Genomic DNA, 576716 nt, shown 5'->3' on the forward strand with positions numbered 1-576716 from the left:
TACCTATCTCACCACATTTCAAAAGTTGTGTCAATTGGTTCAAATTTTACTGAGTTATAGTGGAAAACTGACGAATATAGAAGCCATCGCCCAAGTGCACAGTGGCGGGGCTCCATACAAATGTCGGACAAAACATAAAACTTTCTCCAAATGCGCTGAAATTTACATGTCTAGATAATTTGGGTGTGCTGAATCTATTTCTGACATCAAAATTTACGTAACTTGCATTATTTTTGTATAAAAGTAGGTTTAAAGTATTAAAATAACCTTATTTTTAATAAAAATAATAAAAGCTCATAATAAATAAGTTGGCATCATGTTTATTTGTTTTGGAATATAGTATTAGTGCTCTATGTTGCAAAAAAAAAAAAGATTCGAAAATATGTTAATCTACATAGTTTTCTTGATGAAGCATGTAGAATTGTATAAAAATGCGAGTTGACAAGGCAAAATTTCTTCACACTTTTTATTAAGTGAGGGTTACATTCTATTCATCATGTCCGCTTATCACACAGCGAAAACAACAATGACGATACCTCATACCACATCTATGTAGAACAAAAGTCGACAATACAAGCTCACAGCACAGACAAACAGACATCTCATGCTACTCCCATTGATCCTCTACTTAGTTCAAATAATCGGTAGTTCGTAAATCGTACGCTCATGGCTCTAGCATCATTTTGGCTCCTGTTTGACGTTTGGTCACTACTGCCACCTAGTTAAGAGATTGCGAAACATTGGCATTGACTGGCGGTTTGATTGGCATTGAGCGATTATGTTCTCGTAACCACCATTTAAATGGTTCCAATTTGTTCGAAGTGATACGTCTGTTTGTCTGTGCATTGGTCTCTGGTCACCATTTTAGTGGGTTTTTTTAGTTAATCATTATTGAAATTAATGTCGCCGAATTTCCGAGCACGTATTTTAGCAAATGAAACCTTGGATGATAAGTTCATAAAATAATAAATATGCATATGTAAGGTACATTCGTTTTTGAATGTACAAGAAATCCGTTATTTCATTATACTTATTAAAAGCTAAACTACATATAGCTACTTGGTCAATACAATCGATAAAAATATAGTCTATCACAAAACCATTCAATAACCGTTCTGTTGTATTTGCTCGAAAATGCACTTGTTGAATACAGTACCAACGTAATGCTGTCTCAAAAGATCGAATGCACAACAACAAACAGGTTAAAACCCCTCCCCAGTACATTCTGCATAAGTGATAACGCAACATATCAATATGCTACGATGACTTTTATATTCTGGACGGGAAGTTTAAAAGATATTAGTTTACGTTCGAAAACAAAATTCATAAATTTTGGACTGTTCCGCAACCATGCGTCTCCATTACAACTTTTTTACAAAAAAGTAAAATTATCGTTCTTAGCGCAGTTTTGCGCAGACAGTGACGTATATCCCCAAAAACTAGACAAGATTTGGGGTTAGATGCAACACACCTGATCGTTCCGAACTGTTTCATTAAAAAGTACTAGATCATTGTAGCCTGAGTTTATAATCAAAAAAAAAAATCAGTAAAAGTTACATTTTTGGAATGGTCTTAAAAGACAACAAATGTAAGCTAAGATTCAGATTGAATGTTGTAATGCTAAGGTTAAATGTATCCCAAAACAATAACAAAATTCATGGATTTCAATATCAGCTATATGTTACACATTGCGACACTGAAATTATGGTTTGAAATTATGATGATAAAAACATATTATTCAGTACATAATTTTTCAACTTTGAAAAATTCCCCTGGACTCAATTTTAATTCAATTGACTTGAAAATTTGGATTTTTCTTAGTTGAAGTATTTATAACAAAAGAAAAATATCAAAGCAATGAAATTTTGAGATGAAATGTTGAGGTTTTGTCCGGCTTTCGACCACTGTGAAGTGGCGCGATTCCCTATCTGAGAAACTGAACACTCTACAAATCTGAAATTTTAACTGATTACTTATCAAGGTTGGGTTAATAAACTGTCAAAATTTAAGCTTTATGCAGTATTCTGTTCTCCAAATATTTGTCTGGGAAACTTTAGAACCCGACTCCGGATAATCGTGTATTGGTCTTTTAAAATCTATGAAAATTTGTAGGAAAGTTTGAATTAATTCTAAGTTAATCTCAAGCAGTAGCAATAATAGTAGATAAAGAAAATGTCCAAATGTTCAAATGCCTCATAGGCCTACAAGTTCATGACAAATGTGACACAAAACTCTGTATACTTTGGTTCATACAAAATATTCAAAATTTGTAAGAAGTGTATAGACTTTGGTCAGACCCTCCCCTTCCTTTGAATCTTCGTATTTTATGGTTTGTCTCTAATTAAGCTCAAAATGCATTTTTCCTTGCACAATCACCTCCCGGACCATAGTGCTTTCTGCTCTCATCAGAGCACCAAACCAGGGCGAGACACCGAACGGAAAAGAACCACACAAACCAGTTTTCGGGCCAACAACAGAAATCAGCTGAGACTGCACTTAAAATCGCTTTGGCTTGGGAGTGCGCGAATGTGGAGGATCGCATATCGGCTACCAACGACGACGACGACGACGAGTGCAATGAGCTCTCTTCTTGTGCTGTTGCTTGCGCTGCTGCAATTCAATTAGTGGAGAAGATCGCTTCTCTCTTCGAGTGACTGGCTGTGGGGTGGGTGTTTTGTGCGCGTGCCGCGGTGCATCTAACCAGCAGCGCTAAAGCGAAGAATGCATCGTCCGCCGCCGCTCGAAATCATCTGTTCGTTTCGTTCGGTTGGTATGCGATAGAAAGAAGACGACGACGCGACGCGACGCGATGGTTGGCCCCGGTGCGATAGTGCGCGATGCAGCAACAGCTTAAGTGCTTTGACCGAGATAACAAGTGAGCAAGCAAAAATATTGATAGGAGAAATATTGAAAACATCGATGCGGCGCGCCGCAGAAGTTGCTGCAATCTCGGACGAAGCAGAAAAGAGAAGAAAGGAAGCTCAGTATGGCAGACCTAGCCTAGCACAACAAAAATAAATAATGCCCGTGTCGTACTACACAAGTGTGTCGGTACCTACATGAATATGAGTGCTCCGTTCCGTGTCGTGTATTAGAAGAGCTCGACTAATTCGAACCAGTTTTTCTTCCTGTAAAGTTCTGTTTGTGCTCTGGACGGGCTGCATATTTCTGTTCTCTGATATGGGTGTGTACTTACAGCATGCAAATTGCGTTTGGGTGCTGTGATTAGTTCTCCTGATAGGCGACGATGACGCTGCAAACGGTGTTTGAGTGATGAAGTTTGTTCAATTTATTTGTACTTGAAATGCGTTTGGGATGGGCTCTATGAAGCTTTCATATGTATAAGGAATTTTTGTTATTATCTTTATTATCAAGATTTTTGGAGTTTTGCTACAGAGTATATTCCCAAATCTTGGCAGGATGTTACTGTACCCTAGTAACCATTAGCACTATATTTCGCCACTTTTGGCTCACAGGGCTATTAAGCGGCCAATATAGAGCCTATCAGCTCCTTAATAGCATTATATTCGCCTCCAGGTGAGTTATCGTGCTTCGTGGTTACTTGGGTAAAGTTTATTCCAAAAGTGGTCGTGCGTCGTATGAAGAAGAAAAGAGTTTCAGGCCTATCAGTTTGACCTCTTTTCTTCTGAAATGCTTATAACGCACTGTCGATCATCATATCCGTGATGTTCATCTGGCCAACATGCCTCTTCATGTGAACCAACATGCTTACCAATCTGGTAAGTCCACAGTGACTCTTTTACACAAGGTTGCTTACGATATTGAGAAAACATTCACTCAAAAGCAATCTTGTTCGGGTATTTTCGGGATATCGAGGGTGCTGTTGACAACGTGCCTTTCGATGCCATATTGGAAGCCGCTCGGAGCCATAGTATATCTCCAGTGATTTCCAATTAGATTTACCAGATGATGATGATGATGATGATGATTGAGTACCCACCATCAGCGCAAGGATTACTTATGGCTGCAGAGTCATAGGGACCATTCTTTATTCTTTATTGTTTCTAGCATCAACAGGCTGATAGGTGCCCCAATGATGTTTAAATCTATCTTAATTAGTACTTTAATTAACAAAAAATACATTTTAACAACTAATAGACAACCAATATAAAGACAAGCGCAACACATTACATTACTTTTTGCAAGAGACAAAGGCAAGTTAAATGACTTCCAACAATATTTACATATTAACCTTTCAAATTACAAATTTACTTTACACAATTTACACCTATTCAAGATACATGATCCGTTTGATCAAAACTACATGCCGGTCTCCAAACATAGTTTGAATGGTTTCTAAATTCCCTGCATCGTATTCCAGGCGGCCAAGTTGTCGAATTTAACGCGATATCACTATATTTCCTATCCAAATCCACTTTGAAGGAAATATACTGCATTGTTGCAGGGTCTTTCCATGGAGAAACAAGTCGTTTGATCGTCACTTTCTTCGATATATTCAGTCTTTTACAAACCAATTTTTCAATTTCATCGTCTTTGACGTCAGGCGCAATATTCGAATCAAATAAACTAAATTCTTTGCAACCGGAAGGCGATTCATCAAAAGAGTTACGCGATATCAACGTAGATGATATAATCTCTTTTACATCACGGATTCCAGATTCAGCACTCACAACATCGTTAACACTGCGGGAAATATCATTTTGTAGCGTATCTAATTTAGCTAGAGTATCGTTGATTTTAGATATTTCTTGTTTCAGCTGATCAATTTCATCCCGTTGGTTTTGAATTGGTTCCATATGCTTTACAACCTTACGAAATCTGACATTCTGTATTAATTGACGACAATTAACGCACATCCACAAAATACTATCGTCAAGGCATGCGACAGCTTTATCATATGAAAGGCCCACACATCCAGCGTGATAGCGTTTCTCATCATCACAAAATCCTTGACACTGAATGGTTAAAACGTTGAGAGCAATTGGATTACTGCATTCATCACAAACGGTAGGCATATTTGTACCGGTTTAGGGAACCCTTGCTTTCCGCAGCAACTGCACGAACTGAGGAGTAGATGGTGATAGTAGCCACGGCAAAACAATCGGCTCTGCTTTGATGATTGTGATCAGTACACACAAGCGATGACACAATACATCGGGCGATTAATTGTTTATCCAACGGCGAGAAATGAAGAAAATCCACGGTTCAGGAACTAATGTTGTATGACTTACTGCAGCAATGTTTGATTTATGACGAGTGAAAACAGAATAATCTTCGTGATACAATATTTTCGAACTATTTCTTCATAAAATCGGATAAGTTTTCGGCAGCAATATAAAAGGCGTACAAGCTCAAACACGGTCACACACACTAAACCACGTAGACTTTTTGGGGGGAGGGGGGGGGATCTGGCCAAAGTTTACGCTCCATTCAAATTTCAAAATTTTTGTATGGACGAAAGTCTACGAGGGGGGAGGGGGGTGGGTCTGAGATGGCCAAAATTTGGTCTACGTGGTTTATGAACGGCCCCATACCGGAAGGGAATGATCTACCTGATGGTTTGTTGTAGCAGGGTAAGCTAAATTCACTGGAATCCTTCGGAAGACAACACGATGGTTGTTATCTCGTGACAAAGTCTGGCCACCCCACGAACTTTTTCCCAGAAACCAGTTCATTTCCTTAGGCTACCCCTCCCAAATTCCCAGGTATCATGGATTTTAATATAATTTATTATATAGTTGACTAATTACCTGATTTTACCTGAAATAATGAATATTATTATTATGATACATAGAATTACAATTACAACAATACAATAACAACTTTATTTACCTGAACAGCGCTGAAACAAATCATTATTATATTAAAGTTAAAATCAAGCAAATAACACTAAACAAATGGTATATTAGTAGTGAAAAAAAAAAAAACAAAATACAAAAATCAAAAAACACAAAAAAGTAAACCAAATTTTGATCTAATAATTCTCCTGCATTTAAATTAATCAAGCTGGAGAGTTACGAAATCAAAATTTGTTATAGTAGATCTTACACCGTAACGCACCATTATAAGGTGATCTACTCACGTTACGGGTACATTTCCAATTAGATTTACCAGATGCTCGAAAACTGACATCTCTTCTCGACATTGTGTCAAGCGGCGATTAGGAAATTGAGTGTTTGTGGATGCCCCCAAGGGGGAGTCTTGTCCTTGTCACTGCTTTTGTGGAATCTCGTAGCAGATACGCTATTGAGGCAACTCAATGATAACGGTTTTCCTACTTATGGTTTTGCCGACGACTACCTAACATTGTTAGTCGGTATGTGCATCAGCACCCTTTTCGATCTTATGCAAAACGCTCTTAAGGTAGTTGAGGGTTGGTGTCGCCAATATGACCTTTCGGTAAATCCGAATGAAACATCTATTGTTCTTTCCACGGGAAAGCGAAACCGTAATGGTGTTTGACCTGTGCGTCTCTTTGATTCTGAAATCAATGTGACTGAACAGGTAAAGTACCTTGGAGTCATTCTTGATTCCAAGCTTTTTTGGACACCTCATATTGGGTTCAGAATCAAGAAAGCTTGTATGGCCTTCGGGCAATGCCGGCGAACCTTTGGTACAACTTGGGGTCTAAAACCCAAGTATATCAAATGGATTTACACAATTGTTGTTCGTCCAATATTGGATGTCTTGTGTGGTGGCAAAAGGGCGAAATGAGAACGGTCCAATCAAAGTTAGGCCATCTCCGAAGGATGTGTTAAATGGCGATGTCTGGAGCGTTCTCTTCAACTCGCACGGCACCGCTCGAAGTTCTCTTTGACGTTGCCCCACTACACATCCATCTCAAACTAGAAGCACTTTCTTGCACTTACCGCTTATGGGTACTCAGTCTACTAGAGGAAACTCCTGTGCAACGCAGATCAAGACACAACTAGTTGTTTCCACTTTTGGTGAATTGGGACAAACTTGTTCTTTCTTCAAGTGATCTCTCAATTGTCTGAAATTTACCATATTCGACATTTTCCACAAAATTTTCTTCCCGGGAACAGCGGACATCTGGTTATCTGGAGAAAAGTATTTCAGACGGCATCGTGGTTACACTCCCTTCCCGTTGGTCGAGCAAGTGCTGGTGTCTGTTCTCGTGAACTTCTGTCTCACTTACTTGGTAGACACAACGTCGTTTTTCCAGCCGAAATGTTTGCTCTTATGAGCGGAGTACAATCAGCACTACAGTATGACCCATAAAAAAATGCGGCATTCCATTTTTTTGCGGTATTTGATGATTTTTAATGAAATAATCCTAATGAATTAAACTTTTTGGATTTGGATACAATAAGGAGGTAATTGTCATACAGGATCTCTAAATTTTTTGTCAAAATATTCATTGGTTACGTATATGGGATACCTTATAATTGTTAACAATTTCCAAAAAAAAATCAAGTTTTCCGCTAATTTTCAGAGCAAAATGAACTAAGGTAAAAATTTTTAAACACATGGAAACCATGAAGAAATATGTACTCTTTAATACGCCCATGTTTGAACAATATTTTAAAAATAAATTCAAATGTTTAGGAAACAAAAAACTAAAAAAGGTGCTACATATTAAAAACCGTATTTAAGATAAATTGATAAAAAACTTAGCACTGTTTGAACATTTTTCAAAATATGTTTTTGTCGGTGAAGGAATATAAACCTACCTTTATGATAGGTACAAATACTAAGTACTTAAAAACAATTTCATGCTTTAAACATAATATTTTCTAAAAATTATCATTTGTCAAATAATTCAATTTTCAGAAAATGTCTCTCAATTTATAAGTTAATATTTTTTTCGTTCTTGTCCGACGAACCAACGAACTCCTGAAGACCTTATCCAGCCATAAAAGTACTATTTTGAAAATAAAATTTGATTGAATGTGAATGAAAGCAATTGAAAGAAAATTATATCCTTAAAAAACGGCCTCTGGCGCGTGGACGATTTCGACATCCATATGTTCAACGTTATATTTCCAAAGGTATGTGCACGAAATCAGTCTATGTTCCTTTGTCATTATCAGATTAAGGGCTCTACTATACTAGCCAATAGATACATGCAAGGTTAATCAGTTCGAAGTAGGGGAACAATGACTTTGAAAACTGTCGCATTTTTTTATAGGTCATACTGTACAGCACCACGTAATGGGCAAAGTCAAATACTTCTGTTCAGATAGCCAGGTTGCTATTAAAACACTTGCTTCGGCCAATTCTAGGTCAAAGCTAGTTATCACTTGTCGAACTCAAATCGAGGAGTTGAATTCAGCAAACGCTGTTTACCTTGTATGGAAACCTCACCATTCTTCCATCTCTAGAAATAATTTGGCTGATGAGTTAGGCCGCACTGGAGCATCATATGCCTTTATTGGTCCTGAGGCAGCTATTCCGGTATCAAAGTGTTGGGTAAAGCTTCAGATTAACACCTCGGCTGCCACTCAACACAAGCAATATTGGAATAGTTTGGAGTCATGTCGTCAAACAAAATTGTATTGTACTGAGCCATCTCTACATATAGCGAACTGTCTAACAAATCTGTCTAAGTATAATTGCAGCATGCTGGTCAAAATATTGACAGGCACATGATGGCAAGCTATATTCAGCAAGCTGATTCATTTGCATGTGATAGCTGTGAATCCAATTATGGAACTCTGTATGATTTAATAAGTAACTGTCCAGTTTTTGCACAACTGCGTTTCCGAATACTCGGTAAACACTTATTGAGGAAACTGACTTCAGGAAATTGAATCTTCAGGACGTTCTGTTGTTCTTGGCCCGCTGTGGAGGGCTCACTTTACGTTTTATGCGTTCTTACAGTGCCCTTTTTCAGGACGCTTCTTTAACCCATTATTATGGTACGCTTATGTGTTTATGACAATCTTCATATCACTCCCTATTTTTATGATCTTTTTGTCTAACTTATCCCTTATTCCTTTCAGTCTCCCTCAAGTAAATGATGAATAGGCCCGTGTTCATAGCGATGGCACAAATTTCCCAAATGAAGGTGAACGTTCCTCTGGAGCCGACTTACTGGAATTTTTAATTTCTCCAGGATTTCTTACTGCGTTTCCTCCAAGTGTTTTTTTTTTTTTCAAGTATATTTTAAGAATACTCCAGGAGTTCCTTCAGCAAATCCTCCAAAAGTTTCTTCTGGGAGCCCTCCTGGTGTTGTTTATAGAAATCGTCCGGGAGATCTAATAAAAGTTCCTTTTGAAAATCCTCAGGAAGTTCCTTGTGGGAATCTTTAAGAATTTTTTGTGGAAATCCTACAGCAGTCGCTTCTAGGATTCCTGCAAAAGTTCTATCAAGAAATTCCTCAAGACCGTTTAGCAGGAAACCTTCAGAATTAATGGGATTCTTTTAGGAGTCTTCTGGGAATCCTTAGTTTCTTCTGGGAATGCTTCAGGAGCTCCTGGAAGAATATCTTGATCGAATTCCTGGATCCTTGATTAAACTTCTGTTTCTTAATTCCTCTAAAAGAGTTTGTTAAGTTATTTCTAGCGAAAATCTCAGAAGGAATTAACAGCAGTCATACAAGGTGAAATTTTTGGAAGTGACAGAGAGATGATGTCCCTTATACAAAAATCTGTTAGAATCTCCAGTTAGCCTACTGAATAAGGCATTGTATCGTCAATGCAGAGACCGTGGGTTCGATTCCCGTTCCGGTCGGGAAAACTTTCTGGAGGTGCTCAAAGAACACTAAGGTGAAGCGAGGCAGACCAAGTTCTAGTTGGAACGTAGAGCCATAATGAAGAAGAATCTCCAGAAGAAAGTTCCTAGAAAAGAGTCTTGCAGCTTGATGACCCCCCTACTGAATCTGGATCTCTTCTCTAATACAGCCCTAATACAGGCCGGAGAGCTCTTCACTAGTGGGCCGACGAAGTAAACAGTTGCTTTTATATTTGCGCAGTAGGGCAACGTGAAAAACAAAAACAAAAATACAAATATGTGATGGATATTTATTATTTTTTTTTTATGTTGCCTACTTTGAGAGTCATGCTGAGGTTGCTGATGATAACTTGATGAGGTCTACTTGCGCTTATGCCCTTGACTGTTGCTGCCGCAATGGTTAATAGCGATATTTTGCAAACTTAAGGCAAGATATTCTCACGTCCTTCAGTCATTTCAGTAAACAATAATCAGAGTATATTGTAGAGAACTTTGCAATCATAAGTTCCATTATCGTAGTAAGTTTTATTAATAGGAATGTTGTCCTAGTTTTCTGACATTATCAGCATCAAATAGAGCAAAAAATCTTCGGGCGCCGACCGACAATTTCGCACCTTCAGTAAAAGAGAGGAATTGTGCTGAGATGGTTGCGCTGAGGAATCTGGTCGAATAATTGAAATACATGAGTTATACCGACAAAACATATCAGCACAGAAAAGTTTACTCATTTGGTGAATACATCAGTTTGTTTACCATCAGAGTCAAGCATTTATCATGGTACTGTTAGTGCATCGTTTGCTAGCCCTAAAACTCCTTTAATGCGTTATTGTGTGTAGAAATAATCTAATACATCATCAAAATCATAATGACAATCTTATGCATTATTGCATGGCAGATGTGGTAAAACTGCAGTATGCATTTATAATATTCATAGTCGCTCTAATTAAAGCAATGATATAACGCTTGTGATTACTTAGGCGGGATTGGGAGAAATTAGCGGACGACTGACATGAGGCTTGAAATAACTGCAGGCAGGTTATTCGAGAAGCAAAGGATGCTTCCTGGGCCACCTTCCTAGACCAGATCAACGACGACCAATCTGCGTCCCAACTTTGAGGACGACTGAATGTTCTGCAGGGAAAGAGTAAACAAAAGGGGCTAGGAAATACCACAATCAGGGAAGCGACAAAAATAGCGGATACAGACCACTTTGGGGGAATATCCTCCACCAACCGAGACACTGACGCATTTATTAGGTGACATGCGGCAGGTGCAACGACCGTCACTGATTTTTTTAATGTGCCTGCAGATCAGAGATATTGCTTCAAATCACCTTTCACAATGGATGGACTACTCTTCGTCCTTCGGAAGATCTAAGGCAAATCAACCGGCCCCATTGGCGTAAATAGGGGTGGCCTTGGCCCCCTCCAGAATCACGAGATTCAGGCGAAAAGTATTTTTTGATCAGTTCTGGAGTATAAAAATCGATATGTCCATGCGGCTGCTGAGCCGTCGGATATCTACACGGCACAGTTGACTGTGGGTCCGTAGGCTTCCTCGGCTACCAAGCCAACCGAGCCCAGCGGATATGGCCATTCTTCGGCTTCCCCCGGTGGCTGGACTGCACCAGATCGGCCCCAGAAACTGGGCGGCAGAGAAGCCAACAATGGTGGACGTAATCATCAAGAGGCTCTTCTAGCGTAGTAGTTAGCGTAGTTACGGTATACTTCGTAGATTGGATACTAACAACATTCATGTACCTTTTGCTAATCTTGCTCGGATTGCTTTTCGGAACAAAGCTGGGGAGTTAACTTCGCTCCAATCTTATGCAAGAATACCAAAAGCACAAATGTCATTATTCCCGGCCACGCCCATCTTTACCGTCACTTGGGATAGGGGAAGGAAATGTTGATGTAGCACTTATATAAGAGGCCTCCGACTCAGTGACACTCCCATAAGTACTACGGAGTGGGTGGTTGGGAGATGTATTATGTAGGTCAAGGATTCGCCTGAAAAGCTGACGATGGACCCACGGCATTGGTTGTTTAGTTGGTTAAAATTTAATCTTTTGAAAGCCGGCAATCAAAAGAGATTTTTTTTCTATTTATTGTTTAAATAATTATGTTTCTGCTCAGTAAGAGGCCCAAGCAGAACCGATCCCTCCAGGGTCATCGGAACATTACAATAAATGTTTGAAACGCGTGAAAAAAAAAATGGCGATCCGAGAAAAAAAACTCAATTTAAATAAAAAAACGCGAAAACAACAAAAAAAAAACATCTCAATTTATTAAAAAAAATACGTAAAACGAGTTGAAAAAAATAAAATGTAAAGATATTTTTTCTATTTATTGTATAAATAAGTATGTTTCGGCTAAGTGTGAGGCACAAGCAGAACCGATTAAAACGCAAGGGAAAAAAAATTGGTGACTCGAAAAAAAAATAACAAAATAAAAAAAAAAACAAAAAATCGCGTTACACAACAACAAAGAACATCTCAATTTATCTAAAAAAAAAAAATAAAATAAAATAAAACAAGATCGCGTAAAACGAGTAAAAAACCATGATTGGCAATTTAAACAAAAAACCATTTTTCTAAAAAAAAAACGCATCCACACCCGCGACATCACGACACAAGGCTCAAAGATAAACGACGCGGACAACGTGGTCTACCCGCCACCGAATGATATGGCGATCTTGACCCTTCAAAAAATAAGAAGGATGTTTCGCGTCCCGACTGCAGGGTTGCCCGCTTGTACATCTGAAATAGAAAATAGTATTAAATGGTGATAGTCTCACATAATTTTCAGAAATAAATCTCTCTATACATAGACAAAAATTACCTGAATCCTCCTGAAACAAATGGTTTATTAACAATGAAAAACATAATACAAAAAAAAGTAGAACAAATTATGATCTTGGAATTTTCCTGCATTTAAATTAACAAAGTTAAAAATTACAAGATCAGAATTTGGTATGGTAGATCTTACACCGTAACGCACCATTATAAGGTGATCTACCCACGTTAAGAGGCTCTTCTGAACCCTCAAAATGTCAGGGCCACTTTATTAAAAAAGATTGTGTGAAAAGTACCGAGAAACGAAGATCATCTACACTGACGGCTCTAAAACGGACGAGTTGGTTGACATCGGCATACATAGCAAGGGCTACAACGAGTTCTACCGACTAGGTAATCTGTGCTCGGTGTTCTCAGCCGAGCCGTGTCAGATTTGGTCAGCGTAATCGACGCCTTGCAGACCACTAGCAATAAACATCCTTTTGTCCAGGAGATTCAGGATTTGCTGAACGAATACCGAAATGAGTTCACCTCCATGTGGGCGCCGGGCTACTGCGGCATCAAGGGGAACGAAAAAGTTATTGATATCCTGGCTTCTCTTGGTGTGACGGAGGACTCCTCACCCCGACGTTATCGTGGGACGATGTTAAGATCTGGTTTAGACATAGGATCAGGCAAGCGCGGGAGTTTTCCTGGTCCAGACAAACACTTTTCATATGGACGATCACACCAAGCCCGCAGCGTTGGCCCGACCTTCCATCTCTAAGAGACAAAGCTGTCCCGTCTAGACTGCGAACAGGGCATACTAGACTTTCTCATAGTATGTGCGGCACCGGAAATTCCCGACTTCGTTGCTCCACCTGTTCAATACAATACGAATACATTTCATCGCAAACTGCAGAATCCTAGAGGACCTACGTACTCAGTCAGTATAGTATTAGCGCATTATCTCCAGATGAGGTTCGACAATGAGATGAACCAGCCTCGGTCTGAAAATCTCTCTAATAAAGATACCTAACCTACCCAAGCAACACACATGTTATATAAAAGTTGAGACAGCGCAAGTTTTGGTTGTATAGAAGTTTATTTTACGTTATTTCAACACAATGTTAGAATTACGTAAAATAAACTTCTATACAACCAAAACTTGCGCTGTCGTAACTCTATTATAACATGTGTGTTGCTTGGGTAACCTAAGGTTCGACAAACAACGCTGCTTCTTTTTATACAAGACGCTGGGCTGGGCTGTACAATCAAATTTAAATCATCCCACTGTCTGGGACTCGCCATCTCTGCTCCCTGGGGGCTGTCCATTAATTACGTAAGGGTTTATGGGGGGAGGGGGGGTTTGAGAAATCTTACGCGCCATACAAAAATATTTGGGTTCTCATACAAAAAATCTTACAAGGGGGGGTGGGGGTGTCGAAAAATCGTAAAATTTCCCTTACGTAATTAATGGACAGCCCCCTGTGGGTTTGAAGCCGGGACCAAGATAACCAAGAGGAACTCCAGGAGAAACTTCTTGTAAAGTTCTGGTTAAGTTCTGAGTGATTGCATAGACAAATTCCTCAAGATTTTCTAAAAGTATCCCAGAAGAAACTTCTACATGAATCTGTGTAGGAGGAAAAACCGTAGAATACACTCGAAGAGAAATGCCTTCCGGAAAGCAAGAAAAATATCCTCCTTTAGAAAGAGGCGAATGAACCCTTCTGGTTTAAAACCTGGTTGATTCTCCTCTCCCGCTTCGACATAAATACATGTACTGAATATAGAGTAAGTGTTCCAATTGTGGCTATAGTACCAATTATTCGCCATGGTTGATTTTCACCCTCTAACGATGTAAATCAACAAGAAAAATGTTGTGAACAACAGATCACGTTCACAATAGATGGTTACACTCATTTAAATTCCACATTTTGCTCAAATTATGGTATAAATAAATAATTTTTCTTAAAATTTCGGCTTCCTTGCATCCTTTTTCGCCTTAGTGTACCAGTTATGGCTAATCCCATAAGAAATATATGCAAATAGTGCGAAAAGGAACCGAAAGTAAAAAAATGTATCCATAACTGGTACACGGTTTCTATAATTGGCATTGGTTCAGTTCTACGCCTTTAGGGGACGGAGATGGTCAAGTGGCTCCATAGCTCGGTGGAGAGAAGCGCCCGTTTAGCAAATTGGGAGCCGTAGGTTCGTTTCCCATCGGTTCTCGAGGGTTTCTTTTCGCAATTTAAACTTAAATTTTGCTTATCAAACACATGTTACTGTTCTGTATATTCTTCCAAAGCTTTTATACATGTGGCTTGGTTAGCCTAAGTAAAATAGAGAAATTGTGCGGTAAGCGCACGGGTACTCAACATGACCATGCTGAGGGTGACAGGCTCAATACCCGATTGGTCCAGCATCTTTTCGTTAAGGAAATTTCCTTGGTTTACTTAGACATAGAGTATCTTCGTGCCTGCCTATAGACAGATACATGCAAAATGGTAATTTGCAGAGAAAGCTCTCAGTTAATAACTGTGGATTGGATATGCACATAGAACACGTGGAAGCAGGCTTTGTCCGAGTGGGAATGCTATGCCAAGATAAAAAATATATATAAATGCAGTTGGGACACAATACTACATAATTAGAAGAAGTTTTGCTCAAACATATAGTTTACTACCTAAAAGTTTAGGTAAAAAGCTGATACCTTGGATAATAGCGAACAATTTAGCGATTTTTTCACTATTAAAAAAGTTTAATACAATATCACCAACAAGTTTAAAAGTTCAAACACCGCACAAGTCATGTCATAACTCGCTCCATTAGCGATCAGAAAGGTGCCCCGTCCAAACTGCAGACACTGGTGTACTCAGCAGTTTTCACGCCGGCCGTCAGCTGCTTTCGCCGGTAGCCTACAGAAACAGAACATCGAAGAAACCCCCGCAACGAGTGCAATAATACCGACTCACACCTCCTTCCAACACAAGTGCGACTCCGCCGGCGAAGCTAAACAGCTCTCTAGTCGACTATAGTCGTAATGAAAAAAGTGAGCTCCACCAGTCGTGGAGAATAAGTTTGTTGATAGTTTTTTTTCCCCTCCGCGCAGGTTTTCTAGTACCCCCACAGTGCACAGTGTAGTTGTCTTCGTTGAAGGTCTGTTTTGATTGTTGTTTGTGAGCTTACGTGCAGTAGCAGCAGTAGCAGCAGAAGAAGAAACCCGGCTTCAGCAGTGTTGTTCAAAGTGGAAGTAGTGAAACGCATTCGGAAGACTACCACTGACTGGACAAACAACGAGAAGTAAGCGACGGCTTGAAGGAAAAAGTGTTCAAACGGAAGCCGATAAGGACAACAACGGAGGAAGACACGTGCGACTGAGGTGGATTGCACGGTTGAACGATCCAGCGTTAAGGTAAGTTTTTTTGATATGAGTGGATGAGTGGATTTTAGTGGTGGGATTATATTGTTGGGACTGTTGTGAAATTGGTACATTATGGACTTTTTTGGGTCATTCTTATTCTTATTGTCCTGCTACAGTTGAAACTCCTATAACACGTAGTCACCCATTATCCCATTGTGGGCCCAGCGCAATTTATGTGCTATTACATACAAAGTGATCGAGAAAAGCGAAACATGTACTCGAAAATGCCTTCGGATTATATTGGGTCCAGGTTCATAAAAACTTTTATAACATTTTTCCACGATTCCCTTTTTGAAACGCATTTCCTTCGCTTCTACATAATTATCTGTCCATGGTGTAGATAGATATCCTCATTGATGAGCAATCTATGAACTACCCAAGTAACAATGGATGCTGAACAATGAGAGTATTAGCTGGACAATAGCTGGTTAATGATGTCAATGATTACTGACAACTGAATATTGGTCTGGAATATCGCTGGTTAAACCTCTTAAATCAGCAATACATAGATGGCTGAAATGCTGAATATCAAGTTGAATAGAATATAATTCATCTCCACTTTAAAACATACACCAACATGCAGATTTAAACACCTATTGTACAACCTTTACTCAAATATTGGCAGCTGACCCAAGCATGGTTTTCATGAAGTCCATATCGCTTCTTCAACTTCAATGCAGACTTAGTTCAACTTATGTTCTTGGCTATTCAGACACAACAAGTAATGCTCTTGTTTGCGAGGATGTGTATACAATTGTGTGTGCTGTAGGTGCTAAGGTAAGTGACTATACATCAGGAGGTCCGAGTTCAATTCCCAGTTTTTCCACAGATCAGATTAATTTGTGCATTCCTAAACATCTCTTCTAGAAATAGACACAGCTAATGGTAAAAATATGCTCACGAAAGTGTTTTTATTTTATTTTCACACAATTAATAAATTTAATTGATTTCTGATTAAGCATATATTAAGCCTTAAATAAGCCTTCCGATGAACCTCAAATCAGCTAAAGATTGAATAAAATAATCAAAATAAGATGTTTAGGAGCTTAATAAATGATTGTACCTCTTGTGCTCAGCTTTTGTTCAAATGAATGCTGATTTAAATAGTTGGAGAAACGTTTGTTCAGCAACAAATTGTTACCTGAGTATTGATGCAACACTTTTTATTCCAATTTAAAAGATACTAGTTTGTTTGCAACATTTTTAAACGCTGGATGAAGAAGTTGTCATCTAAAGTCATGGAATAATAATTGTTACCCATCAATTTATCATAAGAAATGCTCTTCATCTGGAGTGCAAAAACTGTCATAAATAGTTTATTTTCTCTGAAAAATTCTGGCTTTTGATGACCTCGGCGCGGATTTCAAATGGCTTGGCGTGGATTTTGCGGTTTCCAAATCGACACTTTTGTAACAGCCCTGTAACTATGGCCAGAGGGCCTTTATAGAGGAGAGCGAAGGGAGGTTGCTGGGGCTTTTCAGGGGATCCCAAAATGTTCCAGGAGGTATTAGGATATCTCAGGACCGTTTCAAAGGGGTCCCACCCAAGCAGCACACAAGTCACAAAGCAGTTTCGACAGCGCAGGTTCTTGGTTGTATAGGAGTTACATTTATGTAATTTTAACTCAAAGGCAGAATATCTTGAAAATGACTTGTGTTCAACCAAAAACCTGCGCTGTCAATACTCTTTTGTGACTTGTGTGCTGTTTGGGCAGGGAATAACATGAAGTCTCAGAGGCGTTTAATGGGATCTCAGGGGATTTTATGGAGTTTCAGATGGCTTCAAAGTGCCTTAAGGGCACTTCAGGGGCCTCAGAGCCGTTTTCGGGGTACCACGGAGTTCCAGGGAGCCTCAGGGGTGCATAAAGGTATCTCAAAGGATTCCAGGGGAGTTCCAAAGGAGGTACCAGGAAAACTCAGGGGTATTTTAAGAGAGTCCTAACGGGTTTCAGAGGTGACCGGGAGTATCGGGGGCGCTTTCGAGGGTGTTTCAGGGGGTCTCAGCGACGTTCCAAGGCGCCTCAAAAGCGATTCAAGGGCTCAGGAGATTTCAGAAAGGTTATAGGGGTCTCAGAGGCGCTCCAAGGGATCTCAAGGGCGTTTCAGAAGGTCTGAAGGACGTTTCAGGAGGTTCTCGGGGGTACTTCGAGGTCTCTAAGGCGCTTCTTACTATTGAAACGCTCCTGAAATCCCCGTTACCCTTATTTAATACCATTGAACGCCCTTAAAAGGCTTCTGAGACCCCTTTTACTCTCTTAAACGCCTTGAAATGCCCCTGAAACCCTTTGAAACATCCTCAAAATATAGAAGGGCCTTTAAACTCCTTGAAACGCCCCTTGAATGCCTTGAAACCACCATCATCCCATTCGAATACCCTTGAAATCCTCGTAAAGCATTCAACATATCTCCGAACCACCTTGGTACATCGTTAAAATGTTCATGAAACGTCTCTTAAACGAATTCTTTAAAACGCACCAGAACCCTCCATAATTCCATTGAGACGTCTGCCTTTGAAATCCTGAAACGGCCTGAAACCCCCTTAGAACACCCTTAATCCTTACTAGGACGTTGGTGTCAATATGACACAGACAGGCACGTTGATTGTCCACTATGCAATCGGGGTGCGAAAATTCTAATATCTTAGGAGGGTTGAAAGGTTCCTGAGTCGGCCTTAAAAACCCTTGTAGAGCTCTTGAAATGTCGCGAAACGCCCCTGAAACTTCCATTATTCCATTGGAACGCAATATGAATGCCATTAACAGGCTCCAGAAAACTCCTGAAACTCCCCTGAAAGCGCGGTTACAACAGCTTCTGCGGATCAATCCGGCTCCGAAGAGTTAAAGGCTCCTGTCCTGACACCACTTCCTGAAACACCCTTAGAAGCCCTTTAAACGCCTCTAAAACTCCCGTGATCCCATTGGAACGCCAACAAAACCTGTCAAAACGCCATTAAAAAGCTGCGCAAATCCCCTTTAATCCCCTGTTGTACAATCTTGGACTAGCTTAAGGCTGACTAGGCTTAAGGCTCCAGCGTTTCCAGCTGTGAATTATTTCATTCTGGGATTACCTCCAAAAACTCCTTCTTATTCCTTCCAATTAGTCGATTACTCCAGGAACGATTTACAGAAACAATTCCTGGAAGACTTTTTGAGAGAAAAAAATGAATGTCACTACAAAGAGCTCCTGTAGGAGTCCCCAAAAGAACTTCTCGATGACTTCGAGGAGTATGTTTTGAAACGTTTCTAGAAAAAAAAAAACTCCTGGAAGATTCTGAAAAGGAACTTCTTGAGGATTCCCAAAAGGAGCTTCTGGAGAATTCTCAGAAGGAACACCTTCTTCTTCTTTGTGGCTCTACGTCCCCACTGAGACTTGGCCTGACTCGTTTCAACTTAGTGTTCTTTGAGCACTTCCACAGTTATTAATTGAAGAGCTTTCTTTGCCTGCCATTTCATGAAGTTGTATATTGTGAGGCAAGTACAATGATACACTATGTCCAGGGAGTCGAGAAAATGTTCTCGACCGGAACGGGAATCGAACCCGCTGTCTCCGGATTGGCGATCCATAGCCTTAACCACTGGGCTAACTGGAGACCCTTTTTGGCACCTTGTTCACCCGGCATAAAAAAAGACAGGGGCCTAAGGAGCGTTAGGGGATTTCAGGATCGTATCAAGGTGCCTCAGACGGTACCTGGGGTCACTGGGGTGCTTCTTACTCTGGTAACGTTCCTGATTTCCCCGTAATACCTTTTAAATACATATGGACGCCGTTAGAAGGCTCTTTAGAGCACCTTGAGCTCTCTGACATGCCATGAAATTCCCCTGAAATCCTTAGAAAACAACTTCAAGTGGCTCCAGATGGAGGGGCCTTGAAACGACCATGGAATGCCTTGAAACTTGAAATTCCTCTGAGCCCCCTTAACCCTTTGGAGCCGGAAGTGACATATATGACCCCGGCATTGAAATCGAGCATAACAAACGTGTTTGAAACCAGCGAGGCTGCGGCCATAGTCGTGAAACAATCAGGCTTCCAAGAGGTAAAACATTCCTGAGACGGCCTTAAAACACCATTGAAGTGCTCCTGAAATGCCTCGAAACGCCCCTGAAACTTCCATAATACCATTGGAACGCCATAAGAATGCCAAAAAGCCCCAGAAACCACCTGGAACGCCTCTGAAAACGCCTGGAAGCAACAATGAAATGCTTAAAATTCCTAAAACTCTGAAATGCTGTGAAACGCTCCTGAACCCGTTATAACATCCTGTAAAGGCATATTTCCTGAGACCACTTCTGGAAACGCTCTTGAAGCCCATTAAAAAATAATTCACCAGTATTCACCATATCAGAGGTATAATGTACATATTACAGCAACCTCACTGGTGAGTTGACTGCTTCACATATTCCTCCGGGAGTTCAACCTGGGATTATCTCCAAAAATTCCTTCTGAGGATTACTCTAGAAATTATATCTAGGAATCCAGCCAGAAAGTCGTTCTGGGGAATCCCTTAGAAACCATCGGGAATTCTTGCTGCGGGTTCATAAAAAAAATCTTTCTCGGGATTTCTCCAAAAATTTCATCTGGGCATTCCTTCCAACTATGGATTTTTCTTTGAAATTCCTTCTGGAGTTTTGGAATTATTCTTAAGGGTTTTGGTCACCGTCGAGTTTTATATTTGGAAATTGTTGATATTTTTCGGTGATTATAAACACACTGAAACACGATTTATGACGTTTCGGCCTACTGTTATTCAGCCATCATCAGATTTATGCAAATCGATGTTCCTGCCATCAGTGTGGCATAAATCTGATGATGGCTGAATAACAGTAGGCCGAAACGTCATAAATCGTGTTTCAGTGTGTTTATAATCACCGAAAAATATCAACAATTTCCAAATATATAGTTTTGGAATTATTTCAGGAACTCTATCCGTCGAATATTCCAGGAACGCCATCTGGGGATTCTTTCAGAAACTCTTCCGCGAAATTCCATCTGGATATTCCTCCAAAAAGTAGGGTGCGTGAACCAATTATGGCACTACCTAAGGAAAGCTATTTATACAAAAATAACGAGAAGACCAACGAATGTCAACAATACGTTAAAATACAGCTTAGTTCCCATACTTTACAGGAAAAATATAGAAACGGAGCCAAAACTACTTTTAGTATTGATTACAGCATGTGCCAATGATAGGAACCCTGTACCAGTTATGGTTACATTTTTTAACTTCGGTTCCTTTTCGCACTATTTGCATGCATTCCTTATGGAGTTAGCCATAACTGGTGCACTATGGCGAAAAAGGGTGCAAGGAAGCCGAAATTTTAAGGAAAATTATTTATTTCTACCATGATTCGAGGAAAATGTGAAGTTTAAATGAATGCGACTATCTTTTGTAAACGTGATCTGTTGTTCACGAAATGTTTTTTTTGTTGATTTACATCATTAAAGGGTGAAAATAAACTATGGCGAATAATTGGTACTATAGCCATGATTGGTACACTTACCCTACTTCTAAAAGATTTTTAGAAATAATTTCTGAAAGACTTTTTGAAAAAAAACACGGAACGTCTAGAAGAATCCCAAAAAAAATTCCTGGAGGATTCCAACAAGGAACTTCTGAAGGGTTCCCAGAAAAAAAAAACTCAAAAGGAGCTTCTTTGGGAACACCTGGATTATTTCCTGAAGAAACTCCTGGAAGACTCTTAGATCAAATAGAGGGCTTTCAAAAAGAACATTTCTAGAGGAATCTGAGAAGCAGGCATATTTTTGTCCTCACTCACACGAGAAAGTATCTATCAGAATTCGATTGATCCGGATAAAGCAGCCTGTGGTATTTTCCTTGCATTCATAAATGATTTAAAATACTCTTACTCCAGTTCTTCTTCGTGATACACTCAGCGAAAAAACTAGCGAAATTCATCGAAATACCTTATGAAAATTTACTATAACTAATTCTTATGGATGACATAAGAATACCTTATGAAAATTGATCCTGCTTGCTATGACAAATTTCATAAGATAGACTTATGAAAAGAACAAAAAAATCTTAAAATGATACAGACTGGATTCGATCCATGAACGACGTCGGGATCACCGAGCCCGTGTTTTATCCACACGGCTACCGACGCTTGAGAATAACAGGTTGCTAAACATGAATAAAAGCCAAGCTGTGAGACGATTTTACGTCATAGAGTGACCTTATGAAATTCATCCGAATCATTATGAATTATTTAAAGGCCGTTTCATAAGTTGGGCCTTATGGAAATCTTAAGGTTATTTGGCTGAGTGTAGAAGTATGCTCTCTCCAACTAGCGTTCACTCACCAATCGTATACACTTGCCACATAAAATTCTTGCTCAGTATGCATCAATCCACGTTTACACCTGGTTGACGTCTGAGCGGTGCCGTGTTATCTAGATAGCTATGGAAACTAGTACATTTTATGTAAACAGGGTACCACTAAACGTTAAATTATTTATCTCGTGCATCGGTGGACACGTTATGTTACTCTCACACGGAGTGAAAAATTTGATGCTTTGTTGTTTATCCGTAACATGTGGAAAGAGAATTCTGGAGTGAGAGATTTTTATTTTCCATACCATGCAGTGAAAATTCATTATCGCTGAGGTGGATGAATCCGAGGAATTTGATCATGTGAGTGAGAAAATTGATGCCTGCTCTGAAAAAATTTTAAGAAAAACTAATAATGAAACTTGGGTAGAACATTCAAGAGAAATCTCTGGAGGAATTTCAAAAGGATTCCTTCAATAAACCCCGGAAAAAAATACTCGGCGAATTCCAATATCTTGTGTAAATTATGAGGAATCCCCGTAGACTTTTAGAAGAATTTTAAAAGGAGCAATTCCCAGAAGAAACTCTTCAAGAAATCCTATTAAAAATTCTAGTAAAATACAGGCGCAATTGTACGAGATTTCATAGTAGAATCCTAGAAATATTTTTGAAGGAATCCTAGAAGGAATCCCTTGGGGTAACCTGAAAAAATTCCTGGGACAAATGAAAGGAAGTGCTGGAAATTTCCTGGACAAACTCCTGTTGGGATTTCCGGGGGGTCTCCTTGTGGGATTTCTTCTGCGAAAATTCCAGTTTTTTTTTTTTTTTTGAGAAATGTCACAAGAGGCAAAGAGTGTTCGAACGAGTGACCACAATGTTGCCCGCGAAATTTAAGAAATTTTTCCGCGAATTTCCATTGTCCCTAGTTATAAGAAACCAGTTGTGTGTACGGTAATTGTTTTCCGTATAGTTTATTAAAACAGATTAGAAACTAGAGAAAAATCATAATGACAATAATTTTACAGCATGTATCACCGAATTAATAAGAAAATAATTCCAGTTTTAGACGAAATACGCGATACAGATCATTTAGTACATGTGTTAAATTCTAGTTCCCTTTGAAGAAGAATCCAATTCCATTTCAAAACGTTGGACATGTAAGAAACTTCGTTAGGCTGTGCAAGACTGTATAGCCAGTTTTATGATAGTTGAAATGATGCAATCGAACCTAAATTAACCTTATTTAATTACCAATAGATGCGAGTTCTTTTATGGGTTTCGATGTTTCTACACAATGTTTCACAAATTGTACTGGAACACATTTTTGTACAAAGTGCTTCGAAATTATCTCAAATTCTCGATAGTTTTAGTTCTTTGCTGAATGAAACACAGACACCTCCGCAACTGCAAGTTCATTAGCATCACAAACGAACTTTCCGTCAATACTTCGTTACCATGACAGGTAACAAGTTTAGCATTTGCACTATATTCAGAAATTCTGTAACCGTACCCAACCGACAACGTTCCACAACAAAGATCGAACTTCCAATACAGTCGAATAGCATTGTACGCCCGGCTCCAACTTACTTCAAAGGGTGATATTGTAGGTACATATGTATGTATCTTCCACCCTTACTCCTCACATTGAGCAAGACGCTTCGCGTGACATTTTGATAAAATGTTTTACGATCCGTACCGGGAACACGCGACGGAACTTCATATTACACCTGGCTGCGGTGTTAGTAGGAGATCCTTTAACTTATATACTAACGCGCGTACGCCCAGCCAGTTAGAATGGTACTTCTTGGTGGCACACGGTACCCGGGCAACATTGAATAACAAATAGATGGCCAGAATTTAATCTAACTGAGGTATCAAACCTTTTGTAGTTCCATGTCTTGCATTTTTTCCGCAAAAATGAAAGAATGATTTTAAATACTAAAATCGAATACCAGGTGTCTCAAAACCCAGAAAGTGTCACTCTGTGAAAAGGATTCTGTAAATTCCGGTAAAGCAAACAAACCTGGTTCTTTGAATATTGCTATATTATTTGTTTTATCATTATCACACAAGTTTGGCATTTTTTCGATTTAGTTGATTTTTTTTATTAACGTGTATTTTAACTTAGTTGACTATTTAGACTTACCTTCTTCCTTAAACTCCTTTCAAATCGGGAGTTGCTTGCTTGTATCGCAGAAGTAAACTCCCAAAACAGTCCCGTGTGAGAGCACTTGACATTCATCGCTTTCTGTCGTCGCTTTTCGTGTGTTGAAGCACAAGAAGTCGAGTGATGTTTTATCACATTGACGCTCGCGCCACATTTCGAAAAAAAGTACCCATAAAAAAGTCTACTTCTCTAATGTGAAATGAAGGCGCGCATACGTGACATTGACTTGCAAGCACCACCGCACCGTGCGGTTATGAATATTGTATTTTTTGTTTTGCTTATATTCTGTCGGTCGACAAAAATCGCTACTGTTGCTACTGTTGTGACGGCTGTTTTTTTTCGACTGTTTTTGCTGAGAACGATACTTACTTCTGGAATAAAAAAAAACTTCAAAGAAGATAATGTTGCACCTCATACACCCTGTAAGCCATATTTCCTTTGCAAAGCAAACCGTATCGTAAAATTGGATGATTTGATTGTATGTACGCAGTGGTTGGAGCTGCGATTTTATTTGTTAATCCACTGATGCAGAGAATACAAAATCATGTGAAAATTTTGATTTTATTACTTTTTTTTATTGATTTGTGTCGCGTCACGCTTTAGGGGGAGGGGGTTTTGCAGACCCTGTAAAATGGTGAATCGATAAGAAGCATTCAACTTAGCTATGGTCTTAACAAGTTTCTGCCTTATGCTTACACGGGTCAAGCGACCAACAGCTAAGAGTTGTGTGCTTAGTTGGTAGTGTAGCCTGGGCACTGTTGTCCTAGCTGTTGTCCTTCTGACTTCAGCTATATTGAGGAGGTACGACCCGAGCGTCTGTTCACCAAGGAGGTGCGGCTCATACAGCGTCTGTTCTGGCATCCAGCGTCTAAGTATGAAATGCTGTATCGCGTCAGCTATATCTAAGGAGGTAGCCCCTTCAGCGCGATTTAGGCAGCCCGGCCCCGGTGAGGTAGCCTGCTGAAAACTTTCAATCACAAAAAAGCAAAAGTAGGGCAAACGGATTGGTTCAATGGCATTTGATGCCGTTTGCCAATAGAGTGTGCCAAATGCTGAGTGATTATCCTTTTAAATTCGACGTATAAGATACTATCGCGTGTCCTATTCAACTGAGTGAGACCTTTTGAGGAGTCCTTTGTTGACGAATATCAGGCTGGTTTTCATAAGAACCGATCAACGATGGATCAATAATTTAACCTACGGATGATCCTAGATAAATTTCGGGAATAGAACTTGCAGACTCACTTTCTGTTCATTGATTTTAAAGAAGCGTACAATTCAGTGAAAAGAAGTGAGCTTTGATAGATAATGTCAGAACATGGTTTTCCGGCGAAACTAATTGGGCTGCTACGCGCAACGCTGGATGGATAAAATGCGAGTATTCGAATCGCAGACGAAGTGTCTACCTCGTTTGTGACCTAGGATGGATTGAAGTAGGTGTTCAACATTGCACTCGAAGGACGATTAGGAGTTCTGGCGTGCAGAGGAATAACAATACAATCATCACATGGTCACAAAATGACCTCGGCTTTGTGGTTGATTTTGATCTACACCTCTAGAATGCTACGTCGGTATCTCAAACGATGGCCTATTTCGAATATCTGGGGTTCATTTGAACCTTAAATTTATTTTATATCTCATGAACCTGACTAGAAGACCAATAGTGCAAAGTTGTTCGGAAAGTAAAAGCATATTTATTCAGTTCAAATGAGTTCAATATTTACTCGCTAGACGGTGCTACAGTGCGAGAAATAAGTATAAAGACAGAGCCGTTTTCCATACAAAATAATCATGTTTAGGGATCAAAATCTCTTTTTCTAACGATTCGATTGTTTTGGAATTTTGTCTGCCACCTTAAAATAACTAGAATTTTGGCTAGAAATATAAATCATCATCCATAAAAACGTTTATATCGACTTTCCAGATTCAAATAAATATAAAGACACATTTTTATATGGAAATCAGTGTCTTTATATTTATTTGAATCTGAAAAGTCGATATAAACGTTTCCATGGATGATGATTTATATTTGTAGCCAAAATTCTAGTTATTTTAAGGTTGCAGACAAAATTCCATAACAATCGAATCGCTACACTCAGGAAAAAATCTTCATTTGATTCATGTGCAGATGCATATACCATAGTCAATTTATCAACTTCATTAATTCCATTTGTACCAAATACTCATTATACCATTTTCAAATGTCGCACATTTGCGACTAGCATATATGTCATTTGACATCTTATTCGAGGTATGTGCCAGCTCCATACTCGGTTGGGAAACGAAACTCATTAAAAAAAAACAAAGATGGCCGAAGAAAACAGTTTCCGCGAGCTCGTGTTGCGTGATCTCCAATTACCTGGCGAAATTTTAACAGTTTTTGAAGGTATTCGTATTTTTATAAATATATTTACAATTGAAAATAACAAATAATTACTTTTTCCAAGGTGCTGACATCGACTCCTTACGGTTGTCGCGAATTTCGAGAGACGAATTGCAGGCAGTACTGGGCTCCGGACCTCTTGATATTTGGAACATCGACGAAATTTTCAGAAGAATTCTCGTTTGGCGCCAAGAATCTGTAAGATTTCAGCTTATGACTGCCATATATGGTTTATTTGCATTGGTTTCTCATTCATAGGGATTCGGCATTATTGGCTTCGAAGACGTCGAAATCGTCGAGGATTGGCTGATTTGTGAAAGTCCGGAAGAGTCAGAGGAGAACACATCCAGGAAAGAGAACGAGCCTGCAAATGACACAGATTCAACGGAGACATCTGAAGTACTCGGAACCCAAAACCGGACAATAAAGGTTTTGCCGCAGAATAACGTCGATTCTGTACCGAGTCCACCAAGTTCGCCCATCGCTATTCAGCCAAACATTTCCGAGGTCAAACCGGGAGAGCCGACCACAACGGTGGCAGGTCAAATAAAAGCAACGGCGACGCCGGCGACAGATTTGTTCAATCTCCCCCCGGGAACATCAAAAGCTGCAGTAGCGTGTATGCACTCAAGTGCATGCACTGGCAAGGAGAACCGAAACTTCACCCCAAACGTTCTAGTGGAGTTGCTCGAACGAACTGTTATTGGCCGACAGCTACTGGAACGAGCAGCGGTGAGGCCACTAACAAGCGAAAGCCAACGAGAGCTTGTTGATATTATCGCGGAACATCATTGCGTATCGGGTGCCAAAGCTACGGAGGTAGTGTTACGCGAATATACAGAGGCCATCACCACTGTTTTCAAGCATGAAACTCAGGTAAATTTCTCCCCTTTCATGTTTTGTTCACATTAATTGATATTATTCAATTTGTTTTTTTTTTGCAGGACACATATCTAGTGATTAAGGGTGGCACGAAGCGAAATCCCGGCGGAAAGATCTTCAACCGCATAACGAATCGGAAGCAGAAGGCTGCAAAGCGTAAACGAATTGAGGAAAAGCATGAAGCCGAAATAGAAAATCGAGCTGGAGAACAAGTTGCCGAACATAAGATAGTCAAGGAAGCTGAAACCTGGCTGGAGTATAATTGCCAACCGTGGTCAACAACCCTGGACAAATGGAAGGTGGCGTTTCCGGGCAGGAAACCATTGTTGATGAAACCAAATGCTGTTGAAGAGGTGTTGAAACGATATCGGCATTATTCTGAAGAATTTGGATTTCAATTGGTAAGTATAACAGGCTTTTCCAAATACACCAAGCAAGAGCACGGCTGTAACCTTGGCTGGAACTCCAGATCGTTTCAACGTTAGGGTAAAGCGTCCACATAGCGTCCGTTCCGTAGAGGTTTGCGTTTTTTGACAGTTTTCCCATGTGAAATGTATCGAACACGCAAACGTATGCATTGTGTGGGGCACTTAATGGATGCATTCGCGTTTAGTATCATACGGGCGTATCTACGATGATCGATTTCTCTTCATCGATTTTCTCTTCGGATTATTCCGGGAAGTACGACCAATATTCGGATGATCTCTCGGTGTGTTTCGAGGAAGGACGACTAGGACTAGCATCTAAAACAACAAAAACAACCGAAAACGATTTGCTGGCCAAGTTATTAACTTAAGAGAAATCGAACACTGTATGATACTAAGCGACATATGTATGTATGTATGTATGTATGATACTAAGCGCGATAATTGATTTCTATTATTGTCCACGTTAGTTGTTTTCACATATTTATTTTATTTATCAAACAATGTAGCAAATTGTTGCATGCATTGGTTTTTGTTATGGCATTATGATAAGGATGAAATGATTAATTGCAAATATGCAAGAAATGTTCTCCTTTTTAATTCATATTCCATTAAGACCTAGATTTCGACTGGTTTCGACATTACTTATGTGACTGTATGGTAATATCGTTAAAATTTAAGGTCATAGTTGTAATGCTATGAAAAATATTTTAACATTCAATATGTTTACTTTTATGAGTTGATCCCTATTCGAATGTTACGCGAGTTTTTCAGTTGCGAACGCTGTCAGTGAGGTCGACCGACAACACTTGAAGTAAATAAAAAAATAATAAGTGGGTATTCGCGGAGGAAAAGCAGGAAATCTCAGCAAAAAAACTCTTTGGCAACATATTCCGCAACCTGGAAGCCGGTGTAGCCAGCAACAAATGAGCCGCGGTCAGAAATGGAATCCTGAAGGTAAGATTTTTCACTAGAACAAATCAAATATACTGGATTGTGATTTTTGTTTGCATACATTTTAGGTACGCCTAGCGAAGGATTGGAATACGTGCGGCACTGTTATTTAGTGAGTTTAAGGGCGGACGGGACGGTCGGGGAAATATCCGCCATTGCTCTGTTGCTACTAAGATGGTAATCTCAGATTCTACTTCATATTTTGCAACAAAAACCTATCACTGTGTATGCTCACTTGCAGTGCATATGCTGATTGTTTTTCAGCATCTTCAGTGCGATAGAACTCGAGATTACCATCTTCAAAATCGCGAGGCAAATTGTTAGAAAGAGAGGCAAGATAGGAAAAATAACACGGCGTCCCGTTTCACCTTAACCAACTAGAAGCCTCGTTCGGGTTTGGATTACTCCGAGGAACATCTACCATGAGCTGCCTTATGCATGGCCCATCAATCACTCCTATGCCATCAATCACAACCAATCCAATGCCAAATGGGAGTTGCTTCTTATTTAGACTTGAACCCGGATCAAAGGCCTTCGATTTCAGTAGCCCTTCTACTGGAAGCAGGTATTGTCGGGCCGCCACCAAACCGGACTTCGCACAATCAAGTCGCGACGCGACCCAACTCGCGACGTTTTTAAATCATGTCAAAGGTAGTGCGCATCCTTTCCGTTGTTGTCAGCAACACAGCGCACTAGATGCGAAACAGTTGCGACACTTGTGGACCAAGAAAATGGCAATTTTTGATTGAATGTCGGTCTTGATTCCAACCGGATAGACAATATCGTGTTCGCAGTCTGCAGCGAAGTTGACGCATCTACCATGTCATTCGAATGACGAGTCCAACGTAACCGGAAGTGTTTTATCGGCTTGGGCCAGAGACCGGACCTTTCAGTGCGTTGGGGGAGGTGAGCTGTATTGTGGCTGACTTATTACATAAATACTTCTTTTCGTATATAGTATCTCATAATTAATAAATGAAATAAACAAAATCTCTGTAAATTCCGTGTTGTCCAAATTGACTAGTATGGTCCACTGCACGAATTTATTCTGGCCTGCTTACTCTCACACGAAATTTGACGTTTGAGAGGTGCTGACACCGCTCAAACGTCAAATTTCGTGTGAGAGTAAGCAGGCCAGAATAAATTCGTGCAGTGGACCATATGAGCAGTTATACATGCATAAGCGGAATCAATATGGCAAGCATTACCCTTACAAACACACCATAGAATCATTGGCTTTACTAGCTTTTTTTTCTTACTCGCCTAAACAAACACGAGAAAGAGAAGGATGGAAGAGGGGGCACAGGTCTCCTCTTTCATCCCGCTCTTTCTCGTGTTTCTCAAGGAACGCAGCTACAGCGCATTTGGCCCCTCAGTTCCAATGTCGTGTGCGCTTGCTATGCACTACACCCAGCGTGCATGACTTTAGAGCTGGGGGGGGGGGGGGGGGGTGAGTGGGGGGGGTCAAGTTTTCACGAGTGCCCGAGTGGTGGAAGACAACAATTTGATTTAATGCAATCGCGCACTTTCATTAACGTTTTCGCACTTAAGAAGGCGCAGTCCAGTGGTGAAATAAATGCGCAATACAAATGATTTTATTCAAGGAAAAAATACAGTGATAGTGACGATCAAAAAAATATGAACAGATTGATGTGAAATTCTGACTGTACTCATGCAAAACACTGTATATTTGTAACGAACGAAAGCAGTTTCAATGTTATTACTCTAAAATATATTGTTTTACAGGTCGAATCGGATTTTGAAAAGTTAGCGGTAGGTGATATCAACGGTTCAAGGACGTGGAAATTGTGCCTTGAAAAACTTATTCGATACGTCAAGCGCCCATACAAGGATCAACTTTCCAAAGACATCGTAGATCAGCTGGCCTCAGGAAAGTTGAATGATGGTCTGTATATTATATGCATGTGCGTATTTTTCACCAAACTATAGACTATCTTCGATATTTTAGATTCGAAAGTTTGTGCAGTTCTGATTTTACTCAATAACTTCCTTCTGCCAACGAAGGTCACCAAAACATTCAAGCCGACAATACTATCTGCACAAGAGGATGTGATCTTCTTCGCAGCGACGGATGCCGAGGCTATGCAGAAAATACACGAATTTAACGAAACCTCTTGTAAGCTTGGTCTCAAACCATCACCGAAACTAATCTTCAAAGGCGAAAATTTCAAATCACTTACTGGAGAATTCGAAGTACACTATCAGCAAATAGTGTATCGCTTCAATTCAGCGGTGAGAGCAGTTGATGTACTAATCAAATTTAGTACTGTGTTTGGACTCGAGTACTCAAAAATTTCTCGCCTGGTTTGGAATTTCGTCAGCTCTTACATGTACAAAATACCCGTGCCGGAGGAATATCAATCGATTATCAAACTGAAGCGGTATTTGACTGTCGACTAATCATCATGTTCACCTGTATGATCCCGGAATGCACCCAAGAGTACCTGCATGCTACTCATTATCTCGAACATCTATCAAAAGACCATCGAACACCAAGAGAATTTCGCTATCTATGTACTTTTCAAGATTGCTACCAAAAAGCTGCGAATGTCTACACCTTCAAGCGTCATATTCTTGGCCACGAATCATCTTTTTCGTCCGCAGATGTGGGCGAGGATGCTAGCACAAACAATAAAACGAGTGATATGAAGAGTACCGGACGTGAACAAATGCATACGGAACAAAACATCTTGGAGCCCGCTGCAGCTAATACCGAAACTCCCATACTACCGGAATCAGCATATACGCAGAACTTGGAGGAGATGCATCGTTCCGCAGTTGAGTTTACGTTGGGCCTTCACAACGAAACGAATCTGTCCCGCCGAGATGTAGTTAATATTCAACATGCAGTCGGTCATTTAAATACTCAAATAATAAGTAAAATCAATACTCTTCTTCCTTCGATATCATCCCACCCCGAAGTAGAGTTCGAGCTCAAAGGCTATTTAAGGCGATTGGAAAACCCATTCATTTTTATTGACTCTGACTACAAGTTTTTAAACTATCTCGAGCGATCAAATATTTTTAGATTTCCTGTAATTGTTCCATTAGAATCTAATCAACACGAGTCAACAAAGAATTTTAATCCTAACATACAAGAGAAACAAAACTGTACTATTATGAATGATATCGAATTTCAACTTAAAACCTACTTTAGTGATGAGAATGTTCTAAAAGCAACCATAAATCATACGCGTAAGTTAGAAAATTCAAATGAAATAAATAGTTTTGTAAGTGCTCAGCTGTGGAAAGAAATTAAAAAAAAGTATGTTGATGAAATAGTATTACCGATTGCATTATATAGTGACGAGTTCGAGATAAATGACAACCTCAGTTCCCATAATAAAAAGCATTCAATCTGTGGAGTATATTACAGCATTGTAACGCTTCCAGATCAACACAAGTCAAAGCTTTGTAACATCCTCGTAGCAGCTATGATTAAAAAAACTGATATTGGAGAAGCTGGACACAATAAGCTGTTTCAACCCATAGTACAAACATTTAAGGAAATTGAAGAGCGTGGTATGCCATTCACTATTGATGCTAAAGAAATCAAAGTCAGATTTGTATTAGTTTTAGTGCAAGGAGACAACTTGGGCATACATCAGATGCTTCAATTCTTAAATTTTAATGCTAATTATTATTGTAGATTCTGCCATCGTTCTCGCGATGACTGTAGAACCGATGTCGAAGAATTTCCCGAGTACTATCGTACACTGAATAGCTATAACGCCGACATAACTATTAACCAGCCAGAAACGGGTATCAAAATGCGGTGTATTTTCAATGAACTGCCATCATTTCACGCAGTGACAAATCTATGCGTCGATCCGATGCACGATTTCTATAGTGGAGGTCTCTGTGTAACAGGGCTTACAGCGGTTTTAAATCATTGTATTTATAACAAAAAATATATCACACTGCGTGCTTTTAATGCACAAAAAAGCATTTTTAGTAAGATTGCTCTTGATTGTTCATTGAAACGTATGCCTGACATAAGTGAAACATTCCTAACTTCTCAAAAACGGAAATCGGTAGTATTAAGAACAACAGCGAGCGAAATGAAAGCTTTAATACATTACTTCCCTCTGATTGTCGGACCTTTTGTTCCAAAAAATGATGCGGTTTGGACATATTGCATTGTTTTAGTCAAGCTATCGGATAAGATATTAAGTAAATCGTACACAGAGAACGACATTTTGGATCTTAACAATTTATGTAAGCAACATCACACGTTGTATAAAGAACTGTTTGATGAACATTTGAAGCCTAAACATCACTTCGTTTCTCATTACGGACATGTAATACGAACTTCAGGACCCGTTTCCAGTATGATGAACTTTCGAAATGAAGCGAAGCACAAAGGATTTAAAGAATACGCTCATATTATATCATCTCGTCAAAGTATCTGCTACACTCTTTGTGTCAAGTCAGCTCTACAGTTCAGCCATGATTTATTCAATAGGGAATTTTTCAAATGTTCAATTAGTGGTAGTTTCTCAGCATGTGCTATCAAAGAAAAATACTATTACACATTTCTGCCACTTCCAAATCCGATTAATGATGAGCAAATAATAAGTAGTTCAACTTGCATAAATTTTAAAGGAAGCCAATTCAGAACTGGTAATTTTGTAACAGTTACAGAGCTACAGAATGTTCAAGTATTTGAAATAGTAGATATTTTGAGAACCGAAAAAGATGATCTTTTCGTGATAGCACTTTTTTGGAAAGTAGGCGAACTGAATGAGCACTATGTTGCATACGAATTAATAGAGAAAACTTCCAGCTACAAAATGTTTAGCTTAAATGATGTAGATGGTCCGCCAGTCATGCCTCATAACGTACTGAACAAACTTTATGTGCGTAAAAAGACTGATTTCCTTTCAATGGATTTATAACTACCCTTGCATAAAGAGTATGATACATGTTTCTGAAAAATTGTATTCAAATCTCGATTGAAGTTTAAACTGTCATATATTATTTCGAATAATAAACAATATTGTAAAATCCTCATCATTGCCTACTGTAAAAACATTAGCTTTAAAGCATTTGTTTCGTGTATCAGAAAAAAATCAAACGAAATTACATTAAATGTACAATCATTCACTATATGTATTTTAAAATGTTTAAAAGTTGCAAATTGAATGTAATTTCGTTTGAATCATTTCTGATATATGAAACAAAAGCTTTATTCGAGTGCTCCCAATGCTATAAACATAAAATACCTCACATTGAAACGATATATAAAATCAATGCATTCCATTGGGAGAATCCTTCAAAAGTATGTGCCTTGGTTATGGATTCCATGGAATCTCCCCTTCGATTTAATGAAAATAACTGTTGGCGATGATTCATTAAGTTTGCACATACTCTTCATGAGTCAAACCCCATTGCAAAAATCCATGGGGGTTGGCACATAGATCAAATGAAGATTTTTTCCTGAGTGTAGAAAAAGAGATTTTGATCCCTAAACATGATTATTTTGTATGGAAAACGGCTCTGTCTTTATACTTATTTCTCGCACTGTAGTAAACATATGTAAGTATAAAGTGTTTGATACAATATATATCGAAATCCTAACTATTTAGAAATATGGTGTCTTCAGCAAAGTTGTTTATTGGGTCCAGTGATTTCCAATGATAGACCCTTTGATTGGGAATTCTACACATAGATGGTGCTACTAATCGTTCAAATTTTATGTTTCATTTTTCTACGGATCCTGATCATCTAGAAAGATGGTATTTTCGTCAAAGTTGTTGTGGAGGTCAAGTTCTTACAGATGAAGGGCCGTTTCATTCAGAAGTCCACACATAGGCGGCGCCACTAAGCAAGCAAATTTTATATCTCTTATCACAGGATTCTGATCACTTATAAAGCTGGCGTCTTCGACGAAGTTGTTGGATAGGTGTATAACTTTTCAGATGATGGACCGTTTGATTTGAAACTGCACATAGAAGTAGCGTTAGTGAGCATGCAAATTTCATATTTTTTTCAGGATTTTGCTCACTTAGAAAAATGAAGACTTTGGGAAAGCTTTTAAGTAGTTTCAGGACTTCCAAATGATGGGCCGTTTCATTCGAAACACCACACATAGATGACACTTGTGAACAGGCAAATGTTATATGTCATATATCTCAGGATTCTGATCACTTGGAGAGATGTAGTCTTGGAAAAATTATTGAATTGATCAGTGGCAAATTTCTAAATCAAACAACCGATCATTTGTTCGTTCTGGATCTGTGTACCAAATAACGTTTGCCAAAGCCACATTTTTAAGTAATTAGAAGCTTGTTGTTTATAAGATAATTATAAAATTTGTATGATCTTGCTACTTTATCGGCGCTGCTTGGTGAATCAAAACGACTGTTTTAGATTTGTCCCAACGTTTCGGCTCTGTTTCGAGTCTTCTCCAAAGGAAAGACTCGACACAGAGTCGGAACGTCGGGACAAATCTAAAACAGCCGTTTTGATTCACCAAGACTGCTGCGCCGATAAAGTAGCTAGATCACACATATTAGTCGAACTCCCTTAACCTTTTGGAGCCGATTTTTTTTTGCCACTGTCGACGCAACCTCGCTGGTGTCGAACACGTTTGTTATGCTCAGTTTTATCGCCGGGGTCATATATGACCCCTCCGGCTCCAAAGGGTTAAGTAAAATTTGTATGCTCACTAGTGCTACAATAGAAATACACTAGAACTCAAATGGCGCTGTATTCACTTTTCTCATTTAATTATTTTGATAACGTTATTTGCAATAATTTACTATTCTTTAGTGACCATCTTGTAAAGGACCTTTTGTTTTGGTTAACAAATTTAACTTGACACTTCTAGTACCGCTGCTGACGCTGTAAGGGCGTGGCAAACTAGATGTTAGTCACACGAACAGTCGCGACATTGGACTACTGTGGCTAGTTATTCTACTAGAGCTACTAAGGGAGTGTCATTACGTAATAGATTTTTTAGAATTGTATCAACTCCATTGTAAGCAAGCTTGCTATTTGATGAAAACATTCGCGAAATGATGCGATTTGCTTTCGACAACGAATACGTTTTCACCCATCCTCGCTTTATTCAATCAACCTCCCATACGAGTAGCACACGAACGGACTCAACACTGATCAGCATAGTTGACTCTTCCTTTTCGCCGTTGAGCCGTTGCGTTCTAGCCAAGCATCTCTTTTCATCGCTTTCGATTCTTTTCGACAGCTTATCGCGAAGCATCGTTGGCTGGAAGCTTTATTAGTATGGTATCGGTACATGCGAATGTTGCTTCTGTGTGCGTGTCGAGCGTTCGTGCCGTAGCTTCGCAAACCAACCTATAGGGCACTGCATGAAATTCTCTCTTTCTCTTTCACTCTTACAGAAATTGTGTAAACAACAAGGCCAAGAAACATCAAAATCCCATACAAAATCAAAACAATGCAGTGCCCTATTTGGTATGGTTCGGCTGTTCGGGCGAGCGTGTGGCGGCTCAGTCAGATGTGTGCAAAATCGTTTGTGATTTACATCATGTTCGTTTTGCCACCTTTTTGCTGCTGGTCATCGCTGATCAGTGCACAGTTCAATCGCACGCGATAAATATACAGTTGATGAGTTGCGATGAGCACTAGTGAGGTGATAATTTGCATCATTGGTTAAGGATGCCATTCACCAGCTCAAAACCAACAAAGCAGCTGGTAAGGATGGTATCGCAGCTGAACTCATCAAGATGGGCCCAGAAAAGTTGGCCACCTGTCTGCATCGGCTGATAGTCAGGATCTGGGAAACCGAACAACTGCCGGAGCAGTGGAAGGAAGGGGTAGTCTGTCCCATTCACAAAAAGGCGACTATTTGGAATGTGAGAACTTCAGGGCGCTCACTATTTTGAATGCTGCCTACAAAGTGCTATCCCAGATCATCTTCCGTCGACTGTCACCTAAAACGAATGAGTTCGTGGGAAGTTATCAAGCCGGCTTCATCGACGGCCGGTCGACAACGGACCAGATCTCCACAGTACGGCAAATCCTCCAGAAATGCCTGGGTCCCAACGCATCACCTGTTCATCGACTTCAAAACGGCATACGTCAGTATCGACCGCGCAGAGCTATAGAGAATCATGGACGAAAACGGCTTTCCAGGGAAGCTAACTAGACTGATTAAAGCAACGATGGATGGTGTGCATACATCGCTCTGGAAGGTGTGATACGACGACCCGGGCTCAACAACCTTGGAACAATTTTCACAAAATTCGGTCAATTTGTGTGCTTTGCGGACGACATGGACATTATTGCCAGAACATTTGGAACGGTGGCAGAGCTGTACACCCGCCTGAAACGCGAAGCAGCAAAGGTCGGACTGGTGGTGAATGCCTCAAAAACAAAGAACATGCTGGTAGGCGGAACCGAACACGACCGGATCCGTCTGGGTAGTAATGTTACGATAGATGGGGATACTTTCGAGGTGGTGGAGGAATTTGTCAATCTCGGTTCCTTACTGATGGCTGACAACAACGTGAGCCGTGAAATTCGGAAGCGCATCATCAGCGAAAGTCGGGCCTACTACGGGCTCCAGAAGAAACTGCGGTCGAAAAAGATTCACCCTCGCACCAAATGCACCATGTACAAAACGCTAATAAGCCCGGTGATCCTCTACGGGCACGACACATGGACCATGCTCGAGGAGAACCTGCAAGCACTCGGAGTTTTCGAGCGACGCGTGCTAAGGACGATCTTAGGCGGTGTGCAGGAGAACCGTGTGTAGCGGAGAAGGATTAACTACGAGCTCGCTGCACTTTACGGCGAACCCAGCATCCAGAAGGTGGCCAAAGCCGGAAGGATACGGTGGACAGGGCATGATGCAAGAATGCCGGACAACAACCCTGCAAAACTGATGTTTGCAACTGATCCGGTTGGCACAAGAAGGCGTAGAGCGCAGAGAGCACGATGGGCGGAACAGGTTAGCGTGACCTGGCGAGCACCTGTCTTGTCTTAATGATGTTGAACAAATAAATGTATGTAGGTATGTAATTTGATGATGCTGAATCTGATTTTATGTTTTAATCCTTACAACTGGTGTATTTTGTATGTAAAAATAAAATAAAGTTTAGTAAGTTTCAGAATGACTCACATTAAACGCTTAAAGTTAGGTAATTTCTTTAAAAAACTTATATGTTAACAATAATTTTAATTCAAAGCTTTGTTCAGCAAGCCTACCTTGAATGAATAAAAGTATTTTGTTAGTCATCTGTTATACAAGGCGTTGAGTGGAGCCGATTTTTTGAAAGACAGTCTTTTTACCGGGTTTTAATACACATCCAAAAAAAGGCGATATTTTTATGTAAACTTTGACACAATTGGTATAACAACATTCAAAAATTGTTCAAATATATTCACACAATTGATCTACGTCAAAAGTTCTTCCATTGAAACATAATTGAAGCGTCCTAATCGGTTGAAGGACGTTGATCCCATAGTGATCAACATCACCCCGCTGATCAACTACCCCCCAGATTACAGTACGTAAAATGCTTCGAACAGTGAAGGTCATATACCAATCGTCGTCACCCATATCCCGGATGCACGATAAACGAACCCAGTCCCAAAAGTTTGAGACGTCACGCAATTTAAATCCCTCATCATGCTACCTAAGAGAATCCGGACATAGCGTTGTTCTTAGCTCTGTTGGCTGACGGCCTTCACATCTTGTGCTTGTTCTGGTTCTCGACAGCAGCAACAGCAGCTTAAGTTTGAGATGCCAAGTCGATTTCATTCTGATTTTTTTTTTCGATTTAACTGAGAAGGTAACATCCGCAAGTGGACTGAACTATGGAAACGCGACGACCGGCACGGCGTGGTGGCGTGGCAATATACAAGTCATGGTCATGCAGTTCTGTTTTCTGCTTGCTTTGTGTTCGGCAAATTGCGCTCTCTGCGCGATCGACGACGACGACACAAGCTGACTCAGAGAGTGCGAACGTGAACTTCACTCAAAAACGCGAGCATCAGCACGTGTGCGGTGAACTGAACCGACGACGACGTCGTCGCGTCTCCAATGGACTTTCCATTGTTAAAGATCGCGGAAAGATCACAGATCACTCCGCTGCAGTTCAAGCAATATTAATTACAGAGAAATTAGCTCTTTTCGATATGACTGCTCTGATCTTGAAATTATAATGTAGAATCGAAACGTAAGAGCTCAGCCAAGGTAAACTTGGTACTTATCACTTGTAGCCAAAATACAATTTGAACATTTAGATTTACTATTTATGTGGGCAATCAAAACTATATCGAGTGAATGGAACTAACTAATCCCCTGAACATGAAGCTCGCCAACACAAAGCGCAACCGGTTTCCAATATTTTGTTCTAGTAGGAACATCGCGTCTCCATACAACATCATTCGCATGTGCCTGTCCGATTACTTTTTACCCTGCTACTATATCGCAAAGGCACATGGTGACCGACCTGACCACTACCCACTCGTCCGCACCTAGCGAGCAATGCGCCTCGTCACCGCGACGACGGGTGAATGACTGTAAACATGTTTAAAATTCACCGGTCATTGTACAGCCAGCGCAGCGCCTTGGACAGCACCTCGGGGTATTGGGAACCTTGCTTTCGACTCATTAGGTACCCAACCCAGCGACCCAGCAGCAGCAGCAGCGGATCATCATTCTTGGTTCACTTATGAAATCGAAGGTTCGCATATATTTCCTTCTTGAGTGAACATGTCCATGGGTAAAGGGCGTATTAGGGTGCATATGCGGGGTGATATTGCATCAGATGAACTAATCATTCAGGTATCTGTTTTGTTGGGATGACATTATTGGACTTACTCATACTGCTTGAAATATTCAGGATTCTGACTTTTAATGAAATAAAACTTAGAATACTAGAAATTTTGTTGAATGATGGTAGCGTAGATTTGTCAACGATATATTACGTATATTAGCTTTCCAGATGAAGTAGAGCACCCATAGCAATCATATCGATAGAGAGCTTCATAAAATAGAACGTGCATGTAACGACTATGATCACCTTGAATGCACACAAAGCAATTGCATTGTCCATAAAGTGTTTGAGTCTGCAGCGAGAACGAATGATGAAAGCGAGCTGACAAAGACTGCTCGGCTGCAAGTAATTGATTGAGTGACTGTTTCATTCTTTATTGAATTGAAGAAGATTTGTTTATCTAGCTTTATGAGAAAGGTGACTTCACTGATTTCATTTTGAAATTCTCTTTTAAGATGCATAATACATAGTAAGATCTGTACCATATGACACATTCTACGGGCCCCGTATCATCAATACCAATTTTTCAAAGTTGAGTTATGGCATATTTGACATTTTTATCACATTATTATAATACTTTTGTCATCCAAAAATGCATTCGTCATGATATTAGTGTGACAACAAAGATGAATTGAACGACAATCAAGATTAACATAAAAATCGTGATTTTAAGTCTTTTAGGCACACTTTTCATCCCAACTGTCGTATTTTAAACACCAATACACTGATTTTTCAAAAGTCTTCCATCATTTGTAGATAAATGTATGAAGATATTTTAGCATAAAAAGATTTTTAACCGGAAGACTTTACAATTCTGAAATATGGCTGATCATAGTGTTTACGCGAAATGAATATGTTACGAAAGAAAAATGAATATTGTATGACGTCACGAACTATTACGAAAAAATATACATTTGGGCGCCCTGTAGGATAGAACGCAGTGATAGGTAGGAACTTTTCTGTGTAGACAGTTTTTTTTTAATTCTTAATCACTTAACCTAATTACAGCTCTATTGTCCACTAGGGCACTACGTGAGCGATTTCAATTGACAGCTGAACTTACATTTTGTGCAGCGCCTAGATGTATATTCTATTCTACTTTATCGAACTGGTTGCCTTTCTGCTGCTTTCACTTTTCTACTCTATACATGGTAGAAGGATGAGCACAAGGATGATGGATGGCCGTTGTTCCTTTCCAGTCCGATTGGGGGTCCGTTATAAGTAGCAGTTCGCCGATGTCCAGGTATCCAGGTCCGTTTGAGCCACGGGGCTCAGAAGAGGGTCAGTGCCAGCCGCTCTCGGGGGAAGAGCAACTGACGAAAAATTGCAAGTGCCGGGGCTGGGAATCAAACCCATGACCATCCGCATATGAAGCGAACGTGTGACCAACTACGCCACGGGCCCCGGCTAGTGTAGACAGTTTGCGCGCCTAGAATGAAAGCTCACTAGGTAGTGTGGAGAATAGAAAACCATTCAAAACGGAATAGGCAAGTGATCGACAGGCATGAATGAACATGTAACAGTCCACTAGGAAGCTTCGCGGTGTAAAGTCGTCGCGGAGACAAAAGATGTAAAATTTTCAAATAAAGTGTTTCGTTTAATTTAACTACGCGTTAATCATTCAGTGCATCTGAAATTCCTTCCGGTGATGACCAACTCCTTAGCTATCGTTGGAACATTTTGGTCCATTCGAGCCAGATGTTGTGATCGGTTTTCCCGGATGTTTCGGAAGTTGTTGTTACGCGTGTGGGAGAAGAGCACCTAGTGCAGAAGTGCGGTCCGTGACCGGAAGATGAAAATGATTACTCATGTCCGTGACATAGTGTAAATTGACTGCATCGTGCGCAGTAGTGCGGCCCGTGGCCAAATCGTGGTAATCGGAATAGCCCGTGGCTATAAGCGAAAACTGAAGCGTTAACGGGATCGCGAAGTGAGGAAGCGCCGCCAGTTCCATCGGTGGCGGAACAAAAGATTGCAAAACAAGTTCTTGAGAAGAAGAAAGCGATGGAATCGAAACTGGAAGTGTTGACGGATCGGCGTGATCTCATCACGGAGAAATTGATACGAATGAAGGAGTCATTGCGAGAAGGTGTCAGCATACATTTGCTCAGCCTTCACCTTGAAACACTGCGGCGGTGCGCGGATGAGTTCGATAAGGTTCATGTCGAAATGTCCGCACTGCTGCCGAAGGAACAACGAACCGTAATACGTCAGGAGTATGCGGTATTCGAGGACATCCACAACGAACTTTACGTTGATTTGCAAACACGAATCGCCCAAGCGCAGGAGGCAGGTCGCGTAAATCCAGGTACGTCACACAGTTTAAGCATTCCAGGTGTCCAGCAGCCGATTATCGTGCAGGCAGCTGCCCCGCAATTGCACGCTCCGTTTCCAACATTTGATGGGACACCGGAGAACTGGTATAGCTTCAAGAGCCTCTTCAACAGCATCATGGCGAAATATCAGAACGAGACACCGGCGATGAAGATATTGCACTTGCGTAATTCTCTCGAAGGTGATGCGAAGAGCAAAATTGACCAAGACGTCGTGAACAACAACGACTACGAGAAGGCCTGGAAGATTCTTGAGGATGCCTATGAGGATAAGCGGCTTATATTGGATGCGCACATCGACGCTATTTTGAATTGCGCAAACGTTAGCAAGGACAACCAAGCGAAATCGAAGCTTGGTTTTTATTGCGTTGTAACGTCACGAAAAATCAACATTTTCAAATTTTATTCAAATACGGAAAACGTTACAAATATGAAATTTTGTATGCTCTTTGTACTCGAAAAGATCTTTCAAATGAGACTAAAAGAAAGAAAATCGGTTCACGGAAGCCTGAGTTTCACCTGGTTGAAGTTTGCGTTGTAACGTCACGAAAAAAAAGTTCTGTGGAAAAAAACAAATCTTTCTGGCTTGGACGGCTTCTGAATTTGACAAACGTAGTTTTATATTCAAAACAGTTTCGTTCTCGTTGTGTATGAGCTCTTTTTCAAGATATCGTTTATAAATTACGTACCATTGCCCGTTCATAAACTACGTAGACTTTTGAAGGACGGGGGAGATGGTGTTTGGCCAAAATCTACGATGTAATTGTACTGTGATATTGTAAAATTTTTTATTCGTAATCAAATACCACTCAAACCGAAAATTTCTGTGATATCAGTGGTCAACAGACGAAACACTGACGAAATAACAAAGTTATTAAGTTGGTCAAAGACTTACAGTTGATGGATAGTTTGAGTTCCACCAACAGGCGGCGCTGAAAAACTTACCAATTTTAAATTGCATACATCTCAGGATCCCTATAACATAGAAATACGCTTTCTTCGGCAAAGTTGTTTGGTAAGTAAAGGACTTGCAGTTGATTTACCAATAGATGCGAGTTTTTGCCACTAGAAGTCCATTTTGCAAAAGCAGGCAAGGGATTAGAATTTCTTGAAAAGTATTCTACAAGCTGGAACTTTTTTCACTTTGGACATCTTGTATTCAAATCAAATAGTAATCAAAGATCAATATATAATTCTTAACTTTCAAAATTCAATTTGATTTGATTCACTTATTCCTTAGATATAAGAGTTAATAGAACAACAGTCAAGAGTATGATTCTGCTTAAAGCACTCCATCTTTGTGTAGAGCTAACCAATCAAGTCCAATATTGTAGAAATTACAGATAACAAGATCAGGAACTATCAGTCAAAATTTGAGAATTTTTGATATATTTTACAAAAAGTTACGGCTTGTTGAATGTGTTTTGGGTAATTAATAAAATTGCCATGCTTTTGAAAATTTGCAACTACCACCACTGTGTGGCAGAAATTTATACCATACGGCAAGTCCATGATCTACCAAACAACTTTAATGAAGCAACCATCTTTCCAATTAATCACGATCCTGAGATCAGTTAAACTAAAAACGTGTATGCCCTCTAGCGCCTCGTAGTGGAACGATTTGAAATCATACGGCCCATCAATTGAAAGTTCTTGACCAGCCAAACAATTTTGTCGAGGACACCAACTGTCTAAATAGTTAGGATCTTGAAATATATGGGATGGATATTACGTCAGTGTTACATCTATTTTTGATATAACAAGAATCGCCTACAAACAGACGTAACACCCAGTCAGGTCTTTTATTACACGCTCTCTAAAATAAATACTCTCATTTTTGAGTAACACCCATGCCGCACAGGGACTGTGTTGGAAACACACATTTTTTAAAATTGCTCGTACGATCACATTTTTGCAAAATATCAATATTTTTCGGTATCTGAAGGTGGTTTATAAACCTAGTGAGGTTGCCAATTAGAGATGGTCGGGTTTCAGATTTTACAGACCCGAACCCGACCCGTACCCGAAAAATTTTTAATTTCAAAACCCGTACCCGACCCGAACCCGAGAAAAAAAATTTCGACAAACCTGGACCCGACCCGAACCCGAAAAATTTTCGGCGGCCATACCCGAACCCGACCCGAACCCGAGAAAAATATTTCTCAAGAAACCCGACCAAAACCCGAGTTCAAAAATAATTATTAAATGTAAAGTGCATGACAAATAAAGCATTTTTTGATTACCAAATTATCTACACTGGCACCCAAACCCGACTTGAACCCGACGTTATTCAAACCCGACCCGACCCGTACCCGAAAGTTTTGGTATTTTTGAAACCCGGACCCGACCCGAACCCGATTTTTTTTTTAATTTTCAAACCCGAACCCGACCCGTACCCGTCGGATTCGGGTTCAGGTCGGGTTTCGGGTTTTGAAACCCGAAACACGACCATCTCTTTGCCATGTCGAAATTATTGCAAAATACATGCTCATGTGAGCGTATGAGCAATTTAAAAAAAATGTGTGTTTCCAACACAGTCATGTGCGGCATGGAACACATTTTTGAGCGGCCGCGTAAACGAAAACTCCATACAAAAATAAATTCCATCGTCTTATTTTTGCATGATTCGTCGAGAAATGGTGAGACTTTTTTTACGCGGTTTTTTGAATTTTGAACTGAGTTTTTTTTACGCGGTACGTATCCCCCGCGTAAAAAAACCTGGCAGTAATTACTTAGATTTTAGACTTTTAGAATGTTGATGTCTTTGGAAAAGTTGTTTATCTTGTCAAGAATTTTCAGTGTAAAAGCCGTTTGGATCAAGTTTCTAACTGACTAGTGGTAGTTGAAATTTTGAAAAATCATGCACTTTATATTTATTCAAAAAATATTCAACATGTTGTAACTTCTTGTAAAGTACCCAAAGATTTTGCCAAAACAAAGTTTCTCAACTAGTCAAAATTTGTTGAAAACTTTTTGAGAAATTCTAAACTATTGTAAACTTTTAATTAGCGTCGCTCAGTGTGTCGGAAACTCACATCCAATAGTAAATTAGCTGTAAGTTTTTGACTTATCAAACAACTTTGCCAAAGACACTAACTCTCTAAGTAATTATGACTCTGACATGTATAGGATGGATTTTTTTTTGTCAGAATTAGGTCTATTTGTCTCTGGAATCACAGAAATTGATGCCCCTAAGTGGTATGCAGATCCTCAGGTATGTCTTTGTTTTAATAACTGCTCGCACATCTTAAAGCGTCTTTAATTGAATCAATGAAATTGCATAAATTATTGAAAAAATGTTTAATTCGACGGCGTGATGAGTTATATGCTGGAAAATTTAAATATCTGGCGGTGCAAAATAATGGATCTCAGCGCGCTAGTCTTTGGAACTAAACTAGAAGAATATGGGTGATACAAAACCGAAGATGGGTGCCGGTGTCATTAACCTTCATGAAGGAGTATTCATACTATTGATAGCAATAACTTGGCCCCCCGAGCCATTTATCACAAAACGGATTTTCAATAGAATAAAGTTCCCCTTGAAGCAGCGAAGATAATGCAATGATATATTCACAAAATCTGGTAAATTTGGCTGATCATTCTAATTCTAACATGATGTGCATTTTCGTGACGTTACAACACGAGCAGAACCCTGTTTGAAACTGAACGGGCGTTGTAACGTCACGAAATGTAAAAGTCGATTATCCAAAAACAAATCCGAAATTTAAATGTTTTATTCCATTGAATTGAAGAACAAACCAATAAATTTCAATGGTGGAAAAAATAATCAGAATATCATAAAAATCCGAGCAGATATTTGAAGATGTTGGTAGCGCATTAGAGAGGGTCGGATTCTAGCGCGTTGTAACGTCACGCTACAAATACGCATTTTGAACACGTTTTTCTAATGAAAACTGAATGTTCAATAGGTCAAATATATCAGAAATTTTACAAGGAATCCGAATATGAAAACATATTTTGAGGTTCACGCTCGTTTTCATGAGTTATAGTGGAAAATCTGACTACGAATGCGTCAAAACGTTGTAACGCCACGGTAGAATGTGTCATATACATTCATACATAGGAAACCCAGCAAAGATGGGACTGTTTTGCGAGTGGGGCAGTATAGACCTATTAATTTCAAAGATGCAGTTCGAATCTGAGTTGTAACGCTGGGAAAAATATCCAGTGAATGACTAGATCCACCCATTCCTTATACTTCCCATTGAATTCCATTTTCTAAAAGAAAATAAACTATTTGTATGGGAAGGCTATAACCCAAATATTGAACGCTACCTTAAGCTAGCTCATCCTCATGTTGGACGATTATCACTAAATGTTGAATGGTTCAAAGCTTTGCTCGTAATTGATGACGAATAGCCCGACATAATCCTATCATTGACCTGTTTTTATTTTGGCCACCAAACCCAACAGATATTCAACAGTTGTCCAACATTTGATAAAATTTGACCCGACATGCGGTAATTTTTTACTTTGGCAGTTTTAATTCCGGGGTGTTCGTGTTTTGTGCCCAGTTAGTCATTTGAATGACAATTCATTCAAATGACAAGAAATGGCTTCTTATTTGAAGAGAGCTTTAGTGGACTGAAACCATTTTAAACATGACTAGATGGCTGAACAGATTTGACTAGAAGTGAAAATGACTGAAGAAAAGAACGCCTTTAACAGCCCCTACAGCACTCCTGGAAACCCATAGGACTCACTCAATTCCCTGCAACGAATCCCATATATTGTGCCTATGGACTTACGTATGTCTAATGAAAATGTGATTTTAAACAATGTTAAACTGCTAAATACATCCTTCCGGTCGATTTGCAAGCAAAGCTTATTTCGTAACAGCATTTTCTTAAAATTTATCTTAAGAATTGTGACCTTTGCTCGTCATTAGCGCTACACAGTTCGAAATATTCATGTAATTTTCCGATGTTTCTAATGCATGTAAAGGGAATGCGAAGAATAGCGCAAAATTACACGAGCTCTAAAATTCACACGACCACCGTTGGCTAAATCGTGTAAATTTCAAATGTAGTGTAATGCCTCGTTTGTATCGGTTTGCTTTGGCTGAAGTTAACGACAAAAAAGTGAAGAATTACGGTAGATCTAAGCTACTCTCTCTAATGACACCTGTCACATTTGGTTATTTCGGGTAGATGAAGGATTAACGCACTTCAGTTACGATGAAACTTATTTATTTCCATAAACCTTTACAAATAAATCGATTTTCGATCAAAGAAGAGCAATGAATAGCGCCGGACGGAACTGATTGCAGTTGTTGTCTCGGCAGCAAGCTTCGCACATTTTGCCTTCGAAACTCACTTTAACACGCATCACACTTATAACACCTTCATGAGTATTGATTTCTAGTGGTTTAATATCACTTTGACTCACTTATTCACCTTTTTAAACAGCTCAAGAGGATAATTTTCTGAAATTTACGACGACTGTTGGAACTTCTTCAAAGTCAATATGGCGGAGGTAAACACAGTGAGCAGCGGCAGCATCGATGCTAGCTTGAGCGAATGTCGTGTAAATTTCAACTAGGGTAGGTAATCAAAATTTGAACCAAATTGCGGCTTTCTGAAGCAGTGCAAATTTTAAGTGATTTTTTTCCCACATGGAAATAATTTACTACGGCAAAATCGTATGTACATGAAAGCCACGGGTATAAGCTTTCTGTTAAATGGTAAAAAGTTTGTATTTGCACCGAATTTCATTGAAATATTTGATGTTTCATCAACAATGGTTTTAATCTTAATTTGAACCATCGTAATCATAATTTGAACCAATTTTAATCTTAATTTGAACTACTGGCGGCAGCAGCTCGAGCAACTCACAAAACAGCCAATTTCATGCTAAACAATGAAAAATCACATTAATCTGCTAATTCTCATACCTATTTTTCATTAGGCAGTGGAATCCCAACTCAGAATGTTCGAAATTTTTTAGGAGTTTGGAAACTAAATTTGGAATTTTTCATCCCCCAAGAGTAAACAAAGCAACCACTAGCGCAATCTACAGGCCAACACTAGAAGCCCACCCCCGTTTACTAGTTCAAATTTGGATTACAAATGGTTCAACTTAAGATAACATTCTCCAAGTAAGAATCACTTAAATTTGATAATTTTATGACAAAGTATGCGGAATATTATTCGGTTGGTCGATTCTACGATAAATAAGCTTTCATTTGACGTGTTCACATATTGCGTGTGATACAATGCATGAGTTGTACGAGTGCACCGAAAATGTGCTTTCTGTTTGAGGAAATGGGTGAAATCACAGTGAATGTTCAATTGCCTGTTTTCCATGACAAAACGCTTTTTTCAATGCTTTTAAAGTCCATGTTATCAGGTTATATTACGGAAAGCTGTTTTACATCTTTTTCGGGACAACATTTGCCTGAAAAGTACTTCGTTTTAATGAATTTTGAAATGGTTCAAATTAAGATTACAATTTGACTAGTTCAGGTCGTCCATAAATGACGTAGCTTTTAAGGGGGGAGGGGGGTGTTTATGATTTTGTGACGAAGTGTGACGATAGGGGGGTAGGGGTTTATGATATGCTACGTAGCTTTCTACTAAGCCTATTGAAAAATGTATTTCGCAAATTATAAAATTTTTACTTGAATTAAGTATTAGTAAATCGAAGAAAAAATATATTGCATGATTTCTCTTTCTATCCACAATAATGTAAATAACAAATAATGGATAAGGGGCCCATATAGCCGAGGCGGTAAACGCACGGGTATTCAGCATGACCATGCTGAGGGTGACGGGTTCGATTCCCGGTCGGTCCAGGATCTTTTCGTAAAGGAAATTTCCTTGACTTCCTTGGGCATAGAGTATCTTAGTGCCTGCCACACGATATACACATGCAAAATGGTCATTGGCAGAGGAAGCTCTCAGTTAATAACTGTGGAAGTGCTCAAAGAACACCTGAGAAGCAGGCTTTGTCCCAGGAGGACGTTACGCCAAGAAGAGGAGAGGAGAGGAGGATATAGGGTGACAATGGGTATTATCGGCAGAGTTGTTCTCTTCGTCATGGGGGGTTTTTGTCAGTCAAATTGCCTGAAATTTTGCCATATAATTCAGCTTAGTTGGGAAGGATTTGAGACAAAATCTGAGTTAAAAAGGTTTCAAAAAAACCCCAAAGACGAAGAGAACAAAACGGCCGAGAATAGGTAATTTCCCCTAAATGTCGACTTTCTTTCATAATACATGCAGCTATCGGTCGCAACAACTGTATCTGAGGAAATGGTTTGAAATCCTGCTTAAAGAATAATGTATTGTGTACGCAGAAAATTTTCAATATCGCTCAAATGCTGCTCAAGACTATTAGTTTGCTGCTTGCTATAAGACACTGCACACTACTAAGGCTGCAAAGGGGGAAAAACAGTTTTTGGCATTTTGCCATTATTCGAGGAGTTTCTTATGTAGTTTCTACAGGACTTCCTCGAAGAAATCCTGCACCAATTTCGTAAGGTGCTCCTCTAACAGTTTTATAAGGAATTTTCTCATGGTGTTCTTCATAGCTTTCCCCAACAGGAGAAGGATAACATTTCCATAGGAATTCTAAATGGGAATCCCAGAAAAAAAAAACTTCTGAAAACATTCCAAATGAATTTGGAGGAATCCCTGAAGGAACTTCCAAAAGAATTTCAGATGGAACTCTTGGAGGAATCTTGAAAAGAAATCATAGACAAATTCCAAAAGAAATCCCGTGAGAAGTTCCTAGAGCAATTCTAGATGGAACTTTTGGAGAAATCTTGAATAAACTCCTGGAAGAATCTCAGAGGGAGCTATTCGAAGAGTCTCAGGAGGAGCTCCTGGTTCGATTTCTGTAGAAAAAAACGGAAGAAATTTTTGATGGAATCCCAGAAGGAATTTCTCAAGAAATCCCGGAAGTTATCCAGAAAGAACTCCTGCTGAAATCTAAGAAAGAAAATCCAGGATGAATTCCAGAAGGAACTATGGGATAAATCCGTAAAGGGATTCCTCGTGGAATTCTAAGAGATCCTCGAGGATTACTGGAAGGAGTGAATGGAAGGATTCCGGAATAAAATCCTGGAGGAGTCCCAGGAAAAAATCATGGATGAATCCTAGAAGGAAGTTTTCGAGGAATCCCAGAAGAAACACCCAAAAGAATCCAGGAAGGAATTCCTGAAGGAACCCGAAAAAGAATTCCTGGGCGAATTCCAGAAGCAACTCCTGGAGGGGTTTTGAAAGAATGTCGGGAGAAATTCTTACAAAAATCTCGGAATGAATCTCTGATTGAATTCCGAAAGGAATTCCTGAAAGAAACCTAGAAGGAACTCCTGGAGGAATCCAGGAAAAACCTTCTTTAGGAAACCCAGAAAGAAGTTCTGATGGAATCTCAAAAGATATTCTGGCTAAAATCCCTGAACAGATGTTCGAAGAAACTGCTGGTAGAAATGAGAAGAAGGAAACCTTAAATGAACTTCTGAAGAAACCATGGACTAGAAAAAAACCATAGAAAAAAAACTCCCGGAAGAATCTCAGAAGGATCTTTTGGTGGAAACTAAGAAGAAACTCCGGAAGGAATTCTTGGAGGGATCTCTGAAGGAAGTTTTGGAGGAATTAAAAAAGGAAGAAATTCTCGAAAATGGGAATCCCAAAAGCAGCTCCTTGAGGAATTCTAGAATGAATTGCTGAAATTTTTTTAGAAGAAACTCATGCAGGGTCCCTGAAATGTCATGGTGCATTTTATTCAAATGAAACCAATTTGATATTCTTAATAGATTACAGTTTACAGATTGCAATACAGATTAACTATATTGAGACCTTTAATTTCCTGTTCTTCGGCATCAAGCAGACCGATGGGCGGTTTATTGAGTCATTAGCTTTGGTGATAATCTCCACTGATTGCACCTATGGTCTTGATGTCGGCGATTTGAACCTGGCAGCCAGCAATGTTTTCTTTCTATTGTTGTTTTTTTTTCATAATGAGTACACCCGATTCTTTTTAGTACTAATCGTGCCTACATGTGAACAAAATTTCATGAGAATCGGTTGAAAATTGACTGAGTTATAGCAAAAACCAGAGCCGTGCAAAAAAAGAATCGGGTGTATTCGTTAAACATACAAGTTGAAATTGATATCAGAACAAAGTTTCGATTTTCTTTGCGGATTCGAAATAAAAAAAAATGTTGAAGAGAGGTTGGGGGTGTTTAAAAAGCTACGTCATTTATAGGGGGGGGGGTATCCGAATTTGTGACGAAATGCTACGAGGGGGGAGGGGGGTATTAAAAATCGCTTAAAAAAGCTACGTCATTTATGGACGCCCCCTTACCCTACATTAGTTGAAAAGTAGGGTCTGGGACCATTTGGGCAGGAGCACCTATTTTGGGCACTTGCTGATACAACTCAGTCAACTTTTAACCGATTGACTTGATTTTTGAGACACGATCAGCTTGGCACAGCATCTATCCATGTACAAAAATTCAAGTCAATCGGTTTGGAATTGACTGAGTTGTAGCAGCAAGTGCCCAAAATAGGTGCTCCTGCCCAAATGGTCCCAGACCCTATATGCGCATGGCAGGAATTTGGTGAACACCATAGAAAACACGAAAACGATAGCATAAACTTACGTTACTTTTATGAAATGCTGTGTGAGCATGATTAGTAGTTTAAATGTATATGAGAAACAAGATTACAGTACGCAGCATTACACGAAATATCCATTTACGCTCCTGCCAATATTCATATTTTTTTTCTGTGTACGATATGTTCAATCAATATTTTTGACGTAAAATAGGTATAACTTTGTAACTTATTGGAGCAATATCGTGGCACACATGTATACGCATCTACACCATACGTGTGATTTATAATAATATTTTCAGAAACTGTTTAATAATAATTGGCTTCTTTAACGGTTTTGAGATGATTCGATATTCTAAATCTGCATGTCAAACTGAGCCGAAATCCAAATTTTCATGAATTTTGGAGTCCGGGAACCTATTTAAAAATCAATTTGAAGTTTGTAAGGGAACCAGGGTTCGTAATTTTCGTTTCAGCGATACGAAATATGCTATTCTCACGGCGGTGGGAGAGCTTATTTTCACTATTTTGCTTGAGGAACACTTTTCCCCTCCAGCACTTCTTTCGAGAGCAGCGATTCATGATAACTGAAAATCGCAGCAACCTGCGGATAATTTCTTTTCGTTCTGTTAAATTTTCACTCACCCAATTCTCACGAAAATCTTTTCAAAGCAGATTAACAAAAATTGTGCCCGCGACGGGATTCGAACCTGGAACATTACTAAAAACAACCGCGACACGCGCACTCTATCCACACCACCACGCCAACCACACAGAGGGAGTAGAAAATGTATGGCATAAAACCAATTGTCGTCGGCGTCATAGGAGTCAAGGAAAGACAACATGATCGGCCGACGAAGGGTAAACGAAATTCTCGCCGCTTTGGGAGTGAGTGAAAATATATTTTCACTCTCCTCTTTGTGCGGGAGATTTCTCAAGCCAGATTTTCGCTGAAAATTGGCGTGAGGCGTGAGGGAGAATTCTATTTTCGTGAGAATGAGCGAAAATTCCGAACGCTGATGGGAACGATTTGTCGAATCACCCCTCTTCGCAATTTGTACTGAGCGGAGCTGTCAAACAGTCAAACCTAGCTGTCAAAAGGTGATTTCAAAAAATCTCTTTGAAATTGATTTTAGGTACCAAAAAAAGTTTTAAAAATCTGAAAAAGATCATAGTGATTCAGAAAAAGGTGCTCTTCGTATAAAATCAAAAAATCAATACATTTTTTTAAATTTAAAAGCCCAATAGGTGAATTACCCTAATTATTCTCCTAGACCGCATCGCCAAAATTGGCAGATTCATAGATCATAACAGTCGAACTCTATTAATCCGTACTTCTCTATTAACAATCAGCTGGACACCTTCTTTACCCTAAATACAATACTCCACACGATTTTTGTTTCGCCTTTCTCGTACACTGAGTGTACTGGAAAGGCTATATGTTCACTCTAAAAACGACTTTATGATAGAAGCCCCGGAGGTTCGAGTCACATATACCAATCTACTCAGCTCGACGAATCGAGATGATGTCTGTGGACAAAAAACTCACATCACTTTTTAGCAGTACACCTCAACTGATTTTAATGACAACGGTTCATTCTGGTCTCGTTGATTCCTATTGAAAATGATTAGGATCGGTCCAGGCGTTCCGAAGCTATGGCTATTTAGGACAGAAGGTCGAAGGACAAATGGTCGAAGGACAAATAGTCGAAGGAAAAAAGTTGAATGGAAAAAGGTGGGACAAAAGGTCCAATGGACAAAAGTTCGAATGGATAAAAGGTCGAATGAACAAAAGTTTTAGTGGACCAAATTACCAACTGGTGTGTCTCACTCAGTGTTGGTAAAAACTCATATTTTCAAAACTCATGGTTGAGTTGTTTCACGCGCGATTCTTGACTCGCCAAAATCACCGTCGAAAAAATCATACATGAGTTGACTCATGATTTCACTCATTGCTTTATATCTTGGGGTTCTTAATATTTACATCAAAGTTTTTAGGATTGTATGATAGAACAAAAGCAAATCTAGCGTACACCAACATTGAATGCAGTTCAAATTGATTTGGATTCGTTTTACAAGCGAACGAGATTTCAGCGCTTGACTCGTGACAGCGAGATTTTAACTGAAATTCTCGCGCGTGAGAAAACGATTCAGAATCGCGCGCGAGTTTGCTCACGCAGGAGCGGTTCATGAGTGTGCTTTGAGTGTGAGTTTACCAACACTGGTCTCACTTATAAGACAAAATAATTGATAAGTCTTTGTTGTTGCTCATTGAGAGAAACATTATGCTGTTATAGAAATCATATGCATTACAGCCACTAAATTCCTGTATGAAACTTTTCCTTCTTTTGTTGATAGACTGTTCTCTCAAGTTGGGTTAGTATACACAGCAAAAAATCTTGTGATTTTTTACACGCAGCAAATTATCTGCCGCCGCATGAAAGTAGGTCTAACAATCGCTAGAACCGAATCAACTGTTGAATCATATATAAGTAAAATATTTGCATGGATTCGTATACTGATCTGCTGATTGAGAGGCATATCCCTAGCCTCTCGGTTATTTCACCGAGTAGAAGGTGAATGAAAAATATGATACCAGGGTGTACATGGTAAGTGTAATAATTGTTGGAAAACGATTAAGTCAAGTGAAATTACGTTCGAAACATCGCCAAAAACTACGCACATAGATATTTCAAAATGTTTTGCTGTGTAGTGTTTAATGGCAATCTAGTTTGATTTTTTATTCAGGAATTAATCTTTCTTAAATTAATAGGCTCTTCTTTTAAGTTTTGTTATTGAAATAATTATTGACTATTTAGGTACTAATATTTCAATCACAAATTTTGCCTTCTTTTATGCAATAGCTATTCTTCCTGCAGAAATATATACTGACTAATTGTGCTTTGTGATCATTCTCGCTTGGACTGATAGATAGTTCCTACGAATTACACTGTATAGGTAAATAATTTCGTGTTCCTGTATGTCCTTGACCAGCCTAACAATTATGCCGAAAATACCAACTCTGTAAGTTATCAGGATCCTGAGATATATAGGAAGGAAATTTCGTCAGTGTTACGTTTGTTTGTCTGTGATTTCTGTTATATCAACTGCACAATGAGCAGCCCGGGCAGGCGAGAATATCTTAATTAAATCTCAAATCGAATATTTTTTGCTGTCATAGCTCGATGTAATTTTGACGTGTTATTCAAAAATTTAAAGAATAACGCACCAATAACTCAAAATGATATGATATCAGTTTTTGTTCTTATCGAAATATCAGAAAATTTACATTAGTAAAAAAAAAAAATATGCCGATTTAGATCGCAACAGGCTGAATACCGCACTATGGCCAAAACTCCGAACAATGACTATGACCAAAACTGAAGCTTCTACCTTACATGATTGTGGGTAGAGACATAGGCACTAGCGTGCCTGTTGGCAGAAATGAGAACGTCCGTAATGATCTCGCGGTCCCAGTACAACTTTATGCAACTATTTTCTAGAACCGGGTTCAGTTGGTACTTGTAGTAGGGTATAAATCTGTCCTCCAAGCTGTGCTTCACAACAACCTGCTGGTGTATAATCTTGGCGACATCATTGCGTTGTGATGATCTAGGTACGCAGAACCAGCGAGTAATGGCCAACCTACCTGTAACTACATGACTACATGCTAGATCGTTGCTCGTACTGCAATGTTGTTAATTGCAATGTCTAAAGTGCGCTTCACGTCTTCGTGAAATATCTACCACGAATGGAACCTTCTATCTCCTAAAGCCTGTATCCGCAATAATCGGGACACAGAAATACAGCTGTAACTCTGCAATAGATACTTTGAAATTGCTCAAACTTGGCTTAATAACATGTTAAGTTGTGTTCATTTCACCTACAAAATGTCATGTGAATCGGTGCAGTACTTTATGTTGTAGCAATGAAAGAGTAGAATGTGCGCCATTGAATTTTGTACAGCCCCTAGTTTTGCTTGTCAGCTCTGTAACTTTTGAATTTGGCAAAGGGAGTGGCTGAAATTTTGAACACAAACCTCTCAATCTACATCTGTTGCATAGGCAAAATTTCAAAAAAAAATCGATGCACTATCACCAATTTTATAGTCGAAACATGTATTGGGACTGAACGTGATTTTAGCCTCCCAGACAGCAATTAGCCAGCACCCTTTATTGCTTTGATTGTACTATTGAAAGTCATATATCAATAATCATCAAATTTTGAAGGCATAATATACACATAATCAACTACCTTCTGTAAAAATTTCATGAAAATTGGCAGAAAAATTCAAATGTTATGAATGGGCAAACATTGCACATGAAAAACACGAAAAATTTTCACTAACACTCACCTCTTTCCACACCAATAGCTTTCAAACCAATTGATAAATGTTGATGAAATTTTGCAAGAAAGTGTCTCTATAAGTATCATAACTGCTAACAAAATTTCATATTTATTATCACAAAACTTTGAACTGTAGCGTAAAAGAACCATCTATTATGCGAATGAAAATTGGTCATGATTGTACAAAATGCTTAAAACCACGTCGGTTTGTTTTTTATCCACAGTTAAAAGTAATGCATCGATTTTTATGAAATTTGCCACAAATAATAAACATACACCAAAGAGTTCTCAGTCAATTATTTGGCCAATTTTACCGATTCATTACAGAGCTACAGCCGTACTTCTGTGTCCCGATTATTGCGGATACAGGCTTTAGAAACAGTCACCAGCCGTACGTTCGACGCCGCCTTCCAATGCAACTCCTTCTGCTTTCACGTTACGATGATTTCGTCGGCGGTCTTGATGTCACACTTCAGTTGATAATCTTCCGGCACTGCAACCGTGCCAGTTTTCTACGAAACATGTCCGCAGCTGTTGGATCTGGGTGATACATTGTAACTGTATATCGGTAACGGTGACTCCTTCTTCTACTGCATGTGGCTGAGCGACTCTCACGAAGGACGGTTTTGGGTGGCGCATTCGGTGCTTGGTGAACGCAACTTATAAAGCTCGTTCTTGCCTCGAGGTCAGTCTAGATCCACTTAATCTCTTCAAAGCTTTAATTCAATAGGGGCATAGCAAACGTGTTGATCACCTTCGCCTTGTTGTCGGCTGACAGAAAGCTCCTCAGAACACAGTTGACACGATGCAAGAAGTTGTCATTCTGCCCTTTCGTGATAGTTGTATGGCGCTACCTCCTAGTTGAAGATTCGCTTTCAACCTAATTCCGAGTCTCCTTCTGTTTCCGCATTTCACTTTGAATAATATCTATTTCTTTTCTTCCACATAAGGATATGATCAATGCCGCTATTGACTCAAAAACGTTCGAAATTATTGACGGTGCACAATTGCACATTATTGATAGTAAGCTCATCCCAAACTCGGTTTCAAGTTTTTGTTTCAGTTCTGGTCAATAATGTAAAAGCAAATACGAGTCGTAAGATCGTCTGTGTTCATGCTCATGCTCATGAGTTACATAAACCGCAAAGGATATACACCAATATGTGTGTAAAATGTGCGCAGCGAATTCAGAACCATTTACCCAAACAAAACTGTTCAACCTTATCAAAAGACGTCATTTTCCCTTTGCGTGACATTCAGCACATTTTATTATTCAATCAATGCTATAGTAAAAGAAAGCAAATGGTTCACCGTATCCCCCCCACCCATTTAACTTCGCTCATAAAGCTCTTGCCGAGTCGCTCCGTGACCTAACCGTGACCGATTCATCTGTGGCGCTTCCAATTTTCCTAAACAACAACCAACAGTAGGTATCCAGCAACAGCAACACAGTCAGTCGAGTCGCACAAAGTAGAAGAGCTGTCGCCATCGCGCCCGTCATTGCCATTTGCCACACTCCAACGATGATATGGCAGCGGCGACATTCAACCGACGACAGTAGTGTTTGTTGTCGTCGTCGTCGTTGTCGTTGCCGGCATCATTTTCGCCGTCATCGCCGACATTGTCACATTCCCGCGCGAGCCACTGAGTTCCACCGCATCTTCGTTGCTGCTGCTGACTGGGTGGTGGGTCGATGAAAGTACTATCTACATACAAACGAGAAATGCTTCCCAGACCACTGACTGCTGACTGCCATACAATTCCACCCACTCGGAACCGGAAACAGAATATTCATACAATTTAAGCTTTCTACGAAGCGATGAATTCGGGTTGTGGGGTGCGGTTTCAGAAGTGTGCGGAAGTTTAGTTTGCGTTGACACCGTTTTTGTTCGCATTATGGTTCACTTATGACATTGACAACCATCGGCAGGAAAAGTTTTTTTTTCATAGGAACGTAGGATATTTCAAGGACACCGTATTATAAAACATTTGCACATAAGGCTGACGTGCAGTATGGCATACAACCAAAACCTTTTGACAACCTCAAGCTATGTGATATACAAACATTTAATTGTTCAATATCATTAAAACTAGACATAATCAACAATAGTACGCCACAATACTCGATTTGTGGCTGCCGCTCTCCATCCTCAGTCGCGCCCAATGCTCGCCAGGTCACGCTCCACTTGGTCCGCCCATCGTGCTCTCTGCGCTCCATGCCTTCTTGTGCCAACCGAATCAGTTGCACACACCAGCTTTGCTGGGTTGTTGTCCGGCAGTCTTGCAACATGCCCTGCCCACCGTATCCTTCCGGCTTAGGCCGCCTTCTTGATGCTGGGTTCGCCGTAGAGTGCAACGAGCTCGTGGTTCATCCTTCTCCGCCACACACCGTTCTCCTGCACACCGCCGAAGATCGTCCTTAGCACGCGTCGCTCGAAAACTCCGAGTGCTTGCAGGTCCTCCTCGAGCATGGTTCATGTCTCGTGCCCGTAGAGGACCACCGGTCTTATTAGCCTTTTGTACATGGTGCATTTGGTGATTCGTTTTCGACCGCAGTTTCTTCTGGAGCCCATAGTAGGCCCGACTTCCGCTGATGATGCGCCTCCGAATTTCACGGATCACGTTGTTGTCAGCAGTCAGTAAGGATCCGAGGTAGACGAATTCCTCCACCACCTCGAAAGTATACCCGTCTATCGTAACATTACTACCCAGACGGATCCGGTCGTGTTCGGTTCCGCCTACCAACATGTACTTTGTTTTTGAGGCATTCACCACCAGACCGACCTTGACCCGTAACGTGGGTAGATCACCTTAGAATGGTGCGTTGCGGTGTAAGATCTACCAAATCAAATTTTGATCTCGATATTTACCGTATTTTTAAATATTCCAAGATCAAAGTTTGATGCTCTTTTCCTTGTGTTTTGTAGTATTTGTGTTTCAATGTACTGCTAATTAACATTTTATTTCAGCAGGATTCAGGTAAATGTATCGTACGATATATATAATATTTAAAAAATATGTAACTGTGGCGAGCGTATCACTAATATGTAGCTTATTTGACGTACGATGTTAATATTATTTTATATTTCAGATTATCAACCGAAGAATCTAGTAATTCAACCAAATGCCAACAAGAAGACGAGGAAACAAGGATGAATTGGGGAGACAACTGATTCAAAGCAGTTTAACAATGGTGTGCCTGAACGTTAACCAAGCGTATCCTTTGGAGTTTACCTTTCCACTAACAACACCCAAATTCCCGTGACACCTAGGCCTGAAAGATCGTAGAGTTGTCTACATTTTTCATAGGTGTCCAAAACTAACCATCCTTTCCCATTCTTCAGCAGTCGCAAGGACGTGGCCAGGACAATGCTCGACCATTGGAGGATTGCGTCAGTCTTGTCTAAGAGTCAGAGATTAGTCCCAAATCTTTGTGCTTTGGTTCGGACGGGAAGGAGGCAACCCTCATAACAGCGGTCTAGGACTGTACCAGTGGTACCACCTACGAATTTGTGCGACTCGCTTAATGCTAATGCTAATGCTAATTCACCACCAGTCCGACCTTTGCTGCTTCGCGTTTCAGGCGGGTGTACAGCTCTCCCACCGTTCCAAATGTTCTGGCGATAATGTCCATGACGTCCGCAAAGCACACAAATTGACAGGCTTTTGTGAAAATCGTTCCCTGGCTGTTGAGTCCGGCTCGTCGCATCACACCTTCCAGTGCAATGATGAAGAGCAGGCATGAGAGTTCATCACCTTGTCGCAGTCCCCGGCGAGATTCGAATAAACTGGATAGTTTACCCGAAACCCTTACGCAGTTTTGCCTACCGTCCATCGTCGCTTTAATCAGTCTAGTCAGCTTCCCAGGAAAGGAAAGCCGTTTTCGTCCATGATTCTCCATAGCTCTGCGCAGTCGATACTGTCGCAGGCCGCTTTGAAGTCGATGAACAGGTGATGCGTTTGGATCTGGTATTCACGACATTTCTGGAGGATTTGCCGTACGGTAAAGATCTGGTCCGTTGTCAACCGTCTGTCGATGAAGCCGGCTTGATAACTTCCAACGAACTAAAAGGTGACAGACGACGGAAGCCGTTGCGGGATGCGCTGAGCTTCTGATAGAACTTCCGTGTTTCTTGGGAACAGCACAGCAGTTCCATTTCTTCACACTTCGCTTCTTCCAGGCGGCGCTTTTTCTCCCGAAAGAGGCGGGTCTGCTGTTTCCGTTTCTGTTTGTAACGTTCCACGTTCTGTCAAGTCCCTTGCTGCAGCATTACCGCCCTCGTTGCGTTCTTCTCCTCCGTTCTGTCGATTCCGTTCCACGTACCCGATGGTGCTCTCGGCTGTGTCGTTGATGGTTGCTTTCACTGTACTCCAGCATTCCTCCAAAGGGGCCTCATCGAGCTCGCCCTCGTCGTGCAACGCGGCCTCGAGATTCTGCGCGAATGCTGAGGCGACATCCGGTTGCTTCAGTCGCTCTAGGTTGTACCATGGCGGTCGCCGGTACCGTACATTGTTGATGACGGAGAGTTTTAGGCGCAGTTTGACCATCACCAGATAGTGGTCGGAGTCGATGGTGGCGCCACGATAGGTCCTGACGTCGATAATGTCGGAGAAGTGCCGTCTGTCATTCAGAACGTTGTCGATTTGAGGTTCCTTCTGCTGTGGTGATCTCCAGGTGTAACGATAAGGGATGCTGTGTTGGAAAATGGTGCTACGTATGGCCATATTTTTGGAGGCGGGCCGTTTTCGTTCGTCTGCTGGTGGGCGCTGAATTTACCAATCGTCGGTCTGAATTCCTCGTTCAGGCCTACCTGAGCGTTCACATCTCCTATGATGATCTTGACGTCGTAGCTTGGGCAGCGATCGTATTCGCGTTTGAGCTACGCGTAAAATGCGTCTTTGTCATCATCAGTACTTCCAGTAGTGTGGGCTGTGCACGTTTATTATGCTGAAGTTGAAGGATCGGCCCTTGATCCTCAACCTGCACATTCTTTCGTCGATCGGCAACCAACCGATCACTATGAAAGCTGTTCCCAGCTCGCGTGTGTTGCCGTAGCTCTGGTAAATGGTATGATGACCTTTAAACGTTCGCATCATGGATCCTGTGCAACACACCCCCTGCAGCGGTTCGATGCCGAATCCGCGGTCCTTCAGTAGATCGGCGAGTATGCGGGTGCTCCCAATGAAGTTGTGAGATCGGCAGTTCCACGTACCGAGTTTCCAATCACAAGCCCTTTTTGTTCGCTGGGGTCGTTACCGTTGGTCTCGGTTTGTATTATTCTGTGGTTGATTTACCGTTACAATGTTTTTTACGGCTGGCTCGTAGGGCCTGATACCAACCCCCCCCCCCCCCCCCCCCAAGCAGCACCTGCAACATCATGCAGATTGTGGCTTTCTATGCTTTGGTCTAAATGAGTTGCACTATAAGCACACGCAACTTCCGTCTTGTCAATTGAGTTGCATTTAAACTCCGAAATCCGTAAAGTTGCGGTTTTGTTTTATAGAAATCACAAATTACCACGTGTTTGACATCGATTCGTGGAGGCGGAGCTTACATATTGGTCGCAAGTGATAATACAGTCAGCTTACATTAAATGTGTTATGTAACATGCATGAAACATCTAACTCTGGTTTGTTTGTTCAGATTAGGTTCCAAATGCGTTACAGAAAACTTGAGCGATTTTTCATTTTGACAGTTTTCTAACTTGTGACAATGAAGGTGTAATAAAGTAACAAGTAACTTCAGTAGCTCTTATGGTGTGTTGAGCATCGAGTGTCTCACAGAGCTTTTGGTGTAGTATGTAAGGTGAGTAGATAATACTCCCGGTGTCCATGGTTCGAGTCTGGACAAATTTTTTTCCCATCTTTTTTATCATTCCTCCTCGTTATGTTGCATAAGAATTCAGAATCTGCGCTTTTTGGGTTTCAAAGAAGAAGCAATTGTGTTCTGTCGTCCGTAATACGGATAGTGAATAAATTGCACTAAGGTTGCTGTTACTGGTTTAGCAACAAGTCGTGTTGCTTGGGCCTACTTCCCGGAGGACCATAGTGCACAGTTGAGCTTAGAGTCCTTCCCTGGCACTCGGACGTAGATCAGCCGCCCCTAGCATGGGGATCAGACGCTGTTGGGAGCCGCTCCTCCTGGAGAACAGACGCTCAGGTTTGCCGAAGCAAACCCCCACCGTGGTTGGTTACCCGATCTTCCCTAAGGTTGCTCATAGTTTCCGGCCGGTACCGCGAGGAGGTAGGGATAGGAGTTGCTGGGCAGAGGCTAGTGGATCGCAATGGGATCTGAATTGCGCAGCATACCCAGCCTTTACCGTAATATACTGAATGCTTCATCTACCTATTGTTTTTATTGAAATGTCACGGGATTTTTTGGAAATATTCCCAGAGGAATATTGAAGGATACATGGACAAACACATGCGAACTGAACGGTATCTTAACGTTCCTTCTAACTCTTTTTCTTTCTTCTTGGAGGAAAGCTCTGCGACAAGTCTGTCCAACCTTGTTTCAGCTTATTGTATGAAATATCGCTAACAAGGCTTTCCAGTCAATACTTTAGCACTTCATTTCCAATTTAATCGTCAAGCAAATCCAAAGATAAACCCAACTCACAAGCTTCTGCGGCGCAATACTTCCATCCAGCCCAGCCCAAACTTTTGTGTAAATCCTTCGATAATGACCAACTGCCATCGTCGTCGCCATTCAGCCAGCCAGCCAGCCAACCAGTCAATGCCGTTGATGGCGATGACGACAGTATGCCTTCCGGAGGTCACCACCGACCGACAGGATGGCGATGCGACTAAAAAACCTCTATAGTCAACATTGTCCCTGCCGCAGATAAAGGACACACAAGCTGAGAACTAGTGAGTGGTGACGGTGAGGGGGGATATCCTCCGAAGGATCAGCCAGCAGTGGCAGTGAGGCACGACGATGACGACAACGGACACGGACCGAGATGAAGCTGTGATTAAATTTATTCAACCCACTTCATCCACCCCAGGAATCCTGGGGCTGGCTTTTATCGATAGTGGTTTTGCGGTTGTTCTTCTTCATTTTCTGTTTTGTGTATTCTATCGCCACCCCTGCCCAGTGCCCAGCACCTGCCGTCCATGTCGTGCAATTTCACCGGAACGACCCGTGTCGAAACGGATGCTGGCTGGTGGTAGTCACCACCACACCGCTGGATTCAATTTTCTACCACCCACGCGATCATGGACTTTGCGGGACTTTTCGCCTTTTTTGTATAGCTTCTGTTTCGAACTTTCGTTGGAATCCACCCACCTGAAATCACCGAAATGGATTTATTTATAATGCACTTATTTGCCCGTGGCTTCAGAATTCACACCTCATTCTCGTGCGGTCAATTTATTGATTAAAATCCTTTATTTAAGCTGTTCGAGTAGGTGGTTCTCCTCAAACTATCTTTTATTAGAAAAAGATAAGCGATTGTTTTGAGATCTACTAAATGGAGGTACCCTTATTGAAGTAGCATGGAAATTTTTGTTGTTTTTCTGTTGTTGTTGCAAAATCACTCGAGTTGAAATGAAAATTTATCAAACTTTTCGGTACAGTTTGTGAAGAAATTCATGGCAGAACACTTCTTCTTCTTCTTCTTTAAGGCTCTACGTTCCCACTGGAACTTGGTCTGCCTCGTTTCAACTTAGTGTTCTTTGGGCATTTCCACAGTTATTGATTGAAGGGCTTTCTTTGCCTAAATTCGTAATATTGTGAGGCAAGCACAATATGCCCAGGGAGTCGAGAAAATTTTCCCGACCGGAACGGGAATCGAACCCGCCGTCTCCGGATTGGCTATCCATAGCCTTAACCACTAGGCTGACTAAAAAAAAAAACGCACTGCGTCGTAGTTTTTTGTCTTTTTTTAACAACTGAAATAACTGACGAATTCATTGTTATGTACCTTAGTTTAAGTTTCAATACCTTGACTGCGCTATTATGTTCCAATTTGTTTGTGTTTGACCTTTGAATTTGTTTTCTAATATTATTGTTATCACAATTATTGTCATTATTTCTTTTTAAAACCATCATTGGGGCTCTAGTAAGCCTGTTGATGCAGATCAAATAAATCAATAACTGAAGCCCCTGGCAGAACACTGGGAAACTTGTTTTCTTACTACAATTTTAAGACTTGATCAAAAACGACCTTTGTTGACAGAAACGGCAACGGATTCACGCCTTTTAGTAGAATGGGGTTAAAATAAAACTGTTATCATTTTTTTTCAGAAATCGTGTTTTTAATTACGGTTTAAAAAATGTTTTGATAAAACTGATTAATATTTTCCATCAGGAAAACAATTCAGAAGATTTAAAAAAAATCAAAGACAAATATATGTGAAAATACATCCAGTTTCGCTCAACTCGTTTTACAATTTCAATCTACACATAATTTTGTTATCAATAATCCAATAAAATAAACATGATTTGACCGAAGAAATCTATACGATGCATTTTTTAATCCATATTTGACATTTTCCTTCCCCTTGTAAGTATCATATTTTCCCATGCTTGTTCAATTCATACATATATGCACACGGTGTCAAAATTTCGATTATTATCGAACTTTCATGTACCTCGGATTTTTCTTCATATAATGTTAGAATTTTGGCTGTAATGTATAAATGCAAAATTTAAATAAATTCTATCAGGGAAAATTTGAGTTAGATGAGTTTTTGGGTATTTTCCATACTAAAAATCAATAATTACTGTTTTAGCCCAAAAAACGTCCCATACAAAATGTATGGAAAAATTTTCGTTGATGAAATATTTTCTAGTTCTCGACGAATGTAACAAAAGTTGAAGAGACGTGCTCGGAAACGCTACCCGAAATGCTATTCATTCTCTCTCCAGGATAAATTCCTCAAAAATTCTGGGAGTGGTTCTTGAAATTTGAAATTTGGATTTATTTTGAACATCCTAGAGAATCCTGAAATAATCCCGGGAAAGATCTCTTTAAGAATCGTATAGGAACCACTGGAAGAATCAAGAGATAAAACTAATGTAATGGGGATGAATCCAGACGGAATACAAATGAATTTCTGAAAGGAACCTGGAAAGAACCATTGAAGGGATCACGGGAATTGCTACCGTGATCCCTTCAACGGAATCCCTAAATATACATATTTTGTAAGGAATTCTTGAAAAAATACCAAAATACATCCCGGGAGAAATCAATAAAGGCTTTTCAGAAGAAAATCGTGAAAATCCCGGAAATAATCCATGAAAGAATCCGTGAATAAATTTCGGAAAGAATCTCTAGAGCAAACTCTGTAGAAATAACTGGAGCAATCCAGTCTTCAAAAAATCTCGCTCCAAGAGCTGCTGAGATTCAAAACCATAGGATCATGATCAGTTCGACGCGCTCATTTTGTTTCAATCCAGGCATGCATTGAATCTCGCCTTATGTATGGGAGGATTGAATCCCATGATTCAATCCTTGAATGATTCCCACAGAAATGGAAACGCATCGCGTTACCATAGATATTTCGTTGAGTGTTGATGAAAATTTGCCTTTGACAGATTACACAAGAAGCAATTTGCTTTCTGATCATGTCAGGGGCACGTTCTCTGCAATCTCTTTTCAGATTACGAGCTCCAGCATGGAATATGCTCCTACAAAATCATCCATATAGGTCGCTTTAGCACGACGCAGACCTTTCCTGTTGCTTTTTCCGATGTTTGTGGTTTTCGGCTGGCTCGCAAGGTCGGACACCAACCCAGGGAACTGGGCTTACCTTCGCGGAAGCTACGGGTTATGCATGGGCGAAACCTTAAAAGACTCAAACGCCACTCTCTTCCAGAGGTGGTGCTTTGAGGGGGGCCTGAGCAGTTTACGCACCCTTTTTTTATCATCTTATATACAGGGTGACTGGTAATTCGTGTTACACCCGAAAGGAGGTGAAAGTAGACCATATTTGCAGCATAAAATTGTTCTACAGGTAGGGTCGGAAATCACTGCTAAGTGAGTTATTCAAAAATTAGTGTTATTAATCTACCCCATCTTTAAACATCTCTAACAAAGAAACTATGAACCGTATAATCAATCTTAGCGCATGGATAGAAAGCCTAAAGCTTTGTCTTTTAATGCTCTTTGGACAGGTATTTGATAAAAAGTCATTTAAGTGCAGAAATTTTGACTTTTATGTAAAAAGTGCCTAAAAATGTACCCCCTTTTCACCTTTTTTGATAGTTTACTCGTGAAAAACGTGATAAATGTGAGAAATGTTCTTCTACAAAACATTCATTTTTTGATACGCTACCAAACTGTCCTTTGGTGCAACATTGTATCTTTCATAGTTTTGTCACAATCTTGAATTCAAAATTTTGTGAAATAAATCAATGTTTTTATTGCAATACTGTCTGGCAACCCTACACGTTTGCTTGCTGTTGGCCGTCGTGCGCATGGCAACGAAGTCCAGCGTCGCGGCGGCGGTCATCGTTTGACAGAGCCAACAGTGAAAGGCAAATTGCGCGCAATGTTTATGAATCAATCTCAAGGCATCCTTTTCTTTGGGTGAAGATTCAATTCGCCTAGATGCCATACACCCAAACCTAGACCCAAACCCACTCACTGGTGGAATTTAGCGAGATCATACCGCTGGGTGGCACCGTTTTAAGGGATATTCAAACCTACGGGCTGAGACTGGGTCCGGGCCGGGGCCGCGGCCGAGACTCGATAGGGCTTTTGTCACTTCGTTCTCACTGCACACAATGCTCACCAGGCTATAGCGCCTGCGCACCAGCAATTTATGTTGCGCGAACGCACGCACAGTATGAAGTGGTTGTCATTTATTTTTGTTTTTGTTTCTGCGCACTTTCTGTGTTTGATGTACATTCATCCAGAACTTTCTTTTGTTATTTCTACAGGAATCTGGGATTCCTCCAGCTTTTTTTTATGATTTCCCTTGGAGTGCTTTCTGGGACTCTCCCGTAGTTCTTTCTGGAAAACCTCTAATGAGATTCTTCTAAGAGTCCTTCCTGGTATTTCTCCAGCTACTCCGTCTGGGTTTTTGTCCTTGAGTTCTACTAAAATTTCTTCTGGGATACTTTCAAGAACTGGTTTAGAATTTTTCTCCAGAAATTCCTCCAGGAGTAGCTTCCCACAGTTTATTTATTTTCAGTTCAACGGGAAGCCCTCCTGAAGTTCCTGAGAGTGAGTCCAGGAGCTCCCCAGGCATTCCTCCAGGGCAACCCCAAAAAATACCAAGGGAATTTCTTTAGAATTAGCCCAAGAATTCCTCCAGCATTTGTAGTAGAATCACCCTATGATTTTACTGGGAATTTCTCCATTATAACTCTGGAAATTAATTCAGGAGTTCTCCAGCAATAATGCATGCTTCTCTTCAGGATTTTTCCCGAAAATTATTGAAGGACTCATGGGATTTCTTCAGAAATTCCTGCATTAATACCACCAGGACTTCCTCAAGGGATTCCTCCACGATATCAACTAAAAATTCTTCCAGTAGTTCTTCCAGGAATAACTCCGGAAATTCATCTCGAAATTCCTCCAGGAATTTCTCTTCAGGAATTGTGGAAGGGATTTCACAAGACAATTTTTCAATAAATTGCACCAAGACTTTCTTTAAGAATTCCTGCAAGGATTTATCTAGGGATTCCTCTGACGATTCCTCTAGATTTTTTTCCACGGTGTCCCCCAAGAATTCTTCCAGTTATTCCTCCATGAGTTCCTGCAGGAATTCATCCCGCAATTCTACCAGGAAATCCTGCAGGGATTCCTCCAGGAATCCAACCATAAATTCCTCCTGTAATTGCTGCAAGAGATTCTCTAGAGGTTCCTCCAAAGATTCCTCTAGAATTCCTTCCAGAATTTCTCCCAGGTAATCATCAAGAAATTCATCCCAGGAAATGATCAAGAAATTTCTCTAGAAATTCCTTCAGTAATTCCTCCAGAAATTCCTTCAGTAATTCCTCACAGAGTTCCTCTAGGCAGCATCCATTTATTACGTAACGCTAACATCGAGATTTTTATACCCCCCCTCCCCCCTCCGTAACGCTTTTTTTGTATGAAAACCCACAATTTTTGTATGGACCGTAACGCTCGTCCATACTAGAGCGTTACGTAATTTGTGGACGGTGCCCTAGGAATTTCTACAGGGATTCCTTCAAAAATTTCTCCAGAAAGGCATTTCTCTAAGAATTACTTCTTGAATTGCTCCATAAATTATTCCAGGAATTCCTCCAGAAACTACTTCAGGTACTACTCCAGGAGTTCCTCCAAGAATTCCACCGGAAATTCCTCAAGGAATACCTCCAGAAATTCCATCAGGCAAGTCTTCTTGGAAATACTCCAGGCAGGAAGTCTTCTTGGAAATACTCTAGGTATAACTCCAAGAATTTCTCCGTGAGTTACTCCAGGTATTCCTACAGGGTTCTTACAGATGTTTATCCAGGAACTACTGCAAGATGTCCTCCATTTTTTTCCCAGGAATTCCTCCAGTGATTCCTTCATAAATTTCTCCAGTAAATGCTCCAGAAAATTCTTTAGAGATTCCTTCAGAATTCCTTCCTGTATTTCCTCCAGGAAATCGTCCAGAAATTTCGCCAGTGATTCCTTTAATAAATCTTCTATGGATTCCTCCAGGAGTTCGTACAGAATATCCTCCAGAAATTCCTCCAGACATTCCTCCAGAAAACACTCCAGGAATTCCTCTAAGAATTTCGCCAATGATTTCTTTCGTCCAGAAATTTCGCCAGTGATTCCTTTAATAAATCTTCTAGGGATTCCCCCAGAAATTCCTACAGAATATCCACCAGAAATTCCTCCAGGAATTCCTACAGAATATCCACCAGAAATTCATCAAGGAATTCCTCCAGAAAACACTCCAGGAATTCCTCCAAGAAGTTCGCCAGTGATTCCTTCAATAAATCGTCTAGGAATTCCTCCAGCAATTCCTACAAAATATCCATCAGAAAATCCTCCAGGCACTCCTCCAGAAAACACCCCAAGAGTTTCTCTAAGAATTTGGCCAGTGATTCCTTTAATAAATCTTCTAGGAATTCCTCCAGGAATTCCTACAGAATATCCACCACAAATTCATCCAGGCATTCGTCCAAGAATTTCTCCAGAAAATACTCCAAGAATTCCTCCAGGAATGCCACCAAGAATTACTCCAGGAATTCATCAGGAATAACTCTAGAAAATCCTCCAGCATTTGCTCCAGGAATGACCTCAGAAATTCCTACGGGAATTTTACCAGAAACTACTTCAGAATATCCTCAAAAAAAAAAAAACTTCAGGAATTCAACAAGGAAATACTTACGGGATTCCTCTAAGAAAGACTTCAGAAATTCTTCTAGGATCTACTCCAGGGATTCCTGCACGAATTCTTTCCGATATTTATCCAGGAAAGCCGTCAAGAATTCCTCCTGAAAACAATCCAAGAATTTCCATAATTTCTCTTTGCATTACTCCAGGAATTCGTCAAAAAAAACCTTCCGGAATTTTTCCAGAATTCCTCCCAGAATTTGTAGCCAGCCCGGGCGATCCGTCTTAAAACACGTGGCTTAAGCGCCACTCCACGAGGGAGACCACATGCCCAATTTCAATTTGCCCTGATGAGACTCTCCTGAGGGCGAGTCCATTTAATATTTCCGAAAGGAATTTTACGGATCGTTCCAGCCAGCCTACGAACCAAACGACCGAACGGGTTCACCCTATTACCTCAACGCAACCATTAATCCCGAAGGCACTCAGAGAGTTCGGTGAGAGAATCACGCATGCTCAAAGTGAGACAACATTCGCGGTTGCTCACCAATTCTCATCACTGGCAGACAAGTCACTCGCCGCGATACGCAACAGCAAAGAGGAAACGGACTGGGAACCCCATCAATCAAACTCCGATGGTGGAGGACGGGAACGATAACAAAACGCGTAGTGACGGGCAATACATGAAAACTAATCAAACATATTACAGGGGGACATAATGAGGGTTTATTTAACGGTCAACTTAAACACTACATATTGGTTTCAAACAAATATTCTTGATAGATTTATTTCTTACATGCTAGCATTTATTCATTTGGTTGTGTGTATGTGTTCGTTCTCTCTATCTTCTTATCTTGTGTGCGATTTTACTCTCCCTCTCTTCCTATCTATCTAACGTGCTCATGTGCTCTACGTGTTCCTGTGACGTCACGACCTTCGGCGGCGCATCTGCGGGCTAGTCTGCGCTCCTGGTGTGACAACCGGATCTGCGGCGGCGGCAATTCGTCACGCACGCACGACGATCTCCAAACTTCTTACGAGGCTTTAGCGGCACATCGTCTTCAGTCTGTGACTGGCAAAAAACACTCCGAGGCGCCCTCAGCGGACGCCCCACTCCACAAAAAAAAAAGGTTTTGGTTGGACTCACCGACTTCGCTGGCTTACGTTACCGCTGTCGTTGACCTGTGGCCCAGGTCAGTGCCCCGTCCGAGACGGGCGTGTTGAACGGCGATCACCAATGGCCGCTATCGGTGAATGGTGTATCGCTCGTATCGGCAGGTTGACAGTAGGCCGGGAGGAGTTCCGTTCGTCTAGGGGAAGTTCACGCGCTTGAGTGCGGGTAGTATCGCTGCGAATTAAATAGCCTTACGGCTAAACCGAACACTCAGCACAAGCACAAGCACAATATGGCACAAATGAGCACAATTACCTGTTCTTAATTGCTGCTAAGCTACTTCGCACACAATTCCCTACACGACGCACACTTCGTACAACTAGAGAACGAACCAAATATATTTAATTAATTAAACATGCACTAACGTCACTTTAAAAATCCATACTTTGCTATGGCAACGAACAAGTTACAAACGCGCACACTTCTTATTGGCTGGGTAGTCACGAACGAAATGATCGAGTCTGTGATCCTCAGATTAAGACAAGTGAATTCTCGGACGAACCGGAAATTCGTCATTTCCCGAAAACTCATCGTACACTTCCGTGATCGCAAGTCACGAAGGATAACTCGATACGATGGTCGTGCTGCTGTCCCTTTCCAACCTTTCGAAGATAAAAGTGAGCCCGCCTCAGGAGAGATTCAGCAAAATGTTCGCAACCTTCGATTGCCTACGCTAAGGGAATTCTATTCATTTAAACTTATTCACGCTCAACATTGATTATCGACAGATAGTTATATAATATTTACAAAATTTACATAAGAATATACACAAAAATTATATACAAATTTCCTGACTGCTACAAATTCCTCTTAGGAATACTTCAAGGAAATGCTTGAAGAATTTATTCAGAAATTCTTTAAAGAGCTGCTTTAGAAGTGGCTCCAATCTTTTAGGAATTCCTTCACGAATTATTTCAGGAATTCCACCAGATATTGCTTACGAATATCTCCAAAAATTCGTCCTGAAATTCTTCCCGAAACTACTCAAGGTTTTATTTTAGAAATTCCTCAAGAATTTTTCCAGGAAGGCCTCCAGAAATTAATCTCAGAAACACTCTAAGAATGTCTCCATGAATTACTTCAAGGCTTTCTCCAAAAATTATTCCAGAACCTACTCTAGGAATTACTCCAGGATTTCCTCAAGAAATGTCTCTAGAATTTCCTCCAAGAATTCCTTCGGTTAATCTTCCAGGAATTCCTCCCGGAATTATCTCAGGTACAGGAATTCTTTAAAGAGCTACTCCAGGGATTCCTCTGGGAAGCGCTTCATATTTTTTTTTCAGGAATATCTTCAGAAACTCCGTTAGAACTTACTCCAAGAATTCCTCCAGGAATCACTCCAGTAATTCCTCTAGGTAGGATGTCATCCGAAAATTTATCTAAGAATTCCTCCCAGGAGTTCCTTCGGAGTTTCTTTCAGGAATTACTCCCTGGAAGAATCCCTGGTGGAATCCTTGGAGGAACTCTTAAAATAATCCCTGTAGGTATTTTTGAAGAAATACCTGGAGGGAGTCTTGGAAGAATTCCTGGGGAATTTCCTTGGAGAAATTTCATTAGGAATCCCTAGAGAAATACTTGTAGTAAGCCTTGAAGGAGTTTTTGAAAGAGTCACTGGAGGAATACCTGGAGGAATTCAAGGAGGAATCCCTGGAGCTATCTCACAAGTTATTTTTGGAGGATTTCCTGGTGGAATTCATGGAGAAATTCTTGGAGGAATTTTTGAAGGAATTACTGGAGGAATTTGTGAAGGAATTCCTGGAGGAGTTTGTAAAATGATTCCTGAATAAATTTCTTAAAAAAATCCAGGAAGAACTGTTCGAGGGATTTTTGGAGAAATTCATAGAGGGATTCTTGAAGCAATTCTTGGCGGAAGTCTGGGAGGAATTCCTAAATAAACTTTTCTAGGATTTCTCCCAGGACATCCTCCAGAAATTCCTACAGGATCTTCCCCAAAAATCACTCCAGAATTCTCCCTGAAAATCCTCCAGAAATTATTCCAGAAACTGCTACGGGAACTCCCCCAAGAATTCTTTCAAGATTTCAATCAAGAATCCGTTCAAAAATTTTTCCAAGAATTCCTACAGAAATTCCTGGATGACATCCTACCTTGAGGAATTACTGGAGTGATTCCTGGAGGAATCCTTGGAGTAAATTCTAACGGAGTTTCTGGAGCTATTCCTGGAATCCCTGTAGTAACTCTTTAAGGAATACTGTACCTGAGATAATTCCGGGAGGAATTCCTGGAAAGTTAACCGAAGGAATTCTTGAAGGAAGTTCTAGAGACATTTCTTGAGGAAATCCTGGAGTAACCCCTGGAGTACGTTCTGGAATAGCTCTTCAAGACGAATTCCTGGATATATTCCTAAGCAATATCTGGAGAAGTTCCTGAAAAAAAATCGTGAAGGAATTCCTAAAAGATTGGCTGGAGGCACTTCTGGAGGAGTTCTTTAAGGATTTTCTGAAGAAATTCTTGAAGCATTTCCTTGAGGTATTTTTATCAGGAATTCTGGGAGGAATCCCGTAAGTATTTCCTTGTAGAATTAATGGAGGATTCTTTTGAGGACAGCCTGAAGTAGTTCCTGGAAGAATTCCCGTAGGAATCTCTGGAATCATTTCTGAAGCAATTCGTGGAGGAATTCCTAGAGTTATACCTGAAGTAATTCTTGGAGTAATTAATGGAGTATTTCCTGGAAGACTTCATGGAAGAATTCCTGAAGGAATTCTTGGAGGAATTTTTGGAGGAATTCCTCGAGTTATTCCTGAAGCAATTCTTGGAGTAATTCATGGAGTATATCCTGAAAGACTTTATGGAAAAATTCCTGAAAGAATTGTTGGAGGAATTTTCGGAGGAATTCCTGGAGGAATTTCTGGAAAAGTTCGTGGATGAATTCCTGGAGTAATTGCTGGTGAAATTCCTGGAGGAATTCCTGGAGTATTTTCTGTAGGAATTCCTGGAGGAATTTCTGGTGGATATTCTGTAGGAATTTCTGGGGGAATCCCTAGAAGATTTATTAAAGGAATCACTGGCGAAATTTCTGGACGAAAGAAATCATTGGCGAAATTCTTAGAGGAATTCCTGGAGTGTTTTCTGGAGGAATGTCTGGAGGAATTTCTGGAGGATATTCTGTACGAACTCCTGGAGGAATCCATAGAAGATTTATTAAAGGAATCACTGGCGAAATTTCTGGACGATTTCCTGGAGGAAATACAGGAAGGAATTCTGAAGGAATCTCTAAAGAATTTTCTGGAGCATTTACTGGAGAAATTTATGAAGGAATCACTGGAGGAATTCCTGGGAAAAAAATGGAGGACATCTTGCAGTAGTTCCTGGATAAACATTTGTAAGAACCCTGTAGGAATACCTGGAGTAACTCACGGAGAAATTCTTGGAGTTATACCTAGAGTATTTCCAAGAAGACTTCCTGCCTGGAGTATTTCCAAGAAGACTTCCTGCCTGGAGTATTTCCAAGAAGACTTGCCTGATGGAATTTCTGGAGGTATTCCTTGAGGAATTTCCGGTGGAATTCTTGGAGGAACTCCTGGAGTAGTACCTGAAGTAGTTTCTGGAGGAATTCCTGGAATAATTTATGGAGCAATTCAAGAAGTAATTCTTAGAGAAATGCCTGGAGTACTTTCTGGAGAAATTTTTGAAGGAATCCCTGTAGAAATTCCTAGACAACAGTCCACAAATTACGTAACGCTCTAGTATGGACGAGCGTTACGGTCCATACAAAAATTGTGGGTTTTCATACAAAAAAAAAGCGTTACGGAGGGGGGAGGGGGGGTATAAAAATCTCGATGTTAGCGTTACGTAATAAATGGATGCTGCCTAGAGGAACTCTGTGAGGAATTACTGAAGGAATTTCTGGAGGAATTACTGAAGGAATTTCTAGAGAAATTTCTTGATGATTTCCTGGGATGAATTTCTTGATGATTTCCTGGGAGAAATTCTGGAAGGAATTCTAGAGGAATCTTTGGAGGAACCTCTAGAGAATCTCTTGCAGCAAATACAGGAGGAATTTATGGTTGGATTCCTGGAGGAATCCCTGCAGGATTTCCTGGTAGAATTGCGGGATGAATTCCTGCAGGAACTCATGGAGGAATAACTGGAAGAATTCTTGGGGGACACCGTGGAAAAAAAATCTAGAGGAATCGTCAGAGGAATCCCTAGATAAATCCTTGCAGGAATTCTTAAAGAAAGTCTTGGTGCAATTTATTGAAAAATTGTCTTGTGAAATCCCTTCCACAATTCCTGAAGAGAAATTCCTGGAGGAATTTCGAGATGAATTTCCGGAGTTATTCCTGGAAGAACTACTGGAAGAATTTTTAGTTGATATCGTGGAGGAATCCCTTGAGGAAGTCCTGGTGGTATTAATGCAGGAATTTCTGAAGAAATCCCATGAGTCCTTCAATAATTTTCGGGAAAAATCCTGAAGAGAAGCATGCATTATTGCTGGAGAACTCCTGAATTAATTTCCAGAGTTATAATGGAGAAATTCCCAGTAAAATCATAGGGTGATTCTACTACAAATGCTGGAGGAATTCTTGGGCTAATTCTAAAGAAATTCCCTTGGTATTTTTTGGGGTTGCCCTGGAGGAATGCCTGGGGAGCTCCTGGACTCACTCTCAGGAACTTCAGGAGGGCTTCCCGTTGAACTGAAAATAAATAAACTGTGGGAAGCTACTCCTGGAGGAATTTCTGGAGAAAAATTCTAAACCAGTTCTTGAAAGTATCCCAGAAGAAATTTTAGTAGAACTCAAGGACAAAAACCCAGACGGAGTAGCTGGAGAAATACCAGGAAGGACTCTTAGAAGAATCTCATTAGAGGTTTTCCAGAAAGAACTACGGGAGAGTCCCAGAAAGCACTCCAAGGGAAATCATAAAAAAAAGCTGGAGGAATCCCAGATTCCTGTAGAAATAACAAAAGAAAGTTCTGGATGAATGTACATCAAACACAGAAAGTGCGCAGAAACAAAAACAAAAATAAATGACAACCACTTCATACTGTGCGTGCGTTCGCGCAACATAAATTGCTGGTGCGCAGGCGCTATAGCCTAGTGAGCATTGTGTGCAGTGAGAACGAAGTGACAAAAGCCCTATCGAGTCTCGGCCGCGGCCCCGGCCCGGACCCAGTCTCAGCCCGTAGGTTTGAATATCCCTTAAAACGGTGCCACCCAGCGGTATGATCTCGCTAAATTCCACCAGTGAGTGGGTTTGGGTCTAGGTTTGGGTGTATGGCATCTAGGCGAATTGAATCTTCACCCAAAGAAAAGGATGCCTTGAGATTGATTCATAAACATTGCGCGCAATTTGCCTTTCACTGTTGGCTCTGTCAAACGATGACCGCCGCCGCGACGCTGGACTTCGTTGCCATGCGCACGACGGCCAACAGCAAGCAAACGTGTAGGGTTGCCAGACAGTATTGCAATAAAAACATTGATTTATTTCACAAAATTTTGAATTCAAGATTGTGACAAAACTATGAAAGATACAATGTTGCACCAAAGGACAGTTTGGTAGCGTATCAAAAAATGAATGTTTTGTAGAAGAACATTTCTCACATTTATCACGTTTTTCACGAGTAAACTATCAAAAAAGGTGAAAAGGGGGTACATTTTTAGGCACTTTTTACATAAAAGTCAAAATTTCTGCACTTAAATGACTTTTTATCAAATACCTGTCCAAAGAGCATTAAAAGACAAAGCTTTAGGCTTTCTATCCATGCGCTAAGATTGATTATACGGTTCATAGTTTCTTAGTTAGAGATGTTTAAAGATGGGGTAGATTAATAACACTAATTTTTGAATAACTCACTTAGCAGTGATTTCCGACCCTACCTGTAGAACAATTTTTTGCTGCAAATATGGTCTACTTTCACCTCCTTTCGGGTGTAACACGAATTACCAGTCACCCTGTATATAAAAATGAATTTCTGTCTGTCTGTCTGTCTGTCTGTCTGTCTGTCTGTCTGTCTGTCTGTCTGACCGCTATGGATTTGGAAACTACTGGACCGATCGGTGTGAAATTTTGTTTATGGGTATGTTTGAGGCCGGGGAAGGTTCTTAGCTTGGTGCGGGACCTCTCCGGTCTCTGAAACGGGGGGCTCCCATACAGATGACTTCGCCGGGGACGTCCCTATGGACCTGCATGTCAAAAAACACAGTAGGCAGGCAGTACTACGTTTGCCGGGACAGCTAGTACTTGATAAAATAATGAGTTTACACAGTTCATCCATTACAGACGATAAGAGCTAACCTCTATAAACGAAGATTGTCTGTAAAATTTAACATAATCATCCTGTTTGAACCCCTCACATATTAAAATTCAGTAAAAGCTTGTGCTCAATAACATGTTTTGGTATAAACGGTATGTATTGCTACCATTTAGGGTTTCACTCGTAACAGTGGTATGGGTAACAGGCACTCGAAGAGGCAATTTTCTTCCAAACTAAATGCTGCCAGAGATCCTCAACTACCAACCTTTTCAGTGCACTTGAACGTAGGGATTCAATCTTGGGATTGAATCCCATGCACAAATCTCGCACGCTGGGATTGGAAAAACTCATGATTCAAAACGCTGCTATTAAGGATCATTTCAAAGCATGCTTGTTTGAATCATGGAGTAGAAGGATGATCTTGAAAGACTGGAGCAATCAATGTAGTATCAATCAATGTAATCATCAATGTATCAATGTAATCAATCAATCCCAGTAGGCCTGTATAAACCGCGGAGGTTATCTCTGAAGAAATTCTGAAAAAAACAGAAAGAATACTGTAGAAATCCTTGATGCAGTCACGGAAATAAAATCATGGAAGGAATCCCAAAAGGAAACTCGAGCGTGGAGGAAAAATCCCCGTAGAAAAATCCCGGAACAAGCACTGAAGGAGTCATGATGGGAACCAATGAAGGAATTCCTGAAAGAATTCCGAGAGAAATCGCTAAAGACATTCTGGTAGCAGTCAATGACTTTACTTATGGAGGAGCTCGGTAAAAACCAATGAAAGAATCTTAAATAATTTTGAAAGAAATACCTAAAGGAATCCAGGCAAAAATTCTTGAAAGAATCACTGAATGAATGTCTGGAGAAATCTGTAAAAGAAACCCGTAAGAAATCGTAAATAAATCCCGGAAAGAGTAAATGAAAGAATCGTTGGAGAAATTTCTAAAGGAATCTTAGGAGGAATTAATGATGGAATGCTGGAAAACGTCCCTGAAGGAATCCCTGGAAAAACCTATGAAAGAATCTTAGGAAAATCTCCCAACGGGATTCCAGAAAAAAAATCTGGAGAAATCATCCGCAAAATCTCGGAGGAATCCAGAAATAGCAGAAGAAATCTCCGGGAAACCCGGGAAACGGCCAATGGAGGAACAATCCTCATCTTACTAGGAATAGGAATTCCTACAGGGAACTTTTTAGGAATCCTTGGAAGGTATTCCTGAAGGGATTTTCACATGGAACTTTAGGAGAAACTTCAGGAAGGAACTTCTATAGGAATCCTCAGAAGGAATTGCTGGAGGAATTCACCGAGAGAACTGAAACATTTGGAGGAATCTCTAGAAGGAATTCCTGGAGGAATTTTCATATGGTATCTCTGGATGTATGCTTAGACGGAAGTCCTGGAATGATTCCCTAAAGGAAACTCGTGGAAACTCCGGAGGGTGCTCCTGAAGGATTCACTGAAGGAAACTCCTGAAGAAGGGACTCCCAAAAGATTGCCCAAAGAGAACTAAATGGAAGGAAAACCTGTAGGATACCCCAGAGGGAACTCCTGAAGGATTATCTTAAGGAAATGGTTCCTGTGGAATAGGAAGTTCGTCAGGAAATCCTCCAAGAGTGCTCTCTGTGAACTTCTCAAACAGTTTGCACTGGAGATTCCAGCAGGAGTTTCGCCTGGGAATTTCTCCAGAAGTTACTTCTGATATTTCCTTCAGGAGTTCCTACAGACTTTCTGTGGATTCTTTTAGAAGTTCCCTCTGGAGATTCCTCCAGCAAGATGAAAACCTCCACAGAAGAATTTCTCCCGGATTTTTCCATGGGGATTCTTTTAGGAGTTCGCGCTGGCGATTCCTCCAGCAGTTCTCTCTGGGGATTTCCTACAAGATTTCCATCTGGGAATCCTACAGCTGTTACCTCTGGAGATTACTCCAGAAATTCCATCTAGAAATACTTTAGGAGTTCCATCAGTGAATCCAGGAGTTCTTTCTGGAGTGTTCATCCTGGAATTTCCACTGGGGATTCCTCCAGATTTTTATCTGGGAATTCCTCCAGGAGCTCCAGGTCTTTCTCTGCAATATTCTTCCAGGAGTTCCCTCTGGGAATTCCTCCAAGTGTTCCCTGTGGAAATTTTTCCAGGATTTTTTTCTGGGAATTCTTCCAGGAGGTTCATCGGGGAATCCTCCAGATGTGCCCTTTGTGAATTCCTCAGTTTGCTCTGAAGTTTCCACCAGGAGTTTCGACTGGGAGTTCCTCATGGAGTTTCATCTGAAAAATCCTTCAGGTGTTTGTTCTGGAGGAATACGAGTAATTCGCCTTAGTGAACTGCTTGGGCAATTCTTTGAGGGAACTCCTGAAGGAATTTCCTAAAAAGAACCAGTTTGAACTCCTGGAGGAATTCCCCATTGGGAACTCCTGGAAGAAATCATCAGTGGAAATTCCTGCAGGAATTCCCTAGAGGAGGCTGTAGGAGGAATTCAAAGAGGGAATTCCTGCGGAAATTCCCCAGAGGTAACTCCTGCAGGAATTTATCATAGGAAACTCTTGGAGGATACCAAGATAGCACTAGTGCAGGAATTTATCAGAAGAAACTTCTGGAGGATAGAACTCCTGGAGGAAAACTTCTGAGGAAACTCCTGGAGAAATTACAAGCTGGAACTTCTGGAGAAATTCCCAAAAGGCAATTCCTGATGGAATTCTTAGAGAGAACTGCTTGAGGAATTCCCAGAGCGAGTTCCTGGAGGAATTCCAAAGTTCCGTTAGGGGATTCCTCCGTAAGTTTTTCTGGTAATTCCTCTAGCCTCCTGTAACCACTAGGTCCATAACATTTTTTGGTACCTAATTTACGTAGTTTCTAATCGGATGGCAGCAGCCCCCGAGCAAACATAGAAAAAGGCGACATAAAAGGTAAATATTGCCACTTCCAATCGTATAAGTTACCATGATGAACATCTGCATGTATAATATAATAATGTGCTAGTTTTTATGTTGCTTTCCACTAGCAATAATGTTTTTTTTTTCTCTTTATATTTCCAGGTGCGGTTCTATGGCAAGCTTCTTCAATCATAATCGTTGTAATCAAAATGTATATTTTGATCTAAATTTTCTCATTTTTCTATAAAACAAAGATGATCATTCTAAACTACGATAATTTGAGAATATTACTTATATAGTTGTGGAAACAAACTGTAAAAGTACAACTCGGAATCGTCAACTTAAAACCCTTTATTTGAACCATTTTCCTCTTTTTCATGCTTTATAACAAACAACGTTCCAACATTATTCGAGGATTTTTGGTAAGCATTCTTAATTAATCCCATCTTAATTCAGCTTTAGAAACAAATATTCTCATCAGGTTTTTGTCATATTTTACTACTTGTTGTTGGAAATATCTTCGAATGCTGTTTTTAATAATCTAAACTACCATTAATTGTTCTAGCTTTACCAAAATTTTGATAAATTTTTTTTAACTTCTTTTTGGATGTCAACTTTGTAGTTTTATTTCAATTTAGAGGATATTTGATATTTTACGGTACCTGGAATTATTTCTTAAAACCTTGAAGAAATCTGAAAAAAACAGGGAATTTAATTTTCGTTTATCATTAGACACCCTGTACAAGAAAGTTACGGAAATACCGCTCTTTTTCGAATATTTAAGGTAAATGTCACTGACTACTTTCGAAAAATTCCAATTTATATACACCGTGAAACCTATATGGTTCCAGGTCATTCGTCCGGACGCCGTCTGGCCGAATACCGTTTGGCCGAAAATGATTTATGAACTCATGTGTTAATGTCACTGCTCCCCACTTCAGTATAACTCGAAAGAACAGCCTATGTTTTAAAGAAGGATAAATCTCTGATGAAATAATGAAATTGTCAGCGCCAACTAGTCCCTAAATAGTAAATCTAGATAGAATAGCCTATGATTTAAAGAAGAATATATTTCTGATGATCATATTGGCAGCTAGAATATCATTCGGCTCAATAACCCATTCGGCCAGATGGCATTTGGCCAAATGGCGTTCGGCCAAATGGCCGGACACCGAGCTGAAGGTGGTTGAATTTAGATAGGGTAATTGTTCCCATCTTTGTGGTAATACCTAATGTTGCGGTAATGGCAATTGAGCACTTTTTCGCCTGAAATGTTACCAAAAGGTATTTTCAATAGATGTATGGTGCTTAAATTATGAGATTGCCCCATTTGTTTGCTTAAGATTTGCCCAAAACCTATTAAAAAAATATTTTCCTATATGCTGTGTTCCTAGCGTTGCGGTATCCCATTTGATTGCAATGGGATACCGCAACATTAGGAACACAATGTTCTTTCAGATAAAAGCGAATAAAATGCTCATAACAACATCAAAGTGGCAATATTTCGTTATTTTTCCGTAGATTAAGGATGGATTTTATTATTTTTAATTCAATCCATGTAAAAAGTTTGCTTGGGGCGATACAATTGTGGTTTAAACATGAACCCAGTGCTTAACTCCTCCATGATCGGATCAATTACCTTATGTCGAAATGATTTTTTCAGCACTGCTTACCAAATGAGCCTCTGCACGAATTTGCCCTGTCCTGCTCACTCCTACAGAAGACTTGAAAACAGTGCGCACAGTAAAAGTCAAATTTGACTTTAACTGTGCGCGCTGTTTTTTTAATTTTTAGGGGGAGTGAGCAGTAGGCCAGATTAGTGCTCATATGGGCCCGGAACTGTGCAAAAATAGTTAATTATGTAACGAGATGAAAAAAGTTGATTTTTTCAGCACGAGTCGTACATTTATCCAACGAGGCTTGCCGAGTTTACTAAAAAATCGAGTTTTGCAACGAGTTCCATACAAAATTTTATGCAATGATTTTTTTTTCATTATGCAACTCATTTGAGTTGCATAATGTTCATAATGCAGCTCAAATAAGTTGCATTATGAACATTCTGCAACTATTTTTCATTATGCAACTAATTTCAGTTGCAAAATGAAGACACTAACAAAAAATAAGTTTTATTTTGGGGTGTCTTGAGAGACGTAAATTTACATGTTTTAACCTTTAAATTTGTGTTTTTGAAGATGCTCGTATATGGCCGAAGTCTACGCTCCATACCTAGGGGGGAGGGTTTCGAAATAATAACATTTTGGTCTACGTGGTTTATAAACAGCCACAAGGAGGAATAAGTGAAAGTTCGACACAGGCTCCCAAAAATAATTTTTGATACAATTGTTATTATTAAATACTTGGGAAATATTAGACCTGGTATATATCTAGTTATCATGCTATGAATTGATATTAATCACTTGAACATTTGCATTGAGATATATCTTAGGGGGCGTCCATAAATGACGTAGCTTTTTCAAAGCGATTTTTAACACCCCCCTCCCCCCTCGTAGCATTTCATCACAAATTGTGATACCCCCCTCTATAAATGACGTAGCTTGTTAAACACCCCCCCCCCCCCCCCCCACCCTCAACAATTTTTTTTATTTGAAAAACGCAAATAAAATCGAAACTTTGTTCTGATATCAATTTTAACTTGTATGTTTAACGAATACTTATTATAAAAAAAAAACAATAGAAAGAAAACATTGGCGACTGCCAGGTTCAGATCGCCGACATCAAGACCATAGGTGCAACGAGTGGAGATTATCACCAAAGCTTATGACTCAATAAACCGCCCAACGTTCTGTTTGATGCTGAAGAACAGGAAGTTGAAGCTCCCAATATAGTAAACCTGTATTGAAATTTGTAAACTGTAAACTGCTATGAATATCAAATTGGTTTCATTTGAATAAAATGCACCATGACATTTGAGGGACCCTGCAGAAGTTTCTTCTAAAAGTCTTTCAGCATTTCATTCTAAAATTCCTCAAGGAGCTTCTTTTGAGATTCCCATTTTTGAGAATTCCTTCCTTTTTAATTTCTCCAGCACTTCTTTCAGAATTCCTTCCGGAGTTTTTTCTTAGTTTCCACCAAAAGAACCTTCTCCGGAAGTTTTATTTTCTATGTTTTTTTTTAAGTTTATCCATGATTTCCTTCAGGACTTCTTTTAAGGTTTTCTTCTCCTCCCGGAATTTCTTTTGAGATTCCATCAGAACTTCTTTCTGGGTTTCCTAAAGAAGGTTCTTCCTGGATTCCTCCAGGAGTTTCTTCTGGATTTCTTTCAGGAATGCCTTCCGGAATTCAATCAGCTATTCATTCCGAGATTTTTGAAAGAATTCCTTCCAACATTCTTTCAACGCCCCTTCAGGAGTTGCTTCTGGGATTCCTCCAGGAACTCTTTTTCGGATTCCTTCAGCAATTCCTTCCTGGGTTCTGCTGGGTGTTTCTTCTGAGATTCCTCGAAAATTTCTGTCTAGGATTCATCCAGGTTTTTTTCCCGGGACTCCTCCAGGATTTTTTTTCGGTATCCCTCCATTCACTTCATCCAGTATTCCCGCAGGATCTTTTAGAATTGCGCGAGGAATCCCTTCACGGATTTCTCTGGAATACTTCTTAATTTTTTTTCTTAGATTTCATTAGGAGTTCTATCTGATTATCTTCCAGGATTCGCCAAAAAATCGGGATTCCTTCCGGGATTCCATCAAAAATTTCTTCCGTGTTTTCTACAGAAATTGAACCAGGAGCTCTACAAATAGCTCCTTTTGAGATTCTTCCAGGAGTTTATTCAAGATTTCTTCAAAAGTTCCATCTAGAATTGCACCAAAAACTCCTCACGGGATTTCTTTTGGAATTTGTCTATGATTTCTTTTCAAGATTCCTCCAAGAGTTCCTTCTGAAATTCTTCTGGTAGTTCTTTAAGGGATTCATCCAAATCCATTTGGAATGTTTTCAGAAGTTATTTTTCTGGAATTCCCAGTGAGAATTCCTGTGGAAATGTTATCCGTCTCCTGTTGGGGAAACCTATAAAGACCATGAGAAATTCCTAACAAAGCTGCTAGAGGAGCTCCTTAAGAAATTGATGTAGGATTTCTTCGAGGAAGTCCTGCAGAAACTATATAAGGAACTGCTCGGCTCGATAATGCCATAATGCTAAAAACTTATTTTTTTTCTATGCAGCCTTAGCGGTGTACATCGCATTATAGCAAGCAGCAAACTATTGGTCGTGAGAAGCATTTGAGTGATATTGAAATTTTTCTGCGTACACAATACATTATTTTTTAAGCAGGATTTCAAACCAATTTCTCATATACAGTTGTTGCGTCCGATAGCTGCATGTATTATGAAAGGAAGCTGGCATTTATGTCCATTATTTGTTATTTACATTAATGTGAATGGAAAGAGAAATCCTGCAATATATTTTTTCTTCGATTTACCAATACTTAATGCAAGTAAAATTTTTATTAATTCCGAAATACTATTTTCAATAGGCTTGGTAGAAAGCTACGTAGCATATCATAAACCCCTACCCCCCTATCGTCAAACTTCGTCACAAAATCACAAACACCCCCCTCCCCCCCAAAAAGCTACGTCATTTATGGACGACCCCTTATATAGATATATCATATAATATTTCTCCTGAGTCTTGTATTCTGATAGCATAATAAATTTCTTATACGATATAAATACTTCCAAGCACGTCCTGTTTCATTTCCAAGATAAATAATAGAGCAATTAAATAGAATCCTACAATTTATAGCTTCTTCTTCCGAAAATTCCATTACTGGCACAATGCTGCACTGACTGGTACAGCAGAAGTACACACACCGGTCGGTCGGAACCGATTGTTAGATAATCGAGTTAGATGCAGTGGAAATCTGCATGACCAGATTAGCATCTCTCCTTCCCGTTGCTTCTGATAACCTGGAGAACGGCTGGCAGTGACTGTTATTCTAATAATCGTCCGGACACGAACATTCCAATTTATTCCTTGTTTGCAATGCTGCTGCTGCTGGTGTTTCTCCTGTCGGAGCAGCATTGGCTGGCTGGTAGTAACAGCTCAGGCAATAGTTTATGGCAGGACATGTTTGTGCCGTTTTTACAGCAATTTATGTAAATTCCCACCCACCTGGTTTCGCAAGGGTAGTAGGTTTCATCCCACGCTCACCAATCTAGTTCGATAATCTTTACTTACTTTGCTTGGTTTCGATGCGATAGCAGATCAAGATGAACTTGATCCTCAAAATTATATATTGTTTAAAATTTCTATCTGGATGATCAAACAAAAGTATAGTCATGCTTTGAAATAAATGATTACTTCAAGTGAAAAGTCTGATGGGTGATAAATGACTTCTGAAGTTTACTATCAAGACTCAATTACGCCGTAACTATGCATTGATTGTGTTCAATTGAGCACATTAATCAAATAACTAAACTACACCATCCCAGAAATAAATACGAAATTTTGCCTGAACGATGCTAGTGAACCTGTGCAACCATAATTCAAGTTCAATAATAAAACTAATTGGAAAATCGGAAAACACATTCCTACCATGCACAGGCACACACAGCTCGTTTGTTTGTGACTAGCCAGCTACCTAGTTCTCTGCATATGAAAAATGTGGCACAACCCTTCGGGCACCATACCACCCAGCCAGGTGAACGATGTGAACATCATAACATAAGAATCGATTCAAGTGTGAGAACCGCTCGCCTCCCCCAGCTAACAGTAAGTACGGATAAAGTGCAAGCATACGGTAGGCCACCCCATCCTCCTCCTCCTCTGCCAGGCAGGGCAACACAATTGGATTGAACAGCGTAAAAAGACCATCATCGAGTTTATCGCCGGCGGCGGTTGTGGTGTGTACTGGGTAGGTACTAGCCAATTCTGATCACGCAAGTTGGTTCTAAAATAAAACACCCCTTATTAGCTTTAATCAATCGGGTAAAAGGTTCTGGAGGCTATAACCCTTAGAGCGCAGTGGTGGTGGTCGTCGTTGAAGGTCATAACATGATTAGGCCACGACCAAAGCGGGGACGAGATTGTAGTCACAAGGCGTCATCGTGATAATCGTGTACCTACGTTAAACAGGAATTTACGCATTGTACTATGTTGTAACATGTGGGACAACATATATGGAGCGCTGCACTTATTGATGCATTTGTGTCGGACCTTAATCACCCTGTTTCCCTGTCTATATCTACTGTATTCACGCCCAATGCTCGCCAGATCATGTTCTATGTACCTGGTCCATCCATCTTGCCAGCTACGCTTCACGTCTTCTTGTACCAACCAGATCTGTAACGAACACCAACTTTACAGGGATGTTGCCCGGCATACTTGCAGCATGCTCTGCCCATCGTACCTTTCCGGCTTTGGCCACCTTCTGGATGCTGGGTTCGCTGTAGAGTGTAGCGAGCTCGTTGCTCATCGTTTGTCGCAATATATCATTCTCCTACACACTGCCGAACATAGGCCCTAGCACGTGTCGCTCGAAAACTGGGAGTGCTTGCAGGTCCTCCTCGAGCGTGGTCCATGTATCGTGCTCCGACTGTTGGGCCCGGCTTGTCGTATGACACATTTCACAGGACGATGTTGTGGGCAGTCCGTCATCTTATGCGGTCGATACCGCCTTGAACGTATTGCGTTGGTATCTGGTATTCACGGCATTTATGGGGGATTTCCAGGACGGTGAAAAACTGGACCGTTGTCGACCAATCGTCGATGAAGCCGGCTTGATAACTTCCCACGAACTCATTAATTTTACGTGACAGATGACAGAAGATGATCTGGGATAGCACTACTGTGTAAGTGGCATTTGAAATGATACTCGTTTTGAAGTTCTCACATTACAAATCTTCGTCTTTCTCGTGAATTGGGCAGATTACCCCTTCCTTTGAATCCTAGTACAGTTTTTGGGTTTTTCATATCCTGGCTATCAACTGATGCAGTGAGGTGGTCAACTTTTCTGAGTCCGGTCTTGATGAGTTCAATTGCGATTTCATCCTTTCCAGCTGCTTGTAAATTGATTCCGGATATTTTTATGAGAATTTGTCTTATAATCTTCGGGAGATGGATTACATATTCATTTGCGTTTGATTCGTCCGTAGTTTTTGGCGATATTACTGCTGGATATCTAGGACACGTAAATGGAACAACAATTTCGTCTTGAGAGTATTGCAACTCGTATCATTTAGTGAGTCTGTTCCTGTACATGAACATCGTTGTGGTGCCTGAATATTAACCAAACGTATCCTTCGGACTTAACCCTTTATAAGGCAGTGGCACCCACTGTTTTTATTTTTTTTTTCTGCTCTAAGAATTATTCCGAACTTCTTTTTCGGTTTATTGCAAAATTGGGATTACTAACGCTTGATATTTTTTGGGTACTAAACAAAGCTTAAACAACAATTTGGGAGCCGTTTGTAGTTTCAAAAATGGTTAAATTTGACCACGTGAAGAAAATTAGCTCAAACTTATTGTAAAACTACAGATTTGGTAAATATTTTAAGAAGAATTCAAATTATATGCTGACATGAGCTGAACAACACAGTTTATATTAGCCCGAATCCACTCTAAAGTCTATTTTCCGGCTTTTTGTCGAAGTCAAGAGAAAAAAAAGTACCCTAAACGGGCAGTGGTAAGAATATTGCCACCAACGCTGGTGGCCTAAACGGGCAGTGGCAACTATATTGCCACCAGCATTTTCGAGAGCTTCTTTCAAACAAAAATTGTTTTGTACATGCAATCATGTATATAATCATTTCTATAATAGTATGCGAGGATAACCTTTCTAGATTTCTCGGCTTTATAAAGGACTAATCCTACAACACTAACAATACCAAACTTCCCATGACACCTAGGCCTGAGAGGACGTATAGGTCACTGCATACCTTTCTTAGGTGTCCAACTAATCTTCCTGTTTCCAGCTGTCGCAAGGACATGGCCAGGACAGCTCTCGGCCGTTGAAATATTGCGTCATTCTTGTCCTAGAGCCAGTGGTTAGCCCCAATTCTCTGTTCCTTAGTAACGAATGGGAAGGAGGCAATTCGCTTAAGCGGTCTGCACTGAACAAAAATCCCCGCCATAAATTGAATGAAAAGTGCCTCATCCGAGCCCCATGCCTAAAATCAGATGATTTGAGGACAGCTGTCATTCAATTCCAGATCTGACAGAATCAAAACAAACGGTATAGAAATCATTCAACGTTGCTGTTATTATCATTCAATTCAGAATCAAAACATAGCTAGAGAAGGATGATTATCATTCACAATCCATCCAGTTTTGCGGTCCAAATATAAATTAAAGTCATTATGGAATCTAATGCTATTCTTATATGTGTTATTCGCTTCAATTTTAATTAAATTCTTCTTCAAATATCCTAGAAAAACTAATATCACTACCATTGCAACTAGTTTGAGAGGACATGACTAAAAATAATGAACAACTGTTTCATTCAATGCAGCAGGTTTCTCGTACTAGTTAGAAAGGTAATGACATTATTTTTCCTAGGATATTTGTAAATAATAATACTCATGTTTGCCGTTGAAAAACACTTTATTTAAAATTCACAAACATACTTAATAACCTTACATTATAATATATAATAGCCACTAGACCAACCACTGCTTTTTTGAACACCTCACAATTCACTATGTAGTATTAAACTGCAGTGGCATAACTTTCTTGCCGACAACTTGAAGGATTTTTCGCCACCACTTCAATCGCCATGTTTGTTTTTCTGTCTTGAACTGCTGCGCCAACAACGAAATGAAAAGCCAAACTAAAACAGAATGATTTTCTGAATGGAGCTGTAATGAAATATATTCAGCTTGTTTCTGAATTATGCTCATATGCACGTTAATACAAAAGGTGTATGAAATTCTGGCAAAATTGTGCGGAAGATCATTCGATGTTGTTTTCAGGAATGATCGATTGAGCACTCGATTGAATGAGAAATCATACTTTGAGAAGTGCGGATTTTTGTTCTGATATTGAATGATTTTCAGTGTGAAGCAAGAGGGAAATGATTTCAGATGGTTTTGCGATGATAATCAATCACAACAAACCCGAAGTGAAATTTATTTGAAAATTGTGTCATTTATATTTTTATTGCAGGATGATTTTCATCCAAGAGGACGCAGTTACCTCATTTAGCTGTAAAATCATTCAAAATTCAGATTCTGCGGATTTGTATCGTACTGAATGAGGAATCATTCTCTGTACGGCGGGGGTTTTCGTTCAGTGTGGGACTGTATCACCTACGAATTTGTGTGACTTGCTTAACGACAAACGTCTTGACATCCCGCTGCCACATTGCATTCGAATTTCAAATGCACAAATCTCAAGAAGCAAGCTTCAAACGGCAGTACATTTCATTATTCTGTTCATGCTCACTTAATAAGCTTAAAATAAGAAGATCAGGTGCGCTGGTTTTGTTTACGAAGAGATTTGTGCGCTTGAAATCGTGAGTAGGTGCCAAAGTCGGCCATTGTGGCGGTCATTTTGGGATTCTAGCAAGTCTGTCCTCAATGCTAATACTATGTAATGCTAAATTAAGTCAGGTTTTCATTGAGAAAGCTTAGTTCGTGAGAACAGGTCTTGCTTCTGGGCATTTGAGATGGGGCCAAAGGGGTCTCCAGAAAGTTTCCAGAGAACCCAAAAGAGGGGGGTTCCAAGGAGCCTCAGGGACGTTACAGTGGGTTGTTTCAGGGGATTTTCGGAGCATTTTAAGGGCACTCCGACAAGTTTCGTTTGCTTTTCAATGGTATTATGAGGATTTCAGGGTTGTTCACAGCTTTTCAGAGGCATATCAGGGCATTTCAATGTGATTATGGATGTTTCAGATGCTTTTCGAGGCATTTCTTGTGGGCTTTTGAGGTGAGGGGGGCCTTTTTTTGGGTGTGCTTCAGGGGGGTTCTAGGAACCGTTTTAAGTGTTCCAAAGGAATCTCGGGGGCTTTTATTTTACAGAGATTTCAAGGACTTAAGGGATTTAAGAAACGTTTCAAAAGTTTTAAGAGTTTTTCTGAAGGCGCCACAGGAATTAATGGAGGTATTCAGGGTTATTTAAAAGGGATAACGTGGATTTCAAAAGCTTTTCAATAATATAAAGCGCCCCAGGAATTCCATGTAACCCCCCAGTGAGACGTCCTGAAACGCCCACGAGACTTCCTAAAATGCCCCTGAGACCCCCTTAAGTGCCCCTGATGCCCATCTAGAACCCCCTAAACACTCATTAAGCCCCCGTGAAATCCCTTGGGACTCCCTGAAAAGTCTCTGAACCTTCTGAAAAATTCTTAAATGCCCCTAAGACCCCCTGGAGCACCTCTCAGGCCCCTGAAGTGCCCAAAACTTTCAGGCACCAGACATGGAACGCTCCTGAGACCCCTTGAAGCGCCCCTAAGACCCCCTGAAACCTTCTGGGACCCCTGTGGAATCCCCTGGGACCCCCTGTGTTGGGGAGTAGTCCACCGACTTCCAACATAGTATGAAAATAAGCTAGTTGAGGGGCGTTTTCTTGGTTTTTTTTTTTTTTTCTAATTCGTTTATTTATGGCTCAATCGCGTTCAACGCTTTACGAAGCCGGAATTCATTTTTTTGTATTCAATAACATACAACGATATTGCTTTCTTATATCAAGGTTAGTACTGGGTGGAGGCCAGGGTACTCGTGGCTGCTCGAGGTTAGCGAGTCACATAATTTTTAAGGAAAGGCATGGTCAGGATAAGGTTTCAGGGTTTGCTGTAGCACATCCGGGAGGTATCATTGCTTTTGGCGTCGCCTCTGCTGTTGGCATGGGCTTGTCACGGATTCTCATCTGCCGGATGGCCAGGAACAAAACACAAAAGGACAAAACACAGAGAAAAAAAACTGAAGCGAAAAAACACAGGGAGATTAAACCTTTATACAACACATGCGAAGAAACTCATAAATGGACCGCATATAGATTAGTTCGTGGGTTCCCAATACATCTCTTACTGGAACAAAGGGTTGTCTACCTCGGGCCTCAAGGGTATCCAATAGTAGCGCTCTGGAGGCGTCATTATCCGGGCATTGCCAAACTACGTGGTCGATGTCATCATAACCGGAACCGCACTTAGTGCAAATATTGTCGAGCGCAAGATTTATTCTATGCAAATGCGCGCCTAGCGAGTAATGGTTGGACATAAGTTGACATCACACGTATGAAGTCTCGACCATCATCCAAACCGTAATGCCACGCTCGCAAAGAAACATTAGGAATAATAGAATGTAACCACCGTCCCAGTTGGTCATCTCGCCAATCATGTTGCCAACTTTGAAGAGAACTCTTGTTACGTTTGTAAATTGTTGTGAACATTTTGTCTGTCTATTTTGTATGTTTTACTAAGGTTTGTACATTTGTCCCTGAAATTTAATGTGCATTTGTAGCGCTCCAAAAATTTCAGGAGCGATCCAGTACAAAACGCACAAGCCGTCCCCTAACACGGACATCAAATTGTAGACGGTCTTGTGTTGTTGCCCGAATCTGGATGCCCCTTTAGGATTAGAAATTCCTAGACCAAAACAAGCTATGAATGCAGCAACTAAAAGGCGAACTCCCAAACAAAATACAATTCTAGGATGACTGATGGACCAAGAACAATTATGAAACCTCGTCATCCTGGGATGGGACTTCGTTACCTATTTAGATAACTGGGCACAGTTTATGTTATGTGTTGCATGTTTGTGTTTTGTGCATTTGTAATGTTCCATTTTATTTTGCGTATCTAAGTTCCCAGACGTGGGGCCCGATACGGAAAATAAAATGTACATTTGTAAGGTTCCAATGTATTCGTTATATTTTACTTTTCGTATCCCACTAGCTTTAAAATGTGGGGCTCGATGCGGAAAATAAAATGCGCATTTGTAGGGTTCTTTTAGCAGTTGTCTACATTGTGGTACCCATCGGGAGCACAATGCATTTGTAGTGTGTCGCAAAACTTTTTTTTTGTTACATTGGCGCCCAACGTGGGGCATTGTGCATTATAAGGTTCCAATGCATTTTCCGTTACACTCTGACGAACTAAATGGAAAAATTCATCGTGTGAAATTCTTCTATCATAGATCTCACCTTCCTGTGCGCCCACCTTTGCGAGAGAGTCCGCCTTCTCATTGCCATAAATTGAGCAATGTGAGGGGGCCCATACAAAAGTAATCTTGTATGATCTTTCGACCAGTGCATACATCTGCTCTCTTATTTTTGTAAGAAAGTAAGATGGATGTTTTACAGGTTTATCGACCGGAGTGCCTCAATCGAACTAAAGCTATCCGAGAAGATGAAGAAATGGTCTACGGGCATATTGGAAATCATCCCCAAAGCGAAGTCGATTGCTGCCAGCTCAGCAACATAAACTGAACAAGGTTTTTGAAGTTTCCGGAAGGCGGTGGAATTTTCGTTGAAGACACCGAAGCCAGTGGATCCATTAATTCGAGACCCATCAGTGAAGAATCTCTTACAGGAATTGACATTTTGGTACTTTTCGTTAAAAATGCGAGGAATGGATATACACCGAAGTTGATCTGGTATTCCATGAATTGCTTGTTTCATGGACAGATCGTATTTATTAGAGGAACTGTCATTGGTGAAGTGTGCACGAGGAGGATTATAACCTGGGAGGCTTATGTCAGATGACATGTAGAACAGATAGATTCTCATAAATTTTGACTGAGTGTTCAGTCTGAGCATGTCTTCGAAGTTTTCAATTACAAGTGTGTTGCTCACTCCACATTCAATAAGTAACCTTAGCGAGAGTTCCCAGAAGCGGTTCTGGAGAGGTTTCACCCCTGCCAGGACCTCTAGGCTCGCATTATGCGTTGAGTGCATGCAGCCGAGGGCAATGCGCAGACAACGATATTGAATTCGTTCCAATTTTATTAGGTGGCAGTTTGCTGCTGAGTGGAAACAGAAAGAGTCATACTCGAGAACAGAGACAATAGTCGTTTTGTAAAGTTTTATGAGGTCTTCCGGGTGAGCACCCCACCATGTTCCGGCAATTGTGCGTAGAAAGTTGATCCTTTGTTGACATTTTTGCACCAAATACTTGATTTGGGTACCCCAAGTGCCTTTTGAATCAAACCAGACCCCAAGGTATTTCGAAGTCAAAGATTAGTCGATTTCTATTCCCAGAAGATTGAGTTTCAGTTGGGCTGGGTTCTGCTTTCTAGAAAACACAACCAATTGAGTTTTTTCTCGGAGCAAACTCGATCCCCAAATCTCTTGCCCAAATGGACAGATTGTTTAAGGAACTTTGCAATGGTCTTTGCAACATTTCTGCATGTGGGCCTTTTAGAGAAACCACAGCATCATCTGCAAGTTGTCTTAGCGTGCATTGTCCTTCCAGACAGCTATCAATGTCTTTCACATAAACATTATAAAGCAAGGGACTTAAACATGAGCCTTGGGGTAGGCCCATGTAGCTAATTCTGGAAGTAGTCAGTTGTCCGAGATTGAAGCTCATATGTTTTTCTGACAACAAATTATACAAGAAATTGCTTAAAGTTCCTGGTAGTCCACTATTGTGCAGTTTTTCTGACAATATTTCTATGGAAACTGAATCAAAAGCGCCCTTAATGCCCAAGAAAACTGAAGCCAATTGCTCCTTTTCCGCAAAGGCTAGTTGAATATCTGATGAAAGCAACGCTAGACAATCGTTTGTTCCTTTACCCTTGCGAAACCCGAACTGAGTATTTGAAAGCAAGTTATTCGATTCAACCCAATGGTCGAGTCGCGATAGGATTATTTTTTCTAACAATTTCCTTAAACATGATAACATTGCAATTGGGCGGTATGAATTATGATCAGACGCTGGTTTACTAGGCTTTTGAACAGCTATTACTTTGACCTGTCTCCATTCTGGCGGAACAATGTTGTTCTCCATGAATGATTTGAACAGGTCTAGTAATCGTCTTTTCGCGATATCTGGGAGATTCTGAAGAAGATTGAACTTGATCATATCGCGTCCCGGAGCGGAATTGTTTGATGAAAGAAGAGCCATAGAAAATTCCAGCATAGTGAAGGGTCTGTCCAGAGAACCGTCTCTTGAGAATGTTTCCCAAGAAATCGGTTGTGCTGGGACTGAGTCTGAGCAGACCTTTTTCGCGAAGCTGAATATCCAACGGTTGGAGTATTCGTCACTCTCATTAGAAGAAGAGCGGTTTCGCATGTTGCGAGCCACTCTCCAAAGCGTTGTCATTGAAGTTTCTCTTGAGAGACCCTCAATGAAGTGTCGCCAATAACTACGCTTCTTCGCTTTCAGCAGGTTCTTCAGCTGTCTTTCGAGCTTAGCGTACTCTTGATAAAGATCTGAGGTTCCGTGCCTACGAAAAGTTTTGAAAGCATCAGATTTTTTAAGATACAACTGGGTGCAATCATCATCCCAGCCTAGTGTGGCCGGTCTTCTTTTGAAGCTTTCACTTGGAACTCGTCGTTTTTGTGATTCCAATGCACTCTTGTATACCAGTTCAGACAGGAATCGATACTCATCCAAAGGTGGAAGGGGGTTGAATGATTCGATGCCAAATGATACCGCTTCTGTATATTTTTGCCAATCGATATTCCTTGTGAGGTCAAAAGGAACCTGAATTGGTTGATCTGACCTTTCACTATTATGCTTTATGGTGGTTATTATGGGCAAGTGATCACTACCATGAGGATCCTCGATTACCTTCCACAAGCAATCGAATGATAGTGAACTTGATCCCAGTGTTAGGTCAAGACGACTTTCTTTGCCGTCAGATGCAATACGTGTCACTTCACCTGTATTAAAAATGTTCAAATTTAAATCGTCGCACAAATCATAGAAAATGGCCGCTCTATTATCGTCATATGGTTCGCCCCACCCTGTACCATGCGCGTTCATATCACCCAGAATTAAAACTGGATGTGATAGTGCAGAGATCGCATTCCAAGGATGACGGCGGTTAATAGAAATTCTTGGAGGAATGTAAACGGAAGCTACGCAAAGATCTTTACCCTTTACGTTTATTTGGCAAGCGACGATTTCTACGCCAGGATGAGTTGGGATTGGAATTTTATAAAATGAGTTACTTTTTTTGATCCCCAAAATTACTCCTCCGTAATGGTCATCTCGGTCCTGGCGAATAATGTTGAAGTCGTGGAAGTTGAGTTCGTCTTCAGAAGAAAGCCATGTTTCACAAAGTGCAAATATCGCGATAGGATCAGAGTTGTGAACCAAAAATTTAAACAGGTCTAAAAGATATGATCGAAGCAAGGAGGGGCCATGATTGTGTCAAATTCCGAAGATACTCTTCTACTGCTTGGAGAAAAATGTCTAGTATGCCTCTGAAGGAGTCCGAGGGCATCATATAAGCGATCCACAAGGGCCCTAAAAGTGAACAGTCCTCGTTTGGGCTTGATAGATTTCGCTGAAATTCGAGGAGCTTTTGTGGCTTTTTTTTTGCCACCTTGTCGAGTATTTCTTTTTGAAGTATACTTAACAGTTGGAGGCGGAGGTTCTAGGTCCTTGCTGCAGCAAGGAACTGCACCATCAGAGACCTGCTTCTTCGGAGTTTTTAAATTCCCTCCGCCTCCTTTGGTAGTTGTCAAACTTTTGAGGGAAGACTTTAAGAAAACCTTTCGGCGCAATCCCGGGGAAGATGGTGACTTCCTTTTTCCGGATGCGTGTACCTCCGAAAAGGATCCACCCTCATCAGTTTCGCCATCGTCCTGATCATCGGAAGACAACTCCTGATAGGGATTTTTGTCTTGGGTTGATTGAGATGGTTTGGGTTCCCCTTAGGACTGAATGTTTCCTTAATTCCATGGCCCTATCAATCCAAAGATTATTCTAAGAGAGACTCTATACATGTCCACACTCTTAGAATAAATCATGTAAATTTAAGTTCACTTGGATGCACATAAAAGGAGCGGCCCGTTTGACACAAATTTACGTCTTCTATCACAAATAAAGTCGAGCTAGCAATCGCTAGAGCCGAAGCGAGAGATAAAACATATGTAAGTAAAATAATGAACTGGATTCGAACTCTGGTCCGCTGATTGAGAGGCACGCACTATACCTCTCGGCTGTATCACCGAGTTGTAAGACATACGATAAATGTAAAACTGTTTCTACCAATCTGGTCAGATAGGTTTGTTGACACCTCGTGCAACCAACTCGAACTTACATGATGGATGTAAAACTGAGTCAAATTTGCCATTCAGTCATGAAATGTTTACGTACGTTGATGGTTTACGTCACGTGTAAATTCCTAATTTTTTAAGAGTGTGGATCCGATGATGTTCTTATAGCCATCGAAGACCTAAGTAAGAGGTATCACACATAGGGTCACCTAAAAACAATCGTGCACGATTTACGTCACAATCTCCTGAGTTCAAATCTAGTGAAAACGACTCTGAGCTCTGCGTGTTTTCTACGTTCCTTGCGTGCAAGTGAACGGACGACGTTAATCACGAGAAAAACGGTGAAACTAATTTGCATTTTGTTAAAATGGTGCCCAAGCGGCTGACTGTTACCTTCCTCTACCCCTTTTTTTTCTACCCCTACAAATCACCCAACCTACCAACCGCGCTAATGTGTTCGGGCTCGCTCCAGGGAAGTCATTATTTACGTTTATGTTCCGTCCCTTGCTGCGGTGGAGAAGGGGTAAGTGTCCGTACCACCTCCTCTTTGCGTTAGAAGTGAATTTTCATTCCAACTGTTTCTATTTCAGCAGAATAGCAGTCAGTAGTGGAGGGGTGTAGCACCTACAGTTTTTTCGTCTTTTCCAAAGAATGTTCGCCTCGCTGGGGGAGTCCTTACGAAGTTCACTGTCAAGGCCCTCTGGTGTTCGTGGCGGTGGCCCATCGGAAGCGGAAAGTTTACGTTGCACTTGAACTTAACAATTCTCGAGGGTGCTTCTATGCTACTGCTGCTTCTGCAGCTGACGGTAAACAATCGTATAATCGGAGCACAATGGCTATCAAGTTTTAGCTTGGAGTAGGTCTGGTTTGTGATAAGCGTTTGTTAGGAATCATTTAAAATAGAAAATTTGACTCACGGAAGGACTAATTCATATATGACTAAATAGTATCTATCTTCTACAATTTAGAAGACTTATATTGTAAGAGATAGAAGTTTAAATATAGTATGTATGTTAGGGCTAACATTTCTAGTGACGTATAATTTTTTTTTTTTTTGAGCACCGTCAAACGGGATTACTTGCAACAGCGGTGTAACTTGCAACACGATGACATACACTAAATGTGAAGCATTTTCTAATAATAATAAAAACTAGTATGCCCTGCTATTTCGGTTATAGAGATTATGTGCATCAAAGATCGATTTAGTATAAAAATAAGCTTTGTTTCTTTGTTTATGGTTTAGCTACACTGTTAAAACGGATTGCTCATTTTATGCCATAAAAACAAGTATGAAAATCGTGCTTGACCTCTCCCTTATGGTAAGTGCGATAAGTCTGATGACCTTGCTTGCAGTTAGGGTACCTAATAGTAAGCTTAGCTAAACGATAAAAGTTTGATAAACTTATCGACTAAGTAATGCAAAAAATCATTATTATATGCGACAACCTCTATGGGGTAACTTGCAACAGTTGAATTTGACGAAACCTTCTATTATTTATCTTCATTTCACGATATACTTGACAGAAACAACCGAAATGGATCATTTATTTATTACGTAACGCGTTCATTTTCAAATGACAATTCATTTTTTACATTTTTTTGCAAGTGACCTTCAAACATTGTTAGGAAATACCACATTTTGAAGTTTCATTCATGTTTCATCATGTTAAAAGTTCAATTTTTGTTTATGAACGCTGTAAAGCAATCACCAATATTAATTCTGAACCTAGATGGAGTAAATTATTTCAGTTTAATACCCAAATTAGCGAGTTTGAAATGTCACAAAGTAGAATAGGTGTGTTTCAATCATGTTAATTTAGCTGAAATTGCCAAACACCACTTCAAACTGAAAACTACTTGAGATGACTCACTCTACCTTTTCAAGAAATGACACTAATCATTGTTGACATTTTGTAATGAGTGCTAAGTCAAGAGAATCATTTTTATTTTGTGTTTGAGGGACGTGAGATCTGTTGCTAAACGATATACTCTCGCTTGCACTAACTATCAATCCTTCCATGAAAAATTATATGTCAATTGGTTAGTGTACATCTTTTCATGGTATGTTTCATGCATAACATCAAAATTTTACAATACGACTAAATGCTAGAATGTTAGTGCTGTTTAATGATAGCTAACTTAGCTTCATGTCCTATGTTGCAAGTTACCCCACAGATGGGGAAACTTGCAACAAGCATGTATTTCGCACCTCCTGATTAGGTGGCAATGTATTTTGGTAAACCAAGTACTGCATAGTATTCTTCTCGGGGTAATTAGCGTACACGATGCTTCACAGGATGTTTCAAATGTTTAGATTTTCAATGATATTGCTTCAAAGTCGAAAAGTGTTGCAAGTTACCCCATATGACGGCATATTAAAAATATGTAAGATATGATAAACTTAAAACCATTCGACGCACCTATTACAATAGAATGAAACATGAAACGAGCTCACCAATAGAGGGAAGAGAAAATACAAATACACAGACGAACGCCACAAAAAACGAACTTATCTGATCCAAGGAATAAGAAGCTCAAGAGTGTCGACAATTTCCCTAGAAGTTAATGGGGACGGTCAACATTCAGTTTACTAAATTGAGCTATTATTTCTCATCAGATTTGTTCAAAGTAGGTATCGAAAACCACAAGCAGGTTTCGTACTACATAATAGATTCTGAAAGCAAATTGCAATTCTCCAAAAGTCATGGTCAAACGTCCTTCATAAACGAGAAGAATTCCAACGAACTCGCTTCACTTAATTCTAGACTAACATTTGAAAAGGGCGGAAGAGCCAAAATGTAAACAAATCACTTTTCAGCATAATTTGATGAAACAACTCATAAACATATGATTTTTCTTGATATTAGCTCAAATATAAGTTTCCACTTCTGGAAAACAATAATTTAAATAAAGGCGAATTTCCACATCTGATTTTGATCACTTCATTTGGTTGTTCCGCCAATGATCTTGCGCCTTTGAAAAAAACCCAAAAATGCACAAAATTGTTAACACTGTTGAATAATCAGTCCAGAACTGCATCTTGCCATTCATATTTATCAAATTTACACAAAACTTTTACTCCCACTTTTGATTAAAGTCGCCCCAAACTACTTACACCGTTATTGAAAAGCCTTCGTCATTACGTCGTGCTTCGGCGCCCATCAAAATGTCTGAGTGGAAATCCGCCGCGCACTTATTGCTCTTGTTGCGCACGGATGGTTATTACGCCCAAGATCAAATCGTGCGTTTTTCATCGTAAAATTCAATAAAGTCGCTGACTGACTGCAATAATATGCAATAAAGATGATATGCAGCTGGTAAAGCTTCAGTGATAAAAATTTTAGCGAATGGTCTTAAATCTATTGACCGGCATAGGTTACAGCAGGTAGATTCAGCAAAAGGTGATATTGGGAACCAGGCCCGTGCACAGAAAAGGCGACAAGGGAGGGGTTTTACCCAATTTTAGCAAAGGGTGGAGGAGGCCTTGTGTATAGAGTATCGGCAATGGGAGAAGTTTAACCCCCACAACCCCTCTCTTGTGCACGGGCTTGTTGGGAACATAATATGCTGCCTGCGCTTCCCCATCGGTACTGTAGCCAATTTTTTTTTCAACGCGCATTATGGACAATGGCAGGGACAACTCCCTCTTTTGCTGTACGATACTAGATAAACTGTAAAGAGTTGTTGTTCATAGATAAGAGCTAGAATATAGATTTCAATCGAAATCTGATTTCCATTGCATTTGACTCATTGTTTTTTACCACTCATCGTAGGCAACGTCAAGAGAAAATTTCCTTCCTCCTCCATTGTCCAATGTCAGATAAACTTCAATTAGGTAGTTATTTTTAGTTAAGAAAGCTTCAAAATCAATTTATTGCAGTGGATTAGGTTCACAATCTATTGCATTCCACTAACTTCGATACAAAATTTCTTCGGGCGTAACAACAAAAGCGATCGATTCTAGGTAATATTGACCAGGCGTAATTCCAGTGCTGGCGAACAAGCGGCGTAGCATGTCGGGCGTAATGACCAATGAGTTTTTATTTGGGCGTAATTTTCATTTCATTCATTTTCTTCAAGGAAAAACGCTTGTTTGTACTTTTTGACATAAAATCACTAAGAGGATAGTGTTTTCTTTTAAAACAACGAAAAATACTGAGTGCACATGCACAAAGTGTTAAATAGGAATTAGTTTTAGATTGTGAAACTTTGCAAGCGTTTTTCTCGATTCTAACATTTTGGATATCCGCCCTTTTCACATGTTGATCTAGAATTGCAACCGATAAAATTGATGACTCCAGCCAAAGGACAGTTGCCCTCGGTGCAACCCAGTAGTAGTGGATACTCTTCAAGTCCGGTCCGGATTGCCGATAATCGCCTCCGCTATGGTTTTGGGTTTTATCGATCTGTGCCAGTCCCAGCCCAGCCAGTCATGTTTTATTATGCAATAAAACTCATACCCGAAACAAAAGCGCGCTCCAAATAAACCAGGCCGGCGACACCGAAAGCAAAAAAAAATAATCGCGGGCGGGCGGGCGACCGACCAAACCATGGTGATAATTGTTCGACGATTGAGGGGGATGGTAAAAAGCGCATAGCTTTTCATTTCTCTAATTTTCGTTACCCGCACCTAGCTGTTGTCCCCCCCTGTTTGGATTTGATTGAAAGCTCGTATGATCAGAACTGGGCTACGGGTTGATGCAAATGAAATGCATTTTGAATGCAGTACAGTGGGACATAGCTGTGGACGAATCAATGAGTGCGCCGCATGTACCGACAACGACACATCGACATCGATAATGGAATACAATTTTACGAGCGTGTAAAACAGGTGCAGAATAAAATCAGCACAAAATAATTAAATTGCGATATCAGATGGCATTTGCGTGAAAATAAAAAAAATCTTTCATGAATTGTTTCATCGATTTGATTGAACTGATCGAATTAGTTGGATAGTTCGTCGTCATCATCAATTCAAAAAATTGAGGCGTCGACGAACGGAGTAACTTTTACTAGCAACATGGATGCGAATCTTTTTTTTTAATTTAAGGATTTTTCTCTCTAAGACGATGTAGTTCCGTGCTCACTTCTAACAAAACGTGAAAATAAAAATACTTCGTCATATGCGCTAATTCCCGTCATATCAGATGAAGAGATGTAGTATATTAATAACCAGTCCTATAGCACTGTAAATCGAACAAATACGCAAAATTTCACGTTTCAATTTCACTCCGCTTAGGGTGCTGAACTACTTGGGCAGTGGCTGGCATTTTGGACACTTTTCCGCTATAATTCATTTAATTTCAAACCAATTGACTTGAACTTTTGTACACGGCTAGATACTAAACGTATCTCACCACGTTCAAAAAAAAAATCAAGTCAATTGGATCAAAATTGGCTGAGTGAGAGCAAAAAGGTGCCCAAAATAGAAGCGCTCCCGAGATGGTTCAAGTTCTCTTCGACTTTGTCCGTGTAGCTGCCGGCTTAGAATAGCACTACGGACCACCTGTTCCGGGGGTAAAAGTCCACCAAACAGGTAACCCCAATCCAAGGTGTCAGGCGACCCGTGCTGAGGGATGAATGGTTGAGGGGGTTTAAAACATGCTCGATCTTTAACGGAGCCCGTAGCGTGGGTAGATCGCCTTTTTGGGTTGCGTTGCGGTGTTAGATCTACCAAACCGAAATCTAGTGTCGTCCTATTTTTCAATTTTGGAATATGTGTTCTGATAATTATAGGCATTATAGTATTTAGTCCTTGCTACTGGTGTTGTGATGACTTCCAGTCTTTGAATAAAACTAAGTTAACCAACTTTACTTTGCATATAGTTAAAAACCTCACCATCTGAGGCTAAACTCAATGCAAAGGAAATCAAATTGGGTTAGGGATCCATGTATGTACTAACTCTTCGAAGACTGGAAAGTGCTAGTACGCAAGGAACATACTAGAATCCTTATTACTGAACACATGTCCCATTATTGGAATGATATTGCTGCTAATGTTAAAACCCGGGTCCTAAACCTGGGGAGAATTTAGCAGTAAAACTAGGGTGATGCTAGGTTTCCGATGCATGGCCAATTTCAGTACTCTTGTTTTGTTTTCTAAGAAAACAAAACAAAAACTGTATCAAAATCGATACTTTATTGCCCCTCAATGGCAATTGAGTAATGCGACATGCACTACACTAAGGATACGGGTAATGTCACAATAGATCTAAAAACTGGTCGCAGTGACAAACCCGAACAGGAATAAAAAAAAAAAAAAAATCTCTTCGACTTCACATATTGACTTGATTTGCGTAAAACGAAGGCAACAGCACCAAAGTAGGAATTGCAAAGAATTAGACCGACTTTTAGAATACACAACTATGGCCAAATCATAATTGTTGAACATTCTATGTATCATAGTGTCACGTAGAAGGGAAGTTCAATGTTGTGCCCGAAATAGACGTGGACTAAATGGAAATATAATCCGAGGGAAAATTGTTCAATCTTATTTTTCAAGAAGATGGTACTTGTTTACAATATGTTAAAAGGTTATTGTCTTTGAAACCAAACAGACCATTAGGCTCTGAGCGAGGGGGAAGAATAAACTCGATCATTATTGATCTGTGCTAAGTATGACGGAAATTAAATAAAAACCCTACAAAAATAAGAAACAAAATAAACAGCGTTACATTTTTTTTTGTTTTGAGTGGGATGAAAATGGTAATGTATATGTTTAATAAGGGAACAGATAACCAATGTTATCATAGTTTCTGGGGTCCTCTAGGTACGGACACATTGAGATTCACGAACATCCTCTGCGTTGCTCACTTTTTACTTCTAATTGTTCACTCTCTAATGCTTCACACTCCTCGTTCTTCATTTTTCATTTATTACTACTCATTTCTGACGCCTTACTGCTTACTTCACACTCTTCATATTTACACTCTTCGCTGTTCACTGGTTCATATTGTCTCGCATTCTATTTTCAATGCTCACTCTCACTTACTGCTCACTGTTCACTGTTCACTCTTCATATCTTACTTCATCGCGCTTCTCACTCTTCACTTTTCATTACATGTAAGGAATGGTTCACTACTTACTTCTCACTGTTGCAGATTCATAATTGATAATTCCGTACTGAACAGTTCTCACTGCTCACTTCACGTTAATTGCTTCACACTCCTCACTTTTCACTGCTCATTCTGCACCACACACTACTCCCTGTTCAGTCCTCTCTTTTCTTTCCTTACTTCTCTCTGGTCATTCTTACCCAGCTGGCTAACACGAAATCTTATATGATGCTGTATAGGATGCTAAAGTGGAGGCCGTATGAGTACGTGCTTCCATTTAACCGTGTGTAAAGTGTACGCATATCGCCTCCACTTTTGCATCCTATGCATCATCATATGCGATCGTGTGTTGACTGGGTAATTACTCACTCCCAACTCTTCACTTCTTCTCACTCTTGGTTGTTAGTTTTTAATTTATGATTCCTATCCTAGCGCTGCCTACTCCTTACGCTGCCGCTCACTTCACACTCTTCACTTTTCAATATGTACTCACTTCTCACTTATTACTTTTCACTCATTCTTCACCGTTAAATAGTAAGTTGTGCACAGATAAAAATAATGATATTTACACGTAATGTAAACTTAATTTTAGTCATGTAAACTTAGTGTCAGGGATGGGAACACTCACTTGCAAAGAGTTACACTCACTTGCTATTTTCTCAGCTCAGAAGCATGCAATCAAGAAACAATGTATGGACGACTTTTGCCTTGTGGTTTGGTCTAAAACTTTTCCGAATAGAGTAGGGATCGCACGCGCATCTCAAAGTCGTGACAGGGCTGTGAAAGCGACTCTCCACGAGGTGAGTGTAATTTACATTCACCTCGTGGAGAGTTGCCTTCACAGCTCCTTCACGACTTTGGTATGTGTGTGCGACCCTTACTCTATTCGGAAAAGTTTTAGACCAAACCACTAGGCAAAAGTCGTCCATACATTGTTTCTTGATTGCATGCTTCTGAGCTGAGAAAACTGCAAGTGAGTGTAACTCTTTCCAAGTGAGTGTTCCCATCCTTGCTTAGTGTTATGATGGTTTACATGGTATATCATGTAAATTTGTGGTATATGTCATGTAAATACTCAGAGTCATGCTGAATTACATGACATATCATGGAAGTTTACATGATATTTTATGACTTTCACATGATATGTCATGTAAACTTCTGTGATATCCCACGCTCCAATCATGTGCATCATATGTCACAAAATTTTACACTCTTTTTTCGATCTGTGTGATTCACTCTTCATGTATCACTTCTCACTTCGCACTTCATACTTCAGTATGGAGTGTTTTTGAGATTTTGTGTGAATTTAATACGTGTTTTGTGCAGATAGTGTTCGTATGTGTTGTGCAGTTTTCTCCGTAAGTTAGTTGTCAGGCAAGAATAGGATAGTCTACCATACTGGGCCACCACACATGAAGCTCCACCACCAGAGAAAAAGTATGATCCTGTTGGTAGCCTGAGAGGGGTGGCGAACTGAGACTCGTATTGAAACCACCAACTGAATAGATTGAGTAAAGAGTATTGTGTGGATACTTAGTTATTATTATATTTTATCAAAGACACGTTACCAAATAAGTTGGCATTCGTGTCCAAAATGTGTGGATACTTAGTGTTTTTGTGCCAGTACCCACCATATCCTATGAATACCGGCTGGATTACGGAGAAGGACAACAGATCCCCGCTATTTCTGGCAAAGCTTCGGTTCTGAGTGATGAAGGCAGCCCCCCCCCCCCCCCCCTAACAGGCAAGTCCTGACCTAAACCAAACCAGACGCCCTTGAAGGAACAATGGGACCGATAATTACCATCGCCACCCGGCTAGAGATCCGCCCGACGATAGCTAAAGGCCGCCATCGTAGCCACCCTCAAGGAAGTTTCGACGTAATGGTGAACGTGTGTGGCAGGTGGAAGCAGAAGGGTTCCCGAAAAAGTAAGGAAAAAGACGTGAGAGTGGAGATTGAGGTTGTGGGAAAGTGTAGCGAGAGGAAGAGGCCAGACTAAGTAAGTGTAAAAGTAACGGGACGTGAGCTCTTTTATATACGACAGTGCGAATATTTCTTGCCTGCGAAGAACTGGTCAATAAGCATGCTTACACTGTGATGTTGTTCCAGGGAGTCTCAGGAAGGCTTCCCTCTGATGTAGTGGGCAAGCCAGTTACAAATTAGTTTCCTTTAAAACAATAAAGAATGCACTATTTGCTTTGATTACTCGTTTTCGACGTTTTGTCCCTTTAGAGTTTTCGGCATTCGACGTTTTGTTCTTAAACCATTCCTTATACCTAACTTCTCACGCTTCACTGCTCACTCGTCAAATCTAATTCTTTATTTTGACTCCTTACTCTTTACTTCACGCACCTTGCTCTTGGCTGCTCACGTCGCACTGCTTCACACTGTTTACTGTTCATTAATCACGACTCACTTCTAACTTCTCACTTTACGCTTTGCTTACTTTATTGCGCTCATCAGTTTTCACTGCTTCGTCCTTATTATTCTATTTTCATTCTTTATTGCTCACTCCTCATTACGAATTGCTCGCATTTCACTTTCTACTGCTCAAGCCTTGGTAATTACTCCTCGCTTCTACTACTAATTGTTAACTCCTCATTCCTCAGCTCTCACTGCTTCATACTCCTTACTGCACACTCTTCGCTATTCACTGCTCACCTCTCACTACCTTACGTATCACGTTAAACTCCTCACTTATCACTCCGTTCTGCTCACTTATCACTCCCAACTGCACCGCACTCTGCACCGTTCACAGGTTGCTCTTCAAAGCTTACTGAAACCAGCGTTATTATACGAAGAATCGAACATGGGATCGATCTCCCCATAATCGCATAGTTGACGTAAGCGCCACTGTAGTTTTCACCACACTTTTGAAATTTTAACAACGATTAATAAAAAGTTTATGATTTTTTTAACGTTGATATCTAGCTAGTGATTAGATCTTGTGCTCTATTGAATAGAACTAGTCACAATTATGCACATTTGATAGATATTAGCTTGTGATTGCTGACATTGTCAATGGTGGTTACGTCAACTATGCGATTATGGGAAGCGATTATGATGCCACATTTGTTCATGGAACAAATTGACTAGATGTTATTTTAATAGAGTTTCCGAGGAAAGCATACAAATCGTGGGTTTCTGAAAGTATACGCAAAAATAGACCATTAGCAAAAAAAAAATAATATCAAGAATGCCCACTCCGCTAACGCTCGGGGGGACAATGCCGCAGCGCTATTTACGGAAGTGTGTGTCACTGATTGTGTGTGGATACAAAAACATACGCATACCATCTTCTCTTATGAAAATTCACGAACACTGATACAGAGAGCTTTCACTTTACTACGCTTAGAGAGCACTACTTGTCTAGTCGTTTGACTTTTACATAGAAATCGACAACATATGGCATTCTCTCTTTTTTTGCCATTAGGCAAAAACAAGTGAAAATCATTAAAAAGTAACATGAGATAAATGCACTGGAACTCCATTTTTATGCCATTGGATGTGCATAAATTAGGTCACGGCTTCAGTGAGTGAATCTAGTTCGCGAGAACAGGTCTTGCTCCTGGGCATTTGGAACCAACTGAGTTTCCCGGAAGATCGCAGAGAGCTCAAAAAAGGGGATTCCAAGGAGCTTCAGGGGCATTTCAGGGGATTTCCTTTTAAGGGCGTTTCGTCAGCGTTTAAATGGAATTGCGTTTGAATGGAATTAAGGGCATTTCAGGGGTGTTTAGATAGCAATAGAGGGTTCTAGAGACATTTCAAGGGGCTTCAAGGGCTTTTTAGGAAGGAGGCAGTTCAAGATATTAAAGGGCATTCGGCGTAGTCCATGGACTACGTAGATTCAAAACAAACAAAATTTGTATGGAGCGTAGACTTTGGCCAGAAAACCAGGCCCCCTAAGAGTCTACGTAGTTTAAGGACACCCCCATACAAGGGGTTTAGGAGGGGCGTTTCAAGACATTTCAGAGAGTTACAGGGGATTGCAGGAACGTTTTAAGGGTGTTCCTAGAGGATTTAGACGCGTTTGATAACATTTCCAGGGGATTTCAATGGATTTTTGGAGCCTTTTAAAAGTTGATGTCAAGGGCGTTTCAATGCGATTACAGAGGTTTCAGCAGCGTTTCTAGGGATTTCAGGTCAAGGTCGTATTAGGGGGATTTCATGAACACCCTTAAATCAAAGGGATTTCAGGGGCAATTCATATGGATTATGAAGATTTGAAGGGCATTTGAATGGTTTTATGAAGGTTTCAGGGGCGTTTCTAGGCTTTTCAGGGGCATTTCCAAGAGTTTCAGCAAATTTTGAGAAGCTTCTGATGCTTCCTTAAATGCCGCCGAAATCTCCTCAAAACCTTCACCATGTAACGCACCTGAGACCCTCCGAAACCCCCGAAAATGCCTCCGTAACATCTCTGAAACCCACCAAAAATGCTCTGAAACTACTTGACATGCCTTTGAAATCCCCCCACATCCCCGTAGAAATCCCCGAAAACGCCTATGTGACACCTTTTAAATCTGCGGATTGTCTAAAACTACCTGAAATGCCTACGAAATTCCCCTTAAACCCCGTCGAACCCCCCGCCCAACTAACAATCACTCATTTAACAGGCACCATTATGACGAATTAATTCAGCATGATGTTGAATAACATTTGAATTATTTTCACGTACAACCTATGTTCGGGTTTTGTTCACACAAATTTGGAGAAGTTATAAAGCATCATGTTGTGCACTAACTTATATTTTGTTTTTCAAAGCGTTTTACAAATGTACAAGAAAGTTGTTATTAAACTTTGGCAAAAATGACTGAAAATAAATAAAATGCAAAAATGTTGAACTCTCACGAGAGTAATTATTTGCTCTCATGTTGAGAACACCTATTATGAAATAAGAATTACATATAAAATTACCTAAATCCGGATTAGAACTCGAGACCTGTTGATTGCCAGCCGCATGCCTTCCTATCTGCGCCATCCTAGAGATGGAGAGATGCAGCACCCAAAGCAAAACATAATCTTCCCATGACTCAATAATGATCACTCCTGAACTTGTGTTCAGCAGTGGTGAATTAGCACAGCACGTGGTAATCAACTGAACAACGCCTTACACTTCAACCGCTGCACAGTGGGAAAAATCGACCCAAAAAACGGATCTTTTAACGCCGCTGGTTTCGGTACGTGAAGTTGACCATTTCTGATGTAAAAAAGTACGAGAAATCGATTGGTGCTAAATTCATTCACCGCACGGCACGGGAAGTGATCCATTTTGCCCCATTTTGCCCTTTTTTCATACAAAAAGAGAATTAAAATGTACTTTCAAACAACTAACACGACTGTAGATCAATGAAAATAGCTACAGGTGTAATTAGAGGTTAATAGAAATCATAAACATATATGAAAGTTCCTTTTAAATGCTTATATTGCCCCATATGCCCCAACAACTGCTGGAAATTGTGATTTTTACATGATTATGAATGGATTTTTAATGTTACTGATTTGATTTTCTTTTTTTTACATAAACAAGAAGCGCTAGATCTGTTGTTACCAGAATCATTTTCAGTAGTTGTCCAATTTGCCCCATTTTGCCTTATTATCATAGAAAAATGAGATTTAAAATGCATTTATTAGAAACAGATACTATAATGGAACGTTGAAATTATTTTTAGTTGCAATATGAAGCTAACAGCTATCATGCGCATAAATGAAAGATATTTTCCTTATTTTGCCCTACATGCCCCTAAAACTGCTGGATGATAACATTTTTTCTATTATTTCGTAATGTCACTGGTTACAATCCATGAAATCCTAGATCATTTTTTATATATACAAATACGGTTTATCGATAAGGTTTAGAATCATTCACAGGAGGGTACAAATAGCTGTCCATTTTACCCCAATTTGCCCTGATTTGTTGTCGCCTTATGAATGAATTGATTTCCCCCCTTTGCTTATGTCCAAACTGATCGACTTTTGTTACTGAAACCAATGTAATCGAAAGGACAGTTAAAACATATGACTTTGGTGGGAAATACAGGGTATAATAAGCACTAACCCTAATCTTAATTTGTAGGGCATCTATATATATTTAGGATTTGCTTTGAGACACCCCATTTAATCAGTTTAGCGCATAGTTAACATATTTTATAAAATGCTTATTATGCCCTAGTTCCCCATCAAAAGCTGAAATTATAGAAAAATTCATATATATGTCTTTTTGATAAGATTGGTTTCAGTACCAATGCTAATAAGGGAAATTAATTTATTCATTACTTGACAAAAAATCAGGGCAAATTGATTTATTCACTACATGAGAAAATCATGACAAATTGGGGTAAAATGGACAGATACATACAGGGTGTTAGGTTCATGAGTGCAAACTTTTTAATGGGAGATAGAAGACCATAAATGGTGAAAAAAATTGTTCTACGCATATGGTCAAATCTCAACCGTTACGTAGTTATTGAACTCCCCATGTTTTTGACTCTTATTGCCTCAACTGGCTATAACTTTAAAATGGTCAAACTTATCGCAGTTTTTTTACCCTTATTCGAAAGATTATTGAATTTTCTATCAAATGACATCTTTCAATCGTTTGGTTTAGTTAAATAACTAAGTTTTCTAGAGCAAAATAGCTAAAAATAACGTGTTTTAATTTGTTTATGTCAATTATCTTTGAAAAATGCGTAATAAATTAAAATTCTTTCTTTGGCAAAGTTGTGGCCCCTATTCCACTCTACAATTCGTTTTTTGACGCCCAACTTCTATCTCTTATCGTTTTCTTGCAATTTTGATTTAAACGTGCGGCACAGTGCGCAAAAAGGTGCTTACCATGACGATTGCAAATTTATGATCTGAAATGCGACGTTTAAATCAAAATTGCAAGAAAACGATAAGAGGTAGAAGTTTGATGTCAAAGAACGAATTGTAAAGTGAAACAGGGGCCCCAACTTTGCCAAAGAAAGAATTTTAATTTATTACGCATTTTTCAAAGATAATTGACAAAAACAAATTAAAACACACAACTTTTAAGCTATTTGCTCTAGAAAACTTAGTTATTTAACTAAACCAATCGGTTGAAAGATGCCATTTGATAGAAAATTCAATAATCTTTCGAATAAGGGTAAAAAAACTGCGATAAGTTTGACCATTTTAAAGTTATAGCCAGTTAAGGCAATAAGAGTCAAAAACATGGGAAGTTCAATAACTACGTAACGGTTGAGATTTGACCATATGCGTAGAACAATTTTTTTCACCATTTATGGTCCTCTATCACCCTTTAAAAAGTTTGCACTCAGGAACCTAACACCCTGTATATACCATTCCGAGAATGATTGTAGTATTAATCGACCGCATTTGTATATATCAAAAATGATCCAGGGATTCATGTTTTGCATCCAACGACATTACATAATCATACAAAACATGTTATTATTCAACAGTTTTAGGGGCATATAGGGTAAAATAGGGAAAATATCTTTCATTTATGCGCATGATAACTGTTAGCTTCCAATTGCACCTAAAACTAATTTCAACGTTCCATAGCAGTACTTGTTTTTCATAAAAACATTACAAATCTCATTTCTCCATGAAAATAGGGCAAAATGGGGCAAATTGGACAACTCCCGAAGATTATTCTGGTGATAAACGATCTACCGCTTTTTGTTTATGCCAAACAAATCAACTTTAAGTCAGTAACATTAAAAATCTATTCATAATTAGGAAAAATTGTGAATATGTGACAGTTGTTGGGGCATATAGGGCAAAATAAGCGGTGAATGAAATTAGCACCAAACGATTTCTTGTATTTTTTTACGTCAGAAATGGTCAACTTCACGTACCGAAACCAGCGGCGTTAAAAGATCCGTTTTTTGGGTCGATTTTTCCCACTGTGCGCTGTTCAACTCAAAACACGTGTTTTCCATTCTGATTTCGCTATCAGTATTTTTATCGCACGGTGAGAAAACTTGTATCGAATGCGGCCAAAAAGTGTTGGTCCTTATTGAAGATATTGTTTCCAGACGAACTAATTGCGATATGAAAATGTTTTTATTTTTATTAATATATATATCGATCTTTAAAAATGTATGGCAATATGTGGTGCGGTATAGTCTTGGACATGGTGCATTCACAGCATCTGTTCAGGTAATCTACTCATGCTCAGTCGAAGATCCGATAAGATTTTTTTTATTTATGCTTTTGTCATGGAATCTTTATATTATGTTCAATAAATAGTGCATAAGGATGTTTAGAAATACTTGAAATGTGTCGATTTCTGAATGCTGTTTGGTTATCTAGGTGACTGTGGGAACAATATTCAGTAAACACCACAGCACTGAAATGTCAAATGTATCGATCCAAGCGTCTCGTACAATTGAACTGCTGCGGAAGATAAAATATATAATAATCAAGGTACAATATATCTTGTTACAGACTAATAATCATAAATAAATGCCTCATTTTTACGTTGATTACGTCTCTTGGCACTCAATGTTAAACTACATAATTCTAATCCGTTTTATTTTATGGGATTCGTTTAAAATTTTGGTTCATTGATAACTTGGTTGTCTAAACAGTTTTAGCCATGATTTATCCCATAATCCGAACAAAGTTCCGAGTCAAACTATGACGAGCTGAAGGCGTTTATTTGACAAGTGAAAAGCACACCGTTCAGGAGCATATGCTTATCGATACATCAGCTTAATAAGATGCAGACAAATGCTTTGTTAAACTATTTTGTTAAGGAATCAATGCTTGTCGAATAAATTTCTTGTTAAACTTTTGAAAAGTGTTTTTATTTATCATTGTTGATACCGATGAGGAAAGTCGAACATTGACTATTTTCTCAATTGAAAAATCATTTAAACAGTAATGTGTAGAGCATAATTATAGTTCAGCTATCATTACCATTATTAGGCAACAATTCATTGTTTGTGACTTGCAATTGTTAGTTGGGCGTAACGCACCAAAAACCCTTCGATACCCATGAAATCGCTTGCGTAACGCTTATGAAACCTGACGAGAAGGCTTTGAAATTCCTTAAAATGCCTCCGAAATCCCCCTAAAACTCCCTCGAACTCCATAAGACCCCATGTAACGCCTTTGAAACATGCCGAAAATGCTCTGAAACTTCCTAAAATGCCTCTAAAATCCACCACGGACCCTCAATTTCTTTGAGATCCGTTGGTTTTCCCCTGGAATCCCCTGAGAACCCTTAAAGCGCACCTGAAGCCTCCATGAATTCCTCTGAGGCCCCATGAAACTCCCCTGAGACACCCTGGAACCTTCTAAAACCTTTTGAAAGAAACTTGAATCTCCCTTAAACGCCCAATAGACCATCTGGTACCCTCTGAAACCCCTTGGGATCCCCTAAAATGCACTTGCAAAGTCTCATTGCTCTATACACACCCTCTGGTCGCCATTGCTACAGTTACCGTCATTAATACATTTTCTTATGCACAATATTAGTTCCGAGTAGCTCTCGCTCTTTTTGTGCTGGGTATGAAAAAAAGGTGCATAAATTTAAAGTGCATAAACATAACGTCCATAAAAAAAGGTTTTAGAGAGTAAAGCACACGGCAGTTCAATATCAATAACAAATAACAAGAACAACCTATGAATTGAAGAGAGGATGATCTCTGATGAATATCAGAATGTTTAGTGTCTTTCTTGTAAACTGGATACACATCAGCTAATATCTAAACATGCAAAACTCATTGAAATCTTTAAAACTGTTCAACTAAATAAACTGAAAGTTAAGCAGACAGAGATGGGAACACTCACTTGGAAAGAGTTACACTCGCAATTGCTCTTCTCTCAGTTCAGAAGCAAGCTGTCAAAAAACAATCTATGAAAGACTTTTACCTTGTAGTTTCATCACAAAGTTTGCCAAATAAGGTAAGGGCACGAAAATTAAAAGGGCGATTTCCAGTATGGGAGCGTGCACAAATTACGTTACGCTTATAGAGGGAGGCGGGTATTTGCAGAACGTGACGACCCATACAAAAAAATAGGTCCCATGCAAAAAGTGTGACAAAGGGGTGAGGGGGATTGAAAAAGGTTAATTTTTGCGTGACATAGTTTGTGTATGTATCACCAAGTGTATCACCTCTATTCAGCTATCTTTTATCGTGGACAACAAAAATAAACGATAAACATTCCTCACAGGAAAAGCAAAAACAAAAAAGATCGGTTGCCCGATAAACACGCATACCAACATCGTGACAGAGCTGTAAAAGCGATTCTTCATTTCTTGCTTCTTTATCGACACAGTTTCCCTAAATTTGTACAAACCGCATCAAATTAAACGAGATATCATAATACCCACATCATCATTTCAGCATTTTATTGCAGTTACGGAGAATATACAGTGTCGGACAAAATAATAAGACCACCACCCGTTTTTCATACAAAATGACCAAGTTTGACGAAGTGATACTCGGTTTCTAGTGAACCGATTTGGCTGAAATTTTGACAGTCGCCATGGAATCACGTGAATTTTGATTTGTATTAAATTGCTTAAATTCTGTTCACTACATCAAAAGTTATGGATTTACGAAACGACAAAATAATAGGACCACTTTCAGATTGCCATTACCAAAGGATATATGTGAGTATCAGATACTTGATGATTGATAAACAAGTACTAAAATTAAAGATGCCATTAAAACTTGAGGACATTTTTATTTAATTAATTACAAATAATCATCATAAAAATTTGGTTAGAATTTTGTCGCACCGTCTATCTGTAACTTTGAAAGTAGTGAACAGAACTCAATCAATTTAATACAAATCAAAATTCCCGTAATTTCATGTCAGCTGTCAAAATTTCAGCCAAATCGGTTTACTAGAAACCGAGTACCATATCGTCAAACTTGGCCATTTTGTATGAAATAAGACCGGTGGTCTTATTGTTTTGTCCGACACTGTACCTTCTCATCATACAAAACTTCAGTTCATTACTACAAATCTAGTACTTCACCGAACGTACCATATCAGTAGTTCACTTACAGGACTGATACTCGTAGCTCTGTCCAAAACGTCTGGTAAAAATGAAAAATAGTGTTGTTGGAATCGTGATATCATGTTCTTTTGGATACTAATACTGCTGAACTGATCTAGGTTGATAAATATAATACGCGAATGAAACAAAAAACATAAAACCAAAAACCAATAATTGTCGAAATACTAAAACAGCTGTTTCAGTTATTGCTTTGAAATACGCTGAAATCACTTCAATCAAATGGATCGAATATTTTAAAGGTAGAAAGTTCATTTGCATCTATTTAAAATATCAACTACCCGGCTGTCCTTGAAAACCACGCAGCCATGTAGTTACAATTTGCCCTACGTCCTGTTTAGATAATCGACGAAGTGCCATTCTGATGTGTACACATGCGCTCCTAGCCAAACAGACATGCTAGTGTCGTAGTTCAAACTAGCGCCCTCTCCTCGGTAGGCCACGTACGTGTAGCATGGCATTAGCTCTTACCAGCAGCACGGTTTGTTATCAGCCAAACATGGCTCTTGGTGAGGGTTCCACAGCTTTTTTTTTTCCTTTCATATCTTCATCGAACTTCTGCTGGGCTGTTGTTTCCACCAGTCTACCGTAGTTTATTTATGCCGCTTCGATAAACACGTCGTCCTGTATGGTACTCCACTACTGGCGGAAGGTGCACCACCGGGTAAGCCAGAGCGCTGATGATGGCTACTCTCGAACTAGGGCAGTGGTTTCCAGTTTCGGGATGAATGCGAAGGAGATTCATTAAGTACGTAACAGTACCCTTGAAATAATTTTTATTATTAACATTTTGAGAGATATCTTCCATTTAATGCTGAAACACACACTCCAATTCCTTAGGAGACTTTTGCAATTTTTTTCCGAATCTTGTCATCTTCTGTTAAGTTGTATCTATACAACTTTATACATGTGTTTAGAATTCATGTTCTGAAATCTGAATTTCGTTGAATCTTTTGTGTCTTTTTTTGTCTTTAATAACGAGATTTTTAGCCCTAGGCTAGTTCATCTCGGGACCCACGTTTACTTCCCTTCCGAAGGAAGAACCCACATTTTGTGAGCATGTCGGGAGTGGGATTCGATCCCAGGTCCTCAGTGTGATAGTCAAGTGTTCCAACCATCACACCAGGTCCGCTCCATCTTTTGTGTCGTTCACAGTATTTAAAGCCTTCACAAATATTTCTGGAGGACATTGTTGCAGTTCTTCCAAAACAAGTTAAAACATAAATATGACGAAGAGAACAAAACTGCCCTGGTGTGATGGTTAGAACTCTTGACTATCACGCCGAGGACCTGGGATCGAATCCCACTCCCGACAAACTCGCAAAATGTGTGTTCTTCCTTCGGAAGGGAAGTAAACGTGGGTCCCGAGATGAACTAGCCAAGGCCTAAAAATCTCGTTAATACAGATAAAAAAAAACTGCCCTATATGTTGAAAGGAATGCCCATGGACCCTAAAGGATATTCTGAGCGTTTCGAAAATATTGTTAAAAGATTTCAAACTGAGAACCACTGCCCCACCGCTTGTTGTTGATACTACCAGGTGAACTGAACAGGTTAGGTACCCATCGATAGACTATAAGCGCGGTGCCAGCCCTACAACGTCGGCCGAGTGGAGCTAACAATGTATGTTATACACACTTGTATAGGTACACACGGCTTATTGGCAAGTATATCGATCAAGTGCGACAAAACATTGAACACCCCATGCAAGCGCGCAGGTAGGTTAAGTGCTTCAACAGCACCCAACCCATACTGGATGGATGGTTGCTGTTGTTGATTTTACCGGATGAAAGGGCAAGGGCAAGGCGTCTAACGTGGAGAATGCGGAATCGATGGGGTTGGGTCCAGGAGGTTTTTGGTTCGCCAATGGCAACTACTGGGAAGCTACAATGCAATGATTTGTCCTAAGGGGCCGTCCATATACCACGTGGACAACTTGGAGGGGGGAGGGGGTTGGAGAAAAGTCCACGCTTGTCCACGGAGAGGGGGGTGGGGGTTCGTCAAATGTCCACGTGGACAACATTGACATAATAATTAAGAAACAAGGATTTACAAACGAAACAAAATATGTCGCATTATTGATGAGATTCTCTTCAATAACAGTTCTTGCATACATTTATATTATAATACATTGTCTTTTATTTGGAAGTGACTTCTTCAAGGAAAACAAATCATTGACTCACCGACTAATTTGTTTTAAATTATTAGAATTTAGAATTACTTAGTTTTCTTCATCGACAAATATTCTGGAGATTTAATATGATGTGTAGACCATGAAACTATTGATGTTTCAGTCAGAAACTTTTCATTGAAGTTTTGTATGGATTTCTCGAAATTTCATATCAAACTACTTCGAAGTTTCAAAATAGATGTTGAAATTTGCAGGTTTATCTTAAACATTTTTTTAGCTTTCTTTAAAGTTTAAGTTTTTTTTATAGGATATTGAAACAATATAATTTAGTTTCGACTATCTTCTTCTTTTTGGCTCTACGTCCCCACTGGGACTTGGCCTGCATCGCTTCAACTTAGTGTTCTTTGAGCACTTCCACAGTTATTAATTGAAGGGCATTCTTTGCCTGCCATTGCATGAATTTGTACATTATGTGGCAAGTACAATGATACACTATGCCCAGGGAGTCGAGAAAATTTTCCCGACCGGAACGGGAATCGAACCCGCCATCTCCGGATTGGCGATCCATAGCCTTAACCACTAGGCTAACTGGAGTTTCGACTATACTCTATGCATTTTTGAAAAGTTTCTGTAATTCTTGTTTATGTAAAAATCTGGAAAATATAATATTATTTCAATAAAAATCTAAGAAAAAAAAAATACATTATCTTTACAAAACAATCAGACAATCATAGACTGCAAAAAAAAACTAAAAACCATCGTCTTCAACCAGAGGTTGCACACATTGAACACTAACATCACGTCACTAATATTAGGCGAAGGACATCACACGAAACACCCTGTGGAGAATTTTCCGTTTGATGAAATTTTTTCATTGACTGGAGCGGATATCGAACCCACACTCCCACACACATTAAGCTCAATTGGCTTCTTTAACGGTATTGAGATAATTTCATATTCTGAATCTGCATGTTAAACTGCTCTAAAGTCCAAATTTTCATGATTTTGGAACCAATTTAAAAATCAATTTGAACTTTGAATGGGAGCTATTTGTTGAATCACCCCTCGTCAGATTTTATACTGTGCGGAGCTGTCAAGCAGTTACCCAGCTGTCAAAAGATGATTAAAAAATCTTTTTGAAATTACTTTTAGGTCAAATTCTAAAATCTAAATCTAAATCTGGAAAAAAAATCATTTTGGCTTAGAAAAAGGCGCTTTTTCGTGTGAAATTAAAAAAAATAATGAACTTGTCTAAATTTAAACACCGAATTAAAACAATGTTGAAAACTTGTAGGTACCTATTTTGTGCGTCTTTAAAAAGAAGTCACTTAAAAAAGTTTTCAGAAAAAACTAATGACTTGTTTGTATTTAGCTATAGAATATTTGTAATTCATAAAGTTTCAATTATATTTAAGACAATATTTTCGAAAAAAAACGTTTTTTTAAAAACTCCCTTTTTTAATTTATTTTAATTTATTTAGTATATATTAATAAAAAAATCGGTTGTCCACGTGGACATTGGGGGAGGGGGGAGGGGGTCAATGAAAAGTCCACGCTTGTCCATGGGGAGGGGGGAGGGGGTAAAAAATCATCAATTTTCTGTCCACGTGGTATATGGACGGCCCCTAGTATAGTAACGTCAAGGTTAAAGGGTACCGTAAAATGGGGTGTTAAGAGACGAAAAAAATTTTCGTCCCCTTTAATTCATGGGTTCTACTTCCTAAAACTTTCAGGAAAAGCAGTCCGATCATTGTCTTGCTGCCTGCTACGCATATAGATAATACAATTTGACGATTTTTTGGAGATATTAAAGATATATAACAAAATGTGCGAATTTTTATAAAATACGAAAATGGGGTGCTAAGAAACTTAAGGGAATAAATGTTAAAGTTTTTATATTTCAAAGCAAGATAGAAATTGATTATTTGTAAATAGTGACTGTAATATATCTTGAACATCACCGAAAAAGATTCTCATATTCCTGAAGGTGCAGAAACAGTTTCATTTTCATCTACCTTTGTATATGATTTTTTTTTTTGGTTGAAGCCTCGAAATCTGAAAAAATACCGTCAATTATACCTGAGCGGCTTCAATTTATAACAAACACATTATTCACAGTTACTATTAAATTGAACAGTTCAGACTGACCAACAGGTTGTAAACTGAGGATGTGTATTGATAGTTTTTTGTTTACTTAAAAACTCTTTTATATTGAAATATTTAAAAGCAAGCATCAATGCTGATATTTCTACTCTGGAGCATCGCTGATAGGTCATATTTTAGATGTTGCGATATTGCGTCATGTTCATAAATACTTGCTTTTATATATGGAACAAGTGAGCATATTCCACATTTTCAAAAATCTGTCACGTTTTAACGTTAATAATTGACAATATTTAAATAAGAAAACAGATGGAAAATCTTTTTTAAAGAATACTTTTTTGTTAAAACAAAACATAACACCAAAAGAACACAAACTTCTGTGAAGAGGGGACTACTGCGGCATTGAGAATAAGCATTTGATCAATGTTCTAGTTATATGTATCAAACAATCACTCGTTTTTAAAGATCTATATTGTATTAGTTGAATTTATCATTCATATGGCATCTGTTGGGATGCTTGTGACCTTAAATGAAATCCGTAATACGTCATCCAGAAAAGTTACTGTTATACAATGAATCAATTGCCTCAAAATATACGCCATACAGATAAAAAAGTTATATGAAAAATTTCATCTCTCAACACCCCACCAGTCTATGAAACTAGACTTTTTTCCCAAAAATTGTCGGTGTTCGAAAACCACCTTAATAACACCAAATATTTTACTCTAGTTTCGTTTGAAATGAGTTGTAGAACACCTTACGGTTACTCACATATTTTTCCTAATAATATTTTTGACCTTACAAATGAATGTTTCAATGGTAGCAAAATTGAGAAAAAGCAATGCCGTTCTATTTTTTAGTCTAATGTCTAGTTAAAACCGTATTTTCATGAGTGGCAATCCTTATAGTATGCCTTTATTTCCTACACACATTTGAAGTGAATTTGGAATTAGTAAATCAATTTGTATACGGTCTGGCGATTTTTCAAAGTAGTATGAGAAGTTGAATCCCTTAACACCCTATGAGTTCTTAACACCCCATTTTACTGTAAATAACAATTTACAAAAATATAACAGTGGAGAACGTATCACAATTCAATACTATTTTCTATTTCAGATTAGCAAGCAGGCAACCAGCGATCAAAACAGCGAAGTATCACTTTCTTTTTAGCAAGGTCAAAATTACCGCAAGATTCAGTGACAAGTAGACCACGTTTTCCGCGTCGATTTATTCGTGCCGAGTTCCATAATTTCGGTTTTTTGGGACACTTACGATATTGCTTTTGTTCATCACATCTTAAACTTATATTACGCGTTGCGAACATTCACGGATAATAAATATGTACAACGGTTTTATTATCCGCATTCTTATTAACACGGGAACCCGAAAAAAAGTAATACAAGAACATACACTCCCGATCAAAAGTTTGGGGTCACCCCCTCAAACACATGCCATTTTTTTAGGCCCATATCTCCGCCAATTTGCGTTCGATTTCGAAACCCTAGGTTTCATTCAAAAGATAATAAGTCAAAGAAACTTTAAACATCATTTTAAAGAAACATTTTCAAAAAAAAAAAATTGGATGTAAACTTTACCCAAAGGCGCCAAATTTTCTAAAAAAATGAATATAAACTTACGGCAGTGTCGCTGGAAATTGGGTCGACCAAATTTTAAGATGAGAGCGGTAACATAACCCATTTTCTATTAGCTTTCAACTGCTTTTTACAGAACTTAGCTAAAAAATCTAGAAAAAAGTTATTAAGTAAATTAACTCCTCATGCCATCGAGCAAAAGTTTGAGGTCACTCCTCAATATGATGTATCAGCCAAAAGTTTGGGGTCACTTTCGTAAAACGTGAATTTGGTGATATCATCACCGTCGAACCGACGTGACAGTGGTGATTCAAAAGTGTCCCCCCAAATTTGAGTGTGGCTTCGTGGTCGTGCGGCTAGTGTCACCAAGCATTTAGTCGCATCGTGCTAGGAGCGCGGGTTCGATTCCCGCCGCAGCTGTCAGGAAAAGTTTTCGGCTGTGCCACTGGGCGTTGCATGCTAGTCCGTTGTCTAGTGTCGTACTTCCTTCAAAGAGCGAATAGCTCACCGGAAGTACTAAGCGTGTCCGTGTCTTTAAATTTAACGGTCGACCACCGAAGCGAGCGATCGCTTCTGTCAAATCAGCGCAGACGCGAACCGTTTCCTATATGAACACATGGGGGTTCGGTGTCGAGCTACCAAACCATCGCGGGCCGTTATAGTGGTGGCGATAGTGTTCGCTCATTTTTCATCATGGCGTCGCGGACAACAAATTTGAATTTATTTGTTCTAGCTGTCACGTCGGTTCATCGGTGATATCATCGTCATCTATTATTCAATTTCAATTCTTTTTGGCTCATTTCAAAGATAATTAACTAAATTTACGTGTGATGTCTGTCAAGTTAACACATTTCAAAAAATGAGGCAAATTTACGTTAAGTTTTGGTATATAACTTTCAACAAATATGTGTGGTTCAATGTCTATGCAGTAAGTATCATTCATTATGTTTCAAATAAGCCAAGAAGAATTAAAATTGAATGAAAGATGACTAAGATATCAACAAATCACTTTTCCATGTTTTACGATAGTGACCCCAAACTTTTGGCCGATGACATCCAGAATTAATTTACTTAATAACTTGTTTTCTAGATTTTTTAGCTAAGTTCTGTAAAAAGCAGTTGAAAGCTAATAGAAAATGGGTTATATTACCCCTCTCATCTTAAAATTTGGTCGATTCAATTTCCAGCGACACTGTCGTAAGTTTATATTCATTTTTTAGAAAATTTGGCAACTTTGGGTAAAGTTTACATACAAATTTTTTTGGAAAAGTTTCTTTTAAATCATGTTCAAAGTTTCTTAGGCTTATTATCTTTTAAATGAGACCTAGGGTTTTGAAATCGGACGCAAATTGGCGAAGATATGGGCCTAAAAAAATGACATGTTTTTGAGGAGGTGACCCCAAACTTTTGATCGGGAGTGTAGGTGAAACACAAAAGCAACGATTTTAGTTATTTAATTGTCCAGTTTTCTAGTAAAGCTACGGCGCGGGTTTCGGTTTTTCAAATAGAAATACACTAGAACTCCAATGGCGCTGTTGTCACTTTTCTTATTTAATTTAATTGATAACTCTTATTGTAATTAATCATCGTTTTTAAGTATCCATCTTGTAAAGGATATTTTGTTTTGGTAAACAAAATTTATTTGACACTTCCAGTACCGCCAATGACGCTGTAAGGGCGTGGCAAACTAGATGTTAGTCACACGAACAGCCCCGACATTGGACTTCTGTGGCTAGTTATTCTACTGTTTTTCAGCATTGGCAGTTACACTAAACGGAATTGCATAGGGGAGCAAAGCCCAAAATGCCAAGATGGGGTAAAATGGCCCAACTCATAAAATCATTCCTGGATGGGACTTGATCATTGCTATAGGTAAATGGTGTCAAGATATGTTTGCATCAAACATTCTTCTAGAAGCTGGGCCACCAAACCCACGAAAAATCCTTTGATTTCCCAATGAAAATTGGCAACTTCCGGTTTTTCGTGCTTGCAATTAAGATTTTCTGGTGATTTTATTACCAGCCAAGTGTTTCCAACGAGATTGAGGCACGCATGGAGACGCATGGTTGTTGATGTCTAAGCTTTCCATGTTAGGGGTCATTCAAATATTACGATTATCGTTTTGCGGGGAGGGGGGTAACACTCCATTTATTAAGTATACGAAAAAAGCGGGACAGAAGGGGGGAAAATGAGTCGGAAATGTCCGAAAACTGATGCACGTAATTTTTGAATGTTTTCATGAAGTGGCATCTTACCCCATGGCAGATGGTCGTTTTGCACCACTTCCGTTTTACGAATCAGTTTTTAAAATCGCTGAAAATCGATGAAAATGCAATAGTTTTGTTAATATTTTTGCTGAGGTATCGAGCAAATATTGTCTAGTTACTGTTACCACTTTGGAAGCCTAACAAATGAGGCTAATTATCACACTGATAGACAGCTTGCGGTAATGACGAGCACACAAATGTTTTCAAATTTACCATGGCAAATCGTGATCATCGACCAACAAACGCTTCTTCTGTGCGTTTTGTTTCCTTACTTATCAACCGGTCCGATAGCCGAGTGGTAGCGTGCGAGCCTGGTGATCTCAAGGTTCTTGGTTCGAATCCGGGTGCTAACAGACACTTTTTTTAATTGTAAATCGGGTCCATGGTAGAATTGAAAACATAAATCTGTTGAGATGAAACGAAAATCAGTCTGCACAAATCAAGTGGCGTTGTGCATTTAAGTTGACCCTCAGAATAGTAATTTCAACTGCAAGCCGCCTTTCAGTGCATTGAAAACGAAGAAAGTTTGAAAAATGGCATTTTACCCCACTTGACCCTACAGTTATTTTGAGAAACGATAAGCTTAGAATGTGCGTTATTACGTGTTGATCCGACATAAGCGTGGTTTAAAAATTACACTAGTTTACAAAATAAAACGAAAATCGTGAACTTCTGTCAAAGACCAAAATTTTTGAAGCACAATTTAGTGCTGATTTCGAAACCAAACTTCAAAAAAATTGAAGTAGAACAGTTTATGAGTTTTACCTCAATATCGAGTTTAACAACTTTTCAAAATATGTAATTTACTAAAATTCAAATATATTGCGTTTCGTTCAACCAGTTTTCAATCTGTTTCCATTAATTTGAAGCTGAATACAATACCATTCGATCATCTGAATAGAGTATTTTCGTCAGATTGATAAAGTTCAAGATATTGGCGGGTTTTATGGACGATCTCCTTAAATTTTAGCAAAACTCTCTAAAATTTTTGAAGAAATGTATTTTTCTCAATAAGAAAAAAAAACAATTTAAAAATTCTTTCTCGACGGTTATTTGACATATCATATGTAGGCGAGTTACAGTAAAAAATTCAGCTCAATCGGAGCTTTGATTACGGAGAATGAGCTGTTTGAAGTGAGCGACTTTGCTTAAAAATAGAACAAAAATCGATTTCAAAGCATCAGCCTTGTATGGAAAGTCGAAACAATTTCCGCTCTACTGTAATTTTTTTCTTTCGCGTTTTCGAATTCAGGGCATGATTCTATACCAAAAATGATCATCAACTTACCGAGTTCAAAAATGCTGTAAACTAGTTTTGTTCATACCCGGTGTGAGATATAGGTGGCGCCATGGTTATGGAAGATAGTATATAAACATAGTACGCAGTCAGATGCGCTCTGCGGTAATATATGCAACTCGTCAATGTTGGTATCACGGATGATACCGATCGCAGCAGGCGCACTAAAGCGAGCCACAATTGTGCTCGGCCTCATTTGCGAACGAACAACTGGAGTGGTAAGTTGAGCAAACAACGCTCAGGGTGATTCCTAATCCGGAGGAAATCTAAAGCTTCACATTGGCGGACCTGCCAGTTTTTCGCTTGAATGCGAAAAGATTCCTGGTATTCTTTTTGAATTTCTTCCGGAGGAATCACCCTGCAGCGTGCTATCCGAGAAAAATGAAATGTGAAAAAAATCGAGGACAAGGTGAAAAGTGCAATTGCGGTATGTTGCTTGCTGAGATGGCGTAACTGATCAAACCTGGTAAATAATTTCAGTTTTTGAAAAAAAAAAAGCTTACAGCGTGTTGTTTGCATCCGGAATAATTCCAGAGGCAATGTCCGCTGCCGAAAAGCTAACTCCCGTCGGTTCTGTTGTTTTGCAAAATGCAAATGTCGAACCAGTAGCTTACAGCGCGTTGTTTGTCACAGAAGGAATTCTGGACAATGTCCGCTGACGAAAAGCTAACCTAAAAATAAAAAAAGAGAGAAGCTTACAGCGTGTTGTTTGCATCCGGAACAATTCCAGAGGCAATGTCCGCTGCCGAAAAGCATACTCCCGTTGGTTCTGTTGTTTTGCGAAATGCAAATGTCGAACCAGTAGCTTACAGCGCGTTGTTTGTCGCAGAAGGAATTCAGGACAATGTCCGCTTACGAAAAGCTAACAAAAAACAACTAACCTAATAAAAGAAGCTTACAGCGTGTTGTTTGCATTCGGAACAATTCCAGAAGCAATGTCCGCTGCCGAAAAGCTAACCTCTCGTCCAATCCGTCGTTTGGCGGAACACAAAAAAAAAGATAACTTACAGCGTGTTGTTTGCCGCAGGAGCAACTCCTGGCAATGTCCGCTGCCGTAAAGCTAACTCCCGTTGGTTCTGTTGTTTTGCGTAATGCAAATGTCGAACCATGAACTTACAGCGCGTTGTTTGTCACAGAAAAAGTTCTGGACAATGTCCGCTGCCGAAAAGCTAACGCTCATCGGTTGTAATTTGTAGAATGCAGGAGAAATTTACGCTATTGGAAAGCATAGTTTTTCTCTACCGCTCTGTTGGTTGATGTCCTACGAATGTTGAGTCCAACAAATCGTCGGAAAGCAGTTGCTGTATCGAGAATCGATTTATGCTGGCATGCTACAGTGAAACGTTATCTAACGTTAGAATTATGACAACGTTATTTAAACTCAAAACTGACAAAAAAATCATGCAAACATACAAAACGGCCCGTTGCACTTTCTCAGTCGAATGAGCGCAAATGATTTATGAACGGTTGTATTATAAAGATATTTTCTTCTTTATATTTTGGTGACAGAACATGGATTTTGAACACGAAGTCGGAAGATATGTCCGTGCTCCTCCGGTGGAGCTCGATCACATCCCAGACGTGGGGGCTGAAGTGGAAATCGAAAGCGATTTTGTCGAGCAACAGGATGACGAAATGAATGTGAATAGCGGTAAACTCGAGAGATTTGGTCGCATTAAAAACACGGAATCGGGGTTGGTAGCAGCTCCGCTCGATCGTGGAAACGAGACGGTTCAACCGCCGGTTGACTGTTGGGCACGAGGTAAATCGATACGCAGCGAACCGGTGAACATTCGTTGGGAACAACTTAAGCCATTTCCGAGAGGCGTGCCTTCATCGAAACTATGGGGGACATGGCGGCGTTACCTGGATATGTTTGAAATCGGCACGGGATTCAGCAATGCCAACACTCCAGCGGACATGTGCAGGCTGCTTTATCTTGCAATGGGCGAAGAGATGCAAGAGATGATCCGAGCTGCGGAGCTACGCCCATCTCTGGACGATGAAGATTGCTACAGTCGGTTCGTAGGCAACATTGACAGCTACTTCAGGTCAATGACTGACCCTACCGTAGAGCATGAATCCTTTTTGAACATGCGGCAGCTGGATGATGAACCGATAGTCCGTTTCCATACACGTTTGATGGAAAAGGTTCGACTATGTGGCTATAGCCCATCAGATCAGGCACGTTTTGTTCACCTGCAGCTTTTGAAGGGCATGCGGAACCAAGAGTTGGCCAGATTCGCCAGATTGTACGGCCACGAAATAGCCGCGCGTAACGAGGCATTCGAAATCAGAACACAGCGTGTCGCCTCGGAGCCTTCGGCGGCTCTGGCTATGGAAAGGACAACCGAAAAACGTAAGCAGCTGACGAACTCGAGCTCGGGATTTAAGCGAGAGAGGAACTCCAGATCCGAGCAGGAGGGAATCCAGAGGAAGCGCTTTAGGCCAACTCCTTCCGAATCCTGTAAGCAGTGTGGACGATTCGCTCACAAGAATCCTGGTATGTGTCCAGCCAAGCAGCGATCGTGCAACAAATGCAAGAAGCGAGGCCACTTTGCAATCATGTGCCGCACGAAACAGGTCAACAATACGGAAGATGTCCAGCAGGCCACATCGGACGAACTTACCAAACATGAACACGAGGTATAACTTTTACTACATACTCATTCCGATTGTTAATATTACCATACAAATAAAGCTTGTTATTTTGAAATCGTACAGAAAGTAAATCCGTTTGCTATTTTTTCCTATTGCAGTCCGTACATTCGATTTCCTACCAGGACGCATTGGTCTACTGCCAAACAGGGTCCTCAGCGATAGAATTCCTTATTGATTCCGGGTCCGATGTTAATGTCATCGGAGGTTACGATTGGGAACAATTGCTGGTCGACGTGAACTCGAATCATCCCTATATTAAATTGTTGGAAAGCAGCTCGGCACTTCAGGTGCATGCATACGCCACAAACGAGCCAATGCAAATTCAACAATCATTCAAAGCTAAAATCCATGCTGTGGGACTAGCTAAGCCCGCGGTATGGGCCAACTTCATAGTAGTTCCTGGTGGACGACGTTCATTGCTAGGCAGGAAAACCGCTGGCGAAATGAAACTGTTGAAGGTTGGAGCAAACGTGAATGCTTGCGAGAATCCTGACTCTCAGACACCATTCCCGAAGATGCCGGGCGTAAAAGTCAGGTTCAGTGTCGATAAAACCGTCCCATCGGTTAGAAACGCATATTATAACGTCCCAGCCGCGTTCAGGGAGGCAGCCAGAAAAAGGCTACAAGACATGGCAGCGAAGGACATCATTGAGAAGGTTTCAGCTGCCCCCGAGTGAATCAGTGGGATGTCTGCGGTGGCAAAAGGCAAAGGTGACTTCCGCTTAGTGGTCAATATGCGGGCCGCTAACAAAGCGATCAAGCGGGAGTACTTTCGACTACCACCGATACACGAAATGAAGGCCAAACTCCACGGTGCTAAGGTGTTCTCAAAACTGGACCTGTCGAATGCCTATTACCATCTAGAATTGGATAAAGACTCCAGGGAACTGACGACGTTCTTATCGGAAAATGGGATGTACCGTTTCAAGCGATTAATGTTCGGGGTGAACTGCGCTCCGGAAATTTTTCAGCGCGAAATGACGAGAATCCTGAAAGATTTCCCGAACGTTATCGTCTACATAGACGACATACTGATTTTTGCGAAATCGTTAGCCGAGCTGCGGAAAACCGTAGCGCAGGTAATGCAAGTTTTGAGAGAAAACAACCTGACGTTGAACCTCGACAAATGCGAATTTGATAAAAGTTGTGTGGCTTTTCTCGGTCACAAACTGGATGAACGGGGATTCCACATTGACGAGGCGAAGACGAAGTTGATTCGTGAGTTCAGACAACCCGCGACGGTATCGGAACTACGCAGTTTTCTGGGATTAGCTTCGTATCTGAGTCCTCACATAAAAAACTTCGCGGACTTGACAAGGCCTCTGTGGAATGTGGCAGCAAAGAACAGCTGGGCTTGGGGTTCTACTCAGACTGCAGCATTTAACGCTGTCAAGGAGGCTATTGCTAAGTGTACGGTAACACTTGGCTACTTCAGCGAAACCGACAAAACGATCCTTTATACGGACGCGTCACCGACTTCGCTAGGCGCGGTCTTGGTGCAGGTGATCTTGTTAACATCACATATGTTGTACTGTTCATGAAATCATTTAATTTAATTCCAGATCGATGCTAGCGGTGCACATCGGATCATCAGTTTTGCTTCGAAAGCTCTAACTGAGACAGAGAGGAGGTACGCCCAAAACCAACGCGAAGCGTTGGCTGCGGTCTGGGGTGTAGAGCATTTCGCGTATTTTCTATTGGGAAGACATTTCACGCTTCGAGTCGACTCGAAAGGAATTTCGTTTATCCTCAATCGCACGCGCGAAGACTCAAAAAGAGTACTCACAAGGGCTGATGGATGGGCGCTACGTCTCAGCCCTTACAGTTACGAGGTTGAATGTATCAAGGGCACCGACAACATTGCCGATACACCGTCTCGATTGTACACGGGAAAAGACGATCCATTCAACGAAAACTCCAGCCCATGGGAAATTGCTAAGCTAGAGGTCAACCTCGTGGGGTTCCTAACAGAGGAGGAGATCCGAGAAGCAACTGCTAGTGACGAAACGTTGGCCGAAGTACGGTCGGTCCTGGGTTCAGAGAAGTGGCCGAAAAGTTGAGGAGATATCAACAGGTGGCATCAGACCTTCACTATTCAGATGGACTAATAGTGAAAAACGGATGTATCGTTATCCCAAGTGCACTGCAGAAAAAGACACTGGAAATAGCCCACAAAGGTCACCCTCTTGCTGCAAAATTCAAAAGCATCCTTAGGGAGCGTGTGTGGTGGCCCGGGATGCCTGGAGATGCAGAAAACTGGGTGAAAGGTTGTCAGATCTGTGCGACTAATGGGAGGCCTGAGAGACCCACTCCGATGCGGCGAAAGTTGGCACCTAATTCGGTTTGGGATACCATCGCGGTAGACTTTAATGGCTTACTCTAAGTTCGGAGGTGTCTATATTTTCGTTCTGGTGGATTACAGATCGCGGTACATTATAGCACGACCGACCAAGTCAACCAGCTTCGAACATACGAAAGCAATTCTAGAAGATGTGTTCGACCGCGAGGGATTTCCTCAAACTATAAAAAGTGATAACGGGCCACCATTCAACGGAGATGAATACAAGTCATACTGCTCCGCGCGAGGAATCAAAACCGTTTTTTCTACTCCGCTATTCCCACAACAGAACGGCTTGGCCGAAGCGTACATGAAGGTGATAAACAAAGCTATGGCTGCCGCTGTGAGCTCCGGGAACAACTATAATGATGAGCTACAAGCCGCTGTGAGGGCTCATAATGCAGCCGCACACACCATAACGAAAGTACCACCGGAGGAAGTAATGCTAGGAAGAAAAATCAAGAGAGGCCTTCCCCTCCTGGACCGTTCAAAAACTCTACACGATGAGGATTTGCTGACCGCACGAGATCGGGAGGCGAAACTACAAGGAAAATCTCAAGAAGATCGCCGTCGCTCAGCCCGGAAATGCCGCATTCAACCCGGTGACGTCGTAATTGAGGAACGCCAGAATCGAGCAAAAGGTGATTCGAGATTTGGAACGAAACGATATACGGTACTTGAAGAAGACAACGGTAGTTGGCTGCTGGTCGACGAGGATGGAGCCACGATGAGACGTCACGTGACACTGATCAAAAAGGTATACAAGTGGGCAATGAACCAAGAACCGTTTGATGATAAAGCCGAGGACGTCGACTGTAGTAAACGAATCCGCCGATGCCCGCCAAAGCACAAAACGCGCACACTATCTGCGCACCAACTCGCTGTTCCAAAACTATTCATCAAACTGAAGAAGCCCACTCGCAGCTTGAGGGGCAAAGCGTTCACATTTCTCTTTTTGTCATATTTGCATTTTCGCATGCCGTCTCATTCATACGCAGTTAAGACGATAGTATTACTTAAAGGGCTTTTTAACTACCACTGCTAGAATGTACACGCTCAACACATTCTACTTATTGCATCCAAATCTCATATACCACAGTCGACGTTTGGCCTGCGGACACATCTGCAGCTAGCGAGCGGCCTAAACGAGGCAAAAAGACCCCATCGTATTTGAAAGACTACGTCCAAGTCGTGGATCAGCAAGAGTAATCTGATTCTGAAACCCATTCAACAGCTAATTATTAGACCAGGAAAACCGTCGAAAATTGATCGAAGAGAAACTGCATAAAATAAACACGAACTGAAATCTAAAAAAAAAACGGAAAAGCGTATTTATTTAGTCAGATTTACCTACCTTTACCTACTGTTCCACCCTCCGAAACTCTGAGCCTTTGAACCATCTTCAGTTAGTTTGTTTTTGCCGACTTTGTTTTGTTTATTTTGGTTCTATTTAACTGTTATTTTTCAGTAAAGAACTACTCAATCTCGGATGCATTGAACCCGTTATAAATAAACACAAATGCACTTCGAAGTTGACAACTCTTGCAGACAGTTTGGGAATTAGCTGTCATCAATTTCTATTTTTTTTTTTTCTATGTCTTATAATCCTACGATCAGTGGCCACCTAGCGGAGAGTAGCTTCACTACGGTATACACGCTAAAAAACAATCCAGCTGGATCAGGTCGAAATAACATTAATGACTATAAAGTTTCGTTGTAATTTTTATTTTTATTTCCTTTATTTTGTGAGAAGAGGAAGGATGTGAGATATAGGTGGCGACATGGTTATGGAAGATAGTATATAAACATAGTACGCAGTCAGATGCGCTCTGCGGTAATATATGCAACTCGTCAATGTTGGTATCACGGATGATACCGATCGCAGCAGGCGCACTAAAGCGAGCCACAACTGTGCTCGGCCTCATTTGCGAACGAACAACTGGAGTGGTAAGTTGAGCAAACAACGCTCAGGGTGATTCCAAATCCGGAGGAAATCTAAAGCTTCACACCCGGTATATAATTTAATTTAATACACAAACATACAATAAAATTATTGTATTCTTCCGACAGCCGGTTGGCGGAAGACTAAATCATATCAAGGGTTGAATAGCTCACATAACTTACCAATGTGAATCCAGATATATGTAACTTGCTATCCCTTCCCACTAACAAACTTCCTTCCTGTGACAACCATGGGGATGCGGAGGTACACACGGTCTCTAGTAGCAACGGATGTCACACTTACATTCCTTCCCTTCCCCGATGGCCGTAAGGATGTGGCCGCCGCTGGTACAGACAAACTAAAGTTTTGAACCTTCAAAATTGTACATTGAAGATCGAAAGCTTCACCCAGGCCCCATCCTTTTGGTTCCTTGTGCAATGTTGACTGTTCTGGTCAGTAACGGAGTAGCAACTACGAATTGAACGGTCATCTCATGCTCATGCTCAGAAATACTGTACTTTTTGTAATTTTGATTTATGTATTGCATTTTTATTGCTCGTAAACCAGAGTCGTAGTAGCCATGGATCAAGACGGACGCAAAAATTTTCTCGCGTCAATTTGTCCCTTGAAAGTGTAAAACCAGAAAATGAAAATGTAGTGAAATGGTTCTTGTGTTTATATCAGCCGAAATATTATGGAGGAACCACTTAATTGAAGAGTTGTGAACACCTAAGTTGTATTGCTCGTGTGCCATCCCTAATAACTGATTGAAGTGAATTTTTGAACGAATAAGTGCTTATGAACTTTGGCGTGTTCAGGTCAATCCAGACTATTTTTGTGTCCAATGGTGACCGATAGAGAAGAAGGAAGATCCATGTGCCGCGGGGCAACGTCCTGAAGGCGTTGCGGCTCAAGGAGGAAAAGCGACGAAAGCAGATAGGCAACAAGAGCTTAACTTGAACGTCGGGCGAACATCCGACGGCTCATCTTGACGCTAATCAACGCCTGGCGACAGGAAAGGGCAAGCGGCGTTTCTTCATTAAGACGACCGTAGATGATGAAACCATTTCAAAATTGGTGAGAATGTTCCTTTTATATTTATTCATTTGGCGATATGACGAATTTTGAAACCTTTAGATACATGACACCTAGGCCCAAGAGGTCGTAGAACTTTCTACATCTTTCTTTAGGTGTCTAACTAACCATCCTCTCATATTCCTCAGCAGTCGCAAGAACGAGGCCAGGACAACTCTAGACTGTTGGAGGATTGCGTCAGTCTCGTTGAGATGTCAGAGAGAAGTCTCCAATCTTTGTGTTTTGGTATCCGACGGGAAGGAGGCAATCATCATAACTGTTGTCTATGGCTGTACTACCTATGAAATTTGTGCGACTTGATTAATGCTTATTTTTTACTTTTTCAGTGGTAACCAGGTAAATGATTAAACCATGACAATTTCTCTTACGCTTTTTCGCCAAGGAAAGCACCCCATTAAACCCTATCCAATTTCCAACTCCAGATATCTATGAAGTGGGCCAAGTTCTTGGACATATTCTGAGTAGATATCTAATCAACATTTCCTCCCCATCCCCGCTGATCGTAAGGACCTGGCCAGGTGTCGAGAGTTCGTTAAATGAAAGGTTTGTCAAGTCCCAGGCAACTTTTCTGGCGCATTAAACTTCTCTATCGACAGCCACCCCAGGATGTGTACGGTCGGCTATGCTATGCTATGCTATGCTATGCTATGCTATGCATTTTTATTGCTCGTAAACCAATAAATCATGGAATTTTTTTTTGGCTTACACTCGAACCTGAAAGTGAAAAAAAGCAAATAGTTTTCTGTGTTTGCTTGTGTATAGGTCACTGAACCGTAGCTCTAGCATTTCTTATAAGCCTAATACAGATGATATTTGGGATAATTTGGAGCCCCATTTCCCCTCTTCTGGATCATTGTCACCACCGCTTTTTGTATCATTACCATAACAATATGTTACTGATGTGGCTAATCTAATATTGCAATGTCAATCTTTTGCGCACCTTAACAGCAATAGTTCCTCTTATAAAGGGAAAAGCTGATACATATTGCTTTAACCCTTCAGGCTAAGTACACAATAATTTGCATATTCCTACCATCCTCGTCCCAAACGACCGACCGATTGCCGAAATTTCAACCTGGTTCATGTCATGAAAGGTAGAATTTTTGTACCCAGTCTGGACAGACTGGTGTCACGTTAATCCCAGAGGGCCAGTCGTAGCAGTCCGTTCTTGTCCGGCGGACAATGTCCACTCAGCATTACAGCAACATGGTGCCGCTGGCACTGGAACTGACATAGCAAAAATGACCACCGACCTAGTATACCTGGGGGACCTCCACCTCCACGGTATGGCGTCACAATTCATACCGATCCTGGTGTATTTTTTCTTGTTTCCCAACCAACCGACCGAAACAAAAATCCCTTACGCTACAAGCCCTCGCCTCCTCGGTTGGGGATGGAACATGATATGCATAATTAATTCCAGGTTAGGTGAAATATTCATTTGAACAAGCGCACAAATGTTCCCTACATTTGGAATGGTGTTAAGCCTGAGTTGCTACAGTTGGACCATTCAGGGTTGGGAGTTTGTGCTTGTCTGTATCGTTCTTCGATGTATCTTGTGTTTTGTTGGGGCGGAAAAAGGGCTGCCATTCCGAGCAAATTACGTTTTGATAACGGACCATAAAGATTCAATGAGTATCATTGCTACGGGTGGTCGGACGATTGAAATAATAATGAGAATTGCGGTCGGAATTACTTAGCAGAGGGTTCTATTCGGAGAATGCATCTAAGAGAGCGTACGTTCGTTTGATCAGAAAGGATGAATTGTAGGCGAAACATTCGGAATGAAGATATTTATTCTCATCGATAGTGTTCTCTCAAGCCGGGTGGTGCCATGCAAATGAGTTCTCTCGTTTTGTCAATTGTGTCCCCAAAGATCCATAAATATTGTATTCACTGAAAGTTCTTTTCATCCTTCGTTCGTGACCGGTGTCGGAAAATAAACCGCCAGATAAAATGCCTTGACGCAAAACAAAAGGAATTCCAAATTGCCTACATCAGACGAAGGCGACAAAGACGCTGAACCCATCACCAGCAGCGCCTCTCGCACACCAAACAAAGGAAAAAGGATTTATATCCCCTCGTGAATGGGGTTTCTGTGTCTAGTATAAAAGGAAAATTCTGTGGAAATTCTTTTATAAGCGGCTCCCCATGTGTTTTAGTCAACAATCGAGATCGAAATAGCTGATAGTGCTTGGTGGCAATATTACGGCGCTCTACTCAAGTTGCTTAGACCAAGTCACCATGCTGACAAGGGATGCTTTCGTTTCATAAAAGGATGCTTCCGGATGCTGACCGTTACGAGAAAAATAAGCGAATAGCGAAGAAGATAGAAAAAGGGCCCCATGCAGACTGCCGCGGGCAGCAGCTGGTGCGTGTAGTAAGCCACTTCGGCGTGAAGACATTCAGCGGGCAAGAAAATCATAAATTTATCTCCGAAACACAAATGGCAGGGGATTTATTTCGGCCGTGATAAGCAGAGTGGTTTTGGATTCATATGCTGCCACAAAATGATGATCATTTGGGGGCTCAGCGGTTGTGTATGGAATCAGGTTTTTTTTTGTTGCCAAAATGTAATTTCAAAAAATGTATTCGAACTATAGAAGAATAGTTAAAAAAAACTGTAGATATCGACATGGAAATTATCAACAGTTTCTTATCAAACTTACGCATTGAGATATTTTCTTTAGATGTTTCAAGCCATGTGGTTCATTTGCCTCGAGAGCTCATTGAGATATTTATAAAGTACGGGTACTACTGATTGGTCCTCAGCAACTACAAGTTAGGGCAGGTCAGGTGGAGGACGCCTCTTGGACCCTAGTTGAGCGAAAGAAGAAGAAATCGCAGGAGGTGCAGCAACGTAGGCACACGAGCCCTAGAATCATACGAATCCAAGTACTCGGAAGTCTTGAAGCTTGTTTTGAGGGCTGGTCCTTACCTGCCTCCTGATGTGGACTGTATTTGTTTTGGGTCGACGATAGTGATTCCTGGGTTGGGTTGGTGGAGACACAATCGTTTCCTTAGGGAGCTGTTGGCTTCCTTAGTTTCTATTCGGAAGTTTCTCCGCGATTTACAATTAAAACTTCTTGTTACTCCATTCACAATTTATTGACAATAATACATTACATCACTTTATCAACTAGACCTTTATTTTTACACTCAAACTACATTAATTTAAACATTAAAACTACATGTATTGGGTCAATCTTCCATAATTCACTCAGTGCGGTTTCTTGGGCCTTGCAATTAACACTAGCTTTAATCCTACAAATTGGTTGGGTACACGACGTAATCGATGACGTCATCTATTCGGGCTGAAATTTCGGCTCTTCTCTCCTCGGTAATGTGTTTTGCTCCAGTTTTCCTACATCCAATGGTTGAGTGTGAGTGCATAATCCAATGGTTCGTCAATCCATGCACCAACACATAGAACCTGTTCTCGCTCTAAACTATGTTGCGGTACGAGGAGTGCACCAATAGTGCTCAGTACCCATACAAAGGTGATGAGGAGAGACGCCAAGCTCATGGATCTGGGAGCTGACGTACGTAGTATCTGGTGCACTCGTACAGGCGAAATGATTCTCGAGCTCAAGTGCAACAAGGAGCGCAAGGCCGCCGCTTACAAAAGTCTGGCGGGTTCTTTCATCGGAGATGACTCTGAAGGTGAAGAACCTAGACAAGATCAATTACGGGAAGAGCTCGTCCCGGCACGGTGGCAACAGTGCGAGGTGCTGGTGCAGCCCGTAAGGCTACAGAAGGGCCCTGATGGGACACAGGTAGCCAACACAGCTATATGTGGCGGACTCTAACAAGTCCATTAAAGTAGGGAAGCTCAAGGTGAGCTGATCAGTATGACCTTGCACGAGCCACCGAAAGCTTGTTGGAACCAGAATACAAACCATGGAACCGTAATGGCCCTGACAGGCGCAAGCAGTGTAGGCGATGGGGTGGTGAAGGTCACAAGACTCAGGGCTGCACGAGTGCTCCCAAGTCTTTGATTTGTTTCGGTAAATCCGTGAACATCAAGCATCAACCGATGGTCCAAGGTACCCGGCCTTCAGAAGAGCCACATTTGACAAATCACAGCGCAGCTGAACCTGAAGCACTGTGACGCAGCCTAGTAACTGCTTTATCAGGCAGTTTCTGAGTAAGGACTGGGACGGATATCGCTATCATAGCGGACCCCTACCGAGTAACCGCCTGCAACGCAATTGGGTCGCGGATGGGTCTAGAGAAATGGCGGCGATATGGACGACGGGTAAATACTCCGTCCAGGAGTTGGTGTCTAGTATCTATGAGGACTTCGTGGTCGCCAAGGTAAACTGCACACCAAATTTTTATTGCTGGAAGTCAGCAAAATTTTGCTGATTTTTTTTGTGCTGTTCTTTCAGCAATCCATTCAGCAAAGTAAAATTTGCTGATCATCCAGCAATGTAGAGTTTTCAAAATTTGACAGATGTTGTGCTGATAGATCAGCAAAACGGAATCGTGTTTGCTGATCAACCAGCAATTGATTATCAAAAAATATTGCTGTATTACAGCAATGTTAATTACTGCAAATAACCAGAAAGATATGAAATCAAACACAGAGTTTTATCTCAAAATGAATTAATCAACAGAAACAAATGTATTTTGTTAATTTATATTTATAAAAAAAAAACAATTGCAGACTTTACCGTAACCTCAGAAAAATATCATCGGCTGGTTCGCCGTTTCATCACCGAAGGAATATCGTACCTCATGCCATTCCTGCAATAATGTCAACAATTATAAACACTCCGTATACAATTCGAAAGTTTTTCGTACTTACCAATAAACTACTCCGCCCTATGGAGCTATGGTTCTACTTAATTTTGCGAGGAACGATCTTTGTAGAGGAACAAACTTTTACACAGCAGTCGTGGCACAACGTGAAAATGGTGTTGACATTTCAACTTGACAGCCAAGCGATTTACTGATTTTCAGCAAGACAATGCATTGCTGATATGCGATCAGCAATATGTTTTGCTGATTTTCGGCGATATTTCAAACCGATTGCCAATTGTCAGATTTTTTGCTGATTACCAGCAAAAACATTATTGCTGAAATGAATTCAGCAAATAGTAATGCTGAATATCAGTATAACACTAATGTGAGTGCTGAAGTCCAGTAAATACGTACATTGCTGATATGCTTTCAGCAAAAAATATTGCTGGAAGACGATGAGAAAATTTGGTGTGTGGGTCTTCTTCTGTACCTTTTATGGGCCTCCGTGGTAGCCGAACGAGCAGTTCACGCAGATGCTGGACCGCATGACGACCGTGCTAATAGGGCGAAGGCCGGTGGTAATAGCGGGTGACTTCAATGTCTGGGCCGTGGAATGGGGAAGCTGTATCACGAATCAGCGGGGTCAGATCCTGCTAGAGACACTGACCATGCTAGATGTCGAACTGGCTAATGTTGGTACCAAAATATCTTTAGTTAGAACGGAACGGAGTCAATTACCGACGTTACCTTTTTAGTCGTGGCCTCACAAGTAGTTCGAACTAGAGGGTAGATGATGACTACATTCACAGTGATCACCTGACGATTCGCTACAGTATATGATGTACCGGGTAGAGCCCAAGGCCAAGCCCTCGTTGGTGGAAGACATACTTCAACGACGAGGTACCTTTTATTGTTTCGATTGTACTATTGAAAGTACTATACCAATAATCATCAAATTTTGCAGGCATAATAGACACATATTCAACTAGCTTCTGTGAAAATTTCATGAAAATTGGCAGAGAAATTCAAAAGTTATGAATAGGCAAGAATCGCAAATGAAAATCACGAAAAAAAAATTCACTAACACTCACCCCTATCAACCTCAGTATCATAACCGCTAACGAAATTTCATAATTATCATCACAGAACTTTGAACTGTAGCGTAAAAAAAACCATCTAGTGTACGAATGAAAATTGATCATGATTGTACAAAATGCTTAAAATCACGATTGTTTGTTTTTCATCCACAGTTAAAAGTAATGCATCGATATTTATGAAATTTGGCACAAATAATAAACATACACCAAAGAGATCTCAGTCAATTATTTGACCAATTTTACCGATTCATTACAGAGCTACTGACGTACTCCTGTGTTCCGATTATTGCGGATACAGGATTTGATCCAGAGACGAGCGTAGCAACTATTGCGCTGTTGACAATGACACATGCTCGAGGCATGAAATGCAAATTTGCCACCATTATCACTAATAGCAAATACTGGGTTCGCAAAGTTTCTTAGCACCCTTACGAAAGTAAGGTTCATGGAATAAAGCCACTTCAGTAGTACCACTTTTCATAAATGCAAAGTTTGCTATCTGTTGTGCCACTTTGCATAAGTCTGCAAAGTCGCATTTCACCATGAATTGGGGATCACCTGACTAGTGGAATCTTACCACTGGTACAAGCGGCCCGGAGTGCTATTCTTTGCCATGTGGAACCTGAAATTCTTCCATCACAAAAAATCTTCCAGGGACTTTTTCGAAAAATATTATTTGGACATTTATTCAGAAATTTCTCCCGAAATTCCTTTAATAAAACTTGCAGTGATGTCTTCAAGAACTATTCCAGAGTTTTTCAGAAAACGTTTCAAAAGTTCCTTCAAAAGTTTGTACTGGAGGTAGTACTGGAGTTAGTTTGAAAACTCTTCCAAGAATTTCACCAGAAATCCCATAGCAACTTTCAATTTCTCCAGAAATGCCATAAGGGATTCTTCCAATAGTTCTACTAGGGTTTCCTCCAGAAGTTTCATAAAGAGTTTACATGTAAGAGTATGTATGAGTTTCTGCCGAAATTCCTTCTCAGATTTACCCTTTTTTTTTCGGGACTTCTCTATTTTTTTATGAAAAGTCCTTCGAAAATTCATTTAACCATTCTTTCAAACGATCTTCCAATGCTTTATTCTAAAACTTTCTCTGGGGTTTGCTTTAGAAATTACTTCAGGGATTTTTTGATAAAACATCTGAATTTCTGTCAGAAAATTTTCCTAACATTTATTTTGCCTCCAGGAACTCATTAAAAAAAATGTGAGATCCGTTCAAGGATCCGTTAGGGAATTTTCTTCAGGGATTCCTATAGAAACTGCCCTAGAGATTTCTGAACAAATTTTTCGAAGGATTTTTATCAGAAGATCTGCCATGGCTTTAATTATAAATTTGTCAAACAATTTCTGCAGAAATATCTCCAAATTTTTCTTCAGAGATCCAAGGGTAACTTTGTAAAAACTTCCACAGATTGTTTGATAATCCTTTCATGGAGACTTGCTGAAATCCATCCTAGGATTCATTAAAAAAATATTTCGTGAGTTCCTGAAAAAAATCTCCCAGGGATTCTAAAGGATTTTTTCAGGGATTCATTCGGAAAGTCCTCGTAGATTCACTTTAAAAATCATCTACGAAATCCTACAGAAAGTCAGTTAGAAATTCATTCACAAAATCTTTTAGTGATTCCTTTAGACTTTAGAATGTTCTAGAAAAATTTCTTTAGGAACTCCTTAAGAAAGTCTTCTCGGACAGCTTCCAAAAATGTTGCATGGATTGCATGCATAGATTGTTCCAGAAATCATCTACGAATTTATTCAGTTTTTTTTTTTTTAAAGATTTTTCCAGATTTTTTTCAAAGCATTCAAAAATACTCTATGGTTTTTTAAGATAATGATTCACGAATTCAGAAATTCAGAAATTCTTCAAAATTTTCTCAAAATTTTTCTAAAGAATTTTCTCCAAATATTGCCTTAGAAATTCTTTAAGGATTTCCCAAGATTTCTTCACATATCTTTAGATATTTAAGGTGAGGATATAACGAAGCCACACCCCAAATTTTCAAGAGCACAAATCTGAAGAACCGAATGACGGTTTGCGCTGAAAAGTTGATCAATTGGTTACCCGAAATTGCTCCAAGGATTTCTTCAGAAAATTTTCAACTGGTTTTTTTTAGAGATTTTCATAAGGATTCCTACGGCAACGCTGGAAGACATGAAAATTCCACTGGGTATTTTTCTATGTATTTCCAAGCATACCTCTTGGTATTTCTTCAGCAAAGACGAAGTTGTATATCAGGTAGAATACGATGCTAAAGTAGAGGCCTTGTGCGTACATGCTTTCATTTAACCGCGTGTGAAGTGTACGCATATCGCCTCCACTTTCGCATCCTATTTAACATCATATGCGATTGGGTATTGGCTGGTTCCCTTTGGATTCCTCCAGGAATTCTTACAAAAAAGGAATTTGATTAGGGGATTTCTCCAGGATTTTTTTTTTCCAAAATATCTCAAGAGGTTTTGTTTGGTATTCCACCAGTTGTTTCTTCAGGTAATCCTCCTGAAATTTCTTCAGAAAATCCATCTATGGATTTTCAAAATATTGTTGTTTTTTTAATTCTTTATTAAGACTTTTTTTTCAGATTTTTTTTAATCTTTCCGAATATTTTTCAGCGATACTTTCGGATTTATGTTTAGAGTCTACTTGAATATTCCTAGAATAACTTCAGAAATTTCAGCAGGAATTTCTTCAAAAGTTGTTCCATGGATTCAATAATAAGTTGTCAGTAGTACCTTCATGAATTGCTCAAGCTTCTCCTCTCCTCTTCTTGGCGTAACGTCCTCATTGGGACAAAGCCTGCTTCTCAGCTTCAGGTATCAGGTATCAGTAGGTCGGCTCTAGAGGCACGTTCTCCTCCATTCGGGAAATTTGTGCCATCGCCATGAACACGAGCCTATTCATCATTTACCTGACGGAGAAGGGAAGGAAAAAGGATAGGACATGGGAAAGGACAGGTAAGGGAATAGGATCGTCATACTCGCAAAAGCGTACCACAATGGGTTCACATAGCGTCCTGAAAAGGACACTGTAATAACGCATAAGCGTGCCACAATGGGTTCGAACAGCGCCCTAAGAAGGGCACTGTGATAATGCATAAAGCGTAAAGAGAGCCTATAGCTCTTTACCACAGCGGGTTAAGAACAACAGAACGTCCTTAAGATTCAGGTTTCTGAAGTCAATTTCACTTAATAAGTGTTTCCCGAGTACTCGGAAACGCAATTGCGCAAAAACTGGACAGTTACATATTAAATGATACGAAGTTCCATAATCGGATTCACAGCTATCACATGCAAATGAATCAGCTTGCTGAATATTCGCCATGTGATAACTGAGTCGGCAGTGGCCAGTCAATGCTTTGACCAGCATGCTGCAATTCTGCTTTGACAGATTTTTTAGATACTTTGCCACCCCTAGAGATGGCTCAGTACAATACAATTTTGTTTGACGACATGACTCCAAACTATTCCAGTATTGTTTGTGCTGAGTGGCAGCCCAGGTGTCAATCTGAAGCTTCACCCAACACTTGGATACCGGAATAGCTGGCTCAGGGCCAATGAAGTCATGTGATGCTCCAGTGCGAGCTAACTCATCAGCCAATTCATTTCCAGCGATGGAAGAATGGCCAGGTACCCATACAAGGTGAACAGCGTTTGCTGAATTCAGCTCCTCAATTTGAGTTCGACAAGCGATAACTATCTTCGACCTGGAGTTGGCCGAAGCAAGTGCTTTAATAGCAGCCTGGCTATCTGAACAGAAGTATATTACTTTGCCCATTACGTGCTGCTGAAGTGCTGATTGCACTCCGCACATAAGAGCAAAGATTTCGGCCTGAAAAACGGTGCAGTGTCTGCCAAGTGAATAAGACTGATACAGCCTTAGCTCACGAGAATAAACACCAGCACCTGCTCGACCTTCGAGAAGGGAGCCATCAGTGTAACATACGATGCCGTCTGAAATACTTCTCTCCAGATAACCAGATGTCCACTCTTCCCGGGAAGGGAATTTCGTGGAAAATGTCCTATATGGAAAATTACAAGCAATTGTAAGATCACTTGGAGCAAGGACAACTTTGTCCCAATTCACCAAAAGTGGAAACAACGAGGTGTGTGTTGAACTGCGGTTCACAGGAGTTTCCTCTAGTAAATCGAGTACCCATAGGCGGTAAGTGCAAGAAAGTGCTTCTTGTTTGAGATGAATGTGTAGTGGGGCAACGTCAAAGAGAACTTCGAGCGCTGCCGTGGGAGTTGAAGAGAACGCTCCAGACATCGCCATTAAGCACATCCTTTGGAGATGGCCTAACTTTGATTGGACCGTTCTCACTTCGCCCTTTTGCCACCACACAAGACATCCATAGGCCAATATTGGCCGAACAACAGTTGTGTAGATCCATTTGATATACTTGGGTTTTAGACCCCAAGTTGTACCAAAGGTTCGCCGGCATTGCCCGAAGGCCATACAAGCTTTCTTGATTATGAACTCAACATGAGGTGTCCAGGAAAGCTTGGAATCAAGAATGACTCCAACGTACTTTACCTGTTCAGTCACATTGATATCAGAATCAAAGAGACGTAAAGTTCGAACACCATTACGGTTTCGCTTTTCCGTGAAAAGAACAATAGATGTTTTACTCGGATTTACCGAAAGGCCATATTGGCGACACCAACCCTCAGCTTAGTGTTCTATGAGCACTTCCACAGTTATTAACTAAGAGCTTCCTCTGCCAATGACCATTTTGCATGCATATATCGTGTGGCAGGCACGAAGATACTCTATGCCCAAGAAAGTCAAGGAAATTTCCTTTACGAAAAGATCCTGGACCGACCGGGAATCGAACCCGTCACCCTCAGCATGGTCATGCTGAATACCCGTGCGTTTACCGCCTCGGCTATATGGGCCCTATTTTAAAAAATTGTTGTTTTTTTTAATTCTTTATTAAGACTTTTCTTCAGAGTTTTTTTTTAATCTTACCGAATTTTTTTCAGCGATACTTTAGGATATATCTTTAGAGTCTACTTCAATATTCCTAGAATTACTTCAGAAATTTCAGCAGGAATTTCTTCAAAAGTTGTTCCATGGATTCAATAAGAAGTTGTCAGTAGTACTTTCATGAATTGCTCAAGCGGTTCCACCAAGTATTCGTCCAGGAATCTATCCATGGGAATGTACCAGCAAAGGGGCGCTGAAAAAGGAGCACCTTTACTAACTAGCTCTGATTTTATCATGACAGCACTGAAAATAATTTATCCCACAATGACTTTATTATGAAAAAAAAAGAAATACATATTTTGGAATTCGAATAGCTGCGTACACACCAAGATATTTTAAATCTTGAATTTAAATTTTCCTCGACTTGTACAAACTGTATACAATCTTTCACAATATGTACAACCAACGTGTTGAAATACAACGTCATATCCACTGCCCCTCTCTTCAATCAAAAATCCAATTTATTGTTTCAATGATGATGTATTATTTATTCGTGAACTCCACTCATAATGCAGCAAGCAAGTAAGCAAACGACGTCGTCTCCTGGGGGAAACTGTGTTGGTTCTAGCAGATTTATGCTCTAACGCTTCAGTGACAAACAGTGACGACGACGAGCTGAAACATATTATTACCGGATATGCACCACACGAGCCATCCTCGCTCAGATTTATTCCGAGGTTTTATCATTTTCGCTTTCATTAGAGACAGCGCATCCAGTCAACGTCGGATGGTGTCATCAGATGGGGACATTGTTGAGGCTCACCACACACGGAGCAGAGGAAGCAAAAACACTCAATTATGTGTCCTGTTCAATACTCTATTTGGGGTTTTCCTCATGATGAGCTGCTGTTGTGTGGGGGAAATATATGGATTTCGGTATTTGACCTGACCCTGCCTGTCCGGTTGTCGTAGAGGGGGCATGCTGCCCTGACAAGCCGGCTGGCGCGTTCACGTGTATGCAAATTTTGGATTTAAGCGTAGCCTCTTTCACAGTTCTGCTAAATGTGTGGATCCTGTTCGGAATCAATAGAAGCGTTCGTTGTTGGCATAGCTTCAAGCATTTTTGGGGGTGTGTCAATCAAAAAAGGGGCCAAGCACGGGAGAACTTCATTATGATGAGGTAGAGGAGGCGAGGAAGGTAGGGCCATAGGAAGCGTTGAGGAAATTGGTTTTGTGTTCGCAAGGATATGCATAGGCAATCGTACCTACGGGGACAAATAAACACGAGTTAATTGAGATTGATCGAAAGGGTCGTCTGCCGTGAGGGATCGATTCTTGCCGAACTTAAAGTAGGGTTTAGCTACCAAATTTATATAAAACGATTTCTGATATCACTTGTTTTTTGAGTTTGCTATTTTAGGAAACCATAAGGATTTTTTGCAGAGTAAATCCAATAAATGTCGCATTCGGCGGTGTTTACATATGTATTCCCGTACATGTTACATTCGTGAAAATACTTTGTAGGTAAACGTTTTAGATTTATATGGATCCCAGTTAGTGTTCGCAGCATGTTTGAAGAAGATGTACTTTCCAGCACCTCATAACTTTACATTCTACCGCCTGAAAGTAATTACTTCCAACAACAGTAGGATATCACCAAAACAGAAGTCACTTTGAATAATGAAACAGAACTGCACTGATGCAACTTGTCTTCCACCGCACATCACGCCGTTCTCAGGCAACCATTTCGCACCCAACTCGGACCTTCTGAGACCGTCTGAGAACCACAAACTGGCACGGAACGAACCCAACCAAACTGCGACTTGACTTGCCATCATCCGCCGAGGCGTTAATAACCGTCGTCAACAGTCCATCCTGTCCGTGTCTGTGGGAAAGCCACCAGACTCGGACAAACAGGGTTCTCGATTCTGCATAATAATTTGCATAAATGTATTCCCGACTCGGAGTCTACTACCTACACTGCACTGACTGACCAAGAGGTTCGGGTGTAGTCAGTGGCGACGACGGTGGGAAAACGAAAGCATTTGCACTGCGCATAATTCATGGGAAAAGTTACTCAATCTCGGAATGGCAGATGGGAGATGACGGCTAGGCACATTTTTGCAAGCTTGCAAACTCTTGTTCGCCGGTGTCTCTGGCTAGTACTGGTCATTTGGTAGGCTGATAACCGGCTTACCTACAAGATGAGTGGTGCGGAGAACAAACTCAAAAATTGTGATGCTTGCATTCAACAACTTAGAGTTCGGTAGGAATTCATGCGAAAAAAGTGCAATGTTTTCATTTAATGTTGAGTACAAGTTAACCAATTCTGCCCTGGAAAAAACAAGCTCCCAGGTGAGCTTTTTTTAATACGCTAGTGTGCAGCTGCACACAATATTTCACTGTACTCTGTTCAACCTATGGAAATATATTAACTGACTGGAGCCTCATTTGTCCTCTTTAAATGAAAGCGAGAAATGACACTTTTATATTCTGCGTACAAAATCATTTCACGTATGCGGTTTAACAGATTAAGACCGAATCCTTCATCGACTAATAACAAACTGGTTTTCGTGAAGGCCGATAAACGACAGATTAAATGTTTAATCTGCGACAAGTCTTAGAAAAAAACTCAGGAGTAAAACTTACAGACACTGCATCTCCAGCAACGTACAGTTCTGATAATAGAATAGAGTTATGGTAGATAATGGTTTAACAAACACGTTCATATAAATGTATTGCCCTGCACAGAAAAAAATAAGTAATTAAAATTCAGCGAGAAATCATGCACATAAAGGGAATGCTAGATTTAGTGCACTTTTACATGAGATATAATGTAAAATTACATTACCATCGTGTAAACTTCCGCCAACCAACGCGTAAACTATCATGGACACCAACCGGTTACGCGACTATTAGCGGTAATTTACACGAACGTAACGTAATTTTACATGATATCTCATGTAAATATACTCTAACTATAGCATTCCCTTTATGTGCATGATTTTTCACTGAATTTTACACGAATATTTTTTTTTTGTGTACCGACATGTAGTTTCATTACCAATTCAATGAATCAGTATCAGTATTACCTTACCAGTAGTATACCTCCGCCACGGTTGGACTGTTGCCAAAAAATCGATCTCCACCCTTCTTGTACATTAGGGTAATTTTATACCCCAAACTTCCATTACGTCAGTGAGCTTTTCAAAACATGATGCATTAGGAATATTAAATAATTACACAACGTTGCAACGGCATGTCAAATCCCAGCGTCATTACATGGTTTTCCGATGAAACCGATTAAAATGTTTCAAGAATCGCTTGGAGAATCGGAAACAAGTGTGCAGTGCAGTACAGTACTAAGTAATATGCAAGCAACAGGTAGAACGTCTTCTTCTTCTTCTTTATGGCTCTACGCCCCACTGGGACTTGGCCTACCTCAATTCAATCTAGTGTTGTTTGAGCACTTCCAGTTTTTAATTGAAGGGCTTTCTTTGCCTGCCATTGCATGAATTTGTATATTGTGAGGCAAGTACAATGATACATTATGCTCAGGGAGTCGAGAAAATTTCCCCGACTGGAACGGGAATTGAACCCGCCGTCTCTGGATTGGCGATCCATAGCCTTAAACACTAGGCTAACTGGAGACCCCAAAGCTAGAACGTCTAGCATTCAATAAAAAAAATGCATGTGACTAATGGTTATAAATCACACTACAGACTGTCGACACGACACTACAGAAATTGAAACACTGTTCCCAACTTGCTTTTATAACTTATATCTATCCACTCAGCATAATGTTCTTCATCGTTCGATCCGCGACCACGTTCGGGCTCGTCATCGTTTACAATGCCGGGCGTCGTCGTCACTGGGCGTCTACGTTGCTGGGCGACCAAAGTTCTCGGGGCTGTTGCTACGCTGCATCGACAGGTCATCACTTCTATGGGTCATCGATCGTCACGGTTGATCGATGCGGCATGTTGGCGGGAGTCCGTCGCTAACTAGAGCGACGCTGCTGATCGTGCGGGTTGCCAAGGGAGATCCCTTTGCATCGTGCATATTACCTCAGGCGATATTGTAGGTTTCAGCTCTGTGGTTCCTTTTCATTGCCCCGCCCGAAAAGTTTCTCTATGGAGCCACCATCTTCCTGATACTGTTTGACGTGTACGTCCAGCAAATCATGCTTCACGTTCGGCCATGTAAGAACTCTTTCCACTTATCCACTATCCTTTTCCACTTTCTAACTGACTCCCAGATCTTTCTATGCGTTGCGACGCTCCTTTCTCCTCCTGCTCCATCACTGCTCTTTCATTGGCTCCAATGACGGCTCGCGCACGTGCATAGATCCTTGGCTCGCTCTCCATGAGTTCTGGGGGTGACGTGGTACTCGGGCTGTAATTTCTGGTCGGCTACTCGTCTGGTTCCTACCGATATTGTAACAGATCGGTCTTTAGTCTTTACCGGAGTTGCTCATGGACGTCGTAGTGCAGTTTACTGGAAGTCAAACCAAAAATGGCCTGGGGAGAAGCCATTACAATCAGGTAATTATTGTAGTTACCTGATGTCCTCTACTCCTTGCATCTTCTCCATTTTTACTTTTTCCACTTTTTCAACAACTTTGATCGACGGACTTCAGTTCACTTAACACGAATACTTGTTATAGGTATTATTACATTCACTTCTCCAAATCATGCAAACTTCTCGGTAGTACTTACGACAAGGATTATAAAACACTTAAACTTCGCTGATACGGCCTCTATCCATCCATTTCTTTTGTTCTCGACTGCAATGCACACAAGGTTTCCTGGTTCTAATGGTTTCATCGGTTGAAATAACTTGATGTCTCTACGTCGGCAGATATTCTAGCACATAGCGTTTCCAGAAACATAGAGTAAGCTAGTGTCGAGCCTACGGGTATTTGGGTTGATGGATTTCCTGGCTGCCGTAAAGTAGTTATCTAACGGCTTTGATACTACCGTATTCAATACTTCATTATTTATGGATGACGAGGATATTCTGCGATGGCCGTAAAACAGCTTTAACGTAACGGGTCATTCAGCATCCACTAATGTGAGGTACCGATGCTGTTTTTAAGTGCCAAGTTGTTCTGGCATTTGTGAAATTAGTCGCACTATCTTGATGAATGGTCTGACCCTGTTCTGCAAGCAGATTACTAGACCTATTGATGCGGGTTCCATAGTCGGAGTAAAACGCTGATGGGAAAAATCATCCTCAAAGATAACAAATCGACGAATCGCCATCACGCAAGATTGATTTGACTAGCTATGGACGATCTCTACTTGGTTTCGAAGGAAGACAGGGGGTCGCTACAATCGTGCTGTCGTTGCTGCTCTTCATCCATGAATGATGATTCATGATACAGTGCGCTACGTTTCTTCAATTGCTTAAGCTGTTTATGCTTCAATACATTGTATAATTAATGATTGCTGATGACTGAATGATGGCTATTTGAAAATCTTCTCAAGTCGAGTGCTAACGGTAATTTTCGATGAAAGTGGCAAACATCTAGCAGCTCTTGACTGATTTCCCACAGCTTTCCGGCCTGCTTTAGATATTTGGTTATAAACAGGAAGATGGTGGCTCCAGAGAGGAAGGTTCTTCGAAATTTCAGGGGAGGGGTGGTAAAAAAGTTTTGGTTTACCTAAATAGAGGTAAGATGTGGGAAAGAGTTTATTAGCCGGATGATCTAACGATCGGTGAAAGTGGAATATAGTTGGAGTTTAGTGAGAAAAAGAGAAGAATAGTGGTAGAACGTTGAAAGAATAATAAAGGAAACTTGTTGTCCGGGAAAGAGAGTGGACTGTGGATCTCAGTTGAGCTATAGAGAGGAAAGAAGATCGGTAGTGGTGAGCATGAAACATAAATAATGGTGGAGTGTTGGAAAATTTTATTGCTTACTCGATGAAAAAGATCTTAAAAAGGAGAGAAGCGCGATAAACGGCTAGTTGTAGCTGAATTTCCTGTGAGACCAACGGATGATGAGCAAAGAAAAGCTCCTGGTGACGATGTCCAACGGCTAATCGTGATGATGAACAATACCAGAGCATTGATACCGACGCACTTCTTCCCGGTGATCAGAAAGGGCAATATACCGCAGTGTGAACGACGAAGCAGTTGAAGATTGGTGAGATTGTTATTCCATATCTTTAATATTTATCAAAATAAAGTAAATAACTATTTCTGGGAGATGAGGGTAATCAGAGCTGCCAGTTGATATATTTTGGTTATGAAGAGTGGAGATGCCAACTTCTCGTTAAAACCATTATGACGACAATGATGTCCAAGTAACACACATGTCGATGTCATATAAGGTACACCGGGGCAAGTTGAAACGGGTGGGGCAAGATGAAACACGAAGTTTTGAAATAGATTTCAATACGATTTGGAAATTTTTCCTTCGCTAAAAGATCGTTTGAATCAAAAACTATGTGTAATGCCGATCAAACTGTTTATCATCATCAGAAAACATCATATTAACCCGCTGTTTCATCTTGCCCCACCCGTTTCAACTTGCCCCGGTGTACCTTAAGAGTTATAGTAGCGCAATTTTTGGTTGTATAGAAGATAATTTGACGTGATTTCAGCAAAATGTTAGAATAACGTCAAATTAAATTCTATACAACCTGTCGGGGAGCGACCCAAGCTGCTTTCAGTGAACTGTATTTTTAGGTGGGGGTCCCTTGCCCGACATCACAGTTGTCTCTTACTGGCCTGTTCTGGCCAGTTCCGTCAAGTTCCATCCGATTGTCACATTAAAACACACAGATTAGCTTAAAACCAACAGTTAATTGCGCAACTATATTTACAGGACTGTACGAATTGATTATAACTTATGATACGACACAACACTTATGGTGGTCCAAATTTTACTAACTTTAATATCAAAGTAGGCAGGCTCGTTCGTCTATTTACTGATGATTGCCGAAAACACCCGATGTCGTTGGTCGGTCGTCGTTGCTCCAGGGGGTTACAGTGTCTTCCATAATTGTCTAGCTATCCATAATGAGTGATGCATGCTACTCTCCAACACAACCAAAACTTGCGCTGTCGTAACTCTTATATGACATGTGTGTTGCTTGAGTGGACTCTCACCCATTTACATTCATCGGGACATCCTCCAATGCAATGGCTTCCACTACACCAAAACCTCTATTTAGGTAATGAGTCGGGACTGCCTAAATAGAATTTTCACATAAATGGATTCATTTCCTTAAATGGATTCAGTTTATTACCTAAATGGAATAAAAGGTTGCAAAGAATAAATTTAAGAAGAAAGAATGATTCGATTTAAAGGGGGTCATGCGGAGTTTTAGAGAGCTTTCCAAGAAGTCTCGAGGGGACGGGCTTCAGGGGCGTTTTCGGAGGTTTTGTAGGGTCCCAGGTCAGAATTGTCATTCAAATGACTGGCTGGGCAAGAAACAATAAAAAAAAACCCTGCGAAATTCCCCCAGACTGAAAAATTATTGAATGTCGGGTCAAAGTCGAGTCAATTTTTATCGTATGTTGGGCCACTGTTGGATCAACATCGAACATGTGTTGGGTCTATGTTGGGTTTGGTGGTCAAAATAAAAACAGGTCAATGATAGGTTTATGTCGGGTTTGACGTCATCAATGCACTTACCATCTACTTCTATTTTCTGACTAACTGACAGTGCTGCACGTAGTCCACGAAAAGAATGCATAAAGTGTTACTTTTTTTGTCAGATCACGATTAAACAGCACCTTACTGTTAAGTACAATAAGATTTATAATTAGCTATAACTATTGCTTACATGTACTAGAGGGAGCGTTTACAAAATATGTCACGCGCAAGTTTAGAATTTGAGAAAAAAATGGCACTTCGTTCGCTCTTTTCGTGGACTACATGCAGCACTGTGAGTTAGTAAGAAAATATAAATCGATGGTAAGTTTTTGTGTAACGTACTTCATGAACGTTCCAGAATGCACCACAATCCATTCTATATATTCACACACACGTGCAATAACAATAAAAATGCAAGCTGCCATGAAATGTCAAATAAATATGTTGAAGATATGCATAAATCCCATATAAACATAGATGGTTGAAAGTTTCTGTACAAAAACCATCTTACAGTTTCTTACAGTTTGATGGTTTTGGCTTTCTAAGAGAGGCAATTACTTGTATATTCACATGCTTAAAAGGAAATTTGCATATAATTGCCTATAGCTAGGTTATATAACGTCGTGCGGGGCTTCTTTATACACTTTTTCACGGTTTTTCAACTTTATGACATTATAACTCCCAGAGTAGTGAATGGATTTCCAAAATTTTTAGACATAATAATTGTGAGTATGTATGTAGGATGTATGCAAAATTTGAACTAAATCTATCAATAAACAAAAAAGTTGTTCATATTCCAATCGGACACATGTCATATAGAACCGGATGGGGGCTACTTTGGACATTGTTATCTATAACAATACTGCATTTCAAATTCCAGGGTTATTTAGAAAACTACTTTGTACCAATACTGTAGTATACTGTATCATACATAATTTCAATAAAAATATGCGTTTTAAGAAGGTTCTGTGCTACCTTTGGTATTATGAGCAGCGTGATATTGCTATATAGATAGCCTGAAAAAAGGGACCATCAATCCTTTATTTAGGTGAAACGGTCATTTACAATGTATAACGATACAAATATTCGATTGTATATGCTACGTTGATACATTTTGGATGAATTGATCAACCCTTTGAAATTTATGAACTGTAGAAACAATGCTTACAGACCAAATGTTCTGATACGTTATGTATATTTTATTGGTTTATTCGATGATTTTTCGCGTTCTGACAAGCAATAAACGGTCTGTTTGAAAAATAATTTCAACCAAATGAAGCGAAAACTATTGCTTCACAATAGTCCCAAAGACATCAATCAGATTTGAACCATATTTTGAATTCAAAAAATCCATATTCAAAAGTGTCCAAAGTAGCCCCGCATTTCAAAAGTAGCCCCGCACGACGGTATGCTTGAAATATGGCCCAAAAACTACAAAAACCGTTATAACTATTTTATTTTAGAAATTAAAAGAATGTCATGTTCGGCGAAGTTATGTGTTTTACCATTATCTATAACTTTGTAGAACATCAGAAAAATGTAGAATCAATCCTTCGAAAGTTATTGCGCAAAAACCCTTTTCAAGGGGCTGATGATAAAAAACGTAACGTATCTTCAAAAGTAACGGAGTTACAAATTTAGCGTCTTTGACAAAGTTGCTCCAAATAACATTATCTACAACTTTTGTGAAGACACCAACTTTGTATCTTGACAAATGCAAAAAATAAATTTTCTATCTCACTTTCAGGGGGATTGATCGTTTTTTACAATAGTTCAAAAGAGACTCCTTATTATAGCGAAAAACTTTCTCGAAGACACCATGACGCTAAACGTCATAGTTAAAAAGTTATTAATTAAGCGCGCTAAAATGACGAAATCAGCCACTGTGCAATGACACAATCTAATTCCAATTAGGTAACGTTATCTAAATGGAATTTACCTAAATGGATCCTACCTAAATGGAGGTTCGAGTGTATATATTAGGGTGCCAATGGAATGTATGGAATGTATCGAAAGTTTCGTCCCCTCAAAACAAGTCCCCATGCAAAATTTCAGCTCAATCGGACTTCGCTAAGTGTTTGACCAAAGCGGTCAAAGTTTGGGTGTTTTGAAACTCGAAAAATAAAATATCCATGTAATTGTATGATCTAGGTTTTAAAAAATCAAATTAAGTATAATTGGAATGTTTCACTTGATCAAATCACAATGAGTGGACAGCTCACTGCTGTCGGGTTTAGTTACCGTGCAACTATGAATGGTAGATCTTATTTTCATCATCATCATCATTAATCATACCTAAATCGATGTAGATATGGGTTCCACTAGTAGTGGCAGTTAAGGGTGAGTCGATAATTATTGTGCCATTTTCAATCTAATGTAACTTTTTTCCTACTTCACCAAAATCAACCAAATTTTGCACAGTTTCTCCTTATTGTCTATTGTTTACATATAATGAATTGAGAAGTTATCAGTGAGATTCCGGTCGATATAGAATAAATTTAGTTAACAGTTCTAAAAAAGGTATTGTATAATCACATGCTAAAATCAAAAATCATGGTATTGCGCCTTGGAACAATTAATGATTATACATTATCGAATCATCTTAAAGTTCGTCAATAGGCTTCAGGAACGGTTGCCAGTGAAACATAAGCTTGGAGTTGGGTGAAAACCAGGCACGATGCACATAAACAAACCAGAGAGCTTCAATTATTTGTTTCAAGTGGAGCCTAAACATGTCCACATCCTCCTCTCCTCTCTCTCTCCTCTTCTTGGCGTAACGTCCTCACTGGGACAAAGCCTGCTTCTCAGCTTAGTGATCTATGAGCATTTCCACAGTTATTAACTGAGAGCTTCCTCTGCCAATGACCATTTTGCATGTGTATATCGTGTGGCAGGCACGAAGATACTCTATGCCCAAGGAAGTCAAGGAAATTTCCATTACGAAGAGATCCTGGACTGACCGAGAGTCGAATCCGTCACCCTCAGCATGGTCATGCTGAATACCCGTGCGTTTACCGCCTCGGCTACATGGGCCCGAACATGTCCACATGGAGGGCGTTAATTGAAAATGTCGTGAACTTCACTAAAACGCATCCTAAATTTGAACCTATACCAAAAAGTTGAAATACATACATATACTAAACTACTGTAAAAATTTGGTTTTATTTCGTTAACTGTAGACAATTAGCGAATCAGTTGAAGGTAGGTTGGCACAATAATTAACGACTCACCCTTTAATACGAGTATAGGAGTATTCTAAATCGAAGAAAGAGTATCTCCTTCGGATGGCGCAGTATGAAGAGAAGATTCGGTGGTTACAATAGGAATACGAATGATCACTAACATTAGATAATGGAAAACACGTGAAACACCCAGGGGTCCAGTGAAGACTTCTTCGATTGAATAAAAGTATTTCCTAACTGGAGCGATTATCGAGCCCATACTCCAAGGCTTACGAAACGGTCAGACGACCGACACCTCTAACCCCAAGCACAAGGGGTTGCAACGATAATACTAATGATCTGTAGAAATAAACTTTAATTTCTTGCAGTCTCAAAGCTATATCAAAAAACAGCTACGTTTTATGAGAAAGTTACTCCTTTAACAGATTTGTTTTAAAATTAAATTTATCTAAACGAAGGTTGTGACAATATTAAATACAATAAAACATTGAACCTTCCAAGAACGCTTCAGGACGCGCGCCGTTATAAAAAAAATACAACACTGCCAAAAAACCTCGCTCGTCGTATACAGCGCAACTGCACCACGCAGTTTCAGCTCCTTGATGGCGCGCGTCCTAAAACGTTAAAAGATACACGGAATTACTTTAGTTGATGCATTTCCTATCGACATCTCTCCACTTTTTTCAGCTATTGGTTTGTCTGGATTCATCATTTGTATCGTATCAAGCCGACAAATAGAGTAACAAAAATTAAAGTGATAATAAAAACAAAGTTAACTGGACAAATTTTCCTTTCAATTCAGCTTGTGCATAAAAGCCTATCATATACACAGGGTCTTTGTCGATTCAAACTTTTTTGTTCCTGGATCCGAAAGACGTGTATATAAGAATTTCAGTATAGTAACAAATTTTCGATAGTGTTTGTAACGTAGCTGTCAGCAACCTATGTGTCTTTCTACGATTGTGTCCACTGGAGTTTATCCCGGATGCTTTTCAGGAATTTTTGGCGTGATGTAGCACAGCATAAATTCAGAACATCCAAAAGCAGCAGCTAGAAGAGGAGCAGCTGTGGCTACCAAAAGAAGCGCAATATTGGATGGTTCCACATTTAATGTGTGCATCAGTGTGATATCTGAACATTTTTTTTTTTCGACAAATATCGGATGCGCCAGGTAAGGGCCTGTGTGAGTTTATCCCGGATGCTTTTCAGGAATTTTTGGCGTGATGTAGCACAGCATAAATTCAGAACATCCAAAAGCAGCAGCTAGAAGAGGAGCAGCTGTGGCTACCAAAAGAAGCGCAATATTGGATGGTTCCACATTTAATGTGTGCATCAGTGTGATATCTGAACATTTTTTTTTTTCGACAAATATCGGATGCGCCAGGTAAGGGCCTGTGTGAGTTTATCCCGGATGCTTTTCAGGAATTTTTGGCGTGATGTAGCACAGCATAAATTCAGAACATCCAAAAGCAGCAGCTAGAAGAGGAGCAGCTGTGGCTACCAAAAGAAGCGCAATATTGGATGGTTCCACATTTAATGTGTGCATCAGTGTGATATCTGAACATTTTTTTTTTTCGACAAATATCGGATGCGCCAGGTAAGGGCCTGTGTGAGTTTATCCCGGATGCTTTTCAGGAATTTTTGGCGTGATGTAGCACAGCATAAATTCAGAACATCCAAAAGCAGCAGCTAGAAGAGGAGCAGCTGTGGCTACCAAAAGAAGCGCAATATTGGATGGTTCCACATTTAATGTGTGCATCAGTGTGATATCTGAACATTTTTTTTTTTCGACAAATATCGGATGCGCCAGGTAAGGGCCTGTCTATGAACCACGTAGACTGTAAGGGAGGGGGATGGTTGGGGAGTTTCAAATATCGAAAATTTTGCTTGAACAAAAGTCTACGGGTTTGAGATGGCCAAAAATGAATCTACGTAGTTTATGGACAGCACCTCATACGGTTATAACTGTTTATATCAGCATAGAACATCAAGCTCAGAAGCAGGCTTTACGCCGTACAATTTTAAAAAATAAGAACATTTAAAACTATCATATTCTGCTCATCTGATATGACTAACTTGTTCCTTTTTTCCACCTCTCATTCCAGGTACGAAATCAACTCCTTTCATCCGATTGTCGAATTGATCACTGAAATGTGGACTCCAACTGACAACACTTTATCCTGTAAGTCGATTACACCACCAGTTTCAACCGTTTCCAACAAACCGTTCCACAGCCTTTGAAACAGGAACCACATCCTTCAATCAATTGTTACAAGCACACAGCGGCGCAACTTTTGTTTCTCTTGTTTGATTGATAGACGTATCAAAAATAAATTTTCCTTGTTTGCGCCAACTAGAGCTCAGAGGCAGAGGCAGAGCCAGGAAAGCCTTCAATCAGCTTTCAATTCATCGATGCCCGGGCCGCGTTCAGTGACCCAACTCAGCTCGAGATAGCAACACGATTCCCTGTTCCTGTTTCAGGAAGTACCTACTGCATCAAGCTATGAATTACTCAACTGTCTCCACTTCATTCCATACTGGTGGTGATAGTAGCAGAATTCCGATTGCGTTTGGTATGGTACTACGTTGAAGTGTTTGCGAATCCGGCAAAAAATCTTCTTCATCGGAAAGAAATCCATCATCACAGCGCCGGAGACACAAACGAACGTGCGTTCGACAAAAATCTATTCTTGGTTTTTCGCTTCTGCATTTACTGTGATTTCATTGGAAATGGAATGTTTGATAGAAGCCCTAATAGGATCTAACACGTGTATCAATCACCCAAAACACGACAACTTATTCTGACTTTCTGGAGTGTTTGCTGAAATGTTGAATTTGTTACACTTTTCTGTGCAATTGAAGATAAGTATTGCTTGGGTTCTATAAACTTTTCCGTACTTTTGAGTCTAATTAAGCTCAAATCAATGCCATCATTATGAAGGAAAAGTAGCAGCAAAAGCACTGTTAGTTGGATTGTTGAGCAACTTACCCAATGGAATTGAGTTGCACTGACTGTGATCCGCATTGCCGAAGGGTTTAATTTCGATGGAATCCGGTTATTGACTGCGTTGCCGTGGAAGCTGCCCTCTCTCTGTCCAAAAAGGGAGATGGGTTTGGGTTTTGACTTTTTTTTTACAAAAATGATTTTACTGCAGGAAGGATCGATTTTCCATTTCCAAATTGCTCTCCACTGATGTTTCATTTGAAATAAAGAGTGGACATTTCAGATTTATTGATTTCTTAGCGCTTTTGTAATCTGTGAATTGCGTGTTTAGAACGAGAGACATATTCTTCAACTAAAACCAAATAAGCATCTGTGCACCAATTGTGTTATGATGCTGTACTATTTTTTCTAGTTATTATGTTATAAAGCAGTATGCTATTTTTTTTCGAATGAGTGTAATCAGTTTCGTACCTTTTAATTCCGCCCTATGTTCATAGGGCGGAATTAAAAGGTACGAAACTGATTACACTCATTCGAAGAGGGTATTCTGCATAGAGGGTTTGAAAAGTCGGTACAAGATCAGTATGATAAGTTATTCTGTTATAGAGCAGATGCAGGGTGATGTTGAGATAATTGTAATTGTTTGAAAACACTTATTCAATCACGGTAATAACCTTTTTTGTCATAGGAAGATCAAAATTATAATAATATTTGATATAAAACATTAACAATAGGGGTACTCACTAAACAGATTAAATTGCTGCGTAAGCCATGATTTTCTGCTTATTTGAAATGTTTCATGATTTTGCGAATAAAATTATCAAAGATTGCCTTGGTGATCACGACGTTTAATCAGTTTAATCAGTTTACGCTGTTAAGTGAATCCATTCCACGTTTGGCTGCTGAGAAGAAAGGAGGGTTATTTTTGGCGTTGAATTTTGGATTGAATTTTTTTAATTTAAGTGGTTTGGGCGGGGCAGCGTCTAATACCGACTCTAATACTGCCTAATAAATATTAGTGTCCTAATCTTCACCGTTCACTGGACCATTTTTGGGCTAGTATGTCATGACTTTTCATGCAACAACCAACGCAACCAACTGTCACGAAGACGCGAGGTGAAAAAATTAGTTGTCTGTGTATTTTCTATAGTTTGTTCGATTGCAAAATTTGATTTCTTTTCCTTTTTTCAGCTGTGAAGCAATCTGATCTTTAACTTCTACATCGCCGGGATAGTGGCCTAGAACCAATGGATGTAGTCAGAGAAATCAAATAATGCGGGTCCGGGATGAACATCGTTTTATTTCAACCAACAGGATGTTCAATAAATATAAAACGGAGCGTATGTCAGTGTTTTTCATTTTTGACAATAGTTCAGTGATATTTGTAATGTACTGTCTTTTGTATTTGACAGTGAAATACCTCTGGCACTGCTAGTTCCAGACTGTTGAGCCAGGGTAATTGGATATTTCATTACGAATATTCTCCGGTGGTGTGGTCTCGGTATTGTATCAGATTCAAGATCAGATCTTCAGAACGAAAGGTTCGAACGGTTAGCTCACATTGATCACACATAAGCTTTGCATAATAGACGTGCGTACGGATACTATTACTACGATCAGTACAGTTTGGTGATTATTCCCGTCAGCGATATTTGTATGTTCGGAGTTGATGCTCCTGATAAGAGAAACACCTGATCGGAGGGACATTTGATCGATTTCAGTTTACCAGTTCTGAAATATTCATTCATACAACATTAGTGCGATGGAAGCACAACGATCAATTTTGTAATTTCTTCTTGCTGTCATTTCAGTTGCTGTTAATTCATTTCAATCAGCGTGGCTTACTTTGTTCGAATATGATCAGTCTTTGGGATTAATATTTCCTAATACTTCTAATATCGCTAATCAATATTAGAGCTGTCCCGCCCTTAGTTTGAAATAGTGAATTATATATCTATCTATATAAAAATGAGTTTGAAGTCCCTTTGAGGCAACAAAACTCACGAACGGGTGAACCGATCAGCTTGATTCTTGCACGGACCGGTTCGTATTCGTGTTGGCTGTGTTTATATGTACAAAAAGTTACGAAAATCAATTAGAAAAGTACGAAAATTGATAAAATACTGATTTTCGTGAGTTGGGAAGGAAATCAACACGATCGAAATGAAACCAATCTAGAGTGCGGTGACGTAAGCTCAACAGTTGTCAAACCACCACAGCTTGGTAAGACAACGTTTGCCGGGACAGCTAGTACTGAATATAATAGTTTAGTAAAAACGCAATCGAATATAGACAAGACAAGAAATAAAAAAGAGAAATTACTACCAACGCGGCGGAATCATTCCGCCAAATATCGGCCATTTTGTTTTACGAACAGGAGGGAGAAAAAGCCTAGTGAAAGTGGTGAGGTTATGGCGAAAATGTTGGAACCGGATGGTTCCGAGGGAGCCGTTGGGGGGACGGGGCCCCCCGTAACATGGCCGACAGGTGGACACTCCATGATGGGGAGACACCTCAACGAGAACAGGATGAATGGTATTACGAGAAGCGATCAGGAAAACTTCCAGTACACCCTGGGAGATACAGGACCGTACCGTATCTACGTCGAGCTGAGAACAAGAAACGCTGTTGACAGGAACACAAAGATCAACAAATTTTCGCATGGCTCAGCTTTGCGAAAAATGGACGGTTTCCGTGGACACATAGTGGACATGAAATACCTAGGCAGATTCATAATCATGCCCAAGTAACACACATGTTATATAAAAGTAACGACAGTGCAAGTTTTGGTTGTATAGAAGTTTATTTTACGTTATTTCAGCACAATGTTAGAATTACGTGAAATAAACTTCTATACAACCAAAACTTGCGCTGTCGTAACTCTATTATAACATGTGTGTTGCTTGGGATGGTACTGGTTAACAATTTCATCAAGGCTAATGCATTAGTGGAAGCAATCAACACAGCTGAAGGAATATATCGAGCGTACATTCCCAGCCATATGGTAACAATCGCTGGCATCATCGCTGGGGTCCCACCAGACATCTCAGAAGAAGAAGTACTGCAGGGTCTGGACACCGAATGTCCCGTTGTTCGGGTGCGCCGACTGCATCGGAAGGAAAACAATGTTCAAATACTGCTAAAACGAGTAAGTGTTACTTTCCGCACATCGAAACTACCAGAAAAAGTCAAGCTATTTAGCTGCATCAACAGAATCCTACCATTCATCAGGAAGGTGGAGCTTTGTGTGAAGTGCCTGTGATATGGTCTTAGGATTTTCAACTGCCAGGGAGCCAGCCAGACGCTGTAAGAATTGTGGAGACCGCCACGAAGAGGAAACCCAGTATGATGCTTGTGCAAACCCCGTGAAATGCGCCAGTTGCAGAATGAACCACCAAACGACAGATCCGACCTGCCCGGAAAAAAAGAAGCAAGCCAGCATCAACGCAATCCGTGCTAAGCAGAATCTCATCTATGCAGAAGCTCGCGACATAAGTATGCTCGGTGTTCAGCTAAAACCCGTTTGAACTGCTGAACAATTTGGAGGACTATCCAACGATATCGGAGACCTTCGCTGAAGTTACGACCGAAAACCAGGAATCATTAAGGAAACAATGGGAGCGAACAAACCTACCTCGACAACCAATACAACCGGCGGTAAAGCTGTACAAACCAGCTGTGAAGGACAAAAAGAAGAATACAAAACGACGACACTCAGAGGAGGAATGCAGCACAGAAAACAAGCAAGGAACAGCGAACATCAAACCTGCAAGATCGATCGGGAGGACGGAGTAGGGCTCAACAACCCACACTGAGTCACCGACAAGGAACAGCTAGAAAGGATGATCAATGAAGAAAAGCGCAAAACGTTGGAGACCGCAATCCGCGATTTCCAGGAGAAGGTAATGAAGTTTTACTCGATGTGTATTGATCATGATATGCCAGACGATGTACAAGAGAAGTTCAAGAGCATCTCGAAGCAATGCTTCGATTTAGCTCAGACTTTCTTGTAGGAATCTTCACGCCAAACGAAGATAGCTCGTTTAGGATATTGCAATACAATATGCAAAGCATGTATAAGAACAAAGCCGAACTGCAACGAGTTTTAACATCTGGAGATTACGACGCAACTTTGCTATCAGAAACATGGACGGATCTAACACTAGAGGATACCAATAAATACCGAATTTCCACGTATCATCAAATTCTACATTCTCGCTATGACAATTATGGAGGTGCGGCCATCCTCCTGAAAAAAGACTTCAACTTTTCTCTATTGACTTTCCCCGGACTATCAGACTACCCACAGGCTACTGCTCTGAAAGTACCATCTTTGGAGTTGGTACTTGTGTCGATTTACAACGGCCGATAACAAATCTGCAGAGGACGACCTAATCAAGATTTTCGGAGTATTACGATCTTTTCGAAAGGTTATAATAGGAGGAGACCTGAATGCTCACCATTATTTGTGGGGAAATGATCGTTCGGATAAGCGTGGCGAAGTTCTGATGCAACTGGTGGAGGACTTCAACTACCTCATCTTGAACGATGGATCACCAACGTACGTTCCGATCAGACTAGATCAATCATCTACTGCTATTGACATCACTATGAGCACTCCCAACGTTTTCACCGACCTGGAGTGGAAGGTGTTGGACACGAGTATCGGAAGCTACCATCTAGCCGTAGAAATCAACTTCAACACAGGAACAGTTAAGCGACCTGTTCGATATGTATACGAACAACAGAAGACCAACAAGAGCCTGGCAGATTTGGACAAAGAAGATGTAAGAGGGATAGAAGATTTGCAAAGAAATGTGAAAAGGGTGAGTAAGGCACATAGCAGAAAAGATAAAAGGGAACCTAAATATTTGTGGACTCAAGCGGTTGAAGATGCATGGAACAAAAATCGGAATTTTCCTGATGAAATCAATCCGTTCATTGGGTCAAAGGAACTTTGGAACAAAATTGGCTCTGACGGCAGCAAAAATGCACTCACTCCAACGGGAAATCCCATTTGTATCTGTCATCGTGTGCGTGAAGAAGTATAAACAAACGTGTTTTGTCTCGTTTTTTCTCACGTTTGCCATACGACTCCCGCCAGGCGGCAGCACTGCGGCGCTGTCAGGGCCTATAGGTCGGCTAACTGGAAATCATTTCAAAAAAGAAAACAACATCCTTTATGACTCACCGGAAGAAAGCAGATGCATTCATGGACGCCCATTTTGGACAAAATGAATACCAACAGCTACATAGAGGAGTGGCCAATCAGGATCTGTTGAACATGGAGATCCTGCAAACAATATTGAATCGAAAAAAGAAGAGGTCAGCAGCCGGAGAGGATCGTATCACATACGAAATGCTCCGACAGTTGAGTACTGAGGTGAAACAGAACTGGATTGTGAATCTTAATCGGATGTGAAGAAATGGATGTCCGGACGACTCACTAAAACTGATCAAAGTTGTGGCGATCCCGAAGCCTGGTAGGGACCAGAACACCGCTGCGGGAAAGCGCCTAATCTCGTTAGTACCTACAACAACCAAGGTTATCAACACAGCAGTATTGGACAAACTACAGGACCACATAGAAACGCACAATATATTACCTCGAACATCCTTCGGGTTCCGGAAGCACTCTTCAACGAACAGTTGCCTCACATACGTCGTCAACCACATCAAGGCCAACAAACGGGAAGGATATGTATCGGCGATGATCTGCTGTAACGAACGCGAATCAATCAATTTGCATTTCAAACTCAAGTTGTCATTTTCCTTAAGTTATACAGCGCACCGCATGGCATATTGTTAGTTGCAATATGCGCATAGTTGATAATTCTCTGCTACCCAAGACAATTACGTCATAAACTAATCTTCTACGAAGGACCAAGAAAGAGACCCATAAATTGTAATGAAAATAGTGACGCACCGATAGTGGCGGCGATAACAAAGTAGAGATAATAAGAAAGGGACCCAAAAGATAATGAGTCAAATCAGGTAGAATGTATTGTACATTCATTCATATATATAAGGCTTAGCATTAGTAATAAAGTTAGTTCTAGACCACAGTTCTACAGTGTATGTTTTCTACATCCGAAAACCGTAAAGCTCCGGTGTCAGATTTTGGTGAACTACCAGAGAGGAAAGTACTCGCGACGTTGTGTTGAAATTGTGCAGTGATACCGGCGCGCGGAGATCAACTAGAATAAGTGGAAAGGACTCCGACAATATAAAAAGTTGTCGTAATAAATAGCTACAGTGATTGATTTTGTAACGTGGTTTACTGTCGCCAGGAGTGCAGTCTGAGTGTTGTGCATTGTCACAAAATTTAACTGTTACAAATCTTGAGCCAATAGTGGCAAACATTCGAAAGTTGTGAATAGATATTCACGAATCGTGTCTAAAATACCTTGTGTGTTGAATATTAAAACCCAGAGTGGTAATTCAAGTGAAACTAGGACATTGGACATTTTTTGAAAATAGTGAAACTGCAGTGTGTGAATTAACAAAAAGGTTTGGAAATACCTTTAGAAGCTGTCGCGCAGATCCGGCAAAAGGAAACAGAGAAGCAAAGTAGCAGCAAACAACCAGGTGAGAGTAAAGTGAACATTTGCGATGGCAAAATCAAAAGCTATGTTCCAATTCGTGGAAAATAAGAACGGAAACTGCCGTTTATGCAAGGAAGCTGACACCAAGGATAATATGGTGTCTTGTGACGATTGTGATAGGTGGTTCCACCTTAGTTGTGTGCACCTTAAGCATACGCCGTCACAAGAAGAGCGATTCCTTTGCGCCAAATGCGAATATCTGGAAATCGAACGAGCGACATTATTGGACGTAAAAGTGAAGTTTGATTTAGCGAACCAGCTAAATGAATCGCTGAAAATTCAACAAGATGTGGCAAACAGACGTCAGTCTGAAGGTTCTTTAAATGCGACGAGGCAAGCATTAATCAAGCTTCCAAAATTTAGTGGAGAGGCTCGTGAATGGCCGAAATTCAACAGCATTTTTAAGGACACATCTGCCGAAGGTAGATTTACCAATCTCGAAAATTTATCAAGATTGGAAGAAGCTCTGTATGGCCAAGCTGCCAAGAGCGTGTCAAATTTGATGATAGGGGCTGCTAATGTTCCTAGAATAATGCAACGGCTTGAAGAAATTTATGGGAGACCGGAGGCTATTTATCAGCAATTATTGAACGAGCTGATAAAAACATTGAATCAACCCAAACTCCATACTATCGATATTGCTAACGCATTGGACGATTTGGTTGTGACAATGGAAACATTGGCCAAGCCAGAATTCCTTCATGATTATCGGTTAATTACTGACATAGTATCAAAGCTACCATTTAGTATGCAGATAACATGGACAGAAGCGCTTCAAAGAAATGTCAGTCAGCCAACTCTCCATGATTTGAATAAGTGGCTGCAAACTCACGCAACGACATTACGGAGATTAGCACCACCTACAAGAAAGGAACAAAAGCCCAGAATCAATATTCATAACAATCCTTCAAAAATGCAGTGCAACATTTGTAAGCATGAGCATCAAACGTTCAAGTGCAACATATTGAAAAACCTCAATGTTGAGCAAAGGCAACAACGAATTCAACAATTGAAACTGTGTTTTTCTTGCCTGAACAAAGGACACGGTAGTAAGTTTTGCAGAAGCAAGCGAGAATGCAAAATAGACGGTTGCAAGGGAATGCACAATCGTTTATTGCATAAAGCAGCCGTCGAGAAACCCAAGGAAAATCAAAATCTGGAGAAGGACAAAACTAACAATAATCATCATGGAAGTCGAAAATCAACGGTATATTATCAAATAGTACCAGTAACGTTGCAGAATGGAAACCTCTCTTTGGAAACATTCGCTTTCCTTGATCCCGGCTCGTCATTAAGCCTTTTGGATCAATCGGTAGCGGATAAACTTGGGCTCCATGGACGGTCAGAACCACTGGAATTAACCTGGACGCAGAACGTTTCAAAGGAATCACCTAGCCGAAGAGTACAGCTGTGGATACGCGGACATGGAGGAAAAACTTATTCAATGAAGGATGTCAGGACCATCGAGGACATTGAACTTCCAACGCAAACATTGGATATTAAACACATGAAGAAGGAGTTCACTTATTTAGCTGATGTTCCAGTTCAGGGATACGTCAACGCCAAGCCCACGATTTTAATTGGTATGGAGCACGCTCATTTGTTGTTGACGACCGACAGAAGGATAAGTGACGAGAACTCGCCGATGGCAGCGCGTACCAAACTAGGATGGTTGATTTTCGGTAAGGTATATAGAGGTGAGCCTTCATATTCTTTTTGCATTAGAGAGCATGAAAGTACAGATTTAAGAGCAATTTTTGAAAATTATTGTTCTACTGAAAACTTTGGAGTCAACGTCGTTAATAAATTACCAAAATCAGCAGAAGTAGAAAGAGCTGAATCAATTATTAAAAATACAATTAAATATGAAAACGGACATTACTCAATAGGATTATTGTGGAAAACTGAAAGCATGAGTTTCCCTCCAAGTTTTAATAATGCTTTCAAACGTTTGGAAATATTGGAGAAGACATTAGCTAGGAAACCAGAGCTAAGAAAATGGGCAATTGAGTCATTTGAAGGATTTGTTAAAAAGGGTTATGCCCGTAAGCTTAGCCCACGTGAGCTACTACAGGAACATCCAAACACCTATTATTTGCCTCATTTTATTGTGACAAATAAAAACAAAGTCCCACCTAAATCAAGAATTGTTTTTGATGCAGCTGCAGCAGTAGAAGGAGTATCTTTTAACTCAGCACTGCTTTCCGGTCCTGACACAGTAAAATCTTTGTTCGGTGTTTTGCTAAGATTCAGAGAGTTCAAAATCGCTGTTACAGGGGATATACAAGAAATGTTTCAGCAAATAAAAATTGTTATGGAAGATCAGCCTGCACAAAGATACCTTTGGAGACAATGTGAGGCCGATAGGGATCCGAGCGTATATGTGATGGAATCAATGATTTTTGGATCAACGTGTTCTCCTGCTTGTGCTCAAGCAGTGAAAAATTATAATGCACAGCTTTTTAAGGATGATTTTCCAAAGGCTTCTGAGGCTTCTGAAAATAACTTTTATGTTGATGATTATTTGGATAGCTTTGATGAAATTAAAGAAGCATCTGAAGTTGTTCAGGGTGTTATAAATATTCAACAGTATGCTGGATTTCATCTAAGAAATTTTATTACAAATTCGCAACAGCTTGCCAACGTTATTCCTTCAGAAAGACTTCATGTTTCAGAAATAAAATGGTTCGAGAATAAAGAAATACCAACTGATAAAGTATTGGGTATCTATTGGAATACAACAACTGATTTGATCGAATTTCAATTAAAACTTGATCGATTGGAATTCACAAGGTTGATTACAAAGAGAGAAACTCTCTCGTTTGTAATGAGTATTTACGATCCCTTAGGGTTAATTTCGAACTTCACAATTCATGGTAGAATTCTTTTACAAAAATGGCATAAAGAATCTTCTGATTGGGATAGCCAGTTACCAGATAGTTTATCAAATTTTTGGAACTCTTGGATAGATATGCTTAAACTTGTCACCCATTTTAAGATTCCAAGATGTATGACCTTGAAAAATGCATTGTTTTATGAGTTGCATATGTTCGGAGATGCTTCGGAAAATGCTTTTGCTGCCGTTGTGTATCTGAGAAGTGTTACTGCAAATGGCACTGATGTGAATATAGTATCAGCAAAGGCAAGAGTTTCACCGAATAAAATGTTATCCATACCACGTTTAGAGTTGCAAGCAGCAATATTAGGGATAAGATTGTTGAATACCGTAAAGAAAGAATTAAGAATTTCGATTTCAAAATGCGTCATGTGGTCAGACAGTCAAACTGTCCTAGCCTGGATTAATAGTCAGCATAGGCGGTATAAGCAATTCGTAGCTCATCGAGTTGCTGAAATCTTAGAAACAACTTCAATGGATCAATGGAGATATATAAAATCATCATTAAACCCTGCTGATGAAGGTACAAAAATTAAAAAGGGAGCATCATTATGGCTCAATGGACCATCGTTTTTAAGAAAATCAGAAAGTTATTGGCCAAACTGGACAGTAAGTATGGAAACTGATGAAGAGCTGAGAAACTATGTAAACATTCATCAAAGAATACATCCTTACTCTTTTATTCAGGACGATTATTTTTCGGACTGGTGGCGTTTGGTTAAGCGAACTCTAATAATAAAAAAGTTTACCGATTGGATTAAAAATAAAACAGATTTTGATCGTAGCACTAATTATGATGATGTAAAATGGGTTGAAAACGCGATATTCAAAAAAGCTCAATGGGATTGTTTCGCAGAGGAAGTAACATTACTGAAAGAAGGTAAAGAAATTGAAAAATCCAGCAACTTACGAAAATTGAGTCCAATGCTTGATAATCATGGAGTACTCAGAGCAAGAGGAAGATTGGAACACGCAAGAAGCATACCCGAATCAGCAAGAAAGCCAATTATATTACCATATGAACATAATATTTCTTTTTTAATTGTAAAGACATATCATGAACGGTATTTGCATCAGAATGACAATGTCGTGATTGCAGCTATTCTTCAAAAGTTTTGGATTATTAAACAAAGGTCACTTTTGAAAAAGGTCAAGAAATATTGCCAAGAATGCATTATTGCTAACGCAAAACCAGTACCACCCATGATGGCACCCTTACCAGATTATCGGACCGAATCTTTCTTGTATCCATTTACGCATACTGGAGTGGATTACTTTGGTCCATTTGAAGTTGCAGTAAAACGATCAAGAGAAAAACGTTGGGGTGTGATTTTTACATGTATGTCTAGTAGAGCAGTTCACATCGAAATGGCTGAGAAATTAGATACAGATTCTTTTATTGTCTGTTTGCGTAATTTTCAAAACAGAAGAGGAAAAATTAAGCACCTTTACAGCGATAATGGCACCAACTTTGTTGGAGCTGACAATGAATTAAAAGAACTAATTGTGAATATTGATAAAAGAATGAGAAACGGTGATGCGGCAGCATTAGCCTTAAAATGGACATTCAATCCTCCCGCGGCATCCCATTTCGGCGGAGTATGGGAAAGGCTTATTAAAATCATAAAGTTATCGCTATATAAAATGCTGAAGCAGTATGGTAGTCGTTTACCACGACCAGCAATTTTAAGATCTGCTCTGATCCAAGTAGAATTTATTCTAAACTCTCGTCCATTAACACACATACCAGTAGAAGATATCGACGACGAAATAATGACACCATTTCATATTCTAATTGATCGTGCTGGAGAATATGTACCACCTTATGATCCAACTGCAATTCACTTAGAAAAACATCATTGGAAAAAGGTTCAAAACTATGGGAAATATTTTTGGGATCGGTGGACGAAAGAGTACCTTCCATTACTGTTGAAACGAAATAAATGGACTAATCAAATTGAACCTATTAAAGTTGACGATATTGTTGTAATAACTGATGATAAGGCACCTCCTGGAACATGGCTGAAAGGTCGAGTAATCAGTGTTAGAATGGCTAAAGATGGACAAGTAAGATCTGCTGAAATTAAAACATCTAAAGGTATTTATGAAAGACCAGCCGTCAAAGTGGCAGTTTTAGATGTTCGGAAAATTCAAAAGCCAAAGCCATCTTTAGAAACAAATGATGATTTATTTCAACAAACTCAAAACTTTCAAGGAAGTCATGACACAATTCCACTTTCAGAACCGAAGAAACTAGATTCACCAGATTTAATCCCGAATCAAGATGATCATGAAGAAATGTGCAATCTACGTTCGAATAAAACCATAAGAACAAAAAATCCTAGTAACTTCATATCGTTTATGTTGCTTGTATACATGTTTACATTAATCTTTGGTTTCGAAACTAGAGGATTGATAGCATTTGATTGTGCCAACCCAGAGGTAAACATGACAAGTTACTCGCTTCTTGATGTAGCTTCTTGTATTCCTCAGAAAAGTAATTTGAGTTCAACAGAAATAACAATACAGGTTTTACAAAGGAATGTAAAAAGTTTAACTAAAGTTCTTCAATGTAAGGTAATAATTCGAAGGTCCATAAGACATTGTGGAGCATTTTCGCATACTTCAGATTATCAGTATGGATATTCTTACATCGTCAAAGAGTTCAATTCAGAAGAATGTACAAAGGTACACGCTTTAGGAATTGTATCGCTGACTCATGACAGACAAATTAATGAGCTGAAGTTAAATTCCACTACAAGGGGTGAAACGCTTATTGTAGGTAGCGTGACTGGAAATTCATGCAACGGAGGCACATATAGTACACCATTCTATACATGGACTGGGGCACTAGTTTATTATGAGTACGAGATTGCTCTATACGACTATATTGCAAATATTGACCTTGAAAATGATCAGATATATTTGAAAAATGGTTTAATGTGTTCGTATTCAATTGGAACATGTCTAGATTCCGAAGAAGGTTATTTGACCTGGAATGTAGACTTGAATCAGTCCTGTGAAACAACTGAATTTGAAGTAATTTATGAAGGACTTGTCAATAAAACTACAAGTTTAGAGGGTAATATAAAGCAAACTCATTCAGTGGTTTACAGCACTATTTCAGAAAAGCAAGTATTTTCGATCAAAACACGAGAAGATACTCGCATTTGTGGTTACAACGGATTTACTACTGATCATCCTAGAATTTTAATAATTGAAACAGAGAGTATTAGATCTCCATTTACACGAAAAGCAAACAGTGGAAAAAATTTGGATTTGTTTACTTATTTTAATTCCAAAATTACTCTTGTAGAAAGTTATATTGGTCAATCTTTAAATGATATTTACAATATGGTTATGGCTGAAATGTGTAAGTTAGATAAAGTTCTTTTAGAAACTAAGCTTACACTGGCTAGGCTTAACCCGAATGAATTCGTCAGCAGCATAATGAAGAGAAATGGTTACACAGCAGTAGTCGCTGGCGAAGTTTTGCACGTTTTGGAGTGTAAACCTGTTTACATTACACCAAGATTTACTGAGCAATGTTATCAAGAAATTCCCGTTTTTTACAATAATGTGTCAATGTTTTTAGCTCCAGTTACACGCGTTTTACAAACATTAGGAACAGAAATAGAGTGTACTCCTCTACTTCCTGCCAAATTCAAATTTGGGAGCAGATGGTACACCACAGATGGAAGATTACGAGAAACCACTGCGCCAAGTAAACTATCAACTGATATTGTTACCAGCTGGTCATACACGCCATTGCCAAACTTAATGGAGAGTGGGGTTTATGATTCCAACAGTTTGGTCAAAATGAGGAACATGATATATGAACAAGGTGAAAGACGTGTAGCATCTTCTGTAGTTTATAAAATTTTAGCTGGACAAAATCCTAATACTCAAGGCTTTAGATTTGATGCTTTATTATCTGAGAAAATAATTGATGGTGCAATACATAAGTACTGGAACAAAGTGTTGTCTTGGAGCACATGGTTGGGAAACACTACGTCAACATTCATCGGTATTTACCTATTCGCTCGAGGTTTAAAATTTATTGTTGATACAATCATACATAGTCAGATATTATATGACATCTATGGTTTCAGTTGGAAACTAATAGCATCATTCTGGGACTCATTAACTAATTTTTTGTCGCATAAAAACATTAGAAGGGAGACGGTAAACAAAATGGAAAATAATAGATGTTCAGAAGAGAATCAACAACCAAACAATGAAACAGAAGAAACAGAAATGAACCTGTATAGAGGAAATGTGTATCCAAAATTCAACACAAATGTCTAGTCCTAAGTAAAAAGACAATATTAATATCATTTCATATAATAAGTAATAAATCGCTTATCGACAATTATTATTGTAAATCTAGTAGATTTACGGGGTCCGGAATGTAACGAACGCGAATCAATCAATTTGCATTTCAAACTCAAGTTGTCATTTTCCTTAAGTTATACAGCGCACCGCATGGCATATTGTTAGTTGCAATATGCGCATAGTTGATAATTCTCTGCTACCCAAGACAATTACGTCATAAACTAATCTTCTACGAAGGACCAAGAAAGAGACCCATAAATTGTAATGAAAATAGTGACGCACCGATAGTGGCGGCGATAACAAAGTAGAGATAATAAGAAAGGGACCCAAAAGATAATGAGTCAAATCAGGTAGAATGTATTGTACATTCATTCATATATATAAGGCTTAGCATTAGTAATAAAGTTAGTTCTAGACCACAGTTCTACAGTGTATGTTTTCTACATCCGAAAACCGTAAAGCTCCGGTGTCACATCTGCATTGACTTATCAAATGCATTCAACGCGGTACAAACGAACACATTGGAGCGAATACTGGATTCTTATCTGGTTCCAAGCGAAATCAACGTGTGGATTACAGGATTCCTCCGAAACCGCCGGATGATCCTGCAATTAAGAGAAGGAACGCCGACCAGGACAATCAGCAACGGGTTACCGCAGGGAGACGTGCTCTCGCCTACCCTGTTCAATTTGTACATGGCCAAACTGCACGAGATATCCGATGGAGACGTCGTCCTGGTACAATATGCGGACGATTTCGGGATTATTGTTCGAGACAAAAATATGGATGTTCTTCGAAATAAACGCAAACAAAACTAAAGCGATCTTTTTCTCAAACAACAACAAATCGTAAGATGTCAACATCGCTGACGTCCCTCTGGAAACAGTGAAGAGTCACCGGTACCTGGGAGTAACGATTGACCGTCACTTGAGTTTTGGACCGCACGTCAGGGAGACCCGAGCAAAAATAGCTGACAGGCTAAATATGCTCAAAGTAATCAGCGGAGTGAAAACAGGAAGTTATCCACATACTCTGAATAGCATCTACGTCGCCATAATACGAAGCGTTATGGAATATGGGTGCTCAGTGACCAACAACGCCGGAAAGACCAACAAACAGCTACTAAACGTTGTAAACAACCAATGTTACAGGTTGCACACGCAGCACGCCGCTAAATGCTTTAACGGCTCTTTCAGGACAGGAACCTTTGGAGGAAAGATTCAACTACGTGACAGGCAAGAGTATAGCAAGATGTTTCGAAAGAAATAATGTGATAGCAGAGCAACTGAGGAACATAACCGAAATCGGAGACGGGGATGAAGGAAAATACTCATACGTAGAAAGGATGTACTACAGGAACAAACAACTATTGGACAACATAATGACGGTGGAGGAAATATCGACGAAGAGCCAGGAAGCAGAGGCGATAGAAATAACCTCAACGCTGGAAGGAATTGTCGGTCATAAGAAAAGTAACTTGGCCCCGACAAGAATGAAACAAGCAGCATTAATGGCGATGAACGAGACGTACTGTGGACGGGGCAGAATCTTCACAGATGCTTCGAAAGCTGACGGTGTCTGCGGAATAGGTGTATTAGTATGGGACACGCTTGTATGGAAAAAATAAACCCTCGCTTCAGTCGACTTTTTAGACCCCTTTTAGGTTCCATATGAACTGTACAAAATTTCAGCGCAATCGGTGAAACTGTAATTTAGCGGAAGCGGTTCAAAGTTTCTATACGATTTACTATGGGAAAAGATACACATTCAGATAAAAAATCCCAGAGGTCGTCCCTTGTCTCCTTAATTCAAATCGATCAACGCTTCTTGTAGAAAACTCATTTATGAAACTTTCCTTCAAATACCGCAAAACAATTGGAAGCTTGTGGAAAAAGTTATTGATTTATTACCGATTAGTGCTCCAACGAACGGCTTTTTGTTTTGTTTTATCAGCAGCACTGCTGCTGCCGTTGTTGCATGGGGTGGCGGGTGGCATCACTACCCCCAGAAACAGCAGCAGTCAAGGCAGCAGCTACAGTGCTGACACTTCGAAGATCTGCTTGTAATACTTCCCTTTGTATGAAAAGTAATTACATCCGAGACAGAACTCGACTATCTCTAGGCACAGATCTAAGCATATGTCCGTATTCTCTCTGATCTCCTACCACCTTTCAATCACGGTTCTAGACACCAGGTCACGTGGGATGCACGTGAACAGTGACGTAACGTCGAATGAGACTAGAACATAGTTGTCTGGCAACCTCACCGAGTTGATGAAGCTGCAGAACGAAAACGAATCCCTTACGTTGTAGCTACTGTTGATTGACGCCTGGAGTATCTTTCCGATGTATTTGGACAACATGTACGTCGGCGCTCCTATATTGGATACCACTGGCCTTAGTGGCATGTTTTGTTTGTGTACCTTCGGCAATCCATATATCCTGGGACATTGCGCTGCGTTTGTTTTAGCTGGTATGCCGTTTTGCCGTCAATCAGCGAAAGACTCCGAAGTCTGGACACGATGTTGTTGTTCATTCGTTGATAGCCCGACGTTGGATTCGCTGCAGAGACTTCGTAGGTGTGTTGGTCTGCTAGCATTTCCCGCATTGTGGAATCGTAGTCCTTCGCATACAGCAATACTGTTTGCTTGCCTTTATCAGATTCGACAATCACCACATCGCGATGGGCGCGATGGTGTTCGTATTCCAGTGACCCGCTGTAGCCGAAACGATCCGTTCGAACTAACGTTTTGTGGTCGCCGTTGTTGCTACTACGTTGTCATTGTAGAACCTCTCTTGCGACGCAAAAAAAGCTTTCAGAAATTGCGTTAGGTACTCTGGCTGTTATTTATTGAGTCTTTGAGCATTGACTGTCCTGTTCGTAGGGTCTCAATGGTGTGGTAGGTTTGACGGATCTCGACGGGCTACTCTGTTCGAGTAGCGAGAAGGTGCATTTGAAGCTGTTTGTGATGTGATTTGGAACGATCCCGTATCGTCTGCATATATTCATGCCGTGGCCTGCATCTGACGAGGAATTGTTTGCGGCTCGTCATGTTGCTTAGATTCCGGTTGTCGTTTGCGTAGCTTTTGAAAAGATGTCGCGTATCGCTACTGAATTCATTGTCAATGTTCTGAAAGAAATTGACGCCAACTATACTCGCTATTGTGGAATCGTAGAGCGCTATCGACCGAAAATTCTTTATAACCGGGGAAGTTTTTCGGCTTCGCAGTTATCCAACGCAATCAAACTACTAAATATCGTTCTTCATCCGACGTTTCGGTGTTTATTACACCTTCTTCAGTGAATTCTACAATTAAAACGAGACATCATAAGCTAAATAACATTAGACCTCACAGAACTCGCAATCGTTCTCGTTCTGTGGGCTCGGTTTCAAGAAAACCAATATTCACACACGAGACGCGAAATGAGACAAGACATAACACTTATCGTTCTTACAATCGTCAAGAAAAGATTAAAATTACCTTTACGTCGACCGGTTTCGGGCGTGATCTAGCCCATCTACAGGACAATGTCCGACTGACTGCGTTGGTTTTCGTACGTTGTTCGTACACGTCCAAAAACGAAGAGATGCTATTGTCAGGTCAGTTAGGCCGAAGAGGCACGATACGATTGGGGGATCATCCTCATTCATCAATGGCTCTTTGCTGTTTGTGATGATCATAGACTCCCACGCATTCAAATGTGAAATCTTTTGAACGCTTTTTATCAGTTTTGCTTCTACCCAATTTATGTTGTGGTTGTTGTTTGAGGTATGAACCGCGACGCTGGATTCGTTGGGTTTGTTTGCGTCTACAGCATTCTTGTGTTCTTTTATTCTTGTTTTTATCTTCCGGCGCGTTTGACCTATGTAGACTGCGGAGCAGTCTCGGCATGGGATCTGATAAATCCCTGACTGCTCATCTGGGGGTACTTTATCCTTTAGATTGCAGAGTATTATCACTTCTATGTACTACGTGCAATCCATGTTGTCGAAGTGTTGTTTTTATTTGGTTGGTCACTTTGGGGTAGAACGGTAAACTGATTCTTTTGGTTTCTTCGGCTCCTGGCTCCAACGTCGTTATGTTTTGGCGGTGCTTTTTTCGCTTATGTTTTTGCAGAATTTTCTCCACAAACGTTCTACCATACCCATTAAGTTCGGCCGCAGCGTAAATTCGTTCTTGCTCTTCTTTGAATTCTACGCTTTCCATCGGCACATTATAAAGCCGGTGTGCCATCGAATGGAATGCAGCCTGCTTCTGGGCACCAAAATGATTAGAATCGGATGTAATGTAGCGATCTGTGCTCGTTGGCTTACGATAAATACCAAATTTCAAGGAGTTGTCCTCATTTTTGGTTCTCCTGGGCGAAACCGGTCGACGTAAAGGTAATTTTAATCTTTTCTTGACGATTGTAAGAACGATAAGTGTTATGTCTTGTCTCATTTCGCGTCTCGTGTGTGTCGTGAAGTTCTTACGTTAGCAATTGAAGCAATATTGAAGAAAAAAATACAAATTGAGCCCTACACAGAAAAAAAAATCTTTTTAAAATATTCAAAGTCGATTAAAAAAACATTATTTTTGTAAAACAAATATTGTTCTTATATACCAAGGGAGACCGTGCCATCTTCGCAGCAGAGTGCTCTTTATACCGTCAGACTCAAAATCAGGAATTAAAAAAAAAAAAAAGATGCGGATATCGTCTTCAGCTAGAGGCTGTACAGACTGAATATGGAACTTAACATTAGGCAACGGACACACACGGAGCCTGCACCAGTGGATATACGGAGAATAAACTATCCTCATGAAAAGTTTCATCGCCCGGAACGGGAATCGAACCCTCACCCCATTGCATGGTGCGATTAGAAGCTTGGTGGCTCTAACTGCACTGCTACGAGGCTCCACTAAAGTGCTGTTTGTTCTGGTTTTTTATTTTGTATGTAGTTTGTTCATAGAAGTAAGCACGTATGATAACAAAAAAAAAGGTAATCAATCGGTTTGTATTCGTAATCATTTTGTTTTCGAATAGGATAAATTTGAGAGCGTACTTCTACTACTACGTTACTAATGACACCCAGGCTCTACTATAGAATTTTAGCATCCCTGGTGAATGTGAAAAGTAAATAAAACCTAAGACCAAAAACATGATTACCACCGCTCCCGGAGGTCTGTGTTCAATCAATGCTCCGAAAATGCATTCAACAAACCGTCCTCTTTCAGGTAGTTATCTATTCAGCATGAAGATTTACGATCCAATGAAATTGAAACATAAATATTGGGTGAAGATTTTGGAATCCGGTAGGCATCCTACCATGCTTGCGATCCAGACAGACACCCGAGGTACTTAGAGAGGCTACCGGTTGCTGGTTGTGTGTATGTGTGCCGTGCATGCATGCACTGCACATTTCGTACCTAAACGCTCCTATTCCCTATAATCTGGCAGTATAAATAACATTAGCCATATAACCACCCACCTACCGTAAGACTTGCCCGAGTTTCCATACGGGTCGGTGGATGTTTGTACCTTTTAGCACAAGAAAGCGCACCTTCGCATAACAACTTGCCAAATCGGATTCCGAAGGTATATGGGTCTCGGGTGGAATGGGAAAGTTTTCCCCAAACGTATCTGTTCTTATGGCCAGCCAGGTAGAGCATGCGGAGCATTCAGTTTATATGTATATTGAAAAGTACATTCTACCGGGACGTGTGAAGACGTGGTTGCACCTTTTGAGTCATAAAAAGAGCACCATCGCATTTACTGTACAATCTGGTAGAGGGTGTACTACAAACTTGCAACTAGGAAAAACATCTTAAGGTTTCGATAAAGGCTAAGCAGGGATCTTGACAAGATCAATCGTAAATTTTGAAAAGATTATCATAGAGGAGAATTTTTCCAAAAAAATGCTGTAATCGGATTGTTTTCGGGTGGGTTTTCAGTCTAGCGTAAAATCAAGACAAGTGCTGCTTGTTTAATTCCGACGTTTTAAACAAGTAGCACTTGTCTTGATTTTACGCTAGACGGAAAAGCCACCCAAAAACAGTTCATTCTACAGTCGAACCTAATTCAAAAGTAATCGGATTTATTCGAAATTTCGAATTTATCACAACTATCCGACGATTCACGATGCTGGAGCCTTTCTTATTCCTCCCAGTATAGTGTGTCGGTAGACTGAGTCAAAGGCGTCTTACCATAGCAAACGACGTATGTCGAACGAGTCGGTTCCGGTCTGGGAATCCGTTGGACCCCCTCAGGATGAAGGTGAAAATGGCCCGCGATTTGTTCTAAAGTTCCGGTCTGGACCTTTTCATCCTGGGATGCTAATACTCTTCTTTGAGTCATGTTTAGCTTCAATGGGTTTTCTTTCTCTGCTTTATGTCCGGAAATCGGCTTTAAACTTGGAAGCGGCTTTAAGCTTTGAATTGAGTTGTTTCTATGGAAATTTCTGCACTACCGTGTGGAAAGTGGCTCATCATTGGCCGCATTCTTCAAAGGGACACCCTCTTCATCAAGCTGTAAACGAGCCTACTCGAATGATATCATGTGGTGTGAAGTGCTGCTGACGCTGAAAACCGCAATCAGTGGCTGTCTGTCGAGAGCAATATGATTCCGTTGCACTTTGGCCCCCCAAATGACAGCTTGACAAGTCAGCAATTGGTTCAGTGATTGCTGATTGGGCTACGGATGCTTTTAAATATGTTTCACAAAATCAAACCACCACATCAATCAGAACTCGAATCCATTTATCCTCTTTTTCACGTGTGCCTCCTCCACCAAAATGGGCTTCACTTTGATGTGAAACCTTGCGATATGACTACAAGAGGGGCTCACAACACGCGTCGCCCATCGAAATCTGGGTCAACCTTTCAATTCTGCGCTACATTACCCTTTCATCAAGGATCGAGTGTGTGTTGTGCGATATGATGTGAAAAATAGACCCAGTAAAAAGAACCATACCAGTCAGTGAGTAGTTGAAAAGTTGTTCCCATTTTTTCTCCCTCTACCGGGATTCATTTATATTCCCATATTGCTACAATGGAATGGAATGAAACGAACACGCTGGAAATGGAGCCTGGCTGTCTAACTGGAGAGGGAAATTGAAAAAAGAAAGCTATTTTCGTTGGAATTGAGTTTTTTTTTCTGGGCTCGGTTGCTACAACATCAGTGGGATATGGTAATACGAAACTGAAAGATACTTTATACAGTTTTTTGACAGAAAAAAGTGTATTTCATCATTTTGAACCATGTTTTCGAAACAGTCAAATCCCAAGGACAAGGCTTTATTTGATGAGTGCTCCTCAGGATATTTTTTCTTTTCAGTATTCTGACAGACCTACCTATTTTATTGAATGCGTTTTCAGGAGCAAGCTGAGAAGCAGGCTATCTCCCAGATGATGCGTTATGCCAAAAAGAAGAAGATACTTTTTTTTTTATTTCCCCTTGCGACATTTCCGAAAATTCTACCAGGATTTTATACAGGCTTTTCTCCAACAACTTCACCAGGAATATCCTTGGTGATCTTTCTAAGAATTCAACCACGAACTCATTTGGCATTTCCATTACAAGATATTCTAAAAGTTTGTTGGTAATTCCTTTATCTACAGGGAGTTCTTCCAGCAATTCTACAAACAAAAGAGTAAGAATTTAATAGGAAATTCCTCTTACATCATTGTGATCCTTTTCCTTCGCAGGAAAATCCTATCGGGGAACTACAGAAATTTTTCTTTTTTTCATACTTAATACATGACTCGTATAGCCCATATAGCCGAGGCGGTAAACGCACGGGTATTCAGCATGACCATGCTGAGGGTGACGGGTTCGATTCCCGGTCGGTCCAGGATCTTTTCGTAAAGGAAATTTCCTTGACTTCCTTGGGCATAGAGTATCTTCGTGCCTGCCACACGATATACACATGCAAAATGGTCATTGGCAGAGAAAGCTCTCAGTTAAAAACTGTGGAAGTGCTCATTGAACACTAAGCTGAGAAGCAGGCTTTGTCCCAGTGAGGACGTTACGCCAAGAAGAGAGAGAGACATGACTCGTTACACTGTCGAAGAGCCCTCTCTGCCCCTCTCCTTCATATACACACGAGGAGTAATGTCGTAGCCGTGGAGCGGACCTGGTGTGATGGTTAGAACACTTGACTATCACGCCGAGGACCTGGGATCGAATCCCACTCCCGACAAACTCGCAAAATGTGAGTACTTACTTCGGAAGGGAATTAAAGCTTGGGTCCCGAGATGAACTAGCCTAGGGCTAAAAATCTCGTTAATACAGATAAAAGAAAAAAAGAAAAAATGTCGTAGCCTACGGCTCGTAAGAACTCCAGAGAAATTATCTGGAGGAAAAATGTTTTAAGGAACATCGGAGAGAATCTCTCTCAGAATTGCGTGAGAAATCCTTGGAGATTTCAGAGAGAAATCTTTAAAAAAAACAAGAGGAACCCCTCAGCAGGACTCCTTGAAGGAATTCTAAGGGCACTTTATAAAAAAAATTTCTAGTGGAATCCCTTAAAGTATCTTCTTCCGAGACAACCAGGGCACGCAAAAAATGTACGCATTACATCGTGTGTGACAAACGGAAGAGTAGATCGGATACACCGGATCGCAACATTCAACTGCGAACTAAGAGGATCCCTTCAACCGAAGAAGCACTCATATATCGGAGCGACTTTGAACGAAATGATGATGACGATGATGATGAGAACGATGGGAGTAGCAGTAAGCTCTGTAGTCGGGCAGTCTGTTATACCATCCCGAACGGATGAGATGTTTTGGCAATTAATTTGTTAAATACTTTGAATTTGAATAAAAATAAACGTTAAAAAAGTAACACTACCGTTTTGCGTGTTACACGTGCAAAGTACTATTTTAAGTAACGATCGCATATATGTACGTCTAAGGGGTAATTTTCTTCGCATATGATGTTACTTTTTAAACTTATTGCGATGTGAAGTCGTATAAGAATTACGAATCATCTCTTTTAAGGTATGACTACAAAATAGTAGCGATACTCAGATGTTTTATTGTGATGAACTTAATTTATTCGCAAAGCATGTGAGAGAACTCGCAAAGTGTCACATTAATTCGCGTAATTGCATACTGCGATGATTATACGATTTTGCTTGATATTTGTCTTCTTGTGTCAGTTTAACTTGCATTGATGTACAATTTAAATCGCATAAATGTTAATACAAAATCGTAAATGTGTGCATACAAAGAGCTGCTGTTTGACTGCGGATGCTACAAGAAACAGCCATTCATTATGAATTAAAAGTCATTATTTTTGTTTTGTGGCCCTGAAATGGCCCAAGCCAAATATATTGATGAACATTTAGAGGGAAACGGGGTGGCGCTTCGTTGTGATAGTTTCCTGATAGTCTGCCAATAACACACACCGCGGGACAGCAAGTGCATTACAACAAACACTGAGGTGAGTTAGTAAGTCATGATAATTAATCATAAGAAGCATAAGATGCTACATTACATCGTGTTAGTGGCTATCGTAAATCGTATTAGATCTTAAAATTATACAGCGTTATGCCAATGCACGTATATCGCCTCCACTATTATACGTATTAGGCACTTTCACTACATCTTATGTGATGTAACTTTACCGTTTAAAAATACGCATAACACGATCATAAACTTCCTTATATGTTCAAATTCGGTTTTCTGGGTAGGAGACATCTAAACAAGAATTCTAGAGGAATCCATGAGGTATTCCTTGTACAATTCCTGAAAGGATTCCTAGATAAAACAGGAAATGCATATCAGAAAAATTTCCAGGAAGAATCTCGGGATAAATCATTGAAGAAAACCCGGGAACAGTCAAAAAAAGAATCCCGAATAAATCTCCAAATGAATCCCTAAAATGAGTCTTGGGAGAAATCAATGAAGGAATCCTCCCTAAAATAGTCCCGGGAGAATCTTTGAAAAAAAAACCTGAAAAAATCCCGGAATGACTCAACTAAGCAACCCTGGGAGGAATCCAGGAAGAGATCCATGGAGGAAAACAGGGATAAATTCATGAAGGAAATCTTAGTGAAAATTCTAGAGGATTTATAAAGAATTCCAGAAGTATTCTCTGAAGATATCCAAGAAAAAATCCCAAAATGGAACACAGGAGAAATCACTGAAAGGATCTCTGAAAAATAATTACAAGGATCTCGGGAGGAATCACGCGGGAAGGCCTGCATAAATGTTTGAAAGAAATTTAGAAAGATTCAATGCAAGAATCATGGGTGAAATTTCTAAGTAAATTCCTATTAGCAGACAGATGAAATCCCCAAGGGAATTTCTAAAATAATCTTTGGAGGAATACCTGAAACAATGCCGGAAGGAGTCTTGGGAGAAATCAATAAAGGAATCTCGGGAAGAATCCCTGAATGGATCTCGGAAGTAATCTCTAAAATAAACCTGATAAAAATAAATGAAGAAATCCCAGGAGGAGTTAATAAAGGAATCCCTGAAGAAATCACTAAAGGAGTTCCGGGGAAGAACCATGGGACAATTCCTGATTCAATCTGGGGGATATTCCATGAAAGAATCCCAGATGTAATCCCAGGTGAAATCTCTAATGGAATCCCGGGAGAAATTACCTGATAGAATGCCGGAAAATATCATCGAAACAATCCGGGAAGAATTCCTGAATAAAGCCTGGGAGGAATCCATGACGGAATCCCGGGAAGAATTCCTGATAGAATCGTAGGATAATTTTCCGAAGGAAACCCGGAAAAGATCAATGAATCCGTTGTGAACCTCTAAAGCCAAACCGAACGAAATAAAATCCGGAATCTCAGGAGACATAAATGAAAAATTCCTGAGAAAAATCCTTAAAAGAATCTTTTTTAGGAACACGGGGAATCCAAGGAGAAACCCCAAGAAGAGTCCTAAAGGAAGCTTGATGGAATTTTTGAGAGAATTCCGGGCGAGATCTCTGATTGAATACCGGCAGAAGGCAATGAAGGAATTCTGGGAGGAACCACTAATGGAATGCCAGAAAATATTCATGAAAAAAATCCCGAATGATAACCATTAAGGAAACTCGGGAACAATCAATCAATGAATCATGGGAACAACTTCTGAAGAAATTCCTGGAAAAAAGTCCTGGGAGGTTTCCCAGGATGAATCCTCAAAGGATAAATGAAGGCATCCTGGAAAGAAACTCGAAAGGAATCTCAGGTGAAATTTCTCACTTATTTTAATCTTTACTAACGAGATTTCTAACTTGGAATTAGTTTCTCTCGCTTTGCTTCCTGTCCGAAGAATGAATTCACATTTTGTGAATATATCGAGAATGGATTTGGTCCCAGTTCCTCAGAGTGAAAGCCACGTGCTATAAGAAATTGCTGATTAAAATTTGAGATAAATCCCTGAGCGGAATCATTTTGAGGTTTGTTAACAAATACCTGGAAAATGGTTAAAAACACCGCTAGCCATGATGGTCTCCCATAGCGGAATGTTCGAAAGAACTTGAAACTATTGAGAAATCATCATGTCTACAGGTCGTAAGCCCTGATAAAGTGTGGAACGTTTTGATGGCTGTGATCCCTGACCATCATGTCAAAAACCCAGGGATACCCAAGTGACCATACTGTTAGGGTGTAGGGGTTGCATGTGTGAGGCGCATATATCGACAGGCATTGCTATGGACCGTTAGGGCTGAGTAGGGTCGGGGAATGGATCTACGATTGCTGAATTATACTGAAAAAGTCGTGATTCAGCGGTGGTGGCAACGCTTTCCGCTTTTGTTCGGCCTTGATGGTTTGTGTGTGCTTTGTGCGTGCGGTGCATACGGCTTCAGCATTGTGGTTACTTGGGTAGTGTGGGATAATTGGGTTTGGGACTGAGGGGGTCGTCGTTGATAAGGCCGACATCATTGAGTGCTCAGTGTTGGCGGTTGTATTGGTGACGATTTCTTCAGCCTTAAGATCTCATTTATACCACGCATAGACTTTTGGGAAGAGGGAGTACTTTGTAATGCAAGAGAAGGATTTTAACTCTGTGTTACGGGTTGGGCGAGGTCATGCAGATAGACTCAACCCAGGTGACCGTGCGGCTCGGACAGTGATGCATGAATGAGTGCGGTGTGGGTGAGGTGCGCTGCCCTGTGGGTGCAGTTGAGTCCGGGTTGGAGTGGAAAGAGACCCCTCTCTACTCTAGGTCGGTTTCGGTTGTACGGGCGGGGTAGTGTTTCTCTTATTTGTGCCGTGTTGTGCGTGATTTACGGCCCGAGCTGCGTGGTTACTTGGGAAGTATTGTGCTCTGTAATCTAGATTTTGGTTTTAAGGTGAAGCTAAGGCTGGGCGTGTGCCTCGGATTTGTTGAGCGCAGGTCGGGAGAACTGGTGGCAGTTTGTGCTGGGGGGTTTGCTCGATTGGTTATTCACTGATGGTGGCCAGTCGATCGACTTATCGGCGCTGCCTGTCATTTGGTTCTTGGGGTTTGTGCTCTCGAAGTTCGGGGCATTGCTTCGTTGTATCTTCGCTTTCATACTAATATTCCTTGTTTGATTTAACTGACTGTTTTTACAGGCGTTTAACTCATTCTATTTCAAAGATTGCCAAATTTAAGGGTAATGGTTCAATAGGGTGTTAGCAATCAGAGTGGATTAGAACGAGTTGGCGCCTACAATACACCAACACTGACACACACACTCCAATACTTACACGCACACATGCACCTACAACTAGCTGTAAAAGACCAGTGGGCGGGACAATGGTGCCTACCCAACAGTTGTAGGTGAGGTGTTTGGCTTAGCTACATGACTTGGTCCGGCAAGCCCATAAACATCAATTGGTAGACGTATTGCCTAGTGAAAAGACAACGCAGATGGGCGAAAGCCAGGGGATGCGTTGATAATAGCAGAATAGCAGAATAGCAGAAATATCTGGAAAATGGTTAAAATATCAGAACTGTACTCACGGTGTCGGCCATATTAGGCGGAAATTTCATTTTAACTTTTTGGCGCACACGCTTGAAGGTTAAACTGGCTTCAGGGGATTCAGAGGGCTTTCAGAGCGATTCTATGTGTTTCAAGGGCATTTCAGGTGGTTCCGGGCAAGGGATTGCAGCGGCATTTCAAGAGGCTTAGAGGTTTCAGAAAAAATGGGGCATACATGAGGATTCAAAGGACTTCTAATGGATCGTAGAGGGTTTTCAGGAGCGTTTCCCAAGAATACAAGGGGTTTCAGTAGGGTTCCTAGGGGGTTCAATCATTCAGGAGCACTCACAGAATGTTTCCGAGGAATTGTTTCAAGGGGGCTCATGAGAATTTCAGAAGGTTTAAGGAGTTTCAGCAGCGTGCCATGTGGTTTCTCGGGGTTTTAAGGCTTGACTCTGTCGAGTCAAGTACAAGACACTGAAGACGACCTTACAGTTGAGGTCGAAATACGTATCTGTCAAAGGATGCAAATTCTTAGTGAAATTCAAAGGAACAGTACTTCACGCGATTTTCTTTTTATTTACAGATATTCCCCTAACAAGCCCAGGTTAATCATCAGAAACCGTGATATCTAGTTCACGGTGTACATTTCTTATTGTTGTTATCGTTGCTATGCATAGTACTCGTTTGTTCCCGTTGCCGTGACTGAGAGTTCACGTATATCGGAACGGATTTTTATGCGTGTGGCTGAGGGTGACGGGTTCGATTCCCGGTCGGTCCAGGATCTTTTCGTAAAGGAAATTTCCTTGACTTCCTTGGGCATAGAGTATCTTCGTGCCTGCCACACGATATACACATGAAAAATGGTCATTGGCAGAGGAAGCTCTCAGTTAATAACTATGAAAAGCTGAGAAGCAGGCTTTGTCCCAGTGAGGACGTTACGCCAAGAAGAGAGAGAGAGAGGCAAAGAGTCTCTCGGTTCCAATTTTTAAACTTATAAGCTCTTAGTATTCAGGGAAACCCCCAGAATATAGTAACAGATGAGCATTTTACTTCAACTTCCATCCTAAAAGGGATCCAACTCTTGTGGCGCAATGAAGCGCGCTCGTACCGAAAATAAATTTCTTGATATTACAACTGCTGTTGCTACTGTTTGCGCTTTTAATTGCACCCGTCCACGACGACGTGCAGTTGCTCTTCTGGCTGAAAACAGGAACTTTTCCGCTTCTTTTCTGTCGATTTTCACTGCCTCTAGTTCACGCCGCAACGTAGTATCACAGACAAACAGACGTATCACTTTGAACAAATTACGATAGAAACCATCGTCACGAAAACATAATCGCAAAAACGATTCAAACATGAGTCAAACATAAGCAAAAACGATGCGGGCACCGCACCGTCGACAGATGATTTGCGAACTACTTGCGAACTACTGAGTATTAAAACAACCCGTTAAAATGAGGAACGTTGGGAAATGAGTAGAATAGCGACGTCTGTTTGTCTGTAGTTGTATTGTTGTAACCCGAAACAGTTCGCCTGAGGAGATTTGACTTGGGCAAAAAGTTGAAAACAATTAGTGTTGCTTTCGCTCGACCACGTGGCCGGTGTCGTTAGTTGAGAGGCTCTCTTTGTTCACTTTCTCTTTCAATTATTGCAATGTAATGGTACACTTTTCAACTACTTTTGCAGTACAAATCAAAAGGCGATTGTTTTGACCATCGTTCTATGCAAGGAGACAATTATAATTCAAATAAATAGCTGAGATATTAACGAAAGAGAGGAAAACCAAAGAGAGCCTCTCTTCTGCAGATTGGACCTTTAGACATGTTTGGCCTGAAATATGTACGAACAAAAACATTTCTTTATTTTTTAGCTTTTTAGAAGGAAATAAATGACCACCACCACCACCTTATGGTACTTGTTCTTTGCTCATTCCGATCCGCCGTGTTATGCTAATTTGCAAGAAGTTTAAGGAAGAGTAGTTTTTTTCTGTAGAGCGAAATGTTAACTGAATTTCTCTGAGATGGTACAGTAAAAACAAGGGTGCTGGTGACAAAATAATTATACAAACAGATGTTGCCAGTAAAAAGAATGCAACAAAGTGAAAAATAGGGTAGCTCGGTGGGACTTTTATGAGACTCTGGTTGCTGGCCATGGCGAATTCAATGGCTGGATAGAGTCTCCACAAACTTCCTCGCAGGCAGGGGTGGGAACACTCTCTTGGAAAGAGAGACACTCACTTGCTATTTTCTCAGCTAAGAAACTTGCAATCAAGAAACGATGTATGGACGACTTTTGCCTTGTGGTTTTGTCTAAAACTTTGCCGAATTGCCCATTGCACGGTGACGTCATCAAGAAATCGCTCTCTTTCTCTCCTTCGGAAAATTAGAAAACAACAGGACCAACACCTGTCAAATTTGACAGGTACTGGTCCTGTTGTTTTTAAACTCTCTGAAGGAGCAAAAGAGATAGAATTTCGCCGTGAGGTGGTCTATAGAGTAGGGATCGCACACGCATATCAAAATCGTGACAGAGCTGAGAAATCGACTCTCCACAAGGTGAGTGTAATTTACATTCACAGCTCCCTCACGACTCCGGTATACGTGTGCGACCCCTACTCTATTCAGCAAACTTTTAGACAAAGCCAGACGGCAAAATTCGTCCATACATCGTTTCTTGATTGCAAGTTTCTGAGCTGAGAAAATAGCAAGTGAGTGTAACCCTTTCCAAGTGAGTGTTCTCATCCGTGCTCGCAGGTAATTTAATCTCGTAGCATAACAAACTATCTTTCAGAGTATGAATAATAGTCCCCAAAGATCTTCTAAAAATTCCTGAAATACCCCTTGAATCATCCTTAAAATCCCCAGAGACCCCCAACCCCCTCTTCAAACGAACTACAAAAAACGATCTGAACTTAACTGAAGCTTTCCCGAAACACTCTTAAAGTGCCTATATAATTATTTGTGCTCAACCTCCCCTGCTTCAAATCCCCTGGAGCGTTCCTAACACTCACCTGAGCCCAACTAGAACCTCCTGAAGTTCCCTCAAACACCTAATAAAACTATTCTGAACGAAAATGAGCCTCCCTTACATACTACACTAGTTCCACTAGTACCTCTACGAACTTGTTAGAAATCAGTTCAAGTTTTCTTATACTTGAATGGTTATGTAATGCTTGATTTCAATGATTTCATTTAAAATAAACATTCTATTTGCGCACCCCTCAGCCCGCATTACTCAATTATGAAGGTTTGGGTGTATCATATTACAAAAGATGCGAAAATTTGATGAAACACAATATATTGTAAAACCAACAAGGTTCTGATATGATGAACCAACCGTCATCATCATCAGACAGGCAGGCTTTGACAGGAAATTTCTTTCATATCCGTGGCTTTTCTTCGTCAATCGTGTTCTTTTCTTTTCGTTTATTTTCATTCAGGTTGTTCCCCACAGTCGGAACCTACTTGCTTTTGTATGAGTTCCCTCTTTCCCTATCCACTCAAAGTGAACGTTTGTTAGGGTGACCGGGAGAATTTAGGTTTCTTGAGCGCAATATTGTTAAGCGCTTGGCTATTTACAAAGTTACTTACCTTACCGATCAGGCTAAGGCCGGGGTGGCCTCTGCTGTACATAGTAGCCGTCTCCATTCCACTCGGTCCATGGCTGTTTGTCTCCAGTTCCGCACTCTGCGTAGGGTCCGCAGATCGTCCTCCACTTGGTCGACCCAATCTAGCTCGCTGCGCTCCACGTCGTCTTGTACCGGTCGGATGACTCTCGAGAACCATTTTAGTCGGTTTGCTATCCGACATCCTGATGATGTGACCCGCCCACCGTAGCCTCCCGATTTTCGCGGTATGGACGATGGTTGGTTCTCCCAGCAGCTGATGCAGCTCGTGGTTCATTCGCCTTCTCCAAGTCCCGTCTTCCATCTGCACTCCGCCGTAGATGGTACGCAACACCTTTCAATCGAAAATTCCAAGGCCGCGTTGGTCCTCTGCACGTAGGGTCCATGTTTCGTGCCCATAGAGGACGACCGGTCTAATCAGCGTTTTGTAGATAGTTAACTTCGTGTTACGACGAACTTTATTCGATCGTAGAGTTCTGCGGAGTCCAAAGTAAGCACGATTTCCTGCCACAATACGCCTCTCAATTTCTCTGCTGATGTCGTTGTCGGCGGTCACCAGTGAGCCCAAGTACACGAATTCTTCAACCGCCTCGATTTCATCACCGTAGATACAGTATGCGGCAGGAAAAAATGCGAAAGTGTTTTTCAACTTCAAACCTCATTTTCGTCCATTTGACATTAACAAATCTATGTTTCAACGTTCCATGATCTTAATAGGCTAGTTTTCTGGAAAGTTAATTAAAAAAATTCCCGTTTTGGTCACTAACCTTTACAGGGCGGCGCCTGAAGATGAAGACAACCAGAATTTTCAAACCGCAAAAAATCGCACAGGTCGCTAAATTTCGCATCTGATAAAACAAAATTTTTGATTTTCTCTACAATATCATCAAATATATGTACTTATTTCATCTGGTATGTGAAACTACATGGATCTGGATCAGTGTGGTCTGGTTGTTCATCGAATTTGAGCTAATTTTGTTACTGTTATAGTCATTTTGTTTAATGACCATTGGGCGCGCAGTTTATTGATATCCGCTTATTAGGCCTACATTATCACATGTTAAACATCAAATATGTTCATTTTTATTTTTCAGTGCTAGAATATAGACATTGACTGATACACTGTCATGAAAAAATACACATATATATCCTATATTTAGCGTGTAATAGTGCCTTGAACTTTTCGCATTTTTTCCTGCCGCACCCTGTATAAATTCGGGGTGGTGGACGCGGTGATTCCTCCCTGGAGCCCTTTGCCATCATGTACTTTGTCTTCGCAACATTAATTACTAATCCGATTCGCCTGGCATCACTCTTTAGTCGGATGTACGTTTCCGCCATCGTCTCAAATTTACGAGTTATAATATCAATATTATCAGCGAAACCAAGCAACTGAACAGACTTCGTGAAAATCGTCCCACTCGTGTTTATCCTCGCTCTTCTTATTACACCTTCTAACGCAATGTTGAACAGCAAGGACGAAAGACCATCACCTTGCCGTAACCCTCTGCGAGATTCGAAGGGACTCGAGAGTGTCCCTGATACTCGAACTACGCACATTACTCGATCCATCGTCGCCTTGATCAATCGTATCAGTTTATCCGGGAATCCGTATTCGTGCATAATCTGTCATAGCTGTTCTCGATCGATTGTATCATACGCCGATTTGAAATCGATGAACAAGTGATGTGTGGGCACGTTGTATTCGCGGCATTTCTGCAACACCTGGCGGATGACGAACATCTGGTCCGTTGTTGCGCGTTCACCCATAAATCCAGCCTGATATTGCCCCATCAACTCTCTTGCAATCGGTGATAGTCGGCGGCATAAAATTTGAGAGAATATCTTGTAGGCAGCGCTCAGTAGTGTGATCGCGCGGTAGTTCCCGCAATCCAACTTGTCGCCCTTTTTGTAGATGGGACACACGATACCTTCCATCCATTCCTCCGGTAATACTTCCTCCTCCCAAATCTTGGTAATGACCCAGTGTAGTGCTCTCACCAGTGCTTCTCCACCGTATTTTAGAAGCTCGCTTGGTAGTTGATCTGCTCCAGCGGCTTTGTTGTTTTTCAACCGGCCAACCTGCTCCTCAATCTCTTGGAGGTCAGGGGCCGGAAGTCTTTCGTCCTGTGCACATACCCCTAGATCTGTTACCACGCCACCTTCGGTACTTGCAACGTCGCCATTGAGGTGCTCATCGTAATGCTGCCGCCACCTCTCGACCACCTCACGCTCGCTCGTGAGAATATTCCCGTGATTATCTCGGTACATGTTGGCTTGTGGCACAAAGCCTCTGCGCGAGCGATTCAGCTTCTCGTAGAACTTTCGTGTGTCCTTAGCGCGGTGTAGCTCTTCCATCGTTTCGCGATCTCGTTCTTCCTACTGGCGCTTCTTCATCCGGAAGACTGAGTTCTGCCTGTTCCGCGCCTGTTTGTAACGTGCCTCATTCGCTCTCGTACGGTGTTGCAGCATTCTCGCCCATGCTGCATTCTTCTCGTTTTTCAACTGTTCACATTCGCCGTCGTACCAGTCGTTTCTGTGACGCGAAGCCTAGTGCTGTTGCCGAGGTATTACCTATGGCGGATCGGATGTCCCTGCAGCCATCTTCAAGTGTAGCTGCAAAATATTTATAAATTAACTTTACCATTTATTACAATGTAATGGTACACTTTTCAACTACTTTTGCAGTACAAATCAAAAGACGATTGTTTTGTCCATCGTTCTATGCAAGGAGACAATCATATTTCAAATAAACAGCTGAGATATTAACTAAAGATAGGGAAACCAAGGAGAGCCTCTCTGCTGCAGATATGACCTTTAGATATGTTTGGCCTGAAGTGATAAATTGTCTTGGCGTGGTGGCACTAGTGGAATAGGAATACTGATATTGCGGGGGCAGTGAAAGTTTGGCGGCAAAAGGCCTTTTTAAAAAGCTTGAATCATAGAAAAGAATTCGGTCCATAATTTGGCGGCACTATGTTGGTCATTATATAGTTATATATGTATACTATAGTTGGCTAATGATACTTTGTTTTTATTTTCAGCCCCTCCATAAATTTAAGTAGTTACCTGAGTTACCATGTTCAATGTTTTGCTTTGTAAGAAAATCTCCTACCGTGTCAAGAAAATTTACACTAACTTCCTGAACACAATAAAACGTGCTTAAGTACTTAAGATTCGTCCAGAAACTAAAGAACTCTTTGATAAACCCTTGCCGTGAATTCCTTTCAAAAATGTTCTATGGATTCCTTTAGAAAGTCTACTATAAATTACTACAGAAATTTCTCCAGAGTTCAATGAGATTCCTCAGAAAAAGATCCACAGGTTCTTTTAGAAACCAGATCCTGAGATTTTTTCAAAAATTCATCCACGAATTCTTTAAAAAAGTTCTAGATATTTCTTTCACAGTATCAAAAGTTCAAAATTCCTTTAGAAATTTCACAAAGGGTTTCTTAGGCACATCTTTCAAAACTTTTTTTCAAGAATTCTTTCAGAAATTCTTGAAGGTTATCCTGAAAGGCTTTCCTTAAAATAAACTTCTAGAGATTCATGAAATAATCTACAAAGTTTTTTTTTTAATTCTTACAGGGATTTCTTTAGAAATGTCGTCTTTTGAAAAACTTCTATGAACTCCTTCCGAAATTACACTACGATTTTTTTTTATCTGAAATTACTCCAGAAATTCATTCATAAAATCATTCAAGGACTCAACAACTCTTCCAGCGAATCTTCAATACATTTCTCCAGGGTTTTCTTCAGATGTGGCTTTATGTTTTTTCAGCATTTTTGCAAGAATTCATTTAGGAAATTTTTATGGATTCCCTCAGAAACTTTGCTTAGGATTACTCCAGAAATTTTGGAATTTGAAAAGCTATTTTTCACAAACTCCTCTGGAGATTTCCTCGGGATTTTTTTCAAGGATTTCATTGAATATATTCGCAGGAATGTCTACAGGATTTTTTTTAATTACTTAATCCAAAAAATCCTCCATAAATTCTTGCATTAATACTTTCAGTTGATTCTAGTTGCAATTTCTCCACTGATGTCTGCAGAAGTTTGTATAGTTTCGGGAGTTTCAGTAGTATTCCTCTTTATATTTCCACAGAAATTTCTCCAGTGTTTCCTCCAAGGGCCTCTAGGATGTTTTTCTACGGATTGAAAAATTTCTCCAGGAATATTTCCTAGGAATTACTACAGCAGTTCCATCGGAAATTTCTCAAGATGATTTCCAATTTCCCCTAGGATTTTTTTAACCGTTATGTGTCCGACAAAGTTTTTGCTTTTTTCTACACAGTGTATTTTAAATGGGTGCTGGGTACCCGAGTACCCTGTTGGCCACATAAGGGTTAAAGAAAATCCTCCAAGTACTCCAATTACTCTCCAAGTACTTGAAGGATATATTCGGAACTTTTGTATACTTTCTCAACATTTTTTCCACCAAGCGTTTCCTTAAAAGTTTTCCTGGAGTTCCCCAGGAAATTCTGCAAAAATTGCCTGTGATTCTTTCAAAAATACAATCAATACAATTACAGGAATAAGACTGACGATTTTTTTTTAATTTCCACTATGATTTTTTTATTGATATTCCTACATGAATTCCTTCTGAAATTTCTCCAGGATTTCTTCTGATTTGTCTCTATTGACTTTTTCAGTATTCAAAGGTTTTCTTAAGAAACTTCAGCAATAGATTTCTTTAAAAGTTGTTCCATGGATTTTTTCTTCAGCTACTTTTGAAATAACCCTGCGCAAATTTCTTCAAAAGTTCCTCTTTAAATTCCTTGAGAAATTTCTTCAGGGTTTCCAGAAGAATATCGTACAAAGGTTATTTTAGAGTTGCTTCTTTAGAGGGCCCATATAGCCGAGGCGGTAAACGAACGGGTATTCAGCATGACCATGCTGAGGGTGACGGGTTCGATTTCCGGTCGGTCCAGGATCTTTTCGTGAAGAAAATTTCGTTGACTTCCTTGGGCATAGAGTATCTTCGTGCCTGCCTGAGATTTTTTGGTAGATCTATCGAAATTGCACGAAATATAACTGGAGGAAATATGAAGAATTTTCGAGGAATTCGGAATATCTGAACAAAAGATACCTGTGGAGATTCTTAAAGAAAAATCTGAAATATTTTTAAAGCAATCCCTTAAATAGGTCCCGCACATACATCAGGAAGAATGCTGCAAAGAATTTCTTATGTAATTTCTCAAGATGTGAGTGAAAAGCTTGCTCATTTTTTTCAAACCTTAATCCTGGAGGAATTTTTCATAGATTAGTAACTCAAGCATTTCAAAAAACAAATGAAAAAAAATAATTCCATAAGGCTCCTTTTTAGTCACCCTATTGCCCCACTCTCTACTTATCGGGAACAAATGGAAGCCTCTCCAAGCCAGTCCAAAGCAGTCAGTGCAGTGGAACAAGACCGAAGGAAAATAAATAGACACAAAAGGAATGCTCTGTAGCGGAAAGTGAAAGCGTACCGTACCGGAAAAAAAGTCTTATTCCATCAGCGTGATTTTCCTTTCTTCTCTGCTCGACGCGAATTTCCTTTCGGGTTTAGTAATGATGTTTGCTGCTACCTACCTACCCACCGGGTAGATGATGAAACAGGAAGAAGGTATCGGAGCTCCATATAAATGAGCGACACGCACACAATTTGTTCGAAATGTCTTTGATGCTTCCTACCCAAGCGCGATCGCGGATGGGTGCAAATGTCGTCTCATTTACGGAGCAAAACCGTTCAAGCGATGAATGGGCTAAATTTAGGATGAATGGTAATTTCCAGTTCAGGGAAAATCGTTTTTTTTTTTCAATGACTTCAACGCCAATTTAGGGTAAAACTTCATTCATAGCTCTATAATTGTTATACACTGAAACCTCCATTTAGATAGGATCTATTTAGGTAAAATCTATTAGGGTCCCTCCATTTAGGTCACGTTACCTAAATGGAATTTGATTGTGTTCAGGACAGTTAGAGTACTCTAGATTACAGATAAAGTTGGTTTACGGGGAAAAAAGTTGAATTAAGAGTTGAGGAACGTTTGCGGAGTGTTTGAGTGTCGCCAAGTGGTGAGTTCATTGTCAGTTTGAGGATCTCCAAGAACTTCATTGCGTATAGGTCATCGGATCTACTAATGATTCTTTATGGTTCCCCATAGGTCATCGAATCTACGAGAGCTACTGGTTGTATCTAAGAGAATTAAGAATGAGGTTTATACTCGCACAGCCCTAGGCAACTATGTTCTATCAAGTGAGGGGGTTCTATGATTGTAAAGGAGTATCCGAGAACTCCCTGGAGTTCAGGCCATCTGATCTACAAGCGTAATCAGTGATCTGTTGGAGCATTATGAATGAAATTTATGCTTACACAGCCTCATGTATGTATGTGCTATCAAGTGGTGAGTTTATTGTCAGTTTGAGGACTCCAAGAACTTCCTTAAGTATAGATCATTAGATCTACTAACGTATTTGGTTGTCTCTAAGAGATTTACGCAATTGGAGAAAAGTTAAATGGGTTTCTATATTCTCCTGAAACCACTCTGAAGACCATTGAGGTGCCTTGAAACGCTTTGAAACGCCTCTAGAACCCCCATAAATTCTTCATGAAATTTATCTGAGAGCCTCTGAACCCCCTGAAACCACTCTGAAACATCCTGAAACGCCCCGAAACGCATTGAAACGCCTTGGAACGCTTTTATACGCCCTCAAAACTCCCATGAAACCCCATGAGCCTCTGAGGGCCCCCTAACCCGCTTGAAACGCTTTGAAACGCCTTGAATTGCTTTGAAAATCTTTAAAACGCTTATAAACGCCTCTGAAACCCATATGAAACCTGCGAGAAATTCACCTGCGAGCCTCAGAAGACGCCTAAACCCCTCCTAAAACCTCCTGGGACGCCCTGCAACGCATTGAAAACCCTTAAAACCCCTACAAAACCACCATGAAATTCACCTGAGACCCTTTTTTTAAATTTTTATTAATGAGTATTTTAACTTAAATGCTAATTCTACACTATACCTGAGGACCTCTGAAGCCCTCTAAAACTCTGAAACCCCCATGAAACCTCCGTGAAATTCACCTGCGAGCCTCTGAAGCCTCCTTAAGCCCCTCTTAAACCTCCTAAAACGCCCTGAAAAGCATTAAAATGCCATGAACCGCCTTGAAACGCTCTGGAACGCCTCTAAAACCCACATTAAACTCCGTCAAATTCACCTGCGACCCTCTGAAGGCACCCTTAAACCTCCTGAAAGACCATGAAACGTCCTGACATGCATGGAAATACCTTAAACCGCTTTGAAACACCTCTGAAACTTCCATGAAACCTCTGTGAAGCTCACCTGAGAGTTTCTGAAGCCCAACAAAACCTCTCTGAAACCTCCTGAAACGCCTTGAAACACCTTTTAAACAAAAATGAAATCCATGTGAATCGCTCCTGAACACCTCTGAAGCCCCTCAAAATACCTCTAAAACCTCCTGAAATGCATTGAAACGTCTTGAAACGCTTTGAAACACTCTGAAACGCCTCAAAAATCCCTATAAAACCTCCATAAAATTTACCTGAGAGCCTCTGACGCCTCCTTAAGCCTCCCTTAAACCTCCCGAAACGCCCAGAAAAGCATTGAAACCCCCTCCTATAGGAAACCTTTTGAAATGCCCTGAAACGCCCCGAAACGCATTGAAACGCTTTGAAACGCCTCTGAAACCCCCATGAAACATCCATGAAACTCACCTGCGAGCCTCTGACGCCTCCTTAAGCCTTCCTTAAATCTTCCGAAACGCCCAGAAAAGCATTGAAACGCCATGAAACGCCTTTAAACGCTTTGAAACGCCTCTAAAACTCATTTCAACCCTTCAGAACGCGTGCTGTTGTAAAAAGTACAACACTACCAAAAACCTCGCTCATCGTATACAGCGCAAGCACGGTGCAGTTTCGATAGCTTGATGTGCACGCGTCCTGAAAGGTTAAACTCCGTCAAATTCACCTGCGACCCTCTGAAGGCACCCGTAAACCTCCTGAAACCTCCTGAAAGACCATTGAAACGCCCCGACGACACGCATTGAAACACCTTGAACCGCTTTGAAACGCCTCTGAAACCTCTGTGAAACTCACTTGAGAGTTTCTGAAGCCCCACAAAACCTCTCTGAAACCTCCTGAGACGCCTTGAAACACCTCTGAAACACAAATGAAATCCATGTGAAACGCACCTGAAAACCTCATAAGTCCCCTAAAATACCTCTGAAACCTCCTAAAACGCTCTGAAATGCACTGAAACACTGTGAAACGCTTTGGAATGCCTCTGAAACTCCCGTGAAGTTCACCTGATTGCATATGAAGCCCCTGAAAGCTCTCTGAAACTTCCGGAAACGCTCTGAAATGCCTGGAAATGCCTCTGAGCCCCCCTCCTCCCATAAAAACTCCCTTGAAATCCCTCTGACCATCACCCCTATACATCTGAAATCCTTGAACCCTCCCCTTTGTATCTGCAAGCCACTTACCCTTCTCAAACTTCTTTGAAACCTTGAAATCCATTTAGGTAATGAATCTATTCAGGTAAAAAATGGACTCGTTACCTAAATGGAGGTTCGAGTGTAAATAATTGTTGGTAAATGTCTTGACAGTTGTAAGTCATACAGAGGTCCGAACAATAACTCGGACCTTTATCTTGTAGCCCCTTGAAAAGGACCGTATGCGATTACCCGCCATCACGAGTTATCTAAAAAAAATATAAATTTGGGTATCAATGACCATCGTTTGGTAACTGAAAAGATTGCTGCACAATACATGCAAAATACAATACCTAGGGTTAACAGCGTGGCAAAAGCAAAAGAGAAAAGAAACCACTTTAGCTAGAAGTAGCTGTACGAAGAGTGTGTGATTACTGATGCACGAGAAAGCGTAGATCGGAATGCTATGCAGATTTTTTATGCGAATGTTATTCGTGCGTGGTATACTACTGCGCCAGTATCCGGGATACGCAATGATCAGGAAAGAAAATAACTTCAAGATTTTTTAAATGGTAACAACGAAGGTAGCCAGGGTCCGTAGCGTAGTGGCTACACGTTCATTTCATAAGTGGATGGTCATGGGTTCGATCCCAGCACCGGCACTTGCAATTTTTCGTCAGTTGCTCTTCCCCCCCGACAGCGGCTGGCACCTGACCCTCTTAAGAGCATATGCTCCAACGGACTCGTAAACCTGGATATCGGCTAACGGCAACTCATAATGGACCCCCAATCGGACTGGACAAGGAACACGGCCACACATCAACAACCTCGTGCTCATCATTCTACCATGAATAGGGTAGAAAAGTGACAGCAGCGCAAAGCCAACCAGTTTGATATAGTAGAATAAGAATAGAATACATATAGGCGCTGTACAAAATGTAAGTGCAAATTGGAATCGCTCACGCGGTGCTCTAGTGGACAAAGGAGCTTTAAAATAGGTTAAGTAATTAAAGATTAATAAAAAAAACAAGAAAGTGTACCAAGAAACAGGATTTTCATATTGTATGAAAGACGAGCAGTGTAACCAACAAACACTAGATAAAGTTAATGTAGTCCTTTATAAGAAAAAAAAACAGTAAAAGGCCATTTTGGGTACCGAATGTAATTCCAGAATAATGGAGGTGCAGAAACGTTGCCCAATAAGAAACGGAGATGGAACTCTACGTAGCATCTATCTCTAATGTATTTCACCTGAAAAGAATGTTTGAAAATGGAAGTCTAATGCGAAATCTCCATTTCGTTCGCCATTTGCTGATCATCGAAGACCCATATCCAGGCATTTCGTTTCTATTCCAATCCAACGTATGCATGAATCCCGAAAAAAAATCCAATTATTAACGCCAGCAGCCGACAGCGAATGACTTTTTCGCCATCATCCTCGTAATCGGGTGATTCCATTTGGTGGAAAGAATCTAATTTAAAACTTTCCCGTTTACGAGCTCTAGAACGATATGGGCCCTTTCATACGTTTCCATCGTCGTCGTCGGATCTGAAAGTCTGATAGCTAGTACCCAACATACATACATGACACGTGCTAGAATCAGCTGGCTGGTAGGCAGGTGTTTCTCGTCTCGAACACGATAAAGCTCCCGGAGAAGCAGCTGAGAATTATCAAACTCAACGATGACGACGACGGCGACAGTAGTAGTGAAAACCCAAATCGACGACAACGATGGCGACGACATTACGTAATGGAATTTGTACAGCTTAAACAGATTAAAATTAACCACGGAACGATGCACCGAAAGCTGATACGATCCCTCGCCTTGCACATGTGTGATGCTGGATGGATGGAGAAAATCGGGGTTTCCGCTTATAATAGATAAGATTGTTTTTATGGGGGATATTAATTTGAAAAAGTCATTAAGAGATATGCTTTCGGTAAAGAATCTTTAAATTTAAAAACACCAGCACGTTTTTTGGTTTCAGGGAGCTTTTTGGTATTTGACAGGAAGTCGGCTCGACCCTAAGCAGCAGACTAGCATACAATGCCCTTAGTATCGTCGAATACATCTCCTGACGAAGGCGCAGACTGTTTCTTTGGAGATTAATATTTCTCGGGCCCAAAAATAATTTTATTGAATTAGTATCTTTGAAGAAGTTGAGTGTTATGTTACATTGGTCGGCACTGAAGTAGTAAGTCGCAGAAGAAATAGGTCAATCTGTCGGAAGATAAGCATAGTATGCTACTCTTGAAAAGCGTGGTGGGAGCCCCTGACCTAAGGCAAAGTCACTGGAACAGGGGTTGTCAACCCACTTTTCACAGGGTCGTTTTCAATGTGGTTCTCCCGGACAATCCTCCCGTTAATACTCGCAGGCCTTCCATAGACATTTATTTAAAAACAGTTAAATTTTTAACGCGTAATAATTTTCAACTTTATTGGGGTATCACAATGAATAGAGCTCACCGGTACGACCGATTGATGCGATGGTCGACATGCTTGATTTTTGTGGCGTTTAACTCCTCATATCCGCGTTCAACGGTTCCGGCCTTCTTTTTCTTTTTTCTCCACCCTTCTTCTTCTTTCTCCTCCCTTCTTCTTCCTTCTATTCCCACAATTGGTTAGGGAATCACTGATTGTTTATCCTATGTAGTGAGCGAGGGCCACATTTCCAAGCCCGGCGAGTGGTACCGAATATGCGCGCCATAATGTGGCCATAATCAAGCGAGCCGGCACCTAATGTGAGCGGACAGTCACAGTAATGTAAATCGCCATTTTTGCACGGCTAAAAATTCGTCAATTGCTGCACACCACATAAGAAAAGCATGGAGTTTGCAATAATCAGCTAAGGGCTGAAAGTCTTTTATCTGTCGCATATATTTTATTCCCGATTTATCTAGGTAGTCAAAGCTAGAAAAGGGAAGATAAACAGTTCTTTCAAATGAGGAAAAATAAATGTTGTTTTGTTGAGAAATCTAAGAGTTCTGGAGAGCCAAAGTTGGGCCATTTGTATGGAGATTTCACTTTTTCCGCTCCGTCCCGAAAGGGATATAGATTTCCTCAGATTCCCTGAAACCCTGAAACGTACTGAAATCCACCTAAGACCCCGTAAAATTCCCCAAAAACCTCTGCAAAGCCCTGGAACCTCACTGAGGTATTATTATTATTTTTACCTAATTATAAGATTTTCAGCCCTAGGCTGGTTCATCTCTTAGTCACTGAGGTAGAGACAATAATTCTCTACGAATAATTTCAAAGATTTCCCCAGAACTCCTCCAGAGATTTCTCGCAGAACTTTATCGGTTTTCTCTAACAATTGTCTCAGAGATTGTTTTAGGAATGTTTCCAGAGGCTCCTCTTGATTTTATTGCAAAGATTCCACAAGAAATTCCCGAGGTGAGACACCAGGAAATTATTAACAGATATCTGAAAACATTTTATGACGAATATTCGCAGAAATTTCTGGAAGTTTTTATTAGGCAAATCCCAGCAGAGGAATTAAAGTGAAACTCTTCAATGAATCTGTGGGTGTTTTTAGAAGTTTTCCGGAAAATTCCTGAAAGTAGCTCTGAATGAAATCCTTGCGGAATCGTTGGAAGGACTCTGTGGTGAATTTTCAAGAGGAATTACTGGAGAAATCTCTCTAAGAAATCTCTCTAAGTCGCCGGGGCCTGTGGCGCAATTGGTCACACGTTTGCTTCATAAGCAGATGGTCATGGTTTCGATCTCAGCTCCGGCACTTTCGTCAGTTGCTCTTTCCCCCTGAGAGCAGCTGACATTGACCCTCTTCTGACAGCAACACATCAACATTCTCGTGCTCATCATTCTACCATGTCATTTAGGGTAGAAAGTGAAAGAAAGCGCAACGGCAACCAGTTCGATATACCGTCTACCCCCGTTGGTTTGAACGACACCTCATGCAAACCAGCGGGGTTCATTTTTTAATTTGAACTTCTAGTAACTCTGTGGGCTTTAAAAAACACACTGATGGTAATCCCTTTTGCTGTTTTGTTTTGATTCTGCGTTCCGTTTCACCCCGTTCCATGAGCAGAATGACGTTTGAACAATTTTTAGTTTGAACGATGTGCAGATTAGAGGATTTCTGGATAAATATTTTAATAATTCCTAGAAGCTTCAGGAATTTCTTGGAGAATCTTTGCAAGAAAAGCACAAAGAGCCTGTGAAGAAATTCCTGAAAGTTCTGAAAGATTTCTGCGAAATCTGGAGAAATTTCTGGGTAAACCATTCAAATAATTCATGAAGAATTCTTTAGGAAATCCTTAGTGAAATCTCTGGAAGAATAGTTTTGATAGAACTGGAACTTTTGGAGAATTCTCTGGCTGCGTTCCTAAATAAAGCTTTGAAAGATTCATAAAACTCTCTAAGCAGAATACCCTCTTCGAATGAGTGTAATCAGTTTTGTACCTTTTAATTTCGCCCTATTTTGCTTCTCCTTTGACAGATACGCGAATTTCGACTACCACCTGTAATCTTCCTCAATGTCAGTTATCCACTGGATAACTGACACTGAGGAAGATTACAAGTGGTAGTCTAAGGGCTTCGTGGCCGAGCGGTTAGAGGCGTCGGTCGTTTAGGTGTCTCGTAAGCCTCGGAGTGTGGGTTCGATTCCCGCTCCAGTCGGGGAAAACTTTTCGTCAAACGGAAAATTCTCCACTGGGCCACTGGGTGTTGTCCGTTGTCAAATGTTAGTAATGTTCAGTCTGTAGCGGCCGCAAGGTCGAAGACGATGTACCGTCAAGGTACCATTCACCGTGGATCTAAGTGGATTCGGGGCAAATAAGGGCTGTCATTTGACACCAGTCTCATAAACATTGTTGGTGCCGCTTTTAATTGCCTTCATTATAGGTAAAAATTAAAGCAATATCCACAGAAGTAGAAAATTTTTCACAAAAGTTGGTGATATAGTACAATTAATAAAGGGCAGTAGGGTCACCTAATTCCGTGGTAGGTCACCATTCACCGTGTATGGGAAATTTTATTCTACTTTGTTTAAAAATGATCAAAACAACCCAGCCAAGGGAATTTTCTTCGTTTAAATTCATTTCAAGTAATAACTTGCAAGATTTTATTAGAAAAACGAATGTTCAAATTTTCGATTTTTTCTAGATATATGGGACAATATGGGGCACGGTGAATGGAGACCATTGATTTTTAGGGTACCCATTCACCGTGCCTTTTTGTTTCAATTAAAAAGTACGAGTAATCGTACTTTCTTGTTAAACTTACTTCGGTAATGCAAAATACATACCTGATATGTGAATTTAATTGCTTCTTGGTGGAATAAAAACGTTACTACATTTAGCTTATCGCTTAAATCACCTTAGCGCAGTTTTCGTTTTTTCACTATGAATGCAGTGAACGAGCAGAAACCCGCTTCATGTAAACACACTTTAGTGTCAAAATGATACTTTAAAATGTTTCTAATGAGCGTTTTGACATGGTAACAAAACATTAGTGTTGTACTGGTGAAATTGAAGGAAAATTGTCATATCATTCAATCATAATATGGAAATAATGAAAAAATATTCGAAGGCACACGGTGAATGGAGCCCCCACGGTGAATGGCGCCTTGACGGTAATTGTCTTTTTATTTTAAAAAAGAAATATGCGTATCTGCCAAAGGATAAGCAAGATAGGACGGAATTAAAAGGTACAAAACTTAATATACTCATTCGAAAACCTGAGTAGTTTTTAGAAGATTGTCTGATAGGATCTTTTGAAAAATACCCAAATAAGGAGGAAAAAACTAAATGGAGGAATTCCGGAGTTTTAAGCAGGATTTTTTTCGAAAAATATTGGGAATAGGAGAAGCCCCCAGTAAAATTCCGAGAGGAAACTGATGCAGATTTTCGGGAGAAACATGTCCAAAATTTTATTAATGAAAAAAACTCGGAAAAAATACCAGGAGGACTGCTTTTTAGGATTTTAGGAACAATACGTAGAAGAAGTCCTATGAAGAATTTCAATGATAGAAAAATACCGGAATAATTCCAAGGGGAATTTCTGTGAGGATTCCAAAAGGAATCTCAGGAAGTATTTCTGGAAAATGTCCTCATAGAGCTCTTGGAAGAAGCCTAGGAGAGTTCCTTCCCAAAACTCTGGGAAGAAATTATCTAAAAATTTTGAAAGAATTCCTTGAAATATTTCCAGGATGAATATCTAGACGAATTCCAAAACAAATCTCAGAAATACATCTTGGTGAAACTTCTGGGAGACTTATGCAAGAAATCCATGGAAAAGAACAACCAGAAATATTCCCAGAAAAATCCTTGGAAATTTATATGTCTGGTCTGGATTTCACTAAAAAAAATCTGGAAACTGCGAATCCAAATCATTGAAGAATTCCGAAACGATTCTATGAATGAAATTCCTGATAGATTTTCATGAAAAATTCTCACAATAATTATGGGAAAAATCTTGGAGTATTTACAAAATATTCCTACGAACAATGCCTTGAAGGTTTAAGGATCCCGAGAGAAATCCTTGAAAGAAATTCGAAAGGAATTCCTGAACTGTTTCGGGAAGGAATCGCATTGAAACTCCATGAGAAATCTTTGGAAGAGCTTAATCCCTAGGAGAAATCTAAGAAAAATGCTTGGGAAAATCCTAAAGGTATTTTTTGAAGAATTTCAGTAGAAATTCATAGAAAAAATCTTGAGAAAATTGAGCATGAGCATTGGTGACCGTACACTTCCTGGTTGACCAGAGCTAGCGGAATTGCACAGAAAACCAATACATGGGGCTTGGGATAAGCACAGCATCCTCAATGTACACGTTCCGAGAACTCAAATTTAATGGGTCAATAACGGCGCCGGCCACGTCCTTACAGTCAACTGAGGAAGGGAAGGAATTTTAGTAGGACAACCGTTGTTACTAGAGGTTGTATATATTACTGTGCCTTCCACAATTGTCATGGGAAGGAGTTCTTGTTAAATGGGAGGGATCGATAATTATATAAATTAAGGAAAACATAGAAAAAAAAACTTGAGAAATTTGCTGAAAAAGACCAGGATAAAATCTCTAGAATAAAATCCGAATTATTTTTCTAAGTATACAGAGATAAAACTAATGAAGGATCCTTAGGAAAATTTTAGGAGAAATCCCTGAGAGAATTTTCATGAAAAAACCTTGAAGAATTTCGGAAGGAATGTCTTGAGAAATTGAATTAATCTTTAGCCTGAGATGAATAAGAAATCCTTTGAGAGGCCTGGAAGGTCAACCAAAATTCAAACCAAGTAGGAATGATAATATCAAAATGCATTTATGTTTTACCAAAGAGTAAAATTTATGGAATAAAAGTTTTACCCTGATACAAATTCAGTTTGCTTAAAACAGTCGATTTTTTTAGTTTTCAAATCTTAAACAAATTGTTTTTAAAGTCAACTATGTAAATATGAAATGTAAACTGAACAGCTGTTGTACGAACAATTTGTACATTGAACACACACATGTCAAGCAAAAATTGAACACAATAAATTCGCAAAAATATGAAATATTTTATCGCACATTTATCATCTTTCGAAAGGAATAACGATGAAAGCTATATTCTCGCTATGACTCTCACTGCTGCTAATATAAAAAGCTACAATTGCGGTCAAACCGTGAAGTCTGACCCCTCTCGGGAACAAGACCAAGTAAAAGGTAGCTGTTACACATCACTTTTACGGGTGGCATTACCGGGGCTTATGGGTGCGGTGTATGACATTTTGGCGATTTATTGCAACAATGGTTGAAAAAAAAAACCGGGCATTTTTATTTTTAGTATGTACATACAAACCTACAGAGAAGAGAGAAAAAGAGGTGAGCTTCCATATGTGCGTCTGTTTGTGGGACAGTGAGTGTTTCGTACCGGGAATTCCGCGGTCGCAGCCCAAATATAAAATTCGTGTTTTCCGACGACAGCCTTCTGGGGTGACAGCCGGGTATAAAATGTAACACTTTTAAAATGTCATAAATTTTGCGGATGGAAAGTAAGCTCTCCGATGACGAAGGGTGTGGGTGAAACGAGGTGTGTGATTTTTTTTGGTTTTATACATCTATGTGTTTTCAATACAATTTATCTGCTTTCGGACTACTTATATAGAGTGCCAATAAAAGGTGGTACAATTTTCAATAAACAACACACGATTTCCATCACATTGATGTGGCTGTAAACAATGAAATAATGCACTAAACCAGGGGTTTTCAGATCGTGCACCGCGGTGCACTTGGTGCACCGCAAAGCTTTGCCTAGTGCACCACGACAGATCTGTTAAGTTGTTAGCATGTTCACAAGTTGAATGAAAAATAATAATAAATAATTGATATGACTTACAACGTACAACGTCCGTAAATAAATGTATAGTACAATCCATAATTTATTCAGAGGCTTGTGGTATCTTCGAGAACTACACTAGAAATTTGATTAGGGCCTCTTTTAATTATTGTTCAAATTATTAAGCTAGCAAATCAATGGAAGATTTCTTATATTTTTTTGGAGATTTTCCTCAGATCTTCCATGACTTGTCTAAAGAATCTGAAATAAATATATTTAAAACAATCTATAAATCAGTCAACAAAGGGCTTAATCGAAATCAAGTAACCATTAGCACTACATTTCACTTTTTTGACCTATTAAGGTTAATATACTGTCAATATAGAGATTGCTAGAATACTTGGGATCCCACTGAGAATTTTCAATTTTCCGGGCACGAATTTAACCAGACAGCAGATTTTTACTATGGTAATAATCGTGAAGAATCATTTCCAAAAAACATGATGAGATTTACAAGTTATGTATAATCAAAATTAAATAAGCATGGGAAAAATAGCAAGCATCGCATCGGAAAACATATTATCATTTTTAAACTAACTTTAAAATTCATCTCCAAAACTTATTTAACAGGTGCATCGCGCAGCAATTTATTTACAAAAAGTGCACCGCGAGTCAAAAGGTCTGAAAATCCCTGCACTAAACTAAGCAAACACAATGATAACACACAATAATAAATCTCAAGATTCCATCATAATGATATAGATTATAGATGATCATAATGAATAGAACGATTACGTTAAAAAGTTAACAAATTATCTACACTCTGAAACGTTCTTAATGAACCATAAAACCTGGAGCCCCTGAATATTCCTAGATAAGCTCAAATTGATTGAATCATTCTGATTGCTGCAACCATCCATCCACTTCGTCAGATGCCGAATCATCAACCTCGAATGGATTAAATTTTCAATCCCAACCACCCCCGTCGTCGTTTGATCGGGTGATTGAGGTTCAAGGTAGGTATTCGAAGTATTAACCGCAACGATTCCGTTCATCCTTCAGCCCAGCCGCCAGGGGGTAATATCCAATTCATCCCGATTCTGGCAAGTTGGGGCCAATATGTGGCGGCGGCCCTTGGCAGGAGATCCGGCCGGCTCAGCTCCGGTGAAACGGAAGGGGAAAGCGCTTTCACCGATGACGATAATGTATCTCATTTATAATGCTATCACATATCTCTCTGCTGCTGCTGCTGTTGGGCGTTGGATGGCACTCCGGTGGAACACGAGACGAGGTGGAGCAGCCTCCAAGAGCGCAATTCCGATGAAATATTGGCGAGCGTTATGTGATATTTCATTCCGTGAGTGAGAATGTGCAGAGAAGTCCCGGTGGAATTTGAGGGAGAAGTACGGGGGGGGGGGGAGGTGTTGCAGCAGCGGATGGAAAGATAAACACGGGATGAATCCTTGGTCTGTTGAGGTTCGTTTCGCATTGGCGAGTGAGTAAATTGGTTATTTACTTGTTTGTTCTGAGGTGAGTGTGTTAAGCTTCTGCAAATATGCTCTTGATTGGGAGTTACGGAGTACAGAGCTTGTGTCTGATTGATTTGCCAAACATTTTTATCACTAAAAGGTAGATAGGAGTCTATAGACTCTACATAACCGTTTTCCACTGCAAGTCTTTCGATTGAGGATTCGGTCTTTAAAAGACAAGACATGAGGAATGTCCATTAATGTTATGCCGTAAACGCTGAAGCTTTCAACAAAACATGCTCTGAGGATGTTTGGGCTGAAGTTTTTATCTTAAAGATTTATTAGAGAATCGATCGTAACCGCCACACGACATGTGAACGCAAAAACTGTCGATTAGTAAAGAAAGCACTCAGGTGCTTGATAACTATGTAAATGTTCATAAAACGCCTTAAGCTGAGAAGCAAGTTTCGCTCCAATGGGCAGATACGTAAAAAAGATAAAAAAGAACATGAAATTATGTCAATGAATAACACCATGACTCGTTAAAGTTGATCAGGTTAAGATGATTGTCAATGTTAAAACCCATTTTGGAACCTGGAGTTTCCTGGCAACAACATGGCGACCGTGACATGGTTAGTTAGATTGATTTCTTCTTTAATTCACGGTCCGACAATTTTTTTGCCCAGCTCCAAATTTCACTTTTTCTGATTGCTCCCGACTAGAAACTCATTAATCTGAAGTTTTGACCCTCCCCCTCCTGGGAGAGGGGAGGGGCGTTGATTTGAAATTTTGAAAAATCGAAAAATTCCGAGGTTTTTCGATCGCCATTTCGGCTAAATGCACGATATCGAAAAAGGAAAAGGTTGACCACGGAGCTTTAGGGGTTATGCAACTACCAACAAAATTTCACGAAGATCCGTCAAGCCATTCTCGAGAAACGGTGTTTTTACGAAATGATGTTTTAAAGATTTCTTATATTGCACGCAAAGAATCCAACTACTATATGGCACGATTTCTGATTTAACCATGCCGTTTAGCATCATGGTGTCTTCGAGAAAGTTTTTCACTACAATTACGTGCTTCTTTTGACCTGTTGGTAAAAAGGATCGATCCCCCTAAAAGTGAGATAGGAAATTTACTTTTTGAATTTTTCAAGATACAAGGTTGATGTCTTCACAAGAGTTGTAGAAAATGCTGTTCTGAATAACTTTATCGAAGACGCCAAATTCGTAACTCCGTTAGTTTTCAAGATACGTTACGTTTTTATTACCGGCGGCCCCTTGAAAGTTTTTTTTCCTCAGTAACTTTTTTTTTTATTTTTGATTCCACAATTCTATTCTCACAGTCTCCAATAGGTCAATCATTTTGACTTTCTAAATAAGACAATTTCAGGGACGCCTGAATACGCAAAGTTTGGGAATGAACACACAAAAGTGCAAAGAAGGTCAAATGGAGACTCCTCATCTGACACATACCAATCAGTCAATTCATGACAATTTCTGCTCATGCAGAGTTGGGTTAGATGCAATTCTATGTTAAGTTACCCTTGAATTGTACTACCAAAGTATTCCATCAAACTGAAGCATCGCAAATTAATGTATGAGCTACTTCAGATGATATAATCATCGTAGCAATACTGCCAAATATCAGCGAATAGATGCTGAAAACAAGAGCTTGCTTGAAGGCATCCATAAGAAAAGGTTGAAACATACTGTTAACGTTATTCTAAAATATAGCATGCTTGAGGCTCGACACTTCATTTATAATGAAAAAAGCAAAACTGGGTTCTCAAGGTAACATATACAAAAGTTACCCTACGAAAATGAACTTTTTGAAAAAGAGCCACTTGGGCTCCACTCGCTTTTTACGCTGAAACTTGATCTGAGGTTTCCTAGCCGTAGCCACTACCCACACTAGACAGGATTACACTCTTCACAATCACAGCACAAAAAGGAAACATCAACGATAAACCAAATCGGTGTCAATTGAAAAACGCAATGGCGAAAACGCATTAAGCGAACCCATATAGGTAGTAATGTAAGTAATTTACAACATTTGAATAATCCCGCCCTTATTTAGCCTCAAATTTGAGGCTTAAGAAATGCAACTGATTATCTAGGAGAAACGCAACCATTATTGCTCCGGTTAGCGCAGTAAGGGCGTAATACTGTGGAGGGCGCCCTAATTCTCCACAGGCTCCGTTTGTGGTTAGGTTTTTCTTAGACACCCCTAACCATTCATTCCTTGGCACGGTATGCATAAAGCCGCATAACACCATGAATTAGGGGTCACCTGTTTAGTGGACTCTTACCACTGGATCAGGCGATCCGTATTCTTAGCCAATTGAGACAACCGCTACCGACACTAGACAGCTATCTAGGCTGATCGGGAAAAGAAGTTAACATTAATGGTCAACTTCCAAACGAGCCCGAATAGCCTACAATCATCACATGAATGGAATTCGATTCCCTTCTACATTTGATCACTTCCGGTAGGACACCCGGAACCGATTCCAGGATACTAGTTTTCCCAAGTATGATCAGAGATATTTTTTGTTCACTTTATCAGGATACCTAAAAAGCCATTTGATGTGTCGCGAATATTGGTTTAGTTCTCTTTTATATTCGGCCACTTTGGGCGAGACACCAGGAACCGGTTTCAGAACACTACCAGTTGTCCCAAATATGGCCTGCAACTATTTATTGCCAACTGTTATCGGGTTATCTAAACAGCCACGAACTCACGTGTCGCATGCATGGTTTTGGTTCACTATTATATCTGTACGCTTCCGGTGGGACATCCGGAACCTTACCGGGTCAAATATGGTATCATACTATTTACTTGCCAACAGTGGCGTAGCCAGAAATTTGGTCTGGGAGGGGTTTTTAACAATGAGTGATTTCTTTTTCATTATTTGGCACTCACATTTCGTAAACAATAATGCATAATGAAGACATTTATATACGATTTCAGTCGTAGTGTCAAAATAGCGGCGCAGCCGAAAAATTTTTTCGACAAAAAGCGTTTTATACTGAAAATTTGTTCTACAAATTTTGCCCCTGGGGGGGGGGGGGGGGGGTTTAACCCTAAACCAACCCCCCCCCCCGTGGCTACGCCAGTGCTTGCCAATTTCATTAGCCTATCTAAACAACAGCGCTTCGATGCATGACTTTGGTTCAATTTTATATTTCGCCTCTTTCCGAGGGACAGCTGAAGCAGGCTCCGGCACTACCGGCAGTGCCTAATGTGCTCTTAGCCTAATTGTGGAATCAAAAGTGAAAAAAGTTATTGAGGAAAAAAAAACCACTTTCAAGGTGCCGCCGGTATCAAAAACGTATCGTATCTTCGACAAAGTTATTCAGAACAGCATTTTCTACAACTCTTGTGAAGACATCAACCTTGTATCTTGAAAAATTCAAAAAGTAAATTTCCTATCTCACTTTTAGGGGGATCGATCCTTTTTACCAACAGGTCAAAAGAAGCACGTAATTGTAGTGAAAAACTTTCTCGAAGACACCATGATGCTAAACGGCATGGTTAAATCAGAAATCGTGCCATATAGTAGTTGGATTCTTTGCGTGCAATATAAGAAATCTTTAAAACATCATTTCGTAAAAACACCGTTTCTCGAGAATGGCTTGACGGATCTTCGTGAAATTTTGTTGGTAGTTGCACAACCCCTAAAGCTCCGTGGTCAACCTTTTCCTTTTTCGATATCGTGCATTTAGCCGAAATGGCGATCGAAAAACCTCGGAATTTTTCGATTTTTCAAAATTTCAAATCAACGCCCCTCCCCTCTCCCAGGAGGGGGAGGGTCAAAACTTCAGATTTATGAGTTTCCAGTCGGGTGCAATCAGAAAAGGTGAAATTTAGAGTTGGGCAGAACAAAAGTTGATTTTTTGTCGGACCGTGAAGAATAATTATTCTTCAGTCATGACAAACAAGGGTCTCCAGTTAAACTAGTGGATAAGACTGTGTGCCTTTTACGTTAGGTAGCAGATCAATATGGGTATGTCTTCACTAGACAGAAATGCCTTGCCTTTCTTCCGGACAGACATCCCAAGCAACACACTTGGACATAAACAAATTCCTGTAAACTTTTTGCAACAATATTGAAAGTTATTCCATTTAAAGCAATCGTCTTAGGGTAGGGTGGGACAAGATGAGCACCCTAAGGATCACGTTGAGTTTATTGGAAGTGATCACAATTTTTCAAAGTACCTCTCAGTAGTTCTTTTATATATTATGTTTTCTACCACCCATAAACATGGCAGGGTTCAAAATGCACAACAAGGATTATTTTTTTGACTAAACAAAAAAGATGTTTTATGGTCAGTCCGAACATGCTGCGGGGCAAGACGAGCACCTCTACGGGGCAAGAAGAGCACTTCATTAAAATCTTAGTATTTTAACAATAAATTGGCCACACAGTGATTGATATAGTAAATCTTGTTTATAGCTATGGTATCATGTTCTAAAATGATCAGTTTCTTTTTCGAATATTGAAAAAAAAAGGTAGTTATAATACTTTATACAAAATGACCCGAAAAACAATAAACGTTTATTAAGTGGCTTATTTTTTTAAATTTACGCTACCAAATAGTTGTAGAGGATACGGAAACTTGTGTTCGGCACAGTTCGGTACTATTGACTGGATTACAATAATTTCAAAATATTTTCTATATTCCCATCAGGGGTGCTCAACTTGCCCCACTAAAGGGTAATAACTTAAATTGAATAAATTTTAATGTTTGTTTTTAGAAATATTTTCTAATGTAAGTTAAAATGCTTTGCAGTAAGCTAGTAATGTTGGCTGATAACCAGAATTACGGTAAAAAATATATTGTGACATAAAAACCTTATTTCATTCTGATGATTTCTTATAAGAAAATGCTCAAAATCCATGCTATTGACTAATTTGACGATATTTTTCAATTAGTTCGTTATGAAGTAAGGTACCCCGGGGCAAGTGGGACCTACAAAATGGCTAATTTGGTTTTGTCACGCCAAAAATTTCAGATTACAATTTTTTTTAATAATTCCAATGAACCCAAAAGACGTTGTTGGTATATTTGTACTTATTAACGTGCATTAAAACTGTTTCAAAATTTTAAAATTCCATATATTATGCATATAATGAAAAGTGTAGCAGATCTTCATTTACTGCGTTTCACGGGGCAAGTGGGACCTATTCAGAGTTTTGTTCAAAGGGCTTAATATAAGTTGCAACAAATAAGGCAACATAAATCATAAATCTCTTATATGAATGACTATCTTTAGAGATTAAAATATGAAGAGGTTTATGGTATGGTGCATAAATTACGTAACACATAAAACATCGCTGGGGAAAAAATACTTGAATCAACTCTAGCAGCTCATGCAAAATAAATTGATTTTTTATACAAAAAGCGCCGTAAAGTGAAGAGGCAAAAGATTTCGAAACTTGGTCTCTATATTATATAGTTGATGAATCTCGCCAAAAGTAAATCTGGGGTTTCGAGATTTTCAGTAATATCTTCTCCCTTACATAATCTTACGATCATTACATAATGTTTTTTTTAAATCATGAATTTTGAAAAGGTCATTTCCCTATTTTATTTTTTTATGGACGGTTCCTGAATGCTCAAAAGAATTGGTTGTGCATCGTTAAGCGAAAAAATAATGGAAGATATTTAGAGAAAAACATAAAAAATACATGCTTTTGACTTTTTTGTTGTTTTACCCAAGGTTTTACCATTTTTAACAAGAATTTCATCATCTAAATGGAGGTAATAAAGTATAATTCAACAGTAGATTACTTAACGCGTCAATTTTTATTGACTTTCGTGCTAATTTCATCTTAGGCTGGACAAGGCGAGATGAACCCATAAAATTGTGTTTGTTTATTCTCTAGGTCCCACTTACCCCTGATAGCGAAATGCACTGGGGCAAGTGAGAGCAGAAAACTTAAGCTAATAAATAAAAATAAAATGCAGCTTTTTCGCTTGAAATCATTTGCAAGAACTCCAAATACTATCCTGAAACCGAAAAAGTATTTGTATAATGACAAATCTATTTTCAAACGACGAATGTAGTAGAGCACGTCGATCTCACCTAGTGAATTGAAAATTACATATGAACAACAATAACGTATATGGCTTTTTATGGTTGAAACAATAACATTTTTTGTATACAAAGTATCCGTAGGTGTGATACCTATGTTTTCCATGAAGAATGTTAGTCTTAAAAATAAATAATAATAAAAATACTAGCTATAGGTCTCACTTGCCCCCGATTCTCACTTGCCCCGGGGTACCTTACCTTATATCAGGTTTACAAACAGGATGAACTTTATTCTAATGGATTATGAAGTTGTTTGGACAAAAATCACCATAAAAGTAGTAAAACAGAGGGGTGCTCATCTTGCCCCGGGTGGCCATCTTGCCCCGTCCTACCCTATTAACGACTCAATTGCAACGAAAAAAGCGCAAGAGGTGGAGCCAATACAAAACATCAATTCGTGTTATAAACGGTTTTAATCCGCAATCGATTTATAACCAAGATACAGCTTATTGTCGACGTGTGAATGCCAGAGTTAAGGTGATAGATTGTGTGTTAATATTTTATATGGGTTGTATATTCAGAGTAAAGAGAGAAGCTCAATGCAGCTTCGGTCATTCTCGTAGATTGGCACAGCTTCCATCAGCTTCTTGCAGTTGATGTGTTCCAAAATTCTGCCCAAACAGATGGTTTTGGATACGGCTGCACCTAGTGCAATATATTTGGCCTCGCTTGAAGCCATGTAGACATTTGGTTGCTTCCGACTTTCCCATAACACTGTTAAGCCGTGAACGTGTCGGGTAGCGTCTACGAATACAACGAGTGATCTGCTCTTGCATTTCGCTTGAACTGTAGTCCCAACAACCAGTTTTAATGCCTGCCAATGATTTTCCGTCGGGAATTGCTGGATTCTTCCCAGGTAGCTGACCGGGTAGCACAAATCCGAGCGAACGTAGAGCATTTGATACATTTGGGCTGCCCAGCAACTCTCGATACAGAATTCTTGGTTGAATTACACTCGGTCATGCCAAACTTCTCCAGGGTTTTAGTAACAGCGGTTTCTGGAAATAATTTCAGATTCAGATCTCCACACTCCAGATTGTAGGCGAGTCGCATCCCCAGGAAAAGTGTCGCTTCGCCGAAATCAGTCATCTTGAACTCATCAGAAAGACGGCGGCGTTTTAGCTTCTCAATTGTTCGAATGTTCCGTTCGGCTATCAAGAGGTTGTCCATGTAGAGCACCAGTTACACTTCATCGCCTTTAGCGTTACACACGTAGAGACAGTTGTCGCGATTGTACCTACGGTATCCCAGCTTCCCGAGCAGGAATGAATAACTGACACATAACTGCAGCATACCAAAGTCAGGTATCATACCAAGACAAGGTATTGGTCGGTTATCCAGGTATTGAAAATAACTTATTTTGGTATTATGTAGGTATTGATGAAATACCTCAACGAGTTATTGGTTTGGTGTTGAGGACTGCTTGAAGTATTATTCAATTATGGAAAAATCGCTATTTGTATGGAAATATCGCCGATTATTATTTAGGTATTGCCATACCAGATGTCATTATTCACGCGTTATGCACAGAATACACCCCAGTTATTATTTTAGGTATTTTACCTCTTATGCAGGGCTCCTTAATACCTCATTCAGGTTGTAGGTATTCGGGTTTCCATACCTGAGCTTGGTATTCTACATCTATTTTCTCCTGCTCGGGTTCAGTAGAGTTGCGTTAAACTTCTCGTTCCAGCAACGGTTTTAGCCCGTATAGAGATATATGTAGTTTACACACGCTGTCTTTACGCCTTTCGGTATTTCTTGTACAAATCTTCGTTCAGCACACCGTGGAGGAATACCGTCTTTACGTCCATATGATGTACTCGAAACCGTAACAGCCAGCACGACGCGCGTGGTAAATAGCTTGTCTACTGTTGTGAAAGTATCCTCGAACTCGATTCCATGACGTTGCAAGCAACCTTTAACCACCAGTCGTGCCATATACCGAACCGATCGACCGGTCTCTTCCTTCTTGCGTTGCGTGGTAACGGAGTAAATAATTCCAATACCCTCATGGGGGTCAAGGTGTTGGATATTTGGAATGGGATGATTGGGGATTCACTATAAGCGAGTGAGGGGATAAGATTCATATTGTGTAAGTGTCATTAAGTAGATCATTGTTGGTGTGTTACGAGAGTGGGAAGGGATATAATAACATCAGCGACTCACTAATTTCTTTCCAAACCCCTGCACCTTTTTTTTCTCTGCGCCTAATTCCGAAGGTAACGAAGGTATCACTCGATAAGAAGTCGATAATTACACATATTATCCCACTTTAAAACTATGAGAGCAAATCTTTTTGTTATATTTTTTGTCGAAAGTAAACATTCCAATAAAGAAAAGACCAAAGCTTCAAATCTCTAGCACTTTGCGTTTCTGAGATATAAAATGTCAAAGTTGGAAATTTACGAAAAATAGAAGCCTTTGCCGGATAAGCTCGGTTTATCTTGAATCAATTTTAGACCATTTTTTCATGAGAAACCCCTTAGTTTACAATACATCATTGAAAAGGTTACTAAAAATGCTGTAAGAAAAAAATAAAACACAAGGTTTCTACTAAATTATAAAAAATCACTGAAAGGCGTTGAAATATTGCAATATCGCATATATAAAATATTTTGATCAGCAACTTTTTTGCGCTGAATTGCGCATATCCCAGCAGTTTTAAAGCATAATATGGGTCTATTCTAGAAAGTTACGGTGGAAAAGTTTGCGCAACTTTGGAATAAGATTTTTTTTTTTTTTAAAATAAAACAACGACTGATCCTCTTCCAGGATTAGTAAGACGTGTTGACAAAACTCTCAAAGAGTCTACACCAGTTTTAGGAAGCGTCATTAAAAGCCTGAAAGAATCTAACCCTTCATTGCCAAGAATAAAAGGACTTCCCAAAGTTCATAAACCTGGAAATGAAATGCGTGAGATTGTTTCAGCCATTGGTTCACCTACACACAAAATTGCCAAATATTTAGTACAAGAATTCCAAAACATGCCTAAAAAATTTCACAGTAGATCTGTCAAGAATTCCGAACAATTCACAGAACTAGTACAGAATTTATCCGTTAACGACGATGAAATTTTAGTTTCATTCGACGTTAAATCACTATTTCCAAGCATTCCAGTTAAAGAGGCCATTAACCTACTAGAAGATTGGCTTCTGAACCAATATGAAGATTCAAATTCAGATTGGATTAAGAAAGTTCGTACATACATCAAATTAACCAAACTTTGTATGGAAGAAAATTATTTTTCGTTCAGAAATGAAACCTACAAACAACTTAATGGTGCCCCCATGGGCAATCCACTTTCTCCATTTTTAAGTGAAATTTTTATGGCAAATTTGGAAAAACGCTTAGAAAACAACAAACAGCTTCCTGAAGTCTGGTGGAGATACGTTGACGACGTGTTTAGCATTGTTAAGAAACATCTTTTACCTGAAATCTTGAACAATATCAATAATGCACACAAAAACATCGAATTCACTTGTGAAATTGAACAGAACAACCAACTACCATTTTTGGACATACTCATCGTAAAACAAGAATCAACACTTTCCTTCGAAATTTACAGAAAACCGACACACACTCAACGCACTATTCCAAATTCATCAAATCACTCACATCAACACAAAATTGCATCCTTCAATCACATGATACACCGAATGCAGACACTTCCACTTAGTGAAACAGGAAAAACGAAAGAACTTAATTACATTTTCGAAACAGCACAGTTGAACGGTTACACAAAACAAACAATACAACAGATCATCAACAAAAAGACACAACAACAATACAGACGTTCTTTGACTACACTGACACGGACAGAACCTACACTTAAACGGATAACTGTGAACTATAACAATGACACCAAAAAACTCCGACCAATTCTCAGAAAGTTTGGTTTTGAATTAGTTTTCACAAGCAAAACTAACCAACTTCAAACTCTCTTAGGATCTACGAAAGACCCGTTGGACAACTTAACAAAATCTGGTGTTTACAAAGTAACATGTAATCACTGTGACAAAATATACATAGGACAAACAAAACGCACACTCAACACACGATTCAAAGAACACATAACGGAAGTATCAAAAGCACACAAAGACACAGACAAGGGACTCATTCATCATTTTAAATCTAAAGTTGCTGAACATATTTTCAATGAAGGACATTTTATGAATACTTCAAATATTAAACTCTTACGACACATTACAAACCCATGGAAACTTGATGTTGCAGAAAGTTTAGAAATTTACAAACAAAACAATAAAAAACTACTTAACAAGGATCAGGGCAATGGGTACACGTGGCTGTTTAAATTTTTACCTAACACACACAAAACATTACACAATACACAAAACACAAATTGACTACCTACCAAATCGGCAGGAAAAAATAACACAACAAACACCAATTGACTACCTACCAAATCGGTAGGAATTTTCCTAGCTTTAGGTATCTTATTGACACCCTGTTTTCTAACAGGCAGATACACCCCCTTTTTTACAAATATGTACCTACAATTTTTGTACCTACATTTTTATACCTACACTTTTACCCACACACGTACCTACACATACACTCCTAGTATAAATACCACAACGAATGCGAGGTTTTCTTCAGTCGAGCACTTGACACTGAAGAAGTCTGTAAGTCACAGACGAAATAGGCCTATCTGTCCGAAGATAAGCACAGTAGTAGAATTAAAAGGAATTTGCTCGTCCTTTCTAGTTTTTCTTTAAAAGAGTTATTCATTTTTTATTTTCTTTTGCAAAAGTAAAGTATTAGTGAAGTGTTTTTAAATTAAACTAGAGTCTGAAGTAACAAGTTCTACTAAAAGCTCTAAAGTAATAGTAAAGCTTGTATATTTGTTTTCAACGAATAGTAACTATTTTACAAATTGAATGTGGGCCGAATATTGAGGACATTTTTTCACTATGTACCCAAATCTTGGCCCATCAGTAAAGTGACGTCAACAACACCGATAAAGTGATAAAGTCAACAACATTGCTTGCGTAAGAACCAGAAAGATCGAAAAGGAAGAAAGATTTTGTGTGCGGTGACTGTAAAAATATAACACAATAATAGGGTTGCGTTGTTTTCCTTACTAAATTAAGAAAAAACTTTAGTTTAAGTAATATATTTATAGTTTTTTGAAAATTTGGCTCCGAAAATGAAAATTAAAAGTAAGATTGGTGAACAAACAGACATAATACTTCAGCAGAAATATTGAAAAAATGAGATAATAAGTGGTTCTAGTGCATGGAAAGCAATAGGCCAACGTTGTATCCACTAATAAGCCAAGTTTTGTACCATAGACCAACTTGGATTGGGGTTACCTGTTTGGTGGACTTTTACCCCCGGAACAGGTGGTCCGTAGTGCTATTCTAAGCCGGCAGCTAAACGGGCACGCTTGAATATTTACGTTAGTTTATTTCCAATTGGTGAAACAAGCATTCCCTAGAGTGTGCAATATGGTCAACATATTATTTCTTGTGCTATTAATTCATGAGTTTTGGTCAAAATTGTCAAGGCGGCTTACAAATTAGGCCAAGGAATGATACATATACCCTACATTGGTCTGCATGGAATGGAGCTCATCCTGTACCACCTGGTTCCATAGGTCACGGTCATGCTTGCTTTAACGTGAAGATATTTTTTTTATTATAGAGGTTTTAAACCTAGGTTCATTCGCCTCTGTACGGTGAAGATATGACGAAGCCACACCTCAAATTTTCAAGAGCACAAATCTTAGGAACCGAATGTCGGTTTTCGCTGAAAAGTTGTTCGATTGGCTACTCGCTGGTGGTGACCAATCTATCGACATTCCAGCGCAAATCGACATTCGGTTCTTCAGATTTGTGTTCTTGAAAATTTGAGATGTGGTTTCGTCATGTCCTCACCTTAACGGCCGAAAAATAAGTTTAGATCAGATGGCGAAGGGATCGCTATTCCGCTACTTTTCCTTCTACGGAGACATCATGAGTTGAGTTATCTTTGAGCTGGACGTCACGATTCTCCTTTCGCCCTGTTTCCACAACGAGTAGTCATTAGGCGCGTAACCGAACAGTTTTCCATACCGTAGTTCAGCAGGTGTAACGTTGCTTGGAATCGCCGAGGGTGGGCTTCGATTAATCATAAATACGGCCATTCCAGCGGATTTCACGTGATGTCAGAAGCGTTAAAGGGGGTTCCAAGGGATTTCAGGGGCATTCCACAGAATTTAAGAAGTTCACAGCGGCGTTCCAAGGTGTTCCAGAGGGTTTTAGGGACCGTCCAGGATGTTCCACCGGTTTCCAGGAGCGTTCCAATCATGTTTAAGGGATTTCAAGAGCGTTCCAAGCTAGGTTCCAAGAAGCTTCACAGCACTGAAGAAGTCTGTAAGTGACAGACGAAATTGTTTTGAAAGCTTGGAACCTATTAAAATGGAAAAAGGAGAAATGACAGATAAGAAAATTGTGAAATTAGAAAGTATTTGCATGTCCTTTCTAGGTTTGGAGGTTCTAGTGCTTCAGGGGGATCTAGTGGGTTTCAGAGGTTTTCAGAGGCATTCCACGAGGTTTCAGAGACGTTTCAGCGGGTTTCAATAGTTCCAGGACCGATCGAAAGATTTTCTTTGGGGTTCCAGGGGACAAATCACCTCCTGATATCACCTGAAACCCTGATCAGCCTTGAAACCCCCTCAGAAAACGCTGTGAAACTTCTTTGAAAGCACTCCTTATTCCCCTTGAATCCCCTGGAAACCCCTCCGGAGCACTCCTGCAACCCGCTGAAAAATCTTGAAACACCTCTGCAACATTTCTGAATTCCCTGCCATCCCCCAGAACCCCTCTGAAAACCTTTCGGAAACTTCATTGAAATTTGAAAATGGGAAACAGATAAATTTTAAACAGACAATTCTGGCGTTCATTTGAGTAGGTCGAATCTACATAGGAATCACAGCAAACTTAGGACCTATTCAAATCAAACGCCTGAATTCAGAATCTCGATTGTCGGAATGATCTGTTTATCAATTAGCGAGATCCGGCCAATATTATAAAGAGCCAGCTCAAGGATGCGTTCAACATGTGGGTTCCAGACATCCAATACAAATGTTCTGTTTTGTCTACTTCTTCTGGAAAGTAAATTCAATGGGGAGTAAAAGTGGATGTAGACGTTCATTGGGTATTTTTCTACTAGGGTGTCTGTATTTCAGGCCAAACATTTCAATAGGTCCTATCTGCAATTGAGAGGCTCTCTTTGTTCTCTTTCTCTTTCAATTATTGCAATGTAATTGTACACTTTTCAACTATTTTTGCAGTACAAATCAAAAAGACGATTGTTTTGACCATCGTTCAATGCAAGGAGTCAATCATAATACAAATAAACAGCTGAGATACTAACGAAAGAGAGGGAAACCAGCAGATAGGACCTTTAGACATGTTTGGCCTGATTTATACAAAAATATCGAGAAGACCAACGAATGTCATCAATATGTTAAAAGATAGCTTACTTTCCATACTTTACAGGAAAAATATAGAAACGGAGCCAAAACTACTTTTAGTATTTATTCAGCGTGTGCCAATGATAGGAACCCTGCACCGGTTATGGCTGCATTTATTATTCTTATTATTTATCATTCGGTTCCTTTTCGCACTATTTGCAAGCATTCCTTATGGGATTAGCCATAACTGGTACACTATGGCGAAAAAGGGTGCAATGATGCCGAAATGTTAAGGAAAATGATTTATTTCTACTACAAATTGAGCAAAATGTGGAGTTTAAATGAGTGCAACCAGTGCTGAAAAATTCATTTCGTCATATCTAAATTCAATCACCAATAGCTCATTTTAGAAGCTGAGCCTGACAATATGGTATATGAATAACTTGTGCGGCTATACCAGTTCTGCAAGAAAGTTACAGAAAAAACGTTATTTTTCGAATATTTAAGGTAAATGTCACGGACTACCAATGATTTCACGGTGAACATCATTTAGCATTTTTCCTTAAATATTCCAAAAATAGCGTTTTTTCCGTGACTTTCTTGCAGAACTGGTCTAGCCGGCACAAGTTTTTCATATACCATATTCTCAGGTTCAGCTTCTAAAATGAGCTATAGGTGATTGAATTTAGATATGACGAAATGAATTTTTCAGCACTGAGTGCAACCATCTTTTGTGAACGTGATCTGTTGTTCACAAAATTTTTCTTGTTGATTAACGTCGTTAAAGGGTGAAAATTGACTATGGCGAATAATTGGTACTATAGCCATAATTGGAACGCTTACACTACCGTTGAATTATACACGGAGAAAAACAAAGAAAACAAAAAATTCAACGATTGGCGAATTAGGGAACGTCCATAAATTACGTCACGCAAAAATTGACCATTTTCAACCCCCCCCCCCCCTCCCCCCTTATGTCATACTTTCTGTATGGGACCTCTAAAATTTTTGTATGAGTCGTCACACTTTGCTAAACCCCCCCTCCCCCCTCAAAGCGTGACGTAATTTATGGACGTTCCCTTATGCTATGACATGAAATACAAAAGGCAATTCATTAGATTAACGAAAAAAAAACATTTCAACTGAATAAAATTACCACATCTCATGCAAATGGAACCTCCTGTCATTCTGGTCAACATCCATAGCTGAGCGCTTCTTGTTCTGAATTCTGGTCGGTCCAGGATTATTATTTTTTTTTTCGTAACAGACATTTCTTTAACTTCCCTGGACATAAAATATCTGCATCTCTCACACAATTTTTAATTTGAAAAATAGCTATACATAAGTTAATAACTGTGAAATGCTCATAGAACACCGAGCTAAGGAACAGGCTCTTTCGCACTTGAGGAAAGAGAAAATATATTTATAACGAAACTTATAGAACCCTAAATTTTGGAATGAATTCACCCATGGCCGATCCGCCATCGACAACGTGAGGATTTATTTATAGCCCAATTGCAACCCATCCCGCAGCATCCCGATAATACTAATGCCAGCAGCATCATTATTTTCACCAAAACCCACTACTGTTGTTGGTAATGTTGCTAGACTGCAAAGCTAGACAGACCACCAGAGAACAGAGGTTCGAAGAGAGATCCTATCATGTTACCTCCACCGCCAAACCATAGAACCAACTTTCCCCGACGACTATTCCCATACCGGTCTGCAGTTTTCCTACTCCAGGATCAAACCGTTTCATGGAGTGTTAAATAGCTGCCCACAACGTGAGTCGAATTCACACTATTTCTCACCTCCTACGCCGTTTCACTCTGGCTACCAACCATAGGTCCTACTATGGGTTTTGTGAGGCACACGAGAGATTTCAATCATCCAATCTTGGTGGGTTCGCAAACAATATGAATCACACCGCGCGCCATGATGATGAATGGTGCGCAAGATGGGAACCATAAATGTACGTAACATCTTGATTTGCCCCAAACCACACAGACGCGCACACACACACAAACACACAGACATACAAATAGAAATCACGATTTTGCTTTGCTTTGAATTGCTAAATTTTCGTAATTTATCACAAATTCATGACAGTCAACAAATAATCTAATTTCGGGTTCCTCCTTGACTTTCTGATGGGACTGAGGTGGCGATGCGATGAGGTGTGGTGACACACCCGTATTTCTCTAGCTTATTTTTTTTTTTTCGGGGAAAACGATGAAGATGATGATGGAGCCGGCGACGACGACGACGACGCCACCCGAAATGAGATACATGAGTGTGCAGATTTTTTCTCGTGAATCTTGTGCCACTGTCGTCGCCATCATCACCATCATCATCAGAAAATCCCTTTCGGAGGCAATTTGGCAGAAGGCGAATTTTCTTTGGTATGATTGTGAGAAAAAAAAATGGATGTTTTATTTGAATAAATTTACTAATGTGTGGAGTTGGAAATTGGGCCTATCGTAAAGGTTCAGCATCAGCGATAACGTCCTTGGGAACTGCTATTTCTGATAAAACTAATATTGGGTTTCTTTTGCAACTGAATCCCCAGTCAACCAGTGATCGTATAAGATGTTGAATAAGATGCTAAAGTGGAGGCGATATGCGAACATTTTACACGCACCTAAATGGAGGCATGCACGTATATGGCCTCCACTTTATCATCTTATGCAACATCTTATACGATTAGTGGTTGTCTGAGTCGGAATCCAGGAAGAATCCTGGAAGGGATTCGTCCAGAATCCTGGAAGGGATTCGTCCAGAATCCTGGAAGGGATTCGTCCAGAATCCTGGAAGGGATTCGTCCAGAATCCTGGAAGGGATTCGTCCAGAATCCTGGAAGGGATTCGTCCAGAATCCTGGAAGGGATTCGTCCAGAATCCTGGAAGGGATTCGTCCAGAATCCTGGAAGGGATTCGTCCAGAATCCTGGAAGGGATTCGTCCAGAATCCTGGAAGGGATTCGTCCAGAATCCTGGAAGGGATTCGTCCAGAATCCTGGAAGGGGTTCGTCCAGAATCCTGGAAGGGGTTCGTCCAGAATCCTGGAAGGGATTCGTCCAGAATCCTGGAAGGGATTCGTCCAGAATCCTGGAAGGGATTCGTCCAGAATCCTGGAAGGGATTCGTCCAGAATCCTGGAAGGGATTCGTCCAGAATCCTGGAAGGGATTCGTCCAGAATCCTGGAAGGGATTCGTCCAGAATCCTGGAAGGAATTCGTCCAGAATCCTGGAAGGGATTCGTCCAGAATCCTGGAAGGGATTCGTCCAGAATCCTGGAAGGAATTCGTCCAGAATCCTGGAAGGAATTCGTCCAGAATCCTGGAAGGAATTCGTCCAGAATCCTGGAAGGAATTCGTCCAGAATCCTGGAAGGGATTCGTCCAGAATCCTGGAAGGGATTCGTCCAGAATCCTGGAAGGGATTCGTCCAGAATCCTGGAAGGGATTCGTCCAGAATCCTGGAAGGGATTCGTCCAGAATCCTGGAAGGGATTCGTCCAGAATCCTGGAAGGGATTCGTCCAGAATCCTGGAAGGGATTCGTCCAGAATCCTGGAAGGGATTCGTCCAGAATCCTGGAAGGGATTCGTCCAGAATCCTGGAAGGGATTCGTCCAGAATCCTGGAAGGGATTCGTCCAGAATCCTGGAAGGGATTCGTCCAGAATCCTGGAAGGGATTCGTCCAGAATCCTGGAAGGGATTCGTCCAGAATCCTGGAAGGGATTCGTCCAGAATCCTGGAAGAGATTCGTCCAGAATCCTGGAAGAGATTCGTCCAGAATCCTGGAAGAGATTCGTCCAGAATCCTGGAAGAGATTCGTCCAGAATCCTGGAAGAGATTCATCTAGAATCCTGGAAGGGATTCGTCCAGAATCCTGGAAGGGATTCGTCCAGAATCCTGGAAGGGATTCGTCCAGAATCCTGGAAGGGATTCGTCCAGAATCCTGGAAGGGATTCGTCCAGAATCCTGGAAGGGATTCGTCCAGAATCCTGGAAGGGATTCGTCCAGAATCCTGGAAGGGATTCGTCCAGAATCCTGGAAGGGATTCGTCCAGAATCCTGGAAGGGATTCGTCCAGAATCCTGGAAGGGATTCGTCCAGAATCCTGGAAGGGATTCGTCCAGAATCCTGGAAGGGATTCGTCCAGAATCCTGGAAGGGATTCGTCCAGAATCCTGGAAGGGATTCGTCCAGAATCCTGGAAGGGATTCGTCCAGAATCCTGGAAGGGATTCGTCCAGAATCCTGGAAGGGATTCGTCCAGAATCCTGGAAGGGATTCGTCCAGAATCCTGGAAGGGATTCGTCCAGAATCCTGGAAGGGATTCGTCCAGAATCCTGGAAGGGATTCGTCCAGAATCCTGGAAGGGATTCGTCCAGAATCCTGGAAGGGATTCGTCCAGAATCCTGGAAGGGATTCGTCCAGAATCCTGGAAGGGATTCGTCCAGAATCCTGGAAGGGATTCGTCCAGAATCCTGGAAGGGATTCGTCCAGAATCCTGGAAGGGATTCGTCCAGAATCCTGGAAGGGATTCGTCCAGAATCCTGGAAGGGATTCGTCCAGAATCCTGGAAGGGATTCGTCCAGAATCCTGGAAGGGATTCGTCCAGAATCCTGGAAGGGATTCGTCCAGAATCCTGGAAGGGATTCGTCCAGAATCCTGGAAGGGATTCGTCCAGAATCCTGGAAGGGATTCGTCCAGAATCCTGGAAGGGATTCGTCCAGAATCCTGGAAGGGATTCGTCCAGAATCCTGGAAGGGATTCGTCCAGAATCCTGCAAGGGATTCGTCCAGAATCCTGCAAGGGATTCGTCCAGAATCCTGGAAGGGATTCTTCCAGAATCCGGAGAGGGTTTCTTCCAGAATCCGGAGGGGGATTCTTCCAGAATCCGGGGAGGGATTCTTCCAGAATCCGGGGAGGGATTCTTCCAGAATCCGGGAAGGGATTCCGTCAGAATACGGGGAGGGATTCTTCCAGAATCCGGGGAGGGATTCTTCCAGAATCCTGGAAGGGATTCTTCCAGAATCCTGAAAGGGATTCTTCCAGAATCCTGGAAGGGATTCTTCCAGAATCCTGGAAGGGATTCTTCCAGAATCCTGGAAGGGATTCTTCCAGAATCCTGGAAGGGATTCTTCCAGAATCCTGGAAGGGATTCTTCCAGAATCCTGGAAGGGATTCTTCCAGAATCCTGGAAGGGATTCTTCCAGAATCCTGGAAGGGATTCTTCCAGAATCCTGGAAGGGATTCTTCCAGAATCCTGGAAGGGATTCTTCCAGAATCCTGGGAAGGATTCTCCCAGAATCCTGGGAAGGATTCTCCCAGAATCCTGGGAAGGATTCTCCCAGAATCCTGGGAGGGATTCTCCCAGAACCTTGGGAGGGATTCTCCCAGAACCCTGGGAGGTATTCTCCCAGAACCCTGGGAGGTATTCTCCCAGAACCCTGGGAGGTATTCTCCCAGAACCCTGGGCGGGATTCTCCCAGAATCCTGGGAGGGATTCTCCCAGATTCCTGGGAGGGATTCTCCCAGATTCCTGGGAGGGATTCTCCCAGAGTCCTGGGAGGGATTCTCCCAGAATCCTGGGAGGGATTCTCCCAGAATCCTGGGAGGGATTCTCCCAGAATCCTGGGAGGGATTCTCCCAGAATCCTGGGAGGGATTCTCCCAGAATCCTGGGAGGGATTCTCCCAGAATCCTGGGAGGGATTCTCCCAGAATCCTGGGAGGGATTCTCCCAGAATCCTGGGAGGGATTCTCCCAGAATCCTGGGAGGGATTCTCCCAGAATCCTGGGAGGGGTTCTCCCAGATTCCTGGAAGAGGTTCTCCCAGAATCCTGGGAGGGATTCTCCCAGAATCCTGGGAGGGATTCTCCCAGAATCCTGGGAGCTGGGAGGGATTCTCCCACAATCCTGGGAGGGATTCTCCCAGAATCCTGGGAGGGATTCTCCCAGAATCCTGGGAGGGATTCTCCCTGAATCCTGGGAGGGATTCTCCCAGAATCCTGGGAGGGATTCTCCCTGAATCCTGGGAGGGATTCTCCCAGAATCCTGGGAGGGATTCTCCCAGAATCCTGGGAGGGATTCTCCCAGAATCCTGGGAGGGATTCTCCCAGAATCCTGGGAGGGATTCTCCCAGAATCCTGGGAGGGATTCTCCCAGAATCCTGGGAGGGATTCTCCCAGAATCCTGGGAGGGATTCTCCCAGAATCCTGGGAGGGATTCTCCCAGAATCCTGGGAGGGATTCGTCCAGAATCCTGGGAGGGATTCTCCCAGAATCCTGGGAGGGATTCTCCCAGAATCCTGGGAGGGATTCTCCCAGAATCCTGGGAGGGATTCTCCCAGAATCCTGGGAGGGATTCTCCCAGAATCCTGGGAGGGATTCTCCCAGAATCCTGGGAGGGATTCTCCCAGAATCCTGGGAGGGATTCTCCCAGGATCCTGGGAGGGATTCTCCCAGGATCCTGGGAGGGATTCTTCCAGGATCCTGGGAGGGATTCTCCCAGAATCCTGGGAGGGATTCTCCCAGAATCCTGGGAGGGATTCTCCCAGGATCCTGGGAGAGGGATTCTCCCTGGATCCTGGGAGGGATTCTCCCAGAATCCCGGGAGGGATTCTCCCAGAATCCCGGGAGGGATTCTCCCAGAATCCCGGGAGGGATTCTCCCAAAATCCTTCGAGATTTGCATGATTTTTAGATAATTCACTCCATGATAGCCTTAAGTGATCTAGCCCATGAAATAAAAAGTAAAGTACATATATGGCTGAAACCAGGCTTCTAAAGATATGATATTTTTTACATTATACACATGGCTTTAGATAAAAGATCAAAGGAAAGCATTCATTTCCAACTAATTTCCGTTCGCCCGTCCTATCTCCAATACCTACCACTGAATCGTCATCAGCTAAGGGAATCCGAAATGCGCCTTCGGGGACGACGACAACGACATCGACGGCGCACTCCTTCCTGCCCCTCGGCTGTCATTAGTTTCAATTAAATCTGTCATATTCAATTTCTTTCCAACGAAAGGCAACCGATGAAAGCGGCAGCAAGATAAACGTAGTTCAACTTTTCTGCATAAGCCACTGACTGATTATATCTGTGACATCAGGGAAGAGCTTTTCCCCGTGGGGGAATGGCACTATCATACACTCTACTCTTACCTGTTGTAGGATATTATATCAAGCACAGATGACTCGCCTTCGCTCGAAGGTATCACCATCAAAGACACTGTTCGTCGTTATTCTATATAATGTTGATTGAGTTCGGTACTTTTTCCTGTTTGTAAGATGCAAAGTCCATTCCATATTTCAAATTATTTTATACATTTTGAACTTATTTGCATAAAATTACAGTATAGTTTACTGTAAATAGCTTGCACCAGTTTAACGGAATCATTATTCTTTGTATCGTTTCAGCACAACTACCTTGAGAATCATAATAACGGAAGCTGTCCGAACGGTAAGTTCCTTTGCCATTTCTGCCATTAGAAAAAAAACGCATAAACCAGCTTCACACGAAAGCCAAAGAACACTCGACAAACTAGGAACAGCTCGACTAACTCTTTTCAGCAGAAGCATTTCGACACCCACTTACTGAACCATTACCAACTATGTACCCGGACAAAGTGTTCCTACGAAGTGTAGTTTCAACTTGAAAGCCATCATTAAAACTCTTATCGCTGGACCACGCCAGTAGTGTGAGATGATGTAAATTCAGTTGAGTTCCCCCCACCAGCACCACCACTACCACCGAGGGGAAATACTTCAAGGCAGAGGGAATAACTTTCCGTGCCTCTAATGAAGGTCCCCTTATTACGAGGTGTTAATGAAGGTTCTGCTTTGACGAACAGAGGAAAATGCGTTTTCTTTTCCAGTAAAGTCATTAAAATTTATTCCGGCGGTGGAGTTTACTGTTCGCTATTGTTCTGATCCATGTCAAAGGATTATTACACAAATCTACGTAAAAATGGAAACATAACTGAACGAAAACTTCTGTCTATCACGAAAAGAAGAAAATCCATTAAATCTCCGCTCGAGTACCTATCAACTACAACACAATGTACAATTGAACAAACTTTTACATCCCTCTCGGAAAGTGGTACCTTCCGTCAACAGCAACAAGCTCTGAGTAAAAAGTTATTTTCACTAGATTTTTCTCCAAACAGAGCCTCGGAGCACTGTTGTTCAAAAGTTGGAAAATCTCCTCGTTGCCTCACAATATGACGAAGATGATACAACAATGCCGAAGTGGAGATGCTCTGCACGTGTATGTTTGCAGTCCATGTACGTACATGGAAAAATTTGAATTCCAACAAATTGGTTTGTTTGAGTTAACAATGCTTATTAAGTTTTCAATCAATTGGGTTTACACGAAGAACGAAAAAGTTGGCCAATGCGAAGTTTGAAACAAAAGTCAACTCAATGCTTTTGTTTCCGATTTCTGAAGGATATCAATGATTCACAACATGATACTAGCACTGACCTATCCTAGAGCATCTACCTGACATGATACTAAGCATAAGTACATGCATCTTTTTCTTCTTTTTCTTTTCTTCCTCCTTATCGTTCCAACTGGGTTTTGACTGTCCTCCTGCAGGTCTCCAGAGCAGGGCTGGAAAATGCCTCGGAACTTCATGGAGAAAAATGTTGTCATGACAATATTCAATTTCCTATGCAAAATTTCATCTGCGACTCGACATTATAATCACATTTGTGTACTCGTTTTTTCCGCACAGTCATCTGCTTTGCAAATCTACGACTCATTAAGCGTTTGTTCACTGTTTCTTAGCAAAAACTGTCAAAAATGCTAAGATCTCAATGAAGTCATTTTCGCTTAGTTGTGCGAATCTCGGCTGAAGTTTAAAAAGGTGCTGAGATTTCGGTGATTAGTTGTGCATGATTAATCCTGGCTAAAGTTCTGCTAAAAATCCTACAACGATACAAACGTCTGTCGGAACTTTGAAATTTTTAGTAATTTTAGTAATTTCAGTTAAAATCGTATTATAAATTCAACTTAAGTAATTCTTACTCATTGGAAATGGCTGATGTAGATGCGTAATCATGAGTGCCACGGTATTGCACCAGTTTAGTTGCACATTTTCTTAAAAAATGCTGTTTTGAAATAAGCTCTGCTGACAAACCAATCACAAACATCGAAGTCATACCATAGAGTTTGGGTGTTAGTAGTGGACCTCCTAAGCCATAGAAATTTACTTCTGCGGCTTTTTAGCAATGTTACGTCAGTGTATTGTTACAAAGTTGAATTTTATAACAAGTTTCATGTCCCCTCTTTATGTTAAGACCGTCAAACATACAAGATTAATAAATTATTGCAGTGAAATACGAATTTGAAAATATGCATCGATGTTGCCTATAATGGACCCCTCCGGGATCCACTATAGGATTATTTACAAATATCTCGGCGCCTATACTGGACCCTCTATTTGATTTCCATGTTTACGGTCACGCTGCCAACGGAGCCTATAGTGGACCTTCCCGAATGTTCCTATAGTGGACCCTTTTGAGTGTTTACATTCATTAAATAGTTAAAATAATCGATATTTGTGGCCACTGGACAATATGTTTGCTAGGAACTGCTGTGGAGCAATGTAATTGCTGTAATTCTGTAATTCTGTAATTCTGCGGTGGAAGTTTCCTGAAATCAGTTGATTTGGGCAGTTATATTCGGGTTTGTCTGTAGGGGGTCCACTATAAGCGCAACCAAACAACTAGTTACAAGAACTGGGAGGATGTCTCTCACACTTTTACGTTCTTTAAAATTACTTTTTCATTGTTATTTTAAAAGGTACAATATACACACTTTTATTATGCATGACCCAATTGTTGGGTATCATGGGGTTTCAGGTAGTTTACGATGCGTCCCGGGGATGTTCCAAGGGATTTCAGGGGCGCCCCAGGTTCCAGGGTGATTCGCGGGTTCCAGGTGCGTTCTAGACGTTTTCAAGGGGTTTCAGGGGAGTTCCATGAAGTCACAGAGGTGTTCCATGGGGCTTCAGGGGGGGAGGTTAAGAGGCGTTCCAGGAGGTGTCAGAGTTTCCGGGGTTTTCCTGGAAGAGGTTGTAGGTCATTTCCCAGAATCCCATTCCCCAGAATGCCGTTCCCAAGAATGCCATTCCCGCAGAATCCCATTCCCCAGAATGGGACATTTCCCAGAAAGCCATTCCCCAGAATGACCCATTCCCCAGAAAGTCATTCCCCAGAATAGGACATTCCCCAGAATCGTTTCTATGTATTTTTATTTTCAAATTGGTTTCGGGATAAAATTTGAGTAACCCTGATACGGTAGGTTGAGCATTACTAAGCTTGTAGTTGCACTAGTGTTTGGCGACATATAACATTACTTAATTAATTGATGGCTTGTAATAGCAGCTGCTGACTTCATCTGAGATTATCCCTTCTTTTTGAAATAGGCTGCTCTTTCTAGTAGGTTTGTTGGAGAGCTCTTTGGCGGCCAAACTGCTTAACTTTATATAAGAGATTGTGTCTTCTTATCATCAAAGGCTGAGCTTTCTTGACGGGCTTGGTGGTCTAGTGGCTACCGCTTCTGATTCGTATGCAGAAGGTCATGGGTTCAATCCCTGGCCCGTCCTTTTCATCCTACTTTGTATCTTTCTATCCACTTTCTCTCGCTCTCTCTTCTCTACATATACAACTCATGTATATTCATATGTTCATAGCCACCGCTAGAACCAGAAACGAATTGAAAAAAAGTCGTTTCCCTCCCTTCCAACTTCTACTCACAGCACAGTGTATATATAACGCCTATAAGTTATGCAACCAAAGCGTGCTGTGCCGCTTGACCTTATTCACCTTATTCACCACACAATCTATCACGAACACTATAAATAACCCCTATCCATGGATCGCATCACCGACCCAACGGTGACTCCCAGATCTCCCATCCTTTCCGTCTAACAAATACCCCAGTCCGTGCGGGTTGTGGGGACGCAGAGTGCTCTCGGTCTCTAGTAGCAACAACCAGTACACTTTAACATTCCTTTCCCTTCCCAGCTGACTATAAGGACTTGGCCGGCGCCGTTATTGATCAAATATGCATGAGCTGCTAAAACTGCACTTTGAGAATAAGTGGAATGTCCCAGCCCCTTATTCAGTTGGATCTCAGTGCAATTGGTACCAGTTCAGATCAATCACGGAGGAGCAACCATTGACATGTATAGTCAAAATTGATCGTGATCGTGATCGTGATCTTATCATCAAAGGCTGAGCTTTCTAGTTGAACTATCATCAAACATGGTTAGAAGGAAAAATATGACTGACTCTAGTTTTTTTTACGTACTCGGTGACACACTGTACATGAAACACTACCGCCATCTGTTGAGCGAGAAGCGCGAAAAACATTCTTTTTTGCTGGATTCAGGTTAGTGAAAACCATTTTGACGCTAACTCAAATCACACTAAAACAGGTCAGCACGAAATTGCGTCGAGTAAACCCAATTCACCTTTTTTTGTAAATGTCTTAATAATACAAACAAAGTTATTTTAATGGCATGTGTAAGGAAAATGAATAGTATGAATTTTTCCATTAATCCCATTGGAATAATTACATGTATGGTTGCATCCACCTAAAAAAATTCGAAGGGAATTTGGTCACAAGGATAAAATCCAGTGTCTGGCATCCGAAAACCTTCACTACACGCAGAAAAATAAATTGTAAACATAATTAAATTCTAGTTCAAATCAACCGATTTTTCAGTTTACTATAGCGACAAACTGATTTCTAGTTTAAACTGAACTGTTGCAACTTGTTTGATAATACAAATGTTTTCATTTGACGAAATTTTTGACAGTTTGTTAGAACAAACAGAGATTTGGTAGTTTCAACATAAAATAACAGATTGTTTTAAACGACTGCACTTTTGTGACTAACAAAGCCGGATTGTGATTGTGTTGGTGACGGCAGCTCCTGCGGCAGCTCGGAAGTCTATTTTTAGACCGTCGGTGAGCGGATGGGGAGGAGAACGACTAAAAAAAGACAAAAAAGGCGAAGCCGATCAACTTTTTGTGGATGCTGTCGTGAGTACCTGCGCGTTATCCATCACGGCCAAAGCTGCACTTGGAAGTTGGCGTGATGGATTTGCTGCACCTTCTTCGTTGTGGCGATGTTGGGGTAAGCATTTTATAGGTGTGTGAGTGCTTTCGGACCAAGTTTCGGACCATGTTTATGGTTTTTATTTTGTTGAAACAAATGAAATTTTTGACATTATATGAAATGATGGTAATCGGTTGTTTTTATCGATAAACTCTAAATGAAAACAATTAAATATAACTTTGGAATAAGTAAATTCTCAGTTTGAAAATCAACCATGCGTTTTATTGTTTTAAACAAGCGCCATTTTTCTGCGTGTAAGGCATTTGACAACTTGATTTACACAAAAGTATCATTTGAAGTAGAACTATTTTTACAAACCTATTCGTGTTATAGTACAATGGAATATGTCGTTCATCATTTCCTTCTAACCACCTTTGTTCTTATGTAGTATATTGGCAGGCAAATGGCTTATTCTATAAAAGACTCCTCCTTCTTTTTTATAATATGCTGTTCTTTCAAACTAAGTTGGATAGATAACGAAGGCACACTTCCAATTTACATGAGCACAAACTGTAACCAGTAAAAACTTTAACTGCTCTAAACTGTAACTGTAGCGCAGTAGTTTGGCGAATATACAGTTAAACTTTCCATTTATATGTTTTGCTTTTTCTAAAAATTCGCTGTTTTGTCTCCGATAGGTCCAAACAACATAGGTATTTGCAGCCTAGTGTCCTTTGTCCTAATGAGTTACCATCTTTTCTTTTTCATTTTTCATAACACTGGTATATAATTCAACTTCATGCAGGAATGTGGAACTCCCCAAGTTAACGTACTGCTGAAACAGTCATTCCGAGGTGCGTCCAATAGAATGGCTGACTTTTTTCATCTGAAATTTGCCTTCTTCAATCAACAGGCTGTTCTTTTGAGATATTTTGGAATTGAGATTTCCTTTTATTGGATGTTATTCAAAGTTGAATGATAAAATGACTGTCATTAGTTACCACTATAATAGAAATATAATCTTCTTTAAGTAAGGTTGCCGCATTTTTGTTTTTAACTCAATATTTATTACATGAATTTTGAGATACACTAAAGAAGGTATCATTATATGAAAACCATTTCCATTTGAAAGTTATCTCATTCAACGATTTTTAATTTTCCTGGATGGAAGGGTGATTGACACCACGCTAAAGTGTACTGGTCTTCCGCTGGAATTCGGCTAAATCACCTTGAGATTTAAAAACAAACAATTCACCAGAATTCTCATGGAACTTCTGATTCTCATATTTTTCTGGGGAACGTCCCATTCTGGGGAATAATTTTCTGGGAAGTGTCCCATTCTGGGGAATGGATTTCTGGGGATTGGATCATTCTGGGGAATTCCATTCTGGGGAATGTCGTTCTGGGGAATGGGTTTCTGGGGAATGACATACAATCCCTGGAAGATTCAGGGAGCCTTAGGAGCGATCCTTGGAGTTCCAGCGAGATTCAGATGATTTCAGCAGCGTTATGGATTTTAAGGGGCTTCAGGGGTTCCAGGGGCGAGTTAAGGGTGTTCCAGAAGATTCCGGCGGGCTTCCGGGGGTCGTCTCAGGGATGTTCCAGGGTGTTTCAGGAGCGTACCAAGAGTTTTCAAGAGGTTTCAAGAGCGTTCCTGAGGTTTTCGAGGGGTTTAAGGGGTGTTCAAGGAAGTTTCAAAGCTACTGGCTGTTCAATGGGGCTTCAGGTGGTTTCAGCGGCATTCTATGGGCTTTAAGGGACGTTTTGGGGTATTTCAGTGGCTTTCAGTGGATTTCATGGGAGGTTCGAGGGGTTTTAGGAGCGTTATAGAAGGTTTAAAGGTATTTCAGGGGAGTGCCAGTGAGTTTCAGGAGTGTTCCAAGGGTTTCAGAGGGTCCACGAGACGTTCTAGGGGTGTTCCAAGGAGTTTCAAGGGGTTACAGGAGGTTCCGCCGCATCCTATGAGATATTCCGAGAGTTTTCAGAGGCGTGCCATGCGGTTCCAAAGACGTTCCAACAGGTCTCATAGATGTTCAACATTTGGGTTCTAGACATTCCATAAAAATGTTCTATTTTCTCTTAGAGAATGGTATTTAAAGGGAATCAAATTCAAGTAATAACTGGATCAAGACGTCGCACAGTGGAGCACCTAATACATCAAAACTGATCAAAATTATTTTGACGCATTTTCACAACCCAAATTAGTAATGAAACGTATTTCATAGTTTTCGTATTATTTTAATTTCGTCATTAGGGTGACCAATTTTATGATTGTAAAAGTCAAGATTTTTCGAAACTAAAATTTTTCAAAAAATCACAACTTTTTAACCAGTTGACCGATTTTAAACTTCTTTTTTTTGCTTGAAAGCTGTTGAGTTCTAGTTTTCAGCAAAAATACGTTCAGAGGGCCAAATAGTGTTTTAAGGCAAATAATATCATATAATAATATAATTATCACGATTTTTTCAAAGTATTGCAACTTTTGAAATCGGAAACATCCGGAAGGTTTTCTTTCTGCATTTGAAAGAGGAACAATAGTTTTATCATACACTAAACGCAGATTTTCCGGAAACAACCGGAAAATCAACTTATTTCATTTTGAATGTACGGTAAAGGATTCCATCAAATATTTTTTTTCAATATTTTCTTATATTGTATGTAAATTCAACGTCAATTTGTTTGGGTTTCAAATTAACAGAATAACAACATTAACCTTCTTTAACAAACTGCATTGTTGAATTGATTGACTATCAATTTCATTCACTTTGTACGGTCAAAACTAGCACGCGCTGTGAGTAATATCAAAGAAAACGGCTAAACTTCAGCTTCACTTAACCTCTTCTGATAAGCGTAAACAAAACATTTGTACACTGCTTAGCTGTCAAACGATTACACGATAACTACACTTGGCAAAAATACAACGGAAAACCCAATTACTTCATTTTGAGTTTTTCCACTTATGATCAGGTTTTGATGTGATTTACTCCAATGTGCGTCGTACAGTGGCGGGGCTTCATTCAAATGTCAGACAAAACCTAAAACTGTTTTCAAAAACGATTAAATTCACATGTCTAGATCAATTCACCGAATCTCGTTTTATTTATTTAGTTCATCATCAAATTCATGATAACACTGAATCAACAGTTTGCCGCCATACTACTCGATTTGCAGCAGCAGCTCCCCAACGTCGTTTTTTTATCTGTATACACGAGATTTTTAGCCCTAGGATAGTTCATCTCGGGACCCACGTTTTACTTCCCTTCTGAAGGAAGAACTCACATTTTTGTGAGTTTGTCGGGAGTGGGATTCGATCCCAGGTCCTCGGCGTGATAGTCACGTTCTTTAACTATCACACCAGGTCCACTCCACGCCAACGTCGGTAACGCCCATCGCTCTCCAGATCACGCTCCACCTGGTCCGCTCATCGTGCTCTCTGCGCCCCACGCCTTCTTGTACCAACCGGATGGTTAGCAAACACCAACCTTGCAGGGTTGTTGTCCGGCATTCTTGTAACATGCCCTGACCACCATATCCATGCAGCTTTAGCCACTTTCAAGATGTTGGGTTCGCCGTAAAGTGCAGTGATCTCGTGATTCATCCTTCTTCGCCACACACCGTTCTCCTGCACACCACCGAATCGTCACTCGAAAACTCCGAGTGCTTGCAGGTCTTCCTGCAGTAGCCATGAGAGTCCATCACCTTGTCGCAGTCCCCGGCGAGATTCGAATGAACTCGATAGTTCACCCGAAACCCTTAAGCAGTTTTGCACACCGTCCATCGTTGCTTTGATCAGTCTAGTCAGCTTCCCAGGAAAGCCGTTTTCGTCCATGATTCTCCATAGCTCTGCGCGGTCGATACTGTCGTATGCCGCTTTGAAGTCGATGAACAGGTGATGCTTTGGGACCTGGTATACACGGCATTTCTGGAGGATTTACCGTACGGTAAAGATCTGGTCCGTTGTCGACCGGCCGTCGATGAAGCCGGCTTGGTAACTTCCCACGAACTCATTCGTTTTCGGTGACAGGCGACGACGGAAGATGATCTGAGATAGCACTTTGTAGGCAGCATTCAAAATGGTGATCGCTCGAAAGTTCTCACACATTAACTTGTCGCCTTTATTGTGGATGAGACTGATTATCCCTTCCTTCCACTCCTCCGGTAGCTGTTCGGTTTCCCAGATATTGACTACTAACTGGTACAGACAGGTGGCCGACTTTTCCGGGCCCATCTTGATGAGTTCTGCGGCGATACCGTCCTTCCCTGCCGCTTTGTTGTTTTTGAGCTGGTGGATGGCATCCTTAACTTCCCTCAGCGTGGGAGTGGGTACGTTCCTGTCCTCTGCTGCACCAACATAGTCATTTCCTCCGCTGCCTTGGTCCTCCATGCCTACATTCTCTTCGCCATTCAGGTGCTCGTCGAAGTGCTGCTTCCACCTTTCGATCACCTCGTCAGGAGGCTCCCGTCCTTATCCCTGCAGATTTCGGCTTGCGGCACGTAGCCTTTGCGGGATGCGTTGAGCTTCTGGAAGAACTTATGTGTTTCTTGTGAACGGCACAGCAGTTCCATTTCTTCGCACTCCGCTTCTTCCAGGCGGCGCTTTTTCTCCCGGAAGAGACGGTTCTGCTGCTTCCGCTTCTGTCTGTATCGCTCCACATTCTGTCGGGTTCCATGCTGCAGCATTACCGCCCGCGCTGCATCCTTCTCCTCCAGAACCGCTCTGCACTCCTCGTCGAACCAATCGTTTCGTCGACTCCGTTCTACGTACCCGATAGTGCTCTCGGCTGCGTTGTTGATGGCTGCTTTGACTGTACTCCAGCAATCTCTAGAGCACGGGTTCCCAACCGGTGGTCCGCGGCCCCCTTGGGGGCCGTTAAGCCAGTCTAGAGGGGCCGCGATGTTACCAAACAATTAGTTAAATTTTTATTCTATTTTATGCAATTGCACCCCCAAAAGCCACAATTTGAGGAACAAATTTTCAGTATACAACGCTTTCAGATGAAACATTTTTCGACTGCGCCACTATTTTTCAGCTACGGCTCAAATAGAATGTACATGACATCATTGTTTACGAAACATGAGTGTCGATTAAAAGAAAAGGAACATTAATCGTCAAAAATCGCTCCAACAGTAAAACAGTAAAACTCTTGCTACGTCATATATTTTTTCTAAAAATTTTCATTGGACCTCAGATGTTTTGACAATTCTTAAAGGGGGTCGCCACCTCAAAAAGGTTGGGAACTCCTGCTCTAGAGGGGTCACATCGAGAACACCCTCGTCCGTCAACGCTGCCTCGAGATTCTGCGCATATGCAGTGGCGACATCCGGTTGCTTCAGTCGCTCTAGATCATACCGGGACGGCCGTCGGTACTGTACATTGTTAATAACGGAGAGTTTTGGGCGCAGTTTAACCATCACCAGGTAGTGATCAGAGTCGATATTAGCGCTTAAACTTCAAAGAATTTATGAAAATTTGTACATTTTCAAACATGTTTTAGAAAACTAAATACCAGTAAAAATTAAAAATCGTAAAAAAGTAGCACATTTTTGTTAGTTTCTATTGAAATCTAGGACTCCGGGTGATACAGACACACAAAAATACAGAAAAATCTGTATTGATACAGATTTTTTGATAAAATAATCTGGCATCACTGCCACGATAGGTCCTGACGTCGATAATGTCGGAGAAGTGCCGTCCATCATTCAGAACGTGGTCGATTTGCGATTCCGTTTGTTGTGGTGATCTTCAGGTGCAACGATACGGGAGGCTGTGCTAGAAGAAGGTGCTACGAATGACCATGTTCTTGGAGGCGCCGAAATGGATGAGACGTAGGCCATTTGCGTTCGTCAGCTGGTGGGCGCTGAACTTTCCAATCGTCGGTCTGAATTCCTCCTCCTGGCCTACCTGAGCGTTTAGATCCCCTATGATGATGTTGACGTCGTGGTTTGGGTAGTGGTCGTACTCGCGTTCGAGCTGCGCGTAAAATGCGTCTTTGTCACCAGCTCACGTGTGTTGCCTCTTGTAGATGGTATGATTATCTCTAAACGTTCGCACCACAGATCCTGTTCAACACACCTCCTGCAGCGCTACGATTCCGAACCCGCAGTTCTTCAGTATATCGGCGAGTATGCGGGTGCTCCCGATGAAGTTAAGAGATCTGCAGTTCCACGTATCGAGCTTCCAATCGCAAGTCCCTTTTCGTCGCTGTAATCGTCGCCATTGGTATCGGTTCGCATTCTTCTCTTGATGATTTTTCGGAGCTATTCTTTTTTTCCCACTAATCACATTGGTTTAACAGCTGGTTCGCAGGACCGGACATCAACTTTGTAACTTTCCGGAGGATCGTGATGCACAGTTGAGCTTAGGGTTCTTTCACATTTTACGTAACGTAAAATATCCCAATTCTACCTTCCCCCACGTAACAACTTTCGTATGGGGAATTTTCAATTTGTCTATGGAGCGTAACATAGTGGTAGACTCCCTTCCTTCCCGCTTAGCGTTATGTAATATGCGAACGAATCCTTAGAGTGCTTCCCTGGCGCAAGGACGTTGATCAGCTGCCCTTAACATCGGGGACAGAAGCAAAACCTGCTTCCGTGTCACCCTACGGCCATAAGGTTTCTGGTAGCCCACTAGTGCCACGAGAAGGTAGGGGTTGGAGTTACTGTTCGAGAAGAAGGAGGTTCAATTAATATGGTATTCAAAAGATTGGCAGCAAACCGATGCTTTCCACAAATTCAACCACACGAGCACACGGACTCCTTCCCTCGGTTGGTCTGATTGGTTTCGTGTGGTCCAAACTGCGTTGAAGAGCCGAAATGTTTAAACCAAATGCACTCTCGTTTGATCTCTACTACTCATAGGCAACAACCCGGCAACGTGACTGCTATTCTAAAAGCCAAATCGAACGTAAAAATTAAATCTATGGAACAGACGATCCAATTTTTCATCAAAAAATTGTTTTACACTCAAAATTCCAGCCTGTTGTGGGCAAGAGTACGTGACATTCAAATCTAGATTGAGTTTAAATAAGGGCGAAAGTAAAATGAGAGAGTTCTCTTCATCGACTCTCTCATCTGCAAATTAAAGTGACAAGATGCAAATTCAATCGAACTTTTTTACACTTAGACGCTAGATTGCATCGCAATCTAGCGATTTATGACCAAAAAGTTCAACAATACTTGCATCTTGTAACTTTAATTTGAAGAAGAGAGAGTCGATGAAGAGAACTCTCTCATGTTACTTTCGCCCTTATTTAAACTCAATCTAGAAATAAGAAGAAAAAGGCCTTAAAATTGAGTTGTTGATTCAAAAACAGAAAAACTACAAACAGCTTCTAATCACACTTTGTCTACCTTCCAATCAGAGTGTACTTCTGGTTGTTTGCTATTTAGGTGTCGTTGTTTCATTCCTTGCACTACGTCATACAGTAGTAGGTAGAACAGTTCGTTCGTGTCCGGTGCCATTCCTCGGGGATCAAAGCAAAATATTGCCTGCTGCTGATTCGTTCGTTCAATGACAAAATCCCCTTCGTCCCACTCAGCAATGCGTTGTGTCTTGCCGCTATAACAAACCGAACCTACTGCTACCGTAGCGTAGTCCTGCTTGGACTGCTACAACTCAATGCTATTCTCGCCAGCCGGCCGGCCGCCGCCGCCAGTTCATCAAAGCTGTGTACTCAGCCAGACGACAAATCTAGCATAACATGTGAAAAGGGCCTAAAGGCTTTTTGTAAACAAACATGTTTCGGTCGCTGTAGGGCTCATCTTGATCCACCCACGCACATCAACAAGCTTATCTGAAAGAGTAATCTTTGGGCTATCTGTCAAGTGTGTTGTTGTCCGTGGGTGGATCAAGATGAGTTCTACAGCGACCGAAACATGTTTGTTTACAAAAAGCCTTTAGGCCCTTTTCACATGTTACGCTAGAAATGAGAATTTTCCGTTGCAGCAGCTTGCTTGCTGGGAGAGAGTCAACCAATATATGTACCGACCGACCACCACCAATGCTGCAATGTCATCGTCGTTGCCGCCATCCGTCGTCGTCGTTGGTGTTGTCCTGTACGTATGTCATCCGTTCCCCAAGGACCTTTCACTATTGTTGTCATTGGCGTAGACTAAGGGGGTAAGGAGTCAAGCTAAAGATATTCATTTCATTTATTTAGTTAACATCAAATTCATGATAATACTGAATCAACAATTTGCCGCCATAATACTCGATTTACTGCAGCTCTCCAACATCGGTCATGCCCAACGCTCGCTAGATCACGCTCCACCTGATTCGCCCATCGTGCTCTCTGCGCTCCACGCCTTCTTGTACCAACCGGATGGTTAACAAACACCAACTTTGCGGGGTTGTTGTCCGGCATTCTTGCAACATGCCCTACCCACCGTATCCGTCCAGCTTTAGCCACTTTCAGGATGTTGGGTTCACCGTAGAGTGCAGCGAGCTCGTGGATCATCCTTCTCCGCCACACACCGTTCTCCTGCACGCCGCCGAAGATCGTCCTTAGCACGCGTCGCTCGAAAACTCCGAGTGCTTGAAGGTCTTTCTCGAGCATCGTCCATGTCTCGTGTCCGTAGAGAGCCACCGGTCTTATTAGAGTCTTGTACATGGTACATTCGGTGTGGGGGTGAATCTTTTTTTACCGCAGTTTCTTCTGGAGCCCATAGTAGGCACGACTTCCACTGATGATGCGCCTTCGTATTTCACGGCTCACGTTATTGTCAGCCGTTAGCAAGGAACCGAGGTAGACGAATTCTTCTACCACCTCGAAAGTATCTCCGTCTATCGTAACATTGCTGCCAAGGCTTGTCCTGTCTCGCTCAGTCCCACCTACCAGCATGTGCTTTGTCAAGCTAAAGATAATTGACTATAAATAAAATGTCAGTTAAATAGCGAATTAATAACAATACTTACTAGATACTTGATGGGCTACAACTCATAGCGTTGAGTCTATGCCGAATGAAGCAATTGCCTGTACTGGTCTTGGTCCTGGGACAACCGCTTCCTGGCACTCTGAACGTTTTGAATGCTTAGGTCCTCCCCAATCGCAAAAAACCAACGTGTACGTAGTCTACCATAAAACCGACGCCCCCTTCCTAGCTCTCTGCTGAATATTGTTTTAGCTTGTTGTTCTTCCGGCATATGAGCTACGTGCCCAGCCCACTGCAACCTGTCGTGTTTTATTCGTTTCACTATATCCTTCTCTTTATTTACTTGGTAGAATTCGTAGTTCATTCAATACCGCCAGATGCCGTCTTCCAGATTACCGCCGAATATTGTTCGAACCTTACATTCGAAGACTCCAAAGGCTTACCGATCAACTTCTTTTAACGTACAGGACTCATTGTCGTATAAAGCAACCGAAAGCATTACAGTGTCATGAATTTGTCTTCGTTTGCAGCTTACGGTACACCAGCTGTTTCCTCAGACCGAAAGAGGCCTGATTCGATCCCGATTTTGCTAGTTTTACCATAGACTAATTCCAAGACCTCGATGTACCAAAGAAAACCATTAAATTTTCTGTGTCCAGTCCGGTACCCAATAAATATTCATTATCGTGTGTTTTTTTTCGTGTAAACTGCCTTTTGTGTAAATTATATTTAGCGTGTTACACCGATCTGACAGCTCTGGCAGTAAGGGACTAAACATAAATTACGTAAGTGGGTACCGAGGATTGTTCACAATCTGCGAAAAAAATCGCGACCATGACGCCGCTGGTTGTACTCTTGAAATTTATCGAGAATCCGTCGTTGATCGACCCTCACGAGAACCCGCTGCCAAAGGACTCCTCAGTCGGCCTCAGCCTGTTAAACAGAATTCCAGACACATTTTTGTACGCCTAATTGAGATATGTTATTCCTCTGTAATTTGCGCGCTCTATTCGATGCCTTTTCTTGTATAGAGGGCAAAAAAGACTATCCAAGCTATAGTGTTGATATAGCTTCTCACCACCTTGCTTGAGAAGCTCGGCCGGGAGTTCGTCGTTCCCATCAGCCTTGTTATTCTTCAGCCCTCTAATGGGTGTCTTGATCTCTAGCGTTGGCGGTTCCACTGCATATCCGTCGTCGTCAATTTGATTTCTATCTGTCACTCTTCAATTTACACCATCCAACAATTTCTGGAGATGCTCTCTCCACCATTGTTTTGTCTCTCAGCAAGTTTCCATCACGACCGTTGTACATGACGGGAGACGGCACAGCGCTGTATTTCTTCGCACGCCATTGATAGTTTCGTAAAACCTCCGCTTATCATTCTGTATCATACTATCTTGCGCTTGAGCAATGACATTTCCTCATGCTTTGTTTTCTTTTTGCGGAGGATTTGTTTTTCAGCTACTCTTGCTTCTCTATATCTATATTTTTTATTACCTCCAGGGACAGCACTAAATGCATCAGAAATTCCTTCAGGATTTATCAAAACATTTCAGGAAATATTATAGACATAAGATTCTTGGAAGAGTCCCTAGAATGATTTCAGCGAAAATTATTCCAGAAATTCCTTCAGGTATCCCTTTAGACTGCCCCGTATATATATTTGGAACATTCTTCAGGGATTCCCCCAGAAATTGTTTTAGGAATTTCTCCATAAATTTCATCTTAAAACTAGTCCACGGTTTGCTCAAAAAATCTCTCCTTACATCTTTTAGCGATTGTTCAGGAATTTCCTTCATTGATTGCTGCAGAAGTTCGTGAATATATTCTTCACACTTTTCTGATGGTATTTCTCCAGTAGTTTTACATCAATTTCCTTCAAGAGTTTTTCTAGCGAGACAATTCTAAAAATGTTTAAAGAAATTCTTCAAGATTTCTTTCCAAGGGTTTCTCCAGGAATTTCTATAAAAAATTCTTCAAAAGAAATTGAAAATTTTCAGAAAATTTTCAAGGAACGTTCTTGCAATTATTGTTGAATGTTTGTGAAAGGTTCCTACATATTTTCAAGGACTCTCTCTGGCACTTAATAATCAATTTTTCAAAAAAAAAGCTGCAATCGATTCTTCCAGAAGTATTTCACTAATTTCTCCACAAGTTCGTTGGAAGAGTAACCCAATACGGATTGCTTAGAGTTCATGCAGACCTTTCTTCTGGTGTTCTATCGAAAATATTTTCAGAAATTCCGGTGATGGATTAGGATTTTTTTCAAAGATTCTCTAAGCAATTCTGGCACAAAATATTGCAGAATGTATGTCTTGGCATCTTCAAGGAATTTTCCAAGAAATTCTTTTATAAATATTTTCAGTTGTTCTCCGGTCTTCCAGGTATTCTTTCAACGATCCCTTCAAAAATTCCTATTTTTCGATTTTTTTAGTAATTCTCTAAAGAACTCCTTCGGGTACTTTGGACATTTTTGTGTAATATTCTCTTCAGAAATTATATTGAAAATTCTTACAAAAAAATCCACCAGAGATATATCCAAGAGATCAGAAAATCCTCAGAAATTGAACGAAGATTTTTTCGAGAATTCCATCAGTTCCTTTGTCTGCAATTTTTGCCGACATTTTTAAAATGATAATAACAGAAATTTATCTACGGATACCTTCATTCTACCTTTTCCTTGGAATTATTTCCAGAGTTCCTCCAGAAGTGCCTTCAGAAGTTTCTTCAAGAATTCTCTCCAGAGATAACTTTAGAAATTGTTTCAGGATTTTTTGTTCAGAAATCCCACCAAAAAAAATAAGGTGTTGCTTCTAGGAATCTCTAAAGTTATAACCATATATTTTTAAAGGGAATCCTTCAAAGAATCTACCAAATATTCTTCCAGCAATTTTAAATTTAATTTTCAGAAAAGCTTCTGAAGAAAATCCTGAAGGAATAGCTGAAGCAATTCTTGCAGGAGTCTCTGCAGGAATTTCTCACGGAATGGGAACTTCATGGAAAAACTACTGATTCCTAAATTCCACAAATTTTGAAGAAGTCTCTGGAGATTTTTTGGAAGCAGGAATTACTGAAAATATCCCTGAAGGTATTTCTGAAGCCAGAGCAGAATCTCTGTAGAAATTTCAGAAAGTTATTTTGGATGAATCTCAAGAGAATCTGAAGGAAATTCTTGATAGAGTCCCAGGAGAAATTTTGGTAGACTTTCCTGGAGAACTTCACGAGAAATCGTTAGTGAAATTCATAGAAAAGTTCATAAGGGAGTTCTTTTAAGGAAAATTCCTGGAGAAATCCTTTTGATAAAGGACTCTTACGGGAGTTTCTGCAGAAATACCTGGAGAAACGTCAGGATCAGCTTATGTAAAGATCCCTAAAAATGCTTGACACCTTCTAAAAGAATTTCTCCAGAAATTCATAGGGTTATCTTGAGAGGAATTTTCGGAGAATTTTCTGGGGAAATACATCTCCGTATGAACTTATGCAGGAATATCTGGAGAAATTCCTGTCTGAATCACTGAAAGAAAAAATCAACGAATCTCTGACAAATTACCGCAGGAATTTCTGGGTGAATCCCTGGAGAAATTTTTGGACACATTTCTGTAGGAATTTCCATGAGAATCTCTAGAGCAACTTCTATACAATTCTCTGGTGAACTTCTTGAAGAAATAGCTGTACAAATTTTCGGAGGAGTCTGTGGAAGATTTTCTTTCAAACAAAAAAGAAAAAGAATTTCTGTAGAAATTACCAATTTTTTTTAAACAAATAATCAGAAAACATTAGAAAGTAATTCCTGGCGGGATTTTAGAAGAAATTCATGGAAATCATGTTAAAAGAATTTCTGATTACATTTCTTGAAGCAATATTTGAAGAAGACATTTGGGAAACATCTTGAAAACCATTGGAAGAATTTCTGAAGAAACTGTTGGAGGAATTTCTGAAAGAAACCTTGGTAGATTACAAGACGAAATTCTTGTTGTAATTTTTGAAGCTTCCTTGGAGCAATTTCAGAGGAAATCCGTGGAAGATGTTTTAAAGAAGTCCTTAAATGAATTCATCGTAAATTTTCATAAAGAATTTTCGAAGCAATATCTAAGAAAATTTATAAAAATGAAAATCTCTGGCAGAACTTAGGAAAAAAAACCTGAGCCTGTGGAATATTTTCTGAAGAAATCGTTGGTGCAATTTCTTGAGACATGCTGAACTTTAGATTTTCTGAAGAAATCCGTGGATGATTTCTTAAACGAATTCTCGAACGGATTTCAAAAAGAATCCATGGAGGATCATCTGAGGAAACTTTGCTAAAGGAATTCTCAGAGAAATTTCTGGAGGATCCTTTAAAGATAATTCTGATCCTGAGGAAATTCTTAGGCAATTCATAGAAGATGTTTTAAAAGAAATTTCAAAAGGAATCCGTGGAAGATTTTCTGCATGGAATTCCAGGAGCGATTTCGGAAGGGATCCAAGGTAAGTTTCACAATGGAATTCTTAAATTAATTTAATTTCAGGAATAATCTATAGAAAATTTTAAAGAAAATTTAAAAAAGAATAATTAATTTTCTAAGAAAAATCCTAAAGGAATTCTCAGATAAATCTCTTTAAAATTCTGAAAAACCATCACAGTTCAGGTCAAGGTTTGAGCCCACCTTAAGCCCCCTTCAATAAAACGCCCTTTTTGCGCCAATGTCTCCCTTTCTTGAACTGATCAGGAAGGAGCCATCCAGTCGGCGGAAGAGAATGATTGTGTCCGATTGCTAACTACCAACATCAGCATCAGCAGCATCAACAGCAGCAGCAGAAATCCTATACACACTCAGAGTCGGAAGAGCTTACGCAAAAGCTCACTCAACGGTGTCACCTCCCACCTCCGTTGTTGCGTTGTTCACCAGAAGGCAAGCAATTCATTATCCTGCTTCATTCGATCCAGGAGTAGCACTCCTCAAAGCCACCTACTCCCGATGGCATTCATGGCAGCACGACTAATAATGGAAAATGTTCTCACTTGTGATGGGGGGGAAAGTCCTGAAGGAAGCCTATGTAGGAGTGAGGAGGGAGCAAATAGCCGCCGCGCGTTCTGTTTGTCGTCTCATTGAGTGACGAATAATTGCTTTCTGTTTGCATGGTCCACACCATAATGGGTGGGAAAGGGGTGGGATGCTGTTTCGGCCCGCCAAAGCCGGATATATCTTAAATATTAAACAGACCAAGTCGAGATGACGACGACGACGACGAGAGTGAGAGGAACCGGAGAAAGCAATTTCCTTTTCATTGTGATAAATTGTATTTCTTGGAATCATCGCTCATGGTGACGGCCCTGGTGTTAGAAACGAACGATGCAAAGATATTTCGAGACAGTTTCCATCGAACGCACTGAATACCTACAAAATTGATCTGAAACTAATTGGATGCCGAAGCTTATTGAATCTGGCCTTAGGCCCGTTAGGCGTATTGACAATGCTTGTTACGATAATTGGAAGCTCGACTCGTCAATATTCATTCAAATGTGATTAGGGAATCAACTCTCGGTGGCGACAGCAATTTTAATCAATGAATTAAGCCAACTATACAATTTTGATCCATCGTGGCGCTAGGATCGGCTACAACCACTGATGATGATCAAACTGCGCCCACTGATGATGATCAAACTGCGCCCAAAACTTTCTGTCATCAACAATGTACGGTACCGACGGCAGCCATCCAGGATGTGTTCGATCACCTGACTCATTGGCCTACAACTCAGTTCAGAAGCCTAGTATTAATATGTGATTTTCTGAAAACTTGTAGGTTGGTGTTTTTACTACAAATATCCTCAAGGGCACTATATTCTAAGATTGTTTCTAAGATTGTTTCTGAAATTTGTCCCGGGATTTCAATGATAACTCTACAAATTCTTCGTCTGAAGGCATTTCAAAATTTTGCCAGGATTTTTGTTTTTTTCAGATATATCACGAGCCTTTCCTCCGAAGTTTCGTAAAAGACTATTTTATGAAACCTTGCATGGATAACTTAAAAAAGACCCCCCCCCCCATGAGATTCTTAAAAAATCCTTTTATGATTTTTTTCATTTTTTTTTTTGAGAAATTTCATTCTAAGAACGCATTTAGAAAAGCACCCTTGTTTTTTTTAGAAATTTCTTCATACGAATGTATGATCCTCCATGTATTTCTTCAGCGTTTTGTTTAGAAATTTTGCCAGAAATGCCTGCGTAGATTTCTTTGGGAATTTCTTCGGGAATTATTCCAGCGATTCTTTTAGAAAACATATAAATTTCTTTAGAATTTTCTACAAGGTTTTCTAGAGATTACTCCAGAAACCAATTTAATAGCTTCTGGCTAGAACCTTCCTTCGAATCCTTTAGCAATTGTTCCACGGATTAGAAAATATTCTAGAATTCCACGGATTATTTTTAAAAATTCTTTCTGAATTTCCTCTCGAGGATCCTCTAGAGATTTCTTCAAAAAAATCTGTGGATAAGCTTTCATGGAATACTACTGAATTTTTTTTATATAGAGTACTCTTCCAGGAAATTATTCATGTAGGATAAGTGCATCGGTTATCGCCATAGTGGTTCCCTATTTGTCCATAGTGAAAATTTAGAATATTTTCAAGCTTTGACCTACTATGAAAGTTTGAGTAGCAAGAATTTAAATGTATCTTGTATTTAAAACTTTTGAAATGATACAAAATTTTAAATTATCTCAAATAATAATCACTATGGCCAAATAGAGAACCACTATGGCGAAAACAGGTACAATTAGCCTATTTCTTCAGAAATGCTTTCAACGAATCCTTTAGAAAACCAATAGTTCAGAATCTATTCAAGGATTTCTTTAGAAAATATTTTACAGACTCCTTCAGAAATTCTTCCGAAATTTGCTTCAAAATTTTTTTCAGGAATTCCTTAAGCAGTTTCCCAAAAGATTCTTCAAAACTTCTTCATGAGATTCTTCAATGAAAATGTCCAAGTATTCTTTCAAGATATTTCCTATGGATTTCTTATAATTTTCCCATGGGTTCCATCAGAAATCACTTGAATAATCCAGTCTTATAGCCTACCAAGGTTTCTTCCAGAAACTCCTCCAGCGGTTTCTTTGGAAATTCTTCCAAATCCTTATCCAAGACTATCTTTGAATATTCCTTCAAGAGCCTTTCCAGGTTTGTTTTCAAGAATTCTTTCAGGCAGATTTTTATGGGTTCCTTCTGCAACTACAACAAAAGTTTCTTTAGAAATTCTTCTGGAGAATCGTTAAGAAAATAATCCTGAATTTTTTTCAAGAATTTTCCAATTCTTTCAAAGACGCTCCCAGTGGTGTGCTTAGAAAATTTTCTAGAGATTCCTTTAGAAGTTCGTACAGGATTTGCTCAGGAATGGCTCTAAGGCTTCTTTTGAAAACTTCCGTAGTAATGATCTTAGATTTTCTTCAGAAATTTTGCTAGAAAATGTAACAGGAATTCCTGAAGAGATTCTTGCGCTATTACCTTCAGTGATTCAGGCAGGAATCCCTCCAAATATTCATTCATGTAATTCCCCATATATTTATTTTGCCCTTTCTCTAAGGAAGGACTTCACGGATTATAAAAGGAATTTATTCAGACATTTTTCCTAGGAATTCCTACAGGCATTGCTCTACAAATATCCCAAGAGTTTTTTCGAGGCATTTCACCAAGTATTCCTGCAGAATTTTTTTCAGAAATTAGTAAATTACTCTAAGAACACTTTTAGAAAAAAAAATCTAGTAATTCCTTAATAAACTTTTCCACCGAGGGTTTTCCTGGGGTATTTCTCCTGGAAGGTTTCATAAATGCCTCCTGGGATTCCTTCAAGAAATTCCCTAGGATTTCTGCAGATATGCCTCTCGAGATTCACTAAATAAAAAATCTTGATGTTTTTACACGGATTCTACTGGAGATTTTTCTGAAAATCCTTCAGGGATTCTTTGTGAAATTCCTGCTTGGATTTCTTCTGAAATTCCTTCAGGGATTTTTTCAAAAACATCCCCTGAGATTTCTTCAGAATTTTGGTGATTTCTTCAGCATTTTCAGCAATGGATTTCATTAAAAGTTCTTCCATGGTGTTCTTTAGAAGTTCCTTTCAAATTGTTTTTTAAAATCCTACAGTGAGATTCTTCAGAAAATCCCTTCAAACATGTTTTTTTTATAAATTGCTCTTGCGGATATCTCCAGGAATTCCTTCAAATATTTCTGACGGAATTGTTTTAGATATTTCACTAGAGTTTTATAGAGTTCTCTTTCAGAAATTATACAAAACAAACACTGGAAGATTTTACAAAAATTCCGAAAAATGCCTTGGATACGTCCTGGAGGCATATTTGGCGATTTCTAAAATAAATTATGGAGGGATTCATGAACAAAAATTCCTGAAAAACAAATCTGATGTAATCTATGAAGCAATTTCTGAATGAATACCTGAGAGATTACTTGAGAAAAAAAAACTTTTGGATATATCTCTACCTTCAGGAATTATGCCACGGATTCTTCCAGGAATTGTTTCAGGTATTGCTTCAGGCATTTTCACAGGGATTCCCCTAGAAATTTGTCTATAAATTTATCCAGGAATTTTTCCATGGATTTCTCCAGTAATTCTTCCAGAGATTCCTACAGAAATTGCTTCAAGGATTCATCCAGGAATTTCTACGATAATTCGTGCATCAATATATCCAGGAATTTCTGCAGAAATTCCTCCAGGAAATTCTCAAAAAGTTCCACAAGGAATTTCTCAAGGGATTTCTTCAGAAATTTCTCTTGGAATACTTTTAGAGATTACCCCATGAATGCATCCAGGTATTTCTCCAGAGATAGCTCCAGGAATTCATTCAAGAATTTTCGGGAAATCCTTCAGTTATTCCTTCAGAAATTCTTCCATGAATCTAGGGATTCCTCCAGAAATTTCTCCAACAGTTCCTCAGCGATTTCTCCAGTGGTTCTTCCAGGGGTGTTTCCAAGAGCCTCCGCAGGGATTCCTGCGATTTCTCCAGATATTTCTCCGGGGATCCCTCCAGGGATATTTCCAGGAATTCCTTCAGAGATTGTTCCGGGAATTCTTCCAGGGATTGCTCCTCTAGTGACTCTTTCAGAAATTCCTCTCGGGGTTCATTCAGGTATTCGTTCAGAAATTTCAAAAAACCTTCTATCACCTTTTCCAGGGATTCACCCCAGAATTTCTTCTTGGCTTTTTTTTTTAATTACTTCAACGATTTCTAGAGGATTTTTTCCAGCGATTTGGATTGGAATTCTTTAAAGAAATGTTAGAGGGATGCATAAAGATGGAAATTTTGAACAGTCATCCAGGAAGTATTTCACATTTTTTTTAGGAAATCATTCAGAATTTCATCCACCGATTTGTTCAGGAATCCATCTATGAATGCCTTCAAGAATACCCCATGCAGTTCCTGCAAAAGAATCCCTTCAGTAAGTCGCCCTTCGATTCCTTCAGGAACTGGATTTCTTCAGGAATTCCTTCAGAGATTCCTTTAGGGGCTATTCATTAAACACGTAGACTAAATATTGACCATTTCGTGCCTACCTTCCCCCTCGTAGACTTTTGTTCATACAAAAAATTTAAAATTTGTGTGGAACGTAGACTTTGACCAGACACCCTCCCCCTCCCCCCGAGAAGTCCACGTGGGATCCTTAAGAAATTCATCCACGATAGACTCTTTCGGAATTCTCCCAGGGAATCTACCCGTTTTTTTTGTTTTTTTTTTTCTTTGGAATGCGCCAGGTATTCTACTAGGAATTCTTTCTCGATTTCCTCCAGACATTTATTTTTTAATATTGCGATTCGAAAGTGATTCGTCCAAGAATTCCTTCAGGTGAGTACAAGATTTTTTTTCCAAGGATTCCATTATTTGAGAGTTTTTCAGAAGTACCTTCAGAAATTTCTTCAAGAATGTCTCTAGGAATTCCCTTCAGGAATTCTTACAGGGATACCTTGAGGGTTTCCTGCAAGAATAGTTTCAAGGCTTTATGGTCTATTCTAAGAGTAATATAGATCTAGGACATTCATAGTTTGAAGAATATTTTTTTAGAAATATTCTTGAGAAACTTCTGACCCAAGGAAAGTTTCTGCCGGAGTTCCTAGAAGATTCTCTGCAGGAATGCCTGAAAAAAAATCAAAGAAACACATGGACAGGAATGCATTCTAAAGGCATACCTGCAGGAGTTCTCACTGAAATCATTCATAGAAATCCTGCAAAGAACCGTTTCTATAAAAAAAAATCATTAGAAAATTGATCAATCCTTAAAAAATTCATAAACGAATTTTTGGAGGTGCCCACAGAGGTACATCTCCAGAAATTCGTTTATGATGATTTTTTTTTGTTATAGAAAGCAGGTTTTTGCAGGATATCCTAGAATTATTTCAGTAAAAACTTCTGCAGGTATGCCTTTAGAATGCATTCCTGTCCAAGTGTTTCTTTGATTTTTTTAAAGGGATTCCTTCAGAGAATTTTCTAGGAATTTCTGCAGGAATTATCCTTGGGTACCGTAGAGGAAAAAATCTTTGGAAAAAATCTTGCTGAACTCTTAAGTGAATTCGTGCGGAATGCAACTTCCAAAACAAAAAAAAAATATGAAAAATAATGAATCAAGACGTTTTGAGAAATGAAACAACCCTCACTTCACCCTAGAAAAGTTTGTGACAGATGGATTCTGCGTAGAAGTTTTCATTTCAACCACTGCCCTAAAAACTAGGCAGGAAAAATAAAATCGCTTTCCAAGTACATGGTTCAAGTCACAATTTTCTGTGATTTGACCAACCATTGTCTAACTTTCTCCCAATGTTTCGTTCGGTTTTCATAGCTATAGAGTTACTGCTGGTTCAAGGCTAGAAGGCAAAGAAGAAAGATGGGCAAACATGTCTCGTCTGGTGGGCACCATCAACCAGGACTTCATGTCTGATATAATCAAAATGGAATTGGGCATCTAAGAACCGAAGGAGATGTAGAGTTGCGAGAACATTGAATTCATATTGACTATCGGCTAAGCTGAACCATTGTCGGTTCTGTGGTGAAGTTGACTAATGCACCCTGTCTAGCGAATTTTCTATTTAAGTTTGTTTATTTTCAACTGTGCCTATGAACGTCAGGTTTTACTTTACTATTATTATTATTATTATATCTGTATCTGTATGTTCATCTCGGGACCCACGCTTTACTTCCCTTCCGAAGGAAGAACTCACATTTTGCGAGTTTGTCGGGAGTGGAATTCGATCCCAGGTCCTCGGCGTGATAGTCAAGTGTTCTAACCATCCCACCAGGTCCGCTCCCCAACTTTACTAAAATGAATGCTTCAATTTTGTAAACGATCTGCAAAATTGTGTCTGCTTCCCCATCTCATACTCATAGGCATATGATAGATAGCCTTACAACGAACCATGATGCATGGTTGCTGTATTGCTAACGATGCATTATCCCCACGTGATCTGATTTGCACATTTATGACTTCTGAATATGACATGAACACATTGCACAATGATACAATTCCCGATGGTATAAAAAACGCTCCATCGAAGTGCATCGACATTACGAACCACTAGGTACTGCACTGCTGGTTGCCTGCCACTTCGTTCCTACAACATACGTATATGTAGCAGGAAATAGCAGTTCTATGGAACCATGCAAATATCTGTTAACAATTTATCTGCGCTGGTCACGTTTACCCCATCGGGATTTCCTGCTGCGAGCACGGGGAAGGTGACTGTCCTGATTCTGCAAAACCCCACCGCTTACTGACTGAGTGTGCGGAGAACAATAGTGCGGAAAATTGCCTTTAGCTGTGTAATTTAAATTTTCCCTCTATTCACCGAAGCCATGGTGGCAGCGGCGGCGGCGGCGGCTCTAATGATTGGGTGAAAATTACAGGGCAAACGAACCTTGTAGCGACGACGACAGAAGACCACGGGAAGCCTACGCGAAGACTGAAACTGTCAACGCCTCTTTACCCGCCTGGAAACCAGCCGACAAAATGTCCTTGAAGCTTTTTTTTTCTCTTGTGATATGCTTGCGGAGCGCAATGACACGGCAACATAACAACAAGGACGATAATGCTATGGTGGTTTGGTGTTGTTGAAAGGAATGCCACCGCCGTCGTCAGCATGAAAATACCATCGAATAAAAAAAAACTGAGCCAAGATTGTGTCATACGTTGTTATGCATAAATTTCTTCACAAATTGTGCATTTTGTCAGTTCAGAATGTTCAATTCAAATGCCAATTACTGAGTTTGTGATTTGCGAGTATGCATTATTGCTGGCAGGAGTACCTCGTTGACTAGTGCTTCGTGATGGTGCCCACTAGACGAGAAAATTCTTGGGCAAACATCTTTCTTCTTTTCCTTCTCAACTAAACCAAGCAGTAACTCTACGTAGCTACGAAAAGGAACGGAACATTAGGACAAATCTAGACAATAATTGGTCATATCACTGAAAATTATGACTTGAATCGTGCACTTGGCTTTTATAGTTACAGTTGAGTACGCACAAAATATTGCCATGCAGAAAACATGTTTTGTCCACTGATTCGCGCAACCTGTCCCAGTGTGCGAAGGCAACATTCTTTTCAGTTCACTATCCGTAATCCGCTAGAGTTCTCTAACTTCTTTCCAACTTGCATTGCGGAAAAGTTTACTATTTGAATTTGTTTTTTTTCTCCTCTTTTTTCCTTCGTTATGTTGGCTTATTGTGATACTGGCTTCGTTTGGACTTCTCAAAAGTCGGAAAACGTCTGTTGGTTCGGTGATTGTGGCTGTTATTTTTACGGGAAAATATGTTGGATTCAATCGAAGGAAGAGGAAAATGTTCTACATCTTATTATTGTGAGGTCTTTCACAAGTTAAACTAGATCAGTCTCGAATTTTAAACTCTTGATTCGAATAATATTTTTACATAATTCGTTAACTTATTCTAATAGTGTAAGTGTAACAATTTACATTGAGTTGAGTGAAGGGGTCTCCAGTTGGCCTAGTGTTTAAGGCTATGGATCGCCAATCCGGAGACGGCGGGTTCCATTCCCGTTCCGGTCGGGAAAATTTTCTCGACTCCCTGGGCATAGCGCATCATTGTACTTGCCACACAATGTACAAATTCATGCAATGGCAGGCAAAGAAAGCCCTTCAATTAATAACTGTGGAAGTGCTCAAAAGAACATTGAGTTGAAGAGAGGCAGGCCAAGTTTCCAATGCGAACGTAGAGCCGTAAAGAAGAAGAAGATTGAGTGTTCAAACGTCGATTACCCTCGAATATTTCCCGCTACGTTGCTCGCTTTCTTGAATCAACCGGACCTATGGCAAATACCAATGTTTCAGGGCTGCTTTTCGACAATCTTGCAACATGCCCTGTCCATAGTATCCTTCCGGCTTCGTCCAACTTCTGGATGCTGGATCCGTCATAGACTGCAACCAGCTCGTGGTTCATCCTTCATACACCATGCAACCAAACAATAAAAAAATCACTTTCGCTCGTCGTCGTACATATGTACAACAGAGACGGTTATATTTGCGGTTTTAGGGGAAGTTGATATAGATCGATGAGATTTGAATTACCTTATGACAACTAAAATGCCGGATCATTAATTGGCTTGGTAGCTTAGTTAATAAAGCACTGCGGATTTTTTCCCAATTTAGCCAATTATTTATCCATCTGTACGTTTAAGATGGGTTTCAGAGGCGTTTCTGGCGGTTTCAGATAGTCCCGGAGGTTGCCAGAGGCGTTACAGTCAGTGTTGAGAATACTCACTTGCAAGAGTGATACTCACTTGCTTCTATCTCAGTCCATAAGCATGCTATCAAAAAATGAAGTTTGACGAACTTTTAGATTGTAGTTTAATCTAAAAGTTTGCCGAATAAACTAAAGATCGCAGACGCATACCAAAGTTGTGAGAGAGCTGTGAGTAAAATTCGTGTAATTCATACTCACCTTGTGCTCACAGCTCTCTCACGGTTTTGGTATGCGTTTGCCACCTTTACTTTATTCGGCAAACTTTTAGATTAAACTACAATCTAAAAGTCCTTCAAACATCATTTTTATAGCATGCTTCTGGACTGAGATACAAGCAAGTGAGTATAACTTTTCGCAAGTGAGTATTCCCAACACTGGTTACAGTAGTGGGTCCAAGGGGATTCCAGGGGGTTGCAAGAAGTTTCAGAAGATTTTTAGAGGGTTCCGGAGGTGTTTTCGGGGTGTTTCGGAGGCACTCATTTGTGTTGCATAGGGTCCAAGAAGAATCCAGAGGGTTTCTGGGGGCGTTTCCGGAAGATTAAAAATGATTTTTAGCTTATTTTGGAGGCTTTAATGAGCTTTTGCGGAGTTTGCAGGAAATCCCATGTGCGTTACAGGGGGTCCGAAGAGGTTGCAGGGGTTTTTGAAATCATTTCAAGAAGTTGCAGCAGGTTTCAGGGGCTTCTGGAGAGTCTCAGGGGGTTTTGAGGGGGTTTAACTCTTTAAAGCAAATGAATACTTACTTGCTAGAAGTAAGTCACAGTGACTTCTGCGCAACAAAAAGCTGCGCCGCTGTGACTCTTCTGTGACCAGTGTGTTACTTGGGATATGACCCCAACATAGAAACGGCTGTATAAATTCATACATATGATAAAACAGAACACTGTATTCAAAGTTGTAGCAAATTCAGTCCTCTATTAAGGTGAAACATCAAGAAATCCCATTGATTTTGTTCATACAAACTTTAGAGGTTCAAATCTGACGAACGAAACGTCGAATAAAGCCGCGCTTGATTATCCTGGCTTTGCTAACTTGCAAAAAGAGGCAAAAAAAAGGCATTTTTAGATTTGTGCTCTTGAAAACGTGAGTAGTTATCCCATTCGGCCATTGTGGCAGCCATATTGGTACTCTTTGAAGTTTCTCCTTAAGGAAAAATGGGAATATTTGTATTTGAGACTTCGTTAGCATACTAAACACCATGAAGTTTGGAGAAACGAAATAATTGACATACCAGTTGTTCTAAAAGCTGAATTTGGATATGGATTACGTTCATATATATTCAATTAATCTTCGTCAAAAATATCAAAAGATGTTTTATAATCTGGGCTGTTCTTGGTGTTCCAAACTGTCCTATAGTGAAGTTATTCATATCTACAGGAATAATTTCATGTGTTTTGTCATAAATTATAGCATTGCATAGTCTACTGGGACTCGTAAAGCTCTTGAAATCTACATTGTCATTTATTTACACTGTAGGGATATTCCAGGTCAGCCAAACTACCTTGGAGTTCAGAACTTCAGGTTTACACTCGTAACAGTTACCATATCTGTTATACTGAGTAACGTGGCATAATCAACCGCGGTGACTGGACCAAGCCTATAAGATATTATTAAAAATCTTTGGGACATTTAAGGACGTCCAAACTGTCCTGAAGTTTATCTCTTGACAGTAATTCTCACAAGAAACTGCAACATTACACATCCAACTATAATCTGTAATCCCCCTGACGTTTCATGAGTCATTCCAAGTTACTTTTGAGAAATTCCAGATCAACCAAACTACTCCGGAGACCATAGTTTCAGGTCTACACTTATGATAACAGCGTTTGCCACTACATTAACAACTTTTACATATAATCATTTGTATTTAATAAAGTAGTTCGAGGAACAATAAGCGTTGTTATATATTTTTGGGATATTCTCATTGTTCTTCCTTATTGTAACGGAGCTAAGTTGATAAAAATAACCACTGGTGATTTCGTTACGTTACACATATAGGATCCATGTACCTCTTAACTCTCAGGGGTTACGCAACTCCATGATAGTTTTGCGATAATTTAGGTCATCCAATCTTTAATGGAGTACACAACTGTATATCTATACTTGTAATGCTAGCCTGTTATGCATGATTATTAACTAATCATATTTACTTATATTCTTCAAAGACTAGAAGGCATTGTTTTTCATGGGTCATCATGAGTGTTCTGGAGCCATGTTGATTACCCATAGGTGCGGCGATAAGAAACTAGTCGGCTCTTTCATTCCTACGGCGTTCTTATGCGAGTGACGTCACGTTGCAAATTTGTAAACATGATGTCACTCCCATAGGATCGCCGTAGGAATGAAAGAGCCGACCAGTTTCTTAACGCCGCACCTATGGGTAATCCACATCGGTTTTGGAGCTCAGTAATAAAAATTCTAAGGCTATGACAGTAGTATGTCAAGCACGGGTACAAGGCCTAAACTCGAGAAGAACATGCAAGCACTAAAAGCGTTTGATCGTAGAGAAGATTTACTGGGCATAATAAATTACATATCGTAACTTTGTATATTGAAAAAGGTTACCGTTACACCCGTAGACTTTAGGATCTAAACTCAAAAGCAGTTTTGATGACCTAGGATATCCCGACTGATCTGATACTGTCTATTGAACTTTCATACGACTTACTGGACATGATAGATTACAAATCATAGCCTTGTATAATAGAAGAAGTTACTGTTGCACCCGTAGACTTTAGGATTTAAACTCAAGAACAGGTTGGCTGCCCTAGGATATCCAGAAAAAATATTCTGCATTATATTCTACCCTTTTTTATGCTGTTGAGCATAAAAACTACAGAAAAACGTTGAAAAAGCTCTATAATATCGCTTAGAAAAAATCCGGTTTCAAAGAGTTGCATCGCAGGTTTAAAATGAGCTGCAGGGTAACTTCAGAGGTGTTTTAAAGCGTTTAATAAACGTTTCACGTGGTTTTACAAGGGGTTTAAGACATTCTAGACTGATTTTGCTTGTTGATCCGATGACCTATACTTTAAGGAGCTCTTGGAAATTCTTAAACAAACATTAAACTCTCCACTTGACAGCACATAGTTGCATGAGGCTATGCAAGCATGAATTTCATTCAAACACACAAGTTATGCGTCTGGAATCGATTACTCATGCTCAAGAAAGTATTTAGGGAACCTTAAATAATCCCCCTCCCTTCATATCTCACCCCTTAACATGCCTTAAACTCCCTTCACTCACTCGGTGATTCTTTCCCGTAAACCAAATTTATGCCAAATCTTCAGTACTCTAACTGTTCTGAACACAATCAAATTCCATTTAATTAGCATTACCTAAATGGAAGTACCTAGATAAATTTCACCTATTTAAATATATCTAAATGGAGGTCCCTCTGTACGTAGGAGTTGGTTAATTCCCGTCCTCTGCTGCACTGATGATACATTTCTTCCATTGCTTTGATTCCCCGTACCTACGTCCTCTACGCGGTTCTGGTGCTTGTCGAAGTGCTGCTTCCAACTTTCAATCATCTTACGCCCATCAGTCAAAAGACTTCCGTCCTTATTCCTGCACATTTAAGGCACGCGGCACGGATGATTTGCGCGATGCGTTGAACGTCTGATAGTACTTCCGTGTTTCCTAATATCTTAATGATGTCACAGCAGTTCTATTTCATCGTAATCCATTTCTTCCTGCTGGCTTTTTTTCTCCCGAAAGAGATGGGAATGTTTTTTTGCTTATATTTGTATCGTGCCACGTTCTGCCGGATTCCATGTTGCAGCATTACCGCCCGCGCAGTGTTCTCTTCCTCCAAAACCGCTTTGCAATCATCGTCGTACCCTTTGTTTCGTCGACACCCTGAATAATTTTTAAAGTCCCAAACCCGAAAATATCCTCGACCGGATGTAGATTTGAACCCTTATGCTTCGAGGAATCCAGTGGGGTCTCCAGTTAGCCTAGTGGTTAAGGCTATGGATCGCCAATCCGGAGACGGCGGGTTCGATTCCCGTTCCGGTTGGGAAAATTTTCTCAACTCCCTGGGCATAGAGTATCATTGTGCTTGCCTCACAGTATACAAATTCATGCAATGGCAGGCAAAGAAAGCCCTTCAATTAATAACTGTGGAAGTGCGCAAAGAACACTAAGTTGAAGCGAGGCAGGCCAAGTCCCAGTGCGGATGTAGAGCCAGAAAGAAGAAGAAGAAGAAGAAGAAGTTTCGAGGAATTATGGTACCTTTACCGCATGAGCCATATGAACTTCCTCTCATCACCCTCCACAAACAATTGTGACATTGCGTGAATTTGCGGTCTACAAATTTCCATTAAAGCTTTTCTCATCACAAAAGCCGTTGACGTTATTACTCTTGCCGTGCCATCCATTCTCCATGTTGAAATACTTGAAATAAATCATTGTCCTGTAATGCTGCGTACTTTGGGCGGAGAAAGACATGCACCAGACACGTAGTCCATGAGTAGGCAGGCAGCCACCAAACTGGCCTCACACGAAGCATGGCACTGCGACCATGTCTGCTACATATTCTGACTGAGGCTTTAAAAAGCATGCGAACAAAATGGGTATGCTGGCAAAGCTGTTTTATGTCCTATTGTGTTTTCTGTGAACGAACAACAGAAGCAACATAGCAGTATCCTCATCGCACTAAATGGTATGATAAGGTACGGGAAGAGGTTTGGACAGGAGCCCAGGGGAAACGCAGTCTCAACGTTTAACCAAATTTTCCGGTATCATCAGCAAAAATTTTCCCCATTATGAGTGTGCGGGAAAATGTCCTGAGGCTTCTGGAACCAGTCAGTATGCACACATGCACTGTCCGCCCATGCTGATGAACGTTGCACGACGGGGACACGATGCATATGCCCCACGGGGAAGAATTGTGCCATCAGACAGGAATAAGGAAGCTGTGGAACAAAACGTCACTTTCACAACGAGAAGGCGAACCTTCATGTTAGAGCGTATGGTAAACGTTAGGCCTTGCTGTCTCGTGTATCCAGATTCATTTAGGCTCAACAACAATGGGCTGGTGGTACCTACTGGGCACTGTTTTGTGATAAAGCATGTAATGAAAGCCTAATTTATTACGTTTGAATTTGGGATATAGGCTGTGTGCATACAAATGCTTTAGGAAAACTTTTAAAGTGCAAGGGTGAGACCCAGCGCAGTGCTGAGCAAAAGTCCTAAAACGACACATTAAAACTTTACTTCACTTAATATATTAGGATTTTTTATAAAACAGTTTAAAAAATATTTTCTTAAAAGTGTTTTTGGAAGTGTCGCACTTTATCAAAATTCAATATTCGATGCTCATATTAAAAGCTCACTTTTTAATCCTTGCATATCAAAATATGCTCTAATAGTCCGTTTTAAAGTACACCCTCACTGTTTCCGGCCATTTGGCTGAATGGGTCAATTGGCCAAATGCCGTTTGGCCGAATCAAAATCAATAGAATTTAGAAGAACTTTTTGAGATGCGAGCTGCTAATATGATTATCAGAATATTTCTTTCTTTTAATCACAGGCTATTCTTTCTAGTTTTACCATTCAGAGATTAGTTGGCACTGAAACTGCAATTATTTTACAAGAGATTTATCCTTCTTTGAAACATGGGCTGTTCTTTCGAATTATACTAATGTGATGTTGCATTATCGCTTGCGTTCATAATTCTTTTTTGGCCAAATGGCATTCGGTTAAACGACCCGCAACCCATTCTCATATATAAAAGCATAATTGATCGTCCATCTGATGTAACTGAACGTATTTATACTGGCCTCATTTGTTTATTTTATTCCTGTGTTCAATTACACGCCGTTCCATGAGCAGAATGACGATTGAAACAATTTTAGTTGGTAAATTTTAACACTTAAACTACTGAGGGGGTGAAAACTCCCGCGAACTACCAAGGGTCCAAAAAAATCGGAAGTCCAACTTTGACAAGGCATTTCTCGGCCGTTTTTCAACCGATTTTAAAACTTTTTTTTGCGATGGAACCGGACAGGTTTCAAGAACAGCGTTCATCTTAAAGATTTTAAAATAGATGCGTCTACCCAAAGTTATTAAGCAAAAGCACTTCCTACTTTTTTTGAGAACGCTTTTTTTGCACACTTTGATCAATAAAATAAAATTTAAAGCGATGACATATGATTTTTTCGACCCTAAATCATGCGTACAGCCGGAGTGAACATGTTTATGCAAAATAAGTGATTTTTCAGTACACTGATATTTTAAATTACTGAAAAAACTGCTAAAATACCCTATTTTTCACATAAAATAAGCAATAAATTAAAATTCAAAGCGATGACATATAGATTTTTTGGTCTTAAATTGTTCGTAGGATTGTACTGGACATTTCTGATTAAAAATAAAAATGTTTTAATTACACTCTTATTTTGTTTTACCCGATGAACTATGAAAATTCCATATTTTTTACAAAGAGTAGTCAACAAAACTAAAACTAAAACGATAACTTGTAGTTTTTTAGTCTTGAATTGTTCTTAGTAGTTTGGGAGACATGCTTGAAGAATAATAGTGATGTTTTCATTACACTCATATTTTGATTTACTCGAAAACCATCGAAAATACCACATTTCTCACACAAAGTGGTTAACAAATAAAAATGGCTTACAATGCATTGCAGTTTTTTGCCTTGAAATTATCCGTGAAAGATTTCAGGACATATTTGATGAACAATAGTGACGTTTTCATAACACTCTTAATTCATTTTACTCAAATAGTTACAAAAATACCATAATTTTCATACAAAATAGTTAATAAACAAAAATTTAAAGCCATAACATTTAGTTTTTTGGCCTTAAATTTCCAATAGAATGTACTGGTCATGATTTTGATAATATTTGAAGTTAACATTACACTAATATTTTGTTTTATCAAAAAATGTACAAAAAACATCACATTTTTACACAAAAATGTCAATAAGCCACATTTAAAATCAATGACATATAATTTTAATACTTTGAATTTATCGTAGTAATTGAGTGGGTTTATTTGAACAATACTAGTGATGTTATATTACACTCATAATTTATTTCGCTCAAAATACTTGAAAAATACCACATTTTTCACACAAAGTAGTCAACAAATAAAAATTGAATTCAATGCATGTGTTTTTTTTTGCTTTTAAATTATTCGTGAAAGAATACTGGACGTATTTGATAAAGAATAGTGAAGTTTTCATGATACTCCTAATATATTTTACAAAAAATTAAAGAAATAACATATAGTTGATTGGCTTTTAATTTTCCGTTAGAATGTACCAGGCAAGCATTTGATAACATTTTGATAATAATATTACACTCACATTTTGTTCAACTAAAAAAATCACGAATGTACCCAAAAAATGTTCACACAAAATAGCCAATAATCCAAAATTCAAAGCGAAAACATGCAGAATTGTATTCTTGATTTTTTTTGTACCAGTTCTAGGTTATATATTATTCAGAAAAAAAGCAAAGGAAACCGGAAATCCTCGGGGAATTTTATTTAACAGGGAAATCTTTTCGAAAAGTTCGAAAGGGTTCGAAAAGTCGGTACAAGAGGGAAATCTTTTTTTAATTTGTTTTAATTTGTGAATTTTAACAATGCTAACTCTGCGCTGTTATGAGATTTGCTTTCTTCCCATCCGTTACCAAAGCACAAATATTTGGGGCTCATCACTGACTATATTTCAAGATTGACGTAGTTTCTCTCATGCCTAGGGGTCACGGGTGTTACTGGAAGGTCCAAAGAATATGATTGGCAAATAGGCACAATTAAGAATATACAAAAACAAGCTCACCAAATTATACGAGTTCCAGTACTCTTGAGACGAAATTGTCGACATATATCTGCGTCTCCTGAACATGAAGTAGCAATCACCAAAAAATACACGGAAATTCCGTACAAATGAAAAAAAAAGTTACGAACTTTACTAATATGAATAAAACAAGTTTTCCAAAGTTAAGGTTAGGTTATGTGTCTTTAGTTGAGAGATTTTCAGCTCGAAGGCGTCCCATCTGTTACTTTTCAAAAGTTTGTCTAGTGTTTATTTCTTTCGAATATGAGCATCTACTACTACTTCTTTGTAGTAGGAAGTGTCAAACAAATATTTTCCCGAAATGCTGAAGGTTCTTACTGGAAGCGTGACGTTCCATGAAGAAGTTAAAGATTCTTCTGGAAGATCATTCGAAAAACAAGTTAAATGAAGAAAGAATCTGTTCAACCGTGGTAGAGGAATAAGAAGAGGGCTCCTATATCTAGCACTCTAGCAGCTATTTCCGGTATGCTGTCGATTTTGATACGATGCTGCAAATTCCATGTATGTACAAGGATGGTTCCAGAATGCAAAATATGTTTTTCCGTTTTTAGCTGTTTCGTTAAGTGTGAGTATGGCGACAATATCACTATTATTTATTAAATATATAAAGTGCATTCTTACAAACATTTCAAGACCAAAAAACTATATACTATCGCATTAAATTTTGATTTCTATTTCTATAGATATATGGAATTTGTATATTTTTTTAGTGACATATAATACGAGTAGCATTGAAAGATCACTGTTGTTTATCAAACAAGTCTCTTACTTCAATACGAATAATTTCGTGACATTGATTGCCTCCAATTTTTATTTGTTGACAACTTTGTGTGAAAAATACGGTATTTTCCTAGTATTTCGAGTGAAATAAATTATGAGTGTTATAAAAACATCACTAGTATTGTTCAAATAAACCCACTAAACTACCACGATAAATTCAAAGTATTAAAACTACATGCCATTGATTTAAAGTTTGGCTTATTGGCTTTTTTGTGTAAAAATGTGACATTTTCGTACATTTTTTATAAAACAAAATATTAGTGAGATGTAAACTTTAACATTTTATCAAAATCATGTCCAGTACATTTTTTGGAAATTTAAAGCCAAAAAACTAAATGTTATGGCTTTAAATTTTGGTTTATTGACTATTTTGTATGAAAATTATGGTATTTTTGTAACTTTTTGAGTAAAATGAATTAAGAGTGTTATAAAAACGTCACTATTGTTCATCAAATATGTCCTGAAATCTTTCACGGATAATTTCAAGGCAAAAAACTGCAATTGTAAGCCATTTTTAATTGTTAACCACTTTGTGTGAGAAATGTGGTATTTTCGATGGTTTTTGAGTAAATCAAAATATGAGTGTAATGAAAACATCACTATTATTCTTTAAGTATGTCTCCCAAACTACTAAGAACAATTCAAGACTAAAAAATTACAAGTTATCGTTTTAATTTTAGTTTTGTTGACTACTTTTTGTAAAAAATATGGGATTTTCATAGTTCTTCGGGTAAAACAAAATAAGAGTGTAGTTAAAACTTTTTTATTTTTAATCAGAAATATCCAGTACAATCCTACGAACAATTTAAGACCAAAAAAACTATATGTCATCGCTTTGAATTTTGATTTATTGCTTATTTTATGTGAAAAATAGGGTATTTTAGCAGTTTTTTCAGTAATTTAAAATATCAGTGTACTGAAAAATCACTTATTTTGCATAAACATGTTCACTCCGGCTGTACGCATGATTTAGGGTCGAAAAAATCATATGTCATCGCTTTAAATTTTATTTTATCGATCAAAGTGTGCAGAAAAGTCATTCTCAAAAAAAAGTAGGAAGTGCCTTTTGCTTAATAACTTTGGGTAGACGCATCTATTTTAAAATCTTTAAGATGGACGCTGTTCTAGAAACCTGTCCGGTTCCATCGCAAAAAAAAAGTTTTAAAATCGGTTGAAAAACGGCCGAGAAATGTCTTGTCAAAGTTGGACTTCCGACTTTTTTTAGACCCTTGGTAGTTTAGGAGTTAAAGTTGTTTGAGAATTACTTTTTTGAAAAAACCCTCCATGAATCCTCTTGGAAGTTCCTTGAGCCATTTATTTTGAAATACAGGGTGTTAGGTTCCTGAGTGCAAACTTTTTAAAGGGTGATAGAGAACCATAAATGGAGAAAAAAATTGTTCTACGCATATGGTCAAATCTCAACCGTTACGTAGTTATTGAACTTCCCATGTTTATGACTCTTATTGCCTTAACTGGCAATAACTTGAAAATGGTCAAACTTATCGAAGTTTTTTTTACCCTTATTCGAAAGATTATTGAATTTTCTAACAAACATACACAATTCAAGGTATCATTTAATGTCTTCAGTTATACCCGAGCAGGAACGAATAACTGACACATAACTGCAGCATACCAAAGTCAGGTAGCATACCAAGACCAGATATTGGTCGGTTATCCAGATATTGAAAATAACTTATTTTGGTATTTCGTAGGTATTGATAAAATACCTCAATGAGTTATTGGTTTGGTGTTGAGGACTGCTTGAGGTATTATTCAGTTTTGGAAAAATTAATATTTGTATGAAAATATCATCGATTATAATTTAGGTATTGCCATACCTAATATAGTTATGTACGTGTTATGCACAGAATACACACCAGTTATTATTTCAGGTATTTTACCTCTTATACAGGGCTTCTTAATACTTCATTCAGGTTGTGGGTATTCGGTTTTCCATACCTCAGTTTGTTATTCTTCAGCCATTTTCTCCTGCTCGAGTACAACCAGCAAAGAAGCAATAAAAATCGATTGAGAAACATCTAGAGTTAAGTTAAAGCAATTCATTCTTATAGCCGCTTTTAGGCACTTTATGTATAAAAAATCACCTTATCTATGTCATTGGTGGTCAGTTACACAAATAACATGTTTGAGCTTGAGCTTAAGCCTGATTGACAGCTCGTAGTTGCTATTTCAGTATTGGCTGATCAGCTACCCGAGCAAGAGAAAATAGCTGAAGAATACCAAACTCAGGTAGGGAAAACCTAATACCTACAACCTGAATGAGGTATTAAGGAGCCATGCATAAGAGGTAAAGTACCTAAAATAACAACTGGTGTATATTCTGCGCATAACACGTGAATAATGACGTCAGGTATGGCAATACCTAAATTATAATCGACGATTTTCCCATACAAATAGTGATTTTTCCATAATTGAATAATACCTAAAGCAGTCCTCAGCGCCAAACTAATAACTCATTGAGGTATTTTATCAATAACTACAAAATACCAAAATAAGTTATTTTCAATACCTGGCTAACCGACCAATACCTTCCCGAGCAGGAATGAATAACTGCCACATTACTAGAGAATACCAAAGTCAGGTATCATACCAAGACAAGGTATTAGTCGGTTGTCCAGGTATTGAAAATAACTTATTTTGGTATTTTGTAGGTATTGGTATAATACTTCAACGAGTTATTGATTTGGTGTTGAGGACTGATTGAGGTATTATTCATTTATGGAAAAATCGCTATTTGTATGGAAAAATCTCCGGTTATTATTTAGGTATTGCCATACCTGATGTCATTATTCACGCGTTTTGTACAGAATACACACCAGTTATTATTTTAGATATTTTACCTCTTATGCAGGGCTACTTAATACCTCATTCAGGTTGTAGGTATTCGGTTTTCCATACCTGAGTTAGTTATTCTTCAGCTATTTTCTCCTGCTCGGGTTGTCTTGCTATGATACCTGACCTGACTTTGGTATACTGCAGTTATGTGTCATTTATTCGTTCCTGCTCGGGTACACTTGCACAAGGAACCAATAAGATAGCTAGCTACTTGATACTAACAGGCATCTTCTGTGTGTGAGTGTTAGTGATATTCTTTTTTTAGGTGACAATGGCGCTTGCTACGTCAGGTTGTAGGTCAATGTGAGAAAGTCATGATTGCAATCTTTTGCCCATTTCAGGACGTTGTACCCTCTGCGCTTGCACATGATCTTGCGGATTTTGGAGTGTTGTTGTTTGGCAGAGAGTTCACGCAATGCTGCGTGGATGCCAGGCGTAAAATGATATACAGTCAGGTCTTTTTTACGCGGTTTTGATTTACGCGGCCGCGTAAATGAAAACTCCATACAAAAAAAAATTTCATCGTCTTATTTTTGCAGGATTCGTCGAGAAATGGTGAGACTTTTTTTACGCGGTTTTTCGAATTTTGAACTGAGTTTTTTTTTTACGCGGTACGTATCCCCCGCGTAAAAAAAAAACCTGACTGTATTGTGTGAAGTTTACTGTGAAGATGATGCGACACATTTCGCTTGGTCGTATAACTTGTAGGCATTAATAGATTGACGCTATTCTGTGAAAGTTGGCAGAAAGGGAAACGGGTTTTTCAATCCATTTCTGGTTCTAACCACGGTTATGTATACATGCGACGTATATTTATGTACAGAAGAAAGAGAAAGTATAAAGAAAGGAAAGATTCGAGTCAGGGATTGAATCCAAGACCTTCTTCATATGAATCAGAAGCGGTAACAACTAAACCACCATGCCCGTCTCAGTTTCACAAATAACATTTTTCATCATAGACATTCTCATCACTCCTCCAACTAGACAGAACCATCTTTCCATCACTTGCTATATTCTGTTGCAGCCTCTATCTGGAAGCTGGTTGCCCTTCGTTCTAATAAACAGCATCCAGGTTCAACATGGTGACACTCATCTGGGAGACCATATGGTAGACATACGTCTGTGTCATCTATTGTGGAAGGCAAATATCTCTGGTAGGCTGATGAGTATGTTGGCAAAAACCTAAAACCTTCATATACACATCTGAACATTGCACAGAATATGAGCGGTCAGGATGCGAATGAAACAAATCTCACATGGTGTCCTATTCGTACTGGGATGTGACAATAATGTAAATGACTCTCCTGTTGAAACGACACATGCATTGCTTTGATGAGAATAAATGATTTTTAATTACAAAATGCTTTTAAGTTGGTAATTGCAATATAGTGCGCTGCTTGATAATTTAATAAAAGGAAAGCGATGTTTCCCTAGCAGAATATTTTACCATCATAAATAATTTCCTTTCAAAACTGTTCAATTAAAATATAACGTTCGTGAATTCTTACACAAAACAGTATAACATGCAACTACTACTTCAATTTTCGTTGGTGGATAAAAAGTAGTCGCTAGCAGCCAAATTATCAAAAAGTGCTAACGTCCATTAGTCGGATTCAAAACGTTCACGTGGAAAAAAAAATCTCATGAGCCATTAATCCAATTTATGTCATCCACGTCACATAAATCTGCCCATCCAGGCTCGGGAACGCTTGTCATCGCGCTTCCTATCCTCAGACTACCACCACGACCACCGCCACACCAGCCAGAGAAAAGTCACCCGTCAAAGCAACATTGACGCGACACTCATCAGCAGCGTCCTCGTCGACCATGGCGGAAGACGGATGATCCTTTAATGAATTCAATAGGACATCAGTTCGTATCGCACGCTCATACCATCATCCACCAGCATTGCTGTATTGGCACCAGGCAGGAAGCACAACCCATTTCCCATCGTGCGTTCAATCTGCCAAACGTCAAAAGTGTACCGCCAAAAACGAACGCGCACCAAACATCTGACTCGCACCACTTGTATGTACGAACGACATGTTATACAATGACGCACATGGGTGGTGCGGTGCTATGGGAGCCTAGCGAACGGAACGACCGCCCGGGCTCAACTAGAAGTAGGGAACGATGTAGCAGCGATTCGTCCTTTCGTTCCCAAAAGTCCTAGGACCGGATGACGGTTGGCTGTTACGCACGATTCGCGTCACTAACTGGTTGTCCATTATTTTGAACGTGGCACCGATACCAGGCTTTGCGAAGCTGGCGCTGTACGCTTTTCGATCGAAAACTGAGAGGAATAAATGTGTGCTAGCCGTACGAATTGAACGCTGTGCATGGATGTGTAGTAAAATAGTGTGAATAGATTTACTTGCGTCTACTATGTGGAGCAATGTAATGACTATCTTAAAGAGGTTTATAAAAAAAAAAAAAACAATTTTTTTTTAATTTTCAACTCATAAAATCTGAGTTTTTCCTTTGAGGGGCTTTTATGACTTCTAGAAGCTATATATTGGAGCATCATGAATAAACTCCACATCCCATAGCCGCAAGGTTTCCCTGGAACTCATTCGAACCCAGTAGAATGAATGAAGTTCATTTTCGCATGTATGTTTTGTCAAGCTACGAGTTGAATGGCTTATGAAAAGTCCAGTTTAGTCTTATAGTTTAGTCTACACTCCTCCATTTCAGCAAAAGAAACCTGGAAAATCTACCACCCTTTTTGTCAATATCAATGCTTGCAGTACATTGGTGATGCATTACAAGCATTGAAGAGGCCACAGATCAGCAGCATTGTTGAACATTGCTGTGCTGTAGATAGCAACTTAAAACTTGATTGCACAAGTAATAGAACGTTGATCTCGTACCAATCAGAATCGTTTTGTTCAAGTTTCATAATTATGAAATCGGTGAAAGTGATGTATCTAAGAATTTTAATTTTAGTCTTTTGTTCCTTGGCCTCCAGGGATAGGAACTACCCCATTGAAGCTCCCGCAACAAACAGTTTTCTGCAGCTTAATTTTGGAATGCTAACCCAGGGCTACTGACCTTCTTGCGTGTACAATAAACAGGAATAAACGAAATGGTCAACAGGATTACATCACTGATCCATACACAACTGAACTTCACACTGGACTCGACTCGGTCTGGGCCAATCGCTTCCAGTCTCTTGGGACGTGCAGTTCTTCCGGCATTCTTGCTTAGTGTCGAGCCGAACTCAGCTTGCGCTGTTTTATTAGTTTGATAATAGGGCACTGCACGCTGCAGTTGCTTGTGTATTTTTTAAGTCTTTGACGTTTCATGGCCTTGCTTTTTCATAATTCGAACTTAGAAAAATTTCATTGGATCTCTCTGGTAGGTACCTAGTGTGATTGAAATTGAAATGTATGACTAGTGCGCACGTGGTTGGCGAAATTCTTCTGAATCAAATTTAGGTAATGTGATTGGTTTCAAAACTTGTTCTAAATTATGACTTTCTGGTTGGATTCTCCCAGGCGATACTTCTGGGATTTCCCTTCCGAGTTATCTCAAAGGATTTTTTTATGGGTTTCTTCCAGGAATTCCTTCCGTGGTCTCTTCAGCAATTTCTTTCAGCATTCCTCATGGATCTCTTTGAGAGATTCTTCGAGTTTTTTTAGCATTCCTTTAAAAGGTTCGCGTCGGGATTCCTCCAGGAGGTTCTCAGATTCCTTTTTTTTATTTATTTAGTTAACATCAAATTCATGATAATGAATCAACAATTTGCCGCCATAATACTCGATTTGCAGCTGCAGCTCTCCAACGTCGGTCACGCCCAACACTCGCCAGATCACTCTCCACCTGGTCCGCCCATCGTGCTCTCTGCGCTCCACGCCTTCTTGTACCAATCGGATGGTTAACAAACACCAACTTTGCAGGGTTGTTGTCCGGCATTCTTGCAACATGCCCTGCCCATCGTTTCCTTCCAGCTTTGGCCACGTTCTGGATGCTGGGTTCGCCGTAAAGTGCAGCGAGCTCGTGGTTCATCCTTCTCCGCCACACACCGTTCTCCTGCACGCCGCCGAAGATCGTCCTTAGCACGCGTCGCTCGAAAACTCCGAGTGCTTGCAGGTCCTCCTCGAGCATCGTCCATGTCTCGTGTCCGTAGAGAACCACCGGTCTTATTAGCGTCTTGTACATTTGGTGATTTTTTATGGCCATAGTTTCTTCTGGAGCCCGTAGTAGGCACGACTTTCACTGATGATGCGCCTTCGTATTTCACGGCTCACGTTTTTGTCAGCCGTTAGCAAGGAACCGAGGTGGACGAATTCTTCTACCACCTCGAAAGTATCTCCGTCTATCGTAACATATTGCTGCCAAGGCTTGTCCTGTCGCCTTTCTTGTGAAAGGGGCAGATTACCCATTCCTTGCTCTCCTCCGGTAGCTGTTCGGTTTCCCAGATACTGACTATCAGCCGGTGCAGACAGATGGCCAACTTTTCTGGGCCAATTTTGATGAGTTCATACCATACTTACCAGTTGCTTTGTTAGTTTTGATCTGATGAATGGCATTCTTTACTCCCTTCCGCCCTCCGCTGCATTAGTGTTGTCTTTTCCTCCGTTGCCGTGGTCTTCCGTGCCTACGTTATCAACGCCATCCATTTCTTCGCACTCCACTTCTTCCAGGCAGGTGGCGCTTTTTCTCCTGAAAGAGGTGGGTATGCTGTTTCCGCTTCTGTTTGTAACGTTCCACGTTCTGTCGGGTCCCTTGCTGGTCGATTTGCGATTCCGTTTGTTGTGGTGATCTCCAGGTGTAACGATACGGAAGGCTGTGCTGGAAGAAGGTGCTACGAATGACCATGTTCTTGGAGGCGACGAAATCGATGAGGCGTAGGCCATTTTCGTTCGTCAGCTGGTGGGCGCTGAACTTTCCAATCGTCGGTCTGAATTCCTCCTCCTGGCCTACCTGAACGTTTAGATCCCCTATGATGATCTTGACGTCGTGGTTTGGGCAGCGGTCGTACTCGCGTTCGAGCCGCACGTAGAATGCGTCTTTGTCATCATTGTAGTGGGTTATAATAAATAGCGAAGTATTTTGGAAAAATATAAATAATGTATATTCTAAAGAGTATTTTAATCATGATTTATTAATGTCACGCAATTCCTCTTTGACCGTTCACAAATGTTGAGCAAAATAATGCCGATATCTCCACGCGTATCATTGTTCGTGGACCGGGAGGGGAAATTCTACTTCACACGCTAGCGAGGCGTGGCAAACAGGTACGAAAATGTATTTGTCCGTTTCGTAATTCGCTAGTATAAAACTAGCACGATGCGGAGGGCACGACTCATTCGATTGGCGAAATTCGGCACGCGAGCATCGGTCGAGAGGAACCGAACAGCAGCAGCAAGCGAGTGGCCCGGCTGCGCATCCAACAACGTGCCCGGTGTCGAGCTGGCATTGTGTAGCTATAAGACAGGCACACCAGCGAAGGGAGGCTCATTCAGTCGGCAACATTCAGCGAGCGCGGATCGGCAGCAGAAAGCAGCGACAGCAACACAAGCGTGAGCGGAACACCATCGGAACGAGCGTGTGGTCTCGTGAGCGTAGCAGCCAGCATACCGTGTAGTCGGTCACCGAGGCGAGCATTCTACTCGCACGTTTGCTGGCGGTGGTGAGACACCAGAACACCGATTCGAGCGAAAGGCCTCGATAGTTTAACAGTGCTCACTCATCGGGTTCCTGGTCGCACCCTTCGACGTCGAGCCATGTTGAATTACGACAATCATCAGTGCTTCCGGAGTGAGGGCTGTGCACGTTTATTATGCTGATGTTGAAGAATTGGCCCTTGATCCTCAATCTGCACATTCTTTTGTCGATCGGCCACCAACCGATCACGCGCCTCTGCATGTCGCCCATCACTATAAAAGCTGTTCCCAGCTCGCGTGTGTTGCCGCAGCTCTGGTAGATGGTATGATTACTTCTAAACGTTCGCACCATGGATCCTGTCCAACACACCTCCTGCAGCGCTACGATGCCAAACCCGCGGTCCTTTAGTAGATCGGCGAGTATGCGGGTGCTCCCGATGAAGTTGAGAGATCTGCAGTTCCACGTACCGAGCTTCCAATCGCAAGTCCCTTTTCGTCGCTGTGGTCGTCGCCATTGGTATCGGTTCGCATTCTTCTCTTGTTGATTTTCCGGTGCTAGTCTTTTTTACGGCTGGTTCGTAGGGCCTGACACCAACCCACTAACCCAGGGAGCTGGGCTTACCTTCCCGGAAACTACGGGTTCTGCATTGGCATTTCCCCAACTACAGTGCTAAATAGCTAGGCTCAAGCACCAGTCTTCGCCGGGGGTGGTGTTTTTAATGGGCGCCTAGTAGATAATATTTTACATGAGCTTCCACCCCCTCTCAGATTCCTTAAGAGGTTTTATTTGGGGTTTCTCCATGAGTTCTTTTCGGGATTGCTCGGAACTCCTTCCGGGATTCCTCTTGAGATCTCTTCCGGTATTTCTCTAGGAATTTCTTGTGGAATTCTTCAGGGAGTTCATCCTGGGATTCCTCCAGGAGTTCTTTATAGAATTCCTCCAGAAGTTCTTCGAGGGATTCATCAGGGAGTTATCTCTGGGATTCTTCCAGAAGTTTCTTCTGAGATTTCTCCAGTAGTTCCACGCAGTATTTCCCAGGAACTCAATCAGGGATTTTTTTCCAGAGATTCCTGGCGATTCTTTTTAAAGAATGCCATCTGGGATTTCTTTAGAAGTTTTTCCAGGGATTATTTTCAGGATTCCTTCATCCAAATATCACACTTGTCACAGAAGAGTCACGATGGCGCTGCTTTTTGTTGCGCGCAGAAGTTACTGTGACTTACTTCTAACAAATGAATACCTACTTACTGAAAGTAAGTCCAGTGGCTTTTGCACAACAAAAACCTGCACCGTCATGGCTCTTCTGTGATAAGTGTGTAAGTTGGGCAGTTCGTTCCGGGAAACCTTCAGGATTTTTTCCTGGGATTTCTCTAAGAGTTCCTTCTGAGACTTTGTCAGGGATTTATACTGTATTACTTCCGAAGTTCTCTATGAGTTTTCTCAGGAGTTTCTCATGGGATTCCTATAGAGGTTCTATTTGGGATTTCTTGAGGAACTTCTCTCGAGTTTCGTTCCGGATTTGCTCCAGGAATTCCATCTGCTATTCCACCAGGAATTCCTCCTCAACTAGTTCTTTCTGGGATTTCTCAGAGGTCTATCGCTTATATTCTTCCAGACATTTATTCGGAATTCTTTCTAGGAGTTTCTCCAGGAGTTTCTCCGAAAATTATCAGTAGTCGAAATATATACTTTTAGAAGAGTACTAGAAGAAATCTCTGATAGGGCTTCCCGAGGAATCTCAGAAGAAAGAATCCTCCAAAGAAGGAATCCCAGAAGGCACTCCTTGAGGAGATCGATAGGTGCTCCTAGAGGACTGAAAAAAATCCCGGATAAATACCAGAAGGACCTCCGGGATAGGGTTACCAGACGTACTCTTTTAAGAGTACATGTACTCTTTTTCAACAAAAAAATGAGCGTACTATTCTTTTTGGTAAAATGGGTCAAATTGTACTCTTTTTCGCAAAATTACATTTTTCTGATAATATATGCATACCAATCAAAATAACCTTACAATTAGTAAAAAAAATCAGTATGCTACAAATTAGAATCACTTAACGAAAGGTCTTATCTGCAGAAGGCATTTCTTCTTTATTTTCCTTTTCTTCCATCGAAATCACACTAATTCATTCAGATTATGATTTGCTCCTTGCTGAAAAATGTTGTTAAAACTGTCGTATATTAATTTGTTTTGCAAAAATGCTTTCACTTTGACGTGCAATAATCGGAAGAGTAAATAATAACAAAATAACTTCGTAACTGTAATATGTTGGCTTTTGTAAGCAGGCTCATTTTTTAAAACTGTCTTGAACGAAGCAGTGGGTTACATTTTCCATTGAGTTCTTAAAAGAAGTTTGTAACCTGCATTAACGAGATTTTAGCCCTTCCGAAGAAAGAACTCACATTTTGCGAGTTTGTCGGGATTGGGATTTGATCCTAGGTCCTCAGCGTAAGCGTCGCGTGTTTTAACCATCACACTAGGTCCGTTTCACAAAAAAAAATCTCACGAAACCTATTGCACGAAATCTACGAAAGAACAAAAAAATGACAGTTCTCGCTAATTCTTAACGAAAGGAATTTGAAAACAAATCACTAACACACAAGTATTAGCCTCTGCATGCTGTGAGATTTTGACTGCGAGCACTGTGTTCAAAATTCGTGTGAGAGTGAGCAGGACAGCACCAAAACAGGGCTCGCAGTAAAAGTCAAAGAACAAAAGAATTTTGCCAGCATACACAGGCTAATTTGGATTGGTCAATAGTTGACATGAATACTGGAAAAATATGAGATTAGAAAATGCTGTATTAACTATCCATCCAGTGATGTATTAAGTAGACACAACTTTAGTTTTTCACTTTGTTAGAAAATTTACCTACCTTTAGGTGTCAAGTTTAATTTAATTTAATTAAATTTAAATTTAAATTTAAATTTAAATTTAATTTAAATATCAAAAACTTTAAAAGTGTCAAACAGTATTTAATCGATAAAAAAAAATTTTAAAAAAATAATATTTACTCGATTACTGTACTCTTAAATACTCTTTTATCAGAATTCTTGAATGTACTCTTTTCATGTATGAACAATATGGTAACCCTCCGGGAGGAATCCGTGAATGAACTCCTAGAGGAATTCTAAAATAAATATCCCAGAAAAAGCTTCTGGATAAATCTCAGACGATAAAATCCTTAAACAGAGAAGTCCTGGAAGGAACTATTCGAAGAATCCTAGAAGGAAGTCTCTCTAAACAAAAAAAAAATGCAGAAGGAAAAAAAAAAAACACTTGGGGAAATTCAATAGGAAACCCCATAAGGAATCAAAGAAGATTTCTGAAACTTCTGGAAGCACTTTAGAGGGAACTTCTGAAGAAATCATGAACAAACCCCGCCAAAAAGAATCTCAGAAGCAGCTCCCTGAGGAGACCTAGAAGGAACTACTGGAAGAATCAAGGAGCGAAGATGGGAACACTCACTTGCAAAAAGTTACACTCACTTGCTGTTTCCTCAACTCAGAAGCGTGCAATCACGGAACTATGTATGGACGACTTTTGCCTTGAATATATGATTTGAGGGCTGGCTGGGCTGAGAGTATTGCGTTCCCTCTTGCCGTGGATGCCTCGCTCCTATATGGGATGAGTATCATAGCATATTCCATCTCGATCGTCATTGTTTTGCGTAAGAGAATGAGGGCAATAAAGCCCCATCTAAGTATATGTAGTCATAAACCTCAAATTATACTTTCCCAAGAGAATCCAACTCGCATGAAACACAATGTTTTGACTGAATTGTTCACCAGGAGTAGACATAACCATTCTCACTGTGCAGCTCTCTTTAACGACATAATAACAGCATCAGCCACGTCCTTGTAGAAGGGTTTGAACACCGGTGGTCCGCGGCCCCCTGGGGGCCGTGAAGCCAGTCCAGGGGGGCCGCGGTGTTAGTGTTAGTAAGAACGAAACCCTTTGTGGAATCCTTTTCTTGGAGGATTTTCTGGAAGTATTTCTGGATAAATCTGTGGAAAAATGTTTACAAACAATGGATAAGCGTATGCAAAGATCCTTAGAAAAAAAATTCTTGAGCTATTTCTAAAGGAATTTCCGTAGAAATTCCTAGGAATTATTTTTGAATATTTCTTTAAAGAACCTGTGGAGAAATTATTAAAGTTATCCTTGAAGTATTAACTGAAAAAAAAAAAACATGAAAAATCTCTATATGAAGTCTTCCGGAAATCTCTGCTTTTTCTTCTTTTGTCACCTGTCCACTTTAGGGTCCAAGGGGCATCCCTCTTTTTCTGGTTCACACTGACATGTGTGTGCCGGCATAGGATGAACCACGAGCTCGCTGCACTGTACGGCGAATTCATTATCCAGAAGGTGGCCGAAATCTGAAGGATACGGATAGGAAGGGCATGTTGCAAGAATGCCGGAATACAACCCTTAGAAGTTGGTGTTCGCTGTTAAGCAAGCAAGATAGCAACCCAAGTAACACTTTTAGTCAAACAGACTATGAGAGGTTCTTAGAACCATTATAAAATCAAAATTAAAAGGTTTTCCGTTTTTTAACGGTTCTATAAACCTCTACAAGAATAATAAGCCATCAAAACGTCACTTGGGAAGCTACATACAAGCTTTCATGTACTGCTTTGCTTTACACACACTGTTTCTCCACAGACTTTTGTCCTTGCCAGCCACTAATCAACCCACAGGATGCACTCCACCAGACAGGAACCCATCCAACTCGTTCAGACAAGAGCTAATGAATCGCTTTGTCCTTGTCGTTCAATCTAACCAACTGTATCATAGTCAGATTTATCGAACGCTAGCATACGTGAAGCTACCCCGAAATTGCTATATTCCACGAAATCAGCAGAACATCACTCGAAGGATCATGGTTACGAGGCGACACGATGACGAAGCGAGGAAAAACCAACAAAGACACTAAAATTGCTTAACCCACTCATCCTGTCATCCTGCCCACCTTGGAGCGCTCTGTCTCCCTCTAGTCCAATTTAGTCGAATTTCCCGTCTTGATGAAGAATCTCAGCAGGACGACGAAAGCTTTCCAAACTAGCGAAAGGACGACTTGATTGATTGATTGGTTCCACTAGCTACTGTTGGCTTTTTCACGGCACGATGGCCGTGTGAGTGCCATCCAAAAGACAAATACTTTCACCCAACGACGACCGTCAGGCAGGCAGGAGTCAAACAGTTGCCAGACAAAGTTCCACAAAATGAAAAGGTTTTCTCATTAAAATTCGACTAAAGTGCGCCTAATCGAATTCCTCTGGTGCGTGTGATGGCTTTCGGGTCCTCTTCGAGTGCCCATTTCTGTGGCATGATGACGATGATAATGGCGGTGAAGGGTCCTTTTCTGCATCCAGCATGATTGAATTATGCGGGGAAAAGGACCCCGGGGATATCTGAGAAAACCAAACCAAATTCTTTCGAGTTGAAGATGGGACATTCCAAATGGTGAAGCATGTAAACAATAGAAATATAAGATTGATGACGTCAAATGATCTTTTTTTGAGTAGGGCTAAAGAAACTTCATAAGAATTTAAGGATTCAAATAAATTTACCCATTTTTCTTGAAGACAAACGCAATTGAGTTTGTGTTGGAAGTACGCATATGTGAAACAAGCTGAGAAGTAAGATTGGTCCGAGTTACATTTTGGATGAAATATTACACCAAAAAGATAAAGAAGATCACAGTATAGTGTGTACATCAGTTCAATATTCAAGTGTGCTATAAAACTTCAGTACTGTACGACAGTCTCGCATGAACGAAGAAGGAACGTCTCAAATTAAATTCGAGCGACATAATTAATCGCAAATGCTTCAAAAGCAATTACGAAAGTAATCTCGAATATCACTCTCACCCACAGTTGCTGCCCCGTATCATCGCCGTGGGCCAACAACAACCGTGGAGAGATAAAACTTGACGATACTGATTGTCATCAGAAGCTCTACGAACAATTTCGCACCAGAAATTATGTAAATGGGTAAACTTTATACCGCACGTGATCGCTCTCTGTGCTACCGAACACGAAACAAACACACCAAAAGCGACGACGACGACGACAACAACAACGGTCCAACAGAACGATATCTTTGAACCAGTCTCGTTTCGTAGGAACAGCACTGCCGTAGAGCTGAAGTTTTTCTCTGTGGAACTTCTTGTTAAGTTTTCTGCACTGACAAAGCACTGGCACCCTCAGCTTAGCCAAGAAAGATGGGTGCTATTGTGCAAAACATCTCCTCTAGTCCTCTGTCATTCGAAGAATAGTCCCGGGTCGCGCATCATTATCTCTCGAAATTGCTCATCTCAACCGAGATGAACACAAGACGCACGTTTGTGTCGTTTGAACGTACAAGAAGGCACCTTTTCATACGTCGTCGTGTTTTGTTGATGCACCGTAAAAATTACTGAAAAATCTTGCACAAAGAGCTGCACTACATGCCACGTATGCTTTCAATCATTATCATTAATTGATAACAATCATTGGGGAATTACCGGGATTACACTATGAATAACTAGAATGTTAAAATTTATTCTACACTAAGTCTACATGAAAAAAAACCTGGTATTTCGTGTCTCGTAAAATTCAAATCATGTAAATTTACATGTATCATGTAGATGTATATTATTCGTCAAACTGGTGTGCATAATGCAAATAAACATGTTTATCTGAAAATACCCTGCCGTTTTTATTTTTATCATATTTGTACGATTTTACTCTGATTCCTTGTAGTTTTCTTTCTGTGCAGCCGGCAAAAGGTGGCTCTCCATAAAGCACAGTCCGTGTATGAACTCGTCCCATCAGATTGTACCACCAGCTACAAAAGGCTGCCCCAACTTAACGAAGTTTGAGTGTTGTTTTTGATTGCCGACTGGGACTGGGTACCTATCTACTTGGGAGACTCGCCCCCAGACTTGTGTATGGGGAGAGATATCAAGAACTTATTTGGAGGGTGGGATTATTAGGTTGCACGACGTATGACCTAACACGTCAGGAACAGCAGTGGATAAGGCAGTTGACAACTGACTTGGTGCGTATCTGGGTGGCTCTAGAAGAAGGTAGTAGACTAGACAGGCTAGCCCAGATAACACAAAGTCTTATATGATGTTGAATAAAATGCTGGAGGCCATATGCGTACATGCTTTCATTTAGCCGCGTGTAAAGTGTGCGTATATTGCCTCCACTTTTGCATCCTATTCAACATCATATGCGATCATGTGTTGACTGGGAGATTTCTTGAATTCCCCACAAGAATGTTGGCATGTTTATATTATGACAATGAATACTGACAACAAATATGCAGGTGGCGAAGATTTTTTTTTGTAAAAACTAGAATCTTTCTTTACTTACTTTTCTACAATATGTTAAGAAGCCTCTACTATTTCTTCTTTTGCCTTGTTTGTTATTGCTGATGATGAAACTAGGCGTGTTAGTGAAATTGTGTAGGCTTTCGACGGCAATTATCGACGCGAATTTTCGTGGAAACTCTTTGTACTGGAATTATTTTCAAAGTTCCAACCGGAATCCCTGTAAAAAATCAACCTTAAGTTCTTCAAGCAGTTCCGCCGAAGACTTCTTTAGAAGCTCCATCTGAAATGCCTCTATGAATTTGACCGAAAATTCCTCTGAGAATTTAACCAGCAAACTTTTATAGAAATTCCACAAAGAATTCCCACAAGCAAATTCAACGGCAGTTCTACTAGGAGTTTTATAGAAGAATTTCTCTAGGAAGTCCATAGAGAGTTCCGACTGGAGTTCCAACGCGAATTCCTGAGAGAGTTCCATTGGGAATTACTCTCGAAGTTGCAACGGAAAATTCTTCTAATATCATCCCCAAGAATTTTTCTTAAAGTTCCACACAGACATCCTTTTGGAGTACAATCGGAAATTTATGTTTGGGTTTCACCCAGAGCTTTTCTAGGAGTTACACCGATTGTTCCTCTAGGTGTTCCACTGGGAATTTTACTAGAAGTTCCAACGAAAATCCTTCTAGCAGTTCCACCAGAAAGTGTAGTGGTTGATCCACTGGGAATCCGTCCAGTATATCCTCTAGGACTTCCACCGGGAATTAATGCAGAGAGTTCCACCAGAGATTCCCCTAGGAGTTACAGCAAGAATCTCTCTAGGAATTCCACTAGTCTTTCGTCTGGGAATTCCAAAAAGAATTCCTCTATGACGTGCACCGATTTTTTCTCGAAGTACTACCGAAAATCTCTTCGGAAATTTCTGTAGGAGTTTCAAAGAGGATTTCCCCAAGAATTCCTAAAATTACTTCTCTATGTGTTGCACAGGAAAAATATTTGGGAGTCCCACCGCAAATTTGCTCCCTAGAGAACTACTGTCAGAAATTCCTATGAACGTTTAATTCACTGAGGATTGTTCTCGAAGTTCTAACGTATAATCATATAGGAGTTCCACTGGAAATTCCTAATACAAGTACCGATGAGAATACTGGTGAGAATTTCGCTGGAAATTCTTCCAAAGTGCCATCGGAAAAATCCTCTAGCAGATCTACCGCATCATCCTCTAGCAGCTCCACCAGGAATTCCTTTAGGAGATCCTAAATAATTTATCTAACAGTTCCACCGATTATTCACTAGAAATTCGTTCGGAAAACATTGAGAGTTGCACAAAGATTTTTTAAGAAGTTTCACCAGTAATTACTCTAGGAGTTCAACCGTACATTCCCGCAGGAGTTCCATCGGGAATTTCATCATAAGTTTCACTGCTCTAGATTTCCGCAGGAAATGAACCTTTCAGGACGCGCGCCATAAAGCAATCGAAACTGCACCGCGCTCGCGCTGTATACGACGAGCGAGGTTGTATGGTAGTGTTGTACTTTTTACAACAGCGCGCGTGCTGATGGGTTGAACATGAGCATTGATGACAATTCGATGTTGCTACTCTGTGATTGACCAGAACAATCGAAATTGCACAAGGAACCAACAAACGGAGCTTGGGAGTAGCTACCGCTCTCAATGTGCACAGTTCGAGAATTCCAAACTTTATTAAGTCAATAACGGCGACAGCCACGTTGTTATGGTCATCGAGGAAGAGAAGGAATGTTAGTGTGACGTACGTTGCCACTAGAGACCGAGATCATCTTATCTTCTCCACGACTTTTTACGGGAAAGAGCCTTTGATAGTGGGGAAGGGGAAAAGTCACTTGATCTGGATTCACTTTGGTAAGTGATGTGATTACAACCTGTTTGAATCAAAACGCGTATTCATTTTGAATAAAATATTACACATATCGACACCGAAGATGACGAACCATTCAAATTTTTGTGTAAATGCAAAAAATTAAAGGAAAGTATTTATATTAACTAGAAGTTCATTGGGAACTAGCGCCGACAAATGACGTGACGAATTTTTCAATATTTGTTAGATAAATACGCAAAAATTAGAGCAGAATTTTATACATCCCATAGCAATAATTATTATGATAAAATGGAACAAGCTCACAGATAAACATCCATCCAAGTGTTCAGTGCGTGTGCTTCAGCATCTTCCATTAACTGGCCTCTTCTCCGAGATCCCACTGAACCGCTCCAACTACACACGTGTACGACTATGTGCACGTTCAAATTAACGACGACGACGTGGCCAACCCGAATGAAAAAAGCGGCACTTCCACTTTGCCTCCAAAATCACACTAACAACAGCACGCTTTCTGAAGGGTTGAGCAGAAAGTCTTCTAGGAGTTTCATCGGAAATTTTTCTAGGTAGCATTCTCGCAGCACCACCATTAATTTATGTTCATCCGGAAATGTTTCTGACGTGACAGCTACAATTTCATCCGAGTTGCACTGCAAATTCCCGCAGAAGTATCTTGAATTTCTCTAGGATATCTACTGGAAATTATTGTAGGAGTTCCAAAGGTAATTTTTCTAAAAAAATCACTATGAGTTTCTATAGAAATTGTACATAATATTGCTCTTCCTGGGAGATTCACTGGGACTTCCTCCAAGAGTTCCACCGGGAATTTCTTCACGAGTACAACCGCAAATTCCTCTAGGAGCTCTACTCTAATATCACTAAGATTAGTCACCGTAAATTGGCTTAGAGGTTTACCGGAAATTCTTCTGGGAGCTCCACCGGAATTTAGCTCTACCGTGTTTTTTTATTTAAAAAAAAACACAAACAAAAACAGTTCCATCAGAAATATCTCACGGACTTCCACAGGAATCATCCTAGGAGTTCCACCGCAAATTCTTCTAGGATTTCTTCCAAGAATCTCTCTTGCAGAAATTTATTCAGTTGATCTCCAGAATTTCGTTCAGTAGTCTCTCAGGAAATTTCTTCGGGCGATCGTCCGGAATTTCCTTCAAGAGTTCCTACGATTTTTTTTTAATTAGCTTCAATAGATTCTCTGAGAAACTTTTAGAGGAATTCTCCGCGTAAATTTTAGATGATTTATCGGTAAATCCCTCTAGACGAGATTCCCGGTTTGAGGCCTACAGAAATTCCCAGTGGAACTTCTGGAGAATTGCCTGGTGACCTTCCTGGAGGAGGTCTCAGTATAACTTCATTTTCTAAAGTACGGAATTATCCTATGGGTCAATTATTTGATAACAAAGAACCAAATGATAGATGGAATTCTCACATTTTTCCCCACTAGAATGAAACGCCATACGAGGTCATTTGCTAAATGTCTACTTATGTTGCCAAAATACAATTTGGGAACCAGTGATGATAAATGATAAAATTTGAGCCGTCGAAAGCCTACATTTATGGTAAATATCTGAGAATAATACATTATTAAGTTCTTCGGCGACCACTCCGGTTAAGGCGAAACTGGAAGCATTTCCTCACTTTTTGGTTTTTGATTTTTTATTAAATAACTAACTATCCCGGCAAACTTTGTCTTGCCAAGATTGGTGATTTGACAACTGTTGAGGTCATTGCTGCACCGCACTCTAGATTAGTTTTATTTTGTTCGTGTCGATTTTCTTTCCAGTTCATAAAAAATCGGGTTTTTTATCAATTTTCTTACTTTTTTAGATGATTTTCACAACCTTTACTACTTATAAACACAGCCACCATGAATACAAATCAAACCATGCAAGAGTGATCCTGATCGGTTCAGCCGTTCTTGAGTTTTGTTGCCTCAAAGGGACTTCAAACTCATTTTTATATATATAGACGAAGCAATATTTTCAAAATCGGTTTTAGTGCACATGTAGAGTATGGATCAAGGTATCTTCTGAATTTTTATTGTTGTGGAAAATGTTTTTCGTTTTTGCAAAAACCATTTTAGAACAAAATTTCACAAAAAAATGGTTTCTGCAAAAATGGAAAACATTTTCCACCTCAAAAAAAATCAGTAGATACCTTGATCCATAAAATACAAGTGCACGAAAACCGATTTTGAAAATATTGCTTCATTATTTTATTAAAAATCAAAAACCAAAAAAATGAGAAAATGCTTCCAGTTTCACCTTAAGCTGAGAAACAGGTTTTTTTTTAGTAGGGACGTTACGCTAAGAAGAAGAATTCTGACTATCAATTTATATGTGTATCACAAGAATAACAGACATGAAAATCCATTAAGGTTGAGCCATGTGGCGCCTGGTTTTGCAGCGAAAACTATACGTTCATTCATTGACTTTACCCAATTGACCACCTTCTGGGAGCCCTGTAACCGGTTCCGCATTGACCAGACCTGACCATAACCCTTCAAAAATGACGCCAAACAATATGTATCTCATTTCAGTGAAGTGTGCTGAGAAGTTATGCAATAAAATGCACAACGTGAATAACATTTGTGGATTTCCAAGCACAAAGCAACGATGAAAACTAATTTTTCGGATGTTCCGGATCTCCGGAACTGGTTCTCAATAATTAGCCAAAATTAGTATCTATAATCAAAATCGGCATTTTTTCAATTGGGTTTTTAAATTTTGAAAAATGTATTGATGTTTTGATTTTATACGAATGAGCACCTTTTTCTGAGTCACTATGATTTTTTTCAGATTTTTAGAACTTTGTTTTGATACCTAAAATCAATTTGAAAGAGATTTTTTGAAATCACCTTTTGACAGGTGGGCAACTGTTTGACAGCTCCGCCCAGTACAAACTGCGACGAGGGGTGATTCGACAAATCGCTCCCATACAAACTTCAAATTGGATTTCGGCTTAGTTTGACATGCAGATTTAGAATATCGAATTATCTCAACACCGCTGAAGAAGCCAATTGAAGCAGGTTCCCGGTTGCCCCAGTAGCCAAATCCGAATTTCTCCGGTGGTTTTCAAAACTAGACATGTGCCCCCTGTTATTTGAGCCAAAGAGATCCAAAAAGCCACTGATTTTGCGAGCTGTTCAAAGTTTGGGATCAAAAACGACCCGAGGGTCTTATTTGTAACTTTTTTATGGGAGCGCCCCTAGGGGCTGTTCAACGCTTTTGATTTATGAGAAAGGCTTCACAGTTAGAAAAACCAATGTACAATTACATTGAATATCATGCACATAATTGGAGCGTGACATTCGCTGTACTATTACATGACGCACTACTTTTCAGCATACTTCCATTTTGTACTCATGTAAAATTCATTTCTCGCTTGAAGTTTACAACTGCTTGTCAGGTGCTGCAATGCTCTTGGTTTTTATGGTTTTTCGAAATGAAAATGGAAAAGAATTGTGTTACAAACAAAGATTTTATTCAACCGCCAACATTATATGGTTTGGTACAAATTAGAACATCGTAAAACACACGGCTTAACCTTTTGGAGTCGAATTGTTTCGCCATTGCTGCCGATACCTCGCTTGCCGTAGCCGCTAGCGGCCGCTAGCTGCTGCCGTAAGCCCTCCAGCCCCAAAGGGTTAAGCCTTCCATCACATTTTGAACATTTTATGTGGTTTATCATTCTAGAGAACATAAAACGCCTGCATCCTCGTTGGCATGCATTTCCATCACATTGACCGCAATCAAATCAATCTGGTTTCGCACCCGGAAAAACTTCCACACTTGGTTCGGCGATGTGTCGCTGCTGCTGAAAATACCTGCGCTCTGGTTTCTGTATATTTTCTCCTGTTTACCTGGTGATCAGTATTAAACAATAGTATTTTAATCTAATTAGCACGAGTAACGCAAATACTTACTTGAAGGACATGGATCGTACACAGAAATTGCACTTTTCAGTAGATGACCGAGCCGAGACCGGTTTGTTTACTACGACGCCATATTGATTTTCTCTGCAGACAGTTTTACACGTAAGTCATGTAAACTTGTAGGTTGAATGATGTATTTTTTCCTGTTTAACAGAAAAATGTGAGCAATCTAGTGCTTTTCTAATTTCAAACTGAAAATTTGATAAACAAGATCGATTGCTGATCGTTTACATGACATATGATTCAAACTTAGATTATGAAGGAGTTTACATGACCAAAGATTACATTGATTTTTGATTTACGTTACGAATAATATTCATATTTTCTTGCTGTGTTATTCCCGCGAAAAAATAACTATCAGAAAACTTCAGATTGCTAGGATTTGCCAAATAAAAGCTACATAGAATTAAAATTTGAAAAAGGTCAAAAATGACCCCAAGACCTTACTAAGGTTAAAATCAATGAACAGATGGTGAGTTTGCATGCTATATTCCCGAAATTTATCTAGGATCCATCGCACAGTGGGAAAAATCGACCCAAAAAAACGGATCTTTTAACGCCGCTGGTTTCGGTACGTGAAGTTGACCGTTTCTGACGTAAAAAAATACGAGAAATCGATTGGTGCTAAATTCATTCACCGCACGGCACGGGAAGTGGTCCATTTTGCCCCATTTTGCCCTTTTTTCATACAAGAAGAGATTCAAAATGTACTTTCAAACAACAAGCACAACTGTAGATCGTTGAAAATAGCTGCAGGTATAATTAGAGATTCATAACAATCATAAAAATACAATAAAGATCCTTTTAAATGCTTATTTTGCCCCATATGCCCCCACAACTGCTGGAAATTCACACTTTTACCTAATTATGAATGGATTTTTAATGTTACTGATTTGAAGTTGATTTTTTTGGTATAAACAAAAAGCGCTAAATCTTTTATCACCAGAATCATCTTCGGGAGTTGTCCAATTTGCCCCATTTTGCCCTATTTTCATTGAAAAATTAGATTTAAAACGTATTTATAAGAAACAGATACTGCTAAGGAACGTTAAAATCAGTTTTTGGTGCAATTGGCAGCTAACAGTAATCATACTCGTATATGAAATATATTTTCCCTATTTTACCCTACATGCCCCAAAAACTGCTTGATGATGAAATTTTTTGTATTGTTTTGTAACATCACTCTACATCATGGTTGCAACATGAAGTCATTTTTGATACATACAAATACGGTTTATCGATTAGCTTTAGAATCACGGGAGGGTACAAACAGCTGTCCATTTTACCCCAATTCGCCCTGATTTTTTGTCGTCTCATGAATAAATTGATTTCTCGTGTTTGCTTATGTCCGAATTCATCGACTTCTGGTACTGAAACCAATGTAATCAAAAGGACAGTAACTGTAATATATGACTTTTTTCCCATTCTTGCTTTTGGTGGGAAACTGAGGGCAAAATAAGCATTAATCTTAATCTTAATATGTGGCAAATATGCTCAGAATTGATTAAATGTAGCATCTTTAATATATACATATAGATACTTTAGGACGGCCTATTTAATCAGTTTTGTTTATATTTGGCACATTTTATAAAATACTTATAATACCCTAATTCCCCATGAGAAGCTAAAATTATAGAAAAAGTCGTATATATGACTGCATTTTCGTTTACGTTGGTTTCAGCACCAATGAAAATGAGGGAAACTAATTTATTAATTCAATGAATTTATATATCAGCTTATAATTCATAACAAAAAAAAGCAAGGCGAATGGTAAAATGGAATGGAATGGGCGAATGGTAAAATGGACAGCTGTTTGTACCATTCCGAGAATGATTTTAGTATTAATCGATAAACCGCATTCGTATATATCAAAAATGATCTCATTTGTTTTGCAATCAGTGACATTGCAAAACCATACAAAATATGGTATTATCCAGCAGGTTTTGGGGCATGTAGGGTAAAATAGGGAAAAGATCTTTCATATACGCGCATAATTACTGTGAGCTGCCAATTGCACCTAAAACTAATGTTAACTTTCCTCAGCAGTATCTGTTTCTTATAAATACATTTTAAATCTCCTTCTATGAAAATGGGGCAAAATGGGGCAAATTGGACAACTCCCGAAGATGATTCTGGTGATAATAGATTTAGCGCTTTTTGTTTATGCCAAAAAAATCAACTTCAAACCAATAACATTAAAAATCTATTCAAAATTAGGTAAAAGTGTGAATTTCCGGCCGTTGTTAGGGCATATGGGGCAAAATAAGCACTTGAAAGGACCTTTATTGTATTTTTATGATTGCTATGAACCACTAATTATATCTGCAGCTATTTTCAACGATCTACAGTTGTGCTTGTTGTTTGAAAGTACATTTTGATTCTATTATTGTATGAAAAAAGGGCAAAATGGGGCAAAATGGACCACTTCGCGTGCCGTGCGGTGAATGAATTTAGCACCAATCGATTTCTCGTATTTTTTACGTCAGAAATGGTCAACTTCACGTACCGAAACCAGCGGCGTTAAAAGATCCGTTTTTTGGGTCGATTTTGCCCACTGTGCATCGTTGATCGGTCCTAACAAAAATCAGCCTGGTATTTGCCGACGAAAGACTCCTCAAGAGGTCTCAGTCTGTTGAACAGGACACGCGACAGTATCTTATTAGCCGAATTTAAAAGAGTAATCCTTCTGTAATTGGCACACTCTAGTCTGTGCCCTTTCTTGTAGATTGGGTATATGAGGCCATCCAACCAGCTGATAGGCAATTCTTCATCCTCCCAAAATCTTTACAATAATTCGGTGGATGGATTGATGTAGCTGCTGGTTTCCGTGCTTAAGAAGTTCAACCGGGATCTCGTTCTTCCCAGCAGCCTTGCTGATTTTCAGCTCTTCAATGGCCTTCTCAACCTCATCCAATGTGGGTGGTTGCACTGCTTGACCGTCATCCATTATGGTAATTCTTTTTCTGGGTGCTCCTTCACTTCCATTCAACATCATTCAACAAATCTTCGAAGGGCTTCTTCCACCTGGCTGCCACCTTTTTTTGTCAGCATTTTTCCTACTCGGTCATTGGCATGGCACCATTGGCAGTTGCATAAAACCTCTGCATATCGTTCATATATATATTTTCCTGCTCTTCAGCAATCACACTCTCTTCGTGCTGCCGTTTTTTTTTTACTGCGGCGGATTCGTTTCTCTGCTGCTCTTGCCATCCTGTACCGCTCCCTGTTGAGCCGGGTACGGCCGCTAGCATTTGATTTCTGGCGGCATTCTTTTCGTTCGTCACTTGTTGACACTCCTCGTCGAACTAACCATTACATTGGCGTCGCTGAGCGGCACCTATCACCTCTTGCGTTGTTGTTGTCACTGCTTCATGAAGAAACCCCCATAAACTGTTGAAATCTCCAGATCCGTTGGTCTCTCCTATCCTCTCGTTCTGCTACTGATGGTACTGTGCAGCAACCCCTTCGGCTGACAAGCGTTGGATATTGAAACGCATCGTTCGACCAGCACATGGTCTATCTGAGAGCAAGTTCCACCACTCGGGTGTCGCCAGGTGTGTTTTTGGATATTCTTTCTTGCGAAGTAGGTACTGCTGATTGCCATCCCTCTAGCAGCAGCGAATGACACGAGGCGCAGACCATTATCGTTGGCAACGGAATGAAGGTTTTACTTTCCAATTAGTGATCGAAAGAAACTTTCTCTGCCGATCTGCGCATTTTCATCTACACGATCTTGTTTTGGGCACTCTCCGTAGGCCTTAATAAACCTCTCATAAACACATTCTTCATGTCATTGGGTTTAACGTTCGTTACCGCATAAATGCAGTCAGGCTCTAGTTCAAGAATTTGCCCCTTAACACACAGATTTGGTCGCTCATCGGATTCCACCGAATAACTCGCTTCATCTGCTTCCCCATCACTATAAAGCAAACTCCACGTTCTACCTTATCGCCGTCGCTGTAGTAAATGTGGTACTGAAATGAAGTTTTGGCGATGGGATCAACCACTCGGAACTCACGTTCTCCAGTTTTCGCCCAGCATATCTCGTGCACAGCTGCTACATTAACGCCGACATGAGGCCAGGAGCCCAACTCGTGCGGGTTAATTCAAAGTTCTCACGTTCCAAGATCCGACTTTCCAATCGTTATCCTTAATTCGTTGCGAGGTATGATGCTATTGAATCAATCCGTTTACTCTACTATTGCTTTTTTGGTGTTTGAAGGTTTCCAGCAGGCCGCATTACCGAAGCCGCGCTGCCTACATCGCGTTGAAGGGGCTGTCTCCTTAGGTATAGCGGGTAAAGCTAACGCAATACAGCATTTCATACTCAGCCGCTGGATTCCAGAACAGACGCTGTCTGAGCCGCACCTCCTTGGAGAACAGTTGCTCGGGACGTACCTCTTCAATTTAGCTGAAGTCAGAAGGACAACACCATATGTATATTGCAAGTTACTCCATTTGACGGTACTATTATCAATCCCAACGCCCACCTTTAGTCCAAGCGAAAACTTCCACAACTTCAACTAGATATAATCCCATCACGTGCAAAATGTTAAAAGTCGAGTAAGTAAGCGAGACACGATGCTGTTTTCAACTGTCAACAGCACACCCACTGCCAGAATCTCCTGTCCAGCTGTATCCCATAATGCTGCCTCCAACCATACGACACACGCTATGTCCAAAGGGAAGTATTATGAAAAGTGAATGTACCTCAAAAGTTATTCGCTAGAACCGTATTTTTGGACCTCTAGATTCAGAATATGTGCGATTTAAAATAATCCATCTTGGGTTTTTTCCCATACATTTTTATATGGGATGAAATCAACCTTAAAATGACTTTTTGCCTTTCTCATACACTAAGTGTACTGGAAAGGCTATATGTTCACTCCAAAAACGACTTTTTGATAGAAAGCTCGGAGGGTCGAATCACATATACCAATCAAATCAGTTCGACGAATTGAGCAAATGTCTGTATGTGTGTATGTATGTGTATGTGTGTATGTGTATGTGTGTATGTATGTCTGTGTACAAAACCCGATTTAATCCACCTATGGTGAACAGAACCCTTCTTACACTTATTAAAAATATTGTTGTATTATGCGTATTAAGCAAATTTATTTTGTGTGATTGACCAAAAGTTCTAGAAAATATTGTGGATCTGACATCTAGTGAATTGGTTCCCAAAATAGCATCAGACCATGGACTTACCAGAAATGCCAGACACCTCCTAGAATCTTATATGGAATGTTAAAAAAATAGCTTTCATATTCTGGAATATTGTATCTTTTGTTAACTGCCAAAAAATCTTGAATCGATTAACAAATGGATAAGAAAATCAGCGAAATGCACTTTGTCTAATATCTCTTAATCAGTCGAATAAATTAGCTCTGAAGTACTTGGTATGCATGGTTATGGTGTAAAAAGGACAAAAATGACATATCTACTAAGTTAATCAGTTTCGGCATTAACTAGTTATTTTGGCTGTCCGGTTCTTGCATTTTTCCCACAATATATAAATTCAAAGCTTTCATTTGACATATTGTTAGTTTTCATAAAATTATTTATTGAAATACTCTTCGTAAGATATCTCAGTAATCAAATGTCGAATCGAAATAAAATTTCAGGGCTTTATACAAGGATATTGTAGCTTTCATTTGGTGCTTAGAGAACCCAAATCGGTTGACAGATGGCTGAGATATTTATTATGGTACCCTTGGTCCAAAATCTTTCAAAAAGTTAACCTGTATTACTTCCAAGTACTCTTTGAAAAATATCTCGGTAATCAAATGTCCAATCCTAATGAAATTTTATAGGGTTCTACTAGAATGTTGTAGCTTTCATTTGGTGCCAGGGTAACCGAAATCGGTTGACAGACGGCTAAGATATTTATTATTATACAATTGGTCAAAAATCTCAAAAAGGTTAGTTGTATAAATCCTAAGTACTCTTCGAAAGATATCTCTGTAACCAAAAGTCCAATTGAAATAAAATTTCTGGGAGATCAACTAGGATGCTGTAGCTTTCATTTGGTGCCAAGAGAACTTAAATCGATTGACAAACGGCCGAAATATTTATTATGATACACTTGGTGAAAAATCTTAAAAAGTTTAGAAGTATGACTCATAAGTACTCTTTGAGAGATATCTCGGTAACCAAACGTCCAATCGAAAAAAAAATTCAATAGCGTTCTACTAGGATGTAGTAGCTTTCATTTGCTTCCAAGAGAACTTAAATCGGTTGACAGACGGCTGAGAAACGTGCGTGACTTTTTTTTGTAACGCACATACACACACACACACACACATACACACATACACACACACACATACAGACATTTGTTCAGTTCGTCGAGCTGAGTTCATTGGTATATAAGACTCGGCCCTCCGGGCCTCGGATCGAAAGTCGGTTTTTCGAGCGATATTTATACCCTTCTTATGGGTGTAAGAAGGGTAAAAAGAATTTATTGAAATACTCTTCGTAAGATATCTCAGTAATCAAATGTCGAATCGAAATAAAATTTCAGGGCCTTATACAAGGATATTGTAGCTTTCATTTGGTGCTTAGAGAACCCAAATCGGTTGACAGATGGCTGAGATATTTATTATGGTACCCTTGGTCCAAAATCTTTCAAAAAGTTAACCTGTATTACTTCCAAGTACTCTTTGAAAAATATCTCGGTAATCAAATGTCCAATCCTAATGAAATTGTATAGGGTTCTACTAGAATGTTGAAGCTTTCATTTGGTGCCAGGGTAACCGAAATCGGTTGACAGACGGCTAAGATATTTATTATTATACAATTGGTCAAAAATCTCAAAAAGTTTAGTTGTATAAATCCTAAGTACTCTTCGAAAGATATCTCTGTAACCAAAAGTCCAATTGAAATAAAATTTCTGGGAGATCAACTAGGATGCTGTAGCTTTCATTTGGTGCCAAGAGAACTTAAATCGATTGACAAACGGCCGAAATATTTATTATGATACACTTGGTGAAAAATCTTAAAAAGTTTAGAAGTATGACTCATAAGTACTCTTTGAGAGATATCTCGGTAACCAAATGTCCAATCGAAAAAAAATTCAATAGCGTTCTACTAGGATGTAGTAGCTTTCATTTGCTTCCAAGAGAACTCAAATGGGTTGACAGACGGCTGAGAAACGTGCGTGACTTTTTTTTTGTAACGCACATACACACACACACATACACACATACACACACACACACACATACAGACATTTGTTCAGTTCGTCGAGCTGAGTTCATTGGTATATAAGACTCGGCCCTCCGGGCCTCGGATCGAAAGTCGGTTTTTCGAGCGATATTTATACCCTTCTTATGGGTGTAAGAAGGGTAAAAAGGTCACATCACTTTTTTGAACTAAACCTCAATCTATTTTGATGACCGATGGTTCATTCGACGCGGAATGTGGTCCCATTGTTTCCTATTGAAAATGGTTCGGATCGGTCCAGCCGTTCCGGAGTTATGGCCTTTTAGGTGTTCCGGACCGGTACCCCAGGAAGGGGCCAGATATGAAAACGCTACAAACCCATCCATGCGACACATCAAACTACGGCATTTTCGATAACTTGATGAACGGTAAGCAGAAAAATGGTCTCAGACCATATCTGAACCGGTAGTGTCCCAGAGCCGGTTCCGGGTGTCTCACCGGAAGTGGCCAAACATAAAAGTGCACTAAACCCATGCATGCGGCATATCAAACCGCAGCTTTTTCGATACCCTGATGAACAGTAAGAAGGAATACATTCTCAGACCATATCGGAACCGGTAGTATTCCGGAACCGGTTCCAGATGTCCCGCTGGAGGTGGCCAAGTATAAAAGTTAACCAAACCCATGCATGCGACATATCAAATAGTGGCTTTTTTGACATCCTGATGAAAGGTAAGCAGGAATATATTCTCAGACCATATTTGAACCGGTTGTGTTCCGGAACCGGTTCCGGGTGTCCCGCCGGAAGTGGCCAAATATAAAATTGAACTAAAACCATGCATGTGACATATCAAACCGCGGCTTTTTCGATAATCTGATGAACAGTATGCAGGAAAGCATTCTCAGAACATATCGGAACCAGTAGTGTTCCGAAACCGGTTCCAGATGTCTCGCCAGAGGTGGCCTAGTTTCAAAGTTAACCAAACCCATACATGCGACATATCAAATAGTGGAACCAAACGCACACACCAAAAAATCGATTGAGGGTTCCAGCAAAATTTTGCTGAATTTTGCCGAGCTGAAGGTTTCAGCAAAAAAATTACTGAAACTCAGCAAAATTTGCTGATTTGTTCAGTAAAATCTGCTGATCATCAGTAACGTTTTGCTGAAATTCAGCAAACTTTGCCGAAAGTTCAGCAAAAAAAATTGCTGGACCCTTCAGCTCGGCAAAATTCAGCAAAATATTGCTGAAAGCGTTTAGTGTGCATGCACACCGTGCATTAAATATCGGCTTTTCAGATGACGCGCAGAACGGTCAGCAAGAAAAGTCTCAGGCCACTTTAAGACTACCGGTAGTGTACCGGAACCACTTTCGAGTGTCTCGCCGGAACTGGCGAAATGCACAAATAAGTGTTTGACAGTACCGTCGTGCGGGGCTTCTTTATACACTTTTTCATGGTTTTTCAACTTTATGACATTATAACTCCCAGACTAGTGAATGAATATCCGCAATTTTTATACACAATAATTGTGAGTATGTATGTAGGATGTATGCAAAATTTTAGCTAAATCAATCAATAAACAAAAAAGTTGTTCATACACCAATCGGACACATCTCATATAGAACCGGATGGGGACTACTTTGGACATTTTTATCTATAACAAAACTGCATTTCAAATTCCAGGGTTATTTGGAAAACTACATTATACCAATACTGTAGTATACTGTATCATACATAATTTCAATAAAAATATGCGTTTTAAGATGGTTCTGTGCTACCTTTGGTATTATGAGCAGCGTGATATTGCTATATAGATAGCCTGAAAAAAGGGACCATCAATCCTTTATTTGGGCGAAACGGTCATTTATAACGTATAACGATACAAATATTCGATTGTATATGCTACGTTGATACATTTTGAATGAATTCATCCCTTTGAAATCAACCCTTTGAAATTTATGAACTGTAGAAACAATGCCTACAGACCAAATGTTCTGATAAGTTACCAATATAATATAGGTTTATTCGATGTTTTTTCGCGTCCTGACAAGCAATAAACGGTCTGTTTGGAAAATAATTTCAACCAAATGAAGGGAAAACTATTGCTTTATAATAGTTCCTAAGACATCAAACACATTTGAAGCATATTTTGAATTAAAAAAATCCACATTCAAAAGTGTCCAAAGTAGCCCCGCATTTCAAAAGTAGCCCCGCACGACGGTACATCAAATAGCAGCTTTTTGCCTTTCTCGTACACTAAGTGTACTGGAAAGGCTATATGTTCACTCCAAAAACGACTTTTTGATAGAAAGCCCGGAGGGTCGACTCACATATACCAATCAACTCAGCTCGACGAATTGAGGTGATGTCTGTGTGTGTGTATGTGTGTATGTGTACACCAAAACCTCCATTTAGGTAATGAGTCGGGACTGCCTAAATAGAATTTTTACCTAAATGGATTCATTACCTAAATGGATTCAGTTTATTACCTAAATGGAGTACAAGGTTGCAAAGAAGTTTAAGAAGGGAGAGTTTCTAGGAGATTTAAAGGAGGTCATGCGGAGTTTCAGATGTCTTTCAAAGAGTTTCAGGGGGGTAAGGGTTTCAGGGGAGTTTTAGGAGGTTTTGGACGGTCTTAGATCAGAATTGTCATTCAAATAACTAGCTGGACACGAAAAACCCTGCAAAATTCCGCCAGACTGAAAAAATGTTGAATGTCGGGTCAAAGTCGGATCAATTTTTATCGTATCTTGGGCCATTGTTGGACCAACATCGAACAACTGTTGGGTCTATGTTGGGATTGGTGGCCAAAATAAAAACAGGTGAATGATAGGTTGATGTCGGGTTTGACGTCATCAATGCTGGAGCTGATATCAATTGAATGATTGAAGGATGGTTGCTTATCTCAATGTCAGCTGTAAATGACGCTGGATACTGACACTTTTCAACACTGCATCGAAGGGGGGGGGGGGGGTGTTTAGGGGCATATCTCAACATTGCATCCCCCTCCCCTCCCCCCATATCCCCTCACTATTTCTTTCCCGTAAGCCAACCTTATACCTAATCTTATGTACTCCAACTGATCTGAACACAACCAAATTCTATTTAGGTAACGTTACCTAAATGGAGGGACCTAAATAGATTTTACCTAAATGGATCCTACCTAAATGCAGTGGCGATTCCCTAACCTCAAATCTACTTGTTCAACGAATGTAAATTCTTGAATTTTCTCAACAAACTGGCTTGTAATTTGTAGAAAATGACGAGAATAGTTGTTTCCGTCTATTTGCAATTTGATTCTGATCCTGAATCCTCCGCAATTGCATGTTTTAGGGTCGTTGAACAGGTAAAAAGTGAGGTTACGAGACGCCACTGCCTAAATGGAGGTTTGAGTGTACAAAAAAACTCACATCACTTTTTGACAGTAAACCTCAACCGATTTTAATGACCGACGGGTCATTCGACGCAGAATCTGGTCCCATTGTTTCCTATTGAAAATGGTTCGGATCGGTCCAGCCGTTCCGGAGTTATGGCCATTTAGGTGTTCCGGACCAGTACCCTTGGAAGGGGCCATACACAAAAATTTAACAAACACATACATGCGACACATCAAACTGTGGCATTTTGGATAACCTGATGAACAGTTAGCAGGAAAACAGTCTCAGACTATATCTGAACCGGTAGTGTTCCGGAACCGGTTCCGGGTGTCCCGCCGGAAGTGGCCAAATATAAAAGTGAACCAAAGCCATGCATGCGACACATCAAATTGCAGCAATTTCGATAATCTGATGAACAGTTAGCAAGAAAACAGTCTCAGACCATATCTGAACCGGTTGTAATCCGGAACCGTTTCCGGGTGTCCCGCAGGAAGTGGCCAAATAAAAAAGTGAACCAAAGCCATGCATGCGACACATCGAATTGCGGCTATTTCGATAACCTGATGAAGAGTTAGCAACAGTCTCAGACCATATCTGAACCGGTTGTGTTCCGGAACCGGTTCCGGATGTCCCACCGGAAGTGGCCAAATATAAAAGTGAACCAAATCCATGCATGCGACATATCAAAGCGCGACTTTTTTATAACCCAATGAAAGGTTGGCATAAAAAAGACTCAGATCATATCTGAACCGGTAGAGTTTCGGAACCGGTTCCGGATGACCCGCTGGAAGTGGTCAAATATAAAAGTGACCCATGTATGCGACACATCAAACTGCGGCAATTTCGATAACCTGATGAACAGTTAGCAAGAAAACAGTCTCAGACCATATCTGAACCGGTTGTTTTCCGGAACCGGTTCCGGGTGTCTTGCCGGAAGTCGCCGAATATTAAAGTGAACCAAATCCACGCATGCGACATATCAAAGCGCGGCTTTTGTGATAATGAAAAGTTGGCATAAAAAAAACTCAGACCATATCTGAGCCAGTAGTGTTGCGGAACCAGTTCCGTGAGTTCCGCCGAAAGTGGCCCTATATAAAATTTGACATAACTTTTGTATGCGGCACATCAAATCACGGCTTTTTCGCCAACTTGACCTTATCAAGGAAGTATGCTAAGACCACATTATGAACTGTCAGAAGTTCCGAAACTAGTTCCGGGTTTCCTTCCGAAAGCGATTTAATATAAAATTGTACCAAACCCATGCAAGCAACACAGCAAAGCGCGGCTTTTTTGATAATCTAATAAACGTTTGCAAGCAAAATATGCTCAGGCAATTTAAGAGACTATCAGTAGTGTTTCGCAACCGGTTCCGAGCCGAAAGTAAAAGCAAACCCATGCATGCGATTGAGGTATCACGGCTTTTTAAGTAACATGATGAGCAATTGCAAGAAAATAGACGCAAGCCATATCAGTGTGTTACGGAACCGATTCCGGTTGTCCCGACATAAATGGTCAAATGTAAAAGAGAACCAATACATACCAATACATATCAATGACTTATTCAGTAACATGATAAACGGTTAGCCAACAAATAATCTCAGACCATATTTGGGAGAACCGGTAGTGTTCCAGAAGTGGTGACGTAACGAGTAATTCACCGGAAGTGGTAAAATATAGAAGGGAACTAAACCATAGCGGCGTTTTTGATAATCTGATGAACGATCAACAAGAAAATAGTCTCAGGCCAGATGTAGAACTTGTAATAATATTTCGGAATCGGTTGCGGGTGTTCCATCGGAAGTGATTCAATAGAAGTAAACCAAAATCATGCAAGCGATACATAAAATCGTGGCTTTTCTAAAATTTGCTGAACTGTTAGCAAGAAAATAGCCTCAGATCACATTATTTTCAGCTTTAAGAACATAGTCTCAGACCATATTTGAGACAACCGGAATTGGTTCCAGGTGTCCCACCGGAAGTGGTCAAACGTAAAATTTAACAAAACCCATGCAAGCTGCGCATCAAATAGCGGAATTATAAAAGTGAACAAAATAAATGCCAAAGCGATAAATCAAATCGTGGCTTTTTTGATAGCCTGTAAACGTTGGGTAAGATTATAAGTGAAGAAATGGTCAAAGTCTTCATATATTCAAGAGAAAAAAATCGTGACCAAAGCGATCTTTTCAAATCACACAATTTCAGATTCCAGCGGTGTAAATGCATAGTAGGATGGACCAACGTTTTATGTAAAAATTATAATCTAATCGCATCAACACCTTATCAGTTTTTTTTTCAATCTTCTATCTTCTTTTGCTTCTAAAATTACTGCTCACAATTTGGGTGCGGCTGGTCGAGCCCTCGCTCTTCTCATTACGATTGAAATTTGAATGAAAAATTGACATTTTTCACATTTTTGTCGTAAGAAGGTCACATTTTACATGAATTGTGTTACCATTGGTAATAATTTTTTTTTCGTAAAAGTTGGTTTATTTGTCAATTTATTAGTATAAAAAAAATATAGCCTAACTAAAGTGTACTGAAATAAACATTGGCGAAGATCACAAAGTGATCTACGATTGTGAATAGAGTTAACCTTCTTCATGCATTAGCTGACGCTCACCCCGCTGCCGCAGTGCATGGAATGGAGTCATAATGACCCCAATACACGACTAGGGTTAAGGTGGTCAAGCAGTCAACTGAGAGGTCTGATATTTTTCAGCTCTGTTTTGCTGTTGAACATTACATCGGAATATGTACCATCAATAAGTTTCCAAAATCGATCATGGATTTGTTAAAATTGTTGTTTTTCTGTATAAAGTGTTTTCAGGATTCAGGAACATTTGGCTAACGTCAACAGAAAGTTCATGAGTACATATTCGACGAGAAAGGCACTATCACCACTAGGTGGATTTTTGCCATTTGTATGGAAAAATAGGGAAAAAATCAAACAAATCGAAAAAAAAATCGAAAAACCCAAGATGGATTATTTTAAACCGCACAGATTCTGAAACTAGAGGTCCAAACCTACGATCCTATGGAATAACATTTGAGGTACATTCGATTTTCATAATACTTCCCTTTGGACATAGCGTGCGACAGAGCATATAAACACGAGACCAACAGCCGGGGTCTGCAGTACCTTGCACCAAACATAAGAACAACGATTCAACTTCGTTTACGTAAATACCGAAATGGTGCTCTCCCGGACGACGGTGTTGGTGTTCATCTCATTTGACGGGAAACTTTCTGAAGTTTTATCGTCGCCAATTTGGTACATATTGCCGTCAACAAAGTGGTACGTATACGACGTTGACAAACAGCATCATCGAACAAACTGAGAACCCCCACCGAAGTTTTAACGTATGTAGCAGCAGAACACGTGGGCGAACGTGCAACAATAAATGTGCCAAACTTTTGATTTTGTTCACGTACATAATACGGTCGTGCTGATAGGAACCATCATCACGATAAGAAGCTTTCAATGCACTATGGGGAAAGTGGTGGCCAAAAATCGAAAAAATGACTTGCTTTGAGTGACGTGTCTTATATACCATTTGAGAGCCAGATAGTTCAAACCTAGATTCCCAAAATTTCAGCCCTCTGTGATGGAAACTCATTGCGCCACAGATATCAGACTTAGAAAAATAGTGAAAATTGTAGAAAAAATGCATTTTAAACAAATGCAGTTTTCTCAGGGAAAAAACGGTTTAATTTTGGATTTGAATCCACCGATGGAAATGTTATTGTCTGAACTTTAAAATGGGTGTGTTGTTGGGGTTACACGGTTAATTGAAATTAGTAAAAAATGAGTAATTATTGACAAAAACAACATTTTTTGCCTAAGTTGGTCTATATCTAACAAGCAGGGTCGAGCAGTCTCAAGAGACCGCCTCCACAGTTTAGTATGGGGTCTTTTGTATCTGCGGAACGCGAATCCAGCTACGGATAGCTGCGGATGAGCGTCATTTTGGCCCAAGCCCGAAAAATTGATTTTTTTTATTTTTTTTTGTTAACTATGATTATTGATTATGCGAGCACATACAAAAAAAATTGTACAAATTAAACAGTGCTTTAAAGATGATACTGTTAATTGTAAAATTAAGTCTTAAGTTACACACTTAATTACTTTTATGTTAAAAATGGGTAAAAGCTGACCGAAAATTATCGTTCCATATATAAATTGTATCAACTTCTTTTGTTCACGAAAATTTTGTTTATATTTTCAATACACATTTAACAACAGGGAGAAAAACACTACATCTTATATATTAATTTTACTAAAAACTACCTACTTGTACTTAAAAGACGAGGATAATATTTTCAATTTATAAGTTCGTTTTCCATTTCAACGCTAGCAACGTGAATATAGCACATTAGTTAATTCAACGCAAACAAATCTGAAAATAATTGTTTGTGGTAATATGGAACATAGGAGCATCGTGTTACCGCAGACAAACAGGCATATCACTTGGGACAAAATTCGATAAAAATCATCATCATGAAAACATAATCGCTCAATGCTAATTGCGTTAAAAAGGGAAACGATGGGAACTGCGTAGAGTGAGACGTCTGTTTATCTGTGGTGTTACTTTAAATCTCAAATAGTTAATGCAACAAAAGTATTTGACTATATCAAGGCAAAATAAAATTTTGATCTTGCTACAGAAGAACGACTACAGTAGACGTTCACTCAGTGCAAAAGCTTTAACTGCAATGCTTTTCAACTGCAAGTCCGCTAAGTGCAGTTATCGCACCGCTATCCGTCATAATGAAATGTCAACAGCGATGCGATGTTTTTCTCATGCACTTTTGCTGCAATGTGATGTTTTTCAAATGCATATTTACTGCATTCTGCAGCAACTGACAGTTCAATGACATCTTCCAGTTTTTGCAGTTATCGAATTTCATTCGTTAAGTGAAACGCAAACATGTTGCATTTATCGAACGTCTACTGTACCTCAAAAGTTGAAGTATGTAGCACAATATTTTTACAATGCATAGCAAAAGGCTCACGCAAAAAAAGCTTTGAAAAATAAAATAACGATTGGCGCGACGCTAATTCGGAACTTGTAAACGATGTTATGTTTGGCGGTAATGTGGACACTATAGAAAAACTGCATATAGATATAACGATTCAAATATGGTGAATTTGATTGGCCATGTTCTCAAAAATCGTGAAAGTGAATCTAAAATGTTTTCAATTCCCAAAAATGTATATGGAATAATGTCACCTGAACAGAAAAATGAGTAGATATTGTTTGTGAATTTGATTAAGCTCTGTCTCTTGAAACTTAATTAATACAATTTGTGATGGAAATTTATCAATGAAAATGATGTTCTATTTAGCAGTATATTCATTCCTGCAGTATAAAATATGGAGACAAATCATCAACTTAGTTATTGAAGTTGATATGTGTTAAGTAAAATAATAGGAGCATATTAAAAAAGTATCCTTTCGACGAGTTTGAACAAATATTACAGAAGGGGAGGGGGGTGGTGGCAGATAAGTTGGAGGGGGGGGGCTCTTGGCAGATAAACAATTCTTTACCAAAATACATGATCGATAAAACAGTACTCTTATATAACATTTGAAAAATGGGAGGGGGGTGGTCAGATTTGCATCGAAGGGGGGGGGGGGGTGCTTCCACCTCCATCACTCCTGTTTTATCTTATGCATGGCAATCTTATTCTAGTTTTGATTTGCATTTAAATTGCCTCAAAAATAAAAAAGAAACGTTTAAGTTAATTGTTCAGGAATAAGTAGTTCCTAACTGGGTTAAAAACTAGTTACAGCTTCCAGATGTGATGAAAATACATAAATTTGATTAATGTTATGCTAATCTTACTAGAATACTTCCAAAAAATGCGGAAAAACCAAAAAAATATTTTTGGCCACCACTTTGTATGGAGCCGCCCCATAGTGCAATGCAATTCTCTTGGCGTAAGGCTGAAAGCGCAAGATATGTAGAAAGAAAAGAAAGGTGGAAAATTGATGGTACTAAGAAACACCTAAATTTAGCAAATGTGATCTCCATTGTGGATGATCAATTGTGAATCGCAAATTATCCTAACTTGTAAAAAACTCTTTTACTTCGAAATGCCCTACAAATCGAAGAAAATAATGATGTCCGATAGTCGTAACAGACAAAACGAACAATCATTGATGCTTATTTAGTTTTGATTCATGAATCATTTGGAAAAAGCCGGAAACGAAACGAATTACTCTGGATAACAAACAACAGCAACAACAACACATAGTTCGCTAATGAACAACAGAACTGTAAGGTTAATACGATAACGAATAAGTACAACGTATCAAAAATTGCACAGGACTGCCTGTTTTAAAAACTTGAAAAAAGCTTCATTCCTCTCTACATGCAGTTATAAACATAACCTGTAAATTTTCTTTTCTATCAATCTAAAAATGAATTGCGCCATTGAATGAAGCTTCGTTTTTTAGAACGACTCTGACTTCTGATTTTGCCATTTCACATTCAATGGTTTTTCACCATTCACCAATTTCCAGCACCAGTTCACATTCAAGAGCCATAACCATACAGTTAGGTTTTTCATCCGAGCTGATGACGCGTCATGACGGTCATGTTGGTAAAAATTCTCGTCTTCAATCTATCGATGATTTCGTTCCATGTCCAATTATCTACTTTTCGAGTGAGTCACACCCACGTGTAGCCGCCAAGGTACGTACTTCATCTCGCTGCCGGTGGTGAACGGAGAAAGATAGAACTCAGAACGTCGATCGATATAAACTTGGACCGGTGAAAACAGAGAAGGTCAATGATGCACTTTGAGTGGAAAAGCTGCTGATGCAATTGGAGGGGTTGGTGCGAAATCGTTGTCATAGATAGAAAGTTATAAACTGCAGTAGCTGACTGTGCACCATCTATGGTGCTTCAAACCAACGTTTTGCAATGAAACGAATGAATCTTTTTTTTTCTAAATAGGATTACAGTACGCTTGGAAAAAGAGTTTTACAAACGGAAAACTTCTCATAGGTGTAATGATCTTATCTGTGCGCAAGAAAAAGTGAAGTGCTTCATAATGCATACAAAGTTTAAATTGTTGGTAAAATGGAACAAAGTATAAAACCCCCATGTTTTTAGTTTCTCGCATCATCTTCATGAAATTAATCAAAAAAGTATATTCCCTCTTTGGTGACGCCATGGTTGATATTTTTGTTTGATAAATGTGCGTAATATTCGATTATTTTTCATCCTCACGGGGAAACTTTGCAAATTTGTGAGATATCCAGCGGTGTCCAGCCATTTGGCCGAATGCCGTTTGGCTGAATTAAACGCGTTCAAAATAACTTTTTGACAGTCTAGCTACATACTAATATGACTGTTTGCTTTCGTTGGCAAAGTTGTACCACCAGAAGATAAAAACAAATGAAAAACATGGTTTGGATCTAGGTTTGGATCATATTTAGCTACACCATAGCATCCCTGAATCCAGAACATTTGGAGATTTTCAGATCTTATAGATTGCTCTCGCATTTATTGACCATGGATCATTTCAATCTTTTTCTTCTTCTTCTTTTTCTTTATGGCTCTACGTCCCCATGGGACTTGGCCGGCCTCGCTTCAACTTAGTGTTCTTTGAGCACTTTCTCAGTTATTAATTGAAGGGCTTTCTTTGCCTGCCATTGCATGGATATACAAATTGTGATGCAACCACAATTATACACTATGCCCAGGGACTCGAGAAAATTTTCCCGACCAGAACGGGAATCGAACCCGCCGTCTCCGGATTGGCGATCCACAGCCTTAACCACTAGGCTAACTGGAGACCTTAAGCTATTCCATTTATCAAGTCAGCTCCTTTGTGGCTATACGCAGCACAACGAGTTTAATTTGAAACAAACTAGATATTTTAAGTTCTCCAAATCATCCTGGACATCAGGTCACAACAACCAGGGTTTTTTTTTAATTATCAGATTAACGAAACATACCCAATCAGGTTCTACAAATCTAGATGAAATATTCAGGATTAGTTTTAATGTGTGTATAATATATGTAATCTAGGTTCATTTAAAGCATCAAAAGCACTTACATTTCCTTCACCAGTATCGCGTGTCCATTTATGCTCAATGAGTACATATGCAGCATTACAGACATTTTCTTGTAATCTTAGAGTTCTCCAAATCTTCTTGGGTATAATGGTGAAAGATCGCGAAAATAGAACCCGAATCCTAGACCGCTGGAGAAGAAACAGTTTGTCCACATCACGATAGTCCATACTCAATCTGGCTAAAACTAAACCAAGACGAAAGTACGACTTTTCAAGTTTAGCAAAACTATTTTTGACCAGAAAACCTTAAAGATTGAACCCTTAAAAAAAGGCCCCAAATGAACCGAAACGTCGGGAATAATAAAAAAAAAGCTAGTGTTTTCCATTCCCCTTAAGACTGCGATGCCAAACCGTAACAGTACTTGGGTATAAGGTCCATGATAAATTCCACGCACTTCTACAAGGCCGTTTTTGAACGATATTTCAGTGCTCCTGCTGTCGGTTTTGATTATTTTTGCACAGAATAAGCCTGATTGTATGTCCTGTGCTCTTTCAGTCTATTCCGAAATCCAATGGCCTTATAATCAAAGCACTCCCATTCGCTTTGCAATATTACGTACCAACTTGTGTTGAGTAAGTAAATACGCAGTACATACATGTATTTATTTATTACAATTTAGATATTCCAAGTTCTTTAAAACATCCTATAGATCAGGTCGTACGATCTACCACAACAATTACAGTTTTAGAGATGTCCTCGGCAAACGAAACGAGACATATCCAATATCCATGTTGGTTCTTCAAAGCAAGATGAGCAATTAAAATTTTCATGTAAGTTAGACATTCCAGGTTTTTAAAGAGTTTCTTATGGGATTTTTCAAGAAATACCTCCAGGGATTTCCGCTTGCAATCCTGCTGGTATTCCTACAGAATTTATACTATAATGTCTAAATTTACGTAATGTTTCGCAATTTCAAGCCCATTTTCCTGTCTTGAAAAATTGTTATGTCACTGGTAAAATAACAAATTACAAAAAAATAATAAATTATTCTGAATGTTTTTGCCTTTCTCGTACACTAAGTGTACTGGAAAGGCTATATGTTCACTCTAAAAATGACTTTTTGATAGAAGCAAAGAAGTGTACAAAAAAACTCACATCACTTTTTAAATCTAAACCGATTTTGATGACCGATGGATCATTCAACGCGGAATCTGGTCCCATTGTTTCTTATTGAAAATGATTCGGATCGGACCAGCCATTACGGAGTTATCGCCATTTAGGTATTCCGGACCGGAACCCCAGGAAGGAGCCAGATATGGAAATGCTACAAACCCATGCATGTGACACATTAAACCGTGGCATTTTCGTTAACCTGATGAACGGTAAGCAGGAAAATAGTCTCAGTCTATATCTGAACCGGCAGTGTTCCGGAACCGGTTCCGGTTGTCCCGCCGGAAGTGCCCAAATATAAAAGTGAACCGCAGACAGACGTTCTAGCTCGAACAAATTTATTCAAATTTTCTATGTAAATTTTCACAAGCGACACCTAGGCAACCGATTACCACAGTGCAGTCGCGTGCAGTTGACAGTTTGAGAAACCACGTGCTTCCAGCCGCTTACTTACCACCCCATTCACCACCCACCGAAAAATAAAATCAAAACAAACACTGTCAAAATCATTCCTACATTTGCGTCACATTCACAAAGATTTCCCAATGCGAGTGAAGTTCATCCAAATGCAGTTTTATTTAAGCAAATCTATGTAAAATAAAAGTAATAATGTGTAAAATATTTTACAAGAGTCCTGCGCTAATTTGTGCAAAAGATTTTAGACATTAAATAAAAATCATTTACTCTGCACAAATTATGTGGAAACATTATTAGCGTGCAACACGTGCGGTCTTTTCCCGCCATCCGGCTGGAAGACGACCGTGGTGACAGTTGTTGGTCGCAACGCACATGTGAGGCAGCGATTGAATATGAACGTCGCTAACGCCATCTGTTCGCTGATTGCCACTTGGCAATTTGTGGCGGCCATGTTTTTTACACAAGCTGCTGAGTCAAACTTGAACGTCTGTCTGCGAGTGAACCAAGCCCATGCATGCGACACCTCAAATTGCGACTTTTTCGGTAACCTGATGAACGGTTAGCAGAAAAATAGTCTAATGGTGTTTTGGAACCGGTTCTGGGTGTCCCGTTGAAAGTGGCCGAATATAAAGTGTGCCAAACCCAAGCAAGCGACACATCAAAACGTGGTATTTTCGATAACCTGATGAACAGTAAGCAGGAACATAATATCAGTCTATATCTGAACCGGTAGTGATCCGGGACCGATTCCGGGTGTCCCGACGGACGGAAGTGGCCAAATATAAAAGTGAACCCAATCCATGCATACGACACATCAAATAGCGGCTTTTTAGATTACCTGATTAATGGTAAGCCGAGATAGACCTCGATACAAGAAAAAAATTGATTAGTAATCCTAATCTTTTATTCGCTGTTCAATAATTTGAGGCAGTAGGGACTAGGGTTCCGATGCATGGTCAATATCGGTATCATTTCATGACTTTTTTGTTAAGGGATCCGATTTTGACTGAAAAAGGAGCGTGTTAAAAGCGCTACCTATCAATCAGAATCCTTCCTTGCGATTAAGTTGAAAATGATTCTGTAACAAAACCGAATACTTTATAACTTCTCAATGGTGATAAAGTAACACAACGCAACATTTTTTTTGTATCAAGAGCAAACTTATGTGTCTCTGACAGATTTTGGGCCGCTGAATCCGAATCCGGGCTCAGATTTGCCCCAGCACGTCACAATTTTGAGCTATACCTCAATTTATAGAGCAAAATATGCGATTTTGGGCCTTTTTGACTGCAAGCTATTAAGCATAGAAATATTTTTTTAAGCAATCAAAAGGTAATTTGGTTAATTAACATCTGTTTTAACGACTCATGCAAAATATTTCGTTTTACCCAATCAAATTTGATAGATTTAAGCATTTTATGTTAGTAAGTAAACTTGCATGCAACTTTTGGAGGGTGACTTGTATGGGAAATACCGTACTCAACATAAATAGCTTAAAACTATCAAATTCGATTTGGTAAAACGAAATATTTTGCATGAGTCGTTGATTTAGATGTTAATTGACCAATTTACCTTTTGATTGCTTAAAACAATATTTCCATGCTTAATGGTTTGCAGTCAAAAAAGCCCAAAATCGCATATTTTACCCTAAAAATTGAGGTATAGCTCAAAATTGGGACGTGCTGGAGCAAATCTGAGCCCGGATTCGGATTTAGCGGCCCAAAATTTGTCAGAGACACATAAGTTTGCTCTTGAGACAGACCAAAACTTATTTTTTTGTTACGCTGTGTAATACGACATGGAATATACAAAGGACACGGGGTATACCACAATAGATCAAATATTGGTCGCAGTGGTTATGCCCCGAACAGAGTGAAAAAAAAATGGTAACCATGAACATAGTCTCAGACCATATCTAAATTGAAAGTGCTCCGAAATCGGTTCCGGGTGTGGACCAAACTCGTGCAAGCGACACATCAAATGGCGGGTTTTTCGATAACCTGATGAACGATACTAGGGTAGAGCGAAATGGCAAATGAAGGGCAAATTTTACCATTAAAAAGAATGTTTGAATGGCAAATTTTGCAATTAGTTTGTTTGAAATAAGAGTTAAAATAACAAAAATAATAACTAAATTTCTATGGCATAACATCTAAAGAATAATTGATTTTGGCATTGTAATATCAAAATAATTGCAAAAAAATGTCAAAATAATAACATATTTTTATATGATGGTAAGTTATGTTATTGTTTTGATATCGTGGCAGGATAGTATAATAATAACATTTGTTATTATTATGTTATTATACAATTTAATAATAACTGGCCAATTACAAGTTTTACAATGATATCATATTTTGTTATTTTTATGTCATCCTGAGCTATTCACAAAAAACTAAAGAATAGCAAATTTAGATATGATGACAAAATATGTTATTCTTTAGTAATTGATTTGTTATTCACCTCTACCAGGGAGACAGGAAAATAGTCTCAGATCATATCTGAATCTTTGATTCCGGCCGGCTCCGGGTGTCCCGCCTGAAATGGCAAATATAAAACCCATGCATGGGACACCCTAAATCACGGCTTTTTAAGTAACGCAATGATCAGTTATTGCACTATTTTCTTAGTCTCAGACCATATTCGGGATAACCGGTAGTGTTCCGGAACCGAATCAGGGTAACCCGCCAGATGTGGGAAAATAACATCTGAACCAAACCCATGCATGCGACATATTAAATCAAGACTTTTTGATAACCTGATGACCAGTTATCAAGAATATAGGCTCATACCCCATTAGAGACTACCAGTTGTGTCCTAGAACCGGTTCCGATTATCCTGATGGAAGTGGTCGAATATAAAAGTACACCAAACCCATGCATAAGTAACCTGATGAACAATTAGTCAGAAAATAGCCTTAGATCACATTTGAGAGATCTGGTAGTGTTCCGGAACCGGTTATGGTGTCCCGTCAGAAGTGGTAAATAAAATGTAGAAGCGAAACATACCATGCGGCACATTGAATAGCGGCTTTTTTTTCAATGTCCGATGAACGATCAGCAAGAAAATAGTCTCAGGAATAGGCTCAGACCACATTGTAGACAAAATGAAAAAAAATCTTTTTTTTGCATTTTTCTCATAAGGGGGTCAAATTTTAGATAAATCGTGTGACCAAGGAAAATAAAAATAAAATATAGCATAAAATGTACAGAATAAACTTTGGCGAAACCCGCCAAAAGATCTGTGATGTGAATAAATATATATCCTAGCATGTAATTTTTGTCTTGATATTCATCACCCTTTCTTATCGTTCAACATAACGTCGGAGTAGGTGTCATCAACAAGTTTCCCAATTCGATGATAACTTTGCTAAAATTGCTACTTTTCTAAATAAAGAATTCTCAGGATTCACTTCGGCTAACGTCGACGGAAAGATCATGAGTACATATACGACGAGAAAGTCACTATCACCACTAGGTGGATTAATCTGGCTATTCATTATTATTCTTAGTTTCTTCTGAGAGTTTTTCAGGAACTTCAGGAAAAAAGTTTCACAAGACATTATGCGATCGCTCAAGAAATTCCTTGTAGGATTTTCCCTGGAGTTCCTTGTGGATCTTGGAAAGCGATCACAGATGACATCTGGTGGAATTTAAGGGCGGACGGGACGGTCGGCTAAATACCCAAGTAACACCGAAAACATAATCAGAAGTCTTAAACTAATCATTTTGTCCTATATCAGTTGTTTCAAAGTTTTTCAAAACAAATGTTGTCGTGTATAAGTCATAATCATGATTCCAAAAACTAGTCTTTAATGATCTCTTATTAAAAAGTCGTATTTGAGTAAATATTTTGTCTTTTCAAACAAACTTGACATGTTGTTATCAGTTTTGTTGGATATGTTCTAATAACGTTTATTTTGTCGCAATATGACAAGTCTGATTAAGTTTTATATTTGTCCTAATATGTTCATCAAACATATTCTCGGTAGGGAACCGTCGTGTTTGCTTCTATAATATGAAAACAAAAATTGTATGTCAGGGAAAAACTTGGTCAACCCCAAAAAGTAACAAATGTCAATAATCTTGAAGTTACCATTCAATTAAAGTAACGGATTTACTACTATTCTAAATCAACAAAAGTTATATTCTGCTTAATATACTTGATGCTTTGCCAACTACTTTGCATTTCTGCTGCTTCCAGGTTGTTGCATCCGGGAATGAATCTTTGTTTTTCGCCAGCGTTATTAAATTGTTCGGGGGCCAATACACTACATTGTTTTTCACCCATTTTGACGGCACTAAAGTTAAAATCGGTTTTAATTTCTTTGTTTTCCTACTTTGTACGACGTAGAAGCACATTTTCACAAAAATTAACACGAAATTGACAACTCACATAACGAACGAGCTATAGGATATGTCCTCTATAGCTCAGAAGACTCAATATGTTTGATAAGTCGTATTAGAGTAATATTTTCAGTCTTACTTCCAATACTTGTTTTGGTTAAGTTCTGTCGAAACATAATATGTTTCATTTGTTCTTATGAAGTCATATCGAGCATTTCTTCAGTATGTATGCAAACATGTGTAACATGATGACATGTTCAGTATGTTTCATAAGTCATATATGAGTAACATTTTCAGTCTGTCTTTCAAAACTTGTTTTCGATGAAGTTTTTGTTAAACATAATATGTTTTGTTTGTTTACATTAAGTCATATTTATGTTTTTTCAGTAAGCAAACAAACATTTGTAACATAAACTAAAATCATTATTTTTAACTAGGTTATGTTACACTACCGATCATAAAAATGTCGATATGATGTTCAATATGTAATAAATTAAGAATAAAAACTGTATAATAGACCTGTTCACTTTGAAACTTTTTTTCTCCGATTCTCCGTGACACATCAAATTATCAATCCACATGCAAAACCAAGTCTTCAGTCCAAAATTGAGCCAAATTGATGAAGATTTAAAGGTGTATCAAATCGATTTTGGGTTTTTTTAGCCGTTTTCACAGAAATTTACTCAGAAATTCACAAAATTGCTCCGGAAAGATGCCGGAGATACCGTTAAAATATAGTTAGAACAATACTCTACAACTTTGCCGAAGACACTACGGTGTTTAAATTGCGTATTTCGAAGTTATTCAACAATTTTAGTTAAAAAATCACGAAAAAACACGATATTTTTACGATTTTACATATAAAAGTCATGTAATTTTACATTGTTTTAGGTGACTAAATTAATTAGCGATTACTCCTTTGTGTAACGAACATTTCGTCCATACATCGTTTTTGTGTAGGAATTCGTTTTCATTGACTAATTATCAAAAGTATGTCACGTTGATACTAAAAATCGCACAGAGTTACCAGCACGAATTAAAACAAAGTTACCCATGATTAAGACGTCATGCCATCGTATTCTAATGTCTTTTGATTTAAGTATCAGAAATGGTGCAGATGGTAAGGCTCGAGCTTCCGGATCAGAAGGTCCCAGGTTCAAGCTCAAATACATGATAAACTTTTTTTTTTCTTTCTTTGTAGCAGTTAGGATGATGAATCTGCCATGACTTACACGCAATCTCCCAAAGAATAATGATCGGGACTTGCAAATTAAGCCCATTCCAGAATTAGCTAGATATTTAGTTTATACTTGTTGATAATAAATCGTGTCGACGAGATCAGCTGGGCGAAATATTGAGCATCTGTTTGATAATGATCAATTTATCTAAAACAATTCAATACGATGATGGAACTGCTTCTGGATGCAACATTTTACAGACAACTGTGAGTGGAGCTTACTTGTTATCTATCTACCCACAAATCAGCACAACTACACGATGAAGGGAAACTTCATTCTTACTATGCACTTCACGGTTCCGAAACAATGCTATGATGCCAAATTGCAATGAGATGCAGTGCGTAGTTTCATCATCTTATAGCAGGATCGAGACGCAAAAAAATGCTATTCCAGGACTCGAACCTTGAATCTTCGAATCCACAATCTCATGCTCAACCAACTGCACCAAATTTAAACTGATGCAGATGAGACAAAGAAGTATAATGACGTTTAAATCATGGGTAACTTTGTTTTATTTTGTGCTGGCAACTCTGTACAATTTTTAGTATCAACGTGACAAACTTTTGATAATTAGTCAATGAAAACGAATTTCTACACTAAAATGATGTATGGACGAAATGTTCGTAACACATAGGAGCAATAGCTCATAAAATTAGTCACCTAAAACAATGTAAAATTACATGACTTTTACATGAAAAATCGTAAAAATATTGTATTTTTTGGTGATTTTTCAACGAAAATTGTTGAATATCTTTGAAATACGCAATTTAAACACCGTAGTGTCTTCGGCAAAGTTGTAGAGTATTGTTCTAACTATATTTTAACGGTATTTTCGGTACCTTTTTGGTGCATTTTTCTGGATATTGTGCCTTGCAAGATAAATCCGCGAAACGCGTTTGTCTTCTTCTTTTTCATCAAGTTGCAAAAATATAACCGCACCACTATGAGCGACCTGATGGTTAGAAAATCTGCATGCGGCGCTTATATCAAATCCACACGAGGCTGCGGCGATATAGTCGCGAGGAGATGCACGCGATACAGACGCAATGTGGAAATGGAAAAAATGAAGCCGCATCCCCCTGCAGCATCACCAAATAACATCCCGATTATTAAACACAAAGGCGACGAGGTGATGCGTATTGATTGATGCACCAAGCGAAAAGAAGAAGAAGTTTTGACATCCAAGCGGTGTGCCGTCGATTAGATCCTCGTCGCTGATTGGTCGATGGATGTAAACGGCACACCGCTTGGATGTCAAAATTCTTCTTCTTACCGCTTGGTGCATCAATCAATAGTGAATCAATGTCGCGATTAATATTATTACGATTTCTGGCCACCTGAGTTGCCATTGTGTTAACTTTTGTTTTGATATGAACGGTCTGAAGGCTGCTGCGATGTTGCTGGGTGGGTGACAGTATCTGTTCGATTTTGACATTGCGTCTGTATCGCGGGAATCTCCTCGCGGGCATATCGCCGCCGCTCAATGTGGATTTATTATGAGCGCCGCAATATTGAAGTACATTTTCGTGAAATTGCTCGAAAAAACACAAAATCGATTTGATACACCTCTAAACCTTTATCAATTTGGCTCAATTTTGGACTGAAGCCTTGTTTTTGCATGTGGATTGATAATTTGATGTGACACGGGTAGGTCAAAAAAAGTGAACAGGTCTACTGTATAATGTTACTAATGAAAACTTATACTGAAAAATGTAATGAGGGGATCATTATACCAGAAATATTTACTGTACACATTATTGTCAGCCGTTAGCAAGGAACCGAGGTAGACGAATTCTTCTACCACCTCGAAAGTATCCTCGCCTATCGTAACATTGCTGACAAGGCTTGTCATGTCTCTCTCAGTCCCACCTATCAGCATGCATTTCGTTTTCGCCGCATTTACCACCAGTTAGGCTGCTTCACGCGGGTATACTGTTCGGCACTTTCCAAATGTTCTAGCAATTATATCCATGTCATCCGCAAAATAGACAAATTGTCCGGATTTCGTGAAGATCGGAGGCGCTTTTTCTCCCGGGAGAGGCGAGTCTGCTGCCTCCGCCTGTCTATATCGCTCCACATTCTGTCGGGTTCCATGCTGCAGCGTTACCACCCGCGCTGTATTCTTCTCCAAAACCGCTCTGCACTTCTCGGTAGATGGTATCCCGGATAAAAAATTACCATTCATTACATGGTAAATATTATTAACATATGACTGGTTTTATTGTTCACAATAAAACACATAGTAGATATATTGTTACTTTTTACAATAGAAATCAAGCCCATATAGTTCGTACAATAAGTGAACTTTAGCTTTATTAGTGACTAATTGATTCGATTGTTTTTCAATAGTTCTATAATAATTTAAAATTACTATAAGTAAAAATTGATTTAAGTTGTTTTTAAATAGTTGCAAAAGTGCCTGCAAAGTTCTCATGGACTTTTTATTAAAAAAGTGTTTATTTCTGAAAACAATTCGTAACATATAAATAACAATAAATAATATTGTTGCTTGAATCATGTTTGTATAATCAAATACAAAATCACTTGACATATTTTTTTTGGTTTTCGTTTTAAATTTGAGTACAGTAGATGTTTCGGTTATCGAATATTATTCGCTAAAACTTCAACGACTGACAGACGTCAAGCCGTGTTGGCAGAGGAAGCTCTCAATGAATAACTGAGGAAGTACTTATAGAAAACTAGCTGAAAAGCAGGTTTAGCCAAGTGAGGATGTTACGACAAGAAAAAGATGAACAATGATTTTTCTAATGCTTTCCAATAAATTAAAGGAATCTAGTAAATAGTAAACTACCATTGATAACAAAACAAATACAATTAGTTTAATGTGGTCAATAGGGTCCTAAAATTGAAGACGAAATCTCGCTTATATTGAATAATACGATCAAGCATGGTATTCTAATCGGAATTGTACTTTACTGGAACTTGAAAAACAAAGGAATAATGAGAAAATTCGAAATAAGTAAAATGGTAAACAGTTCTACTTTGACATTTGAGGTCAACCTTGTGTGACTGAGCTCGACATTTTTCACACTGGGATTTCAAAAATGTTCCTCTGACATACACGGTGAAAAAATATCACTCAAAGTATGTGTTATAAGCTAGGGACGAGACAAAAGGCTAAAAAAATAAAATACAGCCTCCTGTCACGCGGCCATGTTTTTGAGGTCAGCATCAAAATCCAGGAACGATAATTGACTGTGGCTGAATCATATCAATAACAATTCTAAATTTTATGAAAACTTCCACCCCGTGAAGAAGACGAGCCGGTACTATTACGACTTCATTTTGAAATAAATAATTGAGAAATTAAAAGTCATGTTTTGCCTTTACTAACTGTTTTAAAAGGTGAAAAAAAAAAATCTGTTGTGTAAAATGTTTCGCCGTTTTCAATTATTGCTCCTGGATTAATGTTTGTTTACAAACTTTGCGCTGTCATGGGGAACCAACCGCCCGAGCCGCCGCTATTGTGTTCAACGAGGCGGCTGAAAGTGGGAACCAGAGATGTTGGCTCGTTATTTTCCTGTGGGGCAGTATTGCGGTGACAAGAGGCTGATAAAATAATTATATATTTTCAACTATGGTTAATAAAAACGTCAAAAAATGAGTAAATATGTACTCTTGAACCATATATTGTGGTTTAAAACAAGAATCCCGATAGGACTTTGGGAGCCTATTGAACCGATGTTAAAATAAACATGCAATAATATTTGTTGTTATGTAAACAGATTTCGCCTTTGAAAAACCAAAGAATTCATATTTCTCGGTAACATTTTTCTCCAGCATTTACAGATACTAATGGCCACATGAATTGTGAACGATTTATGGTATGGATCATACGACCTGAGGTCTGACTTGTGATATTTGGCAGTTATTTAAAAAGATCTTATCAACAGCTGCCAAGCAATACTTACCAGACAGACATCAGTGATTGATTCTTATCATAAAATGTGCATATCATTCTGGAGGCTGTTAGTGCTCGTAAATGCTGGATATAAATGTTAGCGAGAAATATAAATTCTATGGATTTTCAAAAGCGAAAACTGCTTACAAATAACAATAAATATTATTGTATTTTTATTGTAACAACGATTCATTTGACGCCATTCAATTAATTGTATTTGTATTGTAAGAACAATGAAAAAACATTAAGATATATTGTTTTCTTTTGAAAATTGCCCTAAAAATGTCTCATAAAAACACAAAACATTCTATTGTTTTTCGCGAAAAAGTGTATGAAAATTTTCTCAAAATTTTATGGTTAAGATACATAACGACCACCATTTTTTATTGTAAAAGTGCCATTTACCATTCGCCGAATGGTATAGAACAATAAGGGTGATGGTGAGTGTGCTGTGTAAATTACAATACGTATAATGGTGAATATTTTTCGAAAAAATGGTGTTGTAACAATAACATTTATTGTATTTTTATGATATTTTTTATCAGGGATGATTACCTCTAAACGTTCGCACCATAGATTCTATCCAATACACCTCCTACAACGCAACCATTCCAAACCCGCAATTCTTCAGTACATAGGCTAGTATGCGGGTGCTCCCAAAGAAGTTGAGAGATCTGCATCTCCGCGTCTTACGTGTCAGACGTTGACTTTACGGTGCTTGTTTTTTTTACGGCCGGCTTGCAGGGCCTAACACCCCCCGGTTTACTGTCCGGAGGAACCCAGTAAGTTTGTCGATGAAAACCCCCTCCCCTCCCCCTCACGGTTCCTGTCAGCATACGACCACAGTTCCCACCGGGGTTTGTTACCTCATCTTCCCTAAGGTTGCTCGTAACCCGGCCGGTGCAACGTGGCGGTAGGGGTCGGAATAGCATGGCAAGAGGCTGAAGGACCACAAGAGGTCTAAATCGCATTGCCAGCTTTTACCGTGCCAATGCTCTACAATTTTGATTGTATTAATTAATAAAATTTCAATGGGCTCGACGGCATACATCAATATTCTATAGCAGCAATCACCGAAAAATATCATCAACCAATAAATATATCAATTTTATTATCCTGAAAAACTAGTAGTGTTCCATTTTTCTAGATGGAAATCCTTATCGACTTTCACCGCATTTTTTTTATGAAAAAATACCCATTTTACGAATCGACAACAATGTTGATGATGATATTGATTTTCACGAGGTAGTGACACTACCTCCTGTCGTTTATAAAATAAGCCCTAAAATGCGAAATACATATTCTTCTTCGTCTGACGATGTCAACACTGAGCCAAATCCTGCTTCTCAGCTTAGTGTTAGTCTACGAGCATTTCCACAGTTATTCATTTAGAGCTTCCTCTGCCAATGTGTTTGTCTCTTTAAAATTTCTTCATTCGCATCCATATAAATTGTGATGGCTATATGTATGACATTGTCAAAAGAATGTTCTCAATAAACATTTACAAATTTTCCAGAGTGATAAGCATTAAGCTAATTTTTAGTCAAATCTCAAATCATTTAGCATGCAGTGTCCAAGTATGCCATTTATTTTTTCACTAATACTTTTAATATTTATAAAATATCCAGTCAAATATCCCATTTTTATCCATGAGGCATGATTTTTTTTGCAGGAATTAGAAATATTATTTAGGAAAACAAAGCACTTTAGGTTACATTAGTTCAAGTAAAACGATGGTTTTTATTTATTTTATTTTATTATCCTTCAAAGATACGTGTTTATAAGGCGCATTAAATTTATCGAAGTACAAATGCCTATTTCACCAGAAAAAATGACTCGCACCACAATTTCTGGTCATAGAAAGCCAATTTTAAGTTGAAATAGTCTAGCTGAAATAATATCGCAAGCCATATTTTGCACTTGAATAGTTTTTTTTTTGACATTTTGCAACAAACATTGATTACGCTTTAGAAAAGAAACTGAATTTTCATCCTCAATTGAAAAAGAAGACGTGTAGTTTGTTTATTGAAAGTTGTCAGAATTATGTATTGTAAAACATACTAAGAAACATTATTAAGTATGCTTTGATTCATATAGAACATAATTATAACATCTCAAATATGTTGCCGAAGCTCCACCTTCTGCGCTTTTTCGGTCATATATCTGTCTGAAAAACGGTTTTATTGTTATGAACCAAAACACAGTAACTGGTCATATTGGAGTCGAAATAATTCCTATAGAACATGTTGTGTTACTTGGGTATCCGCCATTGCTCTGTTGCTACTAAGATGGTAATCTCAGATTCTACTTCATATTTTGCAACAAAAACCTATCATTGTGTATGCTCACTTGCACTGCACATGCTGATTGTTTTTCATCATCTTCAGTGCAATAGAACTCGAGATTACCATCTTCAAAATCGCGAGGCAAATTGTTAGAAAGAGAGGCAAGATAGGAAAAATAACACGGCGTCCCGTTTCACCTTAACGAAGGATTTTTGACAAGCAAACAGAAGGAAATACATGAAGATTACCAGAAGAACGTCGAGGAGAAATCCCAGAAAAAAAGAGCGATTACAGAAGGATCTTCTGCAACAACTGCAGAAGAAACTTTTGGAAAGATACCTGAATGTAGTGTAGAATTAGTGTTTAAGTTAAAATACACATAGATATAAACAAAAAAAGATTCCTGAAGGAATCCCTGAAAAAATCTCGGAAGGGACTCCAGAAGGAACACTAGCAGAAATTCAACGAGAAACCCCAGAACGAAATCCTTGCATATTGAGTGGTGAACCAGCATCAGGCTGAAAACCAGAAAGACAATAAAAATCTTTGCAGTACCTCAGAAGGGTCTCTTGGAGGACTTCGAGAAGAGTGTCTGGGAGAATCCCAGTAGAAATTATTCAAAAAATCACCGAAAAACTGCAGGATATAATTCACAGTACAGTACAGAATACCAAAGTGAGTAAGTTTGCTTGCTCAGAGAATCTAATTGGATGGATTTTTTTTTGTCAAGGAGTAGCCTTGGCGGAATTAGAAATAATATCCCAAGCTCAATGAAGCTCCTCTAGAGGGCTGCTGGAGTACGATAAAAGCAGCCCTCAACAAGGCAGTTGAGATCAACGTTGGGCATTGTGAACGAAGCCGAAGGAATTGGTTCGACGATGAGTGTAGAGGAATTTTGGAAGTTAAGTAAAAAAAAAAGTGATAAATGATCAATATTTCATTGCTTCATTGCAGCTCAAAGTTGGCTATTAAATAATTATACCTTTTTCTAGAATCTTTCTTACTTCATGTAGAATAGCCCGATCTTTTTCAAATTTTGACCACTGATACACAATTAGTTGATCAACATTATATAAGCCATATTTGGTCAAAATTTCATTGCGTTTGGTTCATTGAATCCGGAGAAAGTTGGCTATCGAATAATTATACCTTTTCCCTAGAATCTTTATAACTTCGGCAGAATAACCTGATCTTTTAAAATTTTGGATACACAACTAGTTGATCAACTTACAGAGAAAGTTTGAGAATATTTGGTTTACTTTTCGAAAAGTTACAGCTACTTGAAATTTTTTTGAGAAATGAAAATTTTGCCTGTCCCGATCATTTTGTCTATCTTCTGTACAGTAAGTATTTGAAAATATGTGCTGCACTTTTTCAAAAGTGACTGCTGTTAGAACATTTCTTGAAAAGTGAAATTTTTGCCCGCCCTGATCATTTTGTATAACCCCTGTAGTTGTATTGTAGTGTTCCTTTAACCCTCGAGTAATCGCGCTGTTGTATTTTGTACAACACGTTGAAAAAAACTCCCTTTTTGTACTCCGCTTTAGTGTGGTGCTGACGCAGGAAGCCAACCACGCGAGTTACGGACGGTTAAGTATTATGATGCATACCATTGGAAAATCATAAATTTGTTCCCGAAATACAGTGGTGGAAAAAATAATAGGTGTGAGCATTACACAGAAATTCATTTGAATAACACACTATCATAATCCAGACTTTTTGAAGCGCCATCTCGGTGTGACATTACTTATTATTTGCTCAGTAAGTGAAACAGTGCCTCTTGTCAAAATTCGGGTTAGTTTGCCAGTGAGCGGAGATAAACAAACTGTCGTCACTTTTTTCGAGGAAAAAATAATAGGTATAACGTGAATCTCACTACATACCGTAGCTTCTAATAGAAAGTGCTTGTCAATTCACGGATTCTCTGCTTAGAGGTAATCAGTACATCAATATTTTCTATTGATTTTCAATTTGGCGTAATGATTTTACTTTCTGCATACAGATAATAGGCCGAGGTAAACATTGCAGCCCCGATGAGAGACGGCTCATAAAAAAGCTACGATATGAAGGTAAAACTTTCAAAGAAATCGCAGAAATCATCGGCTGTTCGCAGAACATGGTTACAAATGCTCTCAATTACCGCAAAAAACCAGAAACCCGAGGGAGGAAGAGGAAGACCAGTGCTAGGGTTGACCGCCGAATACTGAAGCTGAAAAAAAAAGATGCTTTCATCACATCCACAGCCATTAAAAATGAGTTGAACTTGGATGTCACAACCAGGACCATCCGTAATCGTTTGATCGATTGTAAATATCGCGCCCGTTCTGCCAGAAAAACTCCATTCGTATCGGAAAGGAATCGCAAGAAAAGAATTAATTTTGCTAAACATCATCTGGAGAATATCAAACAACGCGGATCCAGCTATTTCAGAAATGTATTGTGGAGTGACGAAACAAAAGTAAATTTGTTCGGAGCAGATAGCAGGCACTATGTTAGACGTCCCAGGAATAGCGAGTTCTCTCCACAGTACACGAAAAAAACTGTCAAACACGGTGGTGGTTGTATAATGGTCTGGGGTTGTTTTTCGTGGTATGGTGTGGGACCTCTGTTTTGGATAAAGTCTATTATGACGCAGAATGAGTACCTAGGCATCTTGATCGAAGTAATGTTACCCTATGCAGAGGAAAACATGCCGCTAAAATGGAAGTTCCAACAGGATAACGACCCCAAACATACGTCTAAGAAGGTGAAACAGTGGTTCGTTCAAAAAGAAATTGCTGTTCTGGACTGGCCAGCGCAGTCTCCGGATCAAAACCCGATTGAAAACCTTTGGAACGAGGTCAAGAGGAAAATAGCTAACACAAACCACAAAAATCGGGACGAGTTGTGGAACGCGGTTCAAAAAGCGTGGTATGCTATTCCGGTGGAAACATGTCAGAAGCTTGTTGATTCTATGCCAAGACGCTGCGAAGCTGTGTTGAAAAGTAATGGATTCCCAACGAAATACTAAATAAACAGTCAAAAGAAGCCGATTTTTATTCATTTATGGCAGTGAATTGTTTTTTTTTTTATAAATTGGTGCAGCGCACCTATTATTATTTCCACCGTCAAACGTAAAAAAATGTTTTTTTTTTATATGAATTTCTTTGTTAATCCTAACCTTTTGTCATTGAATGTCGTGTTACGCTTTTTCAATAAATTTGATACCTAAAACGATCAATTTGAATTCTTTTATTTTCCGCAAATAATCAAATTAATTGAATTACTCACTCGCACCTATTATTTTTTCCACCACTGTATGTGTAGTAAATAGTGTCATGCCAAAAGGAATAAATAATAGGTTCTTTTTTCGAGTTATACCAGTGTAGGAAACAGAGACCTGTTTACTTGAGTTCATTATTCATTTTTCGACAAAACGGCGTTCGGTCGAATTACCCTGGCGGTCAAATGGCGTTCGGGCAATGTTTCAATTTTTTGTAATAATTTTATTATCGAAATTTGATAAGAGTCCCTACTAAAATACTAGTTCTACTTATAAAACTGATGAATAGTGATCATCTATCCCTCGATTTATGATAGAAAAAAATAGAACGCTGAGCAGTAACGTTCCTTCGATCTTCATGTTGAACCGAGAGTTTATTAAATTGAATTTGAAAACTTTTCTCTTAAAAGGTATATCATGATTACATCACCACGGCAATCAGCACTAATTAAATCACTGACTGGCCTCTCTTTTGGAACCCCGCCTGGCAGCAAACTTTTCCCATTTCAATAACCAGGCCCAGCCTCACAACATCCAAACAAATTTTCCGCTTTCAGGTCCGACTGACCCTACTAGGAAAGTTTTTCTGTAGGGTGATGGGGTATAGGCTTCCGGCAGTGTTCGTTAGTTTTCGAATAATTTTAATGATTTTGAACCTTTTGACGAGAATCGGTTAGATGCCATAAATCTGAACTTTATAAACGTCCACCAGCACCAGACCAGACCATACTTTCGTCGGCCGGAGTTTGGTTTGTTGTTTGCTCCTACCACACAGGACATATTAATTAAGTAAGCAATTTCCTCTGTCAGCACGTTACACAATCTTCAGCGCAAACATCCTGGAGCAGTCCAAGCTGCAGTTCAGAAGACCATCAGAGGCAAAACGAAACATGCAAATCCCCACTACTGCCCTTCGGAGTCAAAATACTTGAGAGAAATGCAATTGCATTTCTCGGGACCTCACGGGGGTATCCACCCTCCGAAACATGGAAAACTGCTTGAAATTTTAATTTCCATCCATTCCGCCGGCCGAACGTCTGTCTGGCTCGGGCTGCATAAATTTCCACGATTGGATCGCGGCGCAGTTATTTCTGTTGCCATCTTAGTTCCAGTCCAGTAGAGTAGCACAGGAGCACAGGGGAATGCTGCTGCGGTTCCGTCCATGATTGGTTTTATGCAAATTTGTTTTGTCTGCTCTGGCAGGATGAAGGCTGTGGCTGACTGGCTGGCTGGAAAGTGGCCAGCAGCAAGCCTGCGAAGGATGTTGGCGCCTCAATGCCGGACACGGGGCGACTCGCTGACGAACATTTCCACCAGCCAGCAGCACTGGAGCGAATGGAAATGAATTAAAATATCAAAGCGAGGGCGGACGTTGATTGCAAGGATGGTTGTGCAGAAGTGAATTAAATTAAGAGGATTTGTTTCTATTTTTTGCAACTATTTTTAAGATTGACTGTGTATTTTTTATTTTCTTTTATACATGGCTGTTTGGATATGTACAAGCCTGAAAGTTATTGTTAGTTCATACTTTAACATGTTTGAAGCTGTGAAGAACATGCACTCATAGAGCATGCATGTGATTTACTAATTGGCGTTGAAATTAAGAAATACCATGTATCGCCACTAAATTAATGATACCCAGTAACAACTCCATTGCTGATTGGTTTTATTTGATTTTTATTACGGTTTTATTACAGCTATAACCAAAACTCACAATTTTATAACAAACCCATTGATGAAAGGTTTTATAGCATTCTTGAAGCTATCCATAAAACATTGAACAGTAAACAAAACTTTTCGGTTCCGGGTCATTTGGCCGAACGCCATTTGGCCGAATGCCGTTTAGCCGAACGCCATTTGGCCGAACGCCATTTGGCCGAATGCCATTTGGCCGAAAGGGTCATTTGGCCGAACGCCGTTTGGCCGAATGCCGTTTGGCCGAAAAAGGATGATGAACTTCAGTGATCTTGCCACTGTTTCCTATATCAGTATAACTCGAAAGAACAGCCTTTGATTCAAAGAAGGAAAAATCTCTGACAAAAATATTCCCAGTTTCAACGCCAACTAATCCCTTGATGGTAAAACTTGAAAGAATAGCCAATGATTAAAAGAAGGAAATATTTCTGATGATCATATTGGCTGCTAGAATGTTATCCAGAGTTTGCCCACGCCTCCAAATCCTTTTGATAATAATTCGGCCAAACGGCATTCGGCCAAACGACCCTTTCGGCCAAATGGCATTCGGCCAAATGGCGTTCGGCTAAACGACATTCGGCCAAACGGCATTCGGCCAAATGGCCGGACACCAAACTTTTCAAGCCAGAACACCAATGGTCGTCTTGCTTACGTTCGATTTTTGCGGGTCGCGGGGGCGTTTCAGGGGTTTCTCGGAAGTTTCTGGGGTTCTCAGGGGATTCCATGGGGATCAAAAAAGGGGTCCAGGGGAAGTTCCAGGAGGCCCCAGAGTCATTTCAGGAAGTGTCAGAAGTTCTCAGGGGCGTTTCAGAGGCTCTCAGGGGGTTTGAGGGATGTCTTAAGAGGCCTCATGGGTGCTTCAGAAGGACGAGGGGCATCCAAATGGCCAAAATTTAGTCTACGTGGTTTATGAACAGACCCATAAGTTGTTCCCGAATACCTAAAACCCTAATCTACGCTATTTCGGAATAAGTGCGTAAATGGGGGGGGGAGGCGTAAATTGAGCTTGTGCAAATTAAGTGAGCGTAAACTGATGCTTTCGTGTATTACACTCCCGTTCAAAAGTTTGGGGTCACCCCCTAAAAAACATGTCATTTTTTTAGGCCCATATCTCCGCCAATTTGCGTCCGATTTCAAAACCCTAGGTTTCATTCAAAAGATAATAAGTCAAAGAAACTTTGAACATGATTTAAAAAAAACTTTTTCAAAAAATTTTGTATGTAAACTTAACCCAAAGTTGTCAAATTTTCTAAAAAATGAATATAAACTTACGGCAGTGTCGTTGGAAGTTGGGTCGACCAAATTTTAAGATGAGAGCGGTAATATGACCCATTTTCTATTAGCTTTCAACTGCTTTTTACAGAACTTAGCTAAACAATCTAGAAAAAAAGTTATTAAGTAAATTAATCCTTGATGTCATCGACCAAAAGTTTGGGGTCACCCCTCAATATGATGTATCGGCCAAAAGTTTGGGGTCACTATCGTAAAACATGGAAAAGTGATTTGTTGATATCTTTGTTATCTTTCATTCAATTTTAATTCTTCTTGGCTCATTTGAAACAAAATGAATGATACTTACTGCATAGACATTGAACCACACATATTTGTTGAAATTTACATACTAAAACTTAACTCAAAGTTGCCTCATTTTTTGAAGCGTGGTAAAATGTGCTAACTTTACATAACATTTTAATATACAAAAATCGTTAAATACGTTAAGTTAAAGACATCAAACGTAAATTTAGTTAATTATCTTTGAAATGAGCCAAGAAGAATTAAAATTGAACTATAGATGACGAAGATATCACCAAATCACTTTTCCATGTTTTACGAAAGTGACCCCAAACTTTTGACCGATACATCATATTGAGGGGTGACCCCAAACTTTTGGTCGATGACATCAAGGATTAATTTACTTAATAACTTTTTTTCTAGATTTTTTTTTCTAAGTTCTGTAAAAAGCAGTTGAAAGCTAATAGAAAATGGGTCATATTACCGCTCTAATCTTAAAATTTGGTCGACCCAACTTCCAGCGACACTGCCGTAAGTTTATATTCGTTTTTTAGAAAATTTGGCAACTTTGGGTTAAGTTTACAGTCAGGTTTTTTTTTACGCGGGGGATACGTACCGCGTAAAAAAAAAACTCAGTTCAAAATTCGAAAAACCGCGTAAAAAAAGTCTCACCATTTCTCGACGAATCATGCAAAAATAAGACGATGAAATTTTTTTTTGTATGGAGTTTTCATTTACGCGGCCGCGTAAATGAAAACCGCGTAAAAAAAGACCTGACTGTACATACAAATTTTTTTGAAAAAGTTTCTTTTAAATCATGTTCAAAGTTTCTTTGACTTATTATCTTTTGAATGAAACCTAGAGTTTTGAAATTGGACGCAAATTTACGGAGATATGGGCCTAAAAAAATTACATGTTTTTGAGGGGGTGACCCCAAACTTTTGAACGGGAGTGTACATTTGAAATTGCTGCATGGATGCCTCCAAAAAAATTCTAAAAAATCCTATTAGAAAGCCTTTTACAGATAGGAATCGAGATAGGAATCAAGATTTTTGTAAGAACATGTTGCATGGATTGCATCAACAATTTCTTCATGAACTTCCTCAAGAATATCTCAAGAGTTTCTTACAGAAATTCCTCAAGATATGCCTCCAGCAATTTTTTTAAGAATGGATTAGAAATCCTTCCATGAGCCTATATTCTGGAAATCCTCCCTGGGATTTTTTAGAAAATCTTTTACGGATTCCGTTAGAAATTCGTTCAGTGATTCCTTAAAAAAATCTGAAATTCAAGAGCCCTTCTGAATTTCTCCAAAGTTTCCTTCGGAAATGCTTCCACGGATTCTTATGAGAATCCTTAAGTGGTTTATTATTAAATTTCTCCAAAATTTCCTTCGTGAATTTTTCCAGGTAATCTTCCAGCAATTTCTCCAAGGATTGCTTCAGAAATTTATCCAGTGATTCCTCCAGAGATTTTTCCAATGATTTCTTTATAAAGCTTTTGTAACCCCATTGATGGAGGAATTAAGGCATTGCGTTCAATAAGCTGATATTCCGTGGTGAATGTATTCATTTAGAAATTCTTGAAGCAATCTTCCAGGAATTGTTTCGATAACTAGTTTTAAACTAAATTAGGCATTCAACCAGCTGTTGCATCAGAATGGACTCTATAATAATTACTCTAGCTAGAGATTTCCAAAGATTCTTTTGAAAAAGTTTTATTCCATCAAAAAAAGCTATATGGATTCCTTCCCACGCTGCTGTGCCAATTAAGCCGTTGCGTCTAATAAGCTGATTTTTTTTGTGGCGATAAGATTCTTTAAGAAATTCTTCAAGAAATTTTCTTCGCATTGCTTCTGTTCCTGAGTCGACAACATCATTAAGTTTCTCATCCAAAATTGTATTCTTCAGCGGTCCCATTACTAATTTTTCAGATATTTCTATAAGAATTTCTCCTGGAATTTCTCCAAGGATTCCTTTGATCAGATCTTCAGAATTTCGGAAATTCTTGAGGATTTTTTTTCCTTCCAAAATGACTTCATCGATTCATCTAAGAATTCATCAAAGCCTCGGGCTGCAAATCTCTACAATAAATACACCCTAACCTCCTCCAGATATTATTCCAACAGATTTCACTAAAATTTGTCCAGAGATTTTTAAACAAACCCTTTAACTTAATCAAGAATTACTTTAGGAATTCCTCCAAGGCTTTCTTGAAAAAGTCTCTCTTGGATTCCTTTAACAATTCAAACACGGTTTGCTTCACAAAACTTTCTAGTGATTCCTTCAGAAATTTTTCCAATGATTCATTCGAAAGTTCCTCTTGCGATTTCTCCACAATTGCTTTCAGGGATTCGTACAGGTATTTCTGCAAGGATTCCTAAAGGAATAAAGAAAATCAATTTCTTCAAAGTATCCTTCAGAAATTCTTCCACGGATTCCTTAAGAGTAGCCTAGGCATACTTGATAAATTTCTCTAGTGATTCCTCCAGATTTTTTCAAACATTGCTTTAGAATACTATGTATGAATTGCTTCCAAAATTGCTTCAGGGATTTCTTTTCAACCTGTTAGGGTATTTAAGCCATTAAACCATTGTGTCCAATAAACTGAACATTTGTGCAGCGAAAAGATTCTTTTAGAAACTCATCAAGATACTTTCCATGGATTGCTTCGCAAATTATTCCAGGATTTCCAACATATAAACTGTTCCGAGAATTCTTTCAAGCGATTCCATCACAATTTCTTCAGATATTCCTGTAAAAAATTGCTTCTGAAATTGCTTCCACAATTCTTTTAGAAAATCTTCCTTGGATTCCATCAGACATTCTTCCAAGGATTTCTTAAGAAAAGCTTCAAAGGATTCCTTCAGAAAACTTTCCATAAATTCCTTCCAAATTTGATGCATGAATTTAGCTAGCGGGTCTCCAGTTAGCCCAGTGGTAGGTAAGGCTGTGGATCATCAATCCAGAAACGGCTGGTTCGATTCCCGTTCCGTCTGGGCAATTTTCTCAACTTCCTGGGCAAAGTGTATTATTGTGCTTCCCTCACAATATACAAGTTCTTGCAATGGCTGGCAAAGAAAGCCCTTCAATTAAATACTGTGGAAGTGCTCAACGAATACTAAGTTGAAGAGAGGTAGGCCAAGTTTTAGTTGGAACGTTGAGCCACAAAAGAAGAAGAAGATCCAGCTGAAAAATCCTCCTGATATTCTACCCATGAGTTTTTTGGAATTTCCTCCAGTAGATTGTACTAAAATTTAACTCGAATAAAAATAAATTAAAAAATTTAAAGTTACTCAGGGATTAATTCAGTCATTGCTTTAAGAATTTGTTCAAGAATTTCTTCAAGGATTTCCTTTAAAAGCTTCTTACGGATGCCTTAAAAAATCCTTCAGAAAATCTCTTGGTTATTACTCCAGGAAACACTTCAGAGCTTCCATCAAAAGTATTTCCAAGGATTATTTTCGAAAAAAAATCTTCCAGCGGTTTCTTCACAATTTCTTTCAGAGATTCGTACAAGTATTCCCTATTGAACTTCTGCAAGGTTTCCTTCTGTAGTTTCTGCAGGGAATCTATTGGAATTCCCAAATTTCAGGTTTTTTTTTTCGGGGATTACTTTAGGTATTCGTCCATGATTTATTCCAGTGAAAGAGTTTCCCTCAGGGATTATTTCGGGAATTGCTCTATGAACTTTCTCAGAAACTCCTCCGGAATTTCTCCTAAAGATATATCTAGAAATTTCTTCACAGATTGCTTCAAGAATGCATTCAAAAATTCCCCCAGAAATATTAGCTAATAATTTTTACAGGAGCCCTCTAAGAAGTTTCTTAAGAGAGTTTTTATATCAATTTATGTCTCCAGGTGTTCCTCAAGGGGTGACTCCAGCAATTTGTGCTAGGAAGTCCTCCCAAAAATCGTTCAGGAATTTTAGTAAAGGATTTCTCCGTAATGTTTTTGAAAGTATTTCGAGATATTCTTACAGTAATTCCACCAGAGGTTTGTCACCGAGTTTTTTTTTTTTTAATTTTCAGTTCTTTCAGTCTTTTAAGCAGCAACAACGAATGTTGCTTCGTAGTTCCTCCGAAGTTTCGACGTAGATTTAGTCTTCTTCAAGGCTTCGTTTTATTGTTTTTGTGAAGCCTCTAAATCATTGAAGAAGACGAAATGTACATCTAAACGTGGGAATATCGAAGCAATAGTCGTTTTGCTGCTTAAATTCAGTCTTTCGAAAATTTTCCAAAAATCAGCATATAACAGTTGACATCTATCATTTATTTTAAAGAAAATTCTTCTTAAATTTCTTCAGTTTGCTCCAGAGATTCAAAAATTTTTTCAAAAATTCCTTCCACGTATCCTTCAGAAATGCTTACAGATACTTCTGCAAGAATGCATCTAAGAATTCTTCCAGGAATGCTTGCAGGAATCCCTGCAGAAATTTCTCGAGGAATTCATCCAGAGATTCCTCAAATAATTCCTCCACGAATTATTCCAGAAGTTCCTCCAGTAATTCCTCCAGAAATTTCTTCAAAAATTTCTACAGGAATTACTCCAGAGATTCCTCAAATAATTCCTCCAGGGACTCCTATAAGGACTCCTTCAGGAATTCCTCCTGGCATTCCTGTAGGTTTTCCTCCAAATATTCCCGCAAGTATTCCTCCAGGAATTCTTCAAGGGATTACTTCAGAAAATTCTCCAGAAATTCCACTAGGGATTTCTCTAGCAAGAAATTCTCCAAGAAGTCATCCAGAAATATTCCCTAGTTTTCCTTTAGAAGTTCGTCCACTCCTCTCTCCTCTTCTTGGCGTAACGTCCTCACTGGGACAAAGCCTGCTTCTCAGCTTAGTGTTCTATGAGCACTTCCACAGTTTTTAACTGAGAGCTTCCTCTGCCAATGACCATTTTGCATGTGTATATCGTGTGGCAGGCACGAAAATACTCTATGCCCAAGGAAGTCAAGGAAATTTCCATTACGAAAAGATCCAGGACTGACCGGGAATCGAACCCGTCACCCTCAGCATGGTCATACTGAATACCCGTGCGTTTACCGCCTCGGCTATATGGGCCCACTAATATAATCATTAATCCATCCATGAATGCCTTCAAGTATACCCTCTGCAGCTCTTGCAAAGGAATTTCTTCAGAAATTCGACATGCTAGAAAATATCCAGAGATTCATCTTCTCCACAAAATCCTAAAAAAATATATCCATGCATTTCTTCAGGAACTCCTCCAGAGATTTCTCTAGGAGTTTTTCCAGAGATGTTTTGAGGGTGTCCCTTTAAAATCTCAGCAAACATTTTTGCTGTACAAGAGTTGAACAAACTACTCTAAAGCAAACTTTAGCAAACTGTTATTCAGTTAGTTCAGTTGCTTGTGATGTCCTGCAGAGATTCTCCCAAAAATTTGTCAAGCAATTTCTATAGAAATTCCCCTAGGAATGCTTCAAGGGTTTCCTCCAACAATTGTTTTAGTATTTATCGTACGATTTCTTCAGAAATTCCCCAAGGGAATAAGCACAACGCTGAATAGTGAAGAACAGGTGAGCTTTTTTCATCATACTGTACAAAATATAACACACTATGGGGGATTCCCATACAAGCAGGCGGACAAAAATATTTTCGTCATATTTTCGAGGATTTATTAGTATTCTGTAGTTGGTACGACTAAAATATATTGTTTATGAACATTTTTAAACATCACGACCAAGTTTTGAAAAGGGCGTATTTTGAATATGGTTAAATAACTGATAATATATAAAAAGTTTGAATTTGTTTTATTTTTTAAATTTTTATTTTGTTTTCTTTTGTGCTTTGAATGATCAACACTATTGTGTAGTTACTTTCAAAAATGAATTCCAAGGGAATTTGCTTAGAATGTTTGGAATCGTCGTTTAATCTCAAGGGGTGCGCCGGGGCGGTCTCGTGCGTAAAAAAAAAACGCTGAATCTCCCACGACCGCAATTTGCTGCCGCATTTCGCATACAAAATCATTAGAGTAGACCTAAAGCTTGACCATAAACTGATTTTGAGCCTGGGAATGTTTGGGAAAAAAAGATGCCGATTATCAAAATTTGAATCTCATGTCTTTTTCAACTTCTTCTTCTTGTACCTTTTTTCATACAATGGTTCAATTATTTCATAAAACCACGTGTTTGTTGGAATGCTTGCTTCATTATTTTACCAATGATGTATTGAAACCAATAGATAATGATGATAATAATTAGAAAATATCGATTTGAAATTATGTGTTGTTTTTTTTTGCGAAAATTACATTTTTTAGCTTTACTCATCTTTGGTACTCAATATCTTTGTAACTACATCAGCTAGAAACTTGAAATTCTAGATTTCTCTTAGTTTATATTCAGGGTGGCCACTAAATATCAGTTTTGAAATTCCCGTCTTTTTCCCGGTTTTCCCGGTACGATTTCTGAAATTTTCCCGGTTTTTAAAATGCACATTTTTTTAGTAGGTAACGCCCAATTTTCGTATCATATGAATGATAAGTACCATGTAAAAATGCACTTGCAATCTTGTAAACACTATGTACTAGATATTTATAGTTTAATATTATTCTTGACGTAATGCATCTATGGAAAAAAAATGGAAGTAACTACCAATGATGACATAAAAGGCGTATGCTACACAATTACTTACATATTTTCATTCAGCTCCAAATAGTGCATAATTCAAGCTTTCCCTCACTCACTTATTTTCTTGTACTTAAAAAAAAAACAAGTGTAGAAGTGGTAGCTAACTATGACAGATCTATAATAGGTAAGATGTGCATATAAAATCAGCAAAGGTCGCACTCGATTATGCGGAACATAGAGGATAATCGAACCATTTTTTTTTTATTTTATTCATAGGTGCCCTAACGCAACGCAACTTTATTGGTGTTGTTTCCGGGGATTCCTCCAGGATGTCCAACTGAGTATTCCCCTAAAAACTTACATCTGGAGATTCTTACAAAATTTTGTCCATGATTTCATCTTTCGATTACTCCAAAAAAACTATCTTGGATTTCTTCAGTAACTTCTGTTAGCGATTCCACCTTGTATACCTTTTGTGGATTCCTGTAGATTCCTTAACCGTCCATAACTAGCGCGGTTGGCCACCACCGCCAGCACCACGCTAATACTGAACACAAAAAGCAAGATTTTTTCAACGTGTTGTACAAAACACAACAGCACGATCGCTCGAGGGTTAATGGATTTATTCTGGAAGAGGTTCCTTTAGAGAATTTAGGATTTCTGTTGGAAATTAGGGAATAGAATTTTGGTCTGTGATCATGAAATCGATGTAGGGATTTGTCCTGGAACTCTTGAAGGATTCCCAAAAGAAGCTCCCATATATCTAGAAGGTTTTCCAAGGAACTTTAGGAAGTTTTCTCGAAAGAAAAAACTACTACAAAAGTTTGATTTTCAGGATTCTGGAGTATTTCTAGAAATATTTACCGTAAAGTTTTTGTAAGAAATCCCAGGAGGGCTCCCACAAGGAACTCCTGGATGATTTGCAGAGAGAACTTCTAGATGATGCCCAAAAGCAACTCCTGGAGGACTTTTATAAGCAAGTCCTGGAGGTTTCCAAGAACAAACTCCTGGAGAGTGCCTAAGAAGAACTCTTGAAGGAAACACAGTAAGAAACAATGGAGAAATTCCAGAAGCAAATATAAAACAAAGATAAAATTCAGCAAAATCTCTTGGAAGTTTTCAAAATCAAAGTTTCAGAAGGAAATCCAGCTGCGCACAAGTACCAAAAAGATCTCCTGCAGGAATCCTGCAACGAACTCGTGGAGATGGATGAGTCAGAGAATGATTTCCTGGAGAAATACCAGAAGATACTCTGTATAGAATCCCAGAAAGAACTCCCGATTGATGTCTAAAAAAAGCTTTCGGAGGAATTCCAGAAGAAAAACCTAGGGAACCCCCTAGGCAAAATGGCACAAATGTCCCAAATGGAGGATAACGTGCCTCTGGAGCCGGCCTTCTGATAGGGAACCCCCAGAGGGAGCTCCAGGAAGAAAAAGTAAGATTTTCTGAAGGAATTTCAAAAAAAAAAGAAATCTTGATGAATCTTGAAAACAAATCCTCAATAAATTTCCAGAGGTTGTCTTGGGTAAAACCCAGATTCTTGATTATAATTTTCTTATCTAATAAGATTCCTGATGAAATTTCGAAAAGAATCCCCGGAAAAAAATCCAGAACTAATTTAAGAAAGAACACGGGTTAATCCAGAAAGAAACTTCCGAAAAAACTCATATGAAAGAAACTCTTTCCTCAAAAAAATCTCATCGAATTCCAAGAGATAATGAAGCGGTACAAAAACCTAGAAGAATTCTAGAAGAAAATTCTTGGAGAATCCCAAGTTCGGTTCTAACCATTTGGAGCCGGATAATTTCGCCACTGCTGCCGCAACCTCGCTGGCCTCTAATACGCTTGTTATCTTGTTATGCTAGGTATCATCGCCGGGGTTCTATTGACTCTCCTCCTCCTCCTCTTCTTGGCGTAACGTCCTTACTGGGACAAAGCCTGCTTCTCAGCTTAGTGTTCTATGAGCACTTCCTTACCACAATATTCCTAAATAATGGACGCAGTGGTTAAAAAGGCTCTACAGATGAGGATAAAAAAAAAATGAGCACTTCCACAGTTATTAACTGAGAGCTTCCTCTGCCAATGACCATTTTGCATGTGTATATCGTGTGGCAGGCACGAAGATACTCTATGCCCAAGGAAGTCAAGGAAATTTCCTTTACGAAAAGATCCTGGACCGACCGGGAATCGAACCCGTCACCCTCAGCATGGTCTTGCTGAATACCCGTGCGTTTACCGCCTCGGCTATATGGGCCCTTCATATGTAAAATAAACGTTGAGAAAGAATTTTTCAATTGTTTTTTTCTCATTGGAAAAAATACACTTCTTCATACATTTTTGGAAATTTTGCTAAAATTTAAGGAGATCGTCCCCAAAACTCGCCAATATCTTGAATTTCATCAGTCTGACCCAAAACCTGTATTCAGATGATCGAATGGTATTATATTCCGCTTTTAGTTTATGGAAAAAGATTTAAAATTAGTTGAACAAAACGCAGGATATTTGAATTTTATTAAATTAAAACTCAAAAACTGTTCTACTTTTAATTTTTTGAAGCACGGTTTCGAAATCAGCGCTAAATTATGCTTCAAAAATATTGGTCGTTGACAGAAGTTCAAGACTTTCGTTTTATTTTGTAAACTAGTGTAATTTTACAGGGATGCGTACATGAGGCAAGAAATTCTCCAAGTTGTCATCCAGAAATATTTCCCCAATTTTCTCCAAGACATCCTTTAGAAGTTCATCCACGGATTTGATAATGAATCCATCCATGAATCCCTTGAAGTATACCCTCTGCAGCTCTTGCAAAGGAATTTTTTCAGAAATTCGACATGCTGGAATGTATCCAGAGATTCATCTTCTCCATGAAATCCTTCAAGAAGTTATCCATGCATTTTTTCAGGAACTCCTCCAGAGATTCTTCTAGGAGTTTTTCCAGAGATGTTGTGACAGTGTTCCTTTAGAATCCCAACAAACATTTTTGCTATACAAGAGTGGAACAAGCTACTCTTACGCAAACTGTTATTCAGCCAGTTCAGTTGCTTGGGATATCCTTCAGGGATTCTCAAAAAAAGTGTCAAGCAATTCCTTCAGAAATTCCCCCAGGAATGCTTCAAGGGTTTCCTCCAACAAATGTTTTAGGATTTATCCTAGGATTCCTTCAGGAATCAGCACATCGCAGAACTGTGTAGAACAGGCGAGCTTTTCCAGGTGAGGGTCAAATAATACTTTCAGAATATAATGTGATCATATTCAATTTTATCGTGTTGAGTTTATTTATGGCTGGCAGACTAAATTTGCTAAGAGTGCTCGCCCACCCCTCTGACCGAAAAGCTGTCTACGCCCTTGCCAGCAACGGTTCGGATGGGATCGAACAACATATCGTTTTGAGATTCAATGAAAGCAATGAAGCATTAATTTGATGTTGTTCAAATTCTTGTCATAATTATTCTGCATTTACATCTGTGACGTTGAATACAAGAGTTCTGTTGTTATTTGTATCAAAACATGTTCCAATAGCTTTCAGCAAATATTTACGTCATAACAACTCAAACCGTAAGATTCGAGACACAAAAAAGACGCTTTTTATTTAACTTTTCTTCGCCCTACTTCTCGCAGCTTTGCACCATACCATCGTCAGTATTATTACCCAGATTCACCCAGCAGACAGAGGCAGCTTTCCTCCTCCGCTTATTCAAACACAGCAACACAGCAACAGCGAACGAATCTTATTCAAATTTCCCCATCCTTTCTGTGTTCAATCTCTTCCAGGAACGGATCTGGTCCAAGGAAAAAAGGTCCACGCGCTCCAGCGATTTCCTACGAATCTCGGCGGAGGTAGCTCAGCTTTAGTAGCGCCATCAGCTCCAGTCTCGGGTATAAAATCAAATAAAAGCAAGCGAAACTTTTCCCTATTGAAGCGCAAGTAGGAGGTATGCACAATCTCTGCCACGGCCACTCCACCTGCTGATCGCGACGGCGACTGTCTTAAATTTCAAACGACCACCACCACCGGCTCCGGTGGAAAAGTTTCGCAGCACAAATCTGAGTGCTGTTGGTCTGGTGTATCAAAAGTACCTTGGACGCAGTAGCAGCAGCAGCAGAAGTCCACGCCGCACAGACAGAAGCAAAACGAGGGAAAAAATCGAATCGGTAAGGAAAAAAGTTCATATCGTGACAAAGTTTTCCTCAGCTGTCGGCGGAAGTGACAACTGATCCTGAAATCTGGTCCAAGTAAAAGTTTCCTTCCTTCGTGGGAGGGGTCGTTCCACGTTTGAATCGTGACAGAAAATAGAAAATAACCATTGGAAATAAAAAATCGAAAATAAACAGATGGAAATAAACAAGATAGAAGATATAAGATAGAAAATAGAAGATAGAAGATAGAAGATAGAAGATAGAAGATAGAAGATAGAAGATAGAAGATAGAAGATAGAAGATAGAAGATAGAAGATAGAAGATAGAAGATAGAAGATAGAAGATAGAAGATAGAAGATAGAAGATAGAAGATAGAAGATAGAAGATAGAAGATAGAAGATAGAAGATAGAAGATAGAAGATAGAAGATAGAAGATAGAAGATAGAAGATAGAAGATAGAAGATAGAAGATAGAAGATAGAAGATAGAAGATAGAAGATAGAAGATAGAAGATAGAAGATAGAAGATAGAAGATAGAAGATAGAAGATAGAAGATAGAAGATAGAAGATAGAAGATAGAAGATAGAAGATAGAAGATAGAAGATAGAAGATAGAAGATAGAAGATAGAAGATAGAAGATAGAAGATAGAAGATAGAAGATAGAAGATAGAAGATAGAAGATAGAAGATAGAAGATAGAAGATAGAAGATACAAGATACAAGATAGAAGATAGAAGATAGAAGATAGAAGATAGAAGATAGAAGATAGAAGATAGAAGATAGAAGATAGAAGATAGAAGATAGAAGATAGAAGATAGAAGATAGAAGATAGAAGATAGAAGATAGAAGATAGAAGATACAAGATACAAGATAGAAGATAGAAGATAGAAGATAGAAGATAGAAGATAGAAGATAGAAGATAGAAGATAGAAGATAGAAGATAGAAGATAGAAGATAGAAGATAGAAGATAGAAGATAGAAGATAGAAGATAGAAGATAGAAGATAGAAGATAGAAGATAGAAGATAGAAGATAGAAGATAGAAGATAGAAGATAGAAGATAGAAGATAGAAGATAGAAGATAGAAGATAGAAGATAGAAGATAGAAGATAGAAGATAGAAGATAGAAGATAGAAGATAGAAGATAGAAGATAGAAGATAGAAGATAGAAGATAGAAGATAGAAGATAGAAGATAGAAGATAGAAGATAGAAGATAGAAGATAGAAGATAGAAGATAGAAGATAGAAGATAGAAGATAGAAGATAGAAGATAGAAGATAGAAGATAGAAGATAGAAGATAGAAGATAGAAGATAGAAGATAGAAGATAGAAGATAGAAGATAGAAGATAGAAGATAGAAGATAGAAGATAGAAGATAGAAGATAGAAGATAGAAGATAGAAGATAGAAGATAGAAGATAGAAGATAGAAGATAGAAGATAGAAGATAGAAGATAGAAGATAGAAGATAGAAGATAGAAGATAGAAGATACAAGATACAAGATACAAGATAGAAGATAGAAGATAGAAGATAGAAGATAGAAGATAGAAGATAGAAGATAGAAGATAGAAGATAGAAGATAGAAGATAGAAGATAGAAGATAGAAGATAGAAGATAGAAGATAGAAGATAGAAGATAGAAGATAGAAGATAGAAGATAGAAGATAGAAGATAGAAGATAGAATATATAAGATAGAAAATAGAAGATAGAAGATAGAAGATAGAAGATAGAAGATAGAAGATAGAAGATAGAAAATAGAAGATAGAAGATAGAAGATAGAAGATAGAAGATAGAAGATAGAAGATAGAAGATAGAAGATAGAAGATAGAAGATAGAAGATATAAGATAGAAGATAGAAGATAGAAGATAGAAGATAGAAGATAGAAGATAGAAGATAGAAGATAGAAGATAGAAGATAGAAGATAGAAGATAGAAGATAGAAGATAGAAGATAGAAGATAGAAGATAGAAGATAGAAGATAGAAGATAGAAGATAGAAGATAGAAGATAGAAGATAGAAGATAGAAGATAGAAGATAGAAGATAGAAGATAGAAGATAGAAGATAGAAGATAGAAGATAGAAGATAGAAGATAGAAGATAGAAGATAGAAGATAGAAGATAGAAGATAGAAGATAGAAGATAGAAGATAGAAGATAGAAGATAGAAGATAGAAGATAGAAGATAGAAGATAGAAGATAGAAGATAGAAGATAGAAGATAGAAGATAGAAGATAGAAGATAGAAGATAGAAGATAGAAGATAGAAGATAGAAGATACAAGATACAAGATAGAAGATAGAAGATAGAAGATAGAAGATAGAAGATAGAAGAACGAAAATAGAAGATAGAATATAGAAGATAGAAGATAGAAGATAGAAGATAGAAGATAGAAGATAGAAGATAGAAGATAGAAGATAGAAGATAGAAGATAGAAGATAGAAGATAGAAGATAGAAGATAGAAGATAGAAGATAGAAGATAGAAGATAGAAGATAGAAGATAGAAGATAGAAGATAGAAGATAGAAGATAGAAGATAGAAGATAGAAGATAGAAGATAGAAGATAGAAGATAGAAGATAGAAAATAGAAGATAGAAGATAGAAGATAGAAGATAGAAGATAGAAGATAGAAGATAGAAGATAGAAGATAGAAAATAGAAGATAGAAGATAGAAGATAGAAGATAGAAGATAGAAGATAGAAGATAGAAGATAGAAGATAGAAGATAGAAGATAGAAGATAGAAGATAGAAGATAGAAGATAGAAGATAGAAGATAGAAGATAGAAGATAGAAGATAGAAGATAGAAGATAGAAGATAGAAGATAGAAGATAGAAGATAGAAGATAGAAGATAGAAGATAGAAGATAGAAGATAGAAGATAGAAGATAGAAGATAGAAGATAGAAGATAGAAGATAGAAGATAGAAGATAGAAGATAGAAGATAGAAGATAGAAGATAGAAGATAGAAGATAGAAGATAGAAGATACAAGATACAAGATACAAGATAGAAGATAGAAGATAGAAGATAGAAGATAGAAGATAGAAGATAGAAGATAGAAGATAGAAGATAGAAGATAGAAGATAGAAGATAGAAGATAGAAGATAGAAGATAGAAGATAGAAGATAGAAGATAGAAGATAGAAGATAGAAGATAGAAGATAGAAGATAGAAGATAGAAGATAGAAGATAGAAGATAGAAGATAGAAGATAGAAGATAGAAGATAGAAGATAGAAGATAGAAGATAGAAGATAGAAGATAGAAGATAGAAGATAGAAGATAGAAGATAGAAGATAGAAGATAGAAGATAGAAGATAGAAGATAGAAGATAGAAGATAGAAGATAGAAGATAGAAGATAGAAGATAGAAGATAGAAGATAGAAGATAGAAGATAGAAGATAGAAGATAGAAGATAGAAGATAGAAGATAGAAGATAGAAGATAGAAGATAGAAGATAGAAGATAGAAGATAGAAGATAGAAGATAGAAGATAGAAGATAGAAGATAGAAGATAGAAGATAGAAGATAGAAGATAGAAGATAGAAGATAGAAGATAGAAGATAGAAGATAGAAGATAGAAGATAGAAGATAGAAGATACAAGATACAAGATAGAAGATAGAAGATAGAAGATAGAAGATAGAAGATAGAAGAACGAAAATAGAAGATAGAATATAGAAGATAGAAGATAGAAGATAGAAGATAGAAGATAGAAGATAGAAGATAGAAGATAGAAGATAGAAGATAGAAGATAGAAGATAGAAGATAGAAGATAGAAGATAGAAGATAGAAGATAGAAGATAGAAGATAGAAGATAGAAGATAGAAGATAGAAGATAGAAGATAGAAGATAGAAGATAGAAGATAGAAGATAGAAGATAGAAGATAGAAGATAGAAGATAGAAGATAGAAGATAGAAGATAGAAGATAGAAAATAGAAGATAGAAGATAGAAGATAGAAGATAGAAGATAGAAGATAGAAGATAGAAGATAGAAGATAGAAAATAGAAGATAGAAGATAGAAGATAGAAGATAGAAGATAGAAGATAGAAGATAGAAGATAGAAGATAGAAGATAGAAGATAGAAGATAGAAGATAGAAGATAGAAGATAGAAGATAGAAGATAGAAGATAGAAGATAGAAGATAGAAGATAGAAGATAGAAGATAGAAGATAGAAGATAGAAGATAGAAGATAGAAGATAGAAGATAGAAGATAGAAGATAGAAGATAGAAGATAGAAGATAGAAGATAGAAGATAGAAGATAGAAGATAGAAGATAGAAGATAGAAGATAGAAGATAGAAGATAGAAGATAGAAGATAGAAGATAGAAGATAGAAGATAGAAGATAGAAGATAGAAGATAGAAGATACAAGATACAAGATAGAAGATAGAAGATAGAAGATAGAAGATAGAAGAACGAAAATAGAAGATAGAATATAGAAGATAGAAGATAGAAGATAGAAGATAGAAGATAGAAGATAGAAGATAGAAGATAGAAGATAGAAGATAGAAGATAGAAGATAGAAGATAGAAGATAGAAGATAGAAGATAGAAGATAGAAGATAGAAGATAGAAGATAGAAGATAGAAGATAGAAGATAGAAGATAGAAGATAGAAGATAGAAGATAGAAGATAGAAGATAGAAGATAGAAGATAGAAGATAGAAGATAGAAGATAGAAGATAGAAGATAGAAGATAGAAGATAGAAGATAGAAGATAGAAGATAGAAGATAGAAGATAGAAGATAGAAGATAGAAGATAGAAGATAGAAGATAGAAGATAGAAGATAGAAGATACAAGATAGAAGATACAAGATACAAGATAGAAGATAGAAGATAGAAGATAGAAGATAGAAGATAGAAGATAGAAGATAGAAGATAGAAGATAGAAGATAGAAGATAGAAGATAGAAGATAGAAGATAGAAGATAGAAGATAGAAGATAGAAGATAGAAGATAGAAGATAGAAGATAGAAGATAGAAGATAGAAGATAGAAGATAGAAGATAGAAGATAGAAGATAGAAGATAGAAGATAGAAGATAGAAGATAGAAGATAGAAGATAGAAGATAGAAGATAGAAGATAGAAGATAGAAGATAGAAGATAGAAGATAGAAGATAGAAGATAGAAGATAGAAGATAGAAGATAGAAGATAGAAGATAGAAGATAGAAGATAGAAGATAGAAGATAGAAGATAGAAGATAGAAGATAGAAGGTTACTTTCCGGATAAAAAAGGAATTTTTATATAGCTATTTTTAAAAAAGGGCATTAAAGTTAATAATTTTCAAGAAGATTTTTGGTTGGCATTGCTTATTCTCAATTGTATTGCCATTCGACATGGAACGACGACCCTTCCAACAAAAGCAAACACAGCCGAGAGCAAACTCCGTTTTGCAACTTGTTCTAGCGAATAATCCAGTTGCAAAATAAATTGATTTTTCCCTACTTGCCTCTACCATTTCTATTTTCACAGAGGTGCTAATACACCGCCAGACAGACGGACACTGTACATACCATACACACCATCATCATTATTGGAACCAACCAAACGGTCGAAGCTCTCGAGCACGTGCAATCACTCAGTGAGCTTATTATACCCCACAATATCGAGAGGCCGCCCGCCCTATTCCAAGCATTCCGTGAACACACGTGGTGCTCTTGAAAAAAAAAAAGAAAATAGAAAATCAACATAAAGGACCAAACAAGCGGAAGCCCACCGATCGTAAATCGAACAGCCGTGCCGTGCTCTTTTGGCTCCTCAAGAGGAAGTGCAAATCCTCACCCACCACACTGCCACACTTGTGAAGGAAAAGCGACGACGGACAGGACTGCGATGCCGGTCGAATCACAGCGGAACCAAATGGAGAAGCAATAAACACCCGGGGAAAGGTAAGGACTGTATTCGAGAAAAAATGGATACCGAAACGTGTCTTGAATTGTTTGATATCTGCAGAAGAACTGGAAAATTTTACATATTTAGCTATACATTGGATTGCCACAAAAGTTCAGTTAATTGGAAGCAGAGTCATAATTGCCCCAACAGCAATTATCCCGCTGCAGCGAGATATGAGAAAAAATACAATGAATAACAAAATTAGAGTAGGTAAATCTCATATGCAAAACCAAGGAACATCATGCCGAAGAAGACGAAAATAAAAGAAGAAGATTAAAGTTTGCCATTAAAATTGAATTTCTGAATGGCAAAATTTGTTATTGATTTGTTGGGAATAAATAAGAGCTAAAAGAACAAAAAGAATAACTGACTTTGTACCGAAAAAAACTTATTAATTACTAATTCTATCATTATGAGAACAAACCAAGGACAAAATATGTTAAAATGCAAAATAACTGAACTAGTTATTATTTTGTTATTAAGAACAAAGTAAGTACAAAGTTAGATATTCCTCAAAAAATCATCGTAATTGTGTCCTTTTTTTTATTTTTTTTTGTCCTTGTATAGAGAAAACAATTTACCCTGCAATGTTCTATTCTTAACCTTCTTCGTCCATTGGCTTGCGCTCACCTCGCTGGCCTAGTGCACGTTAAGGGGTCATAATGACGCATTGGGGTCGACGACGAAGGTTAAGGTAAAATTTGATATTCTTTACCACCAAGGCAAAAATTAAAAAAAAAAGTTCATGAATTCTTCATGAAGAGCTTAAAACAACATGTGAAAAGCATAATATGATATCATATCAAAATATGCCATTTTTATGCCATTAATCAAATGATTTAAAAATTGGAAGAATAACTACTGAATGATTCGATGGTTTGATGAACCATCTCAGTTTTGGCACTTCTCGAGCAGGAGAAAATAGCTGAAGAATAACTACAACCTACAACCTGAATAATAATCGACGATTTTTCCATACAAATAGTGATTTTTCCATATTTTAATAATACCTCAAGCAGTCCTCAACACCAAATCAATAACTCATTGAGGTATCGTATAAATATCTACAAAATACCAAAATAAGTTATTTTCAATACCTAAATAACCGACCAATACCTTGTCTTGGTATAATACCTGACTTTGGTATTCTCCAGTTATGTGTCAGTTATTCATTCCTTTTCGGGTTATTAAGAACAACATAATAACAAAATTTGAATTTTGGTTATTCTAATGGTACTTTTGATATTCGTTTGCAATTACATTCCATCCAGAAAAGTTTTAAGATTGTTTTTTTTTTGTTATTGAAATAAACAGCTTAAAACACTCTTCTTTTGGTTGACAAGCGAATAACTAATTTTGTTATTGTTCTGTTTTCAATAACTCAATGGCATATTTTGCAATTCTCAACCTTTTTCTTTTGTTGGTTTGCCATTGTATCGTCAAAGTTTGCCATTCTTTAGTTATTTCATTGAACAATGTCAGTTATTATTTTTGCCTTTTTGTCACTTATTTCAAAGAAACCAATGGCAAATTTTGCCATTCAGTAATTCTTTTTAAATGGTAAAACTTGGCAATCCCGGGCAGATAACTCGGTTTTAGTAAAAGTGATTACAAATAAATAAAATGCATTTTTTTTTCAATTTCCACGAGAGTTTATGATTGGCACTTATGCTGTGAACAACTGTAATGAAATAATAACTACACTTAAGTTTACCTACATAAACCAAGATACGAACTCGAGACCCGTCGATTGCCAGCCGCATGCCTTCCTATCTGCGCCATCCTAGAGATGACGAATTGAAGCGCTCAAATCAAAACATAAACTTTCCATATGGTTTAATAATGATCACACTTCGACACCTATTCACCAGTGGTGAATTATCATAGAACATTATGGTTAACAACCGAACAACACATTAATTCAGCTGCTGTTCAGTAAAAAACACGTCTGTATAACCCTCCTAAGATGTTAGGTTTTTCGTACCATGATGGCGTAGCGCACGTTCATCATGCCTATCTGGGTCATATTGACCCCAACATCCTACTAGGGTTAATCCTGTACTCTAAGTAGAAGTATGATAAACTATTTTGTAAAGGCATGACTGCGAGTCGAATAAAAATCTTACTAAACGCTTGAAAAACATTTTAAATTATCATTGTCAATACCGATACGAATGGTTTAACATTGGCTACTTTTTCAATTGAAAAAGCATTTGTTTAGTAATGTGTACATCATAATTTTAGCTCAGCTATCATTACTATTATAGAGCAACAATTCAGCATGCATGCTTGTTTGCGGCTCGTAAGTGTTAGTTGGAGAGCACTGTTAACGAGGTTCTACCCAATAAACCTCCCAATAAATAAGAAACCGAACTTCGAAATTTTAATGTTCCGTAGAATTTTTGATATGAAAATCTTAAATACTCCTTCAGTAAGTTCTCCTGAAATTCCACTAGGGATTTCTCCAGCAATTCATCCTGGGATTCTTCCAGGGATTCCAACTGAAATTTCACTGCTGATTCCTCCATAAATTCCTCCAGGCATTCATCCAGGAATTCCTCCAGCGATTGCTCCAGGAATTCCTCCTCGAATTACACCAGGAATTCTTTCAAACAAAACTCCAGAGTTCATCCAGGAATTCCTCCAAGGATTCCATCAGTTGTCCAGGAGTGTCTCCAGCAATTCCTCCAGTGATTCCTCTACAAATTCCTTCAGAGAATCCTTCAGGAATTCTTCCAGGCATTACTCCGGGAACTCCTTCAGAAATTCCTCCATGCATTCCTCAAGGGATTTATCGATGAATTCCTCCAGCGATTCTTCCAGGGATTCGTCCTGGAATTCCACCACGGATTCCTTCAAACATTCCTCTAGGATTTATCCGGGAACTCCTCCAGGGATTCCTCCAGGAATTCATTCAGGGATTCATCCAAGCACTCCTCCACTTATTTCTCCAAGGATTCCACCAGGAATTACTCCAGAGATTCTTCTAGGTATTAATTCAGGCATTTCTCCAGTGATTCATCTACGAATCCCTTCAGAGATTCATCTTCCTGGCATTCCTGAAAGAATTACTTCAAGAATTCCTTCAGGAATTCTTTCGGGCATTCCTCTGGGAACTCCTTTGGAAATTCCTTCATGCATTGCTCCTCGAGTTACTCCTGGAATTCCTCCAGGAATTCTTCAAGAGATCCGTCCAGGATTCCCGCCAGGGATTTCTCCAGGAATTCCTCCCGATAAAAAAGAAACCGAACTTCGAAATTGAAATGTTTCGTAGAATCTATTTTTTTATATAAAAATCTCAAAATTTGTTTCCTTTTGTCCGTTTTAAAAAACGATTAAAAATAAAAATTCGAGAAAAAAATCCTGCGCTACTTGGCAAATTTGAGGACTGAAAATCAGCTTTTAAAGGAAAAATAATAATATTCAAAATAACATATATTTGCAATTAATATTACTCTCAGTGTATATTTTGTTTTTGTGAATCCTTCGAGTACATCATTTCAATTCAACTCGAAAACGGTTTTCTAGTTATATATTTTTTTTTAAAGATTATTAGGTTTTTTTTTTCAAACGTCCTTTTTAAACATTAGGTGAAGAATATTGCAAACCGAATAACACGAAAAACGTTTTCAGATACAAGCTAAAACATGAGCGAAATTTCATTTGAATTGAAAAAAGTCGCACCAACTCAATTCGTGCGGTGAGGTGGCAATGTTCTTCCTAGAGGAATCCTAGAAGGAATTCCTGGAGATCTTCCAGCAACTATTCTTGGAGTAGTCCGGAGAAAATTTTCTGGAGGAGTCACAAACGGAAATACTTAAGGCATCCTTTGAGGAAATCCCTCAGAAAAGACTCCCAGCAGAAATCTCTAAAGCAATTTCAAGAAGACTTTCTGGAGGAACTGCAAAAAAAATATGGAGAAATCCTAAAAGAATCACAGGATAAATTTCTTGCGCAATCCTAGCCGGCATCCACGGCATAATTCCAAGAGGAAATCCTGAAGAAACCGCTGGAGAAATCCGTGCAGGAGTGCCAAGGGGATTTTTTTTTTTGAAAAAAAAAAATATTGAGAAATTGCTTGAGGAGTCACAGAAATGTTTTTTGAAGGAATCCTAGCAGACATTCCCCCAGGAGGGGTGGGGAGTGGTTAATTCAAGAGAAAATACTGTAGGAATTTCTGGAGCACTCACTGAAAAAAATCGTGAATAAATGTTCCGAGAAATGTCTAGGCAAATCACAAGAGAAATGCATGGAGTAATCCCAGCAGGCATTCCTCTGGAGGAACTTTTTGAAGACATCCTGGAGTAATTCCAGCTGAAAATGCTTATGAAATATCAGGAAGGATTTTGGGAGGAATCCCAGCAGACATTCATGGAAGACTTCTGAACATATCTGGAGAAATCCCTTTAGAATTCCACCAGGAATACCTGCAGAGGTTCGAAGGATTCTACCAGAAACTTTTTTTGGAATTCCTTAGGGATTTCTCTTGGAATTTCTCTTAGAATCCCTTGGTATTCGTTCTGAGAATCTTTCAGGAACTCATAATGACGATTTCTCTAGGAAGTTTTGTTAAGATTTATTGAAAGTATTCAACTGAGATTTCTCCAGTAATTGCTGTTGGGAGTCCTCCAGGAATTCCGTGTACGAAAATTAGGAAAAAAAATGTGAGCAGATTCCAACAGAAACTACATGGACAAGCGCGTAGGGAAATCCCAGTGAGCATTCTTGAAAGAATGCCAAGAGAAATTCCTAGCCGAACCCTTGAAGCAATCTGTTGAAGTAGGTCAAATGGAATTCTTGCAGGAATCCCTAGATAAGTCCCTTGAGGGTTGACAAGAAAATGTTTTGGAAGAATCCCAACAGGCAATTTTCTGAACCCTGTCCAGTGAACCGTATTGTACATTTTTTTCATTATCGTCGCAATGACTTTACCGTCATGGCTAATGTTGCATACTACCGTCACACAATACATTCGTGCTGCCTTCGATGCATGAATGTTGTTTGCCATGAATGGCTCCATGATTGTAACACAAATCAAGATGATGAGAGTAGAAAATGACAGTTTTGCAATGTAGAGCTGGAGTTCCAGTGGTTCCGAAAACTGCGAAAAAAACATGCGAATAGCTCGAGGTAGAGGGTTTCAGAGGCGTTGCATGGGGTCTGAGGGAAGTGGGATTAGTTAAGGATGATTTAGGGGGTGTTTTAGGAAGTTTCAGAGAATTTTCCGCGGATTTCAGAGACATTACGAAGGCGTTACATGTCGTTTTCGGGGGTTCCAGGGGGTTTAAGGGGGGTATCAGAGGCATTTCAAAAAGCTTCAGAGCATATTCGGCAGATTTCAGAAACGCTACGGAGGCGTTACATGGCGTTTTGGGGGATTTTGGAGGGTCTTAGGTGCGTTATATGTGGTTCCAGGGGGTTCAAGGGGGATTTCGGAGGTATTCCAAGAAGCTTTAGAGCATTTTCGGCGAATTTCAGAAACGTTACGGAAGCGTTACATGGCGGTTTCGGGGGTTTCGGAGGGTCTAAGGTGCGTTTCATGGGGTTCCAGGGGGTTCAAGGGGGATTTCGGAGGCATTCCAAGACATTTCAGCGCAATATCTGCGGATTTCAGAGTCGTTACGGATGTGTTTTTGAGGATTTAGGAAACCCCCAGTAGTGTTCCTATATTGTGCCCGAAACACCAAGCGCTAACATTAATTCCAAAATGGCCTAGGATTCCAGGGTTCCAACATCAACTCAATTAGCCAGGTCTGAAAATACTTATATGGCATGAGTCTTTTTGATTTATTAGACGTGGGCCGTAACTATTCAGTTGGGAGCCACTGACTTTTGTTCCACTGCTCCATTGGTGGTTATGACCCTCGGAATGCACAATCCGAAAATTTTTGTTTCCGCTTCTTCACACTTCCGGTTCCTAAGTTATACGCATGTCCCGTTCGCAGTTTTCGGAACCACTGGGATTTCATTAGTTCAATTTGTCAATCCACTACATTTTTTGTCGTGATAAAAAAAAATGTCACAGTCACCCATAAATATTTCATCTGGTCATACGTGAAGTGAATGTTTTTGTTTCATGATAGTCAAGATCATACACCCACGATTATCATGCAAACACAGTTTTTGGCAGAACATTATGGATCACTGACCCTGTCTTGAGATATTTCATTCTTGATGATTTTGCAAAATGAAATCTCTAGAAGACAATTCGGCATTTTTTTTATGTCGTACCAGCAACAAGCAGAGGCACTTCGAGAACCCGGAAAAAGCCTCCTGTAAGTGATTTTTGCGGAACCCTGTTTTGCGGTGTATAAATCTTCATAATTTTGTAAAACAAAACGTTTCGGTTATATTGGTCACTGACAGAGGTACCTCGGATACCCTTGGGAAAGTGGATAGTTGTGATTTTTCTGAACCAAAAACGGGCCAAGGACTAGGCCAAGGATACTTGTTGAATGTGAATATTGCGTAACTCACTAGAAGATCAATCCGTTCTCCACCATCTTAGCAAACTACAGTAGAATCACTTGGCATAATCCGGAACCACACGATGAAGGCGACTTGCTCCGCCAAAGCTCCTCTCCTCAATGAGGCAGCTTCACACTGACACCGTCGTCATGGAGCTGGCTGTTACTGATGCTTGCTAGGGGAAGGACGCGCAAGGGGAATAACAGTAAACTATATTCACACCCCACATGGAAATTCTCCGGGAATTCGTCCAGGAACTTTTTGTACTGGGATAGTTCTAAGTATGTATCTTCAGTAAATCTCATGGGATTATTCTAGGTAATTTTAATGAGTTGCGATGGGGATCTCGATGGGGTCTCCAGTTAGACTAGTGGTTAAGACTGTGGATCGCCAATCTGGAGACGGCGGGTTCGGTTCCCGCTTCGGTCAAGAAAAATTTCTCGATAGTGTATCATTGTACTTGCCTCACAATATACAAATTCATGCTATGACAGGCAAAGAAAAAGTGCTTAAAGAACACTAAGTTGAAGCGAGGCAGGCCAAGTAACAGTGGGGACGTAAAGCCACGAAGAAGAAGAAGAAGAAGAAAGGGATCTCGATCGGGTTGCATTGATCGAAGGAAAAAGTGACACGTGTTTGGGGCAGATGCACATTGTCCTTCCTCGTTAAGTGATACGGATGCACACTTGGTAGCCACTAGTATTTGCAGAAAATTCAAGAAATCAAGGAGTGGTTGCGGTCATCCGACGACATGGAACTGGGTGAGATCGTTCCGATTTTTTTTCTATACATCCTAGAAGGAGTTGGGATAATTTCGCCAATACGTTTTCTGGAGTCTGGAGTCTGGTAATATCTGAAAATAATCCTGTAGCTCTGGTGCTGACCTAATATCGCAACAATAAAAAAGCAAGAAGAAAATAATTGCAGCTCTCGACAATCGTTGAATAAATTAAAAATAATTAGCTAAATTACCTCAAAGAAGGCCGTCGATCACAGGCTACATATGGGAATACTCTTAGTAAAATACATAATTCGAAAATAGCTATCAAAGCTTGAAAGTTTATTCTCCGTATACTCTAAGTTCAATACTGTGAGAAGCACGCAACTATTTTCGTGAGTCGGTCGGTTTTCTCGGTAGTGGGGATGCAAATATTGAATGCGGAATCAAAAGTGCGCGATAACTTTCGTGGGAAAATCGGTTTTCACGGTTAAGCTAACGATCAATGCGGTGACGTGTTTAATATTGATCGAACGTTGACGTATTTGCATTACCCTTACAATCGCGACCAAATAAATCATAATCGGCCGTGTCATGTATTTTCATATAACTCTATAACTCTATAACTCTATAACTCTATAACTATAACTATAGATCACCTACCAAAGGTAGCTCCAAGATCCACACCTTACCCTACCCTACTAACAAATACTCCTTCCCGAGATAACTGTGGGTATGCTGTGGATTCCACGGTTTCTAGTAAATAACAACGGTTGTCGAACTAACATGTGTAGCTAGTCCCAATCACCATTCATTGGTTCTCTGTGCAACTTTGATTGTTCTGGTCAATCACGGAGTAGCAACTACGATGTGTACGGTTATCTTTGCTTTGGGATTATTATAGGTAATTTTTAGTGATTCTTCCAAAAGCGGTTTTGATATTACACAAGGAAATCCTCCAAAAATGTTAATGAGATTCCATCTCGTTGGATTTCGCTTGATTATCCTTAAGAATTTGTAAGACGTATTTTTGTACGGATGCCTCATTGAGTTTTTTTTTTGGGTTCCTTTACGTAATCTTATGGAATACTTCTATGTTATTTCTTGGAATACCTCCAGAAGTACTTTCAGGATTTCCCAGTAGGTATTATGGGATTTTTCTATGTTATCCCTTGAAATTTCTCCAGAACTACCTGTTGGTTTCCCTAAGGAGTTCCTTCTAGAATTCCTCTAAAAACGATTCAGGAATTTCTCTAGATAATCTCTCTTGTTTATTTTTTGGAATTCGATGAGAATTTTGTACTTGGATACCAAAAAGAATTTATGTTAATTCTCCAAAAGTTGCTTCTAGGATTAACCCAGGTCCCTCTTGAAACTTTCTCCTAGTTTTTTTTTTGTAAGGAATTTCTACCTGAAATTTCACCAGGAGTCCTCCTCCTTCTGAAATTCATCCAGCTGTTCCTTTTGATATTCCTACAAGAGTTTCTCTAGAGAGTTCTCTTCAGGCAATTGTTTCAGTTTTTTTATTCCAATAATTCCGTTTGGGATTTACCCAGGAATTTGTCCAAGCATTCTTTTTGGGATTCATCCAGGACTTTCTACTAGGATACCTACAAAAGTTTCTTCTGAGATTCCAGCAGGAGTGATTTTGGTCCGTGCCGTTATTCTTGGATTCCTGGGGATGCTTCTGCTGGATGTGCTCCATAATCGTATTCGCAATTTCTCCAAGATTTTATATTAGGTTCAGCAAAATCGGTGAAATCTCATTTTTTTTTGTAACTCGTTGCATGAGCAACGAAAATTGAACTTGAATAATACAACTTAGTCATATTACATCTCTGTCCATCTTTTTTCGCTTACAGTCTTTACAACGGAAGCACACCTGCAAAAGGAGCAGCAGCCGCAGTAGCAGATGGTGCTCGGTAAATCGCCCGAAGAAACAGCAACCGCAACCGGAAGGAGCAGCGACGATAAAAATAAAAGGAAACACGTCGTCGGGCGCCGGAAAAGAGTAAACGAATTTGTTTAAGTGGGCACTTTCGTTAACCGTTTGTTCCGAGGGTAGTGCTACCATACAGACATCTGGCGCAATCAACCAGGGGTGCGTACGGTGGTGGTAGGTAGCAGACCAAAAATACGAACCATCGAGCTAGCAAACAGTCAACATCATCAATTCGAGCCATCCATCTTCATCTCGATTCCGTCGAGAGGTGAACTGAACTCTGTAGGTGCAATCATAAGCATAGGTAGGCGCAGCAGCATGTCGTCCCGGTCGAAAGATAAGGTAACGGCAGCGATTAGGAAATTTTTCAAATCTCCCGACAAGAAGGAGAAAAACCAACAGAAGGAGAATGGTGCGAGTGGCGGAGGCGGTGCTGGTAGCGGAGGGGATGCCCAGGGCAGCGGGTCCGGAGCGGAAGGTCAACATCATTCCATGCTGCATCCCCATCCGGTAACGTTGGCGGTGGCGGGAGCGATCGTACCCAGCGGGAGCAGCAGTAGTAGTAACAATAGCAGTAGTAAAGGTAGCACCGATAGTCCCCTCCGGCGGTTACGATGGTGAGTAGTGGGCAAAATTGGCGCTAATTACATTCAAAAAGGGTAATAAAGGAGAGGCGCTTTTCTCATAGGGACCTCCTCCTCTATTTTCGATTTTTACAAAAGTACCATGCGTCCCCATATTCTATGTATAATATTCTTGGTATATATAGTTCCTTATGGTGTTAAAAATAATTTCGTACATTTGATTGCAGTGCCGTCGCTCCTAGTAACAATAGCTTAGTAAACGTTCCTGTACCAAAGCCTTTGGACACCACAATCCGATCCAGACGACTGATGAAAGAACTCAAGGAGATCGAACGGATACAACACTCGCGGTCCGATCCCTATTTCACCGTAAGTTACGCTTCGAGATCAATCATTTCGATGCTCATCTCACATGATTCCCCCGCAGGTCGAACTCGTGAACGACAACCTATACGAGTGGCACGCCCGCCTCTACCGGGTGGATCCGGACTCTCCGCTGGCGGAGGATCTCACCGAACTGAACATCCCCTTCATCCTGCTGCATCTGGTATTTCCGGATAACTTCCCGTTCGCCCCACCGTTCATGCGCGTCGTCGAGCCACGCATCGAGAAAGGCTTCGTCATGGAGGGCGGTGCCATCTGCATGGAGCTGCTTACGCCACGGGGTTGGGCCAGTGCCTACACGGTCGAGGCGGTCCTCATGCAGTTCGCTGCCAGTTTGGTCAAGGGACAGGGCCGCGTCTCGAGGAAACCGAAGGCGTCCAAAGAGTTTAGCAGGTACGGTGATAATAGATAATGAATTGCAGGTTGTAGTTCTAGTTGCGTTACTCTGAAAATCTCCATAACTCAGGAAAGAAAAAAAAATAGGCATTCCAAAAATTTCAGCGATCAAAGCTTATGAAATTGCCCTTAGGCATTCTGAGTGACTGCTAGCCAAAAGTTCCCTTCGTTTTGTGTTGCGTATAAATGTGATTTACGCGGTGTAATTTACGCTAATCGGCCATAAAAAGTTACGGAAAGTGTACTTCGTGAAAGGTTTCATAATCTGCATATGAAATTCTTAACGAATTAATCGAAAATAAGCCGAATTAATTCGTTGGCAGCGCGATCTCATTGCAAGATAAATATATTGCTTTCTATTGTTGGAAGTGAGGCCTCACGATAGGAAAGTGAGCAGCCTTTCTGAGTGTGAGATCTGTGCTTTTCTATACCATTATAATGGTATATATTATTATTATCAGGTAATCATTATTATCAGGCCTCACATAGAAGTGTTAGGGGCCCATATAGCCGAGGCGGTAAACGCACGGGTATTCAGCATGACCATGCTGAGGGTGACGGGTTCGAGTCCCGGTCGGTCCAGGATCTTTTCGTAAAGGAAATTTCCTTGACTTCCTTGGGCATAGAGTATCTTCGTGCATGCCACACGATATACGCATACAAAATGGTCATTGGCAGAGGAAGCTCTCAGTTAATAACTGTGGAAGTGCTCATAGAACACTAAGCTGAGAAGCAGGCTTTGTCCCAATGAGGACGTAACGCCAAGAAGAGAGGGAGAGATAGAAGTGTTAAGCGGGGGGAAATTCGAGCAGTTCGTAGATTATTGTGATCAATCTCAATTTATCTAGTGTCATGGCATCTAGTGATGATAATTTAATTGAAGATGGGCTTCAAAGCGATTCTCTAGTGGATGTGCGTACACCATCGCCATCAATATTAAATTCCCCATCCCAAGTGCAAGATAGTCCGGATTTACGGGACTCTGACGAAGAAGACAATGTTAATGTTACTATCATCTCACCTGGTTTTGCAAAGTGATGATCAACAGTTAGGGGTGACGGGGGAAAATGCTAATCAAGGAGATGGCAAAGTGCAGAAGAAACGCCATGGATTGTGTGGTGCGGCGTGCAGGCGACTCCAAAAATTAATCAAAGGTGGTATGGAGTTCGCTGAAGCCCGAGAGCGGGCTATTGATCCCTTAGCTGATACTCCGAAAAGGCTGAGAAAGGATGGTCTTGACCGCACCACCAGCAGCGACGAAAAGCCGGCATCAAAGAAGATTCGTGAAGTTCGTGTTCAAGAAGGTCATGTGAGCAACTGGGTTAATAAAGCCCCGCCACGCCAGGTAAATTTCAATATTGCTATTCAATCAAATGTAACAAGAACATCTGTTCGAAACGTAGGGGGAAACGACAGGGCTCCAGAAAACCCAGTACGCCCTTATGGTTCGAATGCACTACGTGGACGGGTACATGAAGCCCTTCCAGCACCAACGTATAAAGAAATTGCTAGTAGGGTAAGACTGGGAATTTTGCCCAGGAACTATCCTGCTGTTGAGCTGTCAACCAATCAACAAGAAGTGGTTCAGAAAGCTGTTCTATTGAAGGTCGTACAGCAACGCCGAGAACAGTTCAAACCCAAATTTGCTTACTGTCGGTCCAGGCCTGGGTATTTAGTGCTTACGTGCCAGGACAAAGACACAGCAGATTGGGTGAAGGACAAATTCCAGTCTCTAACTCTTGGGGAAGGAGCCGATCTAGTAGTAGTGGACGAAGATAAAATCCCACGCCCCAACGAACTAATCGTCTTTTTCGCACGGAGTGCCAAGTACAGCAATGAAATGATTCTGTCGCTCATTGAAAGCCAGAACGAAAATCTTCTCACGGACGCGTGGAGAATTCTTCGTCGTCACTTGAAAGGAGATCATGTTGAACTTGTTTTAACAGTTGATGATTCGTCCCTGCGTAAGCTTGGCGAAAGACAGTTTGTGCTTAACTACAGATATGGGCAGATTCTTCTGAAAAAGAAGCGCCCTGTAAACCCGAATACTTCTGAAGAAACCCCTATGGACGTTCCAGAAGATGCGGTCATGGATTCTCTTCAAGTCCATCAAGATTTAGCAACTCCAGGGACAAGTGAGCTTGGCAGGGGGCTCTATATGTCAGCCAATAGTGAATATGTCTCGGGAATAACCACTCAGGAGGAAAACCCCCAGATAGTGGGTACTAGTGCTGGATTTGGCGGTAAAAATGGCCAAGGGCAGTCGAATGCCCATAGAAACATGAAATCGTCGCGCATAATGCCCAATGCAAATACTAATCACTTTTCGGTTCAAAAGTGTCGTCAACAGCGGGAATAGAGTGCCCTTGTATCTGAAACAAATACATTATAAAATTTTAAAAAATAAGAAAACAATAAAATTATTATTATTTTGTTGTTCTCTTATTTTTTAAAATTTTAGAACAATACTACAAAAAATGAGTCTAATAAAAGTGTTACAAATAAACCTTCATCATGCGAAGGGTGCATCAGCAATCTTTAGTAGAAGGTTTGCTAAGGAGAAATTGGACGTGGGTTTAAGGTGAAACATCAAGAAATCCCATTGCAATTTTGTATACAAACTTCAGAGGCACAAATCTGACGGACGAAGCATCGAACCAAGCCGCACTTGTTTATCTCGGCTTTGTTTACTTGCAAAAAGAGGCAGTTTTTCCAAATCGAGAGCGTTTGATTACGATTTTTTAATATTGGTGCTCTTGAAAACGTGAGTAGAGGTCCAAGTCGGCCATTGTGGCAGCCATGTTTGTATTCTCTGAAGTTTCTCCTTAATTCAAGAGCCCTGGGTAAATAATGGAAGGGTATTAGGGGTGCCCCTCGCGTAATTTCAAACTTTTATATGACGAATGTCAGTCCATTCCAAGGACCGCTATTTTAGTAAATAGGGACACTAAATTTGTCCCAATTACCGAATTCATTTCTGGAGACATTGTTGCTATCAAGATGGAGGTTCCGATGATCCGAGGGAAAACGGAGGTATGTGTTGCTTCTGCTTACTTCCCAGGAGACGTTGATGATGTTCCTCCTTCTTCGGTTGTTAATTTTGTCAATTATTGCAAAAGTATAAACGCTCAATTTATTATTGGGTGCGATGCAAATGCTCATCACACAATATGGAGCAGCAAAAGAGGTGAAGATCTCTTGAATTACATTTCATCTAATAATATAGATATATGTAATAAAGGAGATTCTCCCACTTTTCTTAATGCTATTCGACAGGAGGTTCTAGATCTGACGATCTGCAGTGACCTACTGTCGGAAAAGATTGTGAACTGGCATGTCTCTGATGAAGAATCACTGTCAGATCACAAACACATCAGGTTTGATTATAAAGCCGGATCCAAATTAACTGAAAGCTATAGAAACCCAAAGAAAACTAACTGGGACCTCTATCGCTTTCATTTAATGCATGAAAATGCTTTGCAAATTGAGCAGATCATATCTGTTCCACAGTTAGAAAATGCCTCTGATGAGATCATTGACAAAATGATCTCAGCATACAATGGCAGCTGCCCTACCCAACAGAGGTCATCCAACAGGGATGTCCCATGGTGGAATGACACACTAGAAAAATTAAGGAAAGAGTCTAGAAGATTGTTCAATAGAGCAAAAGCTACTTCTGATTGGGTTCATTACAAAAAAGCCCTAACAGAATATAACAGGGAACTGAGGCTAGCCAAACGTAAGGATTGGAGACGGGTGTGTGAAGACATCAATAACGCTCCTGCAGCGGCAAGGCTCCATAAAGTCCTTTTAAAAGACCATTCTAATGGTCTTGGAAGCCTCAGAAAGGAAGATGGCAGTTTTACTGTTGATTCTTCTGAAACATTGAAAGAGATGATGAAAACTCTTTTTCCAGGGTCGATCTTTTACTCGGCAGAAGAGCAGGACTCAGACAAGGTAAACCATGTATGGTCGACAAATGCCTATCAGAAAGCCTGCTGTGAAATCTTTACGCCATCGAGGGTCGAATGGGCACTGAGTTCTTTTCAGCCTTTCAAATCAGCTGGGATAGATAGAATCTTCCCAGCGTTACTTCAACAAGGGAAAGAAGCGATTGTTCCGCACTTAACCGAAATATTTAGAGCCAATATCACTTTAGCTTACATACCTAAGGCATGGCGTAAGGTTCGTGTTGTCTTTATTCCAAAAGCTGGTAAAAGAGATAAAACAACACCTAAAGCCTTCCGACCTACAAGCCTTTCCTGTGTTCTGTTAAAGACCATGGAGAAAATAGTGGATGACTGTATCAAGTCTACCAGCTTAGTAGAAATGCCTTTAAGCAAGTGTCAATTTGCTTATCAAACAGGCAAATCTACCATTACAGCGCTACAGTCGCTAGTCAGTAAAATTGAGAAATCGTTTCAAGCCAAGGAAATAGCGGTGGTTGCTTTTCTCGACATTGAAGGAGCATTCGATAACGCATCCTACAGCTCAATGCGTTCAGCAATGGAAGCAAGGGGCTTCGATAAATGCATTATCGAATGGATAATATCAATGCTAAAAGATCGAGAGATCTCATCCGTTCTTGGAGGTGCGCAACTATCAGTAAGATCTGTGAAGGGCTGTCCTCAAGGAGGAGTACTATCGCCCTTATTATGGTCTTTGGTAGTGGACGAACTCCTTAAGAAACTTATCAATCAAGGCTTTGAGGTTATTGGATACGCAGATGATGTAGCTATTCTGATACGTGGAAAATATGACGACACGATATCTAGCCGGCTACAATCTGCGTTGAATGTTACCCTCAAATGGTGCCGAGAGGAGGGCTTAAACGTTAACCCTTCAAAAACTGTAATTGTGCCTTTACTAGGAGGTTAAAAATAAATCTTACTGAACCTTCTTTATATGGAGTTCATATTCAGTTTTCGGAAGAAGTTAAACATCTTGGGGTAAGTTTGGACAAAAGACTGAATTGGAATTCACATTTAAACAACACTCTTAGACAAATTCATGTAAATTTAAGTTCACTTGGATGCACATAAAAGGAGCGGCCCGTTTGACACAAATTTACGTCTTCTATCACAAATAAAATCGAGCCAGCAATCGCTAGAGCCGAAGCGAGAGATAAAACATATGTAAGTAAAATAATGAACTGGATTCGAACTCTGGTCCGCTGATTGAGAGGCACGTACTATACCTCTCGGCTGTATCACCCAGTTGTGAGACAAACGATAAATGTAAAACTGCTTCTACCTATCTGGTCAGATAGGTTTGTTAACATCTTGTGCAACCAACTCGAACTTACATGAAGGATGTAAAACTGAGTCAAATTTGCCATTCAGTCATGAAATGTTTGCGTACGTTGATGGTTTACGTCACGTGTAAATTCCTAATTTTTTAAGAGTGAATGTTTTGACCAAGAGTACGAATGCCCTTTGGGTCTACAGCAAAGCCTTAGGAAAAACCTGGGGTCTTAGACCTAACATGATTCACTGGATCTATGCTGCAATAGTCCGGCCTAAGATTACTTATGCTTCACTTGTTTGGTGGCCCAAAACAAATGAGGCAACTTCTCAAAGGAAGCTAAGTAAGCTACAAAGACTTGCTTGTATATCTATGACAGGAGCAATGAAAAGCACTCCATCAGTTGCTTTGGATGCCCTTCTCAATATACTGCCATTGCATCAATTTGTTAAACTACAAGCGGCAAAAAGTGCCCTGCAGTTTATACGTTACAATAAAGTCCTCTGTATCATATCTATACCATTATAATCATGTATCAAACGTATTCTGGTTAAAATAGTATTTAGTGAATTATAGTATGAAAAAAAAAAACAAAACCTTAGATAAATCAAAATTTTCCCGATACGGGGATGAACCAGCCTCGGGCTGAATTTCCCCATAATAAAAAGTCAATAATAATAATAATTTTCCCGATGGAATAAACTTTACAATTGAAAAATGAAGCAAAATACTATGCAGAAAGAACCGAGATGCATGAAAGTTCGATGATAATCGACATTTTGACACCGTGTGTACCAATGTGTATGTGTAAGTTCATGCGAATGAATGGCGGAATATTTTTCAGAAAAAAAACATATTTTCCTAAACATAAACCAAATCTCATTATTTTCTTTTAACACCATCTTCGAACTCCAGAACAATTTTCATCAGACTCAGACTGTTCTTAACATAAACCTTGGTTAAAATAAACCTTGCCTGTTCTGGGTCATTTGGCCAAAAGGGCCTCGAAAGAAAAGCTTATGATTTAAAGAAAGAAAAATCTTTGACAAAAATATTCGGAATTTCAACACAAACTAATCCCTCAATGGTAAAAGTAGAAAGAATGGCCTATGATTAAAAGAAGATTTTTTTTCTGAAGATCAAATTGGTATGTAGCTAGAACGTTGTTGAGAGTCTGTCCGCACCTCTTAATTCTTTTGATCATAATTCGGCCAAACAACCCTTCCGTCCAAATAGGCCAAATGGCGTTCGGTCAAACTGAATTCGATCAAATGCCTGGACATCAGCCTTGCATCTACTACAGAAATTCAGAAAATAACAAAACAAGTAATTTTCTTCAAACCTTTTTCTGATAATAAATATGTATACGGAAATGTTGCTATTCATACTAGAAAATCACAAAGAACCGGAACTTCCTGAAAAATCTTAGAAAATGCCGGGCATCGGACACATAACGTTTGTTTGAAAAAACATCGAGTCTTTCTACAAACCTGTCGCATCACAATTCAATGACCGGGCAGCTGAGTGATCATCACGAAAATATATTTTAGCTGCTGATGACCAGCATTGCTGCAGCATGATGCAGCATTGGGGGCCCATATAGCCGAGGCGGTAAACGCACGGGTATTCAGCATGACCATGCTGAGGGTGACGAGTTCGATTTCCGGTCGGTCCAGGATCTTTTCGTAAAGGAAATTTCCTTGACTTCCTTGGGCATAGAGTATCTTCGTGCCTGCCACACGATATACACATGCAAAATATGGTCATTGGCAGAGGAAGCTCTCAATTAATAACTGTGGAAGTGCTCATAGAACACTAAGCTGAGAAGCAGGCTTTGTCCCAGGAGGACGTTACGCCAAGAAGAGAGAGAGAGAGAGACCAGCATTGCAAAATCTTCTAACAAAGCCTGAAATTTCAAGAAATTGAAAAATACCATTTTAGGGGATTTAAAAGAATCACTATTTCATTTGATTCGCGTTGGAACATGACTCTGAATGAATGGAAATACATGAGAAATAATTTACAAAATTTTCTGAAGCGTATAGATACGGAAAATAGTCAAAAAATTTCCACGAAACAAACAAAACTCATAAAGCACTGTATATTTAAAAAAATCTTCAAAAAATCAAGTGGTCTAGGTGTTCTTAATTGGAGCACAAAAGGATTAAGGAATAAATTCAAACATTATCGTATTTTCCGGACTGACACGCAGGTGAAAAATAAAGCCTGCAAAAAATCTTAACTGCTACAGCAAATGAAATGTAATATGTTATTGATTAGTATTGATAATAGCTTAAATTTATTTCACCAAATTAGGATGATAGTGTGTTATAATACACAGAACACCTAGATCAAGTTGAAGAATGTAAAAACTGATTGAGATACTAATAAAGATTATTAAAAAAAAAAAATCGTATTTTCCGGTTATCCTCTAGACTAATTGGAAAATCATCTTGTTATTTCGGAAAACAAAAGGAATTTTCTTCAAGCTTTCTGAATTCGAAGATACACTATTACATAGAATTGAATAGACAAATCCTGAACATTTCATCAAGAGTTCTTCCTGGAATTGTTTCGTGAGATCCTCTGCGAATTCCTTCATAAATTTTCCAAGAAATTCCTTTAGGAGTTCTTCCAGTAGTAGCTTCAGAAGGTCCTTTAAAAATGTCGTCAGGATGTTTTTCGAGAATTCCTTCAAGAATACCTACGGGATTTTTTTCCGGAGTTCCCCCGAATTTTCCTGCCTTAGTTCTCATGAGAAATTTATCTCGTGCATGTTATCGACTGGTGATTTTATACTTGAGGTTTTTTTTTGTTGGCGTTTCAATTGTCTAGAAAAAGATGGCTTAGACCATTAAAGCGTCGGGCATAGAAAATATATGTCATTTTGACTGCAAGGCCGAAAAAACTATCAAGTGAGAAACTTAAAGTGTGCTCTTTCGGAAATTTATCCGGAAAATTCCGGAATTTATCCGGAAAATTCTTCGAGAATCCCTTAATGTACTTTTTTGAGGATCCTTTCAATCATTTATTTTCTGGAAATTTTCAGAAGTTTCAGATTGTCAATTTTCTTGGTAAGTTCCTCTTGAAATGGCTCTAGAAATTTCACCTGAAATTCCTCTGAAAATAACACCAAGAGATTCTTCCAGACAGAATGTCTTCAAAGTATTCCCCGGAAATTCTTTTAGTAGTTCTTTTTTTTTATGTTGCTTCTTTTTTTTTCGAACGTTTTTCCGGGAATCACACCGCGAGTTCTTCCGAGAATTCCTTCACAATTTTCTACGAAAATCTTCCCAGAGTTGGTCAGAAAATTGAATCAAGAACTACAGCACGAGTTTCTATTGGAATACCTTCTAGATTTCCTTTGCGAAAACCTTCAGGAGTTCTTCAGGGAATACCTTCAAGACTTCTCCTAGGAATTTTCTCGGGAAATCTTTCTAAAATACTTTTAAGAGTTTCTTCTGAAATTTCCCCGACAATTTCCCCTGTAGAATCTCATCTTATTATTGATTGATTTTAACGCTTTTACTCACACTCAATCCTGAATTGCCTGTTCAGCACTTTTTGGACGAAAATAGAACATCAGAACTATTTCGGTAGCTTCGGTAATCGATTTTACTGAGGCTCAGTACACCAACTGTCAAAACTGGGTGACAAAGATAAACAATGAAGTATAGTTGTATTCAGCTGTTCTATTTTCGTCAAAAATTAACCGAACACGGTATTTCAAATTAAGTGTGCTAGTTGTTCACAATTTTCTATGTAGGGGAAATTACCTATTCTCGGCCGTTTTGTTCTCTTCGTCTTTGGGGGTTTTTTGAAACCTTTTGAACTCAGAGTTGGTCTCAAATCCTTCCCAACTAAGCTGAATTATATGGCCAAGTTTCAGGCAATTTGGCTGACAAAAACCCCCCATGACGAAGAGAACAAACCTGCCGATAATACCCATTGTCATCCTATTTCTTCAAAAATTTTGCACGGAAATTCATGCAAGAGTTCCTCCAGGAATTTCTTCAGAAGTTCCTTTCGGAATTCTTTCGGGAACTTCACCAAGAGTTCTTTCACAAGCTCCAAAGGTAATTCCAAATACAATTTCTTAAGATTTTTATTTAGTCCCTCCGTAAATTCTTCCAAGAATGATTTACTTCTGCAATATTTTCGAAAGAGATTAAACTATCTGGATTCTCCAGAAATTTCTCCCGCTTTTTTCAGGAGTTCTACCGATTTTTTTTTTCGAAGCTTTCGAAATAAGCAAAATTTCCGCTTCCCATAGCAAATTGCACTTTCCTCGAAGTTCAGATAAACTTCCGAATGAAACTTCCGAATATAAACTTCCGAAGATAAACTTCCGAATAAATTTCCGAATGGAACTATCTTTGCACACAAGTTCCGGTAACGCTCATTGTTAGCCTGTTAAGCAGCTTGAAAGCTGCTTAAAATGCTGCTCGGAATTTTGTCTCAATTTTCAAGCACATAGTAGTTCAGTTCAGTAGGATTGTGTTTCAAGGAAGAATTAAATGTCATTTTTTTTTTACAGAAAACAACTGTTTAAGCATACTCAAATAAAAGACAAATATGAATTAATCAAATCGAATTCATTATATACCGAACCGATAGCCGCTGCATGAGAGCCCTACCCTCTACCACATTACTATAATTACGATGAAGTGAATGGCGGGTCAAGTCCGACTTGAATTGATTCCATCAGAAGCTGCTTAGAAGGCTATCCAGCTACCAATGTGCCAAGTTCCAAAAATACCTAAAAATGAAACTGCTTAAAAGGCTAAAGAGCAACCTCGAACAAGCTGCTTAGCTTATAAAGTACCCTCTTATCTGAACTTTTGGTTATTTTTGAAAAATATCTCTTGGTATTCTTTCTGGAGTTTGTACCAGAATTTTTGCAAATGTTCCAAGAGCATTTTTAGGAATAGTTTCGTGAATTCAGGAGGTTCTATAGTTTCCTTGGCGATTCCTTTCACAGAACAGAAGTCACTGTTTCGGAAGAATACCCTGAGAATTTATTCAAGAACTTCACAAACTTTTCTTGGAAACTCTGTAGGACTTCCTCCGGGAATTTCTCCATAAATGGCTTATGCTTTACCAAAGGAACTTCTAAAGATCCTTGAAAAAATACATAAGGACTTCTTTAATACATTTTCTGATGAGTTCCTTCTATAATTCCTTAAGAATTTTTCACGGAAATGCATTCTGGAGGTACCCCTGAAATGCCTTCAGGAGCTCTCTGAGAATTTCCTCTCTACAGGAGTTCCTTCAAAATTTCCTTTAGGAATTCCTAAGGAAGTCCATTATTTGCACGTGAATTTTAACCGAAGGTAGTTTTTCACTAACCGGAAATCTCTTCAGAAGTTCTTCCGGGAATTCCTCTTGGAGTTCCTAAAATTTAGCAGGAGTCCAAATGGCAATTCCTGAATAAATCCCCGATGGAACTCTTGGAGGAATAATAGATAGAACTCCCAGTAGGATTTTCACTAGACTGCCCCCACTCGCATAATAGTCCCATCTTTGCTGGGTTTCCTATTCATATGGGACTGTTTTGCGAGTGGGGGCAGTACAGCTCCTGAAAAAAAAGTCATACTAGAGATTGTGGAGAAGTTTTCGGGGAAGCTTATTGAAGAATTCTTGGAGGTTCTTTTGGATCTCCCCGGGAGAAATGTTAGGTAACAACTGCTGGAACTGCTAGTTATTCCTAAAGCAACTCCTGAAACAGATTTCTAAGGAACTAATGCGACTTCCCGGTGGAATTCCTGGTAGAGTTTCTGGAAGGATTGCTAGAAGAGTTACCAGCAAAAATGCTGGTAGAATTTCCGAAAGTATTTCTGAAAAAAAAAATCGAAGGAACTCCCGGTTATTCCTGGAAGAACACGTGGAAAATTTGCAAACCAACTGTAAGAATTTCTGGAAGAACTTCCGGAAGGGTTCCTGAAAAACATCAGGAAGGATCTACTACCGACTTTTTGAATCCTCTAACTAGAATACGCTCTTCGATTGTATGTCATCGGATTTGTATCTTTTAGTTCTACCCTCTAGGGCATCGCATCGTCTCCCGTCTCTTGTCCCAGTATACCACGCTTGGCCTACAGTAGTTCGTATTTCGAGTCCTATGATGGTTCAATCATCTATGGCTCCGGTTACGGAAGTTACAGTCATTGTACAATTATGGGTCGCTCTGTCACAATTATCAGTCAGTTAGTTCACCATGCTATTCAAATAGGATTGACCCATAATTGTGGGTGACCCATAATACTAAGACATGCCTACTTTTACTAGCATTTCTCTAGGATTAGAACCCGCGAAGATATTTTTATATTTTTATTACAATTTTACAGAATTAAAAGTATTTACCATCATCTTCCATTGCAGGAGAACGGCCGAGGAAGCCTTCCGGTCGCTAGTCAAAACGCACGAAAAGTACGGCTGGGTGACGCCCGCCATGAACGACGGTTAAATTTTAAACCAACAAAGGTGCTCGAAAGCAGAGATCCGACAAAAATAGCTCAATCGAACTCAATAAAACTGGAACGTAAAATACAAAACTTCATCGCCCACGAGCGGAATATGTGAATTGAAACTGTAGACTTTTAAGTGTGTGTTTGTGTACTCAGAACTCGCCAATTTCGCGGAAGTTTGATGACTACGTATCGGAAAATTTATTTTGATTTTTCTATATATTCTTATTTTTTGGAAGCCGAAACTTTTTCTTAGGTCTTAAGCCAGACGAATACATGCATCTGAATCTTGATGATGATGGAAACAAATGATCTCGTCGTAACGTTCCGACCCAACCTTAAACAAAAAACACAAAACTCACAAATGTTGTTCAAAATTTCCCACGGCAACGAACGGCCACAACATGGTGGTTCGGAAAGTATGAAGGTTATTGAATGAATCCCTCACCTTGATTAGATTCCTAATTTGAACATAGTTCCGGGCTGTTTTATATTAAGATCCACACTCACTACACAAGTACAGTGTCTAAACCCATGGGCCATCATTATGTGCAACATTCAGTGTAGTATTAGCTATGAAACCAGCTTTTCATCTCATCCCTTAAGGCAAGGCAAGATAATGATGAGCAAAATTGTTAGATATTGAATTACAACCGATGGGATGTGCGATAGATTATATATAAGAATCCAATAGAGAATTGAACGTGTTATTTAGTATCGGATAAATCGAAAAGGGCAAGAAAAAAAACTATCCCAATGCTTGTTTGGTCGTCAGGAAATTTAAACAGAAACCAGAAAGGTATGTACTTTAAATTAGTGTAGAATAATGAACAAATGATAAAACTAAGATCAAAAACGTCAGTTATGGGTTTCATTGTATGATGATGACAGCCTTTCTTGAATGAAGCAGCTCTCCAATTAATAAAAGTGCATTTTATCTACACCTTCGTACTTCACGGCTCCCATAGAGCTTGCTGACGTTTATTCACCTTTCTCTTTCAAACATGCAGGCGGAATAGGATTTGTTGTCATCAGGAAAGGTTTCCCGATGAAAACAAATCCTATCCCGCCAGCAAGCTTGAAAGAGAGAAGTGAATAAACGTCAGCAAGCTCTATTGTGTTCAGCCATAACCAAGGATCTTAAATAGACGAATTCCTCCACTACCTTGAAGGTATCCCCGTCTATGATTATTTCCTAAACGATTCCTCTCATGTTCAGTTATACCTACTAGCATGGGCTTTATTTTTGACGCGTTCACCACCAATTGGACCTTTTCTGCTTCGCGTTCTAGGCGGATAAAAGGCACTGCCACCGTTCCAAATGTACTGGCGTTAATATCCATCTCGTCCGCAAAGCACGCAAATTGACCGGATTTCGTGAAAATCGTACCCCAGCTGTTAAGCCCGGCTTGTCGTTTTACACCTTCCAGAGCGATGTTGAAGAATACCTAGGCATGGGAGTTCGTCGCCTTGAAACACATACGCATACCGTCCTTCGTTGTTGTGATCAGTCAGGTCAGCTTCCCAAGAAAGCCGTTTAAGTCCATGATTTTACATAGCTCCGTGCGGTCAATACTGCCGTATGCCGCCTTGAAGTCGATGGACAGGTGATATTTACGGCATTTCTGGAAGATTTGCCGTACGGTTAAGATCTGGTCCATTGTCGACCGGCCGTCGATGAAGCCGGCTTGATAACTTCCCACGCACTCATTCGTTTTGCTGAAAACTGCTGATCGAAGTGCTGCTTCTACCTTTCGATCACCTCACGACCATCCGTCAAGAGGCCTCCGTCCAGATCCCTGCATATTTCGGGTCGCGGCACGAATCTGTTGCGTGACATGTTGAGCTTCTGGTAGAACTTCCGTGTTTCTTGGGAACGGCACAGCAGTTCCATTTCTTCGCACTCCGCTGCTTCCAGGCGGCGCTTTTTCTCCCGGAAAAGGCGGTTCTGCTGCTTCCGCTTCTGTCTGTATCGCTCCACATTCTGTCGGGTTTCATGTTGCAGCATTACCGATCGCTCTGCGCCCTTCTCCTCCAGAATCGCTCTGTGCTCTTCGTCGAACCAATCGTTTCGTCGACTGCGTTCTACGTACCCGGTAGTACTCTCAGCTGCGTTGTTGATGTCTGGTTTGACTGTACTCCAGCAGTCCTCAAGAGGGGCCACATCGAGAGGTCGAAGTCAATATACGCACCACGAAAGGTCCTGACGTCGAAAATATCGGAGAAGTTCCGTCCATCAATCAGAACGTGGTCGATTTGCAATCTTATCATAGAATTTTACCAAATAACAAGCTTGGTTAAATGGCTAAATTTTGTGATGTTTATTTAAGTATGAAATACAAAAACAGCATGCAGAATTTTCTAGATATGCCGGAACCGGTTGCGGTAGGGAAAAAAGGTCTTTGAAGAACTATGCTGCTCTAGAGTGCAGTTCTCGCGTTTAGTATCATACGGGCGTAACTACAATGATCGATTTCTCTTCATCAATTTTCTCTTTGGATTATTCCGGGCAATACGACCAGTATTCGGATGATATCTCGGTGTGTTTCGAAAAAGGATGACTAGGACTAGCATCTAAAACAGCAAAAACAACCGAAAATGATTTGCCGGACAAGTCTAGATTGAGTTTAAATAAGGGCGAAAGCAACATGTGAGAGTTCTTTTCATCGACTCTCTCTTCTTCAAATTAAAGTGACAAGATGCAAGTATGCAAGTATGGTTGCACTTTGTGGTCATAAATCGCTATGTTGCTATGCAATCTAGCGTCTAAGTGTAAAAAAGTGTGATTAAATTTGCATCTTGTCATTTTAATTTGCAGAAGAGAGAGTCGATGAAGAGAACTCTCTCATGTTACTTTCACCCTTCTTCTTCTTCTTCTTCTTCTTCTTCTTCTTCTTCTTCTTCTTCTTCTTCTTCTTGGCGTAACGTCCTCACTGGGACAAAGCCTGCTTCTCAGCTTAGTGTTCTATGAGCACTTCCACAGTTATTAACTGAGAGCTTCCTCTGCCAATGACCATTTTGCATGTGTATATCGTGTGGCAGGCACGAAGATACTCTATGCCCAAGGAAGTCAAAGAAATTTCCTTTACGAAAAGATCCTGGACCGACCGGGAATCGAACCCGTCACCCTCAGCATGGTCATGCTGAATACCCGTGCGTTTACCGCCTCGACTATATGGGCCCTTATTTAAACTCAATCTAGAAGTTATTAACCAAAGCGAAAATCGATGAAGAGAAATTGATCATTGTAGATACGCCCGTATGATACTAATCGCGAGAGTTATGTTCTACTGCTATACGAATTTTCACTAGTATTAAATTCAAACAAACGTCATTCTAAGAGCAAAAAACCTGGAATTTCTTTACAAATTCTTTCAATGTATTTATTCAGGAACTTCTTCAGGGATTCTTCCAGAAATTCCACAAGGGACTTCTCCAGGAGTTTCTCCACCGTGAATTCTTCCATGGGCATCTTGCAGGGTTCCGATAGTGATTGTTTTGGGGCTGTGTTTCAAGAAAGCTTCAAGAATTCCTCCCATGATTTTTACAGATACTTCTGCAAGGATGCATCGACGAACTCCTCCAGGAATTTGTCCATAGCTTCCTTCCAGTGAGATCAACAATTTTTCAAGAATTTCTCTGCGGGTTTCACCAAACACTCCTCCGGTAATTTCCTCCAGTGATTGTTCCAGTGCATATATTCCTTCTAGAATTCCACTAGAGATTACTCCAACAATTCAATCTGGAATAATTCGAGCTGTTTTTGTAGAAATATCTTCCAGAAACCCTTACAGGAAAGTTTACCAGAGATTATCTAAAAATTAATCCAGGAGTTCCTTAAACATTGTACAAAACCTTCATTTGGGAGTCCATCCAAACATTCCAACAATAATTCGAAAATTCCTCATGGGATTGCTTCTGGGATCCCTCATGGGATTTTTTCAGGAATTCCTACAGGGATTCACTCGGGAATTTCTTCTGTGTTTCTTTCAGAAACAACTTCAGAGATTATTTTAAAAATTCCTGCAAGGATTCCCCCAGGAACACATTTTAGACTTCCTTCAGGATTTCCTTTTGGAATTCTTTCAGGAACTTCTCCAGAAATAATCCAGTACTTCCTCCAGAGACTGTTTAGGGATTCCTCCTGGGGTTTATTCAGGAACTGCTTGCGGGATTAATCCTGGGGTTTCTTTAGGAACTCCTGCAAGAATTCCTTCAGGAACAGCTACAGGGATTCCTCAAAGAGTTCCTCCACGACCTCTTCTTGGAATTCTTTCAGGATTTCTCCAAGGAATCCATTTGCAATTTCTTCAGGAATTATTCTTGGGATTCCTCCGGGAACTCCTCCAGGAATTTCTCAGGGGATTTTTCAGAAATTTCTCCCAGAGTTTCTCTAGAGATTCCCTCAGAAGTTCATCCAGTAATTGTTGCAAGCGTTTCTCCAAAGATTCCTCCAGGAATTCCTTCAAGGATTCCTCCAGCAATTCCCAAAAGGAACTTCCCAGAAAATTATCCAGGAATTACCCCATGAATTTCTTCAGGAATTCCTCCAGTAATTTCTCTAGGAATTGATTCCGAAATTGCTCCTCGACATCCTTCAGAAATTATGTCAGCAATTTCTCCAGGAATTTTTCCAGTAAACCTTCTGGGGATTTTTTCAGAAACTGTTCTAGGAAATTCTCTAGGAACACTTTCTGCATTTTTTCAGAAATTCCTCCAGGCATTTCTCCAGGAATTTCTCCTGAGATTCCTTCATGAATTGTTTCAGGGATTTTTCGAAGGATTTCTCCTCGAATTTCTCCAGGGATTTTTCCAGGGATTCCTCCAGCAGTTCCTTTAAGGATTCTTTCAGCAAATCTACTAGGGATTTCTTCAGAAATTCTTCCAGAAAATTCTCCAGGAATACATTCAGAATTTTTTTAGGGATTCTTTTAGGTATTCCTCTCGAAATTTCTCCAGGGATTTCTCCATAATTTTTTTTTTCAAGGATTCCCCCAGGGATTCCTTTAGGAATTCCGCTAGAAATTCCTCCAGGAATTTCATCATGGCTTCCTCCTGCGATTCCCACAGGACTACCTCTAGGAATTCCTCGATGTTTTTATCCAAAAATTTCTCCACAAATTTTTCTCAGGTTTCCTCCTGGGATTCCTTCAGGAATTCTTTCGAGGATTTCTCCAGGAATTCCTCCATTAATTCCGCTAGAAATTCCTCCAGGAATTTCTCAAAGGATTTTTTTCAGAAATAGAAAAATAACAGAAATAGAAATAGGAATCTCCCAGTATTCCTCCGGAGATTTCTCAAGAAATTCATCCAGGAACCCTACTAACAAAAGTAGCTGCATAACATCTTATGGAGCAAACGCTCTTGGAAGAAAGCTAGTATAAGCTTTTATACAGCACAAATGTTAGTTGGGAATTCTTTCAAGAATTCCTCTAGAGATTCCTCCTGCAATTCCCACAATAATAGCTTCAGGAATTCCTCCAGGCATTCGTCCAGGATTTTATCCAGGAATCTCCCCAGGAAGTTTTCCTGAAATTCTTCCACAAAATACCCCAAGAATTTCTTCAGGAATTCATCCAGGAATTTCTCCAGGAATCGTTCCTGGACATGCTCCAGAAACTAAGTCAGCAATTCCTTCAGGAATTTCTTCAGGAAATCCTCTATGAAGTGCTTCAGAGATTCTTCCAGGAAATTCTCCAGGAATACTATTAGGAATTTTTCAGGGATTCCTCCAGACATTCCTCCAGGAATTGCTTCAGGGATTCTTCTGGGTTTTTTTTTCACGAATTTCTCCAGGGATATTCTCAGAGATTCCTCCAGAGAATCCTCTAGAGTCTAGAAATTCCTCCATGCGTTCTTCCAGAAATTCCCCCTGGAATTTCCCAAGGGATTTTTTTAGGAATTTCTCCAGCAATTCCTCCTAGAATTTCTCTGGAGATTTCTCCAGGATTTATTCTAGGGATTACTCCAAGGACTCATCCAAGAAATTTCTTAAGGAATTCGTGCTGGGTCTCATCCAAGAAATCGTCTAGGAATTACGCCAAGAATTTGTACAGAAGTTTCTCCAAGCGTTCCATTAGGATTCTCTCTAAAGATTTTCCCAGGAATTGCTTTAGGGATTCCTCCAGCAATTACGCCTGAAATTTCTCTAAAATTTCCTAGAGGAATTCCTCGAATGATTTCTTCAGAAATTTCTCTCAGGTTCTCTTCAAATTTTTTTTCAGAAGTTCCTTCGGAAATTTAATTAATTCTTCAATCATCTTTTCAGGGATGTACCCAAGCACTTCTCCAGGATTACCTGATGATTTTTTAAAATTATTTCAAGAATTTTTGGAGAAATTCCCCCAGCGAATAGTATTGGAAGATAATTTTGAAAGGACTTATACAGCAAGGGGTGATACACAAATTATGTCACGCAAAAATCGACCTTTTTCAACCCCCCCTCACACTTTTTGTATGGGACCTCAATATTTATTGTAAGGGTCGTCACGCTCTGCAAACCCCCCCCCCCCCCCCCCTCCCCCCTAAAAGCGTGATTTGTGCGATTTGTGTACGGCCCCCAACCAAGAAATTATAGGTTAGTCGTCAAAAGAGTTCGTAATAGGCTCCTAAAGTCCTATCGGGATTCTTGTTTTAAACCACAATATATGGTTCAAGAGTACATATTTACTCATTTTTTTACGTTTTTATTAACTGTAGTTGAAAATATATAATTTTTATTTTTTTAGCCTTTTGTCTCGTCCCTAGCTTATAACACATACTTTGAGTGATTTTTTTTCACCGTGTATGTCAGATAGGAACATTTTTGAAATCCCAGTGCGAAAAATGTCGAGCTCAGTCACACAAGGTTGACCTCAAATGTCAAAGTAGAACTATTTACCATTTTACTTATTTTGAATTTTCTCATTATTCCTTTGTTTTTCAAGTTCGAGTAAAGTACAATGCCGATTAGAATACCATGCTTGATCGTACTATTTAATATAAGCGAGATTTCGTCTTTAATTTTTGGACCCTATTTCCAATAGAGTTCAGCTGTAATTTCTTATGAATGTTTTGTAGACATAATCAGAGCAAAATAATGCACGAGTGAATAAAAATCCTTAATCTTCCAGAAATTGGTCACCGCTACTAGCACCATGTTGATTGCGTTTAGTTATAAGAGCTAATAGGTATTGAGCTTCTCGAGCATTTTTAGCATTTCAACGAGTTCCTCTTCGACCTATAGGTTACGCGCCAGGGTAAGATGTGTGTTGGGCACTTTGCGAAGATTAACTCAAACTCAAAGAGATGTAACGCTTTTGGCGCGAACCATTTTGACACATGATTATTTACAATTTGTATGGCGCAGAACCCGGCGCATGGGATGTCGGCGCACAAGTTGTTGGCCAGTCTGCGGATTTCAGAAAAGTATCTCAATACAAATTTGCTAAGGGTAAAGGCCTCTACCACAGACAAACAGACGTATCATTTAGAACAAATTGCGATTGAAAGCATCGTCACAATAGTATAATCGCCCAATGCTATTTACGTTGTGTATTGACTGAGTAGATGGCGATAGTGAGCAAACGTCAAAAAGGAGCAAAAATTACGCGAGCACCATGAGCGAGAGATTTGCCAACTACAGAATATTTGAATAGTCCATTAGGGGTCCAATTGAAGAAATAAAATTGATTTTCACTTAAACTTGACAGTTCGATAATTGGGTTTTTAAATTAAGAAAAATGTATCGATTTTTTGATTTTATACGAAAGATCACCTTTTTCTGAGCCACTATGATTTTTTTCAGATTTTTAGAACCTTATTTTGGTACCTAAACTCAATCTCAAAGAGATTTTTTGAAATCACCTTTTGACAGCTGGACAACTGCTTGACAGCTACGCCCAGTACAAACTGCGACGAGGGGTGATTCGACAAATCGCTCCCATACAAACTTCAAATTGATTTTTAATAGGTTCCGGGGCACCAAAATTTATGAAAATTTGGATTTCGGCTCAGTTCTGCATGCAGATTCAGAATATGGGATTATCTCAACACCGCTAAAGAAGTTGAGCTAAAGAGGCGGAGCTGTCAAGCAGTTGCCCAGCTGTCAAAAGGTGATTTCAAAAAATCTCTTCGAAAGCGATTTTAGGTACCAAAATGAAGTTCTAAAAATCTGAAAAAAATCATGGCGGTTCAGAAAAAGGTGCTCTTTTGTTTAAAATCAAAAAATCAATAAATTTTTCTTAATATAAAAACCCAATTCACCATGCGAGTTTTGTTTTTTTTTTTTATTTATATATTTATTTAATAATCTGGGCCGAATCTGCCCAAAAATGTGCGCCGATGATTTATCTTTCCGTGCACTATTTATTTCTCCTTTCCGAAGTTCGACTCTGTTCAAGCTGTATGCCAAGTGCGTGTTCGCGCGAATGTCAACAAAACACCCGTCGTGGAAAGCGGAAAAGCATCGCCCAGAAAGCGCTTCGTCGCCGTCGTCGTTCGTTTTCGTCAAAGTCCTTCCTGGCTCACGGGCGGATGGGCCGTCGCCGTCGTCGGAAGTTTGTTTATCGTGTTCAAGTAGGGTGGAAAATTCATAACCAAAGCAGGAAAATCTAACCGTTCCGTGGTGCGCGCTTCGATCCTTGTTATTTTTTGGAGTGATTGTTGGACAGAAAAAGGAAACTCGTTTAGTTTGAAAGCAACGAGTAAACAGTGTTTTTGTTTGTTTTCGATCGATGAGCTGTGAAGGCGCTACATCCACATCAGAGTGTTTTCAAATCTGACAGTTCGTTCGACATTTGAAATTTTTTGCAGCTCGCTCCTCTGCTCTGCTGCCAGCGAGAAGCTTTTCGACTGTGCAAGTACCAGAAGAATATCTGTGAACCCGTCTCGCGAGTGAAAAAGTTCTCCATGTTTGATTCGAGGTCGATTGTTAGGTGTGTTTAGGTGAAGAAAATCGCATTTTGAAGATGTTTTCGGGGTGGAAACGGAAGCTGAAGAATGTAGAAAATGTGCAGTGACAATTTGGAATGGATTATGGTTGTTGTGGATCAGATTTGAAGGAGTAATTTACTGCCTAATATAGCACTACTGATTAGGGCTCAGCCCCGAAAAGTGACAGCCACCCACTGGAAGAAGATTAGAAAGGATAATATTTGGTGGTGTGCGATAGAAGTATTTTGGCACTGCTGAACTTCAACATTGGACTAAGTAGGAAGAAAAATTGAGAAACTTTTATCGAGATGGATGTAGATTCGCCAAACTCCCTGAAACGATGTTCCAGCGCTCCGCAGATCAACAATCTGCTGCCATCGGCCGCCGTTGGCGTGAACCATCCCATAGTGGTGCCAATGGACGAAGGACAATCACAACAGGACAGCGCCGTTGCGGGTTCAACACAGCAGCCAACGTCGTCCTCCCTGCGCCAGACCAATCCCATCAACAGCAATGGCAACAACAGCAACAACAACAATAACAGTACTTTGTTCCTACAGCACCAGCATCAATCTCCGAATCATCTTCTTCAATCGATGTCGTCTTCCAGTGCTTCCAATTTGCACACATCCGGTTCAATCGTACACAGGTGAGTGAATAAACACTCGGTGCGTTTAGGAAACTGTATAACAAAATAACTGAAGTCTTAATTTTACCACAATATTTCTGAAAAGCCTAATAGTTATTTATGCAACAAGTTGCAAAATGATGATTTTTTCAGCACGAGCCATACATTTATCCAACGAGGCTTGCCGAGTTGGATAAATATGACGAGTGCTGAAAAAGTCGAGTTTTGCAACGAGTTGCATACAACATTTTTTGCAATTATAAAAAAAAAACATTGAGTTGGATCATTTCTAGCTGCACAGCCATGTTGCAAGAGATACCACGTGTGAGCATCCATGCCGCGCTGGGGCACGTTTTTCGATCAGGTAGGCTGTGCTACAGTTGGGTGTCAGAAGTTTTAGGGCAGCCGTTGGAAATCAGTGCGACAAACCTTCGTGAAAGAATTTGGATTTTCCGGTAGTGGGTCAACGAAAACAGTTTCTTCCGCTGCTCAATGAACGTGGAAGTACCAGTAGAATCTGGTCCCGGCATAATGTTCCCTTAGATATCCCAAGAATTTCACGGAAGCTTGACAAAAGTGCACACTTAATTCAGATTGCCGGGATATCAGCATTTTTCCATTCTTTTGCCGAGATTTGCACAGCCGAGTAATCAGCAAACAACAATTTTGCTGAGATCTCAGCATTTTTGACAGTTCATTGCTGAGCTTCGGCAATCGTTTTGCTGACAGTCAGCTAACAAATGACACTTTTTGCTGGGATATCAGCTGATAGTTTTACTGAGCAGACGGCTGTGCGCGTTTTTGCCGAGCCCGCAAATCTGTTTTGAGTGTGTGTATACGAACAAAAGTGCCAAAAAGTGGTACTTTTCGGCACTTTTAAGGGTGCCGAAAAGTAGTACTTTTCGGCACACTTGTTTTAATATCGAAAAATCTACCATTTTAGTGTTGTTCTCGCGTGTGAAAAGTTAGCTATTTTGCAACTTAATTGCAAAAAATTATTTTAGAATTCCTTTTTGTCAGAATATATATAAAAAAATAGGATCAGTGTACGTTAAGTTTTCACAGAAGCTAAAGTGTTCAAAACTTTCGAAACAACGAGGTATCTTAATAAAACATTGCTTTTCTGTGTGATTTCTTTGGTTTTAATGAAATAGATAATATCGATGTTATCAACTCATGAAATTTTGATAAAAATACATATGTGTTTATTACAATTATACCATGTATTGTGTGCCAAAATGTGCTGGGAAATTATAACTACACTTTTTGAAATAAGACTTAATGAGCTAATTGTAGATTATTAACATTAGCAGAAAATTGTAACTATTAGATTTATGTCGAATTCGTTTATTTGCACCGACTGCACCGCTTTACCACCGGGTGTAACAAACTTGCACCGAAACCGTTCGTTTATTCGCAGGTACACTGAACGAAACCCCCCGCCCAAGATTGACTGAGAGGCGATACGATCACGCCCCTTAACGACATTTGGTCGGAAACCGTATGGTCCACCGACCGAATGATGTCATCCTAAAGCCGGATGACAGTGATATGAAAATTGAATGTCGACCATATGGTCGAGCAACCTTGTTTTTTAGCGATTGATAACAATAATGTCACCGCTATCTTTACAAGACAAATGATGTGCTTAGTGACCAGGATACCCTCGCGGGCATCCTTTTCAAAATAAGTTAGCATGTCCAAGACATGCGATGCAAAATCGTCAACGACCCGGGTGTCACGATCAAGGAACTTGTTACGCTATCGATGAATAAATTCGGTACATCTGAGCGGCCTTCGCTCTGCAACTAATATTCATTCACATAGCGTGCGTCGACTCATACGGGAACAAGATGATCGTCATCCGCTTTTTAGGATGATTGCCGTATGACTGATTCGTCATTCGAAAACACGATTTTGGTAATTTGGAATGAATGGTCGGACAAATCAGTCGATTTCGGGATGGGGTTTTCGTTCAGTGTACTGTTCTGTTTTGACACTCGATTGGCACCGGTGCAAGAAAATGCTACACCCAGTTTGAACACGGTGTAGCAGGTACAAAGCTAGTTTTACCAATACATGCATATCGCTGAACTTGTATGGTGGTTTTGTTTTGGTAGGAATGATGATTTTCTCTTCGGCATTAGGTAAACAGTTTTCTTGGATATTCATTTAACAGCAAATCTGTGCGTTTAAAAATGATTTAAACTTGATCGATGATTATCACGTCTTTCAATCAACTTCTGAGGAATCTTTAAAATTTATCGGTAACATGAAATTTCAAAGAGTTGATCCAACATATATTTTTCCCATTACGATTTTTTTTTTGATTATCGCAAATATGTGGATTACTTTTAATGATTTTAATCATTAGAATTTTCTGTCACATGGTGATCTATTAATCACCAAAAAAATGACGTAATAAAGTTTTGATAAGCCAAGAATAGAATAAAAATCTATTCATTCAAATTGGACTGAAATATTACTGAAGTAACATTTTGTAGGTACAAACAGTTTCAAAAAATTCTATTTTTCTTTTCTTACAGCAAATATTGAATTTTTGTATTATTACATTGAATGTCACTAAAGGATGGTCAAAGCGTTTTTAATATGAGTTGCGTTTCAATAACGTTATGTTCTAAAAAGCATTTATTTATTTTTATTTTTATGTTGTAGCTAAACGTTTGCTATTGAACTGCCTTTAACATTTTTTTTTGTGTCAAATTTGTGCACGTAGATCGTTTACAATTGTATGTTAGCATCATTTTTTATTAGGCAACGGAAATTATTAAATTCTAAAAAGTTGCTTTTAATTGAAAAATTATGGTATTACGAGAATATGAAGAACATAAATAATGTAGAAGTGTTAAAACATTAGATAACAATTTCCAAGTATCATTTATTATTACAAGTTTATCATGTACAAGTGGATTACTGAAAACGTTTAAAAATGTTAAATTGGATATAGAAAGTAAAAAATAAAAATAAATAAAAATAATTTTGTTCATCACGGAAATCATGAAACCATTGATTACACGCTAACCTGAAACTACCCATCGACTGGGTCGATTCGACCCGGATTTTCATGTTGTTAGCAGTTGTCAAAATCCGGGTAACGCGAAAACTCAGATCCGCTGAATCTGGGTAAAGATCTGGGTAATCGGCACTTAGTCATTTTCCGGCTTGAGAAAATGGCAGCGTCAGGAGAACGCTGGAAATTATGAATGTTTTCGCGAAAAATATGCCGATAAAGGGCGGGAAAACACTTGAATTATTCCGGAGAACTGTTTTCCTGCATCAGGTAAGTGAACAGCACATGGAAGTTGGGAGCTTTTTTATTTAAAATCTAAATTGGAAATAAATTAACAAAATTAAGGCCCCGCAGGAGCTGGGTACCGTTTACCCAGATTTTGCCACCAACATCGGTAACCCAGATTTGAGTAAAGGTGCCTTTACTCAGATTAGAGTAACTGCAGTTTTGCTCAATCTGGGTCGCTTTGACACCAATCTGGGTAACTGAGGGTTAGCGTGTATGTTTATTTTTGATATCCTTTATTGTTTTCATTGACGCTCTCACGCGCTCTTACTAATACCATCATAAGCTGTCAATAAATTGCACCGAAACCGTTCGTTTTTCCGGTGTCAATTGCTACACCGGTGCAGTGCACCGTCGGGAATAAACGAATTCGACATTAGTATTGATGTTGAAAACGAAACAGATAAATAAATAAAAAACTGGGAATTTGATAAATTATTTTTAAGCTGGTCTTCATTTGAATACAACTTTAAAGCTAACAATATTTACAATTCAAACCTAAATTACATAGGGTATGTGTGCCATCAGTAATCTCATGCTCCCATATTCATCCTTTTCGAAAACAAGCGATTACGGCACCGATTGATTCCGTTCTTTTTGTTTTCATGGGTGCTCACTTCTAACAAAAAATACAAAAATAAGAAACAAAACAAACAGTGCTTCAATCCTTTGTTTTTCGTAGGATGAAAATGGGAGCCACATGCTTAATAAGGGAACCAATACCCTATCTACATTAATGTCGTATTGCATATGAAAGATACAAATTTTGCAAATATAAGTTTAATTTCTTTTGCCTTTCTGGATGGCATTTCTCGAATTTCAGGAAACAACAAATATTTCGTCTTCTTCCGGCAAAACAAAGGCCCAAGGAGTGCAATTTTAGACATGGCGAAAATCCAGACGGGCTTGGATATCTAACATTCGCAGATCCTGTGTTTCACTGTATCGATTACTCCTGGACAAATTTGGCAATTTGGAGAAGTTCTTCGATGCTGTTTGAACTGAAGGTGTACAAGCTACATCAAGATTGAAGCCCAATTCAATCACAGCAACCCTGTAGTATAAAATAAGTAATAAACGTTAGAAGTAGTTTGACTCTTAAAGAGATCGGTTGTTTTACTGCCCGCTAATAGGTTATGGGCCTGCGCGAGTTGCCCTAGCAACCGATCAACAAGGAGAAGAAAATTTTTTCAAGCCCGAAGAAAGTTTCGAAAAATCTTCAAGAATTGATGGATCGATTGGAAATGTCGAAGTTGAACGGAAGCAACTACGGGACGTGGAAGACGGAGGCCAAATTTCTGCTGGTTCGAGACGACTTGTGGCGGTTCGTGATCGGAACAAGACCGGCGGTGAGTGCCGCGGTATCCGAATCAAGTGCTGCGGCGGAAGCTTGGGACAATGGTGACCAGAAGACCCGTGCCACGATCGGGCTGCTTTTGGAAGACGACCAATTGGACCTGATCAAGAACTCGAGGACGGCCAAGCAGACATGGAACGCAATTAGGAACCACTATGCAGAAGCTCCGGAAGCAGTGACGGACTACCAAGATTCCAAGCAACAGGAAGTTTCGTTCTTGACGTTGCCGAAGGTTTGTGAGCGGGATGCGTGGATCATCGACTCCGGCGCGACGTCCCACATGTGTGTCAATCTGGACTACTTCGTGACGTTGGACAGAAGCGTGAAGCAGAGCGTGTTCCTGGCGGATGGCAAGAAGATCACCACAGAAGGAGTAGGTTCCTGCAGGATGGTCTGGATATCTCCGGAGGGGGAACGCAGTAATGTTCTCCTCTCAGATGTGATGTACGTTCCGCAGTTTGAGTCCAACCTTATTTCTGTGAAGAGACTCGCCACCAAGGGTGCCAAGATCGTATTTGAAGCGGATGGGTGCTGCATCCTCAAGGACGACAATGTGATAGCCGGCACGACCATGTCGGGAGGGCTGTACAAATTGCGGACAGCTCAAGCAGCTTTGCAGGTGAGTGAGACGAACCACAATCCTGATTGCTTGCATACGTGGCATCGTATCCTCGGACATCGCGAGCCGAATGCGATTCAGGCTCTGGAGAGGAAAGGGCTAGCCACTGGAATCCAAATCGAAGACTGTGGGCACTACGTAACGTGCGAATGCTGCCTGGAGGGTAAGAGGCAAGATGGCGCGTCTACCGTTCCCCAAGAGATCGAGGAAGAAATCCAAGCAGCCTCTGGACATTATCCACACGGATATTTGTGGACCGATGCAGACGCCGACACCAGGGGGTTGTCGTTACTTCCTAACGATGATCGATGACCATTCCCGGTACACCGTCGTGTATTTTCTGAAAAAGAAATCGGAAGTGACAGAGCGGATTCAAGAGTACGTGCAATATGTCAAAAACCTTTTCGGAAGAGCTCCCAAAGTGATTCGATCGGATCAAGGGGGTGAGTACCAGAACGAAGCTCTGGATCGTTACTGTCGTCAAGAAGGAATCACCCAGCAGTTCACCACAGCGTACACCCCGCAACAGAACGGAGTTTCGGAGCGTAAGAATCGCTCACTAGTGGAGATGGCCCGCTGCATGATTCTGGACGCACAGTTACCGAACAAGTACTGGGCCGAAGCAGTGAATACGGCCACATACGTTCAAAATCGTTTGCCAACGAAGCCTATACCGTCAACCCCGTACGAGATCTGGACTGGAGAAAAGCCTGATCTCAGCCACCTCAAGATATTTGGTTCGTGGGCCTACGTATGGATTCCATCGGAGAAGCGTTCAAAGTTTCAAGCGAAATCCAAGAAGATGTTGTTCGTGGGCTACTCTCTCCAACATAAGGCCTACCGTTTCATCGACCCTGAGACGCACAAGCTGACCACGAGTAGAGACTGCCGTTTTTTGACACATCGGGAGGTTCGGGAAACCGAACCTTCGCAGGGAAGTATCGTTTCATATCCATTTTCTGAAATTTCTCCGATGAACCGTGACAAACCTGATGAGATTCCCGATGTTACAGCTGATGACGATGTCCCCATTCCGGTGGATCACACGAGCAATGATGATTGGGACGGTGATGATTGCAGTGAGGACGATTTCCATGGCTTCGAGACAGCCAATGAAGAAGACGACCAGGACGACACCATTCGGTCAGATGTTACCGTCATCGAGCAGCATCTGCCCCTGGCTATCGAAGGACAGGATGAGATTAGTGGCACACCTGATGTTCGTCGATCCAACCGTGCGACCAAAGGGATCGCACCACAGAGGTTCATGACTGTCCAGGAGTACTGCGAACCCCGTTCGTTCGAAGAAGCTATGAGGTGTCCTGAGAGGAACTTCTGGAAGCGCGCAATGGAGGAGGAGATTCAGTCCTTGCACGAGAATGCGACTTGGGAAGTCGTTCCCTTGCCCAAGGACCGCAAAACCGTAGGCTGCAAGTGGGTGTACAAAAGGAAGACGGACGGTGATGGCAATGTCATCCAATATAAGGCCAGGCTGGTCGCCCAAGGATTCAGTCAGAGATACGGTACGGACTACGACGAAGTGTTTGCCCCCGTTGCAAAACAGACGACCGTCCGCACACTGTTGTCGATCGCCGCCAGAAGAAAGCTACAAGTGAAGCACGTGGACGTTAAATCGGCATACCTGTACGGAGAGTTGGAAGAAACCATCTATATGAGGCAGCCGACTGGGTTCCAAACCGGTGCCAAGGGCGATGTGTGTCTGCTGCGGAAAAGTTTATATGGACTGAAGCAAGCAGGACGGATATGGAACCGGAAAATTACCGAAGTGCTCCGGAGTTTGGGATACTTACCGGCGGAAGCAGATCCTTGCCTGTTCGTGAAGAAGCAACGTGGTCAATTATCGTTCATACTGTTGTATGTAGACGATATGCTCATTGCTTGCCAGGACGATGGGGAATACAACAGGATTGTGAACACCCTGAAGATGCATTTCAAGCTAACCACATTAGGAGACGTCAACAACTATCTCGGTATCCGGATCGAACGAGGACAGGATGGACATTTTTTGCTGGATCAAAGTGCATACATATGCAAGATAGCTGCAAAATTTGGGCAAGCGGACGCAAGACCATCTCATATCCCAATGGACCCCGGTTATCCGAAATTACAGCAAAAGGAGGAGGAGCCTATGCCTCGGAAGGACGATTTCCAAAGCCTAGTCGGTGCTTTGCTGTATGTTGCGGTGAACACCAGGCCCGATATAGCAATCAGCACGTCTATTCTGGGACGAAAGGTGAGTAATCCTACCCAGGCTGATTGGACGGAGGCCAAACGAACGCTACGGTACTTGAAGTCGACTGCAAATTTGAAGCTGGAGCTTGGAGGTCCTGGACAACTGGAAGCACATGTTGACGCCGACTGGGCCGGAGACCATCGAGACCGCAAATCTAACTCGGGATTCATCTTCCACTTAGGAGGACCGATTTCCTGGGCTGCCAGAAAGCAGCAGTGCATATCGCTGTCTTCCACTGAGGCGGAATATGTGGCCTTAGCTGAGGCCTGTCAAGAGCTGCTCTGGTTGCAGAAGTTGATGAAGGACGTTGAGGAGAGACCAAATGGACCGATCATCGTCCGGGAAGATAATCAGAGCTGCATAGCGATGTTACGAACCGAAGGAGGAAGCCGAAGGACCAAGCACATCGACACACGGTTTAACTTCATCCGGGATCTCGTGAGTAGGAACGTTATCCATGTCGAATACTGTCCTACAGGATCAATGATCGCCGACGCCCTGACTAAACCTTTGTCGAGGGTGAAACTGGAGTGCTACCGGAAGAAGATGGGACTTCAATCGTTGCAGCTTGAGGAGGAGTGAAGGTGTACAAGCTACATCAAGATTGAAGCCCAATTCAATCACAGCAACCCTGTAGTATAAAATAAGTAATAAACGTTAGAAGTAGTTTGACTCTTGAAGAGATCGGTTGTTTTACTGCCCGCTAATATGAACAGCATTGGTAACTATCTTTCCATGAATTGCTGTATACCATACAGATTGATGTGCAGAACTGAGCCGGCGGTCCAACACGTTTCTAAAGATGATGTTCCGCTGCCGGTTCCCACTGAACACTTGAGGATCCCTTTCTTCTTGCAGTAGTTCATTGTAGATGACAGAAAAACTGTGATGCAGTAGAGTCCGTTCTGAAAGTGTAGCCGCTTCTAATGCGAAAACCTTCACCTATGGATAAGCGTCGGTTATCTGCAGGATATTATCAGTAATCAAACAGCTTCTTAGAAATGGCAGGTTGTACAAATTTTGGAAAATCCTATTTACGAGCAGGGAAACTGCTTCCAGTCCTGGGCTATAGCGTTTCTACCCTCTTCGAATCTTACGAAGAAATAATGTTTCCAAGATAATCGGGTTTTCCAAGCTCCGATATTCTTCTAAATTTGTTTTCGGCAACATAAGAGTTGATGCAGTATACTAGTAGCAGTGCAGTAAGTTTGGACGATACAAAAGTATCTATCAGAAAAACTTTATGGATTAGATTCAATGGCCGTGCCCTTCTCATCTAAAGCCGCCATTTCATATTTTTAATGACATGTGTCCATGTTCGTCCCATGGTCTATTTGCATGGTCCAAATAGCAGATGGTTTTGACGGAAAATTGTATTCCTAGAACTTTTAGAGAATTTGTTACATTTAGCCACGGGGCAGAGTCCTGAGCTGGGATGTCTCCTATTTTCAGTGCGTAGGTTTTCAAAAGGTTTAGAACTACTCCTGCCGCTGCTTTATATTCATCAACGATACGCACGATTTGCTGTAAAACTTGATAGTCAGAAACAAATGTCAACATCAGTATGCCATCGGCATAAACGTTCAGGGAATCCCCAGCCAATCCAGAAGAAACTATCTTGTATATTCAAGGTTGCATATACAACACGAACAGGAACACGCTTAATGGGTCTCCCTGTCTTACCGATCGGCTGATCTGAGCCGTGATAATTTTCCGTTGATAAGCAGTCTTGGGCAAGAATTTCGCATGACACGTTGAATTATTTCTATTATTCGTCCGTTGAAATTTATATGCTGTGTATAGTTTCAAGAAAGAAGCTGTGTTTAACCCTCTCAAATGCGTGGTCTAGGTCAAAAGAGGCCAACGAAGAAAGTTGCCTCGAACTCGAATCTTTAAGCGAAGCGATTTTGTCTAATATTTTCCCTGTAGCTTGGAATATGTTGCTTTGTGGTTTTGAGCACTTCTGGTGCTTCGATAGAATCAAGTCCATCAACGGTGACATTCTTCGTTTCAGAATCCTAGTGAGAATTTTGTAAACAAAACTCAAAAGCTTTATGAGACGATAACCTTCTATTCTTCTGCAGTTGCCTTTTTTTTTTAACCAGACCAGTACCGGTTGACAGTCAAGATCTGGTAAACCGAACAGCTACCGGAGGAGTGGAAGGAAGGGATAATCTGCCCCATTCACCATTGGAATCTGAGAACTTCAGAGTGATCACTATTTTGAATGCCGCCTAGTACTATCCCAGACCATCTTCCGTAGTCTGTCACCTAAAACGAATGAGTTCGTGGGAAGTTATCAAGCCGGCTTGATTGACGACCGGTCGACAACGAACCAGATCTTCACCGTGCGCCAAACCTCCAGAAATGCCGTGAATACCAGGTTCCAACGCATCACCTGTTCATCGACTTCAAAGCGGAATACGACAGTATCGCACCGAGCTTTGGAAAAGCATGGACGAAAACGGCTTTCCTGGGAAACTGACTAGATTGATTAAAGCAATGATGGACGGTGTGCAAAACTGCGTAAGAATTTCGGGTGAACTATCCAAGGACTGCGACAAGGTGATGGACTCTCATGGCTACTCTTCAACATCGCTCCGGAAGGTGTAATGCGATGAGGCAGGCTCAACAGCCGGGGTACGATCTTCACTAAATTCAGACAATTTGTGTGCTTTGCGGACGACATGGACATTATCGCAAGAACATTTGGAACGGTGGCAGAACTGAAAACCCGCCTGAAACGCGAAGCAGCAAAGGTCGAATTGTTGGTGAATGCGACCAAACCAAATAGCTGGCAGGTGGAACCAAACACGACCGGGTCCGTCTAGGTAGTAATGTGACGATAGACGGCAATACCTTCGAGGTGGTGATGGAGGAATTCGTCTACCTCGGATCCTTACGACGGCTGAAAACAATGCTAGCCGTGAAATACGAAGGCGCATCATCAGTGGAAGTCGTGTCTACTACGGAAGAAGCTGTGGTTTAAAAAGGTTCACCCACGCACCAAGTGCACCATGGGGCTATTCATAAACCACGTAGACCAAAATTTGGCCATCTCAGACCACCCTCCCCCTCGTACACTTTTGTCCATACAAAAAATTTAAAATTTGTATGGAGCGTAAACTTTGGCCAGACCCCCCTCCCCCCATCACGCTTAAGTCGATTACGAGCGAGTTTTTGCGATAGCCGGTCATTTTGAAGGAATAATGTGGTCGCTTTAACGAAATTTGGGTAATAGGCTTTTCGGGCGCTGTCCGATTAGCGAAAAACGCAAAATGTTTTCACTAGGCACGATACACACGCCTGCTATGTATGAAGCCTAAATGTCAACTAGTACTGGAAATATCTTCTTAATAGGTATATTTTCAAAGCAATTTCAATTTTTTACCATTTTGATAACCTGCGTGAACAAATTTAAATCAAACTTATTTGTAATTTATCATTGTTTTGTAATCTTTTAGGTGTTATTTTACATTAGGTCAAGGATAAATTACACTCACGCCATGGAGAGTCGACTTCACAGCTTTTCACGACTTTACTATAGGAGCATCCTTCGCGCTAAAATTTCGATTTTTCGACACAACCCACACCCTCCACCCATCATAAGTCACTCTTTCGCAAATACTACCCCCTCCCACTTCGGACCGTGACGTACTTAATGGTTGACCCCTCTGCGTGTGCGGCCTTTACTTTATTTGGCAAACTTTCAGATAAAATTTTAATGTAGGGTAGATGTACCAATTATGGCACCAATATGTCATCTATATTCAAAAATCAGTTACAAGATTATTAATTGTAGCTCAACAAGCATATTGTTAAGCGTTTGCACTTAGATTGATGTCTTCAGAAAGCAATTAGGACAACTAAATATGTGTGAAAAATATGTAAAAGCCTAAATACTTTGTTTCAAATTGGCATTGCCGTGTACCAATTATGGCTATAGTGTTCCTTGCTTTTCGCCATACGCGACCCAATTATAGTCATAAGCTACATATCATGAATTTCAATTTCAAAATCCAACGAGTAATTACAATTTAATTCAAAAATACCTTTTAAAGCACTAGTTTATAATTTTGAAGAGGTTAGATGGTTTTTTTGATTTTACTTAGCATGAATGTTTGCACGAATGCCTAAAACTGCACACTTGAAGCGACCCCGATAAGAATTTATAAAAGCATGAATGGTTAACATTTACAAAAAAAAAATAAGCAATCTTAAAACGTATTTGCGCTTTTTTGGCTTTACATCTTACATGAGACAAAACCTGTTTTCAACATAGTATTTATTATTCAATGTTTGACAGTTATTCATTCCACTATCTGAATGGCTTACTATGGACCAATGCATACGTTCACTCATTTGACTTCTGAGCGTCGTATTGTTCATGGAGATGAGGACATTTGCGTGTATACTCGCAAAAGTAAAATTAGTGAACTCGTGTAAAGTTACGTTCTTGATCGAAGGAATATTTCGACAACTGTCAGGTCATTTTGACAGATGATGCAGAAAAAAGACAAAAATCATGGCTACCGTTGTCTTACTTATACCAAACCTGAAAATCATCAAAATGTATGAAAAAGAATAGAGGTCGATGAGTGGCTTTTGGAATAGGCCTGCCTTGAATTAAGTCCGTGAATTAGACGTTTTATGATAGGCTGGATGAGGCTTTAGCATTACGAAAAGTGAAAAACATTTTTAAGTCGTACTGAAATAACCCAAAATTTTATTGGAATTAAAAAAGCAAAGTTTGTACTTCAATACAATAAGCTTAACGATGTTCATATTTACTTATAAGGCAAAACTTAACAAAACTGCTCAAAAATAACGTACGCTTTAATAGAGCGTATTACAATTCATGTGAAAATATACACAGCATCAGACAATCAGTTACGGATCATGACGTGCTCTTTTCTATCTTTCTTGTTAGATTTTTTCTGTTTTCCTTCCTTTTTCTTCCGCTCTCGCTCCTCAATTTTAGCTCTCTTCAGTTCTTCACGCTTCTGCTTCGCTTCTTGTCGTTCAATAGCCTTCCGTTTCTTTTGCAGCTCCATTTGCACCTTCTGTTCTTCTTTCTTGCGGATTTCTTCGAGGCGTTCCCCAGCTGTTAGGACGGGCTGGTACTGCTTGACATAATTACGATGTTTTCCACTTCGTCGAGGCGTGGGAGGGAGTTTCAAGATACTAGAAAGCCGGCGTCTAACAATAACCTTCTGATGGTTTGTTGCATCTTGTAGCACATCATCAGGGCTTGAGCATGATTTTTCACCTGAAAGTAACAAGTAAATGATTGCATCAATGCAGATCAACAAAGCAGTATTTCGGAAAATCGTACCTCCATTGTTATCGCTCTCTGCGTCCTGTTCGATCTTATTCGATTGAGAAGAGTTTTCTCCGTTCGGTTCATCAATCTCGTGTTCAATAGAATCATCGCATTCGTCGAAATCAGCTGTAAAAAATTAATAGATTTGCTAGAAGAGTATAATTAAAACTTGTGTTTAAACCTACCATAATCGGTGATACCGTGAACTTGGTATGACGTTGCTTCAGAAGGCTCCACCGTTAATAGTTCACCCGATTTCGAAAGATCTTCGTAACAACCTCCGATCTCCTCAACATTAATGATTTCACAGTTGCTGATGTCAATCTCCATTGGCATACTGTCATAATTATCAGTAGACTCTGTATTGCAAACGGTATCATGATCGAGTTCAAAAACAGATGTGGTGTGGGATTCCTTAGTAGGTTCGCCATGAAAGTTAATGTGTGGACGAATAAATTCCCTATAGAAAAACCGGATTAGACGTTCTTCGCGTGAGAGCTGGTTGACGTCACCTTCGATTCTAACTACCATGTTAGGCCCAATCATGTCGTATGCTTCGACGATCCTATCAATGCTGATGGGTACGGTCCGATCATCGTTACATCGCTGTTCAGTGGAGTGCTCTGCTTCTTCTGCAAAAATTGCATGTGGAACAGTCGGTGACCCGGTCTGAACCTCACTGCAGCTCTGCTCAGCGAACTGATCTGCCGGCACTGTGAAAAGACCCTGTGAAACAGCTGATGATTCCATACAGTCAGATGTCCCTGACGATTCAAGAATAGCAGCTTTGGATTTGGCAATGCATTTTGAGTAATCAACTGCATTTGGATCGAATGGCTGCAGTCCACAAGCACGGAATCCATTCTTAATCGTCTTAGTTGTTATTCCCGTTTCAACCGCCTTGCTCAGAACACCTCCGAAGTGTGGCAAGGTAAGAACGCACGCTGGGTTCTCAACTTTCCATGCTTCAACGTATTGCCGATATTCGCTTTTCAGCGGCTTGAACACTGCAACATCTGCTGGTTGTGTGATATGGGTAGTGTTTGGATACAGGGATATCAACACAATTCCGAGTGATTGGCACAAATCCGCAACTTCCAATGAATTGTGCGATGCATGTCCATCGACGAACAATACAACTGGGAACTGCACGCCTTGCTTAACAAGGAATGGATGAAAAGTTTTGTTGATGTATTCTCGGAAATTGTGTGTGTCCATCCATCCCCGGTCGCTCTGACCAATACCGTAGTCAGGAGGGAAACCTTGGACCACTTCTTTGCGAAGACGTTTCCCGGGCAAAATCACGTGTGGGGTAACCTTAACGCCTGCTGCTCCGAAAGAAAACATCACAGTTACGTTTTGCTTTCCGGCGGCCTGTTCGACTTCGTACACATTACGGGATCCAGTTCGGGCAATGACTTCCTTCGTTTTGGGATGCAGGTAGAATGATGTTTCGTCCCCATTAAAAACTCTGCCAGGATCATTCAAAATTTCTCGCATGTGGTTCTCTGTTAGCCACTTTTCAATCATCTGGAACCAACCGCGGATGTCTTTCTCGGTCACGCGTCCGCCAGCTGATGATACTGCCTCTGGTGTACGGGAAGAGAATCCCGGATTACGTCGCATGAAACCGATTAGCCATTTGCGTCCTGAAATTTAATGAAATTTCAAAAATATTTGTCAATAGATTTGTCTTGGTTTTACGGATGAAGAAGGTTCGACTGTCACAACCTACAGGGCTACTAATTCCGGTCACCACTATCTGGGAGAACCAAAACAGAAGTTCAAAACATTCATCTTGAAACATGACCACAGAACCGGAATCAAGTGCCCCTTATAAACAATGAAAGCTTACCTGGTTGATTATTGCGAAACGGTGTAATTCGACTTGGATCCGACGACAAAAACTCCGAAACTTTGAATCGCAAAGTTCGCCGTGAAACAGGGAAGCCACGATCCTGCATATCTCCTAGCCATCGAACAATTTTCTGCTCTTCGCTTTTCGTTAGCACGGATTCCGGGCCCGGTTTATATTTTTCTTTCCAAAGTCCACTCATCCGATAGCGGATCGTGGACATCGGAATTCCGAACTGCTTGCACCCTGCGTACACTGTTTTCCCGGAGGCAATGACCTGCAGACACCTTTTGATGGTTTCTTCGGAGTACTGTTTACGCGAAATTTGTTTTCGTAGGGGAGCCATTCTGAAAGCGAAATATTTTGCTCACTTCTGTTTTATTGGTAAGTTTTGTTATATTTACTACTTACCTGATGTTTAAACTCCAAATTAAAGCTTAAAATTTCAAAAACGACGACAAAAAACAGTTTTTTTCACTGCGGGCAGCTGTAAACATTGCACTATGACCAAAAGTGACAGTAGCAAACAGTGCAACTTTCGTATGCTGCGACAATGGGTACTCAGAAGCAAATTTGTACCAATTATAGCGATATGGAAATATCACAGTTTTTATGCAAAAAATCATGAATTGTTTCAAAAATAGTATTACAGAGATTGCAATTGATGTCCCTACAGAATTTTTGAAGAGAAAAACGCTTGATCATTAAAGAAATCCCTTATGTGCGAATGTGGAGTTTTAGGCAAATAGCTAAGCGGCATTGGGCAATGTAGCATTCAAGATACAAATTACACATTTCTCTAATATGAAGAGTTTGTTCAATAAAAAAGAAATAACAATTATGTGCAGAAGTGTTGCAATTTGTAGAGAAAAATGCTAATGTATGACAAAAATGTGAAATCATCGTTTTGAATAGGAAATATTGTTCATTATTGCCATAATTGGTGCTATTGCTATAATTGGTACCGCTACCCTATATATACCGTTTTCTGACGCTTCTGAACTCAAGTCAACAACTACGTCAGTGCAGCCGTGAAGAAAACTGATCCAACTCCACCGCTGAGGGAAATTAAGAATGCAATTAATCAACAAAGCTGCTGGTAAAGATGATATCACAGCTGAACTAATAAAAATAGGTCCAGATAAGTTGGTCACCTGTCTGCACCAGTTGGCAGTGGACTGGAAAAGCGAGCATTTACCGGAGGAGTGGGAGAAAGGGGTAATCATTCCAGGTCACAACAAAGGCGACTATTTAGAAAGTTATAACTTAAGAGCGATCACCATTTTGAATGCCGCCTACAAAATGCTATCACAGATCATCTTCCATCGTCTGCCACCTAAACCGAATGAATTAGTGGGAAGTTATCAAGCCAGCGTCATCGACGGCCGGCCGACAACGGACCAGATCTTCACCGTACGGCAAATCCTCCAAAAATGCCTAAATACCCGGTCCTCACGAATCACCTGTTCCATCAACTTCAAGACGGCATATGACAATATCAACCGCACATAGCTATAGAAAATCATGGACAAAAACGGCTTTCCTGAGAAGCTGACCAGACTCATCGATAGAGCAATAATCCAGACAGAGTCATGCGGCGAAGTTACCGTGATCGGCCCTAATTCTGCGCGGTCCCTAATTCAGCGCACTTTCACGAATATACTTGAAAATCATGAATGGCAATTCAATATTAGCTTCGAATATATTTTTTAAATATTGTTTTAATAGTTATCAGAAAGTGTGTAAATGAAAATGTTTCAAACTAACGACCATTATTTTGTAAAAAAAAATAAAATGATTGTGAAAGTAATGAAAATTATCTGTAATCTGGGTCCGTTAGCAAAACTGCTAGGAAGTTGTCTCATCAGCTGAAGCATTTTCTGACATATACATTGAGAATTATGTCTGATTTAAGCATCCTGTGCTACTGTGTTGGAGGAATCAGAATTGGCCAGTGCTTGAATTTGAGTGAATATGAATGATACGATCAGTCATCAGCGCCAACCATCACTACGAACGAACACGCACAGGGAGCAAAGAGAAACCGAACCAACCGCGACCACTATTCCTCATCGGTCGGTTGGCTGGTGAAGCATATAGTGACTGGAAACCAATATTTCTCACTTGCTGCGGTGAAGCTGAAGATGCGTAAATGATTCAGTAGATTTATTTTTTGCTCAAAACTTGTAAAAACAATCAATTTGTTCATAATAGACTGATGGACGTGACTATTATAATCGATTTAATTCGAGTTTATGTCATTTGCACTGTAATAACGAGATAAAAATCAAGTATATCCATTGCCGTATACACCGACGAAGAGAGAGAGAGATTCAGAGAGCCACACGGCGCTGAATCGTCGTTCCTCACTCTCACTCATATTTTTTATTGCTCCCGTTCCCACTTGCTTCAGAAGCACGTTAGCCAATGAAGGCATATTGCTACCGCTTTGGGTTGAAAAGCGCCGGTCAAAGAAGAGCAAATTTTGATTCTCTCTCTCTCTTCTTGGCGTAACGTCCTCATTGGGACAAAGCCTGCTTCTCAGCTTAGTGAGCACTTCCACAGTTATTAACTGAGAGCTTCCTCTGCCAATGACCATTTTGCATGCGTATACCGTATGGTAGGCACGAAGATACTCTATGCCCTAGGAAGTCAAGGAAATTTCCTTTACGAAAAGATCCTGGACCGACCGGGAATCGAACCTGTCACCCTCAGCATGGTCATGCTGAATACCCGTGCGTTTACCGCCTCGGCTATATGGGCCCTAAATTTTGATTCGTCTGAGGTAAAACGCTTCAATTTTCAAGCGCTGGAATTGGCAGAATACATTTGAGTTTTCTTCTTCTTTTTTGCATGTTCTTGTTCTTCTTAAGTGCGCAGAATTAGAAACTGTTATTAAATGATGGTCCTAATTCTGCGCAGACATACTGACACTAAGGTTTGAACATATAATCAATCGATGAACATCATATTAATGCTATCATAGTAACAATTAAGATATGTTATGTTCCCAGCAATCCAGTGAATGTAACTTTATTTCAAAAAATAGTTTTAAAAACTTTAAATTTACGTTTTTTTTTGCAATTTTGTATGATACCTACTCTGCCCATAACTGCATATGAGTCACATTCGGCAAAAGTAGGCATTGGAGAAAACGAAGCTCAAAGTTTGCAGCTTGCGCTAGTATGGAAAACGAACGAAATTTCAAAAAATTTACAAAAATTCTGAACTAATCCTCTTGCAATGAAATCTTCCCCAGATCTTCTTGTATGCTGGGCGATTTGTTGAAAAAAATAATAAGACCAAAGTATGACTGATGATACGCTATGAGGCTAGTGTATATTCCCAATGTGACTGTTATGCGGTTACATCCGTGAATTTTTGATAATGAGACAAAACGACTTGGTATTTTTTACACATTTTGTAGAACAAACTTGTAAAGTTCATTTGGGTGGATGAAAGTACTGATGATTTGGATATGATTCCCGGTATTAACTCAATATTGACAAAAAATACAAATGTTACAAATATGCAGTTATGGGCAGTACTTTGACCTGCTAATCACTTAATTCAAACATTCGTCATCCGGTGGATTTTTTATTTATTCATGCAAGCATTCAACAAATGCGACAAATGATGAGAAAAAAGCCTCAGTTCACAAAGGATATGTCATCTATTCATGGGGCTATTTAGAAATGAAGGTAAAATGGCTATTCCCATTACACCGGGCCGGGACCGTGCCGGGCCCCGGCCGTGCCCCGGTCATCGATTTCTTACATGCGATTACTATGGCGTGTTTCACATCACACCGTGCCGGGGCTCGGTCGGGCCCCGGCCGGGCTAGTGAGAAGCACGCCATAGATATCGTTAGAAAGAAATCGATGACCGGGACACGGCCGGGGCCCGGCACGGTCCCGGCCCGGTAAAGTGAGAAGACCGCTAAATGTTACTTAAGTTAAGTAACTGACATAGCGAGTGTACATATTATGAGGATAACTAACAAAAGTATCATATAATAGTATTCGATAATTTTTTCCAAGTTTTCTGCATCATGATTTAAATTCACTTTGCTTAGGAGAAAAGTTGGGGACATGCAAAGTTCCAGTATGGTAATGTCTCATAACAGTTTAAAATGTAGAATTAAATTGAATATAATCTATGACTCGTGTTTTTATTGCAATAAGTTATCATCTCAGAGTTCTGTTCATGTGCGCAGAATTAGGAACATTGCAAAAAAGGGTGCACAGAATTAGGAACTAGACACACTTTAGAATTTTCATAAGTTTACATAAAAAAATCAATGTTTTGTATAAAAATTATATTTTCCCCATATAAACAAAGCTTATAACTATGCGCTGTCAAAAATTCAGACAAATCGGTTCGAGTTGCAATTTATTACAGCTGATTGAAATTGAAAAAGTCTTAGGTGTGCAGAATATGGGCCCTCCACGGTAATTCGCTTTTCCATTTCCACTAGGGTGTGGGTACCGGTTATGGCCAGTCTGAGGGAAATATATTTTATAAAAATAACTAATAATCCTATGCAAACTAAAAGCAAAAATCATGCTAATTCTTGATTAAAAGTTGCACTGGTCAATATAAGGTACATGAATGTTGTTAGTATCCAGTCTACGAAGTATATCGTAACTACGCTAACATTAGCGCTAACGCTAAAAGTTGCACTGGCCAATATAGAAACATTGCCGCAATTTTGGCCATATTCTCAACTTTGGCCTCTATTTTGGCAAATCAGATGTATTTTTTGTGGGAGTGGCCAAATTAGAAGCACTCTGGCCATATGGGAGCTGTTTTTTTAAGGAAAATTATTTGTTTCCCTCAGATTTTAATCAAAATTTATGGTTTTCATGGCTGTAATCATCATATTACATTAGGAACTACTAGTAAAAAATAAATGTATGATGATTTAGATTGCAATACCGCACTATGGCCAAAACTCCGTACTGGCCAAAACTGAAGCTTCTACCCTACTAGCTTTGATTTGCACTTTTTCTACCCAGGCTCTTTTTCGTCCGCACCACACACCCTAAAACCGATTGATTAGCACTAAAGTGCATAATTTCCAGACTACACCAAAAATGTGTATCCCTTGCACATTCAAAAAATCAGCTCCTGCGTCCACAAAATCGTGAAATTTGCAAAATAAAATTGTACGGCAATCTAGCTAGGTTTACTAGTGACCTTGGTAAACAAAAAAATATTCACATTTCGCATCTAGAAGAGTGTACGAGCTGTTTTTGTGGATGTGTTACTGTTATACATTTTTGGTGTAGCCTGGAAATTATGCACTTATGAGTAGGTGTTACACATTCTAGGTGCTGAGCGGTCTTAGCGTGCACTTTTCCAACGCAAATTGCGTGAAATTAATAAAATCTGCCGATTTTAGTACACTAAATACACTGTTCAGTTGTGAAAAATATGCCTAAGTTGAAATGCACGAATAAAAGAAAAAAAAAACAACAAACCACTGTTCAGTAGGGTGGCCCACACATATCACAGACAATCTGTGCTTATATGAAAACATAAAAATCGAAAAATGCTTACCTCTGAATCGGTTGATTCTGCCTATCCAGTCATTTGCGGTGTCAAACTGCCGCTATATCCAATGATCCACTCCGTAGTTTATGCTAGCATCTGGAATCTGGATCCTGTCCTGTAAGGATATTTCGCTTGTTAGTGAATATCTTCTTATAGTATAAGGTACAAACACTCAATCGAAGAGGCTATTTTGCAATAACTCGAAAACAAAAGTTGAAATTGTTTATTTACCAACAAAGAAATGTCGAGAAAAAGTCACAAATATATCCGAAATAAAAAAAAGGAATTTGAATTTAAATCATATTTTTCCAAAAAAAGTTTCAGCGTTTCAGACTGACTAGTTTTTGTTATACTTTTTTCCACAAAGCGCACCGTAAAACAAGCTTTACCTATATTTTGATTCCATTTTTGGTTATCACACGGGATTCGGTTTTTCAGGGATCCTCCGCCAACTTCCTTTTCTAATATATTCGCACGTACGCGTCGATTTTCGGCCAGTTTTAGCCCGTTGGCCGTCATGTCCAACGGAGGCAGTTCTAGTCCCAGCCGGTCCGGCAGTTGCACCCCGGGTGGCCCCCGGTTAACACCGCGAATATCACAGCTGCGCCAGGAGGAGTGTGCCGATTTGAGCAACAGCCGCGAGGTAAACCACGAACGGGAGGTCCACTCGGCCATGCAGATGTCCCAGAGCTACGAGGACCTCACGCTGGTTACGGAGAACTGGTCCTTTTCGTCCGGTGCCAAAAACAATGACGACCTGGGAAATCCCTTGCACGTGGCTCTGCCCTCGATCGGGACGAGCTACTGTTCTAGTCCTTCACCCACCAGGTACTTGAGTTGGGAAATTCCAATCGAAAGATGTTTAATAATTATATGATTTTGCAATTCCAGCCGCGGTGGACTTGGGTTGCAGTATCCCACCACTTCGCCATCACCGACGAGAAAGTTTGTAACCAGGCGGTCGATGTCACCGTGTCCGATTCGGCCTAGTCCGCTCAGCTCGTCGGTGAAGCGGAAGTTCGATCTGGATGATAACTATGGAAGCTGCTGCTCGCCGCCACCGCTGAAGAAAATTTTTACATCAGAGAGGTGAGTACCTTGTTTTTTTTTCTTCGGCTAATTTTGAATGTATTTGTATCTTACAATTTCAGAGGTTCATCGCCGAGTTGCCAGACCCCGTCGCCATCTCCAATCTGCGCCAGTCCAGACTCTTCCACGGCATCGTTCGAAAATGGTAGCAACAATGCCTCGAGCAGTGGTCGAATAACGCCCAAATTTTTCGTTACTAAACTTGGTTCCGGACAGCTTAGCTTACCGAACAGTAGTGGAACACCTAACAATACAGGTGGAACCCCTCAGGGCGGCAGTGTTGCAGGACTCAGCACTGCAAGTGGCGGTACGATTCCGCTCCACACAGATTCGCCACCTTCTTCCTCGTCCTCGTCTTCGCTGATGATGATGGATTGCGGAGTGAGTAGCAGTAGCGGTCATAATAACCAAGTCAAACGACTCCCGCTAGATGCCACGGTTAGTAGCTCAGCTGGTGAGACGTCCAAAATCGACTGCGACGAGGATATCACCGATTTGAACGCCGTGGCCAGCAGTTCCAGTATGGCAACTTCAATCGAGTCTTCCGAAGCGATGATGGAGGAAGTGCTGAAGACAACCCGAGCGCTGGAGTCGGAGCGAACCGAGTCGTCGGAACTCTTGCTGGACAGCAGCAGTAGTGTGAGCAATAGTCATCGGCTCAGCACCGGAAGCATCGGCAGTGCTGCCAGCAATACTGATATCAACAGCGAAAGTAACAGTTCTCTCTGCCCATTGGGCGGCTTTGGATCGGGTGTTTCCGGGGCTACCAATGGGACCGGATCCTATCTGGCAAGCAATATCGAAATCGCTGAGACTTGAAGGGGTTTGACTGGGAAACGGTTCAACTGATTTGGTGGGACAAACGTAAAGCATCCCACGAGTATCATACACACACCCACACCATTACACGCTTAGGAAAACATTTAAGGACGCAGTGTTTTCCAACTTATTTTCTCTTCTCTTTACCTTTTTGTATATGTAGGTAGTTTAGCTTTAGAGTTTTCGGAATTACTTTTTTTCCGTTTCGAATATTGAAGGGACGAACCTGCTGCGTGTCTAATATACCATTGTTTCGAGTTGTTATACACTAAATGTAGATAGTTGGTAGACAAAAGTTTAGAAAGATATTCACATTGAAATACACATTCACACACACATACATACATACGCGCATACCACACAGAGTACAATAAGTACATGGAAACCAAATTAGAGATCGTTACAGAACCAGTTTAGAGAGCACTTTCTCATTACCTAGGTATATACTGCAAGCAAGTTGCCCCCTCGACGCTACAGTTGCATTTTCCCAACAACCCCAACACATATCTCACAAGAAGAAAACAATATGTAGGTATTTCTTGGAAAACAGCGGAAATACCTTTGAGAACAAGCGCTAGTAAACCAACAAGAAGCAGTTCATACGGTACCGGTGTACCTATTATTATTTACCATTTCACCTAGTGACAAAGTTTCATCAATATACCAAATGAACGACTGGTCGACATAATCGGGTAAAAAAGAAGTCGGCGTGTTCCGATCTTGTCCACAGAAAATCTATTGCAACTTGTCTGGAGTTCTGATACGCAAGTAGCATTTAATACATACCTATATCTAGAGCAGTGAAGAGAACCGTCGCAGAAAAAGGAACACAAAACAAACGACAAAAAGACGTGGCGTTAATTCTCTGTCCCAACTTGTGCAGAAAATGACATAATTTTGAAAATGTTTGTCTGTGACAAAACAGAAGGTATAAACTTTGTAATAATTAATACGTATGTACAAAATCCAAACTGTTTGATGGCGGTTCTTCAACATACAATGATGTACCTCGAAAATCTTGGAGAGCTTGAACATCTGAATGCATAGTGTTACGACCTTCGTCATATTCTGTTCAAGTTGGGACAAATCTGTGTTGCAATTCAGGATTGTCGCTAATAATGCAGGGTGTCACATTGTCATTATTGATACCTACGCGATGATTGGAAATAAAGGATTTCAAACAAATTGCAATTCCTTTTTACGATTCCTATTTATATATCCTGCAATGAACATCCTAACAGTTTATATTCTATCTTCAACCGGTATATAGTTGATAACAGATCCTATATAAATCTCTATCGCCATCAGTTGACCTACAATTGAGAATGATTCTCAAAAACTGCACAATATACTAGGAAAGCAATAAAAATGTATGCTAATTGTAAAAAATAGCCGGTCTCATCCGGCCGTAGTTTGTGGAAATGTGATGAAAACATTTTGCACTATATTTGGTTGATTCGTTTTTTTTTTTCATTTCGTTCTGTGATGATTGTTTCGTGTATGTCTCCACCTTATCGATATTGATTGGTGCAAAAATGTCGTCGGAAAGTTTACTTCAGTTAGCTTATACACGGTAGGCGCATGCGGAACCGATCCCTTGCGGAGTTTGAGAATATCCATAAAGGGAAATTCTCTTCGTTTAATCTATTGTTCAGAATTCAATTGACCGAATGTCGTCGTTCTTTCTTATGAATAACAATAATTAATGAGAAAAAAAACTAAATTTAACAATGTGTATGAATTTAATCCAACCGAGAGTTAGAGTTAGATGAATTAAACAAAGTGATAATAAAGTAAAATAAGTGAATTTTGTGAATGCGTTCTTTTTCGAAAGTTTTGGGTTCCTTTTTAAAAAATAATTATTTTATAAGGGTTGGGCTGGTCCCGTAACTCGTATGCCGGAGGAACGACAAGCTAAAACCATATTCAGCAGAGAGCCAGGATGGGGCCGTCCGCTTCGTGTGAGGCCGCTCACACGTAGGAATTTTGCAGTTCAGAACCTAAGGACTCTAAACGATCAGGGCGACTCGAAGCGGCCCAGGACCGAGATCAGTGGCGGCGAATATTTCATTCGGCAAAAACTCACCGCTACGAGTTGTAGCCCATCAAGTATCAAGTAAGTAAGTTTTTAGCAGGGAATGAGATTATCGATCACGATCGTGATCATAGAAAACTCTCTCACACGCATTATCGGTGAAGAAAGTAATCGCACGTCAGATCCGGTTTTCCCCCGAGAATGTGTTCTCGCTCGTCCCGCAGTGCCGAAAATGGATTATCACCAGCAATGAAAAGCTCTATTAAAGTCCTCTATTTTATAGAATAAGGTCTCTCAGGATGCTGGTGTGATAATTTGCAGCATTTTGATGGAATCTCTTACATAATTTTAGAGGAATCTTCACAGTTATGGAAGAGTCCCTTCAAAAATTGTCTAGATTTTTTTTTTCAGCAGTATTATATGGGAATACCTATCAGAATTCTAGGGAATCTCTTGATTCTCAGGGAATGCATTTCTGGATTTTGGGGTATTTCCTACCAGGGTTCCCTACCAAGGGTGAAATCCTCCTCAGGATTCTAAGAATTTTCTGGATGATCTGGGTTGATTCCTCTAAAGGATTCTGGAAGATCTTCACTTAGAATTCCACTCAAATTCTGAGGAAATCTTTTTCAGCCTTCTCAGGAACTCCTCCCAGGGTTTTGGAGAATCCCTCGCATATATTTTGTGATCCCTCTTAGGTTTCGGAAGAAATCCTTCTACGAGAATTCCAGTAGAGAGAATTCTGGAGCAGTTGCTCCCAGAAATCCCTCAAAGGATTCTGGGAGAGTCCCTTTTAGTTATCAGGGAGGAAAATCCCCTACATGGGAAGATTCTCTTGAGATTTCAGTGTAATAATTTAAAGTATTCTAGAGGAATCACCCCTGAACTCTGAGGGACAATCCCTTTCAGGTGTTTAGGGGAGTCCTTTCAAAGACTCTGGGGAAATGTATTTCAGGAATCTACGGTATTTTTTTTTTTGTTTTATGTGGGAATACCTTTTAGAATTCCAGAGAATCCTTCTCAAAATGCTGGGGAAGTCCATTCTAGAAGTTTTCCGTAATTCCATCCAGGATCAGATTTTCGGAAAAATCCTTCTTAGGCTTCTAGATATATTTCTCTTAAGAATCTGGAAGAATCCCTCATATGATCCCTCTCAAGATTCTGGGGGAATCACACGTAGAATTCTGGGGAATACCTTTCAGGATTCTGGCAGAATTATTCTCAGCATTCTGAAGGATTCTACCCAGGATTTTAGGGGGATTCTTGGAGAATACTTAAAAGGATTCTGAAGGAATTCTTCTCAGGATTCTGGGGAAATCCTATCTCAGGTTTTTTGGCAATCCCGCTCAGTATTTTGAGGAAGCCTTTCTCAGGATTCTGGAGTAATCCTTTTTAGGCTTCTGGATCATTTCTTTTAAGATTCTTCGGAAATTCATCTTAGAATACCGATTTCGTTTTGTGATTATCTCTTTCAGTAATCTAGATGAATTTATCACAAGAATGTTGTTGAGAACCACTGAACATCTCTCAACTCTCGCCGCTCTGCTTGCTCGCCGATAGCATTTCAATATGCGATCGGTTGATGCACAAAAGCGGAGATTAGAATTAGAAGTTCTGTAATCGTCATTGTGTATACGTGTCCCGTCATAGTCATGTAATCTTTTATGTTAATAAAGTTACGTTTTTAATGTGTTTCGTTTACACCTGGAGTATCATTTCACTATCATGTGTCTCGGCCACCCACAACTCCAGGATGTAACAAATGTGGAAGAACCGCTCTCGGAATTCCTTTCAAGATTCTGGGATATGTAATCCATCTTAGGATCCTGGAAGATTTTGGGAGAATCCCAAGGGGAAGCTTCTCTTAGGATTCTGATACAATCTTTCACATGGTTCTGGGAGAATGCCTCTCGGGACTCGGAGACAATCCGTATTGTAGATATGGAGTAATCTCACTCAGGATTCTAGGAAAATCCTTAATAGAATCCAGAGAGAATTCCTACCAAGATACCGGAAGAGTCTTGCTTTCTTATCTACATAATGTCGCTTTTTAAGCATTCTGAAGAAATCTCTCACAATTCTAGAGGAATACCTTTCAGTATTCTGGAGGAGTCTATCTCAAGATTCAGGGGGATTTTTTTCTCAGCAGCCTGCGGGAATTTTCTCAGTACTATATGGGAATACTTCTCAGAGTTCTGGAGAATATTAGGATCTCAGGATTTTTCTTTCAATTCAAAAATATTAAATTTTATTTTTTTTTCTAGAATTTACTGTCTCAACGTTATATCCATTTTCGAATCAGAGTTACAAAATGTTCGATGTGCAAGCTCAAATTTTAATATCGAATTTATTTAGACAAATAAAACATACCATGAATTTGAACTACAAGCAGCATTAAAGTTTTGTAATATTTTATAATATCGAATCGATGTGAAAACATCGATTCAAAGCATTCGATTAAATCGGTGAATCGATTCTGCTGATCTAATTCGAATCGATTCACAAACATCGATGTCTCAGCCAGATTTGCCCAATGCTAAGCAACTAGACCACTAAGCTCGTTTCTAACCAAAATCCTGGAGAAACTCCAGGAAATATAATTGGAGAAAAATTTTAAGCAACTTTAAGCGAAATATATGGAGCAACTCAAATCATCCTGGAGAAAATAAACCTGAAGAAACTCAATGAGAAAATTGTGGCGATACTGCATGGAAATCATAAGCATCTCTTAGACAAATGTTCTGGTGCCACTCTAACAGGAATTTCTTAAACAACTTTAGAATAAATTCCTCGAGCAACAAATAGAGAATTTTCAGGAGTAACTACAAACAAGATTCCAGGTCCAACTGCATCAAGACACAAAAGATGCCTAGAACGCCTGAGGAAAATTTGAACAATAAATTTGAAGCAACTTATGCAACAACTTTAGAAGATTATGTTGAAGAAACTTCCGGAAACAATTGTTAAAATTCTAATTTTTGAAGAAATTTAATGATGAAGTATTTCCTTAAATTTAGAAGAGACTTTTGGAAAGAATTTACTAAAATCTTCAAGAAACTCCTGGAAAATTTTCGGAAAAATCCGGAAGCTATTTTAGGAGAAATTCTTGGAAACGATTAATGAGGAATTCCTGAAGTAACTTCAGGGCAGTTCCAAAGGCAAATCTAAGAAGAGTTCTTTAAGGTGTTCCAAGAGAATTCTAGAAAAACTAAAACTTCAACAAATTTCTCGAAAACCTTCTGGAGCAACTCCACAAGAAATTTCAGGGGAAAATCCAGCAAACCTTTTTGGAGAGATTCAAAAGAAATTCTTGTAAAAGCTGCTTGACAAGTTCTTGAAGTGGTTTCAAGGCAATTCTAGGGGCAACTTCTAAATTGTTTGTTTGAATTTTAATTTGAAGCTCGAACGGTTTTTTTTTCAACCAAACTTATGAATCTAAATTGAACTCCACGAAGGGCAATAGATTATAAAGTTTGACCCTTACACAAGTTCTAAACAGTTCAGATTTTTAATAAATATGGTTTAGAATTGTTCTTTTTGTTGTTTTTGTGCATCGATGTTTTACGCGGCCCGCAGGTCGATCCCGAATTGCAAATTTGGCCCGCGGTATCCTCCAGCCTGAGCACCACTGCACTACACGATAAGGTAAAAAACATGCTAAATACTGCTGAAATTTCAGCATACATTAGTTCGGTCGTGTGGTAGCCAAATATCGGAGTTGTGCGGTAGCTTTGCAGCAAATCATTCAAATTAGTGCGCGTTTGCTTTTGTCAATTGTTCGACGTCGAGATACACAGACAATCAACGATGGAGACACAAATGGGTGAGCTCGTTTCATGCTATTATTTTATTGTGAATGTTCGTTGTAAAATAACATGAGTAAGATAGTTATCGACTTTTTTTTTTAATTCTCTAACGCACATTTGGTATACTCCGTCATTTCAAGTAACGGCGCTGACTCCCTTCCTCGATGACCGTAAGGACGTGGCCGGCGCCGTTATTGACCTTACTAAAGTCTAGAGCTCTCGAACTGTGTACATTGAGAATAGTAAGCTAATCCCAAGTCCTATTCATTTGTTCCTTGTGCAATTTCGATTGCTCTGGTCAATCACGGAGTAGCAACTACGAATTGTGCGGTCATCTATGCTCATGCTGCTCATGCTCATGCTCATTTCATAAGTTAGACCTTATGATAATCTTAGGTTTGCCTGAGTGTGGGGTATTTGTTAGACGGAAAGGAGTCACCGTTGGGTCGGTGATGCGATCCATGGATAGGGGATATTTATAGTGTTCTCGTGAGGTGATAGATTGTGTGGTGATGATTACTATGAATGACAAGCGGCACAGTTCACTTTGGTTGCATAACTTGTAGGCGTTATATACACTGTGCTGTGGAAGTTGGAAAGAAGGAAAACGAATTTTTGCAATTCGTTTCTGGTTCTAGCGATGGCTATGAACATATGTATATACAAGAGTTGTATATGTAGAGAAGAGAGAGAGAGAAAGATACAAAGGGGCTGTCCATAAACTACGTAGACTCTGAGGGGGGGACGGGGGGGTCTGGCCAAAGTCTACGGTCCTTACAAATTTCGAAAATTTTGTATGGACGAAAGTCTACGAGGGGGGAGGGGGGGTCTGAGATTGCCAAAATTGAGTCTACGTAGTTTATGGACAGCGCCAAAGTAGGATGAAAGGGACGGGCCAGGGACTGAACCCATGACATTCAGCATACGAATCAGAAGCGGTAGCCATCAGACCACCAAGCCCGTCTAAATGTTGCTCCAGATAGGATAAAAACACTAGACTTCGCCCTCCTAAAAATCTGCACAAATCTTCGCCACTTCATAAATAAAAAATGGTAATTGTATGGAGGGAGCGAAGACTAGAGCAGTGGCGAAGTCTAGTGCTTTTACCCTATATGGTTTGGCAATTAAGGCCGAAGGAGGAAGAAACAAGAAAGAAAACAATACGATATTATACGTTTCATTCTTTATTATGCATTAAAGGCTATCAACAACCTGATTTAAAACTCACTATTGTTCAAATTGTTATTATACAACGTAATTTGTTCATCACGTAAACCCTTACTCCATAACCCAAGTTTAGTCTTTGCACATCTGAGCGGTCATCACGGCTAGCGGTTCCAACTCCTTCGCTGACATCAAATCGAACTCTTGGATAAAGTAGTAAAAATGCTTGTAGCACGTGTTTACGTGAGCTTCCTACAAGAGAGCAAAGCAAACATTAACACTTGAGGGCACACTCAACACACCCGCCAAACCACTTACCGCTCCAATACTGACGATTCGGTCGAAGTGGTGGATATAGACATGCACAAAAACGCGAAACAACCGAGCCAGTATCTTCTTGCAAAGCGTCGGGAAAGACTTGGGAAATGGCACATCGGTCGACACGGGGAAGAGCGCTTCATTGTTGATCTGGTTCTCGACCCAGTCCATGAGCAGTTCAACATACCGGGGAGCCGGCAGTTGGGTTGGCTTTTTGAATATCTCCCCATCGGCCCACAAGTACTCGTACTTGGAGCCACCGCTCATGGTGGGGCAGGTAGTTTCGTTACAGTATTCGGATATGGTACCATATATGAGATTGATGCGATTGAAGAAATCCACTACATGCACGGCTAGCCAATCGTTCATGTTCTCTCCCGGAGGCAGTTTGACCACTTCTCTCAGATTGATTCCGGACTGCAGACTGGCATGAGCTTGCTTGTGAAGTGAATAGCGAATGGTTCCTTGGGTGAACTTCTTCTTGGGTCGAAATGTCTACAGCGGAAAAAAATATTAGAACAGATATTGATTTGAAGGAGGAGCGGGAGTCCACTCACCTTTTCTTTCTGGAAGAACTCCAGAAATCCGTTCAGCGCCATGATCTTCGGGATTTTCCTTTGGGAACTAGCGATTTTCCTAAAGTGCTCGACCTCCTCTGCGTCATACATGTAGCTCATCCTTATTTGGTTCCCATCTTGCTCCTTCCAGAAACGGAGATGTGCACTGCGTTGCACGGACGACGCTTCTGCGGGAAGGATCTAGGTCTAGGTATTTTCTTTCTAGAATTTAAAAGTGTTATCCCGTTATAGCGATAGTTCTTAAGGCGGATTACGTTAACCAGTCGGTTCGGTTGATTCGCGCTCGATGCGAAATCCTATTAGCGAGCGGATTCACCTAATTTCAAAGGTAAACAAAATGTAAGAATTTTGCACAATCGGACCTAAAAGGAAACTAACGATTATGGGCAAGCAAGCAGTGAGCAAGAGGGGGAAATGCGAGAACGTCAAGCGCAATCAAGAATCGTAAACCCAGTGGAAATACAATGGTGGCGTCGGCTTGCTTTAAAAATTACTTGAATGCAAGTTTTTTCCTCTTTTATACCATATCTGGTATAAGCCTTTTTCCAGAACTGCGGCAACACGCAAACTGGCAACAGTTTTCATTGCGATGGACAATATACAAAGGCGCGTGATCGGTTGGTGGCCGATCGACGAAAGAATGTGCCGATTCTTCAACTCCAGCATAATCAACGTGTACATCCCACACTCCGGAAGTACTGATGATGACAAGGATACATTCTACGCGCAGCTCGAACGCGAATACGACAGCTGCCCAAACCACGCCGTCAAGATAATCATAGGAAATTTGAATGCTCAGGTAGGCTAGGGGGATGAATTCAGACCAACGATATAGAAAGTTCAGTGCCCAGCAGTTGACAAACGAGAACGACCTACGATTGATCGATATCGCCGCTTCATAGAACATGGTCATATGTAGCACCTTTTCCGCATCACCAATGTGCGATACCGGCGACCGCCACAGTACCACCTAAAGCAGCTGGATTTCACCTTAGCATACGCGCAGAATCTCGAGGTAGCGTTGCCAGACAAGGGTGAGCTTGATGTAGCCCCTCCTAGAGGTCTGTAGGGGAAAAGCGGGTAACACCGTCAGGGTGGGTAAGTCCGTCACCCCAATGATTCTACCAGAAAATAGTTATTTAGTAGTTTTTTGGCCACACATTTTATTTGTTTTTACCATTTTTACTATTTTGAGACACATGGTACCAACATTGACCTGTCAAACGCGAAGAAAACAAACAAAACAAACGCATACGTTGTTGCACCAACGGTGGAAGTAATTTTTTGCCGGTAGAATTTAGCCTCTAGATTACAAAACAAGTATAGAAATTGATTTTAATCAATCATGTATTCTCATCTGTACTATTCTTTAGTGCCAAGATTCATCGAAAGGTCAGTTTCAACAATTTTTCAGAAATTACGGTGTACTTTAATTAAAGTTGGCTTTTCGGGTAAGCCCGTCACTCATCGGCCAGGATTCTCTCATGAACTTTTTTTGGGGTTTCTTCGGGTATTTCTTCAGTGATTCTTCAAGGAATCACCTGAGGGCTGGCAAAATAGAATCATTATTATTTTTATCTAGTTCAGTTAATCGAGGCGCATTTACGTTTAACGCTTTACGGAGCCGATCGTTGTATCAAGCTTAAAGTTACGTTATATCGAGGTATGACCGTGTGTGTGAGGGTTCGATTTCCAGTCTGTCCAGGATCTTTTCGTAAAGGAAACTTCCTTCACTTTCTTGGGCATATATTAGAGAATATCTTCGTGCCTTCCACACGATATACACATTCAAAATGGCCATTGGCAGAGGCTCAGTTAATAACTGTGGAAGTGCTCATAGAACAAGCATAACAACAGGCTGTTTCCCGTTGGAACGTAATGTCAAGAAAAAAAGAAGAAGAGAACGAGCTAGGTTTTTTGGTAGTATGTACTTTTTACAACGGTGCGAAAGGTTAAATCATTGGCCTGTTCTTTCCAGTTATACTGATGTACATGGAGGACAACGGCATGATCGCCTAAGTAGAGTTTTCTTTATTTGGCAGCATATACCTTAAAATTACCGATAATATAAAAAACGACTGATTGGAATAGTTGGTAAACCATCACAACTGATCAAAATATGTTGGAAACATTTTCAAATTAAAATCTTCAAAAGTATTTTGTTAAAAAAAGGTATGACGGACTTACCCCATAGGGGTGACGGTCTTACCCGCACTGCATTAACAACATCAATATTTAATATGTTTGTGTTATGTACATTATTCGGTAAAATAAACATATTATGAACATTTTAATGCACAAATTTTATAAAATACTAATGATTCAAACATTCTGTGTAGTTAAAATATTAAATTACCTCTTACATTAATTTTGAATAATCCCAATGCTTAAGGTGACGGGGTTACCCCTTCCTCCCCTAGTTGAAATACAGTAAACACAGCGATCATCGGGTACGTGGAATGGAGTCGATGGAATAATTGGTTCAACGAGGAGTGCAGAGCAATTTTTGAAGAGAACAATGTAGTGTGAACGGTAATGCTGCAGTAAAGAACTCGGTAAAACGTGGAATCCACCTATTTCGGAAGAAAAAAAACTGCATACCTAGAAGAAGCGCATTTCGGAAATTCTACCAGAAGCTCAACGCATCCCACAACGGCTTCGTGCCGCGAGCCGAAATCTGACATGGATAAAGCTGAGAGCCTCATGATGGAGGTCGTGAGGTACTGAAAGGTGGAAGTAGCATTTCCATGCACACCTGAATGACGAGCAGAACGTAGGCATGGAAGATCACGATAACGGAGGAAATGACTACGTCAATGCAGCAGAGCACGGAACTGAGTCAACTCCCACGCTGAGAGAAGATAAGGATGGCATTCAGCAGCTTTTTTTTTAACTTAATTAGGGTTATTTTTAGCGCAGATAACAGGTGGTAAGGATGGTATCGCAGATGAACTCGCCAGGAAAGACCCAGAAAAAATGACCTGCTGCCTGCACCGGTTGAGAAGCACGATTTGAGCAATCTATTTCTCCAGTTCGATACTCGCCGAAAGCTACAACATAACTTGATGATTTTGTGGCTATATCGGTCTCTTTCTACTCATAGTACAACGGAGTACAGATCAAAGTGGATAATGAAATGATGGATATGATAGAATTCGCTAGGTAGCGAACAAGTGTGAAAATTTTATAGAAGATGAAATTAGGCAAGTAGGCCATGTATTGAACGAATACATCGAATGCGTGAAACTTCTGCCGTGCGACCTGTGCTTTTGAACAGATCGGCTTGGTTGGTAGTTCATACCACCTTACCAAGAGTGACAAAAGTTTCAGGCATCCGACTGCCTATGTATTGTTCTGTTTTCATCACAAATTTTATCGATCGGTAGCTTTTTCGGAATACGATCGATAAATCAGTAGGTATATGATATAAAAAGTTTGGCTCAAAAAGAAAAGTGTTATATCCAATAAGATCGAAAAAGTTTATAGGAAGAACACGCCGCGACCTTGTTACCTTGCTGTTATTGCAGTTTTTTTGAATGATTAGACTACTGTGCAAATATTTTTTGCACAGTGATTATTTGCACAGCTCACTGAACTCACGGTTACCTCGACAACAAGTTTTCTCCTCATTGTTTTTATTTTGTTCCTAAATGCTTGATGAGTTCAATCGTGTTGGTCAATGTCAGGTTAAGATACAAAAGCAATAAAACCGGCAACGAAAGAACCGACCGGCTCCATGATTCCGGGTCTAAGGAATCTACAGGAATATTTGAGCTTGAATAAATGAGCTTGAAGTTCCTTTGAGGCAACAAAACTCAAGAACGGGTGAACCGATTTGACTCTTGCATGGTTCGATTCGTATTCATGGTGGCTGTGTTTATATGCAGAAAAAGTTAGGAAAATCATTGAAAAAAGTATGAAAATTGTAAAAATACTGATTATTATGAGCCGGGAAGATATTCAGTGTGATCGAAATAAAATCAATCTAGAGTGCGTTGCTGCGATGACCTCAACAGTTGTCAAACCACTTCAGATTGGCAAGACAAAGTTTGCCGGGACAGCTAGTCTATCTATATATATATAAAAATGAGTTTGAAGTCCCTTTGAGGCAACAAAACTCACGAACGGATGAACCGATCGTCATAACTCTTGCATGGTTCGATTCATATTCATGGTGTCAGTGTTTGTATGTACAAAAAGTTAGGAAAATTTTCTAAAAATGAATGAAAATGGTAAAAATACTAAATGTAGTATGACCTGGGAGAATATCAAAACGATCGACATAAAACCAATCTAGAGTGCCATGCAGCTATGACCTCAACAGTTGTCAAACATCAAAGGCAGGGCAAGACAAAGTTTGCCGGGCCAGCTAGTCCGGTATAATAAACCAACGTCCTTGGCATCCCGCATAATTCATTCCGATCTTGGCTAGTTTGGACAGCCTCCCTCTTTGCACAAAACACTTTTTAGCTACCAGTTCGCACCTTCTGTGTTATTGTAGACCTCGCCTGGCTGATTACTTCTCACTTCTGTGGGTGAAATGTCAAAAATTTAAAGCATACGCCTACTGATATTAGTGAGTGTGCAATTTTCATCTCACTAAATATAAATTGCACTAGAGTCTAGAAATTCATGCAATCGTCAATAATCAAGTGAAATAATATGTTGCTGACCACTTCAAGCTAGTTGAGGTAAATTCATTCTAACTGCCTTTCGATTACGCTTTATTTTACGTTTATTATTTTCGGCTATTTTGCTCTTGTATCGAGTTTCTCGCAGAAATGCTTGAATAAGTGTATTAAAAATGAAGTCAATTAGTCATCCAAAGCAGAACTTACAAACAACTGCGTTAAAATGATCATATGTAACAAATTCTTTCAAGCGCGACTTGACATCTTTCCTACTTTGGAAGAGGAGTTTTTCAAATTTTTTTTTAAATGCAGTGAATGCTAGCAGGCCGATAGCATATAGCGTATTATTAGGAATATCGATAGTGCGTGACGTTGCCTGTGCCTTTAACTTAGAAAATGCATAATCTTCGCCGTCCAAACATGCTGCATCACGCGAAGCCTTCAATTTTAAGCGGCATTTTTCGTGTGATAGTTTGGATATCGCAATTCCAAGGATGTACAGCAATGCATTGAGGTCTTTCTTCCGGATAGCGAATGGTGTATTAAGATCAAGTTGTTCTTTCTCGTATGATACAGTTTCTTCAGCGTTCTCAGTCATATTTTCCAGATCCTGTTCATTGAGTAGAGGTTGCTGAGCATCGTTCTGACAGTTCTTACATTCGTTAGCGACAGTTAGCATTGCATATTTAAATGCACTGCTGAACTGTAATGCGTTTGGTGCATCATTAAACCCACAACGCCTTCGAACTTCGGAAAAAAAATTCCAAACAGTCTTGACAGAATGGGTTCGTGCACAAGTATGTACAATCAAACTCAGTTCTCAATCTTGTCCATATCCACACCAGCGCGTCAATGTTTCCAATGTATCCTTTCAAATACGATGGAATCCTCTGGACAGCCGTTAATTTTTTAGCCTCCTTTTCGCCTAAACATAAAATTTAGGTTTGTATTAATTTATTTTTGACAATTAATAAATTTACGCAACATACTTTTCTGATGTCGAAGCAGTCATTCATGGTGTAATACATTCCCTTAAGTATCTTCTGCGCGTTTTGTAGAAACTCCATATGACATGAGGTCTCAGTAATAGGTGTTCTATACGGCTAAGGAATACCAAGTTTTGAATTCATAACTAATTTCGAAAAATTGAACAAGAATACTCACTTTTCCAATAGAATCCGCGTAACGCTCCTTCGAATTGAAAATATCAAATAGCTTATCATGGAATGCGATGAAGGATGCAGTGGCTAGTGCTCCCTTATCTAGCTGGCCAGTGTGCACATAATGTTGCATGGCAATGGAGGTTGACTCGGTTAGTGTACGCGTAGCCAAAGGTACATTCATTTTGGTGAACGGAGGTAACACTATACATTTTAGACTTAATTTTGGAGCCAGCCGCAAAATTGAAGACACATCTTCATCATACAGCTGCTTTACATGTTTAAATGATGCTATTTGACCTTCGAACACAGCATTGTGTTTGTGTATAGCATTCCTCGTGTTTTTGAGCATATGGGGAGTGTCATAGAGAACTGCGATCTCCTTACCATCGATGGAAATAATCGGGTCTGCACAAGTTGCACCGGCTTCACGTATCATTTTTTGATTTGTCGTGCACTGATCCATCACCAGAGCGATCGGAATAAGCTTGCATTTCCTAATTGCCACAACACTTATATTTACAAATTCCATCTGCACATCGCTACCGAGACTGTTATGCGCAAGTAGGTACCCTAGAGGCTACATAAACAATTGATTATAATTTTAGGCTTCCATTTATTTTAATTCATATTGAAAGTTAAACATTTACCTGTTTGAAATGCCGATATATTCCAGAGGTCATTACTACCACTGCCTCCGTTGCTAGTTTTCGTGGATCGTTTTTCTCTATCTTCCTTCCAGTCCCATCGTGCGGAAACCCATGGAATGTGTCTGATTTGGCACAATATGTTAGATCAGGTTTGATAGCCATTCCATCCAAACAAACCATGACTATTTTATCTCGTTGCTTCTTGAAGTGCCGAACTTTATTTCAATTCGATCCTCTGCACCACCATGGGTACTGACTGAAAGTAAGTACATAAGTATTGTTCGTGACCAAAGATGTAGAGCGGCAGCCACAAACCGAGGAGTATTGCGTCGTATTATGTGTTATACTAACTGTGATGTACAGGGGTTACTCAAAATAACTGGGACAGGTAAAATTTTCACATTTCAAAAAATGTTCAACTCGCTGTAACTTTTTGAAAAGGGCATCAAATATTCTCAAATTTTTACTGTAAGTTCATCAACTAGTTGTGTAACAGCGGTTTAAATTTGGAAAAGATCAGGCTATTCTTCACGAAGATTTAAAGATTCTTGAAAAGGGTATAATTATTCGATAGCCAACTTTGAGCTGTAATATCTCCGGATTCAATGAACTGATTGCAATGAAATTTTGACCAGACATGACTTATATGATGAACTCTTAAAAACGTTTAACTTAACTTTAAATTTTTAACAAGAGAAAAAGTTATAACGATTTCATTCATTTCACGATTTTTTAGTAAATTCATCAATTTCTAATATGTATCCCATTACTTTCTCAATTTATTAGCGGCTATGTTGTAACTTTCCTTCAAAACACATTTATATATAAGTCATTTAGAGGGAAATTAATTGAACTATAATTGGCATCTTGAATTTTGAAACGATGTTGAAGTTTTGGATAATTTGGTGTTTTATTAGAAAAATAATCTAATCGTTATAATGTTCTTCCGTGTTAAGAATTTTATGTTAAGTCAAAGGTTTTTCATAGCTCATTATACAAGTCATGAATGGTCAAAATTTCATTGCATTCGGTTCATTGAATCCGGAGATATAACAGCTCAAAGTTGGCTATCGGTTAATTTTACCTTTTTCTTGAATCATTATAACTCCGTAGACAATGGTCTGATCTTCTCCAAAATTGGACTACTGATACACAACTAGTTGATGAACTTGCAGTAAAAAAATGAGAATATTTGATGCACTTTTCGAAAAGTTACAGCGAGTTGAACATTTTTTGAAAAGTAAAAATTTTACCTGTCCCAGTTATTTTGAGTAACCCCTGTAGCATGAACAAATTGTATGTACCTATATAGCGCATTTAGTTCACCACTGGACTATCGCACTAGTTTTCACGAGTGCGAAAACGCTAATAAAAGTGCGCAATTGCATCAAATCAACTCGGTGTCTTCAGAGCACTTGTTCACCATAGATTTAAGAATTAGTGCGCCGAAGACATCAACCTGATTTGATGCGATCGCGCACTTTTATTTACGTTTTCGCACTATAGAAGTCGCAGTTCGCAGTCCAGTGGTGAACTAAATGCGGTATATTATCTGGCAAGATTGTTAATATGGATTGTTCGGCATAAAATAAGTGTTAAGTTATTACGATAACTTTCAGTATAGCAAATGTATTTGTCAAATAATTCGTCATTCTAGCCTCGCAAAAATTGTTAATCACTTCCTGAATATTTAGTTTAAATCTATAATAACAAGCTTCTTTAAACAAGAAATAGCATAACTTTGGTATTGCCATACATGGCAAGAACAGAATATCTACAAAGCCGATGCCGAAATGCATCAATTCGAGCTAAATTATACATACCTGCACCACACTAAGCTGAAGCGGTTGAGCTTCCATTAACTTCGAGCATTGCCACACTAGCCCAAATGTGCCTTGATGTACTGCATTACTCGCGTTCTTGTCCCATGACCGAATATTTCGATAGCCTTTTTAAACTGCTCGACAATCGTGGCGGAATCGGAATCCACGCTAAAAGCACCTTCACATTTGGATTCGATAACCAGCAAATCCAACAAATAGAAACACGCCACAACATACTCCGGGCTCATCATACCGAATCGTTGCTCTCGGATCTGCACGAACTCGTGGGCCAATTTCTTCAGTGCACTTAGGCATCGTTCGTCTAACCCGGCGAAGGGAAGGTACTGGATGAATAGCATGTGAGCCAACGTGATCTTCGTTTCGTGATATTGCGACAAGATCCGTTTGCAGTTGTTGTACGCTTTGAGTGCTTCCTCAAAGTCTTCGTAAGAAGCTATATTGAAAAGGAAAGATAAGTTTCAAACTAAATGCGCAAGGAAATGAGCACAACATACCTTCGCGTTCACTAGACATTCCAGTAGCGATTATTTGAAAACACGAACAATCGATGATTCGTCTACACATAGGGCATTTTATATCTTTCTCGAATGGATCTACGTTTTGCGCCACAATGAACTGTTTAGAACACTTCGCAAATGGACATTTGTAGCGTTCGTACATCTCCTGAAATTGACGATCAAAAGGTAACGAGAAATCGATAGGGAACATCAATGCTACGCACATAAGCCTCATCCGTTGCTGCGGAACATCTAGTACAGCTGCAATCGAAGCAGTACTGCTGTTTCAACGCAGACTTCCGATCTTCTCTCGACATTAGCCTGAAATTCGGGCCATAACAGTTGAAGATCTCTCCTCCTGCTTCCACATCTCGTGTCGCGTAAACCGTCAGCGTACTCTTACTAAAGCAATTGCGAATGTTCGGATCACATGAATGGTTAAACATACTTATTTGAGGAAAAATCCCCGTGAAAACTCGAGTACTTTCAAAGCATCGATGCAGGAAGCCGGCCTTTATATTGAAGCTATCCACTTCCAGACAGTTGTTTTCCGACGCAGTGCAAACGCGCAGCTCGTTTATTGCGTGTCCGTTGCAAACCAGTTGACCGATGTGACGCAGAATCACTGCAGAGCTGTACAAAAACCATTCTTCCTTTGGCATAACCGAAGTTTTATCTCCTAGATTGTTAAAGAATTGCGTAAACTCACTTAAGTAGATTGATAGCATGTAGGCAGTCTAAAAAGTTGGATTTTAAGAAGTGTGAGATGTTTTAGCTTATTCTAAATTATCTTACCAATGAATACTGAATCATATCACTTAGCGACATTTTGTCAAGGTTAGTTACTAATCGAAAGACTTTTCCGTACGGGTATTCTTTGTGTTCCGACTCGGACTTGTCAGAGACATATTGAAACATCTTTTCAGCTGTACATTCCTGCAAGACGTCCAGCTTCTCCGTACTGGAACCAAACCCATCTAAAAAACTCCGCATCCCTAGATGTGCTATTCCAATCATATACCACAGATGTTTCTCATATCCTGGGCACTCGTAACGATGAAGATCGCTATGTTCTTTACAACAAGCAACACTACAGTAGCAAGCTCGGCCACACGATGCACAGCTATAAATGAACACTGGTATAACCAAAATCACATCTCTAGTAAGAACACTGCATAACTACTTACGGAAATGGAATGATGTTAACATCCCCACAGTACTGACAATCGAAGGGAGGAATCTCCGAACTACCTCTGGGATCGTAAACTGGCACGAACGATACTGCCTTTTCCTGTACTATTGGTGCATCTGTTTTGATTTCCTCTTTCGTTACTATAAATCTTCCATGAATGGAATCTGATTTCCTAAATAAATGTCAAGCATAAGTTTCAATTAAAAGTTTTCTGTATCAGAATTTCAACCTACTCTTCAAGCTCCGGAAGATTCAAGACTGAGTCGTCAGAGTCCGGTGGTATTTCCGATATGGCAATCATCTCAGCTAACTGCTGTAATCTCTTATCTAAAACAAATACGTCTTTACATTTAACCCCATAACCTCAATCACCCAAACGACTCACATCTCTCCTCCTCAAAACTGGCCAGCGTCTGCCTCTCAGCGACCTTCTCAATACCCTCCAAAGCTCGCTCCAACCCGTCCCGATCGCGCATCTGCAGGGCGCATTCCGCCTGCCGGAACATCACCCTCAACCGGTTCTCCACCGGATAGGCACCGTCCAGCGCCAGCTGACAGTCCTGGTATGCCTCCCGGTGCCGCTTCAAACTCATCAGCACAATGGCTCGGTTGGCGTGGGCCATGGCCAACGCTGGCGATCCACGTGGCGCCGCAAAAATGGCCTTACTGTACGCTTCCAGCGCAACGTGTGGGCTCTTGCGACTGCGGAAAATTTCGTTTCCATTTTCCCGATAGAGGTGGGACTTTTCCTCGTCGTTGCCGCGAACGGGAGGCAGCTTTTTGAGCCACGAGCGGCACAGTTTTCTGCGTTTGATTTGGAATGAAGGATAACATTATAGTAAACGTAACCTGGAGCTTAATAAGATGTTTGGATCTTTTCAAGATGAGATCTCTGATCCCATGGCGCCGTGAATAAAGGCGTTAATCCAAAAGCACGATCAATGGATTATTATTACATTATTGATATGGTGAAACCTCTCACAGATCCATGGAGCATTGTTTTGAAAAGAATTAATTTGCAAAGAAGTTCTAGGTTCTCCAAGAACTTCCACGATTGAATACCTTAGGATGTACAAGCGTAATCGATGGATTGTTATTACATTACTGAAACGGTGCAACATCTTACAGGTCCATGGAGCTGTATTCTGTAAAGAACAAATTTCCGAAGATGTTCTAGGTCCTCCAAGAAATTCTGCGAAATAGTACCTGAAGATCTACAAGCATAATCGATTAATTTTTCTTACATTACTGATGCGGCCCAATATCCTACAGGTACTTGGAATATTGTTCTGCAATGAACTAATTACCAAAGATGTTCCAGATCCTCCAAGAACGTCCACGAGTGAAGACACTACCCAAGTAACCATGACGCTGGATATCGAGCATTAATTTCGCTTAATAGTGTATTATATGACGTGCTATATAAAGTTGCTTTGTCATATAGGCATCATTACAGTAGGTTTAAAGTCAAAAGTGGCGTTTAAAGCAAGCTTTACTGTGGTGATTGCTAAAGCATATAAAATGCTTGTACCTGATAGCTAATGCAATCAAATCGTAGGGAATGCATACTTAATGCATCATGTCAAAAAAGAAAAAAAGTATGTTTTTCATTTTTCTATCTATTTTTATCTTCTCATACCTGTTCCGATACTCTCACTTTGATGTTTTTTATTGTATTTCGGGAATTGAACCTAGACTGCTGAAACTGGATCACGTTGAAACTCGGACGTGCTAACGCTGTGTGCTAAGATACCATGTATTTTGCACCTGGAAAAATGTGCAACATAAAGTAACGTATACTTAGCTCGTACCTTATTGAGTTGTGTTTTCAGCAACTCTAAAAAATGTGCTGGAGTCTGAATGCCATCAGTTATCTTACTCTCGAATATAAATTCGTCTGTATTGATTCATTTTTTTTTGTTTTCATACGTGCTCACTTCTACCTAAAAAACAATAAATAAGAAACAATACAAACAGCGCTTTTATCATTCCTTATATGAAATCGGGGCGTTATGTTAAATAAGGAAACCAATACCCCACATCATTTTTGTTCCCTCAGCATCTGATTGTTTTCATGTCCCAACCAGAAACCCAAAAAACCATACATATAATATTAATTTTCAAATAGCAACATCTGAGCATGATAATCTAAGTGCTACACAGCAATCCATTAAATTTTTGGTTTGATTTTCTTTTGTTTTGAATGGTTCTGTTTCTAAAAGTGTTTTACAGTTTTTTTTCAAACTGAACTTAGTGAAGGCATATATAAAGTAATAAATGCTTGCATTATTGATTGCTATAAAGCTTTTAACATGATAATGCAATGAAGCATTAAACAACGGCTCTATAAAACTATACAGAACTGTCAAAATCTCGTAATGCTTCAATGCTTTCATAATGTAGATTAAACGCATCATTACTTGACAGATGCAAAATAAAAGTTATGTTGCATTAGCTAAACTATAATACGATTGAATTAATGTTATGATATAATGCTTGTGGTTACTTGGGTAAGATCTACAAGGGCTATCAATGGATTGTTGTTTCATTCAATGGGCCCGTAGTATGACGCTTTGCATCGGTAATGTACCAACAACACATGAACCCGGGAGCGGTCGCGTCGTGTACTGAGTACACGCACCACGAAAAAAGTCCACTAGTGAGCGTGGCGTCGCCGAGGGTAGCCGAAGACGCGACTGCTCGAGGGTTAATCGCGCTTGTAGGTCAGGTTATAACAGTGTTCGGTTTTGTACAGGGGTAATTCTCGCTGAGACCGGGCCACTATTTACACCTTGTCTTCATGCGATTCTCTGAAAGTCCTCGCTAAAAAAGTAAGGAAAATGCATTTAGTTACTCAAATTGATGGACCCACAGTTAGAGCCACAACAATTTTTGCAGACCCCTCGATTCTGGTCTAATGGTGGCTCATTTGAACCATTATAACTCGAAAGTTTCTCCAAAAACCACCTCAACACGAATTGTTGTTGAAAAAAGGAAAGATAGAGATACTATTTACAATTATAAAAAGTTGGGTCGACCATATTGATCTTGGCCGCCATCTTGGATTTTTAAACCAAAACATTTTTTTTCACCATTTTCAAAATTTTTGCATCAATTGAAAGCTGAGACATTTATACATAACATATCAAAAAATTAGAGATGTCTTTTGTTCCTATCAAAAGTTATTTGCAGTTTTGTAAATCAATGTTTAAATGAGCCACCATTCGACCAAAATCGAGGGGTCTGCAAAAATGGTTGTGGCTCTAACTAACGGAGGGTCCATCAATTTGAGTAACCAAATGTATTTTCCTTACTTTTTAAGCGAAGACTTTCAGAAAATCGCCACCTTAAACAAGGTGTAGACAAGGTGTAAATAGTGGGCCCGTCTCAGCGAGAATTACCCACAGCAGGGTGCACAAGTTTGTAATAGAACTGACTTGCGATTACTTTTCATTATGGGACAATCTTTTTTTTAGTTTTATTGAGCAAACTATATATTTTTATTCACACTGCTGAAAGATCATCCAAAGAAAGGTCGAAAACTGCCATTAACTCAATTTTGCCCAAACTGCAGATGGGACTAGTTTACGATTCACGGCAGTAGAGCATCTTTGGAAATCTCTAATCTACAAAACTATATTAGATAGTGTGGAGGTTGGAATTATTGTGGACAAGCGGGTGCCCCCAGGAAGTAACTGGTGTTTATCTTTTGACGTTCGCGAAGTGATGACGCGACGACCGTTTGCACGCCTACTAGATTGCTTGATGTGCATTTAGCAGACCATGTGCTACCAGCGTTCAACGGAAGGCTAGTCAAGCAACAATGCACATTTGATACCACACAGATAGTATTTATAGATCTGTAGGATGTTGCGTCGCATCAATAATGTAATTGATCACACCTGTAGAGTAGATCTTAAAGGCTATATTCACGAAAGTTCTTGGAGGACATTGGACAACTCTGGATCAGTACTCTACATGTATTGCATTGTATCAGTAAAACACGCAAAATCGACCGTTAACAGAAAATAGAATAGGAGAACTGTGGGGTGTGTAGGGTTTGTACTGACATGCACTCTATTCCTACGTTCATTTGCCTCATGTCGGTCCATCGCAGACTGGAACGCGTTCGTCAATTTTGCTATGCCATTCATTACTCTTTCCTCCCGTTGTCGTTCCATTTCTGCTTCCTGTTCTTTCCGCCGCATTTCAATTTCACGTATTATCGCTTCGGTATCCATGGTTTCCTCGATCACATCTTCATCTATGCTCTCCTCTTCGATTACTTGTACTTCATCAGACAACGCTGACGCTCCGGATTCCACTACTCCAGCATAAGTAACTGCTCCTTCTTTCTTCTTATTCCTGGTCTTCTTGGTCTTCCGCTGCGGGCAAGCATCCTTATGATGTCCCTCCAAGCAGCATAAAAAACATTTGTCCTTAAGACCCTCGTAGAAAATCCGAGCTTTCCAACCACTGATTTGTAGAGATGGTGGAATCTCTTTCTCTATTTCTACGTACAGGTGATCGAGGCCCAGTCCGATAGGAAATTTTTCTCGAATGACGCTTTCCACTTTTCCGTACTCACCAAACACCAACGTCAAATCGGTATCGGGCACCTCCGGAGCGATGTCGGAAACACGTACGTAGGTGCTGTTCCTTCCCGCAATGGACAAGCGTACGTCCGCGGTCTTTCCGTTGGAGTAATTGAATTTGATTAATTCCTCCTGTCGTTTCAGCGTATTTTCCATGGCTCGTTCCGTTGTATACTTAATGCAAAGGCACCGTCCCGGCAGTCTGTACACTGCCTCTATTTGTAGCAAGTCCGAGTACAATCGCTTTGTGAAATCGGAAATCTCCTCCCATGATGGCTGTGGAGCACCGACGGGGAATTTGAATTGCACTGTGTTACAAATCGCTTCCATGACAAACAGCACCGAATGTTGAAAGTCCCTGCAAGGGTGCTTGGGAGCAAGGTAGAGATTCCATGGCTTGGGGGCGCCTGGAAAAGGATTCGTAAATTCGTGCAATCAGGTGACATCGAGGTGTTGTGTTGTCATGACGTAAGGGTGCGTTGAATACACAATAGTAGTTGGTAGTGGTTTTGACAGTTCCTGTAACCACAACATGATAGCATTTCCATGGCTGGGGGGCGCATGGAAATAAAGTAATTTGCCTTAGAAGCTCCTTCCTTCAGGTAGGGTGCTTGGGAATTGGGAAGTGCTTCCATTACATCTTGAAGAAAACCAGGGTATATTAGTGGATCCATTTATTGGGTACAGTGTGATGATTGGCTGGATGATGGAGAGGCAGTGCCTTGTATGTTGTGTTTGAAGGCAGTGTAGTGTTTCCATGGTTTGAGGATGCCTCTAGGAAGATTGGTCTGACTTAGAGATTCCAAGTTGCACTTGAGACTTTGAGAGCACTAGAAGTAAATCGTATTCGCCTGATAGTTCTTGAGAGACGTGCGGGCGTGAATCATTGTATTCCATGATTTGAAAGTACTTGTAATGGGTAATACATGTATATAATGGATCACTAACATAATTAAAACGGCCGCTATGAAGCGAACAGAAAGCGCCACTATAGCCTTGTGTGTTTGACGTAACTCCACTCCTGTCACAATGTTAATGCCCATATACGCTAGCGCCTTTGTTTACATGCGGTGAACACTAGAAAAGTTTGCTTCATTGATCCATTGATTCTGGCTTGGAAGAGGAGAACAGGGTTTTCGTAGTTCGATGGATTTGATGCAACAGTTGTCACAATTACACCAAGCGAACGAGTGATGTGGAAGGGAAAGCGAGACATGTTTTGTTTACTGACCCGGATGCTGGAATCAAGAATGGATTGCTGATTATACCAAGAGTTGTTGAATCTTGGTTGTTGAAGATTGGCTAGCTATCTGTACGCGGATGGCTGGGATTGGAATGAGGAAATTTGGCTGGACTTTGTGCATCATTGAATTGCGCACTTGAGAAGTTGACTGAAAAATAAAGTATCTAATGTTGAAAGGAGTTGACGTCTATGATTAATAAATCTTACTCCGTTCACCGAAGTGGTCAGCAATATTATGAAAAGCAGTGTGTAGTTAGAATTAAGCATAAGCTCGGAGAAAGACACACGTGGCTCCTATCAAACCAACTGAGTATAAGGCACAGACAGAAAACGTGACTAAGAAGAGAAAATAGTGACTTCAAGGTTTGGGTTCATTGTGGATGGCCAAGATGTGTTGTGCCATGAAAACTGAAATTTTTGAGAGGTAAAGAAATCCTTAAGGTATGTTTTTGTTTGGATTTGTTTAGTGTGGGAACTCACAACGACCCGGAAACCTCTGCACCAATGGAAAAAGTCAGCTGGTTGAAGAGTTAAAACATTTGGAGTGTTAAAACAGGCATTGCCCTATGAATTTAGGCATTTTGTCTTACTTTGTCTAGTTTTTCTCATACAGTCATACCTCGATATAACGTAACCTCGATATAACGTAACCTCGATATAACGTAACTCGATATAACGTAACTTTTACCTCGATATAACGTAACTTTTTTTTGGATCCAACTTTTCACTATTTAAATAATTAGAGTGATTTACAAAATTTTCTATATGATATTACACCCCTCCTGGAACCAAGCCTGCTATCGAGTTATGGGTTATATGACAAATTTCAAAGTTTTATAAGAATTTTCGGTTTCACTGTTGATAAGAAATGTTATATAGCTTTTCACGGAACAAATATTACATCTTCTACTCATTATTGACATTACATCCCTACTGGAACATAGCCTTTAAACTCCAAACGAGATGACAGTAGACAGCATTGGTAGTGAACTCGATTTCGTGTGATACTAGGTGTAAGAACGCCAGTAACGGTCCGCTTTGTCTTAGAGTAAATTTTGCAGAAAATCACTTGAGAAATTCTCTGATAAATCCCTGGAGGAACTTCTTGAGAAATCACTGGAGAAATTCGCGAAGAAATCATCAGAAGAACTCTTGAAGGAATTTCTAAAGACATTCCTGAATAAATGGTGGAACTCCTGGAGGAATGCCGGCAGGATCTGCAGGATCTGAAGAGGAAATCTTTTGGAAACTCCGTCATTGTGCTGGATGAGTTGCAGCAAGAATACCTGGGTGAATCTTGGCAAATACCCCAAGTAACACACTTGTCTTAGAAGAGTCACAGCGGCGCAGGTTTTCATGGCGCAGAAGTCATTGCGATTTACTTCCAGCAAGTAAGAATTCATTTGTTAGAAGTAAGTCACAGTGGCTCCTGCGCAACAAAACCTGCGCCGCCGTGAGTCTTCTGCAACAAATGTGTTACTTGGGACTCTTCGAACAGGAATAGTTGAAATATTGGAACTTTTTGGAGGATCCTTGCAGGAGTGACTGGAGAAATCCTAGTAGAAATTTAAGAGGAACGACAGACTTAAGCCTTGGAAAAATCTTGGAGAGAATAAATCTTGAAAAGCAAATCTCTTTGGGGAATCCTACAGAAATCCCTTGAGAAACCACGTGGAGGAATCATATCAAGAACATCTGAAGCAATTAAGGCAGGCGTTCCTAAATATATCATAGCAGATATAAAATTCAGTAAGACTTTATGGAGGAATCATAGAAGATTGAAGGATCCTTGGATAAATATCCTTAGAGAACTTCAGGATGAATCACATGAGGTATTTCATGAGGTACTCAACCAGGAACTCCTGGGTGAATTCCCGAATTATTTCTAGAGGAATCCCGAGAGGAATTCCTGGAGGTATCATCGGATTATAATTTTGCCTGCGTCACATAGATGTCTTACTTATAATCACACCAATAGATAACGCTTGACGTTTGACCAGGTCTAGATGCAAAAAAAGGAGAAGAATCTTACGACTCATTATTTACCCATCTGTATATATGTACGTTGAGTTATTTGAATTTCATAAGAAGAATCTTGATATATGTGACATTGGCTTAAATAGTTAAATATAAAGAGACATGCTAAGTATTCGAATTATGTATGATCTTCCAAACTTTAAAGAAAAATAGATAAAATTCAATGATGAAAAAATATATATAAGAAAGGCAGGAAATCACTGTTGGGTGATTAAAATAATCTTTTTGGTTATTTTCTTTTCAAAACATGTATTTAAAACGAAATTCGTGAAAAAAATTTTTTGCTTCGATATAACGTAACTTCGATATAACGTAACGAAAATAAAATTGCAGTTACGTTATATCGAGGTATGACTGTATACATTATTTATATCCATTCATTCACTTGCTTGACGCATTGGTGCAGTGCGGCTTATGTAATTCTATTGAACTTTGATGAATAGAGTGGCTTCTCTAAATTATTTCCTTGTCATGGAAAAGTGAACATTATGTGAAACAATTGACAAAGCTATTGACTGTTGTTCATTGATAAAAAGTTGGAATTAAAATTGGAAAAGGATTGAAAAGCCAAGGCCAATTCAAGGGAGTCTGTAGTTTTAGTGTTACATAAAGAGATATTGTTTAGATGTCAGGTTCATATCATTTTTTAAAGAAAGATGGGGGTGTAGGGTTTGTACTGACATGCACTCTCTATGTTTACATTGAGTGTGTAGAATTGAGCAGTTACGTGTAGGGTGACAGTTGCGAAAAAGTGGAGCGTCGGCGGACGACGGACAGCGAACCTATAGAGGTAATCACATTCAAATGTATGCGTGCCTTTTTGTAGATGTAGTTGTGAAACTGCGAGGAAAATATTTGCACTCTTGCCCCGGACGTTAGTTTTATCATTATTTACCCGTTTTACCCAATTCGATTGGGTAATATTTGCATATGCAATCTGAATAGCCTTTCAATCGGCGTGCACTTTTGTGTGAGGAAAAATTTGCGCTAGTGTTCGTGTGATGAAATGTCACCTATCTCTATGGGAAAAGTCTGGTAAATCCAAACGACCGGAGATAGCTTCTGAACTGGAGAGCTGGAGTTTGCCGTTGCGAGAGTTGCTTCCGGAAGTGGACCCTACAGGGTGCCCCAATAATTTTTTTTGTGAAATTTTATTCAAAAATGGTTTCTGCAAAAACGAAAAGCATTTTTCACCATGCAAAAAAAATCAGGAGATACCTTGATCCATACTCTCCTCTCCTCTCCTCTTCTTGGCGTAACGTCCTCATTGGGACAAAGCCTGCTTCTCAGCTTAGTGTTCTATGAGCACTTCCACAGTTATTAACTGAGAGCTTCCTCTGCCAATGACCATTTTGCATGCGTATATCGTGTGGCAGGCACGAAGATACTTCTATGCCCAAGGAAGTCAAGCAAATTTCCTTTACGAAAAGATCCTGGACCGACCGGGAATCGAACCCGTCACCCTCAGCATGGTCATGCTGAATACCCGTGCGTTTACCGCCTCGGCTATATGGGCCCTATCTACTAGCGTGGTTCAAAAAATCGTTTTTGCTCCACACCGCTTATTCGATTCCTACCCAGATTATATGCCTTCTCCCAAAATTTGAGCTCATTTGGTTGAAAATTGAGACTGCACAAGCCCTTCAAAGTTTGTATGGGAATTACTATGGGAAAACGAAGTTTTTCATCCAATCCACCGTAGCATTTCCCCAAGTGCCCTAGTCGGTTAGTCGACCCTTGGTAATCCTAGGCTACTTTATCAGCTACAACTTTGCCGAAGACCGCATTCAAATCGAACGCCTCATTAATTAGTTACCGATTTTCATCCAGAATCGAAATCTTTACTCATGATGGTTAAACCAATCGGTGGGCATCACTGCATTTTGCAGTGAAACATAGTAGCCATGATTTCAGTGTGCTATCTTTGGCGCCATATACAGCAATGTTGCCTGCTGGAAAGCTGGAGGATCACTGTTAAAGTTTGCCCAGTTGGATACAAATCGATAACTAATTAATGAGGCGTCCGATTTGAATGCGATCTTCGGCAAAGTTGTAGCTGATAGAGTAGCCTAAGAGCGCCAAGGGTCAACTAACCCTCTAGGGCACTTGGGGAAATGCTACAGTCGATTGAATGAAAAACTTCGTTTTCCCATAGTAATTCCCATACAAACTTTGAAGGGCTTGTCTGCCGTGAATCGCAAGTCAGTCCCATATGTAAAAAGTAGGCATTGAGAAAATGGCCTCTGAAGTTTTCAAATTCGATTTCTATGTGAAACTCTAAAAAATCACCATGAACTGAAAACTTCTGCGATCATCATGAAACTTTCACATATTGTTTCAAACGTGAAAACGTAACAGTGAAAAATATAAAACTGGCTAAAATAGTGTTAAGTTTTGTACTCGAGGGAGCACAAGTTCGTAATGGGACTGACTTGCGATTACATTTCATTATGGGACAATCTGACTTGGTGTTGTTTTTCAATTTTACTGAACAAACTATATATTTTTTTGCACGCAGCTGAAAGATCATCCGAAGAAAGCTCTAAAACGGTCATTAACTCATTTTTGACCAAAATGCAGATGGGACTGACTTGCGATTCACGGCAGTTGTGCAGTCTCAACTTTCAACCAAATCATCTCAATTTTTGGGAGAAGGCTCAGAATCTGGTTACGAATGGAATAAGCGGTGTGGAGCAAAAACGATTTTTTGAACCACGCTACTATCTACCCATACTCTACATGTGTACGAAAACCGATTTTGAAAATATTGCTTCGTTATTTTATAAAAAATCAAAAACCAAAGTGAGGAAATGGATCCAGTTTCGCTTTAAGTCTATCAATTCTCCGTACTGTTTGTGGAGTGATTCAAACTACCAAGAACAAGCAATCCCGATGAAATTTCTTAAGAGTTAACTCTTTCTCGGATTAGGAATTGCTTAAGAGATATTTTCATTTTCATTTTCATTTTGCAGCATTTGGTGGGGCAATGAGAGCGCAAGTCAGTCCAAAGCCGATGATAAGGAGGGGTAATGGCTGAATAGTCTTTGCTGACCACATAAACGCCATGGGATAGGAAAAGGGTATTTTGGTGTGGGATTAGGGTGTTGGTGTAGACCAGACATGGGCAAAACACCAAACCGTGCCGCACCGGTGGCGTGTTTGCCCGTAAACACACCACCGTGTGTGTTCATATCACCACCTTCGTTCAGCTTCTACTGATGAACACGCAGTGCGACTGACGAAACACTCGTGTCGGTTAGACTGGCCCAAATACAAAAATGTCGAAAAATTCCACGGGGCACCCTCTAAAATCGTGCCTTAGGATGAGAAGAACAACCTGTGAAAGATTCAGCTCAATCGGTTGAAAACTGAGCTGGCGCAAATGAGTTGAAGGTTTGTATGGGATGTTCAGTCCAAATATATGGGAAATTGGATGACCTCCAGTCTCTCATACAACACGCCGGTTTAGCGAGTTCGATTTGGCTCAGAATTGAAAGAATAGCAGTTGATACCCTAATGAACAACTTTGTAGAAGATCATATCATGATAAAACTAAATTTAGTTGCGGTTTTATCCAAAGAAAGCAGGATGAGGACATCTCCCCCCGTTTACTCTGGGTTGTTATATACACCACGTGTTGGTCGGCCGTAGCTTGCGCGCTACATCATAGGCAGCTATGTAATTCTACATTGTCTCGATACTCACCCACATGCGTGAGCAATGGAAATGACGGACAACATAGCCGCCTATGATGTAGTGGGCAAAATTCGAACGGCAAACACGTGCTGCATGTAACAACCGAGAGTCAACGGGGGGAGATGTCCTCATTCTGGCTTCGTTGGCTAAAACCGCAACTAAATTAAGTTTTATCATGATATGGTCTTCTACAAAGTTGTTCATTAGGGTATCAACTGTTGTTCTTTCAATTCTGAGCCAAATCGAACTTGCCAAATCGGCGTGCTATATGAGAGACTTGAGGTCATCCAATTTCCCATATATTTGGACTGAACATCCCATACAAACCTTCAACTCATTTGCGCCAGCTCAGTTTTCAACCGATTGAGCTGAATCTTTCACAGATTGTTCTTCTCATCCAAAGGCACGATTCTAGAGGGTGCCCCGTGAATTTTGAAAACTTTTTTTTCGCTTCATACAAATGTGGGCCGGTCTAGTGTCGGTGTTATAACTCGAGCCTCAGTTTCGGCTCCGTGTTTCAGTTTTGGTTGGGCACTGAGGCCGAGTGTTTCCGATTGTATGAAACACCAAAGCAGTGAGCTCGGCCACAGTGCGTGGTAGCTTGGCTGCATCAGAGCCACTGAGTCAGAAGGGACGAGAAAGACACAAAAGGAGCCGCCAAGTACTTCACTCTCGTCGTCGACCAACAGCATTTGCAACTGGTGCTGGACAATGAACGGCACCGAGCGCTTGAACTCGCACGAGTGTTTCGCATAATCGGAAACACTCGGGCTCCGTGTTACCCGAAGCGTCAAACACCGTGCCCAGTGCCTGAGCACCGCCATCGACACCGGTGTTGAGCCAGACACGGTGCATGTTCGTTCTGAAACACGGAGAGCTAGGTGGTGGCTTGGCACCCACGGTGGTGTGTTTGAGTATCGACTCCTCGTGCAGTGCAGTGTTTGGACATGTCTGGTGCAGACTTGACGATATCAATGCTATTCAGATGCAAAATAATTTTAAGGCTCAATAGTGAATCGCATACCTTCCAAAACCAAAAAACAATAATCCACAAAATACCAAGCAAGTCATAGAAAGAAAAAGCGCCCGATTGTTTATTTTGTCAATTATAACAAACGGAAACTTCTACCCTCTCCGACTCGCCAGTCACCCCGGAAAAAATGTCCCTTCAGTTCTGGAAAATATATTATCCCCAATTAAGCCTTTAATCGAATTGTCCGCGTGGTCTTGTAGTACCCCTGCTAGGTAAGAATCAGTCATTGCCATACATATTAAATGCTAGACATGACCCCATGGATAGCATTTGCATATGTAAAAGCTTTGCTGATGTGACTTTCCTATTAGGCAATTCTCTCATCTCATGTTTGTCTTCAAAACCTTATCAAGCTTAGAAAATTGAAGTTGATAAACAATACATTACAAGGTTCGAATTCCCATAGAATGAGATCATTCATTCACACTACAACACCATAGGAGATAATACCACATTGGCTGATTACAGTACAAATGTGAAAAATCTCCCTTTTCCCCCTATCCGCAACCCGGGGACGCGCCCTGTTGGATTTCGAAAGCCTCGGAGAATATTACAAACCTTCAATGGCATTCCCATAAACTAACCCACATTGCCCATTCAGGGGTCTGACTGGGCCTATTACCCTCCCTCAGTTTGTAATATTCTCTCCAACTTGGAATTATATTTTCCCGGCACATAAATGACTTCGACAAATGTTCGATATACTATGCAGCGTCATGATCAGTATAACTATATCAGATGACTTGGAGATCCGATTCTTACAGAATTGTTTGCCATTGATTATACATTCAGCTATTCTAATCATTACTGCAAAGGCCATCGACCACATGCCTGAAATCAAAGCTTCCTGGAAGATATAATCCAAGCCCAGGGAGGAATTGCTTAAGAGATATTGAATGGAAATCTATTCAGAATTCGGTTCCAAATTCCTTTGTAGATTTCTCTAGAAATTCTATCCATGATTTTTCCTTGAATCCCATCCGGGATTCTTTCTTGGATTTCCACCGCAACACCTTATTTGAATTTTCAGCAGCTTCTTACAGATTTCTTTCCGCAAGATCAAAGTTTTTTTCCTGGTTTGCAGGAGTTTTTTTTTGCTTTCTTTATTTTTACCAAGTTTTCATCCATATGTATTTGCTCGTTGGCCAGCCGATTTCAGATTTTGATTTCCCGGTTTTGTCCCGATTTTTTACCCGGTATTTCGAATGTTTTCCCGGTTTTAATATTGTTACTTGAATTTAAAAAAAATCGCTATCGGAAGAAGCTTTTCGTAATAGAAACTTTTTTGACTTCCTGGAATATAGACTATCTATTAATACTTGTGACACACTGTTAATAACATAGTCAATGGCATTACAAAACTATGGAAGTGCTTCCACAGTAACACAAACAGTTTTAACAGAAGATATTTTGAAAAGAACGCAACAACTTCCTAATTCTTTGGCTCAACCTAGTGGAGATTACCCGCTGTGGAAAAAATCCAAAGAACTTTCAGGAGAGAATATAATAAAAACTCTTGAAGGATTCCACTAACAAAGTATTGGAAGAGTTGTAGTACTTTTGAACTTTTGAAGGAAACTCTGGAGGAACTGCTAAGGAAATTTCAACAAGCATCTGTTTGATTCTCAGTAGAAATTGCTGGAGGAATTTCAAGATGATACACGGCTGTTCGGGCTCGTTCAGAAGTTAACAATCAATGTTAACTTCTTTTCCCAATCAGCCTAGATAGCTGTGTAGTGTCGGTAGCGGTGGTCTCAATTGCCTAAGAATAACACTACAGATCGCCTGATCCAGTGGTAAGAGTCCACTAATCAGGTGATCCCTAATTCATGGTGTTATGCGGCTTTATGCTTACCGTGCCAAGGAATGAATGGTTGGGGGGGGGGGTCTAATAAAAACCTAACCACAAACATGAACCCAGTGCTCAACTCCTCCATGATCAGATCAATTACCCTATATGTATAAAGCCCATGTCTAAAATTCAACGGTTTCGAAAGGGTCAAGTCAAGGGTCGACCAATTTATTAGTTCAAGCACATCATCTGTCCACCGCCTCGTCTGTATCTGTGGTAAGGCGACGCAAAAGAAAAAAATGAACGCAAAAATAACACTACTTACCGAATGTCCGGAATGGCATCCAATTTTCGTACGGTATCGACCTCTCCGGCATACAGCTTAATCACCTCCGTTAGATTGTACTTCCGTACGATCTTGGCCACCGTCACATCCCATCCGTTTTCCATTTTTCACACAATTTCCACTTTTTGAAAAGGGTTTTCACGATCGCGAAACCGAAACCTGCGTGCGCGAGACACCAAAACAACACCGCAAACACGACACAGAGTCGAACTTTGACAGCTCGCTTCGAATGCGAGTGGTCGATCCCCCGTTTGTATGCCAAGTGCGCGGGCAGGTGATCGGCGTGCTGTCATCCCCAGGTGCAGCTGCTGTTGTTGTTTTTGCAGTTTTTTGTACGGAAGGGTGACCGATTGCTGCAGCGCGTTTGCGAAAAAAAAATCGCTCGTAAAAAGGATTAAAATTCAGTTCTGGCAGGTAAATTAAGTTATAATTGTATTCGCTTGCGGTTGCCCTGACCGCCGGTGATTAACCTTTGCTTGTTTGTGTTCGTTCGCTACAGATTTCGACAGTCCGCTTGTGTAAGAAGGAAGACTCGCCTCAGGAGAAGCACTACCATGGCATTTAACTTTTCGGCTTTCAGCTACATTGTGGCTCTGATTATCGACGCATTTCTGATCTTTTTCTCGATATTTCATGTGATTGCATTTGACGAGCTGAAAACGGACTACAAAAACCCGATAGATCAGTGCAATTCATTGAATCCGGTAAGTGGAAAAATTTGCGGCATCCCGATGTCCCTTCCTTTTTAATAGTAATATTTCTTGTAGTTGGTCCTGCCGGAGTATGCGCTTCATGTGCTGTTCAACCTGCTGTTCCTGTTTGCCGGGGAATGGTTCTCGTTGGCCATCAACATTCCGCTGATCGCTTATCATGTGTGGCGGTAAGTACAAATATATTTATCACTAAGAAAGATCAAGGCGAGTGATCTTGTGAATGAGTCATCATCCAGAACGACTTACGTGTAGTTCTGTTTGCTCATTTTCATCCACTGCATCTTGGCGTATTGTCCCAGCTGCCTCTGGCGAGGACCTACTGATTATCCCAACTGGGACAGAGCCTACTTCTCAGCTTAGTGTTCTTTGAGCACTTCCACAGTTTTTAACTGAAAGCTTGCTTCGGCAATGACCATTTTGCCTGTGTATATCCAGAGCCGTAGCGTGGGGTTGGCCAGGTTGGCCCCCGCCAAGGGCGCCAGCCTCTAAGGGGCGCCGAAAAGGTAAAAGGCTAGAAGGAATATTATGATGCTATTGTTTTCTTGTATGTTACCAAGACTTCAAAATATCTAAGATTGATCGAGTGTTTTTTACATTACGTTATTCTCAAAAATTCGTTCGCTAGATTATTTATCATGATGTTACCTGGGAATTTAGCTTGTTTTTTTACTTTGGAAGTTATTTTAGTTGTTTTTTAACGAGCAAGCAAAATCAATAAGTATTCAAAATTCTAGTGAAAGTTTTTCTCCCTGGGCTTGGATTATATCTTCCAGGAAGCTTTGATTTCAGGCATGTAGTCGATGTGCTTTGCAGTAATGATTGGAATAGCTGAATGTATAATCAATGGCAAACAATTCTGTAAAAATCAGATCTTCAAGTCATCTGATATAGTTATACTGATCATGCTACTGCATAGTATATCGAACATTTGTCGAAGTCATTTATGTGCCGGGAAAATATAATTCCAAGTTGGTGAGAATATTACAAACTGAGGGAGGGTAATAGGCCCAGTCAGACCCCTGAATGGGCAATGTGGGTTAGTGTATGGGAATGCCATTGAAGGTTTGTAATATTCTCCGAGGCTTTCGAAATCCAACAGAGCGCGTCCCCGGGTTGCGGATAGGGGGAAAAGGGAGATTTTTCGCATTTATACTGTAGTCAGCAAATGTGATATTATCTCCTATGGTGTTGTAGTGCGAATGAATGATCTCATTCTATGGGAATTCTAACCTTGTAATGTATTGTTTATTAACTCCAATTTTCTAAGCTTGACAAGGTTTTGAAGACAAACATGTGATGAGAGAATTGCCTAATAGGAAAGTCACATCAGCAAAGCTTTTACATATGCAAATGCTATCCATGGGGTCATGTCTAGCATTTAATATGTATGGCAATGACTGGTTCTTACCTAGCAGGGGTACTACAAGACCACGCGGACAATTCGATTAAAGGCTTAATTGGGGATAATATATTTTCCAGAACTGAAGGGACATTTTTTCCGGGATGACTGGCGAGTCGGAGAGGGTAGAAGTTTCCGTTTGTTATAATTGACAAAACAAACAATCGGACGCTTTTTCTTTCTTTGGCTTACTTGGTATTTTGTGGATTATTGTTTTTTGGTTTTGGAAGCTATGTGATTCACTATTGAGCCTTAAAATTAGTTTGCATCTGAATAGCATTGATATTGTCAAGTCTGTACCAACACCCTAATCCCACACCAAAATACCCTTTTCCTATCCCATGGCGTTTATGTGGTCAGCAAAGACTATTCAGCCATTACCCCTCCTTATCATCGGCTTTGGACTGACTTGCGCTCTCATTGCCCCACCAAATGCTGCAAAATGAAAATGAAAATGAAAAATTCTAGTGAAAGTTTTTCTCTGAAAATTACTGGAAACTTATTTACTGACATATTTTAGAGTGTTTTTATCAAGTATATTAAATGAAAAATATTCAGACGACGCTGTTCATTCCCTTCAAACAAATAAAATATTTCGGGAATTTCTTCATAAATTTCACCAGGTATTTCTTCGGATTTTTTGCTGGGCTTCTTTAAGCAAATCTTTCAAAAACTATTTCAGAATTTTCTCAAGAAATTTCTTTAAAAACATTTCAAAGAATTTCTCCAGAAATTCTCTCAAAATCTTATATTAAAAATTATTTAAAAAAAAGCAAATAAAGAATTCTGGAGATTCTTACTAAAAATTCTCGAAGAATCCCTTTAGAAATGCCTTCAGGGAGGTTTTCAGGAAGTTATCTAGGGATTTATTCAGGAATCAGTCAAAGGATTCCTCTCGACATTTATACATGGATATTTAATAATTTCCTTCAATGGATTCCTGCAAAAAATGTGTATAAGGATTACTAAATAACCCTTCAATAGATTTCTTTAGTAATTCCTCCATGGATTCCTATGAATAATTCTGTAGAGATTCCATTAGAAATCACTTCAGGGATTCCTTCAGAAGTCCCTCTAAGAATGAATTATTTCAGAAATTCTTCTAGGAATTTTTGAAATAAAATCTTATATGAAACTGTATCATGCTTACTAGGGATTGATCCATAAATTTTTGCTAGAATTTCACTAGAAAACTTTTCATGAATGTCTTCATAAATTCCTCCATAAAATTATAAATTTGGAATAATTCAGAAATTTCTACAGATTTTCCGTTAGAAAATCTGCAATTGACTTCATCCAAAATTTCTCCAAAGCTTTCTTCTGAATGCCATTCATAGATTTCTTCAGAAATTCCTCCAAAAATTCCTTAAGAAACTTTTTCAGAGATTCCTTCAAATATTCTGCCAAGTTTTTTTAACTCTTCTAATGGTCCTCTACAAACTATTACGGGCATTAGCATATCAGGCATTTCTTTACGAATTGCTCCATGAATTCCTGCAAAAAATACTCCTTAAATTCCATTTAGAATGCTTACTTAAATTTCTTGAAAATTTTAATCATTTATTCATGCGGATAAATGCAGGAATTCCTCCGCAATCTCTTTCATAATTTCATTCAATGAATCCAGCAAAAATTCTTCCAGAGATTTCAACAAAAACTGATCCTTCAGGAATTTCTCCTGGTATTACTTCATATCCATTTTTGTCTAATGATTTCTGAAAATTTTCTAAGAAATATTTTGATTGAACTTCAGAAGAAACTTGTGGTGAAGTTATTAGGAAATTCTGGTCAAACCAGTTGAAGCTATAGCCAAAAAATAGTAAAAACGTTTGAGGATTTCTGAATGCTCCTGAAATTCAATTCAGTATTTTTAAAAATAAAATAAAAAACTAAGATTTCCTTTAGAAATGTATGCATCATACATTTTAAGAATTTGAAATGTCATTTTTAACTATTGTGCTGGTCTAAGTATGATTCTTGAAATGCAAAATCTGTTCGTACTCTTTGAAAACTTCGAAAACGTACACATAACTTTGAATAAACAAATTTAGCAAAATAATAATGTCTAATTGTCGTGGGGCGCCAATCTGGATGCTTGCCAAGGGCGCCGTGGGACCACGCTACGGCTCTGTGTATATCATGTGGCAGGCACGAAGAGCATATAGTACGCTCTATAAAATCAAGAAAATTTCCTGGACGGATCGGGAATAGGATCCGTCACCTCAGCATGGTGGTTTAAGCTGCTCAGTAATATTCCGAATCATTTCTAGATACTCAAACCGACCGGTCATGTCCGGGCCCGGCCTGTACGATCCCACCAGCATCATGAACGCTGATGTTCTGGCCAAGTGCCAACGCGAAGGATGGATCAAACTGGCCGTTTATCTACTCTCCTTCTTCTACTATCTATATGGGTATGCATTACTGGTCATTACGATCATTCCATTGTACTTATTTTGTTTACTATGTCATTCTTTTCAGTATGATCTATTCGCTCATATCGACGTAAGGGATATCACAAACCAAATAATGAGAAAAACTCAGCCAATAAAAAATGTTATTAAACCGCACCCTAACCAACGCATATTCATACAAGACGACAATCGGTCGCCCAGGGTCTCTATAACGTCTCAAACACCGACCAACGCGTACCGTGCGCGCAGGAGGGAACATATTTCATATTTCTAGATCGCGATTCCATCCCAGAGGTCGTGGCGCGCTGCTGACGACTTCATAATGCCATTTTCCTAGTAGGTATATGTTACGGTCATTTTCAATTTCTTGCTTTTGTAAGTCTGATGTGTATCATCATCATCATCACATTTTCCTCTATCGAAGGACTTTTGGCTGCTTTTGAACTTTTAATTTATTGAAAACTTCTAAATTCTACACCTTGAGCTTACAAAAGAGTAAAGTTTTGCGCGAAAGTCATCATGGACAGGGGAATACTTGCTTACACATCCGATGTATTTTGTTTAATCTTACTAACCGTTGCTAAAGATGTAAGTGAAACTCCTGAAATGTTTAGGGAATAGTAATAGTAGAGAGATTGTATTCTAGATAAATCAAGAAAGTTGTGGAATAAAACTCATACCGTAAGAAGTCAAACAGGTTGTGTTTAGAGCTCGGTAGAAAATGTGAGAAAATCCATTTCTGCATGGAATTCAGAAATAGGGTGACATTATCAGCAGGTTTGTTGTCTTCGTCATGGGGGTTTTTCGTCGGCCAAATTTTCTGAAGCTTGGACATATAGTTCAGCTTGATTGGGAAGGATATGATAATACCCCCATGACGAAGAGAACAAAACTGCCGAGAATACGTAAGTTCCGCTATAACAAATGTTCTCACACCAATCTGCAAAGCAGTGGTGTTCAGCAGGATGGAAATTTATTTTTATTAGGAAGTTTTATGAGATCCACAAAAAACTGTATGAACCTAGATCTCAAGAAAACTCAACAAATATTTCTTAAAAATTTCAAATATGATTATCAATAGCAACTTTTCTAGTAGCAGTTTTCTTAAGGGGTTACATACTTTGCGGAGATTTAACCTGTCAATGCCCAAGGTATCTCATAATTTAAATCTTTAAATAAATGTGTTATCAAAGGTGAAGTTTTAATAAAATAAGCAAGATTTGACAAAAAATGGAAGTCTGATCAAAAAAAAAATCTTCAATGTTGGACCTCAAGATCTGATATTTTTCTCAAGTTCTATTTCATCACAACTTCTACGCTATCGTTATTTCTGATCCGTATAGATACAATACAGCTCTAAACAAGTGAGAGAGATAATAACCACTCGAAAAGAATAGAAAAAGGACACAAAAAGGGCATTTAACCCGATAAATGCCTAAAAGTATGCATGGCCCTTGTAATTTCATGTAGTTTCTAATGAAGTGTTCAACATTTCTCAAATTTAAATTTCCAAAACAAATCAAATAAAGAGTGCTTACCACCCGTAGCATAACCAAACGTTTGAATGAATTCTCAAGATTCACATAAATCTTTGAAAGAATACAAGTTGGAATCCCTGGAGCAATCCTAGCAGGAACCTCTACAGGAATGCTTTACGAAATTACGGAAAGGATCGTTGAAGAAATCTCTGAAGGAATCTCAGATGATTTTCTGGAGGAATTCTGGGAGTCATATCTGATAGAATCCTGATAGCAAACTGATCTGAATCTGAAAGCTTGGTAGGAATCGTTGAAGTAATCGCAGAAGAAATCCCAGGAGGAATTACTGTATAAATCCCAAGAGGAATGCCTGAAAACTCCCGAGAAGCCAGCAAGGATCCCGGCACGTCTACCTGAAAGAACTCCACTAGGATTCTCTGAATATATTTCGTTGAATACACCAGTTACCCAAGCAGCCCACAAGTCACAAAGGATCCTTTGTCGATACTCGAGTATCGACAGCGCAGGTTATTGGTTGGACAAGAATCATTTTCAAGTTATTCTGCCTTTGAGTTAGAATTACAAGAAGGTATACTAGGATTAATCTGTGAAGTAGTTCCAACAGAAATACATGAAAGCATGCTGGCTAGAATTTCTGAAAGAATCCTTTCAAGATTTTCTAAAGCAATTCCGGCTGGAATCCCTGAAGGAATCCCGTGAAGAAACCCTGAAGGAATCCTTAGAGTGATCATGACATGCATGCGGACTGGAAGCTGAGCAGGAGTTCCAGCTAAAACCATAGAAGATGTCCCGGAAGAAATTATTCAATAAAACCCAAAAAAACGAGAAGAGTTTTTGTAGGATTCCCATCAGAAATTACGGCACAAATACCTAAAAAATCTAGGATTTCCTGAAAAAAAAAAAAAATTGGAAAGGAATCAGAGCAGGAATCTCGGAAGGAATTCCAGCACGAATCTTTGAAGGAATGCAGAAAAGAACAAAGCAACCCCTGAAAAAAAAAACCTGAAGGGAACCCAGGAGTAATCCGTACAGCAATTACGGAAGCAATATCTAAAGGAATCCAGGGAAGATTCTGGAGAGGAATGCCTGGAGAAATCCCGGAAAGAATTCCTAAAGGTATCCCGAGAAAATTTTATCTCATCTAATCTCATCTCACTTTTTCATCATAATCTCTACAATCTACCTTACTGTCTTCTCTACCATCTATTCTGCACTCGATCATAAACCTCAACCCTACCATCTGCCCTACCATATACCCTATCCTCTACCATAACCAATGCCTTATCCTTTACCCTACCTTCTACCGTACCCTCTACTTCCCCATACTCTGTATATTGTGCCTAATCGTACCGTGTATCCTACTCTCTAGTCTAACGCTTCCCCTACCCTCAATTATACTCACCATTCTACCCTCTACCCTAACCTTCTAGCCTCCCCCCCCCCCCCCTCTACCTAATCCTTCACCGAAATCCTCTACCGTACCGTCTGCTCCACCGTTTACCCTACCCGCTATCCTACCATCTACCCTGACCCTCTACCCTTTTACTCATCAAGACCGATCGATAGATATATAGATGGTAAATGTGCCACGACCATCAAACAATAAACCAAATCGACCACGTTCTAATCGACGGAAAATTCTTCTCGGATATAACCAATGTCCGCACATACCGCATTGCGAATACAGATTCGGATCACTACCTAGTCGCTGTATGCATGCGCTGAAAACTTTCGTCGACGGTTATTACCACTCGTCGAAGTCGAACGCCGCGGCTCAACATTGAGCGACTGCGGAACGTAGAAGTGGCTCAACACTACGCGCAGCAGTTAGCAGTGGCCCTTCCAACGGAAGAGCAGCTTTGGCATAGCTACCTTTTTTTATAGAAAGACGAAATCTGCTTTTACATATACCCGAGAGGTGGGACCTCTGGTGATGTGGGGTCGACAATAAAACCGCTTTCTCTCTCTTCCTTACCTTCGCGGCACGCCCGTTAGGGATGACTTCGAGAAGAGGGAAGGCTTAGTACAATGAGTACACTCTAATAGTAAGCGTTCCACCTGCTATCACCTTAAGGACAAACGTCTTGAAATCTCGCTTCAACAGTGCATCAGAACTTCAGACACACACATCTCAAGAAGCAAGCTTCAAACAACAGTGCATTTTATTATTCTGTGCTTGCTCACTTGTTATAGGTTTAAAATAAGAAGCTCAGGTGCGCTGGTTTTGTTTATGAAGAGATTTGTGCTTTCGAAATCGTGAGTAGGTGCCAAAGTCGGCCATTGTGGCGGCCATTTTGAGATTCTAACAAGTTGTTCACTCTTCCCCGGAGGCTCGAGCCCTGGCTAGTACTTAGACTACCCGTTGGGCTCAAGTTTCTGGATGGGGAGGGGGAGCCAACTCAACTAGCTGTTGTTCGGCTCGCCATTTTCACTGTAGTTCAAGGACGATTCGAGATAGAAACGGCATCCCACTTGTCCTTCCCCGTACACATCCTTTCAACAGGAGTACAGTCCTTTGTGATATCTCTACCGCATACCTCCTACATACTCGACAATTACTCCACGAAGCGTGGGCATTCAAAGAGCACATGCTCCGCGGTCTCGTCTCAGTCTGCACACTCCGGACACGTAGGAGAGCCTGCATGTCCGTATCTGTGCAGATACCACCTAAAGCACCCATGGCCTGACAGAAATTGTGTCAAGTGAAAATTCACCTCGCCATGGGATCTGCTCGTCCACTTGGACACGCTCGGTATGAGCATGTGTGTCCATCTACCCTTGTTGGAGGATGACCAATCCCTCTACCATTTCAACATCGACGATGTTCTGGCAATACGTCTCGCGCCTCTTGTGCCGCGTCTCGCGTCACCACAAGTGCTATGGGCATCACACCCGTCAGCACGCATACTGCGTCCTTTGACACCGTACGATATGCGCAGATGACCGTAAGGCCCATCAACCTGTGCGTGTTTTCGAGCCGCTCTACATTTCGCTTAACCACTAGCGCCATACCGTAGTATAGAGACCGCTACTGCCGCGAGAAGTCTACGCTTATTCGAGACTATTGCCGAGCTATTTTACATTATCTTCGATAGTGCCATAATCGCCATGCTTGCCCTCTTGCAAGCATATTCCACGTGGCTTCCAAAGTTCAGCTTATCATCGATCATGACTCCGAGTTGCTTCGATGAGCGCTTGGAGTTGATCGCGCACCCGCCGGTGATGACCACAGGATGTTATTCAGACTTTCGGTTTTTCACCACCACCACTCCCGTCTTGTGGTGTGCGAGTGCCAGCTGACGAGACCTCATCCAGTTTTCGATTATGCCAATTACGCCATCGTACGTCGCGTTCCATAGTACCGGGCCCAAGATTGACCCTTGTCGTACTCCCGCGGTGATGTGTACCTCTTTTCGCCCTCATATAGTGTCATAGCGTCATAGAGTAGCACCCTATTCTGGAAATAGCTTTTCAGTATCCGGCGTAAGCTATCCGGGACTACACTAGGTGTTGAATGGCGCATTCAATGGCGGCCCAGCTGACGCTATTGAACGCATTCTTCACATCCAACGTGACTACCGCGCAGTAACGAATTTTTCTAGCTACCCTTTAAGATGGCTGATCATCCGATCCGCCATAGGTAGAACTGCAGCACTAGGCTCCGCGACTCCGAATCACAGAAACGATTGAGGGTCGTACACAAATTACGTCACGCTTTTAGGGGGAGGGGGGTTTTGCAGAACGTGACGACCCTTTCAAAAAATATTGAGGTCCCATTTGTGAATACCGAGCAACTCACTAGAACAATCCGTTCCCAGCCATCTTAGCAAACTGCAGTAGAATCACTTGGCATAATACGGAACCTCACGGTGATGGCGACTTGCTCCGCCAACAGTCCACTCGTCAATGAGGCAGCATCACACTGACGACGACCCCGTCATGGTGCTGGCTGTCACTGATGCTTGCCAGGGGAAATACACGCATGGGGAATGCTACTCAGCTTTGTTCACCATTCAAAAAGTGTGACATAGGGGGGGAGAGGGGGTTTAAAAAAGGTTGGGGGTGATGCACAAATTATGTCTTGCGAAAATCGATCATTTTCAACACCACCTCCCCTTCCCCCTGTCACACTTTTTGTATGAGACCTCATTATTTTTTGTATGGGTCGTCGCGTTCTGCAAGCCCCCCCCCCCTCCCCGTACAAGCGTGACGTAATTTGTGCACGGCCCATACGACGGTGAGTGTGAACAGTTGAAAAACGAGAAGAATGCAACTTTGGCGAGAATGTTGCAACACCGTACGAGGGCGAATGAAGCACGTTATAGACAGGCGCGGAACAGACAGAACTCAGTCTTCCGGAGGAAGAACGAGATTACGAAGCGATGGAAGACCTGTACCGCGCTAAGCACACACGGAAGTTCTACGAGAAGCTAAACCGTTCGCGCAGAGGCTTTGTGCCACAAGCCGACATGTGCCGAGACAATCACGGGAATCCTCTCACGAGCGACCGTGAGGTGGTCGAGAGATGGCGGCAGCATTACGATGACCACCATTAGCGGAGCCAGCATTTTCTTTTTTCTCACTCACTCTCCTAAACATACACGAGAAGGAGTAAGATAGAAGAGGGGGCAGCTTGCCTCCTCTTTCATCTCGCTCTTTCTAGTGTATGTTTAGGAGAGTGAGTAAGAAAAAAGAAAAAGCTGGCTCCGCTAATGATGAGCACCTTAATGGCGACGTGGCAAACACCGAAGGTGCCGTGGTAACAGATCTAGGAGTATGTGCGCAGGACGAAATATTCCCAGCCCTAATCTCCAAGAAATTGAGGACGAGGTTGGCCGGTTGAAAACAACAAAGCCGCTGGAGCAGATCAACTACCAAGCGAGCTTCTAAAATACGGTGGAGAAGCACTGGTGAGAGCACTACACTGGGTCATTACCAAGATTTGGGAGGAGGAAGTATTACCGGATGAATGGATGGAAGGTATCGTGTGTCCCATCTACAAAAAGGGCAACAAGTTGGATTGCGGGAACTACCGCGCGATCACACTACTGAGCGCTGCCTACAAGATACTCTCTCAAATTTTATGCCGCCGTCTATCACAGATTGCAAGTGAACGCGCTACAACGGACCAGATCTTCGCCATCCGCCAGATGTTGCAGAAATGCCGCGTATACAACGTGCCCACACATCACTTGTTCATCGATTTCAAATCGGCGTATGATACAAACAATCGAGAACAGCTATGGCAGATTATGCACGAATACAGATTCCCGGATAAACTGATACGATTGATCAAGACGACGATGAATCGAGTGATGTGCGTAGTTCGAGTAGGGGAACAGAGCCCAAAATGCCAAGATGGGGTAAAATGGCCCAACTCATAAAATCATTCCTGAATGGGACTTGATCATTGATATAGGTGAACGGTGTCAAGATATGTTTGCATTGAACATTCTTCTAGATGCTAGGCCGCCAAACCCACGGAAAATCTTTTAATTTCCCAATGAAAATTGGCAACTTCCGGTTTTCCGTGCTTGCAATTAAGGTTTTCTGGTGATTTTATTACCAGCCAAGTGTTTCCAACGAGATTGAGGCACGCATGGAGTCGCATGGTTGTTGATGTCTACGCTTTCCATGTTAGGGGTCATTCAAATATTACGATCATCGTTTTGCGGGGAGGGGGGTAACACTCCATGCATTGAGTAAACAAAAAAACGTGACAAAAAGGTGAAAGTGAGTCGAAAATGCCAGAAAACTGAAGGACGTAATTTTTGAATGTTTTCATGAAGTGCCATCTTACCCCATGGCAGATGGCCTTTTTGCACCACTTCCGTTTTACGAACCAGTTTTTGAAATCGTTAAAAATCAATGAAAATGCAATAATTTAGTGAATATTTTTGCTGAAGCATCGAGCAAATATTGTCTAGTTGCTGTTACCACTTTGAAAGCCTAACAAATGAGGCTATATATCATTGAAAACGATGAAAGTTTGAAAAATGGCATATTGCCCCACTTTCCCCTATCAGGGACACTCTCGAGTCCCTTAGAATCTCGCAGAGGGTTACGGCTAGGTGATGGTCTTTCGTGCTTGTTGTTCAACATTGCTTTAGAGAGTGTAATTAGGAGAGCGGGGATAAACACGAGTGGGGCAATTTTCAGGAAGTCCGTTCAGCTGCTTGGTTTCGCTGATGATATTGATATTATTGCTCGTAAATTTGAGATCATGGCGGAAATGTACATCCGACTAAAGAGTGAAGCCAGGCGAATCGGGTTAGTTATTAATGTGTCGAAGATAAAGTACATGATGGCAAAGGGCTCCGGGAGGAATCACCGCGCCCGCCACCCCGAATTTATATCGACGGTAATGAAATCGAGGCGGTTGAAGAATTCGTGTACTTGGGCTCACTGGTGACCGCCGACAACCAGCGGAGAAATTCAGAGGCGCATTGTGGCATGCAATCGAGCTTACTTTGGACTCCGCAGAACTCTACGATCGAATAAAGTTCGCCGTAATTCGAAGTAAACCATCTACAAAACGCTGATTAGACCGGTCGTCCTCTATGGGCACGAAACATGGACACTACGTGCAGAGGACCAACGCGTCGTTGGAGTTTTCGAACGAAAGGTGTTGCGTACCATCTACGGCGGAGGGCAGATGGAAGACGGGACTTGGAGAAGGCGAATGAACCACGAGCTGCATCAGCTGCCGAGAGAACCAACCATCGACCACACCGCGAAAATCGGGAGGCTACGGTGGACTGGTCACGTCATCAGGATGTAGGATAGCAACCCGACTAAAATGGTTCTCGAGAGTCATCCCACCGGTACAAGAAGACGTGGAGCGCAGCGAGCTAGGTGGGTCGATCAAGTGGAAGACGAAGCAGCTAGAAAGTTTGTTTCGGAACATTATTTGAATTGTGTGGAATATGTAAAATGTATTTTGTCATACGAAGCGAAACTTTTGGTGCGGCCATAGTTTATGCTCTATACAAATTTTCAAGTTTTTGTATGGATACAAGTCTGCAAGGGCGGTGGAAAGGGGAGGGGGGTTCTTTTTTTGACCAATAGGTGAATTCAATCAAATACCACATGAGCAAGCACGGAATTTCTTTCAAAATTTTTAATGACAAGTAAACGAAAATCAGTCCACCGATCCACAGTTTCTATACATAAATAGTTTACTTACTTAATAATACTAAAAAAAGCTGTCATTAAATACTAAACACATTTTTTACAGTACATAGAACAGGGTATTCCCGAAGCATTGGTCGGTTTCTAATTCATTTTTATTTTTCACAATAGACTAGTTTGCCACATTCTCTATAACAAAGCATCTCTAAGAAACGGCTCCAACTTAAAACACTATATACCAATAATGGTCCTAAATCTCTACATCATCGTCGCGTTGTGGAAATAATTTCACTTTTTCATTTTTATTTTGTCAAATTTAGCGTGACAGCCGCGCGCTATTCGCCCAATCGTTTCACGTTCCCAAAAGTTTGTTTGTTTCATTATTTAATCTACTTGAATAAAATACACATTTAACCTAGATATAAAATCTTTACAATACGTAAACTACCTACAAGAAAAAAAAATTGAAATCGAACGAATGAAAATACTTGGTAACTTGTGGTGTGTTGTTGCTGTTGTGCGTAAAACGGCAATTTTGGGTCAATTGCTCATATATCAACTTAGGTATGTACGCGTAAAAAAAATCTGACTATAACTGCATCGCGACGTAAGTGCATCTCCTGGTGCAGAAACCTGTGAGTACCGTCCCCTGTCGCGCCACTGCCACCACCACCACCTGTCTCCGGTCAGTTGGTTCGTTGGTCGGTTGGACTACTTTCGAAGAGTGTCCGTCCACCAGCCAGCCACACTGATTTATGCGTGGAACGGCCAAGATGTTTCGCCAATTTCAGCCGGGCCAATCCGCTATTTTTTTTCTGGCGGAGGGGGACAACAAGTTGACTGACCACTTTTCTTCTGATCGTGTTTTGCCAATACGAGTAGACTGGTTCAAAAAAGTTTAAGATATTTCATGTTGGCGTCTGTATAACTTGCTAACTGAAGTTTTTTTTTTTTTGTTTATATTTATGTGTATTTTAACTTATAGCTAATTCTACACTTCGCTAACTGAAGTTGAGAACTGATTTCTATCACAATTTTGAAACCCTAACAAAATGCATCATTTCACAAACTAAAAATAAAAACAATTTCTGTAGTTTCTGAATTGATCAATTTTGGAATACTTTTTGAAAGTACATTTACCGAAAGAACTTCCATCAAAAACAGCAGAAGCTTTAGAAGGAATTCAAGAGTGATATCATGGATAAATTCCAGAAGAAACTCCTGCAGGAACTCCAGATGGCATTCATGCAGGATTATCATAAGTAACACCTACAGGATTCCTAGAAGGAGCTCCTGGGGGTTTTCTGAAAGGAACTCCTAAAGATTTCCAGAAGGAACTTTTAGATGAATCTCAGCAGAAAATTCTGGAAGAATTCTAATGTCGATTCTGGAGGGAATCAAGTAGGTTCTTTGGGAGGAATCCAAGAATGAAGTCATGGATAAATTTCAGTAGGAATGCCCATAGTAGGGTGTCTACTACTTGGAGCATAGCAGGAATCCTCAGGGAATTTCATTTAACAGGGAAAAACATGGAATGCTCAGGAAATATTTTGAATCCACAGGGAAATTTTACACCGTTAAAGAATAATAAGAATAGAAAGTAGCGAACTTTAACTACTAGTAGATTTACTCAGAAGTAAAATTCATAGAGTATCTTATATTGTTGGTATGAATTTTCGTAAGTATGTATATGGTTTACTGTTATACTTCATGTTTGCAGAAAGAACTGTAATAACAAATATTTTTCCCGTAGTGGTTCCGTAAGACGTAGAAAATTCCTCTAAATGATTATTCGAAAAGCAAGTTAAATCAAGAAGGAATAAGTTATCTGGAAGTTAAAATCCATCTACAAATTCGATTACAAGGATGTTTTTCCAGAAATTACGCTAGGGCATCTTTCTGGAACTTCTTTAGAAATATCTCTTGGATTGGATTGTCTCCCACGATTTCCCATAAGATACCTTATGCTTTCACGTATTTTTACTTGATATTGCTTTTCGAATTCCTTCCGGATGTTCTTCTGGGTTCCTGCCGGTATTTGGCATGATTTGAACAGTTCTTTCCGAGATTCTTCCATTGGTATGTTCCACGATTCCTGAATTCCGCCAATTTCTCCTGGAGTTTTTCATCGGTTTCTATAGAACTTGTTCTCGGTACTGTTCCGTGGGATTTTCCCAGTATATATCGGATGTTGTCACGAATTCCTCCTAGAGTTTCTCTCTGGATTCCTTTTAAAGATTTTCCACAATTCCTTTCGTTGTTCTTTTTGCCACTTCCTCAGAAGATCTTCTCCTGTAGGAGTTTCTCCTGCAAGCTTTCTACGAATTTTCTACAGGAGCTCCTCTCGAGACTTCGCCCAAAATTACTCCTGCAAATTTCTTCAAGAAATTTCTGTGAGTTTTCTTCTAGTGTTTCTCACTAGATATCCCTCGAAATTTCTCCCGGAACTTCTCTCAGTAGATTAATTTCGGTTGGTTCTGGAATGTCTCTCAGTGTTTTTTTTTCTGAATTTATCCTGGACATTCTCCTAAGATTTATTCTGGAGTGCTTTTAAGGATATCTGCAGAAGCCATTGCTTATATTTCTAATGGAGTTCTTCCCGTGATTTCATTCAGAGCTTTTTCCATATTTTTCTTAATAGTAGTCTACAGAATTTATGGAAACAGACCCTCCTGAGATTATTTTAGACAGATTTTTTCGGGATTTTTCCCAAAACTCTTCCCGGAATCTCTACCGCAAATTATCCCGAGATTGCGAATGTTCTTTATGTTTTTTTTTCTGAAGTTGTTCTCGGAATGTTTCCTGGGATAACCTACGAAATTCTATAAATAAAAATCTTGTACAAAGGTCAGAAGGAATCCAGCTGAAATCTTACAAGAAACTCCGAATAGACCTATTAAACAAACCTCGAAATAAACTTTGCAAGGAAGCACAAAAATGGGACTTAAAAAGTTCTGGGAGTAATCCCTGGACAAAAAATTTAAGATATTTAAAGAGAAACTCTGAAACCCCCTAACAGAGTTGATGTACACGTGCTGTAGTCCCATGTGCGGGAGCCACATGGCAAGCGAGCTCCCTGGAGCTCTGTACATTTTGAGACTGAAAGTTGTGCGCCTCATTTTTCTCAAGATGTGTCTCATGAGCTTCGTCTCATGCGCTGATTAAATTAGAAAATTTCACGACAAAAACTTCCTAAACGAACGAGAATTGAAACCTTAGCCTTTGCATTGAGAGTCCCTAGTCGTATCGTATAGACCAACCAAACACTTGAGTTGTGTACGGAAAAAAGTTGTTGAGGTTCTTCGTTACCAAGAAGTTGTTTTTCACCTTAGATACCAACAGCTCACGCAGCGCATGAGACGAGCTCCCCACCAGATTTTCGTGAGCCTCCTAGCAGCGCAGCACACTGCGATTTTGAAGAGCAGGGAGACAATTTGATAGGAGGCTCGTTGTCACATTTATGTACACATGAGCAATGGGAAACTCTGCCCCCTAAGAGAAATTACGGGCGCAATCCCGCGATGAAACTTCGAGAGAGCTTTCAAAAAACTGTCTGAAAGAAATCCCTAGAAGAATTTTTGCAAAAAAATATGCAATAATCCCTTGCAATAGTGTTAGGAAGCTATCCCGGAAAACCACTAAAAAAAACTTTTGGAGTAATCCAGCGAGAAACTCAGGAAGCATAAGCAGAGATCCCGTGTCAAGCTCCTGCACAAATCCTGGGAGCAACTGGGAAATCCTGGGAAAATTTCAAGAACAACTCTCAGAAATCTCGAAAGAACATCAAAAAAATCTTGAAAGGAATCAATGATGCAAATTATCACCTCACGAATGCTCAATCAACTAATCAATTGGCTTCTTTAGCGGTGTTGAGATAATTCCATATTCTAAATCTGCATGCGAAACTGAGCCGAAATCCAAATTTTCATGAATTTTGATGGCCGGGAACCTATTTAAAAATCAATTTGAAGTTTGTATGGGAGCGATTTGTCGAATCTCCCCTCGTCGCATTTTGTACTGGGTTGGGCTGTCAAACAGTTACCCAGCTGTCAAAAGGTGGTTTCAAGAAATCTCTTTGAAATTGATTTTAGGTACCAAAATAAAGTTCTAAAAATCAGAAAAAAATCATAGTGGCTCAGAAAAGGTACCCTTTTGTATAAAATCAAAAAATCGACACATTATTCTTAATTTAAAAACCCAATTGTATCTTTATCACTTGCGATTGAACTGTACACTGCTCAGCGATGACTAGAGACAAAGAGGTGGCAAAACAAATTTGATATAACTCACAAACGATTTTGCACACATCTGTCAGTGCCGCCACATGCTCACCCGAACAGCCGAACAATACCGAATGGGTTGGTTTTAGAAGCTACGGCACGAACGCTCGACACGCACACAAAAACAACAGTCGCATGTAAATACCGACACCACACCAATAAAGTTTCCAGCCTACGATGCTTCGCGATAAGCTGATCGAAAAGCATCAAAAGCGATGAAAAGAGAGGCTTGGCTGGAACACAACAGCTCAACGGCGAAAAGGATCAGCCAACAATGCTGATCAGCGTCGAGTCTGTTCGTGTGCTACTCGTACGGGAGGTTGGTTGGATAAAGCAAGGAAGGGTGAAAACGAATTCGTTGTCGAAAGCGAATCGCATCATTTCGCGAATGTTTTTACCAAATAGCAAGCTTGAAAGGAACTATTTATGGGAGCAAATACGTAACAAAAGACTATGGACAGTAATTTGGGAAGAGTGGAGAATGACAAATAAATACAACAGCGAATCTCCAGTAAAATACTTATGATAAAATCAAGGGAGAATTCACGGGAAGAATTCTGTGAGATACTGCGAAAGCCATACAATTTAAAGGAGAAATTGTGCTATAAATCCAAGGAGGTATTCCGGGAAAAAAAATCAAGGAAAAATCATCATTGCAATTTCAAGAGAAATCCTCAAAAGAATTTTGGAAAGGATTCTGGATAGAAATTTATAAACAAATCTCTGAGAGAATTCCTAATTCTCGAAAGAGTTCTTCCGATGAAATAGCCAAGATAATCGCTACCAAAGGTTTTCCTAAGGTTTTTCATCAAAATCTCAGCAACACTACTCAACCAGCAAAGGAAACAAATATCCATGTCGAGTTTCGAAACTATTTAAAGAATTACTGATTAGACTTCGGAATGCTTTTTTCCTATGTTTTTAGAGTGTTTGAATGGCATTTCTTCTTAAAAAATCGATTTCAAAGCATTTTTTAATTCACCCAAAAGAACTTTGCTTACAATCTAGAAATAATCCTTAATTGTTTTTTGTTTTATTTTCGAAAGGGTTTCGCAAATGACTAATCTTTAAATTGCAAACTTTTAAAAACCTTCCTGGAAAACTAAGGGAATTTGATTTTATCTTATGAGTAAACACCATGCATAGGAATCCCAAAAAACTCCTGCAAGAACTTCTGGGGAATCCAGAAGAAGCTCCTTGAGGAATCTTGGAAGAAACGTTTTGGAAAACTTCAGAAAAAAAAAACTTTTTAAGAAAAGCCCGGAAGAACTCCTTTTAAAAGGTTTTAAAGTTGGCTTCGGAATTCTACCAATAAATTTAGAAATTCGGCATACTTTTTCAGACTTTATCCCAACCCATCACTTAAGAAATTCCTTCGGAAACTCCTCTTTGAGTTCTGGTTGACATTCTACTTGCACTTCTTCTGAAAGGTTGCTTTTATTACCTCTGGAGCTCCCCTTCTCTCCTTTTTCTTGTCTCCCTCTCTTTATCTTCCTGCAGATTTCTTTCTGGAACACGCTTTTATCCGAATTCTATAAGACGTATCTCTTGAAATTTCTTCTAATATAATTCCCAAAAACAGTAAAGGTTTTGATAAAACATTTATTGTTTTTGAAGATTTGCTAATGACTTTTTGGGAATGATGTTGATAAAAAATAATAAAATTGGAAAAATGTGCTAGGGCATTTCTTGCAGAATTAAACCTTCAGACATTTTTTTTCCAGAAAAAATCCTGTGAGAATGTGTAAGAATTTCAGCAAATAAAAACCGAGATTGTCTGAAATTTCAAGAGAATTTTGTAATTTTAGTCAGAAGTCAATTATTTCATTAGAATTTCTGACGTAGCTGTTCATATTCCTGAAGAATTTTTGGTGCTATGAAGGTATCTATTTGCATAAATATCTAGAGTAATTTTGACGACATTATTTGTGAATGTTTTGAAGTGTTTTCTGATCCGTAAGTAGAAATTTCAACCAAAGTTTTGACAAATTTTTTAACAGAATTCCTCGAGACATCTATTCTAGACACAGTATCAGAATAAACTGCAAGCGAAATTTTAGGATCTCCAGCTGGTGTGATAAAGAGATTTCTTGAAAACATTTCAAATAAAATTTCAGGGAGAACTCATGGCGTTATTTCTGACGGAATTGTTCAAGAAGTTCCTCATAGATTTCCTGACTAGATTTTGCAAAACCCATGGATGGATTCTCAGCAGTATTTGTGAAGAACTTTACCTCAAAAATTTAGCATCCTAAAAGTATTGCTGAGGGGATTTCTGGAAAAATGTCTTGCCAAATCCCTGAAATACATAACGAAATTCCGAAGAAAACGTTTTTGAATTGAATTGTTGTAGCTAAATTGTAGCCAGGATAAACTACTGACAGAGCCCATGGGAAAGAATTTTCTCAATAGTAAAGACATAATCGGAAATAAAAATGTCTATGACACCTTCGAATAAAATGTTGTAGATGTTGCTTAAATAATTAATCTAGCAACATCTTTCTTTTTGGTTTTCTTGAAAAAATATTTTACTGAATTTCCGCGACAATTTTGAGAAGAAATTCGCTCTAAATATTACAAATCAGGCCAAACATATCTAAAGGTCCTATCTGCAGAAGAGAGGCTCTCTTTGGTTTCTCTCTCTTTCGTTAATATTTCAGCTGTTTTTAAGAATTTTTATTGTCTCCTTGTATAGAACGCAATCAACAGCAATCGTCTTTTGATTTGTACTGCAAAAATAGTTGGAAAAAGTACCATTACATTGCAATAATTGAAAGAGAAAGTAAGCGAAGAGAGCCTCTCAAATGCAGATAGGATTTATTGAAATGTTTGGCCTAAAATCTCAATCAAATTCCCTCATATAGTCACTCAAAAGTTCCTTGTTAAACAGCTAGTACTGTTTTAGTGATTTTTGTTCTAAATCTGTTTTTAAATTCCATCATAATTTATCTAGTTTTCCCGCTAATAATTCTTTCGAAGGCTACCTGGGGGTGACACTAGGTTTCCCAAGCCGAAACATCCCCAAAAAAGCTGAAAAAGGAAGAAAACTTGGTAAAAATTGTGTGAATTTTAACAGGTTATTTCGTTTTTTTGGGGATTTTCCGGCTTGGCAAAACTAGTGCCGCCCCCCTGGGGGCTACTCCAGTTCTTCCAGATGTTCGACCAGAAATGTCTCCAGAAATTTTTAAAAATAACACTATTTGTTAAAAAAGTGTGTAATTAAGTGAATTTTGAATAGACAGTAAACAAACATCCAGCTTTTATGACAGTAACATGTAGAAGACCACACAAAAATCCTTACGGAATTTCAAGAAGTTCGTCTGGATCACCGCGAGACCAACTACGGAACCAATAAACGAAGGCTTTCAACTAAACGCGAAAAGGATGAGAAGTTGTTTGGTACTCAGGAATTAAGTGCCCCACACAATGCATACGTTGGCGTGTGCATGACAGTAATTTGACGTATTTCCCATGGGAAAATTGTCAAAAAAACGCAAACCTCGATGGAACGGACGCTATGTGTTCCAGGCGTTCCATAGTGGCTGTGATTATATTAAACAGTATAATTTGTCTTTAAAAAATTAAGCAGGTTTTATTGGCCCCGTAAAGCCATTGGGCGTCTGAGCCTGTCAAATAAAGAGATCAGAAAAAAAGTGCGTCTGGAGTCGGCCTTCCGAAATATATGAACCAGTCTACCGCACAGCATATCCAAAATGTCCCCACATTAAGCAGCGTTCAGTATCGATACTATCATCTTCTTTGCAATTATTACCTACATACATGTTGAAGAAGAACCGGTACTCAGTGGTTGTGGCGCTGTCTGGCTGGCTGCGCAGGGAGGGAAAGGTCCCCATATACCTACCAGGAGATGATTTGGCACTCTTATTTCACACATTGAAAGCACCTTTGGGGACAATCTTTCGCTGTCTTAAGAAAATAAAAAAAATAATAAATAAACATCTACATCCTACTACTGCACAACTTTCTGGCGTTTTCTTCGTTTGTTTCTTATAACGGTTTGTATGGAATGTCTCCTCTCCTCATCAATCCAAAACTGGTGTTTACGTTTTTTGCATTCACAAAGTTAATTCATGCTTATTGTTGCTTGCTTGAGTGTGTCCGTCCGATACTTCGGATACATTCTTGCTTATGGCTTTCTTTCTTTCCGTTTTCTCACATGTGGTTGTTGGTATGGTATGGCATTTCTCCGCTTTCCTTGACCCATCGTCGCTGACCGCGCACCGAGGTACTGAACGTACTAAACCGACTGGATGTGACGCGCGGCGATTCCCAATCAACCCGGGACAGGGCCTTTCTCTTTTCGCTTTTTTTTTCGAAGTCTCCGATGATGGGGGGACATTCGTTCGTTTGTCATCGGTCGTTGTTCCGTTTTATGTATGCATTGTGTCTCCGTTTCTTGAAGTTTAAATCGACGACGACACGTCATGATAACAATAACAACAGGTACCTCGGCCTCGGTCTCCGCGACAGTTGAGAAGGAGTTGGTACTGCACCCGGATCCAGCAGAGGCGATCGGGAGAATGGGAACATGGTGCATCGCTGATGGCGTTGGGAGGACAACCTGGCGAAGGTTGATTGAGGCAGCAGAACTGTGTCGATCGGAAATATTAAGTTAAGTCGTCGCCGTTAAGTTAATAAAGGGGGCACTGAAAGTAGATGCAGAAAAAATATATTTATTAGAATAATAATAATAGGTAACACTAGTTTAAAAAATAAAACGAAAGTCGTGAACTTCTGTCAACTGCCAAAATTTTTGAAGCACAATTTAGCGCTGATTTCGAAACCCTGCTTCAAAAATTTTTAAGTAGAACAGTTTTTAAGTTTTTATTGAGTTAAGTCATTATTGAGTTTTACAACTTTTTAAAATTTGGAATTAACTAAAATTCAAATATCTTGCCTTTTGTTCAACCAATTTTCAATCTTTTTCCATAAATTAAATGTTGAATATAATACCACTCGATCATCTGAAAGCAGGTTTTGTGTCAGATTGATGAAATTCAAGATATTGGCGAATTTTAGGGACGATCTCCTTAAATTTTAGCATAATTTCCAAAAATATGTGAAGAAATGTATTTTTTTCAAAAAGAAAAAAAAACAATTTGAAAAATATTTCTCATTGTTTATTTGACATATCTTATGTAGGCGAGTTACAGTAAAAAAATCAACTAAATCGGGGCATTGATTTCGGAGAATGAGATGTGTGAAGTTAGCGACTTTGCTTAAAAATAGAACAAAAATTGATTTCAAATCATCAACCTTGTATGGAAAGTCGAAAAAATTTCCGCTCCACATACTGTAATTTTTTCCTTTGCGTGTTCGAACTCAGGGCACGGTTCTACACCAAAATTGATCATCAGCCTACCGAGTTCAAAATTGCTGTAAACTAATGTAATTTGTAGAGACAATGGAAATTCGCGGCAAAACTTCTCAAAGGAGACTGGGCAAATCTGGGGCCGGAATCTACACCAATGACCCATATCTCTTTTGAAAGGCCTAATTGAGACAAGAAAAAGTTGCTATGGGGTCAAAAATATTCATCATGCGAGAAAAAAGTTATTTGACATTTTTGGGACGGATTTTAGTTGTTTTTGTTGTAATTATTTGCATTATTGTTCACAAGCAACCAATCTCAAATAAACCAAATATCTCATCTGCCAGTGTTATACTCAATGATAAGTCATTCTATTACTAATAGAAGATGATAATGATTTCAGGGACAGGCCAGTGCATAGAAAAGGTTGGGGTTTCTGCAAGTTTTTAGGAAGAAGAGGAGGGGCACGTAGTGTATTAGAGAACCGAAAAATTGTTCGATCGGCGCGAGTGTTTCTTGTTCAGTTCCAGCCGCGTGCTTCTCCGGTGGAAGCAAAATCTTTCGGGCCTGAGCTCGATTCAGAACCGAAAAATCGTTCGATCGGCGCGAGTGTTTCTTGTTCAGTTCCAGCCGCATGCTTCTCCGGTGGAAGCAAAATCTTTCGGGCATGAGCTCGATTCAGAACCGAAAAATCGTTCGATCGGCGCGAGTGTTTCTTGTTCAGTTCCAGCCGCGTGCTTCTCCGGTGGAAGCAAAATCTTTCGGGCCTGAGCTCGATTCAGAACCGAAAAATCGTTCGATCGGCGCGAGTGTTTCTTGTTCAGTTCCAGCCGCATGCTTCTCCGGTGGAAGCAAAATCTTTCGGGCATGAGCTCGATTCAGAACCGAAAAATCGTTCGATCGGCGCGAGTGTTTCTTGTTCAGTTCCAGCCGCGTGCTTCTCCGGTGGAAGCAAAATCTTTCGGGCTCGAGCCCAATGCAGTACCGAAAAATCGTTCGACCGGCGCGAGTGTTTCTTGTTCAGTTCCAGCCGCGTGCTTCTCCGGTGGAAGCAAAATCTTTCGGGCCTGAGCTCGATTCAGAACCGAAAAATCGTTCGATCGGCGCGAGTGTTTCTTGTTCAGTTCCAGCCGCGTGCTTCTCCGGTGGAAGCAAAATCTTTCGGGCCTGAGCTCGATTCAGAACCGAAAAATTGTTCGATCGGCGCGAGTGTGTCTTGTTCCATTCCAGTCGCTTGCTTCTCCGGTGGAAGCAAAATATTTCGGGCTCGAACTCGACGCGTTACCGTGGATGCATTTAGTGGTTCTTTTGAGTTTTGATTTTTAGCCTCGTTCGAGTACAAGAAACCAGGACAACCAGCGATGGAGAGATAAATGGAGGCACATGAATGGGTGAGCTCGTTTCATACTATTGTTTACTGTATCAAATTAAGATAAAATTTGTGCAATTACCGTAGATATTTTTGTTAGATTAAGTTTTGTCTGTTTAGTCTAATTTTTATATTTGAGGCACACTTTGATTAGTCCGTTACTTCAAGTAACGGCATTTACTCCTAATCAAGTTTTTATGTTCAGTAAAAGAGGTTCTAAGAGTTAAAGGTTGCATGAATTTTAAAGGTTGCATGAATTTCTGGAAAAAGAGAGGGCCGGTAAAAGATAGACGGCGAACAATGCGGTAAGATCTGTCTGATTTATTTATCACGTGTTATTTTGTTAATACTTGTGAATCGATCGCGTTCAGCATTGTCTGGCGCGGAAATGAAAACTACAGATGCGTCGGTGTTTAGCTTTGTGTTCTCCTTAGTTGCGAATGAATACTTATGTAGAGTGAGTTTTGAGGCACAATAGATCGCGTTCGTCATCCAAGGCTTAGAAGGGTATTTCTTCGCGAGCGCATTATTAATCGCGAATCAAAACATTACATTCGTTTATCACGACGAAATCCTCAACACATCTCCATTTCCCCTGTCCAAACTCCTAGTGATTTCTCGTAGTAACGCAGAGAATTCCTCGGTTATTGGCCTAAGCGAGAATCACGTCATCACTTCCTTCCCTATCCTCAATTGACCTGCATTCGGACGCGGCCGGCGCTGGTATTGCTTATTGAAAAGTATTGGGATTCCAGCATTTACACAATGAAGAGAAAGCTAATCCCAAGCATCATCTGTAGGTTCTTTGTGTAAATGCAGTTGTCCTTGCAATAACAGAGGAGCAACCGCGGGCGGTCAATCATGCTCATGCTCATGCTCATGCTCATGCTCAGAAGAGGAGGGGCACGTAGTGTATTAATCTAGGTATTAATAGGTGTCCGGCCATTTGGCCGAATGCCGTTTGTCCGAATGTCGTTTGGCCGAACGCCGTTTGGTCGAAAGGGTCGTTTGGCCGAATGCAGTTTGGCCGAATTATGATCGAAGGAGTTCAGAATCGAATAACCTTCTAGCTGCCAATGTGATCATCAGAAGTATTTCCTTCTTTTAATCGTAGGCTATTCTTTCTAGTTTTACCATTAACCCTAAAAGGGATACCTTCATGGCCTCAGTTTCGTCACCTCGCTGAGTGTGTTCCATCAAAGTAGAGCTCTGAAAGGCACCTGGGGTCCAATGGACCCCGTATCCCTTTTAGGGTTAAGGGAATCAGTTGGCGTTGAAACTTTGATTTTTTGTCAATGATTTTTTTTTCTTAGAATCATAGGCTGTTCTTTCGAGTTAAACTGATGTGGAGAATGTCACTTGGAGTACATCATTCAATTTTCGGCCAAACGGCATTCGGCCAAATGGCGTTCGGCCAAATGACCCTTTCGGCCAAATGGCGTTCGGCCAAATGACCCGGAACCGTATTGATATTATTATAGTGGAATGGATATAACCAAAGGTATTATACCTAAAAACCCTTATCTTTAGCAAGTTCTTATGCAATGTACAGATTATTATGTTGAAACACAAACATATCGAAATAAAGGAAGAATGAAAAAAAAAAACACTTTGAGTCAAGTGAAACTTGAGATTTAAATAAGGTGTTTTAATAATGTATGTGATGCACAAGGTTCTATGAATAATATTCATTGCTGTACCGTGTGGATACCAGAAATATTGTGACTCTAAGTAGACGACAAGACAATGCTTTCTATAAGAAGCTCGGTTACTTGGAATGTTTGATCTCAGCACAAATTTTGTAATCTTAGTAAGTGAATTCAATATACATATAATGGATCTAAGAAGATTCGGATACCGATAGGAATATCTAGGGCTATTCCAAAAATAAAACGAGAATCAAGAGAAAAAAACCGGCGATTCATGGAGCAAGATGCTAGTAAAAAGCAAAGAGTTAGTGGAAAAAGCTGACGAATCGAGCAAAAAAGCTCATAGTAGAGCAGGAAGTTGAAGATTATAGGAAGAACCAGATGAATTCTAGAGAAGTCGAGAAAAACTTCCAGAAACTTTTAAAAAATGGGTATCTAGGAAAGCTTCCGAGGGCTCTAGGAACATGCTGGTAGTTCTGAGGAGGAAGTGGTGATTTCAAGGGAACTAGAAAAGTTTAAAGATAGAAGCTTTGAATTCTAGGGGTTACGTACAAAAGGCTGAATTACGAAAGGCTGAAACACGAAAGGCTGAAATTACAGAAGGCTCAATGCATCAAAAGGCTGAAATAGTGATTCGACTAGTTTTCAAACGCACAAACCTAAAGGCTAACTTCAACACTAACAACTCAGACAAACTTATCACTCCAATCGGGAATAATTAAATACCTTCATTAATTTTAAGATCTAATTGAAAATTTGCTTGTTGGTCGATTACCTAGCCGTGGGACTCGCACTGGTTTTGCTTGAGCTTGGTTCATGGTTGGCCAAACTAGGCCATTTTTGGAATAGGAAAGTTTTACGACTGGCCATAATGCTATGGATTATTGAACGCCCACATTACTAAAATAGTATTTTTCAAATAAATAGCATATGCATATTTCAAAGAAGGGAAAATCTCTGATGATATTGTTTTAGTAGCCATAATCTCCAAAACAACATGACTCGAAAGAATAGCTCATGTTTAAAGAAGGATAAATTAACGATATGAATATGATCAGTCCTTTTTTGTGTTCGTTGGTATGCACCATTAGTCTTATTTCACTATAAGCTCAGTTTCGGAACTAGGGCCCATGCTAAGGGTTACGCGTACGATTCGCGTTCGGACCAAGAACTTTTCATTATGAAAATGTTCTTGACTCCCTATGGCATTGAGTATCTTCGTATCTGTTACACGATATGCCAAAGCTGAGAAGCAGGCTCGATCTCAGTTCGGGCATTACTCCAAGACAAAGAAGAAGTTCTACAACTTATATATAAATTTTCGTATTTTCGGCCTTTTCAATTTTCAGCCTTTTGTAATTTCAGCCTTATGTTACACTTTATTGATTTCAGGCTATCGCATTCAGCCTTTTGTGCATTCAGCCTTTTGAAATTCAGTCTTATGATACAATGCCGATTCTAGCTAGGATTGGATAAGACTGAAGGGAACAAGAAGCTGGGGCTTCTGAGGGACGGTTCCGGGTCATTTGGCCGAACGCCATTTGGCCGAATGCCGTTTGGCCGAACGCCATTTGGCCGAAAGGGTCATTTGGCCGAACGCCGTTTGGCCGAATGCCGTTTGGCCGAAAAAGGTTTGATGAACTTAAGTGATCATACCACTGTTTCCTATATCAGTATAACTCGAAAGAATAGCCTATGAATCAAAGAAGGAAAAATCTCTGACAAAAATATTCTCAGTTTCAACGCCAACTAATCTCTTGATGGTAAAACAAGAAAGAATAGCCAATGACTGAAAGAAGGAAATATTTCTGATGATCATATTGGCAGCTAGAATGTTATTCAGAGTTTGCCCACGCCTTCAAATCCTTTGGATAAAAATTCGGCCAAACGGCATTCGGCCAAACGACCCTTTCGGCCAAATAGCATTCGGCCAAACGGCGTTTGGCCAAACGACATTCGGCCAAACGGCATTCGGCCAAATGGCCGGACACCCTGAGGGACAGCTGTGTGTGTTTGAATAAACGGGTTACGTACAAAAGGCTGAATTACGAAAGGCTGAAATAATAAAAGGCTGAAACACGAAAGGCTGAAAAAAAAAACAAAAGGCTGAATGCATCAAAAGGCTGAAATAACATAAGGCTTAAATAGTGATTCGACAAGTTTTTAAATGCACCAGCCTAAAGGTTAACCTCAACACTAACAGCTCAGGCAAACAAATCATTCTAATTGGGAATAATTACATACATTCATTGATTTTACGATCTATTCGAATATTTGCTTGTTAGTCGATTACCCAGCCGTGGCACTCGCATAGGATTTGCTTGAGCTTGACGATTGTTCGTCCTACCAGCAGCGTCATAATGTAACACACTAAAAATAATTTACACAAATGCAAATTACGCGGAAGAAATACAAGGTAATGAATATTATTGTACGCTATTGGACACACAAAACTCAATGGTTTTCTTCGGTACTTTCAGGTCTTCAAGTCTATGGCCCTACAGTTCCTAGTTCATGGTTGGCCAAACTAAGCCATTTTAAAGGAACATACTTCAGTTCCTATGTTCTGAATCGGAAAGTTTTACGACTGGCCATAATGCTATGGATTATTGAATGCATACATTACTAAGGCAGTATTTTTCAAAACAATAGCATATATTTCAAAGAAGTGAAAATCTCTAATGTTATTGTTTTAGCAGCCCTAATGACAACATTCTCCAAAATAACATGACTCGAAAGAATAGCTCATGTTTAAAGAAGGATAAATTAACTATATGGATATTATCAGATCCTTTTTGCGTTCGTTGGTATGCTCCATTAGCCTTTTCACTATAAGTTCAGTTCCGAAACTAGGGCTCGCATAACCCTGAGTCGCGTACGATTCGCGTTCGGATCAAGAACTTTTCATTATGAAAATTTTCTTGACTCCCTTTGACATTGAGTATCTTCGTGCCGATATGCCAAAGCTGAGAAGCAAGCTCTATCTTAGTTCGGGCGTTACTCCAAGAAAAGGAAGAAGTGCTCTAACTTATCTATGCATTTTCGTATTTTCAGCCTTTTCAATTTTCAGCCTTTCGTATTCAGCCTTTTGTGCATTCAGCCTTTTGAAATTCAGCCTTATGTTACAATCCCGAATAAACTGGTGATTAATTGTGATATCGAGAGGCACAATAGCAAGCTTTATAGCTTTATTGTGGGCCTCGTGGCCGAGCGGTTAGCGGCGTCAGTCGTTTAGGTGTCTCGTAAACCAAGGAGTGTGGGTTCGATTCCCGCTCCAGTCGGGGAAAACTTTTCGTCAAACGAAAAATTCTTCACTGGGCCACTGGGTGTTATATGTGTTGTCCGTTGTCTAATGTTAGTAATGTTCAGTCTGTGCGGACTCTGACCGAAGACGGTGTAATGTTTTTTTTTTTATAGGCGATGTGGGGCCGAATGTCATAAGGCGCAAGGCAGGACAAACCCTCCCAAGTGCTTGATTTGTTCCAAGAAATACGCGAACAGCATGTACAGGGATCCTGGCCTTCAACAGAGCCTTTGTTGATAAGTCACAGTACAAACCTGAACAACTGTGACGCAGACCAGCAACTGCTGATTCAGACAGTCGCTGAGTGGGAGATGGATATCGCCATCATAACGGACCACCCATACCGAATACCCACCGATAACGGCAACTGGGTCGGCGATATGAACAACGGATAAATGTCCCGTCCAGGTGTAGGCGTTGCTCAGGTACTGGACTATATGACGGCTGAGCTGATAGGGCAAAGACCGGATGACTTCAATGCCTGGGCCGTGGAAAGGGAACGCCGCTTCACGAACCAGCTTGGTCAGACTGTGCTAAAGGCTCTGACCATACTAGGTTACGCACTGGCTAATGTCGGTACTCAAATGCCTTTAGCCGGAAAGGAGTCGATTATTTACTATAAGGATTCATCCATGTCAATGAGCAGTTGTAGGCGCGCCTTTGCAGGTTTTGTCGTGCTTTAGCTCGAGGTTATTTTTTTTTCGAGTACGGCGGCTTCAAAGCCCGTGAGCTAGGGCATTGCTCATCATCGCCTTCAAAAACTCTGAGTGCTTAGGCTCGTCTGTCTGGATGACGAGGTTGTCTTCCTTCTTGCCCTTGGCATTTGTCCTTTACTTCTTGGCATAGCGTCCCCAAGCTCATGTTCTTCATTCTTCTTTCTTTTCTTCTTCTACCTGTCCACAAGATCCTGAAAGCGTTCTTCCCCTTACCCGCCCTAATCTGTGGTCGCTGAGGACCTACACATGGTCGCAAGCCCCTGCACCCTTCGATCTGGAACGAGCTGGCCGATTAAAGCCCACTCTTCCAAACTTGCAGGTATTCCCGGGTAGAGGCGAAGAACAAACCAAGGACAAAATAATAACAAACTTTGCCATCATATCTCATTTTATCATTCGTATGTTATTTATGGATAACACTAAATAACTCGCTAAGAACAAAAAATATTATCATTGTAAAATTAGTTATTTCTGAGTTATTATTGAATAACAATAAATAACTGAATAATAACAAAACATGCAATCATAGCAAAATAAGTTATTCTGAGCATCCTAAGTAAAATAACACCCCAATTGCATATTTTGCAATCATAACATGTTTTGTTATTGATGAGTTATTCAGTATTTATTTTATTTTAAATAGAATATTGATGAAGAGCAAATTTTGTTATTGGTTTGTTAGGAATAAGATCTAAAAGAACAAAAAATATAACTCACTTAGTTTCAGAAAAAAAGTAAATAATAGCTTATTTTGTTATTATAACATCAAACCAAGGACAAAACATTTCAGAACTTAGAATACAGTTTTTTTCAATCATAAGAAAAAAATTTACAATTATGATGATCTTCTTTTAAATAACTTATTTTGTTCTTACTTTGTTCTCAATAACTCGATAATAACTTATTTAGTTATTAACCATTTTGAAATATTTTGTCCTTGGTTTGTTCTTATAAGGATAAAATTAGTTATTATTGAGTTATTTTCCGGTACAAAATCAGTTATTATTTTTGTTCTTTTAGCTCTTATTCCCAACAAACCAATAACAAATTTTGCCATTCAGCTATTAATTTTTAATGGCAAAATTTGATCTTCGTTAGTGATTTTCTTCTACCCGGGTTACTGCCCTTCACTCTCCGGGTTAACAACCGGCCTTACGAACGCCGCCTGGTAGCACCTCTCCCGTCGGCTGCGCAGCCACCTCCATTTTTCTGCATCCCTATTTTTTATGGCCTTCATCAACTATGATCCATCCATGACCTCTCCCGCCGTTTAAAGAATTGCCTAGCTTACCCGCGTTATGCGAAGAGGTTGAACCCCAGACAATCAGGAGTCGCATAAGGGTGCATGCAGTACATCGTAAAAAGTACAATTTTAAGCTTCTATCGCTTATATGTACGGCGGAGGAATAATTTTCATCGCATATGATGTTATTTTTGTACTTATTGCGATGTATCTGGAAAAGTCGCATAAGAATACATTTTTTTTATTATTCGCTTAATTGCATACTGCGATGATTATACAACTTGGTACTTGTCATATTATGCCAGTTTAACTCGCATTGGTGTACGAATGAAATCACATGAATGAAAAAATACACTCGTTAAAGGGTGCATAGAAACTCGCATAAGCTAGAAACGTTTATGTTGACATAATGCGATTTGATATGTGAATCAAAGGGTAAATTGGTCAAATCACATCTAAATTAAACACTCATGCAAAATATTTTGTTTTACAAAATCAAATTGAACCCTTCAGCGCGCGCGCTGTTGTAAAAAGTACAACACCTCCAAAAAACCTCGCTCGTTGTATACAACGCGAGCGCGGTGCAGTTTCGGTTGTTTGATGGCGCGCGTCCTGAAAGGTTAATAGATTTAAGCATTTTATGTTAGTAAGTAACTTGCATGCAACTTTTGAAAAGAGACTTGTATGGGAACTATCGTACCTAACATAAATCGCTCAAATCTATGAAATTTGATTTGGTAAAACGAAATATTTTGCATGAGTCGTTAATTTAGATGTTAATTGACCAATTTACCCTTGGATTTTGCTCTTTCGCTGTGTTATTGATAGTCTGGAATCTACATTTTTATGATTCAATTTATTCTGTCATTGGCGGATATAAGCTGAAATATTCGTGATTATTGATTGTTTTCAGTCTGAAATGACGGGAATTAGCTCATGTGACAAAGTAGATTTCAAACCTAGGCTAGGTTAGAAGTCTATTTTGCCACATGAGCTAATTCCCGTCAATTTTCACTAGACTAGAATAGAATTAAAACAAATGAACACTGAACTCGTTCAACAAAAAAATAATCGTTTACCTTTTCCACGCATTTTCGATTATTGTTGTACTGTATTTGAATATAATAGCTATTACCGAAACTCTCAGACCGAAACTACCGAAACAATTCTGCTATATTATCAAAGTAACTTTGAACATGATTTAAATGAAAATTTTTCATGCATGTTTGTATGCAAACTAAAGCTAAAGTTTCCAAGAAATTGAATATAAACTTTCGGCAGTGTAGTTGGACATTGGGTCGAACAAATTTCAAGATAAGACCTGTAATATAACCTATTTTCAATAGGTTATCAGCCTAGAAGAATTAAAATTGATTGAAAGATGACGAAGATATCATAAAATCACTTTTTCATGTTTTAAGATTTTTTTCCTCATCTGTAGAGCCTTTTAACCACTGCGTCCATTATTTAGGAATATTGTGGTATGACCCATTTTTAATTTGGTGCTAATCGATTATCCTGTCACAATTGAGCTGTGATGGACATTGGTTGATATAGCACTCGATCCCAACTAGGCACAACTCGTTTTATAAAGTCTATTACCCTGTTAAGATTACTTTGCCAAACTTCCAAGGGCTCTAATAACCCTTTTCCAAATATTTACAACCTTTGATTGTACAGCTCTCCACAGCTGCAGAGTAAATGTTCAGCAGTTTCGTTTTCACCTTGGCAAAAACGACACTCAGATGATTGGATTTTTCCAAACTTGTGTAGATGGTACCTACTGGGGCAGTGACCGGTCATCAGGCTCGTTATTACTCTCAGGTCTCTCTTGTTTAAATTTAGTATGGTCCTCGCTCTTGCTGCACTAGGTCTTATTAATCTATGTTGCTTGTCTGGATGTATCCGTGGCATTCCAATTGGTTTCTACCATAGACATTTCCCATATTTTTAGTTTCGTCCTAAGAGTACACTCAGGAACTCCACAGAATGGTTCAGGGCCTACGAAGCTCGATGCTGCACCTTGTCTGGCTAGATTGTCGGCGTTTTCATTTCCCTGAATTCTGCAATGGCCGGGTACCCAGTATAATATTACTTCGTTCCTACTGGCCAACTGCTTCAGAGAAAGAATGCATTCCCACACTAGCTTGGACTGGCACGTGAATGCCCTTAGCGCATTTACACGGTGTTCAATAAGTTCGGATACACAGTAAAATTGAATTTATTTCCCATCTGTGATTCAGATTTGGAAAGTGAATGTATTATTTGAAAGCTCACATAATACTGATCAAATACAGAATATATTTTGAAATAAACTGTCCTTTATCCTTTTGTAATAATTGCAAATGTGTCTCAAGTTCCTTTCGGCCGGCACGCACGTCTGTCATTGGTATTTCGACTAGTTTTTATTGACTAATAATGTTAAGTTAAATCAAATTAGGTTGTTGTCCTCAGCATTAGTGGTAGCAACTATGGCCATACGAAATAATCTATAAGATTCTGATTGGATGAAGTACGGACTCATTTTATTGTGATCTTTAAAATTGCTAAAATTGCCGCTGTACCTGTTTTAATGATTTTTGTTTTGTCAAAAAGCAAGGCTGCGTTATATCACAGTTTAATCCATAATTATCTTTTCCAAAACTTGATTATATCCCTATTGTGGCAAATTTTAACCAAAATTGGCTTTATATAATGTGTTTATGCCTTTTTCATAGATTTAAGCACATTTTGACTAAACTTGCAAATTTATCACCATATTATCATTGAAATAGCAGTGTAAAGCTTTTGTCTATTAATTTTGTTCGTGTATGCCCTGCATACGACGAAAAAGAGAAATAGCGCGCCGCCTATATTTCACCTGCAGAAACAACGCTCCTCCGTCGACAGTTGTTATACAGCTAAAAAGGGGAACTATTCGTTAACCATGGCGTACAACCATCTTCCGGAGACACCCTTGTATAAAAGGAGATCGAGAATGTGCATCGATCTCTTTTCTGCCGCAAAACACCATCTCGGCGCCATCACGTGATTTGGATCTTCGTACACACTGAGAAATCGTTAAAGTATTAAGTGATTTATATTTAAAATTAATATAAGTTGAAATTTGTGTAATAAAGTGGACTATTTAAATAAATCTTGTGACTACAGTGAAATCAAGTGCAATAAAAGCAATTACTATTTTGAACTGCTGACACCGAAATCAATTTGTGCTATTCTCTGGGAATTCAACATCCGGCTAAATCAATCCATTGCTACTCGCTATGCTCTCGACATAATGGTCCTTCGAACCGGATAGCGTCGAGTCTCCGCTAGTCCGACAGTCCAGCGCCTGTGAGTAATCGCCAGAGTGAAGCTGCTAGTGATTCCCAGAAAGTTCTACAGTGAAACTGCCATCTTGGGAATCGACCGTTCCGTCGAAGAAGTACTCCTTCCGGAACCGATTCGGACCCGCTTGTCCTGCTCTCAAACGACGACTTCCTGTATACTTTACCAATACAAGGCAAATTAATTGCCTCTAGGAGGTAATTGAAATTCCTATATCGCTATTTTCCGTTTTGTGTGGGCTACGCTGGTCTATGCTTTACAGATCCAATTCGTGACGTCATCATGTCCAACGACCGCAAACTCAAGTCCCTCAAGGTGCGGCAGAAGAGCCTTATTACATCACTCAACCTTATCAAGCTATTCGTCGATGGATACGACGAGGAAACCCAGGCCGACGAGGTACCCGTGCGGCTTGAACGTCTTACGAAGCTGTGGGCAGACTACAACGAAGTCCAGAACGAGCTCGAGACCCTAGACGAGGCTTCTCTGGAAACCCTCCTCGAAGAGCGATCCAAACTGGAGACCGCCTACTACCGCATCAAAGGTTTTCTTCTGGCCCACAACAAGTCACCGCTCAACGAAACCCTCTCTCCAACCAATGTTGCGCCACCGCAAGCTCTCCCGTCTGCATCGCAGGTACGACTACCGGACGTCAAACTCCCGGTGTTCGACGGCAAGCTGGAGAACTGGTTAAATTTCCACGACTTGTTCGTATCGTTGGTGCACTCGTCCATCGCTCTGTCGAACATACAAAAATTTTACTACCTGCGATCATCGCTAGCAGACGAAGCCCTGCAGCTGGTTCAGTCCATCCCAATCAGCGCCATAAACTACCCCGTGGCGTGCAATCTCCTGCTGGATCATTTCCAGAACACCGATCGGCTGAAGCAAACATACGTGGACGCTCTTTTCGAATTCGCCCCTCTCAAGCGCGAATCGGCCACCGAACTCCATAGCTTGGTGGAGAAATTTGAGGCGAATGTTCGAATACTCAAGCAGCTTGGAGAACGGACGGAGCATTGGGACATCCTTCTAATACGCATCCTCAGCACACGCCTCGATCAAACGACCAGAAGAGATTGGGAAGATCACGCCGCTTCTCAAAACGCCGTTTCGTTCAAGGACCTGACTGCCTTTCTTCAACGACGAGTCACGGTGCTTCAATCGATTCAACCATCCAAACCAATCGACACTTCGTTAACCTTCCTACAGAAAAAACCTGCACAGCGTCCTGTTTTGAGTCATGGGGCGAACCAAGCAACAACATATCCACGAAAATGTGTAATCTGTTCTGGCCACCATCCGCTCTATCTCTTCGAAGCCTTCTCAAAGCTGCCTGCCGACCAAAAGGAGGACGAAGTTCATCGACATCATCTTTGCCGTAACTGCTTGCGGCAGGGACACTATTCGAAAGATTGCGCATCATCTTCTACCTGCAGAAAATGCCGAGGACGACACCACACCCAGCTGTGCACGACCGATTCCATTTCCGTTTCATCGAGATCGCAGCCCACCGAAGCCCAACAATCAAAGCCGACGACACCATCTCCAGAAAGTAATCAACCATCTACCTCTGCCTCTGCTACGATCACCGAAACTGTGAGTTGCGTATCTGTCGGCGACCCACAGAAGACCATCCTACTCGCTACAGCGGTCATCAACATTATCGACGACGACGGTGTGAAGCACGCCGCCCGTGCACTCCTCGACTCTGGGAGCGAATGCTGCTTCATCACTGAACGTCTTTCCCAACGCATCAAGGCCCATCGAAAGAAAATTCACCTCCCTATCACCGGTATCGGCCAAGCTTCCACCCATGCGAAGCAGAAGTTCCTCACACAGATTCATTCTCGAGTTGGCGAGTACTCCACCAACGTCGAGTTACTTGTTCTACCAAGCGTCACCATCGACCTACCAGCAACGTCCGTCGACACTTCGGCCTGGGATATGCCACCCGGCATTCAACTTGCCGATCCAACATTTGCAGACACAAACCCAGTGGACGTCATCATAGGAGCCGAAATCTTCTTCGAACTCTTCCGAGTTCCTGGACGAATCACCCTTGGTCATAACCAACCAGTGCTCATAAATTCCGTGTTCGGCTGGGTGGTATCGGGGAAATCAACGACCCGTCCGTCGACTCCAATAGTCTCACACTTTGCTGCCATCTCCAGCAACCTAACCGGCGTAACGGACAAACATGATTCAACTCCCAAAAGGTACCCTGCAGTCCCACTCAACAACCAGCTTCAGCAGCCATTGGTTTCAGCTCATCAACCAACCCCAGAAGACAACAATCCGCCAGCAGCGTACACCGAAATCCCGAATGAGCCAGCTTCATCTCTGTTCAACATCCATGCCACCAGTGAAGACCATTCACCACCTTATGCTGCCCAACAAACATCCATTGCCAAAGGATGTCTCAATCAGCTCGCCATTCATGAGAAAACAACAGAACAAACCATAAGTCACATCACAACCCGCTGTCACACAGCTAAATTGCATACCACCAACTATCTGAGCTCATTCCACCGATACTCGAAATTCCATCCACGGGAAAAACAACGGACCTTTCTTCGGCTGCCGCCAATCCAGATCGTCATCACTTTCCATCAACTGAACATCAACAGCTACAACCAACCCAACGATAAGAATCCCGTTCGTCGAATCAACAAACCAGTATTGCCCCCCAAGTTCTTCATCACCAACAAATCGTGCAGGTCATCCGCATCACTCGAATGCTCACCCCAGCAGATCAACAATCGACGCAAATGGCATCTTCAGGCAGCTTCCTTAACACCCAATACATCTGATCAATGGCATCCGATCATAGGGGCCAGCTTTTCCATTCAACGAGAAGTTTGGCTTTCCGTCAATGAACGAATGATCCATTCACCATCCCGGGTCGTTCTTCACCAACTACAGAACATTGCTTTTCTGCGGAAAGCTGCACTGAATCAGCCACTTGCACGATCTACACTGGAGATCTTCATTTGCTTCTCATTACTGAAGCTCATCGTCCATGTCATCATCAAATCAAACATCGGATTCTCGGAGCAATGTAGATGGAATACGATCGTCACTTTGAGAGGAGCACCTAAAATGAAACGAATACAGGCCATCTATTAGGAAGGACATGGTGAGTACCTGTCCATTTCAAATAATTTTCCCGAAACCCGCTACCGGGTCTTAATTTTGCAGAATCTAAAGTTTCAACAACTGAGCAAAACAAATCTTCCGTGAAGTATGCAAGTCATCTGTCGTCGACCAGCTGTCAGTAAAGGAGAAATAAGGAGAATATCGATCGAAGGGACAGATGACAGAAACGCTGTTTCTGAGGGGCCAGTATGTTCGTGTATGCCCTGCATACGACGAAAAAGAGAAATAGCGCGCCGCCTATATTTCACCTGCAGAAACAACGCTCCTCCGTCGACAGTTGTTATACAGCTAAAAAGGGGAACTATTCGTTAACCATGGCGTACAACCATCTTCCGGAGACACCCTTGTATAAAAGGAGATCGAGAATGTGCATCGATCTCTTTTCTGCCGCAAAGCACCATCTCGGCGCCATCACGTGAAGTGGATCTTCGTACACACTGAGAAATCGTTAAAGTATTAAGTGATTTATATTTAAAATTAATATAAGTTGAAATTTGTGTAATAAAGTGGACTATTTAAATAAATCTTGTGACTACAGTGAAATCAAGTGCAATAAAAGCAATTACTATTTTGAAATGCTGACACCGAAATCAATTTGTGCTATTCTCTGGGAATTCAACATCCGGCTAAATCAATCCATTGCTACTCGCTATGCTCTCGACAAATTTAGTTATTTTAATTTAGTATAGTGAGATGTAAACTCAAAAGCCACAGTTTTAGGCTTCTGTAGCTTGAGCAACTTATCGAAAATTATTTCAGCGTGCCGGAGCTAACAAACGTTAGATACATCTAAGGCTTACAAAAACAAGTAGAAAAATACTTTATTCAAAACCATATGCTATATTTGATCAGTGTTATATGACCTTTCAATAAATACATTTACTTTGAAAATCTGAATTACAGATGTGAAATTAATTCAAGTTATATGCTGTATCCGAACTTATTGAACACCGTGTAGAGCAGCTTGACTGTCTGAGAAGATTTTTGCAAATCTGTAATTTCTCCTCAGGCAAGTATTAGCACACTCTAATATGGCTTGAATCTCTGCTTGAAACACAGTGGGGCTACATCCCATTGGTATAGCTTTACTTATACCTGGGCCAAAAACTCCAGCACCAGTATTTTCCCCCATCTTAGACCCATCACTATAAAATACAATAGAACCTGGACGTAAGCTTGGCCCACCAGAATCCCAGTGTAAGATAGTAACCCCAAACTTTTGGCCGATGACATCAAGAGTTAATTAAATTAAATTAGTAAATTTTAATTAATAACTTTTTTCCTAGATTGTTTAGCCAAGTTCGTCAAAAAGCAATTGAAAGCTAATAGAAAATAGGTTGTATTACCGCTCTCATCTTAAAATTTGGTCGACCCTATTTCCAGCGACACTATTGTAAGTTTATACTATTTTTTTTAGAAAATTTGGCATTTTCGGGTTAAGTTTACATAGGGTAGCGAACCACTTGGGCAGCGGCCGGTATTTCGGGCATTCTTCGCTTTAACTCAGTCAAATCCAAACCAATTGACTTGAAATTTTGTACTCGGCTAGATACTATACGTATCTCATCGCGTTCCAAAAATTGTATCAATTGGTCCAGAATTGGCTGAGTTATAGCATAAATTGCCCAAAATAGGACCCCTGCCGAGATGGTTCCACTTCTCTACAAATATTTTTGTAACAGTTTCATCCAAATCTTGTTCAAAGTTACTTTGACTTATTATCTTTTGAATGAGACCTAGGGTTTTGAAATGGGACGCAAATTGGCGGAGATATGAGCCTAAAAAATGACATGTTTTCGAGGGGGTGACCCCAAACTTTTGATCGGGAGTGTACAAGTGAAAAAAAACTCAATTTTCACACCTCAGGTCATTTTGAATTTGAACCAAAAGCATGTAGTAAAACTATGTAGCAAGTGATTGAGTAGATCCTCACTCGGCTTGGCTGGAATGCTCAGAAGAAGTTACAATTATGAAGACAGAGCTTTTATTTATGGATTCTCGAAGTGAATTCAATTCAATTCGTTTATTAAAAGACTTTCAGCCTTGGGCGTTTTTCGAAGTGATTTGTATTCCTAGTTCGTAGAAGCACAGATAACAGATGTTTTAAATTTCTAACAGGGTCAAAGACAATTAAAAACAGCCGGATCTCGTTACTAATATTTGTGACATCCATTGCTCTATTTAGAATGTCACTATTTGTAAAAGGAATTTGTATCATAAAACGTAGCCCATTCTGCAGCATAGAATTCGATTTCATTCTAAAATCTCATTCTAAGCTGAACGTGAATCGCCTAGTAGTGGCCACGAAGCCCTATCATACACAGAAGTCCACGCGCTACGCAGTAAGTCGCCCTGTTGCTCCAAAAGTTTAAAAATATCTCTGGAATGTGTTCTGAAATGAAACACACCACCGTTTGGGCTAGGAAGGGGGAGAAAATAGCCGCCCAGCCAACAACACATAAACTGCAAATGAACATTATAGGGAAAAGTGGTTCAAAAAGCATACTATGTAAATGTTTGGCTATGTCTTTAGTTATGTTGCTGGCTTTTCAATCTTCTGGGAGAATCAAGACAACTATATGTTTTCTTGATCCGACGTTTCGGTCCTTATTGGACCTTTTTTAAGGATTCGAAAAAAATAGTTGTTTTTTTCTTATCGTGTTTGTTTGAACTATTAACCGTCATTTGTGTTTAGTATTCTCGAAATTTTACTTTAGGAAAACTAGTTTAAAAAAATTAATATCGGAATCCGTTCTATACTGTGTGTCGCAGTGGCGCAATTTTCAAAATGGCTGTTTGGTTATGTTCTTACATTGGAAGTGTTAATGATCATTAGGCCGTCCCTATTTTTTCCAAAAGTTGGAAATGTTAAAAGTTCAATAATGCAAAACGATCATTTTAAAGGGCCAAAAATGTGCTCAGAATTGCGATATCTCTTTTCGTTTCTTAGTTATTGACGAAAAAACACCTAAAAATGAACATGTTGACCATTGTTTTGAAATCTCTAAGGAAACCTGCCATATTTTATCCGATAACTCAAAAACGAAAAGAGATATATCAATTCTGAGCACATTTTTGGTTCTTTCACCGTTTTTAATAAAATAGGGTATTTTTTCGTCGAAACAAAAAATCATGTTTTTGTGACCCCATACAATTTTTGAGAGCTTTAGTCCCCGTGTGGGACCAATTGGCTTTGAGATACAAACTTCAAATTTTAGCATGATGGTGTTTTACCTAAAACGATCGTTTTGAAAACTTTTAACATTTCCAACTTTTGTAAAAATAGGGACGGCCTAATGATCATTGGGCCTAATGGCATTCTTCTAATTGACATATACCATCATTTGAGTCGAATAGATTGTTTCAAACATGGTTTTTCTCCCATCTTTCAGAATACTGTTGTGCATTACATCATCCCACCTCACAAGTGCATTTCGCATTACTTTCCCCTGGTGGTATCGTGCCGCCAGCCGTCCGCCGTCGTTGGCACAATACTTGGATCGGGATGCTGTCTCTGGTGAGAGCTCCCGTCCGTACCGTACCATGCGGGGGTGCACTCAATCTAAAATCTACCGCCATTACGGCATGCGCAGTTTGCCTACCGCGATTGGTAACCGGCGCGGCGCGGTGGCGTAGCAGCCAACCAGCAAGCAAGCGCATTTTCCACGCTCGGAACGGAGTTTTCCTCGGCTAGAATTGATACTTTTAGAGGCGAGTCATAATTCTTAAACGCTTGAAATGCAGTTTGACTACATGCATGAAGAGGTAGGCTAAAATTATGCGCGCCGGTTGCCGTGGACCTCTCTACCTACAACAGATATGTTCAGCAGGAGAAAAAAAAAAACAAATTGCAAAACTTGTTGAAAAAGTAGGAAAAACGTGTTGAACCGGCTCGAAAGACATTCGGCTGTGTGTGACGGTGCGGTGTGTGTGGATGCATGGATGTGGACGGTCAATGCTGACGACTGGCATTTCGCTCCTTGGAACGATCGATGCGGTCATCCACCATATGCGCGGGAGAGAAATTTTTATTAGGTATTCGGCTTCTGGGTTGGGCTTGTGGTGTATTGTATGATTTAAGGAAAAATAAACTTAATGCGTTATTGCCGAAAATCCAATCCAATCGGCCTTCGAACCACCATACCGCCGAAATCAGTACATAATTTTTAGCTTGGAAATGTTAGTGGAGCAAAATTATCTAATGAAGTCTTTCGAAGAGTATATAAAGAGGGACCAACGCATAAGCGTACCACAATGGGTTCAAACAGCGCCCTTAAAACGGCACTGTAATAACGCATAAAGCGTAAAAAGAGCCTATAGCTCTTTACCACAGCGGGTCAAGAACATCAGAACGTCGTGAAGATTTAGGTTTCTGAAGTCAGTTTCCTGAGTCAGTCAGTTCTGAGTTCAGTTTCTGAGTTCTCAGAAACGCAGTTGCGCAAAAACTGGACAGTTACATATTAAGTAATACAAAGCTCCATAACCGGATCCACAGATATCACAAACAAATGAATCAGCTTGATCAATATTCGCCATATGATAGCTGAGTCGGCAGTGGCCAGTCAATGTGTTGACCAGCATGCTTCAATTCTGCTTAGACAGATTAGTTAGATAATTCGCAACCCCAAGAGATGGCTCAGTATAATACAATTTCGTTTGACGACATGACTCCAAACTATTCCAGTATTGTTTGTGATGAGTGGCAGCTCACGTGTCAATCTGAAGCTTTACCCTACACTTCGATACCGGAATAGCTGGCACAGGGCCAATGAAGTCATGTGATGCTCCAGTGCGACCTAAAACATCAGCCATTTCATTTCCAGCGATGGAAGAATGGCCAGGTACACATATAAGGTGAACAGCGTTTGCTGAATTCAGCTTCTGGGTTTGAGTTCGACAAGCGATACTATCCTCGACCTGGAGTTGGCCGAAGCAAGTGCTTTAATAGGCTATCTGAACAGAAATATATGGCTTTGCCCATTAAGTGCTGATTGCACTCCGCAGTGAAAAACGGTGCAGTGTCTATCAAGTGGGTAAGACTGATGTAGCCTTAGCTCACGAGAGTGGACCCAGCACACCAGCTTGATGTTTGAGTAGGAAGCCATCAGTGTAACATACGATGCCGTTTGAAATACTTAACTTCAGATATCCAGATGTCCACTCTTCCCGGGAAGGGAATTCTGTGGAAAATGTCCTATATGGGAAAATACAAGCAATTGTATAATCACTTGGAGAAAGGACAATTTTATCCCAATTCACCAAAAGTGGAAACAACGAGGTGTGCGTTTTTTTTTTTTTTTTTTTTTTATTTTTTTTTTTTTTTTTTTTTTTATTTTTTTTTTTTTTTTTTTATTTTTTTTTTTATTTTTTTTTTTTATTTTTATTTTTTTTTTATTTTTATTTTTTTTTTTTTTTTTTGTTTTTTTTTTTTTTTTATTTTTTTTTTTTTGCGTTGATGTGCGGTTCACAGGAGTTTCCTCTAGTAGACCGAGTACCCGTAGACGGTAAGTGCAAGAAAGTGCTTCTTGTTTGAGATGAATGTGTAGTGGAGCAACGTCAAAGAAAACTTCGAGCGCTGCCGTAGAACTTGAAGAGAACGCTCCAGACATTGCCATTAGGCACATCCTTTGAAGATGGCCTAACTTTGATTGGACCGTTCTCATTTCGCCCTTTTGCCACCACACCAGACATCCATAGGCCAATATTGGCCGAACAACAGTTGTGTACAAGGTTGTGTAGATCCATTTGATATAGCTTTCTTGATTCTGAACTCAATGTGAGGCGTCCAGGAAAGCTTGGAATCAAGAATAACTCCAACGTACTGTTCAGTCACATTGATTTCAGAATCAAAGAGACGCAAAGTTTGATCGCCATTATGGTTTTGCCTTTCCGTAAAAAGAACAATAGATGTTTTACTCGGATTAACCGAAAGGCCATACTGGCGTCACCAACCGTTAACTACCTGAAGGGCGCTATGCATCAGGGTGGTGATACACATACCAACTAACAATGTTAGATAGTCGTCGGCAAAACCATAAGTGGAAAACCGGTATTATTGAGTTGCCTCAATAACGTATCTGCTACGAGATTCCACAAAAGTGGTGACAAGACTCCCCCTTAGGGGCATCCACAAACACTCAATTTCCCAATCCCAGCTAGACGCAGTGTCGAGAAGAGATATCCGTTTTTGAGCATTTGATGAATCCATTTGGAAATCATTGGAAACCAATCCATTTGGATCCAATCCATTTGGAGACATACCATGACTTTGTGCGGCCTCCAATATGGCATCGAAAGGCACATTGTCAAAGGCACCCTAGATATCTAAAAAAACATCCCAAACAAGTTTTCTTTTAAGCGAATGCTTTCTCGATATCGTAAACAACCTTGTGTAAAAGAGTCACAGTGGACTTACCAGATTGGTAGGCATGTTGGTTCACATGAAGAGGCACATTGGCCAGATGAACATCACGGATGTGATGGTCGACAATGCGCTCTAAGCATTTCAGAAGAAAAGAGGTCAAACTGATAGGTCTGAAACTCTTTGCTTCTTCATACGTCGCACGACCCACTTTCGGAATAAACTTTACAGTAATATGCCGCCAGGATTTGGGAATATACCCTGTAGCAAAACTGCAAACAAGTAGTTTTTTCAAAACATGTTTGAAATAATCAAATCCCTTCTGAAGCAAAATAGGATAAATCCCATCTGCCCCAGAAGATTTGAAAGGAGCGAAGCTATTCAGTGCCCATTCAATCGATTTTAAAGTTATGATACTCCGAGCCGAAGCTAAAGAATCATAACTACAAGAAAAGACATCAGGTTCATCCGAAGATGTAATATCCACACATCCGGGGAAGTGTGTACTGAATAACATTCCAAAACTTCCTCATCAGAGGAAGTGAAATCACCATTTGGCTAACGAAGTTCGTTCACTTGAAAATCCTTTGATTTTGCAAGGATTTTGTTCAATCGACTGGCTTCACTCAGACTGGAAACATTTGTACAAAGGTTTTTCTAGCCGGATCGTTCAGCAGACCGAAGAGCTTTCTGGTGGGCCTTGCGAGCTAACCTGAAAGCCTCCGATCCAGCCGAACGTCGTCTGTTCCAACTCTTTCTACATTGTTTCCTGAGCTTCGCCAGATCAGAGTTCCACCAAGGGGTTCCTCTTGTGGTCTTCACAGACCGCAGAGGGCAAGCTTTTTCAAAAGCTTCTATGATGAAGGCCGTTGTAGTATCAACGGCATCATCTAAATCACTTGGAGTGTCAATTGATAGTGAGTATCCATGAAATTTGGCTGCAACCAAATCGTTAAAGAGATCCCAGTTGGTTGACCGGGGGTTCCTGAAACGCAAAGTTTGCGATGTAACATTTATATGTTCAAACAAGATGTAGCGATGGTCAGATAAAAATTCTTCATTTGACACATGCCAATTGGTCAGCTCGTGACTAATTCTGCTAGAGAAAAGCGTTATGTCTAACACTTCCTCTCTAGCAGATACCATGAAGGTTGGGCGGTTGCCTATGTTAAGTAATGCAAGATCTGTACTACTTAAGTACTCCATCAAACTGGAGCCTTTCAAATTGATGTCTGAGCTGCCCCTGATTATATGGTGAGCATTAGCATCACTACCAACAATTAGCGGAAGGCCTTTTGAAGTGCAGTATGCAATGACTTGCTTGAAAGTATCCTCATGATGAGGTAAATGAACCGAACAATAAACGTATTTCCTGTTGAGGTTTCCAACAGATACATCGATTGTGATAACACATACATCTCTAGTAGTTAGTTCAGAGATGAGTGTAGCAACGATTGTGTTGTTGACAAGCACACATGCTCGAGGCATGACACGTGAGTTTGCCATTTCATTTTTACTGAAAGTAGCAAACACCGGATTCACAAGGTTTCCTAGATAGAAATTCCCCATACGAAAGTAAGGTTCTTGGACTAACGCCACTTGGGCTGTACCATTTTGCATAAGTCTACAAAGAGTGATCGTTGCTGTTCTTTTGTGCTGAAGATTGATCTGAGCTATCCTAACCGTAGCCACTACCCAAACTAGGCAAGATTAAACTCTTAACAATCACAGTACAAAAAAGAACAGCAACAATGAAGCCAGATCGGTATCGATTTGAGTGCGCCAAAGGCGAGGAGGCACAGAATACACTGTGTAAAACGCATAATGCGAAACCATATAGGTGAAAATTTAAACTAACTAATAACATCTTCATAATCCCGCCCTTATACAGCCTCAAATATGAGAATGAAGAAGGGCAGCTGATTGTCTCGGAGAAACACAAGGTCCACCGCGCTATTGCTACGGTTAGCACAGTAAGGGCAAATACTGTGGAGGGTGCCCTGGTACTCCACAGGCTCCGTTTGCGATTATGTTTTTATAAGACCCCCCTAACCATTCATTCCTAGGCACGGTAAGCATGAAGCCGCATCACATCATGAATCAGGGGTCACCTGTTGATGGATTCTGACCACCGGAACAGGCTGTCCGTAGTGTTATTCTTAGCCAATTGAGACAATCGCTACCGACACTACACAGCTATCTAGGCTGATCGAGAAAAGAAGTTGATATTGATAATCAACTTCATACGGGCTCGAACAGCCGGCCAAGACAGTTTGGACAACCCTAAATATCCCGAAGGTTTATAATAGCATCAGGCTGAAGTCGACCTGGTCCAGTAACCGTGGTTGATTATGCAACGTTACTCAGTATAAGAGATGTAACTACTGTTACGAGTGTAGACCTGAAGTTCTGAACTCCAAGGTAGTTTGAATGACCTGGAATATCTCTAAATGACATTAAAGATTTCAAGAGCTTTACGGATCTCAGTAGATTATGTATGCTATTATTTTTGGCAAAAACACATAAAATTATTCTTGTAGAGACAAGAATGAAGGTTAAATGAATACATATGTACGAAACCCATATCCAATTTCAGCTATTAGAACAACTGGTATGTCAATTATTTCATTTCTCCAAACTTTATGGTGTTAAGGATGTTCTAGGTTGTCAGTGAAGTCTCAAAGTGAAAAAATATTCTCAGTTTTTCTTAATAGAGGACTTAATTTGCAACAGCTTTGCCGAACACTGTGTTCTATTTTATTAAATGTGTAAATTTATACAGCCATGTCTATGTTGGGGTCATATATGACCCCTCCGGCTCCAAAGGGTTAAATGCATCCGTGGGAGATGGCTCATCAGGCGGTGAATAAACCGAACAATAGACGTATTTCCTGTTGAAGTTTCCAACAGATACATCAATTGAAATAGCACATACATCGCCGGTGTTTAATGCAGAAATGAGTGTAGCAACGATTGTGTTGTTGGCAAAACAGCTGATACCGGGTTCACAAGGTTTCCTAGATAGAAATTCCCCTTAGTAGTAGTAAGTAAGTAATTAAGGTTCTTGGGCTGTACCATATTGCGTAAGTCTGCAAAGATTGATCGTTGCTGTTCTTTTATGCTGAATATAGGAATAGGAATAGGAAATATTAAAGTTTTTACAATCACAGCACAACCAAGAACTGCATCGAAAAACCAGATCGGTATCGATTAGAAAACGCCAAAGTCAAGGATACGCAGAATACACTGTGTAAATCGCATAATATTAAACTAATCAACAGTAAGGGTAAACACTGTGGAGGGTGCCCTGGTACTCCACAGGCTACATTTGCGATTAAGTTTTTATTAGACCCCCTTAACCATGCATTTCTAAGCACGGTAAGCATAAAATCGCTTAAAATCATGAATTAGGGGTCACCTGAACAGTGGATTCCTACCACTGGGAATGTTATGAAGGACAAACGTCTTGAAATCCCGCTCCAACAGTGCATCAGAACTTCAGACGCACATATCTCAAGTATAAAGCTTTCAACCTGCATTTTATTATTCTGTTCTTGCTCACTATTGTAAGAAGCTTAAAATAAGAAGCGCAAGTGCGTGGTTTTGTTTACGAAGATCTCGTGTGCTTTCGAAATCGTGAGTAGGTACCAAAATCAACCATTGTGGCGGCCATTTTGGGATTCTAACAAGTCTGTCCTTAAAAATTGAACTTTCTCGCTCAAAGTGAACATCTAATGTTAAATGATTGTATTCTAACAAAATTGATAAATTTTAGCTTTGAAATTTATCTCACCTGTCTATCTTTGATGATCATCGGTTGCCTCTCATTCCATGTTGCTCCATGTTGCCGCCTTGTGCCACCGTACCGGTACCGATGCTCCACTCGCCTGCCGTAAATTTCCAAGCCAATTCATCCTCCGCAAACACTCCTCCTACCTCTCTCTATACACTTTGTGAATCCGTTTTCATAAATATTTAAAAGTTTTGAATCGTATAATCAACAACTAGAATAACTATAGCGCGCATCATCAGGGTGTGTCCCCTTCAATTTAAATAACTACTTGCTATTTATGGCCTATACAGAGCAGTATAAAAACTTGTCTTCTTTAAACTCTACACTTGAAGTAAAAATAAAACACAACTAGAACGATTGATTTCACTACATGTACACTGTCAGTCCGTACTTCCGTCGCACACCTCCCTGTCTAATATATGAATTGCTCTCCTCGCTGCTACCTACACTGACTGCTGCTTCGACTTCGAATACTTTGGCTGGGCAATGATTGGCGCTGCCGGCGGCAAAGCCGCCAATTTCACTGGGATGTTGGGAAAAACTATTGACGCGAACGTGCTGCTGACTCCTTCCGGTGACGAAACCGTGCACTAATCGTAAACACATGCTTACTCGATCACCACGGAATGGTTGGACTGGGAGGATGGCACACCGGAGTCCGCTACTACGTCGTCGTCATGGTAAAATCGGAGCTGCCGGCCTTCTGGACGGTGTCGGCCTACTACCTACTGCAATCGGCCATTACTATGTACATAAGCGTGAGGGGGACGCAACTGTCCGAAAGGGTCGTAGAAGTACGCAAAGCGTGGGCAGAGGTACGTCCCAGCGGGGTCCTCTAAAACTGTCTGACCTGGAACAAGGATAGAGACTAAGATGATTGCACATTATAAATACAGCAAACACACACACAGTTTGGCGGGAACCATAGGGGAGGGGGGGTAGGTTTCTTGGGGGACGACGACGGGAGGAGTTACACATTGATCAGCAATGGGAAAGGGGAAGTGGAGTGGTCGTGGCAGTCGGAAGCAAGCGTGAGAGGGGAGATCATCCCAATAAAGTGAAGCTATTTGGGTTAGGATTATTGGTTTTTCCATCCGTGCGCGGTGGATCGATACTTGTGAGGCGAACAGCTGCACGCTGCTCGAGAATTAGATCATCCATGAACATTACCAATAGTGAATTTTGTGAGGGGCGTGTAAGCTCTTGCAGTTCGATCACAGAAAAAATAGGTTCTTAGAAGGTTGGGAGATGGAATGGAGCTTATGGGAAATTGTTTGGCCAATGAGGATGGCGTGTGTTAGTTTTGTTTTGAAAAATATAAGATATAAGTATAAGTATGCTCTACTCAACTAGTGGAAATTTACGTCAATCAAAATCATAAGATAGAAGATAGATTTCCAGATCAATTTCCAGATATGATGTTTTTTAGAGGATGTATTTGACAAACCTGGAAGATTTGATGATCGTAGTAGGCTGTGCGCGCGAGCGGCTGCGTTCTAGAAACTGTCACGCGTTTTCTTTGCTTCGCGTTGTTTTGATTATGGCCGACCGAATTGAAAAACGGCTGGTGTTACAAATTTTCAAATTTTGCCTCGAAAAGTGCTTGTAAATTGATATCCGGATAATTTGCGATTATTATGACAATTTGTCTTAATATCATCGGGGCGCCGAAATTCGTCTTCATTTTTGCGGCATTTGATGGTAGTTTTGCTGATATTGTTGCTGAATGTCCGAGACACGCAAATGAAAGTCAACAACTTCGTCTCGAGAGTACTGGAATTCGTATACATAATTTGGTGGGTCTGTTCCTGTACATTGTTGTGGTACCTAAATGTTGACCAAACGTATCCTTTGGACTTAACCCTTCCAATAATTTCCCAAATTTCCATGACGCATAGGCCTGAGATGACGTAGAGGTCTCTGCATACCTTTCATAGGTGTCCAACTAATCTTCCTTTTCCATTCCTCAGCTGCCGCAAGGACGTGGCCAGAACAGTTACCATCCGTTTGAGGATTGCGTCAATCTTGTCTTATAGTCAGTGATTAGCCCCAAATTTCTGTGCTTGCTAAATGCAAATACTAATGCTTATACCATAGATAGAATACCAAGATATAAATGTCAGGAACAAATTCAGTTCAATTTGTGATGCCAGTTCTTCCCCCAGGTTTCCCCCAGTAAATCGCCCAATACTGGCTTGTTTAACGCGACGCTTCTTATATCAGTTTGCTCCGCCCATATTTACCAAAATAAAACCAAGTACGCCATGACAACGAGCAAACCGTTTGTTTATGAATCTAATGCCGGAGAAGAAAAAAATCTACCACCGGTTCCAGCACCGCTCTGCTAGAGACCTAAAAGATTAGTACCTATCCCATACCGTCAATGTGACACCCGATCCTCCAACCGTGTATGATAAGAGGAGGCAGTTGATGAGCCAACACTCCACACGCACAGCGCAATGGTTGAAGCAGCCTCGGATGCAGCCAACTATGTTGGTCCTTCCCTCTGGGATCTCCAAGATCGCCGGACTAACATCCGCGCCCACAACCATAAACCAAGCCCTTCGGTGGTCCCACACGAATGCTTCTTATGACCATTGCCACCTCGCCTTCATGCCTTTACGTCTTCTCCCTGCCTCGCATAACCACCACCACGGCATAAATATCACAAGGCAGGCTAGTAACCTATGTAAACATACATTTTGGATGTAAACATGTGACATCATTCTAATCATTCCTCACATGATCAAATTGATGTGGAGTACTAGATCGCCTCTGAACGATTTGAATTACGTCATCAAAAAACTGTCAGTTTTCCGGAAGATATCACCTTCTAAATGTTGTACACCGTGACCACCACTATCCATCCACTACCCGTTGTTAAGGACGCCAATTGGGTTGTTTAGTGAATAAAATATTGCTATTTTCTATAGCCTAATCGAAAGAGCTCATTTTTATGAGTATAACGTGATTTTATTGGATTCCAATTCCTTTGTTTTGATGGTTAAAATAACAAAACAGTTTTAATTTTCGTGGATAGAATAACAGTTCAATCGATAAAGTGACAGTTCGACCCGAACAAAAAAAAATCCCCATACAAACTTTAAATGAATTTTAAAAATAGTTCCCGGACTCCAAAAATTATGAAATTTAAGATTTCGACTAATTTTTGGGCGGAGAATCCGATTATGAAATAATCCTGATACCTCTAAAGAACCCAATTCTGCTGTCGGTTATTGCGAGGTTCAAAACCGAAACCGAAATCGACCTGCGACTGATCATTAAGCTGTCGTCCATACGCACGTACGTCAACCGTGGTGGTTCGAAACCGGTGCCCAACGGTGTCGTTCGGCCCATCCATGTGCGTGTTCTTCTACAGTAGCACCTAGGATGTTATAGTCACTTGAAAAAAAAAAAACGGAACCCATGGCGTCACAAAAAATTCGCCAGTTTCGTATTGATTGTTGCTTATACATTTGACGAACCTCGAAGTCATTGCTTGCCCGAAATTTGACACAATACTGCAGCTCGAGCAAGAATTGAAACCGATCCGACGTTTTGGGCCTTTATTGGTTCTTTTTCTAAATCCTCAGAAAAATGACGAATAAAGGTTTGGGTTGGATCAGAATTTTTAAAAATAACATTCTAGCTGGTCTTCCAACAGCAAAATTTATTTCATGAGTTTGATATTCTATAAAGTATCAATCTACCTATAAAGATTCATCAAGCCTTAATAACTGCATTTTCAAAAGGCCTTATTTCAAAGCTTTTTTCGATGAATTAACTAGAAACCTATTATTTTTGGCAGGAACTACTGGCAACTACAAGGATAACACCATAAAATTTTTGATTCGATCGCAATATTTGATCAGATATTTCAAATGATGTTTTGATTCAATTTCGCCCCACTGACCCTTTGTCATCCCCAACGACGATATATCCAAATGTTCATAGCCATCGCTAGAATAGTAATAATCACACTAATCTATCGCCTCACGCCTGGCATACACGCACCAATGTGTGAACCTTCTGCCAAACATATCCTACCACCACTCCGACATCCGCATGAATTTGTGCAGTCGCAAAGGTATATTCGGTCTGATGTGGATACAAACGATTGCAATCATCACTTCCTTCCCCTTCCCTACATTGACCTGCAACCTGACGTGGCAGGCGTCATTGTCACCGAAAAATAGAAGATCATCAACGCTCACACACTGAAGATGCCTGCGAGTCGCCGTCAGATATCTCATTGGTTCCTTGTGTAAGTGTAGCTGGTCTAAGCGATACTGGAGCAGCATCAACGGGCGGTCAATCAAGCTCAAGCTCAAACTCAAGCAAGTCTTTAGTTCCAGTGGACTGATATTAGACACGAATGACAACTTATTTGGTAAAGTGTATTTAATAAAATGAAATAATAAAGTGCACTGATCTAACTGAAAACATAGTTGATTGTACATCACATTCAAGCGTAAAAACGATCAATTTTCCTGCCTTTTCCATGCAGTAAAACTAGAGATTTGCATCTTCAAAGTTTGAGAGCAATGATTGATGATTCCGATGACGCCCCGTCAAGCCTTAAGCTAGCTCATCCTAATTCATGTTAATTTTTGTTTGTGATTGTTGACGTATGCCCCTGCCCCTTCAGAGTAAAGTCTCTCTAAACAAAAAAATAAATAAAAAAATGATGACGTATAACCCGACATAAACCTATCATTGGCCTGTTTTTATTTTGGCCACTAACGGCCGATTTCTTCGCCCTGGCTTAAGCGTTAAACCTGGCTTACCGATGATGATTAACCTGGGCTTGTTAGGGGAATATCTGTAAATAAAAAGAAAATCGCGTTAAGTACTGTTCCTTAGAATTCCACTAAGAATTTGCATCCTTTGACAGATACGTATTTCGACCTCAGCTGTAAGGTCGTCTTCAGTGTCTTGTACTTGACTCGACTCAAGTACAAGACACTGAAGACGACCTTACAGTTGAGGTCGAAATAAGTATCTGTCAAAGGATGCAAATTCTTAGTGGAATTCAAAGGAACAGTACTTAACGCGACTGGCTTACCGGTTAAGCCAAAGTGAAGAAATCTACCCTAAATCAAACATAGATACAACAGTTATCCGATGTTTGCCCAACAGTGGTCCAACATTCGATCAAATTCGACTCAATTTTTACCCGACATCTGGTAATTTTACTGTCTGGTGTTTTTTTTTTGGGTTTTTCGTGTTTTGTGTCCGGTAAAGATCCCAGTACACAGCGTCAATATTTGTCCAAAAAGAAATCAATGCTCAAACATATTTTTTGACTCGATCAAATTTTCATTAGTGTCAAACAAATGTTGATTCTCGAGTGCATTCCTTGTCAAATATTTGACCCTGTGTACTTGAGTGTTCATTCAAATGACAAGGAATCACTTCTCATTTGAAGAGAGCCCTCGTCTAGGCCCTGGTTGATTGAAATACTTTTAAACGTGAAGCTTCAGGAATCTTCAGGAAGCATTTTTGGTATGCCCCTGAAGATCCCCTTGGAACGCCTCTGAAACTCCATGAAACGTCCTTGAAACCCCCTGAAACATCCCTGGGACCCCACACTGGGGCAGGATTGAAAATACACGGAAAAAACCTCTAGCTCGTCGAGATGTCGAGATCCTCATTTGGTGTCTTCAGAGAAAATATTTCTATGAACAAGGTCGATATTCTGAGCGGTAGGTAATTTTTCTTACGTTATTCGCATAAAAGTCCTATAAGTCATTTTGGCCATCTTTCATTTTAGCGATATGGTGTCTTCGGCAAAGTTGTTCGGCTATTTATGCTGAAAAAGTTTGCTGAAGACGTAAAATTTCCAAAGCCTACTATTCTTGAGATATTACCCGATTTATAAAATACCTACCTAAAATCGATTTTTTTCAATCAAATACGTATTTAAACAAATTTAATGTCCGTTTTCGAGTTATAACAATGAAAAATACTAAAATAACACATATATCGAGGAAATTAGTTGTAAAAAATAAAATATACATTGATTTTATATAGAAAGTTCCCGAAAATAACGCAAAATGTATATAGGACGTTCTTGCAGTCGGGCAAATTCGGGCAAGTGTTTTCATCGGCAATCATCTAAAAAATACGTCAGCTTTCATGTAAAAAAATTTCACAGACATGATTTTTAATGATTTTTTCTAAATTGGGTTCAAAGTTTACTGTTTTGGGTAAATTAGTACAAAAATCGTGCTCATAAATTACTACGTTTTAAGATGCCAAGTGAACCTTGAAAAGTATAGATGCAATTCAGTCACAGGTTTAGTTGTTTCTAATCTCCAAATAAATTGTAAAATACAAAAACTGTCCCAAGCGCCAATGAAAGCATGCCTTGGTTTTATTATTCGTCAATGCATTACACATCATGAATATTTTTTGATCGTATGATTATTATCTTATTTAATAGATATATTAAAAAAACGTGAAGAGTTATAAGCATAATTAAATGTATTCATTGATCTAAAAACTCAAAAGCATGTGAGTGCAATTGTAGGAAAGCTTTTCAATTATTTTAACCTAGCCGTGCGTACTAAATATTTAAATATTTTACGTACTAAGCAAAATTAATAACAATTCATCAAAAATATACCAGTAAATAACTTTACTTTGTTATTTGATTCCTGATTCTATTATGTAGCTGTATTATAATTAGTGGCCATCACAGGAAGCAAACCTATGTCTAGATCTCTACATGTGTTGTAATACAGTCGTTGAATCATCACGCAAATACACCATCACGTGTGAATAAATACATTAACAAACAAACAACAATAAATCATTAACGAATGATAAAACCAAGGCATGCTTTTTTGGCGGCATTTGGGACATTTTTGTGTTTTACAATTTGTTTGGAGATTAGAAACAATTAAACCTGTGACTAGATTGTATCTATACTTTTTATGGTTCACTTGGCATCTTAAAACGTAGTAATTTATGAGCACAAATTTTGTACTAATTTACCCAAAACAGTAAACTTTGAACCCAATTTAGAAAAAATCATTAAAAATCATGTCTGTGAAATTTTTTTACATGAAAGCTGACGTATTTTTTAGATGATTGCCGATGAAAACACTTGCCCGAACTTGCCCGACTGCAAGAACGTCCTATATACATTTTGCGTTATTTTCGGGAACTTTCTATATAAAATCAATGTATATTTTATTTTTTCCAACTAATTTCCTCGATACATGATTTATTTTAGTATTTTCCATTATTATAACTCGAAAACGGACATTAAATCTGTTTAAAAAAGTATTTTAATGAAAAAAATCGATTTTAGGTAGGTATTTTATAAATCGGTGAATATCTCAAGAATAGTAGGCTTTGGAAATTTGACGTCTTCAGCAAACTTTTTCAGCACAAATAACCGAACAACTTTGCCGAAGACACCATATCGCTAAAATGAAAGATGGCCAAAATGACTTATAGGACTTTTATGCGAATAACGTAAGAAAAATAGACTGCCGCTCAGAATATCGACTATGTCCATAGACATATTTTCTCTGAAGACACTAAATGAGTATCTCGACATCTCGAGGAGCTAGAGGTTTTTTCCATGTATTTTCAATCCTGCCCCAGTGTGGACCCCCTGAAACCCATAGAATGCTCCTGAAACCCCCTGAAACATCCTGGAACGCTTTTTAAAGCCCCTGAAACACTCATAGAAACCCCTAGAACACCTATGGGACCCTCTTAACCCCCTGGAACACTCCTGGAACGCCTGTGAAACTCCTTCAAAACCCCTGGATCGCTACAAAAACCTCCTATAACGACCCTGGAATGCTCTAAAATACCCTTGGGACCCTCTTAACTCTCTGAATCCCGCTGGAACATTCCTGGAACATAATTAATTAATTATGTATCAATTTTTGCATCTAGACCAGCTGAGTGGAAGTTTTACTTAATTAAATTCCAAAAGCTAGACTTCACAAATACTACCCATTAGGATGTTCAAATTGGGACAAACGTTTGTCGCATATGGTCAATCGTCGCAGCAAGTTCAGGTTGCAACATTATCATTATTGTTGCGCGATGGTTGAAATTTGTCGTTTTTTTGTGTTTGTTTTTACGAAAGATTGTTTCAGAAGCATTTTAGAAGATATCCAGGAGATCTTGGAGGTGCAAGAGAGTTAAAGATGGATTTAATAGGAGTCTCAGCGCAGTTTCCGGAGGATTCAAGTGCGTTGAAAGGGGTTTTAAGGGTGTTTTATGGGGTTTCAGCAGCGTTTCAGACCATTCAAGGGGTTTCGAGAGCGTTTCAATAGCTGTTTCATGGGCGTTCCAGGAGATTTCTCGCTGACTTTTGGGGGTGGTTTTGAGAGACTTCTGATGCGTTTCATATTTTTTCAGGAAAGTTTCAACAGCGTATCAGTGGGTCTCAGAGAAATTTAAAAGGGGTTGGCAAGGAGTTTCAAAGCGTTTCAAGAGGTTTGAGGCGTTTTATAGGGTATCTAGATGTTTAGAGGGGTTGTAGTGGGGCGTTTCAGAAGGTTTTAAGGGATTTCTAGAGCACTTCAGGGGCTCTCAGGGCGTTTCAAGGGGATTTCAGGGCGTTCCAAACGAGTTCAGGCAGTGTTCCAAGGAAGTTTCATTGCAGTTCTGGTGCTCTCAGATCCTGGAAAATGGTCTACAACCCTCAAAAAACCGTTGAAACCACCTTCAACGCCCCAAAAAGCCTCTTGAAACACCCTGAAATCATACTAAAAAGCTTTTGAGACACATGCCTAAAACATTCTAAAACATTTATAACATCCCCAAAACACCACTAAGATCCTCTTGGAACCTAGGGGGCCCTGAATCGCCCATATTCGCAAGATCGATGTGAACGCAGCGCCAACTGTAGTTTTCAACACATTTCTGAAATTTTAACAATTAATTATACGAAGTTCATCTGTTATTGACAACATCCTTTTATCAATAAATCATCTAAAATACACATTTCAGCCTTCTGCTTATCAACAAGGATAAAACCTGCATCTCAGCTTAGTGTTCTATGAGTACTTTCACAGTTATGAAGCTGAGAGATTCCTTCGTCAATGACCATTTTGCATGTGTATTTCGTGTGAAAGATACGGCGAAACTCACCTTTTTTTGCTATTTTTTATGTTTTCGAGCACCAAAAAGCTAAAAAAGTATCTGGCCTCAGAGTGAGGCGAAACTACATGCGTTCCCTTATAGAACTATACTTTCAAAATCGGATTTCATACACATCCATAGGAAGGATCAAGGTAACTCCTGATTTTTTTCTCATGCGAAATATTTATCAGTTTTCCAGAAACCATTTTATAGAAATTTCGTTTAAAATGCTTTCCGTAAAATCTGAAAAACTATGCCGGGGCCGGTGGCGCAATTGGTCACACGTTTGCTTCATAAGCAGGTCATGGGTTCGATCCCAGCCCCGGAATTTCGTCAGTTGCTCTTTCCCCCTGAGAGCAGCTGATACTGACCCTCTTCTGAGCCCATGGCTCAAATTGACCCGGATACTTGGACATCGGTGAACGGCAACCCATAATGGACCCACAATCGGACTGGAAAAAGGAACAACCAACAGCCACTCATCAACATCCTCGTGCTCATCATTCTACCATGATAGGGTAGAAAGTGAAAGCAGCGCAACGGCAACCACTTCGATGTAGTAGAATTAGAATAGTATGCATTTAGGCGCTGCACAAAAGTGTAAGTACGGCTTCCAATTGGAATCGCTCACGCAGTGCATTAGTGGACGAAAGAGCTGTAAATTAGATTAAGTGGTTAAAAAAATCTGAAAAACTTTTTGCACCAGGAAAAACATTAAGAGATACCGTGATCCTTTGCCTGAATATGTATAAACCCCAATGTTGAAAATATTGCTCCGTTATGGAATCAAAAATCGAAAACTAAAAAATGAGAAAATGTTTCCAGTTTCGCTTTAAGTTAGACTTTGATTTCGTATTTTATCATAATACTACTCACTTTAGCCGTGCCAATACTTCCGGTACGCGCTACAGAAGTTTAAAACTGTTTGTATAGATTAAAATGCTTACTGTTAGCTATTCTCGCTACCACTTATGATTCATATACAGAAGCTCCTGAGTTCAATCCCTAACTCGTTTCCAACATTTTATTTTATATATTTGTATCTACATTTTCCCACATCTCTTCAAACATACCGTCCACAGTGGGAAAATAAGGTACAAAACCGACAAAGAATTCTGTAACTGTTGAAAACCACGAATGCGGTTTACGAAGTTATACTTTTCTAATGCAAAAATGTGCGGGGAATCCAATAAAACCGGTTTCATAGGCCGCACGGATCGTTAACATGCTCATTTTACCCAAATTTCCCAATTTTTTTGCCGTTTTTATAGAAATTCATGTATTTTCAGAAGCGGAAATGATCTTGAAGTATGAAAACTCGACCGATCATGCTCATATATATTGCGGATATGAATAAAAATGTTAAACTTGACCGCATGAATGATTGTCATGCCCGTTTTACCATATTCCCCCAGATTATCGCATTTCTGGCAAGATATGCCATTTATCTAGGGAGAAAATCAGTAAAAATCCATCAAAATGAGTTTTTACCTGGTAAATACATTTGAGCCATCGAATATATCGGGATAAAAAATCGAACGAACTGGTTTTTTGGTCATTTTGCCTTGATGCCCCAAAAATATCATTTTTTTAACTGAAAAGTTCTACAACTTTTGAAAACCATGAATGCGGTTTACGAAGCCATACTTTTCTGATGTAAAAATGTGCGGGGAATCGAATAAATCTGGTTTCATAGGCTGCACGGATCGTTAACATTCTCATTTTACCCCAATTCCCCCATTTTTAGCCTTTTTTGATAGAGATTCATATATTTTCAGAAGCGGATGTGATCTTGAAGTATACAAACTCGACCAATCAAGCTCATATATATTGCCGATATAAATGAAAATGTTAAACTTGACCGCATGAATGATTGTCATGCCCGTTTTACCATATTCCCCCAGATTATCGCACTTCTGGTAAGATATGCTATTTATCTAGCGAGAAAATCAGTAAATGTCCGTCCATATGAGTTTCTAATTGGTGAATACATTTGAGCCTTCGAATAAATCAGGATAAAAATAAAAAGAACGGGTATGTTGGTCATTTTGCCTTGATTCTCCAAAAATATCATTTTTTGAATTGAAGAGTCCTGTTACTTTTGAAAACCACGAATGCGATTTACGGAGTCATGTTTATCTAATGTAAAAATGTGTGGAGAATCGAATAAAATTGTTTTCATAGGTCTCACGGATCGTTAACATACTCATTTTACCCCAATTCCGCAATTTTTCGTGTGTTTGAGAGAAATTCATGTATTTTCAGATGCGGAAACGACCTTGAAGTATAAAAACTCGACCAATCAAGCTCATATATATTGCCGAAATAAATAAAAATATTAAACTTGACGGCATGAACAATTGCCATGCCCGTTTTACCAAATTCCCCCAGATTATCACATTTCTGGAAAAATATGCTATTTGTCGAGGAAGAAAAGATTTTTGTTTGAATTACACATTTGAGCCATTTATCTATTAAATCCGTGAACAACAATCTGACGAACTTATGTCTTGGTCATTTTGCCTTTATGCGCCAAAAATATCATTTTTTGAATTGAAGAGTTCTGTAACTTTTGAAAACCATGTATGCTATTTACAAAGTCATATTTTATTTAAATTTAAAATGTGTGAAAAATTAAACTGGTTTCAAAGACCACAAGTATCGTCAAAATACTTATTTAACTCCAATTTCTCCATTTTTTGTGGATTTTCATAGAAATTAATGTTTTTTTCAGAAGTAGAAATGACCTTGTCATGCCCGTTTCACCATATGTTCCCACATTATCGCATTTTTTTAGTAAGCTATGCTGTTTATCTGGAGAGAAAACTTGACCGCATTGACAAAATGATTGTCATGCCCATTTTACCCTATGTATCGCATTTCTGGCAAGCATAGCATACATCTAAGGAAAAATCAGTAAATGCCATCCAAATGAGTTTTTTTTTATTTAAAAAAGACATTCGACCCATCTTTTGAACCGGATAAATAAATCTAACGAACTTATATCTAGTTTATTTTACCTTGATGCCCTGAAAAAATATAATTTTTTTTAATTGCAGAATTCTAAAACTTTTGAAAATCTTGAATGCGGTTTACGAAGTCAAACTTTTTTAATGTAGAAATGTGCAGGGAATTGAATTAAAGTGGTTCTATGGGCCTCACGGACCGTTATCGCACTTTCTTATTTTCCCCAATTCCCTATTTTTAAGTATTTTTTTAACAGAAATTCATGTATTTTCAGAAGCGGAAACGACTTTGAAGTATAAAAGCTCCGGAAATCTTTTGAGTTCATATAAGTTTTTATTTGAAAAACACACTTGAGCCATCCAATACATCAGGAAATAAAAATCGTACGAACTATCTTGCCATTTTGCTGGAAATCCCGGAATATAAATATAATATTTTGAATATGTACAAGAATTTTATATGCTTTGAAAAACCGCTAATGCAGTTTATGAAGTCATACCCTTCTTAGGTAAAATTGTACGGAGAATCTAATGAAAGTGGTTTCATAGGCCTCAAGGGGTTAATGCGCGTTAGCATACTCATTTTAGCCCAATTTCAATTTTCTTGGGATTTGATAGAATTTCATGTATTTTCAAAAGCGTTAATGACTTTGAAATATAAACACTCAAAAAATCCAAAAAGGCCCATTCAAATGAGTTTTTGTTTGAAATATACAATTGAGCCATTTAATAAATCAGGATACAACAATCGTACGAACTTGTATCTTGGTCATGATCTTGGTCATTTTGCCTTGATGCCCCGAAAAATATCCTTTTTTGAATAACTGTACAACTCAGAATGTTATCAAAAGCGTTTATTCTAAGATGTGAATTTTCTAAGACAAAAATCCTGTAAATTGGATTAATGCCCGCATGAGTCATAACTGTGATTTGAACTCGTTTTTTTGCGAATTCATCTAAATTATTGTATTCAGGGTTAAACAAGCTGCATCTAGAATTCACGGGTTTTATCTTTAAAAAACTGTTTTTATAGAAAAACGGATCAGATTATTTTTGTGTTATACACTTATGTAAAGTTAATTGTTTATTTTACGAGGAATCAGTGCTAAATAGGCAAAAAGCATTTCCGACCAATTTTCGTAACACGTTTTCTTTAGATAGTTAAAATTGGTAATAAACAAAATTTTATTAAATTTGTTATTTGTTGATTTTGTTTATAGATGTATAGCTTGTTTAACCCTAAAAAGTACAAAACTGAAAATGTTTAACAAACACATTATTCACAGTTATTATTTGGATAATCTGGGAGAATATGGTGAAACGGGCATGACAACCATTCATGCGGTCATGTGTGACGTTTTCATTTGTATCGACAGTATATATGAGCTTGATTGGTTGAGTTTTCAAACTTCATGGTCATTTCCACTTCAAAAAACACATTAATTTCTATGAAAATCCACAAAAAATTGAGAAATTGAAGCGGAATGCGTATTTTGACGATCCTTGTGGCCTTTAAAACCAGTTTTATTAAATTTTTCGAACATTTTAACTTAAAAAAAATGACTGTAAATAGCATACATGGGGCATACAGGCAAAATGACCAAGATATATGTTCGTTGTTGTTCCCTGATTTAATAGATAGATGGTTTAAATGTGTTATTCAAATTGAAATCTCTTAGATGGACATTTACCGATTTTCTCCCTAGACAAAAAGCATATTTTTCCAAAAAGCGATAATTTGGGGAATATGGTAAAACGGGCATGGACATTGTTCATGCGGTCAAGTTACATATTTTTATTTATTACAGCAAAATATATAAGAGCTTGATTGGTCGAGTTTTTATACTTCAATGTCGTATCAGCATCTGAACATGAATTTCTATCAAACACACAAAAAATTGCGGAATTGGGGTAAAATGAGTATGTTAACGATCCGTGCCCACGAAACCAATTTTATTCGATTCTCCACACGTTTTTACATTAGATAAACATGACCGTAAATCGCATTCGTGGTTTTCAAAAGTAACAGAACTCTTCAATTAAAAAAATGATATTTTAGGAGAATCAAGGCAAAATGACCAAAATACCAGTTCGTTAAATTTTTATCCTGATTAATTCGATGGCTCAAATGTGTTTACCAAGTAGAAACTCATATGGATGGACATTTACTGATTTTCTCCCTAGATAAATAGCATATCTTACCAGAAATGCGCTAATCTGGGGGAATATGGTAAAACGGGCATGACAATCATTCATGCAGTCAAGTTTAACATTTTTATTCATATCCGCAATATATATGAGCATGATCGGTCGAGTTTTCATACTTCAAGATCATTTCCGCTTCTGAAAATACATGAATTTCTATAAAAATGGCTTAAAAATTGGGGATTTGGGGTAAAATGAGCATGTTAACGATCCGTGCGGCCTATGAAACCGGTTTTATTGGATTTCCCGCACATTTTTGCATTAGAAAAGTATAACTTCGTAAACCGCATTCGTGGTTTTCAAAAGTTACAGAATTCTTTGTCGGTTTTGTACCTTATTTTCCCACTGTGCGTCGTTCGGGGTAATATTGGTCCATCGATCTTACGGTTTCAATATAAGTCAGAGAATTTGACGATGGATGCCAAGTATCTTAGAATTATGTATTCTAGTAGTTAAGCACACAATATATCTAGACGAACATTTGAAAAGGGCCTATCTGCTTTGCGTAAACAAACATGTTTTTGTCTCTGTAGGGCCCATCTGCATCCACCCACACACATCAACACTCTTATCAGAAAGAGTGTTCTTCAAGCTATCTGTTAAGGGTGTTGATGTGTGTGGGTGGATGCAGATGGGCCCTACAGAGATAGAAACATGTTTGTTTACAAAAAGCAGATAGGCCCTTTTCAAATGTTCATCTAGATATGTACATTCCCGCCGTATTCTAAATATGCCGACAAGTGACCCAATGTCACCCCACACGACGGTAAAACTGATGTTTATTATTCATGTGTTTATAAACCTTTTCCTTTTTTTTTCAACTTTACAAAACAGTTTGATGTGGTGAATTTATCATATAAAGCAATCCGGGAACTGTGCCGCATCACCCCTTAAATTGCCGTTAACCCTCTAATACCCCACCCAGCCTTTAAACGGGGTATAGTTTGAGCAATTTTGTATTTTTCCTTTCCGGGAAATTTAAGCTTTTATATTTTTGGATAACGATCGACGATCAACGATAACGATCAAATCTGACTATACATGTCAATAGTTGCTACTCCGTGATTGATCTGAGCTGGTTCCAATTGCACTGAGATCCAAATGAATAAGGGCTGGGACACTCCACTTATTCTCAAAGTGCAACTCATACATTTTGGATCAATAACGGCGCCGGCCATGTCCTTATAGTTAGTTGGGAAGGGAAAGGAATGTTAGAGTGTGCTGGTTGTTGCTACTAAAGACCGAGATCACCGCTGCATCCCCACAATCAGCACGGACTGGGGTATTTGTTAGATGGAAAGGATGGGAGATCTGGGAGTCACCGTTGGGTCGGTGATGCGATCCATGGATTGGGGGATTTTTTCAACGTGTTGTACGCCATCACTTGAGGGTTAAGGGAGTTGAATACACACTCAAATGATTTTCCTAAAATAAAGATTAAAAATAAAATTTTCCATAAAAAAAAAGAAAAATATTTTAACAATAACTATTAAACCTCAAAATGTGTTCGTTTAACAAATCCGTGTGCAAAATAGGCTAACAAGAAAAATATCAAAGCGTAGGGATGTTCAAAAATAAAACCTAGAAAAACTAAAACTTTAAATTAAAAAAATGAGAATTAAAACGAATCACCTTCCGGAAAATGTTTAAATCGATTTTAGATGACGTAAAATGATTTTTAGACAAAATAAAAAATTTGGGTATTAGAGGGTTAATCACTTAGGGTCGATTTCTTCACCTCCGCTTAACCGGTAAGCCATGCTTACCCACATAGTTAAACATGGTTTAACGCTTATGTTATTATTATATGTAGGGTATCGCGCCACTTGGGCGGTGGCTTCTATATTCGTCTGTTTTCCACTATAACTCAGTCAATTTTGAACCAATTGACTTGAAATGTTGTACACGGGTAGATACTATACCTATCTCACCACATTCCAAAAGTTGTGTCAATTGGTTCAAATTTGACTGAGTTATAGTGGAAAACAGACGAATATAGAATCCACCGCCCAAGTGGCGCGATTCCCTAGCAAGCATTCAAAAGAAACATCAAAATACAACTTTAACCTTCCGTTAGCCGCGTGGTTGGCCAATACCTAAAGCCGAGTACAAAAAGCGAGTTTTTTTTTTAACGTGCTATTCAAATTACAACAGCGCGATTGCTCGAGGGTTAAAAATAACATATTACAATTCAAGACCAACAATTGAAAAGGTCACAACAATATTTTGTAAACAAACATGTTTTTATCGACTTGAGGCCTTTTGAACTCCACCCACACACCTCACCACCACTAACAGATAGCGCAAACATCAAGCTTTCTGTTAATGGTGGTGAGATGCGTTAGTGGATCCCAGAAGGCCCTAAGTCGACAGAAACGTGTTTGTTTACGCAATGTTGATGTGGCCTTTTCAATTCTGGCGTTCGATTTGAATAGGTCGTATGTTTGCTGTGATTCCTATGTTGATTCGACCTATTCAAATCGAACGCCAGAAATGTTTGTCTTGAATTAGAGTAAATGTACCAATAGTGGTGCTCCTTGTAGTAAAATAATTGTAAAACATTGATAAGGCCGGAACAAACCTCATTTTCTTCTTTTGTCACTTTGCTTGTTGATTCATCAAGGGGGAGGGATGATAAATAATAAAGGTATTTGATGAAAAACTACCCAAACAATTAGGCAAAATCGTAAAACTCAACGGATTTGTTAAGAAATTTTCTCGACGATTCTAATTTCACTTTAAAATTTTTAAATTCCGAAATAATTTATTTGTGTCTCCCCTCAAAATTTCGAAATCTGACAAAAAAAAAAATCCGTGAGGGGGTTGGGTACATCAGAGAAATCGAAATTTGTGTCAGCCTAATACACAAAATAAAAAGTCTGAAAACGTTAATCAGTAGTTTTTCACCTAAATTTGCTAGGAAAAATGTAAAAACTATTGTTTGTTTTAGTTTTTGCTAATAAATCACTTGCACCATCTATAGGTACACGGTTTCCATTATAGAGGTATTTAAAATAAAACATTGGTTCCTTTAGTGGCGCATCCCATTAAATTCTTATGGGACCCACCACTATAGGTGCAAAGGACCGAAAAAAATAAGGAAAATATGTTTTTCAAATAGGTTTTTCGTCAAATCCTGAATACAAAACTGAATTAATGTTATCAATTAGGTATGATGCATCTATTAAAATGTCATTTTCAAGCTTTTTAGTCGAAATAGTGCTAAATTGCCACTACCACCATTATTGGTACTACCTTCACTAAGGGAGCTTTTACCCTAACTGCTGCTTTTTAGAATTTCAATGAGTATCAAATCAGGCAGATTTTAGAACAGTAGTATCAATTAGTGCCAAGATGATCTTCCACTAGTTTATGATGGCCGCACGTGCGGTTGGTTGATACCTATTATTGACAGGTGTTTCGCGATAGATAGTACAAATTCTTGTCTCAGACATGGAATGAGGAACACAGATGAAACATAAAACAGCAAAGTGGTGATAGTGGTCTGGCGGTGATTCAAATCGCATGGAATGTCAGTGTCCCACGGAGAGGGGGAGCAGCAAAAGGTGTGGCGTGGTAAGAAAACAGAATTCTGTGAAGACTAATAAAAATAACGAAATTTTTCTCGCTGATTTACCGTTCTTGCAGCTTTCTGATGGCACTGACTGGTGGGGTCGTTGCTAGTGAATGCGGCAGGCGGTAGAAATGAGAAAGACAGTGCAGCAACAACAGCAACCGGCAGCGCAGCAACGGTTTTCAGAGTTTGTTGTACAGGGAGGTTCAGGCCCAGGCGGGACAGATCATAAATTTTAGTCACATGATTTAAACTTAACCAGAGTGTAGCGAGGAGCAGCGCGCGGTCGCAAAATCTCATCCCCCACTGCTGGCTACCACCGCGATCTGGCTCGATCCTACATTCGCTCCCGAATGCTAAACTGTCATCTGTCCCTGAAGGTGGTGTGGAACCGGTTGGAAGCAAGAGGGAAACTAGAAGAAGAAACATGCAGAGAGAGAGAAAAAAGAATACAATGGAGATGTTTTCCCCCGGAGTGGAGCATTTTGGGGGATGGGGAGGAAGGGATCCCGAGGTCAAGCCAGACAGCCAGTAGTCGGTTAGCTTTCTTCTTCTGAGCAATGCCGATAGTGCAGCGTAAGATTGGCACTGGTTAGCTACATATCTACGTCATTTCAGAGGAGGCGATTCAATGGGTTGTAAAATTTGGTTGGGAAGATTAACGGCCCTTGCCGAAAAGGTGGACCAAAGAAAGCAGAGTAGACGGAAAACCGGGGGAGGCTGTTGAAAACAATTAAACGTGCTTTATTATGCAGAAAGCTACTTGGGAATCGCAACGCGATAGACCGATGTACAATGTAAAGAAAGAGGGCATATATTTTCTGTGCGAATGTTAACTATTTTGTTTGATTTGTACTTTTTAGTAAAATAAACTTTCGTAGTATAAATTTCTCTGATTTTCTTGGGCATAGAATATGATCTTGCCTGCCACACGATATACGAATATAAAATGGTAATTGGCAGAGAAAGGTCTCAGTTAATGGAACTGTTAATAGAACACTAAGCTGAGAAACAGGCTTTGTTCAAGTTAAAACGTAACACCAACAAGAAGATGAAGTGTCTATTGTTCCATCACAAATAGCATTTTCATAGATCGTCAGACACAATTTCCCTTGACCAAATTACTCAAGCGCAGCCCCCGAATGTACCATATGGTCTCGAAAAAGGAACGCCAACACTCCTCACGATGCGCAATCAACCAAATCCACCTACATTCGAAGTTTGTCACCGTTCCGGCTAATGTCTAATTCCCGTCAATTGCATCAATCGCCCCAGCAGCAGTAGCAGTCACATCCATCTGCGTACACAATCGAACCCCGAGAGCACCAAGTGGGCGTCAAATCACTTTGATTGATCGCCATCGGAGGAGAGGGTGTAGGTATCAATACTGCCGGCCGCGCACATGACTTCCAAAGCCGAAAGGCGAACGCGTGAGTAGGTGGCTACCTGACTTGGCGCAGTAAACCCACTTACTTGAATAGCTTAGCAGCTCTACCTGGTACACCCGGCTCGCTAGAGTAAGGTACGTGGCTAATTAGATTCAAATTAAAACCAGTCGCGCTCCAAGACGACTGAGCGTAGGTTTCCTTTTTTCATCACCGCGGTGACGACGAGTTTGATTTGAATGAGAAATTAGTCAACGTCCTTTAGATGAATCAAAATTCGCCACGGGGCGGAGGTGTTTCTAGATCTCATGGTTCACTCCTACGCTTGGGACGCACACTTGAAAGCCAGGTTGTGCAACAAGTTGCAGAACCTAGTCTAAGCTGCATTGTGACAGATGGCATGCACCGCACACGGCTGCTATTGCAATCGCGATCGGCACACGGACGGTCTCCTACGGGTCTAGGGAATGCGTAGGAATTCTTGTTGCCCACACGAGCCTAGCACGCGGAATCATACACCAGTTGATCAACTACTTAGCTTCGACAGCGCAGTGGCCAGTCGTTTATCTTGCATCGCCGCTACGCGTTTCAATTTATTTTAATTAAGAGCTAACCACTCCCCGCTTCCACCTCTGTCTTTTTGTTTAGCACGTTTGAAAATCCCGTTGGTGCAGTGGCAATGCTTTTATTCAGGTCAAAAGGTATTCTGTAACATGACACTCGGAACCCGCGAAGGACACTATGTGAATATTGGTTGAAAAAAATGTTGGTGATGGCAGCAATACGTCATACATAGAACTTATAAGAGGTATACATATCACCAAGCAGTCTATAGCACCTTGTAAAGTTTTGACGTTTTTATTTTTTTAAGCAAAATTGCTTTTGCTTTGAGGTTAGTTTATTGTAAATATTTTGTTTTAGTAACACTAGTTTACAAAATAAAACAAAAGTCGTGAACTTCTGTCAACGATCAAAATTTTTGAAGCATAATTTAGCGCTGATTTCGAAAATATGCTTCAAAAAATTTAAAGTAGAACAGTTTTTGAGTTTTAGCTCATTATTGAGTTTTACAACTTTTTAAAATATGGAATTTAATAAAATTCAAATATCTTGCGTTTTGTTCAACCAATTTTAAATCTTTTTCCATAAATTAAAAGCTGAATATAATACCATTCGATCATCTGAATGCAGGTTTTGCGTCAGATTGACGAAATGCAAGATATTGGCGAGTTTTGGGGACGATCACCTTAAATTTTAGCATAATTTCCAAAAACAAAAGAAGAATTGTATTTTTTTCAATAAGAAGAGAACAATTTAAAAATTCTTTCTCAACGTTTATTTGGCATACTATATGTAGGCAAGTTACAGTAAAAAATTCAGCTTAAACGGAGCATTGATTACGGAGAATGAGATGTGTGAAGTGAGCGACTTTGCTTGAAAATAGAACAAAAATTGATTTCAAATCATCAACCTTGTATGGAAAGTCGAAAAAATTCCGCTCTACTGTATTTTTTTTCCTTCGCGTTTTCGAACTCAGGGCATGATTTTGCACCAAAAACGATCATCAGCTTACCGAATTCAAAAATGCTGTAAACTAGTGTAATTAATGAACTGCATTGAAAAACGCTTTGACGTTTTTCTCTTTTTAAGTAAAATCACGCTTTGAATTCGTTTATAGAAATAAGCCATAACATAATTATCGCTATGATATAAAACTGTTTAGATTAGATTCGACATTCAAATTCGTCTTGACTTTGCTCGTGTGAATTAGAAACTAGAGCTATACGTGTATGTTGGTTTGTGTCGCGGCTAAACCAGCTGCTATAAAAATGACGTAGTGAGTGCAGTGATGGCTCCTAAATATACATAACTCATGTAAACCATCTTGACGAACCTAGAAATGCGCCAATAATTTAGATCGCCATTCGAATTCTTCGTTGGCGCGATTATTCAAATAATAGGGGATTGTTTAAGAAGTTCATTTAAGGGAAAATTGACTAAGGCTCGATCATTTCGTTCATCATAAGGCTGGTGTGTGGAAGTAATCGCGGTTTTAAAGTTTCGAAAAGTGAAGTAGTTTTTGATTAGTTTGTGCCCTTCGTTTGCGTACCGAAGGTAATTTTAGGTAGAAAAGTGAATTCGTTCGAAGTGTTTAAAACGGTTTTTTGTATCTTTTGTGTTAATTTAGTAAAATTGTACGTGTTTTTCCGGTTGGCGAGACCGTGGGTATTCTGCGTTTCTTCTACACTTAGTGTGGATTTGTACATAAAAGGTAAATATAGTGTTTTAAGCAATTTTTGACTAGTGATTGATTGATACTGTTCGCGTTGGACTATTTCCAGCGCCAAGGCGCTTTTTATTGTACGGGCTGGAATCAGCGAATTAGCGTGACAAGCGGAGTCAATTAGGGGTTACCCGAGGCGTCCCTGGCACCCTTCTCGTCCGAGGTACTCGGACAGACATTCTTGAGCTCGGGAATCCGCAAAGGCCCGCCTTTCGAGGTAGCTAAACGGAGTGAGGTGAAGTTCGTTAGATCACGAACGAAGTTCTCCAGCGGTCGCCAATAGCCGTCGTCAAATTCCACCTCACGCTACAACCCCCAGGTGGACAGAGTACCGAGAGCACGGTCCGCGTACGTAGCCAAGTGTCGTGCGTGGGACCGGACCTTATCCGAAGGCGAGGGGTTTCATTTCATCGCGTACGGTGGAACCCACAAGGAGAAGCCGTGCGAAGGGTACGTTGGCTCTTTGTCCCGAGGAGACGGTCACAACCCGGGAAGCTCGACAATCCGTCGTAGCGATAAGCTCTCGAGGAATCGATAAATCGGAAGCCTTCCGTCCAGCCTCCACCTCCTCCGCACCGATATTTCGGCCATACTCCCGAGCTCTAGTGTCCATTGCTGCCGCCATCACTACAGCGTCAACGGCCAAGCATCGTCATCGCCATTGCTACAGGGATCGAACGCACCAACAGACATCCCTCGTCCAGCTCCGGCAAGGGCCGGAAACGTTCGTCGTCGGAGGACATCGAGACAACGCTTCAGGGTAACAAAACCTGCGCAGGTACGTGGAAACCTTATTTCATGGCCATGAGTGTTTCCATTTTTCCAACCTGTAAACTTTTGTAAATAGAAGGTCCAACCCGAATCAGTATGTTCAGAATAATTTATGAATTCAAGTTTGCAATTTTAGAATAAATTCGTTTTGAATAGTTGAACTGAAACTCATCTTTTTCACAGTAATTTATATCGTTACGGTTGAGGTAAATTGACCCTCTAAACTTCCACCTTCCATCCCAAGCGTACGAATCGAAAGAGCTTAGGTCGGGGTTTTCTCCATCGTAAGTGGGCAGGGTAAGGTGGCGTATTTCCGGGTTCGTTGGATAATAGTGAAGCCGTTCACGAGTCCCCTGAGGGAAAAGTCTTCAAAGTCGGGCAAAGTCAAAACGACAGGTGGTCTCTCGAGTTTCAGGAGTGGCGCTTAAGCCATCTTGTTTCAAAAACCTCGTGAATATTCTTGAACGGTTACAACCTTCAACAGCTTAGCAAGGTCACCATCACCATTCGTCCGTAAAGTATCATAAAGAAATCACAATGTATTTGCCAAAATATACTCCGAACATCATAATAGGTATAGGGCAGGAATTTTCAAATCTTTAATCTCGCGGTGCGCTTTAAAATGAATTAGGTTGTTAAATTAACAAAAAATGTAATCATTTTTTGATTTATTTGCGAAAGAACACCTTTTTCTGAACCACTATGATTTTTTCGAGATTTTTAGAACTTCGTTTTGATAACTAAAGTTATTTTCAAAAAGATTTTCTGAAATCACCTTTTGACAGCTGAGCAACTGCTTGACAGCTCCACCCAGTACAACATGCGACGAGGAGTCATTTGACAAATCGCTCTCATACAAACTTCAAATAGATTTTTAAATAGGTTCCCGGGCACCAAAGTTCATGCAGATTCAGAATATATAATTATCTCAACACCGCTAAAGAAGCCAATTGGGTTTTTAAATTTAAAAAAAAAAATATCCCTTTTTAATTTTTATACAAAAGAGCACCTGTACCACTGTGATTTTTTTCAGATTTTTAGACCTTCATTTTGATATTTAAAATCAAATTCGAATAGATTTTTTATATCACCTTTTGACTGCTAAGCTACTGTTTGACAGCTCCGCCCACTTCAAAATTAGATGAGGGGTGATTCGACGAATCTCTCCCATACAAACTTCAAATTGATTCGTAAATAGGTTCCCGGGCATAAAAATTCACGAAAATTAGGATTTCGGCTCAGTTTAACGAGTATGGAATTATCTCAACATCGCTTAAGAAGCCAGTTGCTGTGTGCACACATTTTTTTCAAAGCATGCAATTTAAAATTTGACAACTATTTGTTCTATTCATTCGAGCGCTGTTAGGCACACAATCAGTGCTTAAAAAGTGAAGCATTTTTTCCTGAACTGGTAAGGTGTCTACTACCAGGAAAACCTGGAATTGTCAGGTAATTTCATTCAACCTGAAAAAAAACCTGGAAATATCAGGGAATAATTTATTGGACAAATAACTTCACAAAGACGAATTAGTTTGAACAAGACCAATATGACTTTCCTTAATAAATTCTGGTGAATTGGCTTGCATTTCTTGAACAAGTCTCTTGCAAAACTCATGGAGGCGATTTTGACAGATTTTCGAGCGGAGTTGGTGACCAAAGCTTGGGAGAAAATAGAGTTCCCTAATGCTATTATTTTGAATTTAAATTTAAACCCTGATTTTTTTTTAATTACTGGTGGACTTGAAAAATCTCAGTATTTTTCGAAAATTTTCTTTTGTAAAATTCTTCAGGAAATATCGGACTCATTTCTAATGGAATTGGTGAGTAAGCACGAAGTTCTCTGAAATAGCCGAAGTAAATCTCGGTACACCTGTTAATTGCAGTAAAAACTCAGAAAACAATCTGACGAAACTGTTAGACAACACTCCAATACTTCTAGACGACAGATCGATGGAGATCCAAAAAAGATTAGGAAAAATGACTGATGGAATTCTAAACAGATTGATAGAGATTTTTTTTCCAAAATATTTGAATGTACTTTCAGCAAATTTTCAGGAAAAATATGTAAAGAGCGAAAACTCTAAAGAAGAGGTATTATACAAAAGCCTTGCAAAATTTATTTCTGGCGTCATTCCTGAAAATATGTCTAACGTTTTTGCCTGACTAATTTCTAATAGACTGTCTGAGTATAAAACGCGAGGAAATTTTTGAAAATCTATCCCGGACCTTCTGGCAATGTTTCTTACGAATCCCTTGAAGAATATCGTTCAAATCTCTGGACATTCATTAATTAATTTTCGGTAAAATTCCTTTGTAAAATAAATGGTAGGTAAAACATTTGAAAGAAAAAAAAAACTGTTTGAGCCCATGGAAAATACAGGTTATTCTAGAGATGGTGCTGCCAACTCTGAAGACAAGTTGGCGTGAAATTCGTCTGATTTATCAGGATTACGTAAAAGATTATTGTCTGATTTCTGGAGAAATCCTAGCAGTAATGCAAAGAAGAATGTTTGGATGAATCCCACACTCTTAAAAAATTAGGAATTTACACGTGACGTAAACCATCAACGTACGCAAAAATATTCTATGACCGAATAACAAATTTGACTCAATTTTACATACATCATGTAAGCTCGAGTTGGCTGCACAAAATGTCAACAAACCTATCTGACCAGGTAGGTAGAAACAGTTTAACATTTATCATCTATCTTAGAAACTCGTTGATACAGCCGAGAGGTATAGTGGTTGACTCTCAATCAGAAGTTCAGTGTTCGAATCCAGGTCAACATTTTACAATATATCTTACTTTCATGTTTTATCTGGCGATTCGGTTCTAGCGATTGCTAGCTCGACTTTATTCATGCTAGAAGACGTAAATTTGAGTGAAACTGGCCGCTGCTTTTATGTGCATCCAAGTGAACTTAAATTTACATGTTTTTTTTTTCTAAGAGTGCATGAGAAGGCAAACAAATACAAACAGAAAATCTTGTGATTTTTGGAGGAGCCAATGAAAAAATGTATGGAGAGATACCTGAAAGAATTCCTATAATGCTTAGTGAAAACTCTGGAGGTATTCGTGGAGGAGTCTCTGGAGCAGAGTGTAAAAATGCGAAGAACCAAAGTGAAGATTGACATTTTCATCTTTTTTATTTATGTTTCGCCGCATTCATTGTCAGCTGAATGCCTGTTTTCATTCAATTCTCTATCATGAATATTTTTTCTCACATGATAAAATATCCAATTTCTGGTAACGGATGTACAATTCCACTTAATAAACACATGGACACAGATAGTTAGGATTCCAATCAATCACTAAGCACAAGTGTTGTGGTGATTGGAAGTATATACGGAAGTTATGGTTCAGTTATCTTTTTCAGTGAAAATTCTCAGTGACAGAAAAATGAATTAATAAGTGAGAAAATTCATTCGCCAAAATGAATTCGATTTTGATCCCTCAGTGTACGATTTTCAAAATTCATGTTGGATGTACTCATTGACAATGAAGATTTTAAACTCTGCTCTGGAGAACTCTGTGAAGATCTGGAGGAATCTTCAGAAAAGTCCCTAGAAGTATCTCTATAAAAGTAACTGAAGGATGTCTAGAGAACTGCCTGGCGATTTTTTTAGTGCAATTCCTGCAGTAGTTTCTTGAGAAATCTAAGATCTAGTTTCTGGAATTATCCCAGTTCCCAGAAGGGATATTGCTTCAGAAATCTAAGAAGGAGTTCATCTTTATATCGCAGTAGAAATTCATCAATATATTCGAGTAGTTTTCCTGAAACAATCCTTAAAAGAAGAATTCTGGATTTATAAGAGGATTTTTGGAGGAATGCTACGGGCAATCCCAGCAGGAATTTTCAGAAGAATTTCTAGAGGAATCTTAAAAGAAATTGCCGGAGTACCCGCAGCAAGAACTGCCTGAAGAATCACAGCAGCAGTTTATGCGGTAATCTCATCAGAAATTTGCGAAACAATCTCAGCAGAATTACCGGTGGAACATTAAGAGGAATTCACGAAGGAATATTTGAATGATATCGCTGCAGGTATGCTGGACGAATTTCCAGAGAAATTCTAGCGGAAATTCCTAAATTAATTATAGCATTAATCACCCTGGAGGAATCCCAGCAGAAAAAAAAAACATAGACGAATTCCAGGAGAAATCTCTGCTGGAATCCGTCAAGAAATGCCGGGAGGAATCCCTAAAGAAGTCCTTGGATAAATTCCTGGAAGAATGTCTGGAAGAATTCCTGAAGGAATCACAAGGGGAAATTCTCAGAGGATTTCCTGGAAGAATCTCAGGAGCAATCGCCGGTGTAGCCCCAACAAGAATGTATGCAGAAATACCAACATAAAATCCAGGAGCAATCCTAATTGAAATCTCTGAAGGAATACCAAGCAGTTCTCCGGGAAGAACAATTCTAGACCAACATGTGAAAAGGGCGGATATCCAAAATGTTAGAATCGAGAAAAACGCTTGCAAAGTTTCACAACCTAAAACTAATTCCTATTTAACACTTTGTGCGTGTGCACTCAATCTTTTTCGTTGTTTTAGAAGAAAACACTATCCTCTTGGTGATTTTATGTCAAAAAGTACAAACAAGCGTTTTTCCTTGAAGAAAATTAATGAAATGAAAATTACGCCCAAATAAAAACTCATTGGTCATTATGCCCGACATGCTACGCCGCTTGGTCGCCAGCACTGGAATTACGCCTGGTCAATATTATCTAGAATCGATCGCATTTGTTGTTACGCCTGAAGAAATTTTGTATCGAAATTAGTGGAATGCAATAGATTTTGAACCTAATCCACTGCAATAAATTGATTTTGAAGCTCTCTTAACTAAAAGTAACTAATTGAAGTTTATCTGACATTGGACAATGGAGGAGGAAGGAAATTTTCTCTTGACGTTGCCTACGATGAGTGGTAAAAAAACAATGAATAAAATGCAATGGCAATCAGATTTCGATTAAAATCTATATTCTAGCTCTTATCTACGAACAACAACTCTTTACAGTTTATCTAGTATCGTACAACAAAGGAGGGAGTTGTCCCTGCCATTGTCCATAATGCGCGTTGAAAAAAATATAGCTACAGTACCGATGGGGAAGCGCAGGCAGCATATTATGTTCCCAACAAGCCCGTGCACAACGGATGGGTTTTGGGGGTTAAACTCCTCCCATTGCCGAGCCGATACTCTATACACGAGGCCTCCTTCACCATTTGCTAAAATTGGGTAAAACCCCTCCCTTGTCGCCTTTTCTGTGCACGGGCCTGGTTCCCAATACCACCTTTTGCTGAATCTACCTGCTGTGACCTATGCCGGTCAATAGATTTGAGACCATTCGCTAACATTTTTATCACTGAAGCTTTACCAGCGGCATATCATCCAAACCTGGGTCCTTTGGAGAAAATATATCCTGAATAGACATTGAAGCCATATTATCGCCACTTATTGCAGTCAGTCAGCGACTTACGATGAAAATTTGATCTTGGGCGTAAGAACCATCCGTGCGCAACAAGAGCAATAAGTGTGTGGCGGATTTCCACTCAGACATTTTAATGGGCGCCGAAGCACGACGTAATGACGAAGGCTTTTCAATAACGGTGTAAGTAGTTAGGGGCGACTTTAATCAAAAGTGGGAGTAAAAGTTTTGTGTAAATTTGATAAATATGAATGGCGAGATGCTGTTCTCGACTGTTTATTCAACAGTGTTAACAATTTTGTGCATTTTTGTGCTTTTTTTCAAAGGCGCAAGATCATTGGCGGAACAACCAAATGAAGTGATCAAAATCAGATGTGGAAATCCGCCTTTATTTAAATTATTGTTTTCCATAAGTGGAAACTCATTTTTGAGCTAACGTCAGGAAAAATCATATGTTTATGAGTTGTTTCATCAAATTATGCTGAAAAGTGATTTGTTTACATTTTGTCTCTTCCGCCCTTTTCAAATGTTGGTCTAGAATTCCAACAGAAATACCTGACGAAACCCAGGAGAAATCCGGAGGAAGAGGTTCTGTGTGCCAAAATAAAAGGTATAAGGTTTTATGACGGCTCTCTAAGCCTCTACAAGACTAATTGATGATCAAAATGTTACTTGGGCGGGCATATATTTAATAATTTTCAGAAGTTGATTGCTTTATTAATGTAACGCAAGATCGGTCCTGCTACTTCCGTAAAAGAATGTAAAAAAAATGTTCAAAGGGGCAATTTTTTAAATTTGAAACCGGGGTGATGTTGAACAACCAATGTCATTGCCAGTGATTGCCTATTTCGGGTTTCAGAAGAAATTGGAACAGGGTTTCAAGTAATTTAACCAAACTTTTTGTTGTTTTGAACAGTATACCGGGTGAACAATACCACAACTCTAATCATGTACAATGTGCTTATTACAGGGGCGACATTTGAAGTTATACAAAAGAAGTATTATATTTTCTGAGTAAATACAAATTTGTAATTTTTGAAAGTTTTCGATTCAGATTTACAAGCTTAAATAGCGTGTACATTATTTAATTCTATAATATACTGTAAATTACCTTGAAAATCCTCTCAAAACCGAAAATGTTCAAACAAATATTACGGAAGAGACGAATGCCGAGTACGGTAAAGTCTCTCTAAACAAAAAAAAAAAATATTACGGTTTTGGAAAAAAAACCTCGGCTAAATGAATGTCTTCTATCGTTAGAAAGTTAAGAAAGACAACACTAAAGTTACTGAAGAAGTGACGAAAGAAGTGATGTCTCAATCATAAAGAGAAAACGAATTCCTTGCGATGAATTCTGCAACATTTTATTTAGAAAAGTTTTTACATATTCGACTGAACTATCAACCTAAATCAATCAATCAGAAACGTTCTTGGACGGTCGTCATTTTGTATCCCACTTCACTGCTCGCAGTGCAGTGACTCACTGAACATCCGCTCTCAGGTCATTACTGCCTTGCCAAAAACTTAGCCCCCGAAAAAAAATATCACTTTACGATCACCGTTGTTGACCACATACATTCGGTGGTCGGGTCGCAATTGTGTGGGAACAGTGCTGCTAAGCACCTCGCGGTTCCATTCCAGGTGGACCAAATCTCTAAAAACCCACACACTTCTCAGCTGTGCCATGTCGCTTTGTGTGCCAACAAAACGACGAAACAACAAAACCGATGAAAGGTAATAATTTGTATGCACTTGATTTGGCTAATGATCACTTTCGGTATTTTTTGTCTCACCCCCGGAGAGGAACAACAAGGGTGCTCTCATGAAGGAACTACTTCCCACGCGAGTAACGACCGACAACCTCGGTGATATGGCGCACAGGTACTATTGTGTCGTGGATAACAGCTGCTGCTGCAGTGCTAACAATTTGAATTCAATTTTGTTACATATGGAATACTAATTTGACTTGCCAACTAGCTGCTCTTCGATCCTCCGCCTGCGCGTCCGGTTATACCGATGATCACGCGGCGCAGTTTACTTTATTTTATGAATCACGAACGACCGTCGTCGACCATGCGTCGTCATCGCCGTCGTCGTCGTAGGATTTATTAGAGTTTCCACATTTGGCTGAAGCTGCCCAAGCCGCCCCACCAGAAATGTGCCCGGCTCGCGTGTGGGGGCGATTTGATTTATCGCTTTTCTTCCGTGCGCGCTCCGTTTGGGACGAACGGGTGTCTTCGGGTGCGGTAGAGGCCTCCAGGAGCAGTTCAAGTGGTGGTAGCAAGAGGTACTGAATGGATGGCGCGAAACTCGCGCAATCCAAAAAAGAGGGTCACTTATTCGGCTGCGCATGGGCGGTAGGGCGCCTTCGGATTGGCCACTATTTCGTATATACATTGAAGAGTGTGGATATGGGCATTCATTGCGTTTGAGGCGTATGCGTGTGGGAAAACGAGATTTGAAGCTTTGTTTATGAAAAAAAGTGGGTCTTTCCTAATAGCTACACGGATTGTTGAATCGTAGATGCTGCAAAGCCCATTTGAATAAGATGTAGGTGTCGTTAAAACTCGTTTCCTGTTAAAAACAGATAAGAGTGAGTCATTTTGTGCATTAATGTAGTGTAGTAATCAATTTAAAATGCACTTTTTACAAACTTTCCTCAGTATCCTACATTCTTTATCATCATTTTTATTTTAAGCGAATATTTGCTAAAGGGCTTACTACAGTCTATAAAAACAGGACACCACTTTAAACTAACTTCTGGCGGTTGGTAAGCTCGAAATCAAAATCGGTGCTTAGTTGTACTGACAGTGTTCACATTTCCTTTTTTATTTTAATAAAATTCATAAAATGGATTGGAGGACGAGATGCTCGCTCTTCGATTAAGGCACTACTTTTCCATATAGAAATATTGTTTGCATGGGAGATGATTCAAGACTACATAGATTTTTAAATCAACGGAAAACTAAACAGCTTAGGGAGCGGATTCGGTCTAGACAAAATAACGCGGTAGGCGAAATTTGGCCACTTGATAAAGTATGTATTAGACTGGCCCGAATACAACATTGTCGAAAATGTTAATTTACGCCAATGCTAATAAAAATTAAAAAAATAAAATCTAAAGGAGAAACACCAGCGAATACAAATATGATTGCCACAATGGACGACTTAGACTCCTGCTCACGTTTTCAAGAGCACCAATCTGAAAAATTCGTAACAAATGTGCTCGATTTGGAAAAGCTGCCTCTTTTTGCCATTGCTCACTCAGCCAGAATAATTCAGCAGATTTGTGCCTCTAATGGTTGTATGCAAAATTGCAGCCGGATTTCTTGATGTTTCACCTTAAGGTTATAGTGATAGGCGTTCAAGTATGTCCACACACTATATCCTGAATTGCCTGTTCAGCACTTTTTTGCGAGGATCGCGAGGATAGAACAGCAGAACTATTTCGGTAGCTTCGGTAATCGATTTTACTGAGGCTCAGTACACCAACTGTCAAAACCTGGTGCAAAAGGTAAACAATGCAGTATAGCTGTATACAGCTGTTCTATTTTCGTCAAAAATTTACTGAACACGGTATTCCAAATTAAGTGTGCATGGTCAACAATAAACTGATTTTATTTGTCTATTTAGGCGCTTGCTGTACAGCACTCAATTGCGAGAGCTCATGAGAACTCAGTCAGAGGGGTTTGAACGTTGTATCGAAATTGCCTGTCACTACAGAAAATTCCACGGACACCCCTTAAAACCGCGCTTTAGATGATAAGAAAGATCTGTAAAAGTTTCAGCTTAATCGGTTAAAAACTTAGCTGGTGCAAATGTTTTGAAGGTATGAGATTTTTAGTCCGACTAAATGGGAAATTGGATGACCTCCAATCTCTCTGTAACAACCGAGAGTAAACGTGGCAGATGTCCCCATATTGCTTTCGTTACCGGAAACCACAACTAAATCACGTTTAATCATGATATGATCATCAGGGTACTGCGATTTTTTTTCAATTCTGAGCCAAATCGAGCTTTTCAAACCAGCGTGCTGACTGAAAACCCCATACAAACCTTTAACTAATGTTTGCGCCAGCTCAGTTTTTAATCGATTAAGCTGAAGCATTCACAGATTGTTCTTCACACCCAAAGGCACAATTCAAGAGGGTGTCCCGTGAATTTCGACAACTTTCACTGCAACATTCACTGCATATTATTCAGGGTCGGGTTTGTACGGGGAAGTAAAATGGTTACATATAAACTTCAAACCACTGTCTAGTGGAAGCAGAGATGCCAGATTTTTTTTTTCAAAAATCTCTATCAGTATAGTTTTTTCTATATCGGCGTTAATAATAATAATAATCGAAACTCATAAGAGTGTACTACTTTTTGACGGTTTTTAATTTTTACTGGTATTTATTTTTCTAAAACATATGTGAAAATGTACAAATTTTCATTAAAACTCAAGAAGCAATTTATAGAGTTTTCATCAAATTTATTGAAAATAACTTCAAATTCAATGATTTTTGGAGAAATCTGTAACAAATTTTCACATCTGGTATTTAATTGGGAGCGTTATTTTTGACAATTGAAAATGGATCTCACGTCGATCAATTTAACCCGAAATCACGGTATTCTTTTTGAGTATTTCCAGGAGAATCATAAAATTATGTTCAAGATCTTTCCACGGTTCATGGAAGAGTTGGAAAATTTTCTTTGAACTTTAAGAATTCTCGAAACTCTGAGGTTTTACTTGAACCATTTAAATCGAATCCCAGAATGTTTAAGGTATTCTATAGACAGTGGTTCCCATACTTATTGGAATCATCGCCTCCTTGAAGGTGTGCAAGTGTGCTGTGAAAAATGTTTGTACTCTCTAAGTTTGCACTTTTTGGAACAAGATTAAAAATTTAGGTATTGCATTAAAATCCGCATATTGTCATTACATATTGCAAAATGTGTTGACACATCCAAAATTTTTACTTTATTTCCATTCCACTCCAAGTTTTAAATTTATAATATGAAATCGAGAATAAATAACAAAATGCAACTTACAAATATAATTATTTTCATATATTTAAGAAAATTGTAATATAGTTCTGTGATTAAGCTCAAAAAATATTCTTCGATTTCTAATAGAAACTCTGACGGAAAGAAGAACTTTACTTAGAAGAAAATTAAATAATTTCATTAAGGCTCAATTGAGATTGGCAAATGTTCCAGAACTAAAAAAGCACTTTTTCTCAAAATGATCCACAAATCTAAGAAAATAAGAATGTCCGATTGTTTATTTAGTCAATTATGACAATCGGACACGCTGGTTTTGTTCGCATTTTCGTCATCCTGGAAAAAAGTACTTTTTCAGTTTTGGATAATATGTGATTCTCATTTGAGCCTTAAAAATATGCCGAACAATAAAACAATTACAGAATTTTTATGGTTTTAAAACTATGAAACTTAACGAAAAAATAAAATTCTGCCGGAACTGTAACACACAGCTTTTGAGGATTAAGCATTTTTGGCAACTCTGTTCTCTTAACCATAGGGTGATATCTGAAGCCTTTTGAACTTAAAACAGACATCTAAACTATATCCCAACCAAGCTGAATTATTCGACCAAGTTTCAGACAATTTGAATGGCCAAAACTCCTCTTGATGAGGAGATCAAAACTGCCGAAAATACTCATTCACCCTAAAAGAAATGTTTTTTTTTTTGGAAAACTCGCCCCCTTGTCGGAGTTTTCGTTCCTCAATTTGAAGTTTTAAAATGTTAGCCCTCATTTATGTAATTTTCGCCCACTTTAGGAATCAGTGCTATAGACAAACTTTTGATATTTTCGAAGAATTAAAGTCAAAACGAATTTAAAAAAATATGGTTGAAGGGGCGAGGGGAGGGGGGGGGGTAGTATCGCTCCCTTAAAACTAGTAAAAATGCTTTCACATTCTTAAATTTAAATTTTTAAAACAAAACTTAAAACTTTGGAATTACGTTAAAATCTGTATTTTTTTTATTCATGTGTAAGTCTGTAAATTCTTCAAGCCCATTTCAACAACACCAGACTAACATGTGAAAAGGGAGAAATAGCAATTGCGAATTTCTGCTTCTCCCATTCCTCCAATTACCAATAACACTAGTTTACAAAATAAAAAGAAGGTCGTAAACTTCTGTACAATTTAGCGCTGATTTCGAAACCGTGCTTCAAAAAATTTAAAGTAGAACAGTTTTTGAGTTTTAGCTCAATATCGAGTTTTACAACTTTTTTAAACATGGAATTTACAGGTCGGACTCGATTATCCGGGGATTCCATTAACCGGGGGCCCGATTATCCGGGGCTCGATTATCCGGCAAAAATGGCTCGATTATCCGGGGAAAAGTTTGTTTTTGCTTTGTTTACACATTTTTTTAATTACCATATATCAAAAAACGTGATAAACATCAAATACAACACCTGTAAATAGGATTTAGCCTATTAGAAAATTGTTTTTATTTTTTCACATTTTTCATCCAAAATTTCATTTTCAAAAAACATGGTTATAATAATACCAGACGTTGAGTTTAGGCCCTACAACGTCACGTATGATAGCTTCTATGTTTAACGAACTGTTTTTGATTGAAGAACATCAAAAATAAAAGAAAAAATGCTTGGTTCGATTATCCGGGGTGAAATAATTTTGGAGTCACCCGGATAATCGAGTCCGACCTGTACTAAAATTTAAATATCTTGCCAACCATCTTGCTCAACCAATTTTAAATCTTTTTCCATAAATTAAAAGCTGAATATAATACCATTCGATCATCTGAAGGCAGGTTTTGCGTCAGATTGATGAAATTCAAGATATTGGCGAGTTTTGGGTACAATCTCCTTAAATTTCAGCAAAATTTCCAAATATATGTGAAGAAATATATTTTTTTTTCAATAAGAAAAAAAAAAACAATTTTAAAATTCTTTCTCGGCGTTTATTTGACATATCATATGTAGACAAGTTACAGTAAAAAATTCAGCTCAATCGGAGCATTGATTAAGGAGAATGAGATGTGTGAAGTGAGCGACTTTGCTTAAAAATAGAACAAAAATCGATTTCAAATCATCAGCCTTGTATGGAAAGTCGAACAAACTTCCGCTCTACTGTATTTTTTTTCTTCTCGTTTTCGAACTCTGGGCAGAATTCTACACCAAAAACGATCATTAGCTTACCGAGTTCAAAAATGCTGTAAACTAGTGTAACAAATAGAGCAGACTCCCCTCTACCTGATAACGGGATAAGTTTTTATAAATAAATTTAAATACGCTTAATAGGAACGGAAGAAGCAGAGGCGTGAAATTGTTGTTCCGCCCTTTTCACATGTTGGACTAGACGCAGGCTACTTTTTCAATACAGTCATACATACAAAGTGCTTTCTGATCTTAGAAGTCAGACAAAATATTTCAAAAATTGATTAATAAATCACAATAAACGTCAAACAAAACATACAGTGTATTAAACAATTGTCCTTTTAGCACATTTTTCTTCATATTTTTGTATTATACAAATGTTTTTACAACTTCTTTATAGATGAACTAAATCCACTGTAACCATGAGTTATCTGTATTTTTTTTTCAGCATCAAAGGTTTTTAACAAGTTACTAGTTTTTTGACAAAATCATCCCCAATTCAAAATTTTCAAATTTTCGGCCCCTTTAATGTGGGTATCGAATTTGGGAATCCAGTGTTTGGAATTTTATCGCGAGTTACTGAGTGGTCGCTACTCAGCTTGTACTAAATACACTCAACGAATGTAACATATCGTGAAGCGACGTGCTCGGGATTGCTTCCCGAAATGCTATAAGGAATCGCGCCACTTGGGCGGTGGCTTCTATATTCGTCTGTTTTCCACTATAACTCAGTCAAATTTGAACCAATTGATACAACTTTTGGAATGTGGTGAGTTTGGTATAGTATCTACCCGTGTACAACATTTCAAGTCAATTGCTTCAAAATTGACTGAGTTATAGTGAAAAACAGACGAATATAGAAGCCACCGCCCAAGTGGCGCGATACCCTACTTATATATAAAAGTATACTTATTCTTTTTCCTGATTCGATACGAGAGCGCATTCCGGAGAGAGGATGCTCAGCCACGGTAATGAAAGCGAAACCAAGGGCAACATTTTTTTTTGTCAGAATAGTATCATAACTGCCATGGTGCCATAGTGATGCCCACTCTTCGCCGCAGCTTTTGTATATCGGATTATCTATTTTGGAAACCATGCAACTCGACGAGAGATCAAAATCGCGCCTGGTAATTGAAACAGAACCAACAGAAGGGAAGAAAAACTGCCGAGTGGTTCATTTATCACTTCGGCTTCCAAATACTGTTGGAATATCTAGACTAGAATATCTAATAGAAAACCTAACAAATGAGGCTTAACGGCATCGGTCATCAAGATAACGACGTAACGACGAGATTGCCTCACTTATTATTCCATAAATGATCCATGTTCATTTACTCTCAATAATTTGGCCAAATAAATAACAAATACTCTAGAAAAAAAACTTATGCGGCATTCTTGTTGGATTATTGGCAATGCTTACGATAAAATCCTGGCGAAATCTTTTTGGAAGATGTATTATATCTATCTAAGAACTATAGGTAAAAGACCTCAATCTCACAAAAGACTCATGCAACCGACATGATTTAATTCAAAAGATTCAACTAGTAGGGTAAGAAATCAAACTTTGAACTAGTCAAATTGTAATCTTAATTTGAACCATTTCGAAATTTATGAAAATGACGTACTTTTTAGGCAAATATTGTCCCGAAAAAGATGTTAAACAGCTTTCCGTAGTATAACCTGATAACATGGACTTTAAAAACATTGATAAAAGCGATTTTGTCATGGAAAACAGGCAATTGAAAAATCACTGTGAATTCATCCATTTGCCCCCAGAGAAAGCACATTTTCGGCGCACTCGTACAGCTCATGCATTGTATCACACGCAATATGTGAATACGTCAAATGAAAGCTTTTTTATCATAGAATCGACCAACCGAATAATATTCCGCATTATTTGTCATAAAATTACCAAATTTAAGTAATTCTTACTTGGAGAATGTTATCTTAAGTTGAACCATTTGTAATCTAAATTTGAACTAGTAAACGGGGCGAGCTTGCAGTGGTGGCCTGCAGACTGCGCTAGTGGTTGTTTTGTTTACTCTTGAGGAATGAAAAATTCCAAATTTAGTTTCCAAGTTCCTGAACAGTTCAGAACATTCTTAGTTGAAATTCCACTGTCTACTGAAAAATAGTTATGGGAATTAGCAGATCCATGTGTTTTTCTATTGTTCAGCACGAAATTGACTGTTGTGGGAGATGCTCGAGCTGCTGCCGTCAGTAGTTCAAATTAAGATTAAAATTGGTTCAAATTATGATTACGATGGTTCAAATTAAGATTAAAATTGTTAAATTGTTGGCGAATAATAGAATTTTTCAATGAAATTCGGTGCAAATACAAACTTTTTACCACTTAACAGAAAGCTTATACCCGTGGCTTTCATGTACATACGATTTTGCCGTAGTAAATTATTTCCATATGGGAGAAAAAATCACTCGAAATTTTCGCTACTGCGGAAAGCCGCAATTTGGTTCAACTTTTGATTACCTACCCTATGTTTGTTTATCTTGTACCGACTTTCCCACCCTTTATTGAAATTATGACTTCCGATCACTTCCGATCATTTTTCACTGTCCTGACCCAACCCGCTATCCAAAACCCAAAATCAATTTATCAAAACGTCATAAACCGATCATTGAACTCAGGTCCAGGTGGTGATCTTGGTGAAGGTCATCGAGACGTTTCAAAGTCCCCGAACAAAATATAAAAAGGTAATTTTGCCTGAGGCAATAATGACGAATGGTTCTCGTATTTAGGTATCGTTGCATCTTCTCAAACCATCGAGGAGGTAGAGCACGGATATGAGTCACAAAGTCTGGGAAGATAAGTTTAGTCACGAGAAGATTTTAGTGGTGAGTGGTGAATAGACAGACAGGTAGAGAGGTAGACTAACGACCAACAAGGAACGGTAAGAGAGTTTGCGATGTTCTTATTTTTTTTTACAGACGTGTCGTCGTCGGGGGACGAACGGAGACTGGCGGGTGTAATGCAGAAGTGTGATGAATCGGGCGAACGGTTACACAGTTTAGGTACAATATTAGGGATTAGTCAAGGTAGGTCGCATAATTAAAAACAAAGCTTAGTTTGGGGTTTTATTCACTTGTTATTTGAGCTGCGCTGTTACTGTTTGTATAATTTTTAATCGTATATAAGTATTATATAAAGTTTTTCAAGTACGTTCCAGGATGCTAATGCCATGTTCTTACTTAGTCTAGTTTTTTTTCTAACAGTATTAAATATAAAGAGTTTTTTGTTCTTTGTGATGGCTTCAAATACATATGGCATCATTGTTTTCTTAACTCAATTGAATCTAGATAAACACAACATTAAACAATAATCATAATAAATATTATTTTTATGCGTAAATGTACGAGTAATCTGCTTGTACTCATTTTTAATGCATTCTATACACTCGACACTGTCTCATACGGTCTATGGCAGACATTCCAATCTGTCAGCTTTAAGGGGGCATCCATTTAGTACGTCACGCTAAAAATGGGAATTTTCAACCCCCCCTCCCCCTTTCGTACGGGTTTTTCCTATATTTAATGCATTGCTTGTCACACTTTTCAGAACCCCCCCTCCCCCCTCTAAGCGTGACGTACTTTATGGATGCCCCCTAAGAGGTTATCAAAGCAGCAATCATGCGTGTCTTCTCTTTTGTTTTCTTACATTCGTGCTTGTTCTTCGTTAGTATCGTGCGCGCCACTGCATTTGGCCTCCCTTAAACGAAACAATCGTGCATTTAAAACAGATACCGAGACACAAACATTAAGGCTCAAGCATTCGTCATCATTTTTCGGAAAATAAAAAGCAGTTTTCTCGCTGCAAATCAAAACAAGGATCATGAAAATATATTCACTGCATTATATTCCTCATGTGGAGTACGGTGAATATATTTTCATAGCAAAAACTTTTGTTTTGAACGAAAAAACTGCTTTCAAATGTTTGATGATGACGATGATTTCAATGACGAAAAGTTCAACGTTAAAAAAAAACAGACTAGAAGCAAAAAATGAAAACAATGTACTGTACTGCTACTTCTTAACGGATGGTTAATGTCTCCCGCATGGTGGCACGTTTCTGTATTTATCTATTCTAGTGAGGAGAGAGAATTTGAGGTTTCGCTTTCAAAGCAATAGGTTTGACACGCGGAATCAAAAACGAAAAAAAAAAGAACTCCGAGAGGTGAGCACAGATTGATGGCTTTTCAAGCTACGGTTTCGTGTGCCAATCTATTTTCTCCCACACTGATTTATATCGGTTGTTTACTTGGACTTGCTAGAAGAGATGCGCTCGAAGGAAGGTTTTATTTAAGTTGGGGTCACCTAATTGTGCGCGTGCTGATCTTTTTTTGTTGGAAGAGAGTGTTTTTTTGTGTATGGGCGTGTTACTGTATGACCGCGAAGCTTTATGAACAATGTAGGAAAGTTGGGTCAAACAGTTTACGGTGCAATTCTACAACAGAGTTAAAGCGTGCAGCAGTGAAGAGTTCTACGAGAGACGTAATTGTGCTGATCGGTGGTTCACAACTTCCTGGACGTGATACACGCAGTACCAGAGAGTCGAGTGACAAGGCCCATAAATGTATTTGTATCAAGTAAAATTAACTGGCATACTCTTAATTATCCTTTACAATTTTGACTACATATAGTTAAGAGGAGTAAAAGTATCTACAGGTTAGTTTTTTTTGTTATTTGTTGAGTTCAGCTTAAAAAATTGTATGAAGATGAACAACACTAAGAGGAAAAATGGGGTATGAGGAACATTGGTCAGCATAGGTTACCTAGCAATTTTCTTTCAAAACCTCTTTATAAATTCATCTGGCGTAGAACAGGGATTTTTTTAGTAGAGAGGATTTGTTTGATCTAGATTTACTTTATAACAGCGAAACTTTGTTCATAAATTGAGAGTCGCTGTTTCGCTAACAATGTCAAAAAGTAGGCGAAAATAAAAATAAAATAAAAAATTCTACACAATAAACTGCCCTAAGCGGTGTGTTTTGTAGATGAATGCAAAGACTCCACACAGCAGCGGCACGAAAAAAAAAGTGCTCCAATGCAGCACCGGTCACCGTGTTAGTTCCAAACAAACCTAAAACAAAACATTGCGAACTGAGTGTGCTGAGCTGAGTACCGCACCACAGCCGCTCAAGCAATTGCTGCCATTCGCGCAGCAGTGGAGTGCGCTTATGCACGCGTGCGACTATTATTCTTTTTAACTGGGTATTTTTCATTTTCATTGCTAAGCGTACTAGAGCTCTCTGTGCAGTCCCACTTGATGTTATTATTGTTGCTTACTTAAGCTGCGTCTCACTTGGAGGTTGGATGTATGTGTACATACTATGTACGTGCCCTATCATGGACCCAGAGAGTGACAATGCGTAATTTTGCGCTGGTTGGAAAAAGACCGACCGCGTTAATCATGATGACTTTGGTGGCGGCGGCAGCAACAACGAATGCAGCGAAACGAGATGCTGGTTCCGTGAATGATAACACTGGAGGACAAAATATAGTTGTACCTTGACCAAATGTAATTGGATGATCACTAACGGCTTTAAAGGCTTGACATACAGAGAAAAATGTTTACCAATATTAAATGCTTTTTAAGATTGTTCTGTAGCTCATGCATTTTTTTCCACTTAACAAATATATATGCTGATTATGATTGCAGTATTTATACTGACTATCCATGGATTGCTTCACAAACCGAAGAGAATTTCCAGCTGTCTCACCCTTACCATGGTGATTGTGTATTCATGACCCCTAGTAACAGCATTCATTACATCCTAATTTTCCTGCCTTTTCTCAACTGACTCAACTGCACTGGGACTTGCAACTGCAGGTAATATTACACTTTGAGGATAAGCGTAGTGTCCCAATGTATTGACTGTAATTCAAGCCACACCTCAGAAGATCCACGCAGTAGCAAATATTGACGTGTTCAGTAGTTCTACGCTAAACTGCCTTATATGAAGCTAAGCCATATAAGTTACATAAAAGCATGTAAACGTATTACAAAATTGAATTCACTTACATAGCATTTCTAAAAGTTCCAAGAACTCCTAAGAGGGATACCCAAGTAACATTTTTAGTCAAATAGACTATGAGAGGTTATTTGAACCATCATAAAACCAAAATAAAGGGCATGAGGTTTTATGCCGGTTCTCAAAACCTCTACAAGACTAATTGGTCATCGAAATGTTACTTGGGATTCTCAAACCTTTCCATTTCGCGATCCATTTTTATAATGTGACCCACCGCATGCATTCTAAAAAAAGGGTTTCTAGGCCATTTGGTACAAAAAAAAAAATACAGATCAAATTTTATCAATGGATTACCCGCAGAGACTACGTTCAATGTTGGCCAGCAGGAGTAAAATCATTGTATTGTGTATAGCGTAAAGTATCTAAATTCAAATTTCTCGAAATGAAAAGGTTTTACCGAAAAATATTTGGTATACATCAAACCGGACATCATTGTGCATTGTGCAACCGCTACCAATTTTTTTTTTCGAATAATGTGTTCCACTTCGAGAAATACGCTTTTAGATGCTATTCGTCATACAATATTTTTGTGATTTACTTTAAGCGATTTTTCGCGAATAGATGCTAGCGTCACAATGGTCGATGCGAAGAGTAGGAAAACAACCAAAGCATTCAATTCATTGTGATCGGTATTTTGATTGGATTTGGTACGCATAGCTGAATACGTAGCATAACATTCAAACCCAGTGTGGTTTCACGTTTGATTTGATAATAGGTAAAGGGGCACTCATAAAAACCCAATTCTTAAAAATTGAAACACATTTTAAAATTCATTTAATTTAAGAAAAGTCCAAGAAAACAAATTCCAAAATACATAATGTCAAACTTGCAAGAAATAACAATTGGGTTTTTATTTTTACATGAAGAAGTTTTTGATTTTTGATTTTTTTTTTTTACAAAAGCTAGGAGCCACTGAGCCACTATAATTTTCTTTACAGATTTTTAGAACTTTATATTAATTCTGAAAATCAATTTCAAGGAGATTTTTTGAATTCACATTTTACAGCTGGGCAAATCTGAATTACTGGAATTTCTCACCAATTTAATAATTAACAAATTAAAGCTGTTCGAGAACATATAATTTCTGGCTAAATTCTATGTATAATATATTGTTTTGGTATTGGTATAATCCTTGAAAAATTCGCCTAAATAATTCATTGAACTGTTCCTAAAGGAATTATACTTCAGCTGAAACTATCTACACTTCCCTCAGAATTCTTCCAGAACATTTACCTAAAATATCCTAGATTGTCATTTCAGAAGTACTTTCAATATGATAGATGAACTCTTTAGGAAATTGGGCTATAGTGAAAAAATAATCATTTCCGGAACGAAAATAATCAATCAGATTTTGTTTTTGGTTTCCGAACAAAAAGCGCTTGTAGAAGGTCCATCAGGATCTTCAGTTTAGCCTACTGGACTGGACAGTGCTTTGGATCGCCAATCCGGAGACGGTGGGTTAAATTCCCGTTCCGGTCAGGAAGTTATCCCAACTTCTTTGGGTATAGCCTATGATTGTGGTTATCACAGAATATAAAAAAAACATGCAAAAATATTATAGGGAACCACGCCACTTGGGCGGTGGCTTCTATTTTCGTCTGTTTTCCATGTTCTGTTAGTATGAAAACTTGCATGCAATTTTTGGAGGGTGACTTGTATGGGAAATATCGTACCTAACATAAATCGCTTAAAACTATCAAATTTGATTTGGTAAAACGAAATATTTTGCATGAGTCGTTAATTTAGATGTTAGTTGACCAATTAACCTTTTGATTGCTTAAAAATATATTTCCATGCTTTATTACTTGCAGTCAAAAAAGCCCAAAATCGCATATTTTGCCCTATAAATTGAGGTATAGCTCAAAATTGTGACGTGTTGGAGCAAATCTGAGCCCGGATTCGGATTCAGCGGCCCAAAATCTGTCAGAGACACATAAGTTTGCTCTTGAGACAGACCAAAAGCTATTTTTTGTTACGCTGTGTTATCGTAATAGTAGTTTACGCAACAAGGTGCAGAATGACGATTTTTACAGCACGAGTCGTACATTTATCCAACGAGGCTTGCCGAGTTGGATAAATACGACGAGTGCTGGAAAAATCGAGTTCTGTACCGAGTTGCGTACAACGTTTTTTGCAATTTCATAAATTACCCTTGAGGATAGTTTTCAACAAAACTTTTTCATCAAACTGCACACTGATGTTCATAGCCAATGTTTAAGAAAATCTGATCCTAATAGGTTATACTGTGCAGTTGTCACAATTTTTCAAAACTGCATCCAGAAAGCATCAAGAAGTTGACCAAAACTGAAAACAGTGCTGTAATGGTTCATTACGCAACGCAAATCAGTGCTGTAATGAATCATTACAGCACTGTTAATTTGGTGTGGGAAAGTAGGCCTTTTCCTGTCAGATTTGCGTGAGGTAAAACAGCCTATTACGATGAGAAATTGCAAAAAACTTCTTTCACAATCTTATGTGAATAAGGTATTTTTTAATATAGACTAAGTGTACCTGTTATCGCCATAGTAGTTCCATTTGGCCATACTGAGTATTTAAAAAAAATCTATTGCCAATTGAACACTCATCAAATCTAAAGTTTGAATATTAAAAAAAAACCACTTTGGGCAAATAGGGAACTACTATGGCGATAACTGGAATACTTACTCTATGATTGTAAAAAATACAGCAATTTTTTTTTTTTTGAATTTTGACGGAATGTCTAAAGACGTTAATGTTATAACTTGATACTGTTTTTTGTAGTTTTTTTTTTCATGAAAGAATATGGAAGCATTTGTTTTTAATTTTTTAAGTATCATTATCCACCATTTTTTCATACTTTTTTCCAATTTATTTTGAAAGACTAGTAGAAAATATTAAAAAAAAATCTTCCCGCAATGCTTTTAAATTTAGGTCTAGATTTTCTTTTGAAACTTGTCCCAAAATTTCTCCCTGGTTTCATCAAGAAGTATCTAGCAAAACGGTAATATTTTCTATAAAACAGGGATGTTACAACAAATTGTAACGGTTTTCGCAATTTTAACGAATTTACCTGTAAAACTTGGCTTGTGCTGAATTGTTTGTTGGTTTGCCATGCAAATTTTGTTCAGTGTATTACTATTAGTTGTATTTGCAAAAAAAAATATTTTCATCGCCAATTATGTATACCTTTTATGATTGCTCTTTATTCCTGTTATAGTGTTCATGGTTCCTGTGGGATTGAATCATTTTATTGTTCAAAAACCTGTCGTAGATTGAATCATAGAACCTTTGGATTGAAACCTTTGGTGATTTGTTTGAGTTAAGATGGAGTCAAAACTCCACAGAAAATTTATCGTAACAGTAAACTTTATTTTGCAAAGATAGTTTTAACAACATGTCTAACCATTGTGCACGGTACAGTAATTTCTCCGGAAATTCATGAACAAAATCCAGAAAATCAATTTAGGTATTTTTCAAGGTGCGTTTCTGGGATTCCTTCGTGAATCTTTTCTGATATTATACTAGAGACAAAGGAGGCGAACCAGCTCTCAAGCTGAAAACCTCTTAAATAAAGATAAAAAAAAAAAAAAATATATACTAGAGATCCTTGTGAATCAATTATCTTAATCACTTTCAGAATTTTCCCGGAATTTCTCTCTAAAATTTCCTAAAATGAAAAAAAAATCTATGAGATTGATTTACTGGAGATTATTTTTATGGATTGTTATGTCAATCACTGTTGAATGTCTGAAGTAAACCTCCTGTAAAATCGGTTAAAACTCTTCAAAATAAGGTATGCACACAGCAAAATCTAGCCACCGCATTTTGGATAAAAATATCTCTATTTTCAAAGAAATGTTGCAATCTCTGGCGCAAATGAAAGATTATTGTGTAAGGAATCGAAAAATATTTACTTCGGGATATATTTTGACATTGTGTTTAAAATAGAGTCAAGGGAACAAGAAGTCCTCGAAAAGTTTTTGCACAAACGTGCTGAAAATCTGACAATGTACATTAAAGCGACCGTCCCCGCAGACCTAAGTTAGCTTTCAAGTATTCGGTTCTATACATCATTACAACCTGGAAAGGTTGCAGATCAACTTAAGAGTAAGAAAAAATCGAAGTTTGGCAAGAAATACATAGTTTGGTCAACAATATGAATTTGTGGTTTGAAAAACCGAACTTTTAGAAATGCATGTACAGCAAATCATCTTTTTCACTACGGGAAATGTCGGGAAAAATGGCTGGCACCCCCTATTCAAAAGCTTAGATATTGTGTATTGATTTGAATTGATTTTTGTCCCCTGTTTTTGGCGGAGAATGCTTGCGTTTGTATGCAGAAAACTATGTAGAAATTGTACTGCATTTTTCCAAAAAAACGTAAAATCTCATACACTTCAAAACTCAACCCAATTGAAAAATATTGAGTAACCGTGAATTGGAACCTTCAAAAAATGTCAAAAACGACAGCTTTCATCGAAAAATAAGATTGATTTTGACACAAAGGTGGTAAAAATTTCTTGGCATGCGTTCGAAGGTACTGTGCAAAACTTTACGGAAGGACTCAAGCTCAAAACTCGAGATGACGGATATAACAAGTCAAATCAGCAATGTCTTGATGTTGATTCAAAGTAAATTAATGCTTTTTTACGATGAATTGCTTTTGGTTTGGGAACAAGTTGGAATGAATTATTACTGCTTGATTTTCTTTGGCCAGATTTTGCTGTGCGCATACCTTAGTTCTCTGAAGACTATCAATAACAAAACTTACGTTTATTAATCCAAGTTGTTTGTTTATTGTGTTTTTCAAAAGTTATAAAAATACGAATAACGTTACCAAAGATTCCTTAATACATAATCAGAAGCTACGAAAGGTGTTCCTATATCTACCTGAGTATTCGGTGAAATTATTTGTGTGATCAATTCGATTTCGAGATTAATTTCAAGAAGTATATAAAATTTAAAAAATCATATCCCTGGAATAATTGATGAAAACCTACAAAAATGCGTTCAAATCCCTGCAAAAATTTTCGAAAAATCTTAAAGAATCTACAGGGCTTCCAAAGTGTTGACTGGAGGAATTCCTAGAGAAACCAAAAATTATAATTATAGAAATCCTGAAGGGATTTCAAGCAAACTTTCTAGAGAAAACCTTGAGTGGACTCCAGTAATAAATTCTAAAAAAAAAACTTTCAAAATAGTCCCCCTGTAGTACAGTTCCTCTAGTAATTCCTGTGAGGATTTCATGCAAAAGTCTGACTGCGAATGAAAGATTCTTTTCAGGGATTCACAAAAACATCCATTGGTGTTTGCCAATTATTTTCTACAGTTGTTCTATGAAGTATGAAGGATTTCTATCTAGAGATTATTTCAAGAATGTCTCACTGGGTCTCTTCGGGAATTACGAAGTAATTTCCTTACAATTCCTTTACAGCATTTAAATCATCATCAGCACCTAATTATTTTGAGAATGCTACCAACAATTTTCTCGAGATATTTTGTCTGTCGGGTTGTTTGAAAACGTCCTGTGGATTGTTCATATTCATACTACTTAAGCAGTATTTGGAAAAAAAAATGAAAGCAACTTCTGAAAAATCTTTCAAATTAACTAGCAGAAAGTATGGAAAATAAGACGCATTGATCTACTACTGTTGAATGATGAAAACTGGTGTACGCTCAGATAGTAAATTCCAGTTGAAAATATCTGTTCTTCTTCTAGAATTTTCATTGAAAACTGTCGAAAATGAACAAAACATTAAAAAAAAAAACGACAAACCTAAGAAATAACAATACAAAACAGTAAATATGGACAGTGAAGGTGTTTCCGAATCCAGATATTTTTTCTAACTTTTTTTGTTGTTCGGAGAGATTTTTGCCAACACTTTTTTGGAAAATTTTAGGCGGATCATGCTAGAACCCAGCCCGCAGAACGAGGACGATTACTAATTACTACGAGTTCTAATTCCTTGAAGAAGGTGTAATAAACACCGAAACGTCGGATAAACAACGATATAGAACGATATTTAGTCATTTGTTTGTGTTTGGTGCCTGCGAAGCCGAAAATTCCCCCGATTATAAAGAACTTCAGTCGATAGCGTTCTACGGTACAAACCATGTTCAGATTGAAGCTGAAATAGCTTCTAGGGTTAGGCTTTGGATTGCCAATCCGGAGACGTCGGGATCAATTGCCAAGGGCCCATATAGCCGAGGCGGTAAACGCACGGGTATTCAGCATGACCATGCTGAGGGTGACGGGTTCGGTTCCCGGTCGGTCCAGGATCTTTTCGTAAAGAAAATTTCCTTGACTTCCTTGGGCATAGAGTATCTTCGTGCCTGCCACACGATATACACATGCAAAATGGTCGGCGGCAGAGGAAGCTCTCAGTTAATAACTGTGGAAGTGCTCATAGAACACTAAGCTGAGAAGCAGGCTTTGTCCCAGTGAGGACGTTACGCCAAGAAGAGGAGAGGAGGAGGGATCAATTGCCGTTCCGGTCGGGAACTTTTCTAGATTTCCCTGGGCTATTCATTGTATTTGCCTTACAATATACAAATTAATGCAATGGCAGGCAAAGAAAGCCCTTCAATTAATAACTGTGGAAGTGCTCAAGGAACACTAAGTTGAAGAGAGGCAGGCCTAGTTCCCATTGGGACGTCAAGCCAGAAAGAAGAAGATGTTTCGGCAGAACATTACAAAGACTTCTCGGACTCAGATATAAACCAAAAACCTGAAAATCACTGAGAGTTGTTTTACCTCAGAGCTGCGTATTATGTACGCCGGTTTCCAAAAGTTTCGTCATAACTTAGAATGTTGCTGTGGATTCCACCATCTCTTCCATAGTAGTTCAATCTCCTGCAGTATCTTCTTATGAGCACTAGCGCGCCCCCTCTTTCATCTTTCTTTTTCTCGTGTTTGTTTAAGTGGGTGAGTAAGAGCAAAGAAAAAGCTGCGCACGTTAGAGCTTATGAGCACATGTTTTGTAGTACAGTCAACTTTCGGTCGTTGGGCTACGTTTAGGTGGGCTACGTTTTAACTGGGCGCCCGTTAGGTGGGCTATAGCCCAGTTAAAACGAAGTCAAACGTCACTTTTTGACGTGAAGCATGATTTGTCAAGGTTGGTAGCCCTGAATCTCTATTGTTAGAGATTATTTGACAGCTCAAAACTCAGCCCACCTAGTGAAAGTCTTTCACTAACTGGGCTACGAGTTTAGTGCAACGAACGAAAGTTGACTGTACCACCTACCGAAGTTACAGGTCCAATTTTATAAGCAAATTTTTCTATTGACTAAGGAATAAAATGGGACCCATGTGAGCCGGTAAAGCAGGCAGCTATTCAGCAAGGTCATGTCTGATTGGTCACCCAGAAAACCAGGAGTTGAATAAGGATGCACGCAGTACTTCGTATAAACTACTATTTCAACTTACTATCGCTTATATGTACGGCTGAGGGACAATTTTCATCGCATATGATGTTCTCTTTTCAATTTATTGCGATATATCTGCTAAAATCGTATAAGAATACAAATCAACTTTTATAGGGTATGAACTCAACTTATTCGCAAATGCGTACGAGTGAATTCACAAAGTGTCAAATGAATTCATACAATTGCATACTGCGATGATTATTGGACTTCGCATGGTACTTTTCTAACTATGCCTAACTATGCATTGGTGTACAAATGAAATCACATAAACGTAAAAATAAACTCGTTAAAGTATGCATACAAACTGGCTTAAACTAGAATCGTTTATGTTTACATAATGCGATTTGATATGTAATATCAATGAAATATGTGCTGTTGGACTACGGATGCAATACCAGTGCCTCAAAGCTACAAGAAAGTGAACATCGATCATTATGGTTACAAAGTCATCTGTCTTGTTTCGTGGTTCTGTGAATAAACCAAGTGTAATTAAACAAACAGGTGAGGTGAATTAGAATGTCATGTTAAATTATCAGTATGTTTTGTAAGTAATGTTTATGGCATGAATGTGTGAAGTATGGCTTTTTTTAGATTAAGTGGCATTGGATGCTATATTACGTCGCAATAGTGCACGCCATACATCGCTTAAGATATCGCTTCAAATCATATAGCGCTCCCGCCAATGCACGTATATCACCTTCACTCTTGTACGCATAAGATGCTTTTGCTGCATCTTATGCGTGTAACTTTAGCGCATAAAAGTATGTATAACACAAACAATTATTGTATTATACGTGCGTATTGGTTCTTTGAACGATCTTTTATTTAATTCCATGGGTATAAATCACCTTTGTGCCCTTTACACGACAAAATTGTCATTTGGAAAAAGGAGCTCAATAAATCTGTAAATATTCATACAACACCATGCCTTGTTTCAGTGAACCGGGATGTGAGCGGTCTTCACATTTTTATATTTTGTCGAACAGTGTAATGATAGCGTAGGAAAGTCATTAACTAATTAAGAAGAAATTATCGACGGAAGCTGTTTCCAGCAATGTGCCCGTGACGACTGGTCGTCGCTAACGTGCGAGGGCATACAATACGTCGTTACTGACTGGAGAGTAATTAAACCTCGTATTGGCGCCGCAACAACTGTAGAAAAGCCTTGCACCTCTAGTGGAACGCCAACGCGACGACGACGACGACGACACTCTGACTGGAGAGGTCTTGACTCTTCGCGGTTGTCGGGGTCACAGATGCCAGCGCCATAAGACCCACATTGTTAGTCGCCGAGGAGCACAGGGGGTTGGGGTCGCGATTTGAACCCATCGCGTCGTCGTCGTTGTCGTTGTGGCCTTTCGTCGCTCCATCGATCATAGAAAAAATGCAAAGCAATAGCATCGATTTGAGAGGAAGTGGGAAAAAAATGCCCTACAATTGCAGATACCGACAGATACACACTATAAGTGCTCTAAGGCTGACGTAATGGTGGTGAACTAGAAACCAAGAGTGAAAAACCAGTTCAATTAGAGGCTGACTCATGACGACGACGGAGATCTGTACAGAGACGGACGGAGTGGTATCCGGCACTGAATCAAGAGCCCCAGCCAGAAGGCAGCGCAGCAAAATGGAGACTCATCCGTCAGTCAGTTAGGCAGTCAATCAATCGGTTGTTGTGCTGTTGTTACTACACAGAAACTATTCAACCCAGGCGATACTTTTCCCTGTGATGGATCAAGCGACGAGAAGGACGCGGTCTTTACGCGAGGAGTCGTGAAACTATGCAGCGACGACGGGTTTCGTTCAGCTAGCAAGCGGGACGGTAATCAAATGTAAATGCCTTGGACGACGTTTGGCGATCACTTTCTTCGATGGGTATGCGGTTGAAAAGCGATTGAAAAAAGCCTTCAGTAGCTGAGCTCTACAGCTGGTAGTTGATCAGTTTTTGGTGCTCCAAAATTAGATAGATGTTAGTCACTAAAACTGTTTAGGGTATACGTAACTGTAGTATCAAGTCGTGAAATATTTTTAAATGTATCAAAGGCTAGTGTTTGTCTGGTTACGATAGACAGAAGCATCACGAGGAAGATAAGTCACAATGTTTCAAAATTGAATATTTTGAATGTGGTACGTATAAAATGACCTATTATCAGGAGGGAACTCTCATCATAATTATTGGAGGATTTCCATTGAGATTTCAAACAGATTTCCGGGGCGATTAACTTTCAATCAACCATATATTTATGCAAAATGCATATGCTTTAGAATACACAATGTGTATTTTGCTAATCAAGCAATAATAAAGCAGTAGCTGTGGGTGGTCGATCAAGCTGTTAAAATCGTTCCATTTTCGATGGATTTCAACTTCTCGTTTTATCAATCATCAAAGTTTACTTATGATTTTTCGAAGAAATCCCCCAACAGGTTCTTCCGCGGTCAATGCTTTACTCAGAGTGATCTGATTTCATATACACATGAAATTAAAGCCACTCGAATTGATGCTCAAATCTTCTCTCGAATAGCGCCCCTGCTGGGAGCCAAGCGGCCAAAAATTATTCAATTTTATCTCCGCGCTGCTGTTGACGACCATCAAACCTTTATCAGTGAACCCATATCTCAACCATATTCACTCCCACGGCGGCGCGACGCGGCGGCGATGATGGCATCATAAACTTACGAGCCCATCCAAGCCAAATCCCTCCGAAACAGCATACACATGCCGAGCCGTCAACGTATTTTTTTCTTCTTCTTCATATCAGTTTGCCAATCGGCATAATCTTTAAATGGGTTCCACCTTCGCCTTCTCCATACCCCAGCCAGCAATAGTGTACTTACGCGATGGGCGCGCGAAACTCTACTAATAGAACTGGTTTTGCTCCTTCGTTGTGGTAACGTCTTGATTAGCATATCGTCGTCCATCCGTCGTCGCGTCGGGATGTGTCACCTTTGGGCATTATAACAAGGTTGAGGATTTTTTCGTCCAATGTCCACCTCAAAGAACAATAATATGTGTTTCTCGCAGAATTTTCAAAAGTTGCGTAGGTTACTGTTTTTTCTTTGCTCGAGAACCGTAAGTTCTCATAGTGGGAAACACATAATTTTGTAATAAAAAACATAGACTACAACTTTTGTTAATTTAACGTGAAATGTTTTTTTTTTTAACCTTCCAGCGCGCGCGCCATCGAACAACCGAAACTGCACCGCGCTCGCGCTGTATACGAAAAACGAGGTTTTTTGGTAGTGTTGTACTTTTTACAACAGCGCGCGCGCTGAAAGGTTAAGTTGAGCGACTCATAAAGAATTATTATCGTTAAGAACGTCCAAAAAATACGTAACGCAAAAAATGTAAATCTTTGTCATCCATAAGCTAGGGATCCAGCAAAGTGTGACAACCCATACAAAATTAGGTGGAAGGGGTTTGGAAATGAGAAATTATTGCGTGGCGTAATTTATGGACATTTCCTATGAAGAGGAAGAACTTATCCAGCTCAGCTAATGAACGCACAGCCACTGATCTATGCAGCTATGTATTACCATACTGAGGTTATCTGGGTTCGATTCAAGGTCTTTCATCTTTGGTGGCCATACAAGCATGCCACATCATAGAAATGGCTAAATTCTTGGAGTTTTACAGAACTTTCTGGTGGTATTCTTGAAGAGCTTTGTCACGGAGAGTTACCGAACAAATTTTTAACTGCCTTTGCAGAAATTTATTCCGGAGGAGTTTTTAAAGAATTTACAATAGAAATTTGATCTCATAGAAACACTTGTTTCAAGACACCGTGAAGAACTATCATTATCTTTATTGGCGAAATTGGCGAGATTGGCGAGATTTCCAGCCCAAGGCACCCTGAAGAATTCCTAGCTTAGTTTGGATAAAGCTTGTAGAACATTTTCTGACAGAATGCTTGGATCAATACTACTGATATTTGAGCAATGATTTTTATCACGCTTCAAATTTTTCCCTCACTCACGCGAGTAACGATCTATCACACCGCAATATTATCTGGATTAAGCAGCTTGTAATATTTCGTTGCACTCTTAGCCGATTGAAAAGGGTCTCACTTAGGATAATTTGCTTGAGGAAAGTATGCTCTCTCCAAGTAACGTTCGCTCAAAAATTGTATCAACTTGCTTTTTTCCTACTTGTTTGCTCAGGATGCACCAATTCACGTCTTCACCGGTTGACGTTTGAGCGGTGCCGTGTTTTCTAGATGCCCTGGAAACAAGCACATTTTATGTAAACACGGTACCACTTAAGGTCAAATTAGTGATCTTGTGCATCGGTGGAGACGGAGTGGAAAAAATGATGCTTTGTTGTTTATCTGGACAGGATATATATTCGAAGGTCGAAGAGGATAAATCGAAAGTACTCCGAGTGTTGCTAGATTTCAAAAAGTCCTCGCTGAAGTTATTCAAAAGGTCTTGGAACTCTTGAAAAAGAAAACGGTTCTTTTACGAAGAGCTATCGCAAACTGAAGCCAATGAAATCAGGAGACATATTCATGAAGATGATGAATTAACTGTGTTATAGGTGCCAGGAGTGATGCATGCATTCTGGCCGATCAAATGAATACTGTACAAAAGGGCGACTGATTCATTTGAGCCCTTCAAAGCGCCGCGTAGGGATGGATTTTTTTCTGTATAACTGCAGAAGAGTAAAGAGTAAAATACCTAGATCCATAAGTTTATCGTCCATTATATTGAAAATAATGGAAGAACTACTAGACCAGTATATCAGTTAGTCATATATAGCAAAAAGCCCATTGAGCCAAAACCAATTTGCATGTCAAGAGAGCAAATCTTCAGTAACCGCACTGCATAAACTTTTGCAGTGGTTACAAAATTGGAAAGTTCCTTTGAAGCAAAGGAGATTTCACAGGAGCTTTCGATAACACATCTTACGATTCAATGAGGAATGACAAGACGTGGTTTTGACAGATGCATTTCTAATTATATTGGAGAAATGTTATTAAAAAGAGAGGCAGCTCATTCATTACCGTAAGAGCAGTTAAAGGGTGTCCATAAGGAGACGTGCATTCACCTCTATTGTGGTCGGCTTAGCTAATGACATAGTCATACCAGTTCGTGGTAAATATGAGAAGGTTATCACTAACAGTGTAGACTGCCTTACATTTAGTTTCCTTGTGGGGCGATAAGGAAAGATTGAACCTTATCGTTGTTTTGATCACCGTTTACTTTATCTTCGTGGGATTCAATTCTCTGATACTTTTTCAAAACGACGTATAATACACGTAAATCCTATGTTGATACGTCGTTTTGAAAAAGTATCCGAGAATTCGGCACCAACATTTCAAAAGGGCGTAACTGCATTTTGAAACAAACCACTCTTTCACATCTGTGGGTCATATTTTAAGTTTCCCACGAAATTCACAAACATTACTAGACATAGAAATTGCTCTTCTTTCCTATACTGGCGGTGATTTGCATGGCGGCATTGAAATACGATCTACAGATGTGAAAGAGGGGTTTGTTTCAAAATGCAGTTACGCCCTTTTGAAATGTTGGTGCCGAATTGGTGTTTTTCGGAGATGATTTAAAACTCATTTTTTACTCTTCTATACGTTTCAACCTACTTTATTGCTTTCGGTCATCTTCAGAAGATTCCGCCGGACGTTCGTTTGTCAAGGCGGTACACAGAATTAAGTGTACCGCCTTGACAAACGAACGTCCGGCGGAATCTTCTGAAGATGACCGAAAGCAATAAAGTAGGTTGAAACGTAAAGAAGAGTAAAAAATGAGTTTTAAATCATCACCGAAAAACACCAATTGAATCCCACGAAGGAAAGATTGAACATAAATTCATCTAAACTTACGTAGTATGAAAACTTTTGGTAAAAGATGGAGATTGAAACTTAAAAGAACCACTAGATTTGCTCGGCAGTTGTGCTATCTATGCTTCACTGGTCTTAAAACAAATGAAAGATCAAGGGCACAGAAAAAATGGGATTTTAAAGAGAATATGCAGTGCTTTTGCATAATGAGTGTTTATTTTTCATTTTACAACAAAACTCTTGAATCTTATACTTCTTGTTCTTTTTGTCATACTCTACTGTTACACAGCCTTCTCCCAGCTCACAGCAATTGTGGCCTACAGAAGACAGTTGACACGGCTGTGAAAGCGGAACTGGGTTGCGCAGCTTTAATCATAACTTCTAGCTTTAGCTGCCAACAAATGAAAAAAGTACCAACATCTGATTGACAAGTATGTCATAACTCATACTGCCCGAATTGGCTAAGATTCCATTGCCTTTCCATTTTAATTTCCCCAGCTTGATCTCTAAGAAACCTCTGGAAAAATCTTTGAATAAATTTGTGGAGGAATTTCTTGAGAAATTGCCCGATGAATTACGAGACGTAATCCTCAAGGCATTCCTGAAGGAATACCGCAAGTAGTTTCTGCAAAAATGTTTACAGGAACTCGGTATAAATCCCTTAAATTTTCTGTAACGATCATAACTGCAGTCACCTAACTAATCCCTAGAGGCAATCCTGGAGCAATTCCTGAAAAATCATTGAAGGAAATCCTATTGCAATCTTTGATGAAATCTTTGTTAGAATATCAGATGAAATTCCTTAAAAAATCCAGGGAAAAATTCCTGGATAAAATACTGGGAAATATCTGGAGCAAATCCAGAAGAAATCACAGCAGAAATAGGTTGATAAATTCCACTATGAATTCTAGGAAACTTTCAAACAAGAATTTCAGAAACAGTTCCAGGAGATTTTCGTATAGGAAAACCAAAAGGTAACCCTGGAAAAATCCCAAGAGAAACTCCCGGGGAAACCCATAGATGATACCCAATTGGGACATCTAACACAGGAATTCTAGTCAAATTTTTATAGCAATTCCTATATGAGTAATGGAAGACATTTATAGAAGAACATAATATTAAAACTTCTTAGAGGGATCCCTGACGGAATCCTAAGAGGAATTTCTGAAAAAAATCCCTAGATTTATTCATCAGTAGGTCAGCTCCAGAGGCACGTTTTCCTTCATTTGGGATTTATGCCATCCTTAGATTTATTCATGGAATCTCTGAATACATCAATAGAGGAGTTCGTGTAGAAATTACTGGATAAAGTCCTGCATGAATACGAGCAAGAATTTCTAGAGGAATCTCAGCAAGAGTTCCTGAAAGAATCCCAAGAAAAGCTTCTAAAGGAATCACAGGAGGAATGTCTGGAAAAATCTGAAATATCTGAATGGATCGTTATAAATCTATGGAACAATTTTCGACGGAATTCTTGGAAAACACCAGCAAAAATACCTACTAGAAACAAAGCAGATATTCTTGAGGTAATCGCCGCAAGAATTTCTGGAGGAATGCCACCACAAGTTCCTTAAAGGTTTTTAATGAATAAATCCTTGGATGAATCCCTACAGCAATTCCTGAAGCAATGCAAGCTATAAATCAACAACATAAATCATATCATAACTTTCTGGAGCCATCCCAACAAATAAACCTGGCGGAATCCTAGAGATGCCGGAAAGAAAAAGTGGTAGACTTAAAATCACAACAACTGGCAACGTTTATGTATTGTTTGTTCTGTTCTAGAGGAAATTAAGAAAAATCGTCTTTAAGCCCGTATAGCCAATGACCAAAACCATGCTGAGGAGGGCGGGTTCGACTCCCGGTTGGCCCAAAAATATTTCATAATGGAAATTTTCGTAACTTCCTTGTGTATAAAAATATCTTCATGACTACCAAACGTTAAGCCAAGAAGAGAAGAGAGAAGGCGCTAATGTGGCATACTAAATGTGTTTGTTTGGAAAAAAAAGTTATATGACACCAAAAACATTACCTGAATTAATATTGATTATAAAATGGCAATACTGAGTGAAAGTAGGTGTAAAGTAGTAGTACTTGTAAAGTAGGTGTCATATCATCACATCCTTTCCTATCCTCGTAACGGGAAAGATGGGCGTGGCCGGCAATGGAAGTTCTCATGTCTTTTTTACTTCAACCTCTAGTTGGATAGCTGTTCCTTCCCAAATAGCATTCCATAAGCAATTAGAATAGGAGTATTAAAGTTTTAACATGACAACTTTCAGTATGCAATCTTCGAATTACTCCGTTACCACGCAATGCAACGCAACGCAATTATAAAATGGCAATACTGAGTAAAAAACACTTTTATTTTTCTACTTGAAAAAAAAAAACAGACAAAATCGGGTCAAAACGCTGACAAAATCGAGTCCACTGTATAGGGGAACTTTTGCTATATTCGACAGCTCAGCAGTTACAACCGTATTTCTGTGTCCCGATTATTGCAGATATAGTACATACACTAAAACTGATTTTTGATCATTTCCAACCCCTTTTACTCGTCTTCAGTAGCAATATTGGGGAAAAGTGACATTCTGAAAGGTTCAAACTACAAGTGACCCACGCTATGTCCAAAGGGAAGTATTATGAAAATCGAATGTACCTCAAATGTTATTCCATGGGATCGTAGGTTTGGACCTCTAGTTTCAGAATCTATGCGGTTTAACCCTCTAATACCCAAATTTTTGATTTTGATCTAAATATCATTTTTCGTCATCTAAAATCGATTTAAACATGTTTTGGAAGATGATTCTTTTTAATTCTCGATTTCGTGAATTTTAGTTTTTGATTTTTCTAATTTTTATTTTTGAACATCCCCAAAGTTTTATATTTTTCCTGGAAGCCTATTTGGGGTACGGATTTTTTGAGATGAAAACATTTTGAGATATTATGATTGTTGTTGAAATATTTTTATTTTAAATTTTTTTCATAGAAAATTTTATTTTCCGTGTAATTTTAAGGAAAATAATTTTAGAGTGTATTCGATTCCCTTAAACTATAAAACTAGGACAGAATGATTTGGAAAAAATTTAAAATATGTTAATTGCAGTGATTAAATGCAAAATAAACAATGACTTCTAGAAGGTGACTAAAACATCATTTTTTCAATGATTTTTCAAAAATGTTAATACGCTTTAAAATACACCAAAAACCATTTTGAGATATACAAAACAGTTCTAGATATCAGCCAAAAATATAAAAATTTTGATTTTCCACGAAACAAAAATTACAAAAATGCTCAAACTATACCCCGTCTAAAGGCGGTATTGGGTATTAGAGGGTTAAAATATTTCATCTTGGGTTTTTCGATTTTTTTTTAGTTTTTTCCTATTTTCCCATACAAATGGCGAAAAAAGTCATTTAAAGGTTAATTTCATCCCATATAAAAATGTATGGGAAAAAACCCAAGATGGATTATTTTAAATCGCACATATTCTGAATCTAGAGGTCCAAAAATACTGTTCTAGCGAATAAACTTTGAGATGCATTCACTTTTCATAATACTTCCCTGTGGACATAGCGTGTGACCATGCGTTTCCATAATGTTATAGGTCACTGAAAAGTGAGCTATACGGCATTTCCGTAGATTGTCCTACGTGGACGTATTACTGTACGCAGCATTGCGCCGTCAGGCCAGCAGCATTTCCCCAATCGCGGCGTCGCCGTCGTCATCGTCATCTTCGACATCATCGGTGCCATCAGTTTCGTTGTCATGGCTATAAATAATTTCGCGATTTCACTTCCACCATCTGTACCTACTAGGTGCCCCTCTACTATGGCCTACCCAAATGAACTGTACGTATAGCAAACAGGCGCTTCTCTCCGGCCGGGCCGGGTGTTGCGGAATTGGTAATGCACCGACCACCATGGGTACCGCGTCGTCGCCACACCCAACAACGCCGAAGCGCCGTCGCTGCTCGGAAGAGTTCAAAATGGATGGAAAAGAGTGTGGTGGAATGGACACATTCAACCTCGTTGGGCGAGATGTGTTCGGTTAAGCTAGATATGGATGCTGTTGTTGATGCTGCTGAAGCTGACACTAAAACCGAACAGAGACGATGGACCACGGCGGCGACGACGATCGCGCTCCCCGTGATGCTGCGGGTGTCGCTGTGTATGTGTAGTGGTTGGTACAAGGGTTAGTGGTGGTGGAAGTAAATCGCTTTTGTTTTCGCGAAGTGTGCCGTCTGTTGTCACCTTACAATGGAACTTTCACTGACGACGACGACGACGACGACGACCACGTTGGATTTAAATGATCGAACGCCCTTGCGCCGCCGATTGTAGGACACCATCAGCTCCACTTTGCTGTATACAGCGACCGTCCGGCGGCAATGGAATGCCTTCGGTTCGGTAGTAGATCTGTATCAGCGTCAATCCAAGAAATAATAACAACATCGGAACAACGACGGTGATTCTTTATGGATCGCGCGAGAGTAGGTTAATATTTTTCATTTTTTTTTGCGGCGCTCATTGACCGCTACTCGACGGACGACGTGACGGGTTGCGTAGAGAGTAACTGCAAACTCGCACGAGCAGTAACGTGACACACACTAGCGTGCTGGACTGCGCGGAGCGCATGCCTACGAAGAAACTAAAACGCGTTTTTTTTTCTGTACCGCACAGCATCAGCAATTGTACATATTAGCTAGTAGCTGGTTCCAATGTTTTAAGAAGCATGTAGAGCAGAAGCCGATACAGTTCAAATGAGTTCAGTCCCACGACGGAGAGTCGTTTGAAGCGCTTCGACTACATACATAGGTATAAATTCAGCTAATAGCTGGTCCATTCATGACAGGTGAACATTGCGTTGCTATCTTTGACTTGCTTACGCGGGTACCTACTTTCTTTACGTTTTTAAACTAATAAAAAAAAGTTAGACAATTTGTCATATTTCACATAAAATATCTGGTTTAAATTATCCTATAGTGGATACCGCAGAAGTTAGATACTATTGGGTTGATGGGGTCCAATCATATTCTCTTACCATGTTAAATCGGTGAAAATAGTGATCCTTTTGATAAAGTGGTTCTCTAAGCGTGTAGGGTTTCGAACTCATGTTCGAACTACTTGGGCACCCGCGTTAATTCCCGACACCTCACAGCAAAACAAATCAAAATATCACTTGCCGCATATTTTCCAAACGCTGAAACATTTCCGCAACGGGATCCACAGTCAATGAGCTACCTACAATTTCACTCTGAGGCCGCACAAATGCTCAAAACAAATATTACACGCAGGCGAGTGCATTTCGGCAGCACAATGATGGGTGCCGAAGTGATTTCCCATTTGATTTTGCTAGAAGTTCGGCACTGGTGCCGAGAATTTGTGCTGGACTAGGTGCAGTAAACTCGTTTAAAACCAACTTCCCGGCAGAAAATCTTCACAACAATCACTGTTAACAACAAGATTACGCAATAAGGTATCTGATTCAGATGGAAAAAGTATATATTTACATATTTGTTCGGAATCACTTTCCAGCGTAATTCCATCACATGAAGCTAGAAACATTCAAGTAAAGTTCATAATTATCCGATAGCCAACATAGAGCATTCGTTAAAAGTCACGATCTTTGAAAAACGTTTGACTTAATTCAAAATGCAGGAGTACCTCCCGGGGTATCTTTCCCGGTATTCCTCCCAAAATTTCTCGCAGATATCCCCTTAAAATTATACCAAAGTTGCTTCAGCAATATCTCTTAGTGGGTTTCTGGGATAGCTTTACAACAATTTCTCCCGAGATTTATGCAAGACTTTTGCTGAAGTTGTTCCAGAGATTTTTCCCGAGAATTTTTCGGTATATATCTTGAACTTCCTCGAAGAATTTCTCTTGTAGTTCCCCATTTTTCTTATGATTACTTGCAGAAGTTTTTCCGAGTTGTCCCAGTTCTTCTCGAATTTTCGTTTGGGATTTCTGATATAGCTAGTTCTTCCCGGAGTTCCTCACAAGGTTCTGTCAGTATTTCTAAGGCTTGCCTCGGAAATTTGTTATAAGGAACTTCCTAGGATATGCTAGGAAGTGTGTCAAGGAAATATATAGGGCCCATATAGCCGAGGCGGTAAACGCACGGATATTCAGCATGATCATGCTGAGGGCGACGGGTTCGATTCCCGGTCGGTCCAGGATCTTTTCGTAAAGGAAATTTCCTTGACTTCCTTGGGCATAGAGTATCTTCGTGCCTGCCACACGATATACACATGCAAAATGGTCATTGGCAGAGGAAGCTCTCAGTGTTCAATAAGCACTTCCACAGTTTTTTAAGCTGAGAAGCAGGCTTTGTCCCAGTGAGGACGTTACGCCAAGAAGAAGAAGAAGAAGAAAAAGTGTCAAGGAAAACTCCCAGAAAAGAATTTGACAGAAGTTCCGGTAGTAATCATTACATAAATTTCTAAATGAAAGCCCATAGGAGTCCAAGAACAATTTCCCGTAGGGATGCAGGGATACACTCTGGAAGTAATAACTGAAAATCATCCATGAGAAATATAACTCCTGGAAAAAAAAATCTCCAGATAAAACACCAGATACTCTGTCAGATATCCCGGGAGCAACACCAGAAGTAACTTCGTGAGAAATTTTCATTTGAAACTTCAAAAGAAATCCCGCGTTAAGAAATAGTTCGGGAAAATTCTACACGAAAGTTCATAGAAATTGGTTGAAGAACTTGCAGGAGAAACTTTGGCAGACATTCCGTGAGGGACTCTGGGAGCAATACCAGGAGGACCTCTGCAAGAAATCTCGGGATGAACTTCTGCAGAAAACCAGTGAAACACTCCTGCAGTAATGCTGAGAGGAACTCTAGCATAAATGCCAAAAATAACTCCTGTAGATATTCTAGGAAAAACCAGTAGAAATTATGGAATTATTGAATACACACTATGACTTAAATTTAAACGCCCAAGTGACGTATATTTCTGCCACTGCCATTTTTAATCATACTTATGAAACGTAATTATGCGCAAATCACAAATTGTTTAATTCACATTGAACTCTATTTTACAAGTATGACGTATTATTAAGTCAAAAAACCTATAAATTTATGTCAGTAAATTGTGTACGTTCTGTGCAATAAATTTACGTCACGAGTGATTCTGATTTTCTCTTAGTGTGTGGTATTGTGGTATTGTTTAAAGCTTTTATCATCATTGAGGACGTCAAACCCGACATAAATTTATTATTGACCTGTTTTTATTTTGGACACCAAACCCAACATAGACCCAATAGTTATTCGATGTTAGTCCAACAGTGGCCCACATCGTTTCTCATTAACCAAGACATTTTTTTTCTATTCATGAAGAAAATCCTTGATTGCAAGATTCTTCTTGATCGACATTCATCGTGAAACTACTATCACCAAAAATTTAAAAAAATACAAAAACTTTCTGCAGCTCCGCAGTTTTTTGAAAAATTCATGACATTCTATCAAAGGTTTATTCAGAAACTCCACGGATGAGCCACCAATATTCATCCAATAGTTTATTTCAAGAATTCTCTCAATGTAATCATAATTTTATGTTCCTTTGTAATTTCATTTTCTAAAAAAAAATCTGGAAATCTTGCACAAGGTTTTTATAGTAAAATGCAAAAAAAACATGGATTCCGCTGGGAATGAAATATTCCAAAATATACTCACGAAATCTATATTTTTTTACAGGATACCAAAGGCTTTCAAAAGCATAAAATAATATACGCAATTGTTTCAGGAAATTCGTCATACTTCCTCATAAATTTCTCCTTTTTGAAAAATATTCCTGAAATATAAATTATGGATATTCTTTAATCAACTCCGAAAGACATTTTTGACTAGATCTATTACAAAAGTTGAACACATTCCACTATTACCTTATTCTGAACTACTAACGATTGTATTTAAAGGGAAACTGGTTGCATTAGTTTCTCATTTATGGTTTTTCAATATTTTTTTATTAAATAGCAGAGGAATATTTTCAAAATCGGTTTCTATTCACATTTAGAGGAAGGATTAAGGTATCTTCTGGACTAGTTACTGCTGAGAAATGTTTTTCAGTTTTACTTAAACAATTTTAAAAGAAATTTCGAAAATGAACATGTTTCTGGACAACTGATAAACATTTTCCATCAATCAGGTATGAGTTAAGGAGATGTGGAGATACCTTGATCCTTCCTCTAAATATGTATAAAAACCGATGTTGAAAATGTTGCTCCGTTATTTAAAAAATAAAAACCAAATGCATCCATTTTCGCGTTAATCCCATAAGACACAAGCGGAATTGCACTATGTGATCAGTACGATGATAAGTGCACTGCAACCTTCAATAGATCACGACTTCCCGGATAGTTTAAAGGGGAGTTTAGTGTCTTCATACAAATCTAAACATAATATAATAGCTAATGTAGCCGCTCAGTAAACATTTTGGGTAATACTGGTATCACAGAGAAACAGACGTCACACTCTACTCGCTTCCTATCGATTACCTTTTCAACGGTTGATTCAAATATTTGGTAGTTGATCAATTGACCAGTCGCGGCGCTTGCATAGTTTTTGCTTTTGTATGACGTTTCTTCACTATTGGCATCTAGTGGTGGCTTGTCCAAATACAGTATGATCAGCATTGGGCGATTACGATTTCATGACGATGATTTTTGATATAATTTGTTCTAAGTGTTACATCGGTTTCTCTGTGCTGGTATGATCCGTTTTTAATTGCCAACACGGTCGGTGATTTTTAGTTGACGAAAACGGATTATTTTCTTTGGCATTATTAATTAAAAATGCTCAATATAAACTGGAAGATTTACGAGAGAACACATTCGTTAACTACAATTATGTAGATTACACTAGTTTAGAGCATTTTTGAACTCGGTAAGCTGTTTTTTTTCGACTTTTCATACAAGGCTGTCGATTTGAAGTCGATTTTTGTTCCATTTTTAAACAAAGTTGCTCCCTTCATACATCTCTATTTCCGTAACCAATGCTCCGATTGAACTTTTTACTTTAACTGGCTAACATCTAATGTTTCAAATGTACGTCGAGTAAGATTTTTTTAATTGATTTTTCTTACTGAAAATAAAAATACAAATCTCCATTATTTTTGGGAAATTTTGCTCAAAATTAGGGAGATTGGCCTATATAATAACCAATATCTTGAGCAACATTCCAAAAGAGCATACAAGCATTGTTAACCCTTATGTGGCCGGCAGGGTACCCGGGTACCCAGCACCCATTTAAAATACACGGTGTAGAAAAAAGCAAAAAATTTGCCGGCCACATAACGGTTAAACAATGACTTCACACGTCGCACCTGAGCCCCCATCAGCTTATTCACACAAACTAAGACCGCTATCAGATAGAGCAAACGTCGATCTTTCGGATAACGGTGTTCATTTGCGGGCTGCTGTTATGCCCTACGGAGCGTTTTCGAAAAAAGACACAAGACCTCTTGGGCCCTTTTCAAATGTTGCTCTAGATATCTCCAATCATATTAATTTGATGCAAAAACTATGTTCAGATTATCGAAACATATATATTCAGCTTTCTATTTAGGCAAAAAGATTGAAAATTCGTTTACTGAAACGAAAAATATTTAAATTTTAGAAAATTCCATATTTAAAAAAAAACGGTAGAGCTTGATTTTCAAAACAAAAAAAAACAAAAACTGTTCGACATAAAATTTTTTGAAGTACGATCTTGAATCAGAACATTGATTGAAGTTCATGACTTTCGTTTTTTTTTTTGTAAACTAGTGTTATTTTAAAAATAAATGTTAATAGCATGTTTTATCATGTAAAAGTTCACACTTTTTACTTTTCTAACTAACATCTGCCTAACTTTTGGAACCTGAAATTCATATATCTGTCTATTTTCGTTGAACGCATATGGCAATTACATTACTCAGAGCCACGCTTTCCAGAATGACACTCGTATCGGAATGATCCATCTCTTGGAAGGCTTTATAATGAAGAATGTGTTTTCTTCCTTCCGGGTCAAACTTCTCCATGAACTTTTTAAGAGATTCCCCAAGAAATTTCTTCAGAAGTTTCTTCTTTTATTTAAATCGGAAATCTAAATGACTTTTTCTATGTAATCTTTTGGAATTCTTCCAGAACTACATACTTTTAGGTTTCCCCAAGTGATTTCTTCTGGGATTCCTCTAGGTTGTCTCGATGAGAAGTTTTCGTAAAAAGAGTTCATGATACCCGGGATTCCTTCAGAAGTTCCTCCTGGATGATTTCTCTTCTTAAATTTCTTTTAGGAATTCCCTCAGTAGGTCCACCAAGTGTCGGTATTCATTAGGGATTTATACCGGGTTTTAACCTTGGGTTGCTTTTGAGATTCTGATTTCACTTCTTATTCCTCCCGGATTTTCTCTGTGGCTTTCTTCAGAAGTACCTAAGAGATTTTTCCCAACATTATTTTCTGAAATTCCTCTAGAAATTGCTTCTGATATTGTTCCAGATATTATAAGATTTAACAGGTTCTTTTTGGTATTTCTGCTGAGGTTCCTTCTGAAAATTATCCTGAAGATCCTCGTAGGAATCCTAAGGAAGTTCTTTCTGGGAACTTGCAGGAGTTCTTTTAAGGAACCCTCCGGGAGTTCCTTGTGGGAGTCTTCCGTGAGTTTTTTTTTTTCTAGGAATGCCCCAGAAGTTTCTTCTGGCAACTATCCTGGAGTTTCCCCTGTATATCCTTCAGAAGTCCCTTCTGCGATTTTTTCAAAAGTTGTTGATGATATCCCTAGAGCCCTAGATTGTTTTGATCCCAGGCTGTATGAATCCCTAAAGGAGCTTTTAACTACTTTCTGGTGAAACTCCAAGAAGAAATTCACAAAAGAGTTTGGAAGAATCGACAAAAGGCATCCTTGGTAAAATCTTTAAAAAAAACTTCTTGGATAAATATTCAGAAAGAATGCCTAGGAGAGTCCCCAGTTGAAGTTTTTGGAGGAATTTCCTGCAAGAATTCCTGAAGGAATTCAAGCTGGCATTCCTAGAAAAACCAGGTGGTTGTTTCAATTATTGAAAACATAATAAATGACCATGAAAATATGATAAATTAAGTTCATGGTGATAATGGAAATCTCTACAGCTCCTAGTTTACAATTCAAAAGATAGGTTTTCAGCTCTTTCCGTTTTTTAATCAGCTAAAACGACTATTGTTTTCTAGGAATGCCCCAGGCGTTCTTTCAAGGGATTATCCAGGAGTTTCTCCTGGATATCCTTCAGGACTGGCAAGTGGGAGTTTTTGAGGGGTTCTTGGAGAAATCCTTAGATCCCTAGATTTTTTTCATCCCAGTCTCACCTTGTGTATGAATCCCTAAAGGAGCTTTTAACTATTTTCTGGAAAAACTCCAAGAAAAAATGCATAAAAGAGTTTGGACAAATCCACAGAATGCATCTTTGGTGGATTTTTTTCAAAAAAAACTCTTGGATAATACTCAAAAACAATGGCTAGGGGGATCTCCAGTTGAATTTTTTGGAAGAATCCCCAGCAGATATTCCTGAAGGAATTCAAGCTGGCATTTCTAGAGAAACCAGACGATTTTTTCAATTATTGTAAATCATCAGTCTAAATTTCATTCAGTCAAAAATTAGCTAAAACGACTATTCCTTCAACATTCTGACGTTTCGGCGTATATATCGTCTTTTTCAAGAATTTAGAAGCTTCATTTAGTTGTTATGAACAATACCACACATGACAACAAATAAATGACTATTGACAAAAGTCGAAGAAATATCTCCACTTAGACTCGAATACAGAACCGTTTGATTCAGATTCCGATATTTGACAAAATGCTTTCAGAAAAAGAGAGATTTTTTGTCACTATAAGTAGAAACTGTCTAACTGATCCGAACAAATTGTCCAGGCTAAGACTATGGCACAACGATTACGGAATTCAGATCAGCATAATCAAGTCCCTCTATGCATCTGCATATTGAACGAGCAATCGTCATTGCTAATTGAAATCTAAACATTACTTAAATCTCCAAATCCGTATTCGATCATCATCAAAAGTGCATGCTCGTTAAGTACATCTTTTGCCAGCATCCGCCTGAATACGGTGTAAATACTTCAGGCAAAATTGATCCGCACCATCTGATTACCTAATCATTGAATTGCACCCATCGGCTATCTCTCGTCATATCAGCGTCATCGTAGCGTCGTAGCGTCCCCGTATAATGAACATTTGGTGTGTAGACAAATCTCAGCAATTGCGACAAAAAGATAATACAGAAAGGCAGTAGGTACCTCCTTTTACTTATTACTTAGCTTGCAGAAGCCATGTGAACAAGCATAGGAATCTCATCCCGGGGCGCATATCTTATCAGACAAGAAGCATCTTCGTTTGGTTTGCGAGAATATGCCTCCCCCAATAGCGTTATCAGTGCAGGAGGGAACTGTATGAACTTGTTCCTAGTTCGTATGCGAGAGAACAAGTGACACTTGAAACCAGTTAGCTAGCTATCCAAAAGCACCGAAAAATTGGAAATTATTTAATCTAGTAATTAACACGGAAGCCGCAGCGATACGGAATTCGTGATCGGTGATTGAACAAGCGTCGCCGCGACGCGTTGATCGGCGTTCGTGGTTTTGATCAATATGTGCTTATGTTAAGCATCAATTAACATTTAACGGACAGCGCGTAGGGGTATGACGATTGTTGTCAACTTTTGCCGAAATTGGAAGCGAAGATATCGGTTTGAAGCCTCCTAATCGAATGTTGCGTTACAAATATTTACACGTGTATAAGTTTTAAGTAGCATCCCCGTTAATAAATAAGTATTAGATAAATGTCAGAGAGCGCATAAATACTGTTGGTTGAGTAACATGAAGAACAATTATGCAATGGCTAGATAGAGAGAGAGACAGATTGGAGGACGTATTCAAAATCCGGGCACATTCATCGAGTCAGGATGCCACCAGCAAAGCAAACAACGACGCCACGAAGAATTCCGGTTTGTTAGGTACTTGCCTGATCTTTCGAGGACACGAACTTTTAAAGGGATAGAGAGCACCAGTTTAGATTCGTGATAGAGCGGGTTAATCTCGTTTTTTGGTTTCCTCGTTGTAAGTGGGTGATGCGAAAGGTGACTAGTAAGGGATTATTCTTTCTCAAACATAATGCCAAGTAATAAGCACATATAATCAAGTTGATGACGAATGGGGGATGTTTGGGTGGTTTTTATAAGTACGAGTATTCACAGGGTTGGGTGATTGTAAGTGTGTGATAAGCCAAAGGTGTGTAAATTAGAAAGAAGAAAGATGGTTCAAGTAGGTTAGGGATAGAGGCCGCCCTCCGGGGCGATGAGGTATGTGAAGAGACTGAAAAGGTTAGGTGGGTGTGAGCTTGAAAAGGCGTGAATAAATAAAAGTAAGTTGTTATTGTTATTATTAAGTTATAACTTTATTTCGTTACTCGCTAAAAAGTGCACTTGTATTATTAAACTAAGAAAAACGTTAATAATGATAAGAGATAGTTTAAGATATTACTGATACTAACGTATTGAGTTTCTCCGAGCTGATCGTTAATTCAATCGTTTTTCGATTACTCCGCTGGCTTCATTCGAAATGTTAGAACTATATTATTAAAAGTGGATTAAGACTGCCAGCAACGGTTTTGTTAACAATCTGCGTTGGTCGGCGTTGTTGCTCTGATTCGTCAAGCTCGTTCGAGAAGTGAAAAACAATAGTATTAATCTGAATTAATAGGTTTGTGCAATTACATTGTTAATAACGTGTTAAGATAACCATACTTTTCGATTTCGATATTCAAAGCTCCTCTCCGGTTGCGTTATCCATGTATGAATAATTATTAATAGTGTTACTGATATTCGATCTTATCTCTTTTTTGGGTGGTTAAAGTTATTATATAGTTAAAGGCACGCATTCTCGCTTACTCGCCACATAGTGAAGCCTGGTTAATTCAAGCTAGTTTCCAACGACGACGACAGTATGATTCCGTGTGCTACTCTACATGTGACAATGAGACAAGAGACAGAGTGCTGCTTGCGATTTGCGAGCGTCCCTTCTACCGAGCCAGCCGAATGCAAATGACGATTAATCAAGAGATTGTGATAGCGTTATTAATAACATTATATTATGATAAGAATAAAAAGAGATTGTTTCTAGGTTTTGTTTAAAGATGAGTTATTATTGGATTCTTGCTTGTTTTGTTGCTGTTGGTTTTGCTCCATGTTTTGCATCTTTTCTTGCACATCTGCTTCATTCTCTGTTTGCTAGTTACGTTATTGTTTTATTTGCAATTTCATTTGCAATTGTTTTCCTTTTGTTAATACGTTAATAAAATAGACTTGCATTTTATCTTACTGATAAAAAAAAATAAAATAACTTGCTTTCGTTTGTTTTTGTTCCATCACTTAACGCGCTATACAGTTTGCTCTACTAAGTTAAGTCTACACAGTTAAAACACATCTAACTATTAATAATTTCTGAGATTACGTGTTATTCCGACGTGGTCGTCCCGTGCTCTCCCCGTGGCGCTACGTCGCTTCCTCGACCCTGGGACGACGGGGTGGGATTGAAGGCACTGGGACGGTTTAATTTTGTTTCAGTTTTTTTTTGTGTTACACGAATCGAGGATTCTGCATTCCATCCCTCTGACAGACAGACCTTCCGTTTTTTGTTTTGTTTGTGTTAAATATTAAAAGTAAAAATCTCTCGCTTGATTCGATCAGGTTTTTTGTTGGCTAGTTTTGCCCTCACAAAGGAAAAAACGGTGTTAGCACACTTTTCTGACGAATTTTATATTCTTTTTTTTTCTCTAACAGTGCTCAAGGGGATTTCCCTAATAAATGTCCTTACATCCTAACTGTGTATTTGTGTTTGTTTGTGTGTGTGGGTGTAATTTTGCACATAAGTATGTACGCGTGTGGGTGTTGGGGTTTTGTTGTTATATTAAAAATAAACTCAAAAACTCATCAGAGATAAGTGTTCCTCACGATCGCGCTTTCTTTCTCTCTTTCGCTCTCACTCACGCTCACGTTTTGTCGCGCACTTGTTGTTAATATATTTTTAATGTTATATGTGTAAGTGTGTGTGTGTTTGTGTGTTTGAGAAGACACGAACAAAAGCTTTGCTCTCATTGTTGATTGTTTCTGCTTTTCTTTTCACTTTTCAATTTTCAACATTCTAGTAGAGAAGTATTTATTTGTAAATATTTCGAGACTACCATGGCACCAAGTTAATACGAAAAAGTCATAACGAATAATGCATCTCTCTCTCATTCTACTGCTGCTGCTACTACTACTAATTGCTACAAGGCATTTCAGTTTTGATTGTCGTCAGGTGGTGGTGGGGTTTGTGTTGGAGTCAGTAGTGGTACAAGTCAGGTTGTTTTGGGGTTTTTGGGTTCTTTCATGCGCGGTGGAAAAGTCGATTGGTGACGATCTTGATTGATAGTAAATGAGGAACCAATAAGTACTTTATCTTTTTCAAAGTGCAAAGTTTTGGAATACTAGTCCTTGTAATCAATTATGACTTCTAACGAACTCACCATTTGTTGAGTACATATATGCATATGGATAAAGCATGAGTTAACATATGAAAAAAAAAATCCATAGACTCAGGTGAGATTTGAACTCACGACCCTTGTACGCCAGGTGAGTGCTGTCACCTAAGCTACCGAGCCAAAGACAAGGTATCTTAGAATAACGTTCTCGTCAAACTATGCAAATTTATTACAGAATTCCGTTTTGAATTTCTCTAGTTTTCGTACATCTTCCTGAAGTTCGACAAAAATTTCCATTAAAAGATTGTCCTGGAAATCTTCAAAATCATTTATACATTCTCCAGATCGTTCTGAAAGTACTACTTGGTATTATTCCAATTCTTCTTCAGAAATTTGCTAGCAGGAGAAGGGAAGGAAGATTCCTTAGTTTTTTCCTTCAGCTTGTTCTAGATTTAATTTCTCTTTTAATAACAATAAATGCTTCCCTAAGATTTTAGCTAGATTTATGTGTTACATCTACTTTGGGGTTTTGCTCAGAAGCTCTCTAATGAATGCATTAAAAGATCCAAAATAACCAAACAGAGTTTTTTTATTTATGAAAATCATTTTTGAAGCACTCTGAGTATAACTTAACTTCAAGAAAAATTGTGAAAGTTTTCTCAAAGAAAAAGCAGTAAAGGTTATAGCGAACTTCAGCAGAAATGAAACTTTTGAGAAATTGTTCGATCCTCACATATTAACTAGATTTTCTGCTATCTATGACATGTATTCATATTTAAGAAAAAGGTTTTGGATTGAATCAATGGAAATGATTTGGAAATGCTGATTAAGGTGAAAAACTCTGAAATTTCTCCCAAAGAGTAGAATACCTCAAGACAAATTTCTGAAAACTTTTTAAAGAAACTAATGAATTTTTTTTGACGGTTTCCTGTATTGCAAAAGTTTTTTTAAGGAAGTCCGCTGGAAACTATTGGAAATTAGATATGCCCTTGCAGACGAGTTCAAGAGAGAGTTTACCTAGATAGAGAATGTTTCAGATTTATTTCATTACTTTTTGAGTTAGTTCTGAAATCAAATCTTCCACATAAAGTGCATCAGAGAGTTCTATAGAAGCTTTAGTAATGAGCTTGTTATCAAATTCCTCACAGGGAAATTCTCTTGTATTTTTACGAAATTCATAAAAATGATACTTTTTGATTTTCTCCAGAGATTCTATTGAAAGTTCGTTCAGGAAGTCTACATTTCTCTCGCAATGACTTCATAAATAAATCTATCCTTCTCGACGAGCTGACTTTTTCCCAGCAGTTCAAAGTCAACGAGCAAAATTCGGGAAAATGTGAGATACAACATAAAAATATACATTTAAAATTTTTACTTATTTTCGGGATTAATTAGAAAGTTTCCAAGAAACTCAATCGCAATCGCAATATTTAAGAAAATATCTTGCTGAGAGTTCTCCCAAATGCTCCTCTGGAAATATTGAAATTTGTCCAAAATTATTCATTTATTTTATTGAAAATTTGTTTCACAAAGCTTTTTCATAAATTTCTTCATCAATTCCATCAGGAAAATCTCCAGTGATTTATTAAACAATCAAAGATTCGCCAATCGTCTAAGATTCCACAAGTTCCACCAGGGATTGAAAAAAGAACTTATTTGGAAAATCCAAGCAATATTTGAGGTTGAGCCATTCCTTTTGATTGCCAACAAGGGTTTTCTCAGGTATCTTGAAGGAGTTCCTCAAGTTATCCAAAGCTTGTTTTCAAAATTCAAACAGTCAATTATTTCATAGTTTCTTTTAGGTATTGGTTCATTAATTTTATAACAGATTGAACTAGAAATTGCCTTCTGACATGATTCAGAATTAAATATATCCAATTTTTGGGCCCTGCGGAAGGTCCACTACCCGTGTCGATACGTTGGCGATGATAATCAAATAATCAACGTAATTCATGAGACTGTAAGCTGAAAAACAATAAAATCAAAGTATTCTCGAGTAAGAAAGGTAGCTGATTAAGAGTGGATGATTCATCCATTGTATAGTAATAATGTTTGTTGTGTTATCCAGTCGAACAAGTCCTCGTCTAAATATATTCAAGCTGTAATTTACGAATTATTTCATAGATGTTTTCGAAGAAATCTCCACAGTTGCAACAACATATTTGTCTAAATATTTCTTGAATGTCCTCTGGGGATTCCTTTTGCGATTCCACAAAGATATCATCCAAGAATTCCATTAGAATTATTCCCAGGGTGAAATATTTCTACAAGAATGCCAGCTGAAATATAATTAAAAATAAGACCTATATTTGGCAGCAGTTCTTAACTAAAGTATGGCTGACTGTAAGAACATCTCAGCGTATCTTGTAGGAGGTTTTCCAAACAATGCATTGTTTCAAAGATGCCATCAGGAATTCCTCTTCGGATTCCATCAGAAGCTTTTTCCAGGTTCTTCCCTATAATTGTTTGCGAATTACTACAGATTGCCATCAGAAACGCGTAAGCATTTCTAAAAAACAAATTTATAAATTTCTCAAATGAATTCTTCAGATTCAGTCGAGCTTCTAATCGTCTAAAAATTTGTTCAGTGATTCTACAAAAAAAAAACTTTTTCTTGAAATTCAATCTGGTATAAATCTGGAGGGGCTTTATAAGGAATTTTATCCTACAATTTTAACAATATTTTGCCGGAGTTTTCGTCCTGAGACTCCTCTTGATTGTCTTCAATATTTTCCTAACGAATTTTTGTAAGCATTCCCGCACAAATATAAGCAGTTTTATGGCACAAATTTCCCAAATGGAGGAGAACGTGCCTCTGGAGCCGACCTACTGAAGCAGTCCTGAAATGCATTCCTAAAAATTTGTTTGTTTATTTAGCTAGTGATTTTATAGTTAACTCGTTAAAATATAGATTAATGATTTTACCAGCAATTTCTTCAGATTGTTATGCATTTTTATTCAAGTTTTCTCATTAACGCTGCATGGGATTCACTAGAAGATAATAGAAGAATTTAATCTCAGAATTCCTACATGGCTGTAACGGGATCCTGCTAGAATAAGACTCTCTGTAAAATAAGCTCCCAGAGCCTTCTTCTTGAAATTCATATCGCTTTCAAATTAAATCCTCTTCAAATACTATTCAAGAACATTCCCAAAAATTAAGTAAACATTTTCCAAGATTTCTGAGAGTTGTTCCTGGGATTTGTACCAGAGTTCCTTCCTGGATTTCGTAGAAGTTTTTCGTGTTGGGGTAGCTCCCGATATTTTTTCGGAAATTCTCGCTGGATTACTACTGAAGATCCATCCAAAATAATTCAAAGGTTTTCCGGGATAGCTTTCCAACAGTTTATCTTGGGATCTTTACTAAAAGTTTTTCGACTCTAGAATTTCCTCACGGAATCTTGCCTATACCTGATCCCAGGATTCCAAAAGGTTTTCTGAGTTCCTCCTTGGATTTTTCACGGGATTATTCTTAGAACTCTTTTCCGAGATGTTTCATTTATTCTCAGGTTTTTTTGTTTCTAAAGTTCCTGTCGAGATTTCTTCAATAAGACTTTGTGGAGTTTCGGGCATTGCTTCCAATATTTCTCCGGGAATTTCTTACAAGGAATTTCGTATGTCATCCCAGGAGACATTCTGAGGAGAACCCGAGGAAAAATCCCAGCAAGAACCCTGGGAATACCTATTAAAGAAATCCCTGAAGAAGTATCCAGAATCTCGGGACAATTTCCGGTAAAGATTTCGGAACAAGTTCTGGGAATCACTGCAAGAAATACGGTACAACTACGAGAAACAGGCTGGCTCTGAAAGAAACCAGAATTCAATGAGAAATATCAGCAATAGCTCTTGTAGAAATCCCAGCAGACACTCCGGAAAAAAAATCTTAGGAGAAAGTCCAGGATAAATTCAGAAAAAACTCTGACAGACACCCCAGGACCAACATCGGAAGGAATCCTCTGAGAGAAGTTCCAGGAGAAACTCCGGGAGAAATTTTCTCAGGTAAAACTTCAAAATAAATCCCGTGAGAATCTTTAAGAAAAACTCATGTTGAAAACTAGGAATGAACTCTATGAGAAAGCTCACAGAAATGTCTTGAAGATGTTACAGGAAAATCTTTGGCAGAAATGTCGGGAGGAACTCCTGCAGAAAATTCCTGGAAAACTCCCTTAGACATCCTTGGAAGAACTCTAGTAGAAATTTCAGGGTTGACTCCTGTAGCAACTCTGAGAGAAATTCTGACTTAAAATTAATGACAGATTGTGTACACAAAACAAAACGTTCTAGTGAAATTCTTCGACCAAAACCAGCTCTTGCAAAAATGGCTATAGGAAACCCGATCTAAATACTGAGAGAAACATCTAATTTAGTCTTTGGAATATCAGTGTTTTCAAAAAGTTCAAGAAGAATTCAAGGCCTAGTAAAGAAATCGCAGTGAGAGTTTTGGATGAACTTTTAGGAATCTTTATAAAGATTCGTGATGGAGTTCTTTGAAAAAATACACACAAAAACACTTCTGAAATGTTATCGAAGAATTCCAAGAATACGTTCCAAATAATGAGTTTCTTGAGATAAAGAAGTGGTGAAAACTCCAAATTGTTATTACATGCACTTCAAGATTACATGCAAATTCAAGATTTTGAAACACCTTTTCCGAATATTACTTAAAGATAAAGTTTCTGTTTAGGATTTTTTCGTAGTTTGTTTTCCACTCAAATGACCAAGATATTAGAAATGGTACGAAGACATCATCCAATATTAACTAATATGAAAGACTTTCATCATATTGGTAAAACTTTAGAAATTCCACGTTTGAATATGTGTTTTCCAATAAACACAAAATCTCCGTCGGATTCCATAAAATCCCAAATTTCTAAAATGACGAACTTCCGTCAACAAGGTTATCCAGAATCCCACATTCCCAAGAAATTTCCCCCAACCCTCCAGCAAACATTTGCCTACGTTATTATCAACTATCCAGCTCGATATCATCATCAATCGACTTTGTCACCACTTGTGGCGGCGATCGTTGCGATCGTCCACCCGCATCGTACTCCAATGGCAAAAAAATTGAAATGGATCCGCTTCGAAAACATGTACATACAGTAGTGTCGCGTCACCGTCGTCATCGTCACTCGACTGATTTAGAAACGTACCCTAATTTTCGCGATTTTTTACACGAGAAAACGGACGTGAAACGATCTACCCTTCAATGCAAATTTCCAATGAAAAAGGTTCCTCTCAACCTCAAGGATACAAACGCAGTAACAGTACAGTGTTGTTGGTGGTTTAGGTGATGGGAAGGGGGGGAGCGGGAGCATCGGGTTAGTCAACAAAACTTCCGAGGACATTTTTCGGGGTGGATTAGATTTGAATGTTCGATCTGATTCGGATCTCCTTGATCCACAGTGGACAAGTGTGCGGGGATGCAGTAAAACAGAAACAGAGAAACATATAATAGAGAAGACAGACAGAGATTGTGGTCGGGGATGAGCTGAGGAAGAATGTTGAACTGCATGAATGGCCTGAAGTCGAGAGACTGCGGGCGGATTGGTGGTGGGGTTTGGTGGTGATTGGTTGTTGTTCCTCTCGCGGGGGGTGGTTGCATTGTCAGTTTTTTTTCTGTACTTTTTTCTCTGAATGTGTGATTGGTTTTAATAATGCGATTGAATAGTTGGTTTTGGTTTTAGATTCGTTATTGACAACTGGTTTTTAATAGTAAAGAGTTCTAGACGCGTTTTTATCTATTCAGTAGAGTTATTTTTGAGATGTAAGATCTTCTAGATTATTATTAGATGTGAGTGCAGATTTGTTTTATATCTATTTCAGAATTAACAATGATTAAAAACAAAAAAAAAGTTATTAAAAAATAGAGTTATATATAATAGAAGTATATATATAAATTATGTGTGGTGGTTTTATGCGTGTTTGCTGATTATTGCCCTTTGCCCGGTTTTAGTAAGGATGATCTCTAGGCGCGAATTGCCTTCTTTGAGTTTTGATTGCACCTACACTGTGATCGGCGTACTCCGCAAGCAGTGGGTTCCCGGCGGCCAGGGCTGCATAGCTGGCGTAGTCGGCGTACGGTGCGGTTGCGTATATCAGTCCGGTGGTGTGATCGATGGTGGGTGGCGCCGAACCGGTCATAAGACTGGCACCGGTCGTTGGCACTGAGATTCGTGGCGACAGGATCAGCGGAGCACCGAGTGGATTGGCGGCTGATCGTGCGGCCGCAGCGAGCTGGTTCTGCGTAAGACCCGTGATGGCGGCGGGGTTAATTAATCGCTGTTCGGCACCGAGTTGCTTCCATCCATCGTAGACCGACTCGAAGCTGATCTCCGCTGGTGGCGCTTTCGTGCTCGAGTCCCGATAGGTTCCGTTGATGATGGCCAGTTCCATGAGCTGTCGTTTCTTGAGTTCGTCTTCGCCTTCAGCATGGGGAACCAGCAGTTTCTTGACCTCATCCAGTGCGCGCTTGATCTTGATCGATGCCCGGTTCTCGGTATCTTCAACGGTAATCAACACGTGCAGATCGTCTGACAGATGCTCCCAGTTCGGTTTACCCCGATTGGCTTCCTCTTTCTTCTTATCTCGCATAGAGCCTTTCCCCCGAACCATTATCTTGCATCCCGTTTCCTGCTCCAGCTGCTTGGCTGTCATGCCTCGAGGACCGAGAATTCTGCCAACAAAGTTGAAATCTGGATGCTCCTTCACCGGGACGTATACTTTCTCGTTCAAAGTAATCGCTTCACCCTCCGGTTCTGGAAGCTGCAGAGGCTCTTTCGTCACTCCATTGATCTGGAACAGGGACGCTCGGACCTTGGATATCTCCTCGTCGAGCAAACGTTCGACGTGAATGAACACATTGGGGAAGGCTGCCAACTGTTTTCGATCTTTAAGTAGCTGTGCCAAATAGTCGGCAATGCTCTGCGTCGACTGGATGGTGTTTTCCTGATTTACACTATTGCTGTACGTATTCATCATGATGTCTGATTTTGCAACAGGTCAAGCTTGGTTCCCAATCTTCTCTCAAACAACTCACTTCTTCTCGCTCTTTTTGAACAATTATCGTCAAACGATCACTCTGCAGTAGAGAAATAGAGAGAAGAGGTACAGGTAAGATTAAGGCTCTGTTTGTTTTACTGCATTCAAGCTGTACAACCTTTTACACTTGTTCTATATGTGCAACTCAGTTATGCCTTTCCATCCCTCGATGTACTGCGTTCATCAATAATACTCTTCTGCGGCGTTCGAAAAAAAAACACTATTCTTTCACTCTCTTTGTACTAGTGTATGTGTATAGGAATTCCGTATGAATCAACTTGTTTCGCTTTTCTGTATCTTCCTAATCCACAACGCGCTTTCAATAGCTCTTCTTTTCCTTTTCACACTCCACACCCGTTACGATCAATGCTTCCTTCAACCTCCCGAAAAAAAAATCGAATCGAACCAAATTCAAAAAACAAAAATTTTCCTCCTCCCTGTAGGCAAAATTCGCCACTAACACTCGCGATCTTGTGGGGAAGCGGCTCCACAAACACACCGCTTAGCCGATGGGTCACTCGTATACTACACTACCCGCGGTAACTCCTTTCTTTGCCGATGTGCCCGAAACTCTCGGTTTCTTCGCACTTTACACTGATGTACGGCGTCGCGCTATTCTTCTTGAACTGTGTTGTGGCAGAGCACCCCCGCTGCACACGTCTCGACCCGGACCCACGACACCGTTCTATACACCCGCCGTGGCGACCACGACTGTAGCTGGATCGATGAGGTCTGCCCTCCAACTCTACACCGCACAATCTGGTCCGATAACTCCTCCAATCAAGCACTAATCAAGTTCTTACTATCCGGCCACCAGCGCCAGAACGTGGCCGATGCGCGAAAATACCGATACCGCTGGGTAGCACTACACTGGACGCGTCGCGAATTGCCGAAATTTCGATACCGATTGGGTCCTCCCTATACTCACGAACGATAATGTTACTTAAGTACAAACGCAGCGCTTTCCGCTTCTACTATAGGTGCAGACACTAAATAGCAGAGCACACAGCCAGCAAGTCAGTTGAATGTGTGCTTATTTTTTCTACTTCTTTCCTGCTCTCTGCACTATAGTACTGTGTAGCTCTATAAGGTTATTCGACAAACTCGAGGAGCCCCGACAAAGTCTCGACTGTTCCGGCGTACGGCTGAGTTGACAATAACCGAACGGATCAGCACTGTTGAGCTGGGTTCAGAGATACGACGACGACGGGAACTCAATGCTCGTCGACCCACAGAGAATGGTGTAGTGTGTAGGCGCAGGCAGGCATAGACAACACACCATCAGCCAGCCAGCCAGCAGAAGAGTCCCATAAGATCTGCGCGCGGTCGGGGAGATCTAATCTACCCACTTACTGCTCGGTGCTGGGTGGTACGCATACTATCGAAGGTCGAGCAACAAGTCAGCGTTGGTGTAACTGTACTTAAACTACTTCGGTTTTGGCCAGATCGGCTGGCTCGCTCTTGCTCACGGTTCGGTGGGCCACCTCTCGCTCGAGCACACTGTCCGTCGGCTCTGCACCTCTCGGGATGATGGCGGTGATGCTGGATAGAAGAGATCAGTCTCTGGTGGCTTTTTGGTACCGTACATAGGTGGAACTTTGGGTAACATGTTAGATATGCTGAATTGGGCTGTTCATTATTTTGACTAAAACGCCTGAATACAATCGTAATACATAATTTCTACTGGAGAATTTTAAAACCACACAGAAAAAACTGTTGTGTAATATTACATCTGAACTGCTGCAACCCGATCAATCCGTCGGTTGCATGAATATTACACAGGACGATGTACACATATAAGAACAAAAGATTTTACATCAAAACGATGTATTCGTACATAGGAATCGTAATTACATCGGAATGAGTTAAATCGGGCGGGTTGCATTTATTTTTTTCTGTGTTTAAAGGAAAGTCATTGCAATAATTTTCACGGAAATTTCTGATGAAATACAGGACATTGTAGAGGAACATCTTCCAAAATTCTTAAACGTTTCTGCTTGAAATCAACACACAACTTTGAAAATTCATATTAAAATTAACAATGAATGTATTTTGAACCTTTAAAAACACCTTTCACTTGGAGTTTGAATCTGAATTATCTGATATCAACTTTGTCAAAGATGTAGTATGTAGTAATAATCTGTACTCAAAAAAGTTGATTGCAAACACATACTTTGGAAACAAAAAACAAAACCAAAAATATCTCTGGCATTCGATTTGAATAGGTCGAATCTGCATATGAATCACAGAAAACATACGACCTTTTCAAATTGAACACCAGATTTAATTTAGAATTTAAATTAAATTTAGAATTTCAAAAGTTTAATAACTATTAAGAATCAACTTCTTCATCATTGGATATCCCATGATGTTCACCCTTCCCGAGATAAAATTAGTGTACATGTAGTTCAGAGATACTGGAGTTTACAATTTCTAAGACGCCATCAATCGGATGAGTTCAGAAACCATTTCATCATTCCTGATCAATTTTGCCGAAGACGCAATTCTTCCATGTAATCTGATTTTCAAGATATATAGTTTAGAACTTCGAAGAGTTGTGTAAAGAATTAATTGTGCGAATTTTAAGCAAATAAAACAAAATAAAGAAAAAAAAATCCGCCAGTCGGATAATTTAAGAATTTGCCAAAGATATAATTCTTCTAAGTAGGTAGATTGATTCTTGAGTTACAGAAACTTTAAAATTTCTATGACTCTTTAGCGCCATCTAGCGGGTGAACCTACATACTACTAGTTCATCATCGGATAACCATTGATGTCCTCATCAATTTGGCCGAAAATGACATTTTTATAAGGTCTGAATCTTAGGATACAGCAAATTACGTAACTCAATAGCCCTGCTAGTGGATAAACCTAGAATGAATTAGTTCTTCGCCGAATAGCTCTTGATGCCCTGATCAACTTTTCCGAACTACGCATTGGAAAACCACGCTAGTTGTACCTAGGGGCAAGACACTGTGCAAACGAGAGCAACTCTAAGAAATTCTGAGTTACTCTTTTTATCAATGATCGACACTTTGGTATAAATAGGAGAAAATCTGAGCAACAGTGAGGAACTCAACTCAATATACTGATCTTAAAATAGATCACTGGAAATAAGAGGCTTTTTTATCTCGAAAAAGATAACTGATTAAAAATTACTGGTTTTGAAACTTATTCTAAATATTTCATTTTGATGATTAGTACACGATTTTATTGCTCTTTAATCAATTAATTGGTGTAATCCAAGGTGTAATCAAAACAAATCGTGATGATCGTGAATAAAATGATAGTTTAATCTTTAAAATAAAAGCTCGCCTCGAATGAGTTTTTTTTTTCTAACAATCTTTACCTGTATTATAAAATAACTCCACTTGAGCTTTTCAACAGTTAGCTGCACCCTCTTGATTTGCATGGCATGGTCAACATTAAAATAATCATGTACTTTGGACACTTTGGTGCACGGAAACTATTTTAGTTTCCTTAACTTGCTATCTAGCGGAAATATTTCGTTTTTTGGTGAGAATTTTTCGAAGAAAGAGTTTCTGACCCCTGAAACTTTTTGAAGAGTTTCTTGGATTATCCCACATGGCTCTTTTAAAATAATCTCTGAAGTTTTTTCGGAAATTTTATCAGGAATTCCATCGAAAAGCGCAAGTTATTAAGAAAACTATTCAGAGTATTAACAAGACAATCTTTTTCAATTCCTCTAATAGTTGCTTCCGAAATTCCAAAAGTTTACTCCGATTCATCAGAATTTCTTACGGGAATTCTATCAAGAAATCTTTCCAAAAACTCCTTCTGATATTCCTCCAGGAGTTCCTTCTGAAGTTCCCTTAGACTAGCCCTCAGAGTTCTTTTCTGAGATTTCATAAAAAAAATCTACGATTTCATCAAACTCCTGATGATTTTTTTTCTAGGAAGTCTATCTGGAACTCATAATAAAATCTACAGAAGTTATTGCGATTTTTTTTTCGACTTAGACTTTGATGCGATAAATTTCGTCGTACTCATATTTCGCTTTCGATTTCGCTGTCAATCTCAGTCGCAGGGTTTTTGCAACTCGCCCGATAATGTGACAGTTTTCGCCGGCCGTCTCAATGTTTACCATTAAGGTCTTTTGTTCTCGGTCCACCAGCTGATCATGTTTACCCAACAAAACCAGCTGGTTCACCGATGTTTACGTTCATCCTTATTTTTCTCGGCTACCAGCTGTTTATGTTTTCATAACAAAATCAGCTGGTTTCGCCTGAATCGGGGAAAGAAGGCGAAAATGTGTCATAAATGTTAGGTTAGTACCATATTAGGGCGAGATCAATTTCGTCGCCAAAGTCTGATTATTCGTAAAAAATACAATATCTTTAGGCTTTCTACATTCGTTCTTTTTGGTATTTATGCAGCAAGAGTTCCTTCTACAACTTCGATTTCGAATGCTTTCATCAAGAAATATTGCTGGATTCTGTCTTTAGTATCATTTGGAATTTGTGCGAGATTTCTTACTGCGTTTCAGTAGTTCATTCTGAGGCTTCTCAAGGTATTGTTTTTGAGAATCTTCAAGGGATTTCTTCAGCAAATCCTCCTGCAGATCGTTTTAGTAGCCCTCCTGGTGTTCTTTGTATAAGTTTTCCAGGATTGTCCAGAAATTTTCTAATAGATTCTTGTGACAACCTTTCAAAAGTTCTTTTAAGTAAACCTTCAACATTTCCTTGCAGGAAATCTTTATTGATAGGATTTCTTTTGAAGTTTCGTCTGGGTATCATTAGTTTATTCTGGAAATCCTTTAGGTGTTCTTAAAGAAATTCCTAGATCAAATTCCTGGAATCCAGGGCTCCTGTTTCCTAAAGAAGCTAATTCCTAACGGACTAAACTCCTGTAGAATGCTGAGCCACTTGGACAGTAGCTGCTATTTTGAGCACTTTTCTGCAATATCTTACGGTATGCTATAAATTAAGTCAATTAATTCAAAATTCACCGAGTTGTGGCGGAAAGATGCTCAAAATACCTGCCTAGATGAATCCACTTCCTTATTACCGAAATATTCGTGTGGCTGATCTTTTATGGTTTTTCATTTAAAAAATAAATTGACAAAATTGGCATAAAAAAGGAAAATTATCCTTCTGTCTATCGCGTATTAAATTTTTTAATTACGAACTGTTTTCAGCTGAACAAAAATGTGTTTCATTTTACTGTGGCACATACGTGATCTGTTTCATTATGGGTGGTTACTTGTAATTATTCAATGAATGCATTACCTCAAGATTTATGTCAAGCCACAGAAAAACAGACGTCACAATCTGATCGCTTTCTATCTTTTTGACGGTCGATTCAAATACACAGTAAGATTGACCACTCATGGCGCTGGCTTCGTTGTTGCTCCTGTTGACGTTTGCTCACTACTGGCACTCCCGCATAGAAAAATACGATGCACGGTATCGTTGATATTATACGATGTTTATTGGTGGAATAATAATTATACAAGTGATGATCATTTTACGATAAAATGATAATATTTGAAAAATTTCTATCATTCACAACGTTTGAAGTATCATACAACTTATGATAGTGATACATCCAATAATTTATGAATAATTATTAATAATATAGCTCTCCATTAGTTTAATGGCATGCATCATTTTTGTCACTATTTTAAGGATTAAATGGTAGAATATGGACGTCATAAAGTTAGTCTGTAATGCTAACTGGATTTAGCACCGCAGTTTGTAATTTTTGTGTGCAGGAACTCACAAACTAATGGAATGCACTTGACACTGTGTGGCGCCGTACATTATGCCACAAAAACATTTATATTTGATATTTGTACGTGCCATCACTTGAAAGCTCTTGGGAGTGGCAGGTTTTGGTTATCGTCGGATTAGCCAAATATCACTTGCAAACTTACCTAGAAGCTTCCACAATGTATCTTGTATGGCTAAACAAGACGAACTTTCATATAGTCCAAAGAAAGAACGACATGTTCGAAACGTTTGCTCCAGCGCTTCCACTGTGATCTTTCAATTGGGCAGCGGCTCGTTGGACAATTTTCCACTTTTTCCACGAAGTTTTCCACCTTTGGAACTTTTATGTTTTCGAACGTCCTGCGAGCACTAGTTCCATATGGTCCCGAACAAAGCGCGATAGGAGAACCTCGAGGGGAACAGCGAATCATGGCACCGACAGTTCAATTCCCGTTTTCACTAAACTAACGATTCAAAGTAAACAACGATTCACATTATCATTCACGGAGTTGACAGAACGCGAGAAATGCCCGCAGGGGTGTACACTTTTTTCGAGTCGATAAAGTAGATTTGGCGAAATATTTCCGTGTTGTTTTTATTATTCCCTGTATGATCAAGTAGATGATAAAGCAATGATAGCTTGAATCATTGCTTGAAATTTTTGTTCGAGAAAAATGGCATTTTTGAATGGTAACGATACTTAACAACCCATTCGCTCTATCATTGTAACTACGAAAATGATAACTGATAACATCAAAACGATTCGTTGTATCCTAGATTTATGATCCTGCTTATGATACCATGAATAATTAAAAAATGATAACCTGAATCACCGTCGTATAATATCGTTTTATTCGGGCGTCGTATAATATCGTTTTATTCGGGCTTAGCGATGACCCGGCCAAATACAGTGCGTTGGGCGATTTTTTTTTAATGAATTTTGATCTAAGTGTTACATCTGTTTCTCTGTGGTTAAGCTTTGGTAAAGATAACGAGTATAAGAGGGAAAATAGTGATGAAACTTTGAGCACCTTTGAGCTTTGACAAAACCGAATAATGTGTTGATGATATTGGATAGTGACAAAAACGGAACATTCTTTTGAAAATGTGTTGAATGGCTATTCTTTTATATTCGCGATTTTGTGATTTTCGGGTTTTGATTTTTTTTAATTTTTTAATTTTTTATGATATTATTACACTGAGGATACTGTGCGTATGTTTTCATAGTTTACATCTTATGAATCAGTTATTTTTTTTTCATCTTTTCATAGTTCTCGTATGCTTTTCATACATTGAAAAGCGAAATCCATAAGACTTGTCGTATGAAAAATCTCATAAGAAGCATCGTATGCAAATCATAAGATATGTTATGAATCACCATTGCTAAAAAACAACAAAACCTTTTATTGGCTTCTAACCACTTCAACTTCCGAAGCGTCGATGGGCGAATGAGTAAAGCACGAACTCGCCAACCTTGACGTTCCTGGTTCGATTCCAGGTTGCGATTTTTTTAAATTTGTGCAAAATATTTCATAAAAATATGTATGATTGTCATAAGACATAGTTTCAGTTTTTATACGTTATCGGTATGATTTTCATACGTGAGTGTTATGAAATTTATACAGTAACTGTATGACAATAATAGTTACCGCTTTGAGTTCAAAATCATAGTTCGTAACTATGATTTTCGCAAGAAATTCTTGTGGCAAAAAATCATAGTTGATTCGTATGATTTTCGGAGTTGCAGTATCTTCAGTGTACATAATATAATATAATATAATATAATATAATATAATATAATATAATATCAAAGTTACAGGTACTTTTCTATATAACGTACAAAAAAGTTTCCTCTTTGTACGTTATGTCGAAGTGTACGTTATATCGATGAAGAGAAAAATTCAAATTTTTTATGCTAGTATTGATGTTTTCGACATGAAATTAATTCCAAATACAGATTTCGGTGAAATTCATAAAACCAATAATGAAAAAATGGAGTTTTCACGAGATTCGATATAACGTACACTAATTTTTTCCTCAAATTGCGCTTATTGTGGGTAACAAAGCTAATGCTGCAACAAAACATTGATTTGAGTGATTTCGTAGTTTATCTAAGGGTTATTCCTGGGAAAAATAAAAATAATTAATGTTGTACGTTATGTCGAAGCAAAATGTACGTTATATCGTATTCGCTATATCGAAGGTACGCTATATCGAGGGTATTTACGTTATATCGAAGATTACCTGTACTTGTAAACATATTTTTTAACGAATTAATTTGTGTAAGATCTGCCAAATAAACCCATTTTACACCCTATCCAATGGGCAGCCGCATTATTGAATCTGAAAAAAATTTTCATTTAATTAATTTTCATTTAATGATTGTTCCCCAAACAGCAAAATAGAGCTTGCTGACGTTAATTCACCTTTCTCTTTCAAACATGCAGGCGGAATAGGATTTGTTTTCATCGGGAAACCTTTCCCGATGAAAACAAATCCTATCCCGCCTGCAAGCTTGAAAGAGAGAGGTGAATAAACGTCAGCAAGCTCTATAATAATAAACATCAAACATCTCCGAATCGTTTCCGAATCGAACCCACCCTGAACAACGGTAAACCGTCCCCGCAACAGCGCAAAGCCATTCGCTTAACCAACACACTCTCCCGTCGAACAGCCAGCAGTCAGCTAGTGTGCGCCACCAGGCGCCCGCCGCCACTACCTACACACGTTACCACTACTACGAGCGGTCCCGTTGTTCACCACCAGCAGCGATGTCGGCAAGTACCGGTACTCACGGCTGTGAATTGAGCCGACCTACGCATCCACCCATACACCCGCAACGGTAGTCCGCATCGGATCGACGGCGACGGCGGCGGCGGAATCGATTGATTTTGGCTCTCCCCACGCCATTCGCGAGAGAGTCTCTCTTGCTCTCGTTCGGGTGCGATGCGATGAGCGCTGTTTGCGCCTCTGCGCAGGTTGGTCGCAGCTACGCATAGCGTCGCGCGGTCGCGCAGGAAAATCCATGCTGGATATGCTACAACACGACGTTGCTGTTCCGATTTTCCCCCTTCGTGCGTGTGTGATATTGACTGGTTGGTGCGCTCTCCTGCGGGAGTCGTTCTTTGCGTGCGCGCCTGTTGAACGTGAATTTTGGTCGGTTGGTGAAGGCGGTGCCGGCGGCGGGTGGCGGGCGATGCGATGCAAATATGGTCGGCGTTAAGTCAGAGAGGACCATGTGTCTTTTACCTAATTTCTAGAAAAACGACTTTAAAGTTTGCAACTCTATAAGTTTTGAGTTTTTCAACAAATGTTCATGAATTTTTGCCTTAAATCTTAAAAACTATTCATCAAAGCATCGCTCTGTATTGATCGCAAAAAAACGTAAAAAAAATGTTTGAAACCGAGAAATTGCCAAGCAATTGATTGTACTTGGTCCACTCTGACTGAACGATTTTTGGAAAATCTACAACCAACTACAGTTCACACTCAAGTTTGTACATATTTTATGAAAAATAATGCACAAGTAGGACAACCGTTAATAGGATTGATGTATAATGTGACCAGCAAGTTTGAAGTTTGATATTTCTGTTATTACACTGTTGATTACCATTATCAATTTTTATGTTCAGTCAGAGTGGACCAAGTACAACAGTTCAATACCACATGAAGGGTAGTAAATTGATGAGCTATTCAAGAATTCTTAACTTGAACATTTAATAGCTAACAACTATTGAATGTATTGACATAGTTTGGTACGTTTTTGAAATATTGTAGTTGCACAGTTCATAATAATTTATTCAGAGGACTGGCGTTTTTCAAAATTTCGTTCAGACAGAGTGAACCAAGTACACAATACTTAAATAACCGGTAAAACCAATTTCTTCATGAAACGGGTGTTGGTACATTTCAATATGATGTCCAACAGCTACTAAACAAACATATTTTGATTTGGAAAGGATTACGAAGAATAAGGTAATTTCAACTATTTTTCTTAGAGGCACATGGTCCACTCTGTCTGCACGTGAATTGCCACAATTTGCTTCAACACGATGATCTGTAAAATACAATATTGACCTAAATAAAATGAATTTCCACGTGCTTTCTTGATCAATAATCATCAGAAAATACGTTAGGGAGTCATACGATTTGGAAACGTTTTATATTTTGATGATAAACTATTTTGATTATTGGATTTAAACCGATTTATATTTTTTCAATTCTTTTGACATCAAGCACTTGGTCCACTCTGACTGCATACTATTATCGATTTTCGCAGTTCAATCAAAAGAAAATTGTGCTATAACTCTCGTTAATTGTAACATTAAGAAAATCGGGTGAATGTTCCAAGTAGGTAAAGTAATTCTTAATCAAATGCCTTAAAAATCTAATTTTCGCAAATTTTGTTACTTGGTCCCCTCTGACTTAACGCCGACCATATGTATGCGATGGTACGTTGATGTTGCGCTGCACTGCTGCTGTGCCTTTTCAGCCATCCGTCCGTGAGACCGATCTGTATGGGGTCGAAGCGTCGTCGTCGTAGTCGTCGTCGGTGGGGGAGACGATCGATGAGCGTGTGAGATGGGGGTGCTGCTCAGTGAAGCATAATGTATGACTGTTCTTTTTAAGCTGCGGCGTTGCGCGGCCTAACATTCCTCCGTCGTTTGGAGAAGTACAGTGAGTTTTCGAATTGTGGGGCGCTGGTGCTCATGTGGTTGCAGAGCTGAAGAAATGCGGGTGTTTCTTTGTGTAATCGAATACTTTGATGCTGTTTTAGTCAGAATAAGTCTAAGTTGAATAATACTTGCACTTATACGAAAGATGCGCATCATTTGCTTTCAAAGGCAGGGTCCAGCAAATTGAATTAGTTTATATTTAATAAGGTATGGGTCTATTAAGGACCGAGGACCCTATTTTGAGCCCTTCCTCATGAAACTCAGTCATTTCCATACCCGATGAAATTTGTACAGCATATGACCATGTAAATAATATGCTGTACAAATCTCATCGGGCATTGAAGCGAAATGTATGCAAAGTCCTAAAAGTACACGGAGAGACGAAACTACCCAGAAGTGAGTTCTTTCCACACAACTTCGGGGTTGCGTGCGTCAAGCCAATTTTGAGTTGATGGAATCGATGTTTTTGTTGGGTTGTTCCCGCTTGCTACCATGTGAAAAAAATACCTAATTTTAAGTTTTTTCCACCCAACCGAAATTTTGACTAGGTTGTATTCATTCAAATTTGAGTACTGTGCTAGAAACTCAGTGTTGGCTTGACGCACGGAACTGCAAAAGTTGGGCTGTTTCTCTCTTCACTCTCTGACAACAACAGAAAAAGCGCATGAAAAGGGAGATGATCGGCAAGATCTTCGAGCTTACTCTGTATATTAGTGAGCCGTTGAGCTAAGAGAGCAACGTCATCAGCCAATTCGAAGTCATTAAGGTGCTCCATGGTAAATCGCACCTACCATGATCTCATCGATTTCAGTAACAGTAACAGTAACATCTTTGTCTCGCTCCAGCAACGACTCGGATACATCGGGCAAATTTTCTCAGGAACACCCTTGTGCTTAAGGGCTCTCCACATGGTTTCATGATTGAGACGGTCGGAAGCTTTTTCGTTATCAATAAACACCAGGTAGAGAGATTATCGATATTCATCGATTTGCTCCAAGATGATACGGAGCGTGACAATATAGTCCACACAGCAGCGGCAGTGTTGACACGGGTAATGCGTCGAACCCTAGGCGGATCATGCTGAGGTGTTGGTGGCGTGGCCGACACTTCAAATAGGTTTCCAAAGTGCTCGAACCAGCGTTTCAGCCGGGTCGGTCAATAGCTGTCCAGATGTGTCTTTCACGGGCATCGTAGGATTCATCTTAGTCCGACTAAGGTGACATTGTTCCAGCGAAATCTGAACTTGCTGCGCCCAAGCCGGCTTGGTCAAATGCCGATCTAAGATGTCTCAAGAGGTTGAAGAAGGCAGCCCTTCGGCGACATAGCAAACATCGGACCGACGCTACTAGAGCAGTATATTTGGAAGTGAACGCCGAATACAAGAAACTCAACGATCGTCTCTACAATGCCTATCAAGAGCGTCTACAAAACAGCCTGAAATCGAAACCAAAAAGATTTTGGCGTCATGTCAATGACCAAAGGAAAGAATCGGGACTGCCTTCTACCATGACCGACGGCTCGATCATGGCAGACTCCACCACGGATATAGCCAACCTTTTCCGCACTCAATTTAGCAACGTGTTTACCAACGAACACTTGAGCCCTCAAGACGTAGCAGACGCCACCGCCAATGTTCCTCGAATATCAACATCGCTGCAACAGTTTTCAAGCTCCGACGACATGATTATTGCAGCTGGAAAGCATCTGAAATCTTCTACGGGTTGCGGCCCAGATTGAGTTCCTTCTTTGGTATTAAAAAGCTGTTTGGATTCATTGGCAGCACCTTTGGCAACAGTGTTCAACATGTCTTTGACCTCCAAGGTGTTCCCGGAATGCTGGAAGCTATCATATGTGTTCCCTGTGTTCAAGAAGGACAGTAGAATGAATGTTTCGAATTATCGTGGTATAGCTGCACTGAGTTCGATTTCTAAATTATTCGAGGTGATAGTTCTGCAACAGCTAATTCAGAGCTACAGTCATTACATCTCGCCGGATCAACACGGTTTCATACGACAACTAATTTGGCATGTTTTACTTCGTTTGTGATTCGCCAAATTGAAGTCGGTCAGTAAGTTGACGCTATTTACACCGACCTGTCTGCCGCTTTTGATAAAATGAATCATCAGATTTCGATTGCTAAACTCGATAAACTAGGGATGAACGATAATTTGCTCCTCTGGCTTCGATCGTATTTGACCGGACGAAGCATGTCCGTCAAAATTGGAGACCATGTTTCGATGGCTTTCTCGGTTTGGCCTGGCGTTCTTCAAGGCAGCCACCTCGGTCCATTCCTGTTCCTGCTCTACGAACGATGTCAATCTTGTATTGGATTGTCTGAAACTCTCGTATGCCGATGATTTGAAGCTGTATTACGTAGTGAGGAACTCACATGATGCGTCTTTCCTGCAACAACAGTTAGAAATTTTCGCTCGATGGTGCCGTGTCAACCGAATGTCGCTAAATGTGTCAAAATGCTCGGTAATTTCGTTCGGCCGTAAACGTTCCCTATTACACTTTGATTATTCCCCAGCGTGAAACTACAGTGAAGGATTTGGGTATTCTCTTGGATGTTCAGCTGACCTTCAAAGACCATGTTGCGTACATCGTTTCAAAAGCCTCGTCACAGCTGGGATTTCTGTTTCGCTTCTGCAAAAAGTTCACGGACGTATACTGCCTGAAAGCTTTGTATTGTTCTATTGTGCGTCCAGTACTAGAATACTCATCCGTCGTATGGTCACCGTACTACAAGAACGAAATTCAACGGATTGAGGCCGTCCAGCGTAAATTTATTCGTTTCGCCCTTCGTCACCTCAGTTGGAGGCACCCGTTAAACTTGCCAAGCTACGAAAGCCACTGCAAACTGATATGCCTGGAGCTACTCGAGGCGAGGCGCGACGTGGCAAAAGCGTGTTTTATAGGGGATCTCCTACAAGGCAATATTGATTGTCCGCTGCTCCTCAGCATGCTGGATATCAACATACACTACCGGAATCTTCGCCAAAATGCATTCATCCGTTTACCCGCACCAGAACTAACTATGGATTCCATGAACCGATCCGCAGTATGTCCCGTGTTTTCAACAATTGTCATCGTGTATTTAATTTTAATTTGTCCCGGGAAACTAATAAGCTTAATTTTAGAAGAGTTTTATGTTAGTTTTAAGATAAACCATTGTCATTGGGGTGGGGATTTCACCTGTTGACGAATAAACAATAAATAAATAAATAAATAAATAAATAAGACATCGTAGAGGAGATGAATGTCGCCGGTATTTGCGGCTTTCTCGCCGACTAGGGAGTCCGTCCACGCTCTTTTTTCTCGTTTACATGAGCGTTTCCTTCCTTCTCGAGAGCCGAATAGCTTTGACGGGCTACGGGTTTGACTTCTCGTGTTTTCGCTCGCTCTACTGCGGCTTTGGCGTTCCTTCGCTTCTCTATCTTCCTCCAGGTGTCATCTGTGATCCATTACTTTTTCTGGATGCGTAGATCACCCAAATTATTCCCGCGTTCTTGATGGCGCTCCATTTCACGTACCGGAATATCCGCAGCACGGTTCTCCGGCTCCTCGACGATGGATCTTTTTACCGGAGCGTCTTTCAGTCGGCGTATGTTGAACCGACACCCAATTATCTCCTCCTGTCGATGTATCCTAGCAATGCGCAGATGGATCTCACCGATTATGAGATGATAGTCGAACGCAATATCGGTGTTACGTTTACTCCGCACATCAAGAAGGCTCCGTCTCCATTTTCGGATGATGCAGATATGATCGATTTGATTCTCCTTGACGCCATTACGGGAAACCCATGTAACTTTGTACACTGGTCGATGAGAAAAGAACGATCCCCCCATCACCATGTATGTGTTGCCACAAAACTCTGCAAACGCGTTGAAGCCGCCCATGAGGACCCTGATTCACCTTTTGGAATCTTGTCCACGATAGAATTGAGTTGGTTCTCTTTATCTCGCATTTCGGCAGCATCGGTTGGCGCGTAACATTGGATCATGATGAGGTTTTGAACCCATGTTCTGAATCTGGCTACAATGAACCTCTCCGTAATAGTTTCCCACTCCATGTGCACAATGTGGACGTGAGCGTGTTCACCTCGTAGGCCAGAGTATATCAGAATTTGACTCGACGCCAATCTGTGTTCCCCAAGTTCGGCCAACAGACTTCGCTTAGTCCTAGGATCTCCAGCTTCATACGGCATACCTTATTGACTAGTTTTGCCAGTTTACCCTGATGGGTTAGGTTTAATACATTCCAAGATCTTGTACGTTGTTTAACGCTAAGTCGCACAGAGGTCCAATTTTGAGAAAAGCTGGCAGAAACTCAATTTTTGAACATGTCTTATATGGGATACAGTATATTGTGCATTCATTCATAATACCAGGAGCACTAACTGGCATTTAAAAAAAATGGAAATATTGATTTTGTATCTTGTTACAGCACTGAATAGCTGCTGATGGAAAAAGTGCTGAATTTTTGATAAAGAACACAAACAAGTTCAACCACTTCAAAAGTATATTGATATAAGTAATACAATTGCTTCCAAAAGTTTATTTGTAAGTTCTTGTGTATATCAGACATCTGCAATGGACCAAGAGATCAAAATAACACTTTTGGCTTCAAAATTGACATTACATGTCATTAGTACGAAAAATTCTTGCAGTTTGAATTCAAAGTGTCTTACAAACCGCTCCCCGCTACTCCCCGCGGGGAGATTCCGTTCAAATGCTCGTTTATGTATGCAGAATCGGTTAAAGAAAAATGCAACTGCCAAGAGATGCCAAAACAATAGCGCCATGATGATATGTGTGTAGTAAAATTGTATGCAAAACATCAATTTTGTTCGGATTTTGTTCGAAGAAATCGACAAAAAATGAAAATGCATTTAAAATGAAATTGAGCGCTAAATCATGTTCCAATACACTCATATAGGCTAAAACTAGTAGACTACTATGATTTGGCATTTTTTTTCAGGTATTTTCAAATCTGGACTACTATGAGTCGTGGCCGTTGAATCAGTTCGTGAAAAACAATCCTGAGGTCCCCTGGAAACCCGTGATGCTCACAGGACCACCCCGTCTTGGAATTCTCTGGAGCGCCCCTGAAATCCACGGCTGCCATTGCCACAGTTACAGGGATCAACCATCGGCTATCGAGGCTCCCTGACTTGTTCAAAATGGCTATGCAGATGTTCCTAGACAGAGGCGAATTGCTGGAAAGGTGCAAAAGGTAAAGATTGGTTCCATTGCCCAAACCGGGGAAGCCACCTTGCGACCCGTTGGTATACAGACCTAAACACCCTTCGACATTTGAGACCCCTTCACAATAACACTGAAAGGCTTTTGAAATACTAGTGAAATGCCTTTAAATTCATCATACTGAATTCGAAATGCCTCTGACTGAAACCTCTTGGAACGTCTTTCAAAGGCTTCAGAAACGCCCTGAAACGAACCTGAAAACCCCTTGAAACGCTCCTGAAATGCTATCAAACGCTCCTTAATCCTCTCGGAACGCTTTTAAAATGTTTCTGAAACCTTTCCCCCCCCCCCGGAATCTCTCTGAAATGCATTAAAACGCCCCTGAAACCTCTTGTAATCCTTTTCGAATGAATGTTATCAGTTGTACCTTTTTATTCCGCCCGGCGGAATTTAAAGGTTTGTAACATGGTATATAACTGATTACATTCATTCGAAGAGGGTATTCTGCTTAGAGGGTTCGAAAATTCGGAACAAGACATTTGTAATTTCCTTTTTTGTGCTCTCTGGGAATTTACTGAAAACCCATCTAAAGTGCCCAGAAACTAGAGACTTGTGTTCTCACGAACGAGATCGCCTCACTCAAGACCTGACTTAATTTATGCACACAATTCCCTCTTTTTATGTCCTTTTTGATTTATCCATCACCACAAAAATGGCATGAAAAGAGGTTCCAGTGTATTGCTATATGCGTACTCCAGAGGGCTACCGTCAGTTGAATGTACCGCATACACGCGTGCATATGCATTTTGGAAGTACAGCATAGCGTTATCTTGAAAAGACCATCTTCTCTCACCGGGTTTCGTAAGACACTTAGCGGTTAAAACAATACACGCAGTCACTTGATCTGTAGTTGTATTATAGGTTTACGGACAGAAGTCGCACTTCGATCCAACGCTTAAACCTTTGTTTACATTATATTCGCGATGTTTTCTCTTCCCTCATTGCACCGAGCTCGGTCAACGCGACACATCATTCGATGCCCACGTGCGTCCCGCCGTGGTCGTCCCATAATTGGCAACTTTTTCGACACCCTCGGCATATTTCTCGGCTGATTTCACCAAATTCCGCATCGGCCTGTGCCAAAGTCATGCGTGATCGCACTTTAGTCGCCCCTAGATGAACCATATGGTTATGCTCTGGTCCACCATGAGCGAGCAGCGGACGCTTCTATCCTCCTCCTATATAGGTACCGGGGGTATGGTGTCATTATGAGTCTCGCGCGCAGTGTAGTGAGTGAGCTCATAGATGGGAAGCTTAACTAAATATTGAATTTATAACGAAACGATTTCGAATATCACTTTCGACGCTGGCTGGTGCGGCGAACAAGGCGCGATGGAACAACAACGACAAAGATGACGGAATCCGGATGGGAGGGTTCATATCTATATCGGGCTGATGCTGGCTTCGTGCGGGAAGCGGAATTTATGCGGGACGAAGGGAGAAAAATGACTATAAAAAGAAGTCGAAATCAAAACAAGAGTCATCTACCCACACAACAGGCCCCAGTATGAACACGAGAGCCACACATGTACGACAACGACGGCTTTGACTCCTACTCTGATGGTGGACGCACGAACGGCGGTAGATGACAGTGAAAAAACAAGAAACCAGCACTCCTCTCAAGACTGCTCCGAGGACCTCTGAAACGAAGGGAAGGAAAACACTGATCATTTCTTTTCGGTTTCATTCGTTCGTTTTTTTCTGCTCTGCTGCAGCCAGCAACGTTTCTTGCCCTTCGCTTTAGAGAAGATGACTTTGCTACCGATTCCCTGAAGGGCGTCGAACAACATACAGTTCCAATCCGTGGATGATTAGGACACTGTTGAAGTACCCTAGCCCAGAACAAACATCTACTTCTGCTCAGTTTTGATACATTCCAACACGGTGCTTCTAGTTAGTGTGGCAGAGCTACTAAACTGCCTTTTGTAAATTTATGATCGCCTACAATGCAATAGTTGTAATTTGTCTCTATTAGAGGACAATGATGATTTTAGTGTTTCAATTAATAATACCGTAAAACAGCTAAACCACTACACCGTAAATGTCCAAATTAGAAACAGTGGTGGCGCTGGTATCCCACTCTGACGCAAAAATATGCGAGTTCTTTTACCGTATGTTAGTATATTTTATTCCCGGCCATTGCATATGGCGGGCGCTGTTCCGCGTACCATTGGTAGTTGCATAAAACCTCTGCATATCGTTCCGATGCAAGCTTTCCTGCTCAGTAGCAACTCTTCTCGTGCTGCCGTTCCATGTTGCGGTAGATTCGTTTCTGTTCTGCTCTTGCTCCTGTACCGCTCTCTGTTCAACCGCATATCGGCCACTACTCAGCACTCGTGGAGGAATTCTTTTACGCATATTGCAAATTTCAATTTCATATAGCATTTTTGTTGATATTTTGGAACATCGACAAGTTTTGAATATGCAATAAGGCAATCCACGAGACAGATGCAATCAGCTGATTTTTTTTGTTTACCTTGGATTTTTGACATTCAATGATCGGGGTGACAGTTGAATACAAAGGAATTTGTTAAGCACCGATGACACTTCAAGAAACTTTATTAAGTTGTACTCACACTGTGTTTACACTTTGGCTGGCCCCCATCTCGAAAAGTCATCAACAACTTCTCGATTCTGTAAAAGGGTCATATATTTTTGGAAAGTCCTATACCGTTCCACCTGAGTCTGTTCAACGTGAAATAACAAGTTGAAAATATCAAAAAACGCAGGGAAAAGCAGATCGAGTAGCGACGGAGGACGATCCCTGTTTAAACACCTGAGCAAGTGTGGAGGTGATCCCTCGATCCCTCCGCGCTGTTGCGTTGCGTTTACGTCTGGTTTTCCGAGTGCAGGATTTTTTTGTACCCTGACTGCTACCTACCTATCTAGAGACCGTTTGTGTTGTTTGCTGGTTTCTATTTTTAACTTTCGATTTCTTTTGTCCGAAGGGGGAAAATCCTGCACTCGGAAAGAACCACACCCGATTCGACCCGGTCGGTCCCGCTCTGGATCAACACCGCCGCCAGTCAGTGCACCGCACCAGCGAACAGCGTGTGGGAACGAAAGACCTCGACAAAAGGGAATCGAAGCATCGTCAAAAAGGTCAATCAAAGCGTCTGGGGCAATCTGAATTTTGAATACTACAACAACGTTTTGAAGGTGAATGATACTTTCTGTGATACCGTCTACCCCCGTTGGTTTGACCTCATCTAATCTGAACACTTTTTAATTTGAACCCCTCTAATCTGCACATCATTCAAACTAAAAATAGTTCAAACGTCATTCTGCTCATGGAACGGGGTGAAACGGAACGCAGAATCAAAACAAAATAGCGAAAAGGGTTACCACCAGTGTTTTTTTCGATGCCCACAGGGTTACTAGAAGTTCAAATTAAAAAATGAACCTCGTTGGTTTGCATGAGGTGTCGTTCAAACCAACGGGGGTAGACGGTATCTTTTTTTTTGTCCTACGAAGAGTGATTTTATAACCAGTTTTTGCTCAACGATGAAGTGTTTCAACATGACGTTTGAATTATATATTTTTTTAGATTAAAACTGTCACTTGAGTTGTCACCTTATTTAATGCATCGTCATTAGGGTTTTGTGACTTTTTTGTCACCACCCCCTCCAAGAATATTGAAGGGGCGAAAAAAACCATGGCGGCCCATGACTCCGTTTCCAATATAAAATATGTTTCAAACAACAATGTTTCAATTTCAGTTGAAGCATATTTTTTCAATAATGGATATAGTTTTAAATTTTTAATATTTTTTTATTATATTTTTGTTTCTTATCTATTTTTGACCCGCCTCCCCTCCCCCCTTCGTATCCGTTGAGAGGTCTCGAACATAAAAGTAAAACAATATTTGCATCGGCCTTATTTGATTCAGTAAATTTGATAACACGCGGGCCAAAAGTTGGCGTCTATTAGTCAAAGATGTAAACGAAACTTTCAAAACCCAAGGGCTGAAAGTCTCTTTAATAAAGATAAATCTATCAATCAACTTTCAAAACGAAAGACACCCATAAAATCATCTTAATCTTAGTTATTTGAACATGTTTTCTTAGAGAGTGCATATTACCCCATCTTCTTCTTGCAAAAAGTTGATATCATCTAAGCTTTGAAGCATTCTATCAAAAACAGTGTATAGAGAGCTTTTACCTTTGACCTCGAGTACACAGGGTCAAATATTTGACAAGGAGTGAACTAAAGAGCAAACATTGGTTTGAAACTAATGAAAATTCGATCAAGTCAAACCAGATGTTTGAACATCGGTTTGTTTTTGTTCAAATATTTGACCCTGTTTACTAGCGACTTTACAGTTTTTTTTCTGATAGTTTTCCGAAGAAACTAACAGTTGCACAGGTATAAAAAAGACGTGACAAAGTTATGAGTCCTCCATACACTGTGTTTTTATAGAATTTCTTTGAGCTGAGATAATAGCATGTGAGTTTAACTCGATAAGTACTTGAGTGCTTCCATTCTTGCTCTGAAACCCACTGGAAAGCTCCTGTAATCCCCTGAAACGCAACTAAGGCTCCCTAGAGTCCTCTGGACCGCCTCTGAAAATCACACAAAGGCACCAGAACCCTCCTCCCCGAGAACGCCCCTCAGACCCTTTGGATCCCCCTTGAAGTGCCCCTAAGTCATCCTAGAATTCCCCCGAAACCCCTTCAGATGCCTTGTAACCTCCCTGAGTTAGAACTCCTCCCCCCTTCCTAATCGCCTTTGAAACACTTCCGAGAGGCCCCCTGGAAACCCCTGAGACTTACTGGTTCGCCCCTGAGAACCCCTCTCGGAATTCCCTGGAGCGCCTCTGAATCGCCCCTGAGATTCCTTGAAACTCCTCCGATACCCCCTGGAAACCTACTGAAAGCCTCTGAAATGGCCATGAGCTCTGAAACGTCCCTGAAATCCACGGCTGCCGTTGCCACAGTTACACTTTCTTATGCAAAGTACTAAAAGAGGTTTAAGTGTACACAAAGCTATTATGGGTAGAATATTTCACCCAGCAAAGACAAACTCGTATACAATGTTGAATAGAATGCTAAAGTGGAGGCCATATGCGTACATGCTTCCGGCAAATTGGCAGCGTGTACATCGCCTCAACATTTACATCGTATTCATCATCATATACGATCGTGTGTTAACTGGGTACACACCTACAAAAAAACAAGTAATTTTTGGTTTCCAAAATCTGACAAATACGAGCGTCTTTGAAGGCACAGGAAAATTTACAGGTCAACACACGTATTGTAACGTCTTGCACTTAGTTTCAAACGAGTAAAGAGGCCAACGTTGTCCATTCAAGACTAGGGGTTCCAACGGGTCTCAGGGGAGTTCAAGGGGGTCTGAAGGAGGTTTGTGTGGCTTCTCAAGTCTTCTCAACTGGGGGTGCCGGGGGTGCCAGGCATCCCCTATAATTAAAATGCGTTGCTGTGAGATATGGGGCGATGAATGATGAATGGATGAACTATTGAATATTTGTTTGTAGTGGACCCCCTGACAAAAATCCGTAGCTTCGCCCATGTTTCTCAGAGGCATTTCAGGTGGTCCAAGATGGTTTTAGGGGGTTCCAGGAGTATTTCAGGCATTTCCGGGGTCTCAGGGGCTTTTCAGGTGGTCTTACGGGATTTCAGGAGTATTCCAGGGCAAGGATGGGAACACTCACTTGCAGAGAGTTACACTCACTTGATGTTTTCTCAGCTCCGAAGCGTGCAATCCAGAAATGATGTATGGACGACTTTTGCCTTGTGGTTTTGTCTCAAAGTTTGCCGAATAGAGTAGGTGTCGCACACGCATACCGAAGTCGTGAAGTAGCTGCGAAGGCAACTCTCCATGAGGTGAATGTAAATTACACTCACCTCGTGGAGAGTCGCTTTCACAGCTTTGTCACGACTTTGATATGCGTGTGCGACACCTACTCTATTCGGCAACCTTTAAGACAAAACCACAAGCCAAAAGTCGTCCATACACCATTTCTTGATTGCACGCTTCTAAGCTGAGAAAACATCAAGTGAGTGTAACTCTCTGCAAGTGAGTGTTCCCATCCCTGTTCCAGGGGTGTTTCAAGGATTCTCAGGGGCGTTTCAGGTGGTTTCACGGTCATGGTGAATTGGGGGGTACCAGTGGATCTCAGGGAACCCCTCGAGGGATCGCAGGGGCGCTTCAGGATTTCATCAAGAAATCACCTATGGATTGCTTTCAAAATTGTTCCATGGATGTTTTCAGAAGGTTTCCTTCAGAAATCTCATTGAAAATTTCTCTAGGAACTTTTGCAGAGATTCATTCTGAAAATCCTGCAGTAACTTTCCAGGAGTGTACACAGAGATTTCTTCAGAATGTCCTCCCATTAATTCCTCCACCATTTGCTTAAAAAATAACTATAAGAATTTCTCTGCGAAGAAGAAATATTTCCTAAGAGTTTTAACAAGAATTTATCAAGGAATATCTCGAGTTTTTTCAAAGGATCTTACAGAAACTTATCTAGGCGTTATTTTTAAAGTAATAAGTCCAAATTGCTTCAAAAATGCTTTCAGAAGTTCTTCCTGCGATTTTTTTTAAATAAAATCAAAAGTTCTCCGGAAATTTCTTCATGGAATCTACCACAGCCTCGTTAAGATATTTTAATAAAATATTTCTCCAGGAATTTCCTTAGAGATTACATTTTAAACTTTTCGAGGAATTCCGCCTAAAGCTTTTCCTGGGAGTTTCTCAAGGTATTTGTCTAGGGAGTTTTTCAAAACTTCCTCCTGAAATTTCTTCAAAAATTTCACAATCTTTTTTTTTCAGATAGAGGAGATTCTTCAAAAGTTTTCCCTGGGCTTTTAACATAAATTTTACTGGAGATTTCTTCAATAATTTCTCTGAAGGAATTTCAGAAATTCCCTCTCAGATTTCTCCTGGCATTCCGTCAGGGATTCATTCAAAAATATCTTCAGAGACTTCTTCGGAGTTTATGAAATTTCTTCAGGAATTTCAGTGCGGGATTTCTTCAACAGTTTTTTCAATGATAACAGAAATTCATCAACTTTCTTTAAAAAACAACAGAGATTGTACAGATTTTTTTTCGAAAATTCTTCCAAGGGTCCCTCCAAGAATTCCATGGGAAAATCGTACTGGGATTTCTGCAGAAATTCCTACACTATTTTATTGTGGAAATTGCTGTTGTGGCTGGAATTGCACAAAAATGCCTGGAAGAATTCTTGAAAGATTGATTGATTTGTCATTATTATAGAGATTTTCAGACCTTGGCTGGTTCGTCTCTCGCTTGAAGGAATCTCATTCTAAAGAAATCCCTGGATGATTGTCTTAAAAAATTTCTTCTTATTATAACTTTGGAGGATCCTAGAAGGATTTTTTGAAATTTATTAGGAGCGGTTCTTGGACAAAAAATCTTGGGAAAGTACTTGAAGAAGCATCTTAAAATACCTCCTTAATTCCTGGAAAAAAAAACAAGAGAAACTTCTTGAGGGATTCTGAAAGATTTTTCAAGGAAGAATTGCTTCAGAAAATGCTGAGAAGAGTCCTGCAGATATCCGTAGAAAAATATCCGAAGGAATCTCTTAAAAATGTGTGCCAAATTTACTGCAGAAATTGCAGATAAAGGTACTGGTGGATTTCTCGTATAAATCCACAAATGAATTTCGGAGGGATCCCTGGAGGAAGTTTTAAAGGAATCTTATGAAATACTCCTGGGAATTTCTGCAGGGCTAATTGCATAAAAATCGCTGAAGAAAAAATCCTGAAGGAAATCCGGAAGAAACAAAACACACCCTGAAAAAAATAGAGTACTTCGGAATATTGCTTTTTTTTGCAAAATTACTTTTCTGAAAGAATCATTGAAAGAAAACCTGGAAGAACAGAAGAAATCTCTACAGGTATAAATAGATGAATTCATTGATAAATTCTTAAAAAAACACCCAAGGAATAGAGGAGTTATTTCTGTGGGAATTTGGAGAAATTTCTCAAATCTCAACAATAATTCCTGAAAGAGCTTAAGGTGAAAATCTGCATTTTCAAAGGAAACCCCTCCTAGAGGATTTTTTGAATGAATCTCTAATCTCCAAATCGCTGTATTTTTTTTCCTGAAATGGTATCTTTTGAAAAAAAAAATCTTTGGAAGAACTCCTTGATAATCCTTGGAGACATTTGTTGAGATTTCAGAAAAAATCCTAAATAATCGCTTATGGAATTCCAGGAAGAATTTCTGAACAAACCTAGCTTAATAATTCTAGGAAATCCTGCGAGAACCTTCTGTCAGTAAAAGAGTCAGGGGGCGTAGGGACTTGCAAAATTTGAGTAACCAGCTCTGATTTACTATGACAGCACTGCTCAGGGAAGTTTCAGGGAAGCTCAAGTGGCTTCAGGAGGGTACCAGGTGGTCGCAGAGTAGTTTTAGGAGGTCTCTTGGCTGCTTCAGAGAGGGTCCAGGGTTTTTTAGTCCAAGTAACACATTTGTCACAGAAAAGTCTCGGCAGCGCAGGTTTTGACCATGTTCACAGTGACTTCTAACAAGTAAGTTTTTATTCGTTTAAATAAAATCACAATGGCTTTTGCTCCACAAAAAGCTGCGCTGCCATGACTCTTTAGTAACAAGGGTGTTGCTTGGGTGGGGAGTTTCAAGGGGAGTTTGAAGGGGATTTAAAGACATTTCAAGGTGGCTCAGGGAGTTCCAGGAAGTTTCATGGGATTTTTAATAGGTTAGGGGGTTCCATGGGAGCTCCAGGGAATCTCAGAGATGTTTCAGAGCGTGTCAGGGGTTTCTCCACAGATTTTTTTTCATTCAGGAATGTTTATGGGGGTTTTATGTTCGGCGTTGGATCTCCCTGAATCTCTTTGAAACACCCCCTAAACCTCTCGAATCGCCTCTTCACTACCTCTAAACAAACCAGTTCTCTGAAGGTCATCTAAAACTCCTTGAAGACACCTTAAGTTTTCTTGAATACCCGTCTGCTGTGCAGTCTCCTAAAATGCCGTTGAAACCTCCTCCTTCTAGACTTCTCTGAAACCCGAAGAAAACCCATTAGTCGCATCTCAAACCCCTAGGAGCAGCGAAGTTTCCTCATTTAAAGCACTACTGACGTCAATAGTTTTATTAACACCAAGTATCAGTGCACTGATAGAAAAATTGACAATATTGTTTTTATACATACAGATCTTGCCAAAGAGATCCCAGTTGGTTGAGCCCATGGCACATACGAAGAGGGTCCGTGGTACTAAGGTTGTGTGTATGTTAACAGTTACAAAGTGAAGCTTACAGTATTCGAAAAACTCGTAATTATTCATTGAACCTGTGTGATTTTTTTTAACTAATAGAGAACTTATAGAGAAAGTGATGGGATCCCAATACCATACCGTACATTTATTGATGCCGTTTGGTGTAATAAAATTGTTGTGTTAGTGGCAATGCTGTAGTTGGATGGCCAAATTTGCATTATTTCATGTGACGACTGCATCTTCCACTTCACTAGCTACATCTCTGAGTGCCGGTTAAGTACTGCCTGACGGCTAAAGAGAGGTTGCGGTTATTATTCGAGTGCGCCGTCTTAGCGAGAGTAATTTTCCATTATGATCGCTTATGCCATCGTGTTTCTCGTTGTCTTTAACATTCCCGCACCACTCCGTTGGTACCTCTGCTGGTGGAATGTTATTTATGTTGCTCGCATGCATTGTGTGTACCACACCCTGAAACATGAATCGGAGGTTACTTCTCATCTTGTGCCTTGGTCAGAAGCAGTCTTACAAGGGGTCAATTATGGTATGTGCTACATAAATCAATCAAGAGTGTCGATATATCCACACTTGAAAGATTATCGGCACTAGCCAACACTCCCCACATGAACATTGTCCTTTTAAAGGCTATCATAATTAAAACAGTAAGATATTAAAGTTCAGTCGTATCTATATCTCCCAGCAGAAGCTACGCGGATGTTATCCCACCTCTACCAGATATGCATGGACCCCAGTAATATGTGCCACAGTAGCTTGAAGCCACCATATACCACCATCAAACTGCGCGCGCCGGTTCTTGACGATTTCACGCAAAGCTGAACGACCGTGACGAGCGACCGGCGCGGTGGCGGCGATACTGACTCGATTCGAGTTCCCATTCGTGACGCGCTCGTGCAAAACACAAAAACAAAAAGCCAAGCCCCTATATGAGGCGAGGCGAGGAAGGATGGTTGCCTGCATCCCATGCCTTCCCTACCATCTAGTCAAGTACACTTTACTACCGGCAGCATGACTCTACATATGTATGCTCTCTGTTCTGTATGTCGATTATCATGGTACTGTGCCCATTTCTCTTTTAATGATTATGTTCTAAAAGTGCAGTGTGCTGCTGTTCGTTGTCGTCGTCGGCGGCCGGCAGTAACTCACTGACTGGTATACAAGTATACAAGTATACAAGTATACAAGTAGCATAAATGGCCATAGAAGAGACATATCAGAGGCACGGAGGGTCGAACACTGCCGCGTTGATGGTTATGAGAGGGAGAGGGTGAAGTCATTCTGTACGCTTTATTATTGCATTACGCTAAATTGTTTGAAAGCGGCGCTACGGGCCATAACTGCTGGTGCCATGCTGGTTGAGTATTAGCCACTACTGTAAGCATGGGAAATAATTATGCTGGAAAATAATATGTCAGATTGAATTTATTTGGTAACCTGAGAAATCTGGCATTCGTCATACAGTCAACCTGGGCTGAAACAGTTTTTGATTTTACATCACACTCGAGATTCTGCGGGTACCCCAAAGGAGTAATCCGTTGAGTAATCATACCTGACACACAAACAATAATATTCAAAAAAGGTCATTGGCAAAGAAAGCTCTCAGTTAATAACTGTAGACTGTAGATGTGTTCATAAAGTACTATACTGGCAAGCAAGTTATGTCCCAGTCCCAGTGCAAGTTTCTACACTTTCAAATATGATGGAGTATTCAAATGATATCCTCGCATTTTTCTTTGGAAGCAGGATAGTCTTAGATATGACTTCTGAAAGCTTGTTTGCGCCTCACACAGCAATATGTCATTGAAAACACCGCCTAGCAGCCATTCACTGTGCGCTTTCAAGTATGATTTCATCATGTAGGGTAATGGCACCCTTCTTAGTCCTAATACCCATTAATTAATTAATCTTATTTTTGTCCCAAAGGCTAGTAATATGCGATACTTTCAGACCTCAGTAATGGTGCAGAGGGCCGAATTGAAAGATCTCCATCCTGTTGCCCGCCATCCCGTTGACCTGTGGGCAGGTCAAATTTCTATCGACTTCCTTATTTTCTTTAACCCTCCAAAGATGTTAGGGTTTTCACACCATGATGGCCTTGTATATGTTCAGCGTGCCTATCTGGATCACATTGACCCCAACATCCTACTAGGGTTAACGAGCCTGCACCATCATGAGCCTCTGCTACGATGTCCTGCTGCTTTCAAATGTAGCGCTTGCTTGCATATTTCATTATTTCGTTATAGCAAAATATGACTCGATGCCAATCAGTGATTATTACGAAAAAATAATGAAGCACTACAAATGCATATTGAAATAGAACATATTGTAGTAGAACACTACAAATGCGTAATAAACAAATACATCACAAGTGGTCATATACAACACAGAACATATATTTTGCCCTGTTACCCTAATGGATAACACTTTCCAATGACAGGATGACGAGGTTTCATTAATGTTGTTGGTCCATTCGCAGCATTAGTTGCTTTCATAGCTGTCTAGGAATTTCTAATTCTGAATCAGATTTTCATATAAGACACCTACACTTTGATGTCTCTGTTAGGGAAGTCTTCTATTTAATATCAGTGCCCGAAATAACCTAAATGTAGGCCATCAATAAGAGAGATGATACCTCAAGATGCTCTATTGCTCCAGAGCACTATAAATGTACATTTCACTTAGGGAAATATGAACAGGTTAAAATAGAACACGTAACACAAAAATAAAACTTTTTGACATGATCTAGAAACTTCGGCCAACAGATTTCGCTCAGTACTAGAGGAACTCAAACTTCATACGGCATGCCTCAAAGGCTAGTTGTTCCAGTTTACCCTGCTGGGCTAGGATTAGTATACATATTTCAAGTTCCAATTCATGTCCATCGTTTAGAGCTTAAAGCCGTTGCCATCAGTTCGTAATCTTTCATTTTCGGTTTCTGAAGCGTTTTCTGATTTCGGGAACAGTAGTTCTTTGGCCTAAGGTCCCCTATCCACCGTGGTAAGGCTACCATCTTGGGTATAGACGCTGTTTGAACCGCACCTCTTTGGTAAACAGTTTATAAATGATAAAAGGCAAACAAATTTATCCACACTGCCACAAGGAGCACACCAATGTTCAACAATTGGTTTTTCACAGTTGAAGTCTTTGTAACAAAGCACAAAAAACTTACCCGGCACTATAACTTGAAATATTATATAACAATTTTCACCTATTCGCCGATTGAAGACAAACATCTATTTGTTAATTCTAACTTATTTATTTTGGTGAAATACTTTGTTTAAAAAGCATAATAAATGTTTAGAGCTACTGTTAAAAAGCCTAA

The 576716-nt window shown here is 39.7% G+C and overlaps 7 protein-coding genes and 1 long non-coding RNA gene across 19 annotated transcripts; 5 read left to right on the forward strand and 3 right to left on the reverse strand.

The window, feature by feature from the left end:
* The first annotated feature begins 15278 nt into the window (after positions 1–15278).
* On the forward strand, positions 15279–360668 carry LOC115256185 (ubiquitin-conjugating enzyme E2Q-like protein 1). 2 transcript variants are annotated; one of them, XM_062850507.1, is made up of 8 exons: positions 15279–15866; positions 225125–225167; positions 331359–331739; positions 337185–337600; positions 346653–347349; positions 347544–347685; positions 347744–348093; positions 359722–360668. In XM_062850507.1, exons 5-8 carry the CDS (start codon positions 347051–347053, stop codon positions 359804–359806), a joined length of 876 nt encoding a protein of 291 aa, XP_062706491.1. In that variant the 5' UTR covers positions 15279–15866; positions 225125–225167; positions 331359–331739; positions 337185–337600; positions 346653–347050; the 3' UTR covers positions 359807–360668. The 2 variants fall into 2 exon arrangements, with proteins under 2 accessions (XP_062706491.1, XP_062706492.1); XM_062850508.1 differs by lacking the exons at positions 331359–331739; positions 337185–337600.
* Positions 26423–31394, forward strand: LOC134287740 (uncharacterized). The gene is made up of 6 exons (XM_062850510.1): positions 26423–26712; positions 26774–26907; positions 26968–27585; positions 27654–27992; positions 30717–30876; positions 30940–31394. Exons 1-6 carry the CDS (start codon positions 26634–26636, stop codon positions 31389–31391), a joined length of 1782 nt encoding a protein of 593 aa, XP_062706494.1. The 5' UTR covers positions 26423–26633; the 3' UTR covers positions 31392–31394.
* LOC134289076 (uncharacterized) lies at positions 310003–314492 on the forward strand. The gene is made up of 2 exons (XR_009998255.1): positions 310003–310480; positions 312791–314492. It is a non-coding gene; the product is annotated as an uncharacterized LOC134289076 (long non-coding RNA).
* Positions 360669–368260: 7592 nt separating the features above from the next.
* LOC109417548 (phosphatidylinositol 3-kinase 2) lies at positions 368261–393343 on the forward strand. 2 transcript variants are annotated; one of them, XM_029873437.2, is made up of 4 exons: positions 368261–369369; positions 390127–390456; positions 390520–390717; positions 390780–393343. In XM_029873437.2, the coding sequence occupies exons 1-4, from the start codon at positions 369029–369031 to the stop codon at positions 391534–391536; spliced, it is 1626 nt and encodes a 541-aa protein (XP_029729297.2). In that variant the 5' UTR covers positions 368261–369028; the 3' UTR covers positions 391537–393343. The 2 variants fall into 2 exon arrangements, with proteins under 2 accessions (XP_029729297.2, XP_029729294.2); XM_029873434.2 differs by having other exon boundaries at positions 368262–369369; positions 390067–390456.
* A 5195-nt stretch (positions 393344–398538) lies between these two features.
* LOC109417547 (MOB kinase activator-like 3) lies at positions 398539–399836 on the reverse strand. 2 transcript variants are annotated; one of them, XM_019691622.3, is made up of 4 exons: positions 399692–399836; positions 399417–399638; positions 398860–399354; positions 398539–398793 (listed from the first exon to the last, which is right to left on the reverse strand). In XM_019691622.3, the coding sequence occupies exons 2-4, from the start codon at positions 399534–399536 to the stop codon at positions 398674–398676; spliced, it is 735 nt and encodes a 244-aa protein (XP_019547167.1). In that variant the 5' UTR covers positions 399537–399638; positions 399692–399836; the 3' UTR covers positions 398539–398673. The 2 variants fall into 2 exon arrangements, with proteins under 2 accessions (XP_019547167.1, XP_062706495.1); XM_062850511.1 differs by having other exon boundaries at positions 399417–399825.
* Positions 399837–404089: 4253 nt separating this feature from the next.
* Positions 404090–424363, reverse strand: LOC115266835 (SET and MYND domain-containing protein 4-like). 4 transcript variants are annotated; one of them, XR_009997502.1, is made up of 10 exons: positions 424133–424363; positions 409797–410215; positions 409645–409738; positions 409407–409583; positions 409015–409342; positions 408444–408956; positions 408217–408385; positions 407702–408155; positions 405879–406134; positions 404090–405808 (listed from the first exon to the last, which is right to left on the reverse strand). XR_009997502.1 is itself a non-coding variant. In XM_062850512.1 (8 exons), the coding sequence occupies exons 1-8, from the start codon at positions 424255–424257 to the stop codon at positions 407758–407760; spliced, it is 2223 nt and encodes a 740-aa protein (XP_062706496.1). In that variant the 5' UTR covers positions 424258–424363; the 3' UTR covers positions 407488–407757. The 4 variants fall into 4 exon arrangements, 1 of the variants encoding a protein (XP_062706496.1); XR_009997501.1 differs by having other exon boundaries at positions 404090–405171; positions 405233–406134; XR_009997500.1 differs by having other exon boundaries at positions 404090–406134.
* Positions 424364–424429: 66 nt separating this feature from the next.
* LOC115266748 (protein cornichon) lies at positions 424430–429373 on the forward strand. The gene is made up of 5 exons (XM_029873284.1): positions 424430–424567; positions 424653–424857; positions 424921–425033; positions 428536–428679; positions 428747–429373. Exons 2-5 carry the CDS (start codon positions 424708–424710, stop codon positions 428772–428774), a joined length of 435 nt encoding a protein of 144 aa, XP_029729144.1. The 5' UTR covers positions 424430–424567; positions 424653–424707; the 3' UTR covers positions 428775–429373.
* An 11429-nt stretch (positions 429374–440802) lies between these two features.
* LOC109410223 (protein held out wings) lies at positions 440803–549748 on the reverse strand. Of its 6 annotated transcripts, XM_062850516.1 has the most exons (6): positions 549418–549748; positions 548604–548865; positions 547454–548525; positions 489765–490114; positions 471843–472692; positions 440803–446256 (listed from the first exon to the last, which is right to left on the reverse strand). In XM_062850516.1, the coding sequence occupies exons 3-4, from the start codon at positions 548423–548425 to the stop codon at positions 490058–490060; spliced, it is 1029 nt and encodes a 342-aa protein (XP_062706500.1). In that variant the 5' UTR covers positions 548426–548525; positions 548604–548865; positions 549418–549748; the 3' UTR covers positions 440803–446256; positions 471843–472692; positions 489765–490057. The 6 variants fall into 6 exon arrangements, with proteins under 6 accessions (XP_062706500.1, XP_062706497.1, XP_062706499.1 ...); XM_062850513.1 differs by lacking the exon at positions 549418–549748 and having other exon boundaries at positions 548604–549411; XM_062850515.1 differs by lacking the exon at positions 549418–549748 and having other exon boundaries at positions 471843–472710; positions 548604–549411.
* Positions 549749–576716: the final 26968 nt, after the last annotated feature.

Source organism: Aedes albopictus, chromosome 2, assembly GCF_035046485.1.
Source record: "Aedes albopictus strain Foshan chromosome 2, AalbF5, whole genome shotgun sequence".
In the NCBI taxonomy this organism is placed as follows: domain Eukaryota; kingdom Metazoa; phylum Arthropoda; class Insecta; order Diptera; family Culicidae; genus Aedes; species Aedes albopictus.

Excerpts from the sequence above, each read along its gene's own strand:
- LOC134287740 (XM_062850510.1), top strand. The coding sequence starts at position 26,634 with ATGGCCGAAGAAAACAGTTTCCGCGAGCTCGTGTTGCGTGATCTCCAA. Across the intron at positions 26,908-26,967 it reads TCGTTTGGCGCCAAGAATCT|GGATTCGGCATTATTGGCTT; the intron begins GTAAGATTTCAG and ends TCTCATTCATAG. Across the intron at positions 27,993-30,716 it reads AAGAATTTGGATTTCAATTG|GTCGAATCGGATTTTGAAAA; the intron begins GTAAGTATAACA and ends ATTGTTTTACAG.
- LOC115256185 (XM_062850507.1), top strand. The coding sequence starts at position 347,051 with ATGTCGTCCCGGTCGAAAGATAAGGTAACGGCAGCGATTAGGAAATTT. Across the intron at positions 347,350-347,543 it reads CCCCTCCGGCGGTTACGATG|TGCCGTCGCTCCTAGTAACA; the intron begins GTGAGTAGTGGG and ends ATTTGATTGCAG. Across the intron at positions 348,094-359,721 it reads GCGTCCAAAGAGTTTAGCAG|GAGAACGGCCGAGGAAGCCT; the intron begins GTACGGTGATAA and ends CTTCCATTGCAG.
- LOC109417548 (XM_029873434.2), top strand. The coding sequence starts at position 369,029 with ATGGATGTAGATTCGCCAAACTCCCTGAAACGATGTTCCAGCGCTCCG. Across the intron at positions 369,370-390,066 it reads TCCGGTTCAATCGTACACAG|GGATCCTCCGCCAACTTCCT; the intron begins GTGAGTGAATAA and ends TCGGTTTTTCAG. Across the intron at positions 390,457-390,519 it reads TCTAGTCCTTCACCCACCAG|CCGCGGTGGACTTGGGTTGC; the intron begins GTACTTGAGTTG and ends TTGCAATTCCAG.
- LOC109417547 (XM_019691622.3), bottom strand. The coding sequence starts at position 399,536 with ATGAGCTACATGTATGACGCAGAGGAGGTCGAGCACTTTAGGAAAATC. Across the intron at positions 399,355-399,416 it reads AGTTCTTCCAGAAAGAAAAG|ACATTTCGACCCAAGAAGAA; the intron begins GTGAGTGGACTC and ends TTTCCGCTGTAG. Across the intron at positions 398,794-398,859 it reads GAATCGTCAGTATTGGAGCG|GAAGCTCACGTAAACACGTG; the intron begins GTAAGTGGTTTG and ends GCTCTCTTGTAG.
- LOC115266835 (XM_062850512.1), bottom strand. The coding sequence starts at position 424,257 with ATGGAAAACGGATGGGATGTGACGGTGGCCAAGATCGTACGGAAGTAC. Across the intron at positions 409,584-409,644 it reads AATCTTCCGGAGCTTGAAGA|GAAATCAGATTCCATTCATG; the intron begins GTAGGTTGAAAT and ends ACATTTATTTAG. Across the intron at positions 409,343-409,406 it reads GTTAACATCATTCCATTTCC|CTGTGCATCGTGTGGCCGAG; the intron begins GTAAGTAGTTAT and ends GTTCATTTATAG.
- LOC115266748 (XM_029873284.1), top strand. The coding sequence starts at position 424,708 with ATGGCATTTAACTTTTCGGCTTTCAGCTACATTGTGGCTCTGATTATC. Across the intron at positions 424,858-424,920 it reads AGTGCAATTCATTGAATCCG|TTGGTCCTGCCGGAGTATGC; the intron begins GTAAGTGGAAAA and ends TATTTCTTGTAG. Across the intron at positions 425,034-428,535 it reads ATCGCTTATCATGTGTGGCG|ATACTCAAACCGACCGGTCA; the intron begins GTAAGTACAAAT and ends AATCATTTCTAG.
- LOC109410223 (XM_062850516.1), bottom strand. The coding sequence starts at position 548,425 with ATGATGAATACGTACAGCAATAGTGTAAATCAGGAAAACACCATCCAG. Across the intron at positions 490,115-547,453 it reads CGGAGTACGCCGATCACAGT|TTTCCCTCTTGCTTCCAACC; the intron begins GTAGGTGCAATC and ends TTCTTCTTCTAG.